General features: G+C 44.2%; 5 protein-coding genes, 2 long non-coding RNA genes and 1 pseudogene across 29 annotated transcripts in view; 4 read left to right on the forward strand and 4 right to left on the reverse strand.

Moving 5' to 3' along the window:
- Positions 1 to 2221: 2221 nt before the first annotated feature.
- On the reverse strand, positions 2222 to 50403 carry Nphp1 (nephronophthisis 1 (juvenile) homolog (human)). 9 transcript variants are annotated; one of them, NM_001291013.1, is made up of 20 exons: positions 50276 to 50381; positions 41553 to 41626; positions 40594 to 40654; positions 38759 to 38883; positions 35388 to 35589; positions 33591 to 33692; positions 31749 to 31882; positions 31105 to 31147; positions 29661 to 29745; positions 27514 to 27608; positions 25269 to 25397; positions 22652 to 22726; positions 21066 to 21176; positions 19169 to 19251; positions 17582 to 17658; positions 15463 to 15562; positions 9490 to 9602; positions 7386 to 7459; positions 4562 to 4606; positions 2222 to 2678 (listed from the first exon to the last, which is right to left on the reverse strand). In NM_001291013.1, exons 1-20 carry the CDS (start codon positions 50342 to 50344, stop codon positions 2406 to 2408), a joined length of 2070 nt encoding a protein of 689 aa, NP_001277942.1. In that variant the 5' UTR covers positions 50345 to 50381; the 3' UTR covers positions 2222 to 2405. The 9 variants fall into 9 exon arrangements, with proteins under 9 accessions (NP_001277942.1, NP_001342358.1, NP_001356165.1 ...); NM_001355429.1 differs by having other exon boundaries at positions 27514 to 27611; NM_001369236.1 differs by having other exon boundaries at positions 15463 to 15557; positions 29661 to 29748.
- Positions 50404 to 52871: 2468 nt separating this feature from the next.
- Positions 52872 to 53978, reverse strand: Mtln (mitoregulin). The gene is made up of 2 exons (NM_001384135.1): positions 53624 to 53978; positions 52872 to 53322 (listed from the first exon to the last, which is right to left on the reverse strand). Exon 1 carries the CDS (start codon positions 53955 to 53957, stop codon positions 53787 to 53789), a length of 171 nt encoding a protein of 56 aa, NP_001371064.1. The 5' UTR covers positions 53958 to 53978; the 3' UTR covers positions 52872 to 53322; positions 53624 to 53786.
- Positions 53979 to 61686: 7708 nt separating this feature from the next.
- Bub1 (BUB1, mitotic checkpoint serine/threonine kinase) lies at positions 61687 to 93349 on the reverse strand. 3 transcript variants are annotated; one of them, XM_006498620.3, is made up of 25 exons: positions 93210 to 93349; positions 91168 to 91227; positions 90928 to 91066; positions 88791 to 88987; positions 86597 to 86640; positions 85449 to 85549; positions 83432 to 83484; positions 83165 to 83349; positions 80703 to 80854; positions 78742 to 78926; positions 77579 to 77637; positions 76329 to 76457; positions 76128 to 76238; positions 75319 to 75415; positions 74438 to 74519; positions 72099 to 72273; positions 70457 to 70544; positions 69299 to 69501; positions 67716 to 67859; positions 66770 to 66885; positions 66299 to 66460; positions 65964 to 66121; positions 65672 to 65840; positions 64508 to 64614; positions 61687 to 62928 (listed from the first exon to the last, which is right to left on the reverse strand). In XM_006498620.3, exons 1-25 carry the CDS (start codon positions 93233 to 93235, stop codon positions 62733 to 62735), a joined length of 3138 nt encoding a protein of 1045 aa, XP_006498683.1. In that variant the 5' UTR covers positions 93236 to 93349; the 3' UTR covers positions 61687 to 62732. The 3 variants fall into 3 exon arrangements, with proteins under 3 accessions (XP_006498683.1, NP_033902.2, NP_001106650.1); NM_009772.2 differs by having other exon boundaries at positions 61690 to 62928; positions 78742 to 78968; positions 83165 to 83346; NM_001113179.1 differs by having other exon boundaries at positions 61690 to 62928; positions 78742 to 78968.
- Positions 93350 to 100286: 6937 nt separating this feature from the next.
- On the forward strand, positions 100287 to 387742 carry Acoxl (acyl-Coenzyme A oxidase-like). 3 transcript variants are annotated; one of them, XM_006500273.2, is made up of 19 exons: positions 100287 to 100472; positions 110683 to 110779; positions 128773 to 128856; positions 132752 to 132838; positions 133600 to 133698; positions 139234 to 139348; positions 140247 to 140333; positions 141916 to 141988; positions 145896 to 146028; positions 172920 to 172954; positions 234022 to 234138; positions 240163 to 240316; positions 271567 to 271656; positions 296303 to 296412; positions 305834 to 305945; positions 337337 to 337424; positions 347849 to 347919; positions 367167 to 367268; positions 384438 to 387742. In XM_006500273.2, the coding sequence occupies exons 1-19, from the start codon at positions 100348 to 100350 to the stop codon at positions 384624 to 384626; spliced, it is 1968 nt and encodes a 655-aa protein (XP_006500336.1). In that variant the 5' UTR covers positions 100287 to 100347; the 3' UTR covers positions 384627 to 387742. The 3 variants fall into 3 exon arrangements, with proteins under 3 accessions (XP_006500336.1, NP_083041.1, XP_011238110.1); NM_028765.3 differs by lacking the exons at positions 100287 to 100472; positions 110683 to 110779 and adding an exon at positions 116118 to 116476 and having other exon boundaries at positions 384438 to 385383; XM_011239808.1 differs by lacking the exons at positions 100287 to 100472; positions 110683 to 110779; positions 128773 to 128856; ... (4 more) ...; positions 141916 to 141988; positions 145896 to 146028 and adding an exon at positions 170548 to 170680.
- Positions 351414 to 351550, forward strand: Gm23101 (annotated as a pseudogene).
- Positions 387528 to 424037, forward strand: Bcl2l11 (BCL2-like 11 (apoptosis facilitator)). 9 transcript variants are annotated; one of them, NM_207681.2, is made up of 5 exons: positions 387528 to 387742; positions 390110 to 390246; positions 390415 to 390504; positions 408575 to 408684; positions 419721 to 424037. In NM_207681.2, the coding sequence occupies exons 2-5, from the start codon at positions 390123 to 390125 to the stop codon at positions 419817 to 419819; spliced, it is 423 nt and encodes a 140-aa protein (NP_997564.1). In that variant the 5' UTR covers positions 387528 to 387742; positions 390110 to 390122; the 3' UTR covers positions 419820 to 424037. The 9 variants fall into 9 exon arrangements, with proteins under 9 accessions (NP_997564.1, NP_997563.1, NP_033884.1 ...); XM_006498616.3 differs by lacking the exon at positions 387528 to 387742 and adding an exon at positions 389033 to 389302; NM_207680.2 differs by having other exon boundaries at positions 390110 to 390504.
- A 7188-nt stretch (positions 424038 to 431225) lies between these two features.
- Positions 431226 to 466770, forward strand: Gm14009. 3 transcript variants are annotated; one of them, XR_374965.3, is made up of 5 exons: positions 451496 to 451666; positions 456548 to 456646; positions 462147 to 462358; positions 465090 to 465214; positions 465883 to 466770. It is a non-coding gene; the product is annotated as a predicted gene 14009 (long non-coding RNA). The 3 variants fall into 3 exon arrangements; XR_374964.2 differs by lacking the exons at positions 451496 to 451666; positions 456548 to 456646 and adding an exon at positions 431226 to 431390; XR_866719.1 differs by lacking the exons at positions 451496 to 451666; positions 456548 to 456646; positions 465090 to 465214 and adding an exon at positions 431226 to 431390.
- A 93382-nt stretch (positions 466771 to 560152) lies between these two features.
- The window catches only part of Morrbid (myeloid RNA regulator of BCL2L11 induced cell death), a 130689-nt gene continuing 114125 nt past the window's right edge, over positions 560153 to 576716 (reverse strand). The window contains exon 3 of the long non-coding RNA NR_028589.1: positions 560153 to 562486. This is a non-coding gene — a long non-coding RNA (myeloid RNA regulator of BCL2L11 induced cell death). The remainder of the gene's footprint in view (positions 562487 to 576716) is intronic.

Raw genomic sequence — 576716 nt, forward strand, 5'->3', positions numbered from 1 at the left:
GGCCATGGGCACAGACACACAAGACACATATACACAGACAGACAGAGACAGAGACAGACAGACAGACAGACAGACAGACAGACAGACACACACACACACACACACACACACACACACACACACACACACACACACCATGGATTCTACAGAGAAATCTGACTTGGCAGTGGGTAGTAGTGATGTGGCCATAGGTTCCTTTAAAAACAGGCCTCCAGGAGACAAAGTGGGGACGATTCTATGGCTGGGTAGGAAAGTCTCTGGAGTCCCTGTGCTCATCTGACCAGGCAGAGTTTCCAGGGAAAATCAGCTGGAGAGCTTCGGAAGGAGAAGAGCTGCCTTAGCATGATGGGCAGAAAAGGCGTCCTCTCTTCAGTCCCTACCAGTCACTGAGGACAGAGGGGTAACACAGAGGGGTGCAGTGAATGTTTTTTTTCAAGGCCAAGTTCCCACTTGTCTGTTATAATTTGGGCCAGGAATCCAAGGCCCATTGTGGTTTGGATAGAATTTAAGTATGTCTCCCTAGATTTCACAGGTTGAAGGCTTAGTCCCATATGGAAACATCAAAAAGGAATGGGACTTTTAAGAGCTTAGGCCTAGTGGAAGTCAGAACAGCTCAGAAGCATCATAATATAATAAATTTCTAATAATAAAGGTCTCTTATAGGGTAATACATTGTTAAAATGTATTTTGGGGACTAACAGTTTAGGTTGGTCTCCTCTTCATTGATCCCAACTTTTCCTTAAATCCCTTTTTAAAATTTTATTAGCACTTTTTTTTTTTCTTTTAAAGAATACACTTCTCGGGGCAGCAGGCTGACGGTAACAAGTCCTGCCTGCTTACACATGAAGAGGCAGAGCCTCTAAGGCAGTAGACATGTGTAGCTGGAGTTAGCTGCCTGGTGATTTCTTCTTTCCAACCTGTCCCACCCTTTCAGCCCCCTAACACTAGGTAGGAGAGAAAAAAGGTTAGAGAGGAGGGGCAACATTATCATTAGACTACTCCTTGCTGATTAGGGGCATCAAGTTCTTTGGGGCAAGATTGAACTTTGCTGTTAGGATATCTAATTTCTCCTTGAGGTTTCTTCTTTGCATGAGACTCCTTAACAAACAGTAACCAGCAACCAACTACCAACCAAGAACCAGCACCAACAACTGTGCCTCTTGAGGTCCTAGCATTTAGAGGATATACCTGTGAAAAGTCCTCATAATTTCAAGTGTCACACAGTCACAGAAACTATCTGCCATTGGTAAAATAACGCCCCTGCTAGATCATGAGGCAAATCATAGTCAGCTGCTGTGGACAATCTGAAGCAGCCCCATGTCCCACACCTGGAATTAAAACAAAACTATGTTCCCATATTTGTGGTTTTAAAAGAAATCCAAATGCCAAAACTGTCACTATAGACATGATACATGGCACATCAGCTATACCACTGACTTGCTCTGACCATATGCAAGTCATATAACCTGCTTGGTCTGTCTCTTCAACAGTATTATGGATCAGAACCTGCATCCCACAGTAGCTCAGAGCTACTAATCCCACCTAGCTAATGTGGAGCCCTGAAAACCATGACCAGGTACACAGCAGTACCAACTGGTACTCATTATTACCCAGGTCACCTGATAGATTGCATGACCAGGCACCCAAGGGTTACCTGGTGTTACTATTGTTAACAATAAAGATTTGAGACATTTGGCAACTTTCGAGAGTGTATCTGAAATGCACTAAGGTCTGGGTGTTCTTTGAAAAGCCATGTCAGCTCCACTCTTCAATGTGGGAAAAAAATCATTTTGACGGAGGACTTTTTATATTGACTTTAAAAGACAAGAATTCTGCATTTGTTCTAACCAGGGGTAAAGCAACCCAAACATCAGACTAAATTAAATGACTGACAACACAATTTCTCTGAATAACCTACAAATATCATTAGCAACATTCAGCAGTTTATATATCCTGCATATTAGACTGCCTTTGCAGTGCTGGGGTTGGAACCCAGGGCCTTGCACGAACTAGACAAGCACTCTACCACAGAGCCCTGTCCTTGGCATTACATTTGTATCAGTCTTATGACTTGGAAATATCTTTTCCCAGTTAGTGGATTATATTTTCACTTTCTTGAATAATCACTAGTTTAACCTTTGCTAAAAACTGCTTTTATAGACATCTACACCTTCAAGTTGACACTTAATTGATATTTTGAAGAAAAATTTAGATATAACAATGTTCCTTATAAAATTTATTTTATTGTTTTACACTCAATCAAATTATTATTAGTTCTTTGAAAATATTATTTGCACACAAAAGCATATGACTACGTTCTAACCAGTCTGTCTTTGGCTCAGTTGTTTGAGGCAAGTCTTCCTGGAAGCTCCCTGGGTCCAGTGGGAATCGGAGCATGGTCGCCATTAGCCTGAGTTCTTTCTTATTTCACCCAAGAAGTCAAAGGTCTGCTCCGAAAGGTCAAATGGTTTGTGAACTCCATCTGGTGACAGCAGAGCCTTCAGGGAACCCTCGTTCTCCCGGCTCTGCTTGAGGAAGTCAGCAATGGCTTTCCATCTTGCAGCCTCTGTCTCTTCCTCGGCCCACCTAAAGGGGGGCAGCAGTGTCGAGTGCAGAAGAGGGAGCACGCAGTCATGGTAGACCAGGAGGAACTCAGCCTTTAGGAGCTCTTTGTCTCTCTGGGAAAACATCACCACAAAGGAACTATCAATAGCCTGGCATCATTGCTCTCAAAGTACAAAGTCCTGTGAGCTGTCAGCTGAAAGTCACTGAGGAGCAGGGCAAGGCACTGGCAGGGGTTGCATGTGCTCAGTGTTGTAAGAGCCCAGAGCTGGCTGGAGTGAGAGTCATGGTGGAGTTGAGCAATTCTCCCTAAGAACTCTGCAGAGTCTCTGTGAGAGCAAGGGTCTCCTAAGCTCCATGTAGAGTGTCACATCTTCTGTCAAGAAGACTAAAGGGTTGCAGTCTACTGTAGTGACACCATACCCACATACACTACACATACACTACAATATAAAGTGGCTGTGTAGACTTATTTGGATTATTATCTGCCAAGAGATAATTGCCTCAATTTCAGAAAGAAGTGGGGCTGGGCATAGTGCTGCACATCTTTAATTCCAGCACTCAGGAGGCAAGGGCAGGCTGACTGTGAGTTTGAGGTCAATTAAGTCTATATAACAAGATCCAGGCCAGCCAGGACTACATATTAAGAACTTATCTACAAAAAAGAAGAGAAGTGGCAAGCACTCTGGGATCTAGAGAAAGGAGGCCCAAGCAGGGGAGTGAAGGCCCATCGGTCTGAGGGCATCAGACCCTCCCCAGATAATGGGAGGACCCATCTAGCCTAGGGCCAGCAGGCTGGGGTGGGACCTCAGAAGCACTGCAGCTGAGCACAGAGGGCTCCACACACAGCTGGCTGCACACATGGAGAGTGCCCAGGCACAACATATATATGGGACAGCTTCCAGGAGCCTGAGGCCCCGCACCTCACCCACTGTTGTTCTAGAAAGGTCTGAAACCAGCAGACTGGGTAAAGTGCAACGTTACTGGTTATGAGAAAGCTTCAGCTGTAATTCTTGCTCCTGCTCTGAAGTTTAGGCTTTTTCTTTTCTTTTCTTTTCTCTTTTTTTTTTTCTGCTACATTTCTTATAAACAATTAACACTTTCAGGTGTGTCTAAAATATGTCATCTACAAAGTTAACTCTTGAAAACCATGTAAACATTTTTCAAGAGAAAATTTCTAAGAATACTTTCTAAAGTGTTCTAAGTACAGTCCCGATTTTATGTTGGGCCACACCCACAGCTATCCCAGGGCACATGTGGCACATGGGCAGGGGTACACCTCTGAAATAGCAAACATGAGCCCAGTGTGGCCTCTGCCTCCTTTCGGAAATAAATGTTTATAGAAACATTAGAGCACTGGGCTCTCACCTGCCATCTATGCCACTTTTTCTTAATGACAGTAGTTTTCTGTGGGAGAGACAGCGTGCCTTACAAAACCTGTCTGAAATCACTCCCTGGTCCTAAACAGAAAGTGTCCATCAAGTCCTGCATTCTGGAAGTGACATCCCACCTCACTGGTCAAGGCCAGACTTGCCAAGTTAGCTCATGTGTCTGCAGCAGTGTAAACCAGTATAAACCAGATCAGGCACCCACTCAGTGCATCCACCACTCGGGCCAGCTCTCCTCTCCTTTCTTCTTACTTGATATGTGTGTGTGTGTGTGTGTGTGTGTGTGTGTGTGTGTGTGTGTGTGTGTGTGTGTAAGAGAGAGAGAGAGAGCGCTCTCAGGAGCTTTTTTTTAAAGCAAAGTAAACATGCTAGCTAGCTGCAAGACTTCTTCATTAAGTACAACTCAGGGATCTGAAGTGCTTGGTTGTTTAGGAGACTTTAAGAAGCAAGCATGCCGCTTGCTTAGACTGTGCTTAGACTGTGTCTGTGTGAGCACAATGACACAATTTAGCTGAGGAAGGGGTTACATCTAGGGCTGCCTCACTGAAACAGAGGCCTTGTTACAACACATGGGGAATCAGTCTCGAGGTTAGTGTGAAATCCAGTTTTACCTTCTCTGCTCGCTTTAGTGTACTTTCTTTCTCAGACCAGGAACTCTACAAAGAGAACAGAAACACTGTGTTAGTCAGAGCACTCGCAAGTCCTGGCAACACCTTCTGCAGCTTCACCCTGTAGTTAAAGCTATGGGCAGGGTCGGGATAGCTGTATAGCATCTAATGTGAAAGAGGTCACACTGTCGGCGGCATCTACTGCCAGCAACCCAGAACCAGCCTGACAGGGATGGCAGGCACATCTGTGAAGGACACCTCAGAGACATGTGGTTATTATAGCCAACTTACAAAAAGAATGGGTCAAACACCCTGTACCCCATGCCAAGCACACACAATGCCCAGATGCTTAACATAGTCACGAGCTTCCAAGGGGAGACAGCAACAGAAACAGGAAGTCCAGCTAAGTCCCCTATACCAGCGGCTCTGCCCACCACACTGGTGACATGGATGGGACAGACAAGTTGATTTTCAAGTAAACATTTCCACAGGCTTCACAAAAGCTTCTTTAAACAGAGAAGCTAGAGATCAAGGGATCCCACACAGGGATGAACTGAAGAGCTTGGCAGAGCAATTCCCTGGCAGTCTGTAAGGCTGGGTGAATTCCCCAGTCTCCAGGCTGACTGTCCAGGACTGGTTTTGTGTGAATAACTACCTACTGGTACCTGACTCTACAAGTATCTTGAAAGTATCTGGGTAGACAGCCCATGCCCATAGGTGCCTAGGGTCAGATCATGCTGAGACAAGGACCCAGTGCCCCCTGGAGAAAGAATGTGATGGGCTAACCATGAAGCGTTGGTGAGTCCAGGTTGTTTCTGCTTCCAGGTTGTGACATCCCACCCTGTTAACTTGCACCTACCCCCTCTAGGTTGAGAGAACCCTTCAGAGCCACAGCGTTTTACGACAGTCAGGTGTCATCATTATTAAAACACCAACCACAAAGTGAACTTAGCTGAGTAAAGTCCGAACACTCACACACTTCATGTAAATCTTAAAAGACAACATGGCTTAGTGTGAGCATTACTTAGTAACTTAGACTCTCTGTCTGAAACTGCCCACTGCTTGCCAGTCAGCGTGGAGATTACCTGAGCTTTTAGTCCACAGAAAGCAATGGGGTGGAGGGGTGGGAGTAGACAGAGGGACTTGGGGACAAAAAAAACCAAAAAACGAGTGTGGTTCACTACCACCTAACCAAGCCCCACCCCTCTCCTTCTGGAACAAACAGATGCCTGTCTTTCCCAGCTCCCCTCCAGTTAGCAGAAGACGTAACTGGCTCTGGACAATGAAACATGAGCAGAAACGAACAGCCTCTTGAGGTAGAGTGGAAAGCCCAAGGTCAATCCCCTACCTTTTCCTGCAAGGACAAAGGGCAACAGAGAGCGCCATTCATTCCAAGTGGTTCTAGGAGAGAACAGGGCCTGCCTTCACCAGCCTTAGGCCTTGGGTAGCTATGGGAGGGAGTCACACTGGAAGGGAACCAGGAGTGAGAAACAACCCTCCTTTTAAAGACACGCTACCCAAGGCTGCTTCTCAGACCTGCCTACCCTGTGAGGCCTGCCTGCTTTCTTGACCTCTCTCCCTCTTCCAGCTCCCTCCTCCCCCATCTGCCATGATCTTCAGTTTGCTGCTCCTGAGGTTTTCTTTCTTAGGCTCCAAGATAAAAACATGCTTGTTCTGTTGTTTCAGGTCCCTCTGAGATACAGCAGGCAAACACTTTTCAACCAGAAAAGCCCACTGTTCTAAAGGCTGTATCAGGAGATGGGATTATAACTGGACCAGGAATCTCCTTTCTGAGTCCGCCATGCTCTCTAAGAACATTGTCCAAGAACACTGGGCACTTAACTTACTTCGTGCATAAAACAATAAAATTGTCCTCAAGTTTCCTTCTGGGTCTGCTTTAAAATTCTTTTACCTATAAGATGAGAACTCCTGTAAAAGGGAGCCTATGCCTCCCGTCTCATGACTGTGGTTACTCTCGTAGCAAGGAGTTCAGCTGACAGGGTCACAGTCCTGAACATGTGCCGCTGTGTCTCTGCACTGCCAGAAGTGTCATCCTCCAGGGAAACCTCCTGGTCACGACCACTCCCTGCCTTCTTTGCTCTCCACATGCAGCCTCTGATTTCGGCCACCTTTGGCCCCTTCACATATGTCACGCTAAATTGGATCCGATCTGCCTCACAAGGCTTCTGCCAATCCTCCAACCTGTGACAGCATCCCTGTCAGCAGTTAGGCCATGGCCTCACCTTTCCTTAGGTCCCCCTCACCTGAGGATCTTTAATGAGACAGAGTTCTGACTGTCATTTGATGCCATCATTAAACCTTTGAGGTCCCCAGAATGAATTTGGTCACAGCACACACCATGCTATCTACATATAAGCCTGGCATGGTCACAAGGTTTCTCTTTGTTGACCCCAATGTTTCAGGTTAAGATATGTTAAAATGGTGACTTTGGAAATTTAAATTTAGCTGAAGATCAGAGACTTCAAACTGTTCACTTTAATATACAGTTGCTATTTCAGACAACACAGTATACTGAATTAAACTAAAGATGGTATGTATGCCCCAACTCTTCTGAAAGGTTGGCTGATTTATCCAGTGGACTGCTCTGGAGTTTCACTTAGAGTTTCTTGGGCATCTTACATGGAGAAATATAACAAGCAAGAAAGTACAGTGTTCAACTCACAGTCCCCTGCCACTGCAGCAGTGAAGGTTGCCCCTGGGTAACATTCACCATGCTTGGAAGGATGAGGCTGGGTTAGCTAGACAGTGAACAGGGACTGGGAAACACTGCCTGCAGCAGGTTTCCATGGTGGTACGTGCTACCCACCCTGAGAGCATCCATCACGTCGGGCTGCTCCAGGAGCAGAGGGAAGGTGGCCAGCACGGGATGACTGATTAAATCTGAAACACACAACAGGAAGATTCAAACTTCATTCCTATTTTACAGTATTTGATCTCAGTGTTACCTATTCAGGTTAAAATTATTTCACCAATTATTTACTGATAATACTTTTTATACACTTTGGCCTCCAGGAGAGTTCAGAGGCTCGAAGCTGTCCCTTTTAGTATCTCTGTGTCTCTACCACTTATCCTAGAAAGTTCTGAAATGAGATTTCCAATGGGGCTGGCCATACTGGGTCTTCTGTACAAGAGAGTGTGGAAGAATTAGAAGGGTAGCTTGAATTCCTGGTATGAAGCCTTTCTACAAAGATGCCTAAATCCACTCAAGAGTCATGGCAGCACTCTTGGCCTGATTCCCCTCAAAGGCTCTTCCTCTTGATCCCATCACAATGCAATGTACTAATTTCCAAAAAGACACATTCAAACAGTAGCTTTGTTTCTGAAATGCCACATGCAACATATTCTACCACACTGTGCCTCAGTAGAGAACTATCTAGAAGAGCTTCCTTGCTGTTGAGAATAGCCAGTAAATCTGCACTTGAGCCCTGGTGCTGGTGAACATTCCTAGTTATTAACTCCAAGGGCAACTGATGGTGAAAACTTAAGTACCACTCCCCAGCATTACAAATATTTCGTTGAGTGTTTCTGTGTAGCTTTAGACTTTGCTCTCTTACATTACTTGGGTGAAACTCTGGAGGTAGTATCTGTTCTAACCAGGAACACGATTGTCCAGTGTGAGGCCTCACCATGCTATCCTGATCCTCAACTCTGTCCATGCCTGCTGCCCTCAACTTCAATCTCACCTGCATAGAAACATTGTCTTTTCTTGGGTCTCCAGGCACACCAGTTACTCTAATCAGAAAGGAGTCTCTCACACATCTCCCCAAATGTCTAATCTCTTGCTCAGGTTTCATCTTTGATTATCTACACATCAAAGCCTCTCTTCTTACTACACAATAATTCAGGTCTTCTTAATGAATGTTCCCTCCATTTTCTTTATAGTCACTTATTTTTAAACACTAGAGGGCTTCTTCATGTCATTTTACTTTAAGAAGCTTGGTTGCTCCATTTGGTTGGGACAACTAAACCTTTCCCATTCACCATACAATGGCATATCATGTACCCAGCAGGCAGTGGGTATCTGGATACTTATTGATTTCTAGTGTTTGGGTGATAAACAACAGGATTATGATCTTTTACTTTAGAGCCAAGCTCTTATAGCACATGCACTCCCTCTTGGAAAGTTCATTTATGTATGACAGCTAGTGTGTTTTTAAAATTATTTAAAAATATTTTACTTGGAAAAATCTTTTGAACTCAAAACAAATGACAAGGACTGAGGAGCTAGATGAATGGTTAAAGCAGGCACTATGCAAGTTTGAGGACTGAAGTTTGGGTTCCCCAGAAACACGCACAAATGCCTGTCAGTTACAGCAGTTTATCTATGTTCCAGTACAGAAAGGGAATCCTAGAGCTAGCCAGTCAAGCTGTATGGGAGAGGTCTGCGTTCAACTGAGAGGCCCTCCCTCAATGAATTAGGTAAGGAATGAAGGTGCCCAACACTAATGTGGGCTTCCACATGTATGTGCATTTGTGTGCACATGAACTCATACATAAAAATTAATCTAAAGAGAAATTTTAAGAATAAAAATAGTGCATAGAAACTAGTGACGATTTGATTTATTGACTTGTAACTGGCTCATGGGCACACTTCATTATGTAAACAATAGTTATTTGGGGTGACTGGTTTCTTCCTGAAAAGGTGACACACAAGGGTCACAGGTGAAAACAGATAATCTCAAGACCGAAAAAGAAAACTGTTTCCCCGCGGATGGAAAAGAGGAGGCTGAGCGGGGATGAGCGCAGCCTGTGTGAGCTCCCGAAGCTGCCCCTCAGTGGTGTGCCACCCCAATGCTATTCAGTGGTCTCCTTCCACAGGCCACATCTGTAGGCAGGAAATACAGCCTGGCCCAGACCCCATGTCTTCAAGGGTTTGCAGCATTGACACACAGGAAAGACCCCAAACTTACCGGCACTTTGCAGGTTTGTCCTGTCTCTCAGGAGCACATCTCCAAGAATTTGTCGGTAAAATATCAGTAAGTGAGCAGAGCACATACTCCCCACCAGGGTTTCTGGCAGCAGACTAGCCGGAGAAGAAAGGCAGTCATTAAACAGACCCTGCCAACCCAACCTACGGGGGATTTTCCTCTGTGTATTACTTGAATGAACAAGTTTTACTTTACTATTGGGGGGAAAAAAGATTTTACAGTATAAAGGAAATTTACACCACAACTTGGTCACTTTAAACCAGAGATAACTAGCCTCCATTAAACCAGAGATAACTAGTCTCCTCAGATCTATATTTTATGTCTCAGCACTGTATCACACGCTTGTGCTTCCATGCGAGCGCACACCCCCATACTAAAATGTCAAATAGAGGAAAGTCACTAATGCTTTGTTCTGGAAAGTGACTAGTGAGCTACACACCTGAAGAAAAGCATGTGGCTGCCAAGCCTGATGTGGTGGGAGAGGAGGAAATGCCAGTTCAGACTGCTCATGGGCTGGGTGGGACACAGGAGGCGGGACAGACCTGAATCCCGACTTTGCTACTTCCGAGCAGTCAGACTAAGGATTAATTAATCACACCCAGTGTGCTTTTGTTTCCTTATTTGTAGGGTGCCAAGCCTAACACCCGAATTTCAAGTTACTGAAAGGATTAAAATGAAGCAACTGTAGCACTTAATACATGTCTAGTATATAGCAAAGGCTCAAAAAAAAAAAAAGGAATTTAATATTGAAGTTAAGATGGTATCAGTTTTCAATAGATTACTATAACTTTAGGGTGGAATATGTAATCTCCATGGTAAACACACACCTGCACACAAGTGTGCACAAACAAATATTCCTGATGTACAGACTATACACAAATGGAAACAGAAAGGAAACCAAGTATCAGTGGCAAAACAAAACAAAACAAAAGAAATAGGAAGGAAAACAGTGAGTAAGAGAATGAAAACCAAAGCTATAAGACACACAGAAAAAAAAGTAACAAATGCCAAAATGACAGCACTCCCATGGGCAACTACATTAAATATAAGTGGATCAAAACTCCCCAATCAAAATATATAGATTGGAAGAAAGAATTTAAAGAGATAATTTCAACTATATAAGAGTCTTGCTTTAGACTCAGGACAAACATATTTCAAAGGTTACAAAGGTGGCTTCAATTTTTATAATTAATCCCCTATTTTAATATCTTGTCAATTTGAGAAGGGAAAATGATCAGACAGGTAAAAGTCAGGCTTCCGGTGGACTGGAAGAAGAGATGAATGAAGCCATTAGGCTGGTGTACAAGAGCTTCCCGGAATGCAGATGAACATCCCTGACCACTCCCTACCTTTTCTAGGCTGTCTTTCCTAGACATATGCACTATTTGGCTCACTGAGCACATAAAAACCCTGATTTGGTATAAATTCAAGCTAGATTTCATGATTGACTATTGAGGAGCATTTCTGGTGCCCTGATGCCACAGTGCCCTATGAGGTCATGCTGTGACTCCTAAGGGCAGTCTACATCTGGCTGTGGCCTCTGTGGGCAGTGCTCCAAGGTATGCCGAGTACTGCCTCATGCTGAAGATCTCATTTTGCCAGGGGAAGAGGTGGAGCCTTCCTCCCTCCTGTCTGCCCCCTCTTTCTCCTACAGATCTGCCTGCTCCATCTGTCTGGTAGGTGTGGGCACTTCTTCAGGGTGGGTGCTCCTTCAGGATGGGCACTCCTTCAGGGTGGGTGCTCCTTTCCTTCCACTTCCCTACTACATGAGGCAATGGTATTTCACTTTGTTTCTTAGAAATTGCCTAATTTTTTCCAAACCTAAGATGACCAGAAAGTTCTAAGCTACTAAAGGCTGAGCTGAAAAAGTGGGAAAATGCTTCACTCCAATTTCACCTGGGGATCAGAGATCCAGGAGCAGAAGGGTGTAATGAATGGGCCCCAGCAGTAATAGTCTTACTCTATTTTTAACAAATGTAAGTAAAAGAGAGAAAGGGGTGGGAATGTGTCACACAGACAAAGGAAGATCACTGTAGAACTTACACAGACCACTGCTCTAGGCAATGCTTCCCTTCATTCACAACCCAAAGGGCCTAATATTGAGCTCTCTCCCCCCAGGACCTCAGAAGTGTGCCTTTGGTCAAACCGAGTCAAATTAAGTCCCTTTGGGAAATGGCTCTAGGTGTGTGTTGGAGGTGCATGCCTTTAACATCAGCACTCAGGAGGCAAAGGCAGGTGGATCTCTGTGAGTTCAAGGCCAGCCTGGTCTTCATTAGTAAGTTCCAGGGGCAACCAGAGATACATTAGTAGAGAAACCCTGTCTTAGAAAGGAGGGAGAGAGAGAGAGAGAGAGAGAGAGAGAGAGAGAGAGAGAGAGAGAGAGAGAGAGAGAGAGAGAGAGAGAGAGAGAGAGAAGAAGGAGAAGGAGGAGGAAGAAGAGGAGGAGGAGGAGGAGGGGGAGGAGGAGGAGGAGAGAGGAGAGAAAAAGAGGAGAGAGAGGAGAGAGAGAGAAAGAGGAAAGAGGAAAGAGAGAGAGGAGAGAGAGAGAGAGAGAGAGAGAGAGAGAGAGAGAGAGAGAGAGAGAGAGAGAGAGAGAATGAATATGGGGCAAGTGTTGGTGGAGCTAAACAGGGAGCTACCATCACATCACATAACAGGCTCACCACAAACTGAGGCTGTGGGTCTAGGGGCAGGGCCCTTGCTTGTGCAAAGAAACTGGTAAAAGACCTGGGTCTGCACTTTGCACTTTCACGTCTTCTGATATACAGAGGATCCCTAGGATTTGCAAAAGTACTGGATGGGTGAGGCGCCCCAGCAAGCTGGGTGAAAATAAGCACAGGACAGTTCAAACCGGGCTTCTCGCCTGCAACCAGGCCTCCACTGTGTGTGAGCTTTGGCATAACAGAAAGAGCTCCACAGAGTATCATCTCTCACCGTCTAGCAGAAGAGAACCATACTGAAACACAGGGGAAGGTAAAGCAGGGGCAGTGGGGCTAGGCATGGAATATACCTTTAAAGGGGAGGAGAATGATGTGGGGGTGTCGTTCCCCTCCTGCTCTCACCCATGGAGGGTGGCTTGTCAGGGACGTGAGGATGTTGAATAGGCCAGCCCTGCCTGTCTTCCCTTCCCTGGTATGGAAGCTCAGAGAATTCTGTGGAAAGCTCACGTGCTGGTGCCCAGTCTCTCAGGTCTCACAGTCCATAATCCTTTGGCCCTAGAAAGTCCATGGCCTGGTTTCTCTGAGCGTCATCCTGTTTTTGGATCACACCAACACTGTGCTCAAAGCAGAATGGCCATTTCAAGATACAGCTTTAATCTGTGGGTCTGTGATGTTTTGAATATGCTTGGTCCAGGAAGTGGCACTCTTAGGAGATTCGGCCTTGTTAAAGTAGGTATGGCCTTTTGGAGGAAGTGTGTCACTGTGGGAGTGGGCTTTGAGACCCTCTTCCTAGCTGCCTGGAAGAAAGTCATCTCCTGTTTGCCTTTGGAAGATGTAGAACTATCAGCTTCTCTAGTACCATGCCTGCCTGCACACTGCCATGCTTCCTGCCATGATAATAGACTGAACCTTAGAACCTGTAAGCCAGCCCCAGCGAAATGTTTGCCCTTATAAGAGTTGCCTTGGTGATGGTGTCTCCTTATAGCAATGGAAACCCTAACTAAGCCAGGGTCTAAAAGAAAAGGACCATAGCAGACAGGCAGGAGGGGCTGGGGACAGTGAGAGTGAAGTCCCAGAGAAACACAAGAGGACACAAGCAGGAAGATCTCTACTTGGAAATCATGACCCACACCTATTTCTGTGCCTCCTGTGAGCTGCATGTAACATATACCTTGGTGGTCCCTGAAGTAAGGGGGACAGGGACTAAGGACTTTTGCCATGACCCTACAATACAAGGCAGTGTTCCTAGTTTCAGACAGATGGCCAGTTTGATATTGAGGCAGTGGAGAATATCTGAGCAGCAGTATTTGAGCCAAGAAAGCAGCATTAAGAGCTGTTCCTGACAGCTGCTTGGGAGCCCTGCAGGCCTGGCCACAGGTGAGCGGCGGGGCACAGCAACAAGAGAACGAGGACAGGACCCAGCTTTCTCTTACAAAGCCTGCCTCTGTGAGGCTCCTGTTCCCCACTCCGTGAAAAGGACAATTTTTCAAGGGAAGATTGGCCAAAAGAGGAAGGGTAGATTAAATGTTTTATGAATATCTAGAGACAAAAAAAAAACAGCCAAGCGTAAATAGTGTCCATGAACACATTATTAATGGCTGCTGACAGACTGAACTGTAAAACATACCCCACACTTCAGCATAACCTGGACTGAAAACAGCCATGCTCCGAGGGCAGACCAAGCCTCTTTCACTTCCCTACTTCATTAAAAAATGTAAATTATATTATTCACTTGTGTGTGGGGGCAGGGGGAGTTGGTTCTCTCCTTTGACCACATGGACCCTGGGGATCAAACTCAGACGGTCAGGCATAGCGGCAAGCACCTTTATCTGCTGAGCCAGCTCGCCGGCAGCTCTTCCCCACCACCTGATGACTTGTGAGCCAGGTCCTGGCGGGACAGGGCTCTGCAGCAGGCTCTGCCCTGTATGTCTTCCTCCCTTACCCCGATTCCCTGTGTGCCCCATGATCATATCCCACAACCCTCAAGGCCTATTTAAAGACAATGTCCGATTTTACCAGACATGATCATTTGAGCAAATTCTGGAATCACATTTACATTTGTCTATGCATAAAATCACTCTGCCAGCACATACCCAGAGCAGCCTAGGTTTGTGTGTGTGTGTCACACATAGATATGGGCTAAGTGGTTTCACAGGCTTCCTTTCATTAAACCCTATTCAGCTTTATAGGGTGGATGCTGTTAAAGTTTGAAATCCTGAGAGAGGTGCTTCAGTGACTACAGGGCACTGAGTGAGGCGCTGGTAGATCTGAGATGTCACACATGTAGATTCAATCTTCCTGAGGAAATTCCAGTTAAAATAATGGGAGGTAAACATCCCTCAAATTTAGAATGGTCCACCCCCCTTCCCCAAGGCACTTTTGGTGCTGTCAAGAATGTAGAGTAACTGACACGTTCCTGCTTTGCTAGTGACGAGGCAAATGGTGCAGTCAATGGACCACAGTCTGGAGCTTCTTATCAAGTTAACGCAATGCTCTATAAGCTAGCAATTCCATTCCCCACATTTTTACCCATAAGAAATGCAGACATATGCATTATATGCAAATATCCGGAGCAGCTTTACTCCTGTCTGACCAGATCTAGAAACATCAAGCAAGGCATGGACAAGCCAACAATGCCTATCCATCAAGTATAGCACCATCTAAAACAAAAAGGACCAAGTTACTAACAAGCCCGCAGCATGGACGGGCCTCTAGTGCAGCTCCAAGTCTACCCAGCACCATCCATAAGGGTTTGGAAAATGTAGAAGTATTGAGAGAGAATGAGGTGTTCTCCATCTTGCCTGCAGGAACTGTTACATCCATCATCATGAACATTTGTCAAGACTGAGAACTGCTTGATAAAAAGGGAATTTTACTACACATGAAGTAGAGCTTCCTCAACCCGACACAGAAAAGAAGACCACCCCTGAGCATCGGTCTATACACTGGTAAGCCTCGCCTATTCAAGAGCATCTAAATTATCTAATGTGACATCCATTACCTAAAAATATAGGTGTATATATGTGTGTCATGTAGAGGCTAGAAGATGGTATTGGATCCCCTGGAGATGATTTACGGATGGCTGTAAGCTGCCTGACGTGGGTCCTCTGGAAGAGCAGCCAGGGCTGAAGACCCCTGGGCCAGGCCTCCCGGCTTTACAGCCACCATGTGAGCTAACTGGGGAGGAGTAAATCTGAGCTTTATCACTGCTGCGCTGCTCAGAGGCAAGAAGTTCAGCAAGCATCCCTTTCCCACTTGCCCCTGCCTCTCCCAAAAGCCCAGGCCAGCTACTCACCTGAGCATGGCCCTGGACCTCCTGTTCAGAGACCGAAGTTTCACCAGAAGTTGAGGCTGCCTGCGCACACTTATCATCTGACGGAAAACACTGCCCTGTGCTACAAAAACATCAGGAATATGGAGCCAGAGTTTAAGTGCTTGGGACGGCGTTCATTCAAACACACATTCAATGAGAATCTACAGCCAGTGGAGCTGGACTGCATGAAAGGCAGTGGTCACCTGCCCAGCTTCTATGAGCCTGTCTTGACATGAATATGAATGCGTCTCCAGAAAGTGCCTCACAAGCCACTGTGACAGATGCTCTGCAGTATGAAGGGAGCTGATAAAACATGCCTGGCTCCAGATGGAACCAACAGATTCTTAGACTCCATGTCTGTTCTCCAAAGCCAAACTCCACTGTCCCTCTGGGGCACTGTCACTGTTGGGGCACTGTTGCTGTGGGGCACTGTGGAGCACTGTCACTGTGGGACATATGACTGTGGGGCACTATGGGGGCACTGTCACTGTGGGGCACTGTCACTGTGGGGCACTGTCGCTGTGGGGCACTATGACTGTGGGGCACTGTCACTGTGGGGCACTGTCACTGTGGGGCACTGTCACTGTGGGGCACTGTCACTGTGGAGCACTGTCACTGTGGAGCACTGTCTGTCACTGTGGAGCACTGTCACTGTGGGCACTGTGGGGCACTGTGGGGTGGATCTGGAGCATCGTGCCTTGCCCTGGATAGTGGAGGAGAGCTGCATGTCTGCTGACTCAGTCTATGAGGAAGGGCCATATATCTGTGCTACTGCCCAGGTCACTGCTTCTCCAGGGCACGGCTGGGTGGATGGTATTAAGGAACTCTGGGTTTTTTTTTGGGGGGGGGGGGCAGAGAGAAAACAACTTGGCATGCATTCAAAAATCTACATCCTTTGAATTAGCTTATTCTATCCATTCTCTATCTGTCAAGTATTTTGCTGGCAGTTTTTATGACAAGCTAGAGTCATCTGAGAGATAGGAACCTCAGCTGAGAAAATACTTCCACAAGATCAGGCTGCAGGCAAGCCTGAATGGCATTTTCTTAATTAGCGATTGATGTGGAAGGGGCCCAAGGCCATTGCGAGTGGTGCCAATCCTGAGCTGGGGGTCCTGGGTTTTAAAAGAAAGCAGGGTGAGCAAGCCACGAGGAACAGGCCAGTAGGCAACACTCCATGACTCCTGCCCTGTCTGAATTCCTGCCCTGACTTCCTTCCATGATGGAAGACTATGTGGAAGTGTACATCAAATAAACCCTTCCCGCCCCAAGTTTTCATGTTTCACTACAGCAATAGAACCCCCACTAAGCCAGGCATCAACACAGTGTCCAACAAAAAGGAGCTGAGGCGGGGTCCCCATTCTTCACAATTCTAGAGTCTCAGAGGTGTCAATAAAAATAATCACTTAGTGGCTCAGCGTTCGCACTGATGGCACGTGAAGGATTTGGCTCCAAGGGAAAGTGTATTTTGTTAGGATGCAGCTGTGCTCTCCGCTGCTCTACTGCTCGCTTCGTTTACGGAAAGAAGGGTAATAAGGTTCTACATGCCACTGCAAGGCCCGGGAGTGCTGCAGACACGGCCCAATGGATAAGAACACTGGCTGCTCTTGCAGAGGACACAGGTCCAGTTCCCAGCACCCACATGGTAGCTCACAACCATCTGTAACATCTGACGGCCTCTTCTGACCTCCACAGGCACCAAGCATGCAATGCAGTTCAGAGACATACATGCAAAAAAAAAAAAAAAAAAAAAAAAGTCTTAAAAAAGACCTATCTATACTATGGAGGTGGTGGAACCATTTAGGGGTGGGGCCTTCAGGGACACATTCAGGCATTCAGACACTGGGCTGTGCCTATGGAGATACAGGGACCCATGCCCCTCTGTGCTGCTCCCCAGCCCCTGAGGGATGGAAGGCTTCTTTACCACATGCTTCGCCATGGTGTTCTTTGTTAACAGAGACCCAAAGCAATAGGGCCAACGGGCCAGAGACTGAACCCTGTGGAAATGTAGACCCAAATAAACCCTCCCTCCTTTAGCTTGCTTATAGCAGGGTCATGGTGATTAAGGAGCCAGCTGACAGAGGGTCACACAGAAGGACTGTACCTCTTCTGGACACTGAAGGGTCCACTTCAACACCTTTTTCGTAAGGAGTGCCGCCATTCAAGAAGAGTTCGTATGTTCTAGGAAAGAACAGTACATGTGACAGGTCCTTGTCATGGGCATTTATTTGTCAACTAGACTCTGCCAGGAATGAAGTTATTCATGGACATCTTACTAAACTCATGGGTAAATCAGAGTCAGGATGCAGACTCTTCTATGAGGTAACAACTCAACAGACTCTCTCCTAAGCACAAACTGCAGGAAGTGTGGTGTCCACATGGAGAGAAGGAAGATTCTGATGTCACTAAAATGATTTGACTTTAATGGTATGTAAGTAATAAGCTTTAACTTTCAAATGTATTGAGTCATTACTTGCAGTGAAGTCAGTATTCAGGTGTGCCCATCCCCTCCCCTGCTAGCTCTGTGCTCTTCGGAGTTGTTGCCCCTGTGTCCCATGTGCCTCTCTTCTGTGGAAGTGTAACTTAAATGCAGAGAGAAGCTAACGGGCCTCTTTATCCCCCACTGCACTCCTAGAGAGGTTTCCCTGGATCCACACACCCAGCTTTTGATGAACAGCAACTTCCTTCACACAACACACACTGGAGCAATTAAAAACAGCTCTCATTCCACCTCTGGGAAGGGACACCTCATCTCTCTACTAAGTACACTATAACCCTGAGTTACCATGCAATATATTACCATTTATATTATACTTGGTATAAAATAATTTTTTCAAAAAATTATAAGAAATCAGGGTGTCCATAATGATACAATGATAACTAATGTCCTCTCCTCCTTGCTAGGGTGATGCCAGATAAATGGTGGCCTGGACTCTTATCTCTGCCCAGTGGTAAGAAGGCTGTGAGGGGGTGTTGCCTAAGGTAATCCTCACATTACTTATTACTGAGATAGGAAGTAATCTCCAGATCAGAGACAGAGGAACCTGAGACCTGGAGATGTTAAGGAACCCAACCGGTCACCCAGGAGGAGCAGGGCCCACCCAGAATCATCTCACTCCAATCTGCCCTCTGTCTGCCTCTCTGTACCCCCTGGGAGCTTATGCTCTTGACTTGGGTTTTTATTTTCCCCTATTTAAGACTGAGATTACCTATTTTCTTGTTAGCTTTTGAGACGGGGAGGCAATCTGTTCTCCCTTGTGTGTGTAGCACAGGGATTGGCCCAGTCTGCTCCTGCTCTTACAGCCTCCGTTTGTTTACAGTTGTAGCCACTGCGGGCTCTGTGACCTGCCTGCTAAGGGAGGCAGAGGATCGCAGACTCACCATCTGCTCCCTGAAGCGAGCCAGGCTCTATTTTGAGCACAGTGAAGTGTGGTGAATCAATGGGGGCTGCGGACTGAACGTTCTCAGCACACAGCCCAGGCAAACTCCTTTTAAAACATGAATTCTCTGGGTCATTTCCTTCTCATTAGGGGAGCATGTGAGCTGTTTTCCCATGCTCCCTCAGACACTAAGATGGATACGAGATTCCTCTTCCCAAACTTGAACTATTAACAGAACACATCTGAGGTAGACAGTCCCGAGGGATTTTTCTACAAATCACTCACTTGTAAGGAATAGTGAGCTGACTTACTTTGCTGGAATAGGAACTCCACTGGCATCGAAAAGCTTAAGAAACACCCAGCCACAGCTTAACTCTCCTCTCTCACCAGTTGACTGAAATAAAACGAACACATGGAACAGTGCTTGAGCTAGCCACTTATGAGCACACACTGCGTCCTCACATCCTCTCTAAGCACCTAGCTGTCCTCAAAGAAATGAGATGCTGCATGCCAGGGCTCCATTTTACTTGTAGGTCAGGTGTTAAAAATGGTATTCAAATGACAATTCTGCTTTATCACAGTTGCTTTGAAAGGTCCCTTAAAACCCCACCCTGAGGTAACTGTTGCCACTGGGTGGGTCTTCAGTGCTATACAGTTTGGGAACAGTGTCAAATCACAGGATCCTACACGGCATTTTGAAGCTTTGTCTTACAGGGGAATGGACTAGAGGAATCAGTAACGCAAGGATCCCTTTCCTCAGCCCCCACGCCAGTTGCCAGGATCAGTGGGGCTCACCTGTCTCCAATGCCCTACCCATCTATCCTGAAGATGTAACGGGATCTCTCTCAGGATCAGAGTCCGCACACGGGGGATCTCTGGTGAGTGTGCACTCCAGTGGGTTATTTCTCTGACAAGCATTAAAGCACACTTCTGACGTTCCCTTGCCATTGTCTCAAGTCCCTAAGTAAGAACTGTGCCCTACAGGGTTAAGTGGCCTCCTCTGGGAAGTCCCAGCCTTTAAGAGACATTTTGTTCTTTGAAAGCAACTGGAGTTCATTGATGCTATAAATGCCAACCAAACCCTTCTGCCTTAGCTAACACTGAGCATTACCACACACAAATGGGAACCAGAGCAGAAAGATGGCTCAGAGAGTCAAGGTGCTTGCTGCCAAACCTGACAACCTGAGCTCGATGCTCAGGACCACACGGTGAAAGGAGAAAGTCAACTCCTAAGACTGTTCTCTGATCTCCATGCTGTGCCCACTCATAAAAAAAATGTTAAAAAGAGAGAGAGAGAGAGAGAGAGAGAGAGAGAGAGAGAGAGAAAGCAGGGTAGTGGTGGTGCATGCCTTTAGTCCCAGCACTTGGGAGGCAGAGGCAGGCGGATTTCTGAGTTCGAGGCCAGTCTGGTCTACAGAGTGAGTTCCAGGATAGCCAGGACTACACAGAGAAATCCTATCTTGAAAACTAATTAACTAACTAACTAACTAAATAAATAAATAAATAATTTAAAAAAAAAAAAAGAGAGAGTCATGGGCTGGAGAGATGGCTCAGTGGTTAAGAGCACTGGCTGCTCTTCCAGATGTACTAAGTTCAATTCCCAGAAACCACATGGTGGCTCACAACCATCTATGATGGGATCTGACACCCTCTTCTGGTGTGTCTGAAGATAGCAATAATGTACTCACATAAAATGAATAATTAAAAAAAAAAATGAGAGTCAGCATCAATCTGGTTCCTTCAGAGTTAATTTCTGATACACAGAAATCCTTCTTTGTGGTTTCAGTGTGGATCTCCCCTAAAGGCATGTATGTTTGAATACCTGGTCTCCAGCTGGTATACTGTTTGGGATTTTGGTTGCAGAACCTTTAGGGGTAGACCCTGCTGGAGGAAGTGGGTCACTGGGGCAGCCTTGAGGTTACAGTCCAGTCCCATTTGTTCCCTGCCTGCCTTCCTCTTGACTGCTGCTGCAGTGAGCCTAGGCCTCCCTCTGCTGCCTGGCGTGCTTCCCTGCCATGGTGTTCTTATCCCTGGAACTGTGAGCTGGAATAAACTCTTCCCCTGAATAAACACTTCTGTCAGGGCGTTTTACCAGAACACCACAAGTGTAGCTAACATAGCTTCTATCACTTTGCTTGTAAGTCAGATATGGTTCTAACGATTCCCCTTTGATGCATTAGAACAGTTTGTCTTTCAGTTTTGACATACATTGCGAATGTAAGAAATTCCAAGTTCAAATAATATCCCAAGGTCTGGAGTTGAAGAATTGGACCTGATAAAACAGTCACCATCGAGCAAGCATGGCAAGATGCCAGTGACCTAGAAAGATAAGGAAGCCAAAGTTACTGACAGAAGTGAAGAGTGTCCCTCATCAGCAAAGGGCTCTTGCTATACTAAAGGGCCCACAGAGATGGCTCAGTGAGCAAAGGGCTTGCAGCCAGGCCTGAAGACTTGAGTTTGATCCCTGGATGGACCCACAAAGTAGAGGAGAGTACTGACACCTCCAAGCTATCCTCTCCCCTTCTTTTGCATGTATAGTTTTAGCATATGATATGTTAAAATAGACAAATGTAAAATGAACAAACAAAAAATGTTCTTGAAAGTAGATGGACCAGATTCACACGTGAATGATTAGAAGCAGAAACATTTAGCTTTCCTGTTGACAGGGAAATTACCTTAAACCTTCTTGATTTGTTTGTTTAGTTGGTTGATTGGTTATTAATTTTTATTTATTTTTTGCTTAGAAAAGGCAAAGAAGCAAAGAACTATCAGTCAACCCCAGAGCTGTGACAAAACACATCCTGTTTGTTACATCACACTATTTCTAAAGGACTGAAGGCCACGGTGCATGTGGCCTGTCCAAGGCCATAATCTATCAGTAGTGGATACTGCTGCTGCTCACAAATGTAAGTGCACATGTACACTCCTCCCACATCACCAGAGCATGTGATGTGATCAGCTTCATGCAAGAAAAGCACCCATATTATTCCTCAGCCCATCCTCACGTCCCGGGAAACCAGGAAATCCGACTTTTAACGCTGCGCATTGCCAGAGATGAGGGGCAAACTGTGAAGGTCTGAGCCAAAGGACAAGCAGTGCTCCCTAGAGGCGGGGGTGAGGGAACAAAGGGCTTGAGGAGCTGTGCCACGGAGCATCGAGGACACAAGTCACATCAAGTGAGGTGGCTGAGCCTCCAGCACAGCCTGTGCCCTCTCCCTGACCTGTCTTGTGCTAAGACCTGATGCAGTAGGAGGAAGGGAACTGAAGGGCTTCTAGGGTGCAGGGGAACAAAGGGGTTAGTTGTGGGAGGGAGGCAAACGATGAAGCCATGAGTCCTTGGAGGTAGGAAAAAGCAAACCACAAACAATACTGTCAAAAGTACACGAAGACTCTCTTGACTCACTAGGCAGTGTCTGTGTGACATTGACTCAGGGGCTCGAAGCCCTAACCTCACCACAGCCTCGGCGGGATCTGGGTGTGACACGCCAGCCTTTGATTCCTATCTGAGGGAAATACCAAGTGCCATTAGCACAGTTGGAAGATTTCATTTTGAAAAACGCCCAATCCTAATCTTACTTCTTGTTTTCTGCTCCATGAAAGGACATTTCCTAAAGTTGAAATCCACCTAGAGGCTGTGGTCACAGCTTCAGTGAGTCAGGGACCTGAGGGACTCTTGCAAAAAATAATGAAGATTTCCATTTTGCCCTAAACACTGCACGTCCCATGCAGCACACTCTGGAAGCTTCCGGTGCCCCTTCTACTGCACAGGAGGAGGCTCCCAGCAGGTGACTTACCTGAGGAGAGAAGGTCCATGTTTTTGGCTTCTTAGGCTGCCACACGGCTCGAACTGTATGGATATTACTCAGGACCTAAAAGGAGATTTTTTTTTTTCATTTGAAACCACATTGTAGGGGCCAATGAGACCCTGCACATCTGAATCCCAAGCCAGCAACAATGTCTGCATCTATGTGTATGTGTTGAAAATGGAAGAACAAAAGATTAGAAGGGAGAGAAAAACCAAGCAGGCAGCTGAGGGTGGGGAGTCCAGTGCAGAGCACATGTTGAGCACATGTGAGGCCCTGAGCACCATCTCTACCCACAAGAAAAAATCTGTAAAAATGCAGCATCCAGCCGAAAGCCCCAGGCTCCCTGCTTCCTTTGGCACTGCAGCCTTTGCTGGACTGCTCAGAGAACTGGGCTGTGTGGGGAGGCTATCTCTACAGATGGCATGTCCTTACTTGGTTCTGACAGCAGCACTTCTTAGTTGTGACAGCCTTAGATTGTGGGAAAATTCAAGTAAACAGCACGGGGACACGAACTCCTACTAGATACACCTATAACGGGAAATCTACTACAATCCTGTTTTGTGAGTTGATAAACAGCTATGATTGCTGTTTGTGGTCTATGTGACTCATCCTTTCCCTCCTTCCTTCTCAGATCTCTGAGTTGTTCCTGATCTTAGGGACGATGTCTGACATTTTTCTGCTAGGCCTGGTGACGTGCACTGGGCTGCTTATGTCCTGTACAGAACCAGGGCACTCTCCCCTGCTTCTGCTCTGTAGAAAATGTCTTAGAAATCATGACTGGGCCTTGAAATTTCCCACATCTTCCTACATCTGTTCTATGTTCATCTGGTCGTTTTTCTTTGTGCTGTCAATATGAGAGATTACAGTGATTGCTTGTCAAGTGTTAAATGTTAGCTGTGTAGCTGTACACACCTGAACTCTCAGCAGACACTCCCCTGTCTGTGCAATGGTGTCTGTCGTATCTACCCAGGCTCAGCCTGAGTACTGGATTAGAATTTCAGTTTCTGCAGCCATGAAGGATACGGTTGTATAATTTCTTTCTTTTTATAGAATACTTTGGCATCATGGTTTTCCTGGCTTCATGAGATGAAGCGTTTTCTTCATATCTGTTCTATACAAGAACTTCATATGAGATTGGTTCTAAAACTTTTTATGTTGGGAGTCAGTCATTAGTGAAGCCACGCAGGCCTAGTGTCCCCTAGAGAAAGGCTTCTTACTAAGCTTTCATTTCTTCCACAGACATTGCTCATTCTTATTTTAGTTTCATTACATTACAGTTTTCTAAGAAACACTTTCATCAGTATTGCAAAATTGGCTGGCATACAATTGATTGTGAGAGCCCATCTTGCCCACTAATGTCTGAAGGATCTGTGTTAATGTCTCAATTTCTATTCAGATATCAGTAAATTTGGTTTTTGTTTGTTTGTTTGTTTGGTTGGTTGGTTTGGCTTTTCAAGACAGGGTTTCTCTGCATAGCCCTGGCTGTCCTGGAACTCACTTTGTAGAGCAGGCTGTCCTTGAACTCAGAAATCCGCCTGTCTCTGCCTCCAGAGTGCTGGGATTCAAAGCATGCGCCACCATGCCTGACTTGTTTTTGGTTTTTTCTTTAAAAACAAATTATTCAGCTGAGCATGGTGGCGCATATCTTTAATCCTAGCATTTGGGAGGCAGAGGCAAAAAGATCTCTGTGAGTTCAGGCCAGCCTGGTCTACAAAGTGAGTCCAGGATAGCCAAGGCTACACAGAGAAACCTTCTCTCAAAAGACACAAACAAACAAACAGAAAAAAAAAAAAAAACCCAAAAAATCCCAAACCAAACCCCCCCCAAAAAAACCAATTTCTTCATAAGTTTTACCATGTATCTTTCAATTTGATTCTTAAAAACCAAACATAAAAACAAAACAACTTTTTAATGTTTTCTCTCCATTTATCTTTCCTCCTGTTTTATTAATTTTTGTAATTTCATCTTCTTGATTCTTTCAGGCTTTTCTCACTTTTCTCTGCCCAGGTTTGTAAGTTGGAAGCTTGGGCAACTGACTTTGAGTTTTTACTCTTTCCAGTATTTGCAGTAAAAGCCACAAATGTCCGTCCAGGCATTAAGAATTTTTTCATAAAAGATATATTTGTTTAAAAATAATCATTCCAACTTTTGTTTGGTACTGGGTGAAAACCAGTTTCCTGCATCCGGGAGGAGTAGATGGGGGCTCTGTATTACATGGCAGTGCTCTGCTTTCTTAGTTAAGGTGGTGGTTACACTGATGCATCTATTTGTCAACAACACAGTGTTCTAGTTAGGTCACAGTCTGAGAATAACAGCAGGAGATACACCGTCTGTGATGTAACGATATCACACTCACCACTCAAAGAACCAGGAGTTAAATCTACTTAATCAGAAACAATGTGGAGTGTACTACCACCTATTTATATTCCTATATATGTGTGGTGTGGGTGCATACGGATATGTGTGTATGGAGGGAGGGAGGGAGGGAGGGAGAGAGAGAGAGAGAGAGAGAGAGAGAGAGAGAGAGAGAGAGAACACGATACTAATAGAACCCTTTTACCATAACCAGGCAACCTGACTCGGCTCTCATGGACTGAGCTCCTACCTTGCTGCCGTCAAACAGGCAGAGGCGGATGTGTCTGCTGAGAACCTGTATGCTTGTTCCTGGGAGAGGGATCATTTTACAGCTCCATAGGGTCAGAATCAATGAAACACGACTTGGTCTCGACATGATCTGAAAGGAAAATTAACCACAACAATTATTTTTATTTATTATTTAAAACAAAATCCATTTCTAAAACATCTTTTACAAATACAGCTTAAGCAAACAAATACAGCTAGGGGTAGCAATTCACTCTGGAAATCTTAGCACTTAATAGGTAAAAACAGAAAGACTGGAAGTTCAAGGCCAGCCTGTGCTACATGCGGCCCTGTTTTTAAAAAAAAAAAACAAAAAACAAAAAAACAAGCAAACAAGGGCTGGTGAGATGGCACTGGTTAAGAGCACTAACTTAACTACGCTTCCAGAGGTCCTGAGTTCAATTCATAGCAACCACATGGTGGCTCACAACTATCTCTAATGGGATCTGTTGCCCTCTTCTGGTGAGTCTGAAGACAGCTACAGTGTACTCATATATATTACATAAATAATTATTTAGGAAAAAAAAAGCAACAGCAAGCAAAGGAATAAAAAGAAGACATATAGACTAAAATACAAAACCCAAGAATTTTACACAAGCATATATGCACAACATAGTTTTGGTGACTTTCACTTAAAATCAAAATCAGTCATTTTCATAGAACTACATTTGAACATTGCAATTCTCTTAATTACCTGTAAACTGCAATGAAAAGAACACGCAGACTCACAGGTTAAAATACACCTCCGAGCCATTCTGTAAGATGTGTGTGGGCATGCACAGGTGCCACAGCGCAGCACCGGGACAAGGCATTAGTGTCCAGGTTCGTGCCCTGAGTTCCCTAAGTGCCGCAGTAAGAAGATACGTCTCCTCCTCCTCCTTCTCCTCCTCCTCCTCCTCCTCCTCTTCCTCCTCCTCCTCAAGTTGCTTTTGTTCATGGTGTTTTATCACAGCAATAGAAACCTCAAGTGCAACCACCGCTCTCTGAGGCTATAAAAACTAAACAACAGCTGGGGTCAGGGAGGCCTGCTAGAGTAGTCGCCTATGAATTCCAGTGTGTGTGTGTGTGTGTGTGTGTGTGTGTGTGTGTGTGTGCGCGCGCGCGCGCGTGCTGAGCTTTTGTTAAGCCAACACCCATGCTTAGGGGTGGCTTTCCAGTGATACAGCTACATAAGTTGCCCATGCTCTTGTAAGTGACCCCACCAATGAATTGGTTCACAGTGGACTCCACAGAATCATTTCTTTGGTCTGTCATGGCCCTCTCTATCTGGGGTGATCTGAAATATCTCCCCAGTAAAGTCACAAAATAGGGACACTTCACCAAACTATAGCACTAACATTTATTGAGTTCTTACATGCCCAATGCTGTTCTTTATCATTCAATTTCCATGATAGCTCTGTGTTGAAACAATTACTGTTATTATTATTAACCACCCCATTTTTACATAATAAAAACTGAGGTAAAGATAGAGGACTAGAGAGATGGTTCAGTAGTTAAGGCACTGGCTGATCTTTTGGACATCTGGGGTTAGATTCTTAGCACCCACATGGTGGCTCACAACTGTCTGTAATCCCAGTTCCAGGGGACTCAACTCCCTCTTCTGGCTTCTGCAAGTACCAGGCACACATGTGATACAAAGACATACATGTAGTCAAAGCGCGCGCGCGCGCGCGCGCACACACACACACACACACACACACACACACACACACACACACACACATTTTTCTTCAGGAAAAAAATGGCAGTGGGTTGGAGAGATGGTTCAGTGATTAAGAGTACTGATTGCTCTTCCAGAGGTCCTGAGTTCAATTCCTAGTAACCACATGGTAGCTCACAACCATCTGAAATGGGGTCTGATGCCCCCTTCTGGTGTGTCTGAAGACAGGTACAGTGTACTCATATACATAAAATAAAATATTTTTTTAAAAATGGCTGGATAGTTGGGGTTACATAGTAAGACCTTGTCTCAAAAAAAAAGAAAAAGAGAGAGAACAGTTAATATATAAAGTTAGAATTATTTCTTTTTAATGAGAGAAAACAACAGAAAAAAGGAAGATAAAGTTGAGGTGCAAAGTTTCAAATTATAAAATATCTTCCAGAAATGAGTGTGTTCTCTGCAATGTATTTGTCAATTTGCATGCTATTTATATACTTGCCATAGGAGAGACATTGGACACTCTCATTTGACCAACAGTAACCACACATACCGTGCCTGCCTTAGCATCCCATGTTAGATCTCTGAAGGCCAGCTGCGATGTCGTGAGCTCTGGCTGCAAGAAGTAACTTGCTCGAAACTGGTTCCCTGCTGAAACAACATTCTTTTTACTTTCATACAAAAAGAGACCTGAAATTCAAAACCCTAAATTGATATCGTTCCACGACAGGCTTAGCAAAAAATTTCTGAAAAGCCATGCAGTCACCAAGAGCTAACTTCCTGAGACAGATGTACCAGATATATATTAAAACAAGGCACAAAACTTAAAAGATATAAAGATCACCTTAGCTGGGTGTAGCAGCATACACCTTTAATCCTAGCACTCAGGAGGCAGGGCAGGCAGATCTCTGAGTTTGAGGCCAGCCTGGTCTACAGAGTGAGTTCTAGGAACCCGCCCACCCACCCCACCCCCTGCCACCACCCCCTCTAAATAAAATAAAGATCACCTCAAGGCAGCTTTTTAAGAGAGTTCTAGGGGCTGGAGAGATGGCTCAGTGGTTAAGAGCACTGACTGCTCTTCCAGAGGGCCTGAGGTTCAAGTCCCAGAAACCACATCACAACCATCTACAATGGGATCTGATGCCCTCTTCTAGTGTGCCTGAAGCTAACTACAGTGTACTCTCTCTCTCTCTCTCTCTCTCTATATATATATATATATATATATATATATATATATATATATATATATATATATATAATAAATCTTATTTAATAATAATAAATCTTAAAAAATGAGTTCTAAATATTTAGACAAAAAACATGCTTCATGATAATGATGATGTATTCAAATACTTGTATAAAAGGTAAGAAATCTGTAATCACTTTTTAGAGATTTGAGAGGCAAAATTACGTAAGTGATTTTACTTTTATTGTATTATTTGTTTTTTGTTTTGTTTTGTTTTGAGACAGTGTCTCCTATAAACACCAGGGGTTCTCTAACTCTATATAGCCAAGGATGACTTGAACTTCTGGCCCTCTTGTTTCTGCCTCCCACATCCTGGGATCACAGGCCAACAACTAAGGAATGTTTATTATAGAAAGCACTATTTATTCAAGAAACAGTTTTGGAGCCCTTGCTCTGTGCCAAGTGCTATGTTAAAAGCCAGAGACGCAGGAGTGAACCGGAGAGGTATGTCTCTCCCTCATTAGCTTACAGGACTGAGGGCACTGATAAAACCCACGCTTGAGTTTGGAGGGTGTCAAGGAGTCGGGCTAAAGGGAAACAAACACATCCCATGGCAGGCACCCCTGGAAAGGATTGAAAGGGGTGGGCATTTTAGAACAGGGAAGAACAATTCCATCAGAGGCAACTTCAAGAAGACCTTCCAAGGACAACTGAACAGCCCAGGTACATAGGAGACACCTGCCACCATGGGTCTTCTTACAGCAGCTTACAGACAATTCTCAAGCACCGGGAAAGCCCAGAATGGACACGGAAACAAACAGGTGGAGAGAAGGCTGCTCAGAAGGGCAGATGAAAGAAGTGTTGGTTCAGTGGGCTGGGGCTTGGGGCGGGTTTTAAAGCCACGGGATTAGGTATCCTAGTAACACCCATGGGCGAGTACCAAAGGCAGAAGGCTGGAAGAGGGTGGCTACAGATACAGGGAAGGGCAAGGAAATCAGAAGCCATGTTTGTGCAACAAGGAAAGGGGCTGGGCGCCAGAGCACCATGCAAGGCCTGGCCTCCACACACATGGCCTGGCCTCCCTCGCTGCCACAGAAAGGATGAGGAAAAGATGAACGCTCAAGAAGGTGAGGTTCAGAGCTGGGGAGATGGATCAGCTAAAGCACTTGTTATGTGAACTTCAGGACCTCAGAACCCAGGCAAAAAAATGCCAAGAGCAGTGCAGTGACAAGCACCCGTGGTTCCAGGGCTGGGGTTCAGAAGCAGGGGGTCCCCGGGGCTTGGTGGTTAGCCAAATTGAGTAGGGGGCCTTGCCTCAAAAAATATGGTAGGGGACAGTTGATGTAGATACATGGTGTCGACCTCTGGCCTCAGCACTCACGCACACACACAAACACGTGTGCGTGCAGGAGGTAGATGTAGTATCTTCAACTTGTTTGGACAATTATAGAAGACTTAGCATTCAGTCTTGACTGCTGAACTCCAAGTGTACTGAGACTGAAAGCCTGTGTTACCTTCATCCAGCAGCTGGGAGAGCGTGGAAGGCCGGAATCCTGCAGGAATGGCTCCCATTGTGGCTAACACATCAACGGTATTTATCTGCTGAAGAGAGGAAAATGAAAGACTTGTTGTTCCTGTTCCTCTTCTTGCCTTTGTAGTACTTCAACACTATTGCAACGGCAACCCCCCAAAGGGAAAAACAAACCATACAGACTGTGAAGTAAATAATACTGCATTGGGGGTTGGAGAGAGGGCTCAGCAGTTAAGAGCACCGACTGCTCTTCCAGAGGTCCTGAGTTCAATTCCCAGCAACCACATGGTGGCTCACAACCATCTGTAATGGGATCTGATGCCCTCTTCTGGTGTATCTGAAGACAGCTACAGTGTATATAAATAAATAAATAAACAAAAATTCTTTTAAGAAAGAAAGAAAGAAAGAAAGAAAGAAAGAAAGAAAGAAAGAAAGGAAGGAAGGAGAAGAAAGAAAGAAAGAAAGAAAGAAAGAAAGAAAGAAAGAAAGAAAGAAAAGAAAGAAAGGAAGGAAGGAAGAAAGAAAGAGAGAAAGAGAAAGAGAGAAAGAGAGAAAGAGAAGAAGGAAAGGAAAGGAAAGGAAAGGAAAGGAAAGGAAAAGGAAAAGGAAAAGGAAAAGAAAGGAAAGGAAAGGAAAAGGAAAAGGAAAAGGAAAAGGAAAAGGAAAAGGAAAAGGAAAAGAAAGGAAAGGAAAGGAAAGGAAAGAATTACTGCATTGTAAGCCCAGATTCCTTGAGGGTGGCACCTATCATGAACCCTGGTCTCTCCTAAGGACTGTAACTTCTCATAGTGACTGGAGAATGGAGCTCTGGGTTCTAAATTAGCTGCCAAAGTGTCCCCACTCCTGTCAAGGTCCACAGCACTTGCCACTGAACACATGGTGACCACTGCACCTGATAAGCACTTTAGAAACAATGGACGCTCTGTGTGTGCGAGCATTCCTAGCGCACCCTGGTAACTAAGGAGGGGAATCAAGGGCGAGGAAAGCTACTCACCACACTGCTAGTGGGGATGATTTGTGGGGTTGGGAGAGATTTCAGTGTTATATCATTTCTGATTGACAGTTTTGTAGGTGATTTCTTGCCCTGGTATCTTTTTAAACATTTTTTTAAATAGCTCAACTTTAATATTCCAAAATGATAGAAAATTCATATAGAAACATGGGATAATTCCAAGCTCTCAAATCATATCACAGATGAGATGCTCTACTCTTATACAGAAGGACCTAATGAGAATGCCATGTGCATCACGGGCCACTAAGCAGAAGGCGTGCCTTATGTTTCCACCTTGCACCTGTTGCGATCTCTGCTACCCCCCAGTCTCTATTCTGCTCTGAACTCAGTCTGAACTACTAAGCAACAAATGAAGTGCATCTTGTCAAATACATCAATATTATTAGACACAAAACTGGAGACAGGAGGAACCAACCTCTGAGATAGCTTTTCGTACAGCACTCCAGTGGGAATCAGTTCTAGGAAGACAAAGGAGCAAGGTCAGTGCAGGGACCAGCTGTGCCTATTTCAACTGGGAGTCAAAAGAAGAGTGTGGAATCACCAATCAGCTCGGGAAACTAACCAGTCTTCTCAGGGGAGGCCCAGCTAGGATTCAATGCCCTAAATGGATTACAAAATTAAAGTAGCAAAATTTGCCTTCCTTATAAGAAAGTGTTGAGTTATTAACAGTAAAAATAAAGCCAAAAACTTCTGAGGCTGCAGATGATTTAGTTGGTAAAATGTTTGGCGTGCAAGTGTTTTGAGTTCAAAACACGAGAGCCGACATTAGGTGTGGTGATGTAGGTGTGGTGATGTGTATTTTTAATCTCAGAGCTGGCATGCTGGAGACACAAGGTTCCTGGGGCTCACTGTTTACCCAGCCAAGCCTAATTAGCCAGTTCCGAGCCCAAGAGACACCCAACATTAAAAAGCACAGTGCATTACTCCTAGGGTACACTATCCAAGGTTTCACACACACGTGTATACATTGCACATGCCTGCACATACAACCCACTAAACACATGCTCGAACATGCACACACAGGTTTAAGCCACCTGGATGCCCTCTCCCACCTCGTACCTCTGCTTCACCTGGGCTCCATCTGCAGTTTCATCCACCACCTCCACGTCCTCCTCACCGTCCTCCTCACCGTCCTCCTCACCGCCCTCCTCGCTGCCTTCGCTTGACTCCAGCTTGTCTTCTTTATTATAGGGCTGAGAGATTGTGGACATACAAAGTGATGCTCAGTCAACACAGAATCAAACCACAAAGATGTATCAGTACTTAGCATAGGTGAGGGTATCTGTATGCAAAGCTTGTAACACGTGTTTGGTAATTTCATTATTTGGAAAAAAAATGATAGACAGGCACGGTAATTCTACAACTTGGGAGCCTGAGTCAGGAGGATCTCGAGTTTTAGCCTGGCCTGTGCTCCACAGCAAGAGCCTGCTTAAGAAAAAAAGGGAAAAAAAAAAAAACAGAAGAAAGAAGGAGCAGGAGGAGGAGGAAAAGAAGGAAGAGGAAGAAGAGGAGGAAGAGGAAGAAGAAAAGAAAAAGAAGAAGGAAGAAGGAGGAGGAAAAGGAAAAAGAGGAGGAAGAGGAAGAAGAGGAGAAGGAGGAGGCAGAGGAGGAGGAAGAAGGAGAAGAAGAAGTAGAAGTAGAAGAAGAAGAGGAGGAGAGATAAGTTTAGCTTATATACCTGTCTATGTCAGATGGAATTTAAATTAAAAATTAAGAGAAGAATCAGCAAAAGTGCTGGCAAAAATGATCTTGGAATGGGATGCCCTTTTTAGAAGTAATACCAAATATAAAACCAAAAGTTATAACTGGAAACACAACACTAATAGATTTAGCTAACAAAACTACACATTAACTGAAAGCCAACAAAAATATCAAACACAAATGTCTGAAGGGAAATAATCCTCATTAATATTATAACAGCTGTTACATTCAATAAGGAATGATATAAATAGGAAATGAGGAGTGTTAAGGCCTAGGTCAAATGTTAAGGCCTAAGTAACTGTTACCTGGCTAACCTGTCATTTAGTTCTGTTATTAATATTATAAGAAAACTTTCTCATATGTTGTTTCTGCTGTTATTAGGAAACTTTCTCATGCCCAAGTTGATTTCATATCCTGTTACTAGAATGATCTGAGCTCTTGGAAACGAATCACAACAGAAGTGTGTGTGTAGATTTCAGGCTTAAAAGCCCTGTAGGCTCTTGACTCAACGTTCAGTTCCCAAGTCTGGGCTGCAGCCCTGATCGACCACTCCTGGGGCCTATGCTCAATAATATCCCTGGCTGACTGAAACCCGTGTTTGTGTGGTTTGTGAGGGGGCTTCTGGACTTACTATACTCCAACGAGGAGTAATAAATGCAAATAAAGCCATAATCAGATTGGTTTTGATGACCACAGCCAGCACTGTCAAACATACAAGAAAACACTCTCAGGTACGCCAAATTAGTAAAAACAAATCAAATCCAAAGATGTGTGTGTGGGCCATCACAGCAGCGGCTGGCTACCTGTTCTTGGTCTCTCCATCTCTGTTCTGAAAGCTTTCTGACTACACCAGGCACTGGGGAGGCTGAGACAGGCAGGTCCCTGGGACTTGGTAGCCTAGGTTGAAACCCAATGAGAGACCTTGACGCAGAAACGAAGATGGACAGTACCTGAAACAGTACTAACCCAAAGCACGCTCATGATGGTAGTGTTCCAGAGCTTACAAGCATGCCCGGGCAGGCGGGGGAGGTGGGGGGGGGCTGGTAAGTGCATTTCCCCTACTCACTGTCTCTTTAAAATTAAAGCCAATTCTCTATCTCAAACCATTCACGTACCAACAGGCCAGAAGCACAGCGCCATGCTTATTACCATCAAAATGGAAACACCTTAGTTGGGAAGGCAGAAATGGTCAGGACTAACCTCCAAGTAGGTCCTGGGAATGAGACCCTCAACTCCTTCAGCATCCTTAGCCAGCCACCAACCATCAGGCTTCTTTTCAATTATATGGAGAACGTCCCCTTTCTTAAATGGAAACAAATTAGAAACTGAACAAAAATTATAAAACCATGAACAATATTTCATTACAAATGCTTCAAAAATATCTTTTTTTTTTACAAAGGTAAAATGAGTTTATTTAGTCCCATTTAAAAGAAAAAGAAAAAAATCCATAACACTCTACTACTGACTCTTTGTGACTATAAATGAACCATCACATGAAGCATATATTCAAGTGACAAGCACCTTTTCACTGTACGTGTGCGTGTGTGTGTGTGTGTGTGTGTGTGTGTGTGTGTGAATGCTTTGCCTGCCTGCATGTCTATGTACCACATGAATGCCTGGTATCTATGAAAGTCAGAAAGGGCCTTGGATTCCCTGGAGCTGGAGTTACAGGTGTTTGTGAGCCACAGTGTGGGAGCTGGCAACCAAACCCAGGTCTTCCGTAAAAGCAGTCAGTGCTCTTAATGGCTGAGCCATCTCTCCAGCCCCCTCAGTACCATTTAAGGCACCATGCTCATGCTAACACTTGGATTATATAGAAGACACTGTGGATTTTGCATCTCTCTTTGGACAATATCTTTCAGAAGCAGCATGTGAATCCTTGAGGAAAATCAGTTCTGTGAAATTAAAATTAAACCATATGCTGAAGCAAAAATAGAACTTATCCAATATATTCCAATTAACACCTGGAATGACATTTATGCATACAGAAAAATATAATCTACCATCTAGGTATGCTAGTGATACCTTTAATCCCAGCACTGGGAATCTATCTATCTATCTATCTATCTATCTATCTATCTATCTATCTATCTATCTACCTACCTACCTATCATCTTTAATGAGCAAAGAAGTTCTACCACTGATGATACTGAGAAGCAAAGTGTTTCTTAGAGTATACATTATGTCTAATATTGGTAGCATTCTTCAAAACTGAAAAAGAATCCCATGAACTAAAATGTAAATGTGTAAGTTTTATAATAAACTTATACATCATATTATTCGTTATTTAATTCTGAAAATTGACAACTACAAGGACTAAGATTAGTATATTCTTTAACATTTTCACTCATGTTGATGGCAGAAAGTCACAAGCTTCTTCAAGAACCACAAGTCTCAGGCCAGGCTGACTTAGTGGGAAAGTGGTTGTCTAGTACTTGTAAGGCCTGCAGTTTGCTCTCTAGCACCGAAGAAGCAATAAATACCCTGACGGGGTTTGGGGGGGGGGGTGAGGGGTGGTGGTGGTGGTGGAAGGGAGTGTTTTGTTTTTTTGAGGCAAGGTCTCATCATGTAACCTTGGCTGGCTTGGAACTCACTATGTAGACCAGGCTGATTTTGAACTTGCATCTGTCTGTCTCTGCCTCCTGAGTGCTGGCAGTAAAGGCCTAACTCCATTGCCAGGGGCTGCAGAAGTGTCTCTAACAACTTGACGCATGCCTGTTGCTGCAAGCTGCAGGCTCTCCTTAAGTAATTTCATGCATATCACAAGTATAAAATTTACCCTTATTAGGAGTTATCAAACCTGCAGCTATTTTTTTAAAAAAATCTTTAGAAGGAGTAATTTTAATAAGAGAGCCTCTGATTAGTGATACTTAGATATTTTGGTTATTTTTCTAAAGATGGATTATTCTCAGGACTGTGTAACATGAGCACGCATAGCCTTTTGTACTGTTAGCCATGCAGTTACCCTGGCTATCCTGCAAACTTACTCCGCCTTACCTTAAAGGTCAAGTCCCCAGTCTGCTGAGCAGCGAAGTCCCCAAGAGCGATGTATGTGACAGTTTCTGTTTCTGCTTGTTTCGGGGAGGCTTGCTCTTGCTTTCCTTCTCCATCCCCTTCTGACTCTTCTTCCTCTCCACCAGTTTCTTCTTCATCATCTTCAGTCGTGTCATCTTCCTCCTTGTCACTGTGTGCCTCAACTCTGTAAAAAACACTTCTATCAGGAGGACCATCTGGAGTCGCATGGGGGCGGGGGAGGAGGGGGCAGTTCTATCAGGAAGACGCCTGGAGTTGCATCCTGGCATAGTGAGTGAGCAGAGAAGGCCTGCATGGACAAGAGCGGCTCTGTATTTGGAGCTGGAAGTGGAAGGAAGCAGGAAAGTGTGGCTGACAGTTTCCACCCGCAGGCTGAGCTCATGGGTGGGAGGCACTGAGGTGGAGGAGGAGCCGGAGTGGTCCCTGCGCACACTGCTCAAGCATCCCCTCAAGCGGTGCAGACAGCATGGGCACAGGTTTCAATTCTGCCTCTGCTTATCCCTCCTTGAATAAACTCGGGTAGATTAGCTGGTCTGTGTGCTTGCAGTGCTGAGAATGGAACTGAAGGCAAACGCCTGACTACTGAGCCATCCCCCCAGTCCATGGCCAAACTGTGGCCGCAGCCTCCCAAGTGTGCGATTAGAGATGTGTACCACCACACTCATAAAAAAGCTGTAATCATCTCTCAAAAGAAAAGAAAAAAGAGGGGAGGGGAGGGGAGGGGAGGGGAGGGGAGGGGAGGGGAGGGGAGGGGAGGGGCTATGATTCCTGTTGGCTGACCCACTGGTGAGCTGTCCTTGTTTCTGCTGCTCCTTTGTTCCCTTTCTTGGATTTTCTCTGGCCCCCTCCTTTCTCCTTTGGCTCCTTAAGTCGGAAGCTCTAATCTTTTCTCAATCTTCTTTCCAAATTACTCATTCAAACCTATACACTTTCCCCTAAGCACCACTTTGGCTATAACTCACAAGATATATTCATTTTCTTATTCATAACATGTTCTGTCAGTGCAGTATTTTCTTTGACTCATGAGTTATACAAAAGTGTATGATTTAATTTGCAAATACTGGTGACTTCTATTTTTTATTATTGAATTTTAATGTAATTCCAAAATTTCAAACAGTATACATGACACAGATTCAAATTTTAGAAACACACTGACAAGTATTTTGTGGCTTCTGCAGTTCCTTTAATTAACAATTGATGTCACATGTGCACTGCCCTTGAAAAGCAGCACACTGTCCTTGTGCACAGAGATCCATACAGTCTACACAACATCATTAGTCAAGGTTGCTGAGCACCAGGACTGATTTACTGACCCACGGGCCTGGCAACTCTAGCTTTATACACTTGAATCTGTTGTTGGGATTATATTTCCCCTAGTGAACTCACTCTTCTATAAATATAAAATGGTCTCGCTATGTAGTAAACACTTCTGGCCTAAATATCTACTTTGCCTGGTTAAAGTAACGGCCTTACTTGGCCTTTGTTAGCATTTGCATATAATATATTTTCTAATCTCTTACTTTGAAGTTATCTATTAGTTGTCACTAATGTATAACTCTTATAAGCAATATGCATATTTGGGTCTACAAAAAGAAACAATACAAAACAAACAAACCCAAACCCCAAGGCAACCTGACAATCGCTCTCTTTTAAGCAGAATGCTAGTCCACTTACCTTTGACGCAGTTGTCTCAGTGATGACATCACAGCACGTCATCTTTAGTTTACTTCCGTCTCATGTGCTACTTTTGTTGTTTCCCTTCTTTTCTTTTAAAAAAATTGTTTACTGAGTAATTTTTAGCATTCCAGCTGTTTGTATAGTTTTCTTAGTTATGCATTTATAATAGACTACCTGCTTATATTGCTCATTTACCTCCGTTAAGTTTTATTTTTGTTTTGGCATGTCTAGTGACTTTTTTATTAGATCCTGTGATGGGCATATTTATACACGGGATCATATTGTGTTCTTATAGTGCTGATATGTTTAGTGTTATACAGCATTAGCCCAGGATGTCCTGGAACTCCCTTGTAGACCAGGCTGGGCCTTAAACTCAGAGACCACCTGCCCCTGCCTCTGGAGTCTGTGCACCACCATTGCCTAGTTCTCGTTAAGTCTCTTTACTCTCGGATTTAAGTCTGAATTTTTCCAGCATTATAATCTGTTAAGCTCTCAGATTCTTCTTCTCTTCCTTCTCCTCCTCCTCTTCCTCCTTTTTTTTCTTTTAGTCAGGGTTTCTCTACCTAACCCTGAATACTGGGCTGGAATACTTACATAGTGGAACATGTAAACCACGTCAGCCTCAAACTCACAGAGCTGTCTCTGCCTTCTAAGTGTTGAGATTAAAGGCACGCACTACCAAACCTAGTGTTCTCAGTTCTTAGTAAAGGCCTGCTACTCGTCTTCGGGATCATGTCCTAGGCAGCCCAAGCACACACCAGACTTCTGTACTTGTCTTTCTTCAGTCCTTTCACTCTGAGGTACCAGGACTCAGTCCCAGTGGACTTAACAACTCTAAAATTTGATCTCTGGCACCTCAGCCCAGTAAGGCTGGTTAGTGCCCATTTCATCCCTAGGGAACAGGTGAAAGCCAGGGCTCACTTTGAATATCTCCAGTGTATGAAGGATGTCAGTCCAGCGTTGTGCAATGTCTTCTAAGAGCCGCACCCCCTTATCCCCTCATCTTACAGTTGTTTCTAATGGGAGCAGAAATACAACACTGGCTACTCTGTCATTCTTAATACTAAACATCAGAAAAATCCCAGAGTGTTTGTATGTATACCCATTAGCATCCTACCCAGAGTTCAGAGTAAAAGGCTGAAGACCAAGCTGGGCATGGTGGCACACACCCACAATTCCTGCCCTGAGGCTGCTGAGGGGGAGGACTACACATCCAAGCCCAGCCTGAGCTACACAGCAAGACCCTGTCTAAACAAGCAGAATACCATTTGAAGAGTCTCAATAATTGATCTTTCTCTCTCCACAAACTGAATTTATTCATAACTACAGGGGGTCTGCTCTATAATTTGAAAAAACATTATTAATGTTCTTTCTAGCAACAACAAAACAAAGTGCATGTCTCTGCTTTCAATGTTCCCACATTTATGTTCTCTGAAAGAGGAAATGATGTACGTGGACAGCCCAAATCACTTCTTTTGTGATTCGCTTCCAAGGCAGCATGTGTATTTTCTATCTCTGGTTTATTAGCTCTTCAGATCTCTAGTCTATTGCCCCCGCTAGAGTATGGTCTGAGAGCAGAGACTACACTTTGGTATGTCTCTATTCTGAACCAAGTTTCAAAGGTGCTGCCACAGGCCTGAGAGAAGAAGGGAGCTTACTTGAGAGCGTCTTTCCTGCTGATGCTCACGGCAAGCTCCTGCAGCTGGCAGGCTAGCTTCTCCAGAAGGCTGTGTTCCTCCTCCTTCCTCTGCTCATAGTTCCCCACAGGTGCAGCTTCATCAGCCTGTGGGAGAATAGGCAGCTGTTTCATTGGGAAATCTACCCCAGATTCCATAAATGTATTTAATGTAAAAGGATAACATCAGGGCCGGAGCGATGGCTCAGTGACCAAGAGTGCTTACTGCTCCAGTGGAAGACACAGGCTAGATTCACAGCACGTATGAGACAGCTCATTATAACTCCAGTTCTAAGGGATCTAATGACTTCTTCTGGTCCCTGAGGGCACTGCAGGCATGAGGGGCACATAGAATCAGATAGGCACACATTCATACCCATAAAAATATATTTAAAAAAAATAAAAGAAGCCAGGTATTGTGGTGCACACTTTTAATCCCAGCACTCAGGAGGCAGAGGCAGGTGGATCACTGTGAGTTTGAGGGCACTCTGGTCTATATAGGACAGCCAGAGCTACAGAGTAAGATCCTGTCTTAAACAAACAAAACAAAGCAAAACAAAGCCAAGAAATATATGTAAAATAAATAAATAAATGTTGTAAGGAAACATTAATTACCAATGTGAGAATACATTTACCTTGGAGAGTTTATAGTTCACCGATTCGGAATTCAATGAAAATGAAAATTTTGAATTTCCTTGTTTCTTTATTATACATTACAGATCCCTAAACCTGTATGGGACAGGTTTATGTAGTAAAATTTTAGGCAGCCCAAAAGATAAGGAAGGTTTGTTCCTAAATTCCAGCATTTACTGGTGGGACAAGGTCCCCAAACCCCTTGAAAGCATCCTCTTGTTGTCCTTGGCAGAAGAACTATTAGGCTTTCATTGCTCCGAAGGGGCCAGCCTGCCTCTGACACAGAAGAGCCCAATGTCACTGGAGAGGTTCGAGCTAGATAGCTGCCCAGGTGCAGGATCAAGCATTCAGAATTGGTGGTCCCCACTGTAAATGCCCCGAGGGGCTTTAGCCATGGCCACCACGGAAATTCCTGTTCATCTCACTTCTGCAGTCACTGATAGGAGAGTTACTGTGGGAGCAAAAACCTCTTCACCAGGTCCTCTCTCCCCATACATTTTAAATCTAAATCTAAACTGTAACACACAAGTAATCTAATGCAAAAGAAAGGGGGAAAAACCAAAAAAAAAAAAAAAAAAAAAAAAAACAAATTGTTCCCAGGTTTCCTGAACTGGTGGTGCTGGGTAAAGCAAGAGTCTCAGTATCTGCAATCCCAGCTGCTCTGCTCTCCGGTAAAGCTCCATCATAAAGCTATCGGGCAAGGGCGGTGGCTGATTCTGGCTGTCCACTTGACACACCAGGCAATGGGAATCTCCACAGAAGAACTGCTTCCATCAGACTGGCCTGTTGGCATGCCTGTGGGACATTTTCGTGACTGTTAATTATCTCAGAGGCCCAGCCCTAGGCAGGTGGGCCTGTGGAGAAGGCAGGCAGCTGGATGTGAGCCTGAGAGCTGACGATGAGCAGCAGCTCTTGTGGGGTTTGCTTCAGTTTTGGTCTCTAGGCTTCTGCCTTGAGCTCCTGCCTGGCTTTCCTTGGTGATGACTGTGTTCTGTAAGCGAAGTAACTTTCCTCCTTGAAGTTGCTTTTCGTCATGGCGTTTATCATAGCAAATTGAAACAGCAATCCACAGCCGGCTGTGGCTGGACATCACCCCTGATGCAAACCCAGGCTCTTGGCGGCTGAAAATCATCCCCACGAAAAGCATTTGTGTCAATGGAGATTTTGGTGATTCATCATACTTACTTTGTTTAATTTTTGAAGGGTGTTTTTATTTTCATCTACTGCCTGTTTTAACTGGATACATCTAAATTTTGAAAAGATAAAGTATAGGTCAGTTCTCTATTGTCAGAACTAGGCACTACTTTTTATCAAATCATCCACAGTTTCTTGAGTGGTAAGGCTAATTGTTCACCTAGAGAACAGTTGGTCACATGAAGACAGCTGAAAAGTGACTATCCTGAGCAGGGACAAATGGCTTTTAGAGATTTGTGACCAGGTCTTCAAATCTGGGCTCTGCTGGTCAAGACGCTAGGGTGATTCTGCCTCAGCCAGGGAGGTTGACCCCGAGCAGGGTTTACAGTTGCTGTCATGAAAACAGCAAGTCCACAACTGTCCGGTGCAGTGTGCTTTCTTCTAGATCTGTGCTACATCTACAGGGAACTTCTAGCCTCATCACCACAGACTGCAGCTAAGCGCCCGCTCTCCCTTCAGAGAACTCAGATTTCTCAGCTGCCCTAAAACATTTGTGTCGTCTTCCCGCTTTAATGTCTAATTTGATTGTCTCGTTTATGTCAGCAGGCATCTCACAGTGTTATTGTGAAGATGAAGACAAAGTTTGCAGAGTACAGGCACGAGTCTTAGCACAGAGAACAAACTGAGAGCAGGCTCCTGTCCGTCCCTGTCCCTGTCTCCGTCCCTGTCCCCGTCCCCTGCAGGGCTCTGCTCTCGCTCTCCTTCCGATTGGACTGGGTAGAAAGTGGTGTTTTAAACACATTATGGAGACATTTACTCACTGATCCTTCCACATTACTCTCCATTACTATTTCATTTTGGGGGAAAGGAAAAGAGTAAGATGAAGATGGAGAGGGTGAGAGTGAGAGAGTGAGCAAGCAAGAGGGGGCGGGGGAAACTTGCTGTACAACATTTAAATAGCACCCGCTGAACAAGCCCTGGATGGGCGGGCGGGCGGACCGCATACTTACCTTTGGTAAATCTCTCTCCTTTTACTCGGTTCCAGAGCACCTGTTAGTTGGCTTTCAGTCACCAAACTATCAACCTACAACAGACGGAGACAGTTTAAAACACTGTATAAACTGCCATGTTGCCTTGAGAAAATAGAACTTTACTAATTTTCCCACAATATATAATAAACAGTTTTGAACATGAGCATACAATAAAGTGGAATTTTACAGTAAATACTACACCTGGATCCTACCATTAGCATCTTATAATGCCTGTTTATCTATCCAGGTCTTTTTCCCCACAAAAACCATCAGTAAGTGTATTCCCTCAAATCATACACCATTGGCTTCACAAGCTAGAGCACTCTGTTAAGGTCCCAGGTGCATCTGTACAACCCTGAGGCGCACGTTTACTGTACTTTAACAGACGGATTCTCTTCATAACCCCGAACCTTACCAAGATGTAGGAAACTGCCCCACAAATGACTTTACTCCCTTCCTAATAAATCCTTACTCCAATTCTCCTGAGATAAAACCAGCTCATTTTTTCCACTACAAGTGAGTTTTTCCCACTCACGGGGACTGAAGGGAGCTGGCTGGCACGACTGTGTAAGCTCTCCTGTGCCCCATGCTTCTGAGGGATTTCATCCTGTGTGGCTTGGCTTATTCTTCACTACAGATGTGCCAGGACTTTCCTTTGACTAGTGTTTTATGGGCACTCTCCTTACCTCTGTTAAGCTCCCTTAGAGGCAGACATTCTATGGCTTCTCTATAGAGAGTGCGGAAAAGGCAGTGTGAGGGAGAGGAGAGGTCAACTCTCACCAGCTTCCTCTTCACTCTTGCAGTTTGGTGTCCACAAAAATGCTATTAAAATTCACCCCCAGGGCAGAGCCATCCATCCAAGGCCCAAGTGAAAGACGATTCCTTGGTCCACAGATGCCAACATGAATATCTTCAGATATGGACACTGGCAAAACTAGCTAATAGTATCACCATTACCTTTCCAGATATGGCATTAAAGGGCTCCTCACGCCTCATCAAGGAGACTTTCTTTACAATGGACAATTACAGGAAACCACAACAGATCAAAGTGGCAGAGTTGTGGAGCCCAGTCCCAGATGATACATTTACAACAAAACTGCACCTAAGACTCAGGCATCTCTGTGGAAAAGAGGATGGAAAGATTGTAAGAGCCAAGGAACAGGAAGCTTGCTGTGAGATTATGTATCCTAGAAATTTGAGAGAAGCTAAACTGATAAGAGTCTCACTAATACAGCTGCCCAAACAAGACTTGAACAACCTGGAGTCACCAATAGACATGCTAGTGTGAAAGAGATAGAGCTTAGAGACTGGCCTAAACAGAGAAATGTGGACAACTAAGGAAGGCTGAGAGCAGGGGAAATAGCCTTCCCCAGGGAAGAGCACACCAAATGGTTAACCAAGCAAATGGTCAGCCCTGAAAACATACGTGAGAGTAACGTTATACAGACGGAGCAGGAGCAGGCTGTATTTATATATTTAGGAAAACACACACACCAACAACAATGATTAAAGAATAAGAGGCAAGGAAAGAGAGTGGGGCTGGGCTGGAGGAGGGAGTGGCAGTAGCACATGTGAGGATCTGGAAGGAAAGGGAAAGGATAATTAAGAAATAAAAAAGAGAGCTCCTGAGCCAATCTGTCTCCAGATCAAAAAAATCCTGAAAACAATAAATGATAAGTTTCCCTGCTGTACTGGCTGGTTTTGTGTGTCAACTTGACACAAACTGGAGTTATCACAGAGAAAGGAGCTTCATTTGAGGAAATGACTCCATGAGATCTAGCTGAAAGGCATTTTCTTAATTAGTGATCAAGAAGGGAGAGCCCATTGTGGGTGATGCCATCCCTGGGCTGGTAGTCTTGGTTCTATAAGAGAGCAGGCTGAGCAAGCCAGGGGAAGCAAGCCAGTAAAGAACATCCCTCCATGGCCTCTGCATCAGCTCCTGCTTCCTGACCTGCTTGAGTTCCAGTCCTGACTTCCTTGGTGATGAACAGCAGTATGGAAGTGTAAGCTGAATAAACCCTTTCCTCCCCAACTGCTTCTTGGTCATGATGTTTGTGCAGGAATAGAAACCCTGACTAAGACTCTCTGACCCTGACACAACACTCTCTCTTCTCTTCTCTTCTCTTCTCTTCTCTTCTCTTCTCTTCTCTTCTCTTCTCTTCTCTTCTCTCCCTCTCCCCTCCTCCCCCCTCCCCACTTCTCTTCTCTCTCCTTTCTCTCTCTCCTTTCTCTCACTGTTCTGTCTCACCCTGACACAGTATAACCTAGGTGGGAAGCCATGCTGCATTAGACCAGAACATGCATGCAACATAGAAAAATCCTGGGCCAAGGTCATCACCTCAACCTATTTCGGAGGCACCTAGTTAGGTCTGGGAGCTCACTGGAGCTTTCTTCTGTCTCTTGAGACCTGCTTGGTCAAGTTTCTAGGCTTGGGAGACTTTCTATGGCTGAGAGAACTGCTAGATCAGCCCAAAACTCTGAGAACCTCCCATGGCCCTGTGGATTCTCAACCCTGGCACTGTGACAGCTAGGGACACTTGTTTCGCAGGTGTGTTTGGTCATTTTGAGGATGCTCTAGGTGACTGGCTATTGACCCGTTTCTGCTTTTGTTCCTCATCCACTCCAAATTTTCTATAGAATTGAAACTGGTGACAGTAACTCTCCTTTGCCTTTAGTGCAAATCTGTCCTCAAAATACACTGGTCAAATAGCCACTGCAGGCCTAAATTCTGAATGTTTTTAATATCTCAACTGATTTAAACAATTCCATTTTATGGACTGGAAGTGTGGTCCAAGACCTCCTCCCCCATAAAACTCACCGCTCACTTAAATATTTTTCAAGGCTTTGGCTTAAAACCATGTCCAGGGCCAAAGTGCCAACTGTTTCTGCTGAGCCTTCAAGCTCACATCTTCACAGATTATTCCTGAGGTAACAAAGAATCTTTTTGCCTTATACTCCCCTCCTCCTCTGTGTCTGCCTAGCTAAGCCTGGAAAATCCTGTTTGTATCTTTAACAGCTAAGAGGTTGTCTCAGTCAGGGTTTCTATTCCTGCACAAAACATCATGACCAAGGAGCAAGTTGGGGAGGAGAGGGTTTATTCAGCTTACACTTCCACATTGCTGTTCATCACCAAGGAAGTCAGGACTGGAACTCACACAGGGTAGAAATCTGGAGGCAGGAGCTGATGCAGAAGCCATAGAGGGGTGGTGCTTACTGGCTTGCTTCCCCTGGCCTGCTCAGTTTGCTTTCTTATAGAACCCAAGACTACCAGCCCAGGTATGGCACCACCCACAATGGGCCCTCCTACTCTTGATCACTAATTAAGAAAATGCCTTACAGCTGGATCTCATGGAGGCATTTTCTCTAGGGAGGTTCCTTTCTCTGTGACAATTCCAGTTTGTGTCAAGTTGACGCACAAAACCAGCCAGCACAGAGATAAAAGGCCCCCAGTTGTCTGTGCTATCTGCAGACACACACAAACTGCTTATGACTCTGTACATCACTGGGTCAGTCCTACAAGACTCAGATCTGGGTAGGATTGACTTTTGTCTCATATGTTCTACTGTTCTACTCTACTAAGAGTTGTGCTCTGGAGGTGGAACTTGGCTGATCTTCTCCAGGCCCAAGTTTTGTTTTGTTTTGTTTTGTTTTTTACTTTTCTTTTTAATTTCCTCCAAAGTCTCTGTTCTGGTCAGGCTGGCCACTTGAGGAAAATAGCAATTACTCTGCCATTGATGTCTGCTGGTATTCAGTTCTTCCTCTTTGGGAAAGCTAATTCCAGGGTCCACATCTACCACCCAAGTTCTGCCATCAATAAAGGAGGCTGCCAGATATTCTGTCATCTCATGCTTTGGAAAGTTGGGACTATGCAAGCGTGTGGTTGATGGTTTTGTATCTGTAGAGTCAAAAAATGATCTTATTAAATGAATAATAAGGTTTTATTATGAGTGATAGATACACAAGGCTTTAGATTCTTCAGGAGATGACTTAGACAAGAAGTCTCTATCCTACCTGGGCTTATCTGTGTGCTTTGAGACTATAGTCTCTACCCAGATAGAGAGCTCCAGGGCCAGTGCCTGCACTCTTACCTTGAAGCCTACAAGGTATACAGGGCTTGGCATTGAGGCTTGTAAATGTTTTCTTAAATTCCAAAAGCCAGTAACTGTAAAAACTCATTTAATTTGGTTATCTTGGCTTACAAATGTAAACAAGCAATTTATTTTTAAATAGAATGAAGTTAAGAAATGTACTTAGTGTGGTTAGTATGTGGTGACCTAGAGGTCTGCCTCCTGACAACAAGAGCAGAGCTGGCCTCTGTTACTTCAGTCCCTGTTGCATGTAAATTGCCTATTACAGATTTGACATGACTGCTTGTATCCCTTGGTTGAGTGTGTGGAACGAGAGTGTAGAAGGTTTTAAAAGGTTTTGTAAATAAGGTTACCTCTAGGAAACATAAAAAAATGAGCCACATACTCTTGACATGGCAGGTACTGACCGGGGTAGCAACTTAGCACTTTCTACTAGGGGAAGCAAGGCATCATTGTCTCTGGGAATATTTTTAAATTGGAAACTGAAAATAATTTCTTCGGGGGGGGGGGGATACGCTTTAAATTGTCTCTTTTGCAGCCTGACAGTTATTATATAATCTTGGAATACAGCTATAACAATTTTGTGTTAACAAAAATATGAAGTCATACTTTAATACTAAATATGAGTGTTTGAGGTAATAGGTCTCAATTTTTAAAATTTCAGCTTAGCAAACTACTTTTAACCAAAAATTGTGTTTTACTTGAGATCTTTTTGTTCATTAAATAATAATGGACATTGTTAATATTTGAAACAAATATACAAAGGTCATCATATATGAGTGCAAGGAGTACCACTCAGACATCTTCTGTTCAGACACCTTCCTTGAACACTGACTTCTTCTACAAAGCCTCCAGGCGCCGATTCCTTCCGCAGGAGTTTGATGTAACAGCTGGTTACAGTCACCTCACCCTTCTACACTGGTACATGCTCCAGGCAGTTGCCCCAAACCGGCTGTTATAGCGAGCATATTACTTCGTGTAAAAGTTTTCCTTTGTAACTCTGATTCTTAATGCTCCTTACAAAGTTCTACAGTTATTATTTCTTGATTTATGTTCTGTATCTTTGTCATCTCTTAAATTTTATCATGGCCCCTTGGGTGGATCCTCTGCTTGAGACACTCACTGCTGCTCCCCTTTCTGTCAGCCTTTGAAGCGATTCTCAAGAGACTGATGCCCCCAAATGCCTAAAAGCAGTTCGAGTGACCTCTAAAAGGGAACTAATCCGGCCATGGGCCATCCCAATCAGCCCTCTTCCTGTGACTACGGACACTGCTTTTGAGACTCAGAACTAAGACCCCTGGACTGAAGCCTTTGCATCAATAAACCTCTCTGTCTCACCAACTCAGGTCAGGGTAACCCCTTCAGGCCCTGCTGCACTCCTTGGCTGCTGCAGTGTTCCACAAGTAAGAAGGACTAGATCTGACAGCTTCTAAGGATGGGCCCTGTGCCCTCCTCAAACAGTGCCACTTCCACACCAATAGATTCTAACTGGTTAGAGATGATGCCTAGAGACAGGGGCCAGTCAAAAATTCAACCACAAGCCTGCTCCTATATGAGCTTCTGGCTCTTGCCCATTCTGGTTCCTCCCAACCCCTTGATCTCTTTCCTTATTCTCCTCCTAGTTATGTTGTAAGCCTGTCTTTTACATATTTTACCTATGAACTTCACCTTATACCCAGATAAAGGTCCTACAAGCTCCCCTCACCCCCGCACTTCTAAGCCCACAACAGATCTATTTACAAAAAGATGTTTTGATACTGTGGAGAAACTCTGGCTACAGGGGACCTTCATCCCTTTCATCCCAGCCCAGATACAATTTTTTCCCTTTATCCTCTATTTTCTCCTGTCCCTTCCTTTGGTAGCCCATTTTGGAGCAACAGTCCTGACAGTGGGACTGACCAATCACTGTCACCCAGAATTAACTCTATGCCCACTTTCCCTCACTGACCCACTCTGTCTCTCCTGCCTCTGCGCCTCCCCTCTGTCGTCCACCTCATAGATTGGCTCCACTCCCCTAGATCCCACCACCTCAATAGTAGAAACAGTACATATTTAAGGATGATGTTTGGATACAAGTAAGCATATTTAATGATTTAAATCCAGGTTAATCATATCTAGCGTCTCAAAAGTATCACTTATTTATGATGAAAACACAAAACTTTGTATTTTTAAAACAAAAATCCAAAACTGGATAACATATAAACATCTCTCTCTCTCTCTCTCTCTCTCTCTCTCTCTCTCTCTCTCTCTCTCTCTCTGTTTTTCGAGACAGGGTTTCTCTGTATAGCCCTGGCTGTCCTGGAACTCACTCTGTAGACCAAGCTGGCCTCTGCCTCCCAAGTGCTGGGATTAAAGGCGTTGTGCCACCATGCCTGGCCTAGGAAATCTCTTAATCTGTTAAAGATTATTAAATAAGTTATTTAGTGGAAAAAAATATGTGGTGCTAGATCACATATTTAAAAAGTGAACTAGCTGGGCATGGTGGTCCATACCTTTAATGCCAGCATGCAGGAGGATCTCTGTGAGCTCAAGGCCAAACTGGTCCACTTATTAAGTGCAAGACTAGTCAGAGCCACATAGTTGGAGCCTGTCTAAGATAAATTAAGAATTTCAGAAAACACAGTCAGCTATTGAATGGATCACAGGGCCCCCAATGGAGGAACTAGAGAAAGCACCCAAGGAACTAAAGGGAACTGCAACCCTATAGGTGGAACAACAATATGAACTAAGCAGTACCCCGGAGCTCTTGTCTCTAGCTGCATATGTATCAAAAGATGGCCTAGTCGGCCATCACTGCAAAGAGAGGCCCATTGGACTTGCAAACTTTATATGCCCCAGTACAGGGGAACGCCAGGGCCAAAAAGGGGGAGTGGGTGGGTAGGGGAGTGGGGGTGGGTGGGTATGGGGAACTTTTGGTATAGCATTGGAAATGTAAATGAGCTAAATACCTAATAAAAAATGGAAAAAAAAAAGAATTTCAGAAAAACAAATGAACAATCCAGTAACGGCTATTTGTTACCTCTTTTTTTTTGAGATTATAATTACATAATTTTCCCTGTGGCTATGCTTAAGAGTAATAGGAATTCAGTGTCTTGAGAAAAAAAAAACACATAAAGGCAAACAAGAATCATTTGCAGTTTGCTGTACACTCTAGCCCGCCCTGATTTCCCCCTACATCTTTTTATATACACGATGTAAAACAAATATTATTGAAATAGTATGTATTGCACTTTGCATTCTTTTATATGTATATGAATACTTTGCTTGCCTGCATGTCTGTGCATCACATGCTGGCCTGGTGCCTGGAGGCCAGAATCAGGCATCAGGGCCCCAGGAGTTAGACAACTATGAGCCACCATGTGGGTGCTGGGAACTGTACTAGTGACCTCTGGAAGAGAAGCCAGTGCTCTCAACCACGGAGCCACGTCCTTACACGCCTTTTCTAACTTGATGTCTTACCACAATTCTTTACCCCCTAACACCAAAAGCTCTAGCAAAAATCTCTTCATAGTACCATCAGATCCCAACAGATGATACTGGTAGGTAAGGAATTACAAATGACATCACCTAGGAAAACCACCTCCCTGTCTTGGTAGCTGTGTCTCCTGACAGTCCTTTGTGGTTAAACACTCTTGAAGCTGAAGTTACATTGTTCCTGTTAGAACTAAGGAGGCAAGAACACTCAGTTGTCACACTTGTATAAAAGGGCTGCATCCTCAAAAGACTCCACTTCATTATATTGCTTACGTTGTAATTTTGACATTTGCTGTCCCCATACATGGGTACTTCAAGATCACCAACAGAGGGATACACACTCATGTCAATATCGATTAAAACTTGTTTAAAATGTACATTGGGAGACCTCCCAGGCTCCTCCGGCTCCTGCAGCCCACTCCTGTCTCTCTGGAGGGTACGCTTTGCTTTGCTATATAAACTTCTGTTTTAAGTTTTGTATCCTGCCACTAAGACTCTTTCCTCAAGACAAGAACTGAGGAGCCCTATGGAACAATAATAAATTTATGGTTAGTTTATCCACCCTCTAATATTGATCACTTATTCATATCCAGTTTCTTTTATTATAATAAGCATCTCTGCCCAAATTGAAAATTATTACAAGTGGTAGATTCCTGGAAATGTATCAACCAGCCTAGGAGGATCAATGTTTGCTATATCTTGTCAAACTGCTGTCCAGAAATGCTGTAGCTCATACACTATAGCTTATACATCGCCTGTTTCATCACGTCTTCCATGCACTGTGCGTTGTGACTTACAATCTTTGTGATCTTTTGTGTTTGATCATCTTTGAAATTAACTTTTCTGAAATTACTAATCTGTCCTTGGTTAGTTTATTAAGACTATACGTTGACACCTGTTACACTTTGAGAAAGTGATGAATTTCAAAGGAGAGGGGCGCTGGGCTGGGTGGGTCTGGCTAGTTTAGACAAGGGCCTGAGGGATGAGGAGTGTTGAGGGTTGGTGAGTCGTTAGACCGAATTCTTAGTTGACCCGCAAGGCTTTCTGGAGGTTTTATCTACGGCGGGGGCCCCGGGTTAGAACCCGGCGCTTGGCTCCCGGTGAGGAGCTGGGATGTGGGACCCTCTACCCCGGACCTACCTGCAGCTTCAGCTCCTGCCCGCGGCGCCTCAGCGCCTGCAGCGGGTCCCGCGGCCGCCGGGCGAGCATCGGCCTAGCCGCCGCCGGCGGGACCGCGCCGGTTGTCAGGGAAACCAAAGCTAGGGCTCAGCAAGATGACGCTATCAGCGGGCGCCACAACCCCGTGCCACAGGTTGCACTAAACGGTCGGTTTAGGCTTTGCAAAAAAAAAAAAAAAAAAAAAAAAAAGTCCTTTCCTTTCCTCTGGATTCCTAGGGATAGTAGTAGAGGTCCCCGGGAGTCCCTGACTGCAGGTCTCATAACTATCACGACCTCACACCGTGCGGTGCTCTGTTCTACACAGCTTTCTGAAGCCGGGTCTGCGAAACTAATCTTCAAAAATAGTTCTAGTATGGAAAACCTTAGCTATGAGAGCTTTCCCTTGGCATTTGTGGGACTCGATTTCGCTGCACGTTCACTCTGAAGGTGGTTTTATTGTTAGTCTCATGGTGTAGCCCTGAATTCACAGAAATCCGCGGGCCTCTCTGCCTCCCTAGTACTGGGCTTAAACGTATGTGCTATCACACTTGGCCCAGAGACGGTTTTAAAATCTTGCCATTTGGGGGTATTGCTGAAGTGTCTCTCGAAAATTTTCATGTGGTAAATCCTCAATTCTTTGGGGGTGCTGATTCTGCCATGTGGGACAAGCCTGCGGGCAAATAGATTTCTCAAGAGCCCCAGTTTTCTTTTCACTCTCAGGAGACAGCCCTCTAAATCCAATACCCAAACTCGACAGCAACCTTGGATTTAAGAATGGTGATGGTCCAAGCTCACCACTGGATAGAGCTGGTATACTATTGCCAAGGTATCTATTATTGTGACTCCTGACTCCCAATTTCAATGGGCAAAGTACCGTGTCCATGGAAGACTTTTCTGGTGGGGGGATGGGGGGGGAGGAGAGTATTTGGTTTCGGACGGGGAAACCAGGGACCACGAAACCCCTGCCTTGTTCTCCAAGAACACTGGTCACTGAACTTACTTCAGGGAAACCTGGGAAGGAACTGAAGTGCGTATTTTACATATCAAAGCAGACCGGGTCTCCAGATTCTTCCAGCATCCCTCAGCCCTTATCGAACATACCCTGACCCTTAAACTTTACAGCCCAGGTGCTGGTCTGACCTTCCCCCCTGAGGCTCTTCCCTAAGTAATCCAGAGGTTTTGGTCTCTCCCTCTACCGGCAACCTTTCTCTTTCTCTTTCCCCTCCCCAACTTCTCTCTTCCTACTGTCATTTCTCTGGCCTTGGTCCTTTGGGTCATTGAACTCACTAATCTGGCTTGAATTGGCTCATTTCACCGGTGGAGAAATAACTTATCAGAGGGAACTTCATATAGTTAAGTAGGAGGGTAGAAGGAAAAGAAATGTCCAGGGGAATGGTCCACTACAAAGCTAGGGACACACAGGACATACAAACAGGTAGTAGTAGTAGAGAGCAAGGGCATAGGGCACCTACATGTTTAGAGCAGGATGCTAGAAGTGACTTAGAAAAGGATGAACATAGCCGGATGCTGCACTTAAGCAATGAGACGAGGGCTGCTGACATGGCTCCGTTTTTAAGATTATTGACTGCTCTTGCTCAGGACCTAGGTCCAGTTCCCAGGAACCAGCTTGTAATTGCCTTATAACTCCAGTTCTAGGGGATGTGACACTTTTCTCTGGCCTCTGCAAGTACCAAGTAGGCATCTATGTGGTACACAGACATGCATGCAGACAAAACACAAAACATTCAAACTCATAAAAAAAAATCATAAAACAAACGAAAACCTAAAACAGCACAAATACCTGGTCTTCCAGGAACAGCCCAGAGGCGGAGCTAGTCCAGCCACAAGTCAATTTAACCCCAAGTTTTCAGTTTAGGACAAAATGTACTTCAAAAAACCTATCCCAACTAAGCCTCAATAAATGATGTTGACAACAGAGCTGACCCTGCTCTGGGGCTGGAGATGGATCACCTGGGAAAATGCCTACTGCACATGCATGAAGATCTGGCTTAAACACCCAGCACCCATGTAAAAACCTGGGGTGGAATGGGGCAATCTGTAACAGTAGTTACAGGACCAAGACTTTGGATTCTCAGAACCCACAGTGGAAGTAGCAGTCTCCAGGACAAACTTCCAGTCTACACCTACATACACATCACACATGCACTCACACACACGTGGACATATATTCAGTACACACACTACACATACAAGAGAAGAAGAAAAGGTGAAGAACAGTCCAGGAAGGCACTGATGCTGACCTCTGGTCCCCACACAACTGCCCACCGCCACCACCCACAGGCAGATAAGAACCCTATTCTACCTCAAAGATCTTCACCTAGTTCTCAGTGAGGAATGCTGACTAGAAAGCTTCAGCCAACTAAAGCCCAGACAGGATGGCTCTCTGAAAACTGGCGTTTCAGCCCTTGCTGGATTCATAGAATAAGATCTAAGTCACATATAAGGCTCAATAATCCTAGGAAAATGGGCCATGGTGTTTCCCTGGAGAACAAACTGATTTTCTTAAAAATGTAGACAATGCGTCAGAAATACATCTTATAAATAACCAAGGCTTTGGTCACTTGATAGGACTGGCATTTATCTTTAAGCTTACTCAACAGTTTCTCTTTCACATATATATTCCGTTATATCACATGCATTATTTTTTTTAATTTTAGTTTTTTTACTCTCTACATTCTTCAAAGTGCAAATATCTTGCATTTGTAATGCTTAATTCAGGCATTTGACACAGCTCCTAGGTTTTCTGAATATGTCTAGAAAAATGACTCATAATGGTCCGTTGATCAGATCTGCCTCCAGGCTGTACCAAGGTGAGATTCCATCAGAAAGTCTCTGCTTTCAGGCTCCAAATCTCTTACTGCAGCAAACTGAATGGTAGGCAAAAATACTGCTTTCTTTTGTGAGGAGGAAAAAGATTCAAAGATGTTTAATTTTTTATTTTAAAAATAGATTCATAAAGTGCAAGAAATTATTTCTCTCCAGTGCTTTTTATTTTCATCTTCGACAAGCTGTTGAAAAACAGTAAGAAAAAAAAATCAGTAACACAGTAGTATCTTTAACTTCAAATTTCTGTACTGTGATCGCAAACCATGAACTAAGAGAAGAAAACTATAGGACTGAAGAATAACTATGATGAAACGCAAAGCTCCTGCCATCCACGTTAAAAAGCCACTGTGGACCCTATGAATGTGGAGGCTGGGCGTGAAATGACTCCCTCCCCCATTTCGAAGTTAAATGTTAAGGTGTAACTGCATCGCACGTGGTAAAACATTCCCATTAAATACCCTCAGCAAACTGAGCTGTTAATACCTGAAAGTAAGTTGTTAGAGAAGACAAAACTATTTTCTTTCTGAAGCAAGCCATGTTCTTGCAAGCCGTGCAAGGACGACTCCTGGGTCGCGCGGCTCCCACGATCCGGGCTGCGTTGGGCTTAGGGAGTGAGAACCCGGCGGACTCGGGCTGCAGCGCGTGCTCAGGCCAGGTCCAGCTTTTTCTGAGTCGTTGCCAGCTTGTCCTGCAGCCTCCGCTTCCTCCAGTCTAGGTAACGCCTCCGCAGCCGATTCGCTTGCCAGCCCAGGACCACTCCAGAGGCGAAAGCCACTAGCACGGACACCTGCAGCGTCCTCTCAGACACGTCCGCCATTGCAACCACTCAGCACAAAGTAGAGTGAGCTACGGATTGGCGCAAGGATCAGATGCCACAGCGCTCGCTTGAGGCCCGCTCTGAGTCTGCGCGAGGAAAGGACAGGAAAGGAAGCAGAGTTCCCTGACTCTTAGATCAGGAGTCTTAACTGTGATGTGAGATGGTCTTGGTTTCTGATGGGCTCCGCGTTTCTTCTACATTTCTTGTTTGACATTAGTCAGATATTCACTTGCATCATACCCGAAGTGTTATCTACTATTGTTCGTTTTTGTTTTGTTTTGTTTCTTTCTTTTTGGTTTTTCGAGACAGGGTTTCTCTGTATAGCCCTGGCTGTCCTGGAACTCACTTTGTAGACCAGGCTGGCCTCGAACTCAGAAATCCGCCTGCCTCTGCCTCCCAAGTGCTGGAACGCCTGCGCCACCACGCCCGGCTTTGTTCGTTTTTCTTATCTAAGCTTTCTGGTAACTCGATTTTAAAATAAACAAATAGAGAAAAAAACTTAATAACACTTAAAAAGAACAAATTTAGATGAAATGGTCTTTAATACGTTTTCTCTTACCCCAGTATACAGGGTATTTTAATATATAATCTTCCAAGTTACTAGTGTCAATGCAATAGCCACAGCTCTCATCAATGGAATAAAAAGTGGACATTGTCAGACCAATGACCTTTAAGTACTTAAAAAAGAGAAGCAGCAGCGGTCGCCATCTTGGTCTGAGACCCGCCGAACTTAGGAAATTAGTCTGAACAGGTGAGAGGGTGCGCCAGAGAACCTGACAGCTTCTAGAACAGGCGGAAGCACAGAGGCGCTGAGGCAGCACCCTGTGTGGGCCGGGGACAGCCGGCCACCTTCCGGACCGGAGGACAGGTGCCCACCCGGCTGGGGAGGCGACCTAAGCCACAGCAGCAGCGGTCGCCATCTTGGTCCGGGACCCGCCGAACTTAGGAAATTAGTCTGAACAGGTGAGAGGGTGCGCCAGAGAACCTGACAGCTTCTAGAACAGGCGGAAGCACAGAGGCGCTGAGGCAGCACCCTTTGTGGGCCGGGGACAGCCGGCCACCGTCCGGACCGGAGGACAGGTGCCCGCCCGGCTGGGGAGGCGGCCTAAGCCACAGCAGCAGCGGTCGCCATCTTGGTCCGGGACCCGCCGAACTTAGGAAATTAGTCTGAACAGGTGAGAGGGTGCGCCAGAGAACCTGACAGCCTCTGGAACAGGCAGAAGCACAGAGGGGCTGAGGCAGCACCCTGTGTGGGCCGGGGACAGCCAGCCACCTTCCGGACCGGAGGACAGGTGCCCGCCCGGCTGGGGAGGCGACCTAAGCCACAGCAGCAGCGGTCGCCATCTTGGTCCGGGACCCGCCGAACTTAGGAAATTAGTCTGAACAGGTGAGAGGGTGCGCCAGAGAACCTGACAGCTTCTGGAACAGGCGGAAGCACAGAGGCGCTGAGGCAGCACCCTTTGTGGGCCGGGGACAGCCGGCCACCGTCCGGACCGGAGGACAGGTGCCCGCCCGGCTGGGGAGGCGGCCTAAGCCACAGCAGCAGCGGTCGCCATCTTGGTCCCGGGACTCCAAGGAACTTAGGAATTTAGTCTGCTTAGGTGAGAGTCTGTACCACCTGGGAACTGCCAAAGCAACACAGTGTCTGAGAAAGGTCCTGTTTTGGGCCTTCTTCTTCGGCCAGGAGGAGGTCCAAATACAAGATATCTGCGCACCTTCCCTGTAAGAGAGCTTGCCAGCAGAGAGTGCTCTGAGCACTGAAACTCAGAGGAGAGAATCTGTCTCCCAGGTCTGCTGATAGACGGTAACAGAATCACCAGAAGAACAATCTCTAAACAGAGTCAACTATAACTACTAACTCCAGAGATTACCAGATGGCGAAAGGTAAACGGAGGAATCTTACTAACAGGAACCAAGACCACTCACCATCACCAGAACCCAGCACACCCACTTCGCCCAGTCCAGGGAACCCCAACACACCCGAGAACCTAGACCTAGATTTAAAAGCATATCTCATGATGATGGTAGAGGACATCAAGAAGGACTTTAATAAATCACTTAAAGAAATACAGGAGAACACTGCTAAAGAGTTACAAGTCCTTAAAGAAAAACAGGAAAACACAATCAAACAGGTAGAAGTCCTTACAGAAAAAGAGGAAAAAACATACAAACAGGTGATGGAAATGAACAAAACCATACTAGACCTAAAAAGGGAAGTAGACACAATAAAGAAAACTCAAAGCGAGGCAACACTAGAGATAGAAACCCTAGGAAAGAAATCTGGAACCATAGATTTGAGCATCAGCAACAGAATACAAGAGATGGAAGAGAGAATCTCAGGTGCAGAAGATTCCATAGAGAACATTGGCACAACAATCAAAGAAAATGGAAAATGCAAAAAGATCCTAACTCAAAATATCCAGGAAATCCAGGACACAATAAGAAGACCAAACGTACGGATAATAGGAGTGGATGAGAATGAAGATTTTCAACTCAAAGGTCCAGCAAACATCTTCAACAAAATTATTGAAGAAAACTTCCCAAATCTAAAGAATGAGATGCATATGAACATACAAGAAGCCTACAGAACTCCAAATAGACTGGACCAGAAAAGAAATTCCTCCCGACACATAATAATCAGAACATCAAATGCACTAAATAAAGATAGAATACTAAAAGCAGTAAGGGAAAAAGGTCAAGTAACATATAAAGGCAAGCCTATCAGAATTACACCAGATTTTTCACCAGAGACTATGAAAGCCAGAAGAGCCTGGACAGATGTTATACAGACACTAAGAGAACACAAACTGCAGCCCAGGCTACTATACCCAGCCAAACTCTCAATTATCATAGAGGGAGAAACCAAAGTATTCCACGACAAAACCAAATTCACGCATTATCTCTCCACGAATCCAGCCCTTCAAAGGATAATAACAGAAAAAAACCAATACAAGAACGGGAACAACGCCCTAGAAAAAACAAGAAGGTAATCCCTCAACAAACCTAAAAGAAGACAGCCACAAGAACAGAATGCCACCTTTAACAACTAAAATAACAGGAAGCAACAATTACTTTTCCTTAATATCTCTTAACATCAATGGTCTCAACTCGCCAATAAAAAGACATAGACTAACAAACTGGCTACACAAACAAGACCCAACATTTTGCTGCTTACAGGAAACTCATCTCAGAGAAAAAGATAGACACTACCTCAGAATGAAAGGCTGGAAAACAATTTTCCAAGCAAATGGTATGAAGAAACAAGCAGGAGTAGCCATCCTAATATCTGATAAGATTGACTTCCAACCCAAAGTCATCAAAAAAGACAAGGAGGGACACTTCATTCTCATCAAAGGTAAAATCCTCCAAGAGGAACTCTCAATTCTGAATATCTATGCTCCAAATACAAGAGCAGCCACATTCACTAAAGAAACTTTAGTAAAGCTCAAAGCACACATTGCACCTCACACAATAATAGTGGGAGACTTCAACACACCACTTTCACCAATGGACAGATCATGGAAACAGAAACTAAGCAGGGACACACTGAAACTAACAGAAGTGATGAAACAAATGGATCTGACAGATATCTACAGAACATTTTATCCTAAAACAAAAGGATATACCTTCTTCTCAGCACCTCATGGTACCTTCTCCAAAATTGACCACATAATAGGTCACAAATCAGGCCTCAACAGATTCAAAAATATTGAAATTGTCCCATGTATCCTATCAGATCACCATGCACTAAGGCTGATCTTCAATAACAAAATAAATAACAGAAAGCCAACATTCACATGGAAACTGAACACTCTTCTCAATGATACCTTGGTCAAGGAAGGAATAAAGAAAGAAATTAAAGACTTTTTAGAGTTTAATGAAAATGAAGCCACAACGTACCCAAACCTTTGGGACACAATGAAAGCATTTCTATGAGGGAAACTCATAGCTATGAGTGCCTTCAAGAAAAAACGGGAGAGAGCACATACTAGCAGCTTGACAACACATCTAAAAGCTCTAGAAAAAAAGGAAGCAAATTCACCCAAGAGGAGTAGACGGCAGGAAATAATCAAACTCAGGGGTGAAATCAACCAAGTGGAAACAAGAAGAACTATTCAAAGAATTAACCAAACGAGGAGTTGGTTCTTTGAGAAAATCAACAAGATAGATAAACCCTTAGCTAGACTCACTAAAGGGCACAGGGACAAAATCCTAATTAACAAAATCAGAAATGAAAAGGGAGACATAACAACAGATCCTGAAGAAATCCAAAACACCATCAGATCCTTCTACAAAAGGCTATACTCAACAAAACTGGAAAACCTGGACGAAATGGACAAATTTCTGGACAGATACCAGGTACCAAAGTTGAATCAGGATCAAGTTGACCTTCTAAACAGTCCCATATCCCCTAAAGAAATAGAAGCAGTTATTAATAGTCTCCCAGCCAAAAAAAGCCCAGGACCAGACGGGTTTAGTGCAGAGTTCTATCAGACCTTCAAAGAAGATCTAACTCCAGTTCTGCACAAACTTTTTCACAAGATAGAAGTAGAAGGTATTCTACCCAACTCATTTTATGAAGCCACTATTACTCTGATACCTAAACCACAGAAAGATCCAACAAAGATAGAGAACTTCAGACCAATTTCTCTTATGAACATCGATGCAAAAATCCTTAATAAAATTCTCGCTAACCGAATCCAAGAACACATTAAAGCAATCATCCATCCTGACCAAGTAGGTTTTATTCCAGGGATGCAGGGATGGTTTAATATACGAAAATCCATCAATGTAATCCATTATATAAACAAACTCAAAGACAAAAACCACATGATCATCTCGTTAGATGCAGAAAAAGCATTTGACAAGATCCAACACCCATTCATGATAAAAGTTCTGGAAAGATCAGGAATTCAAGGCCAATACCTAAACATGATAAAAGCAATCTACAGCAAACCAGTAGCCAACATCAAAGTAAATGGAGAGAAGCTGGAAGCAATCCCACTAAAATCAGGGACTAGACAAGGCTGCCCACTTTCTCCCTACCTTTTCAACATAGTACTTGAAGTATTAGCCAGAGCAATTCGACAACAAAAGGAGATCAAGGGGATACAAATTGGAAAAGAGGAAGTCAAAATATCACTTTTTGCAGATGATATGATAGTATATATAAGTGACCCTAAAAATTCCAACAGAGAACTCCTAAACCTGATAAACAGCTTCGGTGAAGTAGCTGGATATAAAATTAACTCAAACAAGTCAATGGCCTTTCTCTACACAAAGAATAAACAGGCTGAGAAAGAAATTAGGGAAACAACACCCTTCTCAATAGCCACAAATAATATAAAATATCTCGGCGTGACTCTAACGAAGGAAGTGAAAGATCTGTATGATAAAAACTTCAAGTCCCTGAAGAAAGAAATTAAAGAAGATCTCAGAAGATGGAAAGATCTCCCATGCTCATGGATTGGCAGGACCAACATTGTAAAAATGGCTATCTTGCCAAAAGCAATCTACAGATTCAATGCAATCCCCATTAAAATTCCAACTCAATTCTTCAACGAATTAGAAGGAGCAATTTGCAAATTCATCTGGAATAACAAAAAACCGAGGATAGCCAAAACTCTTCTCAAGGATAAAAGAACCTCTGGTGGAATCACCATGCCTGACCTAAAGCTTTACTACAGAGCAATTGTGATAAAAACTGCATGGTACTGGTATAGAGACAGACAAGTGGACCAATGGAATAGAATTGAAGACCCAGAAATGAACCCACACACCTATGGTCACTTGATCTTCGACAAGGGAGCCAAAACCATCCAGTGGAAGAAAGACAGCATTTTCAACAATTGGTGCTGGCACAACTGGTTGTTATCATGTAGAAGAATGCGAATCGATCCATACTTATCTCCTTGTACTAAGGTCAAATCTAAGTGGATCAAGGAACTTCACATAAAACCAGAGACACTGAAACTTATAGAGGAGAAAGTGGGGAAAAGCCTTGAAGATATGGGCACAGGGGAAAAATTCCTGAACAGAACAGCAATGGCTTGTACTGTAAGATCGAGAATTGACAAATGGGACCTAATGAAACTCCAAAGTTTCTGCAAGGCAAAAGACACTGTCTATAAGACAAAAAGACCACCAACAGACTGGGAAAGGATCTTTACATATCCTAAATCAGATAGGGGACTAATATCCAACATATATAAAGAACTTAAGAAGGTGGACCTCAGAAAATCAAATAACCCCCTTAAAAAATGGGGCTCAGAACTGAACAAAGAATTCTCACCTGAGGAATACCGAATGGCAGAGAAGCACCTGAAAAAATGTTCAACATCCTTAATCATCAGGGAAATGCAAATCAAAACAACCCTGAGATTCCACCTCACACCAGTGAGAATGGCTAAGATCAAAAATTCAGGTGACAGCAGATGCTGGCGAGGATGTGGAGAAAGAGGAACACTCCTCCATTGTTGGTGGGATTGCAGGCTTGTACAACCACTCTGGAAATCAGTCTGGCGGTTCCTCAGAAAATTGGACATAGTACTACCGGAGGATCCAGCAATACCTCTCCTGGGCATATATCCAGAAGAAGCCCCAACTGGTAAGAAGGACACATGCTCCACTATGTTCATAGCAGCCTTATTTATAATAGCCAGAAACTGGAAAGAACCCAGATGCCCCTCAACAGAGGAATGGATACAGAAAATGTGGTACATCTACACAATGGAGTACTACTCAGCTATTAAAAAGAATGAATTTATGAAATTCCTAGCCAAATGGATGGACCTGGAGAGCATCATCCTGAGTGAGGTAACACAATCACAAAGGAACTCACACAATATGTACTCACTGATAAGTGGATACTAGCCCAAAACCTAGGATACCCACGATATAAGATACAATTTCCTAAACACATGAAACTCAAGAAAAATGAAGACTGAAGTGTGGACACTATGCCCCTCCTTAGAAGTGGGAACAAAACACCCATGGAAGGAGTTACAGAAACAAAGTATGGAGCTGAGATGAAAGGATGGACCATGTAGAGACTGCCATATCCAGGTATCCAGGGATCCACCCCATAATCAGCTTCCAAATGCTGACACCATTGCATACACTAGCAAGATTTTACTGAAAGGACCCAGATGTAGCTGTCTCTTGTGAGACTAAGCCGGGGCCTAGCAAACACAGAAGTGGATGCTCACAGTCAGCTAATGGATGGATCACAGGGCTCCCAATGGAGGAGCTAGAGAAAGTACCCAAGGAGCTAAAGGGATCTTCAACCCTATAGGTGGAACAACATTATGAACTAACCAGTACCCCTGAGCTCTTGACTCTAGCTGCATATGTATCAAAAGATGGCCTAGTCGGCCATCACTGGAAAGAGAGGCCCATTGGACACGCAGACTTTGTGTGCCCCGGTACAGGGGAACGCCAGGGCCAAAGGGGGGGAGTGGGTGGGTAGGGGAGTGGGGGTGGGTGGGTAAGGGGGACTTTTGGTATAGCATTGGAAATGTAAATGAGCTAAATACCTAATAAAAAATGGAAAAAAAAAAAACAAAAAAAAAAAAAACAAAAAAAATAAAAAATAAAAAAATAAAAAAGAGAGCAGGGGAGGGGCGTGGCATTCATTATACTTAGCCATGAGATAAATACCAACCCAAGCTACTTTTTCTTACCCTTATCAGAACATGTCTCTAACATGAGACAAAAATGTCAGTGTGCATTTGAGTAAACAGAAATTCTTTATTCATTGTTAGTTGAAATGCGACCTAGTATGGTCATTGTGGAAATCAGTATGGTGGTCTCACAACAAGAACAAAACAACACACACACACACACACACACAAACCCCCAGAAAACTAGAACTGTTTATGAACTAGCTTCCTACTCCAGGGCACACAAAGGATTCTATCTTTTACAAGAGAAACCTGCACATCCATGTCAATTGTTCCTCTATTCACAATAGCAAAGAAATGGAATCAGCCCAGATGTTTATCAATCAACTGATGGTTGTATAATGACAATGTGGAATCATACACAATAAAATTCTTTTCAGATGTACACCATGAAATTTGTATAAAAATACATGGGGTTAGAAAGTAAAGACCTTAAGGGAAAAAGATGTTAAGAAAGGAGGAGGGGACATTGACAGATGAGACATGGAAGTGGAAAGTAAGCTATGGGGTGTGAAAGAGAACAAAGGGGGTCAAAAGTATGGGGAAGAAAAATAAACATTTTTTTTTCTTAAAATGCCATAAGGAAACCTAATCCTACATACGCTAACTAAACATAATTTATAACTCTTTTTATGGCTTACTTTTAACTTAAATAGGTCAGTGTTTAGAAAGGTGATTTCTAGCAGGGCATGGTGGTTACTCCCGTAACCCCAGCACTTGGGAGGCAGAGGCGGGTGGTTCTCTATGAGCTCGAGGCCAGCCTGGTCTACAGCCAAGTCCAGGACAGCCAGGGCTCTGGTTATACTGAGAAATTGTCTTGGAGTTGGGGGCAGGGAGGTAACTTCTATAAAGCATCTAAATTTGAATCATTCTCAAGAAGATTTGTATACTAAGAGCAACCCAATAGATCAGCCTGCTTACAGGGGTCTCCTTACTTTGTTTGTTAGAGTATTTAGAACAACTAGGTCACATGGGTATATCATATGGGCTTTATTTTTTTTAAACATACATAAATAGTAAGTATGAAAAAAATAGGATTCAAAGTGAGAGTTTAAATTTACTAAGTGTGTTTTGGAGAAGGTCCATATTCATTTTATTTTCTTGAACGCTTATATTCTGAAAGCATCACAATTAGCCTATTACGCAAGGTCTTAATCTTGTTGGAATACTGTTGTTCAAGTAATTTCTTCATATTCTGTCTCAGAAAATCCAAAGATGGAAGATTATGACAATCCGGTATATTCAACATGATGTGAAAAAATTCCTCCCACATATCCAAATGAGGAAGCCTAATAAAGAGACAAAATATTACAATGGATAAAATGCAACCTTAACGTTCATAGCAACGAGTTCCTCCATCTACTTTGTATAGGTGTGGACATGTTAAAAAAACAACTGTCATCTACCTGTATCTTAGCAAATCAAGAATCCATCACAAACAGGAGAAATTAAAAATCCAACGACATGTCTAAATACACCTTATTCTAAAAATATGATTTAAAATAGCCTTTTTGCAATAGTTCTTTGGTAGAAAAATTATTTTTTAAAGAATAATCTATCTTCTTTTGGCTTCCTGTGTATAGCACATTTCTAGAATCTAGTAATCTAGTTATCTGGTTTTTAATAAGCTCAACTGCATACATATGTGACAAGATTGGCCAGATAGCCTGAACTATTTAGGATAGAGGTCACACTTAAGGGTCCTAACTACTTTTTTTTTTAAACATTTTTTAAAAGATTTACTTATTTATTTAAGACTTATTTATTTATTTAATGTATACAAGTACACTGTCACTCTCTCCGTGCACACCAGAAAAGGTCATTGATCCCATTATAGATGTTTGTGAACCACCATGTGGTTTCTAGGAGTTGAACTCAGGACCTCTAGAAGAACAGTGTTCTTAATTGCTGAGCCATCCCTCCAGTCCCGGGTCCTTGCTATTTATAGTGGTTAAATTAACTGAAACCCCTCCAAAATCTGGGGAGAAGACCCCAGAGAGAAAGCAGAACATACTACAATGTCACTCTAGATGCCAACTGAGAAGGAAGCTTTGGGCTATGCTCCTGGCAATAGATGGAAGCCTTCTGAACCCTCTGTCCTTTGATAATGAGCGAGAGAAGTAACCAAGTGAAATGAAGAATAAAAATATCTGTTGTAAGTTTTCTTTTGGGTTTTGAACCTACTGTACACGATGTTTATCAAATTTCTACCAACTGTTTCCCTTTTCTACTTTGGAAGTAGGTGTGGGGAGAATTTTCTCAAGGAATAAACATGCAAAATTCCATTAGGCTATAAACGAGTGATTTTTTTATATACTTTATTATACCCTAAAAAAGTTAATGATACATGGAAACATGCATACATAGAATAATTAGCTTCAATTTGATATCATTAGTGTTATGTTTACAGAGTGTTACTCTGGAAACAATACTGACACAAGCTCCAGACCAATCATTAACTTTAAAGCATTTTATACTAAAGTCACAGATGGCTGGAGCTTAATAGAAGTTACTTCCTTCTTATAATTAACAAAACAGCTTCACCTGTGTTATTTCCTTTGCTTGTAAAATTTGAAAAAGCAGGATCATTATTACTCTCATTTACAACAAGAAAATAAACAAATGAAACTGCAAGGCTCACTGATATTGATTTCACTTAAAAAGAAACAGTCAAAAACAGGATGCTACCTGCATGCCCAGGAATTCTCAATGGTTTCACAAGGCACACTGAATGCCAGATTTGTTCAGTGCCTAATGCCAGGATTATGCTCTGTAGACAATACTGTCCAAGCTCATTTTCTGGCTAATAAAATATACTATTTTACTGTTACTGTTTTTTTCACTGTAGCACCAATTCCAATAACCTACCTTCTAAAAAGACCTTCAGGTTTCCAGACTCCTCCTTCATTTTTTACTTTCATGTAAGAGCCAAAGAGCATACAGTATATTGTTGCAGCAACTCCAAAGTAATCAATCTACAAAGAAAACAGATATATGCATTGTAAACAGTAGCTTACTTGTAAGTATATTAAAATATGTCTCTAACTTAGAAGCTAAATAACCACAGTATTTTAGGTTTATAGAATTCCAAAAGCCAATGATTTGCTTCACTGAATGCCTGTTCAAGCTCTCACTGAGGCTTCTATGAACACAAACACTACTGCCTCTGAGGTAACCTTTTGGGAAGCTCTACCATCATTTAAATAATGTCTTCCACAAGTCCTCTGTTCTATCACTTCCTGAAAACAAACACAGCTTGGCAGTTCTTCCAATCCTATTCCCTGGGACTCTGGTGGTTATTGTATAACTGCACACCAGTGTCTCTGTGTGATATGTTCATAATAGAATATTCTAGTCTGGTCCAAATCTGTAGGATAGCAAACTATCCATTCACCATCCTAATATCAGCATTCATCTACCTGAAGCCTTATGTTAGTAACCAAACAGAAATAAGGCCCTCAGTTGTGCTCCCTTTATTATGGGAAGTCACAGCTCTATATCTGGACACTGGGCAGCTGTTTTATTAACTCAGGCTTAAAACATTTATATTTATCCTAATTAGTAGTATCTTCTTTACTTGCCAGCTAATATTCTACTTTGTTGAAAATTCTGAAACTTTCCCACAGAATGTATTTGTTTTCCTGCTCTGTTGATAGAATCTGAACTAATAAGGAAGTCTGTTCAGAAGTAGAATTTCCTCTTCCTCTTTAAGACTTACATTTTACCTTTCCTTCAGTGCCCAAGAGACTACTTCAAACTACCCGGCCCTTTAAACTCTGGTAAGTGTAATAAAGAAAATGTTTTCAAATCTTTTGCTTTTCTGCCAGGTGATGGTGGCAAGTGGCTTTAATCCACCATTTGGGAGGCACAGACAGGCGATCTCTGTGAGTTCAAGACCAGCTGGTCTACAGAGTAAGTTCCAGGTAGCCAGGGTTACACAGATTAATCTTGCCTCAAAAACAAACAAACAAAAAAAGCCAACAACAATAACAATAACAAAATGAAACAAAACCTCTTGTTTTCTTTCCATACCTGGTAGTTCCATGGCTTGTTACTGAGCATCTCAGGACACTGAAAACCAGATGTTTCACATTTTCCTGTAAATACAGTTCCTTTAGGGAAAAGTTTCATATCTATACTCTGACCCAGGTCAATCAATGCCAAGCCGGTAGCTAAGTCTTCATCAGCCTGTTCCAAAAATCTACATTAAATACAAACAAGGACCAGGATCTATGAGCACAGATTAACAAAAGGATACCTAACAAAACAAAGGATAACAAAACAATACCTATAGGATGGACAAAGTGAAATGCCTCGGACTTACCTGTGTCCTAGTATGAAGTTATCTGGCTTAATGTCTCCATGAATGATTTCGCAGCTGTGGACTTGTTCAACCATGTAAAGCATTCTGATAGCGAAAGTGAGGACAAGAGCCTGGGGCATCACTTTTTCAGAGGTATTTTTATAGAGGTTAATGACATTCTAAAAATAAGGCAAATGGCATCCTAAGTTGGTTGTAGAAGATTAATGAAATTTCAAGTCAAGGCCTTTACCCCTGCTCTCTATTCCAACAAAACTTCCAACTGTGAAAAATAGTGTAGATAAAACCCAGAAATGCACATACATTTCATGTTCACAGTATGAAAATTAGATACTTACTAGTAACGTCCCATAGCTGTAGAGTTCCCCTACTAATATGCTGCCATTCTTGAATAAATGAGCAGAATAAAACTTGATGAACATGTGATGTACTTCTGGCTTTAGTCTTTCCATCAGCTGCATCCCAATGTAGAATTCCCAGGAGTTGGCAGGTCTCTGCACCTGCAAATCAAATCAGGTATGTAATACACATATCCTTACCCAGTGTCTATAAAAGAATAGCAAGAAAGCAATTCCTCCCAGTAAGGATATTGACAAAAAAATGAGGATAAGCTAAGCAATGGTTAGCAGTATAAAGCTTGCAGGGTAATCTTAGTGGTAAGAGAATTCTTAGTCTTCCTAGGCTAGTTGTGTTTAACTGTTGACTAGGGCTTTATTGATTTCAGTATTTAAAGGGGAGTCAGCAAGGGAGGCTAAGAACTTCCAAAAATTCACATCTACATTATACAAGAAGTTATTCATATCATTTACCTTCAAAATGCATTTCTGTTCACTTTTGGCATTTCTCACATCTCCATGAATAGCTTCAAAGACTTGAGCAAAGGCTCCTTCTCCAAGAAGGTGATTCACATAGACCAGCAAAGAACCTTGGAAAATGATACAAAACACTGACAAAAAGCCCTAAAGACTTTTGACTTCATTAAAGTGAAGAATTCCTGGTGCCTGAACTACATAAATACATTTTTAAAAATGGGTATAATCTGGCAGAAGTTTTCCCAGACTTAAATGAAAGTAAAACATACCACTTACCAAGAAAGAACTTCCTTATCAAATTCTAAACGAGGAGTGAAAGAGCCCTGATGCCTCAGTATACTGAGATGTGTGGCCTTGGGTCCTGGCCTTTCCATTACCTACAGTACTTCCTACGTGCAATTGTTGAGGTACCAGGAAGAACATATAGACATCTGTAAAGCTTTTTGGAAAATGTGCATATTTTATAGGACAATAAAAAAAGTAAAGCAAGGCCAGGCAGTGGTGGTGCACGCCTTTAATCCCAGCAGTGAGTTTCAAGACAGCCAGGGCTATATAGAGAAACTGTCTGGCGTGCGCAGGGGGGGGGGGGATAAATGCATAAATATCTGTAATAGTTTAGAATAGTCAGGTCTATTTTGCATTTTAGAAGTTTTTGACTTTGGGGGTTGTGAGCTGCCCAACATGGGTGCTGTAAACCAAAATGAGGTATCCTGAAAGTGTTCTTAACCTCTGAATATCTCTATACAGGAGCACGTGTATTTTTAACTTTGATAAATTATTGCCAAATTAAAGTCCCAACAGCAATCAGAATATCATTGCTTAACAAAATTTCTCAACATGGCAGATAATTAACTTTCTTGAAAGTGGAAAGGGTAGGAGAATCTCAGAGTTACTAGCAGTTTCTTACAAGAATTCGAAATTCTATTACCCATATAATTCTTACCCAATTGATATTCTGTCTTGGTCTTGATGGCTGGAAGTTTACTCTGCCACTCAAAAGTATTTGAATAGGAAGTAACTGGCTTAGAAAGTCCAGAGAGAAGTTTAAGAATCAATTCGTCATCCCATGGGTTCTCAACAGTAAAGCCTTAAAGGGGGAGGAAGAAACATAAATTCAGCTTTCAAATATTTTAACAGAAATCTTAGATAAGTAAGTACATGTACTCATTAAGTATGCTTTCAAACTCTTACCCATGTAGAGCATTGATCCAATTAAGAAAAGAAGCTAAAGTCAGTAGTTCTGTCAGCTCTGACACTGGAGGTTGACTATCCAGTTGTGACAAAGCGAATCAACTAGCTGCTTTTTGACTCATCTGGACCTGCAGGATTTGCACCTTTAAAAAGTATTGCTGCACACCTTAAAGGTACACATGAACATTAACTGCTTCTAGTGTGCTCAGACATATTCTTTCATTGTTTCCCCTACTAATACACAGACAATACAATACTTCAAAGAATTTGCATAGGGAAACAATTCCTAAAGGGAAGACAAAGTCTCCTCTCCAATTTAGTGTTATAAAACACTCTATCCGTGGTGGTTAGAAAAGGCTACTCTCCAACATGGTTACTACTTAGTACACACAGAACAAAGTTCTGAGATTTATGAACTCATTTAGTTCTTATGGCAAGCCTCAAAGGTAGGTTCTAGTAGTATGACCTTCATTTTAAGGTATACTTAATTTTTTAATATGTATTGTTTTGCCTACATGTATGCATATGATACATATATGATAGGAATGGCATCAGATCTCTTAGAATTGGGGCTACAGACAGTTGTAAGACACCATGTAGGTGCTGGGGATTGAACCTGGGTCCTCTGGAAGATCAGCCATTGCTCTTAACCCCTGAATCATCTCTCCACCTAACCTCAGTTTAATGAACAAGCATGAAGTTGGTTGGGGAGCTGGTAAGTAAAACCTAGCCTTAGAACTTAGTCTATCACCAGAGTCTGTGTTTTCAAGCAAGACTTTCTGTATAACAAGGGACAGAGGATGATACCTCTTAATATATCTCTTAATATTTGGTCTTGACCGACTGTTCTTTTACTTACAGGGCAGAGGGAAATATTAGATTATATATTTAACACACAGTAAACTCTTAACTTTGAACTCTTTTTAAAAAGTTTTTTTTTTTAAAGATTTATTTATGCCTGGTGCCTAGAGAGATCACATGAGGGTTTCAGATTCTGTGGAACTGGAATTGTAGATGGTTGCGAGCCACCATGTAGGTGTTGAAAACCAAACCTGGGTCCTCTGGAAGAAGTCAGTAGTTCTCTTAACCAGTATACCATCGCTCCAGGTCCCTAATTCCTTTTTGTAATAGTATGATCTTCTTGTCTGTCAAGATTAAAATGGATTGATGGATCTCAAATCTGTTTAGTAGTGAATTACTTTGTGATACAGTCACAAGTTTGTCTAAGTTTATTTTTCTATTCAGTGTATTAAGCTCCCACTTGGTTGTTTCATGGAATGGCTTTTCAATGCTATCATTCTTATGGAAAAACTAAAATTGAGCATGAGTGCATACTTGGAGCATTGACATTTCCAAGTGTCTGCACGCATTCAACTTGGAGCCCAGCATTGGCATCGGATAGGTCTTCCACTGTCGCATGGTCAATGCCTGTGCATTTAAAAGCCTCAAGGCCGAACACTGCTTCCTGGGTGAACAAACCACCTGTGGCAGGCTGACTAGGACAGGGTAAAGATGCTGAAATTTTCTCTTGAATTGGCCTGGATGTGGAAAAAAGGAGAAAACAAAAACTTTATGTGATTAGAAGCCTATTAGATCTGATGAAAGTAAAATAGCATCTTTTCATTGTATGAATAGCATTTCAAAATTAACTCAAAGGTTGTTGATCAATAATGTTCATTAAACAAATATGTAAAAATAAAGACACAGCTACTTTATAGATATCAACAGAAATATAATCAAAATCACTTAATATCTTAGGTAAACAGGTAGGATAATATATTTGTTATTTAATAGTAACTGTGGGAAGGAATGAGTTTATTCCCCAAAGTTACATCTAAATAGCACTGTCATAATCAAGACTACATATTTTTCTAAATGACTTTTTCTAACACTAAGACAAACCAACACACATGAGGATTCTCATTCATGTACTTTGTATGTGTGATTTTTGCCTCTATGTTAAATAAATTCTAATATTTAATAATAATAATATATTTAATAATATATTAATAATATTTAATATTTAATAACTGTTATAACTCAAGTTGTTCAAAGGATTAAAAGGATACAGCACACAGAAAGCATAACCACTATGACTGGATTACAATAAACAGAAACTGGTAGCTACTTTTTTTTATCTGTTATATATACCAGTACCTAAAAAAGCTTAAACATTCTACCTTCTATTAAAAGGCACTGTTTTTCTCAATTACATGGGTATATAAAGCACAATTTGTGTTTCCTCAGTTTTGCAACAGTTGGCATATTGGAGTCTTGGTATTATAAGAGGACTTACAGATTGAACCCTGAAATGAATTTCAGAAAATGTTAGCTCAGGGATCTGTTAGCAAGCTGTTTTAATATACTAAGTACTTAGGTTTACATTACAAACAGTACCTTCTGACTCAAAGCTACCATTGAATTGAAGTAAGGTATTTATGATATCTTAAAGAGAAAAGCTACAATGGAAGAGGAGAATGACAAACACAATACCCAAGCTTTCTGCCTTTTGAGAGGTCCACTATGTTTTCTTTACAAGAATCCAAAGCCATATGTGTATACTGTGTGGCTACCACATTTTCTGAAATACAAAAAAATATATAGACAGACATATTATATACACATGTAGATACAAGCAAACATTTGATAAGGTTAAAAAGGCTGAAATTCTTTTTTATACTGACTTTCACTACAATTTCTAAACAGTGTCACATAGTAAGAAGTGCTATAAAAATAATTATAATTAGGGTTCAAAGAATAAATAGCAGGTTACCGACATGATGAGCAGACTAAAGAAAGTCACTGGTACAAGGGCAGCACATACCTGATAAAGACACAAAGGGAGAATAAAAGGCCGCAACCCTTCCAGAAGGATTTATATAGAGATTTGTGTGTCTTTTTAACAAACTGGAGAGGATTTAGGTATTGGCAGCACATAAACCACTGTTCTTTCTAACTTAAAAAACAAAACAAAGCCAGGTGTGGTGGCGCACACCTTTAATCCCAGCACTTGGGAGGCAGAGGCAGGCGGATTTCTGAGTTCGAGGCCAGCTTGGTCGTGAGTTCCAGGCTAGCCAGGGCTACACAGAGAAACCCTGTCTCAAAAAAAAAAAAAAAAACCAAAAAAAAAAAAAAAAAAACAAAACAAGATAATCTATCTTTATTGACAGGAGACAGGGCAGAATTATGGGCTAAACTTAGCCAACTGTTATACTGGATTAACTTGTTGCTTAAAACAAGTACTGATACTTATTTAGTACTAGAACATACGCATCTATTTATAGGATCACAGTGGCTAAGGTGGTAATCACTATCCTAAGAACAGTTACTTTTGACACTTTGAAGAACTCTTCACAGATTAATTTTCCTTAATTTGTAAAACTTCAAAATTTTTATGAGTGGCAAACTTGTGATGGTATTTAAAAATAGTTGGAATTTTGAACTAACTTCTAAGATTTAAAAAAGAAATAAAACATATTGGATTAGTACTCAAGAAAATATTCTAATATTACATATATTAGAATATATATATTTTTATCTCCTTACTACTTAGTCAATTTTTAGGTGGATATTAGGAACCAAACCCTGGATGTCTGAGCAGCCAGTGTTCTTAACTGCTGAGCTGTCTGGACAGCCCACACATGTGTATCTTTTATATAAAGTTTACATTAGGTTTGAGGTTGAAATGAGGACTAAAGGTAGTTTTATAATGCTTTTCTCTGTATGTATACTTGTCTACATTTCCAAAGTAACATTTGAAGATGGATCATGGATAAAACTGGTTACTCATTAGATTAGGAAATTTAAGTACATTGTTTCTAATAGTTAAGTAACTTAATCTTTTTGTAGTTGTTTTTTTCTTAGCTATCACAATACAACTTAGGCCTACTGGCTATATGTCTATAAGTGACTACACATGCTTTTTTCACTTTCTACCTACTTATTAAAATTTAAAAATATAGACGATGAAGACAAACCATCAAAAACGAGGAAACAACAGCAATAACAACAAAAACATGTACACACACATAAATGCATTTTAAGTGTCTTTACAATTTTCAATCTTCCTCTATAGAATTTTCAAAAAGAAACTATAATAACAGTATATTTTTGCAGAAGATAGCTGAACACTCACCTTTATCTTCTGGAATCTGTACTAAATCTGCTGGAAATTTGTGGAATGGTGTAGACGAAAGTTGGGCAGCAGATGTAAAGTCTCCTATACTTTTAGGACTGGGAGCTAGAGTTTTGTTGCAGCGAATACCACATACTGTTGAATCATCCATAAACTCATCAGTGTGAGGCATTTCCTATAGCCAAAGACAAATTGGAAAAGGCAATTTGCTGCTTTGTTGATGAAATTTAACACATCAACACTTGAAGTCCAGCAGTTAACATAGCCCTGTACTACAAACTACTCAGGAGGGTGCGGAGGTAGAGGATCACTTGAGCTTAGGAATTCAAAATTATCCTGAATAATACAGCAAGCTCCTTTAGCTCCTTTCTCAAAAACCAAAACAAAACCTCAAACATTTTAAGATTGAAAAAAAAAAGTTAAAGGAAAATAGATATAAACTGTTTTTAGAATACGTCAATGCAAATGCATAACAATCAGACATGTTTTTCTCTTGTATATTATTCTTTAAACTTGAAAAGAATTACAAAGATAGTAAAGAGTTCTTCTTTGTTAGTTCCCTTTAACAGTAATCTTAACCAAAATGTGGTTTATTGTTAAAAATGATACTAGTACCTGGAGTCCTTATTTGGTTTTTCTATTTCCTTTCCAAACTTCAGCATAAGTCAGCACATTGCACATGGCTGCCCTGTCTATTCAATTGCTTCTGACTACAGCCACCTGTGGATCCTTCCTACCCTTTATTCCACTGACAATTTTGAATAGAGGTCAGGATCTATAGATTTCAGAGAAGACTATAAGGGAGTAACTTTGAGGATATGTGCTATAAACTCAACCTATTACTGGTGACATTAACCCAACCACTTGGTCAGATATCTCTAAGGTTTCCTTACTGAATTCTTTTCCCTCTCCCTACTGTCTTTTCTGATATAAATCACTATATCTTGCCCATACTGAAAGGAAGGTAAACTCTACCTTCCACAGGGCTTCATCAAAAGAACCAATGGAAAAATGTACATTAACTTATCTGTGTGTGTACTTGGTACACACATGTACCAAGGCTCACATGTGGAGGTCAGGGACAACTTTGGGAGTCCGTGGGTCCCAGGCTTGGTGGAAATGCCTTTACCTGCTGAGCCATCTTTCTGGCCCTCCTGGTGAAATGTTATACCAGTATAGTAAACAATAATTTTGGTAAGAAGCTTCGGAGCTATGTAGACACTGCTTCTTCTCGATAGCGTCAGTAGTCATCCATGAACCCTGCCTATAGCAGTTACTATCTTAAGTGTTCTAATGGTGACCTTCTACATTCCTTGGAATGCTTCTGTAAGGGAGATCTGACCCCTCTCCCCTATTGTATGAATATGGGTATTCATTTTATTTCTTGGGTTAAAATACAATATTACTTATTCTTTCAAATTGTTCCAGGTCTGACTCCTGACTTATTCAAGATGGTTCTTGTGCCCTCCCCCCTTTATAAAAAGACAAAACCAAAATAATCACATCCATAATTGCTGGCATAGGGTCATCTATTTTCACTGACATGGCCTGTAAAATCAGACATTTCTTTAAAAGTGTAATTATAGGGTGAGTTTTAGAATCCCTGGGAAAAGAGAACTAAAGTTTAGTCAAAACCAAACTCGATAAATCCTCTCAGTTCTTAAAATACTGCATACACATTCTACACATCATGTCTGTTTATAAATTTTACCACCTTTTCCAGTATTGAGGGAAAAACTGGATGGTAATAAATATGCCAGTTTCTGCTCAGCATCAGTATATATAGAAAATGTACCTTGTTTGTTAAAACATGTAGCAGAATAGTTCAACAAAACATAGTTTTAAAGTAGTGGCACCGAATCTAAACTCCAGGCCAGCATTTTAGGGAATTGTAAATACACATGGGGAACACTCTGGGTCACAATGAAAGTCTAGGTACAATGGTTGCTGACACTTAGGAATGCTATGTGCCAATGAACATGAGAACCTTCTCTGCTGTGGTATGCTGTTGATGCTTCATTTTCATCAATTCAATTTTCTAGGTTTCTCACTAATAGTCCACTGTAGGTCTCAATTCTTATGTCTAAGAAACAATATATACCCCTGGATGGTGCCTCCTTGCTAAAGGAATGGCTCCTGAGGGGCAAGGATCACAACTGTTTTTATTTTCTCTGCTTACTATAGAATTCAGCTCTGTTGATGAACACATTTTCTTTCATCCAACACTGGATTTTCTAGAAGTTGTGTACACCTTGTGCCATGTGATGAGCATAATCACTTAGTAAAATGAAGAACAGATTATAAGACATATTTCACTGATGAAGCAGAGATTTACTTACATTTGATCTCGAGGAATATTTACTGAGAGATCGTTCTCCAAAGGTCCTAGCTCCTAAGGGCTTATTTTTAGGCTGTGGTAAGCTAAAGAAAGATTTGTGTAAATACAAATCATAAAATATACAGATGAAATAAATAAGCTAAAAGTGTTAGAATAATTTGTCACTTATCCTACTTATTGAGTTAATGGTTTTAGAGATTCTTTACTTTCATAGCAACTAAAGCAAAAATGTGTCTAAACTGAATTAACTATAAAAAGAAGATGTTTTTAGTACACTGGGTTCCAAGTTTTAGAAGCAAATGAAAACAAGGACCTTGACCATAAGATGTCTCAGGTATCAGGTAACATTTTTAAATCTTATCTCTAGTGCCACTTCTGCAACCTGGTCATGCTGTCTCCATTCTACCTCAGCATGCAAAGATACCTGTAACTCACTTAACAATGAAAATTCCTGAAAATACTTCATTCTATGCCCTGATGTCTTTCTTCTACCTTAAAACATTTTCTCTTTAGGGGACCTTCAGAGAAGGCTCTACTTTATTGGCCCTATACTTTATGAGTATACTGGCAGAGTCATCCATATTTAATGTAATTTCAAATCCAGAGAATTCATCTGTTCTTTGGCAGCTTATAACTAGATTGCATTTCTTTTGCAGCTGTGCTTCTGCTATGGGAGGTCTGTTGTCTTGGAACTCATGCATAGCACATTGGCCCTCACTGTGTGGTTAAAAGGCTTATTGGTAGCAGCATTGGAACTCCAACCCAGATCATCTACTGAGCAGTCCACCCTATCTCCTTACTGCCTTAAAACTTTCAGCATTTTATGGTATTTTGGTGACATGTATTTCTTCCAGGTTGATTTAAAATAGATATTTTCTTTACCCATAATTTTCTTTGTTTCCATCTTCAAAAATAGGAAAAGCAGATGACAAAGTCATAATTTTTTTAACTCCCCAATCTCCCGAAGATACTGCATTTTCTGCAGGAAAACAAAATAGCATCTCATTATTGTATTATTAAAAGGCATTATCCTTTGGGCTAAACATCAGCTACCTATAAAAAAAAAAATCTCTAAAATCCTGAACTCTCTAAAAAAAAAATAAAATAAAAACCTAGGTCCTAGATAATGACATAAGGTACTTTGCAGCGAGGTGAATTGACTGATTTATGGTCACTGGGTCTTGCACTCAGGGCCTAGTAGAGATCTGTCACTACAGAGCAGTGTCCACCCTCCTATAATGAAACCAAAAAACTTTTGAGTTGTTGTTTATGTCCTCTAAGAAAAAAATTAACCCCTGAGTTTTCATTTCTAGCTTTCTCAATTCTAACTAGAATCTACTTATCTAGAATCTACTTCCAGCAATGCTGAGTTCCAAATTCTACCTAGACATTTTTCCCAGGAGGTACTTAAGTCTTGTGCTAAGAACTTACTTCCCCTACCATTCCTACCAATGAAGCTTTTGTCCTTTAGCACTCACTATTAAATAGTAACAAAATAATCCAACCTAACAAAAACAAACAAACCAATTATCACAACACTGCAACCTTTTCAAACTGTCATATACGTAATTTATTCATTCCCTTCTCTTATATGGCACACTATTCAAAGCAGGATCATATTTACTTTTTTATAATGACCATAGCAACTTCCTGTGATACTGTGTACTGAATAGCTTTTAAACAATCATTACTTTGAAACTGGGCTTCAAATGCATCTTCATTTTGGTCCAGAGATGGCCATTCATCTTTATCATCAGAAATGTCAGGAAGTGTTGGAGCCTGAAACATGTCCATGATGAAACCTTAAAGAACATAAGAAATGTGTCAACAGGCTGCAAATCAGTTCTTATTAATTTATGGGAGGCACTACATATACAAGCAAAATATTTTACCTAATGCTTCCTTGGTGTGGACAGTTGGTGATGGCTGCACTTTGCATGGTGTTCCTTGAACCATTCCCAATGATGTGTTTGGAGTTGTATGAAAATCATTAATGCTGGCAACTTTATTTGTTTCACACACTAGAGCAAAGGAGTGGGACAAAATGTACTAACAATATGCCAACTAGAACACTTTGGAAGGCACATGATTGTAGTAATTACAATTAAAAGTTTACCAATGTCAATAATGATCACTACTTTTATTATCATTGACTGGGCTTTCATATATTCATGTTTATCTTTGTAATAACATCATGAAGTAAGGTAAAGAATTATCCTTTTATAGAAAAAAAAAGGTTACACCAAGTTAGTTGTCATGAATAGCATCCTTAGCTCATAATATACCAAGTACTACCTGCTTCTGGTCATATTATAAATCTTTTCCTCCTACTATGTTATAAATCTTCAGGATGCTTTTCATTTTATTCAGCTTTGGTTTGCTCAGACTTTCTTTTTCTTTCTCTTTCTCTCCCACTGCTCATCTGAAAGCACTGAAAATATCTTAGGTGCTTGGAACATTAACAGGATTACTGATGCCTGAAAGATCTGCACTTGTCATTCATTCTGCCTAAAAAGGTCAATAAAACTTGCTGCATAGGTAGTTCCCTTCTCCCTTTTACTTAAATCTTACTCTAACATTCCTTCCTGGTCACTTTCTTTGAATCCTAACTCTCCACCCTAATAGTAATACCTCTTTTCCTGTACGAATTCTCACCCTTTTCTCCACAACTACCTTTTTAACTACTTAGAACTATGCTTTGTATTAGTGAGCATGAACCAAGTCTTAGTGCAGTAAGTCTCTATTTCAAATAGCCCTGTTCCTACTGTTAGTGGGAAAGATGCCAGTCATATGAGGAGGGGAAGTAAATGACCAACTGTGTCTTTATTACTTAATGGACAAAATTATCTTCTATGTAAATGCCTCCGCTATACTACCAAACAGAATGTAAGACTAACCTTTGTAATTATGACGTTTCAGATTAATACATTGAGAAACTTAATAGAAAAATGCCAAAGGATTCTGAACTAGGAAGATGTGACTAATAATTTTCTATTTTTGTCTGAAATAGTCTGAGGCTTTATAAAATCATTCTTTCTCTTCCACATTCTTCCTATACCATAGTCACAGTACAAACACTGAGCAAACCCAAAAGAGTATACACCTAAATAAACTGGATGAAGTTATTATAATGAAACACTACCTTCTTTTGTTTCTGGTCCACACTGTGGCATGAATTCATGAACACTTTGATTCACACATCTGAAAGAGAAAACTCTTGAGACTCACTGAAGAATAAAAGCACTTTATATATTAGAATTTTAAACAAACTCTCATGAAATAGTAAAATATTGCAAACAATGTTAAGTTTGTTAGGTTGAGGATAAAACTGCTTAGGGCCATAGTGTAAGTAAATGAAATATTTACTGCCTTTGAGAATACTGATTCGTTCACATAAAGATAACCATTGAATGTTTCTCTGTGACCCAATGGTTATTATGCTAGCACAGTAATAACACCCCTCCATTCGGCAGGACAGAATGGCTTCCCAAATTCAAACACACTTCATTTATGGTGCAGGTTAAAGGCCTAAGACCTAGTTTCAGGCAGTGTGTGTTAGTGGAATTAGTACATTTCTTGTGATGAACCTGAAACCATTAGTGATGTCCATTTTAAAATGACAAGGGAAGGTAGCAAACCACTTATATAACAGCTTGCTTTTAAACACACTGGGGCAGTCAGCCACATCTGTCTAATACTGCTAGAATTCTCTTAAGGAACCATATTAAAATGTTAAACAAGTACAAATTACTTGTAGTTTTACAAATTCCTATCAAATCACAAGTTAAGAGATGAATAACCAAAGACAAAAATGTAAAACAAATAAGAAATTTGGTATTACTATTTTTTGAAGCCTAGAAAAATCCTTCTAAATTGGGGAATAGTGTGGAGATAGATCTTGGCACAAAGAATCATTGACACTTATACCAAATAGCTTCTGAAGGAAGACAGAGGAAACATCAGAACACATGTCAATTAGCTTTCTGTGCATTAATAATGCCTACAAGTATGCAGTTAAAGCCAGTAAACAAAGGTACTTTCCATTTTCAGCTATATATTCTGAAGGTACAGAGAGACTGCTGAAAGTTTTTAATGCAATAAAAAAGTAAAAAGGTAAACAAATGCTGTAAAATAAGCTTGGAAGTTAGTCTGAAAGATTTGGAGCCAATATTTAATTTTTTTTTAACATACAAATTAAAAACCAGAACCGTTTGTTCATCTCTTACACAACATGACATTGCAGATCATGAAAAGAAATGATACATGCCACTCACATCTCTACCATTCCCAGGACACTTAGCTTACCTGGAGTCTGTCAATGACTGGCCACTTACAGGAACAGGAAGAGCTGGCAGGTTGGCAGCTGGGAACAGCAAAGTGCTGTTAACAGCATTTACCATAAGAGGAACAGAAGGTTCTTCCTGTGGTTTCTCTCCTGAACTCTCTGAGGTCTGATGACTGATGGATGAAAGACTTGGACCCCTCAATTCCTGCTGGGAGCAAGTATTTTGTCCAACACATACTAGACTAACCTTTCATGCAAAACAAAAATATATAAACAAAAACAAAATTAGGAAGTCCTGAATATTACTAATCAAGTCATTAGAACTTTTCAAAGTATAGCAACAACAACAAAAAGACTAGCCTCTATGATGGCTTCTTGTAGCTTCTTAAACATGGACACACCAAAAGCTTGTATTTATTTTTTAAATTATTATTTGCGTGCACACATGTATAAATCAGGGCACCTTTTAGGAGCTGGTTGGTTCCCTCTTACTTCATTAGGCCAGGGTCTCAATTCTCTGCATTGCATATTACAGTCCAGTTGGCTCACAAGCTTCCAGGCAATTTCTAGTTCTCTGCCTCTCTCACTATATGAGGGCTGGGATTAGAGATGTGTACTACCATATCTGCCTTTTTACATGGGTTGCTGGGATTATACGCAGGTCATTAGGATTGTATAGCAAATACCTTTACTGGCTGAGCTATCTCTCCAGTCCAGTATCTTAAACATTCAACCACCGAAAAACAAATTGGTTTCTATGAGATCAGTATTTAAGGAGTAACTCAGAGGCTCACAGGAGTCTAAGGCACAGGACAACTGCAGTGAGGCTGAGGCTGATCTGGCTACCTAGCAAGTTCCAGGCCAGCCCAAACCAATGTGAAACCCTGTCTAATAAAACAAAAACTGAGGCATTAGTAACAATACGTGTGATATCAAAGTGGAAAGGAGGCTACTAGGAGCAAAAGGATACATGGTAAAAGGAGGGCCAGAGAAAGGGAATTGAGAATACAAAAACAAAGTATGACAATGTCAATAATGAAACCTATTACTTCATATGTTAAATTATAAAAAAAAGACAAGTGAATTACAAAACAAAACAAAAAGTATCTTATCTCTCTTTACCTAAATTTTAGGAAGACTAAAAGTAATGTTACCGAATATTCTCCAGTGTTGGCAGAATATATTTATATTAATTTCCACAAACATGTGGTACAATATAGGAAGGATGAACAAACTTTTAAAATACAAAAAGGCTAATTCCTTATCTTTTTATTGCAGGGGAGGGGGGGTGTTCGAGACAGGGTTTCTCTGTATAGCCCTGGCTGTCCTGAAACTCACTCTGTAGACCAGGCTAGCCTCGAACTCAGAAATCTGCCTGCCTCTGCCTCCCAAGTGCTGGAACTACAGACATGCGCCACCACTGCCCAGCCCTAATTCCTTATCTTATGGAAGCATTCTTACAAAAAGTAAGACAGTTAACATAAGCTGTGTATGGTGGCACATGCCTTTATTCAGAGGCAGAAACAGGGGCATCTCTGTCAGTTCAAGGTACATTTGGTTGACATAGCAAGTTCCAGGCCAGCAAGGATAACAATTAAGAACCTGTCTCAAAACCAATATAAAAAAAAGCGAAAACCATGCCCTAAAACAGTGACTTAAATAACTTACACTATTTCTTCACATAGCAAATTACTATGGAGAAAGGGAAGTCATAGCACAGATCAAGTACCCAACTAAGAAGTACCACAGATCTCAGGGTCTCTTGTACTTTGGACGTCTGTGGAGACTAGCTTGAGCGAAACATTTCCACTCAGTCCCTATATTTCTTTGCTTATTCCAAAATTTCACACCTTTATATACCAAATTATTAATTCAGTAAGATTTCTAGCTAGATTTTAAGAATAGCAATAAAAACAAAGCAGAGAAAAACAATAGCTAGTAGTATTGGGAATAATGGACATAGTGAAGAACATGGACATACATCAGGCCTGTTCTCAGAAGCAGGAAGGTCCTTGTGTGACAATTCCACCACTTGATGCAATTTCTTGTGAAGTTCATCCATTTTCTGTTTTAATAATTGCTCTTCAAAAGCATTTGCTTCTTTCCTTTTCATATAATTTCTGTCTTCACTAACTTTAAGAACATTAAAATAAAACATGGTTTGCTCTCAAAATTTCATCAGAGAATTACATGCAAAATGAATAAATTGTCACAATTTAGGAAAGATTTTTTTTTTTTTGAGACAGAGTTTCTCTGTGTAGCCCTGGCTGTCCTGGAACTCACTTTGTAGACCAGGCTGGCCTCAAACTCAGAAATCCCCGCCTGCCTCTGCCTCCCAAGTGCTGGGATTAAAGGCGTGCGCCACCACGCTCAGCTAGGAAAGATAATTTTTAAATCAAAGTTTTCCATATTTATTAAATTTCAGAGCTTAAACTTACATTATTTTTAAATTGTAACCTTTACCTGTCCTCACCATAGTTACTATTAAATACAGGTCTTATAACAAAATTGTTATAGAATCAATTATATTCAGCAACAGCAAAGTTTAATACTAAACATTTCTTATAAAATAATCATACTGTGCTGCAAATCACTTGAAAGTGGTTTTCCATTTGTTTTTATTTTCTAATTATTTTATCTTACGTATGTTTATGTGTTTGTGGTCATGTGCCTATATACATATGTGCATGTGGAAACCAGGGATTCTCACTGGCCTGGAGCTGAGTAGTCTAAGCTGCCTTTGCCACCGGAGTGCTGTGACTACAACTGTCTGTCTCACACTTGCTGCTTTTAATGTGGTTCTTAGTAACCGAACTCACACCCTCATTATTGTATGGCAAGCACTTTACTAACTAAGCTATCTCTCATCCCCCCATCATCCTCTATTTCACATTTTTAAAAATGTAACTGTAGGCACTTCTCAAAAACAAATAAACAACAACAACAAAACCCAACCAAACCAAAATCAAATAAAGGGCACAAATCCCAAGATATGCATGTGGAGCATGGAGGACAATTTGCAGAAGCTGGCTCTCTTCCTACCATGTGAGTCTCAGGGATAGAACTCAGGTACTCATGCTAGTGGCTTGTATTTTTTTAAATTGGTGTCTGCATCTATATGTACATGTGTGTGATAGTGCCTTAAAAAGCTAGAGGTGTTAGATTCCCTGGAGCTGGGTGATATCAGGGTGTTTGTTGTGAGACACCTGACACGGCTGGGTACTGAACTCAGGTCCTTTGCAAAACACTACCAGCTTTAAGTGCTGAGCTACCCTTCCAGCGCCAACTTTCTAGGAAATAAAGTGTACTAAGGGTCAGAATTTCAAGTAAAACTTTGGATAGTTCTATTTCCTATAAACATCACATAAAGGCACACTCCAAACATGTCAGAATTTTTTTGGCTAGAGACTACAGGTTGTGATATATGAAAGGAAACTATCAATGGACAATTCAAAATGGGTTCTTAACAAATACTGACGGTTCTCTATAGCTGGTTAAATATAAAAAGTAATGAATATAGGGGCTAGAGAGATGGCTCAGCAGTTAAGAGAGCTTGCTGCTCTTATAAAGTTAAGCTGGGTTCCTGGGTTCCCAGCACCCATATCAGACAGCTCACAATCACCTCTTCTGAGGGCACTGCACTCACATGCAAAAACCCACACTCATATATAACTTTAAATAAAATCTTTTTTAAAAGGTAATGAATAAAAGACTCACATAGTAGATCTAGTCCAAATAACCTAGATGGTATAAAACCCTGAGTGGAACAAAGGTTTGCTTTCCTCTCTCTAGAGTGTATGCTGTTATAGTAAAAGCAATGTGCAAATGCAGATTTCCTTCTGAGGAACAAAAAGTATTTATTCACAAACATAAATTTGGCATGCTGATCAGAAAACTATTTCAGCATGTTCTGTTTAAAGTAGATGCAGACTTGGGAAATCTTTTCTAACCTCAGTTCTCAATAAATCCTTTCACAGAATAAATAAATGCCCTATAAATTTTAGGACTACTATATACACAGGTTCAAATTTACATACTAAATATGGAAACACTATTTCACTAATGCAAAGAAACACCAGAAAGGATGTTTACTGTAGCCAGGCAGTGGTAGCACATTCCTTTAATCCTAGCACTCAGAGGCAGGTAGATTTCTGAGTTCAAGGCCAGCCTGGTCTACAGAGTTCCAGGACAGCCAGGGCTACACAGAGAAACCCTGTCTCAAAAAAACAAAAACAAAAACAAAAACAATTTGTTTACTGTAGCGCTGTTTCAATGGCCAGCTATCAGTTCGGCAAAGGAGCCTATGGACAAGCGCTGCTGCGAGATTAGTATCTAAGGTTTCTGATGGAATGAGCTCAAGGCATCTCAAGTTTCATTCAATTATGTAATTATCCATTATTTAAAATGACATAAAAAAATCCCAACATATAAGAGTGTAAGTACCCCACTGCTCATGCTTCTTCCTTTGATTATATTTCTGGGCTCTCAGTTCTTCAAAAGAAAATTCTGAATCTCCACGAATAAGCTTTTCCTTGCAGTACATAACTTGCTGAGCCTCAGGCTTGGGTGCCACAGATGAGCTGACAGAGCATTCTGACTTGGAAATCATGATCACCCTTTGTTCCCTACTGGGGAGAAAGACACCATTTATAACAGTGTACTAAAGTAACTTTAATGAAATTTATGTAATAATGTACTCATTTTACTTGCATATTAGACTTTTCATCACAAGTGGAAGATGCCACACCAGAACATTCTGAACCCTAAAAGACAGAAACAAACTTGAGCATTCATTTACCAGAGAAGCCTTCATACAAATTAGTTCACAAATATGAAAATGCCCTGTGGGAAGGGGCCTTTTAACAGCAAGTATATTTACCACGTATATGTAAGTTATTAATAGCTGGAGCTTTAAGTGACATAATTTTTAGTTAACTTTTCAAACTGAGGTTTCCTCAAAAGAAAGCAACTAATTTAAATTTAAAAAATTAAAATTTCCTTGTTATTGTTTTACTCTCAGAAATTTCCAATAGTAGCAATAATCCACTAAGCAAATACTGATACTGATACTTCACACTTATCATACAATGAGCTAGGTCTGAGGAATTTGACCAAAAGAAAAGTGACATTCATTTCATCTAAAATTTAAAATGGGGCTGGCGAGATGGCTCAGCAGGTAAGAGCACTGGCTCACAACCATCCATCATGAGATCTGATGTGCGTCTGGCTACAGTGTACTTATGTATAATAATAAATAAATCTTTGGGGCGGAGCAAGCAGAGACTGAGTGAGCAGAGTTGACCTGAGTGAGTGGAGCCAACCAGAGTGAGTGGGGTTGACCGGAGTGAGCAGAAGTCCTAAAAATTCAATTCCCAACAACCTTATGAAGGCTCACAACCATCTGTACTGCTACCGTGTACCTGTATACATAAAATAAATAAATAAGTCTTTAAAATAAATAAATAAAAATGTAAAATAGTAGAAAGGATGAGGGTGGCAAACTTTGTAAGATACAAACTGCACAATCTATCAAAGAAAGACATATATGTTCTATTTCTAGGAATGTGCTTGCTACATTGGAAAACCAGAAATCTTTATATTAGATTAAGCCATAAGGAGGTTCTAAAGAATGATGGTACTTTGAAAGAGAAAGATGCTGTCTTAGTCAGGGTTTCTATTCCTGCACAAACATCATGACCAAGAAGCAAGTTGGGGAGGAAAGGGTTTATTTGGCTTACACTTCCATGTAGCTGTTCATCACCAAAGGAAGTTAGGACTGGAACTCAAGCAGGTCAGAAAGCAGGAGCTGATGCAGAAGCCATGGAGGGATGTTCTTTACTGGCTTGCTTCACCTGGCTTGCTCAGCCTGCTCTCTTATAGAACCCAAGACTACCAGCCCAGAGATGGTCCCACCCACAAGGGGCCTTTCCCCCTTGATCACTAATTGAGAAAATGCCTTACAGTTGGATCTCATGGAGGCATTTCCTCAACTGAAGCTCCTTTCTCTGTGATAACTCCAGCTGTGTCAAGTTGACATAAAACTAGCCAGTACAGATGCTAAGGAACATGAAGCAGAAGAGGAGATTTGAGCATTTTTATAAGCAAGCAAGGAAGAAGAGATTTAGATGGATCAACAACATTTATGGGGATGAAAAGCAGGCACAAGGATGAAGCCGCTTTCCCCCATAGAAATGGCAGAAATAATATTTTTTTTATAGCTATGACAGAGGCATCCCAAATTTGAGGTTTATCACAATAAATTCTATTCATCAAAATAATCTGGTACTAAAGGATGAACTGATAAGTAAATGAAACACATAATGTAAGCCATGGCATGGAACATAGGGAAGGAAAGCCTGGAAGTGTTAGTGCTTTGGTTGAGGTTATGTGCAGGAATGTTCGAGGTTCTGGGTTTTTTCAAAAGCAGGAACAAAAAAACCTCCAGGCAAATGTGATCCAAAATAGGGATTTCCTGGGCCTATGAAGAGGCAATTAGGAAGAAAGAAGTTAAAGATGGGACTGTGTGGGAGAGGCCCTAGGTCTGACAAGTTATATAAGAGTTGAGCAGAGAGATGATAGAAAGGCTCTGAGAGCTATCATGGGATGGTGGTTGGAATGGAGGTCAAGCACAGGGGACAGTGTCAATGGACGAGAGCAAAGGCAGCCATAAAGGCTGTCCAGCAACATTCCTAATTTCTATACAGCATACAATAAATGTCCTTGTTACCTGACTCCTAGGAACACAGGCTGAGTTTTTTTCTGGACTTGAGTTTGTCATCATAACTTGGTTTAAAATCTGTGCACTATGCAAAGGTTCTGAGGTTGTAGCTATGGGGGAAAAATGAAATGAGAAATAAGTGAAAAGTGACAATAAATAAAATCAGCACATAATAAATTCCTCTATTTGTCCAGGTTATTGTATTTAAGAAGTCTATTTGTGGCTGGAGAGATGGCCCAGCAGTTAAGAACATTTGTTCTCACAGAGGACCCAGGTTTAATTCCCACTACTCACACAGTGGCTCATAGTCATCCACAACTCTATTTCTAGGAAATGTGATGTCCTCTCTGACTTATGTGGGCACTAGACATATGCAGTGTAGACATACATGCCAGAAAAACATTCATACATATAAAATATCTGAATCATTAGTACAAAAATTATTTTAAAAATCAACCCATTTAAACTGTCTCAGAAAATGGACTAATTTTCAATTAAGAAAAATACTATAGAAAAAATTTTCTGATCAACCCTAAAAGATAATACCTGGATGAACTATAAAGCCTAAGTGGTTATTTTAAATAAGATGACAGTAACTATTGCTGAAATGTGATCTTTATATCTAAGAGAAAAGGCCACATTTTAAAAGTTGTATTGCACCTATTTGATTCAATTCAGAACAGACGGGAAATGCAGTATTTACTCTTTGGAACAATCTTTATTTTGTCTTTTTAAAAACAGTGTACTGTTATATAGTCTTGGTTGTCCTCAAATTTATGTTCCTTCTGAGTCCTGTGATTACAGGTGTGTGTCACAAGTGTATCTAGATGTTAGCTTTTAAAAAAAAAATTCTTCACACATGGTAAAGTCATTAAGCTTTGCTTGCATATTTTCTGATTTACAGTGCTAGGACACAGCTCCTCTGCTGTCCTGAGCTATTTTGTGAGATTATTATCAGAGTGCTTTCCCTTTCACACAAAACAGTAATTTGGTAATTCTTTGGTTTTCATTGAATACTACATAAGGCCCTTTTAAAAAAGCAAAACAAAACAAAAAACACATAGTGAAAATTACAGACTAAATTTTCAACAATCTAGATATTTAAAAAAGTATCATTTTTACCTAATAAAAAATGGAAAAAAAAAGTATCATTTTACCTTGAGCTGGCAAATGGATTCCAGTAAGGCGTGCTTGGAATAGCCTACATAATAGAAGGTACATACAGATTTTAACTTCACAGTTTAGTATACATCTGTACTGAAATGTAACTAATACAACAGATAATAAAGACAGAAAAAGAAAAAAAACTGAATTTCAAAGTTGCTTTAAACTCAGAAATAAAATTCTGGAAATGTTTATATTAGAAAAGTCTTCCTTTTACACAGATTATGTCAATATTTTTCAAATTTGTTGAGCACATACATATTCTTTCTTCATTAGGTCTGAAGATGTTAAAATTCAAAGATGCCTCAACTACAACTTCACATATTTTATAATCTGAAACAAAATGATTATAAAGAAATCAAAGGGCTGGTGAGATGGCTCAGTGGGTAAGAGCACCCGACTGTTCTTCCAAAGGTCCGGAGTTCAAATCCCAGCAACCACATGGTGGCTCACAACCATCTGTAATGAGATCTGGCTCCCTCTTCTGGAGTGTCTGAAGACAGCTACAGTGTACTTACATATAATTAATAAATAAATCTTAAAAAAAAAAAAAAAAAAAAAAAAAAAAAAAGAAATCAAAATATAACACTTAAACTACTGTTTCAAAGGACAGTGGGTTGCATCACTCATGTCTTATAAAAATTTTACACATACATCATTTCATAGCACTTTTCCATACCAACTCAACCTATTAGAAATTGTGCATTTCCAAGCCTGACGTTTTGGGGTAATGAAAACAAGAGTGTATATTATAGAGAAGAGATATACAACTAAGCACTAAATCTTGCTTGATGTAAATTTAAAGGAAACAATGGTAACAAAACCATTTTACATGATGGTTTGAAAAAGCAAAGTTAGATAATATTAAAGAATTATCATTAACTTTATCAGGCAACATAGAGTAAGCCTATAGGAAACATTTTTTTAAAAGAGGATTGTAGTCGTGTTTGAGATAAAAAATTCTGTCAGCACATGTAATGAGATGACTCTGCAGGTAAGCATGATTCTGCCAGGCCTGACCACCATCATTTAATCTCTGATCTGCACACACTCAAAGTGATGTGCTTGGCCCAAACAAGTAAAAAAGATAAAGAAATATCATTAGTACCAAAAAAGTTGAAGGGGCTGGAGAAATGGCTCAGAGTTAAGAGTACTAGCTGCTCTTCCAGAGGACTCAGGTTTGATTCCTACCACCTACATGATGGTTCACAATGGGATACAGTGTCCTCTTCTGACCTCTGGGGGTGTTAAGTACATACACAATTCACATAATTATATGCAGGCAAGCAATTACATATTTAAATTTTAAAAAAATCAACTGTTAACAATTACTAAAAGAATATAAATGAACATTTTATTAAATACTGATTTTTTTCTTTTTACGTTTACTTGAAAATTCTCATAAAAGTTTTTTTTAAGCATAAATGCTATAGTAAAACTGAAAAAATAAGTGAATATGTTGAATGCTGGCAAGGTGTGCAGTGCATGGAAGGTCCCCAATTCTTCTAATGAGAATGCAGAAAAAATTTTTTGAATAGATGGTTTGGTTGTATGTCCCACATGCCCTAAAACTGTTTAAACATACTTTGTATAAATGTAAGAAATATATTTCTTTCAAGGAAAAATCCTGACATGCAGTGTATATATAGCTTAACTGTAAAGCATGTTTGTAATTCTGTACTATGGAGAGGAAAAAATAAAGTTTTCTGTATTTTCAAGTTTTCCCAAATGAGGCATTTTAATAATTGAAAAGTAACAAAACAAAATGTGTGCATAGAAAAATAAGGGATTCATTATGATAGTTCACTACAGTTTGAATAGCCACCAATGCTGATATTTAACCCATATTGTGAGATTTATCAAATATTATCTCCAAACTGTGATTAGATTAAGAGGACTCTGTCTTCATGAACGGATAATTCTATCTGTGCCTTAATGAGTTATTTTGAGGGGACAATTTGTTTTGTCTCTTGTAGGTGCCCTTCTTGTGCTCTTCTGTGTTGCCTCACAATGCTGCAGTTTAAAGTGACATTATAAAATCTGCCACATAGCATTCTAAGAGAAATATAAAGCTTTCTATCTGTGGTCAGACCTACGACACAGATACTACAGTAAGACTTACAGTTAAAGTAGACACACATAAAGATACAGACAGGAAAAGGAAAGAGTTAAACACTTTGAAACTACCTGTATTGTTGCTGTAGTAGTTCTTTAGGTTCAGCCTCATTGTGAATTCCTGTCTGAAAAATAGCACTGGCATGCTGCAGCTCTCCCTGGGCTTCCAGATGCCCTGCCCAGGACATGTATATATATGATGACTTGGTTCCAATTCCCTGGTTGTACAGAAACTCAAAAAACTGATGACGGTCACTGTTGTACTCAGCCTACAAAAATCCAGAGCAAAACCACATATAAATAATGAAGTGCAAAGAGATGGTTAATGAATATTGAGAGTAGATGGATAGGAAGAATGACTCTTAATGTTCCACACTAGGAAACTATGCTGATAATTTTATATTCTAAAATAGCTAATAGGGTTTTGATTTCCAACACACACACAAAAAATGATAAATGCCAGAGGTTATATACCATTTACTTGGATCACATTATATACATTTTTTACATATTGCTACTCTATTCCATAACTATGTATAACAACTATACACGAGATAACCAATCTGCTAGGCTAGTTCTTTCCCAGAGCCCAGCCAGACGTACACTCTTCAATCTTCACGAAAGTCTAGTGCATTATGTAGATAAAGACAAATGTTCCCTGATGGTAAATCTAAAAGTCATTTCTTCCCTTGATATTCAATAATTATCAAACTATTTCACAAAACAGTAGGGCCTACAATGATTCATTACATGAAATACTTCTTTTGTCTTAGTCTAAGTTTACTCAAGTCTTGCAAGGTGCCTTTAATTATAGTATTTTATAATTTGAGTAACAATTTCATGATCACTCTCTATTCCATATGATTTTATTACTAGAATTCATAGCCCCAAGCTTTGACTTCATATTTGAGAGTCCTGCCCTCTTTTTTCTAAGTTCTCAAAAAAATGAACAAAAAAGCCAAACCAAACAAACAAAAAATCCAATACAATAACATAACCCCAAAACCTAAAAAACAAAATACATCAATACCAAAAAGAAAAAAGTAGAACATAAAAACCAAACTGTAACCAAATAAACGTATGCAAAAAACCGTGGAGTACATTATTTGTTGGTCAACTATTCCCAAACATGAGACCTACCCTGGAGTGGTTGATAAACCCAGTGTCATTCCATCTGAGAAAACAGATTTTCCCTCTCCTGGTAGGTATAAATGACAGTTCAGTTGTTAACTTTTACCCTAGTAGCTAGGTTTTCATTTGTTCATTTATCCATTTTTTTAAATATAACAAAATGAAATATAATAAGGTAAAACAAAAATGATCACATCAAAATTGAATAAGACAAACCAAAAGAAGGAAAAGAGCCCAAAGAGAAGACACAAGAGTCTGAGACCTACTTGTTTGAACACTCAGGAATCCCATAGAAACACTAAACTGGAATCCATAATATAAACACAGACTCCTATCCTCTTAAAGTCTGAGACTACCTCCTCCTCCTCCTTCTTCTTCTTTTTTTTTTTTGAGACAGGGTTTCTCTGTGTAGCCCTGGCTGTCCTGGAACTCACTTTGTAGACCAGGCTGGCCTCGAACTCAGAAATCCACTTGCCTCTGCCTCCCAAGTACTGGGATTAAAGGAGTACGACACCACCTCCAGGCTGCCTCCTTCTTTTAGTACTATGTCTGCCTGCCTCTCTCTCCCAAGTGAGCCACAACTGTCCCCAACCACATTTCTTATCTAACAATTCATTTAACTTTTAGTTCCTATCATGTTAGAACATTTAGACATATGAAATAAAGATGGGTTTAAAATTAAATCATTGATTCTTCAGTATTTCAGAAGCCAATGCTCTAAAATATATACTTCTGACTATATAACTTCTAAAACATTCATGAGTCAAAATAAGAAATTTATATTAAAAAAGGCAGTCTAAAATGATCTTAACAAGGGAGGAGTCCAAAAGCCAGCCAATTGTTGGGCACCCCTTTAATCCCAACACTTGGAGGTAGAGGTAGGTGGATCTCTTTGAGTTCCAGTCCAGCCTGGTCTACACAGTGAGTTCCAGGATAGCCAGGGCTACAACCCCCACCCCCTTCCAAAAAACCAAAACAAAACCAAAAACAACAACAGCAAAAAAAAAAAAAAAAAAAAAAGGGGAAAGGACCAGAAGTAAAACATTATATTTAGTTATCTACCTGAAATTATACTTACAAATTTTAAGCAATAATTGATGAATCTTGAATCATTGTGGTAGTTCTTCTTATGTAAAAATTCCTTCATTAAATGTTCTAATAATGTCATCAAGTATTCTTTATTGTCAGGAAAATTCTCTTCTACCCACTTTATAAAGCTAGAAAAAAATACGGATATTAGTTTTCCACGGATATTAGTTTTCCACAGGGTAAAATATGGTTCCTTTGTTTAAAGGAAAACAAACAAACATGCACTAACCTTTCCCATTCTCCAAGTGGGTCATTACCCGTGTAGCTTTGCATATGGGCTTCAAACATGCTAGAATAGAGAAGTACACACATGAAAGAAAGAATAATTCCTAGATGACAAAGATATATTTGATTCTACATTATGTTATCTATGTACTAGAGAATGGAAATCTTGACTTCAACAACCCAAATATCACATAAAAGAGCAATCATTCAGAAGTGTTCAAAAAGTCAGAAACAGTATTTGCTTCATAGTCTATCTAGATTAGTTGATCTCCAACGTCATTGTCTTATTTCTCAAGAGCACAGCTAAGTTAGAGGGTTAGACTAAGATCCAAAGAATGCCTCTCCTTTTGGTGTGATAGCCCCAGTAATTCAATTCGGAGTTTCCAGAGACTGTTGGCTTGAGTCCAAATCTAACATTGTCCCAAAGGAAGAGCCCATGATGACAATGCTCCCAGAGGACTTTGCTTCCCTTACTTCCATAGTACCTAACCACAGCTTAAGAAGTCAGGCAAACAAATCAGGGCCCAATGACCTCAGATGCTAGTGGGATAAACAAACACAAACATAAAAATAGTACCATGTTTCGTTAACTATTAAATAGAAAAGGGGGGCAAACTAAAGGAGTAAGAGTGGGCATATGTTATACTTAAGGACTTGTTAGCTAGCTACCACAGGCATGTTAGGGAAATCATACAGGCTGACAGAACTTGAGCAGAAAGAGTCAAATAAAGTGTGAAGAGAAGAGGTGGCAAGCTCTATCTGCATTTTAAATGTCTTCTTTGTTCCTTCACAAAAAGGAGCAGGGCTGGAACCATAAACAGTAATGAGTTCAGAAGTTACAGCAAGTAAGGGTGAGAATAGTATGTGTACAACTTTGGAGAGAGGATACATGGCAATTAACTGTATTCTCAGTATGCATCAAGTTGAGAAACAACCATAGGTTTTTAAACTGAGAAATGATAAGATTAGGAGAAAAAGAATTTAAAAGTAGTATTTTGGTAGATGACCAGAAAACTATATCTCAAAATATATTTCACTGGCAAACTGAAATGATCATTCAGAGAAACTGCAATGGTTTTCTCATAATTTAGTAGAGATTTTAGCAATTTATTTTTAAGTCAACGATTCTCACTTTTTCACTTTGGATTCATTTTGGATTCTTTTTAGCATGTTTGAAATGTCAGCACTACTTCTGTGTTTAGAAGTTCTTATTTAGCAAAATAAGAAATACAAATATTTGTCCAAGATAAACAAACATTGAATAGCCCCACACCAACCACACCTCCTGGGAAAATGGCTTAAACATCAAATCATTAAAATAAATTAGTCTTTAAAAATCAAAATACCTAGCTTCTATTTTAGAACGGGGAGGGGAAATCCTTAGTCGATCTGATCAAAAATTAAATTGCTTAACGCCAACAGATTTTGGATATCTTACTCTTAGAATACCTAAAGAACTGATGAAAATAAAATTGTATTTCTTGTAACATCCGATTTAACAGTTTTAAATGGCTTAACATCACAGGCTGAGTAAGTCACCTAAGCGCCCGCCCCCAGACCCCAAAACAAAAACAAATAACCAATCAGTGCCTGCAGGAAGCCTCAAATGACTTAATAGCAAGCATTCCCCCCCCCCCATAAAGTTCAGCTTTAATTTTTTTCTTACGTATCAGGCAATCGAGAAATAATAAATTCTTTCCTTAGTTGGGTGGCATTTTTATCAGACTTTGAAATTTTCTCCAAAAATCTCCACCACCACACAAGTTTGGGTTTTGAAGGCGGGGCGTCCCTCGCGTCTAGAGGAAGTTCCCCATGGAGAAGATACGTGACTTCAGAAGGTTCCGCAGACTGCCCAAATCCTCGGCACAAAACGGTAGCCGGCTGCAGCTTGCACGTCTACTCGAGTGACCCGGGGGCTACCGCCTTGGCTGAGGCCTGGTGCAGCGAACCCGCTGAGGAAGCGGCGCTGAGGAGAAAGCGCGCCTGAGGGACCCGGACTCTAACCGTCCCGACCGGCCCACCTCACCGCACCTGACCGACACTTACCGAAAGACATTTTCTAGGTTGTCCATGACGAGAAAAAACGCGCAGCGGCGAAATACCCCACCAGCCGCCGACCAAACTCCCCATCAGCCCCTAACCCCGAGTCTCGAAGGCCGCCGGCGATTCGAATTCCCCGCGCAGCCGCACTTGTGATGTCGAACGTGGGCAGCGCGCCTGACTATTGGTCTCCGCTGCGGGAGAGCTGGCCAATCGCTGCGGCCGTTGCTGGGAGACAAAGTCCCGCCTCCGTCCCCGCCCCCTCCGTCCCTAGCCCGCAGTTCTTTTCATTTGCCTTTTAGTGAGTCCTATGCTAGGTGCTGACTGAGCTAAGGTTTGTTTCCATTCTAGTGAGACACTAGCCATGTTTTGGCATAGAGTTATTATTATTACTTTTTAAAAAACGGTATAAATGGCAACTGGCTTACAGTATTACACTACCAGGCCGAACGTGACGATTCTGTGACTGAAACCCCTTTGAGTCCTCTTGGGTCTTGAGAGTCACTCACGAATTTTTGTCCTCTTTGCTTAACAGAAATGGCATAGCTGGTGAGCTGGCTCGGTGAATAAAAGCATCCACAAGGTGGAAGGAAAGAAAACCAACTTCCTCAAGTTGTCCTCTGATCTCCACATGCATGCCGTGGCACATACTCATATAACAAATGAGGAAACCACAATCATTATGTCTGGTTCACGAATGAAGACAAATAGCCATGTATATGTGTGTGTGTGTGTGTGTGTGTGTGTGTGTGTGTGTGTCCATCCAGAGTTTTATGGGATCCCATGCCTTTGGCCTCTGCCACACTTGGTTCACATAAAGGCACACCCACACGTATTTGTAAAATATTCATAGTAATTTTAAAGAGTCCGGAAGTCCAAGAATAAATATTTAACATGTTCATGTGCCCTGAGAGTGAGTTGAGAAATAATCTAGTCTTCCCTGCTTCTTGAGTTTTAATAACTTCCCACTTTGCCTCTCTAGGGTCACTTGACCAAAGCAAGTAGAACATAAAAGACTCATGCGATTACTACCTTCCTGTTTCTAAAGGTCCTGGGAGTTTTTCAGCTCCTTCAAGTTGATAAAAAAGATATTGCAGCTTCTGGACAGATAGACATTTTCTAACCTAGAGAAAAGAATTATGAGTGATTTCCCATTTGATTTCCTAGAATCATCTAACTAGAGGAACATTCCTGACATGTCTTTATAGCTGCACACGAAAATATTGTCTGTGGCCATGATATTGGCAGAATTGGTAAACACCACTAGAGGGAGTTCCAGGTTCTTGCATTCCTCGTAGATAGTAGCAAGCAAAGTAGATTAAGAATACACTTCCAATGTTTGGCTGCTAACATCTGCCTCTATTTGTAAGGCTCTGGCAAGGCCTCTCAGGAGACAGACATATCAGGCTCCTTTCAGCATGCACTTCTTGGCATCCACAATAGTATCTGGGTTTGATAATTGTATATGGGATAAATTCCCAGGTGGGACAGTCTCTGGGTGGCCTTTCCTTTAGGCTCTGCTCTACACTTTATCTCCATATTTGCTCCTATGAGTATTTTGTTCTCCAAGAAGGACCGAAGCACCCACTCTTTGGTCTTCCTTCTTGAGCTTCATGTGGTCTGTGAATTGAATCCTGGTTATTTTAGGGCTTGTATCCACTTATCAGTGAGTGCATACCATGTGTTTTCTTTTGCGGTTGGGTTACCTCACTCAGCATGATATTTTCTAGTTCTATCCATTTGCCTTAGAACTTCATAAATTCATCGGTTTTTGTTGTTGTTGTTGTTTGTTTGTTTGTTGTTTTTTTCGAGACAAGGTTTCTCTGTTAGTCTTGGCTGTCCTGGAACTCACTCTGTAGACCAGGCTGACCTCGAACTCAGAGATCTGCCTGCCTCTTCCTCCCAAGTGCTGGGATTAAAGGCGTGCACCACCACGCCTGGCAAATTCATCATTTTTAATAGTTGAGTAGTACTCCATTGTGTAAATGTATCACATTTTCTGTATCCATTCCTCTGTTGAGGGACATCTGGATTCTTTCCAGCTTCTGGCTATTATAAATAAGGCTGCTATGAACATAGTGGAGCGTGTGTCCTTATTTCATGTTGGAGCATCTTTGGGTATATGCCCAGGAGTAGGATAGCTGGGTCCTCAGGTAATAGCTGGGTACATAATGGCAGCATTCGTTAATAATGCCCTCAAGTCAGTCCTGTAGTGTGTAGCTCAGTTATCTGAGCCCTGGATAGGGTGTTCAGGAGGCTACTGAGAGGCATGTGCCCTTGGGCAAGTCATTAAACATTGTTGGTTATTCATTTGTAGAAGCAGCTTAAAGGAAACCTGAGCACAAATGCCCAAGATTATGCTGTAACTCACCATAAGCCACTGCATGTGGAATGCCCTATAAATGCTTTGCTGAGGAGGAGGTGAGTCTGTTGCTCTTCCCAGGGCCAGGTGCAGTGTGCAGAGAGAAGCCAGAAACAATTTTTAGAGACTTTCTCTTGTACTGAAGACCTTGTACAGCTCTTGGGGACGAATTCAGATTCCCTCTCCAGTCTACTGCAGACCAGTTCATAATTTTCAGAGGCTAATCACTGTTGGCTTCGTTCATTCCATTTTTTCTGGTCTATGTCTAGTGGCCAGTCTCTTGCCTTGGGGCGGGTACGTCTTTGTAGGGCTGTCTAGAGGCTCCTCAGGGCTGTGGAGAGGGCAGCATCTTTGGTCTACTGTGCTGCCTGTTAGGCTGAAGGCTTTGGGAGGAAAGGAAAGGACTGGGAGACTTTGAAGAGGCAGAGGAGGCAGCAGTCAAACCCCTCAGGAGGCTGCTGAATGGGGTGGGGGAGTAGGCACCTCCCTCCATATTAGATCTATGTAGTCATATCAGCAATGTAGCCTCACAGAGGTTCCTGCCACACACCTTCTCCACTGCATTTGGTTGGTCAGGAGTAGTTATCTTTCCTACACTAAGCCAGTCAAAGTTGTACTAGAATTGCTGTAACTTGAAATAAAGGGGAAACAAAGGTAGTTTTTTATGGTTGGAGCTGAGAACAGTGAGGCTGGGGGCTTGTTGGCCTCTGTTGTTCTTACTTCCAGGTGGGCTTTGGTCTGCCTTGAGAATGGAGAAAGAGAACTGCCCTGAGAATGGAGAAAGAGAAGAGAGAGAGAGAGAGAGAGAGAGAGAGAGAGAGAGAGAGCCGAGACAGTTGGTTCCAGTGGTTTGTGATGCCCTTCACAACAATGATCTTCTCCAGTTATGCCCAAATTTCCCTTGAGTTTTGCAAACTAAAGCATTTTCATTTTGCTGAAAAGAATTCAAACAAGTTTTCATTGGTTTATAACTGAGAGTTAACTGGATAATAGCATTGGAGAGTGATTGGATAACGTGACTGAAAGAAGTCCCATTTTGCCTTCTCTTTCCCCCTCTCCCTCTTCCTCTCTTCACATACACATCAAATATACATATGGGAGTGTGTATATATTAGCACACATATATACACATGCACATACACAAACACATACATACATACATGCATACATACATACAAACAATTTTTTGACTCATTTGGAAGAAATTGTGCCACTAAACACTTCAATTTGCTTTCAGACGCAGAACACTCCAAATCCATAGTGCTATTATCAAAATCAGAAGCCAACATGGGTGCAATACTGTTATTACACAAACCATCTTACTTCATTGTCTCCAGTTGCTTCTAGGTTTCAGCAAACCACTGTGTGGCAAAGTTTGGAATCACTCTCCTAGGGGGAAGAGGAGGTTTATGAAAATTCAGGTGTCTATGCTCAACCTTTAGAACGTGGGTCTGTTGGGAGGAGTGTGTGTATTTGTGCTGCTAAGCCTTAAAAAAAATCTGGCTTACTCTGGTACGTAGTTAATGCAGAAATCAATTATTTAAACCAACAATGGTTACTTCCTTCCATTTATTGGCCCAAGATCAATTTGAGGTGGGGTACTAATTTGAATAGTATTCCCAACACACACAAAATATATTTATCTGTAACCTCAGAATGCCTTCTTCTTTGAAAATAAGAATTTTTACAGACATAATCAAATTGGGAAGTCATTGTGGATTAGTCTGAGCTTTTAACCCAGGGACTGTGTCCTTGTGAGAAGACAGAAGTTTGAAAATAAACACAAGGGGAGAAGGTCAAGTTATGATTAAAGAAGCTATTAGCATGATATGATGCAAATACAAGCCAAGGAATGCCAGAGATTTCTGGAAGCCACTAGACTTTAGGACATGGCAAGAAAGGATTCTTCCCTGGAGCTCACGGGGACAGAGTACTGCTGCTAGTTCAACTTTACACTGGAAGCCTTCATATCCATGAGGGAACAGGTTTCTGTTGCTAACCTATCAGTTTGTGGTATTTTTGTGGCAGCTGAAGGAAATTAAAACAGTGGCCATTGGACCTATTGAATTTAGCCAAAGGCTAAGGCAACTTCCCTAAGTCATTTATTTCACAGTTTCTCCTTGTTAATATTAATATCAACATAATATTAATATAATATTTTATGTGTATGAGTGTTTTACCTAAAGTGCATATGCACCACATGTATGTCTGGTACCTATGGAGGTCAGAAAAACGCATTAGATTGCCTGGATCTGAAACTTCATATGGTTGTGTGCCACCATATGGGTGCTGGGAACTAAACCTGGGACCTCTGCAAGAGCAAAAATGCTTGGAACTGCTGAGCCATCTTTCTATCCTTGTCACCTATCACTTCTTAAAATGAACCTCTTTCTGCCAGGTATGGTGGACACTCAGGAGGCAGAGGCAGGCAGATCCCTGTGAGTTCAAGGCCAGCCTGGTCTACCAGACATCCAGGGATACATAAAGAAACCCTGTCAAAAACAAAAACAAATGATCAAACAATCTCTTTCCAATACCATTCTTTCTGCCCACATATAATATAAATTATATTATAAATTATATATAATACACACATATTCTTAGGTTCCAGAGATTAAGACAAAAATATTATTGATGGGCCATTTGTTTGTCTACCATGTAATCTGTATAATTGCATGTAGCATACCCAACTGATGGCAAAGAATTCTCACATAACAGGAATCTCATATATATATATATGAGAGATGTATGTATGTGTATGCATATATAAAATATTTAATGTCACCAGCAACATTCTTCCAGTATCTTCCAAAGACTATGTAATGCACAATTCTTCAAAAACTTAGAGTGACTTGTAACAGTAGAAGGTTTCCCCCACCCCAACTTGAGCTGAACGCAATGGAAGATAACATAGTCATTTGTCGTTCTAGTTTCTAGGTCTTTAGACCAGGAGAAAATAAATCCTGACTTGACACAGTACCTCCTGCTGGCACATTGGACTTGATGCTATGATTGTGTGGGGTCTCATTGCCTCCCTTTGGGAGAGGGGAGTGCAGTTTACCTGTGGAAAGCAAAGAGTAGCTGGAGGAGCAGCTTCAGCAACCTCTAGCACTGCTCACAGATTGATTTGGGTGTTGGCCTCTGGCCGTGCCAAAGGTTTTGCTTCCTTGGAGTCAGCAGTGACGTGCTCTGTCTGATGGGCTGAATCTGGAAATTACCTGTACTCTTTTCAGCTGTTAGGGACAAAAGTCCTTGTGGCCACATGCTGGCCATGGTTTTATTGTCTGGGAGCTGAAGTAAGAGGACATGAATAGAATTTGAAGGTAGCATGAGTGAGAAAAACTTTATCTTTAAAAGCTCTAAGATTTAGGTGCTGATGGTGAACACGCTACAGAGGGATTGCTTGCCATGACTGTTCTGTTCTGAGCAATACAGGAGAAGATGTTTTCCTTTATTTGGAATGTATGGCACTTGGCATTGCAACATCTGTTCTACAGACTGGGGGACTCAAGAGTAAATGGAAAGATAAAGAGAATACAGAGAAATGATAGATAGATAGATAGATAGATAGATAGATAGATAGATAGATAGAGCGAGCAGACAGAACAGCCCTGAGCAAGCCACTTCACTTTCAGAACTTTCTTACCTCCTGAATTCCTATTTGTGGGAATCCCTAGCTATCTGTTGGGTATTGCTTCATGGAGATGGTGTGGTAGACAAACAAATGGCCCACCAATAACGTTTATGGCCTAACCTCTGGAATTTAAGAATATGTGCTGTTCTTTGGGAAAGGGGGCATTGCTGAGGTGACCTAAGTTAAGGATATTGAGATAAGAGAGCTCTCCTATGTTAAAAGGTGGGATCAATGTAAATAAGTCCTTTTAAGAGGGAGGCAGGAAGTTCAAAATCAAAAGAAGAAAAGAAATTGGAATGCTTGAAGCTGAGGCCGGAGTGATGGTCTTTGAGAACAGAGAAAGGAGCTAAGAGGCAAGAGTACAAATAAGCCCCCAAACGCTTGAACAAAAGCCATGGGAACAGATTCCTGCCCAATCACCTCCAAAGGGAGCCCAGCCCTGCTAACATTGATTTTAGCCCCGGGAGATCCAGTTTGAACTTTTAACTTTTGGGGGACTATATACAATTACTCCTGGAGGTAGCATCTGCTGACCTAAAGACTGCACAAAATAGCGTTTAAAAGGAAGGGAGACATCTTCTTGTACATGACCACAGCAATAATGGGGTGGGAAGAGAGAGACTTGTGAGTTGGTTAGTGCCACCTCCAGGTTGAAGACACATAATGACCAGTTTGGGGTAGTGAGGTCTTAGCAGACACCAGACCACCTCAGGCCTTGGGAAACATGCAAAATGGCTGGCTGGGAGGTTCTGTTTAGTGGCTGAATTGACTTAGTGCTGTGCGTTCTTCAAGGCCCAGAGACATCAGATCAGCACCTCTTTTAAGGATCTGAAACTCGCTTCTTCTAGTGACCCACAAATCTGGAGGGACAACCTAATGGAGTTAAAGAGCAGTTCCTGGTAAGGTCGGGAGAACAGTGGTGGAGCTCAAATACTCTAGACAGCTCTTTGCCTCAAATAAAGCAGAGAGGGTGCAGGGCAAGGTTTGTGGCAGACAGGTAAAGAGGGAGGAGATGTGTGGGTGAGCTGGGAGGAGACCAGTCTAGTGGAATGATAAGTAGGAGGGCGCAGAAGCCAGGATAGCTGAGGAGGTTTAAGCCAGGAGAGCTAAGAAGGTTTACAGAACGGCCTGCAGCCTCAAGCACACAGATGGAGCAGACTTCCAATTTGGGGCTTGGGGACTCATCGCTGTTCCGCTACCTGGATGGAGAACTCTGGAGCCTTAAGAACGAGCTTCGCAGAGCCCTGGAGAGCTCTCCTCTCTTCCAGCCCAGGTACTTAGTGGAGTTGCGACTCTTGTTCGAGCCTAGGTTAGCTGATTGGCCCCAGGTGGGGCTGGATGGGGTGTGGACCGCTCCTTATGGGCAGTTGACCTTATCCTTACCTCTGATAAAGAAGGGATCTCCTAGTAGAAGAAGTGTGGTCACAGCCTGCTGCCGCCTTCCTGATCCCCTAAAGGTGTCCCTTCCACCACAGCTCTCTCCAAAGATCCCAGGTTGAGGTGTGGGCTCCGCAGGGTTAGGTACTGAGACTCATTGTGCATCTTGTTCCCGCCTGGCCAGTCAGAGTCCCACCTAGGGCCGGCAGAACCGAGGAAAAACAAAGATCGGGTGCGCAAACTGGGATGGACACCCCGCTGGGGTGGGGTGCAAACTGAAGTCTCTGGCGGGCTAGTGGATTCAGGTGTGCTAGCTCCTAGAAACTGAGGAAGGACAAGCGGGGCCGTGTTGGCTGGGGGAAGGAGGTGCTAGGTCCTTGACACCGTGCAGCTTAAGGTTACGGGTGTAGAAAAATGGACTAGTCACGAGGGTCAGGAATGGACCCCAGCACTGGGGTTCTTTCTCCTATGTTCTGCTGGGTGATTGACTGACCCTGTTTCAGGAATTCTGAGAAGCCCGATTGCAGCCACTTTGGAGCATTAGCATAATAAAAGTCCTGATTTAGAATGTCAATATCGCCCTAGTAATCCTACTACTTAGGAAGAGGAGGCAGCGGGACCAGGAATTCAAGGTCATTCTCAGCTTCTGGACGTCCAGACCAGCGGAGGCCACAGATACCCTGCCTCAAAAACAAAACAAACCGCACCTTAAAACAGACAAAACTAAACAAAAGTCTGTATGTTCCAGGGAGAATTAGCCGAGCCCTCCTGCCCAGGTAGCTCAAGTTTAATTTGTCTCTCAAGAGCGGTCTGGGCAGAGGGAAGGTGGTCCTCCAAGTGTTCTTTGAGAAGACCCTAGGTGCATCTTTGAATGTCACCCTTACTCCTCATCCCTTTCGTTCACTCTTAAGGTCATGGTCCTCAAAGTGTGGTCCAGGTATCTAGAGGATACCCAGGACTGCTTCAGGAAGTCCACCAAGGTCAGGATTATTTCTATAAATGTCCCAAGATGCTATTGGCTCTTTGCACGCACACATTCCCACCAATACACAGTAATGGGTTCTGGACACAGCATGACTGGCAGTATCCTCTGTATTCATTGAGAATGTGAGATTCCACAGGCTTTCTATTAAGACAGATATTTAAAAAATTATGAAGATGCAGAACAGCTGTACTTTTCTTCTCAACTTTGTTTTGTTCTGAAAAACAGTTATTTTTAAAAAAATACACTTAACAGATATACTACATTTACTTTCAAATGAGTTAAGGGTTTGAAACCTTTTCTGTAATGGTGTCTAGGAGGATAAATATTAATAAACATAACTCAACCAAACAAAAGCAATTGAGGGGTCTCATTTTAGGATTTCAGGGGCCCTTTAGCCTATATTCACTTATGTATTACCCAACCTTTATTTCTGGGCAGTCGGCTCTTGGATGTTTCTGTTTGGATAACTGCATTTTAAAGCATGGAGCAGAATTCTAAGATCTAAACCGCTATTTGGGCTAAATAAGAGATGACCTACTTAAGAATCAACACTGCTACTACCTCTGAGGAACAGAGGTATTAGACAAGCCTGGGTTCTAAAGCCACCAGGTAGCTGACTTCCTTGTGTAATATTGGGGTAATTCCCAACCCATACCTGCAACCCTGAGCTTCTGGCTGAAGGTGTAACTCAGCTGTAGGGCACATTTAACAGGTTCAACCCACAATATCACAACAAAATAAAAACACAGAAAAACACTCCCAGTTCCTTGGTTGTTGTGAAGCATAAATGAAACACTCCTGAGTAAGCATTCTGGGAACATTGGTTGGTGCTGTCCTAGTTAGGGTTACTGCTGCTGCGATGAAACACCACAACCAAAAGTAAACGGGGGAGTAAAGGGTTTATTGGCTTACATTTCCTCATCATTGTTCATCATTGGAGGAAGTCAGGACAGGAATTCAAACTGGGCAGGAACCTGGAAACAAGAGCTGAGGCAGAAGCCATGGAAGAGCGCTGCTTACTGGCTTATTTTCCATGACTTGCTCAGTCTGCTTTCTTCTAGAACCCAGGACCACCAGCCCAGGGATGACACCACCCACAATGGGCTGGGCCTTCCCCTGTCAATCACTAATTAAGAAATGCCCCACAGGCTTGCCTGCAGTCCCATATTATGAAAGCATTTTCTCAACCGAGGTTCCCTCCTTTCAGGTGACTTTTAGCTTATATAAGGTGACATAAAACTCTGCAGCACAAATGTATCTCCCTTCTTCTTCCCCTTTACACACACAGGGGAACGAGACAAAACCTCACTATCCCGGTGTTTTGCTATTGTTATTTGTTTATTTCATAGTATCAGAATCATAATAGCATAGATGACATTTTACTGTCTCCCTCTCCAATGGCTCAAGATTCTGATACCTATATGAAAGTTCACTTTGTGCTACCAGATTTAATCTTTATGAGGTTGGAAAGACAGGGCTCTTATTTCTGGATCCACTCTACTATTGCAAAAGTTTCCTGGAAGATATAACCATGAAACCTGTCTGTCCTGCAATTAATCCCTGTCCTCATCCTCCATCAGGGAGCCTTTGCCATTCAAGTAGGTGATAGGGGTGGGGTGGAGATTATGGGAGCCCAGTTCTTTGAGTGCTCTGTACATAGTGCAAAGTTTGTCTAAGGTCAGGCACTCTCAGAGCATGCGTCTAGGAAACATTTTTCTCCCCAAAGAAAATAATTATATTGCCAAGGGTTTTGGATCCAGAACACATAGGGCTATGTGTGTCAGCATAATGTATATATTTTATAATTTACTTGTCTATTAAAGATGGCAATAAGGGTAAATTGTAAAAAGAAAAGGCAGATCAAATCATTGGGAGGGGGACGGATAAGACTTGGTAATTACAGCAACCATTTCTGCATCTAATTTGAGGAATTGCCTTGAAGGTGCTGGTGAAGCAGCTTTCACCTCCTCTGCTTCTCACTAAGCACAGTCTTAGTGAAGTAAGCATCTGTCCTTCCCACTCCTCTTCTCAGCATCAGCATCATCAGGTTCTACCTTTGGGCACAAAGTGTGATTTGGGGAAGGCTGACCTGTCACCTCACTGCAACCTGGCATCTGTAACCCTGTCTCCTTGACACCCTTCACACACACACACACACACACACACACACACACACACACACACACACCCCACCTCATGCTTTAAGGCTATTTCAGGCATAGCCATTCTCTGGCCACAGGGTCATGTTCCCTGGTTTTGGCCAATGCAATAGGAGGAGAGACTTTTGGGTTGCTCCTCGGAAAGATACTTCATTGGTTATTCCAGAGACCTGTCAGCAGTGAATACTTTGTTTTGGACAGGATAGAGTTTAAATAGGAAGCTGCTCCTCCTGCAGCCAGTTAGTTACAAGGGACGCCAGCCTCACAATGGAGTGACCCATGGAGAAGGATAGAGGGACACTAGGCTTTGAAATATCCTTGAGTACATGGTCGAGACTTAGCAACCAGGCAGGAAGACTGAAACACTGGTATTTTTAGCTTGGCCCCAGTCCACCATCACTGACACAGTTGGCAGTCACCTTTTCTTGAAATGGCTACCAGAGTTGAAATCAAGGAATGGCACAGGCTAGACAGTGTTTGCTCGGATCTGGAATGGAGTCACCAAGTAGAGCCATGAGACTGGGAGAGAAGAAATGAGCATCTGATGAAGGAACCTGGGGCAACACAACTCAGGTGACAGAGCAGATGCTAATGGGTGCTAATGCTACTTACAAAGACGTTGTGGCTCTTAGGAACCATAACCAATAGCAAGAACGTCTGCCAAGGATTTTCCCAGTTGCAGCTTCTTCAGATGAGCTACACATACAGCTTGCATTGCCTTTAAAAGCTTCCATTTGCCTTGCTTCCTTCCTATAACATGTACAACCTGCATTATAAAGCCCTGCTACTCCAGGAAGAAATTCCATGGGGCATTCCTTAGAGAGCATCCCTCTGTTATTTAGGATAGTAATAGACAATATATCTGCTTTAATAGATGGAGCCCTTTCTGACTGACTCCAAGAGACTGGTGTATGGGTAAAGAGGTCACTGAGACCTGTTCCTATCTGTTCTGCAGATGGCTGCAATTCTGAGTGTTTGGGGGCTAATTCTTAATTAAAGTCATACTCTGTTGTGATCATAAAATTTCAAGCTCTTTTTGGGTCTCTGCAAGGGCTTGAGATTCTTTTGCCACCACCTAGTTGTGTGTTTAATGTTCATTTCCTTTGTTGTATGGAGGTGTGGGGGTGGGTGGGTAGGTGTGTGTGTGTGTGTGTGTGTGTGTGTGTGTGTGTGTGTGTGTGTATGGGGTGGGAAGATATATATATGTATGGGGTGGGTAGACAAGTATGCAGATGTGCACACATGTGTGTGCATGTGTATGTGCTTGGGTATGGAAGCCAGAGGATAAACTCGGGTGGTGTTCATCAGGCCTTGTCCACTGTCTTGTCTCAGGTAAGGTATTGCTAAGTAGACCTGGCTCTGACAACTGAACTCTGTTCCTTTGCAAGAGCAGCAGCTCCTAACTGATGGGCCATCATCTCTCCATCTCCTAGAAATTTTTATTGTAGAACACTTTTCAGTGCAGAGCAAAGCTATGGAGAGTGAAGATAATTCCCAGGTCTCCCTCCCCTGTTAATATCTTACATTAGCACAGACAGTTTGTCAAAACTAAGGTGACCACACTAACCTGCTAGTACTAATTAAACTCAAGATTCTATAATGCTTCCTTAGCTTTCCCATAGGTCTCTGTTCCCATTCCAGGATCCTGTCCTGGACATCGTGTTGTATGTATTGTCAAGTTCCCTTAGTGTGCTCTTATCTGTGACATTTCTTCTCTCTCGTGTTCTTCTGCCTTGTTATCTTTGTGGAAAATTTACCAGACTTTGTATTAGTCAGGTTTATATTCTTGTGATAAACCTTGGTCAAAAGCAACTTGGTGGGGGAAGAGTTTATTTGCTTTATATGTTCTAATGAAGAGACTATATCGTGGTTTGTCATGAAGTAAAGGAAGGGTAGTAACTGAAGGCAGGAACCTGGAGGAAAGAAGTGACTCAGAGGCCACGGAGAAGTGCTGCCTACTGGCTTGCTCAACATGGCTTGCTCAGTCTGCTTTCTTATACAATCCAGAGTTGAATGCCTAGGGTGGTACCACCCACAGCGGGCCTATAAGAGCCTTCTTTTCATCAAGGAGTCTTTGTAAGTAGAGCAGAGGACCATAGTGATTGAGGATACTTCTTCACCCCTTGCCTGGCAACCTCTGCCCTACCCTTTAGGAGGTATCCGCTGCTTTGTTAGCCCTCCTTCCTGTTATAGGTTTGTTTTGTCTGTTTTTAGAATTTAATATAACTAGACTCATGCAATTTGTTCCCTCAGCTTATTTTTATGGCATATTCTAGTTTAATGATTCAATCCTAGAGTGAAAATGAGTGAGCTATGGACACAACAGTCACTGAAGACAACTTAGTCATTCTGAGTGCCAGAAGCCAGACACAAAAGAACACATAGTGTATAATCCAATTTCTTTAATATTCGAAAGAAGTAGACAGTCATTTATAGAGTTGTTAAGCAGCCAGCATTGGTCAGGAGAGAGGAAATAGAGGTTGACAGGGAAACTGAGAACACCTTTTCCCCCTTGCCCTGGGTGGGGGTTACACAGGCAAATCTACTTTGCACTAATTTCCTGAGACTTAAATTATAATCCACACCTTTGTTCTTGACACATTGTATTTTCTTAGAGTATTTTTTTTTTTAGAATTAAGATACTAGAAAGGAAAAAGGTAAGATTCAAGTCCCTACCCTCCAATTTTGTATGTGTGTGTGAGACAATGCATATGCTTATTATCTTTTGATAAGTAGGTAGTTACTCCAAAGTGTAGCAGGCATGTTGTCTCACATGCATTCCAGCCAGAGGGATTAAAGGTGTGTGCTAAGGGCTGAGCCACCCCACAACTAGAAATAGTTTGTTTGTTTGTTTTAAAATAAATAAGACAATCTCAGAGGTCACAGTGTGATCAAATATTCTGCACTGTCTGTAGAATGAGACAGGGGAGCAGTATCTGTCACATCTTCATATCTTACAGACTCAGGAAAACCGAAAATAGGAATTATAGCTGTGAAAATACTAAATAATTAGGTATGACTTATATGCCACTGTTATACAAACAATATTTGAAGTAACCAAAGAAGTGTTTTAAATAAGGAGAATATAATATCAACCCTTCATTTTGCTTAGAGTGCTTGTGACTGTTTCTGCAACTCTTGTTTCTCTGATGCACAGTCTCATTCCGCTGCTTTAGAGACTGTTAGAAATTTAGGTGTACTACTGTGATTAACAAATATTCATGTTTCCAGGTTCCCAAAATGCTTATTCATCCAGCTTAGATTTCTCAACTTGGTCAGTCACAATGACAGTTCGCATGAAGAACAAGTTCCACCTAGTGGCAATTTTAAGTATATATTCTGACATGCATTTTATGAGCTATGAAGAGGGCTCACTTTTACTGCCAAACCCGATGACCATGATCCACAGAACCCATGCTGTGCAAGGAGAGCATCAGTTCTTGTAAGTTGTCTTCTCATCTCTACATGCAAGCCGTAAGGCTTTCAAAGTCAGACGTTCATTGCCGGAGGCATTCAAGTTGAGTTACATGGTGTGCTGCTTTAATCCCCAGAGGGATGAAATCCACTACTTAATCCCACGGGGTTTCTGCAGCTGTTGTAACTTGTCCTCCAGCCCCTGTGAGTGGCAATAGTAGATAAGAGCAGAGGCTTTGGGTTCTGGCACCCTCAGCTTTACAGAAACAAGTGTAAATTGTTTACACAATTTACCAGAGCTCCCAGGCAGCTGGTATTAGGGCTCTCAGCCTAGGATCTCTGAGACCTTGGTCCTCAAAGATTGGAAGTTCCCCAGGACCTTTCCAGCAACCAGGATCCACAGTTTTTCTTCTCTAGCTTTCACAAACTTCTGTTAATGTTCATTTTAGGCTCTTTGCCCTATCTTGCTTCCTGCTTCCACTATCCCCATCATTTGTATTCTAGATGTTCTTTGAAACTCTGTAGCTGCCCTTGGTCACTGCAGCTACTGATGGCCACTCCCTTTGCAGCTGCTACCACAACTCAGCTAGTGCTTCTGTTGTTACCTTTATGTTACTAGCTCTGCCCACCCTCCTAAGGATAAAGATCAAGATAAGGGGAGAGAAGACCACTCAAGAGAAGCCCAAATTGGAGGGGCCAGAGAATGTTTAGGGTGAATGCTTTATGTGATATTGGCTGCATGCAACTATAAATTTGTCTAGACTCATAGACTATAACCCATCAGAAACAAACCCCAAGGTAGTAAGAAATTATTTGGTATCCTGGCCTTTGGTTATTGAGTTCCTAGATAAAACACACACACACACACACACACACACACACACACACACACACACACACAGAGAGAGAGAGAGAGAGAGAGAGACTTTATATTTGCAATAAGCCAATAAGCCTTAAGCTGCACAATAGCTGGGCAGCTGCCTACCCTCCATGCTGTTACAATCTACTTTCCTATTGATAACCCCAGTTGTTACTTACTATTTAATATGTTCTATTTGAGCTGCTCATAACTCCCTTGGAGCCACGTTTTTATGACTCAGCTAACCCATAGTGGCTTCTCCTTTCTCTTCTCCTGCACCTTCTTCCTTTATCCTATGGTGGCTTCTTCCTCTTCCTTCTCCTCCTGGTCCTCTCTGACCCAAGCCCACAAAACCTCAACCCCACCTATGTCTCTTCTGCCCAACTATTGGCTATTTATTTACCAATCACAATTAACTGGGGGCAGGGTCACTTAGCTAGCAGATTCTCTGGGAGAACCAGTTTTGGGGGCCCAAATTAGCATTAGAATACAAGCATCATCAGGGCAGCCCTCTACATCTAGGAGCTGGAGTTGGTGGTTAAGAGCACTTGCTGCTCTTCAAGAAGACCCACGTTCAGATCTCAGCACCCATGTCCCACAGATCACAATTACCTATTAACTCAAGCTCCAAGGGACCCACACCCTCTTTTGACCTCCCTGGACCCTCACACACATGTTACACAAAGATCTCTCACACACACATATATACAAGGCACAAATGCACACATACACATTAAAATAATTGTTTTTCTCAATTCCAAGCAACTCTATAAATGTAGTTTGTTTTATTTTTCTTAAAAATACAATGCATACTTGAACCTGACCACCATTTAGTTTTGAGTAGAATGGCACACACACAAGTAATCTCTGGGAGACATGGTTGTCAAATATGCCAAGTGGGAAGAAAATAAGCCAGTCACAAAAATGTTAAAAAGCAAAACCATCTACTCTTCAAAAAGGCAACATGTAGACATCGTATGGCTTCAAAAAGTAAAGGGGGGCCACCAAGCCAAATCTTTCTGTAGTCATTTAAAGGATGGACTTGTGAGACTGTCTTAATTATTTCCCTCCATCCATTAGGGATGGTTTCCCTGACTTTAAGACCCGTTTTGATCGTTCTTTGGTTCCTGAGCGAGGGAAAACCGCGAGCCCCTCCCTCAGACCTCTATGGCTTCAGATGATGTTACCATCCCTGTAGGTCTTTCCCTTTGCATTGGTTCTCTCAAGTTGTTTGCAAGATTCTTTTGCTTTTAGTTTTTAGAAACTTAATTGTGACACATATCCGTCCATTCGGGAAAGTTCTGTCGAAGTGATAGACTCCTCTCCCGAAGCTCCCACCCCCAAATGCTTCACTTTGGGGGCTCAGAGTTAACATCTGAAAAGGGAGAGGGTGGTGGTGATGGTTCACACCTTTAATCCCAGCACTGGAAGTAGAAGCAGACTGAATTGTGAGTTCCAGCCCAACAGCACAGAGCCAGTAGACAGCCAGAACTATGGAGAGAAACCCTGTCCTTGAGGGCATGGGGATGAAGGGAGAAAGACAAGAAAGAAAGGAGAGAGAACACATCTTCAGACTTAGAGCTTTCTCATGGCGTCACAGACTCATGTTCTGTCAGCTACAGGCACTAATTTCACCAGAGAAGTGCTTTTATTTATTTATTTTTTAAATTAATTTTGGCTACCAAATTTTCAGTTCTATAATTTCTATGAATGCCTTTTTTTTTCTTAAAAAAATTTTTTTTTTTGTATTTCTTTGGTGAGAACCTTTCCTATTTGTTTCAAGAGAGTTGGAATTTGCTTACTATAACATTAGTTTGAGGTTTGTTTTAAGATCATGACTTTAATATTCCAGTGTCTGATTCATTTTGGAATTGTCATCACACAAACACTGACAGTATCAAACATGGATGGGCTCTGGACTTTTGCCATGATTTTAATGGAGATATTTGGATGACAGAGAGAAACTCCTCCTTCCAGATTTATGCTTTTTGAGAAACAGACACTAAGATAGAGCTAGACATGCCAGAAATTTAATGGTGGGCACTGTCTGTGAAGGACTGGAGGATTGGTGAGAGAAACCTCCAAAGTACAGTGGGCAAGATGGACGCTGAGTTGGGAGACAGGAAGATTGCATCTAGGATTGTCTCCAATATGGCAAAGCCTAAGTCTTTGCCACAGTTTTGACAGAATGTGAATGGAAAGGAGAAAGGCAATGTTTCTTACTGGACTTAGTTTTGACCCTACTAGGACCTTGTCAAGCTAGGTCATCTGCTTGAAAATCCTACGAGGAGGGTAACTTCCCAGTAGACTCTCAGCTTCATTCAAAAGATGGCAGAACTTCACCAATTGACTGAACAATTCTCTTTACACTACCACAGTCCTCTCCTTATACCACTGGGTTCCACTCTCTGCCCCCGCCCCCACAGATTCTGCCTTCTGGCTATTCTAGACTTTGAAGTGTCTGCAGTCTTTCAGCTCTGTAGTGAAGAAGGAGCTGCAGTGTAATTTTAACAGAATCTTATCAGGAAATCCCCCCTTCCAGCACCCATCTGACTCAGGAGTTGTTACACAGGAACAGGACAAAAGATTGTTCTCTTAGAGCTCTGGGTTTGTTTCTGGCAACTTACAGACTCAAGGTCAGTAACACCTCAGTGTCCTAATGCTCACGTGGTATTTCTATTCTGTACAGGTATGATTTAAGTTTGGAGGAAATGAGAGCTTTGACGAATCAGCGAGTGAAGTTTGTCTTGAGTCTCCCTGTGGTAAAGCATGTACTCCTGGATCAGGTAAGTGTCATCGCTATTTCTGCATGAATGTGTGTGTGAATATGTCTATCTCTCTCTGTATGTGTGTATGCATATGTACATACATACACGCACTCGAGAGAGAGTGTGTGTGTGTATCTGTGTGTGTGTGCATACACGAACGTGCATGCACACACATGCATGTGCATGTGTGCATGTGTGAATCTCTCTCTGTGTGTATGTATATATGTGTGTGTGCCTGTAAGCAAGCAAGACATGTTTTGTTTGATTTGCTTTTGTGACTTATGTAAGCTCCTGGATCATGGCCTGAAGCACACTAACAAAGTCATTGTAAAGCAGTGTTCTCTGGAGCCCCCTTTCTGCCTTCTGGACCACATAGTTACTCTTCGAAGTTCACAGACTAGAGAAAAAAATGAGTCACAGAAGTAACAAAATATCCATTCCTAAAACCAATATAACTTGGAGCATCAAATAAAAACTGCTGACAAATAAGAAACAATGTGTTTAAAAAACATTTGAAATATTGTAGGCCTGTCTGGAGTTTATGAGTCTTGGTCATCTAAAAAATACCATTTTTTACTTCACTGGTACTACTTCAGTCTGCTTAGCCTCATGATAAATAAGGGTGGAAAAGGAGACAAAATGAATTGTATATTTTAGTAGGTCTAAGTCCATTTCCATTTCATTCAGCTCAATGGCTTCCTTAAAGTGTCACAAAGGGCAAAAGAAAGCAGAGGGCTGGTCTCATGTCAAGAGTCTACCTTCCCATCAGCCCCTCAGTGAATGAATCAATGCTGGTCCCTGATGTCAGGGTTGGAAGCAAAGGGGGCTGGCCCCCAAAGACTCATAAGGCTTAATCTAGTGTCAATACCCAAGACACTGATGTGAAAGTTGATCCTCTCATGAGGCTCAATAATGGCTTTTCTACCTACCAAGCCTGGAGAATTAACCTTTGTAGTCAAATTCCTAGTGAAGTATTGTAAACTCTGGATTCTGTTATCTTCCTGTTTTAGTAACTCTCCCAGGGGCCTTAGGTACCCTGGACCACTTTCTGTCCTGGATAAATGGGTATAATTCCTCCATGAAACACCGGATTAACCCTTGAGGATCCTTCTGGTTTATATTCTGTTATTTTGACACATTTGGCTCCTCTCTCTGAGTGAATCAGCAAAAGTCAATGGAACCAAAGAAAAGCAAACTAGTTGTCAGTACAGCAGGCTCATCTCATTGGGCAGATGTCATGAGACTTGGCAGTACATCTCTGTTTGAAGGTTCTCAGATCCTACCCTTAGACAGCTGGACAAGCTGTCCACATCCCAGAATCCTAGAAGTGTTATATGATTCACTCTGCCTCTCAATAAAAAAATATTGAGTCATGGCTGTCCTCCCCATTCAGAAAGCATTCCAGACCTTTCCATCTTTCTTTGACCCCTGTGCCGTACTGCTGTTAGCGTTCATGACTGAACCAGTGAGCTCAGAGGCAGAGTGCAAGTGTAATGATGATGTTTCCAGGCACTCAAGTAAGGAGCCTCACTTGTTCTAGGTCTCCATGGACAGTTTACAAGCCAAGTTGAGCCATTGAAAATATTTCCATTCTGTGCCTTCTCTGTAAGATGAAATGTTTCAGTAATCTTAAAGGGGAAAACATTATCTAAGACCACCTAAAATGTGTGTGAAAGTGTATGGGTTTCTCTTACTCTCTCTGCTCTGCCTGTGTGCCTGTGTGTTCATTTTCTCTCTGTGTGTGCCTTTATGTCTCTCCTTCTCTCTGTATCTCTGTGTGTGTCTCTCTCTGTCAATCTTTTCATCTCCCTCTCTTCCTCCCTCTGTGTGTGACTTTCTATCTATGTGTGTTTCTTCCTCTTTCTGTATTTCTCTGGCTCTATCTTCTCTCTCTCTCTCTCTCTCTCTCTCTCTCTCCCCATACATAGAAATACATAGGGCACTCCATGTGAACACCATCCTTGAATGCTATACTGGCACCTCCTATACTGGTTTCTAGTAATGTCATCTCTCTGTAGCTCAGCCAAGAGCTCTCTTGCTCCCCTGACACGTCCCAGAGTAGGTCCTAGTCGGAGGACCTGCTGACACTTTGTATCTTGCGGAAGAGATTAAAACCTCAGGATGATCGTCTGCTGCTCTGTGGCAGAACTGGGGTGGGAGCGTCCTTTGGAACTGTTACCGTTTGAATGTGAAATGTTCTTGTGGGTTCACGCACTTGAATCTTTGGCCTTGATAGTTTTGTTTTGGGAAGTTATTTGTTTGGAAACCTTTGGGACACAGAATCTAGGTGGTAGACATAAGCCACTGGGGGGCAAGCCTTGGGGGTTACAATCTGACCTCTAGTCCCATTTCCTCTGGTCCCTGATCCACTGAGATGTGGGGATTCTCCACCACAAATGCTGGTCACCAGGAACTCTGCCAACCTTGTTTTCCCTCCCATGATGGACTGAAACAACGAGCCAAAGAAGCCTCTCCTTTAAGTCATTTATTTTAGATATTTTGTCACAGTGGGGGAAAAATAGCTAATACTAGAGCTTGGACATGTGTGTGGCAGCATCTTTAGAGACATGTGTCCCTGGCAGCCCATACAGGATAATGATCTAGATAAGTAGTTCCCAACCTTCCTAATGCTGAGACCCTTTAACACAGTTCCTCATGGTGTGGTGACCCCAACCATAACATTATTTTGTTGCTACTTTCATAACTGTAATTTTGCTACTATTATGAATTGTAATATAAATTTTTTTTGAATATTGGAGTTTGCCAAAGGGGTCATGACCCACAGTTTGAGAATCTCTGGTCTATATCATCAGTATAGCAAAGAGTGATAGCACAAACTTAAAACTACTTGCAGCCATAGCACTAAGAACTTTAAATGGGTAACTGCTAAATATTCAAAACATTGTTCATGGTGTTCCCAAGTACAGATAAAAAACCCCCTGAAGCTAGAAATTGAGCCAGTTGTATATGGAACTAGCAGAGCATAGATTCAAGCCTAGGTCATTGACTTCCTAGGCTTCTCAGTCTGCTGGGACTATGCTTTACAGTCAGGTGGGGAACATTAAAAATTCTTCTGTCTAACAAGCCCCCATCCCTAGTCCAGAAACTGTCTCTAATTAATAACCTCTCACAAAGGAAAATTGTTCTCTCTAGTGGAGCCTCACTGGGTGTACAAACTATACTTAAGGGGAGGCCCACGTCTAGCAATAGATGGCCAACACAAAATTAACTCAGTGGCAGTTTTTTGTTTTTGTTTTTTTCCAGATAGGCTTTCTCTGTATAGCTCTGGATGTCTTAGAACAACACCCTCTGTAGACAAGGCTGGCCTTAAAATCACAGAGATCTGCCTGCCTCTGCCTCCTGAGGACTGAACTTAAGGTGTGTGCCACTAGTGCCCAGCCTAAAATCTTTCTAAAGACTTATTAGTGTATGTATATGAGTGTTCTATCTCCCTGTATACATCTGCATGGCAGAAGAGAGCACCAGATTCTGTTATAGATGGTTCTGAGCCACCACGCAGGTGCTGGGAGTTGAACTCAGGTCCTTTGGAAGAGCAACAAGTGCTCTTAACCACTGAGCCATCTCTCCAGTCCCACCTCCATCTGTTTCTTTGTATTGTCCTAGTCTGGTTTGTTTTATATTATTATTATTATAATGAGAGAAAGAAAGGGCGTGGATTTGGGTGGATGGGAAGGAGTTGGGGGGAGGGGAAACTGTAATCAGAATATTATATGGAAAAATATATTTTCAATTAAAAATTATTTTGTCTAGACTTTTGCCTAGACCAGTGAAATTAGCATTAAAGTCCACCACGATTCAGAGTGCATCTGGGGTTTAACACTGCTACACCGTGCTCCCTTCTCAGGACCCTTGTAGTCTCCTCCCAAATGGTTCCCATTCATCAGTTGGTCTCTTTCCCAATCATGGCTTACAGCTGGCTCATAGGAACATCCTAACTCAACACTTTCTTCTCCCAGTTGGGGTCAGACTACTCTTGACCATTTATGGGGCTGTCTGGGAACAAATTCTTGAATAATGAAATAGCAACCCACAGCTCCTGCTCACCTACACTATGCCCCCTGAGACTGAAAGAAAATTACCCACAATCCCCTGTGTTATCATCATCCTAATAATTTGCATGGGCAGGCATTGGTAGCAGGAACATGGCCTAGCCCAGTGGTCCTTGAGTGTGGTCTGACAATCCCTGGATATCTCTGAGATGTTTGCAGGTGCCACCTGAAAAATAAATGCCTGGTTTTCTGTGTGTGTGATGCAGGACTTTTGTGACAAACTAACCCAAAGGGCACCTCACAGCAAAGGCAAAGCTGAAAGCCAAGGTGTCTTTAATTAGGCTAGATATTCAAACAATTTGTAAAATGTAAGATAACTCTATTTGTCTAACTTATTTTATTTTTTATCTCCTTTTTGGATTTTGGAAATTGTGTGTATTTTCATGAAACTATTACTTTATGAGTTTATTATTATTTACAATGACTAAAGTACCAGATTTCTCTGTTTTAATTACCAATATGGTAAATTGCTAAATAGAACCACAAGGAAAGCTCCTCGGCAGTTTCACAGTTTTTTTTTTCTTTTTATATTTATTTATTTACTTATGTGTTTGTTTTTTTGTGTGTATGTGTATGGACACACATATGCCACAGCATGCATGTGGAGGTCAGGGGCACCTTGTGAGAGTGGGTTCTTTTCGTCTTCCATGTGGGTCCTAAGGCTCGAAGTCTGGTCATCAGGCTTAGTGGCAAGCACCTTTACCCACTGAGCCATCTCGTTGGTCCCTCAGTAGTTTTTAAGTGTAAAGGGGCTTAGGGACCTTGAAGTCTGAACAACACTGGTTTAAATCATCCACAGGTTCCGGGAAGCCCACTCTTAGCTGCCTGGTGGGAATTGGCAGACAACCTATGGCCTGATCGTTGTATTTACTCTAACTATATATTTTTTTTAAATTAGTTTTAGTTTTGGGTGTTTTACATTAGAGAGACTGGTGATTAGCTCTAAGATGGAATGATATTCTAAGGTCAGATTGCCTCACTTCTGAAGGTGCTTGAGAATGAGGAAACCGGTTACTTTCCTGATAACCCCTAAGATGTTAGACTTCTTCCCCCCCCCCCCCGACCCCCCACCCCCCGGAAGTCATGAGTGCATTGCAAAACTCTAGCTGAGCAGGGACTATGTCAAGAAGCCAAAGAAGTGAGTCTGTCATTGGTTCTTCATGAAATTCTGTCCTGTTTAGGCCTCAACACCAACCCAGTCCCTATTGGTCCTAAGGATCATGACAGAGAAGCCTCCTCCCACCCATCCCTGTGCTTGCTCTGACTTTCTTTCTCTGAGACCTTTCCTCTTTGGGCTTGGGCCCTCTGGCTTCTGTTTGTCCTGGAACCCTGGCTTTTCCTAGCAGGCTGTGACAGGCTACCCTGGATCTTGGTCTGTGTGCTGCTTTTGGCAGGAGTCTTTGTCCCAGCTCCAGCCCCATGCACTTGGATGCTGGCCACTTGGCCAGGCCAGCCCTGGCCCCATGGGATCCTGTGGAAGAGTTGAGCAGAGATGACAGGATGGAGTGGACTGTTTATAGAAGTCCCTCTGTATAGATTGGCATCCAAAGTGTGCTGTCATCTGCGGGGACCACAGGGATTTCTTCAGAGAGCCTGCCAGGGAGTGTGTTGTCTGCCAAGGGACTCCAGAGCAGCTGGAATCATGGTTTGTTTATTTCTTGATACTGTGACCATTTTTTATAAATAAGATCTTTTTATTTGAAAACTTAATTACTACTTTTACAGTCAAGTGTTGTGTAAAAGGTAACAACAATTACTACTTGCTACCATTTGTTAAGTCCCTTCAGTATGGCAGGTGAGGTGACTCACTCACTTCACAGTTATTTACTGGCTCCAACAATGAGCTAGACACCAAGGGACAGAAAGTAAAGCAGGTATTTGTGGAGCTTATAGTTTAATACAGGAGGACACACTGCATAGTAAAACACATATACGTTTATGGTACATCAGGCAGTGACAGACTCTGTGAGTAAAAATCAGACATAAAAAGTTGGAGAGAAAGAAGATGAAATTGTCTTTATGATGCCATGCTCTTATCGTTGAAAATCATCATAATTGCACAAAAATATGTTAGGACTAGTAAATTCAGTAAAGTTGCAGGTAAGATCAATATGTCTTTCTATGTTAAAATGCACAATCAAAAGAAAATTGAAATTTTTAATTATAAAATAAGCATGAAATGACAAAATACTAAGAAACACATTTTTCTTTCCTTTGTTCTTTTTTCTTCTTTTTTTCTTTTTTATTTCTTTTTTCTTTCTTTCCTTCCTTCCTTTCTTCCTTTTTTTTTTTTTTCTTTTGAGACAAGCTTCATTGTGTAGCCCTGGTTGGCCCAGAACTCTCTACATAGACCAGGTTGGCTTTGAACTCATAGAGATCTGCCTCCAGAGTACTGGGATTAAAACATGCACTATCATGCCTGGCTTACAATGTAAAATTTTTGTACACCAAGGGCGATTTCTTTCTTTCTCTCTCTTTCTCCTTCCTTCCTTCCTTCCTTCCTTCCTTCCTTCCTTTCTTTCTTTCTTTCTTCCTTCCTTCCTTCCCTCCCTCCCTCCCTCTCTCTTTCTTTCTTTTTCTTTCTCTCTCTCTTTTTTCTTTCTCTTTTCATTCTCTTTCTTTCTTTCCTTTTCCTTTTTCTTTTCTTTCTTTCTTTCTTTCTTTCTTTTTTTTTTTTTTTTGAGACAGGTTTTCTCTGTGTAGCCCTGGCTATCCTGGAACTCACTCTGTAGACCAGGCTGGCCTTGAGCTCAGAAATCCGTTTGCCTCTGCCTCTCAAGTGCTGGGATTAAAGGTGTGCTCCACCACTGCCCAGCGAATGATTTTTTTTTTTTTTGAATGTATCCCTCCAAATGTCTGTGTTGAAAGTTAAGGTCCACCACAGTCATTTTGAGAGGCGGGGCTTCTAGTATAGGTGATTAGACTTTGAAGACTCTGCTCCTGTATTAGTCAGGGCTCTCTCTAGAGGGACAGAACTGGTAGAATGGATGTCTCTGTATATAAGGGGTTCATCAGAATGGCTTACAGGGTGCGCTCCAGCTAGTCCAACAATGGCTGTCTATTAACGACAAGTCCAAGAATCCAGTAGTTGCTCAGTCCACCAGGCTCGATGTCTCAGCTGGTCTTCATTATGTGCTGGGATCCTAAAGTGCGCTCCAGTGCCAGTGAAGGAATGGATGGGCTTGCCAGTGAGAGCAAGCAGGCAAAGAGCAAAAGCTTCTTTCTTCCATGTCCTTTGTATAGGCTGCCACCAGACCAACCAGAAGGTGTGGCCCAGATGGAAGGTGAATCGTCACACTTCAGATGATTTAACTGAGAAAATTCCCTCACAGGTGTGCCTAGATGCTTGGGTTCTTGTCAGTTCCAAATGCAACCAAGACTAGCCATTATAGCATCCATCAAAAGATTAATGCCATTGTGTCAGTATTGGGAGACCAGCCCTGGCAGGGGTCAGGTACTGAGGTGAGAAACAGCATTGGACTGAGGCCAAAGGCTGATGATCTCTGGCCTTGTGACTCTCTCTTACTGTTCTGGGGGCCACAAGCTGATGGCCTCAGGAAACTTAACCCTCTCTTGCTATTCTGTGGCTAAAAGCTGTTAGCAGCAGAATTAGAGAAAAGGCTTGGTTTCTCTCTGGCCCAAGGGCCCCTCCCGGCCAGGTGAGAGGCTAGGACTTTGTTAACTCTTTGTGAGCCAGAGAGAAAAAGAAGAAGAAAGGGAGAATTCAAACACACATGTGGACACACACACAGATACATACATTTTGGCTGGGCCCAACTACCTGTCTAAATAATTCCACAAGTGTTTATGAACACATATACATACACATATACCTACACACATATGTATGCATATACATATAGGTAGTCAGACATATATACATGTGATGGACGGGGCTGAGTCCCAAATGCCACACTTTATTTTTTCTCTCTAGCCTTCTTATACCTTCTTTATAAAATTACCCCGTACATGAAATGTTACACAAAAGGGGAGTTACAGAAGGATGTTGATAGTAGACGCAAAGCTGTGCTTCACTCTATAAACTCATTATAAGTTCAAAGCCACAGTTTCACATGGTGCTTTGTTTTTTAAGATTTATTTTTTTACTTTATGTATGTAAGTACACTGTAGCTGTCTTCAGACACACCAGAAGAGGGCATCAGCTCCCATTACAGATGGTTGTGGGCTACCATGTGGTTGCTGGGAATTGAACTCAGGACTTCTGGAAGAACAGTTAGTGATTTTAACTGCTGAGCCATCTCTTCAGCCCCACAGAGACTTTTTTTGTTTGTTTTAATCATAGTGCATACCTGTGGCTTTATTGTTGAACCTGACCTAGACTGAATGTTTTTCCTTGATCACAAATTTGTCCCAAGCCTATTTCTCTTTTTAATGTAGTTTATGAAAGCTCATTATATTTCTTATTGTCCAGCATTTATTTAATATTTTATGAGGAGGGGACACATTCTATTCTTGATTCTAACTGTATTACATCTTTCTGGCAAAACAACTAAAAGTGTCTTACACTTTCTTCTTAAAATTATTTGAATCAAATCTGGAATGTATAAAGTCATTAACTCATCTAAATGCCATTAATCTATGAAAGTTCATCTTCATGGTGATCTGCAGGAAATTTGCTCAATAGGGTGGGCTGATGCCCAGGAATCATTAGGCTATGTAATAGTGGCAGGAGAGGCATCTCAGCAGCGAGAAGCAATCCTGGGATGAAGTCTCTCAGGACCCTGTATTCTCAGAACTCACCCATTGTAGCCATGCAAAATGGTGGTCCTTCTCCAGAAAACTCACTTGCTTGCTCATATAGTCTTTCCTAGATGGCTTCTGAAATCTCAGGAGATGTAAACTTCTATTCTGTATAAATTACCCAGTCTCAGGTATTTTGTGATAGCAGCACAGAATGAATACTGGCATCAGAGTTGAGAGACAGTCCATAGGATGGGAGAAAATACTTATAAATCACATTTCAAAGATATCCGTAAAATCTAAAGAATTCTTGGAACTCAACTATACACAGCTTAATTAACAGATGACATGATCCTATATGTAGAAAACAACAACAACAATTTGTTTTAAAGTGGTCAAAGGACTTCAAATGACTCTTATTTAATAAAAATATACAGATGAGCTGTAAATACACAGAATAATGCCTGATATCACTGATCATTAGGGAATTGAAGATCAAACCTTCAGTGAGATACATAGTCCTTTACACCCTTTAACATAGTTGCCTATAAAAAATGAGATGATTCCCTTAAGGATAGGAAAATCTGAATCCTTATGTGTTGCTGGGATGAGAATGTAAAGTCATGTAGTCTCTGTTCAAGACACTATGATATTACTTTAAGAATTAAACATTCCCTTAAAAATTAAATCACATGATACAGAAATCACATTTCTTAATATATGCCACAAAGTGGAATTAAAGTTAGGTATATATACATATACACAAATGTATCTAAACATCTATGTATGTATGTATGTATGTATGTATCTATCTATCTATCTATCTATCTATCTATCTACCTATCTATCTATCTCCAGAAGAACAGGGCTTTCTTTGGGACTTCTTTATGCCAGGGCTGCTGCTTCTGTAAGGTACTTCTTACCAGTTAATTCTTCCAGGAAGCACCTCCACAGACCTACTCTGAAGCTTGTTTCTTAGCTGATTCCAGATCCAAGCAAGCTGACAAAATGTCACGTGATGTGACATTTACCATCACATCACGTTAACAGTACTGATGTGCACTATAGCCAATATCTGTCAGCCAAGATAAGGGATATAATGCAAAAAAAAAAAAAAAAAAAAAGAAGTTTTTAAGATAAGGGAAATCTGACACCTGTTACAGGGATGACTCTTGCAGGTATTATGACAAACGAAAATAAGGATATCACAAAGGACAATTAGTGTGTGACTTTAGGTGACATCTGTGTAGTAATCAGATTCAAGGAGACAGAGATTAGAACAGTGCTTATTTTGGGCTGGGGAAAAGGAAGATGAGGAGGGTTTTGTTTTCTTTTGATTGGTTTTAGATTTATGTATTATATATATTGTGTTCTGCCTACATGTATGCCTGTAGGTCTGAAGAGGACACCAGCTCTCATTATAGATGGTTGTGAACCACCGTGTGGTTGCTGGGAATTGAACTCAGGACCTCTGGAAGGGCAGCCAGTGCTCTTAACCACTGAGCCATCTCTCCAGCCCCAGATGAGTTTTTAACTGGCTTTGACTTTCACTTTGGGAAGGTTAAAAAGTTCTAGAGATGAATGCTATTGTTGGTTTCAGAGCACTGTGAGTATACTTTATGCCCTAGGGCTGGATTCCTAAGAGTTGTTGAAGTAATAATTTTTATAGATATGCTCGCACTAACTAAATTACTAAAAATCAAGCATGGGAAAGCATAGAAGGCAGTATAGAAGAACAGATATCACACACCTCACAGTTATTTGATCTGGAGAAATGCCCCAAGGGTCAGGGAGTGGGTGGATATTGGGATAATAAACACACTCCCCAAATGTGTTGACAGAGAACAGGGGGTTCGAGGATTGAGTCTGGTGGTTTCTGGAAAAGGATCAGAGAGGAGACCAGGGGGGTAAATGGAGTGGGTATCCTGATGGAGGAACATAGTGCTCAGGAGGGAGGTATGTTGTGAGCAGAGAGAAGGAAGACTTGATGAGCCAAGGATGAAGTGTTACGTGACAATGAAGGGCCTTAGAAGGAGTTTGGTTTTCCTCAGAGTAGATAAAATGGGGAGCTTCTAGAAGGACTGAGTGGATCAGGGCATGACCTGATATTTTACCAGGAACTTTCCTAGCTGCTGGGCTTGAGACTATATTAGGTTAGGGGCAGGACTGAAAAGGGGAAGCATTGAGTGGATATTGCATTTTCCAGAGAGAGAGAGAGAGAGAGAGAGAGAGAGAGAGAGAGAGAGAGAGAGAGAGAGAGAGAGAGAGAACTGGTGCTGGCCAGGACCAGACTGACTAGTCTGTGACTGAATTAGAGCTTCTTCTGACATTCTATTGAGAAAGTGGTAGGATCTGCTGATGGGTAGATAGGCACAAAGGAGAGAAGAATGAAGACTCTTTGAGCTTGCCTTGACGTCATCAGGAGGCAGTCTTCAGTTATGATCAGAAATTTGAGATGTATAGAAATAGGATTGGAAAATCATGAATACAGGCTGGGAAGCTAGATGGAGCCCCAAATGTGTTGACAAAGAACAGGGGGGTTCGAGGACTGAGTTCTGGAAAAGGATCAGGGAGGAGACCAGGGGGATGCTGACCAGAGAAATAGGCAATAAGCAGAAGAGAGTCACAAGTATTTTTCATAGTTATGCTATATGCTGTACAAACTATGCATGGTGGTGTGTGCAGGAACCCAAATAAGCTCAGGATCAGAAAACTGAGCCAGGAGGATAAAAAATTCAAAGCCATTTTGGGCTGCTCAAAACCAAACAAACCAAAAGAAACAAACCAACTCCTCCCCAGGAATATCATAAAATAAATACTATTCCCTATTTTATAGGCCATGGGCCATGGGACTAGTGACTAGAGAAAAAGTTTAACTTACCTCAAGCTAAATGCTAGAAAGACAAAGGCAAAATTCCAACTATTCCTGCTAGATTCCACAGCCCAAATGGGGTAAAGCTCCATCCCACATAGTGTTTCTGTTGTGCTGAGGCAGACACAAAAGCTGGGAGAACATAACTCAGGGCTGCATAACTCAGGAGAAGTAGGTAGCACTCTCTGTCTTCCAAGTGTCCATGATCTACTGGGCCAATGCTTATGTGGAATAGCTAGGTGGGGGGGGGGGGGGAGACAATGCAAGATCAACCCACCTGGTCAAGCCGGGATGGATGCTGGCTATAGGAGGCTGCAAAAGCTTCCACTGTAACTTTATGTAGGTGTATGAAGATAGAAAGAAGCTATTCTAATGAGGGTTCCTGGGCAGAAGCCACCCTGACTTCTGGATGTTGGAGCAAGCTATTGTGTCTTGGGATCATCCTAACATGAGTATGGATAACCCCATGATGTCCTTCCTGCCATGTGGCAAAGGAAGGCTTGAACCCAGGACCCAAGGCCAACCATCAGAATCTGTCATTGGGACTGGGAAGCAGGCAAGGGATGTCATCTAAGTGCAGAAATCAGGTTGCAGGTTTATGCTAGCCATGTGCAGCTGAGTCATGACGTCTATGCCATATCAGGCTAACCACGATAATGTTAATTTCTGGTTCCTGCACTGGGATCAGCTTTTTCTTAACCTATGTTTCAAGTCTGCTTCTTCACTTTCTACTCATGCTGTGAAGTTTAGAGAAGTCAAACAATTACAGATAGAAATTATAGAAAAATTCATAAAACTCACTGGAAGAAATGCTGAAAAATCCACATTTTTAAGGTAAGACACATTCTCTTCAGACAAATTAAAATAATACACACACAGAGAGACTCATAATACCATATATAACTAATAATGAACTTATGGATGCCAGGGTTGTCTTTTTTAAGTATACTTCGTATATATTTGTACATTGCTTTTAAAATCATTTTTCTGTCCCATGTTGGAGTCAGATAGATGAGGGTTTATTTATTTATTTATTTATTTATTCTTATTGAGAAACCCAAGTCCTTGGGTGACTTTCTTGCTTCTCTGAGCCTGTTTCCTTCACTCACCTCAAAGGGTTCATGAGAGGATCAAATGACATTCTTTGGATAGTATGAGCAATATCAAGTGTTGAATGTGCAATCGATGATGTTATGATTTACCATCCAGTTTTTAAGTAGCAATTGTTTTAACTTTCAAAATGTCAAGTGACTTTAGCAATAGTTGTCCAAGGGCAAAATAGATAAGCAATAATTAGTTTCTATTAAGGCTGTTGCTAGATGTTGTACTTTGCACAAACAGGAAAAAAAAAACCGGCTGGGTCAAGCTGATAAGATAAAATTCATTATTACATGCTGTTAGTATTGACTAATTCTGTGATTATTCATTAACTGGAATAATTTCCAAATTGGAAGAATCTTACTTTGTCAGAATGCTGTAATAATGTCTTCATGAAATGAAAATGATCCTTACATCAAGCCCTGGGAATGTCACTTTTCTCAGCCCTGTCCTGGCTTTTTCTGGAGCAGTCAAAGTTCCCAGGAGGACAGAAGTGCATGGCTACCATCTTTGGGATCAGTGTTTCCAGCACTCTGTTCAGATACTCTGATCCTGGTAACCATCATGGGACATGAAAGCTAGATGTGAAGGCTGCACTGAGATGGCTAGATTTTCTTGAGATGGTAACTGGAGCCAGTTGGAGGAAGGCGTGACATGAGACTGATGTTCAAGGTGTTCTGGTGCTATCATTAGTTTACATATCAAACATATATGGATGTACAAAGGACCTGGAATGGTTAAAACAATCCCAAAATAAAGCAAGCTGGTGTGCTCTCACTACATGACTTCAAGGCTCAATGGAAGCTTCTAAGAATACTTGGCTCTGATATAGGAAAAGACACACGCTTCAAGGGATCAGGATAGAGAGCCCTGATAGAAATATACATCAGCTCATTTACTCTTGATAGTGTTGCCAAGGCAACTCAACAAGAAAAGAAAAGTTCTGAACCTTGTTGATTTTTACTGAGGAAATGCATGTCTTTCAGGGACACCTCTGGGTGTATAAGACTTTTTTTCTCTCTCCAGAATTTGTAGCAGAACACCACAGCATAGAGATCTGCTACATAAATGCCTCAAAGGAAAGTATTTTAGGACAAACTGTCTTCCTTCTGTTTGAGACTGAACTTTCTAAGCAGATGTGTTTGATGGCATGGGCTACAAGTTTGGATATAATAAAAGTTTGAATATATTATCCATACATTTATAAATTTACTATTTAAAAATCATAAATTTGTACGATGATATAATAAGTTTCATCTGAGTTTCCTTTGAATGTATCAAGTGTAAATGAAAGTAGCTATTGACATAACAGAGATATTAAAAAAGATACAGAAAAACACATTAATTAATGATTGACCCCAATCAATATAGACAGTCTAGCTAGCGCTGCCAACTTAATGAGAGGACAAATTTGCCAATGATGAATATTAATTCAACAATTAGGTAATCAAATTAAAGACAAGATGGAGAGAATTTACATGTGTAAATGATGTCAGAATATATGCCAGCAACATAGTCAATCAAATCAAGCCCAGTCCAGGTTTTATAACTTTGATCTGACTTTTGCAAATGGACCAGCCCATATTCAAGTTAACTCAGTGCATACTCAAGTTAACACCAGGGAATGACAAACTCCTACTGACGTTTCCCAGCAGGCCTAATAACAAACATAGCTGTCTCCTGTGGAGACTGGGGAAGGGAAGTTACCATAATAAACAATTTCAAATGCTCCAAGATGGATGAATTCAACACATGTGCTTGCAGTTAGTTTCAAACTTGTGAGTAAAAATGGCCACAGTTGGATGTTACTAGTAACAAAATTATATTCCTGCATCAATAAGGTAAGTGGTCAGAACGAAGAAGAAAGAAAAACCATTCACACTTGATATTTCTAAGTGATTTACTATCTATCACCTAACATCTATTTATCAATCATCTGCCATTTATCTATCTTATCTATCATCTGTCCATCCATCTATTTAATAATTATTTAGAGACAGGTTTTTCCTATGTAGTTCTGACTGGTGTGAAACACCTATGCAGACCAGGCTGACCAGCTCCTTCCTCTGCCTCCTGTGTACCAGGATTTCATGTGCCCAGGAGATTTGTATACTTTTGGTGGTTTAGGGTTAGAAAAAGCAGAGCAAGTTGTTGAGGGTAAAGGGATGTTTGCTCAGGTGATTATAGACTCAGGAAAGCGACGTGGGGTACTTTGACAGGATGATGTTGAGTACTTTCTGGAGGTACAAAATAAGATGGACCAATGATGAAGTTTGGGGCACCAGAGTCCTTCATAACGAAGGACAGAGAGGAGTGGTAGTAAGATGTTCTTGAAAGGGCTCGGGAAGCCCTAGTTTCGACACTCACCAGGTGACTCTGGTTGTATAAGTCACTTGATTTCCCTGAACATTTTCCATGTTTTATGTGGGGTCCTGGTGGTTCTAAGGATTGGTAAAACAGAGGACACTGGGCCCTTCGAAAATATCTGCCACAGTTGTTTTTCATTATCTGCTTGTAACTGACTCTTCAGTGCAAGCCCAGGCTGGAGCCACGCAATGGTTTCTGCGAGAGCCTGGAGATATTTTAGGAAATAATCAATACAAGATGTGTTGGGTTGAAGCCATGTTGAGAAGCATAAATCCTGACAGTATGTTGTTTGATAAAATTAATAATGCTTGAGAGAAACATCGTAAAAACCTGTGGGAGGGAAAAATATGGAGTATGTCTAGGGAGAGAGTTGAAGCCAGTGTGGAAAGAGTCATCCAAAGAAAGTTGGTCATCATCCTGCTGCTGCCGAGGCAGTACACATACACAAGCAAACCAGCACAGGAGTGTGTGCATGGAAACACAAAGACATGTGCACATATCTAAAGGAACATGTACATATCCACATACATGTCCAGGAACACATACACACATACATACATACATGGAAGTATATGTACAAAAAATACATAAGAGAGGTGTGTCCACCTGGATATACAAATACATGTTTGCAAAAATAGATGCACATACATGCATACATGAGCTACAGATTTTGTTGGTGGGGTCTCAAAGGAAACTGGCCTATGAGAACAACTAGCATGAATTCCAATAATGATAATTGCAGTTTGTCCACTTGTCTTAGTTAGGGTTTCTATTCCTGGACAAACATCATGACCAAGAAGCAAGTTGGGGAGGAAAGGGTTTATTCAGCTGCTGTTCATCACCAAGGAAGTCAGGACTGGAACTCAAGCAGGTCAGAAAGCAGGAGCTGATGCAGAGGCCATGGAGGAATGTTCCTTACTGGCTTGCTTCCACTGGCGTGCTCAGCCTGCTCTCTTATAGAACCCAAGACTACCAGCCCAGAGATGGCCCCGCCCACAAGGGGGCCTCCCAGCTTGATCACTAATTGAGAAAATGCCTTACAGCTGGATCTCGTGGAGGCATTTCCCCAACTGAAGCTCCTTTCTCTGTGATAACTCCAGCCTGTGTCAAGTTGACACAAAACTAGCCAGGACACCACACAAGGGGCTACCACTGTCTCAGGAAATGTTGGATTTTATTAAAAACTGTGTGTGTGTGTCATGTTGGGTGTCTTTCTCCACTGTATTTTTTGAAACTGGCTCCCTCATTGAACATGGAGCTCAGTAATTTTGCTGGTTAAGGAGCCCCTAGCAGCCTCCTGTCTCACCTTTCTAGTGTTAGAATTATAGACACCTGTCATTGCACCTGGCTTTTTACAGGGTCCAAACTCAGGCCTTTGCTCTTGAAGCAAGGGCTTTGACCCACTGAGCTGTCCTAAGCCCTGCTCTGGTTTTCCTATAATTAAACAACGGAGAGCGGTACCCTCATTGAGCTTTGGAAGTTGTTGATGCTGTGGACAGGGAGAAGATCAGCAGGCATGAGAGATCAGGATTCTCATGGCTTTAAAATCATCCACTCAAATCCAGAGGTGGCCTGTGCTTAAAAAGAGAAGAACATGGCTTTTCCTTTGTCTAAAATGTTTCCAGATTTTCTGAAGGATTTTCTTCACATTAGTGTTGCTGTGTGAACACTTGGAGAAGCTAGGCAGGATGCCTTGGAACATAGGCAGGGGAAACATAGGGAAGCCAGGGAAGAGCTTGGTAAAGCCTCAGGGGTAAAGCCACTTTCCCTAGGCTGACTTGCAGGCAGGAGCAATTGACCTTCTGTTGGAGAAGAAAAGATGTGGTGGGCTTGTGAAACAGAAGGAAAGAACCCTTGCTGTCCACCCTGATGACCTGACTTAGATCCTTAAGACCTACACCGATGCTGTAGGAGAGAACTGACTCTTTCAAGTTGTCCTCTGACCCCTACACATGTGCTGTGTTGTGCATAGCCCTAAATGTTTGTTTGTTTGTTTGTTTATTTTACAACCCAATATCAGCCTCCCCTCTACTCCCAGGACCCCCTCATGCAAGTCCTCCCCCAATTCCTCCTTCCCCTTCTCAGAAGGTACCCTCTAGTGGCACCCCCCTAACTAAACTCCCACCCCACCCCGGACATCAAGTCACTTTAGGACTAGGTGCATCCTCTCCCACTGAGGCCAGACAAGGCAGTTTATTTAGGGGAGCAGGTCACAGGCTTAGGGACAGCCCCTGCTCCAGTTGCTGATGGACCCACATGAAGACCAAGCTGCTCATCTGCTGCTTATATGCAGGAAGGCCTAGGTCCAGCCTGTACTCACTCTTTGGTTGGTGGTTCAGTCTCTTGGAGCCTCCAAGGGTCCAGGTTAGTTGACTCTGTTGGTCTTCCTGTAGGGTCCCTTTCTTCTTCCAGTCCCTCAGTCCTTCTTCCAACTCTTCTGTAAGACTCCCCAATCTCCATCTAATGTTTGGCTGTGAGTATCTGCATCTTTTTCCACTGGCTGTTGGGTAGAGTCTTGCAGAGGACAGTATGCTAAATTCCTGTTTGCAATCATTAATAGTGTCAGAGATTGGTTCTTGCCCATGGGATGGATCTCAATTTAGGTTAATCACTGGTTGGGCAAGTTGGCCTTTGACTTAGGGTCCCTAAATAAGTTTCTTTTTTTAATCTTATAAAAGGGAAAAAGAATCCTTGAATACCACACCCAGATTAGCCAGAGGCCATACTGGCACAAGATGAAACATTTACTTTCCAAAGAGCGGTGTGAATATTTCTCAACTTAAAATTGCTTTGTGTTGCTTTATTGTGAAAGTATTATGTATATCACATATTATTTAAAATGTAAATTTCAAAGATCAGCAGACCATGAGTAAATCTTCACATTGGGCCTATTTTATTTTCAGGAAGAAAAAAGGAAGAGCTTCATCAGCCAAATCCTTATCCTGGGAGAAGTGCTCTGCATGGTGGATGTGTCCATGTCTATAAAGGTGAGAGGTTCTGAAAGCTCAGCCTAGAGGAACTCCCACTCACTGGGTATGAGAAGGAGTGGGTGACATCACCATGAGCTCCCAGCATAGTAATTAAACAGGTGTCTGAAAAGTGGTCCACAGCATGACTCATCCCCCACACCTTCTCCTGTCTCCATCATCATCTACTCTTTGTTGTTCGTTTGGTTTTGAAACAGAGTTTTCCTATGACCTTGGCAGGCCCTGAACTCCTGCTTCTGTCTCCCAGGTGCTGGGATCAGTGGTATACTGGTCTGATACTTTTTGCTTGTTTTTGCATATTGTTTTCAATTATATACATATTGTATATTAATTGTTATTCTCACTTGTCTTTCCTTTCTTTCTTTTCTTTCTTTCTTTCTTTCTTTCTTTCTTTCTTGAGACAGGGTTTCTCTGTGTAGCCTTGGCTGCCCTGGGACTCTATTTGTAGATGAAGCTGGTCTCAAATTCACAGAGAGCCACCCACTTCTACTTCCCAAATGCTAGGATTAAAGAGAGTCACCCATGTCTACCTCCCAAATGCTGGGATTAAAGATGTGGAGCACCCCACCACCCAGCTTCATTTGTCTTGTTTTCATAAAGACAGTACCATAAATGTCAGTAATTTACTATCTTCACTTAGATACTACTGCTGAGCTGGATCTGTGTTGCTGCAATCATTGCCTTCATTAATTTAAGTAATTTAAATATTTGATTTTGAAATATAAACTCTTTAAATTTTATTTATTTATTTATTATGTATGTGTGTCACATAGAGGAAAGCACTACCTGCTCTCTCATCATCCCACATGGGAGTCAGATAGTGTTAGCTACCATTGCATCACAGTGACAGAAATACCCACTGGAAACAACAGGGAGAGATGATTTATGTTGGTTCATGATTTCAGCTCATTTTGGGTGAGAAGGCATGGTGAAGCAGGTAGGACCATTGTGGCAAGAGTGTGCAGCAGATAATTGACATCATAGTAGACCAGGAAGCAAAGAGCAAGAAGTGGGCAGAAGATGTGGCAAGAGAAGTGGCATCTCCAAGATGTTCCTTTTGGCATAATTCTGTGTGTGTGTGTGTGTGTGTGTGTGTGCACTTGCACATGTGTATATGTGCATATGGAAATCTGAGGACAACCTTGGTGTCATTCATCAGCTTTATTTTTTAGTATTTTTAATGGGGAGGGGGGAGGAGAGGAAAGAGAGGGAGGAGAGGAGGGAGGGAGGAAGGGAGAGAGAGAGAGAGAGATATTGAATGAATATGAAAGTCCCATGGCATGCCTGTGGAAGTCAGAGGACAATTTGCTGGAATCAGTTCTCTCCTTCTACCATGTAGGTTCTAGGGCTTGAACTCCATCCAGGTCTTGGCAGCAATACCCACTGAACCAACGTGCTTGCTCCTAGATAATCTTTAAAAATTGAGACAGAGTCTTTTACTGGCCTGAAACTCACTGAGTAGACTAAATCGGCTGGCCAGTGTGTCCCAGGCATCCTCCTGCCCGTGTTCCCAGCACTGAGATTACAAATGCCATGTCATAGCGCCTGAGTGTTTTCACATAGGTTCTGGGGATCAAATTCAGGTGTTGCGGTTACAATGTAAGCACTTTCCCGACTAAGCCCTCTTATCATCCCATTCAGGAGTCTTTCTTAATTGTCTATCAGGTAGTGGCTTCAATGTAGGATTAAGGTGAGGACAACCAGCACTTGGCTCCGATAACCAGAATCACCTTCTCATCCCCATGTGTCAGTTGGGGCTCTGCCAAAGCTCATGATCTGTCTCTTGATAATGTCCTGATATCAGATGCCAGCCTTTAGGCATCTCCAGTGGTGGCCTGTGGAGGCTGTGGTCAGCTCTTTTTGGGAACAATGTGGTTATTGCTCCATACTCCTGATGTTACAGCCATCTCTTTTCTTATCTAGATCATCAAGAAAAGAGAGAGATACACCTCAAACAGTACATGTTGTTCCAATGGGCTTCCATTCACATGGCAACTCAGTCAAAGGCTAGGCTTTTCCCCCTAACCGTCAATTCATCAACTTGTTTCCAGAATCTGTACTTGATCTCTCCACCTCTTTCTTCACAGTCTACCATGTTCTGCCATCACCACTACCTGCCTGCCTGACTCAGGCTAGAAAAATGTCTGTGTTCCTCTTAGGAGGCACTGCTGTAAACATGTCTGGCCAGAGGTCACTCGCTCAGATCCTCCCTGGTACTCGTCCTGTACTCAGTCTGGCTTGATCGTGTTGTCTGCCATTTGTAGAATGTGGTTTTGTGAGAGAAAGTCCCCACACTTTACTTGATTCTGTGAGTGGATGCAACACAGATTTTATGTATAAGCTGGTCGATTTCCTTTGATGGTACAGGCTCACTCTGGCCCTAGCTGAGTACTAATGTAGCTAATGAATGGGAGCTTTTCAAGGGTGGGTAAACACACACAGACACACAGACACACAGACACACAGACACACAGACACACACAGACACACACACACACACACACACACACACACACACACACACCTCAAAACAAAACAACAACAAAAAACAACCATTTTTTTCCCCCAGGGAAGAGGGAAAAGTTAAAAACCTAGAAGGAAATGTATCATATAATGTATACATTCACCATTAGCCAAAGAGGAAAATTCAACTTGTCTTAGCTTGAGTATTGTCTTTTAAACTAGACACAGAGAAAAAAATATACCGTTTTGAATTGATTCCATTTCCCAAATGTGTGGGCACAGGCTGGTCATACAGTAAACAGTGACCTTCCCTCTAAAAAAATAAAATAAAATAAGGTCGAGTTTAAACTTGATAGAGCAAAACAGGCTTAACTGACACACCTAAAGAACTCATCAGGCCAGTGAGATATGACTTCTCGAATCTCTTGGCTGTCTTCTTTCCTCAGCCCTATCACCAGCTCATGGAAAGATGGCAGTCAGCTGGCTCGGGGCTCCATCACTCTGGATTTCATTGTGTCTCAGTGGCCACTTGGGATGGCCCCATTGAAACCCTCAGTCTAATTCTGAAGCTTCATGGATGATGTAGCTCAGCTAGATGTATGTCACAGACTCATCCTGAAGCCACCTGTAAGCCATTCAGGCTCATTCTTGGGAGGGAGGGTCTTCAGGGGAAACTCAGAGAGAAAAGGAATGCTGAGTTCAAGGCCAGCAAATCCCGACATGCTTCCACCCACACCTTTGTCTTTGATGTCAGCTGGCTTGCTCCTTCCGTGTGGCCTTGTTCTCAGTGCCTCTTTTTCCTCTTTGTATTGGCCAGTTATTGTCAACTTGACATAAACTAGAGTCACCTGGGAAGAGGGAACCTCAACTAAAGAACTGCCTCTCTATCCAACTGGCTTATGTGGCAGGCCTTGATTAATGTTGGACATGGGAAAGCCCAGCCCCATTGTGGTGGTTTCACCCTGGGCAGGTGGTCCTGGGGTAGGCAAGAGCAAGAGGAACAAACCATGGGATCAAGCCAGCTGGTGACTTCTTCAATGGTCTCCACTTCAGTTCCTGTCTCCAGGTTCCTGCCTTAAGCTTCCTGCCTTGGCTTCCCTCCATGATGGCTGCAACCTTGAAGCTGGAAGAAACCCTTTACTCCCTGTAACTTGCTTTTGATCCTTATGTCTATTGTAGCAGCAGAGATCAAACTAGAGCACCTCTCCTCTTCCTCCTCCTTAAGCCCATGCTTGCTCCTTCCCCTCCTCCCTCCCATTTTTTTTTTTCCTGTCAGCAACACTTTATCAGGGCTTGTAAAGGGACATAAAAAGACCCGTGTAGCACTGAAGGATGCTAAGAGATACCCCTTGAATGGAGTTTCCCAGTGGGTCTAGTTGTTGTTAAGCTGTTGATTGTGGCTAGTCATTGTCTGTACTGTCTTTGTTTCTAGTGTGGAATCCTTTTTTTGTTATTTGGTGGTGCAATCAGCAATCTTGGAAGTCCTGAACATGTTACCAAGTGGTTTTGGCCACTCAAGGTATGATGCTTGCCTTAATAGACTGCTTTTTTCACAATGACTTTTAAAAAAATTCATAGTACTTTTATGTGAATGTATATTTGAATAAAAAAACCAGAATTAAAATCTGTAAAAAATTTGTCCCAAATGAGAACTTCAAGACTATCTTTTAAAATATTTTGCTATATTTGGCATAGTCTTCTTTTTAAAAGACTCATATATATATATTGCTGGAGAGATGGCTTAGCAGTTAAGAGCACTAGCTGTTTTTCCAAAGGACCTGGGTTCAATTCCCAGCAACCACATGGCACCTTACAACTGTCTGTAACTCCAGTTTCAGGTGATCTGGCACACATTCAGGTAAAACACCAGTGCACATAAAATAGAAATAAATACATTTTAAAAATTATATTTAGGGTTGACATTTTACTTGAATGTTTGTCTGTACACCACATGAGTGCCTGGTGCCTTCAGAGATCAGAAGAGGGTGTTGGGTCCTCTGGAACTAGAGTTATGGGTAGTTGTGAGTCACTAGGTGGGTGCTGGGAACTGAACATAGGTCCTCTGCAAAAGCAACAAGTACTCTATACCACTGAGCTATCTTTCTAGCCTCATCTGTCATATTTCTGAGCTTATAACCAACTACATTTATGATTTTTAAATTTTATGATTGTCTCCAGCTTTATTCCCCTTTTCTTGCTACTATATAGTTAATGGCCCAAGGTCTTCAGTTAAAGGTCATCTGAACAGCTAACTCTCTTTTAATATCTCATGACCTTCAGGAGCAGAAGTATACTGGGATGTTTGCAATGACTGAGAGGGGCCATGGGAGCAACGTGAGAGGGATCCAGACTGAGGCCACCTTTGACCTCGACAATCAGGTGAGGAATCGGTTTCCTGTTTCCTGGTTCAGTGCATCAGGGGACCAGTACAGACCATCGCAACTTTCCTGAGCCTGGCTTCACATCCTGTGTGTGTGCTCTGGTGAGAAGCAGAGGCTCAGAACAGCATATGACTATTTTAGAGGTGGGAATGAGCTCCGGCTTTGGACAGCAATAGCAGCCAACATTTAAACACTTCCTGCCACCAACAGGACACTACCTCCCACTCTGTACATGTACCCTGTAGTTTCCACCTGTAACCTTTCCTAGCTATGTTGTTCTTTCCAACAGTAGTGTATGAAGAAGGGAAGAGATATCTTTGCTCTTTCTGTCTGTTGCACATGGCAGGATACCCAGAGCTGAGGCTTCCTGGTTAGGAAAGTCCTCTATGCTGACACAGTTGTCCCTCAATATTCATGGGGTACTATAGCTTCTAGGACCCTCTGAGAATTCTAAAATTACACAGAAGCTCAATTTCCTTATATAAGTAGCAGAGTGTTTGTGTAAGACCTACCACATCCTCCTGCATACTTTATATCATTTTTGATGCCTTCTATCATCTAATATGGTACAGGTGTCGTATACCTGTTGAACTGTATCATTTAGGGAACAAGGATAAGAGAACAATGTCTGCTGATTGTCAGTATAGTTGTAATTAATATGTATATCAATGCATAGTTGGTTGAATCCAATGAGGTGGGATTCATGGAGATAGATGGCCAGTTACTTGTGTTATGCAATGTTCTTTGTGTGTGTTTGTATGAGTGTGTGGTGTATGTGCACATGTGTGCACACGTGCCCGTGTATATGGAGGCTAGAAGAAGACATAGAGTGCCTTGCTTGATCATTCTCCATCACACGATGGAGACAGGGTCTGTCACTGAATCTGGAAGGAATTAGGCTAGCAGTCAGATCCTCCTGTCTCTTCCCCCTCACAGTATGGGGTTACAGGCATGTAGGGTCACACCTGGCTTTTTACCTGGGTCTTGGGGACTTAAACTCAGGTCCTCACGTGAGCAGCAGGTATTCTTCCCCACTGAGCCATCTCCCAGCCCCTACGTGGTGTTCTTAACCATGACTTGCATGGTTTTATGCGACAGCCTGAAGGCAGCACACTGTCCTTGTTCTCCTTTTACTTCATGTGATGAACTCTGACCTTTTTCTTTTCATTTTGTCTTTGTGCTTCTATTTTTGCCATTATTCCTTTCTCTTTTCTTTAGAATGCTAATCTATCTATCTATCTATCTATCTATCTATCTATCTATCTATCTATCGATCTTCTATCTATCTATCTATCATCTATCTTCTATCCATCTATCTATCTATTTATCTTCTATCATCTATCTATCTATCTATCTATCTATCTATCTATCTATCTATCTTCTATCATCTATCTATCTATCTATCTATCTATCTATCTATCTATCTATCATCTATCTATCTATATCCATGTATGCATGTATGTATGTATGTATGTATGTATCTATCTATCTATCTATCTATCTATCTATCTATCTAGTGTGTGTGCATGTGTCACAGCATTTATGTGGAGGTCAGAGGACAACTTATTGGAGCCAGTTCTCTCCTTCTACCACATGGGTCCTTGAACTCAGGTTATCAGGCTTGGTGGCAAATACTTTTTTATGCTGAGCCATCTTGATGGCCCTCTTTTCCCTTCTTAATAATTAAATAAACATTTTGGTCAAGACCTTCTAACCCTGATGTCTTGCTTCATAATAGACCACACCAAAGCATGTGGAAGCTCTTTGAAGCTCTCTACTACTGGAATCTTCCCCTGAATAAAGAAAGCCACTGTGGTTTGTCTTACTTTGTGGTTTCCTACTTGGTACTGGGTATTCCTAAGGACTCTAAAGGAGTCAGTAAATTCTAATGTGTAGCCATGTTTGTGAGCTGGGTGGGCTGGGGACATTACACAGGTGTCTGTCTAGTTCTAGTCTTCCATTTCCTCTGAGTTTGCCTTTTGGGATCAGGACTTTTTTTAAAGCAAGTTTTCTTGACTGATACATTCTCATTGGATGAGTAGCCAGTGTTTAGGATAGCATGTTCATCAGTTAAGCAGTTCCCGCTAGTTGAGAATTCGAGTGGTAGACAGGCACTAAATTAAGTACTGAGATAACCAGCCAACGAACTACTGTTGTCCCTATTTCACAAACAGGAAAACTGAGGCTCACAGAGGTTAGGAGCCTAACTGTATTGAGAGTTAATGAGGGATCTTAGGCTGAAATGGAACTGCCTTTAAGAGTATGGCTTTCCCACCAAGAGATGGCTTATTGACCTGGTATCTTGTGAGTTTTGGCTGGCCTTTTTTTTTTTTTTTTCTTTTCCCAAGCTGTGATATTGAGATGACCTTGGAATCATTACTGTGAGGGAAAAACCACCCACGACTCTTGTTTCTTCTTACAATTTTTCCTCAACAAAATATAATTTCTCGCCTGGTCCCATTTTCCCCAAACAGCATAAGTGATTTGGTCACTCCATGGGCCTCTGCAGCTGCCCCTTTCCGACAGGGGAACTGTGGGTAAGAAGTATGGTGAGCACTGTGTCTCCAGTGGGTGGGAGAGAGAGCAAGTCAGTTATAAGCTTTTGCCTGGAGGGAGTGTGTGTGTGTGTGTGTGTGTGTGTGTGTGTGTGGCTTTCCCCTTGGATTCATGGTTCTCCTTCATTTCCTCTTGAAAGCAATGCAGCATATCAAATGATTCTCCCTCCCCTCCCTTATTTTTTTTTTGTTTTTTGTTTCTTTTCTTTTCATTTGTAGGGGAAATAGATTAATCAGTTGTATGGTTAGGTGTGAGGTAAGAGAGAGTTTTATTTTTAAACTTTATGCTAACTAGTACAAATAAATGAGATTTTAGCCAAAGGTTTTTATGTTTTTTTATTAGTTTACATTTATTGATTGATTGATTATTGATTGTGTGGGTGTACAGGCACATACAAACACATGCATGTACTTCCGCACTTCCGCACTTATGTGGTCAGAGGACAATTTGCCAGACTCTGTTCTCTCCTTTCATGTGCAGTCCAGGAATTGAAACCAGATCATTAGGCTTTGAAACAAGTGCCTTACTTAAAAAGGCTTACCTTTTTATTTTGCATTATGTACCTGTGTGCAGGTATGTGTGCAATGTGAGTGTAGGTATCCTCAGAGCCCAGGGATGGTGGCTGCCTAGAGTTGGAGTTACAGGAGTCTGGCAGCTTCCTGACATGGGTACTGAGAAGCGAACTCAGGTCCTTTGTAAATGCACAGTATGTTCTGAACCACTGAGCTGGCTCTTCAGCCCTCTACTTTCCTAATTTTAAAAATTAATTAATTAATTAATTAATTAATTTTAAACATTTCTTAGTGTTTGCAACTCTGACCATTTTGCTGATCTTCAAGTAATCATAATTGTAACCAGCACACATGCTGGGCATTGTTTAGATTACAGTTTTGACTCCAGTATTTTGGCTGATACAAACTTTCCATATCAAGCATCTTGCCAGAAGTGACAAACCTCTTCCCCGGGGTGTGTCAGATGTGTACAGGACAGGTGGCCTCCCGCCCTCTCCCCGGCAGCCCTGGGGTGTTTCCAGGGCTCCTTCCCTCCTCCCCCCTCACACACACAGGTTTTTTGGTTCTTCTAGCTCACTGCATGCAGCCTAGGGTTGCTCCCACTTTCAGAAGCCCTGGCTGGCCAGATAAGCTAAGGGCATTCTCGAGAGACTTCTCTTAAAATGATTCAACTCGTCTATGTATTCTGAAAAGCCTCTGCACATGTTAAAGGTTTTCCTGTACAAACTTGTGTCAGAGATTGTTTTCTTGGGCCTCAAGACTGTATTTCTTGGCCCAACGGGAAAGCACAGTCTATAAACTTTATAATCTGAAATCAGAGATAATCCTTGTGTGACCAAGAGCATGTTGGTTTAGCTGAATCTTATCTTCTACATTGTCAACTTCAATTAAATGGCTAGTTTCTCTTTCTGCCATTTCCTCTGGGCCCCTGATCTATCATAGGTACCCTGTATTCAGAACTGACGATGAGGTCAGTGCCTTCTTCAGAAGAGGTTTATGGGTAACCCATGTGGTGAGCAAGACTGGGGAAAACCAAGCCTCGAAGGCAGTATTTCCACTGGGATGCTGGTATTGGTTTCCAGACAGTAGGAAAGGGAAGCCTAGGTTTGAGCAGAGACTGGAAACAAACCCCACTGCTGTTCCTGTTTCTTCAGACCAGGCTTGGTTTCAGGGTGTTTGGAGCTGGAATCTTTGGCTATGTTACGGAGACAAACTGCACAGGGATTGCTAAGAATCCCTCAGAAGACAGACTCCTTTTCAAGTGTTTCTGTTCCAAGGACTTGAGCACATGACTCTTGCCTGGGACATTGGGGGACTTTATTAGATTCACTGAGTAGCAAAATATTCATAGCAGGTTCTGAGACAGCTAGTCAAAGGCTTTGATGGCTGTTTTCTTTTCCTTTAGAAATAAAAATTAAAATTATTTTGGGGTGATATACTAAGGAATGATAGGAATAGCTCACAGGAGCCTGCTTTGCTTGCAGCCAAGCACATGGCTTTAGCTTCTGATGAGTTGGTTGCCAGAGTTCTTATCATAGCTTCAGGCTGGCCAGGCCTGTGCAATAGTGGAAGGCATGGGAACTCAGATTTATCCAGAAGCATAAAACAAAATGAAACATTTGTACACTCTGGATCAAACCATCCAGGGCCCTGGATCATTGGGCTGTTCCCTCTTCTTATGGGCACCTCATAGGTGACGGGTTTGATGATAAGGAGTGTGTGGAGAGCTAAGTGTATTCTACCACTGCCTCTGTGTGTGCATGTGTGTGTGTGCTCATGAGAGATAGAGATAGTTAGAGAAGAGACAGAGGCAGAGAGGTAGAGACAGAGAGGGGTTAAACCCATTGCCTTAAGCCAAGATAGTATTCTACCACTGAGCTATAACCCCATCCCTTTATTTTTATTTTGAGAAAAGGCCCTTTGCTAAGTTGCTTAGGCTGCCCTTAAACTTACCTTGAATTTATAGTTTTCTTGCGTCAGCCTACCAAGTAGCTGGGGTTGGGGCCTTTGCCATCACATCTAGGTCTTATAAGGGTTTTGATGTTGGATTTTTTAAAAGTGGAAACCTCAGTATGATGTAGTTGGATGAGAAAAATTGATAATTGAAAAAAATAATACATTGAAACCTGGCAGATGAATAAGACAGTACACATCAGCCTGATACTATCAAAGAGAGACTGGGATTTATTGAGTGAATGACTGAATGAAAACTGGATACTTCTTTTCCTGATTGAATTATGCACAACTTCCTGCCCCCCAGCTCTTTAATTTCTACTCTCCTGCAAAGCAAAGGTGGAGGTGAAATACACTAGTGACAGAGCAGTACAAAATTAAGACAATGACTCCCCAGGAGCCTCCACATCTCTTCACCATGCACATCCCTTTTATGGTATTCATTGTGTTGAGTTAGGGGTTGTAAGGAGTCACATGGAGGCAGACACTCTGTGGCTTACTCTTCTCTGCAGGAGTTTGTGATTGACATGCCGTGTGAGAACGCCCACAAGATGTACATCGGCAATGCCATGCATGGGAACTACGCTGCTGTCTTCGCCCAACTCATCATTGAGGGAAAGTCTCAAGGTTTGCCACCAACATGAAAGCCTTGAAGAATTCTCTTTGCTATTGCTGTTTCCCCATCAGTTCTGTACAGAAAACATACTCCACAGGGCCAGTTTTATCTTGTAAAATTACATACTACTAACTTTATCTTCTTTATAAAAGTGATGGAATTTGTTATTGCCTGTTGACATTAGTCACTATTGGGTGCAGTGCTTAGGACTCAATGGATTTGGAGAGTAAAATAATGTTATATTGCTCCAGAGAAAGCATGAGGTTTTAGTCTTTTATTTTTTTTAAAGGTTTATTTATTATTGTATCTAAGTACACTGTAGCTGTCCTCAGATGCACCAGAAGAGGGCATCAGATCTCATTACAGATGGTTGTGAGCCACCATGTGGTTGCTGGGATTTGAACTCAGGACCTTCAGAAGAGCAGTCAGTGCTCTTAACCGCTGAGCCATCTCTCCAGCTCTTAGTCTTTTATTAAAGACACATGCCACCATACCCAGCTAGAAGGTTTATTTATTTATTTATTTCTATTTTTTTGTTTGTTTGTTTTTCGAGACAGGGTTTCTCTGCATAGCCCTGGCTGTCCTGGAACTCACTCTGTAGACCAGGCTGGCCTCGAACTCAGAAATCTGCCTGCCTCTGCCTCCCAAGTGCTGGGATTAAAGGCGTGCACCACCACGCCCGGCTTCAAAGGTTTATTCTTTACAAGGTCGAGTCTAGGGCCAGCTATATAGCTTACTCCAATAATTCCAACACTTGGAAGGTAGAGGCAGGAGGGTCAACTTGAATTAGAGGCCACCTTGGCTTATGTGGTGAGTTCTAGGCCATCTAGGGTTACATAGTGAGACTCTGTCTCAACAACAGTGAAAAACGGTGAGCCTAATAAGCGTCTGTCTGTTTGTCTTCCTTAGGGCCCCACTGTTTTATTGTCCCTATCAGGGATGAAAATGGAAACTTGTACCCAGGAGTGACAGCTATTGACATGATGCACAAAGAGGGTGAGTCGTCAAGTGACCCTCCTCTGTGTTTATTTGTACCTGTTGTCTGTTCTCGAAGGAGAATATAATCCCCTTCATCTTCAGGAAAGCATACTGGGGGGGGGGGGGGGTCTTTCCAGGGAGTATACATTGAAGTTATCTCCTCTACAAAGGACACAGCTTCAACTTCTCTCTTCTTGGTCTTAGGGCAGGCTGTAGCTCTCTGGTGCCTCTTCACCTCCAGACTAATGTTTGTAACTGACCCAGGAGATTTGTAATACAAGTGGGTCCTCACAGTTTTGGAGGATAGAGGTCCGAGATGATGGAGCTGCCAGGAGATGTTAATTCCTTCTGATGGGGGCAATGGAAGGTTCTAGTCCAAGACTCTTACCTCCACTTATGAATGCTACCTGCACATGAGCATGTAGTCTCCCTGTGCACACATCTGCCTCCAGGTTTCTCCTTCTTATAAGGATTGCCATCATTTATAATAGAGTCCACCTTAATGATCTCATTTTAACTTGGTTGCCTCTGTAACGCCTCTATTTCTAAACAAGGTCATATGACAGATATGGGCTTAGGACTTCAATCTATGAATGGGATAGGGGAGGTACATCTCATAGCACTCAGTGAGACCAGCTTTCCAAGGCGAAGCCAGCTAAAGAAAGTATTGTAGGAGTTAAGGATAAAAGAGAGAAGAAAGAGAGGAAGGGGTAGGGGAGACGCACTGGACAGTATGGGAATAGCCTCAGCCCACTGTTAGTACAGGCAACCTTGCTTCTGAGTGTGGCCCCTGTCAAGTGCGGTGAGAGCAGAGGGACAGGCCAGTGCTTTTGAAGTCACACCACATGTTGACAATACTGACAACTGCAGAAAGTCTGCTTTGGAATTCTCATGTCTTCTGTCTTTAAATTTCACTAGTATCCCGTGTCTGAGGAGGAAGTCCAGAAGGGGAGGAAGCAGGAGCTGTGTGTGGGCAGAGGCTGACTTCCATCTTCAGTGTTCCATGCTTTCTCTTACCTGGCGCACTGCCTTTTAACTCCTATTTACTTATTTAGTTTTACACTTTAGCTTATGTGTATGAGTGTTTGGCCTGAATGTATGTCCATGCACGGCATGTGTGCACGGTGCTCAGGGAGGTCAGAAGGAAGTCTTCTGGAACTGGAATTACTGATGGTTGTGAGCCACTATGTGGGTTCTTCAGAGCTGAACCCGGCTCTTCTGCAAGAGCAACAAGTGCTCTTAACCTCTGAGATGTTTCCCCAGTTAGTCTGAACTCTCTCCTTTTAATGAGGTTTGTTGCTGGGGAGGAAAATGTACCCCAACAGAAACCTGAGTCCCTAGCACACTGTGGGCTCCAAACAAGGAAAACCTTGTCATTGTTTTTCATTCTCCTTCAGGGTGGGGGTTAGGGATGGGCCAGGTGTGTCTGAGCCAGCCCCCACCCCCTCCCCAGAGCAAACTGACAGCATCCTTACTCTGCCCCCTCCAGTTCTGGAAATGTTTAAGGTTTATGTTTTTGGCCAAGAAGTAGCTGAGGCCGTCTGTAGGATGGTGCATGCATAGCTTTCCCTTGAATCTATTTTAATTCTGTTCCCTCCAGGTATGAATGGTGTGGATAACGGAATTTTGATATTTGACAAGGTTCGGATTCCCAGAGAGAACCTGCTGGATAAGTGAGTACTCTTCTCCTTAGTGTCTGTACAGATGACCTACTTGTTCCCGCAAATGAGGCCCTGAGTTTTGAGGTCTCACTGTCTGCAAGATTGAGCAGTCATCTTCTGAGTGTTTCAACAACTGGAAAAGGTAGATAAGCCGCTAGAGAGAAGGTTAAATGCTCCAACATGACATTGGTCATATGTAATGATTGATACAATTTAATGGGCATTCCTAGACTTTTCTCTATGCCAATATATCTAAAAAGGGAGACTTACATTAGAATTTTAACAGAATATCCATTGATAGATCTTGTTCTTCTCAGAACTTCTAATTTCCATCTGACATTGAATATCAGATGTACCAAAGTACCATGTTAACTAGTCTGTAAATTATGTACCCAATCTCTTGTTTTTGGATATTTATCTTCCTTAGATTTTGGCAAGAATAAACAAACTGATGTGTGCTACTTGCTTCCCTTGTGGGTGTGAAAAGTTATGATTACCACCTTTTAAGTGTAATCAAAACACACCGTATGCATGCATGAAATTCTCAATGAATAAATAAAAAATATTCTATTAAAAAAATCACTGAGGGGAAAATGCCCAGGCAGTCACAGGGCAGTCAAGGTGCATCAATGAGGTGAGAGGTTCTTTCTCTGGTAAGATCCACAATGGCAGTCAGGGTTAAAGACGCCTTTCCTATATTCTCCGCAACAGCACTTACCTCAGTGCCTCAGCTATGTTTCCTGTGTGTGAGCTGTAAACCCTGGGCCACAGCTGTGCTTACATCACTGGTCGAGCCGGAAGTCTGGGCGTCAATAAACTGCCTTTTTGGCTTGCTGTGGATTTTCTCTTTTACATAACTTTGCTACTTACAAGTTCATGTCCACAAATAAATGTAGTTGATTACAAAAGTCAAAGAAATCTGTGTGGGAAACAAACTTAAAATGGACAAAATTCCCTCTGTCCCCACCCCATGAACTGTTGGTAAATAGAATAGAAACGCTGAAGACAGACGTCCTGGAAAGTCTCTGCAGCCACCAGTGCTTGTGAAAGTCAGTTCGAGGCCCATAGAGGCCCAGTTCTAGCCTTCCCTAAAGGTCTATTTCCTAGCACTTGGTAGCATCACCTGATCTGGAGGATGGAAGAGGAAAGGGGAGACAGGATGGGTGACTCCCCATATCCCATCACCCTATTCAGAGCTTAGTGGGTGATTCAGCCTCAGATGACAACTGGCTAAGGCTAAGGGCTCACCAAATGCAGTAGAGGTCAAAAAGTCAGATTCAAGTAGAAAGAAGAAAGCTGGTGGGCTTGTATTGTTTGTAGGTAATACATCACTTTGACAAGCAAGATTTTATTTATAACATTATTTTATTACCATTTAAGTTGTCCCCCACACTGCAGAACAACAGTGGCCATATGGTTTTTTAAAAAAAAAAACATTTATTTGTTTACTTTATGTATATGAGTACACTGTAGCTGTACAGATGGTTGTGAACCTTCATGTGATTGTTGGGAATTGAATTTAGGACCTCTGTTTTCTCTGGTCAGCCCCACTCACCCCAGTCAGCCAGTCAGCCTTACTTTCTCAGTCCCTGACTTGCTCCAGCCCAAAGGTTTATTTATTATTATAAGTAAGTACACTGTAGCTATCTTCAGATGCACCAGAAGAGGGCGTCAGACCTCATTACAGGTGGTTGTGAGCCATCATGTAGTTGCTGGGATTTGAACTCAGGACCTTTGGAAGAGCAGTCAGTGCTCTTACCCACTGAGCCATCTCGCCAGCCCCCATATGGGGTTTTGAAAGAGCAGTCTTTTGGGGGTCTTGGTTCATCGGTGATTAGAAAGTGAACTAGTTAATAGGTATAAATATAAATAATTCAGTAAGTCTCTAAAAATGTCAGCTGCCATTTTATTTTTTGAAGAAATTAATAAACTCATCCTAAAATTAATAGGGAAATCTGAATAAAAGCAAGCCATCTTGATAAAGAAGAACAGAGTGGGAGGATCACACTTGGAATCTGAAAGCTTGTGACAAAACTGTGTTAGTCTACATTGTATGGCATTAGGATCAGGGTAGTTATATGGATAATGGAGATTAGTCTACAGATAAATCCTCATGTTTATTGATAATCACTAGACCTCTGGAGCACCAAGACAAAGAGGAAACAAAAGTCTTTTCAGCAAATGGCTGGACCCTTATCTCATACTACCCAACTACAGTTAGAAGACAACTGGGGTATATACTTAGTGACCTTGGTCTCATCAGTGAGTTATTAAATATGACACTAAAAGTACAGCCAACTGAAGAAAAAGTAGGTCAATTGGAGTTTATAAAAAAATTTTTAAAAAGTGACAATCTTCTGAATTGAAGAAAAACTTATAAATCAAATACATCATAAGGGCCTAGCATCCAGAATGGGAAACTATCCCAGCTAATCAAGATAGACAAACAGTTAATAAACAAAATATGAATAGACATTTCCCAAAGAATATATTCAAATCACTAATAAAGAAGAAAAGAAATTGCAACAATACCGCTGTCATTGGGAGACTATTGTCAAGTCACAGGAAGATATTACTCTGCACTTCTTGGGATGGCTAGGGCAAACCATAGAGACAATACTAAATGCTGCTGTAGGTGCAGAGAGGTTAGAACCATCTCACATTACTGGCAGTATTATAAAATATCTGCATAGATTTGGAAAGTCACTTAGAAGTTCCTTAGAAGTTTTAAGTTCAGACTGGATAGATGGCTCAGCAGTTGAGAACGCTTGTCTGCTGCCCAGATTCAGTTCCCAGCACCCACATAATGGCTCATAACTGTCTGTAACTCCAGTTCCAGAGATCTAATGCCCTTTTCTGGCCTCACTGAGCTCCTGTACTCAAGTAGTGTGCATAAACTCATGCCAGCATATATATACAAATAATACATAAATCTTAAAAAAAAAAGTTTGAAGTTAAATGACCCAACAGTTTTATTTCAAAATGTGTATGTGTGTGTATACACACACATATATGATTGTGTGTGTGTATGTGTGAACATATATACATACATATATACATATGCATAGTATACACACACGCACACACATGCACACACACATGTGAACATTGTCCATATGCTCATTGAAATGTGTACTTCTATTTGTTTCAAATAAACTTAAGCACAAATGTTCATAGCATAGTCATTCATAATATCCTCAAAGTAGAAACAACTCTAACATCTGTTAGCTGATAAGTGCTAAAAGACATCTGGTATGTCCATTGAGTAAAACATTCATTCATAAAAAAAAAGAAATACTGCTCTAGGCTAGAGTGTAGGTGAGTAAACCTTGCACTGAGTAAACCTTGTGCTGCGTAAAAGAAGCCAGACTCAGAGAAATATTATATCATTTGATCCCACTGATGCAAAGAGCAGGATAATCCATAAAGACAGAAAGTCAGTTCCCAAGGACTAGGGGGTGGAGGATCTAGACAGTAACTCTAATGGTGTGGGGTTTCTCTTAGCATGATGAAACTTGAGGAGTTGAGGAAAAATAAAGGTTCTAGAACTTGTGAATATTCCCAAACCCACCAAACCCAAATGCTGTAAACATGTGAATTTTGTGGGATGTGAGTTGCATCTCACTGTTCTTTAAAAAGCAAGCAAACAAACATGTGTTTGCACATTCAGGCCCTGGCTTTGGTTTGATGGTGATGGTCTTTCTGCTCTTCCTTTTTGGGAGCTGCTACTTCACTGTAGACTGGCAGCAGTAGAGAACCTGTTCTTGTCAAATCCTTCCCAGCATTTCTTGCAAAGCTTTCAGGATGCTCATTGCTGTGTTCACTCAAGAGTCATAAGATATCACATCTAGTAGTGCCATGCTTGTGTTGTGTTAAATCCCATCGCCTTTTTTCATCCTGCTTCCATACATCCTCACAGGTTTGGTTCTGTGACTCCAGATGGACAATACCATTCACCTATTCAAAGCAAGAACGCAAGATTCAATGCGATCCTGGCAACACTGACTCCTTCAAGACTAGCAGTGACTTTCCAAGCTTTGGGCGCCATGAAGGTAGTTGGCACTGACTTTAATTAACTTCACTGTCAGTTGTTTCCAGAATGAGCAACAATGTCAGATGCTAAGATTCTCAAGCCACAGTCAAAATAATGGGACCAGAGATATTCGTTATATGCTGAAGAGGGCCAGTTAACAATGAATATAGAACATTTCTGCATCCTTGAGACTATATTCCATCCATCTGCATCTCAGATGTGTGTTGCTAGGCACAGTTGAAAAAGTAGCAGAATTGTAAAAGATGGCCCACAGAGACTGTCTTATTTAAGACCTGTACAGTATGGGATGACAGCTCCAGGAGGGGAGAGCAATGTGTGATTTTTTCATGTTTTCATTTTCTGTTCTATTGAACATTATTATGGGGATAGCACTGATTACCCAGTGGATCTAGAGAGTCACAGTTCCTTCTGGGTGGTCTGATAGTCTGGCATGCATTCTTTGTTCCTATCAATGTAGCTATGTGAAGATGAGTGTGGGCTTTGAATTCAGAGGCGCTGTATTCCAGTCTTATCTCGTGTGTCCAGAAGTGGGACTGTAGGGAAGTCATCAGTCCTCTCTGAGCCTTAATTTTCTCATCAATAAAATGGAACTGATGGTGGTGGTGAGGTAAGAGGAAGGACCAAGAGTGCCAAGTTCCTGGTGCAGAATAGCAGCTCTGTAGTTCAGAGCTGTCAGTAATGTGGTTCTTAGAGCAGCAGCTCTGTAGTTCAGAGCTGTCAGTAAAATGGTTCTTACCGATGCTCCTGCTGTTACTGGCAGGACAGAAGCTGACTGTAACAAGGAATGATTGGTTGTTTCCATGCCTAGAGAACTTGTTTCCAAGTAGGGCAATCTGAAATGCCTTGGGCTCTTGGTTATCTAGAGGGCTCTTGGTTATCTAGAATAAACAACAAACTAGAATCTGCCCATCTAGACCTTGCCAGCCAATGATATTATCCCGAGTGCTAGTCAACTTTCTGTTCCTGTCTGGAGGGTTCTGAGACAATTGACTTATAAAAAGGAAAAGGTTATGGAGTTTCAGCCCACACTCAGGCATTCCACTGTCGTAGAGCATTGTGGGTCCAGGGAATGCACAAGAATGCTTCTTGTGTCATGGCGTCTGGGAAGCAAAGAGACAGGAAGGGTCTGTACCAGTCACTTGTCTCTTGCTACGACAAAATACCTGATAAGAAGCAGATTGAGGGAAGGAAGGGTTTCTTTTGGACCTACATTTCCATCGTATATGGTTTAGTATGGGGGGTGGGGGCGGGGAAGGGGATGGCGGCAGGAACAGGAGATAGCTGCCACACTGTGTCTGCAGTCAAGAGGCAGAGAGTGGCAGAGGCTTGTGCTCAGCTCCAGCTTACTCTCCCATTTTTATCCAGTCTAGAACCTCCACTGGGATATTATTCACATGTAGAGTAGGGTTCCCCACCTCAGTTACCCTAATCTAGATAACCCCTTGCAGATATGCCTAGAGTATTATTTATGTGGAGATTCTCAATCCCACCAAGTCAGCAGTCAAGACTAACCATCTCTGGGGCTGAGCTCGCTGTAGTGTTGAGGGCACATCCAGAGCGATCTTGCTTCCTTCTGTCCTCCCTAGATTCTAAAGACTCCACAGCTTTCCATCAGTGCCACAGGCTAGATACCAAACTGTCAACACATGGTTTGGGGACCAGCATTCAAGGTCCCAGCTGTAGTGTTCAGGCCAAGGGGGATTCTTCACAGAGCCTAGATGGGGGCTCTGTGTATACTGCCTTGTTGCCCATTGAATGACATTTCCAGTGGATACGTTGCATAGTGAGTGTCCCCAGCACAGATGTTTCAGAGATGCCCTCTCGCCAGCCACTTCCCCTGCAGCTCAGATGAGGGACGGGTGTTTCCTCGGCTGAAACCTAAGATGTTTCTGATCCTTCTGCTGTCGCTGATGAATGGAAAACGGATCCTTCCCTCCTGCGTGTATTCTTGATGGATTATGAAACTGTCACCCAGGCTGCTCACAATGATATTAACTCAAGGCTGGGCATGCCCAGTCCTTTTAAACTTTGCCCAGATGTCTGACTTTTCATGACTATCTCTCATTTCCACAACATTCCTCAGTACATTGAGATTGCTCTCAAAGGCTTGCCGCAACAGCCATCCTCTCCTTCGTGCCCAAAGTGCCGTGCTCAATTAAATGATCAAGAAGAACAGGAGGAAAAAGAAACCAAGATATTTGGGGTGGGGAGTCAGAGAGGGAGGAGGCTTAAAGGACCTTCAAAGCCTACTTGGAGGGGGTAGTGGTAGCTGGGAAGCCTTTCCCAGCAAGGAAGGGAGATGAGGATAACCCTGAGGGTGGAGTGCAGAAGCAGAGGACATGGGGAAATAAACAAGAGCCAACCTATATGGTTGGATTGATTCTGTGTGAGGGAAATGTTTTGTCACAAGACATGTTGTCTTTACTCGTAAAGGCATCTCTCCCCAAAGGAGGCTTGGGAGCTGCACCCCATCCCAGCAGTGTCTGTCTGGGGTAAGTGATGCTACAGGCAGGGGATTGCTCATTGAGAATGCCTGTATACACAGGAATACTTGTCCCAGCCACCCTGTCCCCCCTGTGACCTACCAGTGCTCAAGAACCAAGTTCTCATCTCATGTGAAGGGTCTTATATGACCCCTCTTCCTGATCCCCTTCTTCCCATTTGCTCATGTCTCCCAATGATGCGCCTTGCATTTCCTTACTGTGGGTGTGGTACTCACAAGTGATGTTCTGTCTACAATTCCCATCTTATCTTTACGTCCGATTCATTTTCACACTCATTTCTAAGCACTTGAAATTGAGCCTTCTTTGGAAATGCCAGGCTTGCACACGACCCTAGTGTTGTCTGTCTCTAAGACATGGCAGACCTCTTGTAGTGTCCTTTTGGTTATAACTGAGAAAATGTTGCAAGAGTGACCCTGGAACTTAGGAGTTCCACATACATTTCGGGAATGGGTCACAATTCCATTCAGAAGAGGACATGGCCAATCCCAATGAGATTGACTGGGTTTGGGCACTGTATGTGCAGAGAGGCAACTCAAAGGAAATGGGGCTCATAGGGGTTGGACCCACATTTGCCAAGACTGGTATCTACCAGATATCTCCATGTGTCTGCACACAGGGGAAAGATCACTTGAGGACAAAGTGGGAATGGCTTCGGGGAACCGCTGGCACCTCAATCTGATGCTTCTAAACTCCAGACCTCGAGGGGAAAATATCTGCTATTGAAGTTATTTGGTCTGTTTCACTACCTCAGGAGACTGATATACATGCCAAAAAACCCAATGGGTCCCCCTCCACAGGCTGTCTGTCAGTCAAGGCTGCAGCTGATGGGAGTCATCCTTTCCTTACCCCAGGACCCAGCCCTGAACTAGGCAAAGAGAGGCACCTAACGTGAGGTTGTCAGGTGAGATTACTGAGTGGAATCAACATGAACGGAAACAGCTGGAATGCTGTGTCTGCTCCAGATGCTGTAGCGAGGCCATTATGAATGAGCAGGGCTCTGGATCCGGCTTTTCTGGGCTTTCATTCTGTCCACCTAGCCTCAGGATTCAGAGTCAGTCCATTTCTAAACCAAACCAAACCAAACCAAACCAAACCAAACCAAACCAAACCAAACCAAACCAAACAAGACAGAACTGCTGTAAGACACAGCACATATATAAGGAGTTTGCACATATATAGGGCTTGCATAAGTACCTATGTATACCAAAACCACATACATACATGACAGGGATGTGGAAGCTCACAAGACCAAGTTCAACTACACTGGTTATTAAATGCACCTGAGGTTGCAAGGGTGACAAATAGGGACAGTAACACAAGCTCACCTTTGGCGTGGATGCTCAGACCCACTGTGAGTGGTGGGAGGACTTTGTGAATGAGCAGTGCTGGCTGTGAGGGGGCTGCAGACAACAGCAGCCATGCTGCCTGAGCTAGTGATGGAGCGGTCCCTTGGGTCTTGCTCTAGCATAGATTTTACCGTTAGTGACAGAATATTTACTGGGAGCAGGGACTATGCCTTTTTGGTTCAGTCTCAGTGCAAGGCTTAATTAAGTGCTAAACACCATGGAAGATTTTTAGCCTCCCCCGGTCTTCTTTCTGTCCTTCCATTTACCCTTCTGTCTACCTAGCCACTCATCAATCATCTACCAGTCCAGAACCTACCCACATACATATCCATCTGCCCATATACCTTCCACCTATCAATTTTTACATTATTCTATCTTTTCAGTCATTTGCCAATATACAAATACAGCCCTCCATGCATACCCATTTGCCCATTCATCCATCCTTTCCTCTCTCCTCCCCTTGCTCTGTCTCTCCATTCTGCCCTCCACCATACTGTAGGCTTTAGTGATTAATGGAGATCTGTGCAACACTGTGGAGAAAACAACCCATCTCTCTGGATCACATTAGAACCATGCCGTAGCTGGGAGTACGGGAGGAGCCTGGAGGTAGGTAGCACCTCGGTGAGATCTTGCAGGAAGGCTCAGGGTGGGAGCTGTACTGAATGGGCATGGCTAGAGTTGAAAGCCTTTGCTAATGTTCATGTAACTTGGCCTAATAGAGGGCAGAGCTAAGAGAGGTAGTGGGTTCCTATGTCAGTGTCCTAAACATGCATGGTGTGTGTTTTGCTAAAACTAGAGAGAAATTCAACAGATGCATACTCTTTTAACACGTGTCAAGTGAGCTCACCATTCATCTGTTCTCAGAGAGCAGCGTGGGAGAGTTGAAATTCGTGGCTCATCTCTCATTAGTTGTCTTTTTAGAGAAAGCACGGTCTCAGTGAACATTAAGCTGCTTGGGCTGTATTATTCCTTTTCCGAGAGAGAGAGAGAGAGAGAGAGAGAGAGAGAGAGAGAGAGAGAGAGAAGAGAATGGTAGGGGGAGAGGGAGAAGAGAGCAGAATACCAGGACTTGCTCTGTGGGTGAGAATTCTGGTGGGATGATGGTTTTAGCGTAGATGGTCCTGGGATGGGAGATTGGGGTAAGGGTACATCTGTGTCAACTATGGCGTGGAACCTTCCCAGGACCAACCACCAGAGGGCAGCAAAGACCAATTTGCGGATTGTTTCCTGACTGCTTATTTGCTTTGCTTTGGGTGTCAGAAGTGGCTGGAATTTTGCCGTTGTCAGCGGTTTATTCGGCTTCTTATCAACCACAAGTGCTGACTTTAAAAGGGCAATGGTCACTGTGAGAGTGGGGGAGCCTCAGCTGTGTGATTGCTGGGCTCAAGATCAAGCTTGTAAATAAGCTATGGTTATTTTGATGACTCCAGGGCATAATTTGACTCATAAATGTCTCCTAAAATCAAATGAACCCAACAAAACCAAAGCCCGTTGTATCACTTTGGATGGGTATAAAAATGCTTACACATTGTCGTGTTGACTCTATGGCAATTGCTTATGTTTTTACAACAGAAACGTAAACATTTATCTTTATTTTGAGTCAGGGTCTTGCAATGTATCTCTGCCTGGCTTTGAACTCCCCTTATAGACCAGGTTGGCCTCTAACTCAGAGAGATATCCCTGCCTCTTCAGGCCAGTTACTGGGATTAAAGACATATATACCGCAATATTTATCTTTTAAAAGATTAATCTGCCGCACTTTCCTCCAAAGTGAGGAGCCAGAGCTCAGTACAGCTAGAGATAAGCTTGTGTGTTGAAAGTGTGTGGAAGAACTACCGTTTTGAGCGCAGTTCCTTTTATATGGGCCCAATTTGTTCCCTTTCAGCACTGCGATGATGATAGAGATGACCTGGTGCATACCCCACAGAGACTCAGAGTGTACCAAAGAAACTAGACCATTGAAAGGGAGCATCCAGGGTTACCCTGGCAAGGGGACAGGGGCAGGTGGTGGTCGGGATCCAGGGCTAGCACCTTATAGAAGGAAAGCCCTAGGGTATTGTGGGTTGGAAGGGACCTCGGAGATTGTGTTCTATACTAAGCCCCACTGCTCTCCATGGTTGGGATTGAATCTAAGAATTCCTACATGAAGAATACAAACTCGGTCGCTCAGCTGCGCCCCACCCCCTCTTTTATAGAAATATTTCCGAGTAAGGCCTCTTGATCCCTGGCAGAGTGACCTAGAGTTGGCATGCAGCCCATCTTTCTTGAGTCACACAGCTAGGTCGTGCTTACAGATAGATGGACACTCTCAGCGCCTGTGGTAGGAGTGGAGTTTTTCAGTGCTGAAGGAGAGGGAAGTCCTTGGGCGTTCCTCCCTGTTTGATGTGGCATAGGGAACTTTAGCTGCTGTGACTGTGCCAGCAGTTCAAGGATCAGCACTGCTTGTCAGTGAGTCATCAGAGGCCAAACAGGCCTCTGGGAACCCAGCCTTCTGAGGCTCCAGGTACAGCCACGGCAGCCATGGGGACTGGGACACATGGCTGTGGACTGTTTTTCAGATGTTCCTTGCTTGGGTCCTGCTAGGAAGGAAGCTGGCCTTCCTCAGCTCTGTGGCCCACTTACTTGGGACAGAGGGTATCTGGGCTACAGCTGTAGGGAGCTGCATTGTTTCATGGAGACTGTCACCTGTCACTGGGAATCATCGTCTGTGCCACCTGGAAGGTTGGACAATGACAACCGATGGCTGGCAGGTTTTCCTCAGTGTTTCTGCCTGAAGCCATTTCCATGTAAGATGGTCCCTGTGAAGGGGACTGTCCCTTTTCTTCACATTTCACTCTGTCATGTTTCTGTCCCTTGCTTTAGTAGATTCACAGAGAAAGGGATTGAAAGAGAAAAGCCACAACTGTGGCTGGCTTTTGTTGAGAGCTTCCTGTTAAGGGACAGCATTTGAAGCATGCTATGAGCAATCACAGTTCATCTCGGCAGTCCTGTAAGGTGGATATTCTCATGAGTCTTGTATTTAGTTGAGAAATGTTGTGATCTAAAACAACATAGCAGTTTGTCCAGGGTTTGTCAGGGCTCACAGTTCACTAGGGTCCAGTTCTTACCGTGCAGGCAGGGTAGTTTTCAGGTGATAAGTCTTTGAGTGTCTTGCATAAGCCCTAGCCACAGCTGCTCCTGGATCACTGTGTGGTATACAGTCATGTTTGCTTTGATTAACTGAGCTTAACCAAAGATTTAAAAATTGTCTACATTGAAAGTCATAGAGATTCTACCCAAACTGGAATTTGTCAGATGTCAGCTGGCTAGTGGCAGGGCCAGAATCTAGGCCTCCACCCCATCTAGTGGCTCTATAGTAGGCTGCTGGCTTTTTCTAAGAGTAGTACCTTTCCGTGGTCCCAAGCATCTGTGTGCCAGGAGGGCTAATGAAGGGCTGAGGCCCGAGGCTTCTTCATACAGATGTTCTTTTATGGGGAAAGGAGCCATTTATGGCAAACATTTATGGAAGGTGTCCAGAGGAATTTTAAAAAACTCAATCCACTGTAATAATTTTCTTTCTTTTTTTCTGTTTGTTTGTTTATTTGTTTTTCAAGACAGGGTTTCTCTGTGTAGCCCTGGCTGTCCTGGAACTCACTTTGTAGACCAGGCTGGCCTTGAACTCAGAAATCCACCTGCCTCTGCCTCCCAAGTGCTGGGACTAAAGGCATGCGCCACCACTGCCCGGCTTGTAATAATTTTCTATGCCTAGTCTACAATAAACTTTAATAGGTCAAAAAAGGTTTATCTCTCATTATAGATATTTAAAAATTCCCTGGGCCTTTTTAGTCAGACACCACAAAACTCTGAGGGGAGGAGCAAGATGAGAGTCTATGACTTGTTTGTGTTTCTGAATTTCTTGGTTTACTAATTCTAGGCATTTCTACAGCTCTGCTGTGAGTTCAGCTCAATTATGCAAAACACACCCTCATTTCCATTTCCCCATTTTCCTTTAGTTTCAGATTTTTACATCATTGCAAATCTGTATAAAACCTACCAGATTACCTACAAACATCCTGCGATCTCCCATTTCCTATCCTGATAACTCGATTTCTTGATTTTATCCACTCCCCAATTTGGTCTGAAGAACTGTAATTCATTTTTATATTGTAAAAACTGAAACATTGAGTTTTTCTTCTGTATTTAACACCTAGCTTTTGGTATTTGAGTACATTATTAAGGTCAGGGCTATGTATTTGTCAACAGTAGAACTATGCAGAATGTGAAACATATGTTTTCCCCATATACATCCGATGTGAAAACCCTTTTACAATGTGAAGAACAGTGTCCTAGCATAGCTGTCTTATACTCCATAAACTAATCAAATCCACAGTACCTGGCATTTTCATTGTTATATTTTTGAAAGGCTCGGTTTTCTGCTGCAGTTTTCGGTTGCTTCCTCCCCTCATTGGGAGAAAACTCAGTTATATCTTCTAGTTCATTTTATCTTTTTTTGTTTGTTTGATAGACTTCTGGTAGTAATCAATCTTTTAAAACAAGACTTATCTTTTTGTTTGATTTCCTCTAGTTTTGTTGCAATATGTAATAAAAATCTGGGAGGGAACGTGATTGACAGAATTCTGACTCCGTATATGTCATCGGTGGTCTTTATTTTCCCCTCACTTATGACTGACAGTTTATCTGAGACTTGTACGTTGAAAATAACTTCACCTGAAAGGTGTTTCTCCAATATCCTTTTGCTTCCAGTCTGCTTGTGGGCAACCCCGTGTCTCCCTGTAGTGTCTGCATTTTTTCCCCCTCCGTGAGTTGTTTGTCCTGTGTCTTGAGTGTGTGGGAATTTCTTAGTGATGTGTCTAGGGTTCGGTTTTCGCTCATCCTGTGTGGCATCTGGCAAGCCCTTTCGATTTTAAAGCTTAGGTCTCCTTCCCTTCTGGGGACTGCTGTCTTTACTTAGAATTCTACTTATTTAGAGGGTAGGACACTTGGCAAGTCACCTCTCCTGTGTATTCCCTCTAACATTCCTATAGAGTTGTTGTCCATTTGTTTGGAGTAGTCTGTTGTTTTTAGATGTAACTATGGGCTGAAGATTAAGAGCTCTGCTCCAGGAATCAACTCTTTTCTCTAAGAGCAATGGGTTGACTAGGAAAATGAAAACGGTTGAGAAACAGACAGACCAGCAGTTATAGTTGGTATGATATAAATATTGTTATGAGCGGGATCAGAGAACCACCAAGATTAGCTTCAGCCATGCAGTGAGGAATCCCCCCAAAGACCTTACACTGAGTTTTGAACCCAGGTAGAAGTTAGTTGTCAAGCAAAGTAGTGAAAGGGACATTCCAGGCATGGAGGAAGGCATGGAGTCACAGAGTGCGTGAACAGTGTGGTCCAGTTGTGGTGCCATACAGGAATTAACATGGGCTGAGTTTCCCTGGGATGCTTGAAGGAAATGGACAGCAAGGAGGCTGCAACAGAGGCTCACACTCAGGAGAAAGAGAAGATTGATATGTTTAGACTCACTGTCCTGACAGCTGGCTAATGGGTGGAGAGCAAAGCTACCGTTGGGACTATCATAAGGATCTGAAGAAGACATGTACATCACATAGAAGTAGCAGGCAAGGGAAAGAATGTGGCATATGTGGAGGGGCCAGATAGAGAGAGCTGGGCTTACTGGAGTGATGGGTCAGGGGTGAGCCTGGGGTAACTGGAGTGATGGGTCAGGGATGGGCCTGGGCTCAGTGGGGTGATGGGTCAGGGATGGTCCTGGGGTCACTGGGGTGATGGGTCAGGGATGGGCCTGGGGTCACTGGGGTGATGGGTCAGGGATGGTCCTGGGCTCACTGGAGTTATTGGTCAGGGTTGGGTCTGGGCTCACTAGAGAGATGGGTCAGGGATGGGTCTGGGCTCACTGGGGTGACCTGTCAGAGATGGGCAGGTCTGGGTTTGGTCAGTGTATGGCTTGAACTTGCCGAGGGAGTTGAGAAGAAGGATATCTTCTGCCTTCCACAGAAGAGACATTTCTTAAATGTTCAGTAACTCAACCTACCATGTAGCCATTGAGTGATTTGCCTCACCAAAGAATTTAGGAACAAGAGGACAAATTCGATCTTTTCTTGGTCACCATTGTCCCTTCTGAACTGAGAACAAGGCTGGGTACTTAGTGCCTAGTAAATAAATAATGAACACATGATGGATGGATGGATGGATGACTAACTGTAGCATTGAAGAGAGGGGTTTCTTTGTAGAGAATAGATGAGTCCAGATCATAATGTTATGGGGATTTGGTGTGGGTCACATGGTGGCTTCCTATTTATTATTTACTAATTAACATTTATTATTTTTGTATAAGCCGTTTGGTGGCCTTTTGTTTATTGTTTATTAATACTATTTATTAATATTATTTATTTATTTCGTGGAACCTGTGGCCTTGTGGCATTTTAGGCATGCACAATAACACCAAGCTACTTTCTCAACCCTTATGCAGAGGCATTTGAAATGTATGAAGAGCCCTAGAATCCTAAATGAAACTCTTAGAAAAACAAACATAATACTTCCATTGTCTTGCATGCCAATCCAGAGCTGTGTTATAATCTTGGGGCTAGCCTGCCCCGGGGCATTTCAGTCTGGGCAGTGAGTACGTAGGCAGAGAAGTCTGTTTATTTCCTGCAGTGCTCATTTACTCCTTGGCTACCCTTGCAGACTGCTCGTCGGTGAGTCTCCTGGGCCTGATGATACTGTCAGTGTGACTGAATCGCTATTCTGGGCAGATGACACATAGCCCAGGGACTGTCTCTTGCTCTCTAAAGATGACGATGTAATAGGATCACAGCTTCATAGTGCACTTCAGGCCACACTGTAGAGCAGTTGGTCTAAGGGGCTTTATACCTGAGTGAGAGAAATTGATCCCAAACCCCAGTGACACAGACCTTATTTCAGCTTCTCAAACAGGCTGCACTGTCACTTCTGCCCAGGCTACACTGTCACTTCTGCATAGGCTACACTGTCACTTCTGCCCAGGCTACACTGTCACTTCTGCCCAGGCTACACTGTCACTTCTGCATAGACTACACTGTCACTTCTGCATAGGCTACACTGTCACTTCTGCCCAGGCTGCACTGTCACTTCTGCCCAGGCTACACTGTCACTTCTGCATAGGCTACACTGTCACTTCTGCATAGGCTACTCTGTCACTTCTGCATAGGCTACACTGTCACTTCTGCCCAGGCTACACTGTCACTTCTGCATAGGCTACACTGTCACTTCTGCATAGGCTACTCTGTCACTTCTGCCCAGGCTACACTGTCACTTCTGCCCAGGCTACACTGTCACTTCTGCATAGACTACACTGTCACTTCTGCATAGGCTACACTGTCACTTCTGCCCAGGCTGCACTGTCACTTCTGCCCAGGCTACACTGTCACTTCTGCATAGGCTACACTGTCACTTCTGCATAGGCTACTCTGTCACTTCTGCATAGGCTACACTGTCACTTCTGCCCAGGCTACACTGTCACTTCTGCCCAGGCTACACTGTCACTTCTGCATAGACTACACTGTCACTTCTGCATAGGCTACACTGTCACTTCTGCCCAGGCTGCACTGTCACTTCTGCCCAGGCTACACTGTCACTTCTGCATAGGCTACACTGTCACTTCTGCATAGGCTACTCTGTCACTTCTGCATAGGCTACACTGTCACTTCTGCCCAGGCTACACTGTCACTTCTGCATAGGCTACACTGTCACTTCTGCATAGGCTACTCTGTCACTTCTGCCCAGGCTGCACTCTCACTTTTGTACTGGCTACACTGTCACTTCTGCCCAGGCTGCACTGTCACTTCTGCACAGGCTACATTGTCACTTCTGCATAGGCTACACTGTCACTTCTGCTCAGGCTACTCTGTCAGTTCTGCACAGGCTACACTGTCACTTCTGTACAGGATACACCATCACTTCTGCATAGGCTACACTGTCACTTATGCCCAGGTTACAGTTACTTCTGCACAGGCTACACTGTCACTTCTGCCCAGGCTGCACTGTCACTTCTGCACAGGCTACACTGTCACTTCTGCATAGGCTACACTGTCACTTCTGCATAGGCTACACTGTCACTTCTGCATAGACTACACTGTCACTTCTGCATAGGCTACACTGTCACTTCCGCCCAGGTTACAGTTACTTCTGCATAGGCTACACTGTCACTTCTGCCCAGGCTACACTGTCACTTCTGCCCAGGCTACACTGTCACTTCTGCCCAGGCTACACTGTCACTTCTGCACAGACTGGTTCTCACTCACCCCTGTGATTCTGACCTTTCCTTTCTTAGGCACTGGTTCTATGGATGTTGTGTCCCCTGTGGAGAACCTTCCTTTATTGAACTCTCAAAGTGCTTTGTTTATTCTAGTCCCTGAGGTGAACTCTGTATTTGCTACTGGAAGAGGTGTGTGTGTGTGTGTGTGTGTGTGTGTGTGTGTGTGTAAAGGGTGTGGTGGGGGGCATTGCACAATAGCAGGCACATAGGATACCTTCAGTAGTTATCTGTGTGTAGCCCATCACAGTATCTCTATGCTAAGGAAATTCAGGAGGACAGAAGGGAGCTATGCATACTAGTATCTACAGTGGGCTGGACGACTCCCCAGTACACATGTTCTTACTCAATGACTGCTGCAGCTTCACCACAATGCCTCTTTTCAAATGGAAGAGAGAGGATCTGGGAGGTGGGGTGGCTTGGCAGTGGTGTTCCATGGCCAGCCTTGTCCTTCTTTGACTTCAGTCTCTATCAAAATGTTATAGTTGGATATAGTGATATATAACTTTAATCCCAGTACTCATTAAGCATGGGTTAGAAGATCTCTGTGGGTTTGAGGCCAGCCTGGTCTACATAGTAAGCTCTGTAGTAGTCAGGACTTCTCTCTCTCTCTCTCTCTCTCTCTCTCTCTCTCTCTCTCTCTCTTTTCCTTTTCCTCTTTTTTTTCTCCCTCTCCTTCAAACCATGCCCCTGCAAAACAAACTTTTTCTTGTCAATGAGCCTTTGTTTTAAGGCTCATTGTCTCACCAGAGGTAGAATTATGGGTATATTGAGCTCTAAAAGAGGGTTTCTTTTTTTTTTTTTTTTTTTTTTTTTTTTTTTTTTTTTTTTTGGTTTTTCGAGACAGGGTTTCTCTGTATAGTCTTGGCTGTCCTGGAACTCACTTTGTAGACCAGGCTGGCCTCGAACTCAGAAATCCACCTGCCTCTTAAAAGAGGGTTTCTTGGGTTTCTAGAAACATAAATGCTTAACTGGAGCTGAACCATGAAATATTTCAAAAATTTCCTCCTGTCCATCTCCTTGATTGTGTTGCCTGCGTCTTGAATTTGATTTTTGTTTTTAGGGAACTTCCAGGTCAGGTAGTCAGAGTCAAGGACATTGGCTCAATAATGACCCGGTTGAGTCATGTTTGCTTTGTGAACTTTCATCTGGTAATAAGGTTGGAGAGCGTAGACTTTTACAACTATTTGCATATCTCATTTCCTTGCCTAATCAGTGTTGTGAGAATAATGTCCCACTTTCCATGCTTGAGTGATCAGCTGCAGTTGCGGCAGGCACCAGGGCTGGCTCGCCACAGCATTTCCCTTTCTTACATTCCCTCTCATCCCAGCTTTGCTGCAACCCATGCACTGGGCTTTCTGAAACAGAACTCATCTCACCAGCAAAATGACACCTTTGTGGGCATGGTATTTGCCCTCAATTTAAAGGGCACTGTTTCACAGCTGCATGATAGGTACAAGCGTCCTCCTTGAATGTGCTCAGTGAAGGTGTACTGTGCCTAGACTCCACATTAAAACTCCTTTAAGGAAAGGAGGGAGAGCCATTAGGTTTAAGGATGGCTTTTTTGATATGTTCCTATGATTACTCATGACCTTACAAATTGTTTAGTTTATAGATCACAACTAGGCTAAAGATGTCAGGTGCCTCTTTTCATCCCACCCCAATGGTGTTGATGGCGGTTGGTGAGCTTTTATGGTAAATAAAGCTCTTTACTTGAGCCTTACAAGGAGTCCCTTTGTAGATTTTAGCATAATCTTAGTTATTTCCTTTGTAGATTTTGACATGATTTTAGTTATTTCCTGATATCATCTAATGGAGGGGTGGGCTTGAGGTTTGAATCTAAGGGTCTATCCTATGTCTTCAGCCAAGGGAATTACTAAGATATAATTTTATTGCTTGCTGAGGATGGGCATTTTAAAGAGTATGCAGAGGGAAAGAAAAAAGGAGAGAAAAATCAATGGTGTCAGAGAAGGAAGGAAGGGTGACTTCAGGGAGGATTACTGCACAAGTTGCTTTTTCTGTTAATGTGACAAAATACTGACAAGAAGCAACTTAAGGGAGGAAGGGCTTGTCCTGGCTCACAGTTTGAGGGGTTTCAGTCCATCATGATGAGGAAGCCATGGCAACAGGAACTTGAGGCAACTAGCAACATTACGATCACAGTCAAGAAGCAGAGAGTGATGGGTGCAGGTGCTCAGTCCCCTCTCCTCCTTTTGTTCAGTGTAAGTCCCAGCCTGTGGATTGTGCCACACCAGTTAACCTTTTCTAGATGGTCCCTCATAGGAATGCCAGATGGTTTTCTCTAGGGTGATTGACTTTAAACATAGGTGGACACTTGACCTTGACATGAAAGCTGACATTTCTTGATCAGAGATGGGGAAGAGGAAAAGCAGTCTGGAAAGAGGAGGAACGATAGAGGAACTTTCAAGGTTGGGCAAGAAAGTTGAAGATGGGTCATATGTTGACTTCTCTCCTCCAGGTCTAAGGTGAAGAAGTTGGGGTGGTGTGAAGCTTGGGGAAAAGATTGTGTCGGTCAGATCTCTGTTGCTGAAAACAAAGGACCCAATAAAACCAACTTAAAAGGAAAGTCAGTGTGTTTCATCATTTTGAAGGGTTCAGCACATGGTTGGCTTTGTTGCGTGGGCCCTATGGAAGGCAGTACATTATGGTGAGGAGTGTTCATGGAGCCAAGCTGCTCACATCATGGTGACAGGGAACTGAGGCAGGTGGGGACAGTTAGGAGAAGGGGCCATGTTTCCCATATTCCCTTCAAAACACATCCCCAATGACCTAATTTCCTTCTACAAGCTTCTATGCCCTAAAGGTTCTACTAACTCCCAAGACCACCACAAGTTGGTGATCAAGCCTTTAACAAATGGGGCTTTGGGGGATATTCCAAACCCAAACTGCATATATCAAGGCTCAGCTATTTAAGGAGATAGAATATAGAGGTGAGAGTCAAGAGGCAAAGAGCTATAGGGATCATGAAACATGGAGTCCTGAGAGGCGTTCATGATAGTCCCACATAATAGCAAGATGTGACTTATCCCTGAGGACAGAAGCAGGAAATGGTATGGTTGGGTTGGCTCAGTTGGTTTGCAGGAGGGACAGGGTGTGGCAGTGGAAGCGATGCCTACTGAGAAGGTTTGAATCAGGTGAGTCTGGGAGATGAGTGTGGAGGAGATTGGAAAAAGGAAGGCTTGCCAGAGAGAAACCCCCTTCTCACTACTGTTGGGTACCCGGAACATGACCAGAAACTTCTCATGAAGGAGATTGACAATCTACCTTTAAATATCACCAACTAGCCAACCCAAGGTATCTGTATGGGAAATGTTACAGCAGAAATGCCTGGATTTTACCCAAATTGTGATTTTAGTTGCTGCCCACTAGTAATAGTGTATTCAACACCCCCATCCTCATGGTTAGGCAGTGAGGACAGGTATACTAGTGACTTTTTGTGACAAAATACCTGACTGAAGCAACTTCAGGGAAAAGAGATTTATTTTGGCTTATGATTTTTATAGGATACAGTCTATCATGGTGGGGAAGACTAAGGTGAAGGCTTGGTCCATGGTGGTGGGAATTAATCATGGAGCTTGTTCCCATCTATTGACAACCAGGAGCCAGAGAGCTTGGGCCTTGGCTGTAACCTTGGGGTTTGTCTATAACCTTCAAAGGTCTGCCCTTACCCAGTGACCTGCCTGAACCAGGCATGTCTTCCACCCTAAAGTTTCCACCACTTCCTCAGACAGCATCACCAGCTGGGTACTGAGTTTTCAAACATAGGTCTGTGGGACATTTCATATTAAAATCGTAACAGAAAGCGTTGGCTGTCCCCAGCTCTATGTCTTTCTGTCCTGAATGTTGAAGGGATCCTAGTGAAATATTTACAAGAATATACCTCTTCTGAGTTGCTGCTTAGGGTAGCTTCCCTTCCCTTGCTTAGTTTCTATTCATTAATGAAGGTGCTAAGAGATCAGACGATTCATCTGAGCTGCAGACGGAGGACTTCGGCAGGCTTGTCTGGGATCTATGGAGAATCTGGACCACTATAGGCAGCAGTGTTGGAACGTTCTCTCACCTGGGTAGAGAGGCTTTCCTCCCCTAGGGGGATGGCTCAGAATCAGATGCCTTTCAAGCTAGGTGGTGGAATTGCCTCTAGGGCCAGCAACTGCCCTGCTGTGGGTCTCTTCATTGCCTCAAGTCAAGTGTCATTGACTTAGCTCAGCTAAGAAAGTATCTGTAAGTGTGCTGTAGGCTAAAGTTGCCTGCTGTCATATGAAAACTCAAGCTTACAATGTGGGGAGTCATGCTTTACTTCCTTAAGGGTGGACTATCGACATATATTATTTGGAATTCTTCTGCATCAATATTTGCATCTCCTTCATCTTTTGTCATTTATTTATTTAGTCACTTCTTCTTTTTCTTTTACTTCTTTGGCTCTTTGAAACATGGTTTCATGTAGCCAAGGATGACTTCAAACTCAGGTGTAGTCAAGGTTGACTTTGAACTCCTGCTCCTATCTTTCCAGGCCTTGGGTTACAGGTGTGTACCGCCACATCTGCTTGATCACTTCTTTGTATCATTAGATATTTATGGAAGTTTATTTAATGTTTTGGGTTAGAATCTACCTCTACTTCATTTTATTTTGTTACTTAAATTATTTCAGTTGTGCCTACTGGAAATTCTTTCAATTGGCTTGAGTCTCTTGTACATGGCTCTCTCTCTCTCTCTCTCTCTCTCTCTCTGTGTGTGTGTGTGTTAGGTCTTTCTTTCTAGCACTACAGGATATTCCACACTGATCTTATATTTTCCCTGCACCAGGGTAAATCATTTGCCAAAGAACCCTGGTTTCTCTTCTTATAGAACATTTTGAGAGAACAAGACTTGGGCTCTGTGTGTTTTGTTGCTATAAGGAAAGTTTGTGTATATACCTATATATAAGTAAATATATTCACTTATATCTTTATTAAGCTAAATATGAATTCATATTATACCCAAACTCTGATTATTACCACATAGATATTCTAGACTTTTCTATGGTGACTGTCATAGGGTTTTACTGCTGTGAACAGACACCATGACCAAGGCAAGTCTTACAAACAACAACATTTAATTGGGGCTGGCTTACAAGATCAGAAGTTCAGTCCATTATCAGCAAGGTGGGGCACATGGCAACATCCAGGCAGACATGGGGCTGGAGGAGCTGAGAGTTCAACCTCTTGTTCTAAAGGCAGCTAGGAGAAGACTGGCTTCAATGTGGTTAGGAGGATTGTCTCATTGCCCACCCCCACAGTGACACACTTCCTCCAACAATGCCACACCTCCAAATAGTGCCACTCCCTGAGCTAAGTATATTCAAGCCATGACGGTGACTTATGTGTGAGTTACCTTCTCCAACACTGGAAAGCCAGGCTAGAACCACCCACCATCCATTATATTATAATGGTAGCCAGCTTTTAGAACTGTGAACCACATGGGGGTGCTTAGTTACAGCTTGGCTTTGCAGTTTTCTTAGCCTATCCGGATCTGCCTGCTCCTCAGTTAAGTTGTTCTGTGCGCTTGGCTCTTTCATTATAGTCTGCACTTCTTCTGGACCCTCCTTATCTTGTAATGTTTTATTTACTAGTTTTTAATCCTTTTCAATTGCATACAGTTTTCTTTCTGTGCTGTGAGTTTCTCTGATGTATCTGCGGATGTAGTATCAGACAGAGTAGCTTTTCCCATCCTAAATACGGTGTGCCTTTCTTTCTTTTCCTTTTTTTTTTTTTTTTTTTTTTTTTTGAGACAAGGTTTCTCTGTGTAGCCTTAGCTGTTCTGGAACTTGCTTCATATACCAGGCTGGCCTTAAACTCAGAGATCCACCTGCTTCTGCCTTCCCAGTGCTGCGATTAAAGGTGTGCATCACCATAGACAGGCTCCAAACTTTTTCAACTTGGATCTATTTACTATCTCCACAGATTGCAGCTTCCAAAAATATCCTAGAGGTAAAACTACTCTGCAAGCAGCCTTTCTAGATTAGCTCCTTTCACTGAGCAATGTGCACTTTAAGATTCATCCACCCATGCAGGTTTTTGAAAGCAGGTCATGTTTTCAAATTACTTGTGTAAACACCTAGACTCACTAACTATTTGGTTATATTAGACCAGCAACCTCAAGGAACCTCCCACCTCTGTCTCCCCAGTGCTGGGATTATAGACACAAACTGCTTCCTCAGCTTTTCACACGGCTAGTGGACATTACACAGTCTCTCGCATAAGAGACAAAGCTATACAAGATGTCCTTGTATTTTTCTACAATACTTTGAGGCCGTGGCAGATAAAAGTCACAGTGAATACTTTTCTTGGAACCCTGAAAATAATTCATTTCCCTGGGTGTGATCTGGCCTCTGCCCCCTGTGTTGTTGCCTGGAGGCCTGGGATGAGCTTCTGGGTATTCAGTGCGGGAAGATGTGGAGGGAAGGATGCTGAGGAGAGTCCTGAGGTGCAGACGTTTTTAGCACTTGCTCCAGGGTGCTCAGTCAAGGTGCTAGGCATCTGATGCTGGAGGATTGTGAAAAGCTCAGCCATTCTCTTAGAGTGGGATGGGTTTATTGAATTAACTATTTCTAACGTGCCCTTTTAAATCAGCAATGATGAAAGGCCTCTATTTTTTTTTTTAAGATTTATTTATTCTATGTAAGTACACTGTAGCTGTCTTCAGATACACCAGAAGAGGGCATCCAATCTCATTACCGGTGGTTGTGAGCCACCATGTGGTTGCTGGGATTTGAACTCAGGATCTCCGGAAGAGCAGTCAGTGTACTTACTGAGCCATCTCTCCAACCCTGAAAGACCTCTTTAGAAAGGAAAGCATCTTCCTTTGCCTTTCTCTCCATGTTATTCAGGGGTCGAAAACTTTCCAGAAACTTCACAGAATGTTCCATGTGTGCCCACACATCTTCAGTGTCTTTCATACTGACTCCAGTCCCAGATTCTCACCCCTCTCAGGAAGTCTGCAAGTGAAGGGGCAGAGACTCCCCTGGCAGGGAAATGGAGACATGCAGACGCTGAGTATTTGGTTACTCTTGACATGGGCTATCACCAACTCTTACCGACTTGTTGCTCGATGTTCATTTTAGGTTTCTATGTTGAGTGTGTGTGAGGGGAAGGGTTGGGGAGTTAGTATTTTCCTGTGCTTGATACTCATATTTCTTTGTTTAGTGACTTTTCCTTTTGTCCCATTTGGGATTTTTTATTTGCTAAGTGTGTTTAATTACTTTTCCGGTTGTGGTAATAAGATACCTTGACAAAAGCAAGTCGAAGGAAAACAGCTTATTTGGGCTCACAATGTGAGGGAAGTCCTAGCTGCGGGAGGCGGGAGATGGAGGTACCTGGTGCCTTTGCCTGCATATTTAGGAAGCAGAGCCTCCTGGATGCTTTGTGTGCTGCTTCCTTCTTCCCTTTGGCAGCCCAAGCCCCGGGAACCTTGCTGTCCTTCTTCACCCTGACTCTTGCCACCTCAACCAACCAAAGCAAGATGGTCCCTAACAGGCCAGCCCGGAGACTGCGCTACTGTAACTAGCCCCTCCCAGGAGAGCCCAGCCATCAGTGCTACCTGGCACACACTAAGCTCGTTGCCCCCATCCCCACACCAGTGTATCCCACTGTCAAGAGCATCCATGCAGGCAGGTGGTGCACCACAGGCCTTTGCCAGGTGAGGCACTGAGAACTGCTCCCCTGCCTCAGAGAGAAGTGCAGTTAAGTTAGAAGCTAGCTTTAAGTTAGAAGGTAGAGCTAGATTCCGGCTTGGTGTGTGGGGCAGGACAGGGAGAAGTGGAAGTAGAGGCATTCTAACATTTCCAGCTGCTTTGTGCCTGAGGACGTAGAGCAGCCTGTTTTCTTAGGCTAACTGAATGGCCACTCTCTGGGTTGTTGTGTGATTTCTGTTCACATCCATAGGTTTTGAAGCTTGCCTTTCACACCCGCCTTCTTTCAAAGTTTCAGATCTGAGTTACTAAGTTTTTCAAAAGTTAATAAATATCTACTTATTACACACACACACACACACACACACACACACACACACACACACATCCAACACGTGTGTATACACATGTGCACAAACACACATGCACACATACATGTGCATGCTGGTCTTTTCCTAAGTATAACTGTGTTACTTTCTTTCACTCTCTAAAATGTTCCTTTCCAGGAATCGAGGCGACATAGCATCAATACATAAAGGCAATCATGACAAATGTGTTGCTGTTTTCCTTCCATGTCCTGCCTTGCTGTCTTCCTCTCCCATTGGTAGGAACGAGGAAAGAGAGGTGGGGGCTGCAGTCCAGGAGCTATGGAAGCCTGCTGGAGTTGGCCTTGGAGTTGGCCCCTCCTTGTTTGATAACTGGGCGGGCACACCTCTCCCTGCAGAATGGCTGGCTCCCTGTCAGCCACACAAGGGCTGAGTTCACAGTGACTTCAGTCATGAAGTTGAATTTAGGACATTGGGACGGCATTTAAAGGGCACAGACGAGAGGTGTTCCACTCTGAGCTGTTAGCGTGGCTTCCCGCGCCAGTGTGTCAGAGCCGGCTCATCAGCACTGAGCACATGGCTGAGATCGTTCCGTACATCCTCACATCATCAAACTGAACTCGTGGAGGACCCCTGAAAACATTGGAGTTTCTGATGCTGTGGGCTGGGGCATAAGAATTTGCATTTCTCGTGAGTTCCTTGGGCAGGCTAATATCCATGTTTAAATTAATCTGCGTAAATGATTCCCATGAAGCAGGGAGTGGGATCCACATTTCACCTTAAGGAGTCAGCAGCAAGGGTCAAGGGACTTGGCTCCAAAACTCTTGGTGATTCACAAGCACCTCCTAGCTCACCTTAGCAAAGGGAGTAGGAAGGGCCACAGGAAGCCCTTGGAAGACAGGGAGAGGTCCAGTGAGCTGGGATGGGGTGGGGGCTGATGTGGTTTGAAAGTTAGGCAAAAGCTCAGGAGAGCTGAGGGGACTTCTGTGAAGGACCAGCCTTTGGCGGGTGCTGGAGGGTAGCACAGAGGCCCTGGTTTCTCAGAAGGAAACCTCTAGAAGGACAGGGAAGGGGTTAAAGGAATCTGCTCTGTAGCTCATTTTCTCCATACCCACCCATCTTTGCTATTAACATGTCATGGCTCTGTGGAAAGCTGTCTACACTGAGGCTGTTTGCAGGAGAGTCTGGGCACACTACAGGTGTTTGTGTGATCTCTCTATGCCAGGGCACTGCTTATAAGAGAATCTTTCTGTGCCATGACCCTGTGGCTACTACCCTGCCAGTGCTGTGGTACTCTGTGGGTGGTACTCTCTCTTTGTGCTGTGATTTTCTGTAAGTCTTCCTCCCTCCTTCCCTCCCTCCCTTCCTCCCTTTCCCTCTCCCTCCCTTTCCCTCCCTCTCTCTCCCTCTCTTTCCCTCTCTCTTATTCTCCCTCCCTCCCTTCCTCCCTCCCTCTCTTCCTCTCCCTCTGTTTTTCTCTCTCCCTCTCCATTCCTCCTTCTTCTCCCCCTCCCTCCCTCCTTCCTCCCTCCACCTCATTTCATCTCCCCCTCCTTCCTTCCCTCCCTCTTCTCTCTCTCTTCCTCCCTCCCTCTCTCTCCCTCTCCCTCTGTCTTTCTCTTTCCCTCTCCTTCCCTCCCTCCCTTTCTCCTCCCTCTCTCTCTTTTTCCCCTCCCTTTCTCTTTTTCCCCTCCTTCCTTCCCTCCCTCTCCCTCTCTCATTCTCTTTCTCTCTTCTTCCTTCCCTCCCTCTTTTTCCCTCTCTCCCTCCCTCTGTCTCCCTCTCTCCATCAACCCTCCCCCTCTTCTGTGCCTCTGTTTGAGTGACACTCTAAGTCCTACTTCCTCTCCTCTCATCATGTTCCTTTTCCATGTTTTATAAAAGATGGAAGAAACTTTAAAATCTCCAGAAAAGAGACACATGATGAGACTTTCTTTTGAGTTAATTTTGTGATGTTTTAATATTTAGGCACACACATGAAACAAACAAACAAACAAACAAACGCTCCACTCCAGTTAGAGAAACCCCCGTGGACATGTAGACAATGAAGGGAGGCCTCTCACATCCCACACGGGTTCTTCCAGTCTTAGCACGTGTGTGCGCTCAGATCTGCAGCTTCGTATGGGGAGATTTGGCACTGTGGAGGTGTGTCCGGTGAGGTTGTAGCAGGTGGTCTCCTTAGCCAAATCGTACTGACAATTTTTTAATAGATCATATAATATTTGAAAGATATTCAAATTATTTTAAAGCAGACATTTTCATGATATATCCTCCAGTGTCAGGTTTTCTTGAGAAATTGGGAGCTCTGGTGTAGACGCTGTCTGTCCCTGGGGAAGGGCCAGACTCCTGTTTATGGCACCTTCAGCACAGGTCTTGGGGCCCTGGCATGTACTATCACTGGTTTAGAAAGTTGTAGACTTGGAAGACCTTCCACCTGTTGGGTTGAGGGACTTTGGGGCTTACTGGAGTTTCCCCTCTCACCTGTCAGCCATATGTGTGTGTGTGAACCGGGACCTGTGGTGGAACGAGTTTTTGGAACAAACACTTCCTGGTAATCTATGGACTTGGAAGGAAATCTCCTTGGCACCGTCTGTGATAATTTAAACCATTTCTTTCTTTCTTTCTTTTTAAAATTATAATGTGTTTTTAAAATGTGATTTTATAAATTATCATTATTTTAAAAGGGCCACGTTGTCTACATGGTGCTTTATAGGGTCTATCTGGCCACAGCTGGAGCACTTCTGGGTGTTTTATGGCAAATTATTCTCACATTACCCTTTAATGCAGGAAGGGCTGCCTGTTGTCTGAGCTCCCCGGGTCATACAGAAACCCCCAGCCTTGATACAAAACAGCTGTCTGTGTTCCAAGGAGGAGTGTTTCAGGCAGAGGCAGAAGGAAAAAGGGTTTCATGGCTGGTGGAGTTTTAAAAAAAGTTTAAATTACTCTTTCCTTGCTATTTAAATGTGATTTAATTTTGTTACCAACACATTGTGTAAACCTAAGAGAGAAGGGGGTTTGTTAAGTGTGTTCTGGCAATACTTACAGTATGTCCTGAGGGGGTGCTCCCCAGGGAGGCCAGCACAAATCTCCTGCTGACCTCCATGTCCCTGGGCCTCAGTCTGGCTGGGCCAGGGTCAGAGGCCAACTCACAGACCTCCCTCCCCTTTCTCCTCTGGGTCCCTGCTGAGACCAGCAACAAAGGGGCCAATTGTTGAAGACATACCCTGGTCTGAACAGCCTTGAGCCTCTCTGAATGCCAAAGTGTATCCATGCACACTGGTGTGTGTGTGTGTATGTATATACATAGTGTATGTATGTATGTACGTGTGTGATGGTTCTTGCCCATATATTCATGAAGCATCTGTGCAAACATATGCATTCACACATATGCACATGTGAACAAGCATGTGGGCATATAGGTACTGTGAGGATATGTTTGTAAGTCTATATAAATGTGTGTTCATGTATATGAATGGATGTTTCCATATGCATACTAATGCATTTGTGTATAGATGTGAGGATGCATGCATGTATGTATGTATGCATGGGGGGGAGGGGTGTGTGTAACTTGATTAAAGCATTTCTGAGTTACTGTTGCATCTTAGCAGCACCAGTGGCCTCGGAAGCTGGACTGTCCAATGGTAGCTCCTAAGGCCGAGGGGATAAAGGAGCTGGTTTCTTAGCAGGTTGCACAGCTACCTCTATGTGGTACTCGCCCTGGTATGGAAGGTTTGGATACATTGCTCCTTACTTATTTTCCCTGTAGGAAGCAGACAGAGCAGCCATAAGCCTTCTCCTCATGCAGCAGCTCTTAGCTGCTCATTGGCCTATTCTGACCTGGGCTTCCAAGCTAAGCCCTCCAGAGCTTTTCTGTTCCCTTCCTGTCCCTTCCTGGGGCTGCCTGTTAGATCCAGTACATTCTGTGAGGAGCAACTATGAGATGTCCTGACCTCATCAACACTCTGACCTAGTTCCCTCTAAGCCACAGGGCTCTGCACTGTGTGCCATCATTTTGGTCCTTAACATGGACTCTTACAAGTGGTTTGTTAGGATCGGTGGCTGGACTGGCCTTGGGTATGTCTCAGCTCTGTCTGCTGGCATCTTTGGGGCTCAGATTTTCCTTTTTAACAAAATTGTTCCTAAAAAATGACAAGACTCAAGTGACTCTGAAGGTGGGGTGAGGATGAGAAATCTCCCATTCCTGACTGGTCTTCCTCTGCAGTCGCTCCTCCCTGCATCCCTCAACAGCACAGCTGCCAGGGAATGGCTTTCTGCCTTCTCTCCCGTCTTGTCCCCCACCCCCAGCCCCTGTTTCCTCTTTGCTCCCAGCAAGAGCTTATCTTTCAACTGTGGAAAAGCCACCAATTAAACTTTACTCCAAAGCTTATCAAAATATTCAGTCGGTAAAATTATCTTATAATTAGCTGAACTGTAAGCCAGAAGTCTTTAACCATAGGAAACGGTAACGTGACCCAGCGTGTGGAGTCTGTAAGTTGCTTGTCCTGGCCTTGGCTGCAGTTGCCGCTTTTTGTTCTTTCCCAGTCATTTCCTCCCTGTTCTGCATGTTCTTAATGGTCCCTGAGGCCTCAAAGAAAATATACTACTAAGATTAGCAGAGATAGATAATGGAACAAATTCAGTTAAAAGTAATATAAGATCTACTTGATTTTTAATATTTTATGCATGTACATTTATATGCACTTTGTGTCTATACCTGTTCATGCATGTGTGTGTGCATATTTGTTGGGGGATGTGCATGTGTATGGAGGTCAGAGGACAGGTCCTGTTCACCTGTTTTATTTATATATTAGATGGAATCTTTCTCTGGCTTGGAACTCACCAAGTAGGCTAAACTGGCTGACCACTGAGTCCCAAGACTACCTGCCTGCTCCTCTCTGAAGCTGGGATTACAAGTGTCTCTTATTACATCCAGTTTGATTAGTGAGGTTTTGAATGGGGTATTGAACTCAAGTCCTGCTTGCAAAGCAAGCACTTTATCAACTGAGCCATCTTCTTAGCCCCTGCTTAATTAATTAATTATTAAGTAGACGTATGCCTACTTTCCCAGATTCTGATGTCTTGCCATGACTGGGCCTGTATTTTGGATGACTGCAGTGGTAACTCGGAGCTAAATTATTCTGGAGCCTTGCTGTTCCAACACTATCCAGGGCATTCTGTGGCATGGCCGGCTGGACAACCACTGGGCTTTCTTCTCTCAGTTCGTTCCTTTCACAGAGCTCTCCTTCCCCTATGTGTTCTCCATTCTTTCTATGATGCCACTGAACATGGCAGCATCAGGCATGCCATCTGTCACCCTCCACCCACATCTCCTGGGGACAGCAAGGAAACAGGGATGGTGTTTGGGATCCTAAGGTGCAGTTTAGGCTTTCATGCAGAAGCGATAGTACAGGGTACTTTGGGTCTTAATTGCTGTGAGCTCCTGAAATTGGTAATGCCATGGGCTGGCATTAATGGGCTCAGGAGACTTACGTGGGTTCACTGGACACTGATTATCACCTTTTCTATAGTGAAATGCTTCCAAAATTCTAAAATCAAATTGAAAATTAAGTTTTGTGATGCACTAACATTTTCACAGATTACATATAGTATTAGTACTGTAGTTAATATTGATTGTTTTCTGTATTTGTCAGAGAACAGGCATACACATCTACACAGTTACAGTTAAAGAACACCTGCTTCATCCTTCTATTATTCTAGCAAGGGAGCAATGATTCTGCTCATCTTATAATGAGGAAACTCTAAAGAGCCTCTATAACTTGCAGATGACTGCTAGCCTGACTATCTTAACCACTGCTCACCTTGTATGGACTGGCCAAGGGTCATGGCTTAGGATTTCGACCATGTATATTTGAGAGATTCTCATTGATACTTGTGAGAATAAAGAGGAGGTCACAGTTGCATCTCATCCTCCCATTGATGTCATATCCTGGTGTCACACTTAACATCTCTTGAAGTTACATTTGCATTTTAGGCTTGATTTCTCTACTGCCTATAGAATGAATCTTGACTGGCCTCGAGCTGATGGGATCCCTGTAAAGGCTGAGGGAATCCCCAGGAAAGCTCTGAATCGGGTGTCCAATCTCTTGGTGTCTGAGTCCATGTGATGCTCCCATGGAAGAGGTGGTGAGGGGAGTCACTCTAGGCAGTACTGTCCTAATGCAAACCTTAGTATCAGCTGCATGCTGACACCCCATCCTTCTGCTGCTGTCCCAAGAGTCCTACCCTACAAGTTCTTCCCAACTAAAGATGCAGTCTGTCCGATCCGCAATGAAATGTTTTTGGCCTTCTAAAGGCCCTTTCTAAATATGATGACCTTTTAAAACAAAGTTGAAATCAAAGATCTATCATTAAAAGTTTTATTCATTAAACAAGTCCCATTAGAAAATGTTTTAAGATTTATTTTTATTATTTTATGTGTATGAATGTTTTCCTGCTTATGTGTGTATGTGCATCATGTATGTACCTACTGCACACAGAAGCCAGAAAAGGACACCAAATGCCCTCAAACTGGAGTTATAGCTGGTTGTGAGCCAACATGTTAGTCCTGGAAACTCCCGCAAGTGCTTGTAACCACTGAGCCGTCTCTCCAGCTCAATACATTAGGAATATTTAAAAGTAATTGACCACATTGAATTAATTTTCTTGCAAATTCAGCTTGTTCTTTATGTTATTTAATTTGTATTTTTCTCTCTGTTCTTAATTACAGCTTGGACTGATGATAGCCATCCGCTACAGCCACAGGTAAAGCTTTAAAATCTTTTTTAAAAAGAAATATATTTGTGGTTTAGAGGTTTTGGTTTTCTTAGGTCCTAAAGAATTTTGAGGTTTGTGTTTTGTTTTGTTTTCTTTTTTGATGGCTGCTTTTCTGTGATGTGGATGGCACCGTTGAAGTTGCTGTTTGGAGGGAAACATGGCAATGGTGGAACATTTTTTCTTTTTTCTTTTTTTTTTTTTTTTGTTTCTGTTTTTGTTTTTGCTTGTGTTGCAGGCTGGCCTCAACTTTGCAGTCCTACCTCAGCCTCCCTAAGGCTGAGATCACAGGAGTGTGCCACAGTACTCAGTTCTTGGTTTTTCCAGTTCTGATTTTCCTGATTTGACTTTCAAATTGCTAAGATCGCAGGCGTGTACCACTGTGCCCAGCAACATTTTCTGTAGGACACAAACTTGAGAAGCTTTGTGTTAGGGGTGCAGATGTAATTTCTGTGTAGCCCACTGAGCTTGAGTCTGGGTTAGGGATTCTTACATGTGTGGCCAGGCCAAGACTGTTTGTAGAGCCCCACCAGCCTCTCTACTTCCTACATTTGGAGGAGGTGAAACACCTGTTTTTGTCTTGCTTCATGATTTCCACCCTGGTGTTAATTACATCATATTAATGGGAAAAGCCTGCATCATTTTCTAGTACCATCATGGCAATCTTGTTCTATGAATGTTTGTTTCCAGAATCATCTTTCCTATTTGTGTGCTTCAAGATATATTATGCTGGATGAATTAAAATGAAGGGTTGATATGCAAGGTCTTCCTGCTCTCATGCACACGTTGCTTGAAGCTTCCCCAAAGTACCACCCTTGGGTCAACCGTTTGCTGCTCAGGTTTATCTGGCCAGCTCTTCACAAACATCCCAAAGGAATATTGGGTGGCAGAACAAATTTGCATCCCCCAAGGTACTTGTTACAAGTTGTATGTACAGTTTTGATCTAAGTGTGAGATTCAGACAGCTTCTGAGAAGCAGAACGGGGCTATGAACAGGCAGAGGGCAGGAATAGCCTTGAACTTCTTGGAATTCATAAGTGAGAAGAGAAGTGTTGAAGGAGGATATTTTGGAGCAGGTGGAAGAAGGCTGCTCCAGACAGCTTCGTGGTCACACAGGGGCAAAGAAATATCTTTTCCTTGTCTGTAATCTAGGCTCATGGCTGAGGTCCCATAACAAAGGGCAGAAAACGAGAGCACAGTACACTTGTTCATTTAATATGCTTTACATGCACAGGAGCTTTCACAAGAAAAGGGAGACCTAAAGTGAAGAAGTATGCTTAGACAGGGGTAAGGGGATGAGAGGGGTGCAGGTGGGGGTCTGAGCTAGAGCAGTGCTTCTCAACGTGTGGGTTGAGACCCCTTTAGAGGCCGTATATCAGATATCCTGAATATCAGATATTTACATTATACATAACAGTAGCAAAATTACAGTTATCAAAGTGGCACTGAAATAATGTTATGGTTTGGGGTCACCACCACATGAGGAACTGTATTAAAGGGTTTCAGCAATAGAAAGGTTGAGAACCACTCAACTATAAGGAATAGACTCAAATGTCCCCTCCCCACCCCCTTTTTTTTATCAGCTTCTTGCTGAACTCTGATGTCCTCAGACATTAGTATGCTCCTTTGGGAATTAGGAGGGCTCAAATGGGAGTCTTTTGATCTGTTTTGGTGATCTTTTCTGTAAATTTTTTTTTTCTCCAAGGTGCTGTGCTCTGGAGCAATGTGTCTCAAACTCTATCTTTTGTCTGTGTGTTTTTGGGTCTGATGTCTGAATGGGGTGTGTGTGCATGGTGTGTGCACACACAGAAACGCTGTCTTGAAGAAGCATGCTGGTCTCTCAGCAGCTCAGCCAGGTTGATACAGCTGATGGGATGCATCCTACTGTGTGCTTAAGACAGGCAGCAAGCACCACACTGAGCTTTAGGCCCAAAGTCAATAGGATTCTGGGTGGATTGTATCCAGCAAGAGGTGGGAAATATCAGGAATGGAGCACACATCACTTTAATTCCAGCACTCAGGAAGCAGGGGCAGGGGCAGGGGCAGAGGCAGAAGCAGGCAGATCTCTGTGAGTTTGAGGCCAATCTGATCTACAGAGTGAGGTGCCCTGTCTTGAAAAGACAAAAAAAAAAAAAAAAGAATATGCTAAATGTAGGCCACAGAATGGGGTGTTTGTGTGTGTGTGTGTGTGTGTGTGTGTGTGTGTGTGAGTGAGAGAGACAGAGACAGAGACAGAGACAGAGGGACAGAGAGATTGGCACAGACGTAGAGAGACAGAGGCAGAGAGCAAAGGATTGTGTCGTACATCTCCTCCCTCAAGCTCTGCCACACTTGCTTAGATTCTGTGGCAGACTACATTTTCCAAAGATGGTGTTCTAGTTTCACTTCTGTTGCTGTGATAATACAGCCTGACAGAAAAAACAACTTAAGGGAGAAAGGATTTGATTTAGGCTGCAGATCCAGGTTACAGTCCGTTACCGCCAGGAAGAACGTAAAGCAACCAGCCACTCCACATCCACGTTCAGAAGCAGATAGAAATGAGTCTATGTACGCTTAGTATTCGGCTAGCTTTCTCTACTTTTATCCAGTCCAGAACCTCAAACCAAGGCATGGTGCCTCCTCCTCGTAGGCTGGGTCTTCCCACATCAGTGAAAGCAATGGAGACTCTGGTCTTGCTCAGCCTGTGGCCACACGCACGCTTACGGAGTATATTTCAGTTCCTGCGGCTGCTTGCCATCACTTATCTGTCATTTATCTGACTGACATATTCTATAGACCTTGAGTACTGAGCAAGCAGTGGAGACAACTTATCTCTGTTTCACAGACTCTGGAGCCCCTGCTGGAAGTCTTGAGGGCTGGGGGCCCTGTCATCTGAAACTGTGATTGGCTTTTCTGGAGGGAGGTGCCAACTGAGGTTTTTGTTATGGAGCATAAATGAAGCTAGGAATTCCTTTTTGGAAATACAGTATATCACAGTATTCTAGTGAATGAGGGAGAAATGTAAAAATGCCATCTTTTCTACAAAGCACTTGACAGAGAGATGCCCAAAGGTAATTGTGAGGCTTAAGAACAGATGCAACGGAAAAAAAAAAAAAAAAAAAAAAAAAAGCCGGGCAGTGGTGTTGCACGCCTTTAATCCCAGCACTTGGGAGGCAGAGGCAGGCGGATTTCTGAGTTCGAGGCCAGCCTGGTCTACAAAGTGAGTTCCAGGACAGCCAGAGCTACACAGAGAAACCCTGTCTGGGGGTGGAGGGGGGGGGGAAGAACAGAACAGATGCAAATCTTTGAGGAGGGGGTTGGGGGAAGGAGTCAAAGGAGGCTTTGTAGAGAACGTGGCTCCTAAACCTTCCTTATTCCTCAAAAGTTGAGAAAGCAAGAGAGAAGCCTAGCTGGCTCAGGAGACACCTGGAAGGCCGATCACATGGATTCTTCAGAATGCATGCTCTTCAAATGATTGTTTTTGCCTTGATTTGGAAGAGAGGCCGACTTGGTGTAGGGTTGAAGGTGTGATATGAATTCTAGCTGCTTCTGGTTGCCTCTACAGATTTAATGGTTCCATCTTGAACCCAATCTTGATCCCACTTCCTGCAACAGGAGTTCCTCAGAGTCTTAGATGGAATGCAGAGAGGAAGTCCATCAACTGTCACATAGGAACATATTCGGTATTCTGTGTTGGCTCCAAGGTGTTAGAGTTCTGTCAAGTTATGTAAATGCAGCAAAAACCAACCAATGAACCAAAAAACTAATAGAAAACAAGCTGGAGATGTTACAATTAAAAGAATAGAGTCTGAGGAAGAATGACTTTTGCTGAGACTCCCTCGAAGTTTTCAAGGTCATTCATTGGCTTTTTACCTTGCATCTAAGGATCTGAGATGGAGAGGTGACAACCTAAGCCAGCAGCCACAAAAGGCTGATGGAGCACTTGGCATCACATGTACAGGAGTCAGAAGATCATAGGACCATGAGTTTGTATGCAACACTTCAATCCATCTTTAGGACCTTTTCATTCTATCAAACTGTAACTGTATTACCATTAAATAGTAAAACCCTCTCCCATTTCTCCCTTTCACATCTATGGCAACCATGTGTTACTTTCTGTTTTGATGATTTAATTACTCTGGGTACCTTATATTGGTTGAATCAGATTGTATTTGTCTTTTCATGCCAATCTTATTTTACTGAGCAGTGCCTAGACATTCTTGGATGCAGCCTGTGCCAGGGTTTCCTTTTTCATTAAGGCCAGTATTCCATTGTGGCTGCCTATTCATTTATCCATCAACTGACTCAGGCTGCATCCACCTTTTACTTACAGTGGATACTGCTGTTGAAACTACAGTACACAAATGTCTGAGTCCCTGCTTCCACTTCTTTTGGGCTTATATCCAGAAGTAGATTCTGAATCTTGTGGCAATTCTACATTTAATTATTTGAGGAGTGTTCATATTGTTTCTTTCTCATTTCCACTTGAAATGTAGTCGTGCCAAGTCGGTGCAGTTCTGGCTCTTTCAGAAACGCACAGCTGTGACTGAGAAAGGATTTCCAGTTTGCTGTTGAGTTTCAGCAGAACTCAGATACTGGGTTTCCTGGTCTTTTTTGTGCGGATGGGAAGGTGTTGGGGAGCAAAGTATGGGACCTTCAGGTCTCATCACCAGACTTTTATAAATATTCCAGCAGAAAGTCCAGGGTAAGATCAATGTGGACATGAGAAACTCAATAGGCACATAGTGGATAGAGATGGGGTAAAGACTCCAGAGAGGGCAGATGGTTCCAGAGTAACTGATGGGGCAGGATGGCTTCTCTATAGAGCAAGGGACTGGAGGCATCTTAAGGAGATGAGGGTGAAGAGGAGATGAGGGAGTCAGTAAAATCATGTAACCGTGGTGAGCAGGCAGCACTTCTGTTGTGGACAGAGCTGGGGACAGAGCTATTCTAGAACAAGAGGGGACCCTGTGTGGTAACTAAGGTACTTGAGGCCCCAAAACATACAGTGGTGCCTTAGACAAATCTCTCCCATTAAAAAGAAGCATGTGTTAGGATTAAAGACATCCTCCAGAGCACACAGACATTCACATGTGCCTACACGTGTGTCTACACCCACACCCACTTCACCCACTTTCACTTCTGCCCCAAGGCATCCTCCATTCCTGTATATCCATCATTCCAGGTTTGTTTGTGTGGCATAGGAGTGCCTATTTGAATATAAGATGCCATATAGGGTTGGTGCTGAGGCAGGGAAGTGGAGAATAATGCAGCTGTGTTCAGACAGCATAAATGTGCAATACAAGGAAAATACTGGCCATGGCTGATGGATATTTGACAGCAGGTCTTTCCCACAGACCATTTATTATCATGATGCCTTAATTTATTTTTATAAAGTCAAGTCATTTTTTTTCTACAGAGTGGAAAATTGTCTCTTTGATGTTCGTTTCCCATTGTTTAGCTTGAGGTTTTGGGTGGAATCCACGCCACTGTGACGACTGGGTAACCCCGAGAAGTGCCCTTTGCAGATAACAGCTCTTGGGGCCCCACCACCCACGCAGTGGGAAACAATTTCCCCAGTGTGTGGGTGTTTCGTTTTGTTCTTTCTGTAAGGTTGAAAGAGTCCTCTTCCTTTCTGATCCAGCGCTGCAGCCTGAAGAAACATGCTCCTTCATGGTGGATACCTTGAGGCAGCCATGAAAGAGGAAACAGGCTTAGAAATGGCCCTTCACCTTTCTCTCTCACCCTCTGACACTGGAGTAACCACAGGAGCCAATGGTGTGGCAGTTTTGCATGAGTCACTGCATTCATATTTCTAAAGCCAAAGATAAGAGCAAGGAACAAACCTGCAATAGAATGATTTTGCTAGTTTGTTTTGTTGGGTTTCTTTCTTAAACAGATAGGAAAGGAAGCACATTTTCCATCTAATATGGTTACAGGAAAGTCCACAGGGTTCTAAGTTTTAGATAAAACTGAATAATGATTCTTCTTTATAATTGACTTATATTTCCTTGCTCCCCATAGACCTTGAGAAAGGTCAACTTAGCTGTCCACTGAGGCTAGGGCACCGTCAAGACTTTGAGATTATAGGTAACAATTTTTCCAAAGGACTTGATATCTCTCAAAGTGTGCTGGATAGCTCTATGTCAACTTGACACAGGCTAAAGTCATTGAAGAAGATGGGACCTCAATTAAGAAAATGCCACCATAGTATCCAGCTGTATGGTATTTTCCTAATTTGTAATTAGTGTGGGAGGGTCCAACCCATTGTGGGTAGTGCCATCCCTGGGCTGCTGGTCCTGGGTGCTATAAGAAAGCAGGCCTGAGCAAGTCATGTTGGGTAACCCAGTAAGCAGCACCCCTCCATGAGCCCTAATCAGCTCCTGCTTTTAGGTCGCCACCCTGTTTGGGTTCCCATCCTAACTTCCTTCAATGATGACTATGGTTGTGGAAGTGTAAGCCAAATAAGTCCTTTCCTCCTCAATTTGCTTTTGTTTATGGTGTTTCTTCAGAGCAATAGTAACCTAAGTTGAGACACAGGGCTGTGGAGCAGCAAAGGGGACAGCAGAATTGGAGGTCCTACATATAGTCACTCCCAGAGAGGTAAGGGGTGTCTGTGCCCAGCATGGCCACCCTTAGATGAACATGCAGATCTGCGTCTGAACAGTCATTCCAAGTGGTGCTGTTGCTTTTGTTTTGAATGAGTTGGCAAGAAATAAAGGGGTCATGCACCCTTGTGTTGTGACTTGGATTAGAATCAGAGTCTACAGTTGGCAGATGAGTCAGAAAGCTTATCGAATGGGCAGGTGACATCAAGTAGGTAATGCAGTTGTCATCTTTTGAAATACAAAAGTAAAGACAAGAAACAGGGTCATCTGGGCCATTGGGTTTTGATTTCGAGTGCTGGCAAATGCCTAGTGACTCCCATTTGGAGCTGGTTTTGATCTTGTGGGGTCAGTTGAGGAAGAATGTCATTCTCCACATTTTGTAAAAATAAAATAAAGTGACTTTCCGCCCTACTTTCCATTTTCAAGAATAGTTGTTTCTGTCACCAGGTCTCTGGCTGGCTGCTTTATCTGTCTCTTTCTCAAACTTCACAGTAAGGCTCTGACCAGATTTATACAAAAGAGTTGCCAAGAATTATTCAACTCTGATGGTAGAATCTTAAAAGTCAAGCTATCTTTAGAAGGTTGCATTTTTTGTTATAACCTCCCTACAAAATATTATTCTCAAGGGGGCAGACTGCAGATCTTCATGGAGTGTCCAAATCATGTGTTTTTACTTAGTGTTTTGAGAGCTGTGGGTTATGTTGTTGGTATTTCATGGTAGAACTCAGCATGGGCCTGGGGCTCTGCCTCGAGAGTGACAAGCACTCTTCAGGGTAGATACACCTTCAGGTGTATCTTCTACCCCCTGCAATCCCTCATCTCCTCTCTTGTTAGTGGCCTTCTTATAAAGGGACCTTTTCATCTAACCTTAAACCTGCTCATTGCATGACATCACCAGACTCACAGGGTTGTCTCCAAGGGTTCTCTGCTTACTAACAAGGGGATCTTCCTCACACAGATCTGATACATACTCAGAAGCCTCTGTGGGCTTCCAGGCCAGGGGCATGAATCCTAATCCTTATTAGCCTGGAATTCTGGATCCACCTCCCCTGGAGACTCCTGTACCTTCATCCTTTGACCCTTTAGTAAATTAGCTTCCCTCCTCTCTTTTTTATTGGTGACCTCCTTTGTCACTTTAGCCCCTTGGGATGTTTTAGTCTTTTTGAAGATTTGTCAAGAACCAGTTCTCCTTTCAGTTGGGTCTCATGATGTTTTCTCAAGACAGTTTCTAACTCTATGTCTACTTTCTTTCTTTAGCAGGAGATAGGAAGGATAGACTATATTCCTGTCACTGCACATTGGACCTAGCCTATACTGTCTCCTTTCCCATTTGCCCTTGGGGGCGCTAAGACCTAAGACCATGGACTGCTTGCTGTGCTGTGTTGTTCGGTCTGAGAAAACTTGGATTTTGCTTTATAATCACTCTCTGAAAAAGTGATCTTTCCCTTATTTTCAAAAGACTATGACAATTATATTTCTTATCACTATGCTAAAATACTTAAATGATGCAACTAAAAGATTTATTTTGGCTCACTGTTTGAGGGTGCAATAATTACAGGAAGGAATGATGGGGAAGGGAGGCGTGGGGGCTGGGGTATTCGGCAGAGAAAGGAGAATACCGACATCCAGATAGCCTTTTCTTTTCCCCAGTTTTATCCAGTCCCAAACCCTAGTCACCTATGTTGGATGTACCACCTGCATCCATGACAGGACCTGCCCCCTCAGTCCTTCCAAGGGCATATTCTTCTGCAGTGCCCTCTGTACATCTTGATAGCTGACTCTTGAAAAACACTTCTCTAGGTTGTTGTTTGCCAAGAACCCTTTCAATGGCCTCCTTAGCTTAAGCTCTCTCCTTTTGAAATGAATCTACATGGATACAAACTGAAACCTTTGATGGTTGGGCTCTTGTCCTCAGATCACCTTTCCTACTGACACAGTGCCAAGTAGGTTTGTTTCTCTTTAATGGTGCTAAGCCCTTAACAATCTCAGCTGCTTGTTCTACACTCACCTACCTCTTCACAAGGTCATTTGTTCATGTGCCTTTCGCCACCAAACTGCACATTTTTACATTTTCTGCTCTTTTTCACTGTGAATGTGACTAATAACAGCGAGTAGTAGCTATGCCACATCTAAACCCTGTGCTGCCTTGAAATTTCCTCTGCCTGACAAACTAGCCCATTACTTTAGAACTCAGCTTTATTCAAGTGTTTTTTGTTTTTTGTTTTCCTTCACATATGCAGTACATAACCAGTACTTTGCTGGAGTATGACATGAATAGACTTCTTGGAGTCTGATGTCAGAGTAGTCAAAGGAATGGTGATAGACATGCTCTGTCATTTTGGAAGAGGAGGAAGATTGCCAGTGCATGCACACACATGCGCACATGTGTACACACACAGACACACATGCTCACTAACCTTCCTTGTAATCCTGTGTCTTGGATACCTGTTGGAAGATGCTGCCCGCCTTAAGGGTAAGCCTACTTCCACCAGGGTAGCCTCTAGAAATGCCCTCACAGAAATGCCCAGGGATGAGTCTCCTAGGTGATTCTAGATCTCATCAAGTTGACAGCTAAGCTTAATCATCACAGTGCTCAAATCAAGTTGATCAAGAGTCAACATAACTCAAATTAAAATCCTAATTATCTTTTATGTAGAAATTGACAAGTCAATTACCAAACTCTTTTGTAAAGACAAAAGATCTTGAATTTACAATATTAATCAGACTTTTGACACTGTGGCCAAATGTCTGACAGAAACAATAAAAAGGAAGTATAGATTTATTTTGGCTCATAGTTTCAGTTCATTTTGGCCAAGGGGCATGGTGGAGCCAAGTTCTACAACTTAGAGCAGCTCAGGGTGAGGGAGAATGTCTGTATACACAGGCTCTCTCTCTTCCCCTTTGTTCTCATTTGGGTTTCTTGCCTATGTGATGGCCTCTACATTTGAGGACTGTCTTACCCTAGGTTAATTCCTTCTGAAAATTGCCACAGACTGTCCCAGAAGACATATGCTTTATTGATCTCCTTCTTAACCCAATCTACTGGACAACCAACATTAACCTGTTATACCAGCAATCTTAAAAAACAAACATCGAGAGCTTATTCGAGACTGACTGTAATGCTGCAGTAGTCAGCTCAGTGTGTCTTTCTTTACCACATATCGTCCCTAAATGTAAAACCTAAAGCTATACACCCAGAAAAGAATGAAGAGAAAAATCTTTGTGACCCCGTGCAAGCCATAGCTTTCTTCAGATATAAAAGACATATAGGAAAAGGTAGGGGAAGTAGATTTCATTAATTAAATACGAGTGCTGCTGGAAACGCAGGGCCAAAAGATGAAAAGATGGTCCACAAACTGGGAGAAAAATATTTTTCCAGTGTACATCTGATAAGAGACTTGCATCAAGAGTATATAGAAAACTATATGGCCCCCTTGACAAGAAAATAAAGGAGCCCAGCTTAACCTATGAACAGATATCTGTACAGTGAAGAGATGTTTGACACCATCAATTATTAAGGAGATGAAAATATACAGAGTGCACACTAGAATCACTTAAAAGACTCAATATCCTCCAACCCCACACTAACCAGCCGATGAGATGTGGATACTCCCCTTACAGGGAGAAGGCGACACAGTGAAGCCACTTGGGAAAGGATTTTGATAGCTTCTGGTAATGTTATATCCTTACCAATTTAGTGATTCTACTTCTGGATATTTATACAAGAGAGATGAAACCAGGCTTGGGTGCTGTTGTTTACAGCCTTTCTATGTATAACAGCCTCAAACTGAAAACAGTCCCCAACACCCAGGGAGATGGATGAAGGCGAACACAGCCATGTAACGAAATACTTAGAACCAGAAGGCACTGGCATGAGTGAAAAGATGCAGGCGTAGGGTTCACGTACCATGTGACTCCAGTTGTAAGACCTGAGGAAGTCCAGCTACACCTCAGCGGTGTCCCGGGAAGTCTTGACTAGAAACAGAGCTGAGGAGTTTGGGGGTGGAGGGAGAGGTGTTTTAAATCCTGATGACCACTCTTTGTCTTAAAGGCGTTTTACTGTAATGAGATTGTGGTTAGCAGACTGACGTGAGTTAGAGAGAGCTGTGGTAGGGAAGCCTTTGCAACAAGGTTTGCTGGGGCTCTTTCTAGAAGGTGGCGTTTCCGGGTCTGTCTTCCAAGGCTGCCGTGTGTGGGCCCAGGGGGTCCTTCATTTGGAGCTGTGGTGTGTTTTCCGTGCCGGGGTAAGACCTGGAGTTCATGTTTTGGCTCATTTTTACCGCTTTCAAGTGGTCAAATGGGTGTGCAGTTGCACTTAGCGCAGCCCTCTCGACTTTCTGTGACTTGCCACATAAACACAGGTGCAGCCAGGTCTTTTGTCAGCTGTGGACATTCCAGATGGAACAGAGCTTGAGCGGGGGGCCTCCTCACGGGGGCAGTTCAGCTTGAGGTAATTGGATTTGACCTTATCCCTCACCCATAAGACTGCTGCCAGGCAAGAGTCTTGGGGTCTCCTGAGCCCTCGGGAGCGCTGGGCCAGTGTGCTGGGCTTGGCGTAACTTTCCTTCGGTGCAGGTGCCTGAGGTCACATTCCAGGAGGCTCAGCTCATCCTATCCGTCTGGAAAACTCACCCGTGGCTGACCTCTCCCTGGAGACCGAGGAATGGGGTGCAGCTGTTTGCAACTCTCACCAGTGAGAAAGCAGCTCCGTGTTCTGCTCCGGTGAAAGTGGCAGGTGTTATTCCGGTTTCCACTTGGTTGACTGTCATTGAGTGCTGGGCAGAGGGCAGAACATGGGGCACTTGGTGGAGGGCAGAGAAAGGAGCCTGGGTAAAGCCTAACAGCATCCTTGATACTACACTGAGCATGCTCAGTACTTTACCAAGCGGGGCAATATTATGGCAGTTCTTCCAGAGCCAACTCCGGGAAAAACCTGCTGCTGCTTTGTTTTGGCCCAGGATGGAATGACAGAGCCTGCAGTTGATGGAAGAGGCAGTTTAGCAAGACTGTTCATATTCTAGCCAGGCTGTGGGTAGTGGGGACTGGCTAGTCATCTGGTATATCGTGGCCTTACCTGCAAGCCTAGTTCTGTTTCTAGATTTTCTCTTAAAGGGCTTTCTCAGATTCTATTGCAGGGTTAGACTGACATCACAATTTGAAGGCTCTGCCGCAGCAAATTCTACCTCCTAGTCACCCTCATGCCTTTTCTTTTTCTTTTTCCCCGTATGAGTCATACTTTGGTCTCTCATGTTCCTTAAGATCCTGAAACTGAAAATCATCTTCAGATTACATGAAGGTTGGCCTGTGGGGATGCTGGGAACCTCTTAGAAGGGGGAGTACTAAAACCGTCAGCTCTAGACCCAGTGTGAAGGAGCGGTGCTGAGGCTGCTCTTTCTTGTCTTTCCTGAGGTATCTTATCTTAGCCTTTGCTTCCTGTTGAGGTTGATAGCCTCAAATGTCATGCAGAGAAGCTGCTGTAGAAATTTAAACTCCCTGCATTTTCCTACAGTGGTACACCTGCTTATGCCAGCACCTGCCTCTGATATTCAAGCTCATCTCTATCCTTTTTAGAGTCCACAGTGGGGCTGGATGATGGGGAGGGGGGAGGAGCCCCACCTGTGTACTCCATGCCAGCATCCACAGGTTCTGCCTAAGGATCAAATGTGTCTTTCTCCACATTTGCATGATGGTTGACATAAACTGGGTCAGTATGCTTCGCCTCTTAGTGACAGATGGTGTGGCTATCTATCTATCTACCTATCTATCATCATGTGTGCTATATGTGTTCATGTATGTGTGTGTATGTATTTTTGTGTGTACACATGTATACAGGTGCATGCTTACATAAGTTTATGTGCATATAGAGGTTGATGTTAATTGTCTTTTATCTTATTTTTTTTTTAAGATTTATTTATTTATTATATCTAAGTACACTGTAGCTGTCTTCAGTCACTCCAGAAGAGGGCGCTAAGTCTCGTTACGGATGGTTGTGAGCCACCATGTGGTTGCTGGGATTTGAACTCTGGACCTTCGGAAGAGCAGTCGGGTGCTCTTACCCACTGAGCCATCTCACCAGCCCTTATTTTTTTTTGAGACTAGGTCTCTCACTGAACCTATAACTCACTCATGTGGCAAGAATAACTGGTGAGCAAGGCCCGAGGTCCTCCTGCTGCCTGGCTTTTAACATGGATGCTGTAGATCCCAACTCAGGCCCTCACGGTTGCATAGCAAGCGTTTACTGACTGAGCGCCTCTCCAGCTGTAGCGTGATTATTTGTTGATGCTTCTGCTAGATGATTTCCTTTAAACCAGAATGATTTTGACCCCAGGGGATGTTTGTTGATTTTTTTTTTTTTTTTTTTTTTTTTGGCTAATCCAAGGTCAGAGAGGTTACTTCACACACTTAATGGATAGAGGCTAGGGGTGTAGTTAACATTCTATAATATACAGCTCTGGAACAGACTGTTGAATTGTCTGACACAAAACATGAACAGAGCCCAAGTGGAAACCCACTCTAGACAGAGAGGCCCAAGAGGCCAGCACAGTGAACATTCTCCCTCCATCTTTAGGACTGGAAAGTATCCTGTGCTCAGTTAACACAGATCAAGTCAGGTCTGTCATTCAGTGGCTCATGAGCTGTGTTGGCTTTTGGATTAGTAAAATATTCTCCAATGGTCAATGCAATATTTTATTGTTGAATTTGTATTATTTAAATATAAAGGTTAAGTTAACTTTTAATTAATTATACCAGTGAGTGGGCTAGAATGGTTATTTCTTCAACATGGTGGATCACTGTGAACCCACCTGTGGTTGTGTGGTGGTGATACAGAGCAGACTGCAGCAGCCTTCCTCCTGCCCTGGGTGACAGAACCCTTGGCATAAACTACTTAAGAGGAGGACGGATTCTCTTGCTCATGGTTTCAGAAGGCTTGGTTCCTGAGCATCCCATGCCCTGGCAGGGAACAGGTGCTTCTCCCTTGACCTGCTTTGCTTTCTATAGCTGTGATAAAGACTGTGACCAAAAGCAATTCAGGAAAGAAGATTTATTTCATCTTATAACTCACAGGTCACATTCTACCACAGAGGGGAGTCAGGGCCACGGAGGAGTGCTGCTTACTGGCTTGCTCTCATCCTGCTCCCTTGTATAATCTAGGACCACCTGCCCAGGGCTGGTATTGCCCACAGTGATCAGGGCTCTCCCATATCAATCATTAATCAAGAAAATGCTCTACATGTTTGCCCACGGTCAATCTGAATTAAAGTTCCCTCTTCCCAGGATATCCTAGCTTGTCTCGAGTTGACAAAAAATACAAGCAGCAGGCCTCCCTATCTGTATCATTGTAACAATTGCAAATCCCATCCTAATTCCAAACAAAAACGCATCTTATTTTCAAAATAAAACTCAAGTCAGCAGCTCAAACAGCAGTTTTAAAAGTCAAGTTTCAACTCAAAATAATCTAAAGATTTACTAATTTGGTACTTACATAGGGAGGAATGATGGTAGGAGAACAGGTTTTAAAAGATTTTTGTTTTCTGTAATCAAGCCATCATGTTTCTGCAAGAGGAAAAGAATTGTGTGTACAGTTAAAAAACAAAAACAAAAAAACCCACTGCATTGAATAGCACACAATGGTCTTAAATCGGAGAGGAGATGTTTCAGGTGTTTTGGCATTCCTTGAGTTTGCGTGGGGTGTTTAGAACCACGGCTGTGTTCCACAGTGTCGCTCAGATGGGTGCTACCAGGAACACCACCTATGCATTCATTGTGTGACTCTGAGTTGCTGTTTGGTTGCGTCTGAAGGAACATTTCACTGCCACCATATTTTTGCAAGCTTCACCTTCAGTCACATGACCCACAGCTTCAGGATCTGGCTCTTAAGTAACCAGCAGTTGCTTAAATCCTGTCCCTGTAACTACCACAGCCCTAAGGGGTAAAAATCAATTCTGTCTTGGCAGCAAGGGAATCTATTCTCAGAGGCTAAAGAACCTGTCCAAGACCACGTGGGCGCTTAATGAAGGTCATCGTCTTCCGATGATGCTAGGAATCCCTATGTACCTTGGGATAGTAGTGGATATGAGAGCCATTCGAGAAAATGTTCTCAGAAAAATCAGAGCTACTTCATATGAGAAAATGCAGGGATGGAGCTTCAGAGAGAGAGAGAGAGAGAGAGAGAGAGAGAGAGAGAGAGAGAGAAAGAGAGACTACCGTAAGACCCATGAGGAGACATGCAATGGAAATCTAGCTCTCATGCACGATCACAACGGCTATGGCTTTGCCCAGACTCATGATGCTGATGGAATTCAGAGTCTTCTTTCATTGTTTCTTCCATTTCTCCCCCAACTGCTTTATGTCAGGCATTATGAACTTAACTGCGAGTCAAGAGAACCCCTGGCTCCACGCTGTAAACAGTAACTGTACTGTTTTCTCACTTAATGATCCCTGAAGTGGAGCAGTTTCGGCGTGGTTATTTTGTGGCTCAATGACATCCTCAAGGACCAGGGTAGCTTTGATCTTTCTTCTCTGCAGCCCCCGAGCTGTCAGTTTTGTCTTGACTGACTCCTTTGTGGTCACAACATGGCCGCTGGGGTCCTTGCTGTCACATGCATATGTAATGGGATTTAGCAGCTGAGGAGGACCCATGCCTTCCTCTACGTTTCTTTCTTTTTAGTAGATGGAAACCTTTTCCAGAAACCCTTCAGGAGACTTGCTCTCATTTCAGATCATCAGAGAAAGCCATGTGGTCATTTCTAGGGCTGTCACCGGTGAGGACTTGGATGCCTATGGCTGGATTAGTGAAGCACAGCAGATCCACAGAACAGAGCAGAGCAGAGCGGATTAAAAAAACAAAAAAGAGGGCTCTGTTACAAAGGAGGAAGGGAGGAGGGGTGAGGCCGAATAACTGGAAATATTACTACACATTTAAAAAATATTTTTGTTAAAGACAATCTCAAACACGAAAGAAAGTGACAGCCGAGTTCCACTTTCTTCCCCGGTTCCTGCAGTTCTCAGACTCTTACCAGGGTTAAGTCTTCACTAGTCACCCCTTTGTCTGCTGGACTATTTCAAACATCTCAGACACACATGGATATTTAATGATCTAAATGTGCGGAAGCCCTCCCTTATACTTGGGCCTGGATTCAAGGGAAAAGGCTGCTTCGAGAGCTAGAGGTTGGGAAGGACTAACAGGCATTAACTATTTTTTGCTAGAGAAAAGACAAGATTCTAACCAGATGTAGTGACCCACTTCTGGGAAATCATAGGGAAAGACCTCGAATTAGAGGCCAGCCTGGGCTACAGCGCAGGGAAACAAGAATAAAACAAAATGAAACCAGAGACAACATTTCTCAGAGGAAAAAACAATATCCAGAGGAAGGAGTTCTCCCTGCTGTTGTTGTGGCTGCATCTGGAGTCTTTTGTACATGGGGAAGCAGCTGTCCTAGGAAGTTTGAGTTGTGGATTGGGGGTAAGGGGTGGGGGTGGTGCTCCGTTCTGCAGGCAAGTGCGAGTTCAGCCTCAGGTTTACAGTTTCCACTCTCTGGCTGGGGAGGCCGAATGCTTTCTAAGAGTGGGGTTGGGTTTGCTGACACCTGTTTCTGCATGCTAATAGATTTCTGGGGTAAGATAGAGCGGTGATGTCACCTGCAGGTGTGTGAGCCTGTGGCGGTTTCCCGAGGCATTGTAGCCACATCTGTCCTCAGCTGTGTGGGTCTTTGCTCCAGCAGGCTGCAGAATGAGCTGGTTGCCTGCAGAGCAAAAGCCAGAGGCAGCAAGCCGCGGTGGCCTTGCTTCAAACAAGCGGACTTTCCCCAAAGCTTCGGCTGATTTTCACTTAGTTATGGAACAAAACACAAATGTTGTTTCTTTAAAATGCCACAGCGGCAATCAGAGTATATTTCCACGCACCCTTTTCTCAGTTTCCTGAGGCCACCTGCCTTGTTACACGTTTGAAAGCTTCCTCTTCCTCTTCCTGAAACAGGAAGCTTGCCTTCTTATTTTCCTCCAGGTTTAAAGTGTGCCCTTCTTTGAAGAGAGTTCACACACACTCTCTGTGGGGTTGCACCTTTGTTTATAACATAAAAAAAAAATCTCCATTTCTCTACATGTGCTCTGTCTTGTCTCTAAAGGTCACACGGCACAGAGCTCCCTGCTCAGGGTACATCAACCTGGGCTGATTTTATCTGTGTGCGCTTTGTAAGATGTTTGTATTTGCATAGGACGTTTAGATACAGGGACACTTTGTATAACTATATTTGAAAATTGAGAGAGAGAGAGACAGAGAGAGAGAGAGAGAGAGAGAGAGAGATTGCTGTAGCCTGTGCCCAGTCCAGTGGCTAGTGCAGTAATTACACCAGTCCCTTAGTATAGCGTTCTCGAGCATGTACAATGTAGTGAAATGAGTGCTTTTTGTTTGCACGGTGTGCAGTTCAGTGTGGTGTGAGAATCCGCCTGACCCCAATACATTTTGTTTGACATGCACAGCTGGGGCACTGGAGGATAGTCCAGGCCATTAAAAAGAATGCGAAAAGAAAACACACACCATCTATTTGTCAGGACACAATGAAAGGGAGACTTACTGGGCCTGGATCACACCAGGAGGAAGGAGAAGAGGAAAACCCACCTGGCCCCCAGGGAGCCGGCAGGGGCACAGCTACTGTTGCCTGCTAGAGCTCCCCTGGTCATGCAAACCGATGCCCTTCCCAGCTCCCGGGATCTTCTTGTAGGGTGCTGTGCAATCAGAATGCTGGGGTGGAAGGGAGGAGGTCTTATTTGGACTTGGCATTCCAGGGGAGCCCAAGGTTAAGGGGTTCATCAGGCTTATGTGACATCTAGGAATGGCTTCTAAGGTGTCTGACCGGTGAAGACCTGCTACGCCTCCCGAGGTACCCCAGGCTTTCACCAACAGGCAGGAGAGAAGGCAGTGATGGATCCTTAGGAAGTTGGTTCCTCCCTCTCCCCAGCCACACAGATGCTACCCCATACTCAGCTGCAGTCCCCTCCCACTGGCCCCTCCCATCATCTTTCTTTTATTCCCCATTTGTTTCCTTGCAGGGATCTAGGAGGAAGTGGAAACAACAGGCCAAGCTAATGCTATAAATAAATGGTCGGCTAACCTTGGTTAGGAAATAGTAAGGCACCCAAAATGAAATGTTGCTAAAGGAGTACCCAAGGATCAGTAACATACTGACCAGACTTGTTTAAAAACTATGGAAGATGTGTACCTTTAACATAAAGTTTAGATTGCTGGGGAAATGTTTCAGCTCATGTTTGGCTCTTCATTGCCACCAAGTAGACCAATTCCCATACTGCAAAGAAACACCCCTGTCCCACAGCTGACCGTTAGGCCCTACCCCATACCAAAGGGCATGACTACAATGTTATAACCCTAGACCTAGAGCAATTTTTATGGAGGCTTGTTTCTTTTGGAGCACTAGACAAAACTGGACATATGCTTTGTTATTAAAGGATGTCTTCCTTATTTTTCCTGAGTGTGTGACATGAGTTGTCACTGGGATTAGGGGATGTTTCTCTGTTACAATAGTATCAGTCTCACACTTCATTCTCTGATTCTCTGATTCTCTCTCTGTGTGTGTATGTGTGCGCGTGTGTATGCATATTCACATGTTCACGTGTGCAGTTACATCTGAACAGCCATGCTGCATAGATAGGTCTGGAGAAAGGTCCCTGGCAACCTCACCTGCATTCAGAAGCCAAGACATCTTTGTATTACCTTAGTCACCTGGACCTTTTCAGAGTGACAGCTCTGAGCCTCACCTTGACTCAGCCCTGGCTCACTGTCCCTAGTTTCCTCGATGGCTGTGTAGAGAAGGGCATCAGTACGCTCTTATGCCCTGTAATGGACCATGGTAGAAAAGGTGTCCAAGAAACTCCCTCTCTGGCAAAAGTAAGAAAAATATACCTTGACTGATGTGGTTTGGCAAGAGTGACTTAAAAATGAACTCCACAAAAAACCCCCACACTAATGGGAGATGGTGTGTCCTTGCCCTTTGCGGCAGAAGTTTAAGGTGCCAGTGTGGTTAGCTGAATTCTGGAAGGAACAAAAGGGGAGATTCCCTCTGGCTGTTTTCATGACTGTACTTGTTCAAAACTCCCATTTCCCCCCCTCACCTACATTTTGTTTCTTGACCTGGAACAGAGACTCTCAGAAATCTAACCTTGGCTATATTAGTAAATGGTAAACTTTTCAGTTCACACTGAATAGTTGATAGGAATTTCAAAACACGGTTAAATGCCTTCTTTGTGAAGACAGCAGGAGCTCCCTTCTCATCTCTCTGATGTCACTAATCCAGCATTTGCACCTTACTGTCACTACGTAATGTCTGGGCAGCTCAGAAGGATTTCCAGGTAGTGGATCTGAGCACATCTCTCTCTCTCTCTGAGCCATTCATCCATGGTGTTTATGCAGCAGGATTTTCTCACTTCTCTTCACCTTGCTGTGCATTGTCTTTCTGCCAGGGCATCTGAACCACTCTGCGTGACCCCCACAGAAATGTCAGTGCATGAGACTCGGGGAGCTCTTGTGAATATTGTGATGACAGATGGCTCAGGCATAAAAGGCATCACCACAGGCTTTGTGAGAGGGGGGCTTGTGCGCTTGAGATCTCTCCTTCTCCCCCTCCCTCTTTCCTCTTTCCCCCCTGTTCCTCCCTCCCTCCTTCCCTCTCTCTCTAACTCCATCCACCCCCCCCCCCCAGATCTGCAATGGGGCCATTCAGCATGAGAAGGACACTGAATGTCAGAACCTACCTGCTTCTGACACAGTCACTCCTGGTCCCCACAAGCTTCATATAACCCAGAGGTCTCAGACCCCCTGTTTTCTATTTGACATCAGAAACCACCATATATGGTGCCAACTGTTTCCTCCATCACAGAATGCAGCGAGTACCTAGTGGACAAGACAGGAGGATGAGGGACAGGAAGACTAAGTGGGTTTGGTGCTCTTTGCAGAGGGCTACTTCTTCCTTGTCATGGCCAAGCATGGTGAATATGACCCTTTCTGTCCTTGCCCTCACTCAAATATGACATCAAACACACAGAGGCTGGGGCTGGCTGTGTAGGGAACTTCTTTCTGAGCCTCCACGCCCATGACCAGAGCCCAGGTCCTGTAGGTAGCTGGTGTTCTCTTCATCTTATACAAGCTACCCTTGACTTCTCAGCAGATCCCTGACTAGAAATCTCTGGGGTTGCTAGTGTCATGCCAGGCTTCTGTTGGAGTCTATGTGTTTGCTTTCTAGATTGTTCATAGAATGATCTATAAATTATGTCCTTATTTATAGTTGGTGTCGTAAGGAAACTTCAAGGTTGGCACTTCTCATAAACACACAGAATTTCGTCTTCCTATAGACTTATACACCACTTGGGCCACTACAGAGATGTGATCAAGACCTCCTCTCTTTTTGGAAGGTTATCACCTATACTACAGTTGATGCTAAAAGTTGTTCTGATAAAACACTGGAGGCCAGAGAAGTCTACTGAGATGATCCTGGGTGGGTGAACTTAGATAAGAAAGGGAAACGGTTTAATTTCAAGTGTCATCTGAATTTTCAGACCACCCTATTGTGAAGGTGAACATTGGCTTCCTTTAACACAGTGTGAACAGGACCTGTCCATGCTGCACTTGGCAGGGCTCTGGCCTTTAGTCCATCTGCATTCATCCATCGGGTTTCATGTTTCCATAAATAGCAGCCAGCACCCCAGTTCTGGACCCAGACTTGTGTTCACCTCCCAGGGCAGGCCCGTGACACAAAGCCACCAAACACTACCCATTTAGCAGAGGCTGTTTCTCCTGTCCACCCCAGAGACTTCATTTTTTAAATTCAGAAGGCTTTCTGGTTTGGTAGGGCGTCCAGCTTTTCCTTTTTATATAGTGTCTAAGTTTTGTTTATCCTCTCACAGCAGAGACCATGCTGACAACAGGGCCCCTGTTCACCCCTCCTCAGTCACACACAATTCCCAACATTCATTTAGAGAGGCAAATATTTGAATAATTTGAATAAGTAAATATCTTAAGCAATTCCCAAAACATGTTGCTTGCTGATAAGTATTTAATGTACTTTTAATGATTACATGCATCTGTTTTCTCTCTTTCAATACCTGGGCTTTAAGGTCTATAACGTGATCAGCATTTATTTCATTTTCAGAAAAGCTCACCCACCCTGAACCCCCATTGCTGGGCATGGGCAGGGGTGGGCATCCCACGTCACCACAAAACCATCACAGTATAGGGATTTAGGGATGGATGAGATGTGTTTCGGGTCAAGTTCCAGCACCTGAAACAAGTGGTGTGTGTGTGTGTGTGTGTGTGTGTGTGTGTGTGTGTGTGTAATTGTTGTTTCCTTTGTTTGAGACTCTCATTTTAGAGCCAAGGCAGACTTAGAATTCACGATGTCCATCTGCCTCAGTCTCCAAAAACTGAGACCAATGCATGAGCCAGCATGCCCAGTTAGGCAAATGATTAGCTGTACAGCTATTTAGTTTCTTCTAAAAATTTAACTTTACTAATTCTGGTGGTTTAAATGACCCTCCATGGGCTCATATGTTTGAATGTTTGGTCCCTAGTTGGAAAACTGTTTAAGAAGGATTGGGTCCTTGTTGGAGGAACTGTATCACTGGAGATAGACTTTAAGGTTTAAAAAGCCATTCCCAGTTAGCTCTCTCTCTCTCTCTCTCTCTCTCTCTCTCTCTCTCTCTCTCTCTCTCTCTCTCTCTCTCTCTCTCTCTCTCTGCCTTGTGCTTGTGGATCAAGATGTAAGCTCTCAGCGACAGCTCTACCTGCAGCCATGATCCCACCACAATGGCCATGGACTAACTCTCTGCAACTGTGAGCCCTAAATTAACTACTTTCTTTTATAAGTTGCCTTGGTCATGGTGTCTTATCTCAGCAGCAGAAAAATAGCTGAAACACTCATATGTTTGTCAAAGGATTCTTTTTGTGGATTAATTTCTGTAACTCCCATGAATGCACTTAGCAGAGTGGTAACACAGGAGGTCAGGACTCATGTTCCATAAATCTTCACTTCCTTTCTTTATCCAAAATTTACTTACACATAGCATCCTGATAAGAACCAAACTCTCCCTTCCTCTCCTTTCATGATATCCAGGAAAATGTCAGTGTACCGCAGAGTCCTGGGGCCAAGATCCTCACAGGGCTCCGGTAAAAGTCCCCCAATGTACTTGGCTGTGTCTGTCTTGATAGTAGGGACAGAAGTTGTTCGCATGGACTCTAGTGTGTATGAGAGCCTTACCTCCTTCTTCTACCCCAGTATCTGGCTTGGTGACTATCTCAAGTCTTGGCTATAGGAGCAGGACAGGAGAGCAATGATCTCATTTGAACTTAAGTTCCTTTTGCAGTTTGCTTATGGGGAAGAAATTACATATTCAGATTGTAATGGAACTTGGAGGAAGTTTTTAGTATCTGGGGGAAAACCATGACAGAAGGTGCCATTTAAAACGCATGAATAATGTACAAGTGAAAAGAAATTCATAGTTACAGGAGCAAACCTGTCTATTGGAGAGAATTGCCATGGGAACCGAAGATGCCAGCCCCATAGCTTTCCTTCAGCAAATGAACTTAATGCTCCAGCTAAATTTAGAGTGCCTTCTGCATGGAGTGCACTGCAGTGGGCTTTGTCCTCTATTTCAGAAGGCTTCTATTTTGTCATCAGAGTGAACATCTGGGGACATTTTAATTGCTGTTTTGCATTGCACTCTATAGAATCTTCCAGCATTCCATGCATTTACCAGCCGGCTGCACACATTGCCTCATGGATGTCTGCACATCCAGGATGAGATGCAGCCAGTGCTAGTGGTAGCAGCGGGGCTCTTCTGACTGTGGGGAAAAGTTAAGAGTAAAATTCACTGCCTCAATTGGCTTTTTAAAAGCGGTTTTATTGAGATATAATGCACATACATGAAATTGCCTGTTTAGCACATAGAGTGGTTGTTGGTATCCTCAACAAGTTGTGTAACAACTTTTGTCAATTCTTCTAATGACTAATGACCCATAGTCATCTCTACTAACCATCCTTCCTTAACTTAGGCAAAAATTAATCTTTCTGTCTTTATAGATTTGCCTGTTTTGTTCTTCTCATTTTGATAAAATCGCATTACCAGGTCTTTTGTACTGGTGGTGTTCATCTGCCACACTGCTCTCCAGACATGGTGTAGCATGTATGGACTGCACCTATCTTCCTTTTCATGTCCAAATAATATTCCTGTGCATAGATATACCGCATCTTATTGATCGATCCGTTCACTAGTTGATGGGTGTTGGGTTGCTGCTACTTTATAGCTCTGGTCAATATGTTCCTAGCAACAAAAATGTACAAGTTTTCATGAAGATGTGCATTTGATCTTCCTTGTAACTAAGTTGCTAGGTTGTACTGTAACTGTGTTCACATTTTGAGCTACTCCTTAAACAAGTGGCTCAGTCTGAGCCTCCTGAGATACTGATTCTCTAGTTAGTGAGCTGTTGGAATCCTTTCACAGTGCTCACAGAACTATGTGCTCTGAAACATAGAATTATTAATTTTCGTGAGTCCACTTTTTTCTTTTGGTGCCATATCTAAGAAGCTGCTGCATCCTCCCAAGACCCTGCATCTTTTGTCTGCTTTCTCCTGTGAGATATTTTAGCTCCTAGGTTTAGGCAAATGATCCATTTTAAGTTGACTTTTGTATATGGTGTGGGGAAAGTACCAGCTTTCATTCTTTTGCATGTGGATATTCACCGGGAACTAAAGAATGGTTCTGGGGAAACTGAATCTGCACATGAGGATGGATGAAACGAGATCTGTATCCCTCACTCTGGACAAAAACCAGTTCCAAATGGACAAACCTTTAATGTAAGACCTGGAGCCTGCTAGAAGACAGTGTAAGGAAAACACACCACAGCATAAGTGCATCTGCCCCAGGAACTTTATTGCTTTTAGTCTTTCAGTATTTGTTTGTTTTGGTACCATTTTTGAATACTCAGTAGTCCTAAGTGTAAAGATTGGCTTTTGGTGGCGTTGGTGGCTTTTGGTGGGGCTGCAGAGATGACTCGGTGACTGAGGCTGTTTGCTGCTCTTGCAGAGAAGACTTGAGTTCAGTTCCAAGCACCCATGTCAGACAGCTCACAAACGCCCGTGCCATCAGCTCCAGGGGATCCAGCATCCTCTTCTGGCCTTCAAGGGCACTGCACTCAGATGTACATACACAGACACACAAATATTGATGTCTTTTAAAGAAGAGTGACTACTTTTGGAATCTCATATCTCTTTAGCTGATTTATGTCAATTACAGCATACTTCCTCTTGATCACTGGAACTGTGTAACAAGTTTCTGGATTGGGAAATGTGAGTTTTCAAAATCATTTTTTCTTTCTTTCAATATTGGTTGGCTCTTCTAGCTCTCTTCTGCTCCAGGTGAACTTTAGGAGCTTTTCATGGAGTTTGAAAAATAGACACAAGATACCTTTTACATGTTTTCTGTCATTTGTGGATATTAGCTTCGAATCACAGAACTGAAGCAGTAATATATACAAAAACACAAGAGAATAAATGAGCCTGAGTCAGTCCTCCATGTCTGCTGTTTGTTATTCCATTTGGTCTTGTCTATTAAGGATGCTTCCCTGATGTGTTTCCATTTGACCAACTGACTCGTTCTGTCAGTGCTCTTTCAGACCGTCCTTCCTTTTAGGTTGTGAGTGTGTCCTAATACTGCTGGTTTTTCCTCCCACTGCGTTAGCGTTCTTGTCTGGTCCCGATTTTCTTACTTATTTGGTTGCTCATTTGAGACCTGGATCTGGTCAGCAGTCTCATTGGAAATGGAGCACTGAACTCTCTCTGGCATTGCATTCGTTTGACTGTTTGGCTTCCAGTATAGAAGAGTTGTGTGTTCCTGCATGTGTTACAATGCCTTATTCTTTTGTATTTCTGTGTTTCTTTGTTGTGTTGTGTGCATCTATAGAGACAGATAAGGCTTCTGGCTTTTGATTGTTTGTTCCCTTTCCACATTCATTTTGTTTGTTTGTTTGTCCTTTTTTATTTGCTTAGGTTCTCCCTGCCCCACCCCAGGATTATTTAAGGAAAACTCTTACTGCTGCAACAGATAGAATGGTCTGATAGCAATTCCAGGCGTTGGGTTCCTCTTCTGCATGCTTTTCTCCTTTCTAGGGCCAGGCTACTAAAGGTTTGACCCTAAGCTTATGTTCCCACTTGTGCTGAAAGACAGACCTTCCCTCTTAATCTAAATGTCATTGTAAACTTATAAGCCACATCCCCAGTGCCATTCACTATAAGAAAAACCAGCAATTGCTTCATTTGGGGGGTTATTACTGCAAACAGATTTTAACTTGAGCTCTTTATTTTGAACAGGTTTTTTTTTTGTGTGCTTCTGTTTTTTGCTTTTCGCTGAATTTTTAGTGAAAAAATTAACACATCTATAAAGTTTATCATTAAATTCCGGGTTTTCTGACGACTTTAAAGTGCTACTGAATATTTCATAATAAATTAGTCATCAGTTTTTAAGAACACGTGTTTCTTTTCTTTCTCTCTTTAATATATGCTCATTGTAAATACTGACAGGTTTTATAAAGACAGTTTCCTCACACAAAGGCCTTTCCTCTCACCCACTTTCTCATGGTTTGCCCCGCTTTTCTTTGGGCTTTCACACCCCCACCCCCACCCCTGGGATCCATATGTGAGAGGACAGATGTGATACCTGCCTACATCTGGCATATTCTAATCAATATGATATTTTTTACTTGTATTCATCTTCTAGAAAGTGACACTTCCATTCTTCATGGCTGAGTAAAACTACATTGTAGGCATGCACCATACTTTCTGTGTTGCCTCATCTGCTGATGGATACCTACTGAGTTAATGTGAATAAGTGGGGCAGTAAATACAGATTAGTGAGCCTCTGTGGTATGACGAGCCAGGGCACGTTTGCTGTACACCAGGAGTAGTGTCATCTGATAGTTCCAGTTGTACTGTTTTAAGAAGTCATGATACTTACATCCATAATGACGTTCTTACCAGCAGTGTACAAGTGTTCCCCTTTCTCTGAATCCTTGCCAGTGTTTATTGTTGTTCAATCTCTTCTTTAAAATGTGTGTGTGTGTGTGTGTGTGTGTGTGTGTGCACCTGCCTGCTTATCTGTATGTGTATCACATGCTGTACTGGTGGAGGCCAGAAGAGGGCATCGGACCCCCTGGAACTGGAGCTACTGGTGGCTATGACCTGCCTGCTGTGGTTGTTGGGGACAGAATGTGGGATCTCTGCAGGAGCAGCAGGTGCTCTCAGCCATCTCTCCAACCCTAGTTGTTCATTTTCTCAGTGTCAGTCATTCTAAGATGGGATGAAATCTTAGTGTAGTTTTAATTTGCATTTCCTTAACAGTTAAGGGTACTGAACGTATTTTCGTGGTTTACCATTTGTGTTTAACTTTGTGAGAATTGTCTTTTATTTCCCTAACCCACACAGTTATTTGGTTGTCTGCTTTTTTCATATTTAATTTTCTGAGTCCCTTATATAGTCTAGATATTAATCTCATGTCAGATGTATAGCTGGCAGTTTTTCTCCATTGTGTAAGCAGTGTCTTAGGTCTGATGACTGTCTCCGTTTTCATGCAGTAGCTTTTAAAGCTAGTGTGTATTTCTTGTCAATTCTCGGTCTTTTGTCCTGAGCTGTAGTAGTACTTGTATTATTTTCAAAAATTAATTAAAAATATTCATGTGTATGAGTATTTTGGCTTCAGATGTATATCTATACCCACATGTGTACCATGCCTGGGATGGCCAGAGGAGGGCACTAGAGCCTTTGGAACTAGAGTCACAGACAGTTTAATCCACCATGTGGGTGCTGGGAACTGAGTTCCGATGCTTTCAACAGCTGAGCAAACTCTCCAGTCCTTGAAGAATTTTCTCCATGGTAGTCTCTGACAGTTTCAGAATCTGAGATCTTTGACCCATGTTGAGTTCATGTGCGCGGGATGAGAGAAGGGCGTGGTTTTATCCTCTTCATGCTGATGGCGAGCTGACTCAGAGCTGTTTGCTTGAGGTTTTCGTTTTTCTGATGCACATTTTTGGCTTCTTTGTCAAAGTTACATGAGCATATTGCGAGGCTGGTCATGACTATTCTATTCTAGTCCAGTCCATTCTACTGACTCATGCATGTGTAGCGTGCTGGTTTATAACTAAGACTCTAGTACAGTTTGGAGACAGGTGTTTTACCAGACAGGGTTTGGTACCTCCAGCATTATTCTTTTTCGTTCATGACTATGTTTTCTTTGAATGCCTTTTATTGTGAATGAGCTGCTTGCCTGACTTTTTTTTCCCCACAGGAAAGTTTCTGATTTCAGTTGATTTTGTATCTTTTTTCTTGGGCCTTGGACATCTGTGATGATGTCATTGCTTGTGTGTGTGTGTGTGTGTGTTTTAATTATTTATTTTCTTTTCAAATCAAATGTTTCAATGTTCAAGTGGGGCAAGGTCACAATAGGGTTGAGGTTTTGTTCCTCCCCCACTTGGGAAGTGCATCTCCATGGTTAAACCTTAATTTCACATTCTTGGTACACAAGTTCTGATCTCCAGCACCACTCCAAGAGTAAAATACTAACTTCAGAAGCAACCATAACTGATAGATAGGTCTACCTTAAAAGCACAGCCACAGTCAATTAAAAACCATAGTCCCCTTGACTCCAGTTGTTTTGTTGGTCTAAAGGAGCAAAGACCAGCGTGGTCGTTTGCTAAGTTAGTAGATATTAAAGTTAATATGGAAACAGAACCATGTGAGACCAACAGTTAACATGAGAGCAACAGAAAGAAAATAGAAAAAGATGAGGTAACTTGAAGGAGTGTAAAAAAAGAAGGGAGGACACCAGGTAGTGCCAGCTAAAGTCTTGATGACAGGAGAGATACGTGAAGAATTGGGATCAGACAACTCAAACAACCCCAGCCCTTGGGAAGCCAAGCCTGGGAGATGCCAGTCCAGGCCTACATGTTTGGAGAGAGCAGGACAGAGCACTGTATGAAACGAAAGTGGTACCTCTCTGTCTGTGTCCATGCACCTGCTCAGCTGAAGGCAGGCCCCATGCTGTATGTGGCCTGAATACAGGTGGAGCCTATGTCTGTGGCCACTTGTGTGTGTTCAGGGCAGACCTTCTCTATGAGATCGCTTGCATGTGTGCCCAGTGTAGTGTCTCCATGTTGTCACACATGTGTGTCCAGTTGCAGATAGTAAGCAGTCACTCACGTGTGCCCAGGTGGAGGTGCCTCTATGCAGTTACTCCTTGTGTGCAGGTGCAGACTGTGGTTATGTGGGTTCATGCCTTAACACAGGTGCATCTGTACCAGCACTAGCCTGGTACAGGTGCAGGTGCAGGTGCAGGTGCAGGTGCAGGTGCAGGTGCAATGTCTCTATGCCATCTTGCCTTTCCTTCCCTGGCCATTTGAGCTGATGTGCTCTGAAAAGAGCAGAGTCCTTGTGGTATTAAGCTTCCTGTGTTGATTTTTGTGTTCTGTTTACTCCATAACTAAAGGAGGTAGTTTGCAGGAGTAGGTTGTGGGGACTATAACAGGGTCTCTCAATCTCCAGGCACTGAAAAGGGCTTTTGGCAAGCTCCCCACGGGCATGTGCTCAAATGCCTTTAAGCAGTTGTCACTCATCCCTCTTCTGGGGAACTAGGAAGTCTTGCTCCAGCCTGTGGCTCAGACCAGGCTGCAACTTTGTGGCATACGGCACAATCCTAATTCAAAGGTTTCCCTTTCGGGGTCTGGCAAGATGGCTCAGCAGGTAAGAGCACTGACTGCTCTTCCAAAGGTCCTGAGTTCAAATCCCAGCAACCACATGGTGGCTCACAACCATCCGTAATGAGATCTGACACCCTCTTCTGGTGCGTCTGAAGTCAGCTACAGTGTACCTATGTATAATAATAAGTAAATCTTTGGGCTGGAGCAAGCAGAGGTCCTAAAATTGAATTCCCAACAACCACATGAAGGCTCACAACTATCTGTACAGCTACAGTATACTCACAAACATAAATAAATAAATAAATCTTTTTTGGAAAGGTTTTCCTTTCTAGCTAGTGGTAATATGCACTCCAGGAATCCTCTTCTTCCCCAAGTCCCAGAGAGGGCTGTATATGGAAGAATCTTACCTCTAGAGTGGCCTAACTACCTACTGAGCTGGGGCCAATTCAAACTGGCTTCTAGCAGCTGCTCGGGTGAAATGCTAGAAAAAGAGGAATTTCTATCCCCTGTATGTTATGCAGACCCCTGGATTCTTGTGGTTGGATTGCAGATCTGATGTGTCCAACAATGGTTCTGCTTTTAGACTCTCTGATTTGTTTTTCCTTTGGACTCTGTCCCACTTCTGCTAGCTACCATGTCTTTCTCTCTCTCTGTCTCTCTCTCTCTCTGTCTCTCCCTCTTCCTCTTCCTCTCCCTCCCTCTCCCCGCTTCCTCCTCCCTCCTTCCCTGCCTTCCTCCCCCCCCCCCCCCCACTCTCCTCTTCCATCCCACCCTGTAAATTCTCTGCATTGATTAGGGTGCAGGCTTTCTGAGACTCTTCTCTCTTAGGGAGCTTCAGGCTCCATCCCCTCTCTTGCTGCTTTAGGATGGGTCCCCGGAAGAGCCGGGCCCTTGGGGAAGGACGCTGGTCGCTTTCTCCTGTTCTAACTACTTTTGTTTTTATTCGCTCACTGAAACTGGTGTTGGTTTGCCATCAGAGGCCTCTCGGGGCAGCTGTTCACAAACAATTCCTCATGTATCCCCAAGAGACTGAAAACATGAACGTTTGCATATCCATGTGTGTATTACCATCTTCTAGTCCATTAAATTTATTTTTATGTATTTTATCCTGGCTGAGGACATTATGGATAAAAATATTTTCTTAACTTGATTTCTAAATTGTCCGCAGAACACACCTAGGGGTACATGGATTTCTGTGTGGAGATATCATAGCATGTAACTTTGCTGAGTATTTGTTTCTTCTAATTGACTTTCAATGGGTTCCTCAGGATTTTCTATCAGTAAGACTGCATCATAGGCAAATAAAGACAATGTTCTAAATACCCGAATGGTCTTCTCTGTGTTGTCTGGTACTAGGACAGACCCACTCCAGCCCCCAGAGCTGCTACTTGCTACATTTCTACCATTTTTGCTGCCAGTGTGTTGCTTTGAATAGAAACAGTGTCTCTCTTATCAAGCTTGTAGTCCAACCTTCCTTTTAAATCCAGTATGATGATCCTTGCTTTTTTATGGATGGCTAACAATCCTTCGAGCTCCTCCTGCCTCTGCCTTCCTAATGTTGCAGATGAGGGTGCACACTCCCATACCAGTCTTAGCTCATGTATTCTTTATTCTTCTAGTTCTTTTTGTTTTCTTTTGTATTAAGTAAATATTTTCTAGTATAGTATTTATGCCTTTAAATAATTTAAAACTGCACTTTCCTTATTGTGTGTATGTGCACAGGCATGCATCCTGAGGGGCACACGAGGAGGTCAGAGGATAACTTGTGGGAGTTAGTTCTTTCCTTCTGCCATGTAGTTCCAAAGATAAAACTCTGATCATCAGGTTTAGAGGCAAGTGCGCTAACCCACGGAGCCATCTCTCTGTCTATCTTTTTATTAATTAACAAAAAACTTCTCATTGGTCCTTTATGAATTTCACATCATGCACCCCAATCCCACTCATCTCCCCCTCCCTTTGTATCTGCCCTCCTCCCACAAAATAAAAACAAACAAAAACAAAATAAAAAATAAACAAAAAAAACTCATCTTGAAAGATGCAGTGTGTCACAGTGTCACACAGTACACCCTTCTGTCCACATGTCTTTTCTTGCAAATATTCATTGTAATGAACACTGTCTGGTTTAAGGCCTCTGGCTTATGCAATACTGTCAGTACTGGATCCTCACTGGGATACCTCTCTGATAACCTGTTGCTGCTCTGTGTCATGGAGATCCTGCAGCTTTGGATCTATAGGATTAACTCCTTCATGTACTCATCAGTTCATAGATGCGGTAGATGTTGAGGTAGGCCAAACCAAAGCTCTGGATCTGGGCCTGGGTGGCAGCTGAGTTGGTCAGCCTGCCAGTTCTCCTGCATTTTTACCCCCAAGACCAGCTCTCCAGCACTGCCCCAGCTAGCTACCCAATGCCACAGCCTGTAAAGGACAGGGCCAGCTCTCCTACTTTCATGACCTCAGAGCCAGCTCACCTGCACCCAGGCCACCAAAGCCTGCTGTGCTGTGAGTGCTGTGCTGTGAGTGCTGTAGCCGGGTGGGGCCAGCTCTCCCACTCTCATGGTCCTGAGGCCAGCTTCCCCTTGCCCCTCTCCCTGCCTCACTCCTCACTGCCTCTGGCAGGTGGAAGAGCTGGCCCTGCCTGGGTGTAGCACTCACAGGAAGTCTGGCGTTAGGAGCTAATTAATTTTTATATAGTTCTTTGCCCACCTCTCCTTTAGGAATGTTTTCTTTTATTGGTAGATTGAATAGATTTTTCATATAATATATTCTGATTCTGATTTCCTCCCCACCATTTCTCTTTTCTGTTATACTATTTTGCATATGCCACATCTACAGAAGTTACACATAGTAATACACAGCATACTATTGCTTTATATAATTTTCACAACTTCTGTGAAAGAGAATAACAAACCTGCATTTATATGGTTTGTTACAATACCCTTCTTTTTTATTACTTTTATTTTTTGAGATTATAATATAATTACATCATCTTCCCTTTCTCTTTTCTCCTACCAAAATCTCCCGTATAGTCCTCCCTGCTCTTTTTCAAGTCTATGGCCTCTTTTTTTCTTTAATTGTTGTTGCATTCATATATGTATAATTCACTTATATTCCTAAACACACAAGTGCAACCTGTTCAGCCTGTATGATGTCACTGTGTGTATGTTTTCAGGGCTGACCATTCAGTTATTGGATAATAGATTTAACTGATTGGTTTCTCCCACTCTCAGCATTGCGTAGTTACCTGTAGTTTTTGTGTTGGGTTGAGGCCTTGTTCCCCTTCATGTTAGCATGTCTAATGTCGTTGTCCTTGTTCACCTCATATTTATGTGAGACTTAAATTAAATTTTAAAAAGTTGGTGAGACTTGGGTGTAGCTTCTGGCATTACTAGGAGAATATCTCACAGAAAACTCCCTGATCCTGGTTTCTTGCGATCTTCCCCCTTTTCTGCAGTGCTCCTTGAGCCTTTGGTGGGAGTCCAACACCCTTCCCAGTCAGAATACCTGTTTTGGTTTGTTTTTTTTCCGATTTGTTCTGTGGGTCAGCATTACAAGCTGGTGGATTTCTTTATTCTAAAATGCTTTCTTCCGAGTTTATTTTTTGGCACAGTTATTGTGAAATATATTACATTTGTATATGTTATAGCATCCATTATATAATTATTCTCATATGACTATTTGACTGATTTTTCCATCAGTTAAAAGAGGAAGCACAGGGCTGGAGAGATGGCTCAAAAATTAATGACACATGTCGTCTTTACAGAGGACCCAGGTTGGATACCTAGCACTGACATAGAGCTCATAACTATCTGTAATTCCAATTTTAGGAGATTTGACACCTTCTCCTATCTTCTTTAGGCACAAGGCATGAACATACATACATGCATAGAGCGCCCATAAGTACCCGCAGACCAAACACTTAACACATAAAACAAAAATCCATTTAAAATATTGTAAAAAGAAGCATACCATTATCTTGTCCTTGTGTACTGACAAGACACATCTCCTTGGGTATGTTCCTCTTCTGTTTCAACTCAAGGAACTTCAGTTCATAGTTCTTTTTTTTTTTTTTTTAAGATTTATTTTATTATGTATATGAGCATTCTGTTGCTGTCGTCATTCTGGCACTCCAGAAGAGGGCATCAGATCCCATTACAGATGGTTGTAAGCCACCATGTGGTTGCTGGGATTTGAACTCAGGACCTCTGGAAGAGCAGTCAGTGTTCTTAACCTCTGAGCCATCTCCAGCCCCAGTTCATAGTTCTTATGCTGTTAGTTTTGAGTAGCTATTCTGTTTTGTTCATCTGTGAAAACCAGTGTTTCATCTTAATTTCTGAGAGACAGCTCTGTGGGCTGTAATATTGATGTTTGATCCATGCCTTCCTCCCAACAGCTGTGTTGAGCTGTGTTGGGCCTCCATTGTTTCTAACGATAACTGGCTTGGTAATTTGTTGGTATTCCCTTACATACTGTGGCTTTCTTTTCACCACTTCCACTCAAATGTGGTGATGGTTTTTCAAAAGATCTGGTAAATATTTAGCCATTAGGTTTAAAAAAAACTTTGAAGATAGTTTTTATTATATTTATTCAGTATGTATGTGTGTACATGTGCATGTGTGTGTGCCCACATGCACCTTGGGGCTCATGTTAGGGTGATGTAGAGTCAGAGGCCAACTGGGAGGAGTTAATTCTCTTCTTCCTCTGTACAGTCCTGGGGCTGGAGCGGCAATGGTCAGGCTTGGCGACAGGAGCAGATGCTCATGGGGCATCTCCCCACCCTAATCTTTTACTTCCTGTCACCTGTCACTTCCTTGGTGCCCATGCAGGGGGATATGCTCATGGGCCTCACACTGCTTTGAGCCTTTGCATACCTTTAACCATTATTTTTTCTGTTTTTTTTAATGTTGTCTCCTATTTATTGATTTATGTTTCAAAATTTTATAGTTTCTCCCAGCAATTCAAATTTATAATTGAGCTAATCTCATGAAAATTTTTTCATTTCAGTTGTTTTTCAACCTCAGACTCTCAATTTTAAAACAATTCTGTGCCTTTATTGATACTAAATATTGCTATCCAATATTTAAAACTTTTAATGCAGATTATGTTATTTAAAAATATACTTGTAATGATTGATTTAGATTTTTGTTTCCTAAGTACAACAGTCATACTTCCTTAGAGGCAAACTGGGGGCTTGCTTTGTTCCCACTTTGAGTGGCTCACACTTAAATGTCTTATAACTAGTTTTCTTTGAAAACTGCATGTTTTGGGTAATATCTTCAGACCCTGTGGGTGCTCGTCTTCTCTCTTGAGTTTCCTGTTGTTTATCTATTAATGTAGCTCCTGCTGTCCCCCTGTAGTACCCTGTAATGTCAGAGCAGATTCAGCCTTGAGCATGTGACTGTTCGTGGATTGCCCGGGATGACTGCTTTTTACCATGCTGTGCTTAGCTCTTTATACGTTTTTAGGTAGCTTGCTTCTATTAGTAGGCAGTGTATTGGCTGTTAGGGTCCATTATCATACGCTAGTTGCTGTAGGATTTTAGCACTCCTTGGAGCCTAGTCCCAGTCTGCTTAGTGATGTCCTTTGGAAGGGCCAGGATAGTGCTAATCTGTGAGGCTGTTCAGGCCACAGAAACTCATGTTAGATCTTTCCATGATTCTTTCTATAAAGCTTTTATCCAACATACTGTTTAGTTCCAATACATTCTTATTTTTTTGCCACTAAAGGGATTGTGAAGTTATCAGAAACTCTTAATTGTACTTACATGATTTTCTTACTGTAACACTGTAACTCATCTGCATGGTCTTTCACATGCTCTGAACCAATTGAAATTCCTCTCCTGAGCCAGAAGCTCCTGCTGATATGGCCTACCTTTCTTCAGGTTCAAGCTTGACACCGTTGTAACACAGCTGGGTGCTTTCTTCCTCTGAAGTGACTCCTTTACAAGCAAGAGTAGGGGGAGATCATAGCTCCTAGTCTCTGCTCTCTTTCCTAGTGTGAGTCCTTGACCCTAGAAGTGAGCTGGGGCGGGATGCTCAGGGCTAAGTGCTCTTGACTTGCTGTGACTAAACTGAAGCTTCTGCTGTATGAGAGAGGACTTATTGGAGGAAGAGAGTCCCAAGTTCTCTTGCTTGTCACTGTCTAATAGTGTTTCTATACTATTTAGATATAGCGAGGAAAATAGATGCCAGTGTCTTGCTTCTACTGATGTAAAGTCATTGTCACAGACCAGGGGTTGTCGGAGAGACCTACTGGACCACACCTTCCTAGAGTAGAGCTTCCAGTACATTGAACCACTGGTGGGGGAAAAAGCCTACATGAATATATCATTTCTCCAACATTGGACTGTCACTTTCCCCCCTGAAATTTAGATACTATTAAGTAGCTGTTTCTTATGTTTGTCATAAAATAGTTCCCAAAGGTCTTATGTAGTGTTGTAGGGACCATTTTCATCAACGAAATAGTAAATGCTTTGGCGTTAGTACCATTGCATGTAGGCCAGCAAAAGTGGAGTCCATCCAAAGGTGAAAATCATATTTTCTTTTGAGAAAAGTCTTGAAGCATGTGGCTGTCTTGGTCCAGACTGTGACCTAGGTGAACAAGGACTTCCTAGCTCTTGGCAGGAATTCTGTGGTTCAGCCTCCACTAGCCTTTCAGAATCTTTTTGAAATGCATCCACCCAGGCTGTCACCTTGAGTTTTGTTCTTTGGCATCCCATGACTTACATAATTTCCAGCACCCTAAGATCTTACACATAAACTCAAGCGACCTTGTAGGATTTTATTTCCAGGCTGTATTCCTGTGAAGCAGATGGATTGATTTTGTCACAGGCATAATACATTGTTAATTTTGGAAATGGTTTTTGTAAAGAAAACAAGCTGGGTTATTTTCTTTTTAATTTTCAATTATGTGCAAGGATATGTCATCAGTATAAAGAAATCAAATGGGCTTTTCACAACTCAGAAGGCAGTGTTGTCCCTCTGGGATGGCTGACTTAGGGTTTTATTGTTGTAAAGAGACGCTGTGACCAAGGCAAGTCTTATAAAGGACAACATTTAATTGGGGCTGGCTTACAATTACAGAGGTTCAATTCCTTATCATCATGGCAGAAAGTATGGCAACATCCAGGCTGAAGAAGGAGCTGAGAGTTCTATATCTTGATCCAAAAGAAACCAAGGGGAAAACTGTCCTCAGGCAACTAAGAGGAGGATCTCAAAGCCCACTCCCACCATGACACAGTTCCTCCAACAAGGCCATACCTCCTAATAGTGCCACTCCCTGTGCCAAGCATATTCAAACCACCACAATGGCCCAGGAAGGAACTGGAGTCAGAAAAGAGATAGGCAGACAAAGCATGGTAGTGAAATGTGGGAAGAAATGGACAACCATCTCATAGTGAAATTCTGGAACATGTTCAGATGTGTCAGACACTGTAGATATCCACCTGTGCTTGAGGGTGGAAAGCTAGTGGTGGGTACTTGGGCCAAATCCAGCAGAGGGTACTTTTCATTGGCGTGTTCTAGACTTAACAGCAGAGATGTTCAACCAACACCTGACACCCACACCTTGAACATCACTGAGGCCAGCAACTGGGTAACCAGCAAGTTTTAAAGGATTTGGTTTTATTGAGAGGGATGGTTATTGCAATAGAGAGTCAGTTAAAGAAAAAGGAAATTTCCCAAAGAGAAGTATTCCCCGAAGCTTTATATTCTGTTGTCAATAGTCCAGTAAGGTTGCTTTCACTTATTATTTCAACCGTAGAATCAAAAATGAAAAGGGATTCTGGGAATAAGTTGTGTCGATGGAGGCTCATGGCTCATAATTAGTGATTAACGTGGGAGAGAGGTTAAAGCAAGGACTTGTCTGCTAAAGCAATGGGAAGGAAGACCAGGGACTTGTCAGAACCAGAGGACAGCTATTTTAAGCATCAGAAACAAGAGTTCATTCACCTTCATAGATTCTTCTTGGGTTAGCCAGTGGCATTTTATGTGGACAACTAGGTTGGTCGATTAAATGCATCCCACTGGGGTAAACCTATTATTTCTCACCTCTGTTCATCTATAAAAGCTAAACCAAGCCACAAAATAGCACAGATAAAGGCAAAACTTGGTCCATATTCTTATAGACTTGTAAGTTGTCCTGACAGAAAAAAATATGTCAAAGCAAAGAATGTTAGATTAAATTAATTGTATAAAAGTACAGATTTTAAACAGGGTGTAATGGTATGCGGCTTTAATCTCAGCACTCAGAAGGAAGAGGTGGGGGAATCTCTGTGAGTTGGAGTCCAGCCTGGTCTGTGTAATGAGTTCTAAGACAGCCAGAGCTTCATAGTGAGATCCTGTGTCAGAGAGAGACAGAGAAAGAGAGAGAGAGAGACAGAGAGAGAGAGAGACATACACACACAGAGACAGAGAGACACACACACAGAGACAGAGAGACAGAGAGACACAGAGAGAGAGACAGAGAGGGAAGGAGTGATGGAGGGAGGGAGCTATGGAGGGAGGGAGAGGGGAGGAGAGGGAGGAGAGGGAGAGGGGAGACAAAGAGGAGAAAGGGAGAGGGAAGAAAAAAGTTCAGATTTAAAAATACCAATTTTAATATATAGAAAGCTTCAGTAAATAATTATTAAATGATACTAATATATAAAGACAAATGGTACTTAAAATTAGAGATATGTAAACATTTAAATTTAAAGGAGATCCATATATATATATGTGTGTGTGTGTGTGTGTGTGTGTGTGTGTGTGTATCTTTTTTCCTTGGAAATTTACTGAAAGTATAGCTTTAAATATATTCAATGACATAGGGAATTCATAGGTAATAACATTTTAGGTGAAAAGAAAGCACACAGAACTCTCATGATGTATTCATAACTGGTTATGTTAGCATATGTGGGGGATTTCATCAATCTTTAATTGGCTTTTTCTGACACTGAGATGTTCCCAGTTTCACACAGACCTCCCTGTATGTTTTATCACTAATGTGTTATATTAACTTGATGGTGCGTGTTTAGGCTATGATGCATCTTTCACAGAAGAGGATGCATGCCTTACTGCTTCTGTGTGACACCAGTGCTCACTCTTTCCCTCCATGTGTCCTTCTTGAGTCACAGGAAAGGCAAACAGACCCAGCGCCACCAGTCTCCATACTTCCAGCAGACTTCCTAAAAGTCTAATCTTTATGTCGTGGGTAGAGTCTTGAGCTAGGAGTTACACCTTCAGGAAGATAAACTAAACGTGCCTTTCCATGGAGGACAGCAGTGGAATTTGGACATTACACATGTAATCTAAAAAGAGTGAAGAAGGCAAATAAACGGTCAGAGGATGACACTGGGGGGAGTTCCTGCTTCTCTCTTTATTATACATGTCTCAGAGTAGTTACAGGGGGAGCTGATGGCCCAGAAATACCAATGGACAAACACATGTGTACACACATACACAAACACACACAGAATCATACACACTCTCACATTAACACACACACCTCTCACAGATACACAGGCACATGCACATACACAAACTTATACACACACTCTCAAACATACATTCAAACATACACACACCTTGAAGCCTGTCTTTTTTTTTTTTTTTAATGAAAGGGAAAATCAAGAGACACTTATCAAGACAGAAAAGTTTTAGATAATATCCTGCATATTCTAATGCCACATAAAGAACCAAAACATCATCCCTACTTCATGCTAACAAAGGGTAAGGCCAGCAGGGTGTGGTGGTGCACGCCTTTAATCCCAGCACTTGGGAGGCAGAGGCAGGTGGATTTCTGAGTTCGAGGCCAGCCTGGTCTACAAAGTAAGTCCCAGGACAGCCAGGACTACACAGAGAAACCCTGTCTCATAAAAACCAAAAAAAAAAAAAAAAAAAAAAAAAAAAAGGGTAAGGCCTCTGCCTTCTATGTCTATGATGAAGTTTCTGAAGTCTGTCGCCAGGCTGAGTCTATCTCTTGTGTAATTAGAATACTGTGGGAGAACTAGACATGTACCTATACCTAGCAGCTCCTTCTATATCCTGCTATGAGGGTATCAGAGACCTGCTAGTAACTGTCAGTCTCACCAGCAGAGATGACACTCTCCCCACTACTGGGCTGCTGGTGATTATATGAGAGGCTAGAACTCTTGCCCTTGCCCAAAGGGAGAGAGAACCTGACGCATGCATGACTAGAGAATCAGTGGAGGCCGCACACATGTTGGCTTTCTACTTCTGTTTGCCAGTAATGATACATTTCTAGGCTACAACAGGCCAGAAAAATCCAGAATTTTAGTAAGACCAGAGACTCTAATGTAGCCTTAAAATGTATGTATTCCAGTTGAAAATTACCCGTTACACTGTGAACCAGGAAAATCTCAGAGTGGAAAAAGAACCCGGCAGTCCTTGGACTATAGACACATGCACTACATGAAGCTGTTACCCAGGTGTGGGAGATCCGAACTCAGGTCCCATTCTTGTATAGCAAGCACTTGCCCCACTGAGTTATTCCCCAGCTCTGAGATAGCTCAATGGGTAAAGGCACTTCCTGCTACGCCTGACAGCCAGAGTTGGATCCTCAGGACCCTCGTGGTGGAAAGAGACAAACTGAGTTCCCACAAGTTGTCCTTTGACATCCACAGGCATGCAGCATAGGACCTCCTCACAGAGAAGCAGAAAAGTCATTTACACTTTCAATATAAGTCCCATGGGTGTCCTTGAAAACACACAATGAGAACCGAGGAAAACATCAGTGATCTGGACGAGAACTCAGAGAACAGACTAGCAGAGAGGACAGAGCTTGGCAGCCGAGGAACTGCAGCTATGTGTGTCCTTGAATTCCAGACAGAAAGGAGGAATAGAACGGGGGTGGGGTGGGGTGGGAGCATGAGAATGTAGTTGGGATAAAGAAAAATGATCCCTGCAAAAAGACATAACTTACAGATTCAAAAAGTTGAGCAGATCAGTAAGGAGCGAACCAGAGAAATCCACAGGCACACACATCGTGGAAAAAAAACTGAACACTGAAAACCAAGACAAATTCTTGAAAGCAGCAGAGAGAAACAATCACAGCAGATTTCTCATCAGAAGCTGATGAAGGTCACAGGAAGTGGCTTGCCATTTCTCAACCATTAAAGAACCATTAAACCAGACTTCTGGGTGAAGCAAGATGACATTTCAGTACCTCTCAGATGAAATAAAACTGAACGTCTGTTTCACTCACAGACTAAAATGATAGCTGAGTAAATTTCCTGCTGGACATGATTGTACACATCTGTAATCCTAGTAGTCAGGGAAGCTGAGTCAGGAAGATTCATCACAAGTTCAAGGCTAGCCTGGGCTACACAGTGAAACAATTTAAAAGGAGAGAAAGAAAAAGGACAGAGCGAAGAAAGGAAGGAAGGAAGGGAGAGAGGAAAGGAGGGAGGGAGGGAGGAAGGGAAGAAAAAGTAGTTGAGAGATGGGTTAGGGGCTAAGAGTTCTTGAAGAGGATTCAAATTTGGTTTCTAGCACCTACATGTGGAAGCTTATAATTCCAGCTGCCAGGAATCTGACATCTTCTAGCCTATGAGGACATTGCTCTAATATGCATAACCAAGACACACACACACACACACACATACACACACACACACTAATAAAATAAAATCTTTTTAAAAAGGAGATGAAAATGGAAAAAAAGAGAAACTTCCCTTAAATAAAAAGGGAAATAATAAAAGAAGAAATTCTGGAAGAGTAGGAAAGAAGAAACCACATTGTAAGTGAGAATATAGATACATTCTCCTCCTCTTGAATTCTCTAAGTTACATGGGACAGCTGGGGCACAAGGGTTATGACACGGTACATGTGGCTTCAAATGAACTTACAGATGTTACTCAGGACTGTCGCACACAGGAGGGGATGGTGGATGGTAAGAGAGGCAAGGTTTCTGTACTGAACTTGTCTTGGTAAAAGGGTGGCACAGGTCAGTTTTGTATGAATATGAATAAACTGTATGCATAAAACCTTAGTGTAATTCTAAAATAGTATCCTGTAGCAATGTGCTCATGGATACCATAATATATTAAAATGAAACCTGAAGGAAGGCAATAAAGATAAACCCCAGAAATTTAAAATATAATTAAAAAAAAACAAACATTAACCCTAGTTTCATTATTATAAGGAATGTAAAAAGCATAATTCAGTAAAAAAAAAAAAAGTATAACATGTCAGGGACCAAAACCCATCAAACTCTATGCTGTCTGCTCATTTACATATGACATTTTATTTGTATTTTACACATCATAGCTTACACAGAGATTAATGAAAGAGAGCAGGAGTGGCTATGTTAATTTCACATAAAGTTGGCTGAGAACAAGATGTTCACCACAGATAGAGACATTCACCTCAAGAGGTGCCAGTGCATGAGGGAAGCAGAGCAGCACTGTGTACATGTATGAAGTGCAAGAGCCTGTGAAGACCAGCTAGACCTGAGAAGAAAATGAGACCAACCCACAGCTTCAGTTAGGAAACAGCAACATCCATTTCTGACAACTGGTAGACCCACTGCACTGGATGCCATGGAAGATGCAGAAAAGCCAGCAGTGGCAACAGCCAGCCACAGCCAATCCAAATCAAAAGAACTCTGCTCGACAGACACACAGGGCACACTCGTTTCAGACACCTGCCTACACTTTTTAGACACTGTCCTATGCCTCAGAAGGAATAGCAACATTTTTAAAAATTGAAGTCCTGTCGGGCATTAGTGGCTGTTATCTGTCATCCCAGCACTCAGGAGTCTGACTTCACAGATTCAAACTAAGAGTGGATAAGATGGAAATTTTCATTTGCAAAATAAATAACACACATCTGAATAACCCGTAATAAAAGAGGAACTCAGAAGCAAAATTTTAAAAATATGAAGCTATCACATCAAATTTTGTGCAATATAATTACAGAGTACTAAAGAGGGAAATTACTGACACCAAATGTGCATAAATGTATCCACTTTTTCTTCTTTATGTGACTAATTCATGGCATATGTATCATATATCTAAATATTGTATTTATACATATATACATATATATACAAATATATATACATATATATAAGTACATATATGTATGTATATATATGATAAGTTCCTATCTTAAGATCCTATAAAAAGAACAGAGTAGACTAAAAGAAGGATAATAATGATAAGAGGGTAAAACACTGGGCCTGAGAAACAGAACTATAGAAAATACAAAAGAACAAAGAGCTGTTTTTTTTTTTAAATAATAAAAATCCACAAATCTCTGGCAAACTGTTGAACAGAAAGAAAACATACATTACTGATATCAGAAACAATCTGTGGGTTATTTCCACTCCGTGAAATGAGCCAGTTCCTCCAGAGCCTCAAATGCAGCAACTTCCCCACTGTGTACGGAACTCGGAAGAGCCCTGTAGCCAGTCATAGGCAGTAATGAAGTTGAATTTAAAGACTCCTGAAGACGTCAAACATGATGGTGCATGCCTGGATTCCATGCTTGGGAGGCAGAGGCAAGAGAGTCAGGACTGCAAGGCCAGCTTTGGATACATAGACAATCTGGGGCCAGCCTATGCTATATGAGATCCTGTATCAAAAAAAAAAAAAAAGTAAAGAAAAATTATGAACCATTTCCAGCCTAAATGATCACACTGCTCTATTAAGCATTTAAAGAAGAATTAACAACAATTGTACACAACTCCTTGATAAAGAAAAGTAGAAGAAACACATTTCAGTTCTTATATAGAAACCATTATACTTTGGTTTTCCAACTAGAAAGAGACAACACAATAGAAAGAAATCATTCAGCATATCACTCAGGAACGCAGACACAGAATCTCCCAAAACCTAAGTATTAGACTTTGGCAGAATGACAACCACTCATTGTGACCAAGTGGGCTTAATTACAGGGACCTGAGCTTGCTTAATATTAAAACAAATCAATATAACTTATCATATTAGTCACATAAAGAAGAAAATTTGGACGCATCTTAACGATTAAAAACTCTCGTTAGCATTGAGCTTGACAGCACAGACCTGCAATCCTAGCTCCTTGGGAAGCTGAGGTTGGAGGACCATAAATTCAAGGCTTTCTCAGGCTACAGAAGGGGTTCAAGTCTCAGCTATAATTTGTGGCTCCCAATTGATTATCAGGTAACATAAGGAGATCCTGACTCAAATACAAAATTTAAAATGTGTTGGGCATATAGCCCAGAGGTAGAGTGCATACCAAGAATGTGTAAAGCCCAAGATTCAGTCCCCAGTACCACAAAACAGAAAATAAGCAGTGTCTGAGAACAGAGGGTCCAGAGATGACTAGGGGAGAGAGCCCTCGCTGCGTCTGCAGAGGATCCAGACACACAGGCAACGGAAGGAAGGACCATCCAGAGACTGCCCCACCCGGGGATCCATCCCATAATCAGCCACCAAACACAGACACTATTGTATTTGCCAGCAAGATTTTGCCGACAGGACCCTGATATAGCTGTCTCCTGTGAGGCTATGCCAGTGCCTGGCAAATACAGAAGTGGATGCTCACAGTCATCTATTGGATAGAACACAGGGCTCCCAAGGGAGGAGCTAGAGAAAGTACCCAAGGAACTAAAGGGGTCTGCAACTATATAGATGGAACAACAATATGAACCAACCAGTACCCCCAGAGCTCCTGTCTCTAGCTGCATATGTAGCAGAAGATGGCCTAGTTGGCCATCATTGGGAAGAGAGGCCCTTGGTATTGGGAAGATTATATGCCCTAGTACAGGGGAATGCCAGGGCCAGGAAGCAGGAGTGTGTGGGTTGGGGAGCAGGGCAGAGGGAGGGTATAGGGGACTTTTGGGATAGCATTTGAAATGTAAATGAAGAAAATATCTAATAAAAAATTGTTTAAAAAGCACTCACATAAAATAAAAATAAATTAAAAAAACAGTAAGAGTAGAGATGATTGTGACTACTTTAGTAAAAACAATCTCAAATAAATAAGTAAGTAAATAAATAAATAAGAGTGCAGCCAACATCATAATTAGTGAAAGGCTCTTTCTCTAGGAGCAGGTATGGCAAGGATTTGTAACCGTATTGGTCCCATTTAGCATGGAAGTAGAAGCTGTGTTCAGTTCAGTAGTAAAGAAAACAAAATGACATGAGCATACAAATGGGACAGCAAGTAATGAAACTGTTGCTGTAATCCTACAACAGGGCTGTGCAGAAAATGCTGAAGTATCTTCAGAGACACCAAGACCTAAGATGCCAGTTGGGTGTGCTCAAAGACACAGAAGTCTCGCATAAAGCCCTCCTGTATTCCACACAGTTGTAGCAGATGTGAGAGTCTTGGGGCTAAAAGGACGAACTGTAATGTTAGTTTGTCATATATTGCTTAATTAAGGGCACATTTTGAGAACGGTGTGACTGGGCAATTTTATCACTGTTTTAACATTATTCTTGGGGGATTGCTGTCATAAACAGAGATAGTTATTGGCCAAAATGTTGTTATGTGTCATATGATCGAATAATTCCATTAAAACAAAAGTACTGGGTACACATTTAGGAAAACATCCGTGAGACCTATGTTCTGGAAAAACTGACGAAATGAGAAAAAGTTCTAAGTCCATAGAGAGCTGGCTCGTGTTTATGGATTGAGGGGCTGTGGTATTTTAAGAACCTATGGATGCCTTCGCCTCTGAGATGGATTAAGAGTGAAGGTGGAGATGCCAGCTCTCCTTTAATTGTCTCAGGGCATTCACATTGCCAAGATTAGTCTAAGGCCGGCACTGAGACAAGGATGTGTGCTGTAAAGAGGACTTCGTGCTTGTCTATCACCCAGAGTTCAGCCTCAGTGATGGGTGCCCAGTGCTGGGGCTCAGCATTTGTCTCTGTCCCATGGTCAAGTTCAGCCTGGCAGGGAGACCAGAGTTTGTGGCTGGCCATTCAGGATACTGATGCATATACTCACTGCTGCATCTGCACCTACCTCAAATGGAGAAGAAAGAGGAAAGATGGCCTGACTCCCGGAGGGAATCTTTATTCCTCACTTGACTGGCTGAGGTGCTTGCAGTATCCCTGAGATGCTGTGATGGGGGAAGTGTCCTATTGCAGGAGCTCAGATTCAGACCGCTGTAACAGTGAAGCTGTTAGCCCACCCCGGCAGTCTTATCTGTAAGGCTCCACATTTTGCATCATTGTAGTTTTTTTTTTCATTCATTAAGATGCATTAAAAAAAAATCTCATAGAAGCCTAGTCCTGATGCTTAACATTAACCAAATCTTGTCACCATAAAAAAAATGCTAAGGCTCTAGTTCTGAAAACGTAAATTAATTTCCCTTGAGTAGTAACTGACTAGGACTCAGGCTCCTTTCTAAGGTCAGCTGATTGGCTCAGAAAGAATCTGCTGCCTCTGTGGCTTTGCCCACCCCACCCTACCCTCACACTGTGTTTTGTCCACCTTCTTTCAACCTGGAATTCAGGGGGAGAAATCAGTGGTGCTCCTTGATATATAAAGGGGGATGCCGACATTAGTTCTCCATCACATGGACACACACACACACACACACACCCCTTAGCATACCTTCTTTCTCAACAATTTCATTACCTTTAATTTAACGTTGGAAAGTAGACTTTCTCATTTGCCTTAAGGGTCTTTTTATAGAATCTTTGGTAAGATCGAATAGAGAAAAGAGTAATTTTGGGGGGAATTTTACAATCACTTTCTTAGTCAGTGCTGAGTAGACTAACAGACTATCTTGAAGACTTTGGTTGGACTGTTAAGAGTATGGTGATGACCCCTAAGCATTCCTCACTACCTGCCCCAATGTTTTGGGTTCTCAAATGAAAGACACATGCACACAACCTTTATATTTTGATATGCCTAAAACAGCTCAATGGCTGGACCACTTCCTAACCTCCACTTGGGGCCAATCAACCTCCCTCTGATATTCCCCAAGTTATTACTTACTAAATCCTATACTCCTTCTTTGCTGCCCTGGACCCAGTCGGGCAGCTCTTTTGGGTCGCTCTCCCCTGGTCCCTACATGGCAGCTATGCTCTCTGTCCTTCTCAGGCATAGTGTCTCTCCTCTCCTTATGCTTCTCCCAGCATGGCTGATCTCTTCCTTCTTCCTCTCTCTCTCTCTCTTGCCCCTGAATCCTAAAAGTCCCACCTCTGTCTGCTCTGCCTAGCCATTAGCTGTCAGCATCTTTATTTATCAATCAAATCCAACTGGGGGCAGGGTCCCTGTGTGTCTTACTGCAGACACTAGTGTGAGAAGTTAGGGGGACCCAAATTAACATATGAGTGCAAGCAGATACCGTTCTCAACCTTCCTAATGCTGAGACCCTTTAATGTTTCTCTTGTCATGGTTATTCCCAACATTATTATTTCATTGCTACTTCATAGCTGTAATTTTGCTGCTGTTATGGATTGCAATGTAAATATCTGATATGTGACCACAAAGGGGTCATGACCTACAGGTCGAGGACCATAAATCTATTTACAGTTGAGGAAACTGAGGCTCACAAATGCCTGAACAAGATAACCTACACACAGGTGGAAGTGTCTGCATCTCCGTGCAAACCAGGTGTGCATGGTCCCAAGCCTTAGCTTTTACCGTCCTATCTTCTGCCTCCTCTGCAGTGGTATAAATTAGGATGTGACGGCTAGGTCCCAGGATAGCTTCTCACAGGCAACAAGAGGCACCAGTACAGAACAAAAACAGATTGAGCAGAGAGGAAGCCATGTTTCTTAGTGTTTGTTTGTTTTAAAGAAGTTTATTTGAACCAGATCTATTCTTATTTAAATATTTGAACCCTCAAAGTAGAACCTGGAAGACTTGGCCAGTCTCTTATGCAGAGGGAGCCTACTTCTGGTCCTTGTCATCAGATGTTGATGTTGGTCAGAAAGAACTTATTCAGTAGAAATATAGGAGCAGCAATGTGGGTTCACTGCCTGTGTCTTCTCTCAGGCCTGAGTTGTCCAGGTCACCTATTGGCTCAAAGAAAGAAGTGGCATGTTTGTAATCTAATCCTGACTCTGCAGGCTACCCATGTTGTTGCTACATTGTTAATTGTGATGAAAGTGGTCTTCACAGTCTCAGAGAGCAGAGTGTTGGTTGCTGCTTGTGGTGGTTTGAATATGCATGACCTGAGGAGTGGCATTAGGTGTTGTAGCCTTGTTGGAGGAACTGTGTAATTGTGGTGGTGGGCTTTGAGACCCTCCACTACATGGAAGATAGTCATCTGTTTGCCTTAGTAACGAGATATAGAAGTCTCAGTTCCTCCAGCTCCATGCCTGCCTAGATATTGCCATGCTCCTGCCTTGATGATAATGGACTGAACCTCTGAACCTGTAAGCCAGCTCCAATTAAATATTGTCCTTATAAGAGTTGTCTTGGTCATGGTGTCTATTCACAGCTACGGGAAACCCTAACAAAGACATTACTAGATACTGGCCACAACTTCATACCTATGTGCTGCCTGTTGGGTAGTCATTCCGAGATTTTTGATCTGGCATGGTCTGTGAGAAAGGGAGATATGGTGAATGGTAGTAAGGCTCTTTTCCAAAGAGCTGCACACTAGCAATGCCATGTGGGTTCCAGCATCTGTGTGTGTACGCTTGGGACACTGTCCTTGTTTGCTGGGTAGACTTTCTAACACTGACATCAAAGCAATAAGCCAGCATTTCTTTCTCATCAAATATTCCTATGTTTAAAACTTGTTACTGTCATTAATCTCCCATTGGAAGAAGAACTGGGTGTATGAGCAACATTCCTTGACCTTGAGATGTGTTGGGGTGTAAGGTCATTGTGCAAGCCGGTTCACAGGCAAGCCGAAGCCAGAAAGGAGATCAAAACCCTCCTCTGTCACTGTCAAAAAGTTTAGAAGACACAAAAGTTATTTGTAGAGTGTTTATAAGAGTAGGAAAACATTTTGGAAGCTTTCTTGGGAGCAGATCCATATTTTATTACAACCAAGACACCCCCCCCCATGTGTGTGTGTGTGTGTGTGTGTGTGTGTGTGTGTGTGTGTGTAGCACCCATTCATGTATATGTGTAGACACAGGTCATCACTAGATGTCATACTCTAACCCTCTTCACATTATTATTACTACTACCACTACTACTACTACTACTACCACCATCACCACTACTATTACTACTAATACTGCCACTACCACTACCCCTACCTACTACTACTACTACTACTACTACTACTACTACTACTACTACTACTTGAACCAAGATCTTTCATGATGTACCTGGAACTTGTCATTTTGGCTAGACTCCTGGATCTGCCTGTCTCCTCCACAACTCCCAGAGGTTATATTTGTTCAGCTTTTACATGGGTGAAATCCAAACTCAGGTGCTCATGCCTGCAAAGCAAGCACTTTATCCATTGAGCTATCTCTTTAGTCCAAGGCCACTGTGAAAGCAATGCTTACCTATGGCATACACAGACGTGCACATACATACTTCTTTCACCTGCTGTACAGACCGATTGAAAATTGCCCACTTGAAGAATGACAGCTAAATCATGGTGGATCTAACATGCTAAATTTGATGTCTAGTACAAGATTGCTCAGAGTCCAAAAAGAAAACCATTAGGCATTCAGTTTTAAACGAAAAAAGAAAGTTATGGGAAGCCTGTCTCCATTTTGATACCAGGCATGATCCTACGGGGAAAGAGATGTGGTAGAGTGTGGCAGGGCTTGGAGCTGGAGTGTTTGATGCCCACGCATTAGCTGATAATGAGAAGCCGAGTTTTCTGTGGTTGGACCTCAGTCTTCTAGGTCCAGTCAATGCTTACATAGTATAGCCATGTCCAAAATCTTCCACATAAACAACTACAGAAAACTAAGCATGGATGATTAGTAGGGATCATGGTTCCAACCCATCCTGGCAAGGAAGGCATAAAGGCCTTTATTGTGGGATGTGTAGTAGAGTTTCCTCACGTTCGTGATGGAGACAGTACTGGAACCAGGAGCTATCTGTAATCTTCATGTGTCTACCCTTAGTGACCTGCTTCTGTTCTTAAGGGTTCCACGGTCTCTTAAAATGATACTGCGAGCTGGAGAGCAAATGTTGAGACATGGGCTCCTAGGGACTTTTAGAGTAACACAGTGCTATGATAGTGGGCTTAAAATGTTCTGCGTTGATTCCAGGGAGATGGCTCAGTGGGTAAAGTGTTTGCTATGCAGGCACAAGGATCTGAGTTCAGATTCCCAGAAGCCACCTTTCGCCAGGCATGGTGGTATATAGGTGGTATATATGTGTAACTCCAGTTCTGGGGGCATAGAATTAGGCAGAGCCCAAGGGCTTGTGGCTATTCAGCCTGAGCACAGCACCCAGCTCTGGTTAAGTGAGAAAACTTGTCTCAAAACATAAGTTGAAAACAGAGGACCTGATGCCTGCCTCTGGCCTCTACATGCATACACATGGGCAAGCATACCTATACATGTGTGCTGCACACACGCATATACCACATACAAGTATGCATACACACATGCATGCTTTGTTTTATAAAATATTTGCACTCTAAGTCTTAAATCTAGGAGTGTTCCCCCAAAAGAGGAGAAACAGAAAGGGTTGGACTGAAGGCTCTCTGAGCGGTTGGGCTATCTCTGTGAAGTCATATGGGAATGGGATGTATGTGTCCCACTGAGGGCTCTCACCTGATCCCTTGACTGTAACCTGAAATTGAATTATTAACAATTCTCAGTGGACATGGGAGTGTGTCTGGGCCCCAGCTTCTGTCTGCAGAGGTCAAGCACCTCAACCCTGAAGGAGGCAAGTTTCTCTTCTCCCTTCTGGCTGCAGAAATGCCTGTGAACTACCTAGCACCCTGAGCTTATACTCCAAGATATCTCAGAGTCAAGGACAGAGGCTCAGCCACATAGGATTTTCTCCTTCAGGGTGACTGGATGTCATTCACAGCAGACTGATGCAATGATGCTTCGGAGCAGGAAACATGGGAAGCAATTATCTTTTTAGTAGGTCACTGGCCTCCTTTGGGAGAAGAGACCAGAGGGAGAGTAGAGAAGGCAGGCAGTGTAGTCCCCCCCAAGAGGCTGCGCCTGCAGAAGCTGCCTTGGTGATTAATAGCCGTGTCACTTTCTGCGAATGTTGCTTCAAGCGGCCGTGTTCACAATTGAGTGGGGATGAAATACAACAACCAAAAATAAATGTTTCCTCTATTCCTTAGTTGTTGCCAGAGCCCAGAAATAGCGTTTCAGATCTATAATCTTAAATGGCATCATTCGCAGTTCTCTCTGAGCCCTGGATTGATTTTCACGTGGATATCAGCGTGCATACATACTCGGCTCTTTGTTTTTGTTTTTTTTTTAAAGATCATGAGAAAGCTAAGTGACTTGGATTCTTTTTCTTTGGAGGGAGTGCTGAAATGAGAATTGTTTTTATAGAGAAAAATATACCCTTTACATGTATTTTTAACAAAAAATAGTAACCCAGTGGAGGAAAGACAGGAAGAATATTGTGTCCATATAGATCATATTCTGGAACAATAAAAACGTCTGGCAGGCAGTAATTGCTGGCCAGCTGCAGGGATTACAGCCCTGTGAGCTGTGTTCAGGGCAGCATGCCAGGATGCTGGCAACCAGGGAAGGAGCCTTCAGTGTGCCCGACTGGGTCCATAAACATGATGCTGAGTGCAGAATAGCCAGTCAAGGTTGCCATGTGGGCTATGACTTCTCTGACCAGTGTCTTGATATCCCCTGTCTCTGCTGCCTCTCTTGCAGCCAGACAACAAGCTTGGGGATAATGGTGGCAGTCTTAGGGCTGACCTCTGGTAGCATCTCTGAGCACAAAAGCCATTAATCTTTATTGTCACATTTCCCACCTCTACAGCCAGATAGAACATCAGACAGGTCAGAAGCCAGTGGAAACTCCCTTTTGGTGCTTTGGGACTGTCAGCATCTGAGGCCAGAGGGAAGGAGTTGTGGACCCTGCTTTCTGCTCATCCACTGATTTGGGGTTTTTTTTTTTTTCTGTTCTCATAGAAGAAAGTCAGGGTATGGCTGTTGGCATGAGGTGGGTTCCTCTCTTCTCCTCTCTCATTCTTCTCATTAATTTCTATCCTAACTGACTACCCATGTTCCCTTGTCAAAGTTATTTCTCTGTAACAACTATTAATAAGCAGACATTCCAGAAAAACAACACAAAACACTAGCATCAGTCGGGAGGTAGAGGGTGCCAGCAGAAAGCATGGACTAAGCAGGCTAAGCAGGCTAAGCAGATTAGGAATGACTCGTTGGATGCTTTGGGAGGCTTCTGATATTGGCAGGGGGCTCTCCTTGGTCTGACACTACCTTGGTGTCACCTGGGGTGACCTGTGCAGGGTAACAGTGGCCTACATTGTGATAGCCTCGTGAAGGAGGTATTGGGGCCTCTGAATTTGTTAGCTTGCATTTGGAAGATGTTGTCATGGGGACATCATTTGCTATCTTTAGGAATGAGCTCACCCTGGGAGGCGGGGCAAACACTCCAGGATCAAGCAAGGCTCCAGTGGAGAAGCATCAGGAGCAGTCAGTTAGTAGAGACACATGCAGTGTCAGGCTGCAAGGGAGAGACATTGGCACTGGAGGGATCACAGGAAGATTACTGAGGGCATTCTAGGGAGAAGCAACTTTGCTTTTATTGGTTTGTTTCTGTTTGGGTTTTGGAAGGGATATGTTAGAGAGAGGGAGAAATATCAGAAAAGTCTCAGTTGGGGAGGGGGATGTGTCTTAGTTAGGGTTTTATTGCTGTGACATCATGACCATGCAACTCTTATTAAAAAAAATTAATTGAGGCTGGCTGATAGTTTCAGAGGTTTAGTCCATTATCATGGCAGGAAGCATGGCAGTGTGCAGGCAGACACGGTGCTAGAGGAGCTGAGAATTCTGCATCTTGATCCACAGGCAGCAGCAGGATACTGTCTTCCACACTGAGTGTAGCTTGAGCATAGGAAATCTCAAAGCCCACTCTCACAGTAACATACTTCCTTCAAGGCAAGACCTACTCCGACAAGGCCACACCTCCTGATAGTGTCACTCCCTATGAGCTAACCATGCAAACACATGAGTTGATGGGGACCTTGCCAATTTGTCTTAGTTTGGGTCTTTGTAGAGACACCATGAACATAGCAACTTGAATAAAGGCAAACATTTAATTGGTGCTGGCCTACAGTTTCAGAGATCCAGTCCATTATTGGCATGGCCGGAAACACGGCAGCATGCGGGCAGGCATGGTGCTGCAGGGAGCTGAGAGTTCTACATTTTGATGTGAAGGCAGCAGAGAGAGACTGTGAGCCACACTGGGCATAGCTTGAGCATAGGAGACCTTAAAGCTCACCCCAACAGTGACACACTTCCTCCAGGAATACCACACTTACTCCAACAAGGCCATGCCTCCTAATAGTACCCACTCCCTATGGGCCTATGGGGGCCAATTACATTTAAAGAACCACACTATTCAAACTACCATTCCAGCTTCTAGCCCCCATAAGCTTGTAGCCATAACATAATGCAAAATGCATTTAGTCCATCTTCAAAAGTTCCCATAGCCTATCACAGTCTCAACAATGTTTAAAACTCCAAAGTTCAAAGCCTCTTCTGAGATTCATGCAATCTCTTAACTGTAATCCTTTAAAATCAAAATTGCACACTTTACCAGATCACATACTTCCAACATATAATAGCACAGGATATACATTACTGTTTCAAAAGATATGGAAGAGAGCATAGTAGGGAACTTCTGGACCAAAGCAAGACCAAAACCAGCTGGACAAACTCCAGCCTCTGCATCAGATCTCCAACTCCTTTCAGCTTTGTTGACAGCAACACATTTCTTTTTCTCAGTCTGGTTCCACGTCCTGTTAACAGGTTTCCTTGGCAGGTATACCATGGCTCTGGCACTTGGGGTCCCAAAGGCAGCCCAGACTTCACTTTTATTGCTTCTCACAATGGCCTCTTGAAGGGACACCCCTGCCAATACATACACTTGGCCCTAGTGACTTTCCTCAGTCTGGGGGCTGGGGACTTCTACAACCCTTTTCTTCTATCCTTGACTCTAAAGACAGAACCACATGGCCGAAGCTGATGAGCTCTGCTTTTTGTTGGGGCTGCAGCATGGCCCCCTTGTTCAATTACATCATCACTAACTTCCTGTTTTTGATGCTTTCCTTTTCTGTTCGGCTGACCTTGATCTCAGAGATGAGCATGCCTCTGTATCCTAGGGGCTGAGATTAAATGTGTGTACCACTAGTCTTCTCCTCTGAAGCCTCTTGAGCCAGGCTCCTACAGTTCAAATGCACTTAAAGCATTCCACTGGCTTGCTAAACCAAAATCCCCCAATACACATTCCTCCAAACAAAATCATGGTCAGGCCTATCATAGCAATACTCCGGTCCCTGGTACCAACTTCTGTCTTCAGGTTTTATGGCTGTGAACAGACACCATGACCATGGCAACTATTATAAAAGAAAATATTTAATTGGGGCTGGCTTACAGTTTTAGAGATTTAGTCCATTATTATCATGGTGGGAAGAATGGCAGCATCCAGGCAGACGTGGTGCTGGAGAAAGAGCTGAAATCTTGTTCTGTTGGCTGCAGAAGGGGACTGTCTTTCATACTGGGCATAGGTGGCCCCTGCAGTGACATACTTCTGCCAAGGCAAGATTTTCTCCAACAAGACCACACTTCCTAGTAGTGCTACTCCCTATGGCCAAGCATTCAAACACAGGAGTCTATGGGGCCATACCTATTTAAACCACCACAGAATACGTGGCTGAACCACCACAAGTGAGTCCAGTTAGATATATGGTAGCTGGGCTTGGGGCTAGTGGAGGCAGTGAGCCCTGCATGGATGGACAGAGGCCCTGGGTGAGGAAAGTGTGTGAAACATCATTGAGAATTCAAGCAAAGCTCAAGTGGACTCTTGGATGTCAGAAGCATTTGAGTTAAATTCCCAATCATCTGGCTACTATATTTTAAATGCCTATGTGTGGCTATGCATCACAGACTAATCAATAGGTTAGGAGGTAGTGATAATTACAAATTAAGTGCTTTCTTTTATTAGAGTCATGGCATCTCTTCTCAGGAATAGAACTTTGGCTAAGACAATGGGGCTAGAAAACCAGTGCCTCCCAAGGCATCAGTAAACTCAGTGAGTGGCAGATTCTGGAGGCTTAGTGTGAAAAGATAGCTATGCCCTGAGCAAGGGTTTGGTGGGCATAAGCCACAGTATATCCCAGCATGAGAGTGGATATAAGTGCTTTACAAGGAAGGGTGGGAGGGCATATATATTCTTGTGAAATCTCTCAAGTTTATGAAATCAGCCAGCAGTCCTGAAGTGAAGTAGCTGACCTCCATGTCACATGATAAGATATACTCTGAACCCTGCCATGTGGACTCTTGGTGGTCTCTCTGGCCTGTAACTATTATTATGATTGGACCCAGAAAGGGTCAAAGAGGAAATGGGATCATCACAAATTATGCTCACATTGGGGAACCGATTATATTAGTTTTGTTTTCTGTTACTGTGATAAAACATCCTGAAAAAAAGAAAACAACTTAAGGAAGGATTTTTTTTCTCATTAATGTATTTGTTTATTCACTTTATATCTCAATATCCACTCCCCTCTCCTCCCAGTACCCCCCCCACCCAGCTCCTTCTTCCATCCCCCCTTCTCCCCTGAGAAGGGGGAGGCCCTCTGGGTATCACCCACCCTTGCACTGCAAGACACTGCAGGTCTAGGCCCATCTTCCTCCACTGAGACCATCCAAGGCAGCACAGTTAGGGAAATGGGATCCATAGACAGATAAGAGGTTCAGGGACAGTCCCTGCTCCAGGTGTTGACCTACATGAAGACCAAGCTGCCCATCTGCTACATATGTCCCAGAGTATGAGGGGCTAGGTCCAGCCCGTGCTTGATTCAGTCTCTAGGAGGCCCCAAGGGTCCAGGTTAGTTGACTCTGTTGGTCTTCCTGTGGAGTCCCTGTCCTCTTTGGGTCCCTCAATCCTTCTCCCAATTCTTCCACAAGTCTCCCTGAGCTCCATCTAATGTTTAGCTTTGGGTCTGTGTATCTGTTTCCATGGGCTGCAGAGTGGAACCTCTCAGAGGACAGTTATACTAGGCTCCTGTCTGCAAGCATTTAATATTAAGTATCATTAATAGTATCAGGAACTGGTTCTTGCCCATGGAATGTGTCTCAATTTGGGCCAGTCTTTGGTTAGTCATTCCCTCAATCTCCATTTCATCCTTTTCCCTCCATATCTTGTAGGCAGGACATATATTGGGTGGAAGGTTTTGTGGATGGGTTGCTGTCTTTATCTCTCTGCTGGAAATTCTGACCAGCTGTACACATGACCACTTCAGGCATCGTATCCCACACTGCTAAGAGTGTCAGCTAGAATCACCCATCCTCCCTGGGGCCTCCCTGGAAGGGTTTATTTTAGCTCACAGTCCAAGTACTGGTCTAGCTTGTGGCAGCTGGTTACATTGTTTCTGCAGTATTAGAAGCAGAAAGCCATAAATACTTCTATCTTTCTCTTTTCTGTACCCATGGAATGGTGCTACCCAAACTTGGGGTGCCCACCTCAGCAAACCTGATCTAGATAATCCCTCACAGATGTGCCCAGAAGCTTGACTCCCAGGAGATCCTACCAAGCTGATAAACACTATTAGCCACCACCCTGATCTAGTATCCAAAATGTTCCCGAGGTCTTCATTAGACTACCCTGCCATGGTTGCCTGGATGTCTTCATTTGAAAAACCTATTCCATCCATTTGGGTAGGAATTTCATAAATTCATTCCTTTTAATAGCTGAGTAGTACTCCATTGTGTAGATGTACCACATTTTCTGTATCCATTCCTCTGTTGAGGGGCATCTGTGTTCTTTCCAGCTTCTGGCTATTATAAATAAGGCTGCTATGAAGATAGTGGAGCATGTGTCCTTCTTACCAGTTGGGGCATCTTCTGGATATATGCCCAGGAGAGGTATTGCTGGATCCTCCGGTAGTACTATGTCCAATTTTCTGAGGAACCGCCAGACTGATTTCCAGAGTGGTTGTACAAGCCTGCAATCCCACCAACAATGGAGGAGTGTTCCTCTTTCTCCACATCCACGCCAGCATCTGCTGTCACCTGAATTTTTGATCTTAGCCATTCTGACTGGTGTGAGGTGGAATCTCAGGGTTGTTTTGATTTGCATTTCCCTGATGATTAAGGATGTTGAACATTTTTTCAGGTGCTTCTCTGCCATTCAGTATTCCTCAGGTGAGAATTCTTTGTTCAGTTCTGAGCCCCATTTTTTAATGGGGTTATTTGATTTTCTGAAGTCCACCTTCTTGAGTTCTTTATATATGTTGTATATTAGTCCCACATTCACAAAGGTAACACATTCACAAAGGAACTCACACAATATGTACTCACTGATAAGTGGATATTAGCCCAAAACCTAGGATACCCAAGATATAAGATACAATTTCCTAAACACATGAAACTCAAGAAAAATGAAGACCGAAGTGTGGACACTATGCCAGAAGTGGGAACAAAACACCCATGGAAGGAGTTACAGAGACAAAGTTTGGAGCTGAGATGAAAGGATGGACCATGTAGAGACTGCCATATCCAGGGATCCACCCTATAATCAGCATCCAAACGCTGACACCATTGCATACACTAGCAAGATTTTATTGAAAGGACCCAGATGTAGCTGTCTCTTGTGAGACTATGCCGGGGCCTAGCAAACACAGAAGTGGATGCTCACAGTCAGCTAATGGATGGATCACAGGGCTCCCAATGGAGGAGCTAGAGAAAGAACCCAAGGAGCTAAAGGGATCTGCAACCCTATAGGTGGAACAATATTATGAACTAACCAGTACCCCGGAGCTCTTGACTCTAGCTGCATATGTATCAAAAGATGGCCTAGTCGGCCATCACTGGAAAGAGAGACCTATTGGACACGCAAACTTTGTATGCCCCAGTACAGGGGAACGCCAGGGCCAAAAAGGGGGAGTGGGTGGGTAGGGGAGTGGGGGTGGTCGGGTATGGGGGACTTTTGGTATAGCATTGGAAATGTAAATGAGCTAAATACCTAATAAAAAATGGAAAAAAAAAAGAAAAACCTATTCATTCAATATTGTATATCTGCTGTGAAGATTCCTTCAGTATTGTGCTGTGCCAAAATAAATATTTGCATGAAGAAACAGAAATTTCGATAGAATACTATTTAAAATTATTATTATTATTATTATTATTAATTTTTTTTGGAGACAGGGTTCCTCTGTATTGCTCTGGCTGTCCTGGAACTCACTCTGTAGAACAGGCTGGCTTCGAACTCAGAAATCTGTCTGTCTCTGCCTCCCAAGTGCTGGGATTAAAGGTGTGCGCCACCACTGCCTGGCTGTGGTTATCATTTTTAATCAGGATAGAAAATGTTTATTGATGATTTTCTTTGTGGTCTCTGTGTGAGTAAAATTCTCTGAAATGTTATTTTGGAAATTCTTGATGAAATACTAGTGATTGACAGGGACAGAAGGCTGGGCTGGTTACCTGGGTCTTCTCTGTGATCTGGGCTATGAGCTCCATGTCTGGGACTTGACCTTGAACACTGTGGATTCCCAGAATTTACTGTGTGGATGGCATAGGTCAGGCAAAACTGTCTCCCAGAGGAGTGGCTTGTATATAGCCATGCAAGTGTTGCTTAAATGTTAGCTTCAATAATTATAAATACAACTATAGCATAATTATAAAAATTAAAATTAAAACTCAAGAGAGTGGGGACAAATTGAACATTTTAGGTAACTACATGAGACCATTTATGCTGCTGTGACAAAGCACAATTGGTTTAAACAACAGACACTTATGTCTTGTGGTTCTGGAGGCTGAAATGCCATGTTCCACGAACCAGATTTGGTGTATGTGTGGTTTGTCTCCCTGACCTGTCTTCGTGAGTGTCCTCACCTGACCTTCCTCCAACACATGGAGCTGAAGGAGTGTTTAGTGGGTAAATCAGATTATCACTCCACCCTTATGACTCCATTTAACCTAAATTACTTCCTAAGAGCCCTATCTCTGAATAGTGACTGGGGAATTAGGGCTTCAATGTATGAATTTTGTGGGGACACAATTTAGTCTGTAGTGATAACCTAACATTATGATGACAGCATTATTGGAAATTTGATTTTTTTTTCTTTCTGTTTTTGGTCTCATTATGACCCAGCAGAAACTGAGAGGTTGCCTTGCACACTGTTCAACCTCTCATTTGGAACCACACCCTACTGTGGTTGGTCAAAGATAATATGGGAGAAAGAGCATAAACCAAGGGCGGAGATGATGGTGTTCCAGCGACAACCATGTGGGGTGGTCAGACTGCCTAGGGAAGTCTGCTCACTCTGCTGTAGCAGCTGCTCCAGTGTGTGCCTGGTTTTGTTTGCCTCATCCCCTCCCACCTGTGTGACACAGCCAGATTGTGACTCCTAGATATGCCTTATGCACTAAAATGATCAGGGTACCTTTCTTTTCATTACAAATAAAAATATACTGAAATAGAAGATTATGTTGAAGAAAGTCTGTGTCAAACATGAAAACTAAGAAAAATTTGTTCTTGGTGGTTTGAATATGCTTGGCCTGGGGAGTGGCACTATTAGGAAGTGTGGCCTTGTTGGAGTAGGCATGGCCTTGTAGAAGGAAGCGTATCACTTTGGGGGTGGGCTTTGAGACCCTCCTCCTAGCCACTTGGGAGACCGTCTTCTCCAATCTGCCTTGGATCAAGATATAGAACTCTCAGCTCCTCCATCCCCATGTCTGCCTGGATGCTGTCATGCTTCCACATTGATAATAATGGACTGAATCTCTGAACCTGTAAGCCAGCTCCAATTAAATGCTGGCATTTATAAGAGTTGCCTTGGTCATGGTGTCTGTTCACAGCAGTAAAACCCTAAGACAGAAGTTGGTACCAGGGCCTGGGGTATTGCTGTGATAGGCTCGACCACAGTTTTGTTTGGAAGAATGTGGATTTGGGAACTTTAGATTTGAAAAGCAGTGGAATGCTTAATTGGGGCTTAATGGGCTATCCTAGTAGAAATATAGAAGACTTTGTTGCTGAGAGTGATTTGAATGGGTGAAGAGGTTTCAGTGGAGAAGAATTTTAGTATGTGGCCTAGAGACTATTTTTGTGGTATTTTGGTGAAGAATGTGACTGCCTTTTGCCCTTGTCTAACTGAAGAGTCTACCTGAGGCTAAGGTAAAGAGATTTATACTAATTGCATTAACAAAGGAAGTCTCAAAAAAGTCCAGCAGAGACTTTATTCTCTGGTTTAATCTTATGAAGAGCACTCTGATAAAGTATACAAACCTAAAAAGAAAAAAAAAATTAAAATGTTTGCTCAAAGATTAAAAGGGCACCAAGAAGTGCAATGGAGCTCCCGTGTTTAAGGAGATAAACAGATTAAGGGAGTGGTGACCTTGGGGTAACAATCCACCCAGCTAAATTTAGATCCAGGCGTTGAAGTGCAAGCTTTTAACCCCAGGAAATAGAGGCAAGCAGATCCCTGAATTCAAGGCCAGCCTGGTACAGAGCAAACTCTGGGGTGGGGATGGGGGTAAGCTTAAATCCAGGGTGTACCCATTTAATCATAGCATTTCAGAGACAGAGCCATGCAGATCTCTGAGTTCAAGGTTACTCTACAGAGCAAGTTCCAAGACAGCCAAGCTTGGGCAGTGAAGGAAACCACTGGAAAACAGAAAGCTGGTGATAATGTAATAGAACAAGGCCATGTTCCAGCCCCAGCAAGCAGCTTTGGCCACATGGCGCTGGCTTTAGAGTCCAGAATAGAAGGGACTACTGGGACAAGTGATGTTGGTTAGCTGGAGCTAAGAAAGTAATGGTGATTAAGAAGAGACTAGCATCACTGAGGTGTTCCAAAGATAGTCAAGATTGTACCTCATGCTGCAGCTGTACTTGGTAAGGTGTAAGTCACCTAGGTGGTACTGATTTTGAAGGCATGAAGGGGTCATGGAGAGCAGCTGGGGCTTGACACTGAGGGGCCAGAAAAGGTGCAACCTCAGTTGCAGTTGATGGCCTAGGACTGAAGGGGTCATGCAAAGGAGTTGAGGCTCGGCACCATGAAGGGAGTCTATGAGAGGCTATTGGTGAAGGCTAATTGCAGCAGAAGATCCCAGTGTATTGAAGATGCCAATACCATGAGATGACCACCAAGAACAGCAGCAGCAGTGGAATGGAACCAGAGCCTAGAGTGCTACAGAGGTCAGAGCTGGAGAAGTGACTCAAACCCTTTTGAGAACCTAGAAGATTGTGTGCAGATCTCAGACCCTAGAACAAGAGGCTGTGAAGCTGAAGTTGCCTTGGAAAACCCAAGATGTTAGAGATGCCAGAGCTGTGGGATAAGAAAATCTGCCAACAGGGAGTAGAACCAGCCCAAGAGAAAGAAGTTTGTTGCAGTCAGCAAAGATGAAAGGAGTTGTGCATCAGACATGGAGATGCAGAGTTTGGAGTTTGCCTGGCTGCTTTTTCATCTTGCTTTGGTCCAGGATTTCCTTACCATGATTTTTTGGAATAGTAATGTATATAGGGGATTACAGTTAAGTAATAAGTCTCAGAAGAGACTTTGAACTTTGGATTTTTAATATTATTGAGACTGTTGTAGACTATGGGACTTTTGAGGTTGGATTAAAGGTATTTTGCATTATGTTATGGCTGGTTTGGCCCCCATAAACTCATGTGTTTGAACCAGTCTATGGGAGCCAGGGAATGGAATGTGTTGGTTTGAATATGCTTGACCTAGGGAGTGGCCCTATTAGAAGGTGTAGCCTTGTTGGAGTAGGTACAGCCTTTTTGGAGTAGCTGTCCTTAGCTCAATAGTGTCTACAACATAAGTTTGCTTTGTGTGTTTGATAATGAACACTTTGTATGTACGAATGTGTGTATGTATGTGTGTTCGTGTGTATGCACAACATGACAATGTCTATGTAAAACATTCTTTTTAAAAAATCAACATTAAGTTTATGGCTGTTTAAAGATAGAATGTCACCAATTCCAGAGTTATAGACTATTGGGGGCAAACTCTGTGTCAGCTCTGGGTTGCTTGCTATTTGTGGCTTTAGGCCACAATCTGTGGCAAGGTTTGCCCATGGGCATTGCTGCAGGGACAGTCCCACCTGTCTTCTAGATTGCTCTGAGGAAAGACGTGAGATGTATCTGCCTCTAAGTGCCCTGCAGCCGTGGGTACAGGATGTGGAGACCACTGTTCCACGCAGAACTGCAGGGGGCTCAGGAGCGTTGGGAGTAATGATCCACCTGCAGACTGACAGGAGCGTGGAGGCCACCACCCTCCTTGTTGCAAATGTCCTTTTGAAATATGTTCTAGGCTACAACTACTGTCCTATTAATTATGTCACAAGCCTAGTAAAGCTGAATAATTAATGATCGTGGGGCACTTGCAGCTATAGGGTGTCATGTAAATGCTAAGGAGTACAAATTACTCCATGTATTATGTAGATTCAGTGCCTTACACGTATTCCACAGTAAGAAGGTTAATTTCTAGGGGAGCTAAAATCTTTCTGTTGGGTTTTCCTCAGAAAGGTGGACTGTCTTAAACACATTTTAGGAGACTTGGGTTTCTATAGCCTGCAGCATTTGAAAGACCAATGGCTGGCTGCTACTTACATCCATGAAAATGAAGTCATCTACCACATTTTGGTAAAAGTTTTTGTTTTTGTTTTTGATTCTCTCTAGCCGAAGGCAATTTGGGCCCAAGGACAAGGAAGAAGTGAAGATCATTGAGCACCAAATGCAGGCACTCAGGCTGATGTCTCACCTGGCCACAGCCCTGGCCGTGACCTTCACAAGCAGGTAAGACGGCTCTGGGGTGCTTCTACCCCAGGAAGGGGGGTGGGACACAGGACTCATTTTCTAACTATGAGCAGGAAAGGGCCTTGGTGGGGTGGGAGAACCTGATCCCAGGTTCAAGGCAAAACCCAAAACTTAACTGAGTATCCAGAAGAGTGGAATCCACCAAGAATTCATAGGTATTGCAACTAACAGATAGGAGCTGTACCAATTGTGCAGCAGTGAAGAGCATGACTGATCTTTCAGAAGATCTGGGCTTGATTCCCACCACTCACATGGCAGCTCATAACTATCGTGAGCTAAGTATACCCTTAGGATTTCACTGCTGTGAACAGGTACTGTGACTCTTATAAAGGACAACATTTAATTGGGGCTAGCTTACAGGTTTAGAGGTTTAGTCCATTCTCATCAAGGTGGGAGCATGGCAGTATCCAGGCAGACATGGGGCTGGAGGAGCTGAGAGTTCTACATCTTTATCCAAGGCAGATAGGAGAAGACTGTTTCCCACATGACTAAGAGGAGGTCTCAAAGCCCACCCCCACAGTGACAGACTTCCTCCAACAAGACCATACCTACGTCAATAGAGCCACACCTCCTAATAGTGCCACTCCCTGAGCCAAGCATATACAAACCACCACATTCCACTCCATGGCCCCCATAGGCTCTTTCAAACACGTGAGTCTATGGGGGCCATACCTAGCCATAGTATAATGCAAAAATACCTTTAGTCCAACCTCAAAAGTCTCATAATCTATAACATAGTCTATTGGGTCCCATTTTCGGGGATCTAATACTCTCTTCTGGTCTCTATGGCCACAAGACACTCTCATGGTGCACAGATATGAATGTAGGCAAAACAGCAAGGCACATAAAACAAACAAACAAACAAATAATTAAAACAAAACAGAAACAAATAACAGATTTGAACAGTTAAAAAATACCTTCACCTTCTGGACAATAAAGCTCTGAAAACTAGGTCAAAGTGTATGTACTGAGTGTCTGTTGAGGCAGAGGCAGGGTGCTGGACAGTCATGGTTATAGCAGTGTAAGTGCACATGCATGCTTACTTCCACTACAGGCTTTGGAGCGTTTTGCTTTAGATTTATTTATTTTATGTGTAAGACTATTTTGCCTAAATGTAAGTATGTGCATCACACATAAGTATGTGTGCCTGGTAACCGAGAAGGACTGAAGAGGGCATCTGATACATTGAAGCTGGGTCCTCTGAAAGAGCAGCAAGTGCTCTCAACTGCTGAGCCACTTTCATAGGCCTCACCACCGGCTTTTAACGATGCCTTTGGATGCTCCATCTCCCAGCCCTGGGGCAGAGCAGGGTTGTGTGTTTTGTGTCACTGTAATCCCTACATCCTAAAGACAAGTAACTTTGAGGTTTGCCTAAGATCACAGAGCCCAAGAGGATGTGGACTAGGAAGAGAACATCAAACTTTAGACCTTTCTTCTGTGTTGTTTTTTTTCTCTAATGTGCAAGTTCTGCTTCTCAGTGGGGTTGCTGCAGTCAGTGTCTGGGTAACTTACAGCCCGTGCTTGTTAGAAAATTTATACACTGATGAACGAGCAAGTGTTGTAAGAAGATGGCCACGAGAGACCTTGCCATGTCTGATGTACTACTGACCTGTGGGGTGCCAGCGTCCTTGGGCCTGGCTGGGGTTTTCTTACAACACAAGGAGGGGAGTCCATTTCAGGGAGTACTGAGAATGAAAAAAGTCACTGTTTTGTCCAAGCTACCTGAGAAAAACATAAATCACTCATGCCCAGCATCTGTTACTTAATAGTTTCTGAACATTTCCCTCCCCCAGTACTGGGGTGTCCTAGCAAGCTACTGTTGCTGTGATAAACCAGTAACCAAGGGCAAATTGGGAAGAAAAGGTTCATCTGACTCACATGTCTGTATACTAATCCATCGCTGAGGTAAATCAAGGCAGGAACTATGGAGGAACACTGCTTACTGGCTTGCTCCCTTCCCTGGCTTACTCCGCTTGCATTCTTTTACAACCCGGAATCACTTGCTGAATAGTGGCGCCACCCACAGTGGGTTATGCCCTCCCACATCAAGCATCAATCAAGAAAATGGCAGAAAGACTGGCTTACAGGCCAATTGGATGAAGGCAATCTCTCTTCCCAGCTGACTATTTTGTATCAAGCTGACAAAAACTAACCAGTACACAGGAATAAACCGTAGGCTGCTGGGCCTGCTGGGCTAGTGCTGTACCACTAAGCACTTCTGAGTAGAGTAAAATGCACAAATTGTAGTGTAGAGTTTAGGGAGTCTGACCAAATATGAACTATTGTGTAGCAAACACTCTAAGTATAAACCATTTTCATCACCCAGGAAAAGCTCCCTGGGTTCCTTGAAGTTGAACCCCACTTCACCACCGTAGCTGAGACAACACGAATTCTGATTTCTATTCCTGTAGCTTGGTTTGATTCGTTCTAGTAGAGACAGGTCACAGTTCTAGCTTTAGGATTCAAGGTGGGAAATGACAGGTGATTGACACAAATTAATACCAAATCGCAGAACTGTTATTGTGTGTCAGGTGCGGTACTGTGCTGTCGAACACATCACAAATCCAGTTGCTCCGTGGGCTTCTAAGTTCTTGACTGTTGCTTGTTTGTTGTGTGAGTGTGAGCACATGTATGTTGTGCATATGAGGAGGTCAGAAGTCAGCCTTGGGGCTCCCCTTCCTTCAGCTTCTAAGGAAGTAGCACATACCAATTCATGGCAGCATGGCCAAAATTGATGCTGGCTTCTCCCCTCCCCCATCCACTTTTCATTTTCCTTCTCCACAAAGGTTATCAACCTAGCCATGGGATTTGTCTTCCAACTTCCTTGAATGCATGCTGCTTGTCTGTTGGCTTCAGGTTTCAAGCCTGGGTAACTTGAGGCTTGACTGGTGAGATACTCAGAGCTTTGGATTCCACTCGGAGGGATGGGCCAGGACTTTAGGTATACAAGCCTGGAATCAGTAAGCAGGAGAAACAGCTCTGCAGCCAGGGCCAGCTGGCCCTGCCTCTCCTCCAGAGTCTTGTGACTTCACAGTGGAAAGGCAGACAGCAGAAGTCAGGTGGGGTGGGGTTTTCTTGGGTTATGTAACTTGATCCCACAATTTGCTACTTGTGTGACTTGGAATTCTGTCTCAATTTCTCCATATACAAAATAGTAATAGTCAGGAGTAAGAGGGCTCCGGACTTAGGAGCTTTTAGTAAAGGTCAAATGGGTGAAGATTTGGATGTGCTCAGAATAAAGCACCCGGTGCTCAGTAAATTCGGGCGGCGTGGTCATTATCCTCAAGATTCCTCAAACTTTCTTCTTTTATCTGAGTGTTGTGTTTTATTTATTTCAGAATGATTCATAGTTATAGAGTCAACCTTATTATACATCAACTGGAGAATAGAGAAAATACGGTACACAGTCTTCAAACTTCCTCTTCCCCTGTTCTGCCAATTCCCACCCCCTAATGTTTGGGTTTGCTTTCCCCGTCATCTCGACTGACCCTCCTTAGCTCCTCTCTCTTACCATCCACCTCCAACCTGCACTTTGTCAACTTTACCACCATCAGCCTCTTGCATGAAACCAAAGTCTGAGTTCTCAATGGGACTCTCAAGTTATCTCCTGCTCTAGAGAAGCTACAGCTCCTTTGTGTGGCCTTGGAATGCCTTCTCTCTGGCACACCCTGCCCACTTGTCTGTGTCTCTCCTCTGTTGGGTCTACTACTGGACTCTAAGCTCTATCCCTGGGCTCACAGGCCTCCTGCCAGGCCCCTCCCATCAGTGCCTGCTGCATCTATCCCCCACCCCACCCCCCCACACACACACTCTTGCTTTCATCCTCTTAGACAAAGCTCTTCCAAGCCTGTACAGTTACTCTTGGTTGAGGACCTGACTTGTGTGAGCATAGAAGATGTGGGTCATTAATTTGGTGTCTTCATATCTCACAGTGCCTGGCTCTGCATAGGTTAATTCAACTAAGGGGATGAAGTTACCTTGTTCGGTGACATCACCTTTGGCCAAGGCATCAGTTAGAGTTTTGTATTTAAACCATCCTGATAGCCTGTGAAGCATAGATTTCATGTTGTGAAGTTCAGAAGTTCCTGGCCAGGGAAGCTGGGGATGGATACCTCCCTTTGGAACCATCTAGTGAGATTTGCTATAGAAAGAAATCTTCCAGCTTAGAAAGTAACTAACAGCTTTTTAAAAAATCCTATTTGTAGTGCACTAGCTCAAAAGAATGTCTGGGTCTGTTTCTTATTTACTCCTGACCAAATGGGCATCTCAAGAAGGTTGGGCTGGGTTCCAGACCAGAGGTGGAGGTAGGGTGTAGAAACATTCATGTATCTGTCTTTCAGCTGGATTTAGTCATTCTCTAGAGAAATCTTCCCACTCGGCACCTGTGAGGATACAATTCAGATAACTGCTAATGCATATTCAGGTGCTTATAGTGTACCAGTCTCCGCCTTAAGATTTCTCATGTACTGACTCAACATCTTGAGATAACTCAACAGAGTAGAAGTTTGTTCTCTCTCTCTCTCTCTCTCTCTCTCTCTCTCTCTCTCTCTCTGTGTGTGTGTGTGTGTGTGTGTGTGTGTGTGTTTGTGCTCATTTAAATGCAGAGGCTAGAGGGGCACATTGGGTGACTTTTATCTTTGTCCACTTTGTTTACTTGAAACAAAGCCTCCCATTGAGCAGAGTACTCACTGTTTGGGCTAGGCAGGCTAGCCAGGAAGCTCTAGGGATCTGCCACCTTTGCCCCCAACGCTGAGGTGGCAGGCACACATGCCCTTGCTATGTTTTACTTTTTAACATGGCTACTAGGGATTCAAGCTAGGATGTCTGCCCAGCAAGCCTAGGGATCTACCTGCCTCTGCCCCCAACTCTAGCCAGCCGTTCCCTTGCTACATATTTACCCAAGAGAAAAGAAGCCATGAGCCTTCTTGAAGATATATACATAAAACTTCACAGGCGTTTTTCTAATCAACATTATTGGGGAATAATTTAGTATTCATTCAAAACAAGCCTTTTAAATAGATCGATGGCGGTAATGTCTCACAAGACTGTCAAGTCACAAAACACTTTCAACCACATTCCAAAATTGCTTACACATTTCTGCGGTCTATCCCTCCCTCCAGCCCCATCCCAAGGTCATGGTGGGCATTCTCTTTGCCACTCATTGTAGACTTACTTATAGTAGGACTGTACTGCATATGTTGTGTCTTCCTTATTTCAGTTAGTGCTTTTATTTGGGATTCATCCTTGTTACAACGCTGATTAGTCACTGCTATTCTCTCCTGACAATTAGTATTCCATTAAAGGTATTGAATATACTACTCTTCTTTTGTGTATTTGCTTATTGATGAATGCTTCATTTATTTTCTGTTTGGAACTATTACAAATAAAATGGCTGATCACCTAATGACTTGTCTTGCCCCCCCTCTTCATTCTTCAAAGTCAGCAATGCCCACTTGCTTCCTAGAGCTGCATCTCTGACTCTTCCCTCCTCTTCTCTTCTCTGTCCCATTCACTTTTGTACGCAGATACTTCTGTTCACATTAGCAAAGCTGTGTACCCCAGGTCTCTAGCCACAGCTCCCAAGTCCTTTTGCCATATGAGATGACATGCACAGGTTCCAGAGGTAGGAATATGCCCTTCTTTGGGGATCATTACTCAACTATACAATTCATTGCAGAATTCCAATAGAGGAGGACTTTAAATAAATGGCAAGTTTGTAAGGTATGCAAAACTTTTTTGAAAATAATGTGGACCTAGACTCTATGCATAGACAGGGAAGAAGAGAGATAAGCATGGTGCAGAGGGGGAGGCCAGCATTAGCAATGGAGCTTAGGAATTGAGGGGACAGTAATGTAGTAGAGACTGGTGGTTGCAGGCTTAGAGGCAGTACCGGCAGACAGTTTTGTAGGGCATCCTGAGTACTAACTGGAGTTTATGGATGCTTCTTTCTCATGGGCTTGACCCACTACTGTATCCACCATACATCTCTACTTTGTCTTACAGGCATGCAGACGACATCCTGGATGAAGACATCTTCCAGGGAAGGGCGCTCACCAACAGTCGCTCGCTACAGGCACTGATGGCTGGACTGAAAGCCTACAGTACATGGGAGACTGTTAGCTGCCTACAGGACTGTCGTGAATGCACCGGAGGCATGGTGAGTCCCTAAGAGCAGGCCTGCCCCATGGTCACCAGATCTGCAGGGCTGTGCTTCGTACAGTGTGTGTAGGGGAGTGGGATGTGTTGAACAGAGCAAGTCTTTGAATCTTAAGTACACTGTCACTGCCTCTGGGTACTTAATATTAGCCTGTGACCTGTGCTTATTGTCTTGTATGGTGTTGCAAGTCCTGATGTGGAAATGCTTGGCATGCAATAACTGATCATGAAGATCACTGGTGCATGTCATTGAACTTGAAGGTTGTGGTTGACAGGATAGGAAATGGCCACTGAAGATGCAGATGATCAAAGGTCTGCCCCAGAATTTAGTCCCATGGGTAGAACACAGGAAATGACTTTAAGAGTTTCCAGCTCTGGGAAGAAGGAAGAGACAGAGCATTTACAAGCTGCAGCAGTGTCTCCAGCTCCAGGTCTTAGCCTGGACATTGTGGGTGAGAAAGTGCAATGTGAGTCTCTGGGAGTTGAGGGGTCCCAGAGAACAGCTGTGTTGTGTTGCTTGCCCTGGGATCTGTTCATCCAAGATAGGGCATAGGCAACGGACCAAAGAAATGGTTCTGCTCAAGTTCAGCTTGGTGAACCAGTGAGTGAGTCTGCTGTGGTTGCCTAGAGGAGCATGGGGACACAAAGGCATCCATATCACTGAAAAGCTCACCACTGAATTACGGATGTGTGCTAACATGCCTGGCATTTGTGTGAGTCCTGGGATTTGAGTTCAGGTCTTCATGCCTACACAGCAAGTGTGTTTACTCACCAATTCATTCCCCTAGCCCCACAGTAATGTTTATTCTTTACAAAAATCCTTGCTAATTGTACAACCCTTACTTTATCTTGGTATATTCCTCTCCATCCCTCTTCTACCCTCCCTGACCCACCTCATTCCCCATGTATGGGTGACAATCCGTGAAAGTTGCATCCCTGGGGTTCCCCAAACATTTTCATGCAGCCCTCTCAAAAAAAGGTCTCTGCTCCCCAGCAACTGCCTTTTACTTTCATAACTTTGAAGCAGGATCTTGTGAGGTGTGTAACTTTTGTTCACTTTCAGGGCCTGGCAAGGTTTGGAGCTTCTGAGTCTTATGAACCTCCCTTCTCCAGGAAGGAGTGCTTCAGTTTGGAGAAACATTTACATAATAGGATCATGTATCAGGTTCTTCCACAATTCTGAGTGCTGAATAGGATTCAAGAAGACTGTGTTAGATAAAGCCAGTGAGAAAGTGGACCCAATGTGGTGTGTGTGTGTGTGAGTGTGTGTGTGTGTGTGTGCATGTGCAAGTGTGTGCAGAATATGTGGATGTGGTATTGTGGATCAGTGGCCAGGCATTGGCTGTGGTAGTAATCGGGGTTCAGCCCAAATGGAAACACCATATTGATAACCCCCAGAAATGTAACATTTCAGCCACACAGTCTGAATAGGATAGCTCCTGCAGCTCCCAAAGGACACTTTCCAGAAGAGATGGACAAAAAACCAAGCCCCTATTGGTCCTTTGATCTAAATTTGAAGCTGAATGTAGTTGACTGTTGTCTAAAAAGAAGGAAGAAAATTTTTAGCTTTAGTAGAGAAAAGGTCAAGAGAAAATTAAGGGCAGTTGTAGAAAATCAAAGGGGAAGTATGTTTTGGAAGGCTGTTCCCTGGAGTTGGGGAACCCTGTGGAGAGATAAGTGGAAGGGGACAGAGCCACTGGCAGAGCTGAGGGGCTTCTCCCATGAGCTGTTTGCTGGTTCAACAGAAATCCAGAGTGGCTAAGTAGAAGTGCACCCAGGATGGTGAGGTGCCAGAAGACACATGTGTGTCTTCCTTGCAGGATGTTTCATGGGAGATCCCTGGGAAAGGGTGAATGAAGAACGGTGACCTCTGACATTGACATACCCTTGTGCTAGATTCTCCAAGGTAGCCAGGGCAGTGGCTTGTTCTGACTTCCCTTAGAGACCCAACAAACCAAAAGACTGCTTTCTACTATTGGAGCTCGCTGTCTCTTCAGATAGGAGGATGACAACATCTGGGAACAGAACTTGGGATTCTAGAGTAATGATGGGTGAACAGATGGGAGGTAGGATCTGAAGGGATCAGGCAGTGGTGTGAGGCTGTTCATAAGGGGATGATCAGGCACAGCTGGAGTCTAAGCTGGCTCAGACAGTGTTCCTCTGAGAGATACCTCAAGCCCAAGGTCTTGTCACTCACCTGTGATCTTCCAATCATCTTGCGTTCCTCCTTTGGCTCATCCTCTCTGCTCTGGTTTGAATGTAGTTTTGTTTCCATTAAAACTCATTGGGCCTTGGCTCCCTGATGCACTGGGATTGAAGTGGCAGGGCTGTTAAGAACGTTTGGGATCGTGAAAGGTTTTCTTGATAGATGGGATGGCTTAGTTCTCCTAGGAAACAGGAGGTACAGATGAAGTTGTAAGCTCTGAATCATGGCTTGGTCTTTCTGGCTACTGACCCCTCCACACCCCCATCCCTATTCTAAAGCTGTCTAAGCTTATTTAAGTTATCTCATGAAGACAAAAGATGCTTCAATGGTCAGGAAATCCCATGGGATTTAGGATATTTGCATCAAGAACTAGTGTCAGAGACCAAATATTAGGACAAAGTGTGTTCCAAGCACCCCACTGTTCAGGAAATCACAGGTTTTAGGAGACATGTGCTGGAGGTAGAGACCCAATATCCACTTGTCTCATTACTCTAAGAACTCTGTGCCAGGACCAGGGGGAAAAGCATGCTAAGTGTGTACTTCTTATTGTATCAGAGGCATTGCCACCTGCACACGGGGTGAAGGTGGGGTGTGGCACAACCAAGGACACCAGAAAAGGCATGAGTCTAAATGAGGGAGCATAGGAGGACAGAATCGATGAGGAAAAACTGGACTTAGACTGGAGAGAAGGATGAATCAGTGCTGTGCAGAACTGTCTGTGGTAGGCTCTCCCAGGTACCCACATGTGCCTGGGATTGTATCCACAGAGACAGAGCCTCAGCACACGGCTAGGAATGCAGCAGACCCTCCACAGTGTCTGCTATTCTCATGAAAGGTTTTCATGAATGCTCTTTTGCAAAGGAGAAGCGGAGACTGGACTGAGTGGCAGCTAGAGCTGGGGCTGAGTTCTTCACTAGGTCCCTCTGTCCTAAGGCTGACTAGGGTGTGCAGCATGCAAAGTGGCTAAGGACTAAGCAGTGACCACTTGATAGACAGGTGGACAGATGGACTAATGGACTGAGGGGAGTGAGTGGGTGTCCTGTGTATCTATTTTCTCTCATTCTTAGAACTTGAGATTGATTCATAAAACTTGTCCCCTTTCACCTTTCTGTGCGTTATTTTACTTCAGACAATTAAAGGATTTTGGAGTGTGTGTGCTTGTTCGTGTGTGTGCATGTAGAAGCCAGTGGTTGATGTTGGCTGCCTTCCTCAATCACCTTTTGTTAATGAGTTAAATTTCCTTTTGACACTTTTGATGGCTATGATACATCTAATTATTCTTACCCTTGCTGTCTTCTGTCTCCCGTCCATTACTGTCCATTCTGCCTCTTTCCTACAAACCCCTTTTCTACCTTTGTATCTTTTGTTTTGTTTTGTGACCCACTGAGTTTAAGCAAGGCTACCTGTAAAACTGTGGTTGCAGAACTATCCTTTAGAGCCCAGAAGGTATACAACTGAAGGCCATGATTTCTTCTTCCCCAACACCCATCAACAGCCAATAGTTTCCCCAGGGAGGGGGAGACCCTCTGAGTCCTTCCCATCCATGGATGACTGCTAAAAAACCCAGCTTTGTTCAGGCCCAGTGCAGGGGATCTCTGCTGCGGTGCGTTCATGAATTCTCTGTCACACTCAGAAAACAGTGTTTTGTAGCTCTTCTCTCCAACATTTGGCTCTTATACTCTTTCTCCCACCTCTTCTGGATAATCCCTGAGCCTGGATACATGATATAAATATTTAGGGCTGCATGCTCATCAGTCATAGCTAGAACAGCCATGTATCTCTTTCACTGCAAAGAGAAGCTTCTCTGATCCAGGCTTAGGGTGGTATATATCTATGCATATAAATGTAAATATTTAGAAGATAGTATTATGTGATGTCAACTTATGAAAACAGCAGCAGTGAGTCCTCCCGTCCCCACCCCAGGGCCTATGACCTTCTAGCCATGACTTTCTAAACAGGTTTAAAGTACCAATCATGAATTCTCTTCTTTGGCCTTAAGTCTATTCAGGTATCTGTCATTTACTCCTGTAACAGTCATGCCCCTATTGTTCCAGGGATTGCACTTGGCATGGCGGGTTGGAATTATGGCTTCAACTTTTCTCCTCTGGCAGCTTCTAGCACCTTCTAGCCAGCAGGAGGCATGCTAGCCAGGAGAAAGGGGGCTTCCAGTTAAGTTCCAGCTTCATTTCTCTATGTCCTGCCACCCACGTTTGTCCCACCTTATTTCTGGAGACTAGGTCTTTCTCTGAATATGGAGATCACTGATTTGGTAGACAGGCTGGTCAGTAAACTCCAGAAATCTACTTGCCTCTCCAGGGCTGGAATCACAGGGGCATTCACCACCCGCAGCTTTCTGCATGGGTGATGGGGATCTAAAGTTAGGTTCTCATGCTTGGACAGCAGACATTTACTGACTGAGTCATCATGACTTTTTATGGAGAAGTTGCCAGCCTTGGCCGTATGTCAGTCATATCCAAAGCACGAGTGCCCCACTGGCAGCTCCTTTGAGGGGATGACAAATGTGATGTCATGTCTAGTATGGGAGCAGGAAACTTGAAAAATTACATAGTGTGCTAAGATAGGAACCGTTCTGGCAATAATCTTTGCTGCTTCTCTCTTATCACCAGCAATCCTCCTAACCTTTGAGGCACTCCTCTTAACTTCTGGCTTTCATGTCTGGCACTAGTACTCAGCATGAGTGTTATCTAGGGAGGGCATGTTATTTCCTCAGTGAAACAATTTTTTTTAAAGATTTATTTATTTATTATATGTAGGTACACTGTAGCTGTCTTCAGACATTCCAGAAGAGGGAGTCAGATCTCCTTATGGATGGTTGTGAGCCACCATGTGGTTGCTGGGATTTGAACTCAGGACCTTCAGAAGAGCAGTTGGGTGCTTTTACACGCTGAGCCATCTCACCAGCCCCAACAATTTTTTTTATATATTTTTTCTTTATTTACATTTCAAATGTTATCCCATTTCCTTGTTTCCCCTCCAAAAAACCCTTATCCTTTCCTCCCCCTCCCCCTGCTCACCAACCCACCCACTCCCACTTCCTGATCCTGGCATTCCCCTACACTGGGGCATTGAGCTGGCACAGGACCAAGGGTCTCTTCTCCCATTGATGCTCCACAGGCCATCCTCTGCTACATATGCGGCTAGAGCCATAGGTCCCTTCATGTGTTCTCTTTGGTTGGTGGTTTGGTCCCTGGGAGCTCTGGGGGAATCTGATTGGTTCATATTGTTGTTCTTCCTATGGGGAAAACCCCTTCAGCTCCTTGGTTCCTTTCTCTAGCTCCACCATTGGGGACCCTGTGCTCAATCCAATGGTTGGCTGAGAGCATCCATCTCTATATTTGTCAGGCACTGGTGGAGCCTCTCAGGAGACAGCTATATCAGGCTCCTGACAGCAAGCACTTGTTGGTATCCACTATAGGGGTATGGGTTTGGTGACTGTATATGGGATGGATCCCCACCCCCTTCAGTGAAGCAATTTTAAAACCACATGCATTATGTTTCTTTTCCCAATTGCAAAAGCAATGCATCCTTTCTGTATATACCCACTGTAGATGTTTTTTGAAAATAAGAAAAGCACAGAGAAGGAAGGAAATAGATGCTACACCTGTGCTTCTAAGCAATGACACGTTTCTAAGCCACATTCTTTCTATGCACTGGTGTGTTTAAAGTTTTATAAGTTCTTGCCCCTGAGGCAGTAAGGACAATACTTCAGATTTCACGTATGCAGCAGTGTTAGTGTCTGGTAACATTTATGATGTATGTGTAACATAATTTAACTAACCAACTATGGTGGTTTGAAGATGTTTGGCCCATGGGAAGTGCTACTATTAGGAGGTGTGTCCATGTCAGAGGAAGTATGTCACTGTGGAGGCGGGCTTTGAGGGCTCCTACAGCTCAAGCTCTGCCCCATGTAGAAGAGCTAGTCTTCTCCTCGGGGCCTTCAGATCCAGATGCAGAATTCTCAGCTCTTGCTCCAGCACCATGTTTGCCTGATTCCTGCCATGGTGAAAATGGACTGAACCTCTGAAACTGTAAGCCAGCCCCAAGTAAATGTTGTCCATTATCAGAGTTGTCTTGGTCATGTTGGTCCCTTCGCAGCAATGGAAATACTAACTAAAATGCCAACCTTCAGTTATATAACAATCTATTATAAAAATATTCTAATACCTAACTTTGGTGCTAATTTGTGTGCATATTCTGCTTTTGGGGGAATACATATTTAAATAATACTGACACTGTGAACAAAGGTTATACATATTTCTTCTTCTATCAGCAATCAAAACCAAGGCCTAATAGTTTCTAGACCAGTGGCTTTCAAGTTCTCTTGATCATGACCCCCCCCCACACACACACAATAGAATTTTCATTATAATCCAGAAATTCCATACATATATACATACATGAAAAGTGGAAAAAAAATAGAAATTTTCATGTAATAACACTGGCCTTCCCATCCTGATGTGTTCTGGTAATTTCCTTTCATTTTAAGAAAAGCAGACCACCATGCATTACCTGGACTTCAGGACCTGCTGGTGTGTCACAGCTTGCTGTTTGCAGAGCATAGCCAGGCTCACTGGTCAAATCCCAGAGTCTTACTCTAGGTAGCTGGGGTTTCAACACAGAGTCCAGGAAGCTGCAGTGTTGGAGGATACATTGTCTAGTCCAGGCTGTGGGATGCCTTCAGTGACTGGAAGGTTTCTAATTTCACCCCCTTGGTACTTAAGATTTTGTATTTGAAGTTCAGGAAGAATGGGGACCCCAATTATCTTTTGAGAGCCAATACAACATAGTAACCATTTCCCCCCTACCTGCCTGAATGAAGCATCCGGCTGCCACTGCTGCTTTTGAGTATCCCTGCAGGAGCCTTGAGATCCTCAGACTCCTTTTGTCTACAAAGGGATATTTCCTTAGCCCCCAATGGCTCACTTAACTAAGTAAGCACTCTGTGTTAGGAATTATTGAGAGAGTCATAAACTGGTTGTTTTTATAGTGTTTTATTAGTTCTTGCTTTTTGGGGAGGGTGGTGACAGCCTACATCTTCGAAGAGTAATATTTTACTTCTCTAAGAACCCTCTCAATGAAGTTGATAAATGCAGGCTGGAAGTGGAACTTGGAAATTACGTCATCTCTAAGCCTTTGCTTCCAGGTTCTCGTTTCTCTGACTAGCTGCACCTTTGCAACATTGTTGCTCACTTTTTGTGTGCAAAGCCTAGGACGCATGGCCTTCATACAAAGAAAGAGTTTCCCAAGTCTCTTATTTCGTTGCCCATGCTATTAGGAAGTGTCATAGTTCAAGTTCATGTGAGCACATCCTAACCCTAATGGCTAAAGGATGATTGTGAAGTAAGGACACACTTACTTTGTTAGGCGGTAAACCTAGGGCACATATTCTTGTCCAGAAGGTGATGTGAAGCAGGTTCTGTGCACTGGGAGTGGCATTAGAAGACCCAGAGACTTTACTCTCAGGATCATTAGGGGTTTTCTAGCTGTGTTTGACTAACAGGCAACAGATTTACTTTCATGACCTAAACAGCAACAGAAGGTCAATACATGTGCACTGAGTTGTTTGCAAGTCACTGGACATCAGGCAAGAAAGAGTCTGTGACCTTTGACCCACACAAGCCTTACAACTGTCCCAGTTCACTGCCTTGAGAGTGTTTCTAGGCTGTGGCTGAGGAGGGGAAACCAAGGCAGAACCCAGAGAACTCCCTGTGTTCAGAGTATGGAGCTGAAAGTCCAAGGAGAGCAAAGCATGTGAATTCACAGGACTGACGAGTGAACGAAGCAAGAACTCAGATCTGCAGCAGGGTCCTGTAAAGAGTCACTAAGACCTCTTGAATGCCTGTGTGTGTGTTACTAAAATTCCTCCCCTGGATACGGACCACATCTGCCACTCCTCCTAAGGTCCTAACAACAAGCCTGAGTATGATTTTCCCACAGTTCAACCTGGGGATCAGTGAGTTTATCGGGATTACTCATAGAACATGAGGTTACCGACGGGAACATGAATAGCTCCAAACAACCACAGGGAAAAGTCTCTGCCCAGTATGGATAATGATCACATATATGAAGAGCCCCACCTACAGGCTTTCGTGCTCAGCCCCAGGCCACATCCAGTAAGAACAAAACTGCAAATGGCCGGGGGTATCTGGAGGAGGGTCCAGTGGCTTTTCTCACCGCCTCCTTCTCTGAGGGAATGTTAGCAGTCTGCAGGCCTGACAGGGACAGGCTCCAGGCTGATCTCTGGAAGATGGTGTTGGTTTAGCTCCTTCCAAGTGTAAGGGCGTGCCTCAAAGCTGAGTGAGGACTCTCTCAGAAGCATCGGAGGGACAGCGCTCAGCGGACACATGGCACTGGGAGTGATTGTTTTTGCCATCTTTAAAAAGAAATGCTCCATATAAAAGAATCACCTGTAAAACTGACAGCAGGGTTGTCACTGGGAGCAAGGCAAGTCAGAGGATGCAGAAAATCATTTTCAAAGATCTGAATGGGACGAAGGCAACCTAAACTTGCGCATCCAACAAAATTATGTTTCCAAAGCAAAGGTGTAGTTAAGATGCATCATCACAACTGCGAAAGCTGAAAGACTTAGTCACTGGCTGGCTTTCGCTCTCGGAAATAGAGTAATTCTTGGGGAGAATGAAAAGGATCCCAGAGTGAAAAGAATAAAATTAGTAACTGCAAGGACAAACAAATGAGGTGGTTTCTCAGCATTTAAATCGTACACACACCTGAACTTTGGAAACAGGGTCTCACTGTGCAGCCCTGCCTGGTCTCTGTCCTCCCAGCGAGTGCTGGGATCACAGGTGTGCACCTCTGCCCAGCTTAAGTGCTTTTAACAAAGATTACTTAAACACAAGTGATAACCTTGTAGCCTGAGGTCAAGCTCTGAGTGCCGTGGTTCCATTCCCAGACTTTTGGCTGAAACCAAGTATGACATAACAAAGGCCTGGAGGGAAGAGAAGAATGCTGCTACTGAAAGGTCTTAATCCTCACACACGGCTGTGTAACAGCACTTGAAAGTATACTGGGAACAGTTAAAGATGGGTGCTGTCTGAGTTTTCCTTGTTTGGAACATTTAACCAGAAGTGTTTCAGTTTGGGGAGAGTTTCTGGATTGGAGAATATTTTCACAGACATGACTATGAATGCTGAAGCACTTTGAAACCCAAAACCTTTCCAGATTTTATAGCATCTGGGATTTCCCATTTTTGTACCATGAACACTAAGATCTCTGCCAGAATAATACGACAAGATTTATAACTAGCATGTGATTTTGAACAATACCAAAGTAATCAGAAAGATGGGGATGCCGTAAGGAAACTGAACCACAGATGTTAAGTAACTTGCCCAAGTTTAAGCTCTAAATGGTGGCCCAGCCTGGCTTAGAAGCAAGCTCTCAAGGATGTCATCCTGAGTGAGGTAACCCAATCACAAAAGAACTCACATGATATGCACTCACTGATAAGTGGATATTAGCCCAGAAGCTGGGAATACCCAAGATACAATTCGCAAAACACATGAAACTCAAGAAGGAAGACCAACGTGTGGATACTTTGATCCTTCTTAGAAGGGGGAACAAAATACCCATGGAAGGAGTTACAGAGACAAAGTGTAGAGCAGAGACTGAAGGAATGACCATCCAGAGACTGCCCCACCTGGGGATCCATTCCATAAACAACTACCAAAACCAGACACTATTGTGGATGCCAACAAGAGACTTGCTGACAGGAGCCTGATATAGCTGTCTCCTGAGGGGCTCTGCCAGTGCCTGGCAAATACAGAAGTGGATGCTCACAGCCATCCATTGGATGGAGCACAGGGTCCCCAATGAAGGAGCTAGAGAAAGTACCCAAGGAGATGAATGGGTTTGCAGCCCCATAGGAGGAACAACAATATGAACAAACCAGTATCTCCAGAGCTCCCTGGGACTAAACCACCAACCAAAGAAAACACATGGTGGGACTCATGGCTCTAGCTACATATATAGCAGAGGATGACCTAGTTGGTCATCAATGGGAGGAGAGGCCCTTGGTCTTGTGAAGGTTATATGCCCCAGTATAGGGGACTGCCAGGACCAGGAAGCAGGAATGGGTGGGTTGGTGAGCAGGGGGAGGGGAGGAAGGCATAGGGGTTTTTTGAGGGGAAACTAGGAAAGGGGACTAACATTTGAAATGTAAATAAAAAATATCTAATAAAAAATAAAATTAATTTTTTTAAAAAACGAAGCAAAGCTCTCTCCCCTTTATAACCTTAGTTCATATGCAAATTGGGTGGTGGTGGCTCACCCTCTACTCTACAATATAGCGGAGCCTGCCCTCCCTCCCTAATGGGGAGCAATTTGTATCTGATCTGTGTCTTTGCAATCATATGAACTTGAGCGAACCTCTCACCTGCCTGTGCCTGGTTCCAGGAGTCTGTGGACCATAGCAGTGGAAATCCATCCACTGGACCAGACCTTCTTTTTCTATTAGCCCTTTTGAGTCAGTTTCTCAATGTTTCCTTCAGAGGGAGGCAAGGTGGGTTGTTACTCACCCCAGGCCTCTTCCTAAGTCTGGGAGGGTGGCAACTGGAGTTGGCAAGGCCAAAGCTGCTTTTCGTATGCTACATTTAGGTCTCTATTCTTGGTATGTAAGTGGAAAACCAAACTGGCCTTGTTCAGATGTGTTGAAAGTCTTTCACCTGGCTCTGTGGGGAGCCAGTTGTTGAAAGCTTCACTCTCCAGCCTCCAGGAGGTCACATGGCCAGAGCCCCTGGCTTGCTTCTCTTTGTCACCCACATTCTTTCCTTATGGATTAATGGGGTCACCCCAGTTCTCAGGACTGTTGCTATGTAACTATACTTACCCTGTTTGAGTAATTCTAGATTGAATTCTATAATTTCATTCAAGAGAGCAGTGGGGAAATGGCCTTGGTTTTACATTTCTGTCTTTGTGGACATCTGGAAGAGGTATCTTGTCATGGCAGAGGTACCATTGTGTTTGGAACATCATGGTCAAGGCTCTACATGGCTCTTCCCATGGAGGACATCAATTTCTCAACTCATAGATCCCAGGATCTGGGCTAGCATCTAGTAAATGCAGCCAGTCCCCTGTACCCATCCATGTATCCTGTCCCTGGCTTTAACCAACTGCAGATTAGACATATTCAGAAAATAATTGTGCCTCAACTAAAATGTTTGGATTCCTCTTTTTCTTATCATGACTCCCTAATCTATATCATATAACAAATATTTACATAGCAATAGGTATGAGAAGCAACCTGGAAACAATTTAACATATTTGGGGTATGTGCAAAGGTTAAGTACCATTTTATATAAAGGACTTGAACATCCAAAATCCGGGTACTTGCAATAAGTTCTGGAACTACTCCTCTATGGCCATCAAGCAACAATAGTGCTTGATTCTCCCTCCTTTCCCTTTTATGAACGATATAACAGATGAACCCCAACTTTTTCCCTTTCTTTCTTCTGTTCTTCATTACAACTTACTGGACACAAGTGGGAGCCACCTGGTTGGGGTCCTCAGGGTAAGGTTTTGGACTATGGAAGCTGAGTCCAAAGCCTCAGGGTCTACAGAAACAAGCTTGGAGTTTGGACACAACTCATGGGTCTTGCTGTCTCCTTACAAGGTCAGAGCCCTTGGTGGTAACTAAACTCTAAACATACCCATAGCCACATCTTATACCTTTGTCTTGGCCCCAGAAGGTACTAAGCTTGAGCTGTCTTTGAGACCAGTCTCCCCAGCAGGATTTATGACCTACCTCCACGCATGGAGCCTGCTTATTCTGCCCCTCGATGTTTCATTTCTCCTTTGCATGTTCCAGAATCCCACACAGAACAGCACAGGGAAAAGCAGAATAAAGAAATAAGAGAACAAAACTGAGCAAGCCAAAGTCTCAGAGGAGATGTGCGATCCAGCATAATGATGAGGTTATCAGAAAGCAGGCCTTGACCCTGCCTTTCATGTCTCACACGGAGCTGCTGTTTGCTGTTTGGGGACACAGTGCAGCTGGATGAAGCCCGAGTGATTACATCCAGTGATTGCATAACAAAACACTGAGACGATGCCTGTAAACTAAAAAAAAAAAAAAAAAAAAAAAAAAAAAAAAAAAAAAAAATGAGGGGAGTGTGGACCATGGCTGCTGCTTATTCAGTAGACTTCATCCTAAGGCTAACTCCTCAGGGACATTCAACACCACCTCATTTATCTGGCATCAACTAACCTTGGAACAGATCCAAGGCCTGACATAAACAGAACAGATCTCAGGGAAGGCCAGAGATGCCTAGAAGCCTGGGCTCTAGAGTGTAAGCTCCGCTCCACTCCTGAAGGAGCCTGGTTGGTTTCAGCTATGAGCAGGCCTTGTGTGTTGGCACTTGGCTCAGGTTTCAGATCCTCTGCAGAGGGAGGATCGAGGCTCTTTGAATACAGGTGGCTAAGAGCACCTAGTAGTACCTGTTAGTGCCTCAGAAAAATTTGAAGAGTTAAAAAAAATAGGCTTAAAAATCCAAGAATATAGACAGCCCTGAGAAGAAGTCTAAGCTCACCAGGAACACAGAGGTCACCCTGTCACCCAGCAGTGCAAGCTTTGTGTGGGCAAACAGGCTAGCACAGGGAGGGACAATTGCTTGATGGTCACCCATTCTTTCAGGTCCTATAGATGTATTATCTATAGGATAACATTTATTTAAATCCTTCAGATTTCTGTGCAAGACAAGTAGGTCAGCTTGCCTCAGATCTGTGATAATAGAGACTGTTTGGCTTCCTGACCAAATTGTGGAGAAGCAACAGGGCCAAGAACAATCCTGGCTGGTGCCTGGGTCATGTGTTGAGAGGGGTGCTGCTGAAGGATTCTGGCTCTCAAACTCAGGCTGGCTGGAACTGCATTTGTGTGCGGGATTAGAGCCTATTGCAGGGCTAGGGTCTGCTGCAGAGTTAGGGTCTGCTATACTAGGGTTGGGGTCTGCTGCAGGGTTAGAGCCTGTTGCAGTATTAAGATCTACTGTTATAGGGTCAGGGTCTGTTTAAGGGCTAGGGTCTGCTAAAGGGTTGGTGTCTGCTGTAGTAGAGTTAGGGTCTGCTACAGGGTTAGGGTCTGCTGCAAGGTTAGTGTCTGATAGAGTTAGGGTATGCTAGAAATGCCCATAATTCAGGCAACTGGGAGGCAGGTGGAAGAAGTCCCTTACTCAGGGTTCAATGGGGGGAAACGAAATGTTCAGAGATGGGTTGTTTAGGGTTCAAGTGTTGACATTATCATGGTCGCCACTTACACCTTTGTTAGCCACTGACAACTCGGCATCTTTCCTACTCTTCTGGAACTCATCAAGATCACTGACCAACTCTCTGCCCTCAAGCTTATCTGTCAGACACTCCCTCTCCAAGGATTGAAGTTCTTCCTGAAGAGTCCCACTATACCAGAGCTCTGAATTAAAACCTAGTAGGCCTCATTATAGATTCTCTACTGCCATTCTGAGAATTACACAGACAGTAATGAGTTTGCCTGTCTTGATATTTTATTTAAAAAAACAACACAATAAACATCACCTCATGATTTAGATGATTTTTCAGCATGATTCCAAGATGAGAGCAAACAACTCTTGCTTTTCAAAAGAAGTTTTAAGGTTTAAGTGAAGTTACTAATAATATATGCATACCACACACCATGTGAGTGTAGGCGCAAGTACCATGCGTGTGGAGGCCCAAGGACAATGATCTGGGGTCAGTTCTGTCCTTCACTCTGGAACTTAGGTCATCAAGTTTGCACCAGGGTCTTTTATCTGCTGAACCATCTCACTGGCCCACAAGTTTCTGGTTTTGCCTGCTTTAAGTTTTCTAAGCCCCTAAAAGGTCAAGTACCTGAGGCTGTGTGGCTGTCTAAGGTGCAGGGACTTTGTTATTCTGTGACTTAGCTATGGCTGGAACAACAAGCTGTAAGATGTCATTTCTTCAGATCTAGTGAAAGGAGGCAGGCGTTCTAAACAAGACCGTCACCTCAAACAGGTATGGTGATATACACGTGTAATCCTGGTTCAAGAAACAAAGGCAAGAAGATCCACCAGTCCAAGGCTAGTATCCTGGGCTACACAGTGAACCTGTCTCATATACTTGTATATGTATATATATATGTGTATTTGTTTGTATAAGTGTATGTATTGTGTTTGTGTGTATGTATATGTTTGTGTGTATGTATATGTTTGTGCATGTGTATGTATTTGTGTACATGTATGTGTTTGTGCATGTATATGTGTATGTGTATTGTGTATATGTGTTTGTATATACATATATGTATGTGTTTATGTACGTTTGTGTACATGTATGTATTTGTGTATATGTTTGTATATATGTATGTTTGTGTGTATGTATATATTTGTATATATGTATGTTTGTGTATGTGTTTGTGTTTATGTATGTGTTTTTATACATGTATGTGTTTGTGTACGTGTATGTGTATGTGTTTTTGTATGTGTGTGTATATGTGAATGGCAGAGTGGCTCATAGGTGGGGCCAATTTCTTAGGATGGGCCCTTGCATGTGGGCATATGAGTTCCCAGGGAGGAGGACTCCATGCAGGGGTGGGCTCCGTAGGATAAAATGAACAAGATAAATAGACACATAAGCTAGAGTGTTTTTAAATTTAAAAATAGATACGAGACCTTCCAAACCCAAGGATCCTGTCCCTGATTTAGGATTTTGCCTTTCTAATTATGTATGTAGGGAGGCCAGGGAACTTTGTGCCTCTGGGTTTTGTATTAATTAGTGTTTTATACTTCATTCCTACTTAGTATATTACATGTTTTTAAAACAAGCCTGTTTGTATTTTGTTGTGATGTTGAAGTCACTGAGGAGAAATATCATCCCTGTATGTGACAGTCTCTGTGTTATCTCTGGGACAGTCTTATGTTCCTGGGTCCGGTCTTGCTAGGCAAATTAGAGTGTGTAGTAACAGGCAGTAAAACTGACCCTTGTCACTGATAAAGGAAAGAGAAATTGCTACAGTGATCCAAGGATAATTAATTTCATTGGCAACATGCCTCTAAAAATCTCAGCCCAAACTTCTTAGGGAAGAAAGTAAGTTGATTATAAATGTCAGACAGAGTGGAGAGCATCCAGACCCACGGTGGATAAAGGACGAGTCTGGCATGGAACCTGAGCTACTTTGCCAGACTCAGAATCTGTTGTGTAGTGTCTTTTTCACTCCTTTTCCTCTTGTAAGATAACTCCCTAAGAGGATGGACACACACACACACAGACATGCACACATGTGCACACACACACACATACACACAGGCACTCATGTACACATCCCTTTTCCTAAAACATGAACCAACATACATGTGCACATGCATGTGTACAAATATGTACACATGCAAAAATATCATATCACCTTCACTGATTTACTTCAGAGCATTGCTCTTTTTCTTCTGTTATCTGGAAAACATTGCATGGAGCTGAGTAAAGTGAGCTGTCCTTTGACTATCTGGCACAGCAGTTAAGGGTCATGTGGTTGGTCATTGTAAATCAATCCTTCCTTCCTTCCTTCCTTCCTTCCTTCCTTCCTTCCTTCCTTCCTTCCTTCCTTCCTTCCTTCCTTCCTTCCTTCCTTCCTTCCTCCCTTCCTCCCTTCCTCCCTTCCTCCCTTCCTCCCTTCCTCCCTTCCTTTCATTTCTATTGGATATTTTCTTTATTTACATTTCAAATGTTATCTCCTTTCCAAGTTTTCCCCCCTCCTGGAAACCCTCTATCCCATCCTCCCTCCCCCTGCTTCTATGTGGGTGTTCCTCCACCCACCCACTCACACCCACCTCCCTGCCCTCTATTCCCCTACACTGGGGCATCTATCAAGCCTTCATAGGACCAAGGACCTCTCCTCCCATTGATTCCTGACAAGGCCATCATCTGCTACATATGCAGCTGGAGCCTTGTGTACTCCTTGGTTGATAGCTTAGTCCCTGAGAGCTCTGGGGGGTCTGGTTGGTTGATATTGTTGCTCTTCCTATGGGGTTGCAAACCCCTTCAACTTCTTTAGTCCTTTCTCTAACTCCTCTATTGGGGACTCACTCAGTCCAATGGTTGGCTGCAAGCATCTGCTTCTGTATTTATAAGGCTCTGGCAGGGCCTCTCAGGCGACAGCCATATCAGGCTCCTTTCAGCATGCACTTCTTGGCATCCACAATATTGTCTGGGTTTGGTAACTGTATATGGGATGAATCCCCAGGTAGGACAGTTTCTGAATGGACTTTCCTTCAGTCTACTTCTCTACACTTTGTCTCCATATTTGCTTCTGTGAGTACTTTGTTCCCCTTCTAAGAAGGATTGAAGCACCCACACTTTGGTCTTCCTTCTTCTTGAGCTTCATGTGGTCAGTGAATTGTATCTTGGGTGTTTGGAGCTTTTGGGCTAACATCCACTTGTCAGTGAGTGCATACCATGTGTGTTCTTTTGTGATCCGGATGATATTTTCTAGTTCCATCCATTTGCCTAAGAATTTCATGAATTTATCATTTTTAATAGCTGAGTAGTACTCCATTGTGTAAATGTACCACATTTACTTGTATCCATTCCTCTGTTGAAGGACATCTGGGTTCTTTCCAGCTTCTGTCTATTATAAATAAGGATGCTATGAACATAGTGGAGCATATGTCCTTATTACATGTTGGAGCATCTTCTGGGTATATGCCCAGGAGTGGTATAGCTGGGTCTGCAGGTGTTACTATGCCCAATTTTCTGAGAAACCACCAAAATGATTTCCAGAGCAGTTGTACCAACTTGCAATCCCACCAGCAATGGAGGAGTGTTCCTCTTTCTCCACATCCTCTCCAGCATCTGCTGTCACCTGAGTTTTTTATTTTAGCCATTCTGACTGGTGTGAGGCGAAATCTCAGGGTTTTGATTTGCATTTCCCTGATGACTAAGGATGTTGAATATTTCTTTAGGTGCTTCTCAGCCATTCGGTATTCCTAAGTTGAAAATTCTTTGTTTAGCTCTGTACGCTGTTTTTTGTTTTTTTGGTTTTTTTTGTTTTTTGTTTTGTTTTGTTTTGTTTTTGTTTTTTTTAATAGTATCAACCAGCAAAGCACTGTCATCTTCAAAAGCCATAAAAACAGTGTTCCTAGTAGCATGTACCACAAAGCTGAAGACATCCTTTGCATTGTATGTTTTTTCTGTACCCCGTTTTTAATAGGGTTATTTAATTCTTGGGAGTCTAACTTCTTGAGTTCTTTGTATATGTTGGATATTAGCACTCTACTGGATGTAGGATTGGTAAAGATCTTTTCCCAATCTGTTGGTTGCCCTTTTGTCCTATTGACAGTGTCCTTTGCCTTACAGAAGCTTTATAATTTTATGAGGTCCCATTTGTTGATTCTTAATCTTAGAGCATAAGCCATTGGTGTTCTGCTCAGGAAAATTTCCCCTGTGCCCATGTGTTCGAAGTTCTTCCCCACTTTCTCCTCTATTAGTTTCAGTGTCTCTGGTTTTATGTGGAGTTCCTTGATCCACTTGGACTTGAGCTTTGTACAAGGAGGAAAGAATGAATCAATTTGCATTTTTCTACATGCTGAAAGTTGAACCAGAACCATTTGTTAAAAATGCTGTCTTTTTTTCACTGGATGGTTTTAGCTCCTTTGTTTAATATCAAGTGACCATAGGTGTGTGGGTTCATTTCTGGATCTTCAATTCTATTCCATTGATCTACCTGTACCAATACCATGCAGTTTTTAATTACGATTGCTCTGTAGTACAGCTTGAAGTCAAGGATGATGATTCTGCCAGAAGTTCTTTTATTGTTGAGAATAGTTTTTCTATCCTGGATTTTTTGTTATTCCAGGATGAATTTGCAAATTGCTCTTTCAAACTCTATGAAGAATTATCTTGGAATTTTGATGGGGATTGCATTGAATCTTTAGATTACTTTCGGCAAGATAGCCATTTTTACTATATTAATCCTGCCAATCCATGAGCATGGGAGATCTTTCCATCTTCTGAGATCTTCTTCCATTTCTTTCTTCAGAGACTTGAAGTTCTTATCATACAGATCTTTCACTTGCTTGGTTAGAGTCACACCAAAGTATGTAATATTATTTGTGACTATTTTGAAGGGTATCCTTTCCCTAATTTCTTTCTTAGACTGTTTATCCTTTGAGTAGAGGAAGGCTACTGATTTTTTTTTTTTGAGTTAATTTTATATCCAGCCACTTTGCTGAAGTTATCAGCTTTAGGAGTTCTCTGGTGGAATTTTTGGGGTCACTTAAGTATAAAATCATATCATCTACAAATAGTGATACTTTGACTTCTTCCTTTCCAATTTGTATCACTTTGACCTCCTTTTGTTGTCTAATTGCTCTAACTAGAACTTCAAGTACTATATTGAATAGATAGGGAGAGAGTGGGCATCTTTGTCTAGTCCCTGATTTTAGTGGGATTGCGTCAAGTTTCTCTCCATTTAGTTTGATGTTGACTGCTAGTTTGCTGTACATTGCTTGTACTATGTTAGCTATGGGCCTTGAATTCCTGATCTTTCCAAGACTTTTAACCTGAAGGGATGCTGAATTTTGTCATATGCTTTTTCAGCATCTAATGAAATGATCATGTGGTTTTTTTCCTTTGAGTTTGTTTATGTGGTGGATTACATTGAGGGATTTCTGTATATTGAACCACCCCTGCATACGTGAGATGAAGCCTACTTGATCATGGTGAATGATCATTTTGATGTTCTTGGATTTGGTTGGCAAGAATTTTATTGAGTATTTTTGCATCAATGTTCATAAGAGAGAGTGGTCTGAAGTTCTCTTTCTTTGTTTGGTCTTTGTGTGATTTAGGTATAAGTGTAATTGTGGCCTCATAGAATAAATTAGGTAGTGTTCCTTCGGTTTCTATTTTGTAGAATAGTTTAAAGATTATTGGTATTAGGTCTTCTTTGAAGGTCTGATAGAGTTCTCCACTAAACTCATCTGGTCCTGGGCTTTTTTTTGGTTGCAAGATTATAAAGGACTGCTTCTATTTCTTTGGGGGTTATGGGACTGTTTAGATGGTTTATCTGATCCTGTTTTAACTTTGGCACCTGTTATGTGTCTAGAAAATTGTCCATTTCATCCAGATTTTCCAATTTTGTTGACGCTAAGCTTTTGTAATAGGAGCTGATGACTGTTTTAATCTCCACAGCTTCCATTGTTATGTCTTCATTCTCATTTCTGATTTTATTAATTTGGATACTGTCTCTGTACCCTCTGGTAAGTCTGGCTAAGGGCTTATCTATTTTGTTGATTTTCTCAAAGAACCAGCTCCTGGTTTTGTTGATTCTTTCTGTCGTTCTTTTTGTTTTTATTTGGTTGGTTTGAACCCTGAGTTTGATTACTTCCTGCCGACTACTCCTCTTGAGTGTATTTGCTTCTTTTTGTTCTAGAGCTTTCAGGTGTGCTGTCAAGTTGCTAGTGTAAGCTCTCTCCAGTTTCTTTTTGAAGGCACTTAGAGCTATGAGTTTTCCTCTTACCACTGCTTTCGTTGTGTCCCATAAGGTTTGGTATGATGTATCTTCATTTTCATTAAATTCTAAAGTCTGTAATTTCTTTCTTTATTTCTTCCTTGACCAAGTTATCATTGAGTAGAGCATTGTTCAGCTTCCATGTATATGTGTTTTCCATTGTTTTTGTTGTTATTGAAGACCAGCCTTAGTCTGTGGTGGTCGGTTAGGGTGCATGGGATTATTTCAATCTTCTTGTATTTGTTGAGGCCTGTTTTGTGATTACGTGGTCGGTTTTGGAGAAGGTACTTTGAGGTACGGAGAAGAAGGTATATTCTTTTGCTTTAGGATAAAATGTTCTATAAATATCTGTTAGATCCATGTGGTTCATAACTTCTGTTAGTTTCACTGTGTATCTATTAATTTCTGTTTCCATGAACTGTCCATTGTTGAGAGTGGGGTGTTGAAGTCTTCCACTATTATTGTGTGGGGTGCAATGTGTGCTTTGAGCTTTTATAAAGTTGCTTTTATGAATGTGTGTGCCCTTGCATTTGGAGCATAGGTGTTCAGAATTGAGAATTCATCTTGGTAGATTTTTCCTTTGACCAGTATGAAGTGTCCTCCCTTATTCTTTTTGATAACTTTTGGTTGAAAGTCAATTTTATTCAATATTAGAATGGCTACTCCAGCTTGTTTCTTGGGACCTTTTGCTTGGAAAATTGTTTTCCAACTTTTTACTCTGAGGTAGTGTCTATCTTTGTCACTGAGGTGCATTTCCTGTATGCAGCAAAATGCTGCATCCTGTTTACATAAACAGTCTATTAGTCTATATCTTTTTGGGGGAATTGAGCCCATTGATGTTAAGAGACATTAAGGAAAAGTGATTGTTCCTTCCTGTTATTTTTGTTGTTAGAGGTAGAATTATGTTTGTGTGGCTATCTTCTTTTGGGTTTGTTGAAAGATTACTTTCTTGCTTTTTCTGAGGTGTAGTTTCCCTTCTTGTGTTGGTTTTTTCCATCTATTATCATTTATAGGGCTGGATTTGTGGGAAGAGATTGTGTAAATTTTGTTTGTCATGGAATATCTTGTTTTCTCCTTCTATGGTAATTGAGAGTTTTGCTGGATATAGTAGTCTGGGCTGGCATTTATGTTCTCTTAGGGTCTGTATGACATCTGTCTAGGATCTCCTGGCTTTCATAGTCTCTGGTGAGAAGTCTGGTGTAATTCTGATAGGTCTGCCTTTATATGTTACTTGACCTTTTCCCCTGACTGCTTTTAATCTTCTTTCTTTGTTTAGTGCATTTGGTGTTTTGATTATTAGTGACAGGAGGAATTTCTTTTCTGGTCAAGTCTATTTGATGTTCTGTAGGCTTCTTGTATGTTCATGGGCATCTCTTTCTTTTCTTCTATAGTTTAGTTGAAGACATTTACTGGCCCTTTAAGTTGGGAATCTTCACTCTCTTCTATACCTATTATCCTTAGGTTTGGTCTTCTCATTGTGTCCTGGATTTCCTGGGTGTTTTGGGTTAGGTGCTTTTTGCCTTTGTATTTTGTTTGACTATTGTGTCAATGTTTTCTATGATATCTTCTGCCCCTGAAATTCTCTCTTCTATCTCTTATATTCTGTTGGTGATGCTTGCATCTATGACTCCTGATCTCTTTCCTAGATTTTCTAACTCCAGGGTTGTTTCCCTTTGTGATTTATTATTTCTATTTCCATCTTTAGATCTTGGATGGTTTTGCTTGTTTCCTTTACCTGTTTGATTGTGTTTTCCTGTAATTCTTTAAGGGATTTTTGTGTTTCCTCTGTAGGGGCTGCCCCCTGTTTACCTCTGTTCTTTTGTATTTCTTTAAGGGAGTTATTTATGTCCTTCTTAAAGTCTTCTATCGTTGCCATGAGAAGTGATTTTTAGACCCAAGTCTTGATTTTCCAGTGTGATGGTGTATCCAGGATTTGCTATGGTGGGAGAATTGGGTTTTGATGATGCCAAGTAACCTTGATTTCTGTTGCTTATGTTCTTACACTTATCTTCCGCCATCTGGTTATCTCTAGTGCTACCTGCCTTGGCTATATCTTACTGGAGCCTGTCCTTCTTGTAATCCTTGTGTTAGAACTCCTCAGAGTCCAGTTGTCTCTGTGATCCTGAGATCCTGGGTGTGTCAGAGTTCCTGGGAGTCAAGCTGCCTCTGGGACCCTGAGATCCTGGTGTGACCAAGCTCCGGGGATCATGTGATCCTGTGATCCTGGGCATGTTAGAGCGCCTGGGAGTGGAGCTTCCTCTGGGTGTTGTGGGACTGTCTGCGGAATTTGTGCCTTGTGGGTTCTTTCTAAGAACACATGAGAACACAGCTTTGTTTCTTCAGTGGCTATAAGCTATTTTCTTTTTGGAAGTCTGTTTTGATAATTTCTGTTTTACTCTAATTTTTCCATTTCTTTTCAGTTTCACATTTTTGCTGGCAGAGCATTCACAACTCCCATTCTCCTTTTAAATCCTGATGTATTTGTAATTACGACTCCTCTGTCATTCCTGCAGACATTTGTTTTTCTTACCCTCTGAACTTATCTTGCATTTATTATTTAGGTGATAATCTCTCTGTTCTCTTCAGTGCATCTGGTTTTCCTGGTCTGTAGATTTTTATTATTGTATTTCTTTCCATCTTCTGGAGTTTATTTTCCTACTTACAGTATCTTCTGAAAACTTTTTGTAGTTAAGGTTTTTTGCATATGTATGTGTATGGTGTGCACACATGTGTACATGCATGTGGAGGCCCAAGACTAACAGGGCTGTTTCAGCTAGTCTGGCTAGGCAGTTTGTGTGGGGCTTCCCTGTCTCTTCAGGATTCCAAGAACCCACATAAAAGCATTTCGGCTCACCTGTAACCCAGGATTTGGGTTATAGCTTAGCGGGTATGCATGCATTGTGGCTCTGGGATCCAAATCCTGGTTCCCATCACCCATTGAGCTGCTTTCCCAGCCCTCTTCCAGTGTCTTATTTTAAGGGTTATTAATTTCCTTAATGTCTCTCTTATTATAAACATTTAATGCTACAACTCCCCTTCTGAAATACTGCTTTGACATTATTAGTTGTGATTTAATGTAGAAAACTTTATTAATTTGAAGTATATTTTAACTTCCACTATGGCTTACTGACCCATATGTTTCTCAAGTGTTTTTTAATTTCCTGATGGCTGATACTTAAAGATGGTAAGAAATGTTTGACTGTTATTAAATTTTTAATTTGTGTTATGAGCCATCATATTTGCACTTGGCATTACTTACATTAGTGCTGACAACAGCCATACAAGGTAGAGCTAGTATGACCCCCGTATTGGGTATGTGAAACATGGGGCACTGGGCATTTCATTAATTTTCTCAACACCACGGAACAGCTGAGTAGATGGGTCTCAGGTTCAAATCCAGACCATTCAGATTAGGACTAACCATTGCATAAGCCGTCATTGTCTCAGTTACTCTTCTTGTTGATATAATAAGAATGAATATTCTTTATTCTTTTTTTTTTCGGTTTAATTCCTCCACAGTAAGAGAACACAGCCAGTATAGCACAGACTTTCAAAACTATGTCATGACCTACACTGTGGCATTGCGTGTGGTCAGTTTCAGGATCCACCTCAAAGGCATGGATGCTATTATCTGGTGCAGTCTCCTAAGTGATCAAGCCCAAGATTTTTGGCTAATGGCGTCTATAACTGTGTTAACTTCAGATTCTGATCACACTGAAGTTATGTTATTAGATGATCACACAGTTAGGGTTACCTTATCTTCCTGGTGAATTAAACTTTGATTTGTAGATAGTAGCTCCCTTCGTCCCTAATGTGCTCTAAGGTAGGGGTACGGTTCAGGCCCTAGAGCTATGGTTTGGAATTTCAGAGAACATACTCTAATCCACCCACTGCTGGAGTGCAGCTCACAAATCCCCCATCGTCTTGGGTGGGCATGGATGGAGAGGGTAGTTTATCATCATTCGTGGTGGTCTTCAGAAGGCTAGCTCATTCCAGTTGACTCTTTTGAACCTGTTGCCTGGCCTAGCACTGGCTGCCCTCTCTGAAGTGAGGTCTGACCTTTGTTTATCTTTGAGTATTGCTGACAGCCTGATTTGTCCGTTTTAAAGACATTTCTCTAGCATATTTGTGATAATTCCTACTAGAACAATTTTGACAACCGTATCTGTGCTGCTGTATTGGCAGAGATGAATATCCTGAGCAAATCTGCCTTTCTCTCCTCTGGCTTGTTTTTCTTAAGTCACCATGTATTCCCAGTGACTCAGTTCAAAGGGCACTTACCAACTCTAGACCGTAGTAGCATTCTTGATAGTAGAGTTCCTTTTCACGAGTGTCCCTTTCCCTCTGTATTCTGTGCTGAGCAGCCAGCTTCTCTCTGTCCTGATATCTCCTCTGCCAGTCTCCTTCTGTCTAACCTCTTGAGGTTGCTTAGAGTCTTCCTTTTCTCTGTCCACTTAGATTGCACTTCTTTGTGGAGTTTTAAATCCTTTGCCGAGGTAAGAACTATTTCCATGCCAGATTTTTCACATCTCTAGATTCCCTATGTCCCACGACCATTGAGACCAGTCCACTGGGAAGTCACACTGACTCTCACTTTGATACAAATTTGAATGTGTTCCTTTGAGGGTCCCCTATCCACGATTGGCCATTGCACACTGGTAGTCTCAGGGTGCAGAGGAGCAGGGGAGCAGGGAGACTGTTTTAGAGGACAATTTGTCTATTGAAATATTGGAGTTAGCTTATATACTTTGAGTTCTAGGCTCAAGTCATCCTCCTGCTTCTCTCTTTTGAGTAGTTAAGACTCTAGGCACATGTCACCTGCTCAGCTTTCTCTTACTGTCCCTGACTTACACCAGATCTTCTATGCTTGCAGGGTGTGTGTGTGTGTGTGTGTGTGTGTGTGTGTGTGTGTCTATCTGTCTGCATGTGCCTATGTATATGATGGAGGCCAGAGAACAACCTTGGGTGTTGTTCCTCTGGCACTGTCCACCTTTGTCTTATTAACATAGCATCTCTCACTTGCCTGGCATTTGCCAAGTAGGACAAGGATCCACCTGTCTCTGCTTCCCCAGTGGGGGGATTACAAACACACCCTGCTATTTTATTTGTTTCCATGGGTTCTGGGGATCTAACCTGGGTCCCAGCACATGCACAACCATCACTTTACTGGGCTATCTGTTGCCCCAGTCCCATTACCACAGATTTTTAATGATCAATTTTATTTTACTAGTCTATCCATTGATTTCTGTCTTTCTTGAGGGCAGGACAAAGTCTGATTCATTATAGACAGCCTGGTATCCACAACACAAGGCAGGCATTTGGGGACAGAATTCAAGAAGGAATATCCTCTGGCCCTTGCCAGTTCCTAAGTTCTGAGAATGCAATTCCTTAACAAGAGGGCTCAACACATGGAGGGCAGAGCCAGCTCAGTGGGCCAGCTCATCATTAACTCTGTGAGACCAACTCTGGATTCAGAAGACTCAGCCCAGATGTGGCTGTCTCCAGAAGAGTTATGGTCAATCTCCACACTCTTTCCTCTTGCCTAGGAGTGAATGATGGAGGCATGCAGAAACAATATTAACACAGTTCTAAGACAGCTAGCTCCCCTGGCCGAGAAGCTCTATTCCTCTGTGTGTTTCATTGGCCCTCTCTTAATGAGTAAGTTAAGATTGATTGCATCTGTTTCTTCTTTAAATTAACAAAATTTACCCTGTTTGTTTAAAAAGAGGGACAAAAGCCTGTTTCTAATTTGTTCTGATACATTTATTAAATGTAATCATCCAGTAAAAAAAATTCAGAGATGTTGAGAACAGCAGGAAAATATTAAACTTTCAAAATGCAGAGCTTGAATCATAAAACCTGTTTCATAGGCTCTCTATGAAATGGGACATAACCCCAGTGGCATTCGCAATTAGCTGCTGAGCTGCTCGATGTAACCCAGAGGGCCGAGAGAGAGTAGCACATCCACCCAACGTGTTCCCACTTCTCACAGATGAGATTCTGGGCTGCGTTACCCACTGAGGCTTCTGGGGCGTGCGTTTAGTCCACATTTCTTCCCTTCATTCGCTGTTGTTTTATTAAGAGTGAAGTCAGCTAATGGAAAATTTTACTTACTTTTGGAGGATGACTTTTTCTTTCCCCTACTCCCTTTTTCTTTCCCATTCCCCCATAAACCCCACCAGGAATAGAGAAACAAATGCCCCACTTGGGATACCCAAATAGAAGGAAGAAAAATTTTGCTCTACAATAAAGCCCTAAGGTGCTGTAAGAGTAGGAATCCCTCAGAAACCAAAAGATTGATTCACAATCATGTTATTGATGTATAGATATAAATTACAAACACCAATATGTATTCATGATATGTGTGTGTGTGTGTGTGTGTGTGTGTGTGTGGACACATGGGTATGCATGATACATCTATAGATGAAAAAATATCCTCTATAGAATAAACTGAAGCAAAGAGTACATCAAAAGATCATACACGATGACCAAGTGATATTCATTTCATCATTACAAGGATGCAAGGCTAGTTGGGTGGATGCCAATCAATAAGTGTGATATCACATCACCAGAATACACAGAAACAGCACAGGTCATTGTCATCAATGCAGAGGAGACAGTGCTTGTCAAAATTCATCATCCCTTCAAGATCAAAAAATCAACAAATTTAGGCATAGAAGGAAAATTACTTCTACTCAATGAAGTCAACGTGTCAGACTCGTAGTTAACAACTGTAAAGGGGAGAGTTAGAAAGATTTTCCTCTATGATCTGGAATAAAAGAAGGCACCCTGTTCTTACTATTTGTAGTCAGCATAGCATAGAAGTCTTAACTTGAACAATTAAACCAGAAAAAGCTCGGAAAGAAGGAAGTTAAGCTGATCCTGGTTGCTGATGACAGGCTTATGGTTAAAAACAAAAACCTTTAATGGAATACTCAATAAATATTTCACAGAGTTGCAAATGAATTTAATAGAGCCCCAGGACATAAAATCAACACACAAAATTAGTAGCATTTCTACATATTGATGCAAAGCTATCTGAAAAATAAAGAAAGCAATCTCAAATATAATAGCTACCAAAAATGACTAGGAATACATTTAACTAAAGTGGTAAAAAAAAACCTCTACAACAAAACAAAACAGCAGAACATTGGTAAAAAGCAATTGAAGAAGACAGAAAGCTGGAAATGAAGCTCATGCTCTTGAATTGGAATAATTAATATCATTAATATTGTTAAAATGTCCACAGGACCCAGAGTGTGAGGCCCAAATTTTAATCCTGTTCTTCGTAGAAATGCAATGAACACAACACATTCGTATGGCCTAGAAAAAAAACCTGAATAATCAAAGCAACCTTAATCAAAGTTACTAACAGCTCAGTGAGCCCCACTATATGACTCCAGATCCATAGTAACCAAACAGCAAGGTTCTCACATCAAACCAGACAGAGACAACAGAGCGGAGTGGAGAGCCCAGAAATAGACTTAGGTGCTTACAGCTAAATGATTTGTGACAAATGTATGAAGGACCCATGGAAGTGAGGGCAGCTTCCTCAGCCAAGAGAAACTAGACACACACACACACACACACACACACACACACACACACACACACACACTTGAATTAGTTCCTCATCTTTAACTATACACAAAACCTAGGTCAAAATTGATAGAGAGCTTAAAAGTGAGACCCTCAAACAATAAAACCATATAGAAGAAAATACAAGTTATTTACCTAAGCAAGAATGTTTCAGGACACTCCCAACCAAATGCAGGCCAAATTGATCATGTCAAATTAGGGAATGTCTGTGTGGTAGAGGAAACAACAGAGAGATAACCTGTGGAATGGAGAAAATATTTAAGAATGTATTAGTCAGGGTTCTCTAGAGTCACAGAACTTATGGATAGTCTCTATATAGTAAAGGAATTTATTGATGACTTACAGTCGGCAGCCCAATTCCCAACAATGGTTCAGTCATAGCTGTGAATGGAAGTCCAAGGATATAGCAGTTACTCAGTCTCACACAGCAAGCAGGCGAAGGAGCAAGAGCAAGACCCCCTTCTTCCAATGTCCTTATATTGTCTCCAGCAGAAGGTGTAGCCCAGATTAAAGGTGTGTTCCACCACACCTTTAATCCCAGAAGACCTTGAACTCGGAGATTTAATCTTCTGGAATCCATAGCCACTATGCCTCAAGATCTCCATACCAAGATCCAGATCAGAAACTTCTATCTCCAAGCCTCCAGATAACAGTCACTGGTGAGCCTTCCAATTCTGGATTGTAATTCATTCCAAATATAGTCAAGTTGACAAACAGGAATAGCCACTACAAAGAATTACATTTTCACAAAGAGAAAAGATGGCCAATGCTTAGCTGAATAGCAATAAATAAATAAGAACCCTAATTAAACATAGCAAATGAGGACTGGAAGATGGCTCAGTGGATGAGTCACTTGGCACTCCAGCAAGAAGACTGGAGTTGGCATCTTCAGAACTCCTTTGAAAGCCAGGCAGTTGCTCTGGCCACCTATAATTCCTGGGCCCAGGAGGCAGGAACAGCAGAATCACTGCAACAAGCTGACAGCTAGATGCTGTTGTCTAAACAATAAATGCCCCCCATAGGCTTCTATATGAGAACACTTGGTCCCAGTTAGTGGCACTGTTTAGGAAGATTATAGAGCCATTATGTCCTAAAGTTTAGGAGGTGAAGTGGTCACTGGGAGTGGGCTTTGAAGAATGACTATTATGGAAAATGCTGGAAGATAACAAGTGTTGGTTAGAATGTGGGAAGGGAGGGACCTCTGTATGTTGTTGCTAGGAAAGTAAATAAATGAGTGCAGTCATTAAGGAAAACAGGGGGTACTGGTTAGTTCATATTGTTCTTCCACCTATAGGGTTGCAGACCCCTTCAGCTCCTTGGGTACTTTCTCTAGCTCCTAAGATGAGGATCTTAAAGCCCACACCCAGTGACACACTTCCTCCAACAAGGCCACACCTCCAAATAGTGCCAATTCCTGGATCAAGCATATTCAAAACACCACAGAGAGGTTCCTAGTACCTTAACCCTCAGGAAATGCATACTCACCCTGAAAATCCCTTCCCACTCTCCAAGGTTTATATAGCCCTTATTCACCCCAAGTAAAATATATGTGCAAGCCATTTCAATAAATTCTGTCTAAAAGAGCTGTAACACTGAAATCCTTGTAGAAGGCCCCCTCTCCCCAGCCAAACCCACAGACCAAGAGCCTGCTGACGTACTGAACCACAACATTGGTTAAAGGTATAGAATTAGAGCTAGAAAAAGGAAGTGAATTTTTAAGAGATTAGTTAATAATGATACATTGTATTCTTCAAAAATGTAAAGAGTGTGGGTGTTATATGGTTTTACCATGGGAGTAATAACCACGTGAGGTGGTGTGTTTGTTAATTAGCATTGTTGTATCTCTGTGTGTATATACTTAAGAATAAGTTGTACATGATAAAATCATATGCTATCTGCCAATTTTAGAAGTGTGTTTAAAGGACTGGAGGGATGGCACAGTGGTTAAGAGCATTTGCTGCTCTTGTAGAGGACTGGAATTTGGTTCCCAGAACTCACATGGTGGCTTATAACTGCCTGTAACTCCAGTTCAAGGGGATCCAATGCCCTCTTCTGGCTTCCCTTGGTACCAGGCATGCATATGGTGCACATGGGGACATTCAGGCTAAGCAGTCATATACATAAAATAAAAGTAAATGCATTTTTAAGAAAGAAAGAATGAAGTCCCACTGAGGGTAGGGAGTTGTTTGGTTTGGTTAATGTTTTTAGGGCTGGGGTGGTGGCTCACTGTTCAGCACATTGTTCTTGAAGAGGGTACAGCTCCGGTTCTCAGCACCCATGTTGGGTGCCTCACAGCTGCCTGCAACTCCAGCTCCATGGGATCTAGTCTCTTCTGGCTTCTGTGGACACCTGCTGTGGTGTATACACACACACACACACACACACACACACACACACACACCAAACAAATTTTAAAAGGAAGGAAATTGAAATTAAAAAAAAGAAAAAAAAAGGAAGTAAGAAAGGAAAGGGAGGAATCAAATAAGAGAGGTGAGAAAAGGAGAAAAACAGGAAACAAGACTCTTGAAATAAAGGGGAAGAGGAAACGATACAAGAGTGTGTGTGTGCTGGGGCGTTGTAAAGTAAATGAACAGATAGGGGAACCCAGACAAGTGGGAATTTTGACTTATACAAAAAAGGAAGTGAGAAATGTAAAGCGTCTGAGGGTGAAGAGAAATCTGGGTGTGAGCCATGGGAAAAGGGAAGTGAGAACTGAGAGAGGGGGAGATCCGGTACAGTGGACACTCAGAGTACAGCGGATACAGAGGGTACAGCGGGTGGGAAAAGGGAAGTGAGAAGTGAGAACTGAGAGAGGGGTGATCCGGTACAGCGGACACTCAGGGTACAGCGGGTGGGAAAAGGGAAGTGAGAACTGAGGGGAAATTTGGTACATCGCTTAGGGCGGGTGCGGTGGGTGGGAGACGGGAAGTGAGAAATGTTAAAGCTATGGGGGAGGCAAGGAAGCCAGGTGTGAGCCATGGGAAAAGGGAAGTGAGAACTGAGAAATGAGAAAGGGGGTTATCCTGTACGGTGGGTATGGCCAGTATGGAGGATGGGAAAGGGGAAGTGAGGATGTAAGATAAATAAGGGGGAATCCAGATAAGCCAGAAATCTGAAATTTAAAAAAAAAAAAAAAGAGGAAATGAGAAATGTGAGAAAGGAAACAAACCAGATGAAAAAGGGAAGCAGGACAGAGGAGCGGCAGAGAGGCCTTGGCAGGAGAAAAGTTCCCAGGCCAGAGATATGCCACACTCCACTCACGTTGGCCTGGACCTGAACCTACGTGCTCCAGGGCCAGTTCTTTATGGGAGGAGACTGACAGCACTTAGGTAACTGTGAATTGCTACCTTAGAAATAGGATTTTAAGAAGTGAAAAAGAGGAAGAGGAAGTGGAGGAAGAGGAGGAAGGGAAGGGAGGAGAGGAGGGAAAGGAAGAGAAGGAAGGAGGCAGGGAAAGACAGGAGGAGGAAGCTAGAAAGTGTGAGTTGACAGAGCAGAGCAGTTGGTCAATGTAGAATTTTTAACCTGCCTTCCAGTACTCTTCAGCGTTTGGGGGGGGGGGTGGTTCAGGGTGGAGGGAGGCATTGTTCTCTTGCAGGAGTAAGCCACTAGTAGAATTCTGAAGAGTTTGAAAACAAAGCATATTGGTGTGATTAGTTGAAATCTTTTGGTTAAAAATGAAATAACCATTTGTCAATGTTTTATCAACAATGAAGACAATACCCAAAATTGTATGTGTGACCTCAAAGCTAATGTGATATATTGATAATATGATATAATGTGATATATTGAAATTATTCTGAGTAAGAGATACATTGTTACTTTTTTCCTCTTCAATGATCTGTGCTTTTAATTTTAAGGGAACTAATTTTCCCATGTAATGATGTCATTGCAAATTAAAACACTTTTTTCTTCTTTCTCTCCCTTCTCTCCTCCTCTTCCTCTGCAACAGGGTTACATGATGGAAACCAGAATCTCAGACCTGAAATGTGACACAGATGTGTTTGTAACCTTTGAAGGTGACAATGTGGTCATGCTTCAGGTAAGGGTTAGGACACAGTTATTCATTTTAAACAGCACACTTTTCAAGACCAAGAATTATCCAAAAAATCTGAAGTGTTTTGTACATTTTATCTTTATCTGATACCTTCATTTAATTGGCAGGTGTTTTCCTGTTAGGCAGTTGAACAGGGGATTGGGGTATTTGTCTTTTAGGTCATCTTTGATGTTTAAATATGTCTTTGTAGTTTTAGAAAACCACTAGCATGTACTAAGTCAGATTTTTATACTAGCAAAGCTATTCCAATAGAGTATTCAGGCCCTGAAGATAAAACGTGAAAAACAGAATGCTAAACTCCAAAGTATGGGGTGGCCAGTCAACACAGAAATGCATATTAGGACAAATTGGGACTCATTGTTGGCGAAAGTAGAAGAGGGTTTGCATGTTGCTATAGGACTATGTGTAATTCTACCCCAGGACTCTACCCTAATAATCATAAATATGGAATAAAAAACACTGAAGCAATACATTCTCACCACTACATAATTTATTATAGCAATAAGTATCAATAGCAAAATGATTATGTAAATCGTACTCTGACCACTCAGTGGGGAATTATATATCACCTTTAAAATTGTACTTGCAAGCAGTTCTGCTTCTAACAGAAATGTAAAACGTATGGTAAGTAAAATGATATGAAATTGCACACAAGATATAATTGTTGTGTTTTTAAGAGAATAACAGAGGCTGGACGACTCAGGGCATAAAGTGCTTGCTACACAGCTGTGGTCACTCAGGTTTAGAGCCTCGGAATCCATATAAAAAGCTGGGCAGTTGTGACAGCTGCCTGTAGTCCCAGCACACGGGAGACAGATCTGACTTCCATGGGACAAGCAGGCTGGCCAAACTAGACAAAAGGGAAAGCTCTGGGTTCAGTGAAAGAACCTGCCTCAATATAGACAGTGAAGAGCAATAATGAAAGACACTTGACATCAACCTCAGGCATCCACACGCACGTGTGCACTTGCACATACACGCATCTGCAACAAAACAAAAGGAACAAAACCAACAGACGAATAGTGGGGCTTGTGGTCTGTCAGTGGAATCGCCACCTCTTCTCCAGTTATCCCTCTTAATAATTCCACATCCTGGACAATACCCAGCAAACAAACAGGATGGGACTGAAAGGGATAATAAAGATACCAGCCTCCTAGGGGCCTTAGAACTAGAGAAATGAAAAGGCAATTACTTGTTCAGGTTTCTAAGAAGCATGGACAAAATACATTCCAAAATGAAAGCTGTTCCTATAGCCTAAGAACCAGAAACACAGTGGCCTAAGAGTGGAAAAACTTGACAATGTCTGCTTTGAATCAGTTAGGCACAAGGAAATGAGACCCTAACTATATTAGTCAGGGTTTTTCTGCTATGGACAAACACCATGACCAAGGCAACTTTTATAAGGACAACATTTCATTGGGACTGGCTTGCAGGTTTAGAGGTTCAATCCATTATCACCATTTGGGAGAATGGCAGCATCCATGCAGAAGTGGCACTGGAGGAGCTAAGAGTTCTACATCTTAATCCAAAGGAAGTCAGGACCAAACTGTCCTCAGGTAGCTGAGAGGAGAGTCTCAAAACCCACTCCCACAGTGACACATGTCCTCTAACAAGGCCACACCTCCTAACAATGCCACTCCCTAGCCAAGCATATTCAAACCACAACATTCCACTCCCAGGCTCCCATAGGCTTGAGTCTATGGACACCATACCTAGGCATAGCATAATGCAACAGTACCTTTAGTACAACTTCAAAAATTTCATAGTCTATCATAGTCTCTACAATATTAAAACTCCAAAGTTCAAAGTCTCTTCTGAAATTCATGCAGTCTCTTAACTGTAATCCCTTAAGAAATCAAAGTTAAAAAGCAGATCACATACTTCCAACATCACAGGATATACATTACCACTCCAAAATGTCATAGTAAGAAAATACTGGACCAAAGGGGTAAACTTCAAATTCTTCATCTCCATGTCTAATGTCCAACTCCTTTCATCTTTGCTGACTGCAACAAACTTTTTTCTCTTGGACTGATTCCACTCCCTATTGGCAGATTTCCTTAGCAGGTATCCCACAACTTTGTCATCTCTAACATCTTGAGTTTTCCAAGACTATTTCAACTTCAGAGCTTCTTGTTCCAGTGTCTGCGATCAGTACACAATCTTCTGTATTCTTAAAAGGGTTCGTTTGGGTCACTTCTCCAGCTCTGACCTCTTTAGCACTCTAGGCTCTGGTTAAGTCTACTCCACTGCTGCTGCTGTTCTTGGTGATCATCCCATGGTACTGGAATCTCCAATATACTGGGATCTTCTGCTGCAACTAGGCTTCACCAATAGCCTCTCATAAACTCCCTTCATGGTGCCAAGCCTCAGTTTCTTTGCATGACCCCTTGTGTCCTGGACCATCAATTGCAACTGAGGCTGCACCTTTACCAATAGCCTTCCCTGGCCTCTCACAGTGTCAAGCCTCAGCTGCTCTCCATGACACCTTTATGTCTTCAAAACCACCACCTGTGTGACTCTCATGCCTTACAAAGTCCAGCTGTACCACAAGGTATAACCTTGGCTATCTTTGGAGCACAGCTTCTTTGTGCTCTCAGAAATCACTTCCTAGATTTCACCGCAGTGATGCTGGTCTCTTCTTAATCACCACTAATTTCTTAGCTTCAGCTAACCAGCGTTAATTGTTCCAGTAGCCACTTCTGTTCCTGACTCTAAAGTCAGAGCCACATGGCCCCTTGTTCTACTACATTATCACCAGCTTTCTGTTTTTCAGCTCCTTCAACTGTCTAAGCTTGGCTGTCCTGAAACTTGCTCTGTAGACTAACCTTTAACTCTCTGAGTTCTTCTGAGTCTCCTGAGTTCTGGGATTAAAGGAATATATCACCATGCCTAGGCTTAAGCTTTTTCTACTTTGAACTTGCTCTGTACCAGGCTGGCCTTGAACTCAGAGATCTGCTTGCCTCTGTCTCCTGGGATTAAAAGTGTGTACCACCATGTCTGGACCTAAGCTTTGCATGGCCACTATTCCTCAAGTTCTAGATCAAAAGCCCATGTCCTACAGCCTCAAGATCTGGATGACAGTTGTGCTCTCCATTTCTGGATTGTAGTTCATTTCAGATCAAAAGTCCAAATGCAAACAGTAGCCAGGTCATAATAATGCTTAGATATAACTATGCCTTCTTCAACTGCAAACGCAGTTTCAGTCATTGACTCTTGGCTTCGTGCAGGGTACAAGATATAGGCTCCAAGGATCCACTCACTTCTGTTAGATTTCACTTTTTTTTATTATTATTATATGTAAGTAAGTACACTTAGCTGTCTTCAGACACTCCAGAAGAGGGGGTCAGATCTTGTTACAGATGGTTGTGAGCCACCATGTGGTTGCTGGGATTTGAACTCTGGACCTTCGGAAGAACAGTCGGGTGCTCTTACCCACTGAGCCATCTCACCAGCCCGATTTCACTTTATCTTCAACAACCTATCAAATTAGGGACTCATCAAAGAACTAATCCATTGATTTGTTCAGAGTCCTCATGGACCGATCACTTCCAAAGCCTCCCAAGTGGCAAACAAGCCTTGAGCACATGTCCTCAGGTGGTATTTTTAGATTCCAACCACAGTTCTTGTCCCTCTCCTCCCCCCCCAAAGCAGTTGATAGGGAGTTGAGCCCCAGCGTCACTTGGTCTCAGAAGAGTGAAATGTTGGGAAGCAGAACTCAACTCTCTCCTTCCCTGGCCTTAGTGAGAAGCAGAGAGGCTAAGCCCCTATCTTCACCCAGCATCAACAATCAACTTAATGAGGTGGCAGAAAACAGGACAACTTGACATTCTGCCTCCTCCTTCCCATGCCCAGGCAGGATAAATTAGTGGCCCATTTTTGTTAGGACAATATTGGACAAATGCAGAGGAAAGAGGAACATACTTACACAGAATCTTTGGAAACTCAGAATGAAACAGGATCTCATTATAACATCTGAATAACCTGGATACAAGAGTGAAAAAAAAAAAAAAAGAGCCTCACTCATCCTATGACAGGCCAGGAATATAATGAAGGAAATTAGAAATAGCAACAGATGATGAAGGAAAAGAATCAGATGCTGAATTTTATGGCAAGGATTTAAAACTGGCCACCATTTAAAAAAAAAATGCTTCTGTGATAATAAAATGTCTTCCAAACAAACACAAAGCAAAAAGAATCCCTGCAAAGAAATAAAAAAATAATTTAAAGGATTAAATGTCAATTATAGAACTGAAAATAACAGTAACTGAAATACCAGGGTTACAGAATAGTCTCTGTCATATGAGAAGACCCAGAGTGGAGTCAGTGAACTTGGTGACTGATCAATAGAATATAGGTTTTACATTTGAGAGAAAATAGAGAATACTTACCTTTATGTGTCCATCTAATTTTAGTAAACAACATAACCTATTTTCCTAACCCCCCAAAAAACTGATTTAATTCTTACATATGGCTAAATCCTATATTATTGTGTACTGTGACATACTTAGATCAAACGTCAAATCTCAGAGGAACTTAAAAAAAATATAGGACTGAGTGGCAGTGAGGCACAGATAGAGTGATCCCATGAGGGAAATGGGGCAAGTCCCTGGGGCATTTTTGTGAAATGTGCCCAGACAACTGGGGGTGGGGCCACGCCTGAGCAGATGATCTTGAGTTATATTAAGAAAGCAGGCTGAGCAAACCAAGAGGAGCAAGCCTTTAAGCAATGTTCCTTCATGATCTCTGCATCAGTTCCTGCCTCTTAGTCCTGCCCTGACTTACTTTCCTTTGTGATGGAAAGTAAAGCTGTAAAGAAGAAAAAAAATCAGCCCTTTCTTCCCCACATTGTTTTTGCTAATGATGTTTATCACAGCAGTAGAAAATAAGCTAAGATAAAAAACAAGGACAGGAAATCAGAAAGACCCAGTCACCAGCACCAGGAATGACAGAGGATGTGTGGTCAGGGAATTTGCAGCCATTGAAAGACCAGTAAGGGAGAAGCTTTGTGAATCTGACAGCTCAGGAAGAAAGGACCAATTCTTCAAAAGCCACCAACTGTTCAAATTTATTAAAGTTAAAATAGAGTACTCAAGTAGTTCTATACTGTTACAGAAATTAATTTTTTAGTAATGATTTTAAAACCTCTGAAAAATAATTTGTAGGCCTGAGCTTGATTAGAAACTCCAATGGTCAATTAAGAAATTTTACAAAATTTCTTCTGGAAAACGAGAGAATTCTTATTTTCACAACTTATTTCAGGAGGCTGGAATTATTCTGATACCCAACAGACAGACAGTATAAAGGAGTCAAAACTATAGACCAATGCCGCTCATCAGCTTAGACAGCAAAAGTCTCAGCAAAATGTTAATAAATTAAATCTAGCAATGTGTAAATGAAGTATATACTGCAACCTAGTGAGATTCATTCCTGATGTGCAAAGATGTTTTAAAACTCAAAAATGAGATCAGTGCAATTCTTTTTATCAGTGAAATAAAGGAGAGAGGCCATATGATCATATTAGTTTACACAGAAAGAGCAATTGAGCCCTTCCAGTCGGTGCCAGCTCCAGGCAACCTTGGGCAAAAACTCAGCGGATGGTGACATCCCCAGACGACTCTCCACACTGCAGGAACCCTAGCTCGCCCACAATCTTAGGATCACTGGTGAGTGGAACACAACATCTGTTCCAAACCAAACAGCCCTGTGACAACAGGAGCAAGGACGCAGGAGCTCTGCCTGACCAGCGGCTCGAGTTCCTTCTGATCAGTGCTGCTATACCTTGGATTTGAACGCACTAGACAGCCCCACTGTCCCCAGAGGAGACACCACTTTCAGGAGCTGTAACACGCCCATGATCTTAGGATTTCAGGATCCCAAGATACCAGGAGCTTGATCACACCAGGATCTCAGGGTCTCAGAGGAAGCTTGACTGCCAAGAACTCTGAAACACCCAGAGTCTCAGGTTCACAGGATCCCGGAATCACAGAATCACAGAGAAAGCTGGACTCTGAGGAGTCCTGAATCAACCAGGATTATAGGAAGGACAGGCTCCAGTCAGATATATTGAGGGCAACAAGCACTTGAGATAATCAGATGGAGATGGCAGGAGGCAAGCATAAGAACAGATGCAATAGAAATCAAGGTTACTTGGCATCATCAGAACCAAACTCTCCCACCATAGTAAGTCCTGGATACACCATCACACCAGAAAAGCAAGATATGGATCTAAAGTCACTTTTCATGATGATGATGGAGGACTTTAAGAAGGAAATAAATAACTCCCTTAAAGAAATACAGGAGAACACAGGTAAACAGCAAGAAGCCCTTAAAGAGGAAATACAAAAATCCCTTAAAGAGTTACAGGAAAACACTACCAAACAGGTGAAAGAATTGAACAAAACCATCCAGGATCTAAAAATGGAAGCAGAAACAATAAAGAAATCACAAAGGGAGACAACTCTGGAAATAGAAATCCTAGGAAAGAAACCAGGAACCATAGATGTGGGCATCAGCAACAGAATACAAGAGATGGAAGAGAGAATCTCAGGTGCAGAAGAAAACATGGACACAACAATGAAAGAAAATGCAAAATGCAAAAAGATCCTAACTCAAAACATCCAGAAAATCCAGGACACAATGAGAAGACCAAACCTAAGGATAATAGGTATAGATGAGAATGAAGATTTTTCAACTTAAAGGGCCAGTAAATATCTTCAACAAAAGTATAGAAGAAAATGTCCCTAACCTAAAGAGAGAGAGATCCATGAACATACAAGAAGCCTACAGAACTCCAAATAGACTGGACCAGAAAAGAAATTCCTCCTGTCACATAATAATCAGAACAACAAATGCACTAAAGATAGAATATTAAAAGCAGTAAGGGAAAAAGGTCAAGTAACATATAAAGGCAGACCTATCAGAATTACACCAGACTTCTCAGAGACTATGAAAGCCAGAAGATCCTGGACAGATGTTATACAGACCCTAAGAGAACACAAATGCCAGCCCAGGCTACTATACCCAGCAAAATTCTCAATTACCATAGATGGAGAAACCAAAGTATTCCATGACAAAACCAAATTCACACAATATCTTTCCATGAATCCAGCCCTTCAAAGGATAATAAAGGGAAAACTTCAATACAAGGAGGGAAATGACACCCTAGAAAAAGCAAGAAAGTAATTCTTCAACAAACATAAATGAAGATAGCCACAAGAACAGAATCCCAAATCTAACAACCAAAATAACAGAAAGTAACAATTGCTTTTCCTTAATATTTCTTAATATCAGTGGACTCAATTCTCCAATAAAAAGACATAGACTAACAGACTGGCTATATAAACAGACCCAACATTTTGCTGCATACAGGAAACCCACCTCAGAGATAAAGACAGACACTACCTCAGAGTGAAAGGCTGGAAAACAATTTTCTAAGCAAATGGTCTGAAGAGTAGCCATTCTACTATCGAATAAAATCAACTTCCAACCCAAAGTTTAAAAAAAAAAAAAAAAAAAAGAGGGGCACTTCATACTCATCAAAGGTAAAATCTTCCAAGATGAACTCTCAATTCTGAATATCTATGCTCCAAATACAAGGGCATCCACATTCATTAAAGAAACTTTAGTAAAGCTCAAAGCACACGTTACACTGCACACAATAATAGTGGGAGACTTTAATACCCTACTCTCGTCAATGGACAGATCCTGGAAACAGAAACTAAACAGAGACACAGTGAAACTAACAGAAGTTATGAAACAAATGTATTTAACAGATATCTACAGAACATTTTATCCTAAAACAAAAGGATATACCTTCTTCGAAGAAGATCTCAGAAGATGGAAAGATCTCCCATGCTCATGAATTGGCAGGATTAATATAGTAAAAATGGCCATCTTGCCGAAGGCAATCTACAGATTCAAGGCAATCCACACCAAAATTCCAACTCAATTCTCCACGGAGTTAGAGGTGGCAATCTGCAAATTCATCTGGGATAACAAAAAACCTAGGACAGCAAAAACTATTCTCAACAATAAAAGAACCTCTGGTGGAATCACCATGCCTGACCTCACGCTGTACTACAGAGCAATTGTGATAAAAACTGCATGGTACGGGTACAGTGACAGACAGGTAGATCAATGGAATAAAATTGAAGACCCAGAAATGAACCCACACACCTATGGTCACTTGATATTTGACAAGGGAGCTAAAACTATCCAGTGGAAAAAGGACAGCATTTTCACAAATGGTGCTGGCACAACTGGTGGTTATCATATAGAAGAATGCGAATTGATCCATTCTTTCTTTTTTTTTTCTTTTTCTTTTTCTAAAAATCTTTCTTTTTTATTTTTTTATTAGATATTTTCTTTATATATATTTCAAATGCTGTCCTGAAAGTTCCCTATACCCTTCCCCCAGCCCTGCTCCCCAAATTGATCCATTCTTATCTCCTTGTACAAAGCTCAAGTCTAAGTGGATCAAGGAGCTCCACATAAAATCAGAGACACTGAAACTTGTAGAGGAGAAAGTGGGGAAAAGCCTCGAAGATATGGGCATAGTGGAAAAGAGGTCTGAAGCCCCATAGGAGGAACATCAATATGAACTAACCAGTACCCCCAGAGCTCCTTGGAACTATACCACCAATCAAAAAAAAAAAATGATGGGACTCATGACTCTAGCTGCATATGTAGCAGAGGATGGTCTAGTCAGTCATCAATGGGAGGAGAGGCCCTAGGTCCTGTGAAGGCTCTATGCCCCAGTTCAGGGGAATACCAGGACCAGGAATGGGAGTGGGTGGGTTGGGGAGCAGGGGGAGGGGGAGGGGATAGGGGATTTTCAGAGGGAAAATTAGGAAAGGGGATAACATTTGAAATGTAAATAAAGAAAATATCTAAAAAAATAAAAAAAAGAAAAGAAAAAAAAAGAGCAATCAACCATATTCAACTGCCTTTTGTAATAAAACTTGCAGCAAACTGGAAAGGGGGTATGTCTTACACATAATAAAAAGAATCTACAAATATCACACTAAACACAATTAATGGTGAATGATGGGAGAATTTCAAGGTCAAGGAGAACCGAGAGAACTTTCTCTGTCACTGTGACCCAGGACATCACTGTATCAAGGGAAAACATAGGCAATGCAATAAGGCAACAAAAATGAAGGCATGGAGCCTTAAAGGAGTAGACAACACCTTTGTAGATTACAGGTTTGTAAACACTGAAAAATTACAGAAAGTCTATAATAATTTGTTGAGTTCAGCAAGATCTCAGGACATACAAAAACTAATTTTTCTTCTACATACTAATAATGAGCAAGCTAGAAACTCAAATTTAAAATGTAGCATTTATTGTTTTTCAAAGGAAAATGTAATATCTTGGTATAAATCTAGCAGAACATGAATAAGGTTTATGTGCTCAAAATCACAAGTTTTCCCAAAAGAAGACCTAAATAAATATAAATGATAAAATATAGAAGAGTTTTAAAAGAAAATTAATGACTGGAAATGTAGCTTAGTTGGTAGAGTTCTCACCTGGTATGCCCGAAGCTCTAGATCTAATCCTAGCATGGGCACAGTGTGAACACTTGGAGTCTCCTGGGCATGGGCACAGTGTGAACACCTGTGCTCAGGAGAGACATGGCGACAGGAGGGTCAGAAGTTCAAAGTCACTCTTAGCTTAAGCAGTAAGTTAGAGGACAGCCTAAGCTACAAGAGACTTGTCTCAACACAAAATAAAGATGGGAAAATTCACAAGTCCTCTAACACTGGAAAAAGTCGTAGACTTGACATCAAAAGCATAATTCATACAAGAAAAAGATAGGTAAAATGAAACTATGGTCTCTGATTGATTTCCAGGAGTGGGGAGTTATTTCTGTTCCCCAGTTTCCTAAAATTTCCCTATTTCAATTAGCAGCATCCAAGTAGGACCCAGTGGAGGGAGCATTCGCCTCACAATTGGGCAATTCTCACATTCTAAAGGAGCTGTGCTTTGGCCGATGCAGCCAGCCAGCACCACCTCCCCAGCCATTACCTAGGGATGGCCTCTGGAGACCACTCAGCTTGGAAACTCTGGCACACAGCAGGGCATGCCGCAGGTGTCTTTCTGGGGTATGTTGACTGATGCAAGCTGGCTGGCTGACCCCTCTCCAGCGTCATAAGTCTGGTATCACCCACAGTGCTTTCAGCTCACTTACTTAAAGATGACACTCCCAGTTCTACAGATGTCAGGTGGCTGTTCCACAGCTAATATGTGCTTCAGAGTGTACTTTCCATTTTCCCTTTGAGCAAGATGGTAGGTTTCCTGACCCTTCCGATATTTTCTAGGGCAGAGGTTTTAGGCTCTTGATGAAATTCAATTACACCCTCCACCAAATCCAATTATGATCTGAATCCATGAAATCCCATTAGAACTTGCTTTTGCCTCATTAGATATACACGGAGACAGATCCCTGCCTAATCCACCCTGGCACATTTCCTAAATAATGGCATCCAGAGACTTTGCATATATTGTTTATTACCCTGAAGTGCAAATATGCAAAACATGCAAATGAGCCCCAGGGAACTTGCTTAAAGCCCCAGCTGGGGTGGGGAGGGGGTTAGGGGTGGCATTCTGGTGCTACCTGGCTGGAGTGACTTGTGTTTCTAGAGACTCTGTATAGGAGCTGCTGATTAGAAGGCTGTCTGTTCATAGGTGAGAAGCCTGGCAATGCCTGCTGCGAGTCCTCTGATCCACAAGAACACAGATTTCTCCAAGCAAGAGAGAAGTGGCTTGCTGTAGCTCAGGGCTGCTTTCCTCTAGATTATTCCCCCTGAGCCTAGATTTCAGATTCATTCAGCACAGGGTTGGGGACAGGCTTTTGCCCCACTGTCTAGGGACAGCAGTTTTCCTTCCCTGGCTGAAGTGGTCTATGCTGTAAATAACAGGATTTCACTTTCTTTTATAGCTGAACCCCATTGTATACATAAAACTCATTTTCTTTGTCCACTTGTCTATTGATGGACACAGAGGTTGAGTCCATGGTTAGCTATTATGAATGGTGCTGCAGTAAACACAGGCATACAGTGTTTCTTTGGTATGCTGGCTTCATTACTGGATAAATACCCAGAAAGGGGATAGTTAGATCATATGGTCATTCTATTTTTGGCTTTTTGAAGAGCCTTGTGGTCTGTAGAGCCTGTGTGAAGATGGCTTTTTTTTCTTTACCATCCACCAGGATTTTTCCTGTTTTATTTTACTATCAGCTACTCTGAATGGTGCAATAATACCACACTATAGTTTATTTGTCTCTCCCGATGGCTAACGATTTTGAATGTTTCATGTATTTGTTGACTGCTACTATTTCTTCTAAGAAGTGTCTGTTTTAAAGTTGAGTTGTTTGGTTCATCCTGTGAGTTTCTTATACCGTCTAGATGCTAACCCTTTGTCCACTGGTAAATGTCCCCTCTCAAATGTCCTCTCCCATTCTGCCGGCCATCTGTTACGTTGGTGCTTGTTCCTTTTGCACTTTAGAGTGCTCCCCTTATAGTTTATTCTGTACCTTCACAGCTTCCGAGGCGTACATTTAAATCTTTGATCCGGTTTGTGTTGATTTTTGTATGGGAGCGAGCCAGGGGCTACCCTATCCCCATTTGTAGATGATGTTCCTTGTACAGAAAGGCCCAAGGACACCATCAAAGGTGTAACAGGACTGACAAACTTAGTAAAGCTCATGATATAAAACCAACACGCAAAGCTCTAGCATTTTATAGGTCTAATGTACAAATGACAATATTTCTGAAAAAGAAATCATGAAAGCAGGCTTATTAAAATAGCCAAAAACATAAAAATAAAGTACACAGGAATAACAATTGAACCAAAGAAAGACCTTTACCGTAGAAATCGCTAGGTGCCAATGAATGAAAATGAAGAAGATGTAGAAACTAGAAAGAATGGTCCTGCTGGTGTGCTGGAATAATTAGTACTGTTAAATGTCCATAGAGCTCAAAGAATTTACAGGTTCATAGAAATCTCCACCAAAGTAGTCCAAAGAACTCTAAAGACAAAACAAAACAAACCCCCCAAACAAACAAAAACCAAAAAAACAAACAAAACCACACTGAAATTCATGTGCAAGAAATCTCGAGCACAATGCATCTATCACTATACCTAATTTCATAAGTAACACAACAGCATGGTATATGCAGAAAGCCAGGGTTAGAAGGCAGAAAGCCAGAAATAAATCCAGACATCTGCAACTGACAGAGACACCACAGAAAACACAGCAGCCTCTTAGGTAAATGAGGAAAGTAGGTAGCTGGGCACACAGAAGAACTTATAAGACAATGGCTTCCTGAGCCAGCCCAAGAGGACTCTGTAAAGAAATTCCCAGGCAGCTGTAATGCAGCAAGCCCAGGACACATCCAGTCCAAGAGAGCACAGGAAAGGTGTGAGATCAAAAGGATGGCTTCAAACAAGAAGTGGTTTCTGTTTAACAAAGAGCATTGGAGCATGAATAAGAAACAGGAAGAACTTAGTAATGTCATAGGGAAAATGTATGCTTCCTCTTGAACAGAGGGAGAGAGACAGAGACAGAGACAGACAGAGAGAGAGAGAGAGAGAGAGAGAGAGAGAGAGAGAATTTCACTGAGACACCAGGACAAACAGGCTACAATGAAGCACACTGAAGAGCACACAAGAATCTATTTGACTTTAGCACCTACATGCTTCTACTGGTTTGACAAAAACTATTGAAGAATTGTCATTTCTGCAAAGCATTGAGTAGAAGCCTTTTACTTTTTACATAATACTTTTAGTTTATTTTATGTGATTTTGAATTTTTAAGACTCAAGTATACTTGAACTATAGTCCCTCTCTGGACATGACTATCATGGTCAGGAACTCATAGCAGCTGTGCTTGCCTACACAAAGCCTGCACAAAGCCTATTCGAGATGGAGCCAGCTAAAACTTCAGCATAGATGGGACGAATGGTCCCACCACTAAAGGGGGAGCTATTTCTGGCTATGGGTAGTATGGAATCATTCCTTTTTGAGGTTGTGGCTTCAGGTGGGTTTCTCATTTTCCAGTGGATGGCCCCACTTTTATGCACATATGGGCAGTACAAACTGGACTTAGCAGGTTATCAAAAACAAAAACAAAAACAAAATCAAAGCACACACACAAAACCAAACCCAGAAAAGAAAGACATGAATTTGGCAAGGCACAAGTTGGGGAAACATGGAGGATTAGAGATAGAAATGAAGGGGTGGATATATTTCAGAAATATATTCTTAAAAATCAAGAAAAAATTTAAAGATAGTTTTCCCTTGAAGCATAAAAAGTAATAAGGACTGCTATATATATATATATATATATATATTCCATCATTTATCTACTAATAACCTATCACCTATCTCTTATCTATCATCTCTCATCTATTTACTTATCTCCTATCTATCATCTGTCTTTTATCTATATATCAGCTATCTCTGTGTCTGTCTGTCTATCTATCTATCTATCTATCTATCTATCTATCTATCTATCTATCTATCTAATCTATCCATCTTTTAGCCTTACTCTTCTCCCATAGCAGAAAGAATTTGAAAATTTCCCCAGGTAAGTAAGACACAATGAACTGGAATACAATCCTTGAGGCCATCCTGAAGTGGCAACAAGGGCTGTACCTTGGTCTGAAGTTTTTGGGTCTCCCCTCTGTTCTAGAGAGAACACTGTAATGAACCAGAGAGCAATCTCACAGACCCTGGCTTTGGTTGAGTTCAACGGCTAGTAGGTGATGTTGAGGGACCCAACATCAGGGCAAGCATGTGCCCAAAATCAGAAATGCAGGTGGGATTAGCTCAATCACATAGTGCATCTGAAGGGATGAGATCTGGTTGGCAACAGGATCTCGGCCAAGTGGCCACTGCTGTGAGTCATACCTCCTGTTTTCCTGGAAGATCAGCTGCCTGCCTGCTGGAAAGCCAAGGGTCTGCCTGACCTACAGAGCTGGGGGTAGGGTGGGAAGATAGTTCAAGAGCCTTCCCTAAAACCTACAAATAGAAGGCATCCTAGCATTACACATAGCATAATAACAACAACAGAAACTTGGGAGTAGATAAGAGGTATGGAATAAGAGATATGTAAAATGAGGCCACACAGCTGGTTAATGGAGGCGGTGAGGGCCATGATGGGATAGGGCAGCCAAAACTGTGCCTGGGACCAAGGTATACACTTCAGAACAATGATGGAGCCCAAGCCAGGGTAGTGTCTCGGACACATATAAGGATTATCTCCAAGATCAATTTGGGGTTAGGGTTGATCTCAAGCAATTCCAAATGTGATCATCCTCTCTGGAAAGTGGAGAGACTTTGGAGCAATTTTTAAAAAGCTGACCAAGGTAGTTTGAATAGGCGTTGTTTTTCTCTTTCCAAGTCCATTGACCCATGCACAAAGCTGGCACCCAGTTTTCAAAACCAGATGTTTCATCATCTAAATATTTAAAGCTCCCTTCAAGGGCTCACATGTGTGCACTCTTGGAGGAAGGAAGCCTTCCAAATCCAAGCCACTCTTTTATCTTTGCTTCTCTGTTCTCCAGAGAAATCCCTTCATTTTTCTGCACAGATTGTAACGGTTTCACAGTGAGGTTGACTTTAGCATTGTTGTCCAAGTGATGCTGGTGGGTCTTTGACAAGAATGTGTTAATTGTGTATTTTAATTTTGATGATAATCTAAACAGAATAGTCCAAGTAGGGTATGTCAACTGTTAGAATAACAACCCTACAACTAGGAACTCACATGAGCATCCATCAGCCTTTGTCTTTGTATAGTGGTTCCCTCCCATCCACAAGACCTCCCCTGATCCATGGGGTGAACATCTTGAGACACTTAGTCAGTGCCTGAAGTCATGAGTAGTACACGGGGAACCAAACCTTGGCTATGCTGTTTGTTCCTGGACACACACATCTGTGATGAGATTTCATTTATACATTAGGTTCAGCTAAAAATAATAATAGCACAATAGTAGCTATTATCAAAACTTAAGACTGTCTCTGGAATCTTTGACTTAATCTTTTCTGCAGACTTAACCATGAGTAACTGAGACCTCAGACAGTACCTTGTGAATAAGGGAGGACTGGAGAATTTGTAAACTCTCTGTACCAAGCCCCAACCTTTGTCACTAGAAACCAGTGAGGAGAGAAAACATGTAGGCTCCGTGTTAGTGAAAAAAATAAGTGTTTGTGCTGAGCAAAAGCCAAGGGGGGTGGGGTGCATGGTGTGCTGCTATAGAAAGGGTGAGGTGAGGGGCCTCTTCCCCAGTCAGCAGAGCCAAGAGCAAATTGTGTGGGGTTCTGCCACATCTAGGAGGGCCAAGTTCCTGCCACAATGTGTTCTATGCCTTGCTATTGGAGCCGCTGATGTGAGATTCATTGGTGCTTGTAATGTGGCTTGTATTTAATTTTATCGTTTATAGTTGGACAGATCTATAAACATAAGGTGTTTATATCTAGTTTTATATTTGAGTACGTTTAAGTAACATAATTTGAAACAAGCTAAGTCAACATTGCAAGGGACTTTTTTTCCCCCCTTCAAGAAGGTTTCCACATTACTCAAGTTGAAGAAAACTTGAAAGGACTCGTTTTTTAGCAACCTCCCTGGTGTTATTTATTTATTTTGTCACAGATATTAAGTCTTGTTTGCTTTTCATTTTCAGTAATAAAAATTGTACACATGTAATGTTGGAGCTGTGGTCATGGCCAGGTCCTGGGTCTGAGGAGGGGACTGACATATGGCCATGGACACGAACACAGGAACCTGATGAAGGCGAGGGACAGACCCACAGGAGACATTTGAGATGTGGTGGGGGTGAGGATAGGGAAACAGTGGTTTGGGAGGGGCTCTCATTTGCTTTGGAGAATTTGGTCTTAACTAGTTGTTAGTGGGGTTATTGATCAGTACATGGTTCTTGGAAGTGTGGCTAAACTGTCAGCACACCTGTCATTCTCCATGGTGACCTCAGGCCAGCTCTATAGCCCATCTGCTCTCAAAGCCTGACCTTCTTCCCAGAAGTTGGCTTCACTGAACTGACCCTGTAGTTGTTCCTGGGTCTCAAAGCAGCCACCTCAAATCTGGAGAAGGGCAGAACCTTAGGAAGCACTCTGCCCCCAACCCTCCATGAATCCTCCAGCTGGACTTCTCTATGGTCTTTTTGGCCAGTCATAGTGCACACATCTGAACTTGGAGATTTGGCTGCGCAGACCTCTCAATAGGAAAGGGTTTGGACCCAAACTGAAGATCCGTGGGGTATGGAGGCATTGCATCAGCTGTTTGCAGAGCAGACCTGCTCCTGAACTGGCCTCCATGGCACAGGGTGAACTGACCGGACACACCAAGTGGGTCCTTTTGGGTAATAACATAACTGGCAGAACTGGGGGCAGGAAGGACCCCACTCCGCCAGTTTCTGTGAGTCATCAGAAGATAACTAAGCAGTAATCTCTACCTTCAGGGCCAGGTGGGTCCTTTAACAACTGCAGCAGTCCCAGGGTGCTCGGAGCGTGGTAAGGATTTAGATAATCTGAGGTCCTTTTTCCTCTTCCCAGGGCCTACAGCTGCTGCTTAGCTCTCACTGGTAGTTGTCCTGGGGAATGTGGATACAAGTGTTCCAGAATTTTCAGTTTTTCAAATGGCAAGCACAGTATTTTTAATGTGGAATGGCTGGCATGGTGGTATCAAACCAAGCTTATCTACCAGGAGGGATGTGAGCCATCCACATAGTAGGCACAGGCCCTTGGCTCCCAAACAATTCTCCAGGATGTTTCTGCTCTGAACAGTAGCTCTGGGTACTAATGGAAAAGGTTGGTGGTTCCTTGGGGAGGGCAAAGGACCAGGATTGAGCTTCACAAGTTACTGTCCTTAGGTCCATGATATTCCCAAGAGATGGCCTCTATCATCTGCAAGTTCCCTGGATTGCGCGTAACTATAAGAAGCTGCAGAGTGGGGGTGGGGTGGGGAGTTCTGGAGGAATGATGCTCACTTAGGATAGACAGCTGGGCTCTGTTTTATTCACACTGTGAAATCTCTGGCTTGGCCTTTGCCTAGAGAGTGGGCGGGGGGGGGCATCACCTGAAATATACATAGGATTGTATGTGTGTGTATTATGTTCTGTGTTGCCATAGACACCTAGGTCACAGCATGAATGCAATTATAATGTACTGTGGCCATCCTGTACATATAAGCCCCATGTTTGTCCCCCTACACCCAAGATGGCTTTGGTTTTTATACAGTGAGCTGGGTTGGTCACCAGTCATTAGTTAATGCCGTTCTCTGGCAAGGAACAGTCCAAGCACATACCATGAAGGGGAGTTGGGTGTGGCCCTGCTGTAATAGTTAAAATAGGACCTGCATGCTGTGGTGGGGCTCAAACTGTACTGCCATGCATGTGAGGAACCGAAGAGGGAGAGGGGGAAGGAAGGAAAGGGCCTGTCTGTCTGTCTGTCTGTCTGTCCCCTACTGCCATACAGCACTTTCCAACAGACCTGCACACATGGAGGCATCAAATCATAACTGCCATGGTGCACTTTCAGAGTCTGCATCAGAAGCCCCAGTAGGGAACAGCCACGGGCTTTCCCAGCAGCCTCTCTGCCTTCTGAGGCATTCTTCCTCCCACAGCCCTGGAAGTCATATTTCCTGCCCTGTCCTGGGCTTTAGCGAGTGACACCGAGGCAGTAGCACGGACCACTCGCAGAAGGGCAGAAGAACCCCACTTGGTTTTCTGTTCTCTCCTCACTCCTTTTAACTTTGCTCTTGCAGCATGATGTGGGCCCCTGAAGCCACAAGCACTTCCGCCTTGCTTGACTCTATTGCTAAGCACGGTGCAGACCCCAGTGTGACCCCACCGCCCGCCTGCCGCCTTGCCTGCCCGCCGCCTGCCTGTCCCTCCCTTCTCCCTATGGGGTTATCTAGAAGTTTCTCCTTAGACTCATATTTTCTATTCTAATTGGCTCAAATGTTTCTGTCTTGGCAGCAAACCTTCCCAGTAAGACTTTTTACTCCAAGTTCGCAGTACCTGGCAAGAATCAGTGAAATCTTTAGCATGTGGAAATGCAAAGTTGATTCACAGATGCCTTGAAAAACGATTTGACCTAAACACACACACACACACACACACACACAAAACAACAACAACAACAACAACAAAAAACAAAACCCAAACCCTTATATTGGTGTTACACAATCTGTGTTCCAGGATGCATGCGATATTTATTATATGTGTGTTTCTGATGTGTGTTTCTGTACAGTTTCTCACACTCAAAGTCTTCAATGTTGGCTACAGATTAGCTTAATTCCTCTTGCAAATGGGTCCTGGTTTTTGTTGTTGTTTTGGAGTTTTTTGTTTTTGTTTTAAGAAAAAAAAACCTGGTATCTTTGCTGACTATGCAATCACTAAGAAAGGACTCTTGGGTAGGCAAGAAAATGGGGTACTCACATGCAGAACCAGAGACCTGTATAAATTGCCACAGACACAGTCCTTAAACAGAAATTGTATCACAACCTCCCTTAAGGAGATTTGGTATAAGGATAACACCAGACTTGGATAATTTTTTTAAAAATGTATGAAAGAATATATTTTAAATAATGAAATCTCTACTATAAAGAAAATTCTGCTGAATAAATGTTGCAGAATTTCCTGGATTTGAGATGCACTTGTGCTATACCTGAGGTCCATTCAGGGGTGGAGGTGTTGGTGAGAGAATCTCTCTGTCCTACCTCATTTTTGTAACTTCTTGTGAATCAGGGATGGTTCTAAAGTGGGAAATCACACTAATAGTATAAGGTGAGGAAAATATAAAACATGGTATATTATCATCAGGAACATATCTCACAGGTGGAAAATCCCACCTTAGCTGCATGCTTAGCTAAGGTATCTGCCCCATCTTGGCCACCTGTTATTTTGTCTGATACAGTATTGGATCTAGAGACTGTAGCCCCCAAATCTTAGTGGCTGAGAACTTCTATAAAGGATCAGTCTTGACTGCCTACTACATTGGACTTGAGAAGCATCTGGAAGATTATCAAAACACACCTGGGTGTGGCTGTAAGCGGTAACCAAGAGTGACAACCCTTGAATGTACCGTCTCCAGGCCAGGAGCCTGGACAGACTGACAGAAAGAAAGGAGACATATCCCTGCCAGACCCTTGAATATATCCTCTAGACCAGTTGGAGTAACAGAAAGAGAGAGAGAGAGAGAGAGAGAGAGAGAGAGAGAGAGAGAGAGAGAGAAAGGGAAGGGGAAAGGGAAAAGGGAAAGGGAAAGGGAAAGGGAAAGGGAAAGGGAAAGGGAAAGGGAAGGGAAGGGAAGGGAAGGAAAGGGAAGGGAAGGGAAGGGAAAGGGAAGAAAGGAAAGGAAAAGAAAGGAAAGGAGAAAGTCAGCTAGTGACATACTCCCTGCCTCTGCTTTCTGGCTATCATGATGCCTGTGGCTCTATCCTACACTGCCTTCCACGCTATGAAACTGTGAGTCCAAACAAATCCTCACACGATGCTGTTCGGTTGGCCGTTTGCCACTGGGATAAGAAAGTCTTCTAACACCTGGACTCTTTTGCCAAGGAGGCATGAGCAGCCCAAAATAACCCATTTGGAAAGCATGTGCATTTGTCATGACCTAGAAAAGGATTGAAGATCCCAAGTGGGCTACCTGTTTCTGTGGCACTATCCAGGGGGCAGTTTCTCTCGTCTCTCTTAAATTTACCAGGGAGAAGTTGATTATTATATCATTCTAATTTTATTCTAATTAGGGTGACTTAATATTCTCAAGGAAGGCTTAAGCTGTGACAGTTAGAGGATGTCACCGAGACACTGGAGAGGGGAGTGAAGATAGGAACAGAACTTGCCTGTTCCCTCACTCAGGACAATGACTTGTCTACTCCCCAGTCTGTTGTTCCTTGTCTGCTGGTGAAGGACAAAGACATCTGCCCTTCTGTTAGCTATGTTCCCTGCAGTGGAGAGACCACAGAGCCGCCAGCATGGACTCTGTGCTGAGGTGGCCATAAACCCAGGGAGTGGTGCAGTGGGTGGGAATCAGAAACAGCACTTGATTAATGGGGGCAATGATACTGGTTTTGAAGCTAGAGGGAGACTAGTTGGAACAATCATAAATTAAATACATTTACAAAACTGTAAATGTTTGTCTTGATGATACATTGGGGAACCTGAACTTGCCTGTGGGGCCATTTTAATTTTACCTCTGGTTGGAGTTAGTTGCTTCCCTTACTGTTGGCAGTGTTTGATTTTCACACTTACTTTATATAGTTATAATCACCATGAAAATATCCGTGCCACTTGATCCCATCATACAGTGATTAACAAACCCATTGGGGTGAACACACTTGTGCTCTGCACTGTGTTTCTCCCTCTATGACCCTAAGATAAAATCTTGGCCCATGTGGTCCATCTAAAGACATAACTTTATTTTTTTAATATCTATTTGTTTTTATTTTTACGTATATGGGTTTTTGCTTGCATGTATGTCTATACATCATGTATATACCTATACCTAAGGAGACCAAAAGAGGGTGTCAAATGCCCTGGAACTGGAGTTACAAAAGGTTGTCAATCTGCCATGTGGGTGCTGAGAATCAGCCAATGTCCTTTGGAAGAGCAGCCAGTGCTCTTAACCACTGACCCATCTCTCCAGTCCCTAAAGATATAAATTTAAAATTTCAAGACAACATTTCAAGGAACCAAGCTAAAATGTCACATCCTTGCACAGCTCCAGGGACTTGGCCTGATGAGGAGCTGTGGGTGAATAAAGAAATAATAGACACAGACATCCTGGGTCCAAGTGGACTGGGCTGTCTGCTAGAGAAACTGCACCGCAGAAACTCAGTGTGCTTATTGTATAGAGTTGAACAGGGAGGCAGGGTTATTGCATACAAATAATCAAGGAGTCTGTGTTGATTGTACACAGCTGGATCGAGGATGCAGATTTGTCTAATCTTAACAGAAGTGGTCTCTGAAGGAGTGTAGCGGGAAGTATTAAAAAAGAGGAAACCAAGTTCCCGAGCTACACCCAGCTACTCTCTGCCCATGGTCTCACTGCCTCTATGCTAGCCCCATGCAAGGACCTATTTCGGTCTTCCCAGCTCCACTTCACCTGCCTCAGAGCTGACCATACCTTCTCAGCCATCTACCCCCTGTGGTCGGGGGTCACAATTCCCCTTAACCCAGTAAATCAAAACTCTAGAAGCTTATAATTAATCAGTCTGATTTACATGTCAATAAATTCTCAATTCACAAGATGCCCAAACAATAACTTCAGAGACAATTGGTAATAATACAAGCTATCCACCTCGATTAGAGAAGTTATTCCAATTACTCTATCCCTATATGATAATCTATCCCTATATTATAAATACCTGTGGCTATTTAAAGCCACTCGGAATCTGAATGGTCCTGTTCGTCCTCCATCTTCCTCCTTCTCCACCTTCCTTTCTTCCCCTGTCCTCCCCCATCCCTGTCTCTGAAACTCTTAGCTCCGCCTCCTTTTCCCTGTCCAATCACAGGCTTCCTGTTGTATTAATATTTAAATTAATTGGACAGGGAAAATTCTGCTACAAAGGAGATCAGTCCTCAGACCATAAACATAATGAGGCAAGGAAGCTACAGTGGCCCATTTCCTGCCCACACTATCAACACTTGCACTCACACCCCAAAGGTTTTTATATTTTGCTGAGCCCCACCCTGGCAGGGAAGGCTTTACCATTTTCCCATGGACCTGAGGCTGTGGGGTCCTCAGCACAGTTGTTCCTGGATCAACAGCACAGGGCTTCCTCAGTTCCCTGCAAGAAAATTCGGAGGTCAGAGGACAACTTGTAACAACTGGTCTTTTTCTTCCACCCTACAGGGAACTGGAATCAGTTCAATAGCCTTTACCAACTGAGCCATCTTGATGGCCCTGAAGTCTGTTTATAATAAGCAAAATAAAAATCTCAGTAAGACATAGCAATGGCTGCATCTCTATACAGAATTTCTATGGCAGCCTCAAATGCAGACTACAGCCCAGGCTTAAGCACCAGTTACAGCTGGAAACATCCCAGAGTGTCATCAATTACGAAAGGAGAGAATGCCTGAGTCACTGGTGCTGACCTAAATCACCTCTGCCTTCAGTCCCTCAGCAGGCAGCTTGACCTTTCCAGAGTCTGGCGCCAGAGAACCCAACAGCTTTGATGTTAATGAATCAGATTCTGGGTTTTAACAGCTTGCCAGTGTTTGAACATGGCCTTTTGTAGAACGTTTGCAGGTAGCTTCGTCCTCTGCTGACTGAGGTTGTCATGTGCACTTCACACCTGCTATTTTACATCCCAGTGCTCACAAAGTTCCCCCAGACCCTGCCCCACCAATGCTCTGAGATCTTTCAGCATCGCTCTCAGGAGTAGTATGGCTTTCTCTAAGAACCCTGTGTTCATTTGCATGAGGACTTAGTCTCCGTGATCAGAAAAGGAAAGTGCTATCTGTCTGAATATGTTGATATAAAAATTAAGGGCTAGGGACACAATTCAATGTGCAAAATGCCTGCTAGGTAAGCATGAAGGACCTATGTTTATATCCCCAGCACCCATGTAAAAGCTAGGTGTGGCTGTATGCATCTTTAACGCCAGCAGTGGGGGAGTGGAGACAGGCAGATCTCTGGGCTCACTGGCCAGCCAGCCTAGCTAAAATGACAGACTCCTGGTTCAATGAGAAACCTGTCACAGAAAAAAAAAAAAAAGTGGAGAGAGAAATTGACTTCTGCCCTCTATGCTCCTATATATGAGTGAGTGTATGTATACAGCATGCACACACACACAGACAGACACACACACAAAACACCACTGAACTATATCAAGCTTATTATAACAGTATACAATTGGAAGCAACCTAAATATCCTACTGAGTGGAAATATTTAATTAGTTATGATTTGTCCAAACAATATTATACAGGCATTAGCAGATAAGTAGATTTATATGCCCCAATGAAAGTCAAAGTATCACTTGATACGTTGTGAACAACAGCATAGGTCACATGCATTTAACCCACGTAGAAGTATTTCAGAGATGCAGGGCCCGGGAGCAGTCTTGTAATCAAGGTATCAGCGGGCCGAGCCCAGAGGGCTGTGGATCTGAGACCAGCCTGCGAAACTTAGTAAGCTTTTCTTTCATTAAAGTCAAGAAGTATCATATATTGGGTTTAGGACTGCAGAGATGGCTCGTTAGGTAAAGTTTTTGTCATATGGACATAAGGACCTGAAATTTGATTCCCAGACTCATGAAAAAAAAACAAAGCTGTACACACACACACACACACACACACGAGCGTGCACGCAAGAGAGAGAGCTGAGAGAGAGAGAGGGAGGGAGAGATCATGTATGCTATTGTGAAGTAATGAAGAAAATGTTCTAAAACTAATAGCTGAAAAAAAGATGACTCAGCCCATTGGGCTAGTGCCCTGATAAGCATTTGTTAGTGTGTGACCCTGTCAGCAGGGCTTAGGCAACATGGTTCATGGTTCAGCTGGGTTTGCTTGTGCTCACTCTTGCTACAAGGGCTTGGTCAGTGCAGGTTGGGCCAAGTTACATCACTCATACATCTAGTGTTGGCTGTGCACTGTCTGCCAAGCCTCTTTTGTGGGTGATCCACAGATATCTTTGAGCAGATCTGCAACAATATTCAGTGTTTTGAAACAAAATTATAATTCTAAAGTTATGGGAGGGGTGGATATTGATAGATTGCTTTGTTTGAGTATTTCAATAGTATTCCCCCAAAGGCTTAGCCTGTGGTCCCTGCTCTGCCTCTTTGCTGGCTGTGTCTGAACGCCAGCAATACACTGGCTCAGTGGTGCAAGGCAAGGTCTAGGACGGGAGTCTGTAGTTCACATTTCCCTTTGAGGCATCAGCACCGCTGTACACCAGGCTGGAAGGGAAAAGCTGGGTCTGGGACTAGCAGGATTCTGATCCCCTTGGGAACGAGTGCTGAGTACTGGAGGGGCAGAAGAAGAGAGATGGCCTTGCTCAGAAATTGTGGCTCTTTCAGGAGAAGGCCTTCCCCGTGGCAATCTCTAATGAAGCAGCCGTCTGAGATGATCTTAACTTGTTCATATTTCTTTATTGGGAGTGGATGTGAAGGCATATGCTTTATTGGGGTAAACCAGGGATTATATAATTTTGGGGGTATGAGAATATCCAGGAAGGGAAGGTCATTGGCTGAAGGCTAAGGCTATTGAGATGACTCATTAGCACGAAGAGGCGCTCCAGGTACTGTGACATGTGACTGACTGCTCATGGTCATCTTAATTGAGTGTCATGGGCACAGGCTCCAGAGCAGGCGGTGCATGTACCAAGATGGTTGGTCTCAAGGCTGATGTGAGAGGCTGACAGAAGCCAGGGGAGAAAGGAGTTCTTCAGAGTTGGGATTCAGCAATGCGGAGGGATCAAAATGGCCTGGTAAAATGCCACAATTCTACCACAGAACGTGGAGGCTCCCAGAAGGATGGGGTCTTAGGCTTCTTTCTTGTCACAGAATTTGTTAATGGCAATTGAACTTAATCTGGTTGTGGCTTTTGAGGACCCTGGCAGGTCTGGCACTTGTGACATGTGGCTAATGCATGATTAACTCTGTGCAGGTTGTGGCCCGGGAACTGCTGGCCCAGTACAGCAAGCAGCATAAGAAAAACCTGCTCTTGGGTGTGATCCAGAACTGGACAGCAACTGCCGGGGACAAGCTGAGAACCAGGTACATACCACCTGACTTAGTCAGGGTTTCTATTCCTGCACAAACATCATGACCAAGAAGCAAGTTGGGGAGGAAAGGGTTTATTCGGCTTACACTTCCATACTGCTGTTCATCACCAAAGGAAGTCAGGACTGGAACTCAAGCAGGTCAGGGAGCAGGAGCTGATGCAGAGGCCATGGAGGAATGTTCCTTACTGGTTTGCTTCCCCTTGCTTGCTCTGCCTGCTCTCTTATAGAACCAAGACTACCAACCCAGAGATGGTCCCACCCACAAGGGGCCTTTCCCCCTTGATCATTAATTGAGAAAATGCCTTACAGTTGGATCTCATGGAGGCATTTCCTCAACTGAAGCTCCTTTCTCTGTGATAACTCCAGCCTGTGTCAAGTTGACACAAAACTAGCCAGTACACCGCCCAAAACAGCATTCTCTCTCCTTAAGGGGTTTACTCTGAGCCTGGTTCTAGAGCCTTGACACAGGTCAACTTGTACTTGTTTGACAAATTTAGTATCTATGTGTACAAAAGCAGTAGGGACTACGTAAAATTAGTGCTGTGTCTGCCATCCAACTTAAGATCTCAAATATTTCTGACTCTGCCCTTTCAAGTTTCTTTTTTATTATTTACTCTGTGAGTTTAAATCTTAAAACCTTATAAAGTAGGTTCTTTCTTACTTCCATTTTACAGGTAGAGAAATTGGGGGACAAAAATCAAATATTTTTCTTAAAGTTACATGGTATATGAGTGGCAGGGGTGAGATTTGACTACAGCCTGTCCAGTTTGAGGAATCTATGCCTAGATTTTTTTTTAAATTTATTTTTAGTATATTGTCTTTAACCTCTATTGGAAGACTCGGTATCTGGAGTATTATGTACTTTTCTGTTTCCACCTGTTTGTTTGTTTGTTTTTTGTTTTTTACTTTGTTTTACCTAAGTTAGATACGTAGACAGGAAGCTTCATTGCATACGTAAATGCCACAATTTGATTGTATTATTTAAATCTTCAGCTTTGATTGATATTTGAATTGTAGTCAATATTTTGTGTAAATTGGTAAAACACTTCGTTCATGTTTTCTGAGGAACATGGGGAGGGGATTCCAATGTGAAGCAAAATGTCCATTCTCCAGTGCCACAGACATCCACAGAGTGAGCCCGCCATCTCTACAACCGAAGCCCACTCCTCGCAGTAGCCTGACCTATGCTGGACTCACAGTGTTCTCTGGTGTTAGACAGAAAATGCAAGGACATTGATCTCAAGCCTTTGAGCGGATCTCATGGCTGATTATTGACTTGTAATCTGTTGTTTGAAAAACACTCCCCTAGGGTCCGTTACATACATGTGGAGCTGTTCTTTTATGCAGTGTGCCCATGTTTAATGTCAGTAACCTAACCTCTGGAAAGGTTTCATGCTACAATTGCTACCAGTAGCACGCTGATTTCGGCTTCTTTGGACCACACTGTCATCTACAATGTTCACACTTGAGAACCATGCAGTCAAATTTAAAAATTCATTCTCAAAAATAAATAAACAACCCCTTCCCCCAAAAAACAAAAACACCTCATCATGTTTTAAGTAAGTTTGTGACTTTATATCAGGCTCCCAAGTATCTTAACTCTAGCTCAGGAGAATCTGACACCCTCTTATGGTCTCCTTGGACCCTGAACACATACACATGCATACACAAATATGCACACATGTGCATGCACTCAGAGACTCACATGCATGCATACATCTGTGCAGCACAGTCACGTACACATGTGCACATGTACATACATACCAACACACACTAATAAGTATAGTAAAATTTAAGAAAAAATGATTTTTCTGAAAGATACAATTTCCTAAAACTTTCCATTTATTATTCTAGTGCACATTTGTTATTGCTACATTATAAATTTTATCAAGTGAATTTTTTCTTTATTCTTTTAATCTGATATGCCTTTGTTAAATTTCTTACATTTATTTTGTGTGTGTATATATCTGTGTGAGCATGTACATGTGTGCCACAGCACATGTGTAGAGGTCAGAGGAAAACTTGCAGGAGTCGGTTCTTGACTTCTGTCCTATGAGTTCTGGGGCTAGAACCTGGATCATCAGTTTTTACCCATGGAACCATCTAGCTTGTTCTTATGTGTATACTTCTCTGCTTTAGACTTACAGCATGGTTTTATTGTTGAACTGTTTGGGGAGAACTTTTTATTTGGTGGAAGAAGTCAATATGTGATTTGAAAATGATCTGAGCTTGGGAGAATATTTAAAACCTTGATTTAACCCAATGGCTTTAGGTTGGTTAAAGCTTTTCCTCCATCAGTCCCCCTCCAGCTACTGCCCCTTTGTCCTGCGCTCACCTCTTGTGGCACCCCGTTGCTTTATTGCTGTGGTTCAGTCTCCCCAGAGCTTCATCTGGCCTACTGGGTTTCAGACAACCACTGTTCCCTCTGTCTCTCCTCAAATGAACCTCGCTGTGGTGGTTAATTTTCTTTGTCAACTTGACACAATATAGCATCATCTCAGAAGGACTCTCAACCACAGACTGTCCAGATTAGGTACACCTGTGAGAGATTGTCTTCTTAGGCTGACTCATGTGGAAAGATCCACCCCAAATGTGCGCAGCACCATTTCAGGGTCTGGATCCCAGACCGAATGAACAGCGAGCAGCTGAGTACTGGTGAGCGAGCAGCTGAGTACTGGTGAGCGTGCATTCATTGGGTGATTGCCCTCTGCTGTTAGCTTCCATGTCATGTGACAAGCTGCCTGACACTGATTCCTGAAGCTGTGACTTTCTGGAAGGGATGGGCTATAACCTGTGGTTGTAAACCTTTCTCCCTTAAGTTGCTTTTGTCCAGGTGTTTTATGGCAGCAACAGGAAATGAAATCAAGGCACCTCTTTTCTGTTTTACTATGCCCATAAATGTTATTTTTTTAATTCTACTTTGGGAGAGCTCATAGTATTTTTAAAATAATCACTTTTACTTAGAAATTGATTATTGTTCTCTATAACCCAAATATATTGAATTAATTAAAAAAAACTATTAGAAAATGCAATCTTATAATATTGACTAAAAACATGGAGAAGGGAACTAGAGATATGGCTCAGGAGTTAAGACTATTTGCTTCTCTTGCAAAGGACCTGGATTCAATTCCTAGCACCCACATGGTGGGTATTACCTACCTATAACTCCATTTTTAAAATTTATTCCAGTTTTTTATTTATTATTTACATATATATATATATCATTTGTTTGTTATTACTATATACAGTGTCTCTTTTTGGCCACTGAGGGTACCAGGCACACACATGGTGAACATACATACATGTAGGCAAAACATCATACATAGAAAATAAATAAATCTAAAACCACACAGAATATACAATAAATTATGTATTAAACTTCTCATAACCATTGGGATAAAGAAAAATGCACAGATCTGCAGCCAGTCTCTTTTCGTCCTTGCTCCTTAACTTCCTGCTTATCCAAACTGTGCTTTATTTTAGAGCTTGAGTTGCTTTACTCTCTTACTTTTTGTGCCTCACTTTGTCCTCACACACTTTAGGAAACCAGCAGTGACTTTCTTTTAGCATTGGAACACCCACTTCTGGGGATTTGAGAGAGCCCCCGGCTGACTGGTTTGACTGTTTTTCTAACAGAGCTGAGAGGAGAGTGCAGACCCCAACAGTATCCCTTTCATCCTCTCAGGAACCCTGTTCACAGCCTGCTGCAAATCATTCGCTCTTTGTTTCCTTTCCAGAGAGCAGAGCTAGATGTATTTTTGTCACTGGAACATGGCAAGCTCTCAACATATGCAAATTTATATCCCCTGCAAAATTTCCAGGATAGATTTGAGATGTGCCGAAGCAGTATTCCAACTGTAAATATTTGGAAAGCGCTAGCCCACTTATTTTTTTTGTCTCAGTTTTTCACCTCTGTGGTGGTTTGAATGAGAATGGCCCCATAGGCTTATATGTGTGAATGCTTGGTGCAACTGTTTAGGAAGGATTAGGAGGCGTGGCTTTGTTGAAGGAATTGTCACTGGGGGTGGGCTTTGGGGTTTCAAAAGCCCATGCCATTCCTAATTAGCTTTCTCTGCCTGGTAGTTGTATCTCTGATGTAAGCTCTCAGCTACTGCTCCAGCACCATGCCTGCCTGCCTGCTGCCATGCTCCCCACCATGATGGTCCTGGGACTCTAAACCCCTGAAACTGTAAACCTCAAATAAACTTTCTCTCCCATAAGTTGTCTTGGTCATGGTGTCTCTTCATAGCAATAGAAAAGAAACTGAAACATCCTCTAGAACAGTTCACCTCTCTCCCATAGCCAGGATTTACTCATTCTGTATGTTGGTAGTTAGTCACTTAAATCCCACACTTTGTTTTTTCTATAAAGGAGAGCTATTGCCACCAACACATGTCCAGAACTCCCTATGTGCCAGACATGGCTCTGCACATCAGTATGACGACATAGTGGCAGCTGAACTTTGTTTCCATGGGACTCATGCTCTATTTGAATAGGGTGAATTAAGTCTTAATGACAATGTCCAAGGAAGTACCCAGGAGTGTGGGGGGAGAGCACACAGTAAGAAGGGCTGAGAACTCCCCAATTCTCTGAAGTTTCTCTAAGCGGGAAGCCATTATGGGGTCACCTAAGGCTATTGTTCATTTGGACGGTAGAGGAACCAGGCCTGGTTCAGAAAGGCTTCATGAGGCTGGGCTGGGAGGTACAGCTGTAGGTTGGCAGGGATGAGGGCAGACTCACAGGAAAGAGGAGGATCTGAGCAGAGGTTATACCCCGACTGTCCCAGGAAGCTCTGCCTCTCACCATCCTGCAGGTGAGGCTGCCAACGTTACCCTCACACTTATATCAGTCTAGAGGCATCTGGATACCAGGGGGAGAAGATTCTGCCTCCCAGTGTGGTGTTATCCATATCTAACTGTGAAAATGCTCAGATATACAACCAAGTGGGAAGGATTTGAGGGTGAACGCTCATGTATTCACCTTTCACAGAAAATCTACCATGAACATGCCACTTACTTACTGTTCATGCTGAAAATTTCTATAACATGTACACCGTCATGTGTCACTTGACAACAGGGATGAGATTTGAGTACCCAGGCTGTTTTGTAGTGGGAACATCATGGAGTATATGTCACAAAACTGGATGGTATAGATCAGTGTTCAGCTTGGACTCTTGGTGAAATTACGGGACATGGTGCCACTGTGGTTTATGTGGCCATTGCTGTTGGAACATGGCACATTGTTTAACGGTAAATATTTTAACAACTATTTATTATATACTAAAATAATGATAAATTATAGCCTTGTAAATGCATAAAGGTATAATACAGTTGTTTATTATCATTATATAGCATTAAACGTTATACCTATTTACTTATGCTGTACTTTTACATGACCTGGCAGGCAGCACAGTAAATCTGTTCACAGCAGCATCTGTGCAAACACACAAGTCCTGTGACGTGTTGTGAGCTTCTTTCTCTTTAGATAGTGTTTCTCTTCATAACCTTCGTTGTCCTGAAACCCAGTCTGTAACCCAGACTAGCCTCAAACTGAGAGATCTACCCTCCTCTGCCTCCCAAGTACTGGGATTCAAGTTGTGTACCACCACACCCTGCTCTTGTGTTGTGGGATCTTATAATGGCCAGGGTACCCATAGGCAATGGTAAGTTTTCAGCTCCATTGTGAGCTTCTGGGATTGTTATACAGTGTGGGCATCATTGCATCAGCTCATCTCCGTGTGCATCTTAAAGTACACTGCAGATGTGAGTACACTCTGAAATAGTGGTGTTTACTCAAGTTCAACCTGTGGGGACAATTCCTTTTCCTCTTATGTAGAATTTTTTTTATGATCCCCTGCACAGAACTTAAATGTACACTTGTTGAGTTTTGGCAAGTGCATACATGTTATTCTGATATTTTTCCACCAAAGCCTAGAGTTTCCCATTCTAGGGTTTTATGTAAATGGAACATACTGTCTATACTCTTTTGTAGCTGCCTCAATAATTCAATATAATGCTTTTTGAGATTTATTCGTGGTGTCATAAGTATTACTTTCTCCCCTTTTTATTACTGAGTAGTATTTTATGGATATTCTGTGATTTGTTCTCCATTCTCTTATAACGGACAGACACCTGGGATGTTTCTAGCTTTTTGCTCCAGTGAGTAGGGCAGCTATGAATAGTCTTATATAGGCTTTTTTATGAACGTTGCTCTTGATTTCTCTTGGGCATATAGGAGACATGGAATTGCTAGTCATAACGTATGTGCTTGTTTTATGAGAGACTGTGGGAGTGCCAGAGCCGGTTTGACCATTTGACACTTTCCTGGGTAGATATGAGCGGTCTGGCTTCTCTACCACGTCCTTGGCAACATTTGACACAGTACATTTAATTTTAGACAGACAGCTGGGTGTAGCATGCCATTGCACTCCAGTTTTCATTTGCGTTTCTCTGATGACCGGGGATCTGCATTTACCTTGAATCTAGTTTTCCTTCTTTAGTCATTGTGGCTTCCTTGTAAAACAGACAGTTATTCGAGGTCCCCCCTGGCAGTGGTCCAAGTTTCAAGGCTTTCTACTTTTGGGTGACTTCCTTGTGCTCACAGGGGACACGGATGTGTGGGTGAGGCCCTGCACACACAGTGCACAGCCTAACGGGAATATACACTGAAGTGTGGCAACATCCCAAGATAGAACAGCAGTTTCCAACACAAACATTCACAGTTCCAGGCTTCATGGACTAGCCACTGGATGACTAAGTCATATATAATAAAAATAAATAAACCACGCAGGTTCCTTACCCCTGTCATGAACTAGACCGAGTGAGGAACTCAGCTTTCTGAAGCTAGGTTCAGAATGAGCATTGATATATAGTGATGGCGATGTCCCAGGAACTGGTGTGTAAGCTCCCCCACCCCCACCCCACCACCACCTTTGTCTTTGAGGAAGGTAACAGCTCATTGAGCACTTTGCCCTTCCAGCTCATGAAGAGTGAAGTGCCCTTCTGCTTAGAATGAGCATCAGCTAACTGGGCTTTTAAGGTTAAATTAGTGGGAACCTGAGTTATTGGGGTCTTGCAATCCTTCACTTTCCCAAGATGTAGGAAAACGGGAAAGTGAGCTATGGGGAAACCATTTATGAATTAGAATCCTATGGACTGGTTAGCTTCTAGTCAACTTGACATAGCCTAGGGTCATCTAGGAAGAGTGAAACTCAATTGAGAAAAGGCCTCCATCAGATTGGCCTGTATGCGGTTGATTTTCTTGATTGATGACTGGTGTGGGAGGGCCCATCCCACTGCGGGGCGGTGCTACCCTAGGCATGTGGTCTTAGGTTATATGAAGAAGCAGGCTGAGCAAACTGCATAGAATAAGCCAGTAAGCAATGTTTCTCCAAGGCCTCTGCTTCAGTTCCTGCCACCAGGTTTCTACCTTGAGTTCCTACCCTGCCTTCTCACAGTGATGGATTAGAATCGGGAAATATAGGTTAAGTAAATTCCTTCCTTCCTTCCCAGGTTGTTTTGATCACTGATTATCACACTAACAGAGAGGCAAACTAATAAAACACACTTTTTAAAAAATTACATTTAATTATTTACGTGTGTGTGTGTGTGTGTGTGTGTGTGTACATGTCACAGCATGTGTGTGGAGGTCAGAGGACACTTACAGGTGTCTGTTCACGCTTTGCCACATGTGGATCCCAGGAACTGAAGCAGAGCTGTCTCCTGAGTACTCCTGTATCCAGTGATCTAGGTTATCGGGAGATCCGTGGGAAAGAAACACAAAATCAGCACCAAGTCAGACTTGTGTGAGAAAAAAACCCAGGGTAGGGGCCACTTTTTTTTTTGTGCCTGTTGACACCCCATGCTTCAGTTTCCCCCTTTGGCAAATGGGAAAGGTATCAATGGCTACCTCCTGAGGGGAGGCATAATCTGTTTCTCCTGCGCCTGCCCACAGCCTGCTGGGCACTTAGTCCCTCCAGTATCGGATCCCCCAGGATAAAACTCACCAAGGCCTGAAGGTCTTCTCTCCGCGTGACATCCATCCTTCTTAGAAGGTGACTGCGTCCCTCTGAGCTTCGGTTTCCTAAACAGTATATTAATTATGATGTTAGATAATAATTCAATATAGACAGTTCTCAATAACTCAATAGTAGATAATAACTCGAAAATCTTGAATGTTGTTATAAGCTTCACCTGATGGAAATGGCATAACTGTCAATAAAGAAGAGCTACATAGAAAATATTTGACTCTTAAGATGCCATAGTTGGAAGAAAAAGCAGGGAGTCATATTCCTTCTATAACACAAGGACAAATATGTAGAATAAGCCAGAGCCAAGCACTCACTAGAAAGTACTGAAAAGAAGCCCATGTAATGCTAGTGAGAGCTGGGATGGGTGCCATATCCATGATGCCTTCCTATAGGAAGAAAGTGATTTGGGGTTTTAAAAATACACATTCTGCTGTAATAATAATTACTATTATTACTATCTTCATCATCATCATCATCATCAGTATCATCATCATCACCATCATCATCATCACCACCACATGTGTATGTATGTGCATCTGTGTGTATATGTGTGCATGTGTGTGTATGTCTGTGTGTGTGCTCATGCGCACGCGCACATGTGTGTACATGACATATGCCATGGTGCCTGTGTGGAGGGAGGTTCAAAGATAACTTTTGTGGGTCAGCTTTCTTCTTCTACTACAGGATGGAAAGATTAAACTCATTAATTAGGTTTGTGTCAAGTGTTTTTACTCATTGATACATATGTCTGGCTCTTTTTTTTAATATTTTTAAATTATGTGTATATTCATTCATGTGCTTCTGTGTGTGTATGTGAGTGCAAGTGCCTGTAGAGGCCAAGGCCTTGGCTCATTTGAAGCTAGAGTTACCGGCAGTTGTTAGCTACCTGATGTGGGTGCTGGGAACTGAACTCAGATGCTCTAAAAGAGTAGTGTGTGCTCTTCAGCACTGCTGGACCGCATCTCCAGCTCTCACCAGCCACTATAAACCATCCTTGGGGGCTTTTTAAAGTGTTTTGGTTTTGTTGTTTGTTGTTTTGAGACAGTGGTGTGTATGTGTGTATACGTGTGTGTGTGTGTGTGTGTGTGTGTGTGTGTGTGTGTGTGGTGTGTGTGTTTGTGTGTGTGTGTGTGTGTGTGTGAGAGAGAGAGAGAGAGAGAGAGAGAGAGAGAGAGAGAGAGAGAGAGCACTTGAGCGCCTGTGGCCTTGACTGTCCTGCAGACCAGGCTGGCTTGGAACTCACAATGATCTGCCTCTGCCTCCCAGATGCTGGGATTAAAGGCATGTGCCACCCACCCCAACACCTCCACCTTAGCTGTGCTTCTTTTTTTTTTAAAGGCAAACTAATAACTATGTTCACTGTGTTTTGTTTCTTCTCCTCCAGTTTCCTGGCGTTTAACACTGACACGGTAGGATGTCTTGCCTTTCTGCTGAAAGCAGTGAATTTTCGAGAAAGGGTTCTTCAGCGGAGTTTGGTGTCCAGAATTTACTATAAGGTAATGATACTGCTTTTTTTTCCTTTTGATGAATGTGTAAGGCATAGCTGAGCCCTGTGTTTAATTTAGTAGGGGATGAATCCGCCCAATCCGAAGCTGGGGGAAGCACTCAGGGCTCCACAGGCCGCCTTACAGGGCAACTTCGCCTGCTCCTGCAGCATGATAGTACTGTTTAACCCTCTGTGTGCTGTTCTAGAATCCTGCCTGTAAGCATCATTTGGTGCCATGGTAGGTGCAGAGTGAGGTGATTTTCATTGGGAATGAAAAAAAATTGTCCTTTGGAGAAAATCTGTACATTGAACATATGTAAAGTTAGCATTGTGCTAGCCTGAGGTGTGTTGCACTTTTTATTAAGAAATCCATGGATTTCTGTGGAAACATAATACAGGAGGTGGAGAGACAGCTCCATTCCTAAGGAGCTTTCTGTGCAAGCATGAGGACTGAAGTCACTCCATCCCCAACACACATACACACACACACACACACCACAGAGAGAGAGAGAGACAGAGACAGAGAGACAGAGACAGAGAGACAGACAGAGGGAGGGAGAGCGCAGTGAGTATGGTAGCACCTGCCTGTAAGCTCAGTACTAAAGAGGTGGAGACAAGAGTCTCCTGGTGTTTGCCAGCCAACCTGTGTAACCAGCCAGTGAGCTCCATGCTTAGTGAGAGTCCCTGTCTCAAAAGTAAGAGAATGGGAATGAGAAGGGATGGGGAAAACACCACATGTTGATCTCTGGCCTCTACAAGCATGTGTACACATGTGCATGGGCAGCCACTCGCCCACACATACCTACATACAAATACCCACACACAAATACACACAAGAAAATGCCATCATTGATAGATACCAAGAGGGAATAGCTGTCATGCTCAGTGCCAGTGGGTTGGCTTCAGGCAGCACTCCAGCTCAACAGGGTTCATTATTTGGTCCAAGGCAAGTGGTCAACAAGACCCCAGAGGGCTTTACTCATCCAGTCTCTGAGTCAGCGCTCAGGACACAGAGAGATCTGCTCCTCTGTGCAGGTGCTAAAGGGACAAGAACTGAGTCCTGGAACTCTCTTCCAATCCACGCTCTTTATATCAATGGCACAGTGATGCCACTCAGTCTAACAGGAGATAGGAATGAAGAGAATGCAGTGCATCTGGAGATATGCATTCTCCCAGGAACTGGCTGAATGCACAAGAGTCCTGGAGATCATAAGCAGTTGAGACTCATCCTTATGGAGTAGTGCCATACTGCCTACGGACTTGTTGGAAGCTGGGCCTGGGGATGAGCAAATCAGTCCATCTTTCAGGTAGAGATGTGAGGCAAGGCTCTGCCAGGCCACAGCGGCACGATCCGGTGAGTTTAAGTCATTCCTCACACTCTGGGCTTTTTGTCCAAGCTCTCTGTACAGCTGCAGAGAGGGAGGCTATCACTCAGGGTGAAGATGAGTTGCACCCAGGGCGCAACTGAGAATGGAGAAAATATAGCCTGTGAACCACGTTTTCAACACTATAGAAGAAAGAGCTGAAGATGAAATTGCAAGAGAGGGAAATAGACAAAGGTGGAAAATGCTAACAATCCAACCAGTGGGAAATCCCAAAATGCCAGAACAAAGGGAACCGCAGTGGCAGTCACAGACACAATGGAAAAATATTTATTTTGTATTTACCAATGTGTCTGTGTGTGGGAAGCCTGTGCCTCTATACTAGTTGCTTTTTTCACTGCTCTGACAAGATTTCTGACCAGAATAGCTCATGGAAGGTTGCTTGCCTCACAGTGTGAGAGTACTGTCCATCACAGCAGTGCAGGCATCCTGTCCATCACAGCAGTGCAGGCATCCTGTCCATCACAGCAGTGCAGGAGTGCTGTCCATCACAGCAGTGCAGGCATCCTGTCTATCACAGCAGTGCAGGCATCCTGTCCATCACAGCAGTGCAGGCATCCTGTCCATCACAGCAGTGCAGGCATCCTGTCCATCACAGCAGTGCAGGAGTGCTGTCCATCACAGCAGTGCAGGCATCCCGTACATCACAGCAGTGCAGGCATCCTGTTCATCACAGCAGTGCAGGCATCCTGTCCACCACAGCAGTGCAAGCATCCTGTCCATCACAGCAGTACAGGCATCCTGTCCACCACAGCAGTGCAGGAGTGCTGTCCATCATAACAGTGCAGGAGTGCTGTCCATTACAGCAGTGCAGGCATCCTGTCTATCACAGCAATGCAGGCATCCTGTACATCACAGCAGTGCAGGCATCCTGTCCTCCACAGCAGTGCAGGCATCCTGTCCATCACAGCACTGCAGGCATCCTGTCCATCACAGCCGTGCAGGCATCCTGTCCTCCACAGCAGTGCAGGCATCCTGTCCATCACAGCCGTGCAGGCATCCTGTCCATCACAGCCGTGCAGGCATCCTGTCTATCACAGCAATGCAGGCATGGCTGCAGAATCTCTAGGCAGCCAGTCATGTTACATCTGCACCAAGTGCTCCGTTCACATTCTTCTCTTGTATTTAGCTGGGGACCCAGCCCATGGGATCCTACTGCTTGCATTCAGGGTAGATCTTTCCTTCTCAGTTAGACCTTTCTAGAAATATCCTCAAAGACACACATGATACCCTCACAATGCAGGTATGTCTAGAAATACCTTACACATGCAGGTGTGTTTTCATAGTAATTCTTGTGCTCTCAGTTCTATTCTCCACATAGTATGGATGCTCTGAAACTTCCTAAACATTCAGAAACATTTTTTCTATTTACAGTTGTCCTCTGCCAGAGGAAGAGTAAGTGTTTTCATTAGTGTCTACTCTGATTTTGAAAGAAGAAAACTTTCACACATGCGAGTGTGTTTTCCAAACATCAAATAAACATTCGGCAAAGGATGTGCCGAAAAATTGGAAAGGACTTTAGAACCCGACGGTTAAGATTTGCTGCTGCCAAACTTCAGCATCCTCTTCTGTAATTTGGAATAATAAGGCTGAGTACAATGCAAATGTGCTACATGGCCAGCATATCATTGAATATGTAAAGTAGCCGTGGAAGCTCTAACTGCTGCATTCATGTTAATTAGATCAGTCTCTACCGTCCATGTAACCTGTTTACAGACAATACCATTAAATATTCATAGCACACAGACAGTTTCTAGGGCTAATCAGAAAGAAGACCATCAAGATTATCAAACAGGCTCCTACCCTGGGGAAAGTCCACATCCAGTTTTAGCCTGAAGCGAAATTAAGAAAAAACCTACAAGGTTAGTAGAAAGAATATGGACATCTATTATTTTAGTTTGTATTCTAGTTTGTATTCACCTCGGGGTTTTCACTCAGCTGGATACAGGTGAGCTTGTGTTTGCTTCCATACGTTAACTGCATGTCGTAATAAAATGATTCTTCTCAGTAGTTAGAATAGCTGACCTAAGCAGAGACTGGTCAGTAGTCCGAAGCTAGTGCCAAAGGAGGGAAAGTTCATCTACAGTCCCTAATTCTCCTGAAAACAACTGTAATACTTGGCTTAGAGCTTTCATATTTAAAAAAGGAGGAGGAGGAGGAGGAGGAGGAGGAGGAGAAGGAGGAGAAGGAGGAGGGAAGCCAAGGTGGCTTCAGGAACATGTGTGTCTTCCCAGTTCTTTGGTAAAGCTTTGAGGAATTTTTTTTTCAAAAGCACATTCCACTGTAGACATGTTGACCAATCTTCTCAGAGCATTGGACAACTACTGTTCCTTCAACCCTGCAGTGACCAGTGAGTCCCACAACAGAGCCAGCCCCTTGTGGTCATTTGTGTTTCTCTCCCCTCAGAGAAGCCTCTGCTTTGCTGGTGACTGTAGGGAGCACTCACCCTGGCCTCCCATGGGGGCTCATTTCTCTGGTTTTTCAGACTTGTGTTGTAAGGGCTGTTCATAGTTGCTGCCTCATTTCCCCACTTGTGGGGAAAAATATATACCAATGAGGAATGGTTTGGCATATTGGGAATATTGCACCAGGAAAAGCTGCCGATATGCAGGGGGTCTTTAGACAAGAAGGCAGATTATCAGTAATTAGTGTGTTTGAAAAATGACTTGACTTTCAAATGTACATGTCAGAAGCTGGGTAGGTAGAGAGATGAGACCCTAGGTAAGTGAACTAGTCCTAGTTAGTCTAGAGTTACTCCATGGTCTGCCTCTCATCCCCTCACATTAGCTATACCTCTACTTGAATTTTTGAGGTTTCTTTAATTTTTGAGATTTCCACACATAAGTGTAATGTATTTCCATTATCCCCCCTCTAACTCCTGCCTCCCCCATTCCGTTTATTCTTATAACTTCTGTTGCTACACAGGTGTAACAATACATTCAGTGTTGCTGTATGTACATGTGTTTAGGACTGGGATCAGATAACCCGCCAGATAAGTCCTGGAAAAAAATGGACTCTCTCTCTCTCTCTCTCTCTCTCTCTCTCTCTCTCTCTCTCTCTCTCTAGCTATTGAATGCCTGGAGCTCTTCATCCAGGAGTGGGTATCTCCCCCATTCCTGTTGTTGTTATGCAGGTCGTGTTTAGGCCGACATATTGTTGAGATTTCATGGGTGCAGCATCCCTGTCAAGTCTAGAATATACCGTCCTTCAGTAGTCCCAGTTGTAGAAGTTGTGTTATATGTGTACCAAGTGGGGCTGAGCATACCCTGGTCATGTATCCTTGCATTCTGACCAGTTGTGGACCTCTGTAGTAGCCTCCATTTGTTTCAAAACGAAGCTCCTTTGATGAAGGGTGTTGTCTTAGTTACCTTTTCTATTGCCGTGATAAAACACCATGACCAAGACTGCTTACAAAATAAATGTTTAGTTTGGGGCTTATAATTGGAAGGGTTCGTGTCCATAAGCACCATGGTAGAGAACATGGTGGCAGGCAGGCATGGTACTGGAGGAGTAGCCGAGAGCCTACATCTTTATCTGAAAGTAGGAGGCTGAGTGAGGCAGAGAAATAACTGGGAATGGAGTGGGCCTTTTGAAACCTCAAAACCCACTTTCAATGTCACACCTCCTCCAATAAGGTCACACCTCCCAATCCTTTCCAAATAGTACCACCATCTGGGGACCAAGCATTCAAACATATGAGCCTATGGAGGCCATTCTTATTCCAACCACCACCAGGGGAAAGAGCAACATTTATCTGTGGGTGTAAGGATAAGTATTTAGAATATAGTTTAAAGCTTTATTGGGTTAGGCAATACTAGGATCTGTGACTCCTCCAGACACAGGTAGTTGGTTACGTTTACAGTATGTGCCTGTACTGGCTGATTTTGTGTGTCAACTTGACACAAGCTAGAGTCATCAGGGTGGAAGGAGCCTCAGTTGAAGAAATGCCTCCATGAGAACCAGCTGTAGGTCATCTTCTCAATTAGTGATCAGTGACAGAGGGCTCCACCATGGTGGGTGGTGCCACCCCTGGGCTGGTAGTCCTGGGTTCTATAAAAAGCAAGCTGAGAAAGCCATGGGGAAGAAGCCAGTAAGCAGCACTCCTTTATGGCCTCTGCATCAGCTCCTGCCTCTAGGTACCAGCCCTGCTTGAATTCCTATCCAGACTTCCTCCAATGAGGGACGATAATCTGGACAAGTAAGCCAAATGTACCCTTTCCGCTTCAACTTGCTTTCTGGTATGGTGTTTTGTGGCAGCAATAGAAACCCTAAGACAGTGCCTCTACTTTAGAGGGTACAGGAAACCACTGGGAAAGAGTGATTTAAGAAAGCTCATGCAGGTTGACCTCTGCCACACCTCAAGGCCAAGTTGAAAGGAAAGAGAGTATTTTTGCATCGATATTCATAAGAGAAATTGGCCTGAAGTTCTCTATCTTTGTTGGATCTTTCTGTGGTTTAGGTATCAGAGTAATTGTGGCTTCATAAAATGAGTTGGGTAGAGTACCTTCTACTTCTATTTTGTGAAATAGTTTGTGCAGAACTGGAATTAGATCTTCTTTGAAGGTCTGATAGAACTCTGCACTAAACCCGTCTGGTCCTGGGCTTTTTTTGGCTGGGAGACTATTAATAACTGCTTCTATTTCTTTAGGGAATATGGGACTGTTTAGATCGTTAACTTGATCCTGATTCAACCTTGGTACCTGGTATCTGTCCAGAAATTTGTCCATTTCGTCCAGGTTTTCCAGTTTTGTTGAGTATGGCCTTTTGTAGAAGGATCTGATGGTGTTTTGGATTTCTTCAGGATCTGTTGTTATGTCTCCCTTTTCATTTCTGATTTTGTTAATTAGGATTTTGTCCCTGTGCCCTCTAGTGAGTCTAGCTAAGGGTTTATCTATCTTGTTGATTTTCTCAAAGAACCAACTCCTCATTTGGTTAATTCTTGTAAAAATACTCAATAAAATTCTTGCTAAACGAATCCAAGAACACATTAAAGCAATCATCCATCCTGACCAAGTAGGTTTTATTCCAGGGATGCAGGGATGGTTTAATATACGAAAATCCATCAATGTAATCCATTATATAAACAAACTCAAAGACAAAAACCACATGATCATCTCGTTAGATGCAGAAAAAGCATTTGACAAGATCCAACACCGATTCATGATAAAAGTCTTGGAAAGATCAGGAATTCAAGGCCCATACCTAAACATGATAAAAGCAATCTACAGCAAACCAGTAGCCAACATCAAAGTAAATGGAGAGAAGCTGGAAGCAATCCCACTAAAATCAGGGACTAGACAAGGCTGCCCACTTTCTCCCTACCTCTTCAACATAGTACTTGAAGTATTAGCCAGAGCAATTCGACAACAAAAGGAGATCAAGGGGATACAAATTGGAAAAGAGGAAGTCAAAATATCACTTTTTGCAGATGATATGATAGTATATATAAGTGACCCTAAAAATTCTACCAGAGAACTCCTAAACCTGATAAACAGCTTCGGTGAAGTAGCTGGATATAAAATTAACTCAAACAAGTCAATGGCCTTTCTCTACACAAAGAATAAACAGGCTGAGAAAGAAATTAGGGAAACAACACCCTTCTCAATAGTCACAAATAATATAAAATATCTTGGCGTGACTCTAACTAAGGAAGTGAAAGATCTGTATGATAAAAACTTCAAGTCTCTGAAGAAAGAAATTAAAGAAGATCTCAGAAGATGGAAAGATCTCCCATGCTCATGGATTGGCAGGATCAACATTGTAAAAATGGCTATCTTGCCAAAAGCAATCTACAGATTCAATGCAATCCCCATCAAAATTCCAACTCAATTCTTCAACGAATTAGAAAGAGCAATCTGCAAATTCATCTGGAATAACAAAAAACCTAGGATAGCAAAAACTCTTCTCAAGGATAAAAGAACCTCTGGTGGAATCACCATGCCTGACCTAAAGCTTTACTACAGGGCAATTGTGATAAAAACTACATGGTACTGGTATACTGACAGACAAGTAGACCAATGGAATAGAATTGAAGACCCAGAAATGAACCCACACACCTATGGTCACTTGATCTTCGACAAGGGAGCTAAAACCATCCAGTGGAAGAAAGACAGCATTTTCAACAAATGGTGCTGGCACAACTGGTTGTTATCATGTAGAAGAATGCAAATCGATCCATACCTATCTCCTTGTACTAAGGTCAAATCTAAGTGGATCAAGGAACTTCACATTAAACCAGAGACACTGAAACTTATAGAGGAGAAAGTGGGGAAAGCCTTGAAGATATGGGCACAGGGGAAAAATTCCTGAATAGAACAGCAATGGCTTGTGCTGTAAGATCGAGAATTGACAAATGGGACCTCATGAAACTCCAAAGCTTCTGCAAGGCAAAAGACACCATCAATAAGACAAAAAGACCTCCAACAGATTGGGAAAGGATCTTTACCTATCCTAAATCAGATAGGGGACTAATATCCAACATATATAAAGAACTCAAGAAGGTGGACTTCAGAAAATCAAATAACCCCATTAAAAAATGGGGCTCAGAACTGAACAAAGAATTCTCACCTGAGGAATACTGAATGGCAGAGAAGCACCTGAAAAAATGTTCAACATCCTTAATCATCAGGGAAATGCAAATCAAAACAACCCTGAGATTCCACCTCACACCAGTCAGAATGGCTAAGATCAAAAATTCAGGTGACAGCAGATGCTGGCGAGGATGTGGAGAAAGAGGAACACTTCTCCATTATTGGTGGCATTGCAGGCTTGTACAACCACTCTGGAAATCAGTCTGGCGGTTCCTCAGAAAATTGGACATAGTACTACCGGAGGATCCAGCAATACCTCTCCTGGGCATATATCCAGAAGATGTCCCAACCGGTAAGAAGGACACATGCTCCACTATGTTCATAGCAGCCTTATTTATAATAGCCAGAAGCTGGAAAGAACCCAGATGCCCCTCAACAGAGGAATGGATACAGAAAATGTGGTACATTTACACAATGGAGTACTACTCAGCTATTAAAAAGAATGAATTTATGAAATTCCTAAGCAAATGGATGGACCTGGAGGGCATCATCCTGAGTGAGGTAACACATTCACAAAGGAACTCACACAATATGTACTCACTGATAAGTGGATATTAGCCCAAAACCTAGGATACCCAAGATATAAGATACAATTTGCTAAACACATGAAACTCAAGAAGAATGAAGACTGAAGTGTGGACACTATGCCCCTCCTTAGAATTGGGAACAAAACACCCATGGAAGGAGTTACAGAGACAAAGTTTGGAGCTGAGACGAAAGGATGGACCATGTAGAGACTGCCATATCCAGGGATCCACCCCATAATCAGCTTCCAAACGCTGACACCATTGCATACACTAGCAAGATTTTATTGAAAGGACCCAGATGTAGCTGTCTCTTGTGAGACTAGGCCGGGGCCTAGCAAACACAGAAGTGGATGCTCACAGTCAGCTATTGGATGGATCACGGGGCTCCCAATGGAGGAGCTAGAGAAAGTATCCAAGGAGCTAAAGGGATCTGCAACCCTATAGGTGGAACAACAATATGAACTAACCAGTACCCCGGAGCTCTTGTCTCTAGCTGCATATGTATCAAAAGATGGCCTAGTCGGCCATCACTGGAAAGAGAGGCCCATTGGACACGCAAACTGTATATGCCCCAGTACAGGGGAAAGCCAGGGTCAAAAAAATGGAAATGGGTGGGTAGGGAAGTGGGGGAGAGGGTATGGGGGACTTTAGGGATAGCATTGGAAATGTAATTGAGGAAAATATGTAATAAAAATATTTTTTAAAAAATTAAAAAAATAAAGATATACCTAAAAAAAAAAAAAAAAGAAAGAAAGAAAGGAAAGAGAAGAGAAGTATGCAAACAAACGAGCATCGAGCGATCGTCAAATCCAAGTCAGTAAACTGCTCATTTTCTTTATTTGGAGATGTAGATGGAGAATCAGGGAAGTCTGGAAATAAGGTTGCTAGAAGCATAACTATGTAGCACTTTCTATTTAGACAACTACTGTTACTCAGGTTTTTATTGTTGTTGATGTACAACCACAGCATTCTGACTGTCTGAGATACCACAGAGCTTCTGCAAACAATGGCAGCTGTTCTGTTTGTTACAAGTTTAGGCCTGACAATAGATTTGTTCAGGTCCAAGAGTTGAGGTTGGGGATCTCATCTCAGCTCTCATCTGTAGAAAAGGAGAAGTGTCCGTAGTGACTGGATGGCCCATGAGTGGCACATGCCTGGGCAAAGGGCACTCAGAACATCCCTCAATCAAGGATCTTCAAGAACACTGGTGAGGTGGTGGCTGATGGAGCTAGGAAAACATTGCTGTCAGTCAGCTCAGACAGAGACTCCAGTGCTGGCTGTATCCGTTTGAGGCTACAGACAGGACAGAGTGGTAGCCGGCAGTCTGCTTGTTAAACGTAAAAGATTTATTTTTATTATTTTCAGTTATGCATACTTGTGTGGGTGGGGGATTAAGTACAAGGGAGCACAGGTAGCTGTGGAGGCCAAAGTCAACAAATCCCCTAGAGCTGGAGTTGCTGGTGACTGTGATCCACCCAGTGTGGGTGCTGGGAACCACTGAAGGGTCCTCTTCCACTACAAGAGCAGCATATTCTGGTAACTACTGAGCCATCTTTCCAGCCCATACTTGTTAAGTTTTAGAACAAACAGGCTAGAGAGACAGCTCAATGGCTAAAAGTGCATCACATATTGTCCTTTCAGGGTGAGTTCCATCCCCAGCATCCATATCAGATGGCTCACAAGAGCCTGCAACTCAAGCTCCAGGGAACTTACTGTCCTATTCTGGCCTCCACAGACACTGCGCTCACATGCTTATACCCCACACACATAATAAAAAGTAAAAATAAAATCTCTTAGATACAAAAAACCTAGTATGGTGACCTGAATGAGCAGGTACTTGCCTAAAAGTCTCTTGGCACAGAAACATCAAGAGCTTTGCTCCAGGCACAGATCATTAGAGACAGAAGATGCCATGAGAGGTCACATGTCCCAGGTTCATAGTTTATGTTGAACTCAAGGGCTGCTTTATACAAAACTTCAACTTCCTCTCAGTTGTCTAGTGCTTAAAAATTCTGGGATGTGAAACAGGTTCTGTTGCTCAGGGTTTAAATACTGAAAGGCCTGAGACAGGGAAGAGGTGACATGGCCCAGGAAGGGATGGCACGCCCAGGAAGGGGTGACATGCTCAGGAAGGGATGACATGGCCCAGGAAGGGCTGTCACGCCCAGGAAGGGGTAGGCAGTGGTTTGCAGAGTTCTAGGAACAGAAATTCAGGAAGCCCCACGGTGGGCTGTGCTCACCTCTCAGCCTTCAGTGCTCTCAAGCATTTGCTTAGCTCTTCCCTCTTTGTCATGGCCATCGTTGCTATTTTAAAGCCCACTTAATAAATTTTGACATATGCACACACACACACATATGCATACATACATGCATACATGCACATATTCATATTCATTCATCCCCTTGTTTCTGTTCCTCTAGAGAACTCTGACTAAGACTTATGTCATGAAACTATCCTGTTACTTGGTCTTTTTTCTCTCTTGCTCCCTTCTCCACCCACAGGAGCTCAGAAACTTATTAATATCAGGACTCACGTTTTCTCCCTCGCTTCCAACCCTCTCTGTGCATGTCCTTTACTAGAAAGACATTAGCAAGTGACTGTTCACTCCAGACAGGACACCATGATAGACCAAAGAAATTACTCCATCCAAAGTCTAGCCTACTAACTCAGTGCGATTTGGGGTGAGAGGTACATACAAGGCAATAGGTGAGGAGTCACTCAAAGGCGTGGGTGACATAGGCAGGTGCGTCACTGAAAAGCCTACCTCAGAAGGGGTCATGACTTTGGAGTTCCCTGCACACTTTCACTGGAAATCTTCCTCTTATTTAGCAATTGTTCCAGCATATATAACCTGTGGAGAGACCTTGTGAACTGTAAGTTTTAGGAGCTTCCTGCACCTTGTTGTGTTTGCTCCTGTGCCTCTGAGCCTCGCTCCAGGAAGCAGTGTTTCCATTTGGAGGAAATAGTCACATAATATTCCCTCTTTCCCATACCCAGAGCCCTAAACTCTCTTTCTGAGAAGAGACTGAGAAGGTTAAGAGGAATTCGAAATAAAGAAGAGGAAAGAAAATTTTACTCCTGTTAATTACATGGGAATGGTGGCCATTTCCACGGGAGTCTGTGAGCTTGGAAGGAGTCTTTGAGATCATATAATCAGGCACATTCATTACTGGCTGCCTGCCTGGATCAAGACAGCCCATGCTTTCTTCATGGTGTTGGTCACCAAGGGTACAAGGGGACCGAGGACAGTCCAGAGATGCTCCTCCTTGCATCCAGAAGTGCTGTGCTGACTTCTTGGCTGGGAAGGAGCTTCTCTTTCCCTCATCTTGTCATACGTGTATTACTTGGAAACAAAAGTATCTCCCCAAATTATTCATTCAGTGAAATCCTATTACATCAGGATGAATTCGTCAATAATTATTTTACACTTTGGTCTATAATCCAATACTGTTGATTACTTCTTGATTTTGATCCAAAAAGAAAAAAATACTCATAGCTTTAGCCATGATGAGCTGTTTGTTTAGCTTGGTCTCCATGTCCCTTTCATAGACACCCTGACACCTCTTCCATTCATTCTTTCTTTTTCTTTTCTTTCTTTTTGAGCATTTACTTACTTCATGGTTTTTCTTTGTTACTGGCAACTCTAGATCAGGAGCCCAGGCTGCTCTGGAGAGAATTGTATTTAAAATCCAGTGTCTTCTCCTTGGGTTCCCTCTGCTTCCTTTCCAAAGCCATAGATTACGTATAAATATGAACATATATTAAGTCATATGTATTAGAAACCGTTAGAAACCATGAGTTTTTAATGATGGCTCCAACTCCAGTATGAACAATAGGGTTCATTTTAAAGTCTTTCTTTCATTTGTTGCTCCTTGTTTGTGTCTGTGTTCCCAAGGTATATGTCAAGAACTTAACAGAACTCTTCCTGGTGAGGAACACATTTACTAACTGGAATCCAGTATTTTTCTCTGTAACATTAGCCCTACATCATCAAATCAAAACAGCATTTCCAACATTTCTCTAACTAGGTCATTCCCACTTTTCTGCATGGCTCTCTATCCAGGAGTAGCAAACCAACTTGTTCCGATGTGTAATCTTCTTTCAACTCCCCCTATACCGTGGCTGATTTCACTTTTCCGTTTACTTTTAAAATTATTATTTTTAGGGTCTCTATGGGAACCTGTGAAGTTCCCTAGCCTCATTGCTGTACAGAAAGCTACATCTCTTTGGCTTCTTTTTGTTTTGCTTTACTGTTGTGGTTTGAAAATAAAATACCCCTACACATTCTGAAGTGTTGAAGACCTGACTCCTAGCTAGCAGCTCCTGAGAGGGGACTGAGCACACAAACCTAGTCAATAGAGCAATCCATTGATGGACCCATCATTATTGATCAATGATGGAAACTAGGAAGTAGGTCTTATTTGGAGGAACTGGGTCACTGGGGCTGTATTCTTGAAGAGTCTCCCTCTCCATCCCCCTCCCTCTTCCTCTCCCTCTCCCCCTCCCTCTCCCTCTCCCTCTCCCCCTCTCTCTCCCTGTCCCCCTCCCTGTCCCCCTCCCCCTCCCTCTCCCTGTTCCCCTCCTCCTCTCTCCCTCCCCCTCCCCTTCCTCTCCCTCTCCCCCCTCCCTGTTCCCCTCCTCCTCTCCCTCTCCCTGTTCCCCTCCTCCTCTCCCTCTCTCCCTCTCCCTCCCCCTCTCCCTCTCCTCCCCCTCCCCCTCTCCCTCTCCCTCTCCTTTCCACTCATCATGGAGTGAGCATGCTCCATGATGTTCTGTTTCACTATGACCCAGAAGCAACAGACCCTTGTTTGTTCCAGGTATTGTCTCCTGATGAGGGAAAACTTAGACATTCACCTTTCCCATCCTCCATTTCCTCCATTTCTCCATTTCCATCTCTCCCTTTCTCCCCTTGCTAAGCTGGCACTTGTATTTTTTTTCCCACAATGAATGTTCATGTGTGCATGCTCCTACTGCCTTTTTCTTATATGAAGGGTAGACTATATAGACTTAGATTTTACCCCTTGTGCTGAAGAGCCATCTGCGTTGTGGTTACAGCTCAGCTCACTAGGCCTCTCTTACACATTTGATTTCCCATTTATGATTTCATAATTTCTGAAACTCTGCTCAGAGGGAGAGGGTGACGTCGGCCGTGTCTACTTCCTCCTAATCTCATCCACAGAACAGAGTCTGCTCTTGTGCTTTTCCTTTGTTGGGTTTGATGGGTAACATGTTATCTCCATGTTACATGTGTGTGCATGAGCAGCTTTTGCTGTGTGAGGGTCACGGCAACCTTTCTTGTGTTTTCTGCTCCTACCAGGTCTGTCCTTCTCCATGAGCTTTTGATATTTTGCATCAATATTTTTTTCTGCACTAAGGACTGAATGAAAGGAGCCAGGAATGATGGCTCACACCTTTAATCTCAGCACATGGGAGGCAGAGGCAGGTGGATCTCTGAATCTGAGACCAGCCTGGTATACAGATCAGTTCCAGGACAGTTGGGCTACTACATAGTAAGACCCTCTTAAAACAAAGCAAGCAAACAAATGCTAATGAAAAAATCAAAAAGTGTTTATTAAATTAATTTGGTTTTTAAGAAAACATTCCTATGAAAGAAAAGCTGCAGGTTTGTGTCATTTTATTGTTGAATCTGTCATTCATTTTAAACAAAACAGTGCCATTTCTGCTGGCCAGAGTTTTGTCACTGTGGCACAAATACACACAGTGTAACAAGGAGAAGGTTGATCTTGGCCCACAGTTTCTGAGGACTCAGACCATGCTGACTGGCATTCTCTTCCAAGCCTGGGGTGAGTCAGAACTCTGTGATAAAGGGTGTGGTGCTCACCCTCAGCAGCCAGGAAGCAGAAGGAAGAGAAAGGAGAGGCCACAGACAGCACACCACTCGAAGCACACTCCAGTGGCTTGCTTCTCTCAAAGGCACCAACTCTAAAAGTTACCACCTCCCAAAAACTATACCCCAAGCCCAGGATCATGCCTTCCACAGGAGCTTGTGAGGGACTGTTCCCATCCCAACCATAGTACCAGCCTGCTTTTAAAAACAGCAAAAGACTGACTGGATCAGTGTATGTGCAGAGCAAAGAAAAACAAGAGCTGAGCATTCTTCATAAATGAACATCAGCAACATAGTGACTGACGCCAATAATATATTTTAAAAACAAATCACATTATAACAGATGTATTTATTCCAGAATTGTAAGATAGGTTTGATGTTAAATATTAACCAATAATATAAACAATGGAAGTTATAATACAAAAACAAAAAACAAAACCTTCCAAAGGAGATGATGTGTATGATAATATTTTTGTTGTTTCTGAGACAGGTGGCTCACTCTGTAGACCAGAGTGACCTAGAACTCACAGAGATTTCCAGGCCTCTGCTCAATGAGTGCTGGGGTTAAAGGTGAGCACCACCATGCCCAGCCATGAAAAAATTTAACAAAACTCCTGACCAAAAAGAGAGAAAATCTTAGTAGGAATAGAAAAGAATTTTCTTCACTTTGAGAAGGACTCATCTATATGTATTTCAGAGTCCTGTCAGTATAACTGGCAGGAGGAGGCAGAGAATCAGGGACAGAGAAAGATAAAGGGAAAAAGAGAGAAGGGGAGGGAGAGAGAAAGGAAGAAGATGTAAAGATTGTAACAAGAAATAAAGCTGCCTTGACTCTCGGGTGGAATAGACCTTTTTATTTTTTGGTAGAAGATTTAAATCAATGCTAGTAATGTGGTTGAGTGGGTAAAAGAGTTTTACCCACAAACCCAGAGACCTGAGTTCAGTTTCCAGAACTCTGTAAAGGTAGATGGGGGAACCAATTCCACAAAGCTGTTCTTGGACCACATATCCTGCATCAGGCACACGCACATGTGTGTGCATGCGCGTGCACACACACACACACACACACACACACACACACACACGCGCGCGTCAATGAACTAAGAACATGAAAAGAAGACCTAAAAGAACTTACCAAACAGAATTCTACAAGATCCAAAAAGCAGGATATGATTGTAAGATGTAAAATTCAATATTCAACACAAAGCTTGTTTGTACATCCTCTCAGTAGGCAACAGGAAAATAAAAGTCAGTTTATAGTATACTCACAAACATGAGCATCTTATATATATATATATATATATATATATATATATATATATATATATATTCAGCAGTGAAAATTCCAAAGCATAAAAGACCAGTGCACAAAACACTACATAATATGCACAGAGTAAGTCAAGAGATATTAACAATGGCAGGACACATATCTTGTTAGTGTATGAGACTTAACGTTGCCATGAGATGTCCCACGCCCCCTTCAGAGTCAGCTCCACTTCAGTCAAAATCTTGGAAAGAGTGTTTGTAAACTTACAAACTCACTTGACAGTTTATATGGAAATGCAAATGATGTAAAATAGCCCACAGAACTTTGAAAAAAGTGGAAGTCACTGAGGGCTGGTGCCAACTGATTTCAAAGCGTGTGCCGAGACTGTCCTAGTCCAGGCCTGAGGACGTTGGCAGGAAGTTAGGCAGACCGGCAGAGCACTGCCAGGCCCACTTAGCCCACATATTTGCCCACTCAAATTCTCACATGAAATAAATTAAACAATGAGGAGGATTTTTTCTTTAAATAGTGAGAAAAAGTAGATTCTGAATGAAAAAGAAGCAAGCTGTGGTCTGTTTCTTACTCCGTGCACAAATGTTTATTAAAGACCAACATAGACTTGAATATAATCAGGGGAACTGTAAAATTTCCAGAGAAAACAGAAAAGCATCACCAATATCTACTGGAAGCCATGGTAAACAAAGATTTCTTAGGGAAACACAGAAAGCACCAATTGCTTACATTAGCTATTGATAAATTGCTGTTGTCTGAAAGACACACATCAGGGCAGAGGCAAACACTAAACCTGGGGGAGGGGAGGAATTACTTGCAGTGTCTGTCTGTGTCTGGCAAAAGGTTTTATCAGAATGTGTGAAGAACCCCCAGGATGAAATAATGAAAAAGATATGATCTAAGAAAAGTTTTCACAAAAAAACTTGAAAAGACACCTCATAAAAGAAGATAAAAGAGGAGCTAATGAGCACGTGAAACTTCGCCTAATCTTATTAGTCATAGAGAGCTAGAAATCAAAACCACAAAGAAGAACCAACACCCACCCACTGACGCATATCAACTGAACTGCTAGATGCCACTCAGCCCCAGGGGTAACGCAGGGCAGCGCTGGCTCTCATAACTAAGACATTCTAAATGCAATCATAGAAGCTGAGGATGCAACGTGATGTTAGAGCATTCATTCACTACCATGCACAAGGCCCTGGGTTCAATTACACACACACACACACACACACACACACACACACACACTCATACACAGTGAGAGAGAGGGGGGAGAGGGAGAGGGAGAGGGAGAGGGAGAGGGAGAGGGAGAGGGAGAGAGACTCACACACAGACACACACACACTAGTTTGGAAGTCTATTGTAATGTTAAATGTACACTTATTCTATGATCCAGAAATTCTGTCCCTAGAGATATGGCCAAGAAATGATGCTACATGGTTCATAAATAGCCTTATACAGGAGTGTTCCTAACAGCTCTATTAATAACCCCAAGTTGGAAACTGGAAACTGAATGTTTATAGATATGAAACTAGACAAGTAAACTGTGGTTGGCTTCACATAGTGAATCATGTGACGCAGCATGTGTGAGTTCTACTGACATGCTTAGTGATGTGAAAGCGTGTATACCAGATACCCCATGTATTCGACGGTCGAGGAGGAGGAAAGCCAGCTGACGGTGATATAGTGCAGCAGTCACAATCAGAGAGGGAGAGGGTGGTGCTGCATGCGGAAGCACAGAAGTTATCTGGGGAACTCTGTCTCTCAATTGAGTGACATGATTCCAGGGGGTATGTACACATATGAAAGAAATCACTGATGAGTGTTGTTTGTGTGTGTGTGTGTGTGTGTGTGTGTGTGTGTGTGTGTGTGTGTGTGTATTGAGAAATGACTTGGTTATTAAAGTCCTCACGCAGCCATGAGGACCCGAGTTCAAGTCCCAGGATCTGATGTATCACACACCCGTAGTCTTAGTGCTGAGGAGGCAGGAATGATGCTCTCTGGGCCTTTCTGGCCAGTCAGTCTTTCCAAAGCGGGGAGCTCCAGGTTCAGCAAAAGAGTCTGTTTCAAAAAACAGACTGGAGGGCAACTGGGGAAGATCCTGACGTGGAACTCCTGCCCCCACGTGCATTCACATGGACGTATGCATGCGCGTGCACCTCCTCCAGACACTTAAAATATCACTGAGCTGCAAACTCAAGGTTGATACAGGTTTCACATCTAACAGTGCATGTGCTATATCTCAGTGACAGGACTTGAAGGTCTCACTCAAACAAGCCATCCCAGTGGCTAGGATGTGTACCGGAAAGTCATTGCAGTTTTCTACGTAAGTTAGAAACAGTGAGGTCCAACAGGTGGCCCTATTTGTCTCGACTAATGGCATCGATGAGGATTCACTAGGGTCTATCCTGTGCTGGGATCTGTGTTAGACACTTCAATGTCACATGGAAAAATAGTAATGGGTCCCCAGGCTACCCAGCAGCATAGAATCCACATAGTCAGACTGGTGACAGGTCAGACTGCAAGAGATGCCCAGTGGAGGGCCAGTTCTGGCAGCAGACAGGTAAGCCCAAAGAGCCTAGACATTCTGCTGGCTTCTTGATTTGAGGCCAGACTTTGGGAAACAGGACTTTGGTGATCTGGTGAGGATGGGCCAGTCCTCATAGACCTATAAAGTTCCATGGAGATCTCCCAGATCAGGGTTGGCACGGGGACAGATAAACTGGCTCATGCAAGAATACCCTCTCCAAAGGCAGTAGACAGATCCCTGTGGTCAGTTGAGGTCACAAACCTCAGTGATGTTCCTACCACTGTGAGCTTGGACTAGATGAACTAAACCAATAAAGTAATCCTTGCACATGTGCTCATTGGTTCAATGCTGGATCAGTGGGGCAACAACCTTCCGGCCTGCAGGGATGTCAGTTAAACCACAGTCGGGCAGGGAAAATTCTGACGCCACCAGCCAGACTGAAGCAGCCGGTGTCATTGAGGACAAAGCATTTAAGACCAAACACAGGGTGACATGTGGCATCGGTACACAGACTAAGTTCAGAGAACAGACTCAGACTGTCCATGCAAGGGCACACATCTGACCTGTTCACTTGAAGACAGCGATAACTCCAGATTCACTCCTCTGTTCTAGATGCTGAGAGGCCCCTTGCTGGATTAGACTTCTTTATGGTAGCTCTTGTGGACCCGCTTGGATTCCTGCGGCTTTCCTATGTTAGCGCTGGTTCCTGTGTGTGTGTGTGTGTGTGTGTGTGTGTATGTTTTGGGGGAGGGGTGGTTAGTAGGCAAACTGCTTGCCTAACGTGCCTGCAGCCCTGTGGTCAATCCCCAGCACCATATGAGACCAGTATGGCAGCGCACATTTTTGATCCCAATATGTAAGAGGTAAAGATAGGTCCTTCCTTGACTACTTAGGGAGCCTGAGGCTAACCTGAGCAACATGAAAAGAAAAAGAAAGTAAGTTCCTTAGTTCAGTGAAAGATACCTAAACGCGGAGTCGGAACTTAGGATGTATGTTTAAAAGGAAGGAAGGCTGGAGAAGAAAGAGCTATGGGTGTTTTTATTTTAATTTTAATTATGTTCTTCCTTGAAAAATGTTGTGTACAGGGCTCATGTATACCAGGCACTGTGAGCATTTAGGGCTTTAAGGAGGTCAGAGAACCAAACCAGACAGATTTCCATGCCTTGAGCAAGGGAGACCAGTAAGGCGTGACAGGGCTGGTTGGTGGACCCACCGCCTTAGGCATCCTGCTCACAGCTCCGAGGATCTTCTACATTCCCTGCATGAGATGACTGTGACACAGGTGTCCTGTGAAGACCCTCCTCCACCCCATCAGTGCTACAAGGGTGACCTGTATAATGGCCACAGTCACCCATAGCTCAGATGACTGAGCCTCAGCTGAGACAGCAGCAGAGAAACCAAGTGTGGTTGATGTCGAGCAAAGGTACCCAGGGCTCCAGCTTACATCCTGTTTTCAGGGTAGCGTCACCAAAGAGGAAAGACCCCCCAAGACGTCCCAGGTCACAGTGGGTCAGTGATTTTGTTCCAGATGCCTCTTCTCTGAATTCATCCCCAACCCCCATTTTCTGCACACCCACACTGTCCTTGCCTCTTGCTCGTTGGCTCATTCCTCTACGCACCAGCCAGACCCTTCTCCAGCAAACGGCTGCAGGTTCAGGGAAAAATTATCTCTAGGCACAATTTCTTTCCCATAATAAATGTACATTTTTTCCTGCTTTCCGTGGACTTGTAGCAGTCACTAAAAGCAATCGGGTCTTCAGCTGGATGGGGAGTGCAGGCTGTTGAAACACAATCTAGCTGACTGAACTCCAGATGCATGCATTGGTGCCTGCACAGTGTATTCAGAGCCCTGTAATTGTATTCTTTCACTTCTTTCTCTGACAGAGCAGCTAAGGAGGAGCTCTGAAAATGAGGATGCTGTTAAGAGAGGGACCAGGCAGCAAACATTTATTTACAGATCTGTTACTGGAAATTATCAAGATCCATTTCAGGAGTTGAGCTTTCAAAAAAAAAAGTGCTCTAAATGACCAAGGAGAATGTATTGCCCATAATCATTTTCTATCCCTGATGGCTAGGTAATGAAAAGCAGACTCTTCATTGAACATGAAAGCAGGGGAAATTAGGAAGTAATATATTCAATTGTAGAAGCCCTTTGCCAAGACTGTATTGATTTCATGTTCTGACAACTTCAGTTAAATCTCCATGGGGAAACACTTTTGAAGCTGATCACATCTAAGACGTGCATGTTCCCACTGCTTGGACTCCAGGACTCCGGGGTTGGATAGAAGTGGTGATGTCTCAACTGGGGATGCGAAACTCCATCTTCTCTTTGGGACATGTTCATTCTGATTGTGGGAGAGCATGGGCTATAAAAGCCCTAGCATGACCATAACTGCAATGATTGGAGAGGCTGGCCCCCTCTGCTGAACCCACTCTAACTATTCCTCTGCCTCCTCCTTGTATGTCTTCCTCTGATCTCAGCACCCATCTACAATGGCCAATCCTTTCATGTAGCCATTAGCCCTGGCCAGACACTCAGACTTGTGCTAGGTGCTGGGGTCATGTGGCCAGCCAGAGCAGTACTCACACTCTAGCATCAAGAACATTCCAGCAGGGCTGTGCCAGCTGCGTGGGAGGGTAGAAGAGAACACCAAAACACTGAGAAAAGATACTGGGGAGCTTCCAGGAGGAGGTGAAATTCTTGAAGCCAGGAGGAGGGATCAGGGAAAGAAGACATTCTGGTAGAGAGAATTTTGTGCTGAAATATCTGGGACAATGTAGCATTTAGTTTTTGCTACCCCGCTTTAAGCTCTGGGTGGACGACACCACCAGTGCCATCGAGGTTCCCTTGGATTCATGGATGAAACACACACATTAACTTATTTTCATCCTGCTTTATTGGCTCAATTGCTGGCCTCTTCAATTCTCCTGTGGCTAGCATGCCCTTCCCGATACTCTTAGTTAAGCACATCTTAATGTGCCCTTAGTTGCATTTCCAATCTCCCACATAGGGAAGTGGCCTATGGCCGCTCTGCCCAAGATCTCACATGACTAGTCACCTTTTCTCCTCCCGAAGCATGGTGAAATCTCCCTTCCTCTTCCTCTTCCTGCATCTCTTAGCTTGTCTGTGGGTACCCAGAAATCCCTCCTCTTTCTTTCTGCCCAATAATTGGCCCTTGGCATCTTTATTGATCCATCAAGAACCAATTGGGGAACAGGAACTTAGCATCAAAACCACCCCCTACAGACAAGGGTTGGGGATGGGAAGCTCATTTGGTTGAATGCTTATCTAGCATTTACAATGTGCTGAGCCATTCCCCAGAGCTGCAGAGACCAAGTGTGATGCCACATGCTTGTAGTAATCCCAGAACTCTGGAGGTGGAAGAAACTCAAGGCCATCTTGTGTTGCATAGCAAGCTTGAGGTGGACCTTAGATATATGAGACCCTATTTAAAGAAGAGCGTGTCATAGAACTGTTCACAGATCTCTCTGTGTGTCTCTGTGTGATCTGTGTCTGTGTGTGTGTGTGTGTGTGTGTGTGTGTGTGTGTGTGTGTATGTGCATCTAAGTTCACCTCTTTTGTTACTGTTTCACTCTGTAGTCAGGCTGACCTGGAACCCATTGTGTGGCCAAGGCTGTCCTTGAATTTGCAGCAATCTTTCTTCCTGCTGCTTCATCTGAAATTGCAGGTGTGAGACTCCATGTCCAAATATGAGTCCGCATTTATTGAGCACACACTCTCGCAGGCATTGTTGGCAAGATGGTGCCTTTGCTTCTGCGTGAGTGAGGATGTGGGTCTTAGCCACATCTCAGATAACCAAGGACAAGGTACGCAGTCATACTCCTTAAAACCAGATACTCCTGTGGTCCAGGATGTGACTTGGAGACAGTTTCTGGATTCTTCTAATCCTCCTCGGTAAAATCAGAATATTTTCTTACATATGATAATCACATTATGCCTGTGCTTGGCACATGCAATGTGCTTAGTGTGTTTTACGAGACAGGCCTTTCCTACCATTGGGACGTCAACTCTGTGTTTCTCTGGGAACGTGTGCTGGGAGTTCCAACTCTGCACCTCAGAACACCACCTCCCCCCAACCCCAGGCAAGTTTAACACATTTTGGAGAAAGAGGATTCTGGTTCAGTAGGAGCTGGTGCCCAGCCAGGGACAGGCATCAGTCTGCGGGGGGTGGTGCAGGGGGCAGGGGGGGAGCAGGGTGGCAGAACAGAGTGCTCTAAGATGAAAACATGCTCTGGTGTCTTCATCTCCAACCAGGAGGCTGCATTCTGGAGGCAGGAGCATCTAGCCTGGGGCATCTAGTCTGTGTAATAGGGCTCTCCTATGGTCAGTGTGACAGCTTAATGGATAAGGGTACTTGCTGCCTACTGTGAAGATCTGAGTCTGAGCCCTAGAAACCCACACAGTGAAAGGGGATGAACTGCTCCCTCCAGAAATGACTGCCCCTTCCCTCTCAAAAAAACAAAAAAACAAAAAAACAAAAAACAAAAAACAAAAACCAGTAGGGTTCTGCAGAGGGACAGAACCAAGAAACCATATATGTGATTAAAAGAGAGGATTTATTGCATTGGCTTACGTTCTCTGAGTGAAGCTTTGCTGGCTGGAGAACTTTGTAAGCTGAGAATCATTAGCTGTAAGCCCAAGAAGCTAGAGGCCAGCAGACAGTGAGCAAGTGCTGAGCCTCACAGAGACACAGCCAGGAATAGACCAGGAGGAACTGATGAGCTAATCTGCCTGGTTGAAGAACGTGGTGGGCACAGAGCACATAGGTGGGCTAGGAGAAGACCTGGACCAGGCACTTGCTGCAGCCCTGGTGGGAAAGCCACCATAGGAGCCTTAAAATGGGTTCCCGGGGAGGTAAAAAAGGCAGAGAGTACCCCATGACTTTGGAGATACTGAGGGAAAGTCCAGGGCTGAGATTGTAAAAGAGGGATGTTTGGGTCAGGTGACGTTGGCAAAGAGGAACCATGCCTATCCACTCACCCAGTGTACTGTTCCCTTGGGCCAGGCACCGTGCTGGGGTTAAAGTGCCCACATTCCACTGGTCAGGTCAGGAAGGGACCCAGGTATCCCTGAAACACCCAGAAGAAGGAGACTATCAGCCACAGTGCTGGCCCGCAGAGCTTTGTCTAAATGTGCTTTCATTCTCTCAGAACACGAAAACAGGCGGGCAGCCAGGGTCCTGCTGTGGTTCTGTGGCCAAAGCCTGGCCAGGCTCTTGCTGTTTTTCCTCTCTGCTTCCATGTTGTGAGTTAAACTGTCCCCAACAGAAGGGTATGTTCAAATCCTAGCCTTCGTGACCCGTGAATGCCAACTTAATTGGAAAAAGGGCCTGTGTAGCTATAACCAAGTTATCAGCGAGGAAGTCATCCTGGGGCGCATGGACTTACTCCGGTATGCCTGGTGCCCTTGTAAGAAGGGGGGAGATACACAGAGGCAGATGCAGGGAAGGAAGCTGTGACAGTGGCTACCAAGATCAGAGCCCCACAGTGACAAGAGAAGGTAGACCAGAGACGGCCACCACCTGAGGCTAAGCAAGGCAGGACGGCATCTTAGGATGGAGTGGGGCCTGCTGACACCTTGGTTTCAGACCCAATATCTAGAGTCTCAGGCCCCTGAGACTGTGGTCATTTCCTATAGCAACCCCCAGAAGCCAGAAAGCTCTGTAGGTGTAGCTTTCCTCTGTTCTCACTGCTGTGTGGTGGCTGGCTTGTAGGTGTGGAAAGAACAGAAAAAAAAAAAAAAAAAAAAAAAAAAGCACGTGCCAGCCTGGGTGGGGTCTTTTCAGGAAAGTGGTGGCTTCCACAGAGTGCCCTGCAGACAGACAATTGTCTGTTCTCGCCGGCCTCAGAGGCTGCATGCGTAACCCCAGTGACAGAGAAATTTTGTAGAGAATCATCCTCTATATACAAGTATGCATACACACATACAGAATTTATATATTGTATAATTTTAAACTTATTAATCTAGGGTATTTGATTACTGAGCTTGAACAAATGCATGTGGTCAAATAGCTCTCACCAAATCTAGACAGAATACCCCCATCACTCCAGAAGGTCCCCTCAAGCCACTTTGTCATCTGTCAATCTCTACTTCCAAATATGGTTTCTGTACAACTCTGAACTTTTCTTTGCTATAGACTCACAGGGCCGTTTCTTTCATCTGTGTTTTGCATAATTTATTGTAAACTGAATAGTAAGCCTTTTGCTTCTGGCTTCTGTTACTTTACACAGTGCTTCTGGGATCAGGCAGCTGTGGCTGTGTGTCTGTGGATGTTCCTTGTCTCTACAGAGTAGAATTTCTGTATAAGGTCTATTCTATCTGTATGCCCAGTAACCAATTGTTACATTGAAACCACTTTAGCGATTATGAATGAAACATTTTCTAACAACTCTTTCCCAAGACAACTGTTTCAATTTATCTGTGCAAACACTTCAGAGTGCAATGACCAGCTTCTCTGGTGGCTACATGCTAAATTTTTTTTAAAGGAACTACCAGACTGTTTCCAAAGTGGCCACAGCACCTTGCATCCCTACCAGGGATGTGGTCTCAGCAGCTGACCATTCTTGCTCAAGCTCTGATCGCCAGTCTTACTCACTGTTGCCATGGTGGGTGTGAAATGGCTTCCCACTGTGGTCTCGATTTGCATTTCTCAAACCCTCTCTGTGTGTTTATTTTCCATTTCAGATACAGATGGGCAAAGTGTCTGCTCAAAGGTTTTGCCCATGTGTTTAAGTGGGTTTCCCTTTCATGGTGTATTTTATTATAAGTCATTCCTTTCCACTTATCTGTAATGCTGATACACACACACATACATACATACACACACATATATGTATATATATATATATACATATATGTGTGTGTGTGTGTGTATGCATATATATACATATACATACATACACATATATATATGTATATATATATACACATATACACACACACACACACACATATATATATATATATATATATATATATATATATATGTACATGGTAGCTTTTTAAAGTCTGTCATATACATGGTTGGCAAACATTTCCACTACTCTGTTACCTTTTATAGCAGTGTGCTGCAAGAGTAAAGGACTTATTAAAATAAAGTTTTCCATATCGTAGCTCATGAACTTTTTGTCTAACCCAGTGTGGCTAAGATTTTCCTCCTGTAGTTCCTAAATTTCTATAAGTGTAGCTCTAAAATTTAGGTCAGCAAATCACTTTTGCCCAAAGTGTGCAGTATGGGCTGAGGTTTGCTTGGGTTTGTGTGTGTTCATGCATTTATCCTGGCCATATTCCTTCAGAACATCACTTCCCTGTCTTCAATTACCTTAATGACTGTAGATGTGTGGCTGTATTTCTGGGCTCCCTGATTGCTCCATCCCTCCATATTTCTTTTATTTTTAAAGATCTATTTATTTATTTGTTTGTTTATTTATTTATTTATTATATTTAAGTACACATATAAGTAGTAGCTGTTTCAGACACATCAGAAGAGGGCATCAGATCTCATCACAGATGGTTGTGAGCCACCATGTGGTTGCTGGGATTTGAACTCAGGACCTCTGAAGAGCAGTCAGTGCTCTTAACTGCTGAGCCATCTCTCCAGCCCCCATATTTCTATCCTTAACCCAACTATATTCCATTGTGCTAACTGCAGCTTTATCTTTAAATCAGACCATGTGAATCTTTCAAGGTTTTTCTTTCTCAAAACCACCTTTGCCTATTCAAGGTTCTCTGTTGTCCCTACAGCTTCTGTCCTCACACGTTCTTACCAAAGCTGAAAGCTGGCTGGAGTTTTGATGGGCATGTGTTGACTTTGCACATCAGGATGACAAATGACATTGTAGCAATATCAAGGTTTCCCATCTGGGAACATAGCAATATCTCCGTCCATTTAGGGGCCTTTGTAAATTTCTCTATGCCAAGGATATTGCAACCCTACAGAAAGACCAACAATGTCAACTAACCTGGACCCCTGGGACCTCCCAGAGACAGAGCCACCAACCAGAGAGCATACATAGGCTGGTCCAAGGCTCCAGGCACGTATGTACCAGAGGACTGCCTTGTCTGACCTCAGTAGGAGAGGGTATGCCTAATCCAGCAGAGACTAAAGTACCAGGGTTGGGGATACCTTGGGGGGGTGCCCCCTCAGGTAAAGGGGAGAGGGGATAAGGAGAGGAACTCTGTGAGGGGAGACCAGGAGGGAAGGCAGCATTTGAGGTATAAGTAATTAATTAATTTAAAATTTTCTGTATGCCATATTTGGGGGGGTTCATGTTTGTATTTATACATATTTTATAAGTATTTCATGTTTCTGGAGTTACCATAATATTTTTTTAAATATTTTTTATTTATATGTGTGTGTAAGTGTATACCATACTCATACATTTCCTGTGGAAGCCAAAAGAGGGCGTTAGATCTCCCAGAGCTGGAGACACAGGCAGTTGTGAGCTTCCTAGTATGGGTATTGATCGAAATTCAGATCCCCTGAAAGAGTAGCAAGTCCTCTTAACCACTGAACTGTCTCTCCAGCCCTATAATAGGATTTTCATTTCATATTTCTAATTGTTCATTGCTGGGACATAAACACGGAGTTGACTTTTTAAGTATTAATCTTATACCTTGTGACTTTGCTTAATTTACTAAAAGGTCTATAATCTTTATTATATATCCCTTGGTATTATCTTATAGACAATTATATGTTTTTTAATATAAAGGTTTTGCTTACTCCTTTCTTTTTCTTTCTTTCTCTCTCTCTTTTCTTTCTTTCTTCCTTTCTTTCTTTCTTTCTTTCTTTCTTTCTTTCTTTCTTTCTTTCTTTCTTTCTTTCTTTCTTTCTTCCTTTCTTTTCCTGCCTTATTGCCCTGGCTAGCTCCTCCAGCACTCTGCAAAGGAGAGAGGTGAAGGCAGACAGCTTTGTCTCCCTTTCCAGAGGGAGAAAAAGCATTTATTCTTTTACTATCAAATATGATGCTAGCTGAGGATGTTTTTAATTATGGTCACCTATAAGGAATGTTTCTAGCTGGCTACATTGCTCAAATCCATTTGAGGTCAGTTTCTAGAAACAAAGAGGAGTAGGTCTGATCATTTACCACACAGAAGGCTTTTTCTCTATGTCCTCCACTCTGTATCTTGATTGTGCTGTGACTGTGCTTTTCATTGGACACTTGAAGAACGCTTCTGTTTGCAGGCATGTGGTCACCTGTGGTAATATAAACAGCACAGTGGGAAGGATGGCCCTACATAGTTCCCCAACCTAGGTCCATTGGGAGTCGGTGCAGTCCCTTGGTAGGAACATGAGCTTTGAACCCTCGGTGCCAAGTTCCAACTCCACTCTGCAATGTTAGGCAGATTGTTCTGCTTCTCTGGGTCACCATCCTCTACCCATGAAATAGAAGCAGCAGTGATCCCTGCCCTGAAGGCTCCTGGAGAGTAAATAAGTGAGTAAACAAAGTTCAATGCTTTGGAAGCCGTGCCCGGTGCCCGGTGAGCTTTAAGGACTCGGTTTGAATGTGCCTAGTTTGAACACACATGTTTTCAGGAGCTGTTTGTCACCTAAGATAAAGGACAACTGTCGTTTAAAAAGTCTTTCTGCTTGTAACCTCTCACGAGGTATTTTAGGTGGGAGGGTTCATTTCCTTTGTTTTATAACATTGCTTATGCAGTAAATAACTCTACAAAACCCCTGCATAGGAGATGGGGTGTTAGGACTGTGGGAAATGACATTCTCCCATCTGAGGCTGACGTATTAGGGGAAAGGTCTATGGGACCCTCTGGGAGCCTTGGGAACCCGCTGCTCTCTTGAGTTGCCTTTCTCTCTTTCTTGTGGTCTTTGAAGAGGCAAAGAAGCCGCCAGAGTCTTTTCCAGCCTGTTCTCTGTCCCTGTTTTCTGTTGATCAGGCCACTGAAAAGCTTACACCCCATGTCATACTGCTTTTAAATAGTGCTCTGGACTCTGTCTAGAGCACCTATCTGCATACCTGTGTGGTTTGTTCTTTCCTTCTGCCTCCCTGTGATCTTCAGGAGATCCTCACCCTGGCATTATTCTGTAAGATAATGACTAGTGTTGCCAGACTTTGTTTGGAAACTTCCAGGAACTTCCACAATGTGTTTAAGAGAGTCGCTGGCCTCTGGCCTCTGCCTTCTCAGTTGGACAGTGACACCAGTTCAGGGGATACTGATTGAGGGATTATCAGCACTGACACATGGTCTGTCCTTGCCCTGGGCTGTCATAAGATGCCCTGTTAGATGTGGAGCTACAGGCTCACATGACATGCATAGCTCTCCTGACCATGCCTACTGCCCCAGGTCCTCATATTGAATTATACATGGCAGAGGCTTTCTGCAGAGCTGTTTTTTTCCACTAGCACACAAAGCAGAGTTGGAGGAGGCATCTTACACAGTGAGAGCTCCAGGCCCTGCAGAGGCGAAGCTACCACAAAGCTGATTACTTTCCGTCTGAGAGGCCTGTCAGCTTGGGGGTGATGTAAGTGGGAAGTGGAGACCTCAAGTGTAACTTTCTATTTGAGAGTTAGTTCCTTGAGAACATACACGCAGAATCACTCAAAGTTCAATATCAAGTCATTTGGCTTTTGAGACAAAGAGAGAGAAGGAGGCGCAATGGAAAGGTTAGAAGTGCCAAATTTAACTTTCTACTCTGGTGAGGTAAGATGTGCCTTGGGCTCCATGTACATCTGACCCACAAGGTTTCAGTTGAACGATGTTCTGTGGCAGTGCCAGTGATGCACACAGACAGCCAGTGGCTCCTGTTAACTCCTCACGTGGATCAGACACAGAGACCACTAGGTACCAATGTGTGAGATGTTACAGACCCACAGGGAGCCATTGAAAGCAAAAAGATGCACCCGCTGACAGTGGATTCAAGGAGGGACAGGGGAGATTACATAAAGTATTATATCTAAACAGTCAATTTGGTCTTCAGGCACCCACGGGTGAACCTACTATTATTCTGAGAAATATATATAGTATCAAACTATCCACTGTTTATATCTCTATATCTATGTATCAGTGTACCTATCATACCTCATAAGAGACATTTCTTCATACAGTGGTTGGTGTTTAACACAGAAACTCACAACTGGTCATAGTGCAGAGGATAAACATCTGTGGAATGCTCAGCCACAAGTGGAACATCTGTATCACCACCCCCATCCCCACAAAGTTTCAGGAGCTGTGGTTAAAGGTGGGGGACAGAAGTGAGGGAGGGCTGTCTGTGTGGCAGGACCTCTGCGTGAACTCATGGTTCATGCAGCCATGGTTGCTTACAGCAGACCTGAGTGTGGTCAAGCCATGCAGCACTCCAGCCTGGAGGAGAGAGGGGCTCATGAACACCACATCGGACTGAAGACCAGTCAGATAATGGCTTTCAGGGGAGGGAAAGTCAGTTTCCTTTATTGGGGGTGGCTCCTGGTAAGCTTACTACACTGTAGTAAATGTCCCACATTTGGGAGTATATGGGCAGCACAAATTAAACTTAGTGGGTTATTTAAAGAGGGGCATGAAGTTGGGGTTGGGGAAGTGTCAGTCAGTCTGGGAGGGGTTAGGGTGTGGACTAAGAGGTCAAAACATAAATGAAAATTCTCAAAATTTCATAAAAAATATTACATATAAGAAGAATTGTCAGCTTCCAATGGGATAGCTATATCATCAAATCTTTGAGATCATGGCAGATGAGGGGACAAGAGATGGTGAGAGACAGCAGTGGTGGGTGACTGCAAGCCAACAGTACACAACCGGGCATTTAGGAACTCAAAGCAGTTGTGATAGCATGCACGAGGCCGGTGCAAGCCCAAGCCAGGCAAGATCACAGCATGGAGAGGGGATGGGGCGTGGAACCCCACCCCCATCTGGGGAGTTAGTAGCAGTTGATAGCTCCTGGAAGAGGGAGAGTCTTCTTTAAGGGGGTCCCCTGGTAGACTGGTGACACACCAGGGGTTGACCCTACACCCTAGAGAATTTGAGCAACACAAGTTTGACTTGAAGAGTTGTTTGTTTGTTTTTTAAATAGACATCAAGTAGGGTAGAGAGAAAAGTGGGTGGGCCAGGGAGGAGTGGGGGAGAAGGGAATTGAATAGGAACCCAATGCATCATATGAGATTCTCAAGGAATTAGTTAAAATATTAGTTTTTTTTTAATCTCCAGGAAGTGAATAGTCCCATGTAAATAGTCTCACTGTGTTTGTGTATGGGCCTGGCCTGGATCACTCAAATTATTTCTCTCTTATTTTTTTTCTGTGGTACTAAGGATTGACCCTCACACATACCAGGCAAGTGCTCCACCACCACATCATATTGCCTGTCTTTGCTTCTTTTCTCTTCCTTCCTTCCTTCCTTCCTTCCTTCCTTCCTTCCTTCCTTCCTTCCTTCCTCCCTCCCTCCCTCCCTCCCTCCCTCCCTCCCTCCCTGCCTCCCTCTCTCTCTCTCTCTCTCTCTCTTTCTTTCTTTCTGTGTGTAGAGGAGGACGGAGAGACAGGGTCTTCTCCCTAAGTTGCTGAGGCTAGCTGTGAACTTACAGTCCTTCTGCTTCAGTCTCTTGAACAACTGAGATTACAGGGTCCATTCCAAATTACTCCTTGAACATGTGTTACCTCTGAAGTATCAGGCATAACTAGACATCATTCCTACTCTGTGAGGACTTCACATACATACACACACACACACACACACACACACACACACACACACACACACACAAAGGCACCCATGCTTGCATGAGCACATGTGTGCACATAGTGCACACACACATACATAAACACATGCACACACACACATGTACACACACAGGGACTGGACTCCCTGGACACCATCCAGGATATTCATTCCACTCTCAGGTTGCTCTTGCAGGTCCTGCAGACTCCCAGTGACCTTTCACAATACCCAAGCTTAGTGCAGTATTGACAGTTTGGATAGTAACTGGGTTTGTTGGTAAATGCTGGTAAGCCTAGCTACTTAGAAGCCTGGGGCAAGAAGATCACTAGTTTAAGTCCAGCATAGATAAGTTAGTGAGGACCTGTTTCAAAACATAAAGAACAAGGTTGGGTTGGGTGATGTCATTCAGTCCATGGGAGAGTGCTTGTCTACCATGAATGAGGCACAAATTTCAATCCCCCACTACACACAGTCCAAAACCAAGAAAGCAAAAGAAAAAAGGGAAATTTCAAGTTTGTTTTTCTCTAAATATTATTCATTTCCCATCCATTTGACAGGTGGTGACCAAGAAGGGGGACTTCTTCAGTGCCTGGAACTCCTGTATGCACCATGTCACCTCATTGTCTCTGGCACACATTCACAGAGGTGAGTTGGCTCTTATTGAATGTTCATGGCTGCAAGGCTCAGGTTTCTGAATGCCACAGAGGAACATAAGTCTGTAGAAGGGAAATCTTGCCATCAGTCTGAGCCTTGCTGCTGGATTTAGGGCCCCAAGTAACTCCAAGAGGCTTGGAGCCTATTGTAATTCAACCCCGTGCTTATTAAGAAAACTATCCAGATAATGGTCAGAAAGCCCTCCAGGACCCACTTACCAGACAGGAGCTGGTTTGTACACATCAATCTTCCCAGCCCTTTGTCCAACAACATCTGGAATCTCTGAGTAAATAAATGGAGAGGATGTATGTATATATACTCAAAACAAAACACAACACAACACAGTCTGATACAAAGGCTACTGTCTGAGAAGTTCCAAGCACTATAATAGCTGACTAAACCCAGTCCTTAAATTAGGTGGCTGTGTCAACCCATAAGTCCCTGATTCTCAGCTAAAGACAGTTTTACCTCAAGGGAATATTTGACCATGTTTGAAGATGCTTGCATTGTTTGATGGGAGCAGCATTATTGGCTGGTAGTAGGTAGACGCTAAAATAAATGTTAACTGTCCTATAGGTCACAGGCCAGTTCCTACAGTCCATTATGTAAATAACACTGAGACTAAGAATATTCATTTGATCTAAGGAAACTAAAATAGCACAAGAAAATGAAACATTAAGTATTTGGATTCATGTCATTGAAATTATTTAATGTTAAGAATCGTTTTATTCACAACATGACTTCACTGGGTGAGTAATAGGTATTAAAAGAAAAAGCCCAGGCTCTCACCAAGCCTTCTGGCTGTGTGGGGCCTCTTCCATCACATGGAGCCACTGAGGGTCATCCAGAGCAGGGCCAGGTTGACACCCCCCCCCCCCGCACCCCGCCCCTAGCACGACTGCAGGGGCATGGCTCCTGGTGCTTCTCATCTCGAAGGAGGGAATTCTTCAGTGGAAGAGTCAGGGCAGGTATTGTGGCCAACAACCCAGGAATGAACATATTTGAGGAAACTTCCCAGCCTGCGCACTATTTTCCAAAAGGACCTGTGTAGCTTCAGGGATTCCCAGCATCCCTCAGGGCTGGACCAGAGGAAATGCTTTCTGTTCAGAGGGAGTGTGGCTACTTCCCTCTCTCTGAGGTTTGGCTCTGGGAACTTTGTGTGCTAGAGCGAGCATCTTAATTCAGGCCAGTGAGCACAGGCTGGAATGAGGCTGTGCCAGGAACACAGGTTCTTCATGGAGAAAGGAAGCAAATGGTCCACAAGAGGCCTTCACACACAGTGACCCAACCCTGCAGTAACCAGCACCGTATCAGCAGTCCTGATTCTGATTGAATTCTATCTTCTGATCATTGCGACAAGGAGGAGGAGCAAGGAGAGGGACAGACAGGAACGGGGATGGGGACAGCACTCACATTGGATTCCCTCATTTAGAGATCCAGACATTTTACCTATATGTCCTGACATGAATTGGCTGTGAGGAAACTTATTCATAGTAACTGAACTTAGAAACGACTGGTATAAACCAGAATGCCAGTTTATTCATCAAGTCAAAACCCACCTGCAAGCCATCCCTCCCCTGGGCAGCACGACCCTTGGAGTTAAGTGGTAACCGAGGGGGTAACTTATGCTTTCAGGGCTGGCTGCCAATCTGAGGATCCACGGTCAGGTCAGCTGCCAGTTATCCTGTAGGTCACAGGCTACTTATGTCCCTGAACCAACTATGGTTCCAGCCACATTTGCTTAAGAAATTTGTGAAGCACACCGAACACACAGCACCCCAGCCCATACACCCTAGTTGAAGGCAGGCATGTCCCACACATCTATCCACAGCATGCATCATTCATTGGCCTCATTCTGGGAGGTGTTAAGGTGCTGGGGATCTTCCTTCTGGGTCCCTGGGTACTGACCGCAGATACTGTCCATCCCAAAACCCAGCTCTAAGGTGAAGGCATGGGTCATCTTTGACCCCCAATTCTCAAACATCTCTGAAGAGCCGTTAGTTTTGTGTCTGGGGCTTGTATGGTTCACCTTAGAGGCAGGACTGGGACTCTTCCAGTGACTCTGCACCTTACAAGTATAGTTGAGTTTGGTGTGAGGTCTGAGGTCACTTGCTTGAGAGGCTGGTTATCTGGGCTCATGCCCTGGCTCTCCTTCTACCAGCTCTGTGACTGCAAGAGAGATGCCCAACTTCTCTGAGATTCATTTACAGAGACGGTGAGACTATGGCGAAGATGAATCCAGAGAATCCTCTCAAGTCTTTGTCTTACTGTCTGACTCATTCTGCGGAATGCAAAGAAGAAAGCTGTTAATCACTAGTCTAAAAAGAAACAAAAACACCAACCAAACAAAAAATTAAAAAAAAACAAAAACAAAAACAAAAAACCCTTAGTTTCTGTAACTGAAGTAGATCTTGTCCCTTAAGAGGAAGTTAAACAAGTGTGAGTGTTTGAGGTCTGCGTGCAGGGAAGAAACATCAAAGGTTTGCTGTCTCCTCAGCACAAAAGAAATCCAATCCATTCTAAACTTTCAGTTGGCTAATTTTTTTTTTTAAGAGAGTGATTGTTTTCAGAAAATTACCCTCAGGTTTAAGACCAGATACAAAGTTCTTGGGTATATAAAGAAGAACATTAATTCAATGACAGTGTTTAGGGAACTCAGGAATAATTTATAATAGAAAACTCTGTAATGAAAAGGTTTAGAGGCTATGGCGATGTCTCTGTGGGTGAGAATGCTTACTGCACACATGTGAGGATCTATGCAGCCAGGTGTGGCTGTGTGTCCCTACGACCCCAGCACCTTGGTGGGCATTAACAGGGGATCACTGGGGCTTACAGACTGCTAGCCTTTCTCCAGGTTCAACGAGAGACCCTGTCTTAAAGGGGAAAAGTAGGAGACCCTACATCTTCCTCTGTCCTCTGCACGCACAAGTGTGCACCTGTTTACACACTAATGTGCCTATACCACTTACAGGAAAACAAGGTGTACAATGCAAAGGTCTGCACAGACAGACCTGTGTCAGGCCCTCAGGATAGGAAGGCACACAGCCTGCAGCAGGCAGGTAGATGGAGCCCGTGTTGCTGCCTTCACATCCTGCCGCCCTCCAGCAGAGGTCTCCAGGGGAAAGGAAAACTGCTAAGAGCCCAACAGTCTTTGCTGACCTGCACAGATGTTGCCTGCAACACTTTTGAAGGAAGAGCACACAGAAGGAGAGAGGGGAATCAGTCTGCTAAAGCTAGACCTTAACATCTCCCCAGATGGAAATGAACTCAGAGCCGAGCCACTTTTATTAGGAACAAATGGGGAGGAAGCGCCTCCTGGCATCAGTATCAGTTTGTCACCTGAAGGCTGGGGAAAACTCGGCTTGAGATAAAAATGTTAAGCAGTCTCCAGTGGCTTCCAGAGTGGGATGTAGCCATTACAGTGATAAATTGATATTTTTCTGTGATGCACATATTTATCTTGCCCTAGAAAGAGCAGCTCTGAACCTCATGGTATCTGAACCCCTAAGGGTATGCCCCGTTCCAGGCAAAAAAGAAAGGAAGCACTCATTAAAGAAAGGGTAGCATCCATGCTTCCCAGCTCCGTGCAGAACGGTCTATGACGTTTCTCAGAGCTGGTGAGCTTCATGCAGCAGGAAGCCTCTCTTCTGCTTCTTAATAAAGTGCCTGATAATTTGGAATGTCCGCGTTAAGGGCAGGTTGTAATTATAATTAGAACACAGAATGCCATGGGGTTCTGCCTACTGAGAATTAATTTCAGATTCCTTTCAAGGACGTGTGTGTTTTGAAACGAGGCTTTCTTTGTTAATAAAAACATGATCGCATGCATTATTTAAAACAGCGTGTCGTGTTTTGCCCATTAGTGCTGATTCCAATATTCTTCGTGGGGCTGGCACTTTCCCTCCAGTTGTGAATGGAGTTAGTCTTTGGACAAATTGCACTCGCCTTACTTAGCTTACACTTGAAACCGTTTTCTATAAAATTATGAAAGTAGATTTGCCACCTCCTTGAATGCCTTTTAACTGAAGGCCACCTCTTCAACACAATCCTGTGTGAGTCTAGGAACTTGTCACCCATTATAACTACCGAAGTGTCACCCCCATGCCACCCTCAGCCCTTAAACCTGAAGGACACGGTTTTCCTTTGATAGAACCAGAAGTTTCAAGTGAACTTATCTTACTGTGTGGATAGTGAGTTTGCGCAGTGTTGTGTTGTTCCTGCTGGAGACTGAAGGTGGAGGGTGCTGTCAGAGGGGAGGACTCGAGGACCTGTGCCAGCTATGACAATGTGCTTCTTCTCTCGACGCTAGTCCCCACCAACCTGACACACAAACTTTACCACAGTGGCCTGTGCAGATCCCTATGTCTTCGTTTCTCTTCACAAAACAACTTAATGGAGAAAGGTTGCTTCCCTCTCACAGTCCAGGAGCACAGTGCTGAGGTCAAGGCAGTGGGAGCCTGAAGCTCTGTTTCCTCTCATCCACAGTCAAGCAGAGGGAATGAACACAAGCTGCTACTCAGTTCTGCCTCGTTGTCTCTGCAGTTCAGGATCCTAGCCACAGCCGCAGGTTTTCCCACCTCAATCGCCGTTATTAACATAATTCTGCAGGGGGATTCCAAGAGGCCCATCTTTCAGAGAATACTAGATTTTGTCTAATTGACAATGGACACTAGTCGTCACACCGATGAGATGCAAGTGGCTAAAGGGAGGGAGTCCTCAGTATGGCTGTACCTGGTCCTATCTTCTCTGTGTGTATCCACATCACATACATGAATGATGGGACTGGCCAGGGATCTAGGGTGCTGAGAAAGGGCAGATGTAATTGGCTCACAGTTCTCAGCAGAGCTGGGCTTTTGGAGACCCCAGGAAGGGAAGGGATGTGCCAGCTTGTCCTCTTTCTCCTGTCAGATGTTCAGCTCAGACCCATGAGTGTATTCTGGGAACACAAGGTGCTCGTTGTACAGGGTCCACATTCTACAGAACCTCCTATGGCTTGTTGGGGGAATAGTTACACATGCTCTGTGTGAGAGCCCAAGAAGTCCTGGGTCTCTGGGCCTCTCCCAGATGAAGTCAGAAAAACCCGGAAGGTGGTAATGTGATAGAAAAGAGTAAGAACCCATGTTCTCTCTACACGTGTTCAAAAGGGACAGCCATGAAGGTGAGCCTTTTACATGGAATCCATTTTAAATGGGAGTGTGAGGTACTTTGTGCTCTTCAAAAGGATCATGATTAAGGACTGGTGAGATGGCTTGTTGCTCACCCAGAATGACGAGGTTCAGCTCCCAACACCCACACGGGCAGCTTAAAGCTACCTACAACTCCAGTCCCAGGGGATCTGATGTCCTCTTTGAGCTTCCAAAGTCATCTCCATACATATGGCACACAGACATACATGTAGACACACACATGCATGCACACGCACGCACAAATATCTTCTTAAAAGAACTCTGTATTTTGATTGGTTGTGCTTTTCTGTAATGGTCTCTGTTGCAAAGGGAAATTTCCTTGATGAGGCTGGAGACTACACTTATGTGTGTATAAAGACAAATATTTAGGATGTAATTAGAGATTATGCGGGTTAAGTAAAGCGGTGGTGTTAGGCCTCTTCCAAGATCTATGACTTCACTAGCCTTGCATAGCCAGCTGGCTTCTAGTATCAGATATGATTTCCCTCTTGTTGAGAGGGTTGTAAGTCCATTTGGAGAGTTGTTGGTTCCTGCCAGACATGTGTGCCACTACTGCACCCTTGGACGTATCACACTGGGCTGGCTGTAGTTATATCTCATAAACGGTAAAGCGGGTAGGGTTGTGGGTCGCTTCCCTCCTTTGGAAGTTTTCATGGTGTCTTCTGGTACCACGAAAACTAGCCCTCAACTAGTCTTGAAGAGAATTTCAAGTCAGTTCCAAACTCAGGGATATCTGGGCCCTGTGTCTGCAATGCCTGGTGTCTCTATTAATAGAGACTTACCGCCTACCTCTGGGGGACAACCAAGGATAATAACAGTAGTCTATAATGTTTTGGGACCCTCTTGGACAACCATGACCAGCAAGCAGCTCAAAAGAGGGCTTTTCATGCCTGATGTGAGGGTTTCTGTTAGATGGTCTTAGGCTCTTGGAGAGAGCATTGTCAGTCCAGATGGAAATTGTTCATTTGAACTACATATGTATACTTATATGACTCAGGGTATTTTAGGTATTTTTAGGTAGATAGTTAATATTATGATTCCTTTTGGCTTTTTCCAGACATCTTTACTGCTAGTCTACCCTCCTGTAGTTACCTTCCTCCCCACCCCTGCTCCCATTAGCTTCCCCTTTTCCATTTTCCTGATCAGATCACATGTACTCCACTATTCTCCTCTCTATTGCTCCCCCCAGGCCCCACCATGTCAATGGTACCTTATTTTCCTGAGTATTGCAGTTACTCCAGACTATGCATGCACATCTGAAGATCTGGAACTAGAAGCTCCAGATGAGAGAATCCATGTGATGTTTGTCTATCTGGGTCTGGGTTACCTCATTTAATGTGTTCGTTTCTAGTTCCATCCATGTACTGCCAAAGGTCGTGACTTCAATTTTCTTTACCACTGAGTAATATTCTATAGAGTATATGTACATTTTCATTTACCTCTTGTCTGTCTAAGGCTATTAGGTTGTTCCTATTTCCTAGCTGTTGTGAATAGAACAGCACTGCATAAGGCTGAGCAAGTGTCTGTGGAGTCCTTTGTGCACATGCCCAGGAGTGGTACATCTGGATCACATGGTAGTCTGGCTGCTCAGAATCACTGAAAGGGCAACAGGAATTTACCCTCCCTGGTTTGGAAATAAGTTCCTACCCCTTTGTTTCTCACCATGTGATTTAACAATTATAACTTGTACAGTAAACTGCAAAGATCTATGTCAGCATTCTGAGCTGACTATAAGTAAACATGTAGTGTGTATGGGGGAGGGGGGAGGACAAGGGGAAGGAACAGTAAGTCATCTCAAAATAAGATTCCCTGAGTACCCATGTGGGTGGAGAAAATGTGAGAGAGTAAAACAGAATAGGTAGGCTTGTGTCCATGAGCGTCAGGATTAAGAATAAGAGCTTTGGAGTTTCTTGGTCAGCCAATCTAGCCCAAGCAGTGATCCCAAGTGTAGGGACAAAAACTAAGGTGATCAGCCATAGGAGATGACACTTGACATCAACCTCTGGCTGCAACATGCATGTATGCACTCATGGGCACACACAGGCACACATGCATACATGTACAAATGCATACAAAATAATTCAAAATCTTTTTTAAAAAAAAGATTAAGACCTTCTACACCATCAATAAAAAATAGATATTGGGAGGGTATGGGGGCTTTGGGGATAGTATTTGAAAGGTATATGAAGAAAATATCTAACAAAAAATATCTTAATTAAAAAAATAGATGTTGCACAAATTCTTGCCTTATCATGGCACTTCTGGATATGATGTTATATATTTCTTAAAAAGCATTGCCCCATAGGGCACTGTAAATTTAGAAATATTTGCAAGGAGCACACACTTAAACATGAGTTTTAAAGGGCAGCATATTCTAGTCTCCAAAACATTTAGCAAATAACCTTTGAGTTCACATGAGCCACCCACACAAAAACCAAAATGAACTACACAGAAAAAAAAAATTGCAAAAGCAACTGTCTGTTGACAACCAGATTTTCTTTCAGCCCTCGAGTTCTGGTCTATAAATAATCCGTGTGTTTCGAGTCTGACCATTGTCTTCAGAGGCCCCTCCTGACATATTCTCAGTTCAGGGTGTCTTAAAACAAATATTAAATGTGTAAATCATGGAAACTATTATGTTTTTAGAGAGCTATTGGAGATATGTGCTTTTTAGATACCCAAAGTGTCAAAATGAAACATTAAGATGATGTATTCTTTCTTTGGAGCATCTGTTTATCTTTTGTGAGATCTCAAGCTTGATAAATCACCAGAGATAAAAACTTCATTTTTAACTTATTGTAAATCCCAAATGCTGAGAAGAAAAATAGTGCTGAGTCTTCTCTATGTGACTTTCCCTCTCTCTCTGCTGATGACTTACAGGGGTTTGTTTGCAGAGAAAACACGAGGCTCTGTTGACTGCCGAGATGATGGCTTTTGCTCAGAAACCTGAGAACTGAAGGGGAAAGGGGGAAGCATGTGTTGTCAGGGTTGATAATTTAACGTGGTTTAATATCTGCCTAAAGTGGCACAGGGTGAAAGACAGGAGAAGACCACAAGGTAATTCAGAGAGAAGTCTTAAGAATATTTGAGTTTTTATTTTTCAGTTTGTGTGTGTGTGTGTGTCGGGGGTCTGTGTTAGTGTGTACCTCATGTATGCAGGTGCCTGGGGGAGTACTAAGGTGTGAGATCCCTGGAGCTGGTGTTACTGGTGGGTGTGAATCATCAGGTATGGATGCTGGCAACTGAACTTGGGTTGTGTACAGTAGCAGCAAGGACTTTCAACTGATGAGTCTTGCTCTTTCTCCAGCCCTTAAAGTAAGGTTTTTACTAGTATCTTATGTGCATATGAAAACTGTGATATGAATATTCTTCTGTATCCAAGAGGACCACACCAAGAAAGTATAGCGATGGCTCTCAGCAGTTCTTACTGTAAACTTAAAGATCATAAATGAATCAATCAATCAACATAATGCCTGGGCATGAATGTTCAAACTCACTGTGCCTCCGTGTGTAAAGAGGTCCCTGCTGCAGTGGTGCCCCAGTGTCTTTCCTTGCCCTTACGCTGTTGTTCTTCAGCCCTGAGCAGGTTGAGATAAATTTAATTGTGTGCCAACCTATTCTAGGCCACAGTTGAGGGGTTTTTTCTGATAACTGCCACAAAGTGCTGTTTTAAGGAGATAGCTTCTGTCCTAGGTCTCAGAGGTTACTAAAGTTCCCATAGCACATGGCCAGTGGCAGCTGTGAGCAGGTGACCTCAGTTTTCCCTTCTCTCTCTTCTTGTAAGAAGCACGCGAGTCATGATAAGGAGCAAAACCAAGGGCATTGCCTCCTGCCACGGGACTAAGATAGCCAGATGTTCTGGAGTTTCAAGTCTCCCACCATTTTCTCAGACCAACAGCTATACAGTGGGCTAGTCTTTACAGCAAAAAGCTATTCCACCTGAATTACTGTATCAAAGGGTTGCAGTCCATTATGGTAGGACAGAAATGGCAGGCCAGCTCTGTCCATGGGGGCAAGAATGTGTGGCAGAAGATGTTCTCACCACAACAGACCAGGAATCACAGAGTAGGGGGTTCGGGGAGGCAGGACCAGGAATTACCTTCAAAACCACCCCTAATGGTCTGTCTCCACTAGCTAAACACAAATCCAAACATTTCTAGAATCTTCCAAAATAGCACCTGGGGACAAAGCATCCAAACAGAGGTCTCCAGGAAATCTTTCAGATTTAAATCTCTCCACTCATGCAGGCTTTGTTCAGGTTGGGATGGAGCCTAGGGTAGTGCATCGCTGTGCCCGGTTGGTTGAGGCAGCCTGCAGTGTTTGTATGCAAGGCTCCGCTGTGGTAACTGTCAGCAGAGCAGTGGTGAAGGACAGGTGTATGAACCCAGCACTGAGTCCAGCAGCAAGAGGGCAATCCAGAGAGATTAGACAGTAAAGGGTCCATCTATCCCTGTCAAAGGAAGAGGACTGAAGTTCAGGGATGGCAGGGAATTATCTTACGCAAACACCTTCAAAAGTGAAATAACACAGTCAAAACCACAAGTAGGGGAAAAAGAAAAGTCTATGTGCTTACTTAGATAAAAACCAGTGCTCACATAGCAGGCCTTTGATGAGAGACTGGCCTTAGATACAGAAAAGAGGAAGGTACTTTATAGAAACTGTAGCATGCCCAGAACCAGTAAGGCTAATTTAAATATCCATTAAAATCTGTTCTATGAGCCATCTTGTGTTTTCCTTAGCCATTCTGTTGGAGAAAGTTGAGGAAAAATGACTAACTACATCTGGGGAAGTCTGGGGCTTGCTTGGGTCAACATCTGGGGACATATTATGCTTCAACCACATAGTGAATTAATGCAGTGGAAATCACTGTGGAAGAGGGTAGTTAAAGGTAGATACCAAAGGTACCAAGGCTGTTGGGATTCTCTTTACGGAGTCACTGGAATGGAGATTGAGTGTTTTCTCAGGATGGCTCATGCAGTGGCTGAACCTAGGACTTTCTGGTGGTTCCCACGGATGCGGGCTGGCCTTGTGATCTGCCTAGCCCACTGTGGGGAAGTCACTGACACGGATTTCAGCCCATGTAGTGAGCAGGCAAGGAACTCTACATGCCCCCAAGCAGCCACACCCAGCATGCCATGTGTTTTTGCCATAACCATGAGGTTGTCCCCCACATGGCAGTGCTGGCAGTCCCCAGGGAGGCCACTCACCTTTCTGTCTCTTCCCTTCCAGTTGCACTAGAGCAGTTCACGACGGCAGTGAGGCAATGTCCCAACAGGGAGGACCAGGCTTTGCTAATGAAGGTAGGTTATCAGCTAAATTCTTATTTCCTTAAAGCCTCCTAGCGTTTTTTGATTGCCCGGAGGAGAGCACCGGTTTTTGTTTTTTTTTTTTTTTTTTACAAGCGGGAGTAAATTTATCATCTCTGAATTTTGTGCTCCACGGGGATACACTTGTCAGTGGCTGGCGGGAGGGTGGCTGGTTAATGAGCACAACCACAGTCTGTGGAACACAGAAGTGACAGGGAAGTGGGTGTCGACAACTAGCAGGGAGCCTACGTGATTCTCAGTGGACCTGGTTGGTTTTATTTAAACTTCTCTGACAGTCTCGATTCTTTCAGCAGATTTATGAGACTTGGCCAAATTCCATGTCTCCGATTTATACTTTTTAATTAAGACAAAGAATCCCACACCTTCCTGGTTGGCCCCATCCTCCCTATCGTCACCAGCGGGAATGCCATACAAATCAGACCACTTGTGTCAACTGTCGAGACAGTCAACTCATGTCTTAGGTTCTTTGTCCTTGAATCGAAAACAAACTCCTTTTCTTCTCAGGAATAACCATTTTATCTCTTCCCTGATGGCATGGACAGAAGTGCGGTATAACCTATATTTAGGGTGTGCATTTAGGAGAGCCGATAAAGGTCAGGCAAACAGCCTGTGCAATCTTAATAAAAACTGTGTCTGAAGGCAAGAAAGCGGCTCGCAAGTGTAGAGACACACGCACGTTTCCACTGATGACTAAGCCTCCTGTTTTCACCTAGAAATGTACATACTGACCTTGAACACCAGTGTTTCCATGATGTCATTTCCATCCTGTGCCTTCAGGAAACCGTGTATACCAGGAGTTGCATTTCTTTACCTAAATACAGTTTCTTTACCAGGTGTCTTCTGACTTGAGAAATGGGTGGGAAAAAAATAGGATGTTACTCTTAAGGGATTTTTCAACTCATTTGCCTAAGGGGTGATATTTTTGGTCTGTCTATTTTTTTTGTTTGTTTGTGTTATTTTTTTAACTTTCAATGATGCTTATTTTATAATAAGGAAGGTCTGCTGATTCCAAGTGTTGAGTTTATCTGGGAAGCCCAGTTCATCTGAGTCCAGGCTGTGTGAGGCCCTGACTTGGCCTGACAGATTTAAGCACATGAGATGTTTTGGTAGTCTGAGGTCTCCCACACTGATGTTCATTCCCTGCTATGAGCTCCATGCCTCAGCCTGTCCTTCCAAGGACTGGTTGGTTTCCTGTGACCTTGAAGCAGCCTTGGTCACAGACACTCACCTTTTATCCATTATCCATTCATGGGTCAAGACACAGAACCTTCGTCCTCTTCCTTTGCATTCTGTCCGGCATCTTCTCTCTCTCCTCTCCTGATCACCTGGACCCCTGTTCAGGGGGAGAGACTACTGGGTTCCATTCCGTCCTGTAAGTGAGCCTCACTGAAACTTATGTGGGCATCTCAGAGGTGTTTTCAGAGAACAGAACCACTAAGCTCAGGAGGCCACACCATCCGGCTACTTCTAGTTGCCCTTGTGGTCATGTGTCTGAGTCCCTCTCTCGATTTCTTCTGAGCTAAGACAAGTGAGTAAAAACAGAAGCTACCTGAAGGCCACCCCTCCTCCCAAGCTGCCTCCTGTTGCCTCTCACGGCTGCACCAGGAGAGACGGCTCCTTTAGTCCACTTGGTTAGACATAAACACTTGGACTTGGGAGAAGGTCAAGCTTTCCCAAGATGTTTTGGAATGTGTGCACCTCTCAGGATTTTGTGTTTTCCTTCATGTTTCTTCAGACTGTATGACCACACTAACTGAGAGAGCTGTCTGTGGGTGTTTTTTACAGTATCTTCGAGATATTTGAGCAGGCCTCATCAAAGAAGTTTCACTGAACAAAAATGTGTGCTTTGCTCATATCTACGAAGACTACTTTGTAATTTTTTTTTCAAGAGATTGAGGTTTCTTTCATGTCACTTAGGAGAGGCCACCATGTGGGTGTGACAGGAATGTGTAGGATTTTTTTGTGGATATGTATAAAAGGATGTAAGAGAACAATAGATCATTTTGAACACTCAATCAGCTGACCCTTGATGTTCACTTTGGTGTACTTGGAGTTTATATGTAGTAAAATTCTTTTGTGTGTACGTGCATGCATGCATGCATGTGTGTGTGTGTAGTTGAGTATTTTGATCGTATTTGTCTCCCTCCCCCAACTCCTCCAAGATCCATCCCCCTTCCCAGCAGCTGTCAATTGCCAATAGCTCCTTCCCTAGGGGTGGGAGCCCAACTGTGTGCCCAACTCCCCTTAACTCCCCTCTCCACACTGGGATTTGGTCTGTATTTGCACAAGTCTTTTGCATGCTGTCACAAAACTGTAGTTCATATGTGCAGCTATCCTGCTGTGCTCAGAAAACACTGTTTGGGTTATCCACTTTCTGGCCCTTACCATCTTCATATAACCTCTGCTACAATGATCTCTGAGCCTTGAAAGGAGCAAGTGTATTATAAATATTCCATTCAGAGCTGAGCATTCCTAAGTCTCTAATTCTCTGCACTTTGGACAATTGTGGGTCTCTATGTTAATCACCATCTGTTGTGAAATAGAAGCTTCTCAAGGCCTTCACCTTCCAGGCTTCCATTCCTCCCTTGGATTATAGAAGGTTGAGAATTCATTGACCTGTATGTTTAATGATAAGTCATTAGGAGTCAATTTAATACTGTGTCCACTTAGAAAATAAATAATAGCAGATTTTCTCACCTAGTACCTGTGACCTGTGTGGCCATAGGCTCTTGGCCCATTATCAGATCTAGTATGAGTTTCAATATATGGAGCAGAGCTTAAATCCAATGAGAAAGTTGTTGGTTACTTACATGATGTTCCTGCCACTATTGCATGCCTTGGCAAGCTAATCATTGCTGTAGCTCACAAAAGTCACAGCTATATAACATTGATGACTACTTTCCTTCTCTAATAGTATATATAAAACTTTCAGAATGATGAAATCTAGCCAGTAGGGATGAAGCATACAGGTTAGGACCAGTTTGATTTTTCCATGCTCATAGTCACAAGTGTGGTTGGTATCTTCAGCAATAGGGTCTTACTGTAGCTTCTGGAGTGTGACCTATAATATTTGAGGTCTATGGGACCTCATGGAACAACAACTCCAAAAATAAGTAACCCATTCTTGGCACAAGACTTTTATTTATTAGACTATGTATCTAGTAGAGACATTGTCACCCTGTTTTGGATTAACTCTATCTTAACTCATTTTATGAGTGATATATATATATTATATATATATATTATATATATATATATAGCATATAATATATATGATATATATATATATATTTCTTTGAAAGATCCCTAGTGTCATTTATCCTTCCCCATATTCCCTCTTCTACCCTGCCCTCTCTTCTCCCACCACAATCTAACACTTCCTATTCATTATTCTTCTTTATACATTGCAATTTTTGACTTCTCCTTACAATAATTTCTTGGGATCCAAACAACAGCAACGAAAACCAAAACATACTTGTCAAGAGTAGACCATGGCCAAGCAGGTGATGTTCCTAGGACAGTGCTCATTCACTGCACTTGGAATGTACTGACTCTTGTTGGGAAACTTGACTTATAATTTATGGTTGTAGAGGAATACACTTTCAACACTTACACATGTGGTAGGGTAGTCCAAGTATATTCCATTTCCATGCATACTGTTGATTCCTCCAGTGGTCCAACATTACTGAAAACAGAGGACAGGTGCTTTAGTCTAACCCATGAAGATGTTCTATACATGCACCTCCAAGAAGACAGAAGACATGAGCAGCGAGAACATACAGCTGCAGCAAATTCAGATACCCCTGGAAGAAACAGAAGCAGCAGAACTCAAGATCGTAGAAGCCAAAGCTTTTGTCCAGGTCAGAATAAGCAACAAGTACCAGAAGGTAAGAGGACCAACAGAGAAGCCCTGCTTCCAATACCTCTTCCTCCCCAGCACCTTAAGAGCACATACAGGAAGCCAGGCTTTGATGGAGTCACAAGACACACTACAGTCTCGCACCGCCATGAACGCTGCCATGCTTTCTGAACCACAGAAACTGAAACCTCTGGAAACCACAAGGCATAAGCCTTTTCTCTCTTAAATTATTCCTGTTGGGCATTTCAGTCATGGCTTTGTGTAAGTAACTAATGCCCTCTCTCAACCAAATAGTCCTACCTTGCCTCTCCAGCTTCTCTCTCAGCACTTGTGAAGACTCTTCGGTCCCCATTCCCACCAGGTTTGTCCTAACACGTTTGAAACATGTCTTTGGAGGGTGACAGACTACCAGTGGTCAGCATCTAGGTGACACTGCATTTGGGCCATCATGTTCTAGTCTGACAGTCACCCCTCCTCACTTTGCTCCTGCACCTCTTGCTCTGACACATCTAATAGGCAGAGTTTGTTTTCCATCTGGGAAGTCAGGAGCCTCCTTGGGTCTAGAACATCTTAAGGCCTTCACCTTCCAGGCTTCCATTCCTCCCTTGGATAAACTAGAAAAGGAAGTAGTGTGCTCATGGGACAGTGACCCTACCGGGGAGCTGCCACTACTCCTAGCTTAGGTGACAAGTGCTGAAGGACACTTGGCTTATGCCATCCCTGAAGCAAGACAGTAGCAGCAAGGCACCCCCTAGCCAGTGAGTGACCAGACTAAAGTCCCCAGCCTGGGCCTGGCTCAGTTTCCCCGCCTAAGGCTAGGACTTGTGAGGGTGAAGATAGCCCTTCCTGTAGGTAGAAGCTGGCATCACAGCACATGGCCCACAGGAAACAGTAAAAAAGAATGAAGCTGCCTGTGGAAATAACTAAATAAACAAACCAACAGGTAGCCAGCAGCTTATCACGTAGCCTTCCACTGCTGCTCCCAAACTGTAGAGCTTTTGGTAGGGCTGCCTAGGAAGTGGTAACCACAGTGTGCTGGCCTGATCCCTGGAGTGCTCTCTGGCTGGGAGGGAAGCTGAGCTGCCTTGTGGTGGGATGGAGATACTATGTTTTAAGGAGACATGATAACCGTCTCTCTTGGTTCCTATCCACCTGGCAGCATACGCGGTGCCCACTGAGGATGGTGGACACAGCTGTCAGGTGTGATGCCTGGGCTGAGCAAACCCACAGAGATCATGGTGAATTTGCAGGGCCAAATGCTTCTGGAAGCTTCTTTAACACCATACCACCCACAAAGCATTAGTGCTGCCCCAGGTGCAAAGAGGAACCTGGGCAGATGTGGAAAGAGGGCCTCCCTCTCACACATTCTCCTGCCACTAAGTCTGGCCAGATGCAACTGTTTTTCCACCTACCAGTGTTTAAGAGACCAGAGACACTGGAACCTTTCTTCAAACTAGAAGTCTTCTAGTTGCAGACACGACCTGACCCTTGAGCCTTCTACATTTACCAAGTCAACCTCTTCCAGAAGCAGGCATTTTCTCCTAGCCTGGTGGAATCCTGTCAGGAGTAAGGGCTTTCACCAGGAACACAATGCCTGTGCCTTCACTTGGAAAGGGCTGTGCTGAGGAGAAAGGAGATTTTCCACATGACGGCTCCACTGCGCTGCCCCCCTCCAGAAAGTTCAGAGGCGCCCAGCAAGCTGGTTGTCTAGTGTCTCTTAAATTGTCATTGTCACAAAGATTCTTTCTGCTTCATTTCTCTCAAAGTTCCCCTTCCCCCACACTGCCTGGCCAAAGAGGAGTGCCTGAGCCATTCAGCATCTAGTATGGGGCACAGTGCTGAGCCTCCACACAGGTGCCCTTTGTGTCCTTTTGTGCTTAGAAGAGACCTTTGGTTCCCAAAGTGTACTCACCAAGGCAACTAAGTCTCCGAGCAGAGCTTTCAGAGGGGACTGTCCCGCCCTGACAGGCTTCTGGCAAGCAGCAATTTGCGCCTGTCAAGTGGGCGAGGTGGGTTTTTCCCTCTTTCCTGACTCTAACTGCTCTTTCTTCCTTTTCTCAATGTGTGTAGGAGGTAGCCAGTTTAAGAACCAAACCTAGCAACCAATGGTTAATCGCAAACACCTCTCCTCAAGCACTAGGCCAAATATGATGTCCTTTCTTCTGCAGGTGGCCCTTTTCAGGCCCAAAGACTCCATCCCTAGTCTCCCATCAGCAAAAGTTTCCCCTTGTCCCTTAAGTCATGGCCCTTTAGGGGCTGTTTGTTGTACAGGCTGAGTGCCCCAAACATGCCCAAGACCACCAGTCAGTCATCTGGGACTGGTCATGGGATTGAGCCTCCCACACAGGAAGAAATGAGCTCTCATCTGAAGCTTGATTGCCTGTCCAAATTCAGTCCAGGATGAAGAGTACTGGTGCGTGTTCTGAGTCCCGTTCATGCCATGACTGGTGTCAGGGACTCTGATGGTGAAAGCCAGCTTTTAGCCACTGTTCTGTTCCCATGGTCTTTTCTATTCCTTGCAACCAAGGGCCACACAGACAAGAATGCATGAGTGACCACAACAATCCTAAGAAATTTTATGTAATGAAAGTTGGCTGGGTTCCTATTATGTGGCTGATAAAGTTTGAAGCCTGGCTCCTTTGCAAACTTTTGTCTCAATGCTTATGCACATCAGAAGGGAAACCGATACTGATGATATAAAAATCAGGGTCAAACCTTGACTCCCAGAAAGAAATGCTTTTCTCTCCTTCTTGTCACTTCTTGTCACTTCTTGTCACTTCTTGTCACTTCTTGTCACTGGAAAACTCCCCTTCATCACACTTGGAGGGCTTCTCACAAGTTAAGTGTGACAAAATTCTGCAGAGATCTGCTTAAAGCACTCCACCAAATCTCATCCCAGTGTAATTTTAATTCTGGAAGTAATCTCTGGTATGGACAACTAACCTTTCAGCTTGTAGGACTTTTAAAGTCAAGGAATAATGGTGGACTATTGGGCCCGGTGACTAGCAGGCAGAAGAGTTATTTCCCTTGCTGTTGTGCATATTTGCTACAATTCCATTTCTAAAGCATCTGTGGGTGCCTGTTATGTGTCGGACTCTGTGCTAGGCACTGGGTGTGCAAATGTCAGTAAGGCAGCCGCTACTTTTGTATAGACCAAGGTAACTAATCAGTGACATCACTGCACCCAAATATGCAAACACCCTGGAATACACCAAGCCCCGAGGAGGATAGACGACCATAGTCAACATGGGTTTAGGGAGGACTCAGAGGAGGAGGTGGCATTGGAGCAAAGTGTCTGTATCTCCACAGGAAATTAAACTTAGGTGACTGTGTGCTCCACAGCACTTATCAGTGTTGTTGACGGGACAAGGTATGTTCTGAGTTTTTCATGTATAGAGTCGTAGTTTAAGTGCACCCATGTGTGATGTGTGCCTTGAAAGCTGATGCACAACAGCAACCCTGACAACTGCCTCCCCGGAGGGAGCCCTGAGTATTCTGTTCCAATCTGCAAATTTCCCCCACCCGACCCAGAGGTGTCTTTAGACAGCATTTAGTGTTCCTTCCTTGGCCCGGAAAAACTGATCTTCTTGAGTGGGTATTGAGGTGTTCTGGGAGAGAATCTAACAAAAGCTGCCATGAGTAGTTGTCCTAGAATTGTTCTGAGAGTGAAGCCTCTAAGCCAGAAGCCAAGGGAGGAGAGGAAGGGGCCTGAGCACTGCAGGGAGAAAGGTAGAAGGGTCTTGTCTGCTGTGGGATTCTACACTCCAACCATCTCCTCACAAAGCTCTCTGCTTAGGAGAAAGGGGCCAATGTCATTCTGTATAACTATCATCAGGCTGCCCATGCCCTTTGTCACCATGGGGACACACACCCAGATGGAAGCGGTTGCAAAGTTGTGTACATCTAACCAGCCCTTGTTAGATTGTTAAACATCTAAATCAATAGCTAAGCAGAAAAGAAGCTAGGTGGCAGAAATCCTCATGTTTGAAAATGTAGCAAGCTGCTCCTCCAAGCATGGCAGGCTCAGCTCTCTGGGGACCTACCCATGCATGCCAGGCACAGGGCCTGTGGCGATTAGGCCTCCTGGCATACTCTGTCCCCCATTTCCTCCATGTACAGATGTACAGAGTAGATTTCCTTTTAAGCTGCAACTTAGAAGACAGGGCAAGAAAACGGCAATCACTTGGAGCAAAGGCGTTTGGTGGGAATCACACACAGGAAGCTGAGAGCAGCATTTAGCTCTAAGAGACAGGGCAGTATGTTGAGGGAAGAGAGCCCGGTGGACACTGCCCATTTTTCAGTACTGAGGATCCAGCCTAGAAGACAGTCACACAGCTGTCCTGTGTCTAGAAGAACACAGATTTCCCAGAAGACAGCTAAAGGGACACTGGTGCTACTGTTATGGGAAAAGTCACACTGGGTGGCTGACAAGGTGGTAAACTCCAGCACTCACAGGAGGCAGCTCACCACCAGTCACATCTGCACCCTGAGTAATAACAGGAATCGTTTGAGAGTTCACGACTTCTGCTCTCTACACCTGATGAACTCTTCCTTTTGTCCTTACTAAATTTTAGTTGCTTAAACTTGGTTGGTTTTATGTTTAACTTTCCATTAAAGAAAAAAAAAAAAAACCAACAGGATGTCAGTTATAGTATGTGGTGGGAAGGGTGAAGGACTAGTTAGGTTTCGTGCTTTCTTCTGCCAGAATCTAGGCAGGCAGCAAAGAGAAATAAAAAGAGAGAGGAACAGAAGGAGGGAAGGGAGGGAGGGAGGGAGGGAGGGAGGGAGGGAAGTGGATTTATATTTTATTTTAATCTCCACCTCCCATATGACAAGGTTTCTTTGTATATAGTTCTGGTTGTCTTGGAACTCGCCTGGCCTGGATCACACAGAGATCTGCCTACTTCTGTCTCCTGAGTGTTGGGATTAAAGGTGTACACCACCACCACCCATCAAAAATGTATTATGTTTAGACTAAAATAGTCCACATGAAGACACCAGCTAAGCAATTGCTGTCCTTTCTCAAAGACTTCTGCTGAAATCTTTCCAACTTTGAGGAAACCTTTCTTCCTTTTCTACTCCTTCTGGACTGTCAAGGACTGGGTGGGATCAAGATAACTAGTATTCTGAGGCCTTAGCCAAGTGGGAAAGGGCAGCTCAGAACGGCCCATCCACAGTGTCTGGTTAATATATTACATTCTGGAAGGGCTTTGTACAGAGCTGAAAACACTAAATGCTAAGACTGGGAGCAATTATTTACACAAGGCTGGCTTGCCTTTCAAAGTAAAAGACCCAGATTATGGAAACAAAACAAACAAAAACAACAACAAAAACCTCAGAGGTATTCATGGCTATTATTTCTGTTAAATGTAAGAAGTCACTTAAAAATAGACACTGGAAGACAGACAAGCTGTAACCCTGGGCATGGAGTGCACATATGGAGTTCTCTGCATCCTCAGAAAGCTTCATATCCCAGAGTTGCCGAAAACAAAATAGAAAGTTAGCTCAAAAACTGGGAAAACCTACCATATACTGCCACAGTGGCATGAGGAAGAAGAGGGGGAAGAGGAGAAGGAGGAAGGGGACAAAGGGTACGAGAAGGAATAAGAGGAGAAAGAGGACAAGGAGGAAGTGGGTGAAGAGGAGAAGAAAGAGGAAAATGAGAAAAGAGGAAAAGGAAAGGAGGAAGAGGAGGAGAAAAGGAAGGGGAAGAGGAAGAGGAGGAAGAAAGAAGGAAGAGGAGGAGAAGAAGAGAAGAGGCCTGCTTACTAAAAGTTCCAAGAAGGAAGCAGTCCATAAAGAAAGTGCCTTTGACATTGGTTCCAGAATCCAGTGCAATAAGACAAGAAACAACAGAATACAAGCTGTATCCTTTTAGACAAGAAAGAAGAAAAGCAAGCACTACCTACATGTGACATGCTTGCTTATCTGTTTAAAAGGCCCTAGCAGCTAGGCCCAACTGGCAGCCACATGCTCCAGGGGGCCTGGGGTAGCTATGAATATACCCAATGCAGAACAGTAAACTCACTTAAATTTCATGCTTTTCAAAGAAATACATAAACTGATTGCACCCTTCTCAAGTATAAACCCTATAGATGATGATGTTGTGTCACAATGTCAAATGGTTGGACACACTCAGACGAGTGTCAAAACAAGAGACAAGGGGGCAAAAGAAGAAAGAAAGAAATTAATTCCTGGAACTTAAAACGGAGTCCACCAAAGCTATAGATACAAGGCCAACATGAAAATATTGATATTATTTTTGGATGCTAGTAATGAGTACCTGGATACTGAATTTTTGAAAGTACCATGTACAATATCAAAAATGAAAAAGCTCATAAATACCTAGTAATAAATCTACCAAAACATGTGTGTGGGGGCTTGGCCATGTGAGAGTGATTTGAAATGCTGGTGAAGCAAATCAAAGTAGATCTATGTAAATGGAGAGACTCATCCCCTAGAGGCTTCTATCCAGTAAATATATAAGTTCTTTTTATCATGATGTGCAGGTTGAACATAACTCCTATTTTAAAATCTCTTATTGCTGGGCACAAAATCATTCTGAAATTTTTAAGTAACGAAAAGCACCTAGAAGAGCCTAAAATGTCGTGAGAAGAAAATGAAGTGGGAGGCATCAGTCAGAACAGTTTCAACTGTTGTAATTAGAGTCATCAAGACCGCATTGTTGGTAGATGCACATGGCTCAGTGGCTCACACCATGCAGGGAAATGCAGAAATATGTGCACAAACAGGGCCACCTGGCTTGTTGAAAAATCAACAGCAAATCCAACAGAAGAAAAGACAGCCTCTTCAACAAATGGTGCATAGTAATGGGAGTTCATAGACAAAATAAGATAAGAAAGAAGCCAGGGATGGTCGAGAACTGAAGATGACAGTAAGCTAAGTTGGGATCAAAATTCCACAACTCTCCATTTTCAATGCATGCAATAGGGGTGTGCTTCTCTGCCAATGTGTGAGTCAGCTTTCTGTGACTGTAACAAATACCCAGACTAAGAAACTTATATAGAAAACAGTTTAGGAGGTATAGTGGTACAGGCCCATCATCCTGAGGGCTGGGGATATAGTTCAGTGGTAAGATTCCCAACACCACAAAATGAAAGGGGAGAAAAGAGGTTAAAGCTCTATTTTGGCTCAATGTTTCAAAGGTTTTGGTCTAGGATTGGGTGGTTGCCCTGCTTTTGGGTGCCTGGTTTGGGAAAGCTGTGTAGTAGAGCAAAGCCATTCATTTTGAGCCAGGATGCTAGGAAGGACAGAAGAGCCCAACTCCCAGTATTCCTTCAAGGGTTTGAACCAATGACCAAAAGACGTATCACCATGACCTACCTCTTAAAAGTTCCAAGTTGGAGTTAAAACCTCTAAGAAACAGGTTTTTGGAGAACATTTAAGAACCAGACTGTCTCAACCAGCCTGCACAGTAAGCTATACAAGGATCCCGAGTGTGTAGCCTAGCATGCATAGCTAGCTTGCTGAATTTGTTCTACATGATAATATCTACAAGGTGGAGAGTGGGTTTGCCAGAGTATGGCAACCTCAGGCTAACTGTGTCACCGGGTTGCAGGAGAACTATCTTCCTATCACCCTCACTTGCCCCGACTCTTCACTAGCTCATAAAAAGATGGTCAAAGTCTCCTTCACGTCTTTCTTTCATCTCCCTGTGTGTGTTGATCTCATCTCCTGTGCTTTTCATTTTCTGTCATCTGGAGACCAGGATGCATCTGCATCCAGACTTATCAGTAAGGCAGACAGAAGGCTGCTGGGGCGCCGGGCGTGGTGGCACACGCCTTTAATCCCAGCACTCAGGAGGCAGAGGCAGGCGGATTTCTGAGTTCGAGGCCAGCCTGGTCTACAAAGTAAGTTCCAGGACAGCCAGGGCTATACAGAGAAACCCTGTCTCGAAAAAAAAAAAAAAAAAAAGAAGAAGAAGAAGAAGAAGGCTGCTGGGGGGCTGTCCCTGCCTTTTGTCAACTCCTGTGTGTTTGATACACCGTGACCCCAGCAGCATGTGGGCTGTCCTGACGAGAAATCACCTCTACTACAGAATATGGTGCTAAAGACAGAGCCAGCCAAAGAGCCACATGAGACTCCATCCCCACCTCCCACTCCTAGAATACCTAGATTGTGACTGGGTTGGGTTTTTTAAAACAGGGACACATCTCCAAATAGTTTGGAAGCTGAACTTTAATTATGAGCAACTTCCTCAAATGGTCAAATAAAAGGACACTAAAATGGACACCACACTGCCTTCCCCTGCTTTGGGGTTAAAAATTATTGTGGCTGCCTTACCTGCGCTCACAGCTGAGACCTGGAGGGGACTCAGTGGGGAACTTGAAAGCTCAGGAGGTAGGCATTGCTCCAGTCCAGCCCAATTTAAGTCACTTTTCTGATATAAGGAATGCCCTTAGAAATCGCAAAGCTGGTATTTTCTTGCTAATGCTGACAGAAATTCCTTAAACCGGGAGATCGCACCATCGCCCATCAATTTTACAAGGCAATAACAGGGATCCCAAGCGGCTAAAGGCTGAGGCCGGAGGCAGACCACTTCATCACAGTGAGAGAACTGGGTTGCTGCTGGGGGAAGCTGTTCTGTACTCACGCTGCTCTTCCCCTGTGTTAATAAGCTTTGTTCATCTTCTCTGACACCACAGGCCAACTAGACCCGTTTGCTTCATCCCCCGGCTTATTATGCAGCCGGGCTATGTATGCAGGCCACCGGCTTGTCATAAATTGCAGGCAGCCCCCTTAGTTCTTCTGTTTCGAGTCCCAGTAGGCCTAGGCTCCTGGGAACCAAGGCTCTCGGAACTCATTGGTTTCACAAAGTGCACATGGGGCCCGGATACTGGCCTGGGCACAGTGGGGCACTCCAAGATGCATGAGCGTTTTGATCATGTTGTGATCAAGGAGTGAATCACGTGCCCAGATAATTACACCAGCAGGCAGATTGTGTAACGGAGGGGAAAAACATGTAGTTGTGAGAACCCAAGAGGCAAGAAGTTATGTTAATGGAGGGGTCCTTGGACAAGATTTAAGATACAGAGAACTTCTAAGAATGTGGACGTTTCAGCTTGGAGTTTGCCATTTCAAAAGAGAGGGGCGTAGGCATGGAATGAGACGTAGAGACTGTGTAATACATGCTCACTCCTTGTTGAGCAATGAGATATGGTCTGAGAAACCCTACGGATCCTGACACACTCAAGAGACAGAGCAAACAGGAGATGAGGCTGTGACTGGCATAAGGGTTTCGCTGTCAGCTGCTTCTGTAAGAGGGAAGACACTACAGATGATGACATGCTGTCTAGTGAGGGTTCAGATCAGTTTATCAAGCATCACAAAACACGCATCATTGTATTGTTAAACCCTTCAACAGTTGGTAGCACCACAGGCGTGTTCTCAGCAATGTCACTGCAAACAGGAGAGACGCTTTGTTCTACAGTGTCAGAATGTCTGCATCTCTGAGGGGAAGTTGTTACATCACTACAATTTTTTTTTTTTTTTGTCTTGAGACAAGGTCTCCCTCAATACCCAGGCTGGCTTAGAACTTACTAGACAGCTCAAGTGGAATAAAGCTATCATTCATCCTTCTGTCTTAGCTCTATCACTTCCATTCTACTCGTATGGGTTCATGGGTGGTCTGTTATAGACTGAAATGTCAGACTTAGAGTTTAATTTTTTTTAAATATGTATTTTTTAAGTTACTATAAAGCCTGATGATTTTGTTCAGGAATTTATAGAACTGTGAATTTTGACACACAAAGATTTATGTAATTTAACCATTCCTAAAATAGTCTTCTGCGATAGCTTTATAATATTCGTTTCTCCTTTCTAATGCCCTCTGGAAACCAGTGATGTAGTCTCTGTGGCTATAGTTTTCTCTTTTAAAAAATGCATAAATGGAAGTTCACAGCCCTAAACTTTTTTATATTCACATCTTTCTCTTGCCATGATGACTATGAGATTCAGCCAAGTTATTGTAATGATCAATGGATAATCCTTTTTTGTTGCTGAGTCATACTCTATTGTATGGATCTACAAGTTTTTCTGTTCACCCATTAGAAAATGTTTGCTCACTGAAATATTCCTGTGTGGACTGTTATGTGAATATAGGCCTTTAATTCTCTAAGACAGCTTTCTTCAACTCTGGTGCATCTTTGAATGGTAAATGTCTCCCACGTGTTAAAAGTTTAATGCCTACATTGGCACTGTAAGAGATGAGACCCTTTGAGAGGTTTTAGATTAATATGAGCATGTCCTGGAAAGGGTAGGTGCGACCCCAGTCTCTTCCTTTGTTTTTTGTTTTGTGTTTTTTAAATGTATCAGTGTATTTTGCTATATCATACACTCCCCACCAGAGGCCCAAGAGTAATATCTCTGGACTCAAGAGTTCAAAACTGTGAGCTCAAATTAACTTTATCTCCCTATCAGTTGGTAAACTCAGGTATCTGTTACACTGGCAGAGAGCTGTTATACTCACGAGTGTATAGATACTCGGCCCATCCAGCCTCAGTGTTTAGGGAGGGAGTGTTCCTGCCCACTGCAGGGTGTTTGGGGGTATCCCCAGCTTCTACCTCAATAGATGCTAATAAAGTTCCTCAATTTCAATGAGCAGAATGACTCTATACATTGCCAAGTGCAAAATCCACTCATGATTGAGAACCACTCCTCCAAGGCAAGTGCACTGGGGTGAGCTGAGAGCTGTAAGAGAAATAAATCCTCGCATCCCCAAGATGCTTTTGGTCATGGCCTTTAGCACAAGAATAGAAGCCCTAATAGTGAAGACAGCAGGGTGCCTCGCTCTTGTATTTTCCAGAAGTAGACACCTAGTGTATATTCGTAGTGTTGTTCTTTGTTAGATACAGGTGTGATTCACCAACAAGACCATCACGCTTCCTGGCTGCTTTCCAGCAACTTTAAAAAGGATAGACTCAATTTCTTTAATCTTTGTAAGACTATTCTAGTCAAGTATTTCTTATGTGATTCTTGGTAACATACAATATTCTATAAACTGCTCTATTTTAAGTTGAGAGATTTGCATGAGTGAAGCCCACAGTTTCCCATATTTCCTTTTAGTTTCTGTGGGGCTGTGTAGCTTTCTGCTACTTCATATATGATGTTAATAATTGGTGTGTCTCTTTTCACATTCTCAAGCCCATTAGGACTGTGTTAAATATGTGAATCATAATTTAAAATAGCAAATGTTGGTTTTCATTTATCTCAAATGATTTTCTGTTTTCATTTTTACTGATATATATATATGTATATATGCGTATATATATATACATGTATATATATGTATATATGCGTATATATATATATATATATATATACACACATGTATATATATATATATATATATACACACACATATCCTGTATTTCTCTTTTGTTGGGTTGCTTTGGATTTATTTTACTCTTGGTTTTCTAAGATTCTTGAGGCTGACACTTCCCATCGATTTTTCTTCTTTAAGTTAAAAATCTGGTATGAATTTGCCTCTGAGAACTGCTTTCTCTATGTCACACAAGGATTTGCATATTTTGTCTTAATTTTCTTCATGGCCCTTGAGATTTATTTCTCTATTTATAAATTATTAAGAAAGATGCAGTTTAGTCTCCAAGTGTCAAAAGACTGTCTTGGTTTCTCTTGTTGTTATTGGTTACTTGGTCTGCTCTATGGTAATTACAGGATATACAATGTTTTTAATATTAGAAAAATCTGACAGTAGAGCAAAGAGAACATCTGGAAATAGAAGAAATTATATCACAATAACAGAGTGATAAAAGAAAATACAATATTTCAAATTCACTCACAGATATTTAAAGTGCGCGATGCAGGGGTGGAGGGTGGCTTGGTGGATAAGCAAGCTTGCTCTGCAAACAGGAGGAACTTAGGTGAAACCAACACCCACATGAACAGATGGGCCTGGCTATGGGCGCCTGAAATCTCAGCATTGGCAGGACAGAGACAGGCAGGTCATGAGAGTTCACTTGCTATCCAGCCTAAAATAGCAAGCTTCTTCTAATTCAGTGAGACACCCTGCCCCGAGGCAGTAAGGCCAAGATTGACAGAGAAGACACTCAACATCCCCTCTGGTCTCCACTCCTGTGCATATGCATGCTGTACAAGCAGGTGCAAGCGCGCAGGTGCAAGCGCGGGCGCGCATGCGCGCGCACAAACACACACACTCAAATACATACATGTGCATGCGCACATACACATAAAATAAATCTTTTTAAAAAACATAAATTTATGTAGTAAAAGGAAAGTAACAGTTAAGACTGATTATATTAAAAACAGAAAGGCCAGGTGGTGACCCTTGAGAGGCAGAAGCGGGCAGATCAATATGAATTTGAGGGCAATCTGGTCTGTGTAAATGAGTTCCAGGCTAGCCAGGGCTACATAATGTCACCCTGCTTCAAATAGAAAAATAGATACACAAAAAGACGAAGGGGGCTGGAGAGAGATGACTCAGTGGTTAAGAGTGCTTATGGCGCAAATGTGAGAATCTAGGTTGAAGTCCCCATGTGAAAAGTCACTAGGGGGTGGACAGACAGATCACCTGGGCCTGTGGCCACCAGCGTCACTCCAGATTCAGTGAGAAACTCGGTGCTGAGAGAATAATGTAGAGAGGGATAGAACAGGAACCCCCCTTTCTGTATGTACATGCATGGATACATATACCACACACACATATGCATACCACATACCACGCGCAAACACATGCACACCACACACATACACCACACACACACACCATGCACACACATATGCATACCACATACCATACACAAACACATGCATACCACACACATTCACACAGGGCACATACACCACACACACCACATATTACACACACACACACACACACACACACACACACACACACCCCACATACAACACACACACATACCTCATACCAAGCACATACACATGCACACACACACACATACACACGAGAAAAGAATGACTAGAAGTATGAAAGTCTCTGTGTTGTTAAGGTCTGGTATTTAGAAGTTGTCACAGACTCCTGATTTGTTTTGCAGGCAGCAGAAATCACAGAGTCAGTAGTAAATAGTATGAATCACTGGAGATTGTCCCTGGCACTCCCTTTGTTGGACCCTAGACAGAACCAAGCAGGAAATTCCTGCACCTCCTAGAGCTCCTCTAAGCTCATTCATAGCCGTAATCCCCAGTGAAGAAGAGTTTAATATAAATGACTTTCCTGGCACTGAGAGCCCTGAAGAGCTGGATGCAGAAGCCTGGGCCCTTGGTACCTCTACCTAGATGTGATTCTGGTAACCTCAAAGAGCCAGCACCCATCCTGTTTACACAGACAAGCCAAGAGGGCAGCCTCTGCAGAGCCTAAGCTGCATTACTGAAACAAGCAGACTTTAAAAGCCAATTTACAGTGTCAGCAGGAAGGTAACCCAGAACCTAAAGAAAAGAGCAGCCAGCCAGTAAATGCCCTGAGAGTCTGGTGTAGGTGACAGTATGGAACTAAGCCTGCATTGTGTAGGCAGAGGCTGGCTTGCCAGCAGCTTTCTTCAATTCAGTGGACTTTGACTTGAATTTGGTAAGACTGGGTGAGAGGCTGATGTTAACACCAGGACTTGTGATGGGTATCTTTTTCTCTCCAGTTCTACTCTCTTCTCTACCCTGGATATCCTTGGGAAGCTGACCCACTTAGCATGCACGGATGCGATCTATCTTAGTTTCTTTCCTGTTGCTGTGACAAAAGACGCCAAATGGATACTTTATGAAGAATAGAAATATATTTGGCTCACAGCTGTGCGGGAGGCTGGAAAGTTCCAAGAGCATGGTGTCCCCATCTCATCCGGTGAGGGGCTGGCTTCTTGCTGCATCTTAGCATGGCAGAGAACATCACAGGACAAGGATTCTAGTTCTGTTCTTTCTCCCTATAAAAGGTGACATGCTGGTCTCATCCTTTCAAAAGCTCCACCTCCAAGTACCATTAACTTGAAGATTATATCTCCAGCTGGGGGACTTGAAGGAAACATGTTCAAATCATGGCAGATCCTTGCCCTCTCAACTCTGTTGGATTCAGACTCCAGGGGAATAGTACAATGTTGGAATTTCTCTGTCTCCTTCTTACCTCCCTGAGGGGAGCCACCTTGGCTAATGGTCCACGACTCTCCTTAGAGCACATGTGTGCACCGTTCTTTCAGACTACAACAGCTACCCTTTGTATTCATCTTCCCATCGGACTCTCCCAGCCAGAGTTTCCAGCTGTAAGAAACTCTATTATCCCTCATGATTTTCCTACATCTTGCCTACACATATATTACATATATGCACATGTTTGTATACCCATGTATGAAGATACATGTGCCTGTGGGAGGGCAGAGGTTGACAATGGGCATCTTTAATTGTTCCCCTTACTTTTGGAGAACTTTTCACTGAACCTGGAGTTTGGTGGTTGGCTAGATTGGCTGGCCAATGAACCCCCTGTCTCTACTTCCCAGTTCTGGGATTTCAAACATTATCTACCAAACCCAGCTTTTACTTTTTTAAGGGGATGATGGGAATCCAAACTGAGCTCTTACACATGAGGCCAGCACCCTGTCACTGAGCTGTCTTCCCACCTAAGGCCATCTTCACAAAAGCCGTTATCTTAGAGATACGAAGGTGAGGAGTGTTTGTGGATGGAGCGGTAGGCCTGGGCTTTGTGCCACAGTACTACAGAGGGGACTTGAGTGGGCGGGGAGATGAAATGAGAAGGTCAGAGGTCTGATTGCTGAAGCTTGGGTGGAGCTGAGAAGGCTCCTGCACAGCACGCTCCCACAATTTGAAATGATGGGATAGTAAATGGTGAAGAAGTGAGTAGTTAAATGAAAAGCCACTCTGCCTCTGGAAAATGAGTTTATTTCTGCTTGGTGGCTGCCTGTGATGTCACCCAGTGTGCTTGCTTTCAGAAATGTAACCGGGAAAACATCCTGTAACTGAGGAGTGATATTTCTGTGAAAGTTTAATCAAGTGCTGCTCAATGGAAAAATATCAAGATGGCATTGCAGGGAATCGTTCATGAATGGAAGGGAGGCAAAGAGAACTACATGTGTCTTTCAAAGTCTATTCTAAGTCACCCGGGTGGGGAGGACGTGGGGGAAGCTACACGTGAACCAAGGTTGACTGGTGTTAAGATTTCTCGAGTGGAACTGATACCAGGGACCCCCTTTTACTGTCTGTCCTACTTTTAAAACGTACTTTTTATCCAAACCATGGCCATTCAAATTAAGGACTTTCTGGTTTTTGGAAACGGGATGTGTTGTCCCACATCCTTACAGGCTTCGTTTTTCTAACGTTTGCTTGTTTCCTGTCTCCCACTCTTCAGTTTTGTCTGCTGTATGGAACGAAGCTGGTGTTCCAGGAGCGAGGCTGGTACTTAGAACATAAATACCTGACCCCCAAGGCCAGCATGCTGATCAGGGCTCAGGTAAGAGGAGACACTGCGCATGCGCAGCAGCAGCCTTCGGCTCTTGGCTTTCTCAGAAAATGTCCCTGCCACTCTGTCGCCAGTTTCTGAGTGTTGACTTTAGGCCTTTAGGACTTTGTGTGCATAGCTTCAGGCCGTGATGATTCTATTAAGTGACAAAGACTAACTCACTGTATATGAGCTTCCTGACGTCGAGAGCAGAGACAGGACCGTGTGTTTTCCTTGTCTTGATGGGGATCGGTATTAATATTTTTCCTAACCCCTCCAAAGCATATTAATTCGTCCTTCATATTCAGGAGAAAAATCCTGCGGTAATTTTACGTCAGCAGTGACAATGAAAGTGAAAGCTACTTAGCACCTGTAAGTAAGGCGGGGCCACTAACCCATCCCAGATTGCTGCTGTAGGGATAGAGACCACAGACAGCGGTGGCAGCAGCGGCAGCAGCGAAGCCTATCCCTGGTACACCTCCTCTGCAGAGGCACAAAGAAACTGAGGACTCAGTAGTCTTCAGAGGGGCTCATTATATCGAGAGTCCCAATACAGATTTGTAAAAACACAAACTGTAGTTAATATGCCCAATGACACTCAATAAGAGACACTCCTTTGCCAGCAGTTATCAATTATAAGTAGCATCTTTCTTAGGGTGGGGCTGCTTCCCCTTCTCAGTGCTGGGATCCCACTGGCTTGAATCTACGTGGTCTTGTGCCTGATACCACAGTCTCTGTGAGTCCGTATGTGCATCAGTCCTCTTGTGTCTGGAAGAGGATGTTCCTTAGTCATCCAAGCCCCTCTGACTCTTATAATCTCTCTACCTCTTCTTCCACATAGATCCCTGAGCCACAAGGGGAATTTGATAAAGATATACCATACAGGACTGAAGGCTCCAAAGTCTCTCCTTTGCTATGCATTGTCTGGTTCTGGGTCTCTGTGTTAATTCCCATCTACTGTGAGAAGAAGCTTCTATGATGAATCTCCTAAGGAAGGAGAGAGTATAGTATATATGGAAAACTAGAATAGAAGGATTATTCAGGAATTTTGGAAGGGACAAGTAATACTATGTGCCATTTGAAAAACCATATGGAAACCTACTGCTATAGAGGTTTCCTAAAATATATACATATAGGAAAAGAATGCAAATGGAGTCGCTATATGTTGAGGAGGACAATGCCCAGGCTAGACTTCTAATGGCACAAAGTAAAACCTTGTGCCAGGAATGGGCTGTATCTTGTTGAGTTGTTGACCAAAGGGGTCCCATGGAACCCCTAAACAACACAGGCCATTGCCAAGGCTATAGACTGTGCTTCACAACTTGATGGTAGGGCCCTATTGCTGAAGACAACAACACGTCATTCATTTTTATCTTAAGTGTATAAGTGGTTGCCTAAAGACGTGTCTTACACATGTAATGCAGTTGCCCTCAGTGGAAAGAAAATGCCATTGTATAACTTGGGACTGGAGTTTCAGACAGTTCTGAACCACCTTTGTGAGTGCTGGGAATTGAACACACATCCTCTGGAAGAAAAGCCAGTAGGGTAGAACAGTCAAACCAGCCCCTCTGACACATAAACTTTGAGGGCACAAATGGCTATAAGAGAAGCAATGGATAGGTGGCAGCTGCCTTTGATGGGGACATTTCTCAAAGAGAGTACTCGCTTGGAACTTAATTTAAAAAAAAATAGTACACACAGAAAAGAGGTTAGAAGTATGAAGAGCCAGAGAACCAAAACACTACTTAATTATGTCTTCTAGAAATGATAGGAAAGCTGCACCCATGAAATCTCAACATGGTCAGCTGGACAAGATTTGCATAAAGACAACAGTTGGCATGCCAACATGGATGGAGGAAGTCTCACAAGGCCCCACTCCTAGATGATGACAATCAGTGGCTGCTATGAGAGGGCAAATCAGGTTTCTTCAGGGACAAGCTCATGGTTGGTTATCTTTAGATAATCAAGCTATCACCCCTAAACATATATACGTAGAAGCAGTACTAAGTTGACTCAACAGGTGTTTTACATATACATGAGTGTATGCATGTATGTATGTAACAATATTAAAGAAGAGGTCATGAATTTGAGAGGGAGTGCAGGGATATGGGAGGAGTTGGAGTGAGAGAGAAGGGGTGGAGTGATGTGAATACAGGACTTACGGAGTTCTCTAGAATTAATTTTTAATTAAAATTATGATATAAGAGAATATTTGAGTCTATGGCAGCGGTAATGCTGAACTAGAAGAAACATATAGCAGAAGGAGGCTGAATGAAGACCAACTTTATGTAGAACACGAAAGAGCTTTTGTATTCTTTTTGTATTCTTAGAGTGCAATGTGATTCCCATACTTGTCAACCATGGGACTCTCACAGTATCCTGGGAGATGAGCAGGAAGGAGCCAGCCTCCTCAGAACTACCTTTCTCTGGAAGGGCAAATAGGGTTGCTCAAAGGCCTTCTTGTTAGATTTCTAGGCTGCCAACTTGGAGCATGCAAGTGTTCTCAAAAGGGAGAGAATGAGGAAGCTGGTGCACCTTCATCACCTCTCACCTTTATCATCTTCCCTCTCCAGCACCTCCCCCTCCATCATTCCCCCCACCATCACCTCCCACCTTCATCATCTTCCCTCTCCATTCTCTCCCCTCTATCATTTCATCTCCCCCTCCATCATCTCCTCCTCCATTACCTGCCCCTCTATCCTCTCCCCCTCCACCGTCTCCCCCTCCATCCTCCCCTATCATTTCATCTTCTCCTCCATTCTCTCCCCCTCCATCATCTTCCTCTCCATCATCTCCTCCCTCTATCATTTCATCTCCTCCCTCCATGACCTCCCTCTCTATTATTTCCCCCTTCATCATCTCCCCCTTCATCATCTCCCATCTCCATTACCTCCCTCTCCATCATCTCTCCCCTCCATCATCTCCCACCTCCACCATACCTCTTTGCAGGAACCTCTAGTCATCCAGAAAATCATTAGCTTTTCTTAAAAATAGATTTGGGGTCCTTGGTCAATGGAAGATGCCCAGCAGGAGGGTTCTAATAATTCTATATGAGACAGACAGGGATTCTGTGTCCCTGAAAGTGGCCTAAGTGTTTCCTCCAGTATTTCAAGTTCCCTGGCTCCTCAGGTGTGATTCTCCTTGGGGCTAATCCATACCCCTCCCCTGGATTTTATTCTAGCTGTTAGACTTTATCTGAACAGGTCCCTGCTTTCTTTGTCGTGTTCCCTGAGGCAGTTTTTTAGTTTCTACTCCCAAAATATATTCAACACTGTCCTTTATTTCCCTGTAGATTTTAAAACCTTTAGGTAACAATTTCAGGTTCTTGGGTCTTTAAACTTTTATTTCCTTTTCCTACTGTGTCAGCCGTCTTATCTTCTGTGTGTGCTGCTTGGTGCTTTTGAGTAATGATCTCTATGATTTACGTAAAGTCAATTGGAATTACTTCACCTTACAAGGCACTCTGAAGAGACATTCGGGATGAGGCCAGCCTTGCTTGAGGTTTCTTCAAGTGATCCATATAATTCAGGGAGGAATTACTTCACCTTCCTGTTACCTAGCATCTAGATTATTGTGGCCGGGACTCCTGTTAAGGTTTTTACCTAGTGCAGTCTCTCGTGTTTTGTTGTTATCCCCACTGGCCCTCTCCTCAGCCACTGTCCCTCTGTCAAAGAGAAAGTTCAGGCCTGCTGGAAATGGTACAGGGCTTCAGGGGAAATGCAATTTTCTCTCTTATTTCTCTAATTTTTCTTAAAATTGCTTTTATTGTTTTGTCAAATCACTGATGCTTTGAAGATGTTTCCCAAATATTTTGATAATATTTAGCAGAAAAGTTGATGTGAGAAAACAACAACAACAACAACAAAAGCTATTTTCAGGAACAGACAGGCTATCTGGCATCATTCCATAGAATTCTCCAACTGTGTGAATAGTTTTTGTTTTACCTCCCTCTCCAATGAGGAATCAGGCTCAGAGTGAAACAGGAACCAGCCACAGTTATAGAGACCTGCATCTTCCCACCCCCAAGCCTCTTTACTAATGTGCTTGCTAGGAAATGGTACCAGCAAGCATCAACAAACATGCTGGCATCCATTCTTGGCTCCTAACCACTTGTTGAGAAAAGGAGCAATAAGTCTTGGAAAATGGCTAGGACTGGGACAAAAGGTAAAAATAACCAGGGCTGGAGAGATGGCTTGGCCTTGAAAAGTGTGTATCCATGTTGAGGAGGCTCACATTAGTCCATAACTCCAGCGCCAGAGGAGTCTGACACCCTCTTCTGGACACTTAGGGCACTGCTCTCAATGTGCACATACTCCACACAGAGACACTCACACTTAATTGAAAATAAAATAAATCTTTTTAAAAACATAGAGTATGCAGAGAAGAAACCTGAAATATTTCACCATGTGAAAGTATGTAATATTATTCTCACTAATAGCAAAACCAATATCAAAGGAAGCTTTCCTGTTTATATATGTTGAGTGAACCATGACCTACCTATGGGCTGCAGATCAAAAGAGGACCTTCTTCAGTATGGTGAAGATAATACTTAGCAAAATGTTGAATTAGGTGCTGTTTACTTCTGAACTTGAAACATAGATGTCAATGATTCACAGATGATAAAGGATTTGGCAGGAATCAAGGGACGTTTGGGAAGCCCAGGCCTAATAAGAGGGCTAATCTTCTACCTCTCAGAGGCCATAGGAAATCAAAAATGAGAATCCTAGTGGTCAAACACCAAAAACTCATTCATAAAGTGAGAAGATAAATACCAGCTAGGACTCTGTCCAAGAAATTTTGACACCCCTACCCCCACATTCAAGCACATTGCACTAGTCTTCCCAAATGTTGTTCTATTTTGAGTTAGGACACATCTCTACTGGAGCTAAGCCCACCCAAGTTCTTCTCCTATGACTCTTAGAATGTTTTCTTTGATGCATCCACAGATGTGCCAGGCAGAGCCCATGTTTTGCTTTGCCTCACTTGTAAGACAAAACAGAGAGACCTGGCAGCCTTGGTCTTCTGTGCAGGAAGAGATGATTCATTTCCCCACCAGGGTGGATGAGAGCTTCCGGGGGTCTGCCGATGGGGTGTGACCTGGGCGCTTCGCTGTGCCTGCTCCTACTAGAATGCCAGATGTGGGTGCTGAGAACCAAACCCAAGTCCTCTGCCACAGGAGTAAATGCTCTTAACCAGTAAACCATCTTTCCAGCACTAGCTATCACCCCATCCCTGTGTCTTCCCCCTGTCCTTGCCTGCTCTTTCATTACCAAAAAACAAAAAACAAAAACAAAAACATTGCTGTGTGGAGCTTAAAGTTTTCCTTTCTCTGGGAGACTCAAAATGTTCAGGACTTAACCAGACAAGGATAGCGTGGGGGGTGGGGGGGGGGCGGGGGGGGGGTTGACAGAAAAGGGACAAGCTTGACCTGTGGGCAGGAGCTGGTACATCTATGGAAGCTGAGGCTTTGGCATCCCCCTTTCCTGGGCAGCTAGTTGCTCCCAAGGCCACCATAGGCTCACATCACAGCCACAGGCACCCATTCTGTTAAGCTAATGAGTTACTGCTGAGCCAGGGTAATAAGAATGTCAGGTGTGAGCACAGGATTATTTTTTAAAGTCTTTTTGGGAGGCAGATGTTCTATTTCTTAACCTGTGTGATAAATCAGTGTGTTCATTCTGGCATGATTTAGCAAGCTGCTGAGCTTAGCTCTCTTTGTGCACATTATATGCCAACTAAAAGGCATACACATCAGAGCAGGAGGCTTTGGGGGCTTCTATAAAATTCTCTCATTAGAATCTAACTTGAAATTTATGCTATGATTTCCTTGCTCAGTTCTTTCTGAATTAAATGTTTTGTTTGGGGAGAATTACACGTTCACATGCACCTGTTAAGAGTAATGCACGGCGGTTTCACAATTCTTTGCCTACTTCCCCTGTTTGGAAACACCTTGCAAAGCTTTAAAATATCTCCTGCAGGGCAGCGTGCTTCCATTGCCACAGGAACCCTCTGGCGGCTCTTTTGTGGTCATACCATCTTCCTTCATCCCTCCTCTTTAATCCTAGGTCACACGCACCAATCCGCTCTTCATTTGCATAACCATCTTCTCAGCAATGGGTTACATAACATACCCGGATTCAGAATCGGCTTCCCCCTCCCACATCATTTTCTGGAGATACATCTATGCTGTTTCATGTATCAAGAGCCTGAGTTATAATTGCCAAGTAGTATTTCACACTGTGGGTATGCAACAGTGTGAATAACCAGTCTAGTTTTTAACAGTTAAAACCACTTAAGAAAAAAAAAAAAAGTTAAAACCACTTGGTTTTAAAACGTTGGTATACAGGATTTTGTGTGTATAAAAATTCTAATTTCTCCAATGTTAATGCCCAGGAACTCCTGCTAGATCATCCCCTCGTGTTGATATTTTAAAGGCCTGGACATCCTTGCTTGCTAGAGCAGACATGACATCTTTACACGTCCGCAGTCGTGTGATGCAGGTGTTCTTGTTTTCTGAGCTTGAGCGCTGCCTTTGGCTATTTTCTATTTTCACAGGACAGGGTGCAGATACCAGTCCCTGTGTGCAAGCCTGCTCATCACCAACCACTGAGCATTTTTACGAGGCTACTTAAGTCTCCACCCATTATCTTTTATCTATGTCGTCTCTATGCTGGCCTCCCTGGTTGTCCTCTTCTTTTAGCCTGGCGTTTTCCTGGCTCTGAGTGTGATGAGTGTCTTTTGATTGAGACCTGGATGTTTGAGGCTTTATGTCACAAAGCAATCTGGATCTGTTTAAGCATCTTTAGCTGGCTTCCTCTAGCACTGTGGGGGATGGTATCTCACCTTAGCACCATGCAATAGTGATAAAAATTCTGAGTTCCTTACCCCATCTCTGATGATAGATGTTCTAGTTAGGGTCTTAACTCAACAGTCTGGAGCAGTAGTTCTCAGCCTTCCTAATGGTCTGATCCTTTAATATAGTTTTTCATGTTGTAGGGACTCCCAAACGTAAAATTATGTTGTTGCTATGTTATAACTGTAATTTTGCTACTGTTATGAATTGTATTGTAAATATCTGTATTTTCAATAGTCTTGGGTGATTGGTTGGTCTTTGTGAAAGAGCCATTCAGACCCCAAAGAAGTTACAACCCACAGATTAAGAACTGCTGGTCTAGGGTAACCTGAGAAGGTGGTCTTAGATGAGAGATAGCTCAGATCAGTTCCATGGGGAACTGTCTTGATTGTTAATTGATGCAGAAGGGCTCATACCACTGTGGGTAGCACCATTTCCTGGGTTGTATAAGAAAGCTAGCTAAGCATCAGTGAGCCAGCAAGCCAGCAAGCAACCGTGTTTCTCCACAGTTGCTACTTCAAGCTTCTACTTTGGTTCCTCCCAGACCTGAGAGTGTAATAATAAACCCTTTCCTACCCTCAGTTGCTTTAGTCAGAATGTTTAAACCCAGCAACAGAAAGGAAAGTCTAGGGTGTAGGGCGTTCAACTGGGCCTCACCAATTCCTCTGGTTGGGAGAGACAGGAAGATGGCATCACTTTCCCCAAGTGGTCTGGTCACTTTCATGCTAATGCTAAGTTCTCACCAGGCCTTCTCTGACCTTATGTGGGAGAGGAAAGGAGCTCTCTACTGCCAGGAGATAAAAGGCGTGGCTCCTCATGAGGGTCTTGCTACAACCTGTTGGGAATACAAGACTTCGCTATGTGGCCAGTTGAGCTACTGGGAGTGTGGATACAGCTTTCTCTGTGTAGCTTGGATATACTAGAACAATCATATGGCACAACTCTGTGTAGTGAGGCTGCCATTACCTGATGCTTTGGCGAGAGACAGCATATGTTTGTTGGAGTATTTGTCGACATCTGTTAGTATCTCTACACTGAAAGAAAGAAAATCCTAGGAAATTACCACCATCGCTGTATTAGTTGGGGTTCCATAGAGTCACAGAACTCATGAAATGCCTCTATATATTAAAGGAATTTGTTGTAATGACTTCCAACTAACTCAACAATGGGCAGCTGTGAGTGAGAAGTCCAAGAGTCTAGTAGTTTCTCAGTCTCATGAGGCTGGTTGTTTCAGTTGGTCTTCTGTATGCCTCGAGATCTAAATCAAAAGCACATGTCATCCCATGTTGAGATCTGGGTCAAAAGCCTGTATCTTCCAACCTCAAGATCTGGATCACAGGTGTGCCCTCCATTTCTGGATCGTAGTTCACTCCAGACATAGTCAAGTTAGCAACTAGAAAAACCATGCCAGTCACCCAGGAGTCAGTCCCTAGAGATCTGTTTCTCTCTTCATCCTTTCAAGTCTTCTCAGGTTTGTTTTACTAAAGTATCTAGGGTGTCCTCTGTGGTTAAGGGAATAGGGAATCTGTCTTCTCAGAATGAGCATTGATAGTGACTTCTGCACAGAGGATAGGATGGGATTTACGCAAGTGTTCTGGAACTGAGCCTCAAGCATGCTAGAGCAGCATGCTCCCATGAAGCCATGGCTGTGGCCCAGAGTCCTTTCTAGAGAACTTTCTGAATCCCTCAGGCCCTAGATCAGTTGACTCTTGGAGTCCCACTTTACCTGAGCCATTTCTTGTCCCTTGGCCTCATGCTAAAGAGTCTTCCTTGTTGCCTGTAGCTTTTGCTACCTAATCTAAGCTCCGGGAACAGACTGCCACCAGCCCCTGCCCAAAGAATATTGAATCCGAGGATGAAAAACAGACACACACAGTTGTTCAATTTCAACTTGCCTTATTGGCTCAATTGCAGGGCATTATTAATCTCTGAGGCTAGCATGCCCTCCCCAATACTCTTAGCTCAGTACCCTAAATCTGTCTTCAACTTTAGTTGTTCAGTTACCTTTAGGCCCAGCTCAACACCCCATCTCTCCCATCTGGAGAAGCAGCCTATGGCTGATACTCCCAAGATTTCACATGGATTCACACGTTCCTCTGAAACATGGCCAAAACTCTTTCCTTCCCTTATGTCTGCTAGCCTGTCTGCAGGGACCTGGAAGTCCCGCCTATTCCTTCTGTCCAGCAATTGGCCCATGGCATCTTTACTGATGGATCAAGAACCAATTGGGAAACAGAACCTTAGCATCAGACCCACCCCTACCCTTGCTACACTCTTTGACCTTGGGACCTTTTTGCCTTTCATCTAATCTAGAGCATCCCTCCCAGTCATAGCTGGCCCTACAGACCGATTTCCAAACAGAGGAGATCCCTCTGCATTGCATTTTCCATTTTAAAAAAAATGTTTTATTGGACCAGTGAGTAGGCTCAGTTGGTCAAGGTACTTGCCACCAAGCCTGATGACCTGAGTTTAGTTCCTGGGGTCCACATGGTAGAAGGGGGAAAACAGGCTACCAAACTACCAAAAGTTGTTCTCTGACTTCCACACGTATGGTGTGGAATGTTTTAACACTCTCATACATACTACATAAATGTTAAACTATATTATTATGTCCTCCCTACTTTCTAGGAGTCAAAATGCACCCTTTATATATAGTGATGGTAGATGCTATTTTCTGTTATCTTTAACAAAAACTAAAGTTTAAAGTTTGTAGTCACATACTGCTTCCCCTAAAATTGACTTTGTCTTTCTTTTTCTTCTACCTTAAACATATTAATTAAAAATTAACATGGAAATTGGGGCTCATTTTGCAAACACTGAAATATGTAAATTTCAGTATACTTTGGTGAGTTTTGACAGAGGGCAGACTATATAACACAGAATTTAATCACGTTGGAGAAAGTGTCCATTGTTGGAGAAGTTTCTGGGAGCCACTTTCAGTCCCTGCCTTCCCTGACCCCTGCAGTTCCGACTGTGTGTGTAACTCAGTTCTGCTTGTAGAACTTGAGGGAGCAGACAGACTGGCTCCTTCTGTGCAGTGTATGTCTGTGATGTGTTATCCTCTGTATCCTCCCCCTACACACACACACACACACACACACACACACACACACACACACACACACACACGTATTTCTTTATGTAGACTTCTCTGGCCTCTCCCTGTCTCTACTCCCTCCCCAGGGCTCTTTGCTCTAAAACTCTGCTGTGTCATGGCCTCCAGCAACTGGCCTTCACCTCCAGGTGACCTCAGGCACAGCCACTGATACAGAGTCCCATTGTCTCAGAGAGGCAGCCGCCATGGATGCTAATAGGCATGCTATCTCACCACGTTAATATTCATCTCTCTGACATCTGATCATGTTGATAACCCTTTCAAGTACTTACTACTCATTGACATGTCTTAATATTTTTGTGAAATATATGATTTTTTCCTCTGTCCTATTAAAATCTGCATAATGCTATGTGGTAGGAATTTGCTAGACACTATCAATACAAGAAGTTTTAATTTTCCCATCCTGTGGCCAAATCATTTTCTTAATATCTTTTGAAAAGCATCAGGCTTTAAAGTTTGGTGGGCTATAAGTCATCGGTTTTTAATTTTTTACTCGCGCCCTTGTGGCTTTTCTAAAACCTTTTTGCCTAACTGAAGGCTGTAAAGATAGGCCCTTAAGCTTTCCTAGAAAGCAAATGGCATTTGCTTTTACAACGATGTCTGCTTCCTATCTCTAATTTCTGAGCATAGGATGAGGTTGAGGTAGAAGTGGGATAACTGTCATAAAATTAGCCAAGTATCTAATCATGACATGTTAATAAACTTGCCTTTTCCCATTCAAGTATTTTGCCTTCTCTGGGGAGAATCGACTGAACATAAGATTAGGAGGCTGCAGGGGATTTAACTCATATTTAACTCCATTCATTGACTTGTCTATTATTTTTATTAATTTTATCTTGACTGTTATAATCAATCTTATATTGGATAATACAAATCTCCTATGTATTGTATCTATCCTTTTGGCTATCCTATTTTTTTAAATTTCTCTATACATTTTAGACTTGCCTGTATATTTCCAGCCTGCATTTATATTGACTCTCCTCTCCATTTGGAAAGAGTTGATGCTATTGCAGTCTGTTGAACGTGAACATGGCACGTCACTCCATCCGGTCATTTCTCTCCAGCAGATCTTTTTAATTAGCAATAGAATTCTTGAGCATACCTGACGACATTAAGCCTTAATTTGCATGTTCTTAAAGCTATTAAATGGCACATTTTAATTGTACAAATTCCAGTTATATGTTCCAGATGTATTGTAGACACACTTATTCTTGTACATTGGCTTGTACACCTAAGTCTACTAAGTCCATCTCCTACTGGACTTTAGCATATGGATTTATCATTATTACCAAGAAGGTATGTGTCCTGGACTTTTGAGTTTCATGGACACAAATGCTTTTAATAGCATCTTGTAAGGGCTCCTAGTTCTAGTTAGGATGGGAAAGGCACATAGAGAGCTTTGCTCCCCGTGTGAAGAAGATAAGGAATCTGGACCAAGCAAAACTGTACGAGGAAGAGGAGCTGTGCTCAAAATGATGAAGTCGAGAAATGAGGTCCTTGGGGATAAACCAAAGCCCCTGGTGCTTCAAACATGGGGTGAGCGGCTGTCTAGAATGCAGACGGACAGAAATGTGGGCTTACTGATGTGAGAGACTCTAAAGGAAGAGCCGAAACATGAGAACCAGGAAACCTGGAGCGCAATAACAGCGCTGCTCCCGCACGTCCACGGTGTGGAATATTAGACTGGTGGGGTGGGGAGCGCAGAGGTGACCTGAAGGGGCAGCAAATCTCACTGCATCCCAGCTAAAGGATTTAAGCACACACAGTTTCCTGTCTGTAAGAAGGGATCTCAGGCTTAGAAGCACTCCCTGGAGACACCGAAGGGATGGCTGTGTTTAGTGCTGTATTTCATGCATTTGTGAGGTTTCTGCCCTTGAAGAAATTTTTGTAATTGAAAATCGCTCCCTCTCAGTTATGTGCTTATCAGACTAAACCATCAGTTGATTCAGATACCATATTCTTCGGTATTAAAGGTGTGAAAGTGCCGTGCTGCAGTTCTGTGACAACCACCTAATTGAGTATTCTTTCTCGTTATGTGTAAATGCCTTTGTCTGTTAGAAATGCTACCAAACGCAGCCCTGTGGTTACTTTAATTCCATTGCTGATCCTTTCATATGGTTTCCTGTATTCTAAAGGGAAAGCCATACGCACTTGACTTCTGTAGAAACTTTTCCTCTTATGAATCAGCAGCAGTTTGAATCAATGTCAGACGCTTTTATTAAGTGGTTAAATTGATGCCTCTGTGTCAGCACTCTTGTTTTAGGTAATAGTGATTTAGCATTCTCACTAAAGGAAATGCCAGCGCATAAAGAAATTATATTTATTGCTAACTAGAGAATCTGTGATAATAATCATGGAAGGGCCAGGCAAACATGAGATCCTGGGTTCAAGCCTGTAGATTACAAATCACCACCACCACCACCATCATCACCACCACCAGCAGCAGTAACACCACCATTTTTTTCATTTGTGTGTGTGTATATATATATATATGTGTGTGTGTATATACATATATATATATGAGTGTGTTTATATTTTTAGGAGCACATATGTGTGTGCTCACTCATGTGCATGGACATGCATGTAGAGGCCAGAGATTGATATCAAGGATTATCTTTTTTTTTAATTTGTTTGCTTTTTCATTTTGTTTTGTTTTAGAGATAGGGTTTCTCTGCATAGCCCTGGCTGTCCTGGAACTTGCTCTGTAGACCAAACTGGCCTCGAACTCACAGAGCTCCCCTGTCCCTGCTGCCAAATGCTGGGATCAAAGGCGTGCACCACCATGACCTAGCCTAATATTTTTTAATCCAATAAAGTTGGCATTCAGAATTAGTCAAAATACAAATCTTCCAGGGAGACAAATGGGTAGGGACTGAGTCAGAACAAGGCCTCTGGGTGTTTAGTAAGAAGACTAGTTGTATGTCACATCAGGGACAAAGATATTAACCAGGAATAATACAGAAGCCAGACATGGTGCTGCACACATTTCATCCTAGCACTTAAGAGGCAGAGATGGGCAGATATTTGTTAGTTTGAGAATAGCCTGGTCTATCTAGTAAGTCCCAGGCTAGCCAGGGTTACATAGTGTAACCCGGTATCAAAAAGAAAACAAAAATAATATAGAAACTTCATTCCACTAATAGCTTGAATTGTGTCCCTATCACATCTCTGGATTAAACCACATTTTCTCATTTACTTGAAAATACCCTTTCCTTTGTATGTCTGTGCCTGGATGTAAGTGTGGACCGTGTGGGAGCCAGTGTCCATATAAATGTTTTCCTCAGTAGCTCTCCATCCCTCTCCCTTCTTCCTTCTCTCTCCCTCCTCCCTGCACACACACACACACACACACACACGCACACGCACACGCACACGCACACACACACACACACACCCCACACACACTCTCTGGCCAGCAAGTCCCAGGAACCTCCTCCTCCACTCCCCAGAGCTGGCTGGCATGTCAGCTGCAGACTTACCTGTTTAGCTGATGCCGCCCATTTGCTAGCATCGGTACAGGTCCTCTCGTGTGTGGCACGCACTTCAGCAACTGAACCATCTCTCCAGCCTGGAAGACTCCCTTGCTTTTTAAAATGATTTATTTTCTTTTTCATTTATGTGTGTGTATGTCTCTGTATCCGTGTATATACGCACACATGGATCCTATGAATTTGAAGTTACAGGCAGTTGTGACCACATGTGGGTGCTGAGAACTGAAACCAGGTCCTCTGCAAGAGCAGCAAGCACTTTTAACTGCTGAGCCATCCCCAGCCCTGCTTCCTCTTCTGTTTTTTGTTTGTGTGTTTGTTTGTTTTTGGTTTTGTTTTGTTTTGTTTTCTCAATATCTAGGTTCATCAGAACCAATCAAGATGGCTGAAAATAATGGGCAGGAAATTACTGTTGGAAATACCAAACAGTCCTCTAGAGATGGATGTCGACTCCATCGGGTTCCTTTCAAAAAATGGGGTACAATTGACATAGCAAACTTATTTGCTTTACATTTCTGGGCAGAAACCATTAATAGTAATTAATTCCACTTCTGTGAGGCTGAAGTTCTTTGGGTAATCTTATGTGTGATCATTCCTGGGGTTGCAGTCAAGTGGGCACAACAGTACTGGGCTGTGGGGAGGCGAGGTGACCCCTGCTGCATCAGCAGTGGGGGCTGCCTGTTGGCCTAGGCTCCTTAGCATTTCTTCCTCAGGTTCCCATCCCCCAGCAGGTGATGCTGGACAGCTAGCGGTATCAGCAGCACAGGAGAACAAGAGCAGGGTCCTCAGAGCCTCTTCAAGGCCTAGCCTGTGCAATTCACTTTCACCTTCTACTTGCTAAATGAGCCATGTGGGACAGATATAAAGAGCATAGCACAGTGTCCAAGCAGGGAAGGAGCCGCTCATTTGACTAGCTATTCATCTCTCCATGTGTTTCAGCTTGGGTTTCCCCCAAAAACATCTGGAGCTGGAAACAGAGGCAAGACACACAGAAGCAGGCAAACCTTGCACAGAGAGCAGGTAGTGGTCAGGAAACACACCCTGCAAATTCCTACATGGCCAGGGCCTTGCTGAATGGAAGTAAGAAAGGGGGTGGGAAGCTTAGAGACTGCTGCCTCCAGGCTACCTCCTTTTCCTGGCTGGATAAGGCAGTACTGGAAGAGTCAAACAGGAGAGAAGAAAGAAAATATGCAAGCAGGTGGGCATATGGAATCAAAGGAGACAGGAACCCTTCCCCTGGGTTACAGTCACATATCCACACTCGGGGCCTCCTGATGCCCCATGCTTCTGCTTGCTTTCTGGCTTGTATTTGTTATCTTATACATCTCTGTGTGTGTCTGCTAGGCTGTATGTGCACCATATACATACTACACACAGACACACACACACACCTGCAGAGGCCAGAAGAGGGTGATAGATCCCTCGGAAAAGGTGTTACAGGTAGTTGTGAACCACCTGACCTGGGTGCTGGGAACAAACTTGGGTTCTCTGAAGGAGCAAGGGCTGGTAACCACTGAGTCATCTATCCAGTCCACATTCAAGCTTTTTTTTTTTTAATGCAGATTGTATTTTTAAGATTTATTTTTGCTTACATGTATGTATGTTCACTATATATGTCCCTGGTGCCCAGGGTGAGGATGAGGGGGCTGAAGAGGGAACTCCATCCCCTGGAACTGGAGGTAGGGACAGCTGTCAGCCACCATGTGGGTGTCAGTGACTGATCCCAGGTCCTCTACAAGAGTAGCAAGTGTGCTTAACCATTGAGCCATATCTCCAGGTCCCTACCCAAACCGCCTTTTTTTTTTTTTTTTAGAGGCCCTGAAACTTTGCAGTAGCTTCCTGCTGTAAGAGGCCATGACTGTCTGCAGTGTGTAGTATGCACGTAAGCTTTTCAAGTCCTGTGTGGTCTCTGATGCAGGACAGTACCACAGTTCGAATACTGGGAGTAAAAGGAGGTTAAAGATTATGCTCCTGATAGGAAAAGACGAATGGGCATGCTCCGTGGAAGCCCCGCCCCGCCCCACCTCACCCCTCCAGCTACATATTCTGAGTTCTGTTGATATAAGGATGGGAAAGCCAGAGGGTGCTTCAGGCTATTCCAGAGCCTGAGGTTTAGAAACTATCCTGGCAGTCAACGTTTGGTTTCCCTAGCCAGTTCAATGCTCTTTTCTGACACCCGTGGTGGGGTCTCACTCCTGGAGAATGAGGAGCACAGAAATACCATTCTTCATCAGCATTTGGTCTTTCCTTTTTTTTTTTAACTCTTTCTTATAGCAAATAGAAATCACTTTCCATAATTTCTACCTCTAAGTCTATATTTCACACTAGACAAACCAAACACATTGTGTTCTTTCACAAGCCTTCTTTCAAAGTGAGTTTCCCCCATTGGCCGCTGCATGACAAGAGTTGGCCTATCTGCCTTAATGAAACCCACAGGGAGCATTATCTTGAATAATTACATGAGTACACGTGGCAAGTTCAGGGGCTGGGTAGACCATCTTGTGGTTTTGAAATGTGTGGTAAAAAGCATCAAGAGTTGACAGATTAGTTGGGGATTTGTCAAGAGTATTAATTACAGACTTGGAAATCTTGGTTAGTGACAGTCTGTCTTGTCGCATCTTGCAAATGTGATCAAAGTCATTTCGGAACTTATTTGATGGTGCCTAACCAAGGTGTGTGAAGAACGAAGCTTTTCATTAGAAATCACTGGGAAGTGGGGTGCATTTTGAAGGAAGAGGGCCTTGAATTGCACTCCCCTTCACACTTCTTCCTCCTCTTCCTCTTTCTTTTGGGGAGGGCAGATGGGGGGGGGTCTTAAAATATAGATAGCACACAAGGATAAAGTTGGGCCCATAAAAGTGTTTTTAAAGCTACAAAAAGAAACTATGAAGCCTGGAGGTTGTTGTGATCAGTCAGTCCAAGACATGTATAGCTTAACGAAGACCTCAAATGTCAGAGTACAGTATGAATTTGCTTAGGGGAAGGGAAAACAGGTCTCTCCCCTTGTTCAGATCTAGAAAAATCATCCTTTATTTTGGCTTCTTGCAGGGATGAGTGGGCGGGTCGGTACTGGCATCTAAATCATAGAAAATGAAATAGAAACACAGCCCTGTCCTGAAACCTCCCTCCCTTCTTCTGGGAAGTCTGTCCTGATGGACCTCCACTGCCTAGCAGAGTGGATGGACCACTCGTTGATTCTGCGCAACTGGAGAGGCCGGAAAGTGATTAACGCCGAGCCTTGGTTTGTTTGGTGGTCCGCAGCAGTCTCTGAAACCCTCCTTACTGCCTTCCAGACTCTGTTGGCACCCTTCTGGTGAGACGAGGCAGATCTTTTCAATGGCTCATCTAGTCAGAAGTTCTCGTCAGTTGCCTCTGTGCACCAGAGGGTGGCACTCCAGAGGTGGAGAGGAAGGGCGGGAAGAAGGAAGGAATGAAGAGAAGGCAGCATTAATTCTCAGAGCTAGGTCTCTAGTTACCGAAGTATCTTAGCAAAGAGCCGCTACCCTCAGTCCCTTACCGGGGGTTGGGGGGGAAAAACCCCTCTAAGTTTCGACCGGACCTGGGGGTCAGAGTCTTAGAGATTTTAAAGAAGTCACAGCTTGTTTAGAAACAATAACTTTCTGTGTTGTGGGGAACCCACATTTTCTGCACTTCTGAGGGGCAGACGACAAGTCCTCCTTGACTGCGCCCACATCTGACCTGACCCTCTGTGCCATGTTTTGCAGTTGCTGAATTTGTGCGAGTCCGTGAAGGATGACGCCCTGAAGGTGATCTCTGCCTTCAACATTCCACACATCACCATCCGTGCACCAAAAACAGGAATCCCCAACCCCGGGGCTGCCGAGGCCGCCTACCCGGCACCCATGCAACCGCTCGTGCGGGATGCGGCGCGCGCTCAACTGGCCAAGCTGTGAGCCAGGCGAGAAATTTAGTGTCCCATCTTCCAAGTATTTGGCCAGAGCTGGAGCAGAGGCCAAAGTGGCAGGTGCAGGGCAGCCACCTTGGGGATTTTGGTCTGGCAGAGGAGGTCCAGCTAAGGCTGGCGAGGAGCAGGGCAAGTTGTCCGGGAGAGGGAGCCATAGATGGATACCCCACTATCACAGTGACTTAGCCTGGTTTGTAGCCTCGCCTGGCCTTTACCTTGACTTCTCCCAGCCATGGCCCTGGATCCCCCAGACAATCGTCTTCGCCCACCGCATGGTGCCACCAAAGATCTCTACTGTCAGTGGTGACTCATATTCCCAGAGACTTCGAAAAGCTCTGGCGCTGGGTTAAAAAAAAAAAAATCAAAACATAAAAATCAAACACCCTTAGGCAAAAGGGGTGGAGGAAAGCTCCACCCTCTCCAAGCTCGGGCAAAAGTTCAGCGAGGGATGATTCGTGAATCAGGCTTGCTCCAGCTTTGCGAGGAAATGCACTGGCGAGAGCGGAGAGCTTGAGCCTGCAGTCGCCCTAGTCTCACCAGGTAGGTGATCTCCGGACCGCACGACCATGCGCGACAAACGCTCCTCCGCGCTAAACTGTTACCAACCCTTCAGAAAAGCATAGATGTGCAAAGATTAATAAATAATAGAAAGATGCTCCCGCGGCTTGGAGAGGTAGGGCTGGCTGGCCTGGGGAATAATTGGAATAAAGTGATTTTGGAATTTGGAGAGATTACACAGGCGGAAATGAATTTCTCATTTGTGTTCTGACTTGGTGTTGCCCAGTTTCGTTCTCATCTCTAGCCATCGACTCGCTCCCCTCCCTCCATATCCGCTGGCAGCCTCAGTAAGGCACCAGTGACCCACTGGCCCTTCCCACGCTGCTCTTCTCTGCTGTCAAATCCGGTCCCAGGAGTTCTTCCGACACAGCCAGAGAAAGCTGAATGGGCCCAAAGGCCCGCGGCTACCTGACTTGAGGCACTTGGTGGAAGCTCCCCTGACTGCCTTGTTCCCTGGTGATGCAAGAGCCTCCGCCTCCAGGCCGGCTTCCTAATTAGGACCTAAAAAAGAGCACATAGCCCAACCCGTTGCTTTCCCCAGTGCCTGTATATTTTCTTTTAGCATGTCCAGGGTTGCAGAATCGGAAGACTCCAGAGCAGCCTGCTCCTACAAAGAAACACCAGCGCTTCCCCACCCCCACCTCCCACCCCTGTATGGTTCTTTTCTAGTCCAAGTATGAGGCGCCTAGCTCCACGCTGAGGGCGCAGAATACTTGCTGCTGGCTTTGGACTCCCAGAGTAGCAGTAGCAGATTGGGCTGCATGGGTGGGATGCCGAGTGGCCAAGGCACAGTACTGCTTCACAGACCTTGGTCAGGACAGACCTGGATCGGCGGTGTACTTGACTTCATCCACGCCCTTGCCCTGTGCGCTCTTGTAGCGATCACCCCTGACCTCCAGCAGGAGCAAGGCTTTGCCTTGAACACCCCAGCTTCCCTGGGAACCAATGGCTTCTTTGATCTCACTCAGGATTCACTTGAGAAGCTAGACTTTAGCATGGGGCTGTGCTGTGTCACCGTGACGTTAGATCCGCATACAAACACCAAAATGACCAAGATGGCCCAACATTGATTGGGACGGCAGGTCGCAACACTTGTTCTGCAAGAAAAGGCTACGTCCTACTTACTGCCAGCCTGGATGCAGGTTGGGTAGCCCATTAATAGAGTTTCCTTAATCTCGTGTGGGGAGTGGGACGTTCCATTTCCAGAGCAGCTTTTTTGGGCCGCCGCTATGAGAGAAGGGGCTGGGGGTGGGGATGCACATGGCGCCATTGACTTCCAGACTTCTGTTGGAATCACAAAGGCCTCAGGAAGATCAAGGGATTTTTTTTTCGACCCCCTTATGGTTTTCCCAGCTCGGCCTGAACTCCGCTGCTCCATGGTCGCCAGCATCGGCGGACCGATGGATAGACAGTTCCTGGCGTACACTGTGAGCCCCAAACATTTCGAGGCTCCCAACACCGCTCATGGCACAACCGTCTTTCCTTGGTAGCCCCCCTCCTTTTCCTTGTAGTTATTCTTTTCCAGCTAACTTTCTCATTCCCCTATTTTATATGCTTGTCGTGCCCGCCCATCGCTCCCTGAAGCTTCCCGCTTCTCTTGTCTCTCAACTGTCCTTCTCACCACCACCTCTGCCTCTTAAGTAACTGGGCACTAGGGAAACAAACATATAAACCACAACAACAACAACAGCACACACACACAAACACAACACTAAGGAGAGCCTAAAGGAGGACAGAAGGCAGAAGGCGGCGGCGACGAAGAATCTCGCTTGAGGCGCAGACGAAGAGGGGTGAGCATCTTGCTGATCTGAGTCCCCCGGAGGTCAGGAATTCTAGGAAAGGACAGTCAAAGGCCAGTGCCCATCCTTGCACCAATCTAATCCTCATGGTTTGGGGCTGAGAAGCTGTGCAAAGCAAGGGCGGAGGGACGCCTTCTGAGGCTTCCAACTGGCGCCCGCGGCCGGGCTGGACACAGAGCAGTGTACCCTGAGCGCCCCCTAAGTTCCGCTCTGCGAGGTGGCCGCCACGGGCGGACGGGGAGGGGCGGGTACATTCTGAGTGGAGGATGGGCGAGCATGCAGCTGCCCGCAGGCCAAGACACTAGGGTAAACACGCCGGGGTGGGCGGCGCACGCAAACTGCAGGACAGCCGGCGGGGCCACCCTCCCCACTACCTGTCGCAGCCTGCACGCGCCAGCGGCCTGGGGGCCGTGGGGGGTGGGGCTTACCTTCCGGCTTGCCGGGGGCCGGACTAAACGGGGGCGGAGCCCGCGGTGATTGGGCGCGGGGGCGGGGGCTCAACTACCGCAGAGTCTCAAGAGCAGGCTGCTTTCACTTCGCTCCCCGCAGGCACTGGGTCACCAGCTGGTTGGAGCTCTGCGGTCCTTGCCATCGTCGCCGTCACCGGATTCCTGCAGCCGCTCTGCGAGCTGTGTTCCACTTGGATTCACACCACCTCCGCTGCTCCCGCCGCCACCGCCTCGGCGCCCTTCCCCTGGCCCTCGTCCACCCAATGTCTGACTCTGATTCTCGGACTGAGAAACGCAAGGTAAACACTCCGCGACTCCCGGGGCGCAGGCTGGGGATGGATAGAAGACAGGCGCCGCAGCGGCTTCATCTGTCTCTGGTGTCGCACGTGCGGGTGGAGGCACTGGTTTGTCCCGCGTGGCTGCAGGAGGCGAACGCTGGGAGTCGGGTCGAGGTCGCTGCGTGCCAAGGCACTTTTGGGGAAGGGTTGTCGGCACTGAAGCTGCGGGCACTTAGCCGAAGACTGGGTTGGGACGCAATGCCGCACGAGGGGCCGCTGAGGCATCTCTCGCGGGCAAGGAGGGCGCGTGGTCTCGGCTTGGAGCCGAGGTCCCGCTTCGTGGTGCCGGTAGTGCGTCCAGCCGGGAAGCGTCGCGGCGACCCAGACGGCCCGGGAGAAGTAGCCGCGCGGTAGCGGCGGGCGGGTAGACTTAACTCTTCGCTGACGCGGGTTCATTGCGGAGGTTTGAGTATTAAAATCACACGCGCCCAGACTTTGCTTGTACCCATTCAAGTCAGTTTGGCCATAGTGGTCAATTTCCTTTCCGGATGTCCCTGGCGGCCCGGTTCCTTTTGCGACCGTCCTGTGGATATTGAGGAACACCGTATCTACAGGAGACAAGAAACCCCGTAACCCCCCTAGGACCACTTAGGCTACGCGTATTCCAAGCCCCAGCTAGCCGACTACTCCTAGCCCGATTGCACCGGGACCCAGTCGCATAGGCTGGCGGACCCCTGAGCTCGCAAGCCTATTGCCCACGGGGCAGGCACTGCTTGAGGAAGGCTAACTGAACAGTGGGGGCAGAGGTCTGGATGTGCATGCCCGAGACCCGAGATGGTCGTTCATATTTGGTTCGTGTCGGTAGCACTCGGTAGCACATGGGGACACAGCAGGTGAAGTTGCTGAGAAGTTCTTCAGGGGACTGCGGAGGCATTAGGGACTTGGCTCGGAATGGCCTGGAGTGCGATCGTGGCCTCGCGGATCTCCGAGGGGTGCGTGTCTCGCTTTGTCTCTAATGTCCCGCTGCCCTGGCGGCGGGAATTCCCGCAAAGCGCGCGCCGTCCCGGCCTGGCCCAGGGGTGGGGCGGGGCGCAAAGCGAAGCTGCCCGGCCCCCTAAGTTCCAGCCGGAGCTGCGGTGGCCGGCACAGTCTGAGCGGCGCTGGGCGGCGAGTTTGTCAACAATCGCCTTGCCTTCGGCTGCCTGACCCGTAGGCGCCGCCCCCACCGCCTCTGCCCATTGGTTACGATGGGGAGCGACTGCGCGCGGGCCAATGGGGGAGCACTGGCAGCCGGCGCCAGGGGCGCAGGGCTGGCGGTGCCCGCGCGGCGGCGGGAGCTGCGCGCTAGGGGCGGAGCGGGAGGAGGCGGAGGATGATCCCGGCGGCGGCCGGTGCAGCGCGGGCCAGAGGCGCGGCGCGCGAAACCTTCGGCTCCCCGGCGGAGCGTGGCGGAGGGCGGACGGGCAGGCGCGGGGCCCTGGAGCCCAGGACCCGGCTTTGTTTCCCTTGCCTCCTCGGTGGCGACGTGCAGGGGTCGTTCGATCGGCGCAACACGCCGCGCTCGGAAGGGAAGGGGCGGACGTGAGTCTCGGCATGGTGGCCCGGGGAGGGAAAGAGTCAGCCTTGCGCCGGGTATTGCCAAGAACGCGCAGCTAGGTGTGGAACTTTCAAAGGGATGTCTCTTAAGGCCCTCTTTGGAAGTGTGCACATTCCGGCAAGGTTGCACCCGAGAGAAGTGGTTTAGTGTTTGGGGTGGCGCGCAGGGCAGGCAGCAGGAGGGACCTTGCGGCCGAGGGCGCTCGACCCGGGCGGAGCTGCGCTCGGAGTTACAAACTCTATTGTGACGCACTTACTACGACTGACGGCCGCTGCCAAACCTTCTCCAGACTTGCTGCCCTCAGCATTTTCGGCAAACAATGGGGCCGGAGCAGGGAAGGCGGCCAGCCGCCTGCAATCTCTGCATCTGCGCCCGCTCCTGTGCTCCAGCTCCGCATCTGAGCCCGGGAAATGAGAGCCCGCTGGGATTTTCAGACTTGATTCAAGTTTGTCCTGAAGGAAAGCACGAAATGTAGACGTCCCGCGAGCTGCTTCTCCTAAAACTTCTGTGCTTGTGTGTGCGTGAGCGCACAGGCTGACTCCACAAGCTGGGGAGCTGATACTTTGTTTTGTTTGGTAGTCCGATTTAGTTCCACTCTGCATCAAAATAAACACACCTTCATTATTTTGGGCGCCCCTTTGGTCTTACTTGGCAGATAGTCAGAAAAGTAAACAACATAACAAAGAATCTGAGGTTGACTCTAGAATTCTTAACAAATGGATGAAATGATTTTAAAACTTAATTTGCTGAAGATAATCGTTTTGTTGTCCCCCCTCCCTGTTTCCTTGCAGAAAAAAAGACCAAATGGCCAAGCAACCTTCTGATGTAAGTTCTGAGTGTGACAGAGAAGGTGGACAATTGCAGCCTGCTGAGAGGCCTCCCCAGCTCAGGCCTGGGGCCCCTACCTCCCTACAGACAGAACCGCAAGGTAATCCCGACGGCGAAGGGGACCGCTGCCCCCACGGCAGCCCTCAGGGCCCGCTGGCCCCACCGGCCAGCCCTGGCCCTTTTGCTACCAGATCCCCACTTTTCATCTTTGTGAGAAGATCTTCTCTGCTGTCCCGGTCCTCCAGTGGGTATTTCTCTTTTGACACAGACAGGAGCCCGGCACCCATGAGTTGTGACAAGTCAACACAAACCCCAAGTCCTCCTTGCCAGGCCTTCAACCACTATCTCAGTGCAATGGGTAAGCCATAGCTGGGTAAGAGGCAGTTCATGTGTGCTTGTTTGAATATCGGTTTCAAGGCTGTGGGGAGCATTTAAAGCCTCATAGAATCAGTCAAGTGATTCATTCTATATTTTGATAGAAACAAGATGTATGGAGATCTCAACAATTTTTTTTTAACTTGCAAAGTTTGTGTCGTGAATTTATGGATGTACAAACATCAACTTACTGAGTTGCAAAGTTTGAATCTGTGGCCTTCTAGCCAAAGTTTATAGCCAAGGTACAGTTGGTTTTAACCACTAAGCTTAGATGTTAATGTCATTGTGTTATAAAATAGTTTAATAACCACCAGGCATGTAAAAGGAAGTGATTGAACAACTTGGTCATTTCTGAAGACAGCCTCTGCAAAGATGAACAGCAGAGCCAACTTAGAACCCCAAAGATGAATTTATGCCCCAATTCTCCTTTAAGCTCATTTTTGCTTCAAGGGATTTAATTTAGTATGGATGGATGAGATTAGAGTGTAGATTTTTATTTCTGGGGCTACAGTCAGTTGTAGAATTTTCTAAAAACTATATTCTTAATTTTGAGATTTCATGCATAAAATTTCCTCAAACTCGTCCACTTCCACAACTTTTCCCAGATCAGTTGGAGAATCTTAACCAAGTGGCACAAAATATCCACGGTGATGCCTGGTACAACTGATGAGAAGACAGCTGATGGGGACAGTGGCACTTTGGAGAGTGTTTATCCCATCAGCATTAAAGTTGCCCCTGATTCTGTCCTGCAGGACATGAGTTCTTGGAGTACAAGTGTTTCCATATCACATCATCACCAGGCGAGCAGATTTTGAAGTCAGATATCCCAATCTTTAAACGTTAACAATTACTTTAGATCCTATAGTCACTGTTAAAAGGCGGATTGAGATTTGACTCTTAAGACCTCTTAGCTTGTGCCTTGGGCTATGCACATTTCTGGTACACCCCTCAAGGAAGGATGGCTCTGCATGTTGCTTCTCCACCAAAAGAAAAACCATTTATTTTGATCCTTATCATCCACAATCATGTTTGGTATGTGTCCGGCCAGTCAGACTTGTAGATGACATTAGGAACCTGCCCATGGTGTCAATTAAAACATGTTCTCTATGAACCACTCTGGGGACTGTTAAGCCCTCCTAACAGAAGGAGCTGGGAGTCTTGTGTACTACTCTGGCTATTGCTTTCAGACGTACTTCTGGGCAGGCACTTGCTACCATTCTACCACGAAATACACCCAGCATATGGGCATGTGCCGAGTTAACAAAGCTCCCTGGTATAAGTGCTTAAAAACCTGTGTATTTTAAGAACCCTCTGGAAGCTATTAGAGTCTTAATACTGTGAGCTTAAGTAATGGTCTCTGCAGGTGGAATAATCTGGGGAAATATTTTCTCCTTTCCTGTTCACTAGGAGTAGTGGCTGAGTTAGGGCATTCTCTGATGTGAAGATAGTCACAATTGTTTTATTTTGGGTCCCATTCTATTTAGGAAGCTAATTACAGTGTAATTCATCATAATTTGAGATGACTGATAACTGAGCTTTAAAGATCACAGTCTAAATTCTTAGGCAGAGTTAATGGTCATAGCTGTGAAGTGCTAACTAGATTGCACTTCCAGTACATTGGGATGATGTTAGCTTGAAGGTTAATGCGTGAGTTTACACAGCGAGTGACTGGGGTTAATGCACTAGAGTTGGTTTCTATCCGTAAGCTCTGGAGAGATTTGCTTGGGGAGGGGGTATGTTGGGATGGGATGGAATGGGGTGGGGCAGAAATTACTGACAGAATAAGAGGACTTAGCCAGATGTGAGGTTATTAAATTAGACACACTCAAGAGTTTTTGTCCACCACTGCTGGTTTTCTGACCACCCTCACAATCTTAGTTCTGCCTGAAGACTACTTAGGCTCAGCTAAAAAGTGATCTCTTTATCTTTTGGACTTGTTTAATATTTTTGACTCAACCATTAAAATCTTCAATGCTGCTTTTGATAAGTTATTGCAAAATACATTTTCACAAAGGAGCCTTTATGATTGGTATGAACCACTGGTCGTCGCACAGAGGTCCAGCTTAGCCAAGGGCTCTTCTTCTCGGCTGGCAATTTGCGGTAGGAGACAGAGTATGCCTTAAAAACCATGTCCCCCTCTCCTCTGATGTGTTGAGATTGGACCTAAAGCTTTCCCCATTAAGGCAGACTCTCCTACAGAGCAGAACCCCAGGTTCTTGTATCTTTGCTGCACTGAGGAAGGAAGGGTCTCATTGGAGATACCTGGCAAGCAGATACCGAATTAGAGATGTCGGCACAGTTTCCTCTGCATCCCACTGTTTTGAAAAAATCTTGCAAGAACATTTTGTTTACTGTTTGGAAGTCGTTTTACTCGATAGCAGCCTCCATATACTTTGGGGGGATCAACTTGCCAAACCATTTCTTGAACGGCTGATGATCTTAATAAAAAAGAACCTTCCCCACACCCACTGACTGCCTTTCCTAGTGTTTTTTTATGCCACATATGTTTCTCACACCAGTTGATCTTTGCACACGCTCTCCATCTGAAGCATAATCAGTATGAACTTGGAAATGCAAAGCAGATGAATATTGATTGTCAGCAGGGACTCCGAGGTGTTTGTGAATGTCTTCAGCTTTGGACTGGCAGAGCAGAATTCCATCATCTTTACAACCCCTCAGCGTCCTATGCAATTGGCCTCGGCGCTGGAGCGCGAGCTTCCTGTGAAAGGCAGGACATCCTGCAGATGCCATCGTGGCTAACATAAGACACCTAGACGTTGGAACCTGTGGCGCTCTGTCTGAGCCTGTCCGTGGGGTTGTGTTTTGTTCTTACAGTGTTGGGAATGGAACTCAGACCCCACATAAAGCACATATCTATTCCCAGCATATCTGTGTTGGCACGGGAGGTGTGCCCCCTATTATAGACACAAGAACATGGGTACATATTCACATGAGTAGGTGAAGTAATTTCTTGGGCCATCTCCATAGACACTCGGGTCATGTGCACGTTAGCGGGCGGCTCATTTCTTTTTCTTGCCTTATTGCACTGACTAGAGCCTTGTGGTCTTGTTAGATAGAAGTGATAAAGGTTGTCTGAAGGATCGTCGGTTTTCTGCTTAGAGAGTAAAATCATTAACTAGATTAGTTATAGGTATTTGGGGATACTTGTTTATTTATCTTTATTAATTTTTGTTTATAATCTTTATTAATATTTATTAAGATTAGGAAATTTTAACCAAACTCCGAAGTTCCTGAGAATTTTCAGAGTTAGGTTTTAATGAAATGTTTGTACCATGATTCTGTTAGCCTGTTGGCATGGTGTGGTACAGTGTTCAAACACTGTTAAGTGCTCTTATATGCCCGGGATAAATTCTACTTGGGCAAAACATAATTTGTGTACAATGATGGATTGAATTGAATATTTTATTATTTTTATACCTTGAAAGGTGTTTGTTGGTGCTGTTTGCTTTCTGTATCAAGGCCTGAATGAGTTCAGAAATATTCCCTCTCTTTTATTTCCAGAAGGAACTATGAAAAAGCAGTCTTAAGTTTTGAGGGTTTTTTTGTTTTTTGTTTTTTTTTTTTTTTGAGACAGGGCCTCATGTAGCCCAGGGTAGCTTTGAACTTATGTGTAGCCAAAGGTGTGCTGGGTGCTTTATCTTCTGATCCTCCTGACTCCGCCTCCCAGATGCTGAGGTTACAGACATGTGCCACTGTGCTTCTGCCAGAGACCTGACACTCGGCCCAGAGTGTCTCTTGGTGATATCAGAGCACCCTTGGTCTTCCTGGTCGGTTTCTGTGTTCAGTCATCCTTTCCCTGAGGCGCCCGCCTTGGTGAGAACAGACAGTTGCTGGTGAATTCTCTTTCTGCCTATTGGGGCTTCCCAGATAGAGGCCTCTGAGCAACCTGCCTGGGCTCTGGAGACAGTGAGAAGAGTAGGCAACTGCCCCAGAGTCTGCTGAGAACCCTGAAGCCCTCCCCTGCCCTCCTTCTCATTTTCCTGGGCTTTGCAGTGTTAGTGGTCATTCAAGGAGGAGGGCCTGGCAGTGGAGCTGCTCCTCCCTCTGGGAACAGGTCTGAATCTTTCACCTAGGTCTTGTTTGTTGTTTGTGGGTTTTCTTACTCTGTTTAGATGTCGTGACAATTCCAGGTTGCCTGGCTCAATGGTGGCTCACAACGCCAGAGGCTGAGAATCTAAGGTCAGGTAGATCTGGTGTCTGAAAAGCTGCTTGTTCCGACAGCAGCATCCCCAAGGTGTCATCAGTAGGGGAAAGGTTATGGTGTCTCTGAAGGCACTTAGCACTCCCAGGGGACCCCACATTTTAATACTGACCATGTAGTGGCTATGGAACATCAATTTAGACTAAGGTTAACTTGATTGGCTACAGAGAATTCAGGATTTTAGAAATCACCTCTCTTCCTTGTGTTTTGCTATTGTCTGCATGGGATAACAGTAGAAAGAGAATTAGCGGCTGAGAGTGGTGGTGCACACCTTTAATCCCAGGAGGCAGAGGCAGGTGGATCTCTGAGTTTGAGGCCATCCTGGTCTACAGGAGCAGTTCTTGGACAGCCAGGACTGTATACACAGAAATCCTATCTCAAAAAAACTAAAAAAGAAAAGAAAAAAGAAAGAGATTAAAATTTTAGCTACAATCCTCTTTTTCATAACCACACTGCCTGTCACTACTCTCACTTGCCCTGTATGACTAGTGGCGTAACCTCAGGCTATTCTCTGTTGCTTCCTGTATGTGTGGATAACCCGGTCTAATTTCAAAATAGATAATGCCCCTTGGGGCATTTATTAAAGAGAATCCCAAGCCTTATAGTTGTGTGTGATTGGATTCTAAGATAGAGAGATGAACTGGAGAGGCATTGGTTTTACTTTGTGTTCAGGGTGCTGGTGGAGGCAGATTGCAGTGTATCTGTCTGCTTATAGCTGGTGCTGTGCACACACACACACACACACACACACACACAGAGAGAGAGAGAGAGAGAGAGAGAAAGAAAGACAGAGAGAGAGAGAGAGAGAGAGAGAGAGAGGATGAGAATAAGACAGCCTGAGGGACATGCCCTGGCTTGTTCTTTTAAAAGATGACAGACTTGTTAATAGCAAGTTTGGTTCTAAAGAAGTTCTTAGGACTAAAAGGAAGAAGAAACTGTGCTTAACTGTAAGTAGTACAGACACAGATGTGTGACTTTTTGCTACTGAAGGAAAGAAAATAAAAAAATCACCTGGACAACTATAATAGTGTCTACTGTACATCTGGCTCTGTAACCTTTGTTTCGGGCATCTGCAGCAGCCTGCCACTGGGTGGGTATGCATGTCCCCCTGTGTGTTAGACTCTTGCTGCTGGTGAAGCAACACCTCGCAGCAGCCTGTATTAGAGGTTCTTCCAGGGACACTGTCCCCTATCAATTCCTTTGAGGGCTGCCTGTATGTGCATACTGTCTGAATGGAACATCTCCAGCCCATGGAACCCTGTCAGCTGCCTGCCTTGGTCACCTCTCTCTGCAGCCTTGTACAACAAACCACTCAGAGAAGTCTGGGCGGAATCTTGGCTGCTCCTCTGCTGACCCAAGGACCACGGTGCATCTGGCAAGTCTATTTGAGCTCCAGTTTTCTCTTCCATCCAGTGAGGACCTGCATTCTCTACGTGCTGTGGGAGTTTGAGAATAACCCAGCAGACACGAGTCACCTAGGAAGGAACTCAGCACTTCTCCTTGCCTCCCAGGAAGTGTCCCAGCTGGTCATAGGCATGGCTGATATGCAGTGTTCTCTACTGACCGACATCTGTGGAAAAGACCAGCCCTTCTGGAACCCACTCACAGGGAGCAGTGTGGTCGTGGGAATGTCACGCTGGGTAATTCAGAAGCCCTCTGGTTCCAGAGTAAACAAGCAAAAAGGGAAAATATTTTCTAGAAACTCGCTTGAATAGGGTGGGAAGGGAAGTGTGAACCTGCTGCAGGCCTGCTGATGGACCTGAACATCACCCTGAGGGGAACCTTGGCTTTTCTGGCAAATCTTTGGACCGTGGAGGGACATCTGGAAACCCTACCCACACCGGCTCTGCCTGCCTTGGGGCTGAGCCTAGGCCACCTGCTGGAGACGGACCATTTGTGGCAGAAATTTGACTAGAGTTCAGAAATGTGTATTTTGAAAAGAACAGTCTCGAGACAGAAGCGGAGAAGCACTTTCCCCTGCGGGTCAGTGTTCTGGAACAGCTTTTCAAAGCAAGGGGTATGCTTTTTATCACTGGAAGGCCCACTGTCTGAATCGTCAAGACTTTAAAAAATGCCTCCCTTCCCCTGTATCTTTCCAGGTGAGGAGCTATCCTTAGCTTCGAGTTGCTATAGGAAGTTTCCAGCCCTTACAGATGAGGCTTTCCCGTGCTGGGCAAACCCAGCATTCACAGCATAAAACAGCATCTACTTAATGGCAAGCTGAACTTAGGTCTCTAAGAGGCCAGGCCTCTTTGTCCCCGAGTGTTACTTAGGATGAGTCTTAAGTCCCTGGTGTCTGTGGGAAGCCCTGACTTCACTTTGCTTTCTCTAACTCTGACCAGAGCCCCTTGTTTCTTCGGAGAGCTGTGGTCTGTCCCCTGATTGATGTTGATGATAAAGGGATGCGGGCTCCTCCTGTTGTTGCCCTGGCCTTTCCTTTTGCCAACCAGACAAGAGAGGGTGGCACTGATGACTTGTCTCCCCTTAGAACCCATGTCCTTCTGGCTCGTGTGTGTGTGTGTGTGTGTGTGTGTGTGTGTGTGTGTGTGTGTGTGTGTGATTGGGGCTCACAGTTGATGCCACAGCCATTTAGAGGCACGACTCTAACTGTGTGTGGTGTGGGCATGAAGTGTCTGTTTTGTTTTCTGCCTTTTCCTAATGTTAAAGCTAGGGAGTGTGTTGTCTAATGACGAAACCTTGCCTTACGGTCATTGGCGCTGCTGCCTGGCCCTCTGCACAGTACAGTCTACTATGTATGCTTGGGCTTAGCTCTGCATCTTTAGGAATGAAAGTGGGTTTGAAGCTGAAACTGAAAAATAATAAAAACCGTTTCAGCTCAGGATGAGTGTACATGTTAAGTTGAAACAGGTTGAACACTAACAGTTTTCAGCTGTCAGCTGTCTTGAGACCCCACCCCTCACCGATCAATAGATTATACTTTCAGGTATGGAGTGTAGTTTCCCCGTTCTTACTCCTAAAAGATCTAAATATAAGCAATTTAAGAATAAGTGAGAAATTTGAGAGTTTTTAAAGATTTTTTTTTTGCCTGTAATTGTGTGTGTGTGTGTGTGTGTGTGTGTGTGTGTGTGTGTGTGTGTGTGAAGAGAGCATTGGAGCCCCAGAAATGGCAGGTGCAGACAGCTATGAGCTGCCTGATGTGGGCTCTGGGAACTCAACCTAGGCTTCTTCTGTAAATAAGAGAAGCAAGTGTTTTTAACCATTGTGCTGTCTTAAAGGGGAAAGGATCTGTTTGACCTTTGGGAATGCTTGTATATGAAGAATACAGGCTGTACAGGCCGTGTTAGATGTTACTATTCTATAGCATAACTGTGCTAGAGAAAATGCAAGGGAGTTTCTTGGGGCTCAGTGGGATAACACTTGTCATCAAGTCCAAGGCCCTGGATTTGCTCCCCAGCCCTACAAATAGTGGGGTTCGTTTCTTGTTGATTTCTTTTGTATCCTTGAGAAATTTCTTAGCACAAAATAGTGACAATGAGGTTAGGAGGAATATGATGTTAAGGGTCTATGAGAATACAAACCTTGGTTTTACTTAAACTCGTGTGTGGATTCGAAGCAGCTCAGTGACTTAAGAGGAAGATGGACTGTTTAGGAAGAGCCCGTGCTGTCCTGTGTGATGTGTCCCGTAGCAGTCCCCTCGCACTTTCTCAGCTGAAAGTCTGGCCTAGACAATGCAAGGGCTAAGGGTTAGCTTTGTGTCCACACTCTTCCCGTGCTGATCCTGTGATGAAATCTAGTGGTAGAAAGTTTTAGCCTGTGACCCCGCCTCCATGGAGTCTTGGTCTTTCCACTATGATAGTCCCATTATCAGGAAAGGTAACTGGAGCTCTTACCTGACTCAGGAGGGTGTGGAGGCCACTCTAGTGGTCGGAGCACAGGAGAGCAACGCTCCACTGTTCCATTACACCGGGGATTTTTTTTTTCAGAATGTCCTCGAACTGTCTTGCTTGGGTCATGAGTCTTGTGCAACAGAGCTGCCAGCAGCTGTGTCTGCCCTGCCTTTGTGGGCGAGTGGAGAGACATGTCAGGAGCTTGCGCAGATGAGTGGACTGTCACCATAAACTCACAGAGATGACAGCCGTTTTCCATGTCTTCCTGCACCTGCAGTCGCCATAGCCAGTATTTGTAATCAGAACAAACCTATTAATCGTGGTTATAAATTTCACTCTTAACTTTGATCTTTATTTCATTCTGGTGTCTTCCCAACTGAGAAGTCACCTGTATGGAGGCGGGGCATGGAGCACAGTTATGTTATATTTGTACACTTTGGACTGTTTCTCTGCAGCCTCCCTCAGACTAGTGTCACAAAGTTGGCCCGTCAGGTCAGCGGTGAAGGAACTTGGCTCTCGCCTCCTCTCTGACTAATTTTATACTCCCTCTGTCACCACAAGAATTGGCAAGCTTTCTTTGACAGCAGCGTTTAGTTTAGTTCTTCCTACGTCGTTGTTGTCGTGGTCGTCATCGTCGTTGTCGTTGTTTGTTGGTACAGGACTGGCTGGCATTGGCCTGTGTTGTGTCTCTTCGCGGAAAGGTGTCACCTTCAGCCTGGATGTGTCTAATAATATGCTTCTGGGGTTGTCTGGGGGAAGAGTCTCAAAGCCCAGCTGAGACAGACATTTAAACCATTAACTGTCCAAGCACAGTGATTGTCTTTGCAGTTATGCAAAGCAGTGTCTGGAATTAAGGTAGAAGGCTTATTCTTTTCTTCCCACAAGATGGGTATAAAGGAAGCAGCTGCCTGTGTTAAGTGGGAAGTTTTCGTTGTCTGTCCTCACAGCGAGTTAGCCGCGACGACCGTACATCTGTGTTGAATTACTGCTTCAGTTTGTATATGGCTATTATAAATGCTAAGTTAGTAACTAAGGCCTTCATTAGAAGAAAAAACAAAAAAAGGGGGGAAAAAAAGCCCAGGGGTGACTTGTAGATGCTGGTTGACCCTTGTTGTCATCCGGTGTCTTGGTCTCTGTTGTCACTGGGATAAAAACATGATTGGAACCGTACATGAATTTAGGGGGAAATTATTGTTGCTTGTTTTCTGCCACTGGTTTTAAGTTACATACAGGAAGCCATAGTTAACTCTGAAAACCCAGGAGTCTTTATTTTATAGTGTGAATTCTTAGCTTCCCTCACCCTCGGCCCAATATGATTTTTGTCTAGAAGCAATTTATAGGTTACTGTAACTTGGGGCTTTTGCATCCTTTGTTTCTGGAGTCTTTAAGTGTGTTGATGTATAGGGGGGTTGCATGTTTGTCTTGGGGTTAGACTTTTCATACATAGCTCAGGTTTGCCTCAAACACACCCTATAGTCCAGGCTTTCCTAGTGTTTGGGGTTGTCTGTGTGAGCTACCAGCAAGGATCTCAACCCCAGGCCTCACTCATGCCAAGTGGGTAGGTGTCCTCCTGCTGAGCTGTGTCTTCAGTCCAGGCCGTACTTGTGGTCCAGGGGTGGAACCGAGGGTTTTAGGCTCACTCGATTAGGAGTGTCCCCCTATGCTACAGCTGCAGCCCTAGTGTTTAAAGGATCCCTATGTGGTTCTTTTGATTAATGAAGTAAATCATGACATGCGCTGTCTGGCTAGAACAGGATATTGGTTTCAGGTTTTTGTACTAAATCAAGTACAAAATCAACCCTATTTATTGTATTGAGTTTTGACGTTATTTTTGCTTATTCAAGTAAGATGCAGTCAGATGCCTGTAACCTTCTGAACATAAACAATGACTGTGGGCAGAGATGGAGCTGTTCAAAGACTTAGTGGCACAGGACTGAAGAGATGGAGGCACAGGAGCACCCAGGGTCCTGACATAACTGGCGAGTGTGAAGTGCTGCCATGTGCTGTTCAGAGCAGTGACGTCAGCACGGCGTGATTGGAGGCACCGTCTGTTATGGTGGTACTATTCCCCGAGGCATGTTAATGAGAGGAGCTGGCTTAGGATCAGGTTTGGGAAGTGTGGCAGCTTTGTTTATTAAAAAGAAAGGTACTATGCTGGCGAGATGAGTCCAGTGGTTAAAAGCACTGGCTGCTCTTGCAGAGGACTAGGGGTTCAGTTCCCAGTGCCCATGTGGTGACTCACCCCCTACCTCGCTCCAGTTCCAGAAGGTTCAATGCCCATTTTTCTCTACCACATGCTTATGGTACAAACAGACATTCCTTACATATGCACCTGTATATGCAAAATAAAAATAAGTAAAATCCAAAATAATAATAACAAAAAGAGTTGGGGGTTGAGAGGTCCCGGTACACCTTGAGAACAGGACATCTGACCCTGGAAGTGAGCAAAAAAGCCAAGAAACCAGGTAGTCTGTCACCAACAGGCTCCCAGCCATGCTTCCCCTGTGCTTCTGGGACTGAGATGTCCCTGGATGTGGGCCCTGCAGCTCAGGCTCCGGACATAACCTCCTGTGTCTAATGTCTTTTAGTGTGAGTTTGGGGGACAGCTCAGATGGAAGCCGTAATGAGAGACCTTCTGATGTAGGATGGAATGAATGAGAAGGTACTGGATCTTAGTTGCCGCCAGGTTTGGTCTTTATTGCATGAAACAGACCTTGGTGAAGGGGAAAGGCCTTGTGAATACTAGTTTCCACGTCTCTGTCCAGCTTCAGCCTGGGACTAGGGCTTTGCAAACCGTCTGTCTGGAAATGGATGAAAGCAGCCCGTTCCGACCTATTAGCTCAGGGCTACATGACAGCAGCGGGGAGGACACGCCGGAAGAGCGAGTGGGGAAGCTCTGGCTTTGGGTCGTGCACTTCATTATCGAGCATTTTATTCCAGCAGCTGTTTGTAAGGCGCCGGCTTGAATTCATGTGACAACTCAGGCTTGACACAAATGTGCGCCAGAGAAAAACAGACTGAGGGAAACCTGAGCTCTTAGGCTGCAGCGTGCTGTTGCTTTATTTTTATGTCTTTCTTTTTACTTTTATGGATATGTTATTTGTATGTGCACCTGTTTGTGGTGTGGTTGTGTGTGTGTGTACACGCTGGTATGCAGATGTGCAGAGACCAGAGGTGTTAAGTGTTTTCCTCCATTCATCTGAGCCTTAGACCTTGAAACAGGGATCTCTCACTAACCTGAAGGTCACAGATTCCACTAGGCTGGTTAGCCAGTGAGTCCTGGGGAATCCTTCTGTCTCCATCTCCCTAGGGCTAGGGACTCAGCCTCACCTGCACAGCCCCCTCTTAACTGATGGCGCCCTCTTCCTACAGACACCTGCATTTTTATTACTAATAGCTTTTATTTTCGTCAAGTGGCTCAGTGGGACTAGTAGATTTGTCTTATCAAGAAATAAAATGATGTGAGTAAAAATGTTGACCTGGAAGGAGCTTGAGGCTGGGGAGTGGGGGGATTGAGGGGCGGGGTGCGCAGGGAGACTGACTGGTTCTGGGTGGGATTTCTGAGTACAAGTTTCAAAAGGAGCTTCTGGTGACATTGTGCGTCCCCTCACTGGTGGCTACGGAGATCTCTTTGCCTTGGGCTGACTGGGAAGAGACAGGACAACTTGGTCCCTTTAAGGTGTCTTTGAAAGCTGCCTGAGCACACCAGCCTGTCACTTCATTCCTTCTGTGGGTATGTCTAAGTAGAGATTACATCTGCAGGTATTTAAGTGAGCAGATTATTGTATTAAACCAACATCCCAGAATTTTTTTATTTGCCCCACTGAAAACTGAGCATCAAAGCGGCTGCTTGTAGACATTTCCACGCCCAACCCACCATACTTGAAGTATTTCTTAGGGCTTTATTTTATAGCTGGTTTGAGTCCACAAGGAAGTGGTTCTTTGTAGAGGCCTTTATAAGTGTGAGTGGTCCCCTCAGAGCGTCCTCGGGGACAGAGATACACAGCCCTGATATGGCTGATGAGAGGTGTTTTTTTTTTTTCTTCCTACAGTCCATGGGCCAATTGCCCTCGACTGTCTGGTGTGTTCTGTTGTGTGTTTGAACGATCAATACTTTCTTCAAAGACACACATTCCATCTACTTGGACATCAGGAAATCCTTTCTCTGTTCTGAGTTGAATATTGATTTGGCTTAATTCATTGCTGGTTACTTTCACATCTAATCTTTGGGGATTACTGACCATCTAAAGACAGCTGAAATTCTCCTGCAGGTTTTGAGTTGGCTCCTGCTATTGCTACAACTGTAATGCCAATGGTAATGGGAGTAGGAGCTGCCCTGTAGTTAAGGAGACTGAGCTAGCCAGCTCCCAAGCTGAAAATGCAAGCCAGTGTGCTAGGATGTGTGCTTGTGTTGTTTCACTGCGCTGCTGCGACAGCACAGGACAACTGGCAGAATGGCTGTGAATGTCACAATGTGACCATGGTGCTTTGAACCCATTGCTGCTCACTGCAACAAAGTCTCAGCTTGATCTGCTAGCAGCCACTTCCCCTTGATATTAATAGGTACTGAGTTTTGAAGATACCTTGTATTACCTCATGACTTGAAAAAGTGTTAGCCAAGTGGGTGACCCACATCTTGCACCACTAAGGCCCTTTGGCATCAGGAATGTCCTCCTTTCTCTTCCCCTGAAAAATGAATTGGTATGGTGCCATAGAAAATCACGTTACTGATACCAGTTTTTGGATTTCAAAAAGGTTATTTTTTGAAGTTTGGATGAAAACTCAGTGGGCAGAGGACACTTGGCAAAGTGTCTGATCCAGCACATAAGAAAGTTTAATAATGGCATTTGTTAAAAGTGAGGAGGAAGAAATGTGGCCCTGGCCCTGGGAAGTCCCCTCTGGTGCAGTTTAGTGGCCTGCAGGCTTGGAGCCTTGCTGCAAGTCTCAGCTTCACAGTATATCTGTGGTCGCAAGCACTCTGTTTCGTCTGCTTGGGGTGTGCATGTGCGTGTGTGTGCACACACACTCATGCATGCACACTCATGTCAAGTTCCCAGAATGAAAGTTCCTTAAATACTGAAACTATGTTCTGAGGGTGAAAATTTTTATGTGTGTGTAAAATTTCCTCCTTGGTTTAAAAGTGTGGCCCTCCTTAGAAAAGCTTTTGTAAACAGCTTTCTTGCGAACACATATCAACACTTGGGATTCTCAGGCTCATCACTAATCACAGAATAAACTACTTGTGGTTGGTTCTTAACCGTCTTAGACTGCATTATCTTTGTGATGGGCTGACTGTGGGAGTAAGTGGATGCATGCAGGACAGAGTGACAGGAGTCAGGAAGGTGGGGTGGCATGTCTTCTGGGCACTGTGTCCCCAGCCCACAGGCGCCAGGTGCATCTTCAGAAGATCGACAATTGGGATGTCTACATACTGTGGTCGCCTGTGCTTAGGGTGGCTGTGAAAGGGGACAAAGCCACGTCGTGTTGGGAATGGAAATCTCACGTCTGGCTCACTCTATGCTGTAGAGTGGACCGAGGGGCCCTATTCTTTGCTCTACTTGTTCTCTCGTGGCACAGGACCAACTATGGGACTCACTAGCATTAGGCTGTTGGGGGAGCTCAGTGGAAAGCTTCCCTACACCCCATCCCTGTACCTCAAAGAAAATAGTTTGTCATCTGAGAAATAATGTTTGAAGATTTCGTCAAACAGCATACCATATGAGTTACAGCTAGTGTACCTTAAATACAGAAGAAGAAGATGCCTTCTAAAGTACTCTCAATAGAATTTTTATTATATAAACTTAGTATATTGTGGCTGAAGGAATGGTTCAGTGGTTAAGAGCACTTGCAGCAAAATCATGAAGACTGGAGTTCGAATCCTGGCACCCAAGTACCAATCCAGACATCTGCCCACAGATACCAGCTCAGAGTCCAAGCAGAGAAGACAGGATTGCTGAGATTTGCAGACTTCCAGCATAATGGAGGAAAATGTGAGTCCCAGGCTCAGAGAGAGACCCTGCCTTAAAACGTAGTAGGCAGAGAGGGATGGAGAATGGCACTCCACCCACCCTTCTGGACTCTACACACACCAACAGAAACATGTGTACTCGTGCACATAGACAAACATACGCCAATCTTTTTACAAAATGTACAGCTAGCTATAGTATTTAGCTTGGTGCATATCTACTGTGTGCATGCTACTTGTGCCTTGTGGAGTGGGTACTAGCCTTAATTTTCAGTTTTGTACCTCAAAAAAAAAAAAAAAAAAAACAACAACAAAAAAAAAAAAAAACAACCAGAGGAGGGCCAGAGAGATTGCTCAGCAGTTAGGAGTACTGGCTGTTCTTGCCGAAGACCTTGGTTTGATTCCCAGCATCCACATGGCATGCACATAAATCCATACAGGCAAAATAGTTCCTGAAACTATTTTAAAGCACACCTATCCAGGAGGCTGTGGCTCCGTGATAGAACACTTGCCCATCATACTAGCATCACAGACAGGGAGAAATAAATATTCCTGATCCTTATAAAAATAAAACACCAGCCAGGTATGATGGTGCATGCTTTTAATCCCAGCACCTGGTGGGTGAGGGCAGATAGATCTGAGTTTGAGTCCAGCTTGTCCTATGTCGCCAGTTCCAGCTCAGCCAGGGACCGGGCAGCCTCTAAGACAGACCAGCCTCCTCGGCAAGTGGTGTTTATATTGTAACAGCTTTTTAATATTACACCAAAGTACAGCTGATAGTCTTTTGGTAACCCAGAGCTATTGCCAGCCAATTACAGTTTGGGCTAAGCCTGACCTAACCATTATCTTGGGTTAATACACTGTCCTGACACCACCAGCACAGATCAGGGCCCCAGGCCTAACCACTGTTTCTGGTCCTTTGTTCTGTGTCTTTTCAGGATCTGGTGTGTGGATCTTAGCACCTCCATCATCCCTCCCACCCTAAGCCTCCTTGCAGGGATGTGGGGATCTGTTTATATCTGCACACCTACTTGTACTAACAGCCTCTGAACTTTTTTTTTTTTTTATGGGAGAAACAGACTGTCTTCTTATCTCCCCAAACAACAGGGCATTTATCTGTAAACAAGTTGAGCTTGGCCACCAAAGATCCATAGCTGCTGGCAGCATCTGTGTGCTTGCTAAGTGCTAGTTTTGATAAGTCAAGTTGTGACCCAGGATAGCTCCTTCAAGTGGTGTACTTCAGCTCCCTGGACCTCATCTGAGCCTCCCTAGAACAACCTGGCTCATGGTCATTTGTTGTACATCACTGAATATGACCACACAGTAAACACTGGGTAAGTGACTTGGGTCACGCCACCTGACTTTGATCTATTTTTTACCCATTGTCTTCTAGTACTTGGCTTTTCTTTGCTTCCAACCCCAAAGGTGAAGCTAGATAGCTCTCTTCGGTGTGTATGGGGAGAAAGAGTGAACTGTGAAGGTGGGAGAGGTGGGTGACAGGACCTGTCATGGCGGCGTGGTGCCTCCCAGACCTGCTCAGCTGGGTAGGTGTGCATCCCGGTGAGGACACAACAGAGCCCCTAGAGAGTTCTTGACGGTCAGTACTTACAACCACTCGTCATGACCCAGCTGGTGCTGGTCCGTGCTTGCCACCCCAGCACTTAGGAAAGTGAGACAGGAGGGGTGAGAGAGACCTGGGCTGCACAGTGAGATGGTGATTTGCCACTTGTGACACCAACGCCTCACAAAGCTGACAACCCAGAAGGACATGGAACTGATGGCTTGCTCCATTCACCTGACATAGTGTCAACCTTTGGGTTTCTTTTTTCCAATTAAACTGTAGTTTTAATAGACTTAATAATAGTGCTAATATTAGAAATATTTGTGCTTAAAAGAAAGTATGGCCAGTGTAATTTTTTGTGATTGGATGTGACTTCCTGGTCTGACTTAGCCTAAAAATTTAATTCCTCCATGAGACTTCTGTCTCCTGTGTAGTGATGTCCCCTCTGATACTGAGAGTAGGTAGCTTAATGGAACACAGATCTCCCCCTTACTGAGGACTTATCTGCTCTTTTAAGCTCTTAGTAGTTTCTCTCTCTCTCTCTCTCTCTCTCTCTCTCTCTCTCTCTCTCTCTCTCTCTCCCTCCCTCCCTCCCTCCCTCCCTCCCTTCCTCCCTCCCTCCCTCTGTTTCTCCTCTCCCTCTGAGAAATCCTCTCAGTGCAGCCCAGCATTATCCTCCTGCCTCGGGTTCTGGAGTGCTGGGATTGCAGCTGGGATCATCATTAACTCTACTGGACCATGGGCAACCCTTGGTCAGGGAAGAGGTGGCAAGCGTTTTGAAAAGAATTAGCTAAGTCACTTGCATATACTTTTGCCTAGTTGTGAGTCTGCAGTTTATGGATCTTTTACAAATAAAAAAGCAAGATGTAATGTTTTTATCAACAGTAGGTTTTTTCTACTTTACTGAGTGGGGAATTTAGTTGTGAGTTGCTTGTGCTTTAAAAATTGGAGAGGTAAATGGAAGCCCAGGGCGGGTGACTAATGTGCTCTTACAGTGTTACAACATAACATTAACATTAACTTGGTGTTATGGTTCAGTGTGGGGGCGGGGGAAGGAGGACAGGATCTCACTAAATAGGATCTCCCAGGTTGACCTGGAACTCATAGACGTATATGTGTAGATCAGGCTGGCCTCAGACTCACAAATACACCTGCCTCTGCCTCTGCCTCTGCCTCTGCCTCCTGCAACCTTCCCCAATCCAATCTTTTTCTCTTTTCTCAAAAATACCTTTAACTCCCAAACCCAAAACACTTCCAGCCTACGTGTGGTGTTTGCAGACTTGAGTCCCTCTTTGTTGACTGAGTTAATATTCAGTCAGAGCATGCAGTTAGCATGCAGTTATGCTCCCATCTGGATGATTTACTGACTCCACTGAGCCTGGAGACAGCCACCTTCCAGGCATCTCTGATTTCTCCTTACTAGGCTTTGGAACGGACAAACATTTCTTCAGGTTTGAATTTTTCCTAGGAATTTATATCTTGTTCTAAGACCAAAAGTGGGTATTTCACTGAGAGATTAAAATGGTATGTTCTCTGATGGTTTGTGTATTTTTTTTTCTAGTGTAGTTCTAGGGATGGACCTTAGGACTTCATGCAAACTGCCCCCTTAAATCTCTCTCTCTCTCTCTCTCTCTCTCTCTCTCTCTCTCTCTCTCTCACACACACACACACACACACACACACACACACACTATAATAATAATTAAATAAAGAAATCAGTGAAAGTTAGTTCTCTGCCTTCACCATGTGGGTTTTGCACCAGTCCCTGCTGTGTTTCTTTGGTGATCTTCATTGAACTATCCTTTTGAGATGGGAGTGTGTGAGGCTGGGCCGGGGTGTTTTTTCATTCTCGTAAGTCCGAGTCTCCAATTCCTGCCATCACTCTGTAATCACCTACACACTGACTGCTGGTTCCCCTTTGTTTTGCTCATCAACTGGACACAAGCTAGAGTCTTCTAGCAAGAGGGAATCTTAATTGAGGGGTTACCTACATCAGGTTGCCTGTAGGTAAATCTGTGGGGGTATTTTCTTGCTGTGGAAAGGCTGAGCTCGCTGCAGGCAGGGCCACCCTGGTATGAAAGCAAGCTGAGCAGCCTGTGGTGAGCAAGCCAGGCAGGAGTGCTCCCGCGCACTGCTTCTTGCTCCTGCATCTCTTCTTGCACTTTCTCCCTGACTTCTGTCTGATGGACTGTGATCAACTGTGTGAGCCAAGTAACCCTTCTCCCTAATCTGGTTTCAGTTAGCACTTTATCGCAGCAACAGGACATAGCCAGCTAAGACAGTATCTAAAATGATACCGTTTTCACAGTTCTAAACACAGGGTCGAGAGTTCCCAAGGCCAGGGAGCTTCCAGAAGACCAGAGTGTGTTAGGTGGGTTTGTTCCTGGAAACTTGTGTGTGGTGTTCTAAGTGTTGTGGACCTCGGTGTGATTTCTGGTTTCTTTGCCTCCCGAGCAGCTTCCATACGACAGTCTCAGGAGGAACCTGAAGATCTGCGCCCGGAGATACGGATTGCACAGGAGCTGCGGCGGATCGGAGACGAGTTCAACGAAACTTACACAAGGAGGGTAAGGACCTCTCCCCATCCCCAGAGAAAGTGCAACTGCGGAGATATGGCCCCCTTCTGCACCTTACGTTATCTCTCTCCTAATTCTGCTCTGACCTGGTGCATCTAAGGGTTTGGCTTTAACTGAGATAGAGTGTGAAGTTGCAAGAGGTATTTTATGTGCAAGAGACCTCAACATATTAGTGCTTAGAATTCTTTTAAAAGGTTATTGATACACATGAAATAGCTCCATGTAGCTATGGGCACATGGTCTTCAGTTCCTGTAAGGTGCTTCTCCACGTAGGCAGAGCCATTAAATTCTGTAGTCACTCAGCCAGGGCTCGCAGCAAGAGAGCCTTGTCCTGCTGCTGGCTTTTCCCATTTGATTATTAAACTGTGTTAGGAGACGAGTCATCAATAGCTATAATGTGAACCTAGTGGAGGCTGAATAAGGGTAGCTGGCTGTCCTGTTGGTATTTATTTAAATAATAACGATGACAACAATAACATAGTCCAGCATCTTCAGAAGCAGTGTGTTTAAAAACAGTTTTGATATGGAACAAAGACACTTGTCTGTTTGAGGTCCTGCTTCCTGTGGACTACACTTTTGGGGATGTAGGCTTTGACTCTGAGGTACAGGACTGCTGTGAGTGGGTGACCAGTTAGCAAAGAGTCTGGAGGTAACTTTGGCTCCTTTTCAAATTCATTCAAATGTAACCTCTCGCCTCTCTGGAGAGATGCCAGTCAAGGGACCCTGAGATGTTTCTGTCTTTACATAGACATCTCCCGTGGAGCTACCGGCCCACACTAAGTGGCTGCTCCCCAGACTGCTTGAGCAGCCTTGTTCCTTTTGAGTAGCAGATCTATCAGGGAGTCCCGGATCTCGAGAATAATCTCAGCCCCACTTCCTGCTCTTCTGTGGGACGTGTTGGGGGACGAATGTGTGTGCTATAGTCTGGCTTCTGTCATAATGGGCACTGTCCTGTTGATGAATGGACTGAGGAGTTTTTCATGAAACTGTGTGTAGCCCACACAGGCTTCCTCTCCCTGACGTGGATCATGTCACAGAATATGAATTCCTTCTTAGCCTAGGTCCAAAATGGCAGTCTTTTGGGAAGAATGGTTGATTTTATAATTCACCACTAATGCTACATCCACTAATCCATCTGCCTTGTTTTCTTTAAAGAGATTTTAGTGTTTGTGTTGGTGATTGGGCTGGTTAACTATAAGAGGCCATAGTATGTTTGGGAGCCTGGTCCTTCTGTTGAGGGCAGGGGTAGGGGACATGAGACTATTTGAAGAGAGTAAGGGGCTACATCTGAGTCTTGGGCTGGAGCTGGGGCCAGAGTCCAGGAGGATATGCCATTTTTGATGAGTTTGGAGAGACATGGAAGTGTAGGTATGAACTGGCTATGATGCTGTGTCTGTCTTACTGTAAATGCCCTCAGGGCTGGACCTGGTGGGTGGGTACGCCCCAGGAGGGACGCAGCTGTGGGCAGGCCTTTGTACTGCTGGGACATGTACACCGAGCTGAGCTGGCGCAACACCCCACTCGGGTTGTGTCAGCTCCTTTGTCTGCAGAGCCAGGCACGCTGATGGATCTTTCGTACAAGTTTGATTTTAAACCATAAGGTAAGGACAGGGGACTAGGAGGCCTTCCCCGATGGGAGTGATGGTCGGTGCAGCTCCCTGGGGACTGTGAGTGGTTAGTGATGACATTGTCAGAGTGAGTAGTCACATTCTATGGCCCGCCCTCAGGAAGGGTATCAGGGTAATGAGTGATTCGAGTCCTGTGCAGCTAAAATACGGACTGCCCCAGATTCTTCTCTAGCTCAGCTTGCCTTATAGAAGGTGAGACTATGGCTGCATGTGGTTTGCCTCCTACCTTCTTCCCAATGTTATTTTATAGTTTCGTGCTTATGTATGCATTTTGTGGTGGTTGCATCGGTTGTTTTTTGTTTTTTTTAAACAAGCCACATTTATATATCCTATCCTTTTAAATATAATAAATGTCAATAAATACTGTTGTACTATTTTGCAAGATTTTATACTTTATTTTGTATGTCTTTTTTTATTTCTCTCTGTGTGTGTGTGTGTGTGTGTGTGTGTGTGTGTGTGTGTGTGTGTGTGTACATTTGCAGGCTACTGTGCATGTTATAGAAGTCTGACGATAACCTGTGGGAGTTAGTTCTCTGCTTCCAACTAGCAGACCTGCAAACTTCTCAGCAGTTTTCCGTCCTTTGCCTCCCGTCTCACCAGTCCTGGGATTACAGATGCACATACCCCCACTTCCGGGGCTCTTATGTGGGTCTCAGGAGTCCAACTCAGACCATGAAGCTCCTGAGTCGGGGTGCTGTTGCTAGATGAGCCATCTTGCCAAGCCTTAGCATATCTTAAGCAATGGGTTAAGATCCACTGCTGAAATCCGGTCACTAATAAAGGACTTTAGCTTTCTTAGTAGGCTCGAGAAAGGGATAGATTCCAGGCTAGGCCCTAATTCCTCTAAACTGAAGGCAAATATTCTCCAGATGGTGGTTATCAGCGGCCAGAACACAGTGACCCCTAAAGCCACAGGCACCAGCCCAGCTAGTTAGAAGAGCAGCATTGTCTGTCATCACACCAGTGGTCCATGGTTGAACCCTGGGGACAGGAAGCCAGGCCGGAAGTGGGGGGATGATGACTTCAATGGCTTCACCTACCTGACCGGATTCACTGAAGTCTCTAAAAGATTTAAAGTCTACACTGGGGTGATTTCTTCTCCCAGGGTTGTTAGCATGTATTACTTACCTCACAGAGCCTGACAGGATATCTTCCCAAGTTACCAGGTAGGGAATTAGAGACACTATTTTGTAGTTGTATGTTTAGTCCATTTAAGAGCAGCGGGGCAGCGTGAGATGGTGCTGTGGAGGCCGAGGCAGGAGGTCAGAAGTGAATGCCCAGGCCTGTATGCCCCTGACTGCTGGACTCCCAGAGCCCCACTGCAGTCAGCTATCACTAGGAGCATGCATGCTCTATAGCATGGGAATTTGGAGACAGCTTTTCACTTGGAAAAACTTCAAGAAACATTTAGAGAACTTTGTTAACATGTAGCCCCGGCACCCCCCAGTATGTCTTGTCAACATGCGCTTTCAATGTGTGGGTTGTTTTATCCATGCCCCACCTTAGCTTATTCTTAAAAATGGTTTTATTGATTCTTTGAGACCTCCATACAGTGTTTTGATCTTATTCCTTCCCCCTCCCCCACCTCCCTACACTCACCCAATTTCATGTTCTCTTTATAACTCATACAAGTATTCACAAGATGATCAGGAAACAAGGCTGGGGCAGGGGGAGCAACCACGGGAGCATTTGCCATGAGGTTGTATCATCTGCATAGAACAGGGAAGCTGCATCCGAGAAGTCTCAGTATGGTCGCCTAAACAAGATCTGAGCAAGGACAACCCTGCCTGACGTGCGGGTGTGCACGGGGGGGGGGCACTCTCACGAGATGCCACCCCGCATTAGCACTGCAGTGTGTGCTTTCTGAGAGTGTGAATATCCTCTCATACCTACATGTCACCACATGTAACAGTCATAATCAGCAAATGGATAGTGTCCCCATGCTGTCTTAGAACTGCAGACCTAAACTTCTTCTCTATCCTGAAATGTCCCTAGACATTGGAGGAGGGAAACCCGGCCTAAACTCATGCATTGCATTAAGGAACACTCTGGCCTGGTAACTCCTCTGTCTTTGGAGAGGCGACATTTGTGCAGGATTCAGGTAGTTTGAGTCTAAAGACTCCCTGTATTTCTTTTACCTGGTGCTTGCATGGGTCGAGGGTTAGGTTTTATGCTCCCGTAGGAACGGTGCAGAGGCAAGCTGTCTTTGGTTCCTTCCACCGAGAGGTGTGCGGTGGCTGCCGCTGACAGTGTAGAGCCAAGGTGGCGTCTTCAGTGTAGAAGTATTCGTTTTCTCCAGAATGGACTCCAGAGCTTAAGACAGAGGAGATGAAGCCGCACTAGGGAGAGGCTGTGCCTTCTGAAAGATTTTCCTGATTGTTATGCCCAGGCGCTGTACCAAGCCTTCTAAACCTTGGTGTCTACTCTGCAGTGTGGTACCCATCTGGAAGACTTAGGAGGATGGCAGGGGCTCTTCGGGGAGCTGTTCAGGGAGTCAGTGGGTCCAGAGAGAAGCTCAGAGGGACTGGTTGTTGGAAGGTCATGGAGAAAGCAGGCAGTTTGCGTTTAGCTGAGTGCTGAAGGGTCATTCATATCTTGCAGCCTATGTTTGAAGCCTCTTCGTCTTCGTGTCAGGGATGCGTCAATGTTCGACAACCCCATTTCACACTCATCTCCCATAGCTGTCATCAGGGCCGTCTCCATGGCTCAGCTGCCGCTCTTATACCCATACCTGGGCCAGGTGACATCAAGTGCATGTCACATAGTCCTCAGCACCTGTGGGCACTAATTATGAAAGATGTCCACTTGTGGGTATTTTGGCCATGGGCTAGGTTGCTGGGAAAGGCCTGTCAGCCCTTTAGGGTAGCTGTTGAGGGGATGTCCTCCAAGTGCCCAGCCTAAAGCTAAGACCCCTGCAGATGGGACAGTGAGTGAGTGGAAACCCTTTGTCTGATCACAAGAAACACCTTTTGGTTTACACTGCTTCCTTCCCCCTTGGTCTGGGACATGTGCAGGCATGAGTTGATTGGAGTGTACACAGACAACAGGAGAACCCAGCATCAGATAAAGTGGAGCTAAAACGGGGGTCCACACAGATCAGCTTTGATAAAACACAAGTTTCACTAAAGCAATATGCACAGGAGCATTTGTATACTTTAAACTTGAAGCCTGTCCGTCTCGCTTTCCTAAGAAAGGGAGCCCACTATGCTATCTGACTCCGTGCTTTTAGAAATGACGGTGGTTCCTATAAATCACCAACAAGGGAGAGGCCGAAATTATAGCTTGCTTGGATGAAACCAACCAGAGATGTGTGGCCTCGGGCCATGTTCTCCAGAGGCCCTCATTAATTGAAAGCTGGAGTTTAATAAGATAAGTTGCTTTCTTAAACTGTTGCCATTAAAGGCATGAATATCAATGTAAAATCACACTAGATCTGACTCACGGAAGGATGGGGTCTCTTCACATGGTAGTCGCAGGTCCCTCTTGTAGCAAACGCAGTCACTAGGAGGTAAGGTGAACTGTTATCTGCTCTTGTCTGTGACACAATTGTGTGTCGCAGTTGGAGGGAGCGGTTGGGCATTTTGGTTTTAGGCTTTGTTCATATCTGAACTGAACCACACATGCCACCTCTGTTTAGTGACTGGAGGTGGCGAGTGCTTCGGTTTCTCCCCTGAGGCAAGCGGAAAGAGCTGTGTTATTCACTCCATAGCATTGAGCTGCTTTTCTGAATGAGGGTTCCCTGTAGCTACTGAGGGAGGGCAGCTTGGCTCGTCAGCAAGTGCACCCCATCCAGAGCCACGGGGTCTACTCTAGTGTCGGATGCTGAACCCTGCGTGCTCGAGAATCTGGGTGCCATTATCACCCCGTTCTCTGTCACGTTGAGTGGTGCCAGGAACCCTGTCCACCTGGCTGCCTTTACATGCTTCGGACATGCTTTTGAAGCAAGTGCGTTGGACCCTACAGGCGCAGGCTGCATCTGTCTGGGTGTAGGCAAATATGAGAGGAGACTGAAGCACTGGGGTGTGTTCGAATGGCTGGCGGGGTGTTGGGCTAGACATCCTTGTGTTGATCTACACCACACACCACGTGTGAGGGTGCTGTGGGGCCTGGCAGGTGCTACACCTGCAGGGCTACCCGGCCGTTGTGGGATAGGGAGCCGTGAACGTGCAACCAAGAGGAGGTGCAGGTGCCCGGAGGGGAACTTCAGGCAGGTTCTCAGGGTAATTTTTTTTTTTTTTAAATCTCTGGAGGAGGAAATGAAGATGCAAAGAAAGGACGGTTTGGCCCTTCTGCAGACACATAAAAATAATAAGGTGATTGCATCATCCCTTGCCTAGACTTCACCTCGCTGAACCAAAGCAGGAGGTTTTAGTTGTGGTTAAAGTGTGTTACATCCCACTTAGCATTTCAGAACAGCATGTTCCTGCCCTGAGTTGAGTATTTTGTCCCTCGTAGCTCTCACAGGAGACATACTACCAATCTTGAACCCTGTTTGGCTGGCTGTAGAGCAGGACCCGCTTCTGGTTCTGAGGCCAGCCTGGCAGGATCCCCACCAAGCAGAACTGTGTGTCACACCTCCAGGGTGGGTGGAGAGATAGCCTCCCGCTGTGAGTGAGATTGTGAAGTGGTTTCTGTGTCCCTATAAAAGGCCTCCACTTTTAACAGTTACTGCTATACGACGCAGAGGAGATAGGATACACGTTTGGTCCTTGAGAATATTTGCAGTCTGTACATAACTGTCAAGCCAGCGTGGCCATGGTAGATCTGTGACGACCGCTCAGCTTGCTTGCTGTGCTGGGGGGTTGTGGGGGGAGCACATTTGTTCCTCTGATGTTCAGAGGCATTACGTCATACCGGTAGGGTGCCTCTTGTGCACTGTCTCCAGCCGTCTCGTGATCGCTAAGCTATGAGACCCAGGCTGTTTAGATGCACATGTTCTCTTTGTGGCAAATGGGAAGTGAATGCAGTCCCTGGGCAGCCGTTGCCTGGCCTCGAGGCAGCCGTGGGCATTGAACCAGCATGGAAATCTCAGTAAATTCTCTGTCTGAGGGTGGAGAGAGGGGAAAGGCCTCATGGCTGCTATACTCAACATTGTTTAGACGGCTGGGTTAGGATCCCATAGAGGCGTGGTATAGCTGTGTTGTGGGTACCCCTCAGCCTCCTGGATGGCTCACTCAGTGGTGAGGATGGAGGCCGGTGCACCATCCAGGAGGACGTTGGCATTGCCTTCTCAGGAGTCAGCACCTACAGCAGAGACTGCCAGAGTCCTTCCTGGTCTCACAGTCCAAAATTCAGTTTCCTATGATTACTTGCCTTACATGCAAACCTGTTAGAAGTTTAAGACTCTTCAGTGTGGGCATTGTATGTAAAACACCCATCCAACGGAGGGTGTGCCTATTCTCGGACGCTTTTGTCTCTAAGAACTTGGGATAGGATACTGTCAGTCTATAAAAAGGACTTATTTATTCATCTTTTATTTATGTGTATGTGCGCATCATGTGTGTGCAGGTTGTTCTCAGGACAGAGGGCAGTGGAGCCCCTAAAACTAGATGTACAGGCAGTTATGAGCCATCTGAGGGTGCAAAGAACCCAGGTACACAAGAAGAGCAGTATATGCTCACAGCCGTTGAGCTGTCTTTCCAGCCCAACACCACCATTTTTGCCCCACTACCTTGACTGCCAGGAAACAGGACTTGAGGTTATGTTGCCACAGGTCTCACCTCTGGGTCTTCTTGATGTGATTTGAAATCTCTCTCAACCTTTACCTTTAGTTGTGATGTGGTTGTTACTCCAAGCCCCCCTCGCTGGGGTCAGCTCTCTGCATAGTGCTGTGTCGCGTGCGAGCTCTACACAGGAGGTTGGCATTTGCGCTCTACTGTAGCAGAATCTGAGCTGCATTGCTGAGCTTACTCGCAGGGTCTGGTCTCGCATCCCACTCCACAGATCCAGTCTGGAATTCCCAGCCTCAATCGTTGAGAGGCAGCGCTGTGTGGACTCCAGAGTCGCCTCTGTCCACAATCATTGCTCTCCATTCTGGGAATTTGAGTGTGAGGTCCTAGGTGTCACATGCCTTCTAGGTGTGAGTTGGATCCAGCTTACCTGTCCTGGCCCTGCCACCTCTTGTCCTGACACCTCCAGCCATTTGTAGTCTGGGGCAACCACACGGGCCCTGTGGGGTTGCTTTAAAGGCTTAAAAGCCTGAAATTTATTTTTCAGCTGGCAGTGGCAGTGGGTGACTCTTAGACACACAGTCCTAAGGGCACTAGAACATCTTTTCAGGGGGCTGCTTGTCTCTGATGCCTTAAAAAAAAAAAAAAACCCTTCCCACAACTGCATCAGGATAATAGATCGCCCAAGTATCTTTATGACTTAGTAGTTAATGTCTCCGCAGCTCTACGGACCTCAAGTCGAACATCAGTCTCGGCAGCAATGGTGTCTTCACATTCCCCCTCTTTGACTTATTTATGCTGTGCCTCTCAGTGTTTATAGTCACACCTTAACCCCGCCCCAGCCAGTGAGTTCATCTTAGCCACCTTGGTGGAGGTCCTGCCCCGTAGACAGCCATACCTGAGAATTTGGAGGACTCTGTGGCCCATGTAGAGGGGTTGCCAGGAGGGAGACCTTATTGTACTTTCTTTTCTGCTTCAAGAGGTTTTAATCAGGAGGAGCGGTCTGTCTTGTACCAGGCAGCATAGGTGTGGTACTGAGCTGTACCCCAGTCCGCAGATGCCTCTGGGAGTGCCTGCGTGTGAGTTACTGATGCAGACACGCTGGACACAGGCCAAAAGATGGCTCTGCCAAGAGCTGAGGGCCCAGGGAAAAGAAGCTGATGCCCTCACTCTTGCTGTGTTTTCTGTTGTTGTCTCTCTAGTTCTACATAAGCTGTGAGGGACCTTGCAGCACATAGATGTCTTTTCCCCTGAACAGTGACATTTAACTGATGACACCCACCCCGCCCCCACTGCAGATGATGGTCATTTTGAGGCTTGACATGTCCTGGCCCAAGCACCCAGGGGCCTGTACTTCCTCCAGCCTGCCAGCCTGTCACCAGGTGTGTGTGTGTGTGTGTGTGTGTGTGTGCGCGCGCGTGCGCGCGTGCTTGCTCACTGGTGGTTGTGGGACGCTTGGCATGATCCTTTCAACTCTCCTGCTCCTTAAATCAAAGGTTAAGGTTAACTGAAGGCTAAGCTCAGCCTTGGGTTCCCTTGTAGGTGTCAAGGAGCACTCTCTCCCTCACACCCTGATCCTGAGCATTAAGCCCTGGCTTCCTGGCTTTATTCTGCTTCAGCTTTCAACTCTCCTGCCACACCACACTGCTGGCACCACAGCACACAGCAGCACCACACACCACAGCACACGGCAGCACCACACCGCTGGCACCACAGCACATGCACCACACTGCTGACACCACAGCACACGGCAGCAAACACCAGGCTCAGAATGAGGTGCACCTGCAGCAGCCTCATTGCCGAATCTGATGTAAGGTAGAACCACCCCTCCTCCAGCTGTTTTCTGTTGTGTGGGCCACATGTGCTGGGCCAGAGGAGCAGCTCCAGCCACCGTGCCAGCTGTCAAGGGATTTCTGGACTGGCACTGTGCTCTGAATCAGTACTAATGGCTTCCTCCATTGAATGTTGTCCAAAAGCAATTGTTTGCTTGTTAGAGGCTCGTGCCGTGCTGTCACACCAGCCCGAGAGGGCGGCACTTCCCCCAACTCTCACCCCCACCCCTGCTCCAAGGACTGGGCCTTCCCTTTGCCAAAATTTCCTGCATTCCCATGTCAGTTGCCGCCTTTGTACATGTCTTCTCGTTAACCTTGACTGCAGTCACCATGGTCCACCTGTCAACCTCAAATGGTTAGCCAGTCACTGTCTCCCCAGTTGTTGCTAGAATTTGAAGCTTATCAAGTGTAAGCAGTTGAGGCCCCTCACTTGGGTGACCCATTCTGGGTGTGTTGACTGTCACCACCCAGTCAGCCCCAGTGCCTGGTTATGCAGAGGGCTGCGGTGACATAGGTCGGTTACAAGTCTTCCCACCTTGGATTGATGGTTTAGTCAGTCGTAGCACATGCTTTCTTTGTTTTAGTGAATTGTGGTTCTATTTTGAATAAGCCTCTTTCGGCCTATTAATATTCGTCCTCACCAAAATGAACTTTCCCCAGAGTTAGTCTCACACAAAAGGGGCAAAGTAATTTTGAAAGTTAAATCAAAACAAAGCAATCTTGTGTGTGTGGAGCCGATAAAATCGCAGCCTGTGGTCATGGGAGCACCTCCACAGGAATCGCTGACATAAGGCTGATTTCCTCCCATCTTGTTATGGAAGGAGAAGGGGAAATGCCCTGGCCCCTTGAGCTTAAGAGCTGTGTAAACAGTGGGGTGAGGAGAGCTCCCCTCACAGCTGGTGTCTGCGGGGACCTATGGAGTCTGAGAAGGAACAGACAGTCCCAGTCTGATTCATGGTCATTCCCAGACAGTCCTTGGGAACCTTTCCCACCAAAATGAAAGGGGGGGGGGGGTGTCGGAGGCTGGGATAGCCACACAGCCAGGTCCTGTTTGTGGGTTAGTCATTTAGGAAACAACTAGGGCCTGCTTCAGCCTTGACTTTGAACCAGGTTGTGGCCGATGGCATTGAGGCAAATGTATTCCTTTGCCTTTCGTTGTCCAATGAGATGAGTGAGAACCAGATGTGAGCACTCTGGAACTCTCTGAAGGGCGCTCTGAAGTCTTCACATGAACCCGAGGTTTCGTTCTAAACAGTCTTCAGATTGTAACCAACCTACACACGTCACAACTAATGACTCCTTCTTAACTGCCCTTTCCTTCCTGGGCCTGATGTGGGAGGGTGGGGTTGACTCAGACCCTGTCTTCCACAGTGGGCAGCCCCTCTGGGATCATTGTTTATCCTTTGCAGCCAGAGGCACATCCCTTCCACTTTATTTAGTTTCTTTGGGGCACATTACCCCCAAATCACTGCTTCGTCAAGTCAATCACAGTGGCCAGACTCCACCTCTGAGAGAGTCCTAACCTGTCTAAATATCAGTGAACGTGGCTGGCAGTACAGAAACCCAAGTTCATTCTTTTCTTTTCCTCTGCTCCCTCCCACACCCTCAGTCACGTCTCCTGAGACACCAATCATCAGTGACCTGGCGTGGCTCCTGTCCAGTACCCATGTGAAGGTTCACAGTTCCGGGATAGCTTTGGAATAGTTTGGTCTTCTGTTCGCTCTGTTTCCCCAGTGATGGAGAGTTCACTCGGTACACTTGTACTCCATGATGTCACATCCTTCCCCCCTGGAATTTGAGTCTCCCTGCAATTCAGATGGGCTATGTCTCTTGCCTTGCATACGCGCCTTCTCCAGATTACGAGAGAGTTGCTAAGAACTCTGCTTCTGTTGTTGCAGGTGTTTGCAAATGATTACCGCGAGGCTGAAGACCACCCTCAAATGGTTATCTTACAACTGTTACGCTTTATCTTCCGTCTGGTATGGAGAAGGCATTGACAGGATCTACATGCAGCCAGGATACGTGGCGGACATGGCTCTTGTTCAGACTGGGAGAACCCCCACGCGTCATGTCCCTCTCTTGGTGCTGCGACAGTGTGTCCAGTGGTTCTATCCCAGAGAGATGTGCTGAGCATGGACAGCGCTCTGCACTGTGTCGATGTGAACGGAACCTCTGTTCATCACCACATGGCCGAGTTTTCAGTAAATATTTGTTGTGAATGTAAACAAGGGAGGGCTTTTCTCTTTTTAATGTACAGATCCTAGGAACAGAGAAATATGCAAGAGAGGTGTTTACATGTGGCGTGTTAATTTTTTTAAACCCACTTTCTTTGATAACTGTTTTTGGGGTTTTTTTTTTTTGTCTCATTTTCTTTCAGAAAGTAAAGCTTTTTAGCCAATTTATGGATGATTTTTATACTCAAATTCTTAACCCACTACCTACTCAGAGGATTCCATAACCCTGCAGTGGGAACTGAGCCAGCTGATTTATAAGGCTGCCTTAGTTTATTTTTAGAAATTACTGTACAGAATTTTTTAAACAGGAAGAGTATGGTGTTGCCCTCTCTCCTCTGCCATGGCCTCTTTGAGTTTCCTTTTGAGTTATTACTACCAAAACAGTTCTTAGGAAATGGAATGAGTTCGAGCGGCAGAGGTTCTGTTCTGGTACGCCACTTCCACTTTGTAAATATTTACCTCCTTAGCTCAGTTGCTCCTGTAGCAGAAATTCACACTTTTCCTGCTTCCCTCAACTCCTCAGACCCCTCGGTCTGTCTCCACACGGATGCGCAGCTTCAGCCCAGGGTATCTTCAAGTGTATTGTGTCAGCAAGGGCTAGGGGCTGCCCGGATTGTGCCCAGCTCCATCAATCAAGCTGACTCACGGGAAGGGCTCTCGTGCGCTTCACTGCACTGCGGTGGCTGTGTTTGCCTCTTTTATCCTGAGAGGACGTGGGCTCACACACCGCTTGCTGAAGCCGCTAGCTCCACTGGTTGCTGGCTTTGCTGCCGCCACAGGCTCTGCTTTGCTGTGTGTATCAGGTGAGCTGGAGCCCACGCTTTCTCGGGGACTGGCCAGGTCATTTCAGGAGCAAGGAGCTCAGGTGATCCTTTTCCATGCTTCTTGGGATGTAGCCCTGCTCACCCCACCTGGCCTGTGATTCCTGAATTTCATCTCTATTCCCTTGAGTTAGGGGCTGGCTCTACTTCCATCAGTTCCCAGACATAGGAAGCTTCCATTATGCCGAGTAAAGCACTTGTCTTCCACAAGATGTCTGCCTGCTTTGCTCTCTCCATTTTCTTAATACTTGGATCTTGTTGGGCTTACTTGTGTCTGGGGTGGGGGTGAGGTGCTCTTTCTTGGTCCCTGCCCCTTAGGACCACAGCCCAGACATTTGGTCAGTTATTTCAAGACCAGGCAGGACTGGAAGTGCACAGCCTGGTGGAGGAGCACTTTCTAACCTGTGGAGAGCTGTGGCCCAGCTCCAGCTCCTCCCAAAACAAACGGCACACGTGTAGGCAGACAGCCAGGGGAGATACAAAAAAGGACCAAGAGGAAAGAGCATGGGAGGAGTGGGGATGGCAAGCCCTCTCACTTCTGAGAACTTCAGACGTCAGGCAGCTTGCTCAGGAAGCTTTATGAGTTTCCTCGCAAGTCAGCAGTGCCAACGACTGTTTGCTTTTGGCCTGTAGAAAGCCAGTGGTTTTTCTTATGTTATGAAGTAGAGAAATCCGTTTGTTCATACTTTCCTCTGTGTGTGTGTGCATGTGTGTGTGTGTGTGCATATGCGTGGTTGTGTGTGTTTATATGTATATGTATATTACCTATAAGCTTCCTTCTAGATTGAGATCATCTGATTCCAAATATCCTTATACATTTCCCAGCTTCGTTAGATTTGGTGTGGTTTGAAAGCTGTTTTGGCATTCTCCTCCTTTCCTGATGTATTGAGCCTGCTCATGGTTCCCATGAGGCCCTGTGGTTATTATAAGTTGGTGTTAAAACTGCAACCATGGCTCTCACACACACACACACACACACACACACACACCAAAGACATACTTGGTCCTGGGCCATGCCCCCCTCCTAGGACCTCCATTCTCATGTGCCAGTCTCCCCGACTGGAGCACTTTACTGTCTCAGCCCCATGGCTCTGTGGCAGTGCCTGAGCAGGTGCAGAAGCTCCAGAGCCAGGTCCCAGTGACATGTGTGGCCCCCAACGCATGCTTACCTCCAGCCTGGGGCTGGCCGCTGAAGCAGCTCATAGGGAAATAAGAGATTCTATGAATTGTAGAAGTATTCAAGAACAGGATGCGGCACCCAGAACGTAAACATGACTGGATGTCCCTGTACTGTATCTGTTTGTTAGAGTGCAAACGTCGCCTGCAGACAGACAGTGCCCCTGCTTACTGTGGGTAGGCCTTTGTACTTAAATATATTCTCTCTCGTTTTTGGTAGGACAGAAACTAGATCTCCCTCCCCCTCGTGTGTGTGTGTGTGTGTGTGTGTGTGTGTGTGTGTGTGTGTGTGTGTGTAAACATAATGCGGGTTTTGTGCCTTGACAACCTCCCCATGTGAGGTTTGTAAATAGTGTCCTGTGACTTCACCTCAAGTTGTAATAAACATACAAAATGGTGTCCTGAGTGATTCTTCAAATTTCTTTTCCAGAAAAGAATTGATGAATTGGGGGAAGGGGCAGGGGTCTGAAAAATCAGTTTAAAGTCTCTCTATTAAAGTATGTAATGGGTAATGTCTGCTTCTCCTATTTCCTTCCAGTGTTGTATATATTTTGACTATTTATTAGATTAGAAAGTCATGTTTCACTCGTCAACTGAGCCAAATGTCTCTGTGCAATTGTGTTCCCTTTACCTTTCTTTGTAAAATATTGTACAGCATAAATGAGTAAAAAAAAAAAAATCACTGTTTTTCCAAACTTCTCATAATTAAGGATTTGTAAATACCATAGGTTCTTCTTCTGTGTAATGTGCCCTACTGTTTCATAATGCTGTAACTTGTAGAGATGTTGTATATTTATTTTCCGCTTATTTAAATGTCTTAAGTTCTTGAAAGTGTTGACATCCCTATCCCTGACAGCCCTGCCATGCCATGAATTGCTTCAGCTCCTGATAAAGGAGGGGTAGTGGCTGGTTCTCTTCCCACAAGGCGGCTTCTGCTTTGGCTTCTGGCATTCAGTGCTTGGGTTCTGCCGCCTTTCTGATGAAATGAGTGTTTTGCTGCCGGTGAGATACCCTAAGATGCTAGCCTGGAAGATTGGACTCTAAGAAAATACCCATCAAACCCATTTTTGAAGCAGCTGGCTTCTGAGAAAAATCAGACTCACCAGTAAGTTGGCCACATCTTTAGAGAAGTATTAGCAGCAGATGGGGAAGAATTTTTTTTTCCTTAAATTGAAAGAGTATCTTTGACAACTCAGTGTTGAGAGAAATATTATCCTGCTGCCTCTTGAGGTACTGCTGAATGGCTGTCCTGGGTAAGAGAAGGGCTGGTGGGACCTGTTTCTAGAGCATTTGCCAAGGCCACTTGTGTCACCAGGACACTCGCTGGCTACCGTCCCCACCTGCTGTGTGCTTCCTAGTTTGAGGTCTGTGGACTGAACTTACCTATACCATTCGGCTCCCTTCCCGTTCACTGCTTTAGGCCAGCCCACTCCTGCTTCCCTCTACAGAGGTTCTGGCACCCACGTCAAGATGGCTCACTGAAGCTCTAGAGCCATGTGACTTCATGGAAATGGTTTTGTCTTCCTGCTGATTCAGCCTGGTGCCTGTGTGTGTCCATCCGCTCAGCACGTCTGCATGCGGGTCCTGTCCACACGTGTCGCTAAATCGGCGGGGAATTGCCTCTCAAACAGCGTTGCACAAAGCACCCTCAAGTTCCCAGCAAAGTACTTGATCTCTTTCAAATGTGTGTTATTGTCTAGGTTCTGTGACCACTGGTTTCTGTACCCAGACCTGTCAGGTATCCTTTAGTGAACAGCACTGATCTCTGTATAGTCCCCATCACTAATGTCAGAACCCAGCGTATGTAGCATTTGTATTGCAGTTTCCCTGGCTTCCTTTACGTTTTGCACTGATGAATTTTGACAGGGTAATTGCCACTGTACCTGTGCAATACTGCTGTAAATAACTGCAGATTTTTTTAAGAAACTCAATCTTTTATGTTCTTAATGAATTTTATATAAATAAAACTTGCGACTAGCTTTCATGAACTGTTCGATGTGTGTTCTTATAATTGGCCGACAACTGAGGGTGCATGTAGATACACCCCCTCCCTGATTTCAGTCAGAACACATTGACTTCATGGAGAGTTTGTAACTCCTTGCTTGGTAATGAGTGTGTAGTATATATGGTTAGAAGCTAACCATGATGGACAGTTTTGAAGCAATGACAAAGCATCCCGCCCACAGAATCCGCCGTGACTCAGAACTTGGGTGGAAAGGTGTTGGGAGGTAGAGAGGTCGGGAGAGGACTGTTCTCTGGTCAGCTTACAGGAGGACTGCTCATCTCTGGGTGTAGACTAAGTTAAAAGTGGCGAGCCCCTGAGACACTGTTGAGGGGAACAAGCTGTAAGGGTCACATGAATGATTTGGCTGTTGGGATCTGAAACAGTTTTAAACCAGGCATGTATTCACACTGTTAATTAATTAGGGGCTTTGTAAAACTCAACAACTTGTTGCAAAGGAGTTGTTTGGGCTGCCACCCCCAGTCCTCATCTGGGTAGACACCTACATTTTTCCAGAGTCCTTTTCTTGCCATGTGGGTGCACACATGCCCACCTAGGCGTTTTTGCATAAATGCTCTAACTACATCCTTTACCTAGCAACAGGTCATAGATCTTTCTAAAATGGTTCCGCTTCACCCTGGCTACTGCATCTGACACTGAGACAATACTCTGGCCTGGCTCGCCGACAGCTGCCACCAGAATGCTCACTCACCTTCTGAGGAAGCTCTGTTATTGGCATGCTCGCACTTGCCTGGCGTGGGAGGAGACACTGGCCCTCCTGATTTAAATGAGACCTGTTCACAGCTCCCATGACACCGGGCCCTATTGGCACTGTCATGTTGTTTGAAGACAGTGGGCTTATTTTTAGCAACTTGTTTCACATTTTCCTATCAATGATCAACTTGTTATGCATAATGATCCTTCAGCCTGTTGCTTCTTTTCTTCTTACATTCTATTGTGAAAATGTTCACGTACATGAGAAAGTCCACTGTACTCAGCAGCATCCACACGACTTCCTGGCTCTTACGCTGAATGTTATTCTACGACAACGACATGCCAGCATCTACTGAGAGGTTGGGTTTTTTTTTTTTTTTTGCATATTTCAAAGTTAGAGTCACCAGTAAACTCCTTCCTAAATTCAACATACTTGCCATTCGTTGTTTTTTTTTTTAATTATCATTAAAGATAATTTTTACATACAATAAAGCACAGATTTGGGGCTGAGGAGTTGGTAGAACGGTTAAGAGTGCTTCCTGTTCTTGCAGAGGACCCAGATTTGTTCCCCAGCACCCATGGCCAGTGGATTACAATCATCTATAAATCTATTTACAAGGGATCAATGCCCTTTTCTGGCCTCAGATCTCCTCCCCACAGAAACATATATGTAAACATGAATAAAAATAAACATTAAGAAAAAAATATGTATTCAGCATGCGTTTGTTAAGGTTCAACTGAGGGAACAACTGTCACCCATGGACCGACACTTGAGAAAGTTCCTTCCCAGGCCATGCTGTCCTCCCCAACCCACCCCTGCTGCCCCGAGGAGAGGCCTCTGCTGGTTTTTTCCACTGTAAGTTACTTCTGCCTACTTCCCACCTTCATATGAGTGGAATAGTCCGTGTCTGGTTCCTTTCGGTCAAGGCAAGTTCCAGAGTTGTGTTACAAGGCCTAGCGATCAGTAGTTGTCTAATGGACACCTGAACCTTTTGACCTTTGGAAATGACAATGAGCAAAAGTTTCTGTGACTTTTCATACAAAGTGTCAGTTACCAACCAAGAAGCCAGATTTCAGTCTCTCACGTTGATTTCTGTGTTTTGTCCCTGCTTGTGACAATCTCTTTATGTCAAGGTTTTAAATATACTTTATTCACATAACCCCACAGTTTGCTTTTTCTTCTTAACCCACCTAGAGTTGCTTTTTAGTGACACACAGTATGACTGTTTCTACACCCCATACATTGTCTGCCTATCCTGGAGTGGCCTCTCACATGGTGTTCTGTTTCTCTACTCTTCTCTCTCCTCTCTCCCTCCAACCTTTTTATTCATGTTATTAGTTTTTTGTTTTCCGTGTTCTTCCCCACCACCACCACTACCCACACCTTCTGTTCTGTGTTTGAGTCTACATTAACTCAGGAGCAAGTTGCCATTTCACCTATATGGTTCCCACTGCTTTTGTCTGCATTTCTTTAGATGTAGTTCCCTACCCAGTTTCCAAGTCTGGAATCAACGTAGCTGAATGTGAGGGTCATGAAAATTTGACAACAGTAAAAGGTTTCTGGATGCTCAATGGTCAAAAATGAATTCGAAATGAGACACATGAGGAATCAGGGGTACCCTGGCCCCGCTCAGCTTTGTTGGGTCTTGCGATTTTCCTGCAGCCTTGGATTGCACATCAGTATGTCATGCTCCACTGAGTCAAAGTCAGTCCCACCTGAGCAAATGCTACCTCAGCTCATATCCAACAGTCCTGCCAGCTATGGATGGAACTCTTACTGCACTTGGTAATTTTGCTTGTCATGGCTTTATCACAAAAAATAAAGTTTAATATATTTTTTTAACCTTCATTCCTTAACATGAAGCTATTGCGAGTGTATCATTGGAAAGGATCCTGTTAGAATGTTTGGTTGGAAAAATGGCCATTCACGCTCTCTTTTCATGGCACCTCTTAGGCTGTCAGCCATGTGAAGATGGAGTTTCGCAGTTGTCAGAAGCCCACTGAAGTAGGCGATGAATGCAGACATTGTACTTTCTATGAGAAGCCCATGGCCACAGAAGTATCTGCTGGCCGATGCTCTGGGTGGAGAGTGGAAGGGTAATGTGGTTGGGATCTGTGATGGGAGCAACAAACAAGGTTTCCCCAGGATGCAGGGTGTCCTAACCCGGGCAGAGTGTGCCTGCTGTTGGGTAAAGGGCATTCTTGTTCTAGACCAAGGGAAACTGGAGATAGGAAACACAAGTCTGTTCTGGGATGCACTGTGAATGCCAATCAGTGTGCTCAGCTTGGTTATTATTTAAAAAAAAAAAAAAAAAAAAAAAAGAGGAGGAGGAGGAAGAACTCCTGGACTGACAGACACTACTATGCCTCTGCACTTGACCCAAAAGAGCTTGCAGAATCTGAAAGTTTTTGAGTCTAAGAAGACGATGCCTGCCGATATGTTGTTAGAAAGCCTTAAAAATAAGAAGGTCAGAAGCCCGGGACCAAAGCACCCAAAAGATTCAGTCTCGTGTTACTTCCTGTGTCCTGCAGCACACACACTGACATGTTGCTCTGAAGAAACAACACACTGAGAGAAGTGATAGGGAAGGCTGCAGAACATGCTAAAGCAGTAACAAATAAATAACCAGACATTGAAAAAGCAGAGGCGGGGGGTGGGGGGGCGGGAATCGCTGTTTGTGTTGCTGACTTGAGTCCCACACCATGTGCGTGCCTACACACATGCGCAAGTGAATTTTGGCCTAGGATTGGGGCAGAATTTCCAACAATTTCTAAAATGGCCCTAAATAAACTTCTGCCATTTTGTACTATGTATTTATTCAAGGCAGTATCCTCAGTGGAGCACTGATGATTGTAAAATCAAAATATCCGTCAACTGAAAAATACCGAAGATGTTCTGTAACCTGCAGGATTGGCTCTTGAGCCGTGGTTTAATTCCTGGTGCAAAATCAAAGGAGCACTTCTCTTAGGAGCATTTTTTTGTTTTTGTTTTTAATAGCCAGGCTGTGGTGGCCCTCAGAAGGCAGAGGCGGGTGGATCTCTGAATTTGAGCCTAACCTAGTCTACAGAGAGAGTTCCAGGACAGCCAGAGAAACCATGTCTCAAAAAAAGACAAATAAAAAACTTAAATGCATCAAAGGTTGTTTTACGTTTCTATGATTTATTGCCAATAAATGATTTGTGCATGTATATTATATACTTGTACACCCTGGGTTGTGTAAATGTTTCTCCGACATCAAATGATCACAAATGGAAAAGATTTAAGGAGCGTTGGCTGATTCCATACACTTGGATTTTCTTCCTTTAACACCTCCAAGTGTCTTGGCTTATTTGAAGGGTGGGATATGCATCGTCTGGCATCCAGCCCCATACAGCTCTCTTTATGTGCCTGGTACCCAGTGTGGCTTCTGCCTGTGAACGTCTCCCCTGCCCACGGTGCAGCTGAGGACAGGCTCAGAGCCAATTCAACGCTCTTTCCCAGCACTTTGCATCTGGGACAAGTACAGTCTGGAGGACAGCAACCAAAAGGCTGCCAGAGGCCTGCTGCCCCCTACTTGGCTAAGATGCTCCGCTACACCGCCATCAGCAACAGTTTCCTCTTGGTCTGTGGGGCAGGTGCCCGCCCCTCCAGCGAGTTCTCTTTGTGCTCAATTAGCTGAAGTTGGCCTCTGTTGTTGGCAACTGAACTGCTGACTCATTCCTACCTGTCAGGAAGGCTGAATAAAAGGGTTGCAAGAAGTTCTCTACAAACAGTATGAATTCAGAGGGTGTGGGGGCAACAAGCTGAGGGTAAAAATGCCCTGTGGGGCAAGACCAACCAGGACAGAGCTGCTAGGAGTTGCAAGGTATGACAAGGGTGTCTAATCTCTGGTTAACTTACACTTGGCCTTTGTCTCCTGCCAACTCTTTTCTGAAGCAAGCCTGAAATTCTCATTCGTATCGCCACGGCGAAGCTGTTTCAACTGTCACAGGCCGCTGCTCTCCCACACCTTATCACTTCATTACAGGTCCTGCTGAAAGAGCCTGGGAAGCTAGGTTTCCATAACTGCTTGGCTTCACCTCCTAATAGCAAGCTTGGGGTGAATTAACTCTTCTAATAACCTCTTTCTCATGTCTAAAGAGCAAACTTGGGTCAGTGGCTTTGGAAAGTACACTAAAAAGCTGGAGAGACAGCTCAGGAAGTAAAGGTGCTTGCTGTCAAGACTGATGACCCGAATTCAAGCCATGGTAGAAGGAGAGGACTCCACAAGTTGTCCTCTGACCTCCATATATACACCATGACATGCATGCAAGCAATCACACACACACATACACTGCAATAATTTTAAAATATATTAGACATCAATTTTAAAAACTAATTTAGATGGCCATTTTCCTTAAACAATTATTTAAGTTTTAAGGCCCTATCACGTGTCTAGCACAGAAAAGAATGGTAAGGGTTTAAAACTAGGACATGCCAGGAAGGGTGAGGAAGGACCACAGGAAAAGTCAAAGGTGGGATTTCCAGGTGGGAGGCTGCTTTCTGAGTATGGTTGGTCTAAGGCTCTATGGGGTGTCTTTCCTCTTCCATCCTGGGCCCCCAGAGCTTGCTATAACGACCCCCATAATGGCCTCCAATCTTTGGATACCTCTTACCTGTGAGACAAGCCTCGAAGCATCTTATTTTCACCTCAGAATGAACAGTCCTTTCACGTAACTACCACCAGATAGGCAGACTGAGTTACACAGTCTAGGCCCTGTCACAGAGGTCCCTGAGCTGGTCCATGGCAGAGCCAGGATGAACCGAGGCGCGTGGCCCTGCCTGAGCACGCACGTGTGGTCACTTCCCTTTCTTTTCTGGTGCAATAGAGCTGGACCGGGAGGATGAGGCAGCCAGGGTCGGCCTCCAGCCCGGTGCCTGAAGAAAGCCTTCTGTAGAGTAGTTCCAGCCATTATGGGGACTTCTAAGTCTGGAGTTTGATACAAACTCATCCTGAGGGAACCCATCTGTGGGTTTAAGTGTCACCAAGAGTGCTTCAGCCGCACCTAAGCGGCTCACCTTGCAGACTTCCTGTTCGATCCTTCCTGTCTACTCTCTACATTTCCTGTTTAGTTCTGTACTTTCTAATACTGATCTTCCCACCTAGTCTGAAGTCCTGCCGACTTTCAGCTTGTCCCAATAATTCTGTCTGTAGGAAGGTGTGGTTCGGCTGATTCAACACAGGCTTTCCACCATCGAGAATAACTTCCCACGTAACTTGTTCTATTTAAAGTCATTAAAGAGCCAGGCATGGTGGCGCACGCCTTTAATCCCAGCACTTGGGAGGCAGAGGCAGGCAGATTTCTGAGTTCGAGGCCAGCCTGGTCTACAAAGTGAGTTTCAGGACAGCCAAGGCTACACAGAGAAACCCTGTCTCGAAAAACCTAAATAAATAAATAAATAAAAAGTCATTGAAGGCATCAGAATGCCAGGGTAATGGAGAAACAGGTTCAGAAGAACCTGGATATGGTCTTCCCAGGTAAGGTGGGGGAAGTCTTATTTCCAATTCAATGGGAACCAAATCCATCTTTTATGTCTGCTCTTCCAAATGCTTTTGCTTTAGACCTAGAACAGAGAAGTATTTGGAACCCAGAGATTCCCCAGGACGCAGCATCTCTACAGCACCTGGCAGACAGGCTTGGAGCACTGAGGCCACAGCCCTGGTTGACAGAGTGGTCCCTTTTTTGCTTGTCTTACATGTCCCTGAATCCTGAAGGAGAGTGAATTGGGCATGGTGGGAGGCTAACGTGTCCTACTCAAGTGTGAACGTGAAGAGCCTCACAGCCGGATGTGAACACCCCCAGGGATTCCAACAGGCCATGCCCAGCCACTGCTGCTCATCGGGAGACATGCACTGTCCAGTTTTCTTGTCTGTACAGAAAATGAGTTATGGTCCGAGTGGGTATAGTGCAGGGTCCAGGTTTGGCTCGCTCAAGAGCTTTGAAACTTGGTTCTCCAGACAAGGGTTCATCTCCACAGCAAAGGCAGAACCTTCCCGATGTGGGTGAGAACAGCTCATCCTGCCTGCCCATGACCTGGTTCACCCCAAGCTGACAGTCCCATTGGAGATAATACTTTCATCCTGGGTTTTCCAGGATGCCAGGGCTGCCCAAGGCCCTTGTGACAGAAGAGGGGTCAGTTTAGCCCCTAGTAGATTCCAATAAGTTGCTTTTTTGGTGTCTCTCAACCCTGACCTCATGTCAATGTTTCCTTCTTCCTGCTAAGAAGCCTGACGCCCAAAGCCTGAGATGTAGGAGCTCTGTCAGATCTTCTTTAAAAGTAAGCCAATTCTATTGCCTTCAGATCTGGGGACTATCCAAAGGAAAGCATGAACCAAGGTCATTGAGTGACCTTTTGAAAAGGACATTGGAGTGGGGGTGGGGTGGGCAGAAGTTTGTTTTTCCTCTGTCAGTTCCTGCCAAGTATTGATTCCGTCTAGGTGAAGGTGAAAGGGTTCTCTTGTCTCTAATCCAGACATCTGAAAAGACTTCTGTTTAATCGTGCATCTATTCATCCTACAAATGTTGGTTGAGTGCCTATCACCTGGCAGGCGCACACTAATTCAAGCACCCAGGAATCACTACGGACAAGACGCTTGCACGGTAGGAGCTTATCTTCAGTAGGTTGTAAGACAACAAACAGGTGAACGAGTGAACTCTCTCTCCAGCGTCTGGTGAATGTGTGAAAAAGCAAGCAAGGCCCAGTGTGGTGGCACGGCTCTGCAGAGGGGTTTCAGCCAGCACAGCCTGTCCTCCATGACCCCAGAATGAGCAAGAAGCAGCCAGAGGAGTGTAGTCCAAACCGACAGATTATAGACATGGTAATCGGGGGCAAGCAGAAGGCAAGCTGGTACGGCTGGAACAAACGGGAAATGGTGCAGGCATAGGCGTGAGAAGCAGACTGGCTGAAGGCCAGGAGAACGTGTCCAAAACTGAGTTAGCTCCGACTTTGGTGGGTAGGGGAAGGCTTTTGTCAAAGAGTCCCAGCAGCGGCAAGGGATTGTTTAGGGAGATCCCTTCCAACTCCAGATTACACGAGAATGAGCTTCCGTATGACTGAAAGCCAGCCATGACCTAGGGTGTTCTGCTGCTTATTAACAGGACATATGGGAGACAAATGGTAAAGACATACAAATAAAAAAGTCTGATAATATCGATGTATCATTCAGAGACTGTTAGTGCTGGGGGTTGAATGTGTCTCCCAGAAGTTGAGGTGTTGGAAACTTCCCTGAGTCATATGATGCTGTATTTTGTACTGGAGCCTTTGTGGGGGGCGGGGGGGGGTAGGATTATGTGGGTCACATGGGTAGTAAATACATTGATTACTTTTCTATACTATGATAAATACCATGACCAAAAGCAACTTGTAGAAGACTTTGTGTATGGCTTGCAGTCCCAGAGAAGAGTGGGGGGATGCTTGGGGTCGAGTGGCTGGAGCAGATCACGTCTTCAACCACAAATAGGAAACAGAGAGAGCTCACTGGAAATGGGGTAAGGCTAGACACCCTCAAAACCTGTCCCCTCCTCTTGTGACATACTTCCTCCAGTAAGGCTCCACCTCCTGAAGGTTCCACAACCTTCCTTAACAGCACCACCAAACAAGAACCAAGTGCTCATATACCGGAACCTATGGGAGCCATTTCTCATTCAAACCACCACAGGGGAAGACTCATATAACTTCATTAATAACTTTGTAGCATGAACCCCTAGCTAGCATGCTTATTCTGTGTCAACATGTGATTTCTACCAAGTTATGATTCAGGAAGAACACTCTAGCCAGATCTTAGGCACATATGGTACCAAGCTCTTGAACTTCCCAGTCTATAGAACCACCAGCCAAATAAACTCTTCTTTGTAAACTACCCAGCCTTGGGTGTTTTGTTACAGCAACAGAAAATAAGCCAATGAGATCTTTATTTTTAGACGTGCATTTAAGTATTTAGAGATGAGGAAACACCATATCTCAAATGTTCAAGGGGGGGAAATGTGCTTACAGGTGTCTCAGGAGTGGGTTGGTGTTTGGTGTGAGGGAGGACAAAGGAAAAAGGAAATATAACCAAGTGGTATAATGATACCTGAGGGGTCTGAGTGAAGGCTCTGAGTACAAATCTTCTCCACTTGTTTTGCACTTTTCTCTGAAATACTCAAGGATAAAAAGCAAAACCCTGCCAATTTACTTCAAAGGAAAAATGTGGGGAGTGTAGACTGAAGCTTTATGTATTTAGGCATGCATTACAGTGAGACACTCTCATAAACCAAATGCCCCAAAACAGAAACTTATATGTGTGTGTTCCAGTCCACATTGGTGCACACATGTATATGCACGTGTATGGAGGCCAGAGGCCAATATCAGGTGTCTTCCTCAGTCACTCCCCACCTCATTTTAGAGTCTCTTGTACATCATTGCTCTAATTCAGCTGGACTTGCTGGCTAGCAAGTCTCTGAAATCTTCACATCTCTACCTCCCCTGGGCTGGGCTCGCTTGTATATACTGCTGTATGGATATACTGGCTTCTTATGTGGTTGCTAGGGAACCCAGACTCAGATCCTCACATTTGTATGGTAAGCATTTGACTGACTGAGCAACACCCCCCAACACACCCCCCCGAGAAGATTTGCTGTTGCTGTTATTGTTATTGTTGTTATCACAGACAGTTGCTGTTATTGTTGTTGTTGTTGTTATCATAGACAGATGATGGACCCAATGGTCAATCTTCACCCCCATATGGAGCAGCTGTTACACACAGGCCAGATGGTAAAAAAATGGGGCATCCTCCAGCCCAGGGGTTTTTGTTTGTTTCTTTTGATATATAAAATACCAGGGGTAGGAGCCCATCTCTCCAAATCTCCCAGAGGCTCTACTATGAAAGTGACTGCAAGGTGTGTCTGGTCCCCATAGCCTCTGGATCAGAGAGCTTCCCCCAAATTCTCATGGATGACTCTAGAATCTGGGGAGCACTCCAGCGCTGTAGTTGGATCAAATGAAAACACGCAGGGTAAACATACTGAAGGACAGGTGCTTGCTGTTTGTTTAAATTGGTTGTAGTTGCAAAATGTTCAATTCTCATCTCTACTTCCCTCTGCCAATTTGCCCTGGCCCAGGCACTCATGATGCCTGCCAAAGGCAGGGTGAGTGGGAGGAGAGAGTAGGCTGGAGGGCCCAGGGCCAAGGCCATGGAGGGAGCAGGTGAGGCAGCTCCAATCTGCGTGCCCAGGGAGAGCCCAGTCATCAGGTGAGTCAGAGCCTGCTGTTGACAAACCTAAAGGGCCAGGTGAGGTCAGAGAGAAGGAGGAGCCGTGAGTGTGCCCTGGGAGGCAGAAGAGATGGACTTTCACGGCTAACCCGTATCAGTGATAGCATGGACCACTGTGGGCTTGATATCCCGCTCAGTGGGGTTTGATGCCTCAGAGGATCTTGGCACAAGGCAGGCATCATCGCCTCCTTAGGAACAAAGCCTGGAGGATGTGCAGAAGGTTCTAAGACTCCCTTGCAGCTATGCAGAGAAAGAGGAAAGTGGTCCTTTGCACTGAGGTCCAACCCACCAACACTGGCCCCAGTAGTAGAAAAACTCTTTAAGAAGGGGATTTCCAGCTATCAGTATCTCAAAGGCTCATCCAGAGATGGCTTTTTGTGACAGCTAACTATTCCAGACCAGACTTTCTCCTACCCACCCATGTGGGGCTGGGCTCAGCCCAGGTGCCCCTCAGGCCATTTAGATTGCCCCAGGCTGATCTCCTGTTGACTTGTAGGTACATGTACCTTGCTAGTTATATTTGAAGTTGTCCTCTGGGCTGAGGCTCAGCCCTCTGACTTGGTAGGACCTGAGGGGACCAGTTGAGTTGTAGGTACTTGTAGCACCATCTGCTAGGGGACTGGGAGGCATTTCCATGCCTGGTTAGGACTCTGAGGTAAATCTTCCTCATGTAAGCCGGATCCCCTCTTGGCCTCTTGACCTTCACCTTTTTGTAAAAAAAAAAAAAAAAAAAAAGTGCATGGCCAGTAGGATCCCCAGGACATAAAGGTGCTGTGCCTATCCCAAGGACCTGAGATCAATGGGGAAAGGAGAAAACCGACTCTCACAAGTGGTTCTCCGACTGCCACATCTGTGCCTGCTATGGAATGCTTGCACGTGTGTACACACAACGAAATGTAACCATTTTGTTTTTAAGGAGAACACTGGGCCCATTCAAATGAACAGCCTCTGGGCCCTGCCACCACTGTGTGTCCTCTGAAGTCCCTGTGAGAGTCTCTCCTCAGAATTCCACAGAGGCAGGATTTGATGTGGGGACTCCCCAGAAAGACGGGTTGGTAATCGTTCACACACAACCTCTCCTTTCAGACAGGTCGCTATCAGAACCTGGTGGCCACTGTAAAGCAGCAGTGTCCATGTGTCATCCGAAAATGACACTTGGGCAAAATAAATCCCAGTAAGCAGGGCTCTTTCCTGGAACACGCCACAGACTGCTTCTCAGAATGCCCAGTTCACTCCTACGGGTGCCCTTGCTCTCTCAGGGAACCTCCTCCCAGACAGCCAGAGGAGGATTCATTTTCCAGCCTTCCCTGACCACCACTCAGTGCTACCTTCAAACTGCATCCTCTGGCCTGCAGGCCTTCTGCACACGGTGAGCTTGCAGTGACTGGGGACTGTCAAGGAGGATCAGGCCCAGGGTTCTAGTGCTCTGGGAGACTGGGGCTGTGTGAGCCCCACTCTTTGTATCTCCAGTACTTTTGAGGACAGCAGAATTCTTCGTTCAGGGAAAGACCATGGCTGCTCCATCACAGACACGATGAGCAAACACAACATTGGAAGGGAAAGAGAGCGTCCTTCCCAGTTCCCTCCAGGCCTCTAGTACTATTCTTGGTGGGACTGTCTGCTGCGGGGCCTTTCTCAGCACAGCCCTGGGCAATGGGATAGAGAAGCACTGAGACCCATGTTTCTTTGAACTCTCTTTCACAGGAAATTTGGCTTCAAATTCTTGTACACCAGAAGGCCAAGGCAGCCTTGGGACAGGCACACTATGTCTCTTATCTGATGATGTCTGGACAGAGGCCTCTGGAAGCTCTTCTCGGAGCATCAAAAAGAGGCAGCTGGTGACCTCATGGGTCACGACTTTATTCCCTCCACTTGATTTCAAAACATGGGACTGACCTTCCTAGTTCCTGTCGGGGCTTTTAAGTTCAGACATGCAGACAGACAGACAGACAGACAGACGAGATGTGAGGGAGTACACTTGTTGCTCCTGTGACTAAAATCCCACAGGAGCTCAATGGTGCTGATTATTTATGGACCAGGGAAAGAAAGTGGGGGCCTGAAGCTGGGGAGATCTTGTTATCAGCTGAGCACAGCCATACTGACAAACCCCCTTTCCCAAAAGCAAAAATTCCTGAGAGGCAGGTGTGAAACCTAAAGGACTTTGTCCCCCTGAGTCATGATGTCAATGTGTGTAAACACCACCTCCGTGACAAAGTAATGCAGCAGCCAGGGACAATGCCGCGCTTCCTATTGGACTGCGCCTGTTTCTCTCTCTGTCCACAAAATACTACTTTCAAAGTCCACAAGTCAACGTTATAGAGCCAAGGGAGGAAATGACAACAGTCCTAAGCACAGTCTTGTTTTGTGTAATTTATGTTGTTTTGTCTGACTTTGAAGAACTGTAGGTTTATATAAAGTAAGCTAAATGTTTTCTTTCTGAAAACATCAAATGAAACTCCACATTCAAAGAGTGAAGAGTTCTTTGTCCGTGTTCCTAAGCGCTGAGAGCTTTCCTTAATGTGTGTTCTGTGACTGCAAGCTCTTCTCCTGAAGCCCAACACAGTTTTCTGTTGAAAAGTAGCCAGGATGGGAGCAAGCCTGGCCCAACAAGTGTCCTGAATGTTCGAGCTCCTTTTGTCATTGTAATGGGAGAGACACTCAGGAAGAGGGCCAGGACAGACTGAAGCTGTCCTGATCCAGCATCTGAGACAGAAAAGGCACAGACCTTCGTTGAGTATTGATTGATTGAATAGCCTCCAGATAACTTCTACCCACCTGCTGCTGCTGTCTGTGGGGCAGTTCTAATGACTGAATTCAGCTATTAGGGAGGCTGGGACAGTCCCCACCTCTGATGGCTGGGTCCAGCCTCTTCTGGGTTCATTTGGGGCCTTGGGTTGGGCTGAGACCAGGAGACAGCACTCCTCAATCTGTTGTGTGGTCCTCACAGATACCCAGTCTGGCAATGATGTACTAGCCATTTTCCTGACCTTATCACATATGACATCCGTCTGACCTATATTTCTCATATATGTATGCACGGACCTATGCTAGCTCCCACCTCCGGCCACAAGTGACAATGGACCTTTAGGAATCTCTGTGTACCATACACCTGAGGAAGTGCACGAGGGAAGGAGGAAAGCCACGTACCCAAGCAGCGCATGCCTGCAGAAGCCAGCGATAGAGGCTGCAAGGATACTGTGTTGTTGCTTGGCTTACAAAATACCAGAGAACAGCAACTAAAGTGAAGATGATTTAGCTTAGTTGGGCTCAGTTTGAGTCAATCATGGGACAGTCCCAGGGCCCGGGTGTGACACAATTGGTTCCATCACATCTGGAGAAGCAGTGCTAAATGAATACCGAAAGCCAGTTACATTTACTTATTTACTTATTTATATTCTTTTTATTCAGTTCAGGTCCCCCCAGGCCATGGGATGGTGCTGCCAATACTCAGGGTGGCTTTTTCTTCCTCAGCTTCTGGAACACCCTTACGAACAAGCTCAGGGGTGTATCTCTTGTGTGATTCTAAATCCAAGTCAAGTTGACAGTGAAGATGACCCACCACTGGCCACCAGATCTACTGACCCCTGTGTACCTGACACTTGTACACAGCTCAATCTTTAGCACCCAAGTCAGACTCCAAAGCTGAGGAGACTGAGGGTCAGGCACATGAGGAAGACATTCATTTTCTGGAGCTGCCTTAGCCAGTTGCTCCAGTGCCTTGACTTAATGCAGCTCACCTCAAAGGCCGCTATCTGGCCTTGTGTGTGTGTGTGTGTGTGTGTGTGTGTGTGTGTGTATGTGTGTGTGTGTATATATGTGTGTGTATGTGTGTGTGTTGTTCTCAGGGTTTTACCTGAATGATCTCCCTTAGTGCTCATATAAATATTAAGATGTATGTACCAAACCATACTGAACTGTAGAAAGGAATCCACATAGCTAGAAAGTGATGGGACCTGGTAGGTGTGGCTCATAGACTAATCAGAGGCATCGGCACAGACTCCACCTCCCTCGTGGTTCCTAAATACCTTGTCCTTGGGGACAGCTATATCCTGTCCAGTGGATTGTCAGCATGCAGTCCGAGAGTCTCTGGAGACCCCTCCCTTCAGACGCTGTATTTCTGCAGCCATTGAGTCTCACCCTTGACCTAGATCCTGCAGACCGATTGCGACCATCTGTTTTGTTCTGCTTTTCTCTCGAGCCTTCCTCCTTCCTACCTTCTCCTCTTTTCTGTCTGGTTTGTACTCCTCAGAATCTTTGTAACGGAAATTCCCTTAGCAAGTCGGCCTTTGTTATAGCTACTTGGCAAAATCCCAACCCGGGAGCCCTCCCTTCCACCTCTCTATGCCTGCACCCCGGCTTCTGGCAGTTTGGAGAGGGAATCACACAATTTGCCTGGGTACTTTTGTACTGGGCTCTCGACTCAGCTCAGCCTGCAGGTTGACCCTCAACACTGCCAGGCTAAGCTATGGATTCCATTATTCTCTCCAGTCATCTCTCATCCTGTGTCCTACAGGACCTGTGTGCTCTCCTGTCTCTGCATTTGGCCCTCATTCTGCTCCATAGATCCCTGCACTCTTCTTCCAATCCCCCCACCCTGCCCCATTTAACTCAACTTTCATCTTCTGGACATCAAACTGGCCATCTCATCCAGGCCGTGTCTCTCTCCTCCCTGCAGGGATAGCCAAGGCCTCCCAGCTGGGCTCTGGAGTCAGCCATCCCACTCCCTGGGTGTCTCTGGCCTCTTGCACAGTGCCCTTCTGTTTCTGGACAATTCCAACCAGCATCCAGCAGTGCTTCCTTGGTCCCCTGGCCTCCAGCCCCTCTGGCATAGAGACTTTTGAGCTCCTCTCTGCCTTCAGAGACACAGCTTTCAAAATAATCGGATTTGTTCACATTGTGTCTATTTTCTTAACTCCTTTTGCAGTCCTGGGCACAAGACACCCTGGCGAGGCTCCCAACGCTTTCCCTGGAGATCTCTGTCAAGGTTGCCAGCGACCTGGCTAGCTGGCTCTTGGATTTTATCCTGAGTCTGGACACACTCTGAGCATCTGTCAACAGACTCTCCCAGCTACCTCCCTGATGGTCCTTGTGAGCCCGCCCCTTTTTCAGACTCTTTCAGAGTGTGAGTGCTCCCTGGGCCCCTGGAGCTCTTTGTCTTCCTACCCCAGGTGTTTTTCCTCAGACTGTGGATAGAGTCAAAGCCGGTTCTCAAGCCAGTGATTCCAGGTCCATCCTGCATTTCTTTGAACTTCCTTCCAATGGATCTGTAGAGGCTGCAGCCTCACACCGTTTCCTCCACAGAGACCCCAGTCTTCCCATAACTGACACATCCGGATTCAACCTTCCCCACCAGTGTGTTCCCTACAGCAGTCGCCATCCCAGTAGGCTGACATGATGCCCTCCCCAGCCCACTCAAGCCTTTCTATAGAGTCTTCTCACATCATCTGAAATCTATACCCTGTGGTGACCTGGGGGGCACTGTCCTTTTGTCCATGTTCTGATCAAGATATTGTCCCAGAGACTCTCTCAGACCCTAAGGTCTTCCTCCTTGAAGATCCTGGGTATACAGCTTGTCTTGCCCTGCATAGCCTCCCCCCGACCCCCGTTCTTCACACGAGCTGGTTTTCCTTACTGTCTCTCTCTGTTTCAAATGCTATCTATCCAAGGCAGTCATCACTAACCAGCCTTATCTAAAGTGAGCCCCCTTTAGAGTCTTCATCTCAAACCCATGCTGTTTATTTCTAGCAGTACAATTTTAAATTGACTCTTCTTTGTGTTTTAAATCTCTCTGAAATTTGATTTGATCTTTATTTTCGACGAGAACAAATGTACATATATAAGAAATGAAATACATATTTTCAAAATATGTTTATACTGGCTGGCATCTTCTGATCATGTTCCTCAGTTGGACGTCTGTCTCAAATGCTAAAATAGATTTATTTGCATGTCCGTTTTGCTCTTTTTTGATGTTGCTGTGGACCCAAGAAAACCTGCCTCTTGCTTCATACGATATCCCTTGAGGATGCAGAGTGGTGCCTAGCATCTTCTGTTGGGTGCTGAATGGGAGACTGAAGGACAGAAAGCAGGGTTGGAGCCACCTGTGACTCATAACTCACAAAACTCACATGCAGCTCACACAGCATCCTGCAGAAGATCAAACACAGTAGCAGAGTTATTGTGAGGCTATCTGAGACTGAGGAAGGTCCGGGAAGTCTTCCTGGAGGAAGAGACTTGGGACTAGACAGCTGAGAGCCTGTCCCGTTTCTGCTGATTTCTGACCTCAGCAGAGCTTATGAAACTCAACTCAACTCTGGTCATGAAGGCTGGCGCTGATTTTGAGTTCATCTTGTTTCCCTCACGTGTCTGGCCTGTGGACGGAACTGGGATCTTCCAGGACCCCTATAGGCACTTTCTTTGAATAGCTGCATCCTACACTAACCTCATCACCCCCTGCTCTGCCATCCCCAACTCCACCCAGCCTCTTGGACAGGTTCATCTTCTTCCAAGAGGCCTTACCTTGCTCTCCCTGACACGGTCTCTCCCACTGGTGTCTCTGGGCTTTGTTTTCCTCCTGTTCCCACCGTTGTCCACACTCATCTGAGGGTGAATCAGGTTGACTGTGGTAAGAATACTGCCCCAAGGCTCACGGTGACTGGCGCATGTGAACTGGGAGGGGAACAGAGCCCTGTACTATTCACCCACCATGGTTTTTCCCATGGTCTCTATTTGAGGACACAGGCTGTGGTGCCTCCACCATCTGGAGTATTGCCAGGCACCACGGGAGTGAGAAACAAGGACAGCTGTGAGTCAGCTCTTACCAGTGCCCATCGTCTCAAAAACGCGACGTGTCTCTTTCCCTCCTGTTCTATGGGTCTGTGGGCTTTTTGCAGGGCGAGGAGAGGCAGGAGCAGCAAGCAAGAGTATTATCCAGTGCTCTCAAAGCGAGCTCACTGGCTTGCCCCTCCCATGCCTAGCTTGTAATTTGTGCAAAGATGCAGTATGAACGGGAACCCCACTTCCGGGCCAGGATGCCCCTTTCCGTTTCAGTGGATTCTAACACACACAGTAGGAGTAGGTGATTTTGAGGACTTTGGCTCAAGAGAGCTCTGGCAAAGTTTTGGATGACGTTTCCACTAGCTGACCTCATTTTGCCCCGCGCTTTTTAGCCACAAGCTCTATGTTTTTCCCTTTGGGTGTACAAACCTCTCCCAGCCTCACCTCGTCCTTCCACCCAGCGAGAGGTTTCTAAGGAACTGGTGAGGCCACAGCTGTTCTGTGTTGAGTCCTCCCCAAAGGCCAGCACTGGGGTCAATGTTTAATCACCTTTTCATGACTCCTCATCACAAACCAGCTGGTAAGGAGACTATTGTCCTCAAGCCACTTTTATAGAAACGAGGAAACTGAAGTTCAAAGAGGTTTTTTTAAACCTCCCAGCTTGTGGGCTGGACCTTCGGGCATTTCCCTAGTCTGTGTGACTGGCACGCCTGCCTCGTGACTGGCTGGCTCCTGGACTGAAAGGGGGCTGAAAGGGTGAGTCGGTGAAGGTCGGCCCTGCAGCCAGCCGCCAGCTCGCCTGGGAACCAAGTGTTCTGTGCAGGGGTTGAAGTGCATAGATAATGGTGGAATTTACCTCTCAAGATGGCAGGGCCAAGTGTGACTTTGTTTGATAAGCTTGGATTTTATGTCTTTAGAAGCAAACAAACAAACCATCAAGTGGCAGTGTGGCTGGCTGACTGCCCAGAAGCCTGACCCAGAGGGAGAGGCATGGACTCCACCCTCAGGAGAGCCAGGGTTCTGGGGTGATGAGCTTCATGGAGTTTCCCGCCAATACCCAGGTTCCCCTGGCTGGGTTTCTTCCAGCTTCTCCTGGTCTCCTTTGTGGGGTTCTGGAGCTATGGAAGAGCTCGCCCACAGCACATCCATTTTCAGGCTCACTCACTGACAGAAGGGACGGTGGCCACAGTGAATTACACTGATACCACACGACAGGCACGCAACTAAGAACTTTATTATTTGCATTGTGGTTTCTTTTTAAAATTTTCATTAATCATAGGGAACTGAGGCAGAGGCTCCTGAGTTCTGGGCTGGGCTGGGATATATAGTGATACTCTGTCTCAACGGTAGGAATTATTGTTCCTTTTTGTAGGAAGATAGAAACCATTTATTTTTAACTTGCTAGTAACAATTTTTTTCTAGTCATTTTATCTTAATTTTTAAAATTGATACATACGATGTAAAAAATGTAGGCTTATAGGTAGTAATATGATTTTTTCCACTTTTGAGGGTAGTTTTTTTCTTTACTTCAGGTCTTTTGTTTTGTTGTTGTTGTTGTTGTTGTTGTTTTAGGGGTTTTGCTTTGCCTTATTATTGCCAGCCTCCCTGAGAGACAGAGCTGTCTAGGCTGGCCTTGAACTCCCAGACATCTGCCTGCCTCTGCCTCCCCAGTACTGGGATTAAAAGAGTGTGCCACCACTCCCTGGATAAATAGAATCTTTTTGTTGTTGGTTTTATTTTGAGATGGGGTTTCTCTGCGTAGCCCTGACTGTCTTACAAATCACTGTGTAGATTCAGAACTCAGAGATTCACCTGCCTCTGCCTTAGGAATACTGGGATTAAAGGTATGGGCCAGGAACACTGCCTTTTCTCTTTGTTTGTGGTGTGGTTTGGTTTGTTGAGGCAGAATCTCAAAATGTAGACCTGACTGGCCTGGGGCTCACAAAGAACCAAGCACCTGCCTCTGCCTTTGGAGTGCAGTGTTACATGGCCACACCCAGAGCCCAGGTGATATTTTAATACAATGTACCCATGCTTTCACTGTGAAGAACTAAAAGATAATCGAGGACACAGAGACATGTGACTTGATCTTAAAATTAATTTATTTTTAATTGGCAATTCTGAATTATATATGTATATATTGATTTTGCACAACACAGTGTTTTAAAAAGTGCATGCATGGTAGAATGGTGTGGTGGTTTGTGTATGCTTGGCCCAGGGAGTAGCGCTTTTAGGAGGTGTGGCTTGTTGGGGTAGGTGTGGCCATGTTGAATAGCTGTGTCACTGTGGGTGTGGGCTTTAAGACCCTCATCCTAGGTCCTGGAGAGATGGCTCAGTGGTTAAGAGCACTGACTGCTCTTCCAAAGGTCCTGAGTTCAAATCCCAGCAACTACATGGTGGCTCACAACAATCTGTAATGACATCTGATGCCCTCTTCTGGTGTGTCTGAAGATAGCAACAGTATACTTACATATAGTAAATAAATAAATCTTTAAAAAAAAAAAAAAAGACCCTCATCCTAGCTGCCTGAGGAGTATTTGCCCTTGGAACAAGATGTAGAACTCTCAGCTCCTCCAGCTCCATGCCTGCCTAGATACTGCCATCCTCCTGCCTTGATGATAATGGACTGAACCTCTGAACCTGTGAGCCAGCCCCAATTAAATGTTGCCCTTGTAAGAGTTGCCTTGGTCACGGTGTCTGTTCACAGCAGTTAAACCCTAACTAAGACAAATGGCTAAATCAAACTCATTATTATATGTATTACCTCATTTAGTTGTTTTTGGTTTTTTGTTTTGTTTTACCTAAAGTCACCATCTGTGCAATAAATTTCTTGTGTGTCAGAGACCATACCGTGAGAAAGCAAGCTTCTCACAATCTCCCACCCTGACAGGCCAAATGGCCTCGTGATAGGAGCCGGTTGTCACTCCCTCCTCCCTGTTCCCTTCCTGGCACCTGAGGCTGTAAAAGCTGAATTATAGTCCCCTCTTCCCTATCTCTTCCTGACTCCCATGACTTCCAAGGACATGAGTTACGCCTGAGTCCCGCCTGACACCCCAAGGCTGTCAAGGAGGATCTATGTTCCAGAGATAAGATGCAGAGTGCCCGATGCCTGGAGCCTGACTTCGGCCCTCATGTCAGCAGATGCCCACTCTTTGTTCTTTGTTAAATTCCCCCTCAACCCCTCCCCTATTCCCCGAGATGTATGCTTTAAAACCAGGCGTCTCAGCCTAATATACGGAGACCTTGATAGGTACAATCTACTTGGTCATCCGCTTCTCTTTTCTCTTCCAATCCCATTTCCTTACAGGTTTGCGGTCCCCCTCGCACCCACGAATAACTGAATCCCGTGGGACGGGATACTTGAGTTATCCCTGTTGTATAAAACCTTAATCATTATCCCTTTAACTACTATTTCCCCCTCCACTATATTTTTTGAGTTATTCCATTTTACATATGATGAATATGAAGCTTGCATTAAAGTGTCCCCAAGCTCCCACCTATGGAGTGATGAGCTAAGCTAACAACCAACAAGCCTTCCAAAGGCCACAGTCCCTCCGCTTTACTGTGAAGAGCCCTTGATGATGCAAGATTGACGGATGGCAGTGATAAAGCTGGGAATGATGATGGTGATGCTCGTGGGGATGAGGCCAAGATTGACCTTCCCACTGTGAGTTGCAGATGATCTGAGTGTGTCATCTAAAGACTATTATACTAGAAGGCGAAGCTTTGGAGTGGCAGTGGTGATGGTGATGGGCCTTCATGAGGCAGAATTTAGTGGGAGTCAGATAGATTACTGAGGATAATGTCCTTGGATGGGATTAATATAATTCACAGGACTCTGAGAAGTTCACACACACACACACACACACACAAATTGCTACAAACAAAACAAGCCCCTAAATCAACCAGTCAATCAAACTCTCTCTCTCTCTCTGTTCCTCTCTCTGTCTCTCTCTGTGTGTCTCTCTCTGTCTCTCTGTCTCTCTCTCTCTGTCTCTCTCTCTCTCTCACACACACACACACACACAATTCTACCACAATGCCATCTGTTTTGTTGAGATGCAGCCACACAACCTTGCCAGAGACAAAATGGATGGAAGTTTAGACCTTCAAGTTTAGCCTCCAAACCTGTGAACTAAATAAACTTCTTTGCTTTACAGGGTATTTAGCTTCCAGTATCTGGCTTCTGCTGCTATGGCAACAGAGGATGAACTGAGAGGCCAGGGAGATAGTTCAATGGTTAAAATGTTTGCCCCATAAGCACCATGCATGAGGACTAGAGTTTGGATCCGGAATCCATGTGTCTTCCTCTTTGTTTCTATTGCTGTGATAAAACACTAACTATAAACAACTCAGAGTTCATGTCACTCAACAGATTACAGCCTGTCATCAGGGCAGAGACAGAGGCAGGAGCTGGAGGCAGGAACACAAGCAGAACCAAGGAAGAACCCTGCTTCCTGGCTTGCTCCTCTGTCTTTGTAGACATAATGGTTTTTGTGCACTGTCTAAAGGTTATCTTTAGGTTATTCAAATGCTGATTTTTCTGCCCCCATTTCTTGTCTCAACCCTCAGTATTGTCTAGACTCCTGTCTCCAGTTTGTGTAAAGGGTTCTTACCATTTATTCTTTGCCTTGTCAATAAATGCTGATCACCCAATGGCTGGGCAGAAGAGAGAATAGGGAGGAGCTTTGGAGTCACAAGGACAGGGCCATGGCTAGGAAGTAGCCAGATAAACATAGGATGTTAAGATAGATCATTTAAGCAGGGCGTGGTGGTGCACGCCTTTAATCCCAGCACTTGGGAGGCAGAGGCAGGCGGATTTCTGAGTTCGAGGCCAGCCTGGTCTACAAAGTGAGTTCCAGGACAGCCAGAGCTACACAGAGAAACCCTGTCTCGAAAAACCAAAAAAAAAAAAAAAAAAAAAAAAAAGATAGATCATTTAACCACCCAGATATTGAGGTGCAGCTTGAAATAAATCTTGGTTTCTCTGTGTGGTTAACTGGGGATTGATTTACTATTTATATCTTTATTAAAATATAATTTATTTTACACTCCTCATACTAGCTCAGCTTGTTTTTTGTTTGTTTGTTTGTTTGTTTGTTTGTTTGTTTTTTGTAACCTGGGACTGCTGACCAGATGTGGGCTTTCCCACATCAACCATCTGTCAACAAAATGTACCACAGGCTTGCCTACAAGCCATTCTGAAGGAAGCAATCCCTCAACTGAGCTTCCTTCTTCCTAGGAATGTCTGTGTCAAGTTATCTGTGTCAAAAACCAACCAGCACACTATATAGATGCTAGATGCACAAAGCAGCCCACTCACAACTCCAGCTTTTAGAAGGTGGAGATGGGATTCCTGGAGCAAGCTGGCTAGCTAGACTAGTCATAGCAACCAGCTCTGAGTTGAAAAAAGTAGAGAGTAATCATGAAAGACATCTGACATCAACTTTGGATGTCCATACAAATCACTACACAAATGTGAGCCTACACACATAAGCACACACATATCCATGCATGCATGCCACACAGGAGAAAGGAAAGAAAATGAACTGCTATGCCCCAAATGGTTACTAATGAGTGACCCGATTCTTAGCCTCTCTTAAAGTCAAAGCCTCCCTGCTCTCAGGGTCATAATGGAAGAGGCTTTGCCTGCATCAGGATGCTCAGTGAGTAGGAGCTGTTCTTCACTAATCCAGTCCCATATCCTCTCTCCCTGTCCAGCCACAGCCTACACACACACACACACACACACACACACACACACACACACACACACACACACACAGGCTTGCTGCAGAAGATCCAGGTTCCCACTGCAGCCACCTCTTCTGGGCACAGCTTCTCCTAGGTGAGGCATCTTCCTACCCTCTGCAATGACCTTTTCTCTCCAGCCTGACCCAGCCTGGCCCATCCCACTGGCCCAGCTTGACACACTTCTTGTCATATCTTCTGTATCCTTCTGCAGGTTATCCTGAGTAATGGCTGTGCCTGGTGGGCTCATTCCTCCTTTCATGGATTTATCCATTTGTCTTTTTTCAGCCATGTTTGTGAGGCACCTCCCATGAGCCAGGTGTGTATGATGTAGAGGAATGAGCCTGGGCTAGGGCAGGCATGAGTTCTGTTCTCTCTCCATCAGTTGTGTGGCTGGACAGATAACCATTTGTCAGCCTCCGGTTTGCTCTTCTGTAACATCAAGACCATCATGGATGGCATTGTGTGGAATGTGGGACCTAACAGTTCACCACAGGCCTTCTGTAACCCTAACTCTTTGCTTATGCCCTACTACTCCCACCACTGCTCCGACTGAAGCTCCTCACCAGTGCTCCACCAGAGCAAGTGACACATGGGGCTATGTTGAGGACTCTGAGTGGTTTAGGGTCAGAGCAGAGTTGAGGTGGAAGCCCCACAATAGCTGCCAGGCTCCTTAGATCATCGTGCATTCCTCTGAATACAGGCTTTCCTGGGTGTCCTGTCTGAATGGAGAGAAGGGAGCTGGTTGGAGCCCTTCCTTCAGGCCTGTGGGCTGCTTTGCTGAGCTATGTAGAGAAGAAAGCATAGCTCTCTCAGGGTCACACTGGAGCCATAATTGTGGGCAGATTCCTGAGACCGTCCTAGCAAGAATTCCTTCCAAACAGAGAGGGAGAAAAGGGCCAAAGAAGGAAGCAGGGGAAATAACAGGAAGTGAAGGCAGGTGCTAGTGAGAAAGGGAGGAAGAGGGCTTAAAGTCAGCAACCAGGGAGGGAGCAGAGCCACAGCGAGAATTGTCAGGGAGCCAGAATAATCTCTTGACATTCCTAGAGACATTCTAGAGACATTCTACCTATAGTAGAGTGCTTGTCTGGCATGCACGGGACCCTGTGCTCAAGTCCTAACCCTGTATAAGCTGGGCACTGAGCTGGAGAGGTAAAGACAGAGAGGATCAAAGCCATTCTTGCCCACATAGCAAGTTCAAGGCCAACCTGGACGACATGAGCCCCTGAGACCTAGTCTCAAAATAAAAGCGAACATCAAAAACACAGCCAAACCCAGGGCCTCAAATGGTACTGCAGATCCTCACAAGTGTGTGTTTATGTGTGTGTGTGTGTGTGTGTGTGTGTGTGTGTGCGCGCGTGTGTTTGTATATTCCTTCTCCTCATTTGTTGAAAGCTTTGACCACCTAAAGACTACATGAACACAATTACATTCATACACACACACACACACACACACACACACACCTTTTTTATGCCCTGTGTATTCCATTTTTATTTAAAAAAAAATAACTTGAACAAGGCTAAAATATATATTTTCTCACTGGTCAACCTCTCCCTCTTCCTCAGCAAAAACAACAAAGACCCCTGCATCTACTTTTCTTCCTAATCCCATATACGTAGATCGGAAATGGTTACATTCTGTAATTGTCACAGAGCAGTGGGGAAATGGAGTGAGCGGGTCGTCTCATTCTAGCCTCTAGGTTCTGGTCTTCTGCTAGGCTAAAGTAATCAAACCCTGCCATTGCTTGCTTAGCTGTTATAGCTAGAAGGGGGCTGATGTCCTTCGGCGATCTCCAGTACAGTTACAGTTGGACGGTGGCTGGGCTATAGTCACCAAACAATTGTCACTAACAGGATGGTGGCCAGTGCTGCCTAGTAGGATCTAGGATGGGGATACTGGCTGGCGTACTTCCTGGCCTTGTATGGGAAGGTCAAGTGTGAATGTGGCGGTCAGATTAGAAGGATGCTGTACTTCCTTCACGACCTGGCCTCAGGTGTCATTGAATGTCATTTGTGTCATAGTTGTACCTGGATTCAAGGGGCAAGCAGATCATTAGGTAAGTGAGAAAAGCATTTGGGATGGGAAACCTCTCTGTACCCACCCTGTGTAATAACATAGTGTTCAAATATTTGTCGCATTAGTAAGGATAAATTATGGAATTTTTGTTCTTTCTAAGAAATTGTCACAAACTATTGTGACATCGATGTCATGATGTCCCCATGGCCTTCAGACTGTGTGTTTCTCATCTCTGTTTACTCTTCACTTTCATCCTGACAAACAGGGGTACTGGTTTTGACCCCTGAGGTCCACTGAGTGGGTAAAGAGAGCCAGGGTTAGTTGAGTCCTCTCATGAAGAGTGATGACCATGGCTACTTCTCTGTGAGACAAACCAGGCATTTTGTTCAAGAGCAAAGCTGGGCCTTGGCAGGGTTGCCTAGCTTGCTGTTATCAATGCCCTGTCAGCAGGGTCATGTATTGGGCAAGACTAAACAGAGATGTATCCCTGGCATGGGTAACTGGGATCCATTTAGCTTGCATGGTCCAAGGAAAGGGCTTCATTTGAGGGGGCCAGATAGGAGAGCTGTGTGCTTTGAGAGGGAGATGCCTGGTTGGGGAAACTTTAGAGCAGCTGCTGTTGGGTTCCTTCCCAGAACTGACTCTCCTGGTCTCTGCAGTTCAGTTTCTGGATGCCACTTCTTCTCAGGACAGCACTGGTGTCCAGAAGTAAGGTTGGGCCAGGCTATACTCTAATTTTGTTTTCATCTGAGAGAAGGTGGGTGTCCTAAGGTCCTGTCACAGTAATTTACCTAGGGAATTAAAATGCAGATCCCAAGGCTGGAGAGATGGCTCAGTGGTTAAGAGCACTGCCTGCTTGCTCTTCCAGAGGTCCTGAGTTCAATTCCCAGCAACCACATGGTGGCTCACAACCATCCATAATGAGGTATGACGCCCTCTTCTGGGGTATCTGAAGACAGATACAGTGTACTTACATATAAAAATAAATCTTTAAAAAAAATCTGAGTTGATACTGATGTTGAAAAGTCAGGTGTAGTGGCACCCACTTGTCACTCCCATGTGGAGATGGTAGAGTCTTTGGGCACACTGGCTAAACTCCACTACTTGACAAGCCCCATGTCCCAGTGAAAGACTTTGCTTCAAAAGAAGAAATGAGAGGTGACAGCTGTGGGTGATCTCCTAGCATCAAAATGTACACACATGAAGACATATGTATAAGAATACATGCACATGCTGGGCAGTGGTGGCATACGCCTTTAATCCCAACACTTGGGAGGCAGAGGCAGGGGGATTTCTGAGTTTGAGGCCAGCCTGGCCTACAGAGTGAGTTCCAGGACAGCCAGGGCTACACAGAGAAACCCTGTCTCAAAAAAAAAAAAAAAAATGCAGATGCATACAGATGGGGGGCTACATTTTTGCTTTTTGTTTTAAAACTTAAGACAGACTCCCAATATAGCCTAGACATTACACACAGTAGACTAGTCCTGGGGAAGGCAGGAGAGGCAAAGCTGAGGTCAGGCTTGCTGCCCACTACAGTCTCTTCGGTGTGGCCTTGACCTGCAGCCACTTCAGAGGCTGAATCAGGAAGCGAGAAGGCTCTTCCAGCAGTGGGTTGGCCACATGTGCAGTGCCAAGGGACAAATGCCTTCCAGGCAGAAATCACACAATGTGACAAGACTCTTCAGTCAATTTTAGTCAACTTTGAAACTTCCGTTCAGCTCCAGGAGGGCTGGAATTTAGCATCTGTGTGGCTAGTGACCATCACACATTTCCTAATGTGTGCCGTGCTGTTTCTTTGCTTTGGAATCTAAGTACCCAATGGAAGAGCCATTTTCTCTGAGCTTTCACTCCCGTGGAAAGGTGAGTGCTGGAGCCCCCGGGGGCAGCAGTGGGCTTGCAGGAGGCACAGCCAGGTGATCGTAAATCTCAGCTTCATTGTCAGAAATTCAAGATGAATCGCTGTGTGTCCATTTGTGATTCTACTGTGAACACCCGTCTGTGTCCATAACTTGTTGTCCATGTTACAACAGTCTGTTCATGACTGCATAGAGCTCCCTGGAATGGAAAATGGCTGCCGATCCAGCCCAGCCTCTTCCTAGAGTTACCATCAATGGCAGCTTGTCGAATAGCAGGTTGATTTAGACCAAGAACTTAAATCTCCTGTTTGTTTGTTTGTTTGTTTGTTTGTTTGTTTCATAGAACAAAGCCAACAGAATGCTGCTGATAATTTCTGATTAATAAGCTTGTTCTTCAGAGGGTCTAATTTTCATGCTCTGCAAATTTCTCACAGAAACAACGAGCATGCACAGGACTTGCTTGGGTCTCAAGCAGAGGGTAGCTTTGAATGTCTGCCACTGGGGTGCTTGATACTTAAGGGAGATCATGCTGTCACCACAGAGCTCAGCTCATCCTAATTCTTTCTGGGTTGCCCAGGGTCCTGGACCCATGTCCTTTCTCCATGAGGAAACAGTCTCTCAGTCAGTAAAAATTCCCTGTTCCCCACTCCTAGGCAAGGACCTGATATTTCACCACCTCTACCAGGTGTCCTTATTTTCTTCCACTCTTGCCCTAAATGTAAGCACAGAGTCAACACAATAATTCAGAATGGGAAGCAGAGGTTGGGCTTGTTTTGAAAATACCTTTTAAAAAGAAGAGTTTTAGAACAATAAACGTATTGATAAAAATCACACAGCTGAAGTGAAACCCACTCGTCCACCTTCCTCGGGGCTTCCTGTTTTGGTTAACACATTATCGTCAGCCTCGGTGGTATTTCCACCCTCTGCTTCCACCCGCACATCTGGACGAAATGTGTGCTCAACGGGAAGGGTCTGGAGCCCTTCCCTGTTCTGTGCAGGTCGGGGCATTCCACCAGCTGTTACCAAGAAGGGGCCAGTGAAGCTCTGGCTGCCCTCGGAGCCAGCAGAGCCACAGCTTAAGTGGTCTGGACTGCTTTCTGCTCTGGACCCCTGGTTCCCTCCTTGTCATGGAGGAGGGGTGGTATTCTTCATTTTTCTCAGTCCTGAGAAGAACAGAGAAGAACAATCTTTGCATCGTCCATCTGCAGCTGTTTACAGCTAAGGGGTAAGTCGCCAAACATAACACTGTGAGTCCCAAACAGGACAAAATGAAAAGGTGAACGTGGTGATGGCTTGAATAGGACCCCTGCTACCCACCCTCCCAACCCCCCAGACTCATGTGTTTGAATGCTTGGCCCACAGAGAAGGGCACTATTAGGAGGTGTGGCCTCGTTGGAGTAGGTGTGACCTTGGAGGAAGTGAGTCATTGGGGTGGGCTTTGAGGTTTCCTATTTTCAGACTCTACCCAGTGTGGAATGAGCGCCTCCTCCTAGCTGCCAATTGAAGGCAGTCTCTTCTGGCTGTCTTTGGATCAAGATGTAGAACTCTTAGCTCCGTCTCCAGCACCATGTCTGCCTGCAGTCTGCCGTGCTTCCTGCCATGATGATATTGGACTGAACCTCTAAAACTGTAAACCATCCCCAATTCAATGTTTTCCTTTATAAGAGTTGCTTTGGTCTTGGTCATGGTAGCCCTTCACAGCAATAAAACCGTAATTAAGACAGTGACCGAGATGCTAACAGCAGCAGTCCCTCTCTGGCAACCCTGGCTCCCCTTTCCAGTGGACGTTAAACTACCCTAGCCAACCTTTGAGATCGGTCTCCCTACTCCTCCCTCCCCATGACTCCGTGGACTTCTTCCTTTTCTAATATTTTGCTGTTTTAGGCAGGGACTCAGGTGGCTCAGGCTGGCTTTGAGCTAGTTACATATCAAGTTTGAACTCCTCATCCTCCTGCCTCTGCTTCTCCATATTGGGTTCATAGGCCAGCTCCCACCGCCTGGGTTGCTATGTCTTTTTATTTTGGTAGAGGCAGTACTATTTGTGTATTATATTTGCTCAAAGCTACTACAGAAGTGAAAGAGAACAAATGACAGATAAACACCTTTATTCCCAAGTAGACATAAATAAATTATGTTTTTTTTTAAGTTTCTGTTGGATTTCTCAAGACAGTATTGGGGAAATAGCAAAACTTTGCATACTTGATTTCTCAAAGATGGCCACCATTTTATACATTCAACAGTCCCTGACCCCTAACCTTGTCTTCTCAGTCTGAACAGGTCCCATGGTTGTTCTAATAACAGAGAAGTATATCCCAGGTGTCTAGGTCCAGACCTAAGTGGACTGACAGCTTCTATGTCCTTCTTCACTTTTGGATATTCTCCTCCTGCTGTGGAGAAGTTCAGACCTCATGGAGAGTCACATGGAGGACAGCCCAAGTACTCTTTGACAGCACCAGATGGGACCCCTGACAGCGGGCAGCATTGACAGCCACAGATGGGGGTGGGGGAAGCCAGGCCATCTTGACCAAATAGAAGCTCCTGTTGTTCTGTGAGAACCCATCCAAGCAGTTACTAGTTTCATGAAGTTTTCTCCAAATGCCCTCCTCTGCACAACCAGGGGAGAGGTGACCCCTCGGCTATGGGCCTCACACAATGCTCACTTACAGGGAACACCAGCAGCAACCTGTTTACCCTGAACTGCATACCTCGCCTAGCACCCTGTACTGGAGACATAAGGTAAAGCCCATGGGCAAAGTGCAATGGACACTGAGTACATATTGCCTGAGGTGCTGGCACAGTCTGAGCCCCCAACAATTTGGTTTTCTAGACTATAGGGAAAGCACACCCCCTTTTGTGACCTTGTAAGTTCTGTTCACTGAAGGGAGAAGACACGCATAGGGCCATGTATGGTGTCTGTATTTTCCTCTGCCAGAACATGAACCTTCCCTCTCAGGTGTGTTGCCCTCCCAATAAAAGCATTCTTTCTGTGCTGGAGAGATGGCTTAGCCACTAAGAGCAGTGGTCCAGAGGTCCTGAGTTCAATTCCCAGCAACCATATGGTGCCCTGTTCTGTCTGATGCCCTCTTCTGTCAAACAAGCATACAAATAGAACATTCATATACATTAATAATAAAATAAATCTTCAAAAGAGCATCCTTTCTGCACATGCCCCACCAAAACAGACATCTACGCTTGTCTTTAAAACGAGCCTGGACGGGCGTGGTGGCGCATGCCTTTAACCCAGCACTCGGGAGGCAGAGGCAGGCGGATTTCTGAGTTCGAGGCCAGCCTGGTCTACAGAGTGAGTTCCAGGACAGCCAGGGCTATACAGAGAAACCCTGTCTCAAAAAGAAAAAAAAAAAAAAAAAGAATTAAAAGGAGCCTGGATTGGTACCACTGCTGCGATGGCTATTCCCAGTTATCAACTTGACTGTGTCTGCAATGAACTACAATCCAGAAATAGAGGCCACACCTATGACCCAGATCTTGAGGCTGGAAGACAGGGTTTTGATACGGATCTTGAGGCATAGTGGCTGTGAAAAGCTTAGCCCCAAGCAAGGTGATGTACACCTTTAATCCCAGGAGACAGAGGCAAGTAGATCTCTGAGTTCAAGGCCAACCTGGGACAGTTAGCCCCAGTTCCAAGTAAAGAATGCGTAGGTCCAGGCATGGTGGTACACACCTTTAATTCTGGGCATACCTTCTGCGGGAGGTCTATGTAAGGACAATGGAAGAAAGAAGGCTTTTTTTTCCCTCTCCACCTGCTTTCACTTACTTGCCAGCACATCTGTTGGAACCTTCATCTTCAGGATTCCAGCTTATATAGAAGACCAGCTGAGGCATTCAGCCTCCTGGGACTGAGCAACTACTAGATTCTTGGACTTCCCATTCACAGCTGCCCACTGTTGGATTAGTGGAACTGCCTTAATATATTGACAGTCCATAAGTTCTGTGACTCTAGAGAACCCTGACTAATACAGAAAAAAGGGAAAACAAAAACAAAAGGAAAAAGCTCACCCGCTATCAGAAGGGAGTGCTGTTAAAGGAAGGGAGCCGGGAGCACAGAACTCCTGTCAGGGCTGTTTGTTTTAAAGGAGAAAGACCACTCTGGCCTTGGTCTGACTTTCTGTGTGAAAGTGGTTCACAGACAGGCTTCTGTGGTTCTTCAGGTCACATGTTCTGATCTGTCACAAGGTCCTACTATGGTGACAGTAGCTGGGTTCAGGCCTAGTTGCCTGTCCATGAAATGGGCACATGCAGTGACTGTGTATAGCTTCTCCCCAGGCAGAGCTTAGATTTGTTTGGTTTTGACACTGTCTTTCCCCGACTGCGGAAGGTCGATCTGACAGCCAATGATGAGCTACTCTTTGCCCTGTGGCTGGTAACTCTCTCTGGGGTGGGGGTGGGAGATAAACTTGGAAGAGGGTCTCATTCTAAAATCAGTAATGTCATGTCTGAGGCTCAAATTGTGGCCAGGAAAGTAAAAGAGAAGTGGAGAGAGGGGCAGAGGGGATGGGGGGGGAGGGGGGTAGACGTGGTCCCAGGCCACAGAGCAGGCTTTGCATTTGGATACCTGACTTCAGCAGAAGGTAAAAGATCAGAGAGCTTGGCCAGATGCCTGGGCCAGAGCTGCCCAGGAGGTAAGAATCCTTCCCCTCACTGTGCCCTTGCCAGCTCTGCTGGAGAAGACTGCAAAGGAACATTGGTCCTGGGCAGGTACATCACCATAGAAAGCCTGCACCGTGGCTGGTTGCCCAGTGTTTCACAATGGAACAGAGTGCCGTGCAGCCCACAGTGAGAAGACGAGGGTAGAGGACCCTCCAGCATTTCAACAGGTTAGCCCTCCTCTCTTGAAGATCAGCACGCTGGAGCTAGGATGGGCTACCTTGGAGAACAGAGAGAGGCCAGACTGCTGCTGTTGATAGCAAGGGCAGCCAAGCTTCTATTCCAGACTGGCTCCAGGGCTGTGGGTAATTAATTCTCTCTCTCATAGCTGCCTCAGTCCCTCTCCAGCGGTTCTCAGCCTTCCTTAATGCTATGACCCTTTAATATTCAGTGTCCTCCTATTATGGTGACCCCTAATGATAAAATTATTTTCATTGCTACTTCATAACTGTAATTTTACTACTGTTATGAATTGTAATGTAAATATCTGTGGCACATATAATTCAAAGGGGTCGCAACCCACAGGCTGAGAAACACTCTTCTAGAGCTGTCCTTCCTTATCCAGGCAGAAAGCAGACAAAGCGTCGCTCCTTGACTTTGCTCTGTAATTTTCCAAAGTGAGACACAAATTACCTCCACTGAACAACACACATATTATTTGTCTAATTCCCTCAGCAACCATTTAGAATCCTTCATCCCTGAGCAACACACTCCTTCCTCCCTCCTTCCAGCGGCCCCTGGCTCCCCATCTCCTGGCTTCTGCCATAGGTTCGTGTTACCTGCTCTTGATCTTTATAATAATGAAAACGAAGAGCGTAGAGCAGCAGTCGTTTTGTGTCCGATTTCCTTCTTGAGAGTTCGCATCTCTCTACGTGCTCTGTTTCTTTGCTTCACATATGCATGGCTATCCCTCAATTTGGGCTGTGTCTCACATTTACTAAACCCTAGATTTTCTATCACCAATAAAACTTAGGAATATTTGGGTAGACACTCGCAGCCACCTGCCCTCGATAGTACCTCAGAGGGGAGTTGCTGATGTTGAGTTGACGATTGTGACCGTTACAGTTAATTGTTAACTGGACACAATCTGGAGTCACCTAGAAAGAGAGTCTCTGGATTGTTTAAACCAGGCATACCATGGCTATAAAGGATTTTCTCAATCCTGTTGTCTAAAGTGAGGAAGCCCGCCGTGAATAAAGGAAGCTCCATTTTCTGGGTTTGGGTCCTAGACTGTTAACAGAGAGAGTGAGCTGAGCATGAGTCCATTCCTCCCTGCTCCTAACTGTGGATGCCACGTGAGCCACCGCAACCCCTGTGAGCTAAAGTAATCCTCCCCCCTCCTAAGTTGCTTTCTTTCAGGGTATTTTAATACAGCCATAGAAGCCAAGGTTGAATATTTATTTTTTATTAGAAAAATACCAGATACTTTCCCTTTTCCCAGGGATGCTGTACCATCTACTGTGTTCCTGTGAGCAGTAAGAGACCTACTGGCTTTCATGTCGTTTCCAACACTTGGTGGACCTCCTTGCCCATCTGGCAGGTATATGGATAAGACCACATCATGGTTTTCCTTATGTGACTTCAACTCCATGGCATATAGGCCCAACAGGCACCACCATTCATGTGTGCACATGCTCACACAGATAAACATACAACTACACACAATTTTAAAAATTAATAAATCTTTAAAACAACCATCAATTTAATATAAAAAACAAAGACACCAATTTCTCCCATTATGATGGAAGAAAACAAGATATAATTTAAGTGATATCTACCTAATACAGAATTTTCAGATCTTGGATCAGGTAAAAGGTCAAAAGTTAACTTGAATAATTTAGCACCATTTGTTGATTTTTTTATAGGTATATGGTTATGTTTCTAGAAAGACAAACAGAAATTCTGATAGTGTCAAAACGTGGTTTTGTGGGTGGGCAGTTCTTTCTCTTTTAATAGTTGATTTGTTTGAGACAAGGTCTCATTATCTCAGGCTGGTTGTGAAAACTTTCCTCCCTCCCTTCCTTCCTTCCTTCCTTCCTTCCTTCCTTCCTTCCTTCCTTCCTTCCTTCCTTCCTTCCTGTCAGTCTGTCTGTATGTCTAATGTGCATTGGTGTTTTGTCTACATGTAGGTCTGTGTGATGTCAGGTCTTGGAGTTACAGACAGCTATGAGCTGCCATGTGGGTGCTGGGAATTGAACCCAGGTCCTCTGGAAGAGCATTTAGTGCTCTTAAGTACTGAGCCATCTCTCTAGCTTCTTGTTGTGACTTCTTAATCCACCCAGCAGGCTGTGGGGCTAACATCACTTTTGTGTAATATGAATTACATATACACAAAGTAGATAGGAAGCAAGGTCAGGCGCCCTCCCGAAACACCTACCAGAGGGCTCTAATGCCAGCCAGACAGTATGGCATCGGTTCTTCGTGAATACAGCCAGACAGCTCTCACTGAAGATTTTGAACTTGTCAGACTCCATAATCACACGAACCAAGTACACTTCTTCCCACGTACACGTTTGGTTTCTTTGGAGATTCCGAAGGCCTTCTTACTAAAGCCTAGAATCATAGAACTTACCAAAACAAAAGAGCATCAATGAACTGCCTTTAAATTTTCAAAATCTCTGAAACCCCAGTCTCCAAATTCCTTTACAGTCAGGATGGCTCAGGAACATCCTTCCAAGCATCAGGGCCTGCTCCCACATCTTCTTAGTTACCTTTTCATCAGTGTGACAGAGTCCCAGGAAAACAAGATGGAGGAATTTCTTTGGGCTCACAGCTTCAGACAGTTCTGTCTATGGCTGGTGGGCCCTGTTGCTTTGGGCCTGAAGCTAGACAGAAACAAAGAAGCATAGTGTAGGAGCTTGTGGTAGAGAAGGCTGCTCATGCCATGGTGGCCAAGAAGCAGAAAAAGAAACAGGAAGGGGCCAGCAAGCAGGTCCGTTTTTCCAAGGCACACTCCCCTATGATCTACTTCAGCATTCCATCACGTCCGCAAACAGCGCTGCCATTGGGAGACGAATACATGATCTTGTGAGAAGATTTTATATGCAGAGTATAATGCCCACCCAAAGCTAGAATGGCTTCACTGCTGTACCCATGTGGCTCCCCAAGAGCTGTTGACCTTTGAGCTTTTATTTATCTATTTCGCCTTGAAAGCTGTGATTACTTTTTAAATTTTTTATTTGTTTTAAGAATTTCATTTATGAATAGGCTATATTTGCATAAGGTATATCCTGGGAGTGATTGGAAGATGATTTTACAGACACATACATAAGTGAAAACTCGTGTTATCCATTATACATGTGAGTGTAGGGGCAGATGGTGATTCGGAAACTGCCTGCTGATTTTCCACCTTTGTTCCGTCAGTCATGGGTTTGGTTCATTCTAGAAGAGACTTTTTAGAGGCACAAGATGATTTGACTGGAAATGGACTGCTATTTCTCATGACTGTGTGCAGGTGAAGTCACCTTAGTGGAGCCACCAAGAATATCTGTTTTAGGGTCCCTTCTCAGTAGCGGAGGTGTCTATTCTCAGAGGCAGAAGGGGGAAGGTGTTAATGACATCATAGTCTTTCAATGTCAGCAAAATCTCAAGTTGGTTAAAAAAAAAAAAAAGGATAGACCAGTTGGAAATGCACAAAAAACAGGGCCTAGTGATGTGGGTCTGTTGTCTGAGCCCTTGGGAAGTGAGGTCGGGAGAGCAGGAAGTCTAGGTCAGCCTGGGCTACATGAGAACCTACAAAGAGAGAGAGAGAGAGAGAGAGAGAGACAGAGACAGAGACAGAGACAGAGACAGAGAGAGACAGAGAGAGAATTTTAAGGTGTTAAATGTTTGCCACAGGATTTGTTTTTCTTAACAGCCCAGGAGTTGGTGTGGTGCCTCAGGGGCCGTAGTTTGGGTCAGCACAGGGTACTTTCCCTGTATGTGAACCACCACAAACACTTCACTTAACCCAGGCAGAGTCAGCTCCTCCAAACCAAAGAGAAAAGCCCCAGCTTGGGTTAACTGGCAGCTGAAGGCGACAGACAGCCCAGATTGGGGGAGGGTGGGGTGGAAATGAACCTCATAGGTGGTTTCTACCTAACTATTCCAGACCCTCCCACACTGGGGTTTGCATAAAGTTGCAGAGGTGGCCAGCTCCCACTAAGTATCCGGTTGTATGCACTTGTTCAAAGGCCAGTGTGTGGACTTATGGGTAAGAAAGTCTTAGGACCCCCACTACCTTACTTGTATTTTGTTATTTCAACAACTTCAACCCAGTGTCCTGGACATGAAAAGAGGCCATGAGAAAATGAGAGGACATGAAGGTTGGAGGAGGACATGTTGGGGGCAGTGGGAGCAGAGAGCTCTGGGAGGAACAAGATACCCTGCGTATATGTGAGAAATTGTCAAAGAAAAAACACTTCCGAATCACTCCCAGAGCATTCCTCATGGCATGTCTGCCCCCCAGTCCGTTTACACCTATTTTATATCTCTGCAGACTCCCGGCCCTGCTTGCTCCTGGCCCTCACTCCCTCTAGCCCATAGGTTTTGTTTGTTTGTTTGTTTCTCATTACAGATGATTGTGAGCCACCTTGTGGTTACTGGGATTTGAACTCATGACCTCCAGAAGAGCAGTCAGTGCTCTTAACCGCTGAGCCATCTCACCAGCCCAGATTTAACTTTATATAATGCAAATATATAACAGCAGTCTTTTCCCTGGCTTCTTTCACTCACCAGAATTCCTTTGATGATTCATCCAAATTTTATTTATAAGCCACTTATCTTTCCTTCCGTTTCTCTGATCTGTGTTGGGGATGTACCACGTCAGTGTCACATGCTGAATGTTCAGGTGGGTTTCATTTTGGGGCTATGACAAACCAAGCTCCTGAGATTTGAGTCCAAGATGTTTTGTGAACATTTAGTTCCTTTTCCCTTGGAATTGAAAGTCTGGGGCATGTGATGTAGTCAGGGCATGTTTAACTTTTTAAGTACTTTGAGCTGTTTTTTTGAAATGTTTGTAGAAGTTTACAGTCCCAGCAGCAGGGTGTGAGAATTCTAGTGTCTTTCCGTCTCCTGCACTTGGTAGTGTCCATCTTTCTCATGGAAGCCACTCAGAAGTGTGTGTGGTGGTGTTACACAGTGACTGCAGTCTGCATTTCCCTAGTGACGAGTGATACTGCTGCTTGCACAGCTGCAGAGATAGCTCTCCAGATGGCCACCATCTTCTCAGTTATGCTATTTTCTTCTCATTGAGCTTTTACGATTTTTAAAATTTTTCAGGATATAAGTCTATTGTAAGATATATGTGCATTAGGGATGGAGAGGTCAGAAGTTAAGAGTGCTCTTCCAGAAGACCTGGGTTTGATTCCCAGCACCTACATGGCAGCTCACAACTGTAACTCTAGTTCCAGAGGACCTAATACTCTACTCTGGCCTACACACACACACACACACACACACACACACACACACACACACACACGAACTTGGTAGTGTCTATCTTTCTCATGGAAACCATTCAAAAGTATGTGTGATGGCTTAGCTTTTATTCATATGGCAAAACACCCATATGAATAAAATAAAAGTTAAATAATTTAAAGATGTAAAAATATTTGGGTGACATTTTTTTTCCTCCCAGTATATATAGCTTGTCTTTTCTTGCCATTCAAATCTTTTCAAAGAACAGAAGTTTTAAATGTGAAAAGGTCTAATTATATCAGTGTATTTCAAGATTGTGTATTTGGGGGGTCATGTCTTAAAACTCTTCACCTAATGCAAAGTCAAAATGTGTGTGTGTGTGTGTGTGTGTGTGTGTGAACATTTCCTGAGTTTGAGCTTGTGGGCATGTGTGCCCAGGCACACACATGTGAAAGTCAGAGGAAGACATTGGGTGTCTTTCTCCATTACTTTCTGCCTTCTTGCTTTGGGACAGAGTCTGTCACTGAATGGGAGGCTCGCTGTTTCAACCAGGCTGTTCAGGCAATGAGCCTCTATGATCTACTGGTCGCTGCCCTCCTCCCTGCCCTCCACTGCTGGGGCTTCAGGCACACATACAGCCATGCCTGGCTTTAGGGATTTAAAGTCAGCAAACTCTTACCACTGAGCTGTCTCCTCAGGCCTTCCCACAGTTTTCTCTCTCTTATCTTTAAAGATTTATGCTTTCAGACTTAACACTGAAGAAGTGAACGATGCACATTCTTAGCAATTTCTTGTGAGTTTTGAAAGCCTCCTCTCCCCCATCCAGGAGGGAATACTTCAGTGTGGAGGAAACAGCTACTCGACACACATTTGCCATACTTATTCATAAGTACTGCATATGTTGCTGCCACTATGAATAAGTCAGATTTCAATATCTGATATTATTTAGAAATAGTGTTTTGGGGGCATTGCTAAATTCACTTCTGAGGTCTGGTATTTTACTTTCACATTCCTAAGTATTTTATAGAGAAGGACTGTCCACAGTACAAAACTTCTATTTCTTTTTTGTGACTTATGCTGGCTAGGATTCTCAGCACCAGGCTAATTAGAGGTGGTTCCCCTGGTTTCTGCCTCAACATGAGAAAAGTATGTCTTTTATCATGAAGCATACAAACTGTGGGTACTTTCACAGTTGCTCTTAAACAGGACAAGCACATGGTCTTCTAGACCTGGTTCTCCAATCATTTTAACCAAGAAGAGTGATTAGGTTTTGTCAAATGTCTGTTTCCTGCATCTGTTAAGATGGCCATGTAGTTCTTAATTTTGCGATTTATATCATGACTTACATTGAATGGGTTTTGAAGACTGAACTCAACGGGGTAGAAGGAGATAATTGACTCTTGAGAGTTGTCCTCTGACCTCCACACACGTCATGGGATGGGCCCACATGTATGTTTCTATGTGTATTGGAGTGTCACACACACACACACACACACACTAAAGATAAACACATTATAAATGGACCTGTTTGTGTGTAGTTCATAGTGCACACAGAGCTGCAGATCAGAAAGACTGAATCATAAATAGCAGGCCCACACACATCTCCCACCATAGCACTAAAGCCTGAAACCTCTTTATTTCAGATATCATGTTCTTATCGAGAAGAAGTTACAAGGCACACTAAAGGAAAAAACAGAGGCAGAATCCAACTGAGAGAGCAAGAACAGTCACATCAGGCATGGAGCTGGAAAGGAAATCTTGTGTTCTGTCTGTCTGTCCTCGGGGAAGGCTGTCCACCTCCTCCTGACTTCACCTGTCTGCGATATGTATTGTTTAACTCTACCTACTTTCCAGGGTTTGTATTTCAATTTTCAGAAATGTGACTGTGGATCTGTCTCAGTGTGGGTTACTCTAGGCTTCTCTTTCTCTCTCTCTTTCTGGGGGATTTGTTACCATTTCTGTTTAGAAACCGCAGCTTTATGCCTGTTGCCAAAAGTTTGCAACGATCATATGTTTTCTGCTGCTCCTCTCTGTCTCTGTCTCTGTCTCTGTCTCTGCTCTCTGCGGGGACTCAGATCTTACGAACACAGGTCTTTTATTGCCCATAGTTCTCTCAGACAGGTCATTTCCTAGTCTCCAGAGTTCCTAATTATCTAACCTTGCCTCTGATTTATTTATTTTTGCCTGCAAACTTAGCCCATCTATTGACTTTTCATTTTAGTTGTTATATTTTTTAATTTTCTAATTTTTACTTCATGTTCTTATTCCTTTACTTAGATTCTCATGATTTTTGTCTTAATATTTTGTTTCAAGAGTAAATTCAAGGGCCTGGGAAGTGGCTCTGTTGGGTGAAGGTGCTTACTATGAGTCTGCATCACTAGTGTGCCAGACTCGTGGGATGCCAAAATGCCATTCAGATATGAAATGCAGTCTAAGGTTGGGGTCTTAGCCCGTGTTTCTTCGGATGAGAACTAGCGGGGTCTGGGACAGGCTATGGTTCTCAAACTCCTGTGCACCCAGAGACCTCTGGGGAACTGTGAAGAATGGGGGCTCCCATCCTCCTGTGTATCCAGACGCTACTGGGGACCTCGAGAAGTTGGAATGGGCCATGGGCCTGTGATGAGCCCAGGTTGGAGGAATCCAGCATAGCTCAGAGGGAGTGCCAGGAGTGCAGAGGGGCTGAAAGATGGCCTTCTACAGGAGACTTAGGCACTGCTCTGTCTGGTGAAGGGACGAAGGCTTCTCACTCCATCCCCCACCTCCTGGTGGTCCTTGATGAAGGAGGCAGTCCTTGTTTGTCCAAACTGCTTTGCTCATGGCAGATGATGAGGTATATGACTGACTCAGGGTGAACCAGAGACTAAATACCTTTTGCAGAAAAGGATGCCTAGGAAGGGATCTCATTGGCTAAGCACTCAGGGTCCCTAGATACATCATTAGCAAGGAGAACTCTAGGCTGTGTACTACTGACGGGCTGTTGTCATGGTCCTCTTAGTGGGGTGTCATGGTCACTTGCTCCAGGACAGGAATCTGGTCAGGAGCTAGTTCGTTCAAACACCTGCTGTTCTCACTCATGAGTTTTATCCAGGTTCTGAACCTTGCTACCACCTTAGCAGTTCTTCTGTCTGGTGGCACAGTCTACTGCTCCACAGCCTACAGCCAAGCTGATGACCTGAGTTTGATCTCATGCCCCATAGAGTAGAAGGAAAGAACCAACTCCGACATGTTGTGCGGTGATCTCTACATGTGCAGAGTGGCACTTGTGTGCCCACACACATTCATACATGTATGCAGAACTAAGAAATGTAAGAAAAAAATATTTTAAAAGGGTACATCCGATTTTACAATGGTTTTCAGCATACCTCACACTAATGACATCCCATTGTTACCATCTGTTGCTTTTCTCGTTCACTTTTGTCCAGTTTCCTCATACGACAAGTGCTTTTTGCATCGGTAACTTTTTAGTGTGTATTAGTTAAATACAACAATGGATTTCATTATGAGAATTCAGACATGTATATAATGTTTTGATCATATCCACCTTATTGCTCTCGTACCCCCAACTCCACTGAAGCCCTCTTCCCAAACAACTTTTTCCTTCTACTTCCATGGCCTCCTTCTCCTCCTCTTCCTCTTCATCCTTTCCTCCTCCTTCAGCTCCTTCTCCTCTTCCTATTTCTCTTTCTCCCCCTCTTCTACCTCCATTCACCTTCTCACCTTCTGTGTCCCAATGAGTTTAATTAGGGTTGCTTACAAAAGCATGGGTAAAAAGTTATTTATAGGCGTAAAACCGTGGTAGTTGTTCAGTCCACAAGGCTGGATGCTTCAGAAGGTTCCTGGAGAGCTGCTGCTTTCTAGTTGAAAGCTTGGTTCTATTGTAGGCAAAGGAATGACCAGGGGCAGCGGCACAGGAGCAAATGAGTGCAGAGGCAAGGCGGGGGGGGGGGGGGGGGGGGGGGGGGGGGAGGCCGGGGGCGGGGGAGGTCGAGACAGGAGAAGGCAGACAGTCTTCCCTCCATTTTTTATCTGGACTGCTCCCTGAAAAAACGGCCACCCACAGTGCGTGGGGGGGGGGGAGGAGTAGGTCTCACATCAATCAAGGCAAGTGCTCCATCTAGGCTGTAGCTACCAAGCAGGGGCAAGAATGTGGGGGCTTTGGGCAGAAAGTGGACAGTTATGGGTGCTCATGCTAAGAATGCCATGCTTTCTTGCTGGGTTTTTATATTTGGACATTTTCACAGTGACAGGTGAAATCGTACACACAGTCCCCTCCTCAGTTCAGAGCAGACGCTCAACACTTCCCTCATCTACAGAGTGAGCCCAAGCCAAGGAGGAAGTGAGAATAAATTGCAATGAATGAGAGAATAACTTAGTTAGGGAGATGGTTTATCACTGGAAAAAAAATCCCCCAGTCTTACCCTGCCCTGGTGTCTCTTCACCTGTAAAATTTGACATTTTGATTGCAAAAGTAATATAAACAGACAATAAAATGATCGCTCAATAGAGAAAAGAAAAAAAATTAAATAAATATTGTATTCCTCTGGGAGAGATGGCTGAGCGGCTAAGAGCATTTGCTGCTCTTCCAGATGAGCTGAGTTCTTGACACACGTCAGGTACCCGACAACACCTGTAACTCCAGCTCCCGGAGTCTGACCCTTCTCCTGGCCTCCCAGGCACCTGTACTAACATGCCCATACCCACATGCAGACACGTAAGTAAACATGAAGATAAATCTTCAAAAAAAAAAAAAAGATTCCTTGTATGAGTAGCTGAGTAGCCTCATGAAGACAGTGCTTGATGGTTTGTTAGTTACTCATAGAGGGGTAGGGAAGAGAGAGAGAGAGAGAGAGAGAGAGAGAGAGAGAGAGAGAGAGAGAGAGAGAGAGAGAATGCTACCTATTATTTTGCAACTTCCCTTTTTTTCTTGAACATTCTTCAAAGGAACACTCTACAGAGTAGAGTAAATAGTTGCTTAAAAGAAGGTGTGGTTAAACCAGACAGTTTATGATCATGCTAATTTTAATTTTGACATGAAGCTAATTGTGAACGTTTACCTGGTACATAATTTTGTATACATATTATGCTTTTAACCTAAGAACAAAACAAATACAGCAGCAGGAACAACCCAAGTAGTGAGAGCTGAAGTTGTGGTTGGGATCAGGTGGCCTTTGGCGCCTCTGGGGACAGGTGGCAGCTGGGCCACGTGAGGGGAACTATTTAGCAGAGTGACTCAGCAGAGCCAGGCTGACCAAGATCATAATCTGTCAGGAAGATGATTGTTCTTAGTCATCCAATTTCTCTTCTACGATGTCGAAAACGCTCACTTGTCAGGTCCTCTCTGCTTTGCCAGTTGGAGCTTGGATTTTCATTTTTTCCCAGGACTAAGCAATTCTGTTTGGAGCTAACTTTTGGGGGCATCAACGGTGTTTGACTCAAGTTTGAACCCAAGATCTCCTCAGACATCCTTCAAACAAGTATCCTCCGATGATTCAGAAACCCCACAAACAGAAATGTTAGCAAAAGACCTAGGAAAGCTGACCTTCAACCATAGTGCTATGAAGCTTTCTTCTCCTTGACCAGAAAAGGACATCATCATCACCACCACCACCATCATCATCATCTCCACCGCTGGAGGGAGAATGGGTGGAGAACAGATGTGGAGAACCATGGGGAAGGTTCAAAGTGCCTTTCCCAGGAGAAGGGTCCAGACATTACTGTTGGTACAGAATGACTCTGTAGCAAAGAGAAACAGATTATAAGGATTGGATAGAGCTATTGGTCTTTGTGGAAATCAGTTTGAAGAAGATAGTGGACCATTCAGATACATCTGCTCTTTCTGCCTGGATCATAGATGGATCCTTCTGAGAATGCTGCCCTGGGGAGAAAGTAGGACAGTCAATTTAGGCTGAAATTGTACATTGCCCTTTACTGCTGATAATACTGATGTAAAAGCTTTTTTTTTTTTTTTGAGATGAAACTGTACAGAGATCATTTTGAATAATCTATGCATGTATTTTGTGATTTATTTCAGTTCTTTGGCAATCATTTTGACTAGTCTATGTACAAGTTCTGTGATATATTTCGACTCATTTGCTGCAATCATTTGACCAATCTCTGCGTGAGATCTGTAATGCATTTCCGTTCTTCTATTTGTCTGATGCTGCGATATGTCTTCCAAACTTGTCCCCATTGATCTATATGGGATGTGTAAAGTCTGAATGCAAGTGAATGATTTCATTATATCTTTATGTTCCAATTTGACCCAAAGAAGAGTGAGTGAATTCAAATACTCTATGAGCTTCAGAAGCCTAGCGTCTGAGATGAAATACAAGGATGTGAAAATATAAGTAGAATTTAGGGGTAATCTGGTTAGAAGGTAAATAATTAGATAGTCGATTTTCCCAGTTTGTAGGTATTTATCTTAATTTCCAGTAATAGATATACGGAACTGATTAAAATGGGTGTGTGTGATCAAAGTGGTTTAGGTTCCTCTTTGCTCGTTTACAAATAAACCCTGTGCATGCTCATCCACCTCAGTGCAAATGTGAGCAGGGCCCAGCCATCGGGGAGGGCCTACTGGCTTCCCCAGCCATCGGGGAGGGCCTACTGGCTTCCCCAGCCATCGGGGAGGGCCTACTGGCTTCCCCACAGTTTCTTTTCTGTACTTAACCTTACATGATATTTCCTGCCACCTGGTTTGCATCCAGAACTGTTTCTCACATAGTATATTGACTTTACTCCCTTGGCCCCATGAAGCACCATTGTGCTCAACACAAACCCGTTGTCCCTGATTTTATATTGTTGGCCCTAACAGATTATTAAAACCCCAAGGAGGAGGACATTTGTGTGCAAGAGGTGATGGGCTGCCTACTGTAAAACAGAACTCTGGCTTAGGCCTCTTTGTACACACAGGGCTCCTCTCTGACAGTACAGCCATCAATTTCATCAATAGTAAATGTATCCATCATCAATAGTAAATGTATCCAAAGCCGTGATTATGAATGTTTCTAGGTTAGTTGGGTGCTGACTGGATAATACCAGATCCAACAGGAATCCTATCGCTGCCCTAAATGCTTGGTAGGAGGCCTCGACTTCATCCATCCACCCAAATGTTCAGTTCTTACTATACAGAACTAAACACTGATTTTTCTAGATGCTTTACATACCCTAAATACCTGCCCCAGTGAGTTTTTCAACTCTAGCCTGTGCTCTGAGGACAGGCTAGGACAAAGCTGTGTCCTAACCTCCCACCTAGTGGAGAACCACAAGCCCTTCTTCAACATCAACGTCCTCAGAGTTATGCCCTCCTGGAGTCTTTTCTTTCAAGGGTCTTGGTGCCTCTTTAGACGTGATGTCATGACCATCTTGGTGGCAGGCAGCTGCAGGGGGGGTGAGTGGGTAGAGATGGTCTTGTGGTCCCCTGACAAATTCATTCAGACATTGCTCATTTTGGAGCCAGAGCCTTCCCAGGGAGGCCTCGGTAAGGGTCTCAATGGTTTCCCAATGTAGAATAGCTGTTCTTTCCATGATCCTTCTGTGTGAGAAAATACTGAGCAGCCAGGGCCTCTTGCTCTGTGCCCAGCTCCACCCTGGCTCTGTCCAAACCAAAGATGGGACCAAAGTCCCATCTCCCTCTAGTTTTGTAGAGGTGTATTATCACCCATCCTTTTCATCTTTACCTAGAACCACTCAAATTTCAAGAACTATTTTATTGTAATATCAGATTGTGCTACATTTAAAAAACAAACAAACAAACAAACAACACCCAAAGGCAATCATCATCTGCTTGGATGGGAAGAAAAATTCCCCTTCTTATATCTAGGACTCTGGGCAGGATTTAGCTGCACCCCATTTACACGGTCTCCCTTTTCTATGAAAGCTGCTTCACTCACGGGGCCATCAGTATACATGGACAATATTGTGCACTTTTGGTACAGATCACTAAATGAACAATAATCATAATGTTTATAATGAACCATGCCTGAACACTATATCAGCCAATCAAAAGGACACTGAGCACTCCAATGAGCCCTTCCTCTACATTCTGGATTCGTTTCCTTGTACAGAGGGTCATTAGCCCTTCTGCAGTTCCTGACATATCATAATAAACTGTCCTCCATGGAAGAGTATACAAGTATATTATCAGGAGCAACGAACAATGATGGCACTTTTACCATTTCCATAGGCTCTGTTTGTAATTAGCATGCAAACACTCGGTACAAGGCCCAAACATGACTAACATCTTCAGCCTCCACACACAAACACATATTTTTTTCTTTTTTCTAAAGATTTATTTATTTATTATATGTAAGTACACCATAACTGTCTTCACACACACCAGAAGAGGGCATCAGATCTCATTATGGATGATTGTAAGCTACCATGTGGTTGCTGGGATTTGAACTCAGGACCTTCAGAAGAGCAGTCAGTGCTCTTAACCACTGAGCCATCTCTCCAGCCCACTTTTTTTTTTCTTGAGATAGAGTCTCCTTATGTAAGTTTGGCTAACCTAGAACTCACTCTGTAGATCAGGCTGACCTTGAACTCATAAGAATCTGCCTGCCTCTGCCTCCCTAGTGCTGGTACTAAAGGTGTGTGGCACCATGCTAAGCTGATTGATAATTTAATTAGGTGACTAAGGTGCACATGAACAATTTCCCACAGACCAGTTATGTCACCATGGTGCTATGCCAGCTAAGCATTCTGGCATCTTTCCCTTGATTTCTGTACATGTATGTGAGAACATGTGTGAGTATGTGTGTGCACGCATGCACTGCTCACATGTTTCTGTGTTTACCTAAGTGTGTGTAGGTGCAGAGGCCAGTGGTTACCTCCACTGTTGCTCTTCAGACACTGTTCACTTTCTTCTTCAGACATTAGCCTGAAATTCTCCAATGAGGCCAGACTGACTGGCCAGTGAGCCCTAGGGAGCTGCCTGCCTCTGCCTCCCTAGCACTGGGCACATAACGGTACCTTTGGCTTTTTTAAAAGTGTGTGTGTATGTGTGTGTGTGTATGTAATAGACAGAGAGACAGAGAGAGACAGAGAGACAGAGAGACAGAGAGACAGAGAGACAGAGAGAGACAGAGAGAGACAGAGAGAAAGATCCATGTTTGCATGTGTGTGCACACGTATCTGTGTGCATGGGAAAACCCAGAGTTGACACCAGATTTCTCCCTAGATTGTTCTCCATCTTATTTATTGAATCAGCATCTGCACCTGGAGCTCACAGTTCCAGCTAGGGTAGCTAGCAGTGCCTCCTGAGTTCTGGGATTAGAGGTGGCTTTTGCAAGAGGTCTGGGCACTGACGCTCCTGTCTTCGCGCTTCTGTGGTAAGCACTTTATCTACAGCCTACCTCTCCAAGCCTATGCCTGCCCCTCTCATGAATCCTGTGCATCACTCAGGTCCTTGTGCTTTACAGGCAAGTTCTTTATGGACTGAGCCCTCTCCCTGGCCCAAAAGTTATCGTTCGTAGACGGTTGCCAGTTCATCCTCACTAAGCATTTATGCTGGGCATGCTGGGCTTTACAGAAGCTGCTTAATTTTATTTTCAAATAGTTTTCTCCTTTCTCAGAGAGAACTTGGCAAGGGCTTGGTCCTGTTATGGTCAATTAGCCATGTATCTCTCTTGCCAACAAGAGTTGGCCTGTTGGGCTGGACTTGGGCACCAGATGCCACCTCCTGCTTGGCTGCCCTCTTGGTGACATCACCTATACCTGGAGTACCCAGTAGACAATGGGCTGGAAAGGAGTCTGACCAGCCAGGACCATGTCATTGGACACAGATCACTGCTGTTGAAGGAGTGGCTCAGCATTGAGGCTCCTCACAGCCTGCAGGCTTGACCCAAGAAGGCTCTTAACCATGTGACCTTTCTAACTACCACCGAGTCACATGCCTGGCTTCTCAGTGCTGCAAAGGTTAGCTAAGCCAGGGCTAGCGTTTCTATGATTTAAGTGTGATGAGGCAGGAGGAGAGAACCCAGCACCCAGAATGAGCCTCCAGCCTGAGGCAGAGCAGAACTCAATTTGTACACACAATCTGCCCATATGTGTGTCACCTTCATTCTGTTCAAACACAGCAGGCTAGGGAGGTTGCACTCTAGAATATAGTCATGAGGAGGCAAAGGAATGGGAGTGAATCTAGCTAAGTGGAGCTGCTGTATGGTTTTCCTTAGCCTTCCAAAGTGGTCTGGTCACATTGCATCTCCCCTGGGTGTTTTCCCATGGGGCTTTGTAGATCCACTTCCCACTGTCAAGATCAACCCTAGGATGCCATGAGCTCAGGGTCTCCTGACAAATAAATGCTCACGGTGTACTAGACTTGGGGCCAATGGAGCCAGGTTAGATTTGGCCTGTCTTCCAGGAGCTCTCAGATAACCAGTCTGTGGCCATAGTACCATGAGGATCCTGCTAGCTGAGCACAAAACTCCTGGGGAAGAAAGCACAGAACTTCCTGCCTAGAAGCTGTGTTTCGAATAGCTTAAAAACAGGTAGGCCGAGGGTGGTGGTCTTACCCAAAAGAAGCACCAAATCTGAAAAGCTGTGGACCACATGGCTACATGGTAGCAGGAGCTACCAGGTAGGAGGATGGAGCAGCTTGTGGCAGCAGAGAGGAGCTGCTCCTTAGCTTGCATTTGGTGATCGTGGGGAAAAGAGGATTTAAAATGGTTCTGTGGCTTTGACAGTGGGTACACGTTTAGGGCACAAAAGAGAGTTCAGTAATGAACATGCTGAACTCTGGACATCTAGGAGACATCATAGCATAGTTGAGAGGTCCAGAGTCCAGGACAAGGCATCTTTAATTAAGGACGAGAGTCTGGGTCCAATAGCCACAGAGTTACAATAGGAAAGAGAGCAGGTAAGCAGGGGGAGACTGAGTCTCCATTTCCACTTGAATGTGATGAGGGCCAGCCCATCTGACTATAGGAGGAAGGTGTGGACTTAGCAACCCTAGTACCTGTTGCTCCATAGGGAAAGACCCAGGAAACAAGGAAAAGTTAAAGAAATGGGTGAGTCTGCCAACTAATGAATCATCATTCATTCCCCTGAAGCCACTCAGCTTGAAAAGAATTTACTGGAAACCAACTTGTTGAAGGATCAGTTTCCCTGGTGAGGACTCCCTGGAATTTACCCAAAAGTTGTTTGGGTTAATTACTTTAACAATGATCATCATGTTTGCCCGCTGGTTCCCACAAGCCTTCAGATTCCCCCTGCGTGGTTTTCTACCTTACAATCAGTTTCATTTCACTGTCTTAGGCATATTCTCACTAGTCACCCAGCTATTGATCTTTCAGCCCATGTCAATCTTTTGAGTGTTTCTTTATTTAGAGAGTGATGGACTTCCTGAGCTCATGAAATTATGTGTGTGTGTGTGTGCCCATGTGCGTGCGCTTGCACGTGTGCACTAGTGGCTGGGTTTTCCTCAACTGCATTTTCTGTCAATTGTAATTTGAAAGACAGGGCTCTAAATTGGACAACTGCTCCCACTTTGGGATTTTTGTCATTGGGGAAATTGTCATAAATATGTGAAAATTAACACTGCAGGAAAAAAAAAACGTTGAGTTGGCTGCCTGCCAAACCTCTCAGGGAAACACAGAGCGGATACAGACGGGTGTTAGATGGCCCTCGCTGGACAAAGCTATCTTTTCTGCAAAGCAGAGGTTAAAGTTGGAAAAGCCTCGTGAATTGTCAGAACCTTTATATATGACAATGGAAGAGAAGTCCGCTCTAGAAATGGGAACCACATGCCAAATAACTGATTTTTTAAAAAAGTTACAGGGTAGAGAATCCCCAAATGAAATATTTCTACTAGATAAATACTAAGGCCTCGTCAGAGAAAAGAAAGACTCCTGAACAGAAATTTGCTAGGATCGTGTTATTGTGCATCTTGAAAACAGGCAGGGCAGAGAAGTTGGGATTTGCTAGCCTGCAGGATTTGGCTTCAGAAAAGTAATTTTTAGTGTCCCGGGTTGCTTTTGTTTTTAAAACACAGTCACTTCCAAACATGGCTTTAGGAAACTTTTCTGAGAATCACACCTTTTCTGAGAGGGACTGACTGCACACTGGGGAGGCTTAGGAAACAGAAGTGACCTAGAATCTAGATTTTGCAGGAAATCAGAGGAGGCCAGTTATGCAGATTATGTGGAGGCCTGTACAGCGCTGGAGGCTGCAGAGAGCACCTTTCGCTGGGAAGGGTGAGGTCATCTGAGGACAGAGGAAAAACGAAGAGGAAGTGCCCTCTGGAGCTGGGAAGGTGCTGGGGCTAAGGAGGAGTGCACTGGGGAGGGTGGGGGCGGGGGCTTGGAAAGGGATTCTCTCCAGCGCCATTTCTATAGCCTGAGCTGCACTAGCGTAAACAGGGGCCGTGGGCATACGGCGGTAAGACTGGGATTCCACGGCCAGGAAGCAAGCACTAACCACGGGAAGTGTTGGGAGGCAGAATGTCTAGAAGCAGGCGAAGGAGGGAGAGTGCCCTTGGCAACGGGGAGATAATGAGCGCTCCTCACAGTCCAGGAACTGGTCTGCTTAGAGATAAGCAAGGAGGCCAGGAAGAGAATCCCAAGGGCCCCAAGGCATGTGAGGTAGCACAATGCTGGGTTTCAGGTGTGGCTTTGGGGTTTGAACAGGGAGAAAAGCCTGCTCGGCACCATTCTGTCCCTGAGGCCATAACTGTCCCATCACATTCTTCTCACAAAGGAAGGTGAGGCTCGAAACCACTCTCCATCACCTAGTATCCCCATCCCTTGTCCTGTCCCTCCTCATCCCTGCCTGGCTGGCAATTAACACAGTACACCCCAGGAACCTACTCCGTTTCTGGGCAGATATGGTTATTCATCCAGGAAGGAGAACGAATTAACCTGTTTCCGTTTCCCCAGCGCCCGTCTATCTCCCTCCCATTCCTAGGAGGCCGCCCTCCTCCTTCCCACACCCGCTTCTACCCAGAGGCAGCAGGAAGCCTCTCTGCAGGGATACTAGCTGGGGATCTCCCGGCTGGAAGCACCTGCTTTGCTGCAGCCTGGGGCACTGTGACCCCTGGGGATGCAGCTCAGAAAGCCCCTATTAAAATGCTAATGCAGCACCTGGAAGGGTGAAGCCTCAAGGCAGCCTCCTATCTCGGTGCCTGAGCTTCCTCCTGTATGACTAGCCGGGGATAGAACACCCTGTGGGTATGGCGGATGTCTTGACATCAGGTACCAACCCAGCATTCTGCTAAACTCTATGTTTGAGTTCCATAGCAGTCAGGCTTAAGCTTGGGCGCCTCTCAGGACAGCAGGTCTTAAAGAGTCTGGCGTCTCCCTATCCCAGGCCCTCCCTAAACACAGTATTATTCGGGGCCCAGTGTCTCACTTTTCTCAAGACACCTCAGCACCCCCACAGCTGTCCATGTAAGATGTGGTCACCTTCAGTCTGTCACTTCAGAGAAGTGGGGATCTCCATGTTAGGCTTCAAACCCAGGACCCCTAACGCTAGCCCTGTTAATATACAGGCAATTCCACTTGGCCTACTCTCGGAGACCTAGCAACTGCTTATGTCAGCACCTGACCCTGCTGCAGATATAATAAGGTTCCTCCAGCCACCACATCTCTCTCTCCCCCTACCCCACCCGGAAAGAGGGTTGGAGAGATAGCTCAGCGGTTAGGAGCACATACTACTTCTCAAGTGCTCACATCACACAGCTGCCAACTGACTGTAACTCCAGCTTTAAGGGATCCAAAACCTCTGGCTCCTGTGGGTACCTGGATTCCTGTGTGCATACACACACATACACACACACACACACACACACACATACACACACATACACACACACATACACACACACACCCTGTATATACATAATTAAATGAAATAAATGCTTTTTAAAAGAGAAATATATGTATGTTTGATTAAACTTACAGTGAATATCAGACTTAATGGTAAAAAGCTTAATCTCTTCCTCCTATGATCACAAACAAGGCAAGGTCATTCAAAACCAGTGAGGCCACTCCTGCCTGTGACCCAAGCAGTATGGAGGGCTGAGAAAGGAAGAGGAATGCTGGGGCTTGCTGGCCATCAGCCTAGCCCAAACACAGCGAAGGACCCTGTCTCAGGCAATAAAACAGGGATGGGGAGGAGGCGTTTTGACATCCTCCGTTGGCCTCTGTATGCACCGGCACAGATGTGAACACACATGTCACACACACGCATATACATACACACACACACACACACAGAAAGAGAGAATAGATGTATCAAAAAGATTCATCATAACAATCTCTAATTTACAAAGTCAGACAGATTGAAATAGATATAACAACTTCTAAATTACACACATACACACATTCTTTTTGAAGAACTCAAAATGGATCGCAGATTGATGTAAGACTATAAAAGTATTATTTTAGAAATAACAAGAAAATATCCAGGGCTTGGGACTAGGCTAAACTTGAGACCAAATACATGCTCCATAAAACATATAAAAAAATATTGATAAACAGGAGTTTACAAAATTAGAAACATTTACCTTTTGACTTTAAGAAGATGAGAAAGCATAGATTAAGATGAATGTCTTTCTAAGATCTAATATATCTCACTAGCGAAGAATCAATGGAGAACTAAACAACCCAATTAAAAATTGTGCAAAAGACGCAAAGACATTTCATCAAAGAGAATGTATGTATGGCAAAAATGTAAAGAGAGGAAATGAGCTGTCTCTCTGCACCACCTCTCAAGGAGATGGAAATTTAAGGACTTGCTGAGCTAGAAGCTAAGGAACTATACGGATACTGCCAGCAGGAACGTAGACCTCACAGCACTCCACAGCACAGCTGGGTGGCTTCTTAAAAACGTAGTGTCTGATCTGGGTAGGGTACACCGTTGATCCTAGCACTCGGGAGGCAGAGACAGGTGGATATCTAGTTTGAGACCAGCCTAGTCTACAAAGTGAGTTCCAGGTCAGCCTTAGTCTTAGTCTTTCCAGGATGTTGTGACCAAATAGTCCAAGAAGGATGGATTAAACAAATGACATTCATTTCCATAGTTCTGAGAGCCAGAACTAATTGCTAGAATTTTGGGGATCTGGTTCTCAGATTTGAGGATTTCATGGCTTGCACATAGTATCTTCCCACCATGTCCTCCTGTGGTACACGAGGCCAGGCAACTTCGGAGCCTTTTATATAAGACTGTTGTCATTCTGCCTCCTGACCTTCACTCTCCAAGACCTCATCTTCTGATGTCATCATACAAAAGATTAGGTTTCAACATAGGAATTTGAGGGCAGGAGACATGAACATTCAGATTGTCACACTAAAAATATACCTTTCACATGGCCTAGCAATTTTATCCTTGGGCATTTACTCCAGAAAAATGGAAACGTAAGCACACAAAAACTTACGTAGGATAGACATTTTATATGTAATAACTGAAATCTAGAAGTACCCACAGTGTTCTACCACAGTGAGATGATTAGACAACTGTGGTATAGCCACACCATGGAATATTGCTCTGCCTTTATTTTTCTGGTGTGACAAAGAATCCTGACAAAAGACAATGTACAGGTAAAAAGGGGTTCTTTCAGCTTACAACTGCAGATCCCAGCCCATCAGTAAAAGAAGGCAAGGCAGGAGCTTGAAGATAAGCCTTCTTGTTCTTCCACACAGAAATACCTTCAGCCAAGCTTATGTCACAGCTGAAGAAATGTAGTAGGAATTGTGAAGATGCTGCTTGTTGGCTAGCAACAGGTTTACTCTCTGTTAGTTTTCCTATGTAGCTCAGGACCATTTGCCTAGGGATTGGCATCAATTAGCAGTCCCAAGTATCTCCCACATACCACAGTCCAATCTGATCTAGGCAATTTCTTAATGGTGAGTCTCTCTTGTTTTAAGATTTATTTATTTATTTTATATATACGAGTACACTGTAGCTGTCTTCAGACATAACAGAAAAAGGTATCAGATGTCATTATGAATGGTTGTGAGCCACCATGTGGTTGTTAGGATTTGAACTCAGGACCTTTCGGAGAGATGTCAGTGCTCTTAATTGCTGACAGGCCATTCTAGGTTGTGTCAAGTTGACAGTCACAGCTAACCAGAAAAAAATACCATTCAGTAATGAAAGGGAACCATGTTCTAACAGGTACAAAAAGTGTGTCTACAGGGCATTCTAGTAAGCAAAGAGAGTCAGTTTCAAAGGGTCACATATCATACCATTCCATTTCCAAAAAATTTTAACATTACATATAGATATAGGAGCACAATGATTTGCAAGGGCTAGAGACTAGAGGAGAAGTGGGTATGACTATAAAGGGGTAACATGAGTGACCCCACGGCCACCAACACATGCGTAAATGCATCTGAGAGCACTCACATTCACACACATGCATGCTTACACATGGACCTATCAATACTCCATACCAGTCACACACATGCATGCACACACACAGACTATCAATACTCCATACTCTGGTTTAGGTGTATCTGATAGGCAACTGGGGGAGGGAACTTGAGGTGTTATCTTTACAAGTTATATCTGTCTCAAACTATAATTGATATTCTTATTTACTTATGATATGTGTATGAGTGTTTTATCTTCATGTGTGCATCATGTGTGTACCAGGTGCCCAAGGAGGCTAGAGGAAGCCATCAAGATCTCCAAGAGTTGGAGCTACAGATGTTTATAAGCACCATGTAGGGTGGTGGAACTGAGCCTGGGTCCTGTTCAGGGGCAGCAAGTGCTTCTAACTGCAAAATCATCTCTCTAGTTCCATCAAAAACTTATATATATATAAATAAAACAGTTTCATTGTTCCCAGATAGCCTAGTTCCCTATGAGAACATGACTGGTCTTTACATGGTGATTCTATAAGTCTCAAGTTCTCGCCCATTGTTGTTTCTAAGGCAAAGCCTTTGCCTTACAGTTTTGAAAGTTGGGTATATGTAAATATAGGTAAAGGCAATTCTGAGCTGACTTCTTGTGGGTTTTTCCGGGTGTCTTTCACCACGTTTACAACATTTAAAGCCACTGATTATTGCACATATTCCTGCCACCTACTTTTTATACTCTTTTTCCAGGACTGTGATTCTAGAAACACATTTTCTACCACTGGGCTCACTCTTTCTTCGAGAAACCTGTGTTTTCCCACAATTCCCAGCCTGGACCAACTCCCGTTCCCTCCCTTTCTCTAAATTATCTCTTGGGTTCCCAAACACAACTGGCAAATGACCAAACTGGGATTTCCCAGGTAGCTGATTCTTGCTCTAGAGCTATCTCACTTTCAATATTGATCTCTTACTGAAAACATATTGACATCTCCAGAAACAACCAATCTAGGCAGCTCTCCGGGGTCTCAAATCTTCCCACAGGAATGACACTCCCACCCTGTGCTGCTGCCCCTTGGGACTCAGCCTCTTGAGGAGGACTCTTTCCAGTCTCCAAACCATGTTCCTTTCCCTGCCAGACCCTGCCGTATTTACCCTAAGAGCTTGAGGTTCTCTCACAGATCTCCCTGCCCCAAATAATCTTCCCATGGAATCTTCGAGGTCCTATAGCCCCACAGCTGAAATGCTCTCCTGGCTTCCTTTGATCACACCTCTTCTTCTCTCTGAACCTCAGTTCTCCTCCATTGACTCTTCCTGACCTTTGTGCAGTTTCTAAGTCTTTATCAAGCTGTAGCGCTCACACAGTGTACTGCAGGACTTTCAAGAGCTGGGTGTATTTTTCACATGCACACCTATGCCTGCATGTTACCCCATTGGGCACAGGAGCTTCAGAACACTTCTGTGCTGACCCTACCACCCTCCTGGGTTCTATGCTCATCACTGCTCTGACTCCTATCAGTACAGGTTATTCTTACCGGTTCTTGAAGTTTGCACAGATGATCATTATGGTGTGAACACAAACTGTCTCCCATGGTGTGGAACACCTGTCCCCAGCTAGTGGTGCTATTTTGGGGGGTGCTGGAACTTTCAAGAAGTGGGAACTAACTGGCTGGGGGCAGGTTTTTTGAAGCTTATGTCCCAGGCCTTGTGCTGTAGTTAGGGTTTTATTGCTGTGAGGGACACCATGACCATGGCAAGTCTTACAAAGGAAAACGTTTCATTGGGGCTGAGTATAGTTCAGAGGTTCAGTCCGTTATCCTTATGTCAAGAAGTATGGTGATATGGAGGCAGGCATGATGTAGGAGTAGATGAGAGTTCTACATCTGGGTCAGCAGGCAACAGGAACTGACTGAGACAGACTTCCTCCAACAAAGCCACACCTCCTAATAATGCCACTCCTTATGAGCCAGTGAGGGCCATTTTCTTGCAAAATGCCACACTCTGGTTTCTTCATTCTCTTCCTCCCTCCTCCAGCTCTTTCTCTCATCTTCCTCCTGCCCTCTCCACTCCTGTCCTATGCCCTTCCTCCCTCCCTCCTCCTCTCTCTTGACCCACTGCACTATGAACACCTTCTTTGCCAATTGTTCTCACCATGCCTCACTTATCGTGTTGTACTGAGACCCTCTGAAACTGTGAACCAAAATAAATCTTTCCTCATAGACATTGTCTCAGGTATTTGGGTACCAGTAAGTAACTAATACAATGCTCACTGTCTCTTAGATTGATCTTACCCTTGTGTGTACTCCTGGTGGCTCAGTAGAATCCCACTGATAGGCACAGTGGAGTGTTATCTACTCCAGTCCTGATCGATTTTGAGGTTTTTCTCCTCCCTTGAGGCCAGAGCAAGATCTATAAGTTCTCTGGTGTCAGAGGGTCAAGTCAAGCTGTGTATCAAAAACAAATGAGGAGAAGTGGACATCAATATGAGATCAAGCAATTTCAGGCTTGTGGGCCATGGGGGGAGAGCCTCAACCAATCTCAGGGTGAGATTGTGTGGACTCACTGGCTTTTGTGTGAAAGGAACAGGCCACACCAGACAGCCCAGGCTAGAACTCCCTGGAGAGCTGGAGTCTCTGGGCTTGGGTTTGGGTTCCCTGGCCTCCTGCCCAGTGTCGTGAGGCAACCCAAATGAGAGCCCAAGAGAGCCAAGAGCCACAGGGCTGTTTTTCTAAGATTTAAAAGGGATTATGTCATCCACCCAGCCCTTGTTTGCCCAAGGGAAGAACCTCAAGTCTCCTCCCTCAGGACCCTCTGAGAGATCTTTCTATAGGTGCTGTGGCAGAAAGAAAGAGGACAGAGCCACAGGCAGTGGGAAGAGCTGGGAATGGCCTCTGGCAGAGGCCTGAGGCTAAACTGACTGCACCTGATGAGCAACAGAGATTGCAGCCTGTGGGCCACCACGCTGACTGTTTACATATGCATAATCAGAGGGAAGGGGGGAAGACTTGGGAGCGAAACACCAGAGAAAAACCCAAGAAGCCACAAGACCCAGACGAGAATCAGCGATCTGGTAATGACGGGGTTGCCGTGAGGCTGGTGTTTATTCCAGACAGAGCTAGTGCTTCCCTGAGATCTGGTGACAATTTGGGGCACATATATTTAGGGGGAAGGGCAAGTCCTGAGAATTGGTTTTGAGTCAGGAGACCTGGGGTTGAAACTCAGCCATGTGGTCCACAGCTTTTCAGATTTGGGGCAACTAGCTACCTACCCCCTCAGCCTGCAGAGTCCCTGCCTGGAGTAAGAAGCAGGTAAAGTCCTGGTGCACAGGCCTGCCTGGGCATCTGGTTTTGGAGGCCCAGGCTCACTAAGTCTCTGACTGGATGTCACTGTAAGCATATCAGTACATTATCTGCTCCCCCCCCACACACACACTGTAAGCATATCAGTACATTATCTGCTCTCCCCACACACACACTGTAAGCATATCAGTACATTATCTGCACCCCCCACATACTGTAAGCATATCAGTACATTATCTGCCCCCCACACATACTGTAAGCATATCAGTACATTATCTGCCCCCCTAACACACACTGTAAGCATATCAGTACATTATCTGTTCCCCCCCCAACACACACTGTAAGCATATCAGTACATTATCTGCCCCCCCCACACTGTAAGCATATCAGTACATTATCTGTTCCCCCCCAACACACACTGTAAGCATATCAGTACATTATCTGCCCCCCCCACTGTAAGCATATCAGTACATTATCTGCTCCCCCCCAGCCTAAGGCAAGGTTTGTTTTTGCTTTAAGTTCCTGCTGCCAAAGCGAAGGCAGGCCTGTTAAGAGTCAAATCCTCACCCAGCGTCTCATGTTACAAGGCACTATTAGCTCAAGGTGTCTGAACAACTTATTTTGAACCACAAAGTTCTATCTTGGGAAGAACCACTGGCTTCAGTATCCTAAACCAGCGCGCTTTGATTTTGATTTTTTTAAAGATGCTGAAAGGGTCACCCATAGGAGACAAAGAAACAGGACCACATAGGCGATTTCAAGGTTGGTCATGATCATCTGGCTTCTTGAAGATACAGTGAGGGTAACAAATTCACACCATAGAGACCCATGCAGGATGTGTTTAATCAAGTGCTTCGCCAGTAGCTATGTGTGGCCTGCCTTTCCTGGGCTACATCCCCCAGGCAGGGTCCCTGCATCTGAAATTATTCATCCAGAGCCACCATGAGGTATTTGTGAATAAACTATAACAAATATCCAGAGGAACATCATGGTGACAAAGACACTGAGCTTTCAAAGAACGCGAGTGACAAGATTCATGGTTTAGACACTCTTGTTTTATTTTATTGTGTGTCTGTGTGTGCGTTCAGGTACACATTTGTGTATGAGCGTGCATGGCACATGAACACCTGTACCTATAAAGTAAGAGAAAGACTTTTGGTGTGTCTCTACTCAGTACTATCCACCGTGTGGGTGATGGTTTTGTTTTGTCGTTTACTTTCATATATGTGTTCTGTATTTGTATCATTCCGTCCTTCTCCTCCCTTCAAGCCCTCCTGTAGTTCTCTCCACTCCCTCACGAATTCCCAGCTTCCTTTTCCTTATAATTATAACACATGCACACAGACACACACACAGATACATACACACATACATACACTCATACACATACACACACACACACAAATGAAACCTACTGAATCTATTTCGTGTTACTTGTGTGTATGTTTTTAGGGCTGACCATTGGACAACCTACCAGGAGGCAGAGTGTCTTCCCCTTTCTGCAGTTATTAGTTGCTTGTACCTCTTCATCGAGGGGTAACATAGGATCTTATACTGGCCTGGAGCTTGCCCAGTGGGAGAGGCTGTGGGCTAGCCAACAAATCCTAGGAATCCTCCAGTCTCCACTTCCCCAGCGCTGAGATAGCAGGTATGTGCCACCACGTATAGTTTATCTGGGTTTGGGGATTGAACTGGCTCGCCAAGGCTTCCCAGGAAGCACTTCACTAACAGAGCCATTGCCTTAGCGCTCCAAACCTGCACAGCATTTAAAATCTGTTTGTAAATCTCTAGTATGAGCTAAATAAATATCTAATTTTTCTCTATATATTCCTAATACTTGGCCAAACTTCTACTTACATATTTTCTCATGAAGAAAGTCATGTATACAATTATCTTAAAATCAGTACATATGACGTACCTCTAATCTACAAATGCAAAGCTCCCAAGATGTCTCATTAGACCCATCCCATGCTCTCTGGAACCTGCAGAAAGCTGTTGCCACCCTGTACGAAGACCATTAGATACAAGGTGAGCTGAGCCAACTGTTGGCAGAGTCTTCGATGTACCAGGCTTCAATATGAGCACTTCCCTTGTCATCAGCTGCCCTGAAGTGGCTCTGTAATCACATCCTGTGGCTCTGGGGTGGGTATTGGGCAGATTGTGGGATAAAATGTAAAGGTGACTTGCTGACAGGGTTGTGACTACCTGGCTTTGAGATGGGATGTGAGATAGGTACCAGAAAAAAACTGTGAAACCAGCATGCAGAGGAAGAGGAGAGGGTAGGATGTCCGAGTGGCTATGCCCCCAGTACCTAGCAGCACATATTGGCAAACCTATATTTCTTTCCCTTCTCTCTCTGCTTGCTCCCCATGAGTTCAAAGACTTGTGGCTGGTGAAATTCCCCCTGAAAAGTGGCTTTCTCTTCTCTCTTAGTTCTGGAGTTCCCACTGGAAGGGGAAACAGGACTCTGGATGAGAGAAATGCACTGCTTTCTTATTTTCAAAATAAAGCAATTCAGCCAACCTGGCTTCCCCAAAGAAGCCATCACTATTGGCACATCTGGTCAGGGAAGTAAGAGTCACCTCAAATCACATCTCATAGTTCCCCCAGATCCAGCTTCCCTCGGATGTGGGCAAGTCTGTGTGCCCAGGAGCCCAAGGGAGAAGAAGCAACATCTTACTGAACACATTTCAGGCATTATTTCTGGTTCCTTCTTTTGAGGTTAGCTCCCACCTGAAGTTACTGGAAATAGGCTGGCTATGAGCCTCAGACACAGTCAGGCATGCAGTGAATAGTGTCAGTGTTGTGGGGAAGAGTACTGACATGATATAGTGTTGACCCAAGAAGGCGACAGGGATGGACCTGGTAACATCTGAACATTTCTCCTCTGGTTGATCCCGCAGTCTAGAGCTCACTGCAATAGTCCCAACACCTATGTCTTCTGTATTGAGCATCGAGCTGGGGCTCAGTGACCATCCTAAGCCTTGAGTTCTTGGTGCATAGCTCTTTGAAGTACAGAAAGAATAGCTTCATAAGTTTTCTGGAAGCCTTAATGAGTGACACTTCCCTCCTGTAGCAGGGCTCCTGTGAGGGAATTCCAGACTGGTTAAGGTAGGTCCTATCTTTCTATCCATGCCGGGGACTAGAGTCGGTGCTAACCGTGAGGTTGCAGCCCTGCTGGAGCAGAGAATCCTTCTGAGGCTAAAACTGAAAGAACAGCAGAGACAGTGTGAAAGCCCCTTGTTGAACCACAGCCCTGGCCTGGTGTCATTTTTGAGAATACACTTCTCTATTCTGCGAATGGTTTACTGTTTTCTTTATGGTCCAGCTATTTGTGTGCCCTGAGAAATCACTAGCAACTGCTTTACCAAGAAATGAGCTAGCTCTTTGGGGACTGTGTTTATTGTGGTCTTCTTATCTGAAGGGAACTAGACTTTGAAGCTTCCAGGAAAAAAAAAACAAAAAAAACAAAACAAAACAAAACAGCATTCCTGATGGGCTTTGCGAACCAATGTGTCTTTTGATGACAAGTGGCTGAACACTCCAAGCAAACATACTAACTGTTAAAACCTTACTCTTGGAGCACAGCTCAAACCCTATTCTTAGCTTCTCATTTCTCCCCTTGGACCACAGCTGGGCTCTGAGGATGGAGACCCCATCCTGCATCTAAGATCTAGACAGTAGGGGGCAGAGAAGTAGAGAAATCTCTCCCTGGAAGGCTTTTAGCTAATATACTTATCTTTCAGGTCTGCCATTGGAGCTGGAACATGGGACCTCAAGTATAGAACATTCTCTTCTCCACTTCTGATGTTTAAAAGACTTCAAAGAGGTCCACATCCATACAGCATAGCATAGCATAGCATAGCATAGCATAGCATAGCATAGCATAGCATGTATGATGTGACATCATCAGCCCATCCACGTATTCTTTCCAGGTCTATTTGATGAAAGGGCTTCCATGTAATTGAGGATCAGTGTTTTAGAATGGTGGAACAAAGAAAGAACACTCTCAGATAGAACCCTGGCTCCATTAGCTGTGAAAGGTCCCTACCTACTTACCGCCTATGTTTCTTCATCTGTTAAATAGGTTGTTAAGAACACAGGTGACATGAAGGCATGCATGCTATGCATCAATGATGGTGCCCTGGTGATGGCCCTACTGTCATGACCACTGTCATCCCCAGTAAATATTAAAGATCTTTCAAAAATAACCCCTGGGCTAGAAATCAATTTCCAGCAATCCTTTCAAGCCCAAAGTAATACCATATCTAAATTTCTCTGATTCTAAGTTTGTTATCTAGAGAATTATGTGGTACACATTGTCAGCAAACACTGCAAATGATTCCTTGTGTGTGAATGCACTCGAGCATATGCCCCAGGCCTCCTGCAGAAAATGAAACCAAGTGTTTCCTGCATCCCTAGAGATTAAAGAAGGCAGAATAGAAGTTCTGGTCTCTTTTAAGGCTCCATCATCAGAGTAGACACGTGGTGACTCCCAAGACATTTCAGAGTTTGGAAAAACAGGCTGAGGGGCTGAAGAGATGGCTCAGTGGTTAAGCACGCTGCTCCTGCAGAGGGCCTGGGTTTGGTTCTCAGAAGTGTTACTGCCAACTGGAAGAACAATTGGTGGAGAGAAATCCCAAATAGATGACACAAACTTTGATAACAACAACCTTCAGAAACACCAGAGTCCAGACACAATGAAGAATGCACACATGTGGGCAAAACTCTCTTACACAAAAAAATAATTTTTAAAAAAATTAAGGACTTCAAGTTGAAAGGGAGTGGTGCCATCAAGAGCAGTGATGTTCTAGACAAACAAAGACTTTCTAAATTTAAATATATGTTATTAAAGAAGAAGAATATTATGGGGTATATGTGTAGTGCATATGAAAATTTTAACATAAAATTATTGGAGTAAATGGATCTATGGATCCTGAGGTTTTTTGTAATTTGCATAAAACAACACAATTATAACTTAGTGAAGTGTAAGACATACATCGTAGTCTCTATGTAATCAATAACCAGCTCAAAAAAGTTGGCTAAAAGGCTAACACATAAATTAAGAAGTGATTTTAAAATATGCTAAAATAATTTTCAAAGCAGGTAGAAAAGAAGGACCAGAGGAACAAACACTAGAGGCTAAGAACTCAGGTGAATAGTGAACCAGCTACCTCAGTAGAGCAAGCTACTTACTAGGCAAGGGAAGGGAAAACAAGACAGCAAAACTTCAGTCCAAAAGGAGATTGTACAGGTGGAGAAAGAAGAGTCTCTGTAAGATGTGTGACAGAAATGTTAAAAAGGAAGAGAGCGAGAGCGAGAGAGCGAGAGAGCGAGAGAGAGAGAGAGAGAGAGAGAGAGAGAGAGAGAATTAGGAAAACAGGAAGAAGGTTGCTGGTGGGGCTGTGGAGCTCTCAGATGGAGATGAGTTCCAGATGGAGTAGGGGCAGACATGTCATAAGCATCAGCTCATCCAGGAGAAGTGACAATCACTGGTTTGTAGGTACTGAGAAACTATCTTCAACATACACAAAGCAAAAAACAACACAACTCAAAAATCAGGAAATGGCACAATCCTGTTTTAAGATGTTCACACTGTTATTGATAGAAGGGCTAGGTCTCAAATCAGTGGTGGCATCTGCATTTGCATAAACTCGCCAATGTCTTGGCCCTGTTGGCATTTAGAGAGCATCTTGCTCTGTGGAGCTCTTGTCAAGAGGGTACTGTGTTACGTGAAATAGGTGAGAAGGACAAATGCAGGGGCCTATGAGCTGGCTCGGGAAGCAGGGGTGCTTGCCGCCAAGTCTGACAACCTGAGTTAGATCTCTGGAATCCACATGGTAGAAGAAAACAACTAACTCTTGACAGCTGACTTCTGACTTCCACATGCACACTGTGACACACACGTGTGCACAAATACAATTAGGTAAATGTAAAATGAAGAAAAACCATTAGTACATGTTCTCACTTATATAATATCTGAAATTGTTGATCTCACAAAAGCAGAAGACAGACTAGAGAAGACTTTGGGGAAGGGTGATGGTTAAGGGGCACAGTTGCTCATGAGTGATAACTCCTTGTGTTCTACAGCGTAGTAGGCTACACTTGGCTGTATGTTGCAAAAGGGCTCCTAGAGAGGGTTCTGAATGGTCATAACAAAGAAAAAGACGGAATGTTAGAGAAAATAAATATGCCAAATATCCTCATGTGAGCATTAAACATTTATATGAATTGAAATATTACTCTGCACCCCAAAATACGAGCAATTACTATGTATGAATTAAAAACAAAACCATATGTTTCCAGTTAAAAGATAAATTACACGTGAGTCCATAAAATAAGTCCCAATAAGTTGAAGAGGTAGTACTGGTGTATTGAATTTTTGTTGGGTACAGGGCATTAAACCAGAAGTCACTGATGGTGAGGTTTAGAGGCAGACAGGACTTCTAAGTAATCCTGAGCTAAAGCAGAAGCAGCAAGGAAAACGGACTTTTGATCAGAATGATCGTGGGAATAAAACATCAAGATGTTGAGCTGTGGTAAAAACAGTGTTAGGAAGGAGATTCATAATTTCATATACCAAAGAAGGTAGGTTTCAAGGCAGTGCTTCAATGGCCCTCTCTAAGACTCGGAACAAAAAGAAGGAAGGGAGGGAGGGAAGGCGAGAGGAAGTAAGGAGGAAGGAAACACTGAGTAGAAGAAAAAGAAATAATAAGAGTGGAACCAAATAACATAAAAACAGAGAATACAGAAAATTAACAAACAAAAGTGATTACGTGAGAAGATGGAGTAGCCAGATTAACGTGCAAACAGGTGTGTGATGTTGGCTGGCCAAGGACTGACAGATAACCAACAGAAAAGAGCCAAGAGCCAGGGACGACTTCACACTTACAGGGACATCTGCGTTTGTCCAAGAAGTCAAAACGATTTATGGGGAAGGAAAAGTCTTCTAAAAAAAAAAAATGGCGCTGCCTTCATTGGGTGTTTATTTGAAGACAAACAAGACACTTATCTTTCTCTCTCTCTCTCTCTCTCTTCCTCATTTGCAAAAATTAACTTGAAATGAACCACAGACCCAGGGACAAAAGCCATAACATATTTAGAGAAAAGCGTAAGAGAACATTTTCGTAGTTTGGGGTATAAGCAAATGTTGGGGGAGTCACAGGAAGAGCTAATCACCAAGGATGGCCGAGACATCTGTCTCCAACAAAGCCGAAAGCTTCTGCTGGTAAGGGATCTCAGCAAGAGAGCTGGAGAGACGACGTTCAGCCCTTTTAACAGCACTGGCTGCTTCCCACAGAACCCAGGTTTGGTTCCCAGAGCCCACATGGCAGCTTACAACAATCTGTCACTCCATTTCTAGGGCACCCAGTGCCCTCACCTGGCTACCTCAGGTTCTAGGCACAAACATGATATATGAACATACATACAGGCCAATACTCACACACTTTAAAAATAAATAACTACATCTTAAAAAGACATCAGTAAGCAAACAAACAAGCAAGCCACCGATTGGGAGAAAATATTCACAAATCTAAAAATGAACAGATATGCTGGGTATACCAAGAACTCTTTCAACTCACTAATGAAAGATAATCAATTCAACTAAAAATGGGTGAAAGAACCTGATAGGGTAGTGCACAATTATAAACCAAGAGAGAAGTGAGTTCAAGGTTGGCTTAAGACATGTGAGATTATATAAGGAAAGGACCCAGAGAGCTGTGGATACAATTCAGTGGTAATAGCACCTGCCCAGACTGTGCAAAGCCAAGGGTTCAACTTCAGCCTCATGCGAATATGTGAGCAATTAAATAAATAGGTAAATAGCTGGATGAGAGAATTTGTATACCACACACACACACACACACACACACACACACACACAAAAACAACAACAAAAAGACATGCAAATGACCACCAGGGACTGCAAAGACACTCACCAGTACTCACCAGGAAATAAAAATTAAAACCACAAATGAGATACCACAATACTCCTACCAAAAATTAACATCACCAGCATGACTAAATATTAGTAAGGATGTGGCAACTGCTAAGACAATCCATAAACCCTGCCCTGTGACCCAGAGTGGCCCTCCTAGGGATTTTCCCACATGAAATGAAAACATATGTTCACCAAAAGCCTCACCCACCCGCCACGCCAGCTCAACAACAGGACGGGTCGGAGTATTCTTTGACGCAGCAATAGGAATGAGTTCCCTAGCATTCCGCTACTGTAACCGGTGCCTTAGATGATCAACTTATAAAGAGAGAAGGATGGTTTTGACTCATGGTTTAGTGGTTACAGTCAGGAGTCAGGCAGATTCATTGCCTTTAGGTCTCTGGTGGGAGGGGCAGACGCAGTGATGGGCAGCAGGTGGCACAACCAAGTGGCCAGAAAGGAAAAGATAGAAAGAGGGGTGGACTGAGGTCACACTTCGTCCTTCAAGAGCACACCTTCTGTGACACTGAGACTAACAGGAAGCAAAACTTTGCCCCTGGAAGTTGCTACCATCTCCCAACAGTACCACAGTAGGACTCAACCCCTCATCCCCGACCGTAGTGCCCCACCCCTGACCCTCATCCCTTGACCCTACACCCCCACCCTCTCACCCCTACACCCCTGCCTAACCTTTGTGGGGATGCGATTAAGACTGAAGGATACAAGGATGACTGCTCAATGGGTTTGGGTCATCGTTATGAACATGCTAGGAGATTTCAGAAGCCAGTGCCCATGTACAAGGGTTCAAGTTTCAGCATAGCTTTTTCCTGACCCTGTCAGTAGCTACTGTGGAAGAATGACTCTGTCAGGGATGGCAGTCTTTTCCATTGGTGTGTCTTTCTCTAGCTACTTGAGGCCATGCTCAAAGGCTTGTATCCTCTGCTCTCTCTCTGAGCTATGTCAAACTCAAGACGCTTTTCACGATGTTCTTCCAACTCCTTGTGGGAGGAAACAAACCTTCCCAGAAGGCCTGAAGGGGCTCAGGAACCCCAGGGAAGACTCCTTCCAAGGTCCTGTGGTTGGCACACAGGAAGAGGTTTCATGAGGGGCCATGCGGGATCAGCACAGGCAGGATGAGGAATCCCAGTAGGTGTTCTCCACAAAACATCATCTGCTCATCCCTTGCCTTCTTTCATGACATCATCTGGACCAGCTTGGATGAAGCAGCAGAGAAGAGGTGGGGTATGACAGGCTGAGAGTAGGTTTCCTAGTAACACCATGCTCTGTTATATACCAATATGACAGAGGCATACACACTAAAATGTATAGCAGAACAGGACCAACAAAGGCACAAGATAACAAACAAGCTGAAGAAGCAAGAGGACTTTTGTTCAGATACTTAGCATACATGTAAAAAACTAAGGTTGTTTCCAGGCAGACTCGAGAACCTCACAGGCTCCATCTTGTCTCTGACCTCTAAGCCCTGTCATATGCTCTGTTCAAGATAACCAAAAAAGAGTCTATTTCTCCAAAACTTTTAGGGGAAGCAAAAGACTTTACAGACGGCATATGGACACCAAGGGTAATGCCACATGCTCCAAAGGGGTGGGGGAGGGACCTCTCACTGAATATTTTTCTCCTTTTCAAATGTATTTCTCCTCTGAGATCCTTTCCACCTTTCCTCCGGAGTCTCCATTCCCATTAAGTTCTGGCTTTCTGTTCTGTGTTCTACAGAACCCTTCTCTGTCTACACACAGCCTGGGTGTCTAGCCCTAGCTTCTACTTGAACTGAAGTATGTCACTGGAAACATTGGACCTGTGAAGCAGGGTTGGTGGTCCTACAAGAGTCTCATAAAGTCCTCACTGAAACTTCACCTCCATCATCTTCACTACCATCTTCATCATCATCACAGCGGAATGCCACCATTACCCGACCTCTCCCATTAGCATCATCCTCATCACTGCCACCAGCACCGTAATCATCATCACCGCCATCAACATCCTTACCAATTCCACCACCAGCACTATCCATGTTTTGGGGGGAGGGTGGGTGGGTGGCTCATCATATATAAGAAAAAGTACTCAGAACTTATTATTGCAGTCTCTTGGGAGACAGAAGTAGACCTACTTGCATTTCATGGAGGAGGACATTAGATATCTGAGAAATGCTCCTCCTTTGGAGGAGTTCAGTACACTGGGATTCTCTGGCCTCAGCCAGGCCCTTGCTACAGCTGCCAGGCTGTCGGTTTCTTTCCTTGGTGATGGTTGTCCCAGATCCTCATCAGACTCTAATCCAAGGCCAGATGGCCTTTGTACTTTCTACCAAACAGTCCATGGGCCTCTGTTGCAAGCACTCATCCTGCTTCACCCTCTCACTATACAGCCAACCTTTCTTGAGCAGCAGCTGTTCCAAGGATGCTTTTGTACACAACCGTATCACTTCACTCAGGCCATTCATCTTACTGGTGAAGTCTGTCCCTGTGGCCTTAAAAACCCCATAACTCTGATTCTGTTCCTTTCCACAACTCCTACCCAGGCTGTGAGATGTGCTTGGGTGTTTCCTTGTGGGAAGAGCAGGCTGCCTGCTAGGCCCATATAATACTGGCAACTCATAGCGTCTAGGTTTAGAGGGACTGTCACTGGAAATGGCTGGAGACGCCACTGAGAACCGTTCAGAGTGTACATCCTGCTAACTTCATAATTAAAGGACAAGACATCTGGGAACCCTTCATGTGGTGTACCAACATCAAGAAAAGCATCAAGAGTTTGTAGAAGAGAGGCGGACTCACTAAGGCTACCTTGTCAGGGTTTTTGTAATGTGGCTTTCCTAGCAGACAAAGCAAAGGCTGAGACTGTTATGTGAGGTTTTGGGATGAGCAAGACGGCAGGCTTACTCTAAAGTGTGCACCAGGCAACCGTAGTACTTGGACTTGACTAACTCCGATGAGCTGTGCTATCCCTGTGCTAGACTAGCATCACACATTCCAGGCTCCACAAAGCCCACAGAGAGTGTTGCTGAACAGTGTCATCAGGTGTGTGTTCTGCCTCCAAAGCAGACCAGTAGATCTCTTTATCTGATTAATTAAATAATGATGCTGTACACATCTGTGCACACATTTCTGTGTGGACGTGTTTTGAATTCTCTTCGGTATCCCAACAGGAAGGGAATACTGGGTGCCATGGCATGGTGACTCAAATGTGTAACACACAGACACAATGTCTAATGATTTTCCAAAGTAAACTAATTTGACATTCCTCCTAGCAGTGTGCTAAGAGATATTATTTCTATACGTCTTCACCGACACTTGCTATTATTGTCTGTCTTTTTATTTTAATCATCCTTGTGGGCGTGAGGCAGCATTTCGCTTGTGGTTTTGATGAGCATTTATCTGATGAGTAAGAATGTGGTATTGGCTATTTGAATATCTGCTGTAGAGGAACTTCTATCTGGGTGTCTCATTCATTTTTGAAGTTTCAGAGTTATTAAGTTGTAATACTTTTTAAAAATATTCTAGATAGCTGGTCTGTGAGTATTTTTCTATGTACAGATTACACAGAATTGGTGCATAATTCTTTTTATTCCTGGATTCCACGATTCCTGCACCTCCCCTTTCTCCCCTCCCCCAGGATAATACTTGCCTCCTAGAATGACTAAGAAAGTGTTCCCACGTAAGCTACATTTTGAAAGAGTGTCTTAAGGGTTTGTGTTAATTATTCTTTTAAAACCTTTGTATAATTTGCCACTGAAATCATCTAGTTTGGGGTTTTTCCTGTGGTAATTTTTTTTTAGGGGGAAAAGAAGGGTTAAGGCTGGGTCTTGTATAACCCAGGCTCACCTCAAGTTCACCAGGCTGTGGCTGACCTTGAACTCCTGATCCTCCTGCCTCAGCCTTCACATTGCTCAGACCTCAGGTATAGAATTCTGTGCCCTGCTTGGAATTGTTGGTTGATAAAAGTTCTAATTTAATCTCTTCACTTTTTGTTGCACACCCGTATTTTCCGGAGTTAGTTTTGTTAGTCTAAGTCTTTCTCGAAACAATTCCACTTCCTCCATGCTACCGGCATGTTAGCGGAGACGAGGTTATAGTATTTCTTCATGGTTATTTCTTTTTGAAAGCCTGAGATTGTTCTTGCTTCCATCGTTTCAGTAAAGAGATTGCTCTTTTTCTCCCTAGTTAGTGCAGCCAAGTAAGCTACATTTTGAAAGCTTTGTGTTCTTGTCTGGCTTTCAGGTTTTTTTTTCCTATCCTCTTTTATTCGTTTCTACTCTGATCTTTATCATTTTTTTCTTCTGCTTGCTTTAGTTAGATTTTTTTCTCTTTTTCTTTTCCAGTTCCTTAGGATGGAAGATGAATTATTGATTTTTAAGCTCCTTTTGTTGTTGTTGTTGTTTTAATGTCCATGTTCATGAACATTGATATGCAAGCAATGCTTTTGCTATGTCTTGTAGTTCCGTCTTGTGGTCCTTTCATTTATCATAAACCATGCTCAAACTTTCCTGCATGATCTCTCAGAGTGCTTTTACATTTCAGTTCTGGGAAAGTCTCTGTTTACTTTCTATGTGATTTCTTCACTCACACCACTGTGGCTGATGACATCAGTCCTTTCGATCTCTGGGGACCATTTTCATGGCCTCACATATGCCTATCCTGGAGCCTCTTGTGCAAAGATGACTTTGGTGTGCAGTGGAACTTTCTTATGGGTGTCCGCTAGGTCATTTGGTTGAGAGTGTTGTCTACACGTTGTCTAAGTATTCCATTTCACCAATGTTCTGCATGCAATCTGTTCTGTTGTCAAACATTGGGATGTTACAGGGTCCAGTTATTGCTTTTGGATGATGATTTCTGTTTCTGGTGACTTTCACCTTAGTGTTTTGGGGCTCTGTGTGAGGTGTACAGTTTCACAGCTGGTTTGGCTTCTTCATGGACTGACCCACGGTGATTCTCGTTCTGAATTGTTCTCTTTTTTGTCTCTGATAACACTTTTGTCTAACAGTAGTGTAGCCACCTTCCTCTTTTTGTTTTTGTTTTCATGGTAGACCTGAAATTTTCTACTTTACTTTCAACCTAATTGCACCCTTTGTGGCTGCTATCATAGTTTTCGTACATTCTTTCTTTTTAACTCTTTTCATTGAAAATTTAAGACATTTAAGTTTACTGTAACTATTCACAGGGTAGAATTTACATCTGCTATTTTGACATTTCTTTTTATACATCTTAAGCTTTTTGTCCTTCTATTCCCCCTTGTTGCATGTTTTGTATTAAATAGTCATTTTTAATATTCCATTTTGAATGCTTAGCATATATTGTGCTAATTTTCAAATTATTATCTTAGCAGTTTCCTTGAAGAATTTCAATTAATATCTGTGGCAGTTAGTATTAGATGTCAACTGGCCAAATTAAAGGATATCTGCATATCCGGCCAGGCACTATTCTGAATGTGTGTGAGACTGTCCACAGAGAAGACTGGCATTGCATCAGTGAACTGTGTCAAAGTCACCTTCAGTTCGTGGGAATGTACACTATCCAACACTATCCAACTAGCAGAGGAACCATATGGAACTGAAGGTATCTCTCTTTCTCTGTCCTCTGGAACTCAGGCCTTTGGACGCTGGGACTTGTACTAGGTGCCTCTCCCACTTCCTGGCACTTAGCCTTGGGTGAGTGGTGTGCCCTCAGCTTCCACATTTCTGAAGCCTTCAGATTTGGAGTTGTGCGTTGCCCCACCACTTCTCCAAACAAGCTGACTGAGAGACTTCTCAGCCTCTCCAACCTCTCAGCCCAGCTCTTCTGATAAAGCCCCCACTGAATTCCTACTTGAGTCAATTTAGAGGCCATCTAATAATTAGATGGAGGTTTTCTTAAGGTTCTAGAACAAATGAACTGCTGAGTTGCTTCTGAGATCTGGGGCATGTGAGGAGCTCTGGGGTCTTTTTTGAGCATGCACACTGCTCTGTTGATACCCAGGGCTTTTCTTCCTTGTGCTCACAGATTTCTATATTCCCCAGACGATACATGCCGGAGTTCTCAGGGCTTCGTGGCCTTTAGATCCTGCCTGCTAGCCTTTAGATTAAGCATATGCTTAGTTTATTATTGCTCCAACTGTCATCCTCTGCCTCCACCATCTATGACGTCCAACAATTCCCACTGAGTGTTTTTAACAAATGCCCTACAGGAAACAGCTTTTAGCCCCGAGGAAATTTTGTTAGATTAAATAAAGACAGGCTTGCAAGTGGTGCTTTCGGAGAGCCGTCAGGCCTAGTTTCTCCTAGGGACTTTTGACTTTGCAAGGCTCAGACAGAACCAGAGAGAGAGAGAGAGAGAGAGAGAGAGAGAGAGAGAGAGAGAGAGAGAGAGAGAGAGAGAGAGAGAGAGCAACAAAGCAAGTTGTGTGCTAGAAAGCTCACTACTTTTAGTGAAATCCTGTCATTCTATCTAAATTGTTGCTGGCTGGCTGGAAGCCTTTGGCCAATCTCTGGAGTTCTCGAAAGGTTGAAACTAGTTGTCTTAGTTATCTTTCTCATCATTTTGTAGAAAAAAGGTTTTTCATGATCTCTACCACACCATTTTTGCAAATGCCGCTGAGTTTCCTCCTCTTTTCCAACATGCCATATATAAAACTAAAAGGACACCAGGAAGGAACACATCAAAACCCTCTCAACAAGATGGTCCCTGCAAACAGGTAGGTTTAACTAGCCAGTCAAATGCCACCACCACCCTGCCCCGCCCCGCCTTCCTTGGCCACTTCCACCATGCATTTGCTGTAACCTCCTACATTCATGACCGCTCACCAAACCCTGCAAGTTGTTAGTTATCAAATCTAAACAAGTTGTAAATTGCTCTAAGGATCTAATATGGGGGAATTCAGCAGACACTCAAAAAGCTTATGAATGGGCGCTCTTTAGAGGGACTGGCTCCTGGCCCTGAGAAGTCGTGGAATTTTCCGCTGTAGTGTTGCTGCCTCAGGAGTGGGGATGGGATACAGCGGGGGCACTGTGTGCTGAGGAGGACTTCGGGTTCACCTTTAACTCCCTGCTCACATGTCACAATTACTCTGTTTCTTTGATGCACACATGCTTTGCCGATCTACAAAGCACGGCTCCAGGGCAGCCTCAGGGCTCATCTCCCACTCTCCTCCTGAAGGTCTCCTTCCCGCCCCTGCCATCGGTCCCTTCTTTGAGAAAAATCTAGCCTGCCAGAAGACTTGCATTGATAAATTATTAACTGATTCCGCTGCACATCAACTTTAACCGATTCATGTGGTCTCTAACTCCTGGAAGTATTTTTATAGAACTAAATCAAAGCTTCGAAAGTGACCAAGGTGACCAGGCCTCTTATCTTATCTCCAAAGGAAGAAACATAGCAGTTGTGTGCCAGATACTTAGAGTTAAAGACACATTTTCTGCTGGTGTTGCCTTTTGTTTTCTGTTTTGTTTGAGGCATGTGTGTGCATGTGTCTGTGTGTGCTCCTGTTTGTGTGTGCATGTACATGTGTGTGTGTGGTGCATTTACTTTGTTTTATTTTTGAGCCTGTGTAGCTCAGATGACCTTAAACGTGCTGCAAAGCACAAATTGGCCAAACACTGGCCAACTTCCTGTCTTAGCCTCCCAAGTGCTAGGCTATCAGGTGTGCATTGCCTATGCCTAGTCATACTGACATTTCAAATATAGCATTCCAAGCACATGTCGGCTTCCGCATAACACATCTCTCTATCTGTATCACAACTGCATTTATCCTGCACTGCATTATCTTGAAACAAATTTCAGTTTTTGGATAGTTAAAATAAAGGACTGTTTCCTAATAACTCAGTTAATGAATAATTGGAACATCAGAAGTTGTGCAGAACAGAAGTCTATATTTGAGAAACTTGACCTATTTATACATCTCGAAATATTGTCACAATTAAAAAAATAAACACCAAAAAATAAATAAATAAACACCAGGCTAGATGTGAACTCTGGGCTGGATGTGATGGTGTGTGCTTTTAATCTCAGCCTTGGCTGGTGGATCTCTATGAATTCAAGGCCAGCCTGGGCTACATAGTAAGTTCCAAGATAGCCAAAGCTACATGGTGAGACCTTGCCACAAAAATCAAGTAAAATAAAGTAAACGTACCAATCACCCCAAGTTCCCTTGTGCCTGGTTACCACAGCCTGTTCTCTGGCTGTAAGCTAACTATGCTTTTCTGTAACTAAAGACAGAACTTGCATACTCCACTTTAACTCATCGTAATTATCTCTGAGGTTTAGTCACGCCACCCTGCTTTCCATAATGGCTTCTGTGTGACCAAGTGGCAATTTGCTAATCCATCCATTGGCTGGGTTGCGTTCGGGTGGTTTTGAGCTCTTGATAGTACAACCTAAGCAATTGTGGGCACTTGAGTACAATTCCGTGTAAGATGTGATTTCATTTCATTGACGGGATGGAAATAGCTAAGCTTAGAAGACAAAGGCACTTGCTAGATATCTTTTAAGCTCTTAAAATTCACTCTCATTTATTTAGTGTGTGTACAGGGTGCCACACATGCCTTTGGAAGGGAGGGAATAACTTCTCAGGTTGATTCTGTCCTTCTACTGTGTGGGGCCTGGAGACAGATCTCAGGTTGACAGGCCTGGTAGCAGGCACCTCCAGCTACGGAGCCATCTAGCTGGCTTTAATTTTTTAAAGGTGACAAAATGCTCTTTAAAGTGATCACACCAATTTCCATTCCCAGCAGCTGGGAATGGGAATCCCCGCAGCTAACAGATTTTTGCAGATCTCCTCATTCTCGTGCAGTGGAGCTGTGTCGTGATTGTTACAGCAGTTGCCTAGTGACTAACAACGGTAGGTCTTCTTCCATATGCTTTTTCGCCGGCTCAAGACACTCTTCAGGGAGATGTCTATTCTGTTTGTTTTCTTTCCATTAGTTCTGGGTACCAGCCCTTGGTTGTAGACGATGCTTTGTAAATATTTTCTCTCATCTCTGAGGCTTTCTTTTCCATTCTCCTAGGCATCTTTTGTTGTAATGAAGCCCACCAGTCCGGGGTTATTTCCAGCATGGATGTGCATTTTTATATGTGTGCAGGTTCATGTGTGGGTAGGTGCATGTGTTTGTGCAGATGCATGTACATGTGCGTGGTCATGCATGTAGAGGGCAGAGGTCAACCGTGAGTGGTATTCCTCGGTCATGGTTTACCTTGATTTTTGGGAGAGAGTAGGTCTTATTGGGACCTGGGCTTACTGACGGGGAGGGTGGCCAGCCATCGAGAGCCAGGGATCCACCTGTGCCAGGCTTCTGAGTCGTGGGATTATCAGCACATGCCTCCATTCACAGATTTCTTTTTTTAAAACCCAAGTGCAGGGATTGAACTCATGTTCTCAGGCTTGCACAGCAAACAGGTTACCAACTGAACCATCTCCCCACACCAAGAGGTTTTCTTTAACCATTTAAGTGTTAGCTATTAAAAAAAATTAACAATGCAGTGCCAAACTCAAGGTCACTAAAATTTTCTTTTATATTTTCTCTAGGAGTCTTAGATTTTGGCTCTTTTCATTTATACCCACGATCTGTTTTGCATTCATTTTTCTCCCATGGTATAAAGTAAGGACTGAGGGCTTGCCAGTTTGTTAACTGAAGCTGTCCAGCTTCCTCCAGCATCAGCTGTTGAAGACTATTTTCTACACCAGATTTTCTTGAAAACTTTGTCAAAAAGAAATTGACTGGGGGCTAGAGAGATGGATCAGTGGTTAAGAGCACTAAATGCTTTTCCAGAGGCCCTGAGTTCAATTCCCAGAAACCACATGGTGGCTCACAACAATCTGTAATGGGACCCAATGCCCTCTTCTGGTGTGTCTGAGGAGAGCAACAGTTTACTCATATAAATAAAATAAATAAATACTTGAGAGAAAGAAAGAAAGAAAGAAAGAAAGAAAGAAAGAAAGAAAGAAAGAAAGAAAGAAAGAAAGAAAGAAAGAAAGAAAGTGACCATGAAAATGTAGGGCTGTCAATTTTCAGCCTTTCATTTACACACACACACACACACACACACACACACACACACACACACACAATTAAAGGAAACAATAGAGCTTTTTAATTAGCTTTAGATAAGCAATGCAGGCCTTAAGAAGTTCCCAGCCTTCCTCCAAATCTCTCTCCCCCATCCTGGGGACCTTGCCCACTTAGGCAGTGGGAGGATTGAGACCTTCTTCACCTTGACAACAATGAGAAGCCATCCTGTGAATCTGGCTTAAGGAATGAGTCAGAAAGGGTGGCTTGAGTCACCTAGCAGGCCCAGTTATGCTAATTCCTTGGAGAGACCTAGAGATATTAAAAAGGGCACTGAGATGCATGGAGAAGTTTGAATCTTTGATTCCACACAGAGACTATAAGAGTGGAGTGGGCAGTGATTTATGTGAACCAAGTCACAATTCAAACCTGAAAGATCCCCTTTCATGCCCATCTCTCCATTGAAAACATAACCCTGTATCATGGCGGGATGGAGGAGGAGGGGATGTATTCGATTTGTGCTGAGGACAAATTTTGAAAGGCTTCTTACAGAGTACAACTGGGAGGCCATGACTGCCTTGTGGGGCTGGTAACCAGTGGGATAAAGGGGGTGCTAAATCCAAAGAGTCAGCTTCAGGAAGACCATTGGGGACCATTAGCATGCTGCAGGGTGAGGAAAGACACCCAAGAGGTCAGAGAATGGTCCAGTCTGCAAGGGCTTGGGTCAGGGAGGTCGTGGTAAGCTCAATGGAAGCCAGCCTCAATGTCCAGTTGGAAAATGTCCACAGAGGGAGGATGCTCCAAAGAAGTCACTAGAGCAATGATTGAGGTTACAGATGTCTATGTTTAGCTGACACTTGGGAGACTCTGGTATGTACTCTGGTATTTGGCTTATATACTAATCAAGGTCTCTAGAGAAACAGAACCAGTAGAACACACGCACCCGGGGGAGGGATCTATCAATTTATCAGATTGGCTCACACAATTCTGTGTGGGTAGTCCAACAATGGCCAACTGCGTGCTAGAATCCCATAACCTCACTGTTCATGAAGCTGGGTGCCTTAACAGTCCCAACATGGCGCTGAAGGCTTAGAGGATTCCTGGAGAGCTGTGGGTTTTCAGTCCAAAGAACCTGGACTCCGGTGTTCCAATGTCAGGGATGGGTGGAGCAGAGGGGATGCATTTGCCAGCAGTGAGATAAGGTAGGCAGGCAGAAGCTTTGAGTTCAGACCTCTGGGCTGCTGCTGGAAGGAAGGGGCTGTCCAGTGTGTATGTGTGTGTGTGTGTTGAGGAGAAGGGAGGTTTTTCTCCTTCTGTTAATCCTTCCAGGAAATATTCCTGCAAACCCACCCATAGGCATGTCTCTTAGTTGATCCCAGATCCAATCAAGTTGACAAGCGAGGCCAACTTACAAAGCCTAGGTCTCTACAGCCCTCATTCATACATGGGGTGGAAAAATGCTGGACTGGAGTATTCCTCAGCCCCACTCTTACCATCATGTAGTCACTTCTGTGATCCCAGAGTACTCAGTCAAACTGAGAGAACTGAGTGTAGCCAAGAGTCCTGGTGCCACATCTCAGCTGTGACTCAATCAGATCAGAAGCAGAAGGCAGTAGTGTAACCCTCTAACACTTGGCCATCATGCCCAGCTTCCTTGTGTCTTCCCCTGAAACAACAGAATTTTCATAATTTAAGGAGGTTAATTTTTCTCTCATTTTCTATTTTACCTCAGATCACTCAGGATCAAATTCCATGGGAAGCAGTAGAGACTGAGGTTTCCTTATTTACAGCAAAAATAATTCCCTGAAAATGTTCACCAAACTCACTTTGCATGGCAGAGCAGGCTTTGGCCAGCACTTCTTGGCTTTAAGGGACCTTCCTGCACTTCATGAACTGCCCTCTGCACGGGTAATTCCAGGGATTCTGTTTACAGCCTATGACTCTGTCTCCTTGGGAAGATCCACAAAGTAACAAGCTTTTGAAAGGCTCCAAAGCTCAGGAGAAGATACTCAACATGACTTGCCATTAGGGAGAGGCGAGTAAGGAACACAGTGAGGTCCACTGCACATACATACGACTACGACAGAAAAGATGTACGATAATAATAAGAGTTGAAATAAATGTAGAGGAATTGTTATCTTTGTCCATTATTGGAATGCAACAAAGTTCAGTTGCCTTGCTTAGAAATCTAATGGTCTAAGATCATAGAAATCAAAGATTGGAACTGTAGCATTATTACATGACCCTGCCATTCTCCTTCTAGGTATCAGTTGATCCAAGGCCACTGAAAATATACACGCTACTGGAACTTGTTTATACTTACTGATGACAACATTCTTCACAAAGCTACCATGTGGAAGCAACCAAATGTCCCTTAAATATGCCTGCAACAGCACGGATAGACCTCAAAGACACCAGGTGAAAGCAATCAGAGCAAATGGCCTCATGGACACGATTGCCCCCACAGCTGGGCACACTCCTTTGCACATCATTTGAGAATGGCTTCACTTTTCCATGGATTGTCCTGTTGGTGGATTTATAGACATGTTGGAGAAGGAAAATGATTTTGTTTCACTGAAACCCCACTCCTCACCGTCCACCAGGCCATAATGACAGCATACATATTAGATGGCCCATAAGACAGCACTCATATTAGATAGCCCATAAACATCCAGTTGAGGTTTTATATCTCAAATGAGCTAAACCATTCAGAAATGTAAAATAATAATGACAGCCCACCAAAAAAACTGTCAGTCCAACCCTTGCTAGCTTCATGGTGGCTAGGAAACAAAGAGAGAGACAGTGAAGGATCAGGGGCAAGGGTTATCTTTCCAGACCACGCCTACTCTGACATACTTCCTGAGCCCCACCCCAGACCATTTGCACCACCTCCAAATAACAATATCTTGGAGTTATGGATCCGTCAGTGGGTTACGTCATGGATTATATCAGGAGTTTGTGATCCAGTGACTTTCAATGATAGACTCCACCAGCAGGAGACCATCCCCTCAACAGGAGCTTCTAGCTGTCTACACCATGTTCAAGCCATAATTCTTCTGGTCCAACTTCTGATCCCAGACCAAGTGTTGGCATCAGGACATTCCAAACCTATGAGGCAACAGCACGACCTGTGACCTACAGACCGGTTGCCAAGACAATGACCACCATATTCCCAGCATTCACTTGGCTCACCTCCCACCCTTACTTGTGTTACATCATTTTCCATATAAATAAGGAGAATGCCCCTTCCTCACTCTCTCTCTTTTTTCTCCTTTCTCCCCCTTTTCTCTCTTTGCCTCTTCTTTGTCTCTCCCTTCCAATACAACCTCTTCCACCTGGAACTGCTTTGGTGCTGTTGTGGCACCACCGGCCATTCTAACACATCACCAAGTCCTGCACATTGGAGGCCTCTTTCCTAATAGCTAAGTGCTGAAGTCACACCCAAGTTTGTTTTGTTTTTGTTGTTGTTGTGGTTGTTTGGTTGGTTTTGTTTTGTTTTGTTGGAATTTTGTTTTTGTTTTTTTGTCATCCAAACTTTTGAATATCCTAAAGGAGGGAGATATTGACTTTGAGTGCCACTCCCTGCCTACAATTTCTACTCAGGTATTTGAAAAGGTGAAGACTTCCACTCAGATGAGCTCTCCTAGTGCAAAACAACTTCCACTGTGGTAAATGCCAGCACTTTATCAGCGCTTTATCATTTGTTCTCTCCACCTGACCTCCACTTCTCAAGGCAAATCAGACTGGTGCACAGTACACGTGGGACAGCCTCAATACATTTTTCTTTATTTAAAAAAAGAAAAACAAAGTTGGTTGAATTTGCCCAAGCGGGTGGTATGGCTTCCAGGTATAAGTCTCTTTCTCTGAAGTAATAAATTGAGCCTGAAGACACGAAGAAGGACAACTGGCTCTTGGCAAGACAGCCTGAAGTACACGCTGAGCACAGCCCAACTAGGTGGATGCTGCGACTGGACCACCGACAACAGAAGCTGCTCTCCCTGGATAGCACACAAACAGGGAGAAAGGTACCTGAAGGGAGGGCGGGTGCTGAGCATGGGGGTCTCAGAGAGGCCAGAGGGTAGTATGCAGCAGGAAGTTCCCAGGAGGAAAAGCAGCCTCAGGGTAAAGTTACCAGCCTCCGCTGCACCCTGGAAACCGGTCTTTCTGGCTTTTCTAGGGTCAGAGGGCAAGCTTCCCAGCAGGCTGTAGACTTTCTAGGCTTGGCTCCTTTCCCCCTCCTTCCCCAGGGAAGGGCAGGGCAGGAAGTTTGAGATGACTGAGTTCCTGGGTCACCCAGAGAATCCCCTGAAATGAATCAGATGAGAGGAAATGGAAACCACTGTATGGTGCTCACATTCTTTCAGGACTGAAAGTGCTCGTATCTCATACTTGTATCTACCGAATTTACATGAAATTAAAGGCCCTGGTGCAGACGAAGTTCCCAAACCTTGGAATTGTCTAATTAGACACAGGAAGCCTCCCCACAAGATGGTATGAGCAGGAAGAACTTGCTCAGGGCAAAGCCTTCTGTGCAGCCAATAGGGTGGACATGGAAGTCCCAGGGCAGAGGAAGCTGTTATTGCGAAAAGACAGGTTATAGAGAAGAAATTACATAAAAAACCCAGCGGATCACTGACAATGGACACTGAGCCAGCCACAGGATGCTAACAGGGATTGTTAACATTTAATTTTTATTTCTTGTTCACACTGCTATCCAACTGTTTCTTCTTAGGACAGAACGTCTTCCTTGAGAGTGAATTTTGGTGCAGATAAAGCAGAAAGGAAGAGTTGGGAGGGAAGAACAGAGGGGGAGGGGAGGACAGAGGGGAGGGGGTGTTTCTTCTCAGGCTTTAAACGCTGTTGTTGCCTGCAAAGGGTTTGTCCTAAATGACATCATCCGAGTGCCTGCTGTGTACCTCTGGGACAAACAGACTAGACAAAGGAACCTGGTGAGACTGGAATCTCTGGGCCTCCAGCAGGCTGACAAAGAGCAAAGCTGCTGTCCTCATGGGGTCTAGCTGCTCTGCGACCTGGAGTGCTGGGTGCTCCCTACAAGAACCAGTGGTGCTGGCTGGACTTTAGGGAGATGTAGGGAGGCTAAAAGGGAGCCCCAGGTTCCCTGATGTGAGGGTGGGGCAACAAATGAAGGAACTAGGAGACTGCTTAGGAAGCCCGGCCAAGAGGTCCAGACAGCCCTGGCTGGTCATCACAAATAGGGTCCCGGATAGACAGAGTCTTCTCTGTGGTCTTCCTGGTCTATGTAACTGCTGCCACAGACCAGGGTGGAGGCCACTTTGTCCAACTCCCTGTATTGTGGAGGTCCCTTCAAGAGTCACAGCCAGCAGTGAAATATCCTTGGAGAGGCAAGAATGAAACTCTCTTCAGCACAGCTTCCTTAGCCAGGCTGGTTCAAACTTCCCGAGTCTGACCCTGCGCTGTTTTGTTTTGTTTTTTTTTGTTTTTTACAGATTTAAACACAGTAAAACTTTGGAAGAAAGTTTCCTCCTGACAATTATCACAATAAAGCTTAAGGCATGGCTACACTGAAAACTCTGTCACCTATGAACTCTTCCTCAAGAGTGGGCTCTGTTGACTGTGAAACAATGCTCGGATAAGGCCTAGGCAGGAAGGGTTTGCAATAAGTCTAAGGATGGGCTCTGCTGACAGAGAAGCAACACTTGCATTAAAGCCTTGGAATAAGCATAACTTCTTCTGCACAGTACATGGGGCCTCTTTCATGGGGATGGCTTCTATCGACCGAGAAACAACAGTCAGGAGTCTAGGGGATTCAGGTGAGGCTCCCCAGAGCAGAAAAGATCATCAGGTTATTAAATAACATCCACTCGAGCCTTCCGGTGAACAGGTGTCAATTTCTTTCACTGAAGACAATTTGGTTTCTCTAGTGTTATTTGTAAGACTTGGACCCGTGTCCTTCTGCACTGTGTTCCATTTCACAGAGACCTTGAAGCCACCCATAAGAATGCTCACTGCAGGGGCTGCGAGACAGTTGAGTGGATCACGTGTTTGCTGTTGGAGGCATGAGGTCCGGGGTTGGGATTCCCAGAACCCACACAAATGTCATGGTGACCTGTAACTAACTCCTGCATTCAGAAGGCAAAGACAGGGATCCCTGGAGTAAGCCAGCTAGCTAGACAAACCTCTATCTGGGAGCTCTGGGCTCACATGAAAGACCCCTCCTTAATGAATAAGGTGGGGAATGAGGAAGACCCCTGATGTCAACCTCGATCTTCCAATGCACCCATGCACACACATATACTCAAGTGCCTTAGTCAGGGTTTCATTGATGTGAAGACATCCTGACCTTGGCAACTCTTATAGGGGACAGCATTTAATTGAGGCTGGCTTACAGGTTCTGAGTTTCAGTCCATTATTATCAAGGCAGGAGGATGGCAGTATCTAGGCAGTCATGGAACTGGAAGAGCTGAGAGTTCTACATCTTGTTCCAAAGGCAAACAAGAAGAAGACTGACTCCTCAGGCAGCTAGGAGGAAGGTCTCAAAGCCTACTACCATGGTGATACACTTCATCCAACAAGGCCATACCTCCTAATAGTACCACTCCCTGGGCCAAACATCCATCACATCAAACATTTATAGCACATACACATGTACACACACAGGTACACACAAACACACTTCTCATTTTTCATCTCAAGACCCCTAGTGAGGTTCCAAGGGCAGGAGAGAAGGCCTCTAGCTGTCTCTGGAGGAGAAATCTGTAGACTGCGTGGTCTGGAGGCCCATTGCATATCCTCCCCTGGCTTGTGCTGGGTCCTGGAATCCCACCAGGAACAGAGTCTAGCCCCTGTGGGCATCCAGGAGAGTGACAGTTAGAACCAGCACCGTGGAGTAAGCACAAGGCTGGAGGAAGCTATGGATCATGGCAGCCTTAACGTGACGTCGGCATGCTAGTGTTTCCAAGTTGACTCGGTGAAGGCCATTTCTTTACAAATCCCTCCTATTTTGCCGGTTGAACCTTGAACCTGCCCTTTTTAGCATTAATTGTCAAGTTGACATAGCAGCCTGAGATCATCTTGGAGGAAAGCCTCCACTGAGGAACTGGCCGAATCACATGGGTCTGTGGGTGTAAGTATGGGAGCTCGTTTTCACTGTGAGGTGATGGAGGAGGGGCCAGCTCACAGTGAGTGGTATTCATGGTGACTGAGGACAATATAAGAAGGCTACCTAAAGAGGAGCTCCTGACAACAAGTGGCATTCCTCCATGGTTTTTGCTTCAAGTTCCTGTCCTGACTTCCCTCATGGATGACCCAGAAGTAGTTCTATCCTTCCTTAAGCTTCTCTGTCAGAGCACTGTAACAGAGCTGAAACTGGGACAGACCCCATGATGTTCACATTTTTGAGGAAGAAACTTCTGTTAACCCTCAGGGTGTGTCTCTGGCACCTAACAGAACAAATGCCAACCCAGTTTTCACTCTGTCTGTCTACATAGGTTCAAACACAGTACAGCTTCACTAAAACTCACACTGCAGTGCAAATCCTCTGTTTGTAGTCTTGGGGGACAAGTGTTTGTGGGCGGCACCTTCTGAAAGCAGTGCGGATTCTCTCATGGGAGTGAACGCTTGTCATCACAGGACTGGGGTAGTTAGTGCAGGAGGGGGCTGTCATTAGATGAGGTTGCCCCTTTGTGTCCTCTTGTGCCTGTGCCTGCTTACCCTTCTGAGTCCTCCCATGAGTTGAAACTGCACAAAAACCACAAGGGAAGTCAGACAGATTCTGGTGTCATGCATCTGGACTTCCCAGACTTCAGAACAGTGAGTCCAAATAACAATGCATTTCTTTACAAATCACCCACTCTCGGGTGGTCGGTTCTAGGCACAGAATGCAGACTTATGCATCTGACATTTATTCCGTGAGGAGTTCAGATTGCGCACTCCCTTCTCTTTCCTCAGACACAATAAGGAAAACACGAGAAAATGCAGTCTGTCGTGTAGACCAGTCTTTTCTTGCTCCCACCCATCACCCCTCCTCTGAACAGGTAAAGGCACTTCTGTGATTCCGGAGGTATAGAGGGACTTTGAAGTCAGGTAGCCGCTGTCCAACAGCAGCACCACGGGAAAGGCTTCTGACCCCTTGAAGCCTCAGTTCCTTTGTGTATAAAACTGAACCTAGAAGTTACTTACATAGGGCAGCACTGGGCTAAGACTACCACTCAAAATACAGATTCTGTAGTATGAAAATTATTATGTACACTTACATGAGAACTGTTTTGTTTCTCATCTTAAATCCATACAACTTATTATTATTATTATTATTGGTTTGTATTATTGCTTTTCCATTTTTATTGTTATTTTATTGTACTTAGTTTTATTTTAATTTGTGCTATGCCTGGACATCTACCTGAAATTTAAGTGACCCATGAATGTCAAGGTTTGACATAGACTAGTGAATAGAATGGGCTCAGTCAATGGCAGTCATGATAGTTTCTAGAAATTCCTCAAGAAATTATCCAGAAGACTTCAGGGAGAGTTGGGGACATTCACACTCTAGTTGAAAGCACTTTTCTGGGCATACGACACGGATAAGACAGGCAAGACGTAAATAGGACCAGTTTTTGTATTCTCAAAAGAAAATGAGTAACCATTAATCCTAAGTCTATGGGTCCTATGCACAAGGGACATTCAGGATGACGTAGAGAACATGAAGAGGCCTCTGTAAAAGAACGCTAAAGGCTGAGTGACCAATGAGGAGCCAGGAGTACCAAGCAGATATTTCAAACATCAGGCTAAGAGAGAATATATGTGAGAGCACTTTGTAACTCTTCTGACCTGGCGACAGATGGGAATGGCTACTTCTATATCCTGGCTACCACAGTAACAGAAGAGACTATGTATTGTAGTCCTGAGGCAGTGACCCCCAGTGAAACGTATTTTTAAAAAAAAAATACATAGTGGGGGTCTCTTGTTACATTCTTCCACCCCGACTATAAAACTGTAAGATATAATGAGAATATTCTCCCCTCTGGATACTCTGGCTCCAGGCCGGACTCTTCTCCGATCTGTGTTCTCTTGGTGGCCCTGGTGGAGGGATGAGGAATCTGCCCTTCCAAGCCTGGCTCAGCAGGCTGGATCTTGGGTGAGGACTGAACAGCCAGGCCAGACAGCAGGCCGCCTAGCTGCCCCGACTCTCTGCTGGCAGACCTGGCCTTGGCCTGCTGTCTGCTTTCCAGCTCTGATTCTTCTGCTCGCTGGCCACTGGCCACAGTGTTGCTCTGCACTCCGTTATCTGGAACTGTCAGATCCTTTGGCTCAGCCTGTGCCATCCCATGGGGCTGTGTTTGCAGGCTCGGCCCCTCATGGCTCGGGAAGCGCGCCAGAGCAGAAGGGTTCAATACCCACAATACTCTTTGTGTGGGGCATGAGGGGCCATTGGAGGCTCTGTTGGCACTGACAAATAGTACTCACTCTGTGGGAAGCCTTGAGTACTCAGAATCCATTAGTAAGCAGAAAATTGAGCTTACAAGCCAGTGTGCCAATAACTTCATAATATATAGACTCATTATTCATATGTATATTATCTGTATACAGCCAGCCCCCAGTAACCAAGGATCCTACAACCCCAGACTAAACGAATCACGAACAAAAAATATTTGTTGTAACTGCATTTGTATTTAACAACGACAGATATTTTTCCTAAATGATACAACTACTAACACAACATCTAAGTTAACTGAGGACTGTTTAAATTTTATAGGATGGTATATGCAGGTCCATTGCAAATACTGAATCAGTTTATATGAGGGGCTTGAGCACTTATAAGATTTGGGCATCTGAGAGGTTAGACGCTCCAGGAAGCAGTCCCCTATAGATGCCAAGGGCAACCTCACAAACACATATGCACATATATGATACTATGTATAACTGCATATACATATGCATGATCTTCTTCATGGATGCGTATACATGTATAAATGGATGGATGACTGAAATATACACAACTCAGGCATAAGCAATGGTGTAGATATAGACACACTGGAGAGTTACTGGGCAGCACACCACTATGAGTTGCAATAGTTAGATTTTAGCTGGATTTAATTTTCTCCTTTTATTTTGCTCTAGTTTTTAATTTTCTGGAAATAATACACATGATGCAATCATAATAAAGGAAGTGGGGCTGAGGCTATGGCTTCATTAGTCGTGTTTCTGCTCAGCATGCACAGAGCCTATGCTTTGCTCCCTAGCACGGCATAAACTGGGCTTTGCTATGTATGTCTGTCATCCCCACCCTTGGGAGGTGCGAATAGGAGGGGCCCACCATGAAAAGAGCAGGCAGAGCCTGACGTCTGCTTTTGTAGATATTTTTTTCTGCTTGTATTTATTTGTATATGTGCACATATATACAAATGCACGTGGAAGACAGTCCAGCCTCGGGAGTTACATCTCAAGAACCAAGCCTCTGGGTTTGCTTGTTTGTTTGTTTTTTTAAAAATCTTGAGAGAGATCATTTAGTTGGCATGGGCCTTGCTGATTCTGATAGACAGACTGGCCAGCAAGTGAAGTTCCAGGAATTCTCCTGTCTCCACCTTCTTGGTGCTGGGATTATGAGCGAAGAAAGGCAGCACACTGGGATTTCCTTACATGGGACCTGGGGCCTGAGCCTTTTACTAATTGAGCTTGTCTCTGGCTCCCTTCACCATGTATTTAACTCATGTTTTATCTACACACTAGAACCCTGGGAGGCTCCTCTGACCTGAGAATCTGCAAAATATGGGAGACATCCATCCTCCTGCCCCACTCGGGTCTGCACAACTCCTCTACAGTGACCTCTGCCTGTTCAGATGGAGAAGGAGCCTTTCTTTCTGCTCCTTTCCCCTTCCTCCATCTCCCATCTCCTTTTCCTCTCTGTCCCTCCCGTCTTCCTTTCTTTCTGTCAGTCTCTGATATTCAGGGCCTTCCTGGGCAGTGCTAGTCTATACCAAATACTGTACTCCCAAGAGGTAAGCAGGCAAGAACCTGCCACACTACTGGGTATATGAATGTCCTGAGCCTAGCTGTGTCCACCAGTCCATCCCAGTCTGGCTCTGCAGTAGCTCAGTATGCAGGCCTGGGTTGCTCCTAGAGTGCTGTCTTCTCTGCCTGGAATGGCAGAAGAGCCGGTCTCCATCTTCTGCTGAGTCCGAGGCACCAGCTAGGAGTCCCATCTGTGGGTCCCTTCACTGGGACCCTCAGCCAGGACACAGTGACTAGGCTGTGCTCTTGTCCCATAGGAAACACAGGAGGCACTGAAGGGTAAGCAACAGTCCATTCCTCTAGTCCTGGCTCGTCCTACCTAGACCCTAGCAGAGCAGGGTGTAGAACAGGTCTGTCTTGCTGAAATGACACAGAATCCTCTGCTTGGAGCCACACTGGTAGGTACGGAGGCTTTGGAGTTTCCCAATGAGGCACCCTGCATATCTCAGCTCAGGTACCAGGAGGCAAAGCTGTCAGCACATGAGAACAGAGGACAGTAGAATCCCACATCTGTGCTCTCTCTGAACCTCCCGTTAGGGCGGGAAAGAGTGGCAGCAACTGTCTCAAGGGATGAGATTAATGAACAAATGTGTGAAGTGCTCCGAGTAGACAAGGACAACAGCTGTTAATTGGAGTAGCGCTAACTGCAGTGGCCTGGGGCCAATCCCTTCACCTCTGGAAGCCTCTATTTCCTCATCTGCAAGAGAAGAAAATAAAAATAGGCTCTCTACAGGATTAAGTGGGTGGAGAGGAAAATCCTTGTATTCTGTAAGCAATTGTATCTAGAGTTGTAACCAATGGAATTTCCTGTCTAAAGTAGCTCCAGTTAGGTAGTTACTATCTTTCAAAGCTGAATACATTAGCCATCAGCATCCATCCACTTAAATGCACACATGCACACATACACATGCACACAATACAAATGCACACACACACGTACACACATACACACACATGCACGCACACACATACATACACACACATGCACACACATGTACACACACATGCACACACACATGCACACACATACACATGCACACATACACACACACATACATACACACACACATGCACAGACATATGCACACACACACCCCTGTAAATGGAAACATCTGAACCATCATGTTTCAGCATCCACTTTTCCTCAGCTCTCCTGGATTGGTCTTCATGAGCTAGGAAGTCCATTGTGGCCAGTAGAGAATATAGAGTAAGGCATTTGGGACCAGACTGTGGGCACAGCCTGCAAGGTGCTTTTGTGTGAATAGAGAAGAGAACCCTTTCCCTGTGTCACACCTTGGAAAATGGGATTGCGTTAATGTTGATTGTCAACTTGACAAGATTTACAATCACTGAGAAGACACACCTCTGTGTCTGAGAATCACCTAGGAGACACACCTCTGGATGTGCCAGAGAGTAGAACCCGTGATCAGAGAAGTTTAACTGGGGAAGAAGACCACTTTCAAAGTGGACAGCTCTCTTCCATGAACTGGGGTCCTAGAGTGAACAAAAAGTAGTAAGAGAAGAAACCAAAACCAGCAGAGCCCTAGCATCCACTCTTCCCAGTTCCCACTGCAGATACAATGTGTCCAGTGTCTTCACACTCCTGTCACCATGCATTCCTTACCATGACGGACTGTACCCCCCAGACCATAAGCTAAAATAAACTCTTCCCACTGTAAATCGCTTTTTGCCATAGCAACTAGAAAAGTAATCAATACTGGTAGAAACTAGATCTCAACTCTTGCTTACCCTTTCCTGCACAACACGACCCTGTTCATAAGGCCTGAATATAGGCTGCGATCTTGCATGCCTTCTGGGCAGCCTGAGGTATCAGTGGGGTGAGCCAAGTTGCTCAAGTGTGAGGCAGAAGGAAGGGTGGGGACTACAGTTGATGGTGCAACAGCCAGGCTTGGAGTCTGAGGAGAAGCTGTGACCAGCTTGGAAGCAATACCAGATGCTGGTGACTTTATAGTCAACTGGAGAAATCTACAGAGCTGACTTACGTGGGTCTCTCAGGTCTCTGACCATGGGTTCACCTCTCATGACTATTCCCAACCTCAACCAGCTAGCCCCTTCCCGGCCCCTTTACTGTGCCTCCTGCTTCTTCCAGATGCTACCAACTTCATCCAACAGCTAACCCTTCAGAACTTTGCATGAAGAGTTGAGGACTAACTCAGATGATAGAGCTTGCCTAATATGTGTGAGGCCTTAGATCCCACCCCCAGCCCTGCAAAAACAATTAAAAAAAAAAAAGGAAACAAACTTGGAGTATCACTTCCTCTTTTGAATTCCCACAAATATCCCGGCTGCTGTTTCCCAGAATCCCTGCTATCATGAGGAAGAGTTAACCCCAGGAATTTCTGGCACGGGGTGGTTGTTACCACCTCAGGCACACTTCCTTTTCCATCTGGTTAGTTTAATTGTCATTTGACACAATCTAGAATCACCTGAGAAGAGAGCCTCAGTGGGGTATTACCCACATCAGGTTGGTCTTTTGGACATATCTGAGGAGGATTGTCTTGAGTTAATTGATATTGGAAGAACTAACCCACTGTGGGCAGCACCATTCCTTAGGCATGGGGTCCTAAACTGTATGAGTGGAGAAACTGACCTAAGCTTGGCCATCGTACATACTGTATGCTCTTGGCTATGGAAGTACTATGACTAGCCATTGGAGGTTCCTGCCTTTGACATCCCCACAATGGTGGACCTAACCTGGAGTTGTGAATTTAGACGAGCCCCTTTCTCCTCTAAGTTGCTTTTGTCAGGGTATTTTAGCACAGCAGCAGAAATGGTGTCACCAACAAATTCACACCTTCCTAGTCCTTTGTGGCATTGTTTAGCCTGTACATCTCCAGTGGCCACCATAATTTTAATTATCAGTTTGTGGCTTCCCAGTGTTTTTCTTCCTTTCTATCTTTGAAGTACTCAGACTCAGAGAGAGAGAGAGAGAGAGAGAGAGAGAGAGAGAGAGAGAGAGAGAGAGAAGCCTTGTCAGTTTCTGTCACTTTTGGGCACAGAAGTCCCCATTTCAAGAAAAGGTTTTACCAAAAGCAACTTGGCTCTTGTCCAAGACAACACCCTACAAGACTTAACACCAGTCCTCAGCACTGAAACCGAGGAGGGCGGACAAAGCCAGTCTCGTAGAGGTGCCTGGCTGAGTGCTCCCACTGGGAGGATTTCCACGCATGCTCTGACACCTGTCTTTCCGGGTTTTGCCCCTCACTTCTTCACTCTTGTTTTCTTTGTCCCATGGTCAGCTGGAGATCTATGACTTTGTCACTCAGTTCCTGATGGGTCTGTACAGGGCAGGACTGTTATAGCTATTCTGTAGACACTTCACATTCTGGCATGTTAAAGGGTGTTACTAAATTATATACTTAAAAAAAAAAGTTCTTTGATGTGATAAGTTTCAAATGCATTAAACCAAAGTTCTCCGGGGTTCTCTGCTACAGGACTTCTTAGAGCCTTGACTGTGCTGTGGCTTTCTAAGAAAGGGGCGGGCCACACACACTTGTCAGCTCCTGGCAGATGTGGTATGCTGCATCAGCCTTTAGGTGCTGAGGGGTGCACCCTGGGAGATGCACCAACGGATGCTGCACAGTGTGCTATTGCCCCTTGGTGCTGGGCCTTTCCCACTCTCCCCTCCAGCCTGGTTGCCTTCCCTGGAATTGTGTTCCCATCTTGGCTTGCTTGATACAACTCGGGTCACTGACTTCCAGAGTATTCTAAGAGGCTCAGGAGAGGGTTGTGTCCTGAGATCATTTCTGTTGCTGGCAGCTGTTCAGATGGAGAAGTAGGAAGACTGTTGGTGAGGCTGGTGTGGCTGACCACACGTGTGCTCTTTTGTTTGCTGTGTTCTGGCATGGTCAGGGGACCTAGGGAACCTAAGAATCTGTTTGCTCCGGGTTTACGCCAAAGGACTTTTAGAGCAAAGCAAGATACAACTCCACAGTGGCTCCTAGAAGTCTACATGGGTGGATGTTAGGATGCCAGCCCGTGATGTTAACTGCTGATTTCTTTGGTTCTGAGATGTCATCAATTGTAAGACACACCGTTGTTCTAGCAGCAATTTGTCGGAGAACAACAAAAAAGAAAGACAGAAAGAGAAAGAAAGAAACTAGGCAGAGTATAGGACACATCCTGATTTTAGAATAATTCAAATGTGAACAATTGTGTGCCCCGGTCTCAGAAATAGACTGTTTCTACAGGTTGGGGCTGGCTTCTTCTACATTACTATAAAGGAAGCTGAGAAACAGACTCTGGGCAAGAAGGTGGAAGACTGGGGTGCTGGGAAGGTGTTTGCTCTCAAAAATTAGTTATTGGCCTATCACATAGTCAAGGCTTATGTAGTTAGCAGGGACTGTGGTAGATATTCCATGCCTCCTCCCTCTTTATAGAAGGAATGTCTGAATATATGTGGCAAATAGTTCTTTCCCATTGGTCCAAAGCTTCAGTCTCACTCTACCCGCTGAAAGTCACCGATAATTCATAAAAATGAAATCAGAAACTTAGTATGAGTATTTTAAAATAATGAATGGGGATGTCCCTTCTATGGCTCCACATCATAAGTGGTCTCATCCAAGGAATCCTGACTCTTGTACCATGCCCGGAATTCTGTCACACTCAAAGATAGTGGGCAGGCCCTTGATGTTGGATGGCAGGGTTTTTCTAGATTAGAGCCTTCCATCTCAGAGAGAAGCTTGTTAAGATACAGAAAGTTAGGAGGAAGGTGAGACAACAGGATTTGTGGGGGTGTCAAAGGACCTCTCCACAGGTTGCCTAAGTCCACCAGAAAACAGATATTTACATAATGATTCATAACAGTAGCAAAATTACAGTTATGAAGTAGCAACAAAACCAATTTTATGGTTGGAGGTCACCACAACCTGAGGAATTGTATTAAAGGGTCACAGCATTAGGAAGGTTGAGAACCACAGTTCTAAGGAGAAGAGAAGCTTTTCATCCTGCAGGGAAGCTCCTGGAGCTCAAAAAGGAAACAACTCAAAGCCTTCAGGAACTTCCTGAAACTAACTTAAATATACTAGGCTCGTTCTGTCCCAAACTTACATTGTTGGCATTTCATCTAGGCTCCACAGTTACCTGATAACAGCCAGGTGTGCCTGACTCACTTGAAAAGGGGTTCCTTGCCCCCTTCTCACTCTCTTGTACTCATCTCCTCTTGCTCTTGCCCCTTACCCTCTTCTCTCTCTTTCCCCATTCCCCTCTCTCTCCACGTGCTCATGGCCAGCTTCTTTCTCTCTTTCTTTCTTTCTTTCTCTCTCTCTCTCTCTTTCTTTCTTTCTTCCTTCCTTCCTTTCTTTCTTTCTTTCTTTCTTTCTTTCTTTCTTTCTTTCTTTCTTTCTCTTCCTTCCTTCCTTCCTTCCTTCCTTCCTTCCTTTCTTTCTTTCTTTCTTTCTTTCTTTCTTTCTTTCTTCTTCTTCTTCTTCTTCTTCTTCTTCTTCTTCTTCTTCTTCTTCTTCTTCTTCTTCTTCTTCTTCTCCTTCTTCTTCTTCTTCTCCTCCTCCTCCTCCTCCTCCTCCTCCTCCTCCTCCTCTTCTTCCTCCTCCTCCTCCTTCTCTCTCTCTCTCGCTCTCTCTCCCCCCACTCTCTTTGCCTTTCTCTGTCTCCACTCCCTCAACTTCCCTCCCTATGCCCTCAATAAACTCTATTCTATACTATATTCATGTGGCTGGTACCTCAGAGCGAAGGGATGGCTCAGCATGGGCCTGCACCCCCTTCCCCTACACCATATTGTGTCTCCACTGAACATATCCCTGGCTCTTTTCTTATCTTTATATAAAACACAACATATATAATCTGAAAGAGAGTGAATCCTCAACAAGACAAGATGCTGAATGAGGCTAAGAGTGAGCAAGTGGCCTGGAAAGGACACTCCAACTTATTGAGCTGCTACAGGCTCTGTGGTGTGCTCCAGGTCCCCAACTTTGGTGCACTGTCATTCATTCTCAGGTGAGCTTGGGTGATGCAGCTATCTCTGGGTGATTATTGCTCTGTCATCAGTTCCCTATCGGGCATGAGTGGACATTTGTTCACACCTCTCCAGGAATAGTTTCATACAACAGTTGAATTGGTATCCCAATCCTGAAAAAAACAAACAAAAAAAAAAAAAACAAAACTGCAATGGAGAAATGTCAAAGGTTACAAAAAGGCCTGGGTAGCCTCAGTGAATTCTGGGAGGTGGGTGTATTTCCATCTCTATGCTGTGTGAGCTTGATCAGAGAAAACGGATGCAGTGGAGACTTTAGGACAGAACCAGAGCTGGAGACAACTAAGGACCAATGAGTAGAAGCCTGCTCCTGACTGTATGGGTGAAGAATGGGATGCTGAGAAGTGAGGAGGAAGTGGAAAATCCAAGCTCTCCTGTTAGTCTGTGTTGTCTTTTTGCTGTGAGATTTTTGGACCTTATTTTCAGCAAATTGACCAAAGACTCTTGAGTAGTGCCATGAGCTGTCTACAAGAGTTCAGGTTGTAACACAAATACTCATGGGTGTGCCATGGAGCACACTCTCAAAGGACCGAGCTTCCCTGGGGCTTGGAAAGAGATGCTCGTCCATTCAGTCTTCAGGTGAGACTGTCCAATTTGGCGTGTTTATTGGCCCCATCCTCATTCAGCTCACATCTGGGCAGTGGTATTGGTGAGACTTTATAGGCGCAGGTTCTGCTATTACTAGTAGTAACAATCTCCCAGCAAACTCCCTGATCCTCTGCTTCTTCCAATCTTTCTAATCCCTCTTTCACAATGTTCCCCGAGCCTTGGGTGTTGGGAGTGTTTTGTAGATGAATTCATTCGGACTAGGCTACACAAGTCTGCATTTTGATTGGTTGTGGTTTTCTGTAGTGATTGCCTGATGTACAGGGAGGTTTTCTTGATGAGGGGTGAGGACTACATTTCTAACTACTTAGTACTAGTGAAGTTGTTGGAGGAGGATCTACAACTCTATAATCTCCAACAATTTGTAAACATCTGTCCTGATGCCCACAGAGAAGCAAGGTCATTATGTTTTATCACAGCAATAGGAAAAAGAACTAGTGGGATCACAGAGATGTACTTCCATGACTTGTACAACCTCTCTTTCCCTTCCTCTCTCCCTCCCTTCTTCCCTCCCTCCTTTCCTTCTTTTTTCATCCCCCTCCCCCCATTATTCCTTTCTATTTCAGTGTGTCCTCTAGGGAGGCCATCAGAGAAGAAGGGGTGAGCGGGTTGTGATAGGAGTGAGGCAGAACTAGCCAGGAACCAGCAAGGCCTCTGTGGACAGCACCAGGTCATGGCACCTGCTGGTGCAGACTGTAGATGAAAACCCTCTACGAGGATGTGTAAAGGACGGGGGGGGGGGTGTGTGCCCCATTTCTCTGGCCAAAAACAACTTGAGAGAGGAAAGGGCTTATTCTGCTTACACTTCTAGGACATAGTCTATCACTGACAGAAGTCGGGGTGGAACGCAAAGGCAGGAATCTAAAGCAAAAACCATGGTAGAACACTCAAAGGCTCATGCTTCGCTAAGCTTTCATATGCTACCTATGGTACGGTTTCACCCATAGTGGGCTGTGTCCTTCTATGCCAATTGGTAATCAAGATAACCTCCAAACTGGATACACGCCTTTAATCCCAGCACTCGGGAGGCAGAGGCAGGCGAATTTCTGAGTTTGAGGCTAGCCTGGTCTACAGACTTGAGTTCCAGGACAGCCAGGGCTACACAGAGAAACCCTGTCTTGAAAAAAAAAGCCCCAAAAAACCCCAAAACAAACAAATAAACAAAAAGATAATCCCCAAAGGGTGTGCCCAAAGGCCAATCAATTACCCAGGGGCGATTTCTCAGTGGAAGTTTTTCTTTCAGGTAACCCTGGACTTCAATAAGTGACAATTCAGGCTAATTAGGGGAGGGAGTCATGAAAATTTTAGGTACAGTAAAAGGTTTCTGAATGCAGAAAGAGAAAATTGAGCCGAAATAAATTATGTGATGCGTTTGAAGTGATTCTGACCCTGCTTGCCTGGCTTGTAAAATCCCTGCTGCAGCCTGTTCTGACGACAGATTCAGTCAGTTTGCTCTGCACTTGCCATCCCACCACAGGACAACAGCAAAGATGTCTAAACACCCACGGCTCCTCAAATGTGAGGGTATCGGACGGTTCGGACTTCAGTGCTTTTAACTGTGTGTACAGAGCTTTTTGATTTCGTAGGAACAGAGTACTGTAATGGAGGAAAATAAAAACATTTGATATTTTTCCACTGTCCACTCCCCAGAATGTGTCAATTAGCAAAGCTGATTTATTCTTTTAGAACATTGGATTTAAAAAACTTGTCATTTGAGTTGCTGACTTGAATTTAGCAAAGAATTACTAGATTGACTTTGTCTTGCGATTAGCACAGAATCTTCAATAATTCTGAGGTGAAACTAGATGTCCTCTGTCATCTCATTTTATACATTTGTGTAAAGCCCTGTTCTCTGCACTGACAGTCACAAAGTCATGCTACAGGTGCTCCACACCCATTCAGGCAAGATTCCGTTCTTTATGCAAAGCTAACAGGCACATCCGTCTCATTAATATGCAAAGTTGCTTTGATCTTTAGTAAATGGTAATTTACTAAATTACCAATAATTACATGCATATTATATGTTTTAGAATAAGGGGTTTTGTAATTTGTTGACAGCAAATGTTTGATTTGTGCCCCCCCCCCCCCTTTTTTTTTAAATGTGTAGCCCAGGCTGACCTTGAGTTTGCGATCCTCCTGCCTCTGCCTCTTCAGGGTATCTACTTGTGTCACTATCACAACTGGTTTATGTACCCATTTTATAGAGAGATCCCAGATCATTAACTAACTAACTAACTAACTAACTAAATAAATAAATAAATAGAAATTTCCCAGGCAGGAAGGAGTCCTTTTGGGTGATCTCTGGAGCTCTCACAGAGGCTGGGAGATGCGAATGCTCTGAGCCTTGCTGTGAGGATTGCTGTTTGGGAACTAAAAGCAAAGGAAAAACAGCTTTTCAGTATAGATTCAAAGGTGTTTGTTTGTTTATTTTTTGTTTTTTGTTTTGTTTTGTTTTTGAGACAGAATTTTGCACTGTAGCTCAAGCTGAAATTTACAAATAGAAGGGCTAACCGTCTGACAGGCAACGGCCTACGTAGCAGACAAGACCAGAGAGGGCAGTTTTGTGAGTCTCTGGATGTTACAATGCAATATAGAGAACATATTACAAGCAACACAAACACCAGTGTGGTCAGGTTTTGTGCAAACACAGAGGTCTTGGAGGTGTTATAAACGAATGGATGAATGAAGGTTTAAATAGTCACATAAAGGTGTGCCCGTGTGTACATATGTAGAAAGGGAAAGAGCTGGGGGGAGGGGCAGAAAACAGAGCGAGTGTCCTGGAATACCGAGAAAACTGCAAACAAGTTCTCAGAGCAAAAAGCAAATTGTGGATTCTCTGACCACAGTTGAATAAGACTTGGCTCAGCTATGAAAATGATGGCCAGATAAAACCAAAATGTGATATATGGTGTCCCTGGCTAAATATAAGGGTTTTGTTTGTTTGTTTTTGTTTTTGTTTTTGGCAACCAAAGACTGAATTCAGTGACATCAGCGAAAGAGAAGAGCCACCTCCTTAGAGTCTGTCCTTAAAAAACTTATCAGGGCTAGAGAGATGACTTGATTGGTAAAGTACTTACCACAAAGCATGAGCAGCTGAGTGTGGATTCAGAGAATCCGTGTCAAAGCTGAGCGTGACATCACACACCTGTCAGCCCAGGGCCGGGGAGGGGAGGTAGACACAGGAGGATCCTTGGGGCTTATCCGCCAACCAGTCAGACTGGCAAGTGAGCTCTAGGTTCCGTGAGGGGTTTATCTGTCAGAACCTCATGGACAGTTAGTTGGCTTCCATCATGTGGGGAGCAGACCAAGCCTTTAGGCAACAACAATACCATTGCTTCAGCCTTTGTCATTCCTGGGATCTTTGTTCGGTTACACCCGGATTCATGGCGATTAAGAAATTTCTCAGAATTGACGCAGATAGAAGTGAGAGTAAGGTGCAGGCTCTGGGTCCAAACACCTGCTGGGCTGTTCTCTTCATCTTCATCTGACGCCCACATTTTAATGGCAATGACTGGACTGTCACAGAGATCAGGAAGGGGTTGCCTGTCATGCTGTCCTTCCTTGCATCCTTCTCTGGGTGCGGCTGTATACCTGCTTTATGTGGACTTAAAATTTACAACCCAGACAGAGCCTTGTTCTGTGTACTCCCTCAATATAATAAAGCAAAAACAAACAAACACACACAGCACTCACTAGCTTTGGGGGAGTGTCTGCTTCCTCAGCAGAGGGTAGGTCCCCTAAGGGACCAATGGGCATGTCGCTAGGAGAGGAAACACAACTGGATGTGTCTGTTTACACAACCAACAAACACAGCTAACAGAATTTAAGGCTTTGTCTGAGTACTTTAAAACTTTCCCATTGAAAGAATGAAGACAAGGACAGAAACCAACACCCCTGACCCCCTGTGATGCTTAGAGACACTTGCGGTGGGACTGATGGATTCCTACAGTCCCAAGCGTTACCCCAGGGACTTAGAGCCAATGTGGACTTTTCAGTCCATTTCCTCCTCCAACCTCTGTCCTTTGCTCACTTCCTCATCCCGACTGGGATGCCCATGGGTACTTCGTGCCGTCAAACCCTTTCACAGAAGCAGAGCACAGCTAAAGCTGTGCGGGTGACAGCAGGAGATGGCAAATCATTCATTAGCTTGAGGATACTGGTCTCCTCCACCTTTGGCTTCCTACCTCTCAGCCCTGTGAGCAGCACCATGTCTTTGGGGACAGTCACATGGTACCAGATGAGGTTAAAGACAAGGTTTCTGAGTAATGCAAAGGCTGACAGAGTCTTGGCAGAAGGCTCTACAATACCCCTCCGTGTTTTCAGGATTGGGTCATGAGGGTTGACTGCCATGTGATACTCAATCTTTTCCTCTAGATATGTCTTTTTGGAGGGTTCCATGGTTTCATTTGTGTGTGTGAGTAAGGAGCAAGCTCATACATAAGTATGTGGTACCTGCAGAAGTCAGATGATGCTATTAGAAACCATAGTGCTGGAGTTACAGGCAACTGTGTGCTTCCTTACCGTTGTGAGATGCTGCTGGGAACTCTCCTCTGCAAGAACAGCAAGTGCTCTTAACCTCCAGCATTAGTTCAACTCTTCTTTAGAGAAAACACAGTCAAAAGTTGTCTAAACACAGATTCTGAGAAATGTGTCACCAAATGTTTACAACTTTGTCTGCATTGCACAAACATCCTAGAGTGCACTTATCCACTAACACGGCCAAGAAGTCACAAAGGGGTATAAGCTTATGGGACAACCTTCATACGCACAATCCCACATTCTGCTGTAATGTCCTTATGCCATGTATGACTACCCTGCCACCTTATGCGGTAATCCCATGCCCCACCCCCACCCCAAATCTTGTGTGGCACTTCCACACTGACCATGGTGCGCTGTACATAGCACAAAGATCTTTGCCCTTTTTCTCAACAAGGGACCATCATCTCTGGCTGTCCACAGCGCTTGGTACCCAATCTCCACCACCCGATATATTACACAGGGCTAATTTCTTTAGTCACACTATGTAGTATGCAAATGTGTACCCAATCCTCCCTCTGCCTCATGGCCCTGCCACTTGTGATCCTTACACTCCCACAGGACCATACTCTCATCATCCGCACACATCTTCACAAGGACAGCTCATTTGAGGCTCCATCTCACATTAACATGTGTTTGGAAAGATGTGGACAGGAAAAAAGGGCATGGGGAATACAGAGTATCTCACCCCTACGGTTTTGTATTGATCACAGTTCTCCAGAATTTATGGAATGAATGAATATCTCTCCCTCTCCCCCTCCCTCTCCTCCTCTCCCTCTCTGTCTCTCTCTCCTCCCCCCTCCTCTCTCTCATATGGCAGAACCATGAAGGAGTAGGTTCCAATGCCAGCAAAGGAATAGATCTGCTAGCAAAGTGAGGGCAAGCAGGCAGAGAACAAAAGTTTCCTTCTATGTCCTTACACAGGCTTCCAGCAGAAGGTGTGTCCCAGATTAGAGGTGTGTCTTCCTGCCTCAAAGGTCCAGACTGGAAGTGGATTCACCCACTTCAAACCAAGTAGAAAATCTTTCATAGGTGTGCCCACACGCCCTCTGTTTCTGGATTGTAGTTCATTCCAGATATAGTCAAGTTGACGGCTATACGACCACCACAAGTCTCGTCAGATCTTAATATTTACCCATACTTGATCCAGGACTTACAAGAGTAATAACCACTATATAAAACATTATAGACATAGCTCAAGGCTTTCCTGAACCCAATTCTCATCTTCATTTCTCAAGAAAGGCATGAGCTTGAATTTAGTGTGTGTGAATATCAAACATGTTTTTGACAGTTGTCCTAAGGTGCATACCCATGAGTGAAACATAAGATTGCTTTGTGATTTGAAGTTTTAGGGAAGTCTGTTCTGCTATACAGGTCCTTCTAAAATTTGTTGCTCATGGTTGTGTTTATATTTACCCATATGGATACATGTTGCTCTAGCACTTATATTTTACCAACTATATACTATTCTGTCACCAAAAGTTTCAGGATTAAGTTAGCCATTTCATGTTAGTTTCTTTTATTATTTTTGTTTTTCAAGACAAGTTTTTTTTCTGTGTAGCCTTGACTGTCCTGGAACTTGCTCTGGCCTCGAACTCACAAGAGATCTGACTGTCTCTGTCTCCTGAGTGCTGGAACTCAAGGTATGTGCCACCCCCATCTGGCTCATGCTGGTTTCTTTAAGCCTGCTTTCTTCCTTCACTTTTTGCTACTTTAGACAATGATGCCTTAAATATTTGTGTATATGTGTGTCAATTTCTCAAGTCTGAAGCTCTGTTCTCCCAAGGGAAGGCTGACTTCTCATACCCCAGCAGTGTTTGCCATTTGTAGCAACTCCTGATATTAGTAGACCGATACTTCAACCAATCTGATGTAGAAATTTTGTGGGGTTAATGTTACAGATCATCTCTGAGCTATTTCTATGGGGGTGCATCTAGGTGTTAGTGAAGGCTCTGACAGAATGAGAGGCTAGGTTCCTCAGGCAAGCTGCTTTGGGGACTTTATCTACAGCACTAGATTTTCAGCTTTTCCTTGGGTCTCCATTCTGCTGTTCTTTCAACTTGGACTCCAGTAGTTTCCATACTGGCACGAACAAGTTCCTTAAAGTACATCTCTATACAGGTATATATCCTATTACCCTAGTTTCCCTGGAGGACCTCAACTAATACAGATGTTATCTTACTCTGTTTTTTGTTGCTATAACAAAGTACTAGAGACTGAATAATTTATGAAGGTGAGACGTCTATTCAGATTGAGATTCTAGAGGCTGGGAAGCATGGTGCTGGCACCTAGTGAGGACCTTGTACTGCATCCTAACGTGATGGAAGATACTGTACAGCAAGATGAAGAAAACCAGGCTCCTCCTCCTCCCTGCCTCCTCCTCTTTCTCTTCTTCTAAACCCCCTGTCATCATGAGCTCCTGCCCCCATGACGTTGTCTAACCCCATTGCTTCTGAAAGACTTCCTCTCCACTGCTGCCCACATACAACATGGGACATTCTCTTTCTGAGCGCTGGGCAGGGTTCCTCTGCTGCTTCTCCTCGATTTGTGGCTCTCAGGTGCCACTTGCTTCTTTATTTTTCTTCACCAAGCCATTTATTGTTCCCTCACTGATTGACAGATGGTCTTCTATTCTGGATCCTGACCTCCTGTCCATCTCTGATTGCATTGTAATTATCCTTTTATGGCTTGATGTTTGATATGTTCATAAATAAGTCTTTTAAAATGTTTTCTGCCAGTGGTGCTGGTGGCACATGCCTTGAATCCCAGTATACCCAGGAGGCAGAGGCAGGTGGATCTCTGTGAGTTCAAGGCCAGTCTGGTCTACAGAGTGAGTTCCAGGACAGTCAAGGCTACACAGAGAAACCCTGTCTTGAAAAACAAAACAAACAAAAGTTTCCTATAGATTTAATTATTATTCTAAGTGATCTATTAATTTTTTGCATCTAGTTTAGGAAAAATAGTTTCTTACTCTAAGTTCAGAAAGATACCTTCTGAATTCGATCCTGTGTTATTTAGATTTGTTGCTTTTTATGCTTACATATTCCTTCACCTTCTGTGTTCTTGCTTGTCTAAAGGTATAGAGATCTAACCATTCTTATGCATATGATCTGTTGTCACATGACTGGACAGTGAATTATCTAGAATAACCCCCATTAATCCTGGGCGGAGCTACTTGGTTTTCCACTGGCCTGGCTTCCTGCTCCTATCACGTTGGATTCCCTGTGTGCAGGGTGTGTGTGTGTGTGTGTGTGTGTGTGTGTGGCCATTTCTGAGTTTCTTTGATGGCTTTGACATGTCTGGCATTTCGGTATCAATGCCCTGTTCTCTTTAATCAAGTTTTATAATTAGTGTTGATGATTTTCCTCTTATTAAGTTTTACACACATACAAAAAAACACCCCTTAAGTTGTGGGTGTGTATAAATTGAATTCAGGGTCTCTTTAGATGGCAAGTGATGTCTTTATCCAGTTGAATCCAGTTTCCAGTGACAACCAGGATCAAGCTGCCCTAGTCACTCACTGCTCCCCACCCCTCCCCGCCTTTTAGAGCTTTCTCAAAAAGAAAATGAAATTAACAGTGAAAACCCAAACAACCTGCATATGTTTGCTAAGTAGAAGCAGAAATGTTTTACAGCTGGTATAGATGAGATTTTTATTACTAATAAAAATTTGAACTGCTACATGACAATTTTTAAGTAATATAGGTCTCTCTCTATCTCTCTCATCTGCAGCCTTCTTTCTATTGGATGTATTTTGCCGACTTTGTTTGTTTTTGAACAGTTTTTGTGGAGTAGCATTAGCACATTCCCTGCCAAGAAGGCCAACTCTGCTTCTTTGTGAGTTTCTTCTCCATGTCTTTTGTCTCCTTGTTCTGGGTATGGCTTCCTGGAAACTGAGGAATAAAAATATTGGCAATGGCCTCCTTGCCTCCTGCTGGTGTTGATCGGTGTGATTCCGGAACTTCACCACCAATTATAGTGCTGACATTTTTTGATAAGTATCTTTTATCACACTAAAGACATTTCCTATAATTCCTACTTTGAACACTCAGCTCGCTTACTTTCAGCCTTTCATAATCTTATGATACAATCCTCACTGGCCACATGGCTGAGTCTGGAGACTCATCTGCCTCAGACCCCCAGTTCCAGTACATTTCAGCTTTAATTCCCTGTTCAGCTTCTGAGTAATTATGAAGTGACCATGAGGTTGTCAAACATGTGAATTTGGGATGCTTTTCCAGTTGATGATGGTTCCTTTAATAGGCTTAGATTAACTGCATCGCCATGTGATATTGGTGATGTATAAATGTTTGTAAAGTCCCTGGTCACCTATGGTTTGGTTAAGTTTTTATTTGTTTGTTTTTGTTTTTTTGTTTTTCGAGACAGGGTTTCTCTGTGTAGCCCTGGCTGCCCTGGAACTCACTCTGTAGCTCAGGCTGGCCTCGAAATCAGAAATCCTCCTGCCTCTGCCTCCCGAGTGCTGGGATTAAAGGCATGCACCACCATGCCCAGCTGATTTGCTTAAGTTTTAAGTTCTCTGTGCCTCTTCAAAGAAAACAAGGACTATCTTTAGTTGCTAAGCTTTTCACACGTACATATACACATATAATATTTAATATATACATACAACCACATATGCACAAACATGCACACACATGCATATAGACATGAAAATATACACTCAAAGCACATACAGGTATAAGTATATATGCAAACATACATATATATGCACACAAATGCACATATACAAGCACATATATAAATGTATGCTTATATATACACAAACATGCATACACACAAACATGCATACACAAATAGTGCAATACATATACATATTTACATGAGTACACACAGATAATATACATATACATACTTACCCACATACTCATGTAGATACATGCACATACATTAAGTAATATTTGCTGATTTTGTTTCCCAAATCTTTCATGTACCAATAGTGCTTTTCATGTCTTAAAGATGATTTCTTTTTTTAAAGATTTATTTATTTATTATATGTAAGTACACTGTAGCTGTCTTCAGACACAGCAGAAGAGGGCGTCAGATCTCATTACAGATGGTTGTGAGCCACCATGTGGTTGCTGGGACCTGAACTCAGGACCTCTGGAGAAGCAATCAGTGCTCTTAAACTCTTAGCCATCTCTCCCGCTCTAATGATGATTTCTTAACTTTTGGTAAAGTTAGAGGAGACAAGATTCATACCTGTGATTTCGTGCATTGGTTTTCTGTACATTTGTTAGCCAGCTTTGGAACCCTAAGGACTTGGTCACTACTTTTGGCATCTGCCATGTACAACTCCCAGACTTTCTGTGGTCATTTGTTATAAGTGTTATCGTCACCTTCAATTGTCATTCATTCTGTCTTACAGTAGCTGAGTCATGGCCATCTACACCTGCTGCAGCTGATGACAGATTTCAGAGCATAATTAGTTTGTGAGTATGTGTCTTGTGTCTTGCTACTAAGTTATTTTTCCTGCTTTCCCAACCCTGCTGCAATACCCGCAGTGGGGAGAAGTCACAGGAAGCATCATGTGCCCTGGTCTAAAATCAGCAGAGGGCCATGCCCTGCACACCAGGGAGGCCACTCTCTCAAGGCAACCAGGACCACTGAGAACAGCTACATACCCTTGATGAATAAAGATGCTAACTCAAGGCTCATGAGTCCATTTGCCCCTGGACATTCTGTGCCTGTCCCTGGAGTCACATGGAGTTGAGCTGAGGCCCTGGTGGAAGAAACTCTTCCTGCAGTTGGGAGATCATGAGTGACTCAACCCCAGAGCCGCATGATATCAGATGCAGTCAGATCACCTACAGAATATCTGAAAGCCTCTTGCATTTTGGGGCCACGATGCTCCCTTTTACCAACAATTAGGTGACACCAATTAGTAGCTGTCCCTAGGTTAGATCTATAACTCATTTTACCACCTGTCTTCACCAGGCCAGTGTAGGCCAGACAAGCCCAGCCCAAGATGCAAAATTTAAAAGGACACATTCTTTTTCAGGTGTCAGCTCTGCCCTTTCAGGGACCTGAGAAGAGTGTCTTCTTAAACAAGGCATCCTAGACACCAGGTTGTCTTTTTCCACAGTCCTGGCTCTGATCACCACCATTCCTCATCAGAGAAGTCATGCACCAAGGGGCACCTCTTGTCTTCTCTGTTGCTATACTGTTATCAAAGTAACCTCCCTGGTTTGTTTATGTCCATCAAAAGGGACTAAATACAATATAGATTGGGGTGTTGGGGTGAGGTATTGGGTTTCATCGGCCTAATTTACCTATTTTGTTTTTCATGGGTTCGAGATGCAGCTGTTTTTAACACACTTTCAGTGAGTGCCAAGGGCAAACCTTCTGGCAGGAGGAGCTTTGCTCTGACAAGGGGAACTCTGGTCTCAGCAGAGAAGGAGGGAGGGAGGCTGCAAGATTGTTTCTGAGGTGAGGCCAGCTGAGTTGCTCATAGGGTTGGATGGGGCTAGACTCAAACATTACAAGAGGGTTCTAACAAGACTTCCTGGTGTGTGGTGGAGCCTTTAACAAGGTGAAGAAGCCATAGGAAGTTGGCCATTTGCTTTGTGTTAAGGGACCTTGAAGCAGGGACATCTGGGCACAGTGCAGTTACAGGGGTCAGGGTTGGGAGTGCAAGCCCGCCTCCCCAGGGGCTTCCAATTCCCCTCCACACTCACCCCCAGCCCTCCTCCTTGTTATCAGTCTGAGGGACGCTGTTGTTTCAGGGAAGAGATAATAGTTAATCACAGATTGGAACTGCACGGAAAATAAGAAAATATCGATGACTTCATTCACCTGAGTACCCGCCTGGGGGGAAGTGTTCAGCCTTTGCAGTGGTCAGACCAGTTCAACCAGTTCTTGTTTTTAAATACAGGCCTGGACTTAAACAAAGGCCGAGACTCATGAATAGGGGGCATTCATTAGCAGTTCTGAGTCACCCTGCAGACCTACTGCGCACCCTCATTTGTCTAGACAGAGGGCTGCAGCTTTTCTCTGTTTAATTCCTACAGCTGTCTTTTCACTGGACACCCCCAAGGCCCTCCCTCTCTCATTACAACCCTTATCTGGTCACACATCACCCTAGAGACTCCCAAACAGAAAGCCAGACCAGGCGCACACACCAGTTGCCAAACACTGGTGCTAGTGTTCAGGGTTGGGCAAGTTCTCAATTCTGGCCATCTGAGATGAACACCAGAGAGCTGAGTCCTTGGGTTAGAATTCTAGTTGAGTTTGAGTTAAAAGCCGAATGGGTTTTTTTTTTTTTTTATGGTTGGTACAGAAGTGTTAGGCAAATACCATGTGGCACCTGGGGACATAGATGGAAGCCATCAGGCCTCCCAGGCAAGGACACCAAAACCTGCCCTTCTGGAAGAATCTCTTCACACACTGCAGCTGTGAGCTTATGTGTGCTGCAGCAGGACTAGATGGCCTGGTAGCTAAGGGAAACCACCTAAGATATTGGGGGTTGAGAAACTGAGCTGTACACAAAGACTAAAGGTGATTAAAGCCAGGAAATGAAAGAGGCACACAAGACACACGAGGTTTGTGGAGTGCTTGCTTGCCTGGCATTCAGGGAGCATTGGATTCAATTGCAGCACACCATCAAATGTGTGGTGGCACACACGTGTTGTTACAAGACTCACAAGTTCTTGGTGGCAGAGGCTACTTAGGAATTTCAAGGCCAACCTGGGCTACATGGTGTTCCGTCTCACAGAAAAAAAGAAACAGAGAGACTAAGTGTGTCAGTTTACTTTTTTAAAACAGAAACAAAATAACCACAAATTACAAATGAAGGAGACTCTTGCTTGGTGGCAGCACTGGAGAGGTCAAAGTCCTTGTTTGTCTCTCCATCAATCAGAATGTTCTCTTTAGTTAGTTAGTTAGTTAGATGCCAATATGTCCCTGTTCCCGCCAGAACCTTCTATGTACTTTCATCTTCTTGGACCGTTCATCCTTGGACCCCATCTCCTAACCTACTCCGACATCTTGACATTCATCCTTTCAACCATGCCCATCTGGCATAATGGTGTAACTCACGTCCATGGCTTGCTTCTGAGGATGCCCTAGCAGTAGAGATGAGCCTGCAAGAGTGGGAGATCCAGAGGCTTCAGAGGATAAGAAGCTTTGGTGGTGGGTTTTGATGGTGTCAATATTGCTAGCAAGTGGCTCTCAGGACTATTAGAACCAGAAATAAGACTCTCCAAGGATACAGGACAGAGACAAGCCAGAGAAGGCAGGGGAAGGGACCTCAGGAGAGCCAAGGAGGAAGATGCTCTCTGCAATGAAGAGTCAAGAGACAGGGCCAAGATAAAAGGTTCCACCAAAACGGTGCCTCCTTCCTAGTCCACATCAGGCTGTTGTATTTGGGAGAACAGATGAGGAACTTGCATACAGACACCACACATTAACTGGTACTATGGTGCCCAGGAGGCCAACAGTGTCCAGGAGACCAGGGGAGAGGTGTAGCCACAGGGGGAGGTGGAGCCAGGGGGAAGTGAAGCCAGGGGGTGGAGCCAGGGGAGATGGACCCTGTGGGGACGCAGAGCCAGGGGTCTTTCCAGCCTGCTCTCAGGCTAGGAAGTCATATTAGCCCCATAGGCCAACAATGTCCAGGAGACCAACTTGCTCTAGTTAGGAAGAGTGGGAGGAAGCTAATGTCTTCACATTTCTACATCTTTTGGACTTTTGAAGGCTTGTGCTGGATTCCGAAGGTGATTCTTAATTTTGTCTCTTTTCAAATAAATAATAGACTTTACTCCAAGTGGCTGTTAAAAGCCAATGACATAGTGGCCTCTTATAGAAGGGTTCTGCCAACTACAAGTGTGATCTGGAGTTTGCTTGCATGTCCCACAAACCATGAGAATTCTGGGACATTTCCCCCATGATTCCTATGTCTTAGTTGAACTTTGTCATAAAATATCTCCACAAACGGTGCATGCTCTGTCCTAAAACATACGCATGTTTCTTGGGATGAGTGCTGGGGTTCAGCAAGGTGTAACCTCAGAAGGTGGGCTGGAGGGAGGTGGAGCCAGGGGAGAGGTAGGGAGGGTTAGGAGCCACGTGGGTGTGGGGAGGTCCGGCAAGGGGGCTTTACAGCTTCCTCTCATGCTACAAAGCTTGTTGGCTGCTCCAGCAGGATTTAACACAGCACAACAGCAGAGATATTCGCATGCTCTACCGATTATTACAAAAAATAACAGGGCTTGTCACAGGTGTGGGCTGGAGGCGTGCGGTCTTCTGAGAAGCAGTGAATTTCAGAGAGTCCTGGCTCCATCATTGACTCTCAGCTACTGTTCCCAACCCATAAGCATTACTGAGCTAGGGCTAGGCTCTGGGTGTCCATCATGGAAGTGCCATAGCTATTTTGATTCTCAGTGGTGAAAGAGCCTACTCTTCCAGAAGGTGGGTCTAGTTCTAATGGAATCACACTGGAAAGTGTAAGTTCATGGGAGGCTACAGCAGACCTAAGTGGCCTGATAGCTAAGAGAAGCCACCTAAGATTCCTGGTGCGGTTGCAGTGCACAGCAAGGGCTCAATCAGAGCCCCCTTCCCAGAAAGCCCTGGACATCTTAAGGAACCATGGTGGGGAGGGATGGAAGTTTGCTTTCAGTTGGAAGTGAATCTGGACCACGGGGCTGTACCATATAGCATCTCCTTTCCAGGTACACCATGGTTTGCCAGTGTCCTTCCTTTGACTGATACAGCCCCCCTCCCTCCCCAGCTGTACTCTCAGGCACCTTGAGGGTAGAGCTAGTTAGCCTTTGTCTTGGGAAGCCAGCACAGAGCCCAGTGCTTGGAAGGGATGCTGTGTAAAATATATGTTGTGTAAAGGAGTAAAAAGATAGGTGAGTGAGGAAAGAGAGAAGGAAGGGAGGAAGAAAGTCAGAAGAAAGGAAAGAAGCTGCCAGAAAAGATAATAAAAAATGTTAGTGATGCTTTCTCTGTCTACAAACTAGAGACCCTTATTTGATTCTAAACCCTTCTACATAGAATTTACCTCTAATCATTTAAATGTGCAGTAGTGTGAGGAATAAAATGACCCTCACCCTCTGAGATCAAGGGCTATGTAGCCCAGGGACAGATACATCAGAGTCCACAGTTCTGGAGATGTCCAAGTCCCTCCAGGCCCTGGAGCCCCTGTATGTCACTTCAACTCAAATGGAGAGTCGCTTCCACTGCTCATGTGTCATCCCTGTCCATCCCCTACTGAGTCCCACGGGGCTAGGCAGGGTCCTGCACAACTGCACAGGGTCTGTGCCACCCACATTCTCCCTGCCCTGACTCATTGTCACCCACTGTCCCCTCTTCTGTCGATAGTTCTGTGACTACCCAATTTCATACAAAATGGCTTCTTTGTTGGAGACCCAGTGCCTGGATGTTGGCAAATGAGTGTATCATTTTGCTCAAATTTAATTTTAAGGTAACTTTATTTTTATATAGTTAACCCAAGCAGAAGCATTCACTGGAAAGCACTCGTAGATGAAGCAAGAGCCCCTCACTCTCCATGCTCCTTTTCTGTGAATCGTCTGGCCAGCTACTTCATCCATTTTTCTCTTCAATTGTTACTCTTGAACTTTTTTTTTCCTCGTTGATTACTAGGTATTCCTGACCAAGTCTGGATAACAACCTAGAATTTTTGTTTTGTTTTGAGACAAGCTTTTGCTTTCCAGCCAGACTTCTCTCTAACTGGTGAACCTCCTGCCTTAGACTCCCAAAGGCTAGATTACAGATGTGTCTAACAAGAAAGAGTCTATGCATATGTGCTGATGAGATGGCTCAGTGGTTAAGAGCACTTGTTGCTCTTCTAGAAGACCCAGATTCAATTCCCAGCACCCACATGGCAGCTCACATCTAATTTCAACTCCAGTTTCAGGGGATCTGACACACTCATTCAGACATACATTCAGGCAAAACACTACTGCACATAAAATTAAAAGTAAATAAAGTATTAAAAAAAGAATCTGTGCATGTATGCAGATATTATGCGTAAATATGGCTATGACTCTATAAGCATGTATATGTATGTATATGTATGTATGTATATATATATATGTATATATATATCACACTGACACATATGCATATATATGCATAGACAATATGTTACAAGTGTTCTCTGCCACCTGTCTTGGTCTCAGTTTGTAGCGATTTCTGGTTTTAAATCAGAAGTTCCACATGTTGATGAAAGCAGACTTACGACTCTTCCCCCAACCCTCCTCTGGGATTTGCCTCTCAGGGTCCTTTTTGCTCCCACTTCAAGGTTGTAAACTTATTCTTCCATTTACGTTCAGTTTTTATTTTATTTATTTATCTATTTATTTATGTATTAAGACAACGTTTCATGTAGTCTAAGCAGACTTCAAACTTACTGTCACAGTATAACTGAGAATGAGCTTAGACTCTTGATCCTCTATCCTCTGCCCAAGAACAGGGCTTACAAGTGTGGGGCATCACACCCAGTCTACAAAGTACTGGAGAGTCAACCCAGGACTTTGTACATGCTAGACAAGGGGTTTACCAACTGAGCTATGTGTTAGTGTCCCATATACCCTATCTAATCTGTTGATGATCCCACCTCTGTCCTGTGACCTGGTTCCAATGGGTTCCTTTTCAGGGGAATTTGAGGTGGTTATTTTTCCTTTTCATCAATTCTTGGGAACGTTTTTATTTACCAATGTCTGCTCCCTGATTGCCCAGGTGAGGTGTAGAGGGCCCCAGGGGTCAAAGAGCCCTTTGAGCCAAGTCTGGCATTATTTCTTCTCCGTATTTGCTAACTAGTGCACGAATTCTGCAGAGACAAACATCAGAAAGACCCTTCTGAGGTTTGCTCTGCTCCCTGCAAAGCCAGGGTCCTCGGTCTGCCCTGCTCTCCTGGAACTTCTGAGAGTAGCTGGTATCGGTGTGACCTTTCCCTGACCACGCTATCCAAACAGAAGCATGCAATGGAAGAAAAAGAAGGGGAGGGAAAACTCCCTTTCTACTATGCAAATATACTATGGAAAACAAACATGACCTCACATGGGTTCAGCACCTTAAAATTTTTTGTTTTATTTTTTAGTTAGGTATACATGCATGTGTCTGTGAGTATGTATCAGATCACATGGAGCTGGGGTTTCAAGAGCGGTGACCCTTCTCAAATGGAACCCAGGTCCTCTGTGATAGCATAAATACTCTTCACAGCTGAACTGCCTCTCTGGCCTCAGAGTTAGAAGCTCAGAGTTCACTCTTCCCTTCTCAGCTGGCTCCCTCGGGTCACACAGCATTCACAAGAGTGCAATATCCTAGGTGTCATGGACATGGGACACTGAGATATCACAGAGAACACGGGACCTGGTGTAAACTCCTTGATGTCTTCTTCCCGATTAAAAACAAACAGATTAAAAACAAACAAACAAACAACCCCCAAAATCTGTCTGGCCACAAAAAACAAAATTTCCCAGTTGCTTTAGAAAAACATATAAAATATAAAACCCACTCACTGGCTCTGGGGCGCTAGCTCTGCTTTAAACCTACAAAGCAGAAATGAAAAAGTTCCGTGTATCCCACCAGGGATCTTGTAGTGTTACAGGAGGTATTGGGGCCTTGACTGGTATAAACAAGCCTTTTCTACCACGTGATTTTGCTATAACATTATGGTACCAGAGGCACAAATAAACCTTTCTTTATAAAATGTTTGCCTCGGGACTTTTGTCATAGTGATAGAACGCTAATAGTACAGTGTCTTAGTCTATGCTCTGCTTCTATAACTGAATTATCACTGGGTAGGGAATTTATCTCACCTGTAAGGACCTGTCAGTACCATCATGATAGCAATCAAATGTCATCTTGGGTACAAGAGGAGACATTTAAACCACAGCAGAAAGAGCCCATCTACACCCCTGTGTTCAGAAATTCAGACAGGCTAATGAGGAGAGCTCTTCAGATAGAAAGATCCAGAATCATTGGTGTGACTCCTGTGTGGGAGCCCCTCTCCTTTCACCCCACCTTGGTGTCTTATGTTCTCTCCAACACCCAAGGTAGCCTGATCCTGGAACCTTTAGTTGTCATAGCCTGTAGAGAGTTGCCCTGACTGAAGAGTGTTTGTTGTTGTTTTGGTTTTGGTGTTTTGTTTTGTTTGTATTTTATTTCTGAGAGATTTTTGAAAATAAGGCCAAGAAAATGGAAAGGAGAAGTTCCTCAGATCTACAGTGATTGCCAGGTTCCTTTGAGGGCTTTAGTGTCAATAGGGCACTGAGGTTATCAAGAGAAGTCTGCCAGGTCGGATCCATGGAGCCAACAGAAGGTGAGTACCGTGTGGCAGGAGGCTTCTGTAAATCCCACTGGGGTTGGAGCACCAGTTTCCCATCTCAGCCCCCACTGGCTGACACTGGATTTTAACATCACCTTCCTCTGCTACCTCAATACAGCTCTCTGTCTCATGCCAGGGCAGAGACTTTCCTAACTCCTCCGTCCCAGCTTGGCTCATTCCATTGTCCTTCCTGCATGTGCCACCACGCACAGAGTCTAGAGTAACCCTGACAAGGTGGCTGCTGGGCACAGGCAAGGTGGCATAGATTCTGGGTTGAACCCTACCTGCCAGGCTGAGCAAGTTAACTCTTCTTGAAGTGGCTTCATCTGCAAACTAGGTTAACAATGGTGTCTCAAAAGCTATGCTGACTGCAGGGAGTAAAATTTCTTGAACTAAACATATTGCCTAGGGCTGGAGAGATGACTCCATGGCTAAAAATACGCATTGTTCTTAGAAGCAGGGGATCTGGGTTTAGTTCCGGGCACACCACATGGCAACAACCAGCCATCTTTGATCCCCCCTTCTGGCCTCCATGGGCATCAGGTATATACATAGTACACTTCCACTCATGTAGGCAAGACACCTGTGCACAAAATAAATACATCTTTAAAAGATATTTACTACAAGCCTTATGTGTGTGGTACCTGTAATCATAGCACTCAAGAGGCTGAGACAGGAGGATGGTGAGTTTGAGGTCAGCCTGGCCTACATAGTGAGATATTATCTTTTAAAAATGTGGGTGATGGAAGAGCCCTAGGAATTGTAAATACGGTATTAAAACAACTTTGTCCCTTTTGCATAAGTTCAAGTTTATCTAGCCAGAAAAGCAAGCAAACAAGGCGTTTCCCCAAGGCCAGCTTCCAGGTAAGCAAACATCAAGGGACACCTTAATAAATGAAGCTTTCTGTGCGAGCATTTCCTGTGATTGCATTCTGATATTGTACACATTTCCTGTCCTTAGTCGGAGTGCTCCGGAGCAAAGGGGAAGTGCTGCCTTTGGGAGCCAGAGTCATTTACAAGGCAGTTAACACCCTTTTGCCTGGAGCTCATCGTTATGCAAATGAGCACCACCCACCTGGCCTTGGAAGTTAAAGCCTGCCCAGCAGAGATTCTTTTTGTGCCGATTTTCTTGGATACGCTCTTTACTTCTTTTTTCCTTCCTTCCTTCCTTCCTTCCTTCCTTCCTTCCTTCCTTCCTTCCTTCCTTCCTTCCTTCTTCCCTTCCTCCCTTCCTCCCTTCCTTCCTTCCTTCCTTCCTTCCTTCCTTCCTTCCTTCCTTCCTTCCTTCCTCCCTCCCTCCCTCCCTCCCTCCCTCTCTCCCTCTTTTCCTTTCTTCCTTCTCTCCCTTTTCCCTCTTTTCTTCTCCATCCTTCCTCCTTTTTCCCTCTCTCCTATCTCTTTGTCTCTGTCCTCTCTCTCTTCTGCTGATAGCTCTCCCTACCTCTAGGTTTCCTACCATACCTTGCAGCTCCTTAATAGCCCTTAGTAGGAAAGAGACTTGAGTATGCAGCTCAGAGGCCACGCACAAATGAACTTTGTACTACATTACTGTCACTGAGCAGACACGCTGTGGCTGTGTATCTCTACACAGACCCAGAATGGTTCCCACTTAGTGGCTGCCACGTCTATTTCCTTAGGGAGTTGAGTTACTGGTACACCCACTTTATCGGAAGGATCCAGTAATGAAAGTGACAGGTGGTCTTTCATATGTGGACTGTGTTACAATTGTCGAAGTGGCAGCCATGCTGCTTGTGGTACAAAGCCTGGCCTGCTTGGTTTGAATCTTGGCTTTCTTATCCACAGTCCTGCAGTTTCTGTTCTCTTTAAATACCCGCACAGAGGCTTCTAGCTGAATCCTGCTCAGGCTTAGCTCAGAGCCTGGCACCAGCGAAAGGGCAGCCAGGGCACAGGTACCTGGCCTGATGGCATCTGTCTCACACAAATGCAAGTGATCCTCAACCCACTATGAGATGAGATAAAGCGATTTTAAGGTACAAATATTATTAGTAAACAATGCCATTTAATATCTCTAACCTAGGGAAGCTCCTGGCGAAACAACCCGACCTGAATGTGGTATAGCTTCAACGGTTTCCCCTCGCTACCCGTGTCCACTGCCCCGACCTGCAAAAGCATACTATATGGCACATCATTAAACAAGGGGCAAGATCAAGATTAAAGCAAAATAAAACTGGCAAAACAAAAGCCTTGTCCACTTCACTCTCCCAGTGCCGAGACCCCGTCCACCTGAACCTGTTCAAGTCTCGTGCACGCCACCACAGTCCCTGTGAACCCTGAGACTCTCTCACTTCCATTGTCTATGTGAAGACCTGACCCCTTGGACTCAGTCACCACCTCCAGCTCTTAGAGTCTCTTGACCTTTTCTTCTCCATAAATCCTTGTCTTGAGGAGAGGGATTTGATGAAGACATCTGACTTCGAATTGAGTGCTCCAAAGTCTCTCCCTCTCTGCATCTTTCCCGCTTGTGGGTCTCTTTGGTAATTCCTATGTACTACAGTAAGAAGCGTCCCTGCTGAGGCTGAGTGAGGACCGATCTATGGGTATAGCAGTGTGTCACTAGGTCACTAGGTCACTAGGAGTCTTTTTTGTTTTTTTGGCTTTTTGGTTTTTTTTTTTTTTTTGTTTTGTTTTTTTTTTTGTTTTTTTTTGAGACAGGGTTTCTCTGTGTAGCCCTGGCTATTCTGGAATTCACTCTGTAGACCAGGCTGGCCCAGAACTCAGAAATCACACCTGCCTCTGCCTCCCACATGCTGGGATTAAAGGCATGCGCCACCACTGCCTGGCTACTAGGAGTCATTTTATTACTATGTTCTTTTAGCAGAAGTAGGTTTGGAGGAGTTGGGGGAGGGAAACACGATCAAAACCTATTGTGTGGGAAAAAAAATTAATAAAAAGTGAAAATGACCACAGAAGGGTATATGGGAGGGTTTAGAGGGAGGAAAGAGGAGGGAAAAATGATGTAATTATATGATAATCTTAAATAATTAAGGAAATAATGAAGATATGTAACAAAGAAAAGAAACTCAAGCTCTTCAGTTGAAACATCAGGCATTGGTGACACATCTGCACAGGCCAAAATGGGTCTTGGAAAACATTGCAGGATCAGAGCCCCCTTAAACTTGAAAAAGAGTGTTGCTATAAAACTGAAGTGAAAATGGCTTGAGCATAGCCTCCTCAGCAGAGGTTCCTTACAGAGGATGCAGGGGTGGCAGTGGGTGGGAGGGCAGTGGGGTATCTAAGCACTGATCATCAGAGAAACATGAACCATCAGCTGTCACTTCCTGGGTCCTCATGGCTATATGGAGACCCTTGGGGGAGCTGTCTGGAGGTTGTTGTCAGGGCTTACACTTGACCATGTTTTCCCATCATGCTCCAGGAGTCCAGACTTCAGTCTCCAGAGTGTGTCCTGCTGCAGAGAAGATGTAAAAGGAAGATGTCCTTCCTTTACAGGGTGTAAAGGAAGGACGTGGGTTGTAACTAGGAGTCCACTGTCAGCAAACAGTGACATGACGTAAGGGTGTGTTGATCTGTTTCCCAGAACAACCCTTGTCCAAAATGAGATGCAACGTTGTACCACAACACCATGACTGGGGAGGGAGCTGAACCCTGTGAAAGAACTACGGGGCCGTTACCATGGCTCAGTCAGCGAAGGTGCTTGCTGCAAAACTAACAACAACCTGTGTTTGATCCTGGGAACCTACAAGGTGGAAGGAGAGAACCAACTCCTGAAACATGTCTTCACTCAGCCCACCTCAAAAAAATGTTCAAAAGAAAAATCAGTGGTGCTGCTGCAGTTTGAACGTAGTGCCTGTTGTGTTTGTCCTCCTAGATTCCCCTCCCCCCAGCACACACAGAATCTAACCCCCAGTGTGATGGAGACAGGGCCAATGGGAGGAGAATAGGTTTTGAGGGCTGAACCATGGATAAGATGGATGATGTCATGGAGGTGACCCCAGACAGCTGTTATGTCCCTTACACTTTATTAAGAACCTAAAATTCTAACCCTGTATTTATGGGGGCTGGGAGGATGGCTGCGTGGGTAGAGAGCTTGCTTACTTTGAAAGCATGAGGACCTGAGTTCAATCTCCAGAACCCACAAAGGCTGGGCATGGTAGCACACGCCTGCCAACCCTGCACAGGGAAAGGAGAGAGAGAGAGAGAGAGAGAGAGAGAGAGAGAGAGGGGATCCCCGGGATGGGCTGGCCAGCCTGTCTAGACTAATTGGTAAGCTCCAGGCCAAGAAGAGCTATCTCAAAGAAGGTGGACAACATTCTGATGATAACATCTGAGGTTGTCCTCTGGCCTAATATACACAAGCACACATGTCCAAATATAACCACTCACGCATGCACATGCTTGAGCATGCACACACACCTGTATGTAACAAAAGACAGCTCCGGGTTGAGTGTGGCTTCCCTAAGCTTCTAGCCTGTGATTTCTGGAAATGTCTAGAATAATTTTGCTGCAAACAGAATATTGCTGATGTCAGGTGCTCTGGCAAGGCTCTGTGCTCCCATACCACCCTGCCCAGCCTGTGGGTGGAGTTGGCTACCACAGGACCTAGCATTTCATAACCACCTCCAGCTGTAAGTTAGTTAGTACATCCTAGCAAGGGACTTAGTACTCACTGTGGGTTGTTTTTTTTTTTTTTTCCTGATGAAAGCTAAACAAACACAGACTTCCTCTCAACATCGCATGGGTTGGCAAGAAGCGGTACGAAGGTGAAACACTGCAGAAAAGCATTGGGTAGACAGTGAAGACATAGCTTCCTAGGGTGGTGCAGAGGAGGAAGGAAGGAGACGATGGAGGTGGGTGACTTCATCTTCAACAATTCATCCCAATCCACTCTCTCCAATCATCTTCATCATACCCAACATCGGTCTCCAACATGCCAGTGGTCCCAAATTCCCAACAATCCCCAGGAAAGGTGGTGGAGCCTCAAGGAAGTGACTTCAGTTGAGCCAAGGGAGCAATTGATCAAGAGTCCCAGGAACCTATCTCTCTCAAAGGCATATGCAATTCCCTATTTGTTAGATTCTTCACTATGGGGAGTACCCAATATAAACAATTAAAGGGAGGGAAGGTTGATTCTGGCTCATGGTTTCAGTCCATTGTCCTCTGCTCTGGTGACTCTGGGCCCACAGTGAGGCAGAGTGTGACACCCGGAAGGCATGACAGGAAGCAACAATGCCATCCTATGGTGAATCCACGAATGGGTAAGCCCACTGATTGTACCAAATCCCCCAGGAAGCTCATCAGCTGTCAGTCAAGCTCTGAATAAAGCTGGCAGGGGTGGAGGGGGAGCATTCCTAGTCAAACCATAACACCTCCTATATCTAACGGTTCAACCCTTCATTCATTTGGTGGAGGTTCGGGGAGAAGTCAGCCTCTGAAGCCACACAGGCTGCAGTCATGGGTTCAGGAAGCCTGAAAACGCTGGCCCCAAAATGCTAGGACTTGATAAATAGCTAACAGTGTACCTAGTTTTTATGGCCACTTCCAACTTGGGAACAGCAGAAGAAATGTGCCCCTTACCAGTTGCACAGGATCCTTGCTTCCTGTTAGCTGGCCCCAGCTATCCCTGCCAACAGCTCCCAGTCAGGGAAGCCCTGGGCTGTGTGTGTTTCCCACCAACAGCTTTCCTGATACACGTTTTCCTGTCTCTGAGTCCTGCCAAACCCAAGGAACAGCAGCCAATTGCCTTTCTGCTGTAGCAAACTTCAAGTGAATATCCTTCACTTTTCTTTTCTTTCTTTCTTTTTTTTTTTTTTTTTGTTTTTTGTTTTTGGTCTTTGTCTTTTGTTTACTTTCACAGTTCTCATACACTCACAGACAAGGTGACTGGGAGCCCTGGGCAGACAACAATGGCCAGTGTGGTTGATTAAAAGTCGCCTTTACTCCATGCATGAGCGCTCCAGAACAGTATTGGAGAAGAACATGACTCCTAAGTGATGGCTCAGCCTCACTCTGCCTCAGAAGAAAGGTAAAAGGCCCAAGGCATGTCTGAAATCATTATGTTTTGACTTAAAAAAAAAAAAAAACTTCATTAGCCTGGGGGACAATGGGACTATTGTCTGGTGATAGACAAAAGAAAGTTCTGGAAACTTGGACAAGAAGCAGCTGAGCCACCTGAATGCCTGGGCACAGATTTTCTACAGGCTGATGCCCAGCAGAAGAAGAGGGCAGAGCCAAAAGCCATCAGTGGGTGGCAGAGGCCAGCTGGGCACCAAGTTGCCAATCCACCCTCTTGCCAGAGAGACACAGACGTTTGTAGCAGGCTAGGTCCCCACCATGGGCCAAATCTGTGATTTGCGGCGATAATTCAGATTCAGCTCTCCTTCGTCCCCGGGCCAACCTTAAACTCAGCTAAGAGATGTGCTTTGAGTCTGGGACACCCTCCTTTCTACTATAAAATCAAAGCAGTGTCACACACAGAAGCTTAAAACCCATTATACCTATATTTTGCCTGGAGACGCTATTAGAAATCAAAGGAATGGAACTCTGATACTTATTAAAACGAGCAATTAGGGTAGTTCTGAATTTGTTCCTGGCTCCCTCTCACGTTAGTTTCTGATATTAAAAAAAAAAAAAAAAAAAAAAAAACTTGAAGGGAAGAATTCGGGTCTCTCTCCAGACAGGACTCCACAAAGTCAGCCTCCTCAGAGCTTGGCAAACACAGGGAGAAGGTGAGGGAGACGCGCCTAGCGAGCCTCCCTCCCAGGCCTGGCGCACACCCAGGGACGAGGAAAAGAGGTGCTAAATTATCTTTGTTCTGCTTTAAGAATGCCTGCCAATTACTTGAACTAAGGTCCCGATTCTGCTCCTGTTAATTAGGCTGACATCGCAGAATTTACTAGAAGAAAAGCAGTCTGGAAATCGGCTCTCTTGTCTTGATGGCTTCTGTGCCGGCACGTGACCAGCAGTTACCATGGTGACTATCAGTCGCTAGTGGATTGTCCACAAGTTGAACTTGCATCTGACAAGTCAAATTTGTCAGTTTGGGGAAAAGTGGAAAAGGTTTAGGTTGTTATGTTATGTTTTGTTTTGTTTTGTTTTGTTTCTGTCTCAGAACCACTGTTCCCTTTTTAGCTAGGCAGGCTTTCTCCATGTCACGGTCCTAAGGTGCTCTTATCCTCTTGGGTGGTCTGTGGCATTTTTGAGACCACCGATAGCCTCCCATCAGAATTTGAGAATAAAATAATACAGGCTGTGATTGAACCATCGACTTAATAATGGGGTGTGCACCACAGACTTCGCCTCTCTGGGCTTTTCCTCTAAAGAAGACTTCATTTCTTTCTTTGTCGTGGACTGTACTCATGATCGTGGGGGTGTGGATAGTCTTCCAGGCTGCACTTTGTACCTTAGCAGGTAATGATGCTCATGGCTAGGTTTATCAGGTTTAAGATAAAAGTTTTAAAAAAAAAGCATTTAATAAAGACTACTCCGTCAAGCCACATGCTGCAGGCAGCTGGAGCTGGGAGTCCCTGAAAGGGACAAGAAGGCCGAGCACCAGCCCTGGTGAAGGCCATCATCATGGCTATGATGACAGAGTGGGGATGGAAGAGCCAGCTGAGCCCCAACACAACAGCTAACCTCTTCTTTGGCTAAGGTCCTAACTAGAGTCAAGGTTATCAGCAAGTGTTTCACCTTAGCAAGATGTCTTTCAGCTGAAGGAGGTCTGAGCCCCCGGCTCGGCTCCGTGTGCAGGCAGGCACAGCTATTCTTAGCACAGATGTCTTTTCTCTTAGAAAGAGTTACTATGAATCTTAAGTGCCCCCAAAGGTAGGTGGGGTGGGACCCCTCTCTCGGACTCAGGTCAGAAGCCTTGACTTGTCCCCACCCTAATGACATAAGCTAGAACTGGCCTGCCTCTCTCCACTGAAATCAGGATGTAAGCTCTGTTGAATTAGTAGCATAAGAACCAGGTTTTAGACTCCAATTTCATGTCTGTCTCAAGAGGACAACTGTATGGGAGCACCGGCTGCCTGCTCAGAGCCTGCCATTGATGCAGCGTCTCCTGCCCTCCCACCAGCCAGCTTAGACACAATTTTTACAAAGGTGGCACTGAGATCCAAAAGCACAAGACAGGTTCCCCTCACATGTGCAGAGTAGCTGAGGTCTGAGCCAGCCTTAGGGCCTAAGAACACACATGTTCGGGAGAGGTACCTGGTGTCCAGTACAACGCCTCTGGCCATCCCCAGACAGTCAGGCATTCTGTGATCATGTGCACATGTCAACACACAGATGCACAAGTATACATATAGCTAAAAATATTTTATAAATGAATAGATATTTTAAAATTCATTGTTGGTTCACCTTACTGATAAAGAATCTGTAGCTATGGGAGGTTAATTCTATTTATGAATACATTTATATAAAACTGTATACACTTGCATGGCTATATAAACTTACATAATATAAATACAATGCACACAACTGAACTTACAGGTCTAAAATGTAAATGAGATTTTAGCATGCTCTAAATGTAAATGAGATTATTAGTACATATATCCAGAATGCACACTTACAGCTATGTTGGTCACACAGTCAATTTCTCTTAAAGGATGCTCTTGGTCTGTTCTTTTCTCCCCTGCCCTCCTCTTTTTCCTCCTCCCCAATATACCCAGTATCTAGTCTCCTTCTTGCCGTAGGATGTAGAATCCAATAGAGCAAGCATCTGTCAAGAGAAAATTTCCAGTGTATTGTGGGGAAAGGGAGGCACATGGTCCAACAAGAATGGTGGAAATGGTGGACATGAATGGGGGGGAATGTTCTAGAAGGCAACTTAAAGGATGCCCATGCAACTAGGGGTATGAGTCTCCCTTGGCCTAGCCTTATATGAAATAAAGATACCCTGCCCCCAGTGTCTGTCATCGAGGCCCACCTTTTCTCACTGAGTATTTTACAACATTGACATTGGTGTGGCCTTGGGAGATTGGGGCAGAGTCATTTCTCTCAAGACTCCTAGGGAAAAGATGGAGACTCAAGCCCCAAACTGTACAAGGTCATACTCACCCTGGCAACCTAGAAAAGGAATGGTGTGGAGAGGAGGGGGAGAAGGAGGTGATGGGGAGGGGAAGGACACCAGGACAGTTTTAGGACAGGCATCCTGGGTGGAGTCTCCAGAACTCCAAATCACAAGACCTCATAGTAGAACAGTGACTTCCAGGCTCTGGGGAAGGGGGAATGGATTATTTGGATAAGGCAAAGTGCTCAGACCAGAGGATCTGACATGCTCATACAGACATTCATGCAGGTTAAGTACCACTATTCATAAGAATAAATTAATCTTTAAGTGCACTGGGTCTTGTGAGGGGCTATGTAGTTGTGGGGAATTGAACCTGGGTTCCCTGGAAGAGCAGCTAGTGTTCTTAACTGCTGAGCTATCTTTCCAGCCCCGTGCCAGTGCATTTAAAACCAGAGCATAAAAAACACTCTTTAGGATGATCAAGAGTCCCTGACACATGGGCCAATGAGCTTCAGGCTGCCTGTGGACAGTAGAGTTCTGTGACCTCGTGAGTTCAGTTCTCTGAGTGTAAGGAGAGCCAGAATGAATCAGATATGGTGAACACATATCCGAAGACTGCTGGTTATCACTAAGGTATTCCCTGAGGTGACCATCAGCTGGTGGGAGAAAGATCACACTTGTCCTTTGAGAGGGAACAGATAGAGGAAGATCCTAAGGCAAGATGGCACTTGAGATGTCTACTGTAAAATGTGCCCCACCACACCCATCTCCTCCTACCCAACCCTGGTCCACGCTGCCATCTTTGGTCTCCAGAAACTCTGGTAACTCTTCCTGGCCTGACAGAGAGCCCTCTGCCTCCACTTGCTGCCTCAGTTGGCATTCGTGGCACCAGAAAGGAAACTTAGAAGAAATTAAGCACAAATACCATGGGACCCATGTTATACTGTTCATCTCTGTGCTGTTGACAGTGGTTGACGTGAAAGCAGCATCATCGTCCACAGACCTGGGCAAGGGACAATAGGGTGAGAGCATACAAGAGTATTGCCCAGCAATGTAAAGGAGGAGGATTCTACCACAGCCAACTTGGATAGGCCCAGAGGAGTCAGAGCTGAGGAAAATCAGTCTCAGGACGGATACCACATGGTACAGCTTAGATAAAGAGTATGACGTCGACTCTTGGACAGTAGAAAAATGGTTGCCAGGGACGCTGGAGTGGCACCTAGAGGTGCTAATGAAGAGGCATTGTGTTTCCTTACAAGTTCAAGGAGTGGCTGAGCTCTGGAGATCTCAGCACAACACTGCCTACGTGGGTGAGGATAGAGCTTATATTTGATGCTTTTTACCACAGTGGAATAAAATGCTTTAAAAGCATTTAGTGCAAAGAAATAAACTTTTATCCAGAAAAGACAATAGGGAGTTGGGGTGAGGAACCTTTCCTCTTTGAGACACGGGGAGGTGAAGTGGGAGGACGGATGGAGTGGCAGCTGCCGGCATGGGTGGGAAGGCAGCCGGGGAACATCCTGAGCTGGTTTCCTGGTGAGGTTAATGCAGGCTTGCTTTTGTGCTTGTTTTTGTTTTTGTTTGTTTTCTTCACTTTTCTTTTGGCTTGCAGGATGTAATCCCATCACAAACCGAGGACCGTGTGTGTGTGTGTGTGTGTGTGTGTGTGTGTGTGTGTATGTGTTTGACAGAGAGAGAGAGAGAGAGAGAGAGAGAGAGAGAGAGAGAGAGAGAGAGAGAGAGAGATTTAGATTTAGAGAGAGAGATAAGGATTTGGCTTCTGTGACACTGGAGGTTGACAGGGCCCCAGGACAGAGCCCAGAGCCTTTGGAGTCCCAGGAGAGCTGCAGATAGAAGCTCCAGGGCAGGCCAGAAGGTCCAGAGCCAAGCAGAGCCTGTGCTGTCTCAGTTCGAGTCTGAAGGCAGGAAAAGGGCAGCATCCTAGCTAGAAGGTCGTTTACAGGAGGAACCCCCTGTGGATCCTGGCCTGCCTTCTTTTGCCAGGCTGTCAGGGTGTAGCCCACCCATCCACTTGGGGAAGGGGAAATGTGCTTTATCTAGAATAGTCTCTTCAGTACAGTGTTCTCCAAATGTCTAACAGCCAGTCTAGTTGAACGTAAAACCTAACCACCTCAGCTTTATCAGCTGCATTCTGCTCTATAGGAATAGGTCCTAGAGGCGGAGCCAGCTGTTGTCTGCTTGGGTTGGGTCTTCAGTCTCTTTCGCAGGGCTCTGACCATCACAAGACCCTCCCCCTGTTTTATGCTCACCCTTGAATCTTGATCTGGTGCAACCCTTTTCCCTTAATGAGTTTGGGACGAGTTTTATTGTCCATCCCACCACTGGGTTCCCATGAGTCTGGCTGCCCTCCCTCAAGCCCTCTGTCCTTGCAAGAGTCTCCCTGGATCCCTTCCATATTTTGCTAGGCTGGGTCATTGCTAGAGAACAGGCCTTATACAATCATATCTGCCTGGTGCTTATTACAATAACCAATCTGAAAACCGGGGCTTAATGCACGCACGTGAGTACACACATGCCTATATGCTCATCTGTGTTCAGAGACACCTTTCAATGTAGTGGTCTATGTATAAGAGCAAAGCTAGGATACCTCTCAGACCCTCCAGGGCCAGTTGACAATACTTCAACAGAGTTAAATGTCCTATGTGTTACAGTCTGCAGAAAGTGCCAGCCATTGGGTACATGGTTTCAATAACAATTCTAGTCACCAAGGCCTCTCCTCTGTCCACTGACTTGAGTGCTTGCAGCCTAGCTACCTTCTGGCTGGGGAATAGGCCTTGAGCCACCTGTCTGGATGCGCTTTCCTATCTCTAGAATAGAAGGGCACATATAGGGGGAAAGCAAGGCCAAGCTGGTGCTGCCAAGGAAGCTACAGATGTGCACAGTAGGATGGCCTAACGGAGAGGGAGGGAGGGGGAGGGGAGAGGGAGAGGGAGAGAGAGGGGAGTGGGAGAGGATGCATTTATTCTATTTGGAAGGATAGAGCCAAGAAGCAGTTCAGGACTATGATGGCCAAGCTCAGGCTTTGAAGTGGGCCATCCCCTGGGCTCCTGCATCTAGAGGATTGAATGGTCTGTGTCAAAGGGCACAGGTGGCCTCTTAAAGAAACCCAACCCCAGCAGCAGCAGCTGCTCAGTGAGAATGCCTGATGGAGCTAGAGTCTAGATTCTCAGCCAAGCAGCCATCCCTGTCTTCAACTCAACAGGTAGGGAGGGCGGAGGCTGGGGAAAGCTGCCTGGTGACAGTGGCCCCAGGCGATAGGACTTGAGGAATGGACGGAAGGACAAGCAGTAGGAGTTTGGGCAAGGGCTCTCCCAGAGAACAGGCCTTATACAATCGTATCTGCCTGGTGCTTATTACAATAACCAATCTAAAAACCGGGGCTTAATTCAGGAATGTGAGTCCCTCTCCCTCCCCCTCCCTCTCCCATCCCCCTCCCTCCCTCTCCGTTAGGCCATTCTACCGTGCACATCTGTAGCTTCCTTGGCAGCACCAGCTTGGCCTTGCTTTCCCCCTTTATGTGCCCTTCTATTCTAGAGATAGCAAAGCATCTCCAGACAGGTGGTTCAAGGCCTAGTGGGAGGACAAAGGAGAGCTACTCACACGCTCAGAGAACAACGTGATACGGAAGGCTGTACAAAAGATACGTAAGCAGGTGAATAAACCACAGCAGGACAGACCCTTGCATGTCCTGGTAGCTAGAGAGATGTAACGTCTTCATTCATGAGAATGGTGCCTTGTTCATCTACAACCATACTCACACGTTGTCTTCTTTCCTCCCTCCTTCCCTCATCACCGCCCTTCCCCCCCTTTCATGTGTCTTTATAAGTTTACTTCGTATTCAGGATTTTTGAACACGACAGGCTTGTTTTGAGCGAGCAGCAAACACAAGTCCAGCTGTGAGAGGGAAGGGCAATATGGCCCCCTCAGCCAGAGCCCCAGGAAAAGCTACAATGACACAGCCCATCAGAGGCTGGCCCCAGCCTCCCGCTGATGACCTCATTACTCCACATCTGGGAATGGCGCCAAGAGGCAGCCCAGCTTGCCAGAACATAGACTCCTGCAGAGGGCTTCAGACTCTGAGGCCCCAGGGGACCTACTAAGTCCAGCGCCCTGAGAAGCCTGCCATCTCCATCTCCCTCCCACACTGGCTAGTCACCCAGCCTCATCTCTCAAGCCAGGAAGGTAGGGACCAGGGGGATCCACACACAGATATCCCAAGGCCCACCACCGCAGAGTACAGTGTTGAGGACCAATATGCTTGAGGGAGTTGGCCCCTCTACACATGCAGATTCTCTGATGAGGTATTTATAATAGTCTCTCCACAGTGCCCATGAGGGAAGACACGGTAGACTGGGATCCTCATGGTGGGGCAGAAGCTGAGTTGCTCTGAACAGAACTGGAAATAATGAGACCAATTTCTCCTACAAACAGTCACTGAAAACCCACGGGCAGGCACCATCCTCCACCCGTGGTCCCACGAAGTGTGTGGACACAAACGCTTCTGTGGCATGTCTCGAGGTCTGCTGTGGTCCCCAATGGAGAAGAATGAATTTACATCCATGGAGCTAATCCAATAGAGGAAACAATGTGGCGCTAGGCTGTGGAAGGCCACGTATCGCGTGGCAGCGTGGGCTAAACACTTGATTGGCACCAGGGCCCCACCTTCTCCCACTACTTGGTATTCATCATTCATCGGCTCTTGCTGGGAGCCTTTCCCGGGCTCCTCATCTCCCCGAGGGATTACTGTCCACACTGGCACAGGCACCCAGCTCATGTCCCTCTGTCTTTGCCAGCACAATCTGGTGCCTGATACAACTTCCCGTCACACTGGATGGTTTAGAAATAACTACTTTATTCTTAGGATTAGCATGTCTTCTCCCATTTCTGTTGCTATGACTTTAACGGAGCGTTGTGTGGTAATTCGATACACAAGTAAAACACATGAAGAAGATATCAGGAAGCTTGGCTCCTCTACTTCAAAAACTTCTTAAGTTTATTTTGATTAACACGTAACATTTGAACATGTTATGGGGTAGATTGTGGCATATCATAATTTTTGGCTGCCCTGGAACACTCTGTGTAGACCAGGCTGCCCTGGAACACTCTGTGTAGACCAGGCTGGCCCAGAACTCACAGAGAACCTGACTGCTTCTGTCCCCTGAACACTAGGATAAAGGAGTGTGCTGCCACACAAGCTCAACTAAGCGTGTCCCGCTTTCTATTTCCTGAGGAGACTCAGTCCAAACTCCCATCTCATTTGAAACAAATCTGCATTGTGTTAAGACTTGGAAGGCTCAAACAATCTTTCTCATGTACACATATGCTCACTTACACACACACACACACACACACACATACTCACACACACACACATACTCACACACACACACCACACATATACACATATTCATACATAGTCACACACACACCACACATATTCACACCCACTCACATTCAAACACCACACACACACACACACACACACACACACGTATCACACACTACACATACACACATACTCATACACATTCACACACACACACCACAAGCTCACTCCTTCTTTTCATGAGACAATTTGTACTGCACATAACTCTTTAAGCAGGATCATGACTAGGTGGTCCCTTGACCTTAGGTCTCCGGGACAGAAGCTGAAAGGCGACATCGCCAGGAGTGGGCAAGGGGTGCCGTGTTCCACAGCCCCTGCTGTACTCTAAGTCACCAGATTCTTCCTGTGTGGCCACCAAGCTTGGGTTTGAGCTTATCCCTGAGCCGTCCTGGCAAACACAGCCCTTCACAGAGAGGAGGCCCGGGCCCTACCTAAAACCTCCCATCTTCCTCTCCTTCTCCATCCAGTGCTCCATTCTCACACAGGTCCCCTCCCCCACGCCCTTCACTTTATCTTTGCCTCCATCCCCCGTGAAATATCTTCCATATTCACAAGTATTCTCAAATAAAGCAACAACAGCAAAACCCTAAGAAGGCTAATACCCTTCTTATCGGAGAAATACTCAGTACAGAATAGAAATTCCCTAAGAAGGAAGAAAGGGAACGTTTCATGAGTCCCTACTGTGTGCACAGTGTCTTTGGCCTCTCCTGGTGTGACAAAGTGACTCTGAGTGCTTGCAATGTGCATTACTTGCGAGCTCAATGATGTCAGTTGTGGCTAGGAGAAGAAGGAGCGCTTATCTCTGCTCCACTCACCTTTGTGTCCCGAGGAAGCCTGGACCTCCGTGAGCTATGTCAGCCTGCTGTGCCAAGTCCCTCTGAGGCCAACAGTAGGTGAGGAGCAGGGTCTAGCTGGGTCTTCATTGCCAGCTCAGCCTAGAGATGGTGCACTGTCCTTACCCTCACTGATAAGGCTTTGTTGGGAACGAAATTAAGTCACAGAATGAGGCTGAGTGGAAGAAAGTCCTTTAGGAAATGAAATCCACCAAGGGAAATCTACCAAGTGTGCTGACTTGCTCCCCACAACACCGATTAAACAACCTGTCATGTGAAACTTGCTCACCTGCTTTATCCTAAGGCAGGACCCAAACTATGATAAGCTAAGATGACTAATTCTCACATCTTCCTCCAAACTACAGGATTTATGAAATGCCAGGGACAGCTGACCTCCAGGTTAGCAGGGTCCACCACCACCTTGTAAATACTTAAGGAGCTCTGAACAAGCTTGTGAAGTTGAACCTCTCTCCTTGAACTGGTCAGGGGCAGCCACAGTGCAGAAAGGAAGATCCAGAAGTGTGAGCCTTTTGCAGGGACCCAGACACTGCCTCCAGGAAAGCTCTCCTCTGGTGGCCATTGTGGCACAGAGGAAATCGCACCAGATGGTAAATAGTGGCAACTCCAACGCTTGGTGAAATGATTTAGGTACTTAGCAAACAAAGGGAGCACGCCAGCTCCTTTCCCGGATTCTTCTTCCTGGGGCACAGAATAGAAGAAAATGCAGAAGCAACCTCCAGGCTCAGTGAGAGTTAGCATTTCCTAGAGTGGAAGAAAAATCAGATGGGGAGGTGGGGGTGGGAAGTAGGGGGTGGGGCAGGGGGCTTGAGGGTGGGAGGACAGGGGGCATGGACAGACTAGAAAGTGGAATTGGATTTTTTTTTCCTTAAAAAAAAATCGATGAAGTAACCAAGCTATTAAAATGGAAAATAAGTCTGATGTCATTCTGAAAAATAAAAGCGTTGAGTCACCTGCGGAGCCACTTAATTAGGCCCGGAAAGGGACAAGAGAGCTTGAGTAATTTTCCCCGCCAATGTCAGTATTTCAAAATGAGCGAGGCGTCAGGCCTCCTCTCATCAGTGAGTTACATCAGTGCTTTTACCCTGGGGACAGCCTGAGACATTAGAAGTCGGTGAAGAACAAAAAGGAATGCATTAGGAACGATCCCCCTGCACTGGACCAGCTTCCACTTCAGGTCCCTGCGACACCTCAGAACGAGGGCTAGAGGGGTTTCTGGGCATGCTCTGGGGAGCCAGACAGCAGCATGGCACTACAACAGTAGTCAGAGTGACAGCCGGCGAAGCTCTATGGAGACCCCTTAGGGACAGCCTTGGTTTGCATGACTGCAGTCAGAGGTTTGGGCTTTAACAGAGCCACATGGGCATTCCTTCATAAGTGTTTGGATTCAACACCTCTGCTAAATGAATACCTCCACCTCTCCCTGTGGGTCAGAGGGTGGCTCTTCAGAATCCTGCCAACTACCCCTCTGTCTTTACCAAACAGAGAGTCCTGCTATCACCAGTCCCTTGCAAGGGCAAAAACTCAATAATCTCCCTGCTGCAGAACTGGGCTTTCTTGGTAGCACTCAGGAATCATGGGGACCGTCCTTGAGCACTTGGGTTCTCTGAGTTGGGGGTCCCTTCAGCCACACTCATGACAGGTTCCTGCTCGAGATCCCCAACTAGAGAAATCTCTGACTAGGAAAAGCAGGGGCCGCAGCTGGGACCTAGCTCACAACACCATGTCCACCCCCTCCCCCATCCCCCCCAGTGCTGCAATCGAGGTTATGATGCCATGATCAGTCAAGCTCAATTCTGATACTGTCTGGTTGATGTTTATTTTCCTTATTATTTAGCTGTAGCTGTAGAACTCCCAGGGCTTTCTTTAATTCCTAAAACTGGCCTTCTGGCTTTGTAAGCTTTGAAATGGACCCTGCTCAGGAGAACAAGGTGAGCACACACCGATGCTAACAAGGCTGTCAGCGGGATATGAAGTACAAAGTGAAGGCCTAGGACACAGGAAAGGCGATTTTTACTGGAAATGGAGGGGGAGGTGTCTTTGGATGGTAAGCAGTCTGTTCTGAGTTTAGTGAATACAGCAGAAATGAATCATGGGCTAAATCCAGGTTTTAGAGAACACCCTAAGTCCCCAAAGACCACCCAAAAATTTCCCCCATGTTAGTCACAGAGAGATAAGAATGAACAGCAGTGCTCAGTGTGCAATCATCGACCAGATCAGAAATGACACCCATCCCTCACAAACACCTTGGTCCTGTCAGACAGCACTGGGTTTCCCCTTTAACTACCTCAATATTATTCCTTCTCACCTTCCCAACCAAAAGACTGCTGGGTAGAAACACAAAACAAAACAAAACCAAAACCCAGAGTAAATAAGCAACTGCTTACTTTCCCTGCCAATCTAACAATTGAAACCCAGGTAAACCAACTCTAATCCTCTTTCGAGGATCAGGATTGCCCTGCCTCTAATCTAATGCCAATAGCTCACTAGGTTGCAGTGCAGGGAGCTTTGAGACTAAAAGAAGATGACTAAGATGCCATGAAGACAAGGGGAGGGGGTGCTGGCTGAACCCTAATAATATTGATTAAGAAGCACTTGGAAAGTCCTTCTGAGAGAGACAGTGGGATGGGAGAAGGAGGCATGGTCTCTAGTATATACATGAGCTGTGGAGTATGGTTCTTTCAGATTCATCTCCCCAAACCCTGCCTTTCAACTGGGCCAGCCAGCTCCCCTTGCGGAGCCTTGGCTTCCTTGTATGTTGCACCAGGATGGTAAGTGTTTAGCAGGGACCCATGCACAGGATATATCAGAACTCATAGCTGCAGATCCATCCACCTTGTTGGAATCCAGCTCTTTTATTAGGTGCTGAGTTGAGAAGGCCAGAGTGCAAACTGGTGCAACATCCATAGATATCAGTTATGTTGGTTGGTGATCTCTTGTACAATGTCACCCGGAGCAGTCTCCACGGCTGCATGATTTCAAATACCTTATCTTTGATTTTTTTTTTTTTTTTTTTTTTTTTTTTGTGGTGTGGGGAATGGAACCAGAGGTATCACTCATGCTAGGCAAATCCTCTGACACTAAACTGCCTCTCAGATGTCAGGGAAAAAGAGTTATCAGTGCAAAACAGACAACACAGGACCAGGACAGGCTGGACACTATAGTAAGACTGTTTTACACTGGCTCAGATGAAGGCAGGGCCAAACAGAGACACAGTACTGAAACCATTGCCCTAAAGTCTTAGGGTCCTGGAGAGACATCAAGAGCACTGGAGGCAAGAGAGACCAAAGTTGTCCAGGCAGGGACATGCACCTGCCTACAGAAGCTTGTGTTTAGGTGGCAGGACCATCTAAGAGAGTGGTTTTCAATATTGCTAATGCTGTGTGTTTTCTAATGGTCTTAGGTGGCTCCTGTGAAAGGGTCATTTGATGGCCCGCCCCCCCCAAAGGGTTTGTGATCTTCAGGTTGAGAACCATGGACCTAGGGGTTGGGGCATCTCCATGGTGAGGAGACCTTTTCCTTCCCTCTCCTGATTAGAGTCTGGCATGACTCCTCTGGCAACCCCCTCTGTACCCTGTCTGAATGCCAGGTCCTACTGGCCTCCCCTCCCCCAGCTCTGAACCAATCAAAGTGTGTATATTTCAGAGACTAGGAAGAAGCTGTGCTCTTCATTCTTCTGGAGAGTCATTTTATGTCACAGTTGCATGAGAAAGGAGATAACCAGAGTTCACAGTCTGCCTGCCCAGGGATTCCGTGGGTGAATTTGCTTAGGCCAGCGTGACCTCCATGACCATCATGCTTCAACAGCCTCCTCTTTAGCATAAGTGGGAAGAGCTTAAGGTCATAAGAATATAGGAATCAAGCCAGGAGGTGGTGGCACAAGCCTTTAATCCCAGCACTTGGGAGGCAGAGGCAGGTGGATTTCTGAGTTCGAGGCCAGCCTAATCTACAGAGAGAGTTCCAGGACAGTCAGAGCTACACAGAGAAACCCTGTCTCAGAAAAACAAAAAAACCAAACCAAACCAAACAAAAATAAACAAACAAAAAATATAGGAATCGAACTGTCACATCCTGTGGGAGACAAAAAGAGTCCAGGCTACACTAAACTGAAGACCAATCTTAGTAGTTTGAATAGATATGGCTCCCATAGGCCCATGTGTGTCAATGCTTGGCCCATGGGAGGCTGGCTGGGTACAAGCTGAGAGCCCTGTGTGTTCTGCTCCTAGTTCTCCAGATACCTCATCTTGAACACCAAAGCCCAGTCTTTTGTTTACACAGCAATTCAACCATCCACCCCAGCTTTTCTTTTGATTATCCCATGAATCAGCATTTTATGACCTAAGTCCCTTGATTCTTAGAAAAGACAGCTAGTACATTTTTTAACACAGCAACTAAATTCAGAGATCTGCCTGCCTTTGTAAGCACAGACAGTAAGCTAGCTGGGTGGAATCCCTTCCTGAAATTAACATTCCCACCATGCCTGTGCCTAACTTGCTCTGTCCCAGGCTGACCTTGAACTCAGGAATCTGCCTGCCTTTGTATCTTTCTGACAAGCTTTCATTAGTGCATGCCTTTGTTCTTTTAGATCTGTGAAGCCCTTCATACAATTCATATTGCATCCTTATATCTGCTTAGTTGAGAAATTTATAATTTTTGAACTCATGTTTTCAGAGTTCTTTTCCACAGCCTTAAGGGCTGTACTGAAGCTCACAGCATTTGCCATTTTTGCTGAGGAACATAGACACATCTTCAACTCCTAAACTCATGTTGTTTCTAATTATCATGGGACATTAACCTTGGCAGGGAGAACATTCGTTGCCTGATAACCTTGTCGGGGAGAACATCTCCCAAAGGAGGAACATAAAGTAAATTATGTACATTATTATACAAACAAGCCCTATTCCTACAGCAACCGACAACACTCGTGAAGGCCCATGTCCTGCTGATTCTGCTGTATGGACAGGAAACCTTGTCACACTGTCCCCTGCACAGCCACCCAGGACTCGGCACAGATAAAAGAGAAAACATCACCCATGTAATGCTTTGTGAGCTAATAAATTGATTGCTATTACTTATTGAAGAGTGGGTGACTCAAAAGCAGCTATGTCATTGGAAAGTCCACCCCAGCATGGGGGAAGGACACTCACAAAAGGTATATCCCGAGATCCCTGCACAACTCATAGGTAGTTCCACTTTAGAGTCTCCCTTCCCTAACAATTATTCACAATGGAGTTGCCTTTTCCAAGTTTCTTGGGTCTCCTGAGTCTTATGAGCCTCCTTTTTCCCTCCAGGAGGGACTGTTTTAATTTGGAGAAAAATACTACACAACAACCTGGATGACCTGGCTCTGAAGTACCTGCTCTCCAGATACACACATGTGCCCAGGGTAGGGCACCTTTACCTAACCTTTATGGGCCTTGATCATGCTCAGCATGAGGAGTCTGGGTGCATGGATTTACATGAAGGTTGATGTTACAGCCATGCCCTGGGCACAGGTTTGCCTTACACTCTCTCCTGGGCCTTCCCAGACCCCATTTCCTTAGAAGGAATACTTCTTCCCTCCTAATTTTGGGGGTGTAGAATAATCTCAGGTGCATATTCTCTGCTGTGGAAGGCTAGAGAAAGGGAACATTTTCTCTTGGCTGTGGGAGGTATGAGAGTATGGGTGAGTAAGAGGTATGAGACCTAACCCTTGGCTTGGAGCCCTCATCTGGGTGTGACATCAGAGGGCCAGCAGATCCAACAGTCACTCTAGACAGACCATGAGATAGGAATGATGCTTCCTGCTTTCCTAGCTCACTGGAGAAGCCAAGTTTCTCCTCCGATACGGAGACCTTTATCACCACCTTCCAAAGCATTCACTCTTTCATCAGCCCTGGCTGGAGTCTCCTGAAAATGATGGAATTCTCATTATGATGAGCCCAAATACCTCGTACCTTCTTAAAGTGACTCCCACGATGTCCCCAACCGTATCCTGTCTGTGACCAAAGACTGTCTTTCTATTTAGGACCTTTTCCATTTGTCCCAGCTCTCTCTTAATCTTGTTTGTGTTTCTGACCTATATAACTTCTTGGTGTAATGAGGGCCATATGTTTTCTTTACTTACCTACAGGTTAATGTGGAAGCAAATGGAAGGTGCTGTCTCTCTTCATTTCCACAGCACCTCCTCAGTTTCTCTTTATGTAAACAAAATCCAGGGTGCACTTCTGATGGCTGACATTCCATGCGTGCCCACTCCACTACCAGCTTCCCAGATGAAGAGCTTTGTCATGCTATGCAATGCTGCGCCCATTGTTCCTCCCTCAGACTTTTGACCAGCAAGGAAATGCACTGCTCAGCTACTTAGCAGATGTCCTTGTGAGAGAACCACAGCCCCTCTTAAGTTCGACAGGCCCTCTTAAAAATCAGAATATTGACCACATCTTCATGGCAAGAGATGCTGGGAACCCATGACCCTGATGAAAAGCAAAAGGATCCCAAAGCAAGATTGAATTCTCATGAATGGATCTCTGACATGTGCGAAAATGCTAGATTTTTAGAAGTATTGAGTATATGCATCTTATGGGGGAAATCTATGAATTTCATTAGATATTCAAAAAAGTAGGTCATGCTCCAGAAGTTCCTCCCAAATGTGGGGCTCATCCGAGGGCTCATCTTACGTTATTGCTGGCACGTTCCATGAGCATGTGGGGAGTCATGGTAGAGACACCGGCCAGAGGCTGACGTAGCCAGAGGCTCCTGCCCGAGCTTCCAGACTCTCCTGCCCTAAAAGTGGGAATTTACATTTTGTTTCTATCTTCAAAGTTTCACTAGGACATGAACGATGGTTGCATTCATTATATAATCAGAGGCCATGACCTCAGTAACTACCCAAAAAGGATTCCTGGGACAGTAACTGCAGGTAGAGGTGGTCGGGGGTGGGGTGAGGCAGACAGGACAGGGAACAAGGCTTAGAGACCAGGAAAGATAGTGGAGCTCCTGAACAGATGAGATGTTCAGAATCTGCAAAGGTCCCTAAAGATTAAATTCCAGTGAAAAGCCCCCAAGGGCAAATGTGCCCTGACCTGCCGAGCTTGGCATGGGAGGTTCCTGTCTTAGTTACTGTTATCATGGCAAAGGCAACTTATAGAAGAAAGCTTTTAACTGGGGGCTTGCTTACTGCTTCAGAGGACGAATTGCTTATCATTGTGGCAGGGAGCATGGCAGCACACAGCAGATGGGGTGCTGGAGAGGTAACTGGAAGCTACATCCTGATCTGCAGTCTGCAGGCAGCAAGGACGGGGACACACACACACACACACACACACACAGAGAGAGAGAGAGAGAGAGAGAGAGAGAGAGAGAGAGAGAGAAGAGAGAGGCCCATCCCCAGTGGCACACCAACTGGGTATCAAAGATTCAAATATGTGAGCCCACGGGGGGGGGGGGGCTTTCTCACTCAAACCACCACAGCAACAGAGTCTAGAACAGGGCTTTGGAGGCAGCCCTGACTCTCTCCCCTTTCTTTACACAGAGCACCTCATTATTCTCAGACAGTGCCATTCTGAGAGCAGGCACCAAACCGACAGTGAGTTTTGGCCAAGACTTCCCTTTTTGCATGGTTGTGAGTGACTGGTGGGGGACCTGGGTGAGTGGGACAGCCTTCAGCTATGACATGCAGCACCTGTTGTAGAGGGTCTTGGTGGGTCAGCAGTGGCCCCAGGACGACACAGGTGCTAGCCAAGAGCTCAAGAGCCATTGCCATCTCCAGACCTACCTCAAGTTATGCCTCCCCCAAGAAACAACTGCTTCTGGGTTGAACAATCTATTTAGAGAGGATGGCAAGTCACACCTCACCGTGCTCCCCACCAAATCACGAATCCACCACGTCACCATGCTTTCCTGTGGACAGAGGAGTGGCAAAGAAGCCATCCTGCCGAGCTTCCTGCTCAGGCACAATGACATCTGCTGCCCTGCTGGTGACGCGCAGCCCACCCCAGGTGTGGGAACGCTCTGGCTTCTTGTAGATTGTGGTTTCCCCGTTGAGTCAGAGGGATTGGGACAGTGCTTTGAGCAGAAGGACAGGCGGGTCACAAGACATGTGTGTGTCAAAGAGATAAATTTTGAATCTTTGACAACAGGTTTATTTCGAGTAAGCTGAGTCACTGATTACATCAAAGATCGTGCCCAGCTGGAGACACTAACAGCAAAACCCAGACCTGGGGCATTTCATGGAAGTTACCGTAAACAGTTATTTTGGGCAAAAATAGATTTTCATCTATTTGTTTATTTTTGAGACAGGGCTTGCCATGTAGCCCAGGCTGGTCTGGAATATACAATTCATTATGTAGCCCAGGTTACCTTCAAACTCAATGTCTTTGTGTCTCAGCCTTACAATGTTTGGGTTAGTGTTGTTGACATTGTTGTTTTCTACAAAGCTTTAAAACACACACAAAAAGAAATGAATTTATTACTTATCGCAACTTAGCAGAGTAGTTAAATTTATAATCTGCCTTAAATTCTATATGATTGGGAGAGGGTACCAAAAAGCAGGGAAGACCCTTGGTGAGGGTTGGGGGAGGGGTACTCAGAATACCCTTGAGATGGAGCGAGTTCATCTGATGTTTAATGTGCATAGCACCAGTGAGGCTCTCCACTCTATGGAAAGAGTGAATGTCTTTCTAAAACCTCCATGGAGTCAGGCCAGGCATCTCTTCAGACGTCTGCTTCCTGAGTCATCTTTGCCTTTTCTGTGACAGACTACTGATTCCACTGGGAACACTCTAGCCATGTGGAGTCCTTCTGAGTTCCAGGAGTCTATACTGTTGGTCACAGGGAAAGAGAAGGATCACGGGTTTGACAGAGGCTCTGGGGACAGCAGGCCTGGCTATCCAGTGGACTCCACTGGCAGAGGAGGGCTGATATTTTGCTCTGGAGGGAAGCCTGGGTGGAATAGGGTTTCCTTCAGGCTGTGCAGCAGTTCAACCAAGAGGCAGTTCAGCAGAGCAATTGAGCCATAGACAGCAAGCTCTCTCCCCGTGTTTATCTCCAGTTTCCACCTTCGATTCTTCTCAGGAGACCCAGATCCCTCCACTCTCCCCACGCTCATCTAGGAAATTGGAGCTACCTCAAGGATGCCAGGATCCTCAGAGCCCATTTCTCTGAGCAGCCAGGCTGTTGTGTCAATAGTCCGAGAACAGAAGAGCCATAGATCTCAGCCAGGTAGGAGCCTCGTGTAGCCTTGGGGGGTTCAAAGGCCCGACCCCAGTATCTGACCCATCAGCTGCTTTGATCTGCTGAAGTTTCTTTCTTCTACTTCCCACAGACTTTTATGATTTTATTACATGTGTGTTTGCTCTGTTCTGTGACAATTGAGGTGAATGAATCAGAATCACCAATTGTTTTTCCTTCTAGTCTGCCCAGGTCTGTCACCCCATCCTGCTCTGACCATTTTTTTTTTTTTTTTTTAAGATTTATTTATTTATTATATGTAAGTACACTGTAGCTGTCTTCAGACACTCCAGAAGAGGGCGTGAGATCTCATTACGGATGGTTGTGAGCCACCATGTGGTTGCTGGGATTTGAACTCAGGACCTTCGGAAGAGCATTCAGTGCTCTTAACCGCTGAGCCATCTCTCCAGGCCCCTGCTCTGACCATTTAAACCCCCTCTTGCCCTCCAGTGAGAGCACAAGCACCAATCTTCCAGGCTTCACCTTTCATGCTCCCCTCCCCCAAAGCAAGCTCAGGCTCTTTCTCCAAAACAGGAAGTTACAGATAGTGAAGTGACATCGGTCCCTGGCCTCCACTGGTAGCCTCCCCCACTCTCTCCCTCATTCTGAGCAACGTCCTCTGACTAACTCCCGAGGTTCTCCTTCCTCTCTGGAGCCCCCTTGCATCAGCGCAGCTGCCTGGACTCCTCCCAATGCCCAACTAGAATTTCCAGAACCTTCCAAGCTAGGTGGCCTCCTTCTGACCTATGGACATTCCTCTGGGGCTGGTTCTGTCACAGGATTTTTTCCCCCTGAGGATTTATTGCCAGGAAAAAGAATTCCCCAAAGGAACGTTGTGATTTCTCATGTTGGACAATGAGAGCCAGACACTGTTCTTTCTGTCGCTGGGATGCTTCAGTGCTACCCTAATGTGTAGGACAGATGGTTCTCAACCTGTGGGTTGCGGCCCCCATAGAGGTCAAATGACCTTTTTATAGAGGTCATCCCTGGAAAACACAGACATTTACGTTACAACTCACAACAGTGATGAAGTAGGACATATTTTGTGGTTAAGGGTCACCATGTGAGAAACTGTATTAAGGCGACACAGCACTAGGAAGGTTGAGCAGCGCTGTGCTTAACACCATTGCATACAGCTGACTGAGAAGGCGGTCTGGTTTCCCTAGCCTCTGGGTCCACGATCCAGACATACTGCTCTTTTCCCAGTCTCTTGGAGCATTGCTGCCTACTGAGGGGTCCCCTGCACACAGTGGATTTGTGGAAGCCTCATTCCCTGCTCCCCACCTTCGACTGGGATCTCCCGACAACCATCATAATGTGCTGGCCTCCTGCACCTTATAAAATGGGATCTTTCTAAAGGGGAATCATCTGGTCTAACAGAACAGGCCCAACTGATTAAGTTTCTCTCTCCCATCTCCAGGCAGCCTGACGAGAGAAACAAGAAAAACAGAGTTTTCTTTTCATGGGTGGAAGCGATGCAGGGAGTCAGAAACAGTCTTGTTCCAGCTCTGAGTAAGATTTCAGCTCAGTTGGCAGATGTGGGTTTTCCAGCAAGTGCCCACAGAGTGCCACTTTACTTCCTCTCAGAATTTCCTCCACAAACATACCTGAGGTCACATTCTTTGGACGTGGTACCTCAGCCTTTTGGAATGTCTCTAGAGGTCAAAGGGCTCCTTCTGCCTTCGAGAGAGAGAGAGAGATTGCTTTCTGTGAGCTCTAATAGTCCAACAAGGCTTCATGTAATTATAACTGATTACCTGCCGTGTGTGTGTGTGTGTGTGTGTGTGTGTGTGTGTGTGTGTGCGTGTGCGCATGCAAGTGCATACTTATGTATGCAGATGTGCACATGCATGAGTGGAGAGGCCAGAGGAGCATGCTAGGTACCTGGCTCTGTCACTCTTCACCTTATTCCTTTGAGACAGGGTCTCTCTCTGCACTTGGAGCTAAGCTGGCAGCCATTAAACTATGGATATCCTCCTTCCCCTACCTCCACCCCCACATAGCAGTGGGGTTACAGTACGTGTGCAGTCACGCATAGCTTGCTATCTGGATGCTGGGGATTTGGTCCCGGGTCCTCATGTTCTAGGAGCAAGTGCTCTTACCCACTCAGCCCCAGCCTTTAAAGCCATATCTTAAATAATTACTCAGTCTGGACAACTAAAAAAAAAAAAATAATAATAAAATCATCCTACCTTTTCTTTTTTCTTTTTCTTTTTCTTTTTTTTTTTTTAAGATTTATTTATTTATTTAATGTAAGTACACTGTAGCTGTCTTCAGACACTCCAGAAGAGGGCATCAGATCTCATTACAGATAGTTGTGAGCCACCATGTGGTTGCTGGGATTTGAACTCAGGACCTTCGGAAGAGCAGTCCGCGCTCTTAACCACTGAACCATCTTGCCAGCCTATCTTATCTTTTCTTACTCACATGTGAATTCCAAGAAATGTATCGATGTGGAGGTCATTTTGAAGAGAATTTAAGTACAGCAGAGACACATTAACACAGACTAAAAGGATACCAAAAAAACTCCAAAGGTTCTAACTGTGGTACTACCACCTTGAGCAAATACAAAAAGGGTCACGTATAGGGTGTGGGAGGCCTCCAAACACCTCGCCTTCTTGTTGGCTTGTTTGGGAAGAGTGGGAGTTGAGTGAAAAATCTTTCTTTCTTTCCAGCCTTGACACCAATCTGCTCATGGGATGAAAACAGCCATTGTCAGTATTCTGAGGCTCAGCCGTACCACTGCCAACTGGCCAGCTGTAGGCCACGTGGAGAAACAGCATCAGTTTCTGGTCACCAAACAGGCCAATGTCAGAAACAGCTTCCTGAGCAAGCATGGGCGTCTGAGATCTCTCAGGCCCTGGATGCAGAAAGCAAGAACGGACATTTGTCTATAATCAGTCTTGCTTGCTGTGTCAAGAGAGAGCTCAAAGCACGGGCGATGGGCTGAGGACTAGCTCATGATCCCTCCTCGGTTTCTCTGTTCTTCTAGGGACATTTCCAGCCCAAACTAAGGGCAGAATGTGGGGTGAGGCTCCCTTTACCCTGTCTTTGGGAGCATCTCTGCCCTTCCACCACTCTGCCCTGCATCCCTTCATTGTTGGGATGGGAGCGAGTCCTCTCTTGCTCCAGCCTTTGGCTCATCCAAGACTTACTTATTTCCAGGCTGGACGTCCCATGCCAGCTTCATGCTGGACTGAATGAGTGAATGGGTGAACCCGGAAGCTGAGCTACCTCTCAAAGACCTGATATCTCCATAGAAAATATTAATACTACTTATTAACCTATGTTTACTGTTACTCATTGAGTTTTTTGTATACTTAGAAAGTGGCTGGGTTGTTTTGTTTTGTTTTAAAATATTTTCTTAGGCTAAGGAGAAGGCAACTCAGTTGGTAAAGTGTTGGCACTTTTCTATTTCTCTGTCCCCTCTGTCTTCTGTGTCCTGTGTGCCTGGCTACTGTTTAACCCAAGTGGGGCCTTAAGAGGTGAGGGGTCCGGATTGGATCCCTTTTCTCCTCCTCCTCTTCCTCCCCCCACCTCCCTTTCCCTCTCCCCCTCCCCTTCCCCTTCCCCCTCTCTCCCCCTCCCCCCTCCCTCTCTGGTGTGACCAATTATTCACCTATTCTCAGGCCATCCTCATGCTATCAGTCCATGCCACTTAACCACAGTAAACAGTGTCTAAGCACTAGACACTGAGGATAAATGTTTGCACACGCAACACAAGCATGCAGATCTTGTTAAAATAGAGCCATGGGCCCTGCTCTCTGACTGCGTGATTTGGCGATTCTGGGAAGGTCCCAGAGAAAGTGTGTTTCAAAGAATTTCCCCAACAAGAGAAAAACTTTGTCCAGTACTCGAAACCTGGCTAACTACTCAGGGCTAGTGAAGTTTTGGATCTTGGCCCACAAGACCTCAACCCTACACAAAGAACTACAGGCAACTACAGAAAGCAAAGAGCAGGAAGAACAACCCTTCCCCAGGGAGAGGCACACCGACTGGTCAGCCGATGCCAAATGGACAGGTCTGAAAACATACATACAAGTAACATTATCCAGGCTGAGCAGGTTGTTTTTGTGTGTTTAGAAATATGTGTATGTACGTATATATGTATAACAGCAATTTGTGGGGGGAAAGGGGCTATGAATTTGAGAGAGCAAGGAGAGGTAAATCACAGGGTTTGGAGGGAGGGAGGGCAATGGAGAAATGATATAATTTTATTACAATCTCAAAACAAAACAAAAGGAATAACAACAATGATGATGATGATGATAATGATGAAGATGAAGTTATCAGGTGATGTTGTCATTCTGGGTTGGGGTCCCATCCCCTGAGAAGCCTCACTAGTCCAGGTACCAGACCCCAAGAAGTACCATCTTCTGAGAAGCACCATTCAGGAATTGTTATGATGCCATGCCTCTGCATTATTCTGTGCTGCATGTGACAATAGGTGAGTGGCTCTGTCCCTGTGAATCTGGACTGTGTCTTCCTGGGGTCCTTCAACCCAACAGGTTGTCATCACAACAACATCTGGCATCGATCTTCTTATATTTCAGTCCCTCTGAGTCTAGAACAGAGTTAATCACATTTATTTCCATTTGGTGTGCACCAAGCCAACTCTTGGCCAGAAGAGAACATCCAAAATTAAATAAACATGACTGTGTAAAGAGAGAGGAATGGGCAGAAAGGCCAAGGGCTGAAGACATCGGGAATGACAAAATGGAGAAATGAACAAGCAAAGGGGAAATACGGGAAGGGAAAATAAGAGGCTCGCTGTCTCCTCCCATGCAAGGTAACCCCACACCTTAGCCAGCAGAGAAGACACTGAGGCCCCAATTTATTCCTAATGGTAATTCATTATCTTCAACCAGAAGACAAACAAAATTAGTGTCAGGGGAAAACACTGCCTGGTAAGGACTTTCCCTTTCAAAAGTTTTCACAGTCAAGATCAGTTTGGAATCCTATCTACACACTTGCTGGTCCACAGCCCCTCGAATAAGCCCTCTGCTCCAGTCTGGCCCCTGTTTGCCCTGTCCAAGCCCAAGTGGAAGCATAAAGAACAGACAACTTTCCATTTTCAGGGCTGGTGGCTGAAGCACATTTGTTCTTGCACTAGTTCAAAATCATCAGCTGACAGGCAGTGCTGGGGAGGGAGGTGGTGATGACAGTACAGAGAGCATTCCCACCTTTGCAGTGTCAGTGTTAGGTAGGGATGGAGGCAGTAGCCAGCCACTCTGAGAGGCCCAATGCTGTCTGCATCCTTAGCTCCATGAGGTGGCCTGGCCTCCAAGTAAGCAGGGTGGCCTTAAGGAAAGTCAAGACATCCCCTGAAGGAAGCTAGCAAGGTACTCAACAGACTGTCCACACAAGCCATTCGAGAACCGTTTACTTTCCTGTCAATCTTTCTTCTTATCTGCTCAGAGTAAATGAATGTTTGCCTTCCGAGGTTTCTAAACACAGCATAAAATACTCTTTGTACTAGGCACAGGACCGAAATCCCAGCGGCTGGCAGGAGGATCACAGGGCTAAGTCCTGCCTGGGCTGTAGATCGAGTTTAAGACTGGCCTGAGTAACTTGAGACTTTCTCTCAACACTTAAAAGAATAAAATTTTAGGGCTGGTCCTGCAGCTCAGCAGTTGATGCGAGCTGAACTTGTCTAGCACGACAAAGACCCCAAGATCAGCCTCCATCTCCACACACACAGACAAACGAAACACAGACAGAACACGCGCTTCCTGTTCACAGTGACTGTTCAACCTTGCAAACCTGAGCGTGTTCTTTCCAGTAAACTCTTTGCCGAAGTCAAATTGTACTCAGAGAAAAGTAAGGGAAGGAGACGCAAGACTCCTCCTCACCCGAGGCGACAAACCTGACAGAGTCAAGAGACAGGGTGTCATAAAGCCCAAGAGCTCTCTGTGACCTCCAACAACTACTGTCCCCACTTCTCCCTGTATTGGAGAGCTCTCTGTTCTTAAACTTTGTATGAATGGGGCAATTCAAGGCACCTTCATGGTTGTCTTGAAAATGGTGTTGATAAGAATCGTGCATAAGATTCTGTATCTCGTTCACTTATTTAATTTCAATGCTACGCACAGCTTTCCATCCACTGTCATCATATTACATTGTTAATGGAAATTTGGGTTATTCCTAGTCTTTGATTAATATAGCTGCATGATCACATTTTATGTGTTTGTTTGAGTGCCTTTCTGTTGGGTATGTCCCTTGGAGTAGAATTCTGGCTCATCAAATATATGCACTTGGTCAGCTGTGGAAGACCCTTGTCCAGAGGTTTCCCACAGTGGAAACTTCTCCCACTGGCCAGTGGATGACAGCTGCAGTTAAACCATTTTTTTCCCTAGTGTGTGTGAGGCTTATTTCTCTGTACATTTTGTGGTGACTCTGGGGTTTTACAGTGGTGGGAGCAAGCTGGAATTTTATGTCGCGTTTTGCTGCCCTTACTTTGGCTAATTGAAAATCACCCTCTCTCTCTCTCTCTCTCTCTCTCTCTCTCTCTCTCTCTCTCTCTCTGTGTGTGTGTGTGTGTGTGTGTGTGTGTGTGTGTGTGTGTGTGTGTGTACAGGAATGTACATGCAGATGTGGAGACTACAGGTCCACCTTGAGTGTTGTTTTTCATATGTTGACCACCTGGAAACTTCTCGTTATTTCCTGAACTCTGCCATCACAAGCATCCATCACCATCACCTTGTTTTTTCTCAGAATGGGTTTCAGGAACAGAGCTCGGATCCTTACACTTGTGCAACACACACTTCACATACTGAACTGTCTTCCTAGCTATTGCTGTGATGAGCTGCTCATGATATGGAAGTTTTGCATACAGTCTGCATAAAAACATTTAATCAGAATTTTAATTGGAAACCTCTCTCTCTCTCCCCGCCCCCTCTCTGTCCCTCTGTGTGTGTGTGTTTGTGCACTCACATATGTGCATATTGTGTGTGGTGCATGTGTGTATGTGTGTGCATGCGTGCATATGGATGTATGTGTATACATGTGTTTGTATGTATGTGTCTGGTGCATGTGTGTGTGCGTGTGCATGTGCATATGTGTGTGTGTGTGGCTTGCCTTTTCTCTCTCCTAGCAGCTATCTATGACAATTGACATTCTGTTTAAATCAAGTCTTGACCATCTCCTTCTCTTTAGAACTTTCTTATTACAGTTGAGAACATTATTATATTCCAAGGTCTTGCAATTACTGTCTTTCACAAATGTAATTATTTTGTCTTTAATATTAATATTACCCTTTAGCTGACTATGTGTTGGTGTGGAATAGAATAAAGACTGAGTATGGTACTGCGTACAATCCAAGCACTCAGAAGGCCGAGGCAGATCACAAGTCTGAAGCCAGAGATTTGTCCAATCAGCACCACAGTGTTTATGAAGACTATCATCTATCCCATCCTTTATGACACCTTAAGTTTTCAGATAAAGAATCCAATTTATTCTACAAATAAGCTAAAATCTCGCTGTAATATACAGACCTTGCTCTAGATTCGTTTGAAGGGAATTGAACATAGACTTGATAAAAAAAAAGGCTAACTCATGAATATTTATTTGACTGCTTTAATTTCTCTCAATAATAACTCTGTCGTCTGTAGCTTTCAATTAAATTAGGTTTATTTCTATGCACCTTTGATGCTATTAAGAATATTTGATTTTTAAGTGTTGCAATCATTTGTCACTCGTGAGGACCTGTTTGTCCTCTCCTTAAGCTGATTACCCACCCCCCGCAGAGTAGTTAATACAGCAATTTGAAAATCCAAGTCTTCCCGAAGAGCAGCAGCCAGCCTTCTCTGCTTTACGCCCCTCCGCATTCAGACTGCATTTTCTTTCACCAGTTTCACAGATGCTCCTGTCTTACCCAGTCTACTTGTGAGCAGAGTCCTGTCAAGGCGTTTTTGAGCCTTCTCTGGTGTCTGTTCACTCACTTTGGGAGGCTCTGCCGAGCCTGTGTTCTGAGGTGCTTTTCTGACGGCTGCTGTGAAGTCTCCTTCAGATGACATCGAGGCTAGTCTTCACACGGTGTCAGCACGTCATCACATCTCATTTGTTTCCCTGGTTCTGGGCTGGGGAGATGGCTCAGCACTGTCCTATTCTCCCAGAGTTCAATTGCCATCACTCATGTGGGGCTGACTCCGCAGCTGCAGGGGATCTACCACCTGTGGCCTCTTCAGGCACCTGTACCTACAGGCACCTACACCCACCCAAGTATCCACAATGTGTACATAACTAAAAGTAAAAAATAAATCCTTAACAAGAGTTCCCTGGGTCTTATGCAGTGTGCATTGGCTGTATTAGGATGCCCTGCCTCTTATGTTATGTTATGTCTTAATTAGGCTTTTGCTCTATTTAGGTCTAACTTAAAGGATTTCTCTTATGAGCCCAGTGACATTCTAGCTTCATAATTTCCCTCAAATAACTGAAGCTTCCCCAGATCCTCTCTGGTGCTGCCTGGAATTTGAGGGATCTCTTTTTAGTCTGTACTCCAGAAGAAAAGGACATCTCAGACTTATAGAGAGCAAGAGTGTAACAAATAAGGCTGCTTATTAATGTCTGATTCCCATATGTGTCTGTCAGTGAAGAAGGGGGAGGTGCTGGGCGCTCTGTGCAGGGAAGGACTGAATCCTTGTTGGCTGGCTTTGGGAAGTGCCAGGCTAAGGTCAAGTCTTCCGTGTGGGGGATTAAGATGTATCTGCTCCCCGCTCTACCTCCAGTCCTACAATGATCCTAGCTACCTCGCCTTCCTTCTTTTTAACTCTCAGAGTTCTCTTGCTGATGCCTCTTGCATATTTTTCTGAGTTTATTCTTGCCCTTAGTCTTTCCTTAGGAGGAAAGAAGACAGGCCTACATTAGCTTGTCTAAAACAGAAGCCCCTTCACAAAGTAGCTCTTTTTTTTTTTTAAGATTTATTTATTTATTATATGTAAGTACACTGTAGCTGTCTTCAGACACACCAGAAGAGGGTGTCAGATCTCATTACAGATGGTTGTGAGCCACTATGTGGTTGCTGGGATTTGAACTCAGAACCTTTGGAAGAGCAGTCAGTGCTCTTACCCACTGAGCCATCTCACCAGCCCCACAAAGTAGCTCTTAAAAGACTTATTTTTAATGATGTGTGTGTACCAGGCCTATGTGTATGGGCATCCAGGGAGGTCAGAAGTGGGTGTCAGGGACCTGGAGTTACAGACAGCTGGGAGCCACCTGATGTGGCTGATGGGAGCCAAGTTCTAGTCTTCCAGATGGGGGGGAATGTTTGTAATTGCCAAGTCATTTCTCCAGGCCCACAAAGTATTTTTGATTTAAATTTACATTTATTATGTCGTACTTCTTACTAAGTGGAAGAGTGTGGGTGTGGGGGGATGGGCACACCATGGCCTCCTGTGGAGGTCAGACTCGCAGGAAACTGTTCTCACCCTCCTCTGTGGGATCAAACTCAAGTCAGCAGCCTCTCACAGAGAGCACTGACACCGCCGAGCCACCTTGCCAGCTTGTCGCAAAGGAATATACGAAAATGTCTACCTCAAATGTATTGATTCGAAAGCTTAAAGAAAGCTGTGCCGTGAACAGAAATAAAACTTCTGACTGCTTAGGACCTTACGCTCCCTTTCCATGGAAAATTCCACCCCAGGATAGCACATTCTTTCTACTATACTGCTCTGCTGGTGTGTTACCAGTATGTCAAAACCTTGTGAACCTACTGGGGAGAGCTAAGGAGAAAACAGAGTTGACTGAATTTCTATGAGTGCCTACCACAGCTGGTAAAGCCTTGACAGAAGTAGTAACACAGTGGTGGCGCACGCCTTTAATCCCAGCACTCCTGATGAAGAGGAAGAGGGATTTCTGACTTGAGGTCAGCCTGGTCTACTGAGTGAGTTCCAGAACAGCCAGGGCTATACAGAGAAATCCTGTCTTGAAAGAAGAAAGAAAGAATGATTGAAAGAACGAAAGAACAAAAGAAAGAACGAAAGAAAGAAAGAAAGAAAGAAAGAAAGGAAGGAAGGAAGGAAGGAAGGAAGGAAGGAAGGAAGGAAGAAAGAAAGGAAGAAAGGAGGGAGGGAAGGAGGGAGGGAGGGAGGGAGGGAGGGAAAGAAAGGAAGGAAGGAAGGAAGAGAGAGAGAGAGAGAGAGAAAGAAATATCTCAGATGGAGTGGAGAGAAAGCTGGGCATGCAAACATTATAAACACACACACACACACACACACACACACACACACACACACACACACACACACCAGTTCAGAAAAGAAGGCAGAAACCTATATCCCAAACAGGAAATATAGGAAATACCAACCTAGAAACTAACCATGTGTCACCTGCAAGCCCCGACCTATTTTAAGTCAGTGACGCAGGCCACACTTTCCTTTTCTGCACCTGAAGGAATGACTTCCATCCCAGCTAAGTCCCTGTCAGAAATGATGGGGCTATTCTTAGACCCAGACACGTAGCCCTTTGATTCATTCTAACCGATCGCTGCTTAAAGGAAACAGCTGTTCTTATGAACATTCTAACCCGGGCCCTGCAAAAGGGAACCTCATGTCCCAGGTAGCTTGCTGGTGTGGAGGCAGTGACCAGGAGGCCAAGAGTGGCTCTTGGCTCCCTCATCCACCCTCTACACTTGCACCTGGTCATACTAGCATGTACCCACCTTAGGACGGCATGCCTGTGCCAAGGGAGTCTTCTCTCACTAATTCTCCATCTCTAGAAGGCAGGAGAACGGACTGAAACCATGGGAGCTCTTGTCTGGCTCAGTTTCTAGCACCCACATGGTGTCTCACAATATCTGTACCTCTAGTCCCAGGGGGTCAGATACCATCAGTCCCAGAAGACACTATCTTCTGACCTCTACAGGCACGAGGTATGTCTGTGATACACAGGCATTCCTGTAGGCAAAACACTTATAAATATATACATATGTGTATATAAAATAAATAAGTCTGATTTTTAAAAATCATTATATATATACACACACACACACATGTAACTATTGGGATGATGCAAGATATACACTGTGTAGTGTTTAAACCAAGTTAAACATATTTATCATCTTTTTAGATGTTTGTGATACATCATAAACATATTCAAATTCCTTTCTTCAAGATTTTGGAGATACACAGCACCTGTTTACTTTTTGTTACTTTAACAAACATTTGTGTTAAGAGATTTATCAGAAAAAAAAATTCATTTCTGGTCCTGGCAGTCTAAATTTCAGCCCATGGTCATAGTGGCACAGTACATCACTGTGGAAACAAGTAGAGGTGGCATCTTTTATTCATGCTAGAAATCAGACGAGAAGAAAAAGGAGGGGCCAGCGTCCCAGGATCCCTGTAAGAATCTCTTCACTCAATAACTCATCTTTTCCCCCACTTAACCCTCTTAAAATTCCTGCTGCCTCATAGAAGCTTAGGCTGAGGCTGAGTCTTTAACACATGGACCTTTGGAGGACAGCCGAGATCCAAACCGTAGCCCATTGCATGATAGTTAGATACCATTGTGCTGGTCCCGCTTCTGCTCACTGTATTCTGCTCAGCTCTTTCTATATTCTAGAAGCAGACACTTCTCTTGGGATGCAGACCCTTTCTCTTTTCTAAGGCATCTGTTTAGTCCCACACACTTCCCTCTCGGCTTTGCCTTACTTAGTCCCACCTCACAAATGTTAATGGTTGCCGTGTGTCTCATTTAGTTCTGTGTACCTGAAACTTTTCCTGAGACTCCTGGACTTTTGTTGTTTAGTTCTGAAGTATGTGGAGATTTCTCTCTTGACATCCTGGTTTAATTCTAGTTTGATTCCATATTCTGTACACACGCACATGTGTGTGAGTGCGTGCTCGTGTGTGTGTGTGCTTGCATGTGTGTGAGTGCGTGCGTGTGTGTGTGTGTGTGTGTGCTTGTGTGTGTGTGTGTGTGTGTGTGTGTGTACACTTATTCATGGATACCCGTGGAGGTCAGAGGTTGACATCAGGAATGTTTTCTGCTAGTCCTCTTCTCTACCTACTGGGAGAGCATCTCTTACTGAACCAAATTCATCAGATTAGCCAGGCTAGCTAGCCAGCTTGCCCTAGTCTCTTCCTCCTGTGCCCTGGGGTTGCAGGTGGGTCACCATGTGCTGGGAAATCCGAACTCTGTTTTATGACCTAAGATGCTCTCTACCTTGCTGAATATTGCATGGGTCTTTTGAGGCTCTGTATTCTGCGGATGTTAGACAGAATGTGCTAGGGTAGGAGTAGATACCTGTCCGTGGCTGATGCTGGGTCCTATGCTCTTGTTGACTTTGTCTCTAGTTCCAATGGATGGAGACCATGCTCTAACCATAGTTGGCGAGTGTGTGTTTCTTCTTTCACTCGACTTTTTGCTTCACACCTGTGAACCTTTGGTGTTTTCTTCACAAGACAGTTATCACTTCTTGATGGATTAGTTCTGCATTGTTTAAAACATCCCTCTTTGCCCACAGTAACTTTCCTGTAGGATGCTTTTATTTAATGCAGCCCGCCATTCTTTTGCTGTGAGTTACTTACATCTGTGAATTTGACATGAGTCTCTTGGAAGTAGCATATAGGTGGGTCATCTTTTTAAAACCACTCTACCAATCTCTGCATTTTAAATAGGTATGTTTAAACTGTTTGCCTTCATGATAATTATTGACCTGGGCTAAGTCTGACATTTCCTTATGGATTTGTTCTTTCTGTGTCTAGTGTTCTGTTTTCTCTGGCCTTTCTGTATGTTTCTTGATGTTTCTCAAAAGTTCTGTTTGATTTCATTATACTTTTCTTAGAATATATTTATTACTTCCTTAGTGATGTTGCTGCTGTTGGAAAATATGGAGTGGGAAGTGTGGAAAATGGCTGTGAGGCCTAGCTTTATAATGCCAGAATGCAGTCAGGAAGATTCAGGACTTCACTGTTCCTTGCTGTGGGTGACAGATCACCTGCTGATGTCCCAGCTGTAACCAGATGTGGTGGTGGCATTGCTGCTGCTGCTGCTGCTGCTGGCAGATCAGACTAGAGGGACCTTGGATTCTAAGAAAGGGACAGAAGCCTATATGACTGGGTCTTTATTTGGGCTCTCCTTGCATGGACTTTAGCCAGAGAGAAAAGGATGTCTCTGAGGGTGCTCTTATCTGAGTCTTTTAGTGATTCCCACTGCAGACCTCTCTTGAGCCAGGCCAGGTTGAATGGGAAAGAAGAAGGAATGCCAGAGAACACATCCACCATAGCGCTGTTTCTCAACTCCTGATGTTTCTTGCCAGCACATCCTCTTTTCCTCTCGGCTTTCAAGCTCTTATCGCTGTCTGTTGACCGACTTCCAGAACAGTTCTTTGTAGTTTATAAGGGAAGGAGAAAGCATCTGCATTGCTTTGGTCCAGATCCGGAAGTCAGCACAGCTTGTTCTTAAGGCTTGGACATGTTTTGCTCCCTGAGTGATTTTCCACGCAGAAAAAATTTGTTCACCGGGGCCTCCTGTGATCCCACCCCCACCTTCTGCTTTCTCAGAAGGGACCGGTCGGCCTCCTGCACTTGTGTGCACCTGCCCTGCACTGAGTCCGCAGGATGCTGAGTTCCCTTTGAAGAGCTAAGCAGCTTGCCACTCCTCCCCTGGACACCAAGTTGATTGTTAGCATTGCTGCTGGTCAGCATTTTCTCGGAGGTTCCCTTCCCTCACCCTGGTTTTCAATAACGTTTTCCTTCTTTTATCAAGAAGGAGGCAATCTCAGAGTGACTGGAGCTTTCTTAATTATGAATGTTTAGCTGTGCTATCCAGCTTGTAGCTGGATCCTGCTTGTTTCTGTCTTGGACTCTTGCCTGCCTTGGGATGGGCTTTCTGCCCAGTGACTCACGGAAAGTGCTATATTAAAAACTTGGAGTTAGTGGTTTAAATCAACCAGCAAAGACATTCTAGAAAAACACACCCTGCCAGCTGATAGAGCCCCCATGCCCCGCTGGGGTGGGGGTGGATTCTGCCTCTTGTGCGTTCCCTTACCACAGTAATCTTCTCATTATCTTTCTCTTTGGTAACTAGAGGACAGGGAAAAATCAGATTTGTTGAACATTTTTTAACCTCACAGACAAAGTTTAGAAAAGGTAGGCTGGATTTAATGTGCCACACTGTTCTCTTTTCTGTGCCATGTTTACTTGTCCCTATAATTTTAAAGACTTCCATGAAGTTAATTTATAAAGTATTGATACGTATAGAAAAAGCTGTGTGTTTACCTGATTTAGGTTTATATCAATATGATGATTTATATGTGATAAATAATATAAAAGTGCACACACACACACACACACACACACACACACCAATTCCAGGCCATTGGTCTTGGCAACAGGCATTATTAACCACAGAGCTATCTCCCCGTCCCTCTTAAAAAACGGAATATTCAAATATGAAGTATAAGAAGCATAGTTTAAAAAAAAATACTGTTTAGACATGTGAAAATAGCTTAGTCAGCATCCCACTACACCCAAGGCTATACCTGTTCACCAGAACTCAGTCCCATCATTTACTCAAGCTAACCAGGCATAAGCCTAGAATCCCATGGCTCCCACTGGCCAGTATATAAGCAGAGTCCAAAAGCAATGCTCTACTTCACCCATCTGGAGAGAAGCCACCATGATCAGCCCTGTGGCTGGAGAGTCTTCTCCGGGATCCTGACCGTCAAATCGGAGACTTCTGTCAAAGACAGAAAACGACCTTCTAAGATATGTCAAATGGGTGAGTAGCCTTAGGGAGACAGGCTTAGGACTGTGGTTAGGAATCAGTGCATGAATTTTGTATGATAACCTCAGCATAGTGAAATTATACCAACTATGCATACACACACATGCACATATACACACATGTACATACATAAACAAAAACGCATACACATGCACATACATACATAATACACACAATATGCCTTCTTGCTTGCAACATGTAGTAAGATATTGTCAGGTACACTTTATGTTTCTCTTGTCTTGGAATCCCCTTATCTCTGTGAATGATACATTAAAATTATTAATTTAAAGACATTTATACCTTTCTGGCTCTTCATTCAAAGTTTATTGTTTGAAAGCAGGGTTACAGAGATGCCAATAAATTATCATATTCTATTTTATATAGGGGCAATTTGCTTTAACCTTATCAAAGAATTAAATAAGTCACCTCAGACAACCAACCAGTGAAAAAAACTTTTTCATTTATTTTTTTTTTACAGCTTAAAATCTGGATAAATAATTAATTTTTTTTTTTTTTTTTTTTTTTTTGGTAAAAGTGGAAGCAATTTGGGTGACTTTAAGTTACAGCAAATTGGGAGACTCAGAGTCCTCTAAAACCTTAGCAGGAAAAGTGATTATAGGCGTTTACATGAAACTCATTCACTCTCCCAATTCCCAGAAAGACATCACATGAACTAAGGAGATGATGGCTTCCATCTTACTCTGAAATTACTGTTTGCCCTTCTGACTCCCAAGACAGTAGAAGAAAAAAGGAAAAAAAAAAACAAAAAAACAAAAAAACAAAAAACAAAACCAACAACAACAAAAAACTACGATAAAAACAGGAAAAAAGCCATTTTACATTTTTCCCTTGCCTTAAACAAGTCTAATATTAATAATAATCACACATGCTGCCGAAGAGAGCCGCTTTCCTCCTGGTTTCTTTTGAAATGACTTCCTTTACTTTTTCTTTTAACCTACAAATGGAGATCTGGAAAGGGGTGGGTTTGGTCATTTCGAAACTTTCCTCCCCAGGCGTCTCAGTAAATAACCCCAGGCCATAGTCTGGGTCTTCTCTGTTCAAGTCTTCTGGGGGCGGAGACTGAGGAGGCCAGGGGCAAAGGTGGGGCTGGGGTGCTTGGCAGAGGGAGTAGAGGACAGGAAGAGGAGGAGGGAGCCATGGGGTGAACTCCCAGCAAGTGTACATAATGTCACACACAGAGAGACACACGGACACACATGCACACATATCATGCACAGTAGATTCAAGCTCAAGAATGAGAGAAGAGGAGGCGGAGGGAGGGAGAGGGAGAGCCGGAGAGGGAGAGAGCCGCGCGCGCGAGCGTTTCCTGGTTTGATGTCAGCTCTCCAACACTGGCTCCGAATTAGCCACAGTAATATTGGGCCCCTGCCCACTCAGCAGGCAGACGGCTTATCCAGCCAGCAACAGGCTTTTAATAAAACAAGATGTTGTCCCTTTACTAAGGCCAATGGACTCCTTTTCTCTGGCCCCGTGAAATATCCTTCCACCCCCCACCCCCACCCCCAGCAGCAGTTTCGGCAGCCCCCCACCCCACCTCACCACACCCCCCACCCCCACCCCAACTGGCATTCCCAGGGGCTCTGATCTCTGGCTCTGCTGTGTCTCCAAGGTTCACACCCAGTGTGCTGGCTCCTCCTGCAGCTTCTATTTGTGTTCTGCCTTCATACCCTGTCTGCCCTATCCAGCCCACCTCTCCCCCTTTCCTGCACTCCGGGTAGCTAGCAATAGACACAGACTGGGAGGCAGGCAGTCATCTGACCTCCTAAGAGACCAGCTTTCAGCTTTAAAGACACCAGTAGGAAAGGCTGGACAACCTGGATTTCATCCTCAGATCTGCCCTGCTCAACTGTGGCTTCGAACACACTGCTGTATGTGTGGCGGCTAGGTTCTCAGCTTGGAACGTAAGTAGCAGGTTGCTTATAGACCAGTAAAATATTGAGCTCCAAAGGCACTGAGAATCCCTCATTGCACACTCTTCTTAAGCACAGATGTCGTAGCCAGGTCAGTCACTACCAAATGGTCAGAGATGATATGGGAGTGAAGGCCTGCAGCGCTGGCTTGTGAGGCCCCTCCAAGTTGGGAGGAATCTGCTCTCCACGCCCACCCTTGTGTTTGCTACAAAGTTTTTGAGAGGAAATGGACCGAATGAGTGCTGTGGACCCGCTTGTGCCTTCTCTCACTCAAGATGCTCCCTGGCTTTGGAAGAGAAGAGAGGAGAAATGAGCAGAGGAACATCTGGGCATGTGGATGGAGTCAGAGCTGGGAATTGTGTCTTCTGGAGCTTAGCCCAGATCCACCCCGAGAGCAGCAGGGTCCTGGCAGGAAGCAGGGTGTACCAGCCAACATGGGAGAAGAGCTGCCGAATTCTAGCCAGGGTGACCAGAGAGCTGTTCAAATGGCAACCTCAGAGCGAGGAATGCAGAAAGCCCCCAATAAATGCAGAAAACCACAAGGATAGAACCCAGCACAAAAGCATCAGCTAAAGAATGTGAGCAGGAGGAGCAGCTCATAGGGAGGATGCTGGGCTCCCTGGAGGAAACCCTGGGGTCAAGGGGAATCTGTATTGCTAGCTGTAGAGCCTGGGTCAGCCCAGGACAGAATCCTTTACCACATTGCTTAGCTCAGTAGCTCAGGATACCCGGGGCAGGGAGGGGACTCTGTAGACACATTTCCACCTTGATTCAAAGACAGCACACCCTGATCTCCATTCTTGGGCCCAATGGGAAAAGCAAATGAAGAAAGTATATCAGAGTAAGGGAGGAAAAAAAGCTGTAGGTTTCAGACTGAAGAGTGATGCCAGCATGGAGCTGTCAGCTATAGTAAGTGACCAGAAAAAAATCTGATTCAGAGAAAGACAAGCAAACATAAAATTCAGCCCAGTAGGGCGGCAGCTGGGCAGAGTGGAGGGGTGACCCCAGGTCAGTTACCAGGTGTGGATAACCCATCTGGATGGCTGGGTGGTGTCAAAGGTTAAGGTCAAGGCTAATTAATTACCAACTCTTAGACTGTGAAGGGGGTGGGAGATGTCAGACAAGAGTCAAGAATGCCCAGGCTGCAGATAAAGGGAAGGCAGGGACTGTGCAGGAGACTCAGGACTCACTGGCACCCACTCTCCTCAGGTCTGTCAGGGGCTCTGTGGAAAGGGAAGAGTTGCCTCTCTAGTAGCAACAGGCGTAGTGGGGAAGGCGCCTCTCTAAGAATTAAGTTTCCTAATCAAACTCAGGGCTGAAATCAACCAAAGAGAAACAAAAAGAACTAGGCAAAGAATCAACAAAACCAGGAGTTGGTTCTTTGAGAAAATCAACAAGATAAACCATTAGCCAGACTAACCAGAGGGCACAGAGTTCAGAATCCAAATTAATAAAATCAGAAATGAAAAGGGAGAGAAAACAATGAAATATATCTTAAAATAACTATTCTGTCTGTTGAATATTAACAGTTGAGAATATTACGGTCATGGTCTACAAACACCATGGAAATAGTATTAATAATTTTTCTCATGCTTAAAATTAGCATTTTCTTAATGTTTAACTTCAAAGTTTTTGCTATTTTGAAATTTTTAAAATATGCTTACTGATAAAATAATTTCTCTCCTAGAAACACTGATAATCTTGCTTAAATAAGCGGATTGTTAGACCATGTACACAGATATAGAATGAGTTTTAAATACTCTCTCACTATGTCAGGTGGTATCATATAAGGACTTTTGAATGTATTTCTTAATGATTCATTTTTAATATTTTATGCTCTTTTACTATGCCTAATTCCCAAGAAATATTTTGTATGTTTTGAAACAATTTAGTATTCAACATTAGATACAGAATCCTCAGTTATGGACAGTATTAAATATTCATTAATGATGCTTTTAGGGTATGAAAGGATATGAATATAAAAGTTGAACAAATTTTTTATATATTATTTGATTCTCAAAATACTCAATATTATTGATATGTTTGTTGTATTTTAATAATAAAAATTTAAAATAAAATGCAAAATTAAAAAAGAAAGAATTAAGCTTCCTCTACTCGGTTAGCCATAGGGCCAGTTCT

The sequence above is a fragment of the Mus musculus genome, chromosome 2 (assembly GCF_000001635.26).
Source record: "Mus musculus strain C57BL/6J chromosome 2, GRCm38.p6 C57BL/6J".
Classification (NCBI taxonomy): domain Eukaryota; kingdom Metazoa; phylum Chordata; class Mammalia; order Rodentia; family Muridae; genus Mus; species Mus musculus.

Excerpts from the sequence above, each read along its gene's own strand:
- Nphp1 (NM_016902.4), bottom strand. The coding sequence starts at position 50,344 with ATGCTCGCCCGGCGGCCGCGGGACCCGCTGCAGGCGCTGAGGCGCCGC. Across the intron at positions 40,655-41,552 it reads AGGAGAGAGATTTACCAAAG|ATGTATCCAGTTAAAACAGG; the intron begins GTAAGTATGCGG and ends TTCAAAATTTAG. Across the intron at positions 4,607-7,385 it reads ACGTGATGGATGCTCTCAGG|AGTTCCTGGTCTGAGAAAGA; the intron begins GTGGGTAGCACG and ends TTCTCTTTGTAG.
- Mtln (NM_001384135.1), bottom strand. The coding sequence starts at position 53,957 with ATGGCGGACGTGTCTGAGAGGACGCTGCAGGTGTCCGTGCTAGTGGCT.
- Bcl2l11 (XM_006498614.3), top strand. The coding sequence starts at position 389,094 with ATGATCCCGGCGGCGGCCGGTGCAGCGCGGGCCAGAGGCGCGGCGCGC. Across the intron at positions 389,303-390,109 it reads TCGGAAGGGAAGGGGCGGAC|AAAAAAAGACCAAATGGCCA; the intron begins GTGAGTCTCGGC and ends GTTTCCTTGCAG. Across the intron at positions 408,685-419,720 it reads ACGAAACTTACACAAGGAGG|GTGTTTGCAAATGATTACCG; the intron begins GTAAGGACCTCT and ends CTGTTGTTGCAG.
- Acoxl (XM_006500273.2), top strand. The coding sequence starts at position 100,348 with ATGGAGCAGACTTCCAATTTGGGGCTTGGGGACTCATCGCTGTTCCGC. Across the intron at positions 128,857-132,751 it reads ATGTGTCCATGTCTATAAAG|TGTGGAATCCTTTTTTTGTT; the intron begins GTGAGAGGTTCT and ends CTTTGTTTCTAG. Across the intron at positions 347,920-367,166 it reads ACCAGGCTTTGCTAATGAAG|TTTTGTCTGCTGTATGGAAC; the intron begins GTAGGTTATCAG and ends CCCACTCTTCAG.
- Bub1 (NM_001113179.1), bottom strand. The coding sequence starts at position 93,235 with ATGGACAACCTAGAAAATGTCTTTCG. Across the intron at positions 78,969-80,702 it reads CTTCTGAGAACAGGCCTGAT|GTTAGTCTAGTATGTGTTGG; the intron begins GTATGTCCATGT and ends TTTGCATGAAAG. Across the intron at positions 72,274-74,437 it reads AATATTCCTCGAGATCAAAT|GAAATGCCTCACACTGATGA; the intron begins GTAAGTAAATCT and ends CTTTGGCTATAG.